Raw genomic sequence first — 442614 nt, 5'->3', positions numbered from 1 at the left:
TGAGAGTGAGAGATTACGCAGTGCAATTTGTGTCCACACATACGCCATACGCCTACACAACGTGCAGCCATTTAACACACGTGATACTTAACCAATATCTATAGCACGCAGTAACAGTCAGTTCAATAATGCTACGGAACACACAGCAATACTCTGTATCTTATGTATGTTGCATTTGCAATTGCCGTTGGCTCGGACTTCTAATAATTACCACCGACAATGAGTAGGCAGACCTTCTGTTTTCTCATTAAATGGTCTTTCTGCATTCACAGTTTGCACATTAAACATAACATTTATCGTCCCCAGTAGATGCAGTAATGCTCCAACATAACCCTTTTTTTTTTGGAAAACTTACGGCTGGATACAGCCAACGCGGGTCAGGTCAGCTGACACGTGACACGAGCTTGGACTGAATGGAGTGTTGACATATAGAAAGGCTTCCTAAATTCAGACTTGTGTCAGGAGACGGAGGTCAGAGTCTGGTAATGTGGTATTACACTGCTAATAATAATAGCTCTAGCCTTTATCAGTTTACCGGGTCTGCACTAACGTATAAACATCCACTTAAAATCACACTGATGGCTTCAAGTCAGGCTGGTGTAGCAACTGATTACCAGCCAGACTTGGGTAAGCAGGTTTTTTAAACGAGGTGAACAAAACCACCAATACCTTTTGATCCTACTGGTAGATCGTAAAATAATGTATCAGAGTGCTCTGGCTGAGCCTGATGGCGAGACAGCAAACAGCACTTTCGGAGCACTTCATAGGACGCGCGACACGCAACCGATACATGGCACCTCTCACCCACCACATTGCTACGCTCTGCTCCAACTTCCAGCGCTATGCAGATGACATTCAGCTCGCTTTGAGGCTCCCCTCGGCCGCCCCTACTCCTTCTCTCATCCCAGATTGTCTGTCTGAAATCCAGGAGTGGTGTGCCGCCAATGATCTCTGCCTGAATGCCAGTAAGACACAGATCCTCCTCATCGGCACACCTGCACCTTCCTTTCCTGCCACTCTCTGGCCGGCCTCTCTTGGTCCTCTTGCTCTCACCTGTGAGGCTAAGAACCATGGGTCATCTTCAACTCCACACTTTCCTTCTCTCCTCAGATCTCTGACGTCTCCAAAAAGTCAAACTACCAACTGCACCTCCTCAGAAGTATTCTTCCTTTCCTCTCCTTACCCCAGAAGCTCTCTCTCTCCAGAGCTATGGTTCTCTCTAGGCTTGACTACTGCAACAACCTCTATTTAAATATGCCTGTCTCTACTCTCCGCCCTCTGCAACTCATCCAGAACAGGGCTGTGAGACTTGTTGTAGCTCTCCAACCCTGAAATCTCTTCATTGGCTCCCAGTGGCTGCAAGGATCAAGTTCTAGACCCTCTGCATTGTCCACAAGGCCTTCCGGGACCACAATACCTCTAACTTTCTCTTTGGAAGTATCTTCCTTCTCAAGCTCTTCGCTCATCCAACTCCCTAAGGGTCAGTTGCTTTTCCAAGCAGCAAGTTGGTGTCCGATCTCTCTTCGGATGGCGCCTCTGATTGTAACAGCCCCCCTGCCTCTCTGAAACTTGAGCAGAACCATCTCTGGTTCCAGAAGCACCTCAAGACTTTCCTCTTTGCTTCTGCCTTCTCTCTCCCACTTCCCTGCTGATGTCATTTCTGTTACTGCACTGGTCACCTGGCTACCCTCTGAATCACAGGCCTAGGTCCCTGCCCTCCCAGTTGCACCCCTGCACTACCTCCTGGCAACCCTGCACTTGGGTCTGTATCTGCATCCCTTCCTGCACTTATCAGACAGTTGTTGTCTGCACCTAACCTTGCACTGCCACCTGCTGGCTGCACTACTTGTTCTTTATGTTGATCCTGTGTCTTGCACTTGCTCCTCCTCCCCTTCCCCTGGCACCTCTGCCCTCCCCTGCACTTGCGCAATCTCAATGTCACGAGGCTTAGTAAGATCGTCGTCTTGTCCTCCCTTTGTTTGCCCTCCTGTGCATTGTCGCGCCTTGAAACACTTGTGTATAGGTGCGTTATAAATACCATATCGTATAACAGTCTGCAATACAAATTGGCAGTAATGTGTTATGCAATAGTACCACCCGAAACCCAGATTCATACAAAATTGTGCACCCCGAAAACCCAACAAAGCCATACCAAAGCCAGCTGACCGCTTACAAATCACAAGTAATAGTAAACTCTCTGGACTACCTCTACAAGCAGCTCATCCATCTTCCAAGAGAAACTCAACTGGACTATCCTCCCCTCAACATAAGAGCATGGTGCACCTACACCAGCTCTCAGCTACTAATACCTCCTCTAGTGTAACTATGACTGCAAATGAAAAGGTCTGGGAATTGGTAATGTTCGATTTCATCACCATTTCTCAAAAGTATTGGTCTCTCCAATGGTAACATCTGTAAAGTATTTTAGAGTTACATGTTCATCCAATAAACATATACAAAGTATATTTGTGATTTCAAAACCTTTGTCAATATTGCAAGAAAACATTTAAACTGTCAAAATAATGGCATCAGTGTACTTTAATTATTCATTCATCAACCTTGAGTTGACAATATGAAGCATTTTGATCAGCAAAATTGTACATGCGATAAGACAACTTGTAGGCAGAATACAATATATAGGAGCAGGGCAGAAGGTGGTGAAAGCAACAAGCAATGCTGCTTTTTGACAGTTGATACAACTTAGTAATTTATTACAGGCTCTGGTTAACAATTGTAAATGTCCAATGTACAACTTGACAGACTATCTTTGCACAGGTTTATAAAGAACTTGGCTTCTTGAGAGTACACATGGGCATCTGCACAAAAGGAATATTTTGGATATTTTAGGATTCAAAGGAGGGATCTACTGATCCAAAGGCTAGGAAGGGCGAGTAATTTATGTTTACTTTCGTAATAGGCTTAGTATGCCCTGATCAACAGCTAGAGCAAAGCGAAAATGGTTTACGTGTGCACTTAATTTCCTACGGCAGAAGGTAAGAAACTTGGATAGAAAATGGCAACAGTCGGAGAAGGATGATGTTCTGCCTTCTCTCAGACATTTTCAATGTCTATGAAAAGGAAATAATACAAAGGAGGCCTTTTCGGCTGTAAAATCAGTTAGGCCACCAACCATAGTAAACAGATCTTTGAGATTGTTGAAGATCTCTGCAAAGATAACAGTAGCCCAGTCCAGCCCAGCCTTCATTTCATCTCAACATTTGATTGAACAACTAGCTACACATTTAAGGGGCAAAATTGAGGAGATTAGAGTGGAGTTGTCTCATACTTATGCTCTTAATATAACACCTTGTGATGTTACCAAAAACCCTAAGCCCTCACATGATATCATGAGTGATATTATAAAATGAAATGGCTCAATATTATCCATCTCTTGGATACCGACAAAGGTTCTGGCTCACACCTGGACATTCTATCTATCTATATGTGTTCTTGTATTGTGCCACTAACCCAAAGGCCTCAGGGCGCACACAGGAGGGAGAAAAAGACAGACGACAGATAACATAAAAAATTCAGAAGATTAAAAAAAAAGCATAAGAGCAAAAAAGAGGCCGTATTCATCAAGTAATCCTCCAACAGAAGACCGATGTAGGGGTACATACAGTCGGATACAAGAGTGAATACTCTAGTAGCATGAGAAAGAACATAATTATCCTTGACCTATATCAAATAGGTTTTTAGTTGTTTCTTGAAGATATTCGGAGAACTACTTTCCACAAGATATTTAGGCATAGAATTCCATAAAGCAGGAGCCCAGGAGTTAAAGCCTGTTCCCCCAAATCTAAACAGAGGTTGAACTAAAGTAGCATTACTACTAGAATGTAATGAACGACCAGCCGGTTTCTTTTTTATCCTGGCAGTGAGGTATGATGGAGCTTTGCAATACAGGCATTTATACACAATGGTCAGCCCTTTTTGATGTAACCGCTGATGAACCAGCAGCCAATGCAGGCTGTGCCTTGCCTCGGAAACATGCATATTGCGCATAAGTACCATCACAGCTTGCACTGCACTGTTCTGAATCACCTGCAACGTCTTGAGATTGGCCTGAGGGGGTAACAATCAAGAGGCTATTGCAGTAGTCCAATTTGCAATTCACAATCGCAGCTGCGATCAGTGCAAGATGTTCTTTGGACAAATAGGGTGTATCTGCCATAAAAGCTGGATGTAGTAATGGCAGGAAGATTTTAGATAACTAGTCTGTCGAGTAAAAGACAGTTGGGGGGTCAAAAAAGACCCTAAGGTTTTTACAGATTTTGATATGTGAATAACATGTTGACCAATCAAAAAATTATCATATTTTGTGTCCTGTTTCTTTAACCTCTGTTGAGTGTCCAAAACCAGCAACTCAGTTTTGGCATTGTTAAGGGCCAGAGAGTTTAACGCCATCCATTTCTGAATTTCGGAAAAGATGTAATTAATATGCTCTACGTCTTTTTGGTACTCACCAGAGTTTGATAACAATCTGCGTGTCGTCAGCATAATTGGCAAAATAAATGCCCATAGCTGACAGAAGAGCGCAGAGAACACGTGAGTAGATATTAAAGAGCAAGGGCGAAGGACACAAACCCTGCGGCACGCCACATAGTAATATAGAAGCAATGGAGTGAGCATTGTCCTTAGTCACTTTCATGTTTCATGGACCTAGAAAAGATGCTTTACCAATTGAGATCAGCCTGTCCGCCAGAAGATCAACTAAATCGAACGCGGCGGATAGGTCTAAAAGCAGCAGCAAGGCTGTATTACCTTCATCGATAAGGCCCGTGATATATGATTTCAAGTCCAACAGCGCAGTCTCGGTCCCGTAATTAGGTTGGAAACCGGACTGTTGGGTAGCTATCGTGCTCATCAACGAAGGTTTGATATTGACAATAGGCAATTTATCGCATAAAATAACTTGGAAGATAAGCATAATCTATTTAAATTATGTTATGTCCTCCTCATTGTTAATGCCTCTTTAGCTTCTGGAGTTATCCCCCTCTCATGGAAGCGATCTGTGATTAAGCCTCTCTTAAAGTAACCCTCACTAGAGGCTTCTGACCTGACAAACTATTGTCCCCTCTCTTAACTGCCTTTACTCTGTAAACAACATGAAAGGGTAGTAGTGTCCCAAATTCAAAATGCAGCTTAGAGAAGTAATTTGTTGGAAACAAGCTCAGCTAGGCTTTAGACCACTGTGTAGCATGGAATTAGTGACCCTGTCCGTAATGGACCACCTTTGGCACAAGGCTGGCAGGAATGAAACGGGGCCCTGATCCTCCTGGACCTATCGGCGGCCTTTCATACTGTTGATAATCGAATCCTGCTGAACAGGATTTATATTATAGGTATTCAGGGTATAGTATAGAAGTGGATTAATTCCTTTCTTCAAAACCATACCCAACAGATCCAGATGGGCCAATTTCTTTCATCCATGTCCACTCTTGACTGTGGGCTACCTCGAAGGTTGGTCCTATTCCCCTGCTATTCTTTACTTCCAGCCATTAATGTGCATCCTTCAGCAGGCCGTGGTAACCTTTTTCAACTACTTAGATAATACCCAGATCTTGCTATATCTGGGGGGGGACAGTGCCATGTCCTGCAAGATCAAGAATTCTCTGCTATCGATTAAGAATTGGATAGATCAGAACTTGAATATCAAACCGGATAAAACTGAGGTACTAGTTGTAAATAATAATTAAATCTTTTGGTCCCTATCCTGCTGTCCTGACTCCTTTGGGCAGGACCTTAGACCTAGCCTTCTGGGGAAGAACCTGGGTGTGGTGATCGATAATGGGTCTCTGTACAACTGCAGTGTAATTTCAAATGAATTGAATTGTAAATTCAATCATGTAATGTCTTAATAAGGAAGTGACATTCTTCCCTATTTAACACAATCTCATCAGGTGCTAGTATGTAATGCATTGGTCAGTTGGATTTTAATAGTGTCATTTAAGTGGGCCTGCCCGACTATGCCATTAACCGATTGCAAAACATTTCTTCAGTGATCTGCTCCTTGCATTGGCTCACTGTAAAGAAACAAATTATCTTCAAAAGTGTTTGTTTAGATTTCAAATGCCTACAGCAACGCTGCTTGCAATAAAGTTCCATTCTTGTGCTAAAGCATATTCGGCCACACTAAGACTGGATAGAAGACTGACCCCGCTGCCAGGAAAGAAAGATCTGATGATCGGTCCTTTCTGGTACAGGCCAATAGACACTGGAATCTCTTACCTGCTGATTTTAAAAAAGCAACCACCCTCCTAACCTTTAGGAAAAAATGTAAAACTCATCTTTTTAATCTATAATCTACCACTGCTTCGGTGCCTTACACGCCTGCACTTTTGAGCTTTTCTTCACGTCGGTTAGTGCCGAGGATACCCACTGGGTCATTGCTGTGCTCACTAAAACTCCCACATAACAATGCATAGCTTTTGTCAAAACGAGAACATTTTTACAGTACCTGGCCTTAAAGAATGCAGGTACAGCCCGAACACAAGAAATTCACCACACTAATGGTGAAGCAGAGCAACTTGGCCATTATTTGGGTGGTCTGGGTTAACTGTAGCTGCTAGTTCTACTGTGATCCAAATAAATACAAGCCAGAGTTGCTAATATCTGGTGTGACTGAGACGACAGGTTTGTTAGACTAAAACTGTAAATCAGCAATTCGCACCCGGGGAAGGGCGTTCAGCCAATCAAGTGGCTGCAACAGCGGGTGAGAATACACATTCTCCACCTGCTGTTTACAGCCACCCAAGGCCCTTCCCCGGGTGGTTCCACCTTTTAACATTTCATTTTAATGGCGGGAGGCAACAGGGAGCCTCTCCCTGTTGGTCTCCCAAACCCTAAACAATCCATACCCCTTTCCCACCTGTTCCCTTCCCACTTACCAGCTGGACCCGAGCTTTGTGCACCGGTCCCGGCACTCCTCCTGTCTCCAAACTGTCACCATAGAAATCGAAATCTGTTTCTCCCATTGTCTTTTCCCTTGGCACAGCCAGTCTCCAATCTCCAGAGGAAAAAATAAATAAACCATTCACCCCTGGGGTGTGGACAGCTTTCACCATCTAGACCTCCGTGGGGGGAGGGCATGGTCCCCAGCCCTCAGGTCTTCCTAGGCTCAGGCTGTTACTGGCCATGTCCCCCTCGATCCCCCCCTCCAAGCGGGGGTGAACGCCAAATTAAGCAGTAGGAATTGGATCATTAGATGCTCCTACTTCTTCTAAACAGGCGTATGTCTCCTATACTAATAGGGTGCTATCCAAAATAGGACAAAAGACTGATTTTAAGAGGAGACTGGAAAAGGCTACAAGGTTCCTCCTTGAACAAATCGATCTGACCTCTTGTTGGGCATAATAGAGAGAGATTATCAAAGATATCATGTCGTCTGAAATTCTTCTGGGTCTATGGAGGGTATGGAAGCCCACAAACCGAGAATGTTCATTTGACTGCTGTGTATTTGGGTCACAGTCTAGACTTTTTAATTTCTGTATGATTACTTTGCAACGTTTCAAATCATGACTTTTTAGCTGGAGGCATAGCAGATCACGGCCTGATATCTTTGGGATTATTTATGGAACTAATTTGCCCATTGAATTCTAGATGGCAATTTAATATTAATCCATTCTGGACTGCAAAAGAAAAGGAGTACCTAAGACATATCTTGCCCATGATAAGGTTTAGTGGAAACCACAGGAAGTTTATGGGTAGCCGGTAAAATATGTATACGTGGAAAGTTAGTTCAGATTGCTGGCAAGAAAAAAAACTTGTTGACAAGGAGAGGCAAGTTTTTCTCCAAAAGGTTTGAAAAAATATCGGAAAAAAATTCAAGATTGTGGATATGATCATAATATGATAGCACTCAGCAATGGCAAATTTTATCTCTGTTCCTTCTTTACCCAGATTGCAGGATATGCCTTATTCCAACTGAAACTCTAATTATGAACAAGGTGAGAAAGCAAGCAAATTGATAGCAGCTCAGTTGAAAGCACACAAAGAACAAACAAGCATTATGTCAAAAAATGCGGGCGGTGAAACACTGACAGATCGTACATCCATAGCTAGTGAATTTAATACTTTCTATGAAGAAAATCATCTGATGTTCTCAAGGCACGATGGATGGGGAAAAGGAGGACTTTAAGGGTTTACAGCTCTCTATATTGTCCCAGATGGACATGGAATCACGTGAAGTCAAATCGTGAAAGCAATTGAGAAGATGAGAATGGATAAATCCACTGGAGTAAATGTTCTCGCTATTGAATTTTCCAAAAAGTACTATGGTTAGTACCCTTACTAAGAACTTACTATATTAAAGCAGCGGCTGAATTCAATAGACAGCTGATTATGTTATACCTTGGTGCAGATCTATTTCGATGTGGTAATTGTCTCATATCACTCACTATTGGCAAAGTCCTAGCCACAGAAGAGGAGTTATCACCACTTTAGTACACAAGCAGGTATTATACCAACTAAATCGGCCAGAGATACTATTACATGCTTTATGGCAAGGGAGGAACAATACAAACCCTATTGTGGCTCTGTCTTTGGATGCCGCAGACATTGCAAAAGTCGAGTGGGTAAATTGTTATCAAACATTATGGAGATTTGTATTAGGAGTAGGATCTCTTCAGAAAGCCTATTATATAAAGACCCCGCTACAAGGATCAATACCGGAAGATGTTTTTCTTATTTTGCTTTTAAAAACATGAACAAGACATTATTCTTTCAATGTTTCAAAACCCTGTTGGTGTCAAAATCTTAACATTCACAGCGTTAAACTGTACACAGTGTATGCTGATAGTAGTATGTTGATTTAAACATGCTAACTCCATTAGTGAACATATATTGACTATCCATTTCTTTTCTACATTTTCCAGATACAGATTTAACTGTACCAAAAGTCAAGTCCTACCTTTTAAATTTCAATACTGAAAAAGATGACTCAAGAAATACTTCCTTTAAATGTTTTTTTTTTAACCTCAACCACCTTGGGATCATTCTGAATACCAGACTCGGAGACATGGTTAGGGATAACAGAGTACACGCATGAGCAAGAATCCATACTGATTTGCTTCGATGAGAGGCCCTTGGTCTTTCCTTGTGGGGATATATGCAAACTATTAAGATGATGGTGACACTCAAATTAAATTGTCTCTTTGGTATGCTCCCTCTGCCACTTTCAAAAACCCCTTTGAGAAAGATAATCATAGGGATGTAGGCATTTCTTTGATGGACTTCAAAACCCAGACTTAGAATGGAAAACCCTTATGCAAAACTAACTGTAGGCTAATTGAGATTACCTTATAAAGATTTTTTTTTGGCACAAAAATGTTCATAATTGGTGTCCTGCATCACCAAGATGGATCCACAACACTCCTTGGTCAATGGATCAAAAGCTAGGGTACACCCCCAACCTATCGCCAATGTAAGGTGATATTAAATGTATTGGAGATAATGTTTGGAAAAAAGAAACATTCTATGTTGCAAGTACATAGTGTGAGAAACCTGATGGTATTCTCCCACCTACTCCCTCGGGATCTTCCATTCAGGGGGCCAGAGAACGGCCATCACTTTTGGATCCTGACCCTGTGGGTGGATAAGCGAGGGAGGATCACCTGAGTTGAAGTCATGAGGGATTTGGAGGAGAATACCAAAGGGCGAGACATGGTATTTCCCCCATTCCCAATAATACTCCAACCCACTCTCCCTCAGCCTTCATGGGGTATTTTCAATCACACCCACTCCCCATTTTCAACAAACACTGAGATGAGGAAAATACAACTAAGATCAATGCATATTACTCTTAAATGGCTTACTACCACAACCTACCACTAGGCTGTCCCACTAATCGAGTCAGGCAAGGTTAGGCACTTTTTCCCAATGGTGTACACCTGGCACCACTTGACTTCCCTAAACTATAAAGGGTGGAGTTGTGCCAGAAATGCTTAGCGAGCTGGGAGTGCTGTCCAGACCAGAGGAGCAGAGAGCAGCAGGAGCTGAAGCATGGAGGAGAGCAGCGCGCAGAGACGCTGGCCCGGTGCTTGTGAGGGGCTGCAGCATGGCTACAGAGCCATGCCTCCAAGGAGCCGCAGTGAGGCAGCTTGCTGCCGACGTTCAGTGAAGTGCTTGTTCCTTTGGGACCTGTGCCGGTCCCAAGGGTGTCTGAGGGGCAGGTGGTGAGACCCTGACCAAAACCCTGCATATCCAGAGGGAGACTGCCTGTCAACGCGATGCTGCCCGGTGAGTTCCGTGAAGTCAGAGAGAGAAACTAGGGGGCATGCATTTGACTGGAGCTGAGCAGGACAAAGGCACAATTTGCAAAGCGGCACGGAACGAAAAGAGTGAAAGCATAAGTACAGAAAGTCCAAGAATTAACGGAAATCAGGAAAACCGAAAGAAGGAAAAGGCACTAGCTGTGCTGAAGGAAATTAAAGCAGAGTAAAGGCACGTGAAGTGTGTAAGAGGCACGAGAAAGAAGTGTACAGGTGCAAGTGTGCACGGTGAAATAAAGGAAAACAAGGAAAGCAAGAAGGGGTGTAGGAAGAAAGGGAAAGGTTGGAAAGAAACGGATGGGTGCAAGTGTGCACACTGTAAAGAGGAACGTGTGCAAGAGGCACCAAAGAAAAGCAAAGAGAACACGGAGAGCAAGGAGGGGTGCAGGAAGAAAGAGCAAGGAATAAAGAGAGGGGTTAAAGGTCAGTGTTCGCGCTTGGGAGGAGCAAAGAGCACAGCGTTTTCGAAAGTCTCTGATACTACCCCATGTAAGACTTGTACAGTGAAAGGTACATCCTGACCAGAAGAACTTTGTTAAAAGATAGAAGGGGCCTAAGATTGGGGAAGGGACCCAGAGAGGCCTAACAAGGGTTGTGCAAGAGACATTGTTGAAATGTGTAAAGAGAGGCCTACATTTGGGGAAGAGAACCCTGAGAGGCCTGACCAGAACTGTGTATTTTTTGTGTGTTTGGAACTGAAAGACTCTGGGCTTGGGGAACGTAACCTCAAGAGACCCAAGGATATTGTGAATGTTGTTGATTTGCTGCAAGAGCCTTGTGTGGAATGCTCTAAGGGCTCCCCTTTTGAATTGAACTATCTTTCACTGACAGAAGTACACCCATTGGTAAGTATATTTGAAACCAGCTGTGGTTTACATTTCCTTTTCTTTGAAATGCAATTTTTTCTTTTTGTAAGGGAACCATCCCTTTAGAGTTGGGGGCAGTTGGGCATTACAGCAACCCTTGAACCTTAGTAAATAAAGGTTTTGAAACTAACATCTTTGAGTCTGTGTCTCTCACAATAGGTATTGGTACGAGGAGATTACACACTGGGGTAATACGTGCATTCAAGTTGCCAAGACACCAATATATTGAAAATCTTGGGTTAGTAAGGGGATTATTACTCTTAGAACATTTTTGTTCGAAAACCATCAAATTCAAACCTTTGGATACATCTTGGCATCAGTTTAGTTTATTACCAATAGATTAATGAAAACATTTCCAATGATCACTTTGTCTTTTAGTGAATATGAACCAACAAAAAGCCAAATCTCCAGAGAAAACAAATTGCCCCGCTGTGGCAGGCGGACATGGCCGGTAATGGCCCACAGCTCTCGCCGAGGTCCTTGCTTCACTTGGGGCTACCTAGGCTGCCTGGCCATTAACAGTCATGTCCGCTCCCCAAAGCGGGGGTGAAAGCCATATTATTGTCATGTACTTTTGTGAAGATGTCTACCAAATGTCATGGAGAAAGTGGGATGCATGCTTCTGTAATATTTGAATGATTTCCAATCTCACTTTAATCTTTCTGCTATGTACATGTTTAATAAAAACAATTAAAAAAAACAAATGCTGCTAGTGAGGATGGCCATGGGACTAGAGGTAGACGACAACAGAGAGTTCTGAAAGTCATTTTGTATTGTTGCCGGCACTTCCATGGCCATTCCGGACTACAACTTTGTTGAGTTTTCTCTTGTTCTGCCAAAGTCAAAGTTTAGGCTCTGTCTATAGAAGCTTGGTGCAGTGGGCATTGTGTGTTTTTTGGCAGTAAATACAGTGGTAAAATCGACCACCAATCTTGGTGGAAAAAAATGTAAGGACACCTCATAGATCCGAACAGTCTTTTTTTCTTATTGGACGGAAACGTTTTTCGTGTGTCAAAGGAAACTCTTGATGTTGTCAGATAAACTAGTTCAAAGGAACCTTCCAGGTTGCTGTCATTAGTGTAATTATGATTTAAGTAGTGCCAAGCCCAGTTAGTAAACTGTGGTATTATTTGAGGTAGTGTTGGGGAAAGATCTGGGTTGGAAAACCCCTGACCATTTCCATTCAGCCGGGTGGAGGCCCTGTCCAGCCTGTGAGGCTACAATGTCCTTTTATGGACAGTCTTTTCTATGATGGGTTTTTTTAATGAAAATTGTTCACCGACAAAACTGATTGGAAAATATAGGGGAGGGTGGGAAAATGCAAATAGGGGAGGGGGAGCGTCTGGAATAGAGAAACAACAATAGGAGATGGGGTGTTTGGGGGGGGGAAATATTCGTTAAATCCATCGAAAAAAAAAAAAAACTGTCGCTGAAACGACAGAACCACTGTTGGGTGAACCCTCATGCTCTGTGTTTTGTCAAGTCTTTTCATCTTTGTGCTAACATAAAAAGCCATCACCACATTCAGGCTCGTCTGAATGCTGCTGTCCATTCTTCATCCCGGTGACATTGGGGAGTATTTTAGCTCGTATCAGAGGGTATGACTGCATCCATGTGGAAAACACGGTTTAATTTAATATCCTATGTACTGCATATAAGTATATTTATGACCTGTTTCCAAATAGCTGTTCACCATAGATTTTGCAGATAGGTAGGTTTTAGATATGTCAGTCACTACAGGTTTGGATATGTAGCGTCTAGTAGTTGGCTGGTTTTGACAGTGTAGGTCTGGCTGGTGAGGTTTTGTCTGATGTTTGGGTAAGTAGCAGTCGATTTTAGGATGGTTGTACTTGGGGGAACTGTAAGAGAGCTAGTGGTGTCTAATTTGGTTACTGCAGATTATCGGGATAGCTGGGTCTGTCTTCTGGGATTGGATTTCAGAAAGATGGATGGCCGTGTTCCTCCCTGGCATGAGGCCTTTGGAATAGTGTTTCAGATACGTAGCCGCTGTCATTGTGGCTTCCCTACCTACAATAAGCCTCCTAATTAGGTCCCTCCTCCACTTCACTCTGCTATAGGCTGACTCATGCCTTGAGACAAAATCGGCACAAATGGTCAATGATTTAGTTTGTGCACGTGTGCATGTGGAGTGGGTTGGGGGCTTGGTGCTTGTGCTGTGGGACTGGTCCAGTCATTAACCAGTCTTCTCTGCGTTCAACCCTCATGACTGTGTCTCATGGTTACTGCATTGAGTCAAAATCCATAGACACAAAGCTCTGCCTTAATACAGCAGACCTCTCGTCTTCTTTCCTGTGCAGCAGACCTGTCCACAACAAGAACACAGTAATCCGAACATTACAGATTTATATTTTTAATACAGTTAAACACACAGCTATTGTTCTGCGTGTCATGGATATACAGGGTCAATATGCCAGCTGGTCATATGATGTACATTTTATTTTTACCGAGGTTTCAGCTTGGACACATGATTTATGTTTACCTGGATGAAATGATTTATCAGTGAAAAAGTGCTCTCCCCTTCCACATGGCTGGGGAGGGAGTGTGCAGCCCCCACAAATGCATTATTTGAATGTGTGATCTTTCAAATGTTTATTAGCCACGGTTACACACTGCACACAGGGAAATCCCTTTTATCTCCATTGTCTTTTAATGTCTGCCACTGAAACACAGGATGATCTATAGATTGACACAACATATGTTGAATTTAGATGTTTAGCCACAGGCTTCAATTTTTGACTGATCTCTATGGAATTAAGTAGCATTCCGAATTCTTCTCTGAAATAATTAGCAGGGGCTTCATTCTTTCCAGTGTCTTCCTGGTGGGATGCTCTGCCTAGTTTGGCATTCTTCATTCATCTCACTTTGGCACAAAGCTGGTAGTGCTGGGGGACCCTCATGAACATCACCTCACACTGTTCACTTGGCCTTGGCTGATCCCTGGGGACATGGAAGGTGAATTGTTGAAGAAAGGAGGTGAAGAAGAGGAAGAGCTCCATCGTGGCCAGTCGCTCCCCCAAACATATACGACGGCCTGTGGGGGGAGGAGAAGGAATACTTTGTCAGTAAGGTAGACCACTGTCATCATCTCACTGGAAGGTGAAGGCCAAATCAATTATTAATATAACTTTAATTATTAAATAAAAAAAGATTGATTAACAAAAAGATACATCAAACTGGCTATAGTTTTTAGGGCAAAACATGTCCCAGTGCCTGACTAAAACACAAATAACAGGTAAATATTGATGTCACACATAGAATCATCATGTTTTCCACGGATAGAACACCGTTCAGGTTTTATTGCAGTTGAAAGTAAGGAATACCAAACCGATCTGAGTAGGTTGACCTACCCTCGTAATGCTCTAAACAATCTTTTTGTTCATTAATGGCAGAAATAGCCACTGGATTTATTGTCCAGCATGAAATAATTATATTGACCTAGGTGGACACATAAGCATTGCGAGGGTAGGGCAACCTACTCGGTTCTGTTTGGCATTTCATGCAGCCCCCCTTTTTTTTTTCAGAGTAAGTGTGCTTTCTTTGGAAAAGGCTTAGGGGTGAGACCCATTAGAGATTTTGTTGTTGAAAGCAAGTAGACAAAAAGTGTCCAGAAAATTAGAGGGGGGTAAAATTCTGTCCCAAGGTCCGCTCTCTTCTTATGGGCAGCACAGCAGCTCGTAGGTGCAATTTTCTATCAAGCAGCTGTGACAAGTGACCATGTATCTCTCTTCAGCTGAATGAGGTGTGATGCTGGCAAACCGCAAGCATTGTTGATGAATTGGTAGATTGCTAGTAACTTCATCTTGGTGTGTTCAAGGCAGGGTTAGGCTTAGTAGGCAATTTTCCTTTGTTGAAAGCGGTTTCGAAAGTGTTTAATTGAACGTTTCTGTAGGACATGAGGGCGATTAAAATTGTTTGCATTGACAAGCACCATCCCTAACTTTAGCCCTGTTCTTTGTGCAGAACTCAAAGAAATCAGGATATGGTTTAGAAATAGCCCCAATACCATTGTCTGAACTTTGCATCAGCAGTACCTACTTGTCTCTGTATCGCCTCGTTCAACACCTCGTTCAGCACAGAATTTTCCTTCAGCTACAGGCCCTATGTGCCTTGTAGGAATCCAACAGTTGAAAAAGAATGTAGAGTATATGACGCTCAAGCATCGCGTCTATCAAACCAAGCATATTGTGGTTCTGTGCTTTGTACTCGGATCACAAGAAAGGTTTGTTCTTAGGGAGTCTGATGTAGGGAAATAAAGTTAACTCGATACTTAGGAAAAGCTAGGCAGAGGTGCTAGGCAACAGACCATCTGTTAAAATGATAGCTCATTTGTCCTAAAGAGGAGTGGACAGTGGCAAACGTGTGAGGAGATAGAGCAGGGCAACGAAGATGTAAACATATGGGAGACGAAGAAGACAAAATCCCTTAGGACGTGAGACGTCAGTATAAGTGGTGTGAAATGCCTGAGGGTATCACACATAGCAAACCTCGAGAAACCCCTATTCAGGTGGCCAACGAAGGGCTGATCCGCTCAGATCCCAACTCAAGGGGTAAAAGAGCGAGAAAGGCGCACCGCGATGGGGAAGCCCAGGGTTTTACTCGGGGGAATAACCAAAGGAAGATGCAGTATATTGCCGGGGAAGAGGAGGAGGAGATCCCTGAGACCTTTGTAGGATACTACAGTTACAAAACCCCTCCTCCCAATGAATCTCTTATCTGAAGCCAATAACCCATCCATCTTCCATAAACCCTGTAAGAACCCAAACCCCGGTGCTGTGGGAAACTACATCTCCCACAGTCCCTGTCTTTTGGCCAATCCTGGTTATAACCCAATGGCAGGGTCCGAATCACCTACAAATATTCACACAAGTTCTTGCACAGAACAGGAATGAGCAACAAAATGACACATACCAGAATGCACTGTGTAGTCCTTTACAAATTATGAAATCTTTGATTAAACCATTCAAAAGGGGAGGAGAGTGTTGTATGGAAGACCATTTAATATATAAATGCTCATGATATATTCAAAGCCCTTCAGAGCCCTAGGGAACAATATAGACAGTACTTTCACCTTCCTCTAGATGCAGCATCTGCTAGTATCATTCGTGGTCTCAATGAACAGGAAAGTTTGTCATGGGGAGACTTTGAGAAGGAGGTTAGACATCAATTCTCACCTTACCAGTCTATGCAGGAAGCCAAGAAAGCCGCTTATACTATGACGGCAAAGCAAATGAGTACCCTTGCCAGATCTTTCAAAACTTAAAAAGAGCATTTTCATGCTTTGATGTGACCTTTAACCCTAACTCTGTAGAATTTTAAACCGCATACTTTTATTGGCTCAAAAAAGAAATTGTCTCCCAGTTAGTTTGTGCATTTGATAGGGAAGCATCACTAGACTGGATAATAGAACAGGGGACCAAACTGTATGAAGTGATATTTGGTCAGAAAAGGAGGGTCTTAAGAACAAAGAGGCAAAGAGGCAAAACCAAAGTCTATGGAATCCAAACCAGTGATTTTGAAGGTAGAATCAGCCCAAACTCAGGCAAAGAACGTCATGATACCTAATCAAAGGGGCGTGCCTCCACAGAGGACATCACCCCAAACTCCTATGTTTCAATCAATTGATCCCAGCGATGGATGTTCTTACATTAGCCCTAGATAGCTTGGTAGTTCTCTGAGTGGGATTTTGCCATGATACGCCAGGCCTAATAACAATCAAAATCAAATGTACAATGGCCCATACCAGACACGAGGGGCCCAGAGTAGATTTGACCCTAATACAATGGTATATGGCCAACTCGAAAGACCAAGATATGTGGATGGATTCATTGAAAATGGAAACCAGCATAGGGAACAGGTCTCACCAAATAAAAGACAAAATATGAATTATGTACCTCACCAATATAATCAGCCAACCACCATTGGTCAAAGGATGGTCACTCCAAGTTCACCACCTGCTGTGGCATGTGAATTCAGAGGTAACACAAATAGAAGTCAATCTTCTGCGCAATATCAGAACAGGCCTAAACATTACCGGCCCAGACCACAAAGAGGAATTCAGAGACATGGACAGGTTTCAATGCTTAGAGGCCCAAGTAAAAATGTTGTCTGAACAGACAGGAAAATTATGTGCAGTCCAAAAACAATAGGCAAGTAAAGGTGCAGAAGGCCAGAGAAGTGATCTGGTGCGTAGCCACAAGTGACTAGCAAATTACCTCTGCCCTGATGAAAACACAGATGCCCATGAATCAGGCAGTGGCTACACTCCAAATGGGCTCTGAGCCCAGGAGAATAAACAAAACAAAATTAAAATTGAAATGGGTACAAATGACAGTAAAATGTCATTTCATATGCCCATTTGCCTAGCAAAAAGTAAAAAAGAGCTAAGAAAAGTAAGTCCTGAAATTAGTAAAAATTCACATTTTATTTGCATACTAGAAGAGGTTGAAGATAGGTACTATGCTCCTATCACCATTGAAGATAAATGTAACGCATTTGCAATGATTGACACAGATGCCCAAGCAATGATAATGTCAAAAGAACTGGTGAGAAGTATCAGTGACAGGAGATCCCCACCAAATCAAGGCACTCTGCACAATTTGATTGGGGAAGAAATACCCATTGAAGGTGTCACTGAGGTTGACATAAAGATAGGGAAGCTTCGGATGAGCAAGGAAGTGTTGGTCACACCCATTAATGAAATACCCTTCCTCATAAGGACAAATTGCCTGATGAGATTATCGCCCCTCATTGATAAGGTAAATGGAGTATTGTGGGCCTTACCTAAAAAGCCATTGAGACCTAAGAAAATAATGACCCAAAGCAACAGTGTAAAAGAATGCCACACCGTTGCTAAATTAGAAAGTGCAGTGGAAGTATATCTTCAGAATGGCTGTGTGCCCAGCGTCACTGTCATTCTCATGTGTCAGGATGAAATGCGACGAGAAAAGAGAAGCAATCTTTGGAGATTTATTTGGACACTAAGAAAAACAGGCAACAGAAATAGATGAAAACACGTTGCTTTTTTATCTAAAGGAAGAAACATCCAAACCAAGTATTACTCCAGAGTTAAATCAAGAAAAACACATTTCAACAATTTCAGAAATACACATGGGAGAAGGGCAGACGTAGGTCCCTATCCATGGGAATGGGCATTCTGAAATGATTGAGGGTACCTTGGCGCTTGAGCATGAAATGAGTTTCATTAATGAAAAGGTACTCCGGCAAATACTTGACAGAGAGGTCATCCCAAAGTTTAAAATAAAGAACCAACACATGTTTGGCCTAGCTGACCCTGAGTTGGGACAAAGAATTGTAGGACGATGCATTTTAAAGATACAACTGGCCCTAAGAGCATGCATCACAATGTGTGGATTGTGAGCAGGTCACAAAGCACATTTTATTTGCGAAATTACATCATGCACAGAATGTGTATGGTATTAGACTTTCTAAATCAAAAAGTCTGGTCGAGGTTGGGTGGAGCCACACCTGAATTTGAAGACAAAAGAAAAGTTTACCAAATGACACCATATGCAATTGAGCTTCAGGTGATAAAGGATGTTCACATTCCCGAATTTATTGACAATTTAAAGTAGCATTAGAATACAGGAAGGGACAACAGATAAAGGATTCTGATGCATTTGTATGCCTAAATTAATCCATAAAGCAACATGGGTTAGAGCGAGAATATACACGACTGATAGAGATTGGGGATGGACCCATTCAAATCCTGGTGGACAATAAAGGGTGTCAAGATATTCCTTTGGAAGAGAATTCAGCATTTGGAATAGCAATACAGAAATCTTACTACACTGCTGATTTCAATAACCCAGTGATCGGGAACATCCCGGAAAGCTATGTGACTGCACAGGGTGAATTACCGAATCATTGGAGTCTAAGCCTAAAGGCATTTTTTTTTTATTTTTTTTTTATGATATAGTTTAATTTCTTTAAACTTTTCATTTATCTGCCAGTTTAAAATAGGAAGGAATTTTTAAAGTTTAGCCTGTGTACCGTTATGAGCCAGGTGAAATGGTATGCTGCCTTCAGGATGATTGTATTCTATTCAAATTAGGTGAATCTAAAAGAGAAAAACAGCATATCGAAATGGAGGTCAATGTTCCAAAATATTTGAGCATAGAGACACTCCAAAGAGACACTGCCACAAGGTTAGAGGACAGTCCAGAGGTTCCTCCTTTAGATGATTTCCCAGAGTTTTCTAAAATGTTAGAGGAGCAGATTCAAGCTGCAGAGGCTTGCACAAATGAAGAAGAAAAAGACCAATTGAGAAAAATATTTATGGAGTTCAAACAGGTTTTTGACAAAGATGCCTATGACTGTGGGCTGACCGATTTGCATGTGGCCGTACTACCAGAAGGACATGGTAGGGAGCCAGTAATTGTGTGGCAATATAGATCACCCCTGGCATGTTTGGAATCACTTGCTGAAATACTGAAACATTTAGAATCTAGAGGAATGATTAGGCCTATTCATAGTACATCAAATACTCCCATATTAAGTGTGCTAATAAAACCCAATGGCGCTTGTGTGCAGATCTATGAGAATTAAACAAAAAGGTACCTGTTTCAAGGTGACATCTTCCATTTATTGATCCGGGTCTTGCACAGGTTCATGGGTCAAAAGGTTTTTACGAACTTAGATTTTACAGCTGGATACTGATGTGTGCCACTAGCTGAAGACATTCAAAATGTATTTGTATTTGCATTTTAATTTGACAAATCACAATATGTATGGTCACAGACCCCTTTAGGGTATGTCAATAGTGGGAGTGAGTTTCGGTTATTCCTGAGCAAGGCACTCCCGGATACAGCTGAAAGAGGAACAATAGTTGATGTGGATGATGTGCTAATTAAAAATGAAGATCTTAAAAGCCACTTCAATGAGATTAGACATATACTCCGTCAGCTACAGGAGGCTGTAGCAAAAGTATCTTTCAGAAGGCACAGTGGTGCAGATAAAGGGTGAACCCTAGGCCATGAAGTGACAGAGCATGGATTAAACCCAAAAAAGAAAATAGTGGAAGGAATTCAGAAGCTAAAAGACCACACTATCTTGAAAAATGTAAACAGTTTGTTAGGAATGACAAGTTACGACAGAAAATGTATCGAAAATTATGCAGAAATTACACAAACTTTGATGAGATTACTGAAACAGGATATACCCTGGAAATGCAAAAAAGAACAAAGTGAGGCAGTGGCCATGATAAAAGGGTGCCTAATGAAAGCGCCATGTTTGGCATATGCAATGAAAAAACAGGATTTCTTTGTAGAAATAGGATTCACAAATCAATGCATGTCAGCTGTGTTATATCAAAAACACGATGCAAATAACTAAACAATTGCATATGCCAGCAAAGCATTGTCACTGGTAGAGGCCAAATGTAGTGAATGTGAAAATGCGCTTCTGACCACTGTCTGTGTATTACAACATTCCCGTCCCATAATCCAAGGGGAATGGGTGATTGTTGAAACAAATCACCAGCCTCTGCAATTTTTGCAAAGTAAGAGATCAGGGAATTTGGGCCAATCAAGAATAACTTCATGGACATTAGCACTTCAGGGATTTCCAGTAGAAGTGAGATATAGACAAAATAAAAAGAGCCCAGTTGCTCAAGGGCTAGCAGAGTTGCATTATTGTGCGGCTGTCTGTGTGCCTCATAACCGAGCTAGAGACACATATTAATGAATTTGAGCAATCCCCACGCAAGGTCTTCAACGAAGAAGCATGTAAGGATTTAACAACTGTATATGTAGATGGATGTGCATACCATGTAGAAAATGATACTGAAAAAGAACTTGTAGCAGGAATAGGAAATGTATGGTTTAAATGTGACAGCATTCCAAGAGTAAGCATGAGGATAGGACCCAAAAGCAGTCAAGTGGCAGAATTGGCCGCTATTTATAAGGCAATAACTACAGCAGTAGAAAATAGACTCAAAGAAATAGTTTTAGTCACTGAGTCCGATTATGCGTGAAATAGTTTTGTGGAGTATTTACCTGGCTGGAAGGTGAAAGAGATGCTCACATATAACAAGAACCCACTTAAATATGGCAAGATGATTCAGACTATAGACAAGCTTGTGTCAGAAAATGACCTGATAATACACTTTAGGAAAATAAGTGGTCATTTGAAAACACTAGGTGAGAATAAGGATGGAAACGATGAGGCAGATCAATTAGCCAAAATTGGAGCTTTAGTGGGGGAATTGTTTTCTATTGAACACCTGCTTGGAGAAATACAGGTGGATGCAATAACACTCTGAAAACAGTTGAACAGCCTGTGGCACAATGGAGCTTTGATACTTCAGATCAAGACTTGATTAAGGCACAAAAGGAACATCTTATTCTAGGCCCATTCTACAACCATTTGCTAGATGCAGAACAAAATCCACTGACTGAAGAGGACTGCAAAGGGAAAAAGGAATTGAGAGTGCTATTAAATAACGAAAGAGAATTAGGGTACAAGATGGACTGATGATTAGAGAATCTGTGATGGTTCAAATCCAATGGGTAGTGCCTTTGTTGTTTTGGGGATTGCTGTTACATCATGCCCACAATGCCATAACTGCAGGACAAAGAAGTTCACAGAAAACTTTGGAAATGTTAAAAGATTATGCCTATTGGCCACACATGTCTCAAGATGTTGAGCTCTACACCAGAGGGTGTTTAGTGTGTGCACAGTTTCAGCTTGCGTCACCCGCTCATAGACCACCATTAATGAAAAGGGGTTTGACACTCCCATGGTCCGATTTACAAGTCGATTATGTAGCGCCCATGAAGAGATCAGCAAGGGCAAACAGGTACATGCTCACAGTCGTTTGTCTAATGTCTAAATGGGCGGTGTGTATTCCAGCTCCAGACTGCAGTGCACAAACGGCGGCCACTTTACTTGTAAATCATATTTTTCCAAGATTTGGTTTACCTCAAAGAATACAGTCAGACCGTGAAGTCATTTCACTAGTGCATTAATGACAAAAATGTGGCAAATCTTGGGGTGAAGAGGAAGATTCACATTTCTTACCGGCTCTCCTCTTCAGGGGGAGTAGAACGGTGTAACAGATCGATAGTTGAAATGTTGAAAAAGTTTGTAGCTGAAGTAGGATCTAGTTGGGATTTGCGACTTCCATTAGTACTAATGGCTCTCAGGTCGATGCCTTCTAAATCAACAAATCTCAGCCCTCATGAAATCTTGACAGGAAGTAAAATGGTTCTGCCACAACACTTGCTTCGCAGAACAAATTAACAGGTTCTTGTAAATGCTTCCACAATCCAGGAATATGTGGAAGTACTGAGAAAGCACTTGCAATATGCATTTGCGCAGCGAAATTTGGAAAAAGCCCCTGACAGTGTGCAGACATCTGAGAGAGAATATGAAATGGGTGATCAGGTGTACAAATTTTATTTTGAAAAAGATAGGCATAACATCTCTAAATGTCTTAAAGCATAGCAAGGGCATATAGTATTGTGGATAAGGTTTCACCTGTGGTCTACAGAATTGCTAAAAAGGAGGGAGAATTAACAGTGGAACAGTTTGTCCATGTTAATCAAATTAAGCACTTACACCTGAAACATGAAGTGAAAAGACTAGAGTGAATTGAGACTAGCAGGGAGTGAAAAAGTAAAAAAGTGCTTCCCTATTAAATAGAATTACCATAGCAGGCCAATAGGTGTATATAGTGTAACAGTATCAAAATGGGGTTTGAAGAGATAGAAAGGGAAATATATGTCAGATTAGTGAACACAAATATAAATAAGTAAATAAGAGAAAGGGGTATTGTTAATAAGTAATGCCTTAGTTATTTGCATTATTTTATTAGGTGTTGTGTTGAGATTGGTTGTGTTTGAGACAGTTGCATGAAAAATACCATGTGGTATTAGTGTGCTTAATTTATGTTATTTTCAGATGGTCCTAAAAAGATGTTCTCGTTGCATTATGTGGTATTTTAAACATAATATGCATTTGTGTGCATAATATAAATTGATTTAATATATCCCAGTAAGATGGGCAAAGTAAAGGGTTTGATGTACCTGATTGTTAAGTTGTCTTTTCTTTTTACTCTAGAAAAATAATTGTTTTCCCTGTCAGTGTGCCGGATCCCTGAAAGCGCCAGATCTCTAGAGGATACCACTGGAATGGAGTCCCCTGGAAAGCCCCCTGGACCGAAGAAGGGGTGAAGAGGATGACCCCCCAAATGGAAATCCTGATTATAGAGAAAAGGATGACCGGCTGAGTTTCCTGTATGGTAGAACAAAAAAGGAAATCTTTTGGCTACATTTGGTGGGAGTATTTATGAATGCTCCAAGTGTCATGTTTGCGGAAGGACAAGTTCCGATAGAGCCAAGACCGGTATCACCAATTGCAGTAGAAGAAGCACCGGGTTCTATATTGGGGAATAGAAGGTTGTTGTACTAGAACATGTATATAAGCCTAAATCCTGATCTGTTAATTGAAAAATTCCTTAATGGGTCAGAAATAAAATCAGAGCAAGTGGCGGAATGGGTGCAGCCCTTTAAAGAAGAAACTCGGAGGGTAACCAAGGAAATGATGTTACAGTTAGAAAATACTTTTATGAGTTCATCTAATATTAAGAAAAGGAGGAGAAAAGGGGAGGCTGGTCTGTTGGTGGCGACAATTGTGATGACCGTAATTGGCGCTGTGGTGGGTACGACAATATCTACAGCCCATGCTGTATCTGTAAACACACTGAGTAACAAGGCACATGAATTGAGTTACGATTTGAAAGAATTACAACAAACTTTAGATGGACTCAGGGGTGGATAGAGTGAAGCGATCGTTATGTGAATGAAACAATTCTGGCACTTAATGAGCATAGTACCAATATTGTTAAACATGATAAACTGCTGCATATTTTGAATGTGGTAACTCCATCTGAAAGCATTATGACAAAGTACTTAAAGGAAATTCAAAATGCGGTATCTCAGTTGATTCAAGGCCATATATCTCTGTATTTTCTGTCATCTGATATAGTTTGTCAAATGATGGCACGGATTACTTAAAGGGCGGTGGAGCTAATCCAAGAAAGAATTGCATATGAGATGGGGAGTGCGATACCATTATATATTAATATGGAAAAAATGGAAATAGGTTTTCTACTGTGCATTCCGTTTATCACCCCAGAATTGATTTCTCAAACTAAGTTGGTACATAATAAAGGTTTTTGGCAAGATGATAAATATGTTAAGATTGTAACTCCGGAGATGCTAGCATTTCAAGCATGGGAAGCTGATGTATATCTGATACCCAAGTTAGATACCTGTATAAAATTCAAGGAGCAGAATTATATTTGTCCAGGCAAGCCATTTATACCTGATGCAGCGGGTGCTATTTGCAAGTTAAGGGCAGACCATGGGGTGTCTAAGGGGTGTGAGGTGGTTATAAGTAATACGGAAGTTGAGGAGTTAGCCCATGCTAGATTGATTAAGCATAGGTGGTTAGTGAGTACTTCGATGACAAATTACACAATTACTCACCTAACCATGGTTATTTTTTGTCAAACAATTGCAGCATAGCGTGTTCTATATATCTGTCCCTAAATATAGAGTGGTGTCGGTGGGTGGATTGACCCTGTTTCATGGAGATTGAGATTTGTGGGAAGGGAAAGTGCAGAACATTGATTTATTTCGGAAAAATGCATCTCCCATTGATCCAGATATTCAATTCTTACTAAAACATAAAAGCATGCACACAATTAGAATGAATCTCAACAAAGATAACATTACTGTGAGTAGCTTAGGCCTAACAGAGACAGATAGGTTCAATTGGGGGACCTGGGTGGAAAGAGGATTAGTGATTTTGGCGGTTCCAATGGTGATTGTTTTGATATTGTAGATTGTACTTAAAATTAAGATGAAGATGATGTTTGTTTTAATGACGATGGGGATAGAGAAGGTCCAATTGGGAGAAGCACATGTGTTTTAGAGCATATATGTTTGTTTTCCTGCAGTGATTTGGGGTTATGTCACAGCAACAAAAAAAAGGAGGGAGTGTAGGAATACAAGGTAGCTCTGCATTTCATGGTCCACGTTTTAGCGAAGGTTTGAATTTTATCTAGGGGAAAGGGTGTGAAACTCATATATGTGACTCAAAGGTATGAATGAGACTCAGGCTGAATCTAAATAGATGTCAATGCACAGAACACATGCTAGAAAAGCATCACTTTGCTCCATGATGCCATTGTTGTGGGCTGAGTTGCTCTAAAAAATGTACCTTACCCATTTAACAGACTCGCATAATCGCATTTAGTGCAAACCAGTCCATGATACAAACTGGATTCAGAATGATGGAAATGCATGGTGGTGGGGAAAATAAACTAAACGTGCAGGCTTAAAGCGGCGCTGTGTTTTAAAGTGCGGAATGTGAGATTCATTCTGCCAAAGACATTGCATTGTCTCAGGGCAGGAAGCACCGGAGGAATGTAACACTTTTTCTTCAGCAATGCAATTTGTATCTCAGGTAAAGGCACAGAGGAAATCGCATACTATTTTAATGGGCTGATTTATCAAAGGGAGGATCTTTTGGAGTGACAAATGGGTTTTAGAAAAAGGTGTGAGGCAGGGAGGGCTGGCTCATTCACTCACTCACTGACGAAGGAAGCCGAAACGCTGGAAGAGAGGGCTGGTTCCTGAGAGGCTGAGTCTCCTGTGTTCTTGCTGGCAGTCCTTGGAAGAGCTGCAGTCTCGAGAATCCTTATCTGGGTTGAGCCTGAGCGTGGCAAGCACAATGGCTGAATCGGGGAATATCGCCATTTTAGGTAATTATGGTGTCATTGAGCAGCGTGCTAAAGTGGATGTTTGATACTGTGTCACATAGTTTATATAAGTCAGGTCCTTTTAGGAGCTGCATAATAATAATAATTAATTTAATTTAAACGTGCATGCAAAATTGTGTTTATATTTCTCCAAGTGTTGCTGCGATAAATTCAAAGTGTCAGAAATTCTGCCCGTTTTTATTGCGAAGTTCAAGGCTGATTACAGGAAGAGCCCTGGACATTATCGCAGATAGAGCATTGTAATCCATTGCAGGAAAAACCTTGTTTATGTTTGAATTACAACGTGGGTGCACATGTCATTCTGTGTAATTTGCATATTTCCAGTTTATGATCAAGAATAATCATTTTAAAAAGGTAATTTAGTCTCAGTGTATTTATTCTGCACTCACATTGAGTTGGCATGCACAGTAATTTAAATGTGCAGTAAGAAACTATCAAAGCAAAGTTAGTCACAGTAAATTGTTTTGTATTTCATTTGCATGTTTAATGTATTCTGGGACGCAAGCCACAAGGGCATAAACAAGGGATATTGTAGATAAAATATCACAGGAGAGCATGAGCTAATTAATCAGAGTGTACTAAGTCCAGTGCTTGTTTACCGTTAGTGACCCTGGTGAAATAATGATAATGTAGTGTTCAGAAATTGGTCTCACCAGTATAAAATACTCCCAATAGGTTTACAACAATATATTGTCAAGGGCTAAGAAAAATGCCACCATACCAAAATACCAAAGATACTAACTATAGCCCAAAAGGATCTCTAACACCCTGCAGATGCAAAGCTTGCAGGCACAGGTGCAGGGATCATTCAAAATGTACAGAACACTGCCCAAAGTAGAGGTACACTGTACAATATGGGAAGAGGAGGTCGGCCCCCAGGATAAGTTGATTTGAGAGGACCAGTGGGGCAGGGGGGGTTACTCAGGGCAGCAGAACCAAGCCAGACACTGGGGACAACAGGGACCACTGGGACAGCATGGACAATGGGGTCAGCAGGGACCACAAGGGCCTTGGAGGCTGCAAGGACAGAAATTACCACAGGGAAATCCATTAGTCTGTATTTACTGTAAATAGGTGGGACATTGGACAAACCAGTGCCCTTATAGACACAGAGACCATATTTCCAGGGCAATCATAGACAAAATAAAGCCTCAAATGTTCCTACTGATAACTCTGTCCTTTCACTGACATAAAGCAAGAAGCCTCAGCTCCATTTCCTAATTTGAATGCTCTGGTATTTGCCCTTGGACCTCCTCTCATTCCCTATACCTGTTCTGACTATGTCAAGATGACAAAGCTAGTGGACCCGTTAATTCCGACTGATCAAGGCGGGCCATATGTAAAGTGCAGTGTAGAAGGCATATCAGTACCTTGCTTAATAGACACTGGGTTGTGCAAGTCTGTCATGTCTGTGGCCCATTGCCCGAATATACCCGTATCGACTGAAACCGTAAAAGCAGTAGGCATATCTAACACTCCTGCTGTACATCCCATTACAGAACCCCTCGCCATCACACTGGGACCTGTTAGTGACATGCAGGCCTTTCTATTAATCCTCCCATTCCCAGTTAATCAGTTAGGCAGAGATTTGCAAACGTAGGTGCACACAATGAGGTATTTTACAGTGTCCCCCACGCTAATACCCAGCAGGTCCTAGCAACACTCCAGATAGACCCAAAGGAAGAACTTCCATGTGAGGGAAAATGGGCAAATGAGCTAAAGAACCTTATTAACCCCATACCTGCCACTTTATGGTTGACCCATGATAATGAGGTAGTGTCTTACCTTGTTATCATGTTTCGGCCACGAAGATGTACCCATCCACGCAGCAGAAACAGTTAGGATTAAAGTCGATCCCTTTAAGTGCAGTCTATCATCTATTTTCCATCCTTATCTCTCTGCCACCACTATGGCACTCACCATCATGCCTATCTATTCTATCTGCTATACTATCAACTATCCTCCCTCTCTCACAAAGTCTGGAAGGAAAACATTTTTAAAAAGGCATCCTGACCACTAACCCTGGCCTTCTCATTGCAGAAACCTACATTGACCTTGATAACCTCCCTCTTACTGAGATGTGGTTCAATGCCAGCTCAGTCACTACTTTTGACTCCCTTCTCCCTGATGGCTATAAGATCATCTCCAAGCCTCGCCCTAGCCATGCTGGCAGTGGGGTTGCCCTGATCTTACCTGAGTGGGTCCCTTCTTCCCTCATACCCACACAGCCATATTCCTTCTTCGAGAGCCTGGTCTGCAATCTGGCCATCTCTCCAACTTCCTCCCTGACCATTGCCACCATCTACTGGTCACCTGGCTCCATCATCATCTACTTCTCTGCATGGGCGGATTTCTCCTCCTCTCTGCTCACGTCTACCTCTAAACTCCTTCTCATGGGTGACTTCAACATCCACCTTGCCTCCTGAATCACAGCATCCACTCTCTTCCGTGACCTCTGCACCTCACTCTCCCTCTCCCTCTCCATTCTCCCCTCTGGTCCCACCCACTCGGCTGGACATACTCTTGATGCCTTGATCCACACTGATCTTGTGCTTTCTGCCCCACTCACCACACCCCTCTCCTAGTCAGACCACTCCCTTCTCTCCTCCCACCATGGTCCTCTCTGCTGTCTGACTGCACCTGCCCCGGTTCTGCCGACCTCATTCACGGACATCCGACCGATGACGCGAGTGTCCGCTGTTGCCTTCGCATCCTCCTTCATCCCTCCCTCTCCCCCCAATGCAGTCTCTACCTCTGACTCCGTTCTCAGTAACCTCCATCTTGCCATCACTAACACTCTGAACGTGCTTGCCCTAATCATGACGATCCGCCTGAAACATGCCTCCAATCATAACATCTGGTACGACTCTAAACTTGCAGCCCTGAAATGCAAGTGCAGAGCTGCCGAACAGAGGTGGCAGACCTCAGGCTCACCCTCTGACGAACTGGCCTGTCACCTTCTCCAAAACCAATACCGACTCTATTCGCTCCAAGAAAAGGGCCCACATCCAGGCTGGCATCTCTGGGGTCGCTAACAACATGGCTGAACTCTTTAACCTCTGCAGGGGATTAGCCAACCCTTCTGCAGTCTCCAGCTCACCTCTTCCCTTTCAGCCCCCTCTGCAATGCATTGGCTGCACACTTCACTGTAAAAACTCAGGACATCCTGAGCACTCTCTCTTCCCTTTTACCCCCTGCTCCCCCATCCTCCTGTCACCTATTGCCACCCATCCCCCCTCTGCCTTTCTCTCTTCCTTCTCTCCTATCACATCTGACGAGGTCACTGGAGTTGTCAGCTCTATGACGGTCTCCTCCAAACAAGTATCCCCCTGTTCTTCCAGAACCATTAAGGACAAAATAAGCTCCCTTGCCCCAGCACTTGCTGATTTCTGCAATCACTCTTTTCCTACTGGGTCTTTCCCTTGTTCCCTCAAGCACCCTTGTGCGCCCCTCCTGGAAAAACCCTCACCTGACTCCTCTTATCCGGTATTACCCAAATTGACCTTTTACAATTGACCTTTTGAACAATTGACCTAATTATAGTGGTCCTAATTGACCTTCTGCACAATTGACCTTTACATGGGGGTTTTTGGATTGGGTGGAGGATTGCGGGAGGTTTCACCCCGCATATATGTCCTAACTGACCTTCTAAATGAGGTCACTTCTCCCGAGGTCAATTGTGAAAAGGTCAATTAGTATACAACCTCTTATCCGGCTAATTACCGCCCCATCTCTATCACTCCCTTCCTTGGGAAACTCATGGAAAAGCTGGTCTTTGCCCAACGGACTTAGCACACTGAGCTTGTTGGTTGCCAACACAACCATCAATCTGGATTCCGAGCATCCAGAGGCACGGAAACTTAAACTGCTCTCCTGAACACCGTGAAGAACTCTCCACAGCTCTTGATTCTAACTCTCCAGCTTTTCTCATTCTAATTGATCTCTTCTCTGCATTTGATACCGTCAACCACTCCCTCAATCTACCCTCTTCCTCTCTACGACCCCTCCAGCTTACCCAGAATAGGACTGAGAGACCTATCCTTGGCATCAAGCCCAGGGACCACATCTATTCAGCCCTAAAATCTCTCCATTGGCTCCCTGTTGCTGCAATGATCAAACTGAAATCCCTCTTCATCCACAAGGCGGTCTGGGTCCAGGGACCACACTATCTACAGAGTCTCACCAAATACTCTCCCTCCAGATTTTTAAGCTCCTCTGGCGCCAACTCTCTGCATGCCAAGTGCTTCTCTAAACAGCTAGCTGGTGGCCGGTGTCTTTCCTCAGCTGTCTCCCTCACCTGGAACAGCCTCCCCCTTCCTCTCCGTCTTGAGCCGAACCTCCTCAAATTCCGGGAGCTCCTCAAGACTTCCCTTTTCACCTCCTCTTTCCCCCTCTCCCTCTCTTGCTAACCCCACAGTTGTTGATATTGGTGACCAGGGCCCTTATGTGTCCTTCTGGGCCCTTCCCCCCACAATAGCCCTCATCTTAAAACCACTCGCACTTAAGAGCACCCACCGGTGGGTGCCCACTGGCCTGTGCTATCTCACATGCCTGCACTTATTGCTTTTTTCAGTTGACCACTCTTACCAAGTGATCTCTGTCTGGCACTTAACAGTTGCTTGCAACTTATTCCCTAGCACTTCCATTTGTGACACTCCTAAGCACTTGCCCCCCTCACACCCTCCCCTCTCTCTGCACTTTCACGCTCTGAAAACTCACAAGTCCTAGTAAGACCGCCTCTTTCCTTCTGCATTGTTATTATAATTACCTTTCATTCCCATGTTCCCTTCCCGTTGCCCTGTGGGCGCTGTGAAACACAATTTACTTGATTTATAAATGCCTTACAAATGCACAATAAAATAAATAAATAAGAAGCTCTCCTGAATTCCTCAGTACCCCTGAAGCCAGAGACCAATCATGGAATTACTCCCTTTATTGAAGCACTCCTAAATAAGGTATAATTGTCCCTACTACTGGCCCCTGTAATAACCCTATACTGCCAGTTAAAATGCTGGGATAAACTACCTATCATTTCACCCAAGATCTGAAAACTGTCAAGGCAGTGTTCATCCCTTCATTGCCCATAGTGCCAAATCCAGCAGCAATATTATCATGCATTCTGCCAGATGCTACATAAGTCACAATGGTAGACTTATGTTCTGTGTTTTTCTCATCCCCCTACATAAATACAGCCTGTACCTGTTTGCATTTTCACATAGAGGAATGCAGTACACCTAGACCCATTTCCCCCAGGATTATACCGAACTCCCTACCCTTTTCTCCCAACAATCAAAGAAAAGAAAGACAAAGTTCTTTGGTGGATCTGTTCTGGCGCAGTATGTGGTTGATTTGTTAATTGCTTCACCATCATACAAGGCGTGCAAACAGGATACACACGTCCTAACGGCATAAGGCACCTAAGACTAAAGTGCAGCTATGTAGACAGACTGTGCATTACTTAGGACACGACATAAATTGAAGTCCCTTACTTTCCCCCTTTTTGCTAAGTAAGTTTTCTACTTCAATCCCAAAATTAATAAATCACTGTGAACTTTAATTTGTGATAAATACATATGTATCTATACCCTAAGCAATCATTCAGAGATTTAACAACCACCTTCAGCCAACTCCGAAATCCTCAACCCCTTACAGCAGGGCACCTGAGTGAACACTATAGAACACTTTCAGTGGACTCTGAAGTCTAAGAAAGCCTTTGTTAGAATGAAGAACAGTTTGACCAATGCACCTGCATTAGGACTTACTTACCAATTCCAATAAAAACTTTACTCTATACACGCTATACAGGCATAGAGAAATGGTTTTGCCATAGCCATCCTAACAGAGAAGCATGGCATGCACCACAAACCAATAGCTTATTACCATAGAAAAGCTAGATTCTATCACTTTCAGAATGCCCCATCTACGATTAGTTCCGGTTGCGGCACTAGCAGTAGAGCAATGTGAAAATATTGTACTGGGGTCACCCCTAGAAGTCATAGTACCTCATTCAGTCATCTCATTCTTACTGAAAACTAAGACACAGAATATGTCTGCATCTCATGCTATTAATATGAAAGCCTTCTCTTAATCTCCTCAAATGTTACTCTGACTAGATGCTCAATATACAATCCAGCATCCCTGCTCCCCACACTTGAGGATGGGGAACCGCAGAACACTGAACTCCATGACTGTGTAGCTATCACTGATTGGTTATTGACAGCGCACACAGACGCGACTGATATGCCACTCTCTGAGGCAGATCTGACTTACCTCATGGATGGTTCTTGTCATCAAGACCAAAATGGGAAAATGGTTACAGGGTACACAGTGTGTGAGACGGGGGAAGTGGTGGAGAGCAGTAGGTTGCCCGAGGTCACCTTTGTCCAGGTTGCAGAATTGAGAGCATTGACGAGAGGGAGCAGTTTGGCCGCTCAGCAAACAGTCAATAGCTATACCAACTCACGCTATGCTTTTGGGGTAGCCCGCGACTTCGGTCAACTCTGGAAGCAGAGAGGATTTCTGACACAGACAGGATTCTCTATTTAAAACAGCCAATGCATGAAGGCACTTTTAGATGCCATTATGCTACCAGAACAGACAGACATTAGTAAATGTGCCAAACACCAGCCCCTAGAAAATGAGATCAGCTATGGCAATGATTTTGCCAAACACACCGCTAAGATGGCTGCGATATCTGACATAGAGGATGAATAGGTCCTCATTGTAAAGACTAGTTCTTTCCCTGGCCTATATCAGACTTTGGCTCTTATGCAAGCGAATGCTCCCTCCAGCGAAAAGGACAATTGGATAAGAAAAGGTTTTCCATTGCATGATGGTTCTCTGTGGTGAGATGACTAAGTTCAACTAGTGGGCCCCCAGATATTACTATAGCACTTCGTTAGGATGTACCATAGCCAGGCTCATGCTTGAAGAGAAGAAATGGTTATGCCACTGAACGAGTCATGGTTGGCCCCTGAGTTCTCTAAAATAGCTAATGAATACTGTAAACATTGCACCATCTGCCTCCAAAATAATGTGGTAAAAGCCGTTCCGGCCAACCAGGGTGCACACCCTCCCCCATATTGTCCAATTGTAGGTTTGTAGAGAGACTTCCTCCAGCTTCTTTGCTGTAATAACTGGCAAAATCATCTTATTATCTTATACATTTGCTGGGTGGATGGAAGATTCCCCCTGCTGGAGAGCAGATGCTTTGACAGTTGTGAACATACTTGTGGGGGACTTTGTGCCTAGATTTGAGGCGCCGGTTAGCATCAAGGGTTCCCCATTCTGTAAACAGTGTGGTAAAATCAATTCTGTCCACCTTAAACGTAAAGCACAATTTGCATTGCCCACACCACCCACACAATCAGCGGGGAGAGTGGAAATATGAAATGGAGTAGTTAAGAATATATTGGATAAGGTCTGTCACGAGATTGGATTGAAGTGGCCCGAAGCCCTCTCCCTTGTATTTGCACCTTTGAGGTGCTCTATAGCCGACCTATGAATTCACCCTTGTCCCATCCTGTGAAGGCTGTTTGTGACAACTTGCTCTTAACTGATGACAGATTTCTACGACATGTGAGGTCCCGAATTTCTTCTGTCAGTTCTGTTCACAGCCAGGTTAAGATCGCGTTGCCCAGAAAAACAGGCGATTTGGTCCTTGTGAAGATGCATCAGAGTAAGTCCGCTTTGGCAGCTAGGTTTAAGGGGCCATTCCAAGTCCTTCTAGTGTCACTCTGCTGTGAAAGTACAGGGCATCCTGACCTGGGTCCATGTGACCCATTGTAAGTGGGCAGCCCCATCTGTAAATTGAAAAGTTTGCAAAATGTCTGATTTATGCGGCCTTGCTGTTTTATTCCCTTGTATTCTCTTCGATAATGTGTAATATAGTTTGTAACTCCTTTGAACCTCACAAACATAGTGACCACCTTAGACTTTATGAGCTGGCCCTGGTACAAGAAACGGTGTGTGGTCCAATGGCAGAGGGGGAAAAGAGATCCGATTGGAGAATCAGAATATGGGGTAGAAATGTAGGTAGGATTCTTCCAGATGCCTGCTATGTGCCCCCAAGGTGGTGAACCATATCCATGTGAAGCCCTTCCAAAGTGGTTGTCAGATGACGACTACCTTCGGACCCTCAATGCTGAACAACAGTCCCTAAAACTCCCCCCCCCCCCCACACCCAAAGACCTGCCAAAGGATGAGATACCTAGTGTAAAGCCTAACCCCCACACACCCCGCACAACAGTTCCTAAAACTTCCCCCCACCCAAAGACCTGCCAAAGGATGAGATACCTAGTGTAAAGCCTACCCCCCCATTCCCCCGCACCTGAACTATAGCCTGAACTATCTCACATTTCTGATTAGACTGCTTATTGCTATTCTGTGATGTGATGTAGTGCCCGTGGTATGTGGTTTTCATACAGTGGCTGTAACAGGAGAGACTAGTATAGAAGATCAGGGTGTAGTGCTAGGAAAGGACTACAATAATTTTATGGTGCTATACTGCTGTTTACAAACTAATTTGAATTCTAGAAATAACACTGACGTGACCAGTGTGTTCTAACCGTACCCATTCAATATGACAGTATAACGAAGATTCACCCAACCAAAACTGTATCTCATTTCAGTACCTTGCATCACTGACGTTTGATGTCAGTGAATGTATAAGGAATACTATGCTGATGTTTACTATTATCTGGCAGCAGAAGGAAGAAGTATACAGAGGGAGGCAGAAAAGGGAAGTAGCGGATCGCATTTGGGATGGGGCATACACAGCCCTTTCAGCATGAAGGATCTGCAAGGGTCGACATTTTGATGGAGGTTTAGTTCACCTAGAATGAGCTACAGGGCTCATCTCTGGGGCTCAGCTCACCAAAACAAATACAAACATTGGGGGTGCTTCGCAGAATTGGGACACTCAGCAAGCTTACCTGAGACCCCCGGATCCAGGTGACCTGCAGAGTAATGTCTGCAGGGTGTACAGCCCAGGGGTGACCAACTCTAGAAGACAGGGGCCCGTCTCGATTCAAAAGCACCTCGTGTGGGTCACACTATTGAACGCGTGAACATTTAATGTGTGATGATAAATTGGGGTGGCTTGAGGATTTGTAACGTGTTTAAGCAAGAAAAGCGAAACCAGCCTTAATAGGTAACTACAGAAACAAAAAGTATTTGGCGTTTCGTAAAAGACACCAGCTGTTTAATAGTAATGCGACTCTTTATGACTGCATTCTGGGTTATGGGTTGAATGCATGCTAAATCCACGTGCAAGTGAAGTGCCATCGCACAGCAGTGGCCACTTTATTGTTGAAATGGCACTTTGTAAAAAGGCAGTTTTCTATTTTAGTTGTATGGATTGTTTTCTGTAATGGCATAGGGCGTTTTACTGTCAAAGTACTGCAAGCCCTTCGAGTTATTGTCTGTTTAATCTTAGTAGAATGAACTGCTTGCGCAACTGCACAGTTCATTTGTATTGCTGAAGCACTTCCGGTTTGCCAAATCCCACTATATCTTAATGATGGAATGTTGATGGAAGTTTGTATTACATATAATACGTAATGCACTTCCTAGTATTCTTTCATATTTGGAATTCATCTTTATACATTGTAATGATTTTAAGGATATTTAATGTGATAAAAAGTGTGACATCCTCTTTAAATTGTGATGTGATTAATATTGTGTGAAAGGTTTAAATTCGGAAACTATAACCGATAGTAAAGACGCAAACACCAAGATACATAATGTTGCCCTGATGTGTATGTATGTATGGATGCATAGCCTCATTCATTCGATACTTACCCGCAGAAAAAGGCATAAAGGCCTCGCGCTTGACAAACTGCCCATCGGCATCCAGGAAGTGTTCCGGGTAGAACTGGTAGGGTCTCTCCCAAATGGACTCATCCTTCAGGACGGACGTCAAGTTGAACATGAGGGTGGTTCCCTAGGAGTAAACAGCGACATGAGAATCAAACCAGAGATTTGGAAGGGCCGGGTCACAAATTGATACAAATCCTATTTGGGTATATAAAGAGAAAGCGGTTTCATGGCGATTTCAGCATATTTATTTTCAGTTTGAATGAAGCTCTAGTTACCCACCTGTAAAAAAGACTTAATTATATGATGAAAAATTATATGATTAAAAAAAATTAAAAAAGACTCTTAATGCAGCACATCAGACTGAATGGAGGAGCTTCCATTATCATGTTTTAATGTAGTGCTTTATGGTGAGTTTATACTGCTTCCAAGAGGTATAACAACAGTTGTTATTGTTCCCTAATTTTTCCTCACACTCCATTTATCAACCTTGGAAGGATTAGGGGCTGAGTAGGCCCTGCCAGGATTCAAAGCTACTTTTGGGTGCTCTTGACTCACATCATCACATCACATGATCTCCAGTGATGAACATTTTAGAGGCCACTAATGCACTAATTCACATGATAAACCAGCCTGACGATCTTGATATATCCATGGCACGTAAAGCAAATATTACTCCTTTAAAAAAAAAAGAAATCCCCTCTACACGTGTTCTCAATTTCTTCTCAATTTCAAAACTTTATTCGGAATAGTCCTTTAGCACAACACAACAATATTGATTGACACATTTGAAATATACAAACAGAAAAATATAATTCAATCTAGTGCAATGACATTTCTTTCCAAGCATAGTGAAAGTGCAGTATAAAACCATGGCGCATTAATACAAAAGGAGTAAAAACCATACAAAGCAAAAAAGAAAAAAAAAGCAAGATGCAAGATGAGCCTCAAGAGGTGAGAGTGCTTGCCGCCTCAAGGGGATTCTACAATTGCACTAAGCCATTGCCCATCAACTTGCTTCTTAAAAGCCATACTCAAATGGATGTACCTGGCCGAAGCAAAAACCACTTTCCACTCCAGCGTGCTCAAAAGAAGCCACATTGCTTCCCCTGAGTTTCTTATCCCTGTATCCACTAGAAGGGGTCTTAAATACCTCTGCCTGAGCTCGAGTGAGATTGGGCATATCAGCATAAAGTGGGTTACAGTTTCATCAGCTTGTTTGCAAAGTGGGCAAACGCTCGAACCAAGTAATGACCATTTGCGGGAGTACCAGGCAATGTGCAAGAATGCCAATCTGAAGCAAACATATAAGGAGCTCTCGTATGGGGGTGAATTCCATCTAAAAAGGTTTGCAATTCCCCAGCGGGATAGGTAAAGGAAATTCAGGACCAGTCTTCAAGAAATCCCTTTGGGCCTCCAGTTTCTGCAACACATTTTGCTTGGCATTTGTCTTAAGATCACCCTTTAGCAAAGGGCAACACTCAATAGGGTTGGCCCAAAATATCTTGCATCCAGCCTGCAGAGCATTGTTTTTACGTGAAGAAGCCAGCCATGTTTTTTGCACCATTTTATTGCAAAAAGTCTCAGGTTTTAGGGAAATCGAGTCAGCTATAGGCCAAATTTGGAGGTCCAATTGAATCAGTGAGGATGGGGCATGCTTAGGCAGGAGCAATACCTTCTTTAAAAAGTTATTCTTGACAGGAGATAGCATTTTCTCATTTGCAAAGCCCCAGTTCTCAGCACCGTAAAGCGATGCTGGCGATGCTTGTTTATCATAGAGTGCAATAGCCGGCGAAATTGCCCCGCTCCCGTGGCTTGTGAAAAAGGAAGGAATGCCCGCACTATATTTGATTAGGTTTGCCTCAGTTTTAACAAGTTGGTCAGTCCACTCCCCCCCCCCACCTTGTTGAACCTAATCCCCAGATAATCGAAATGCCTGACTTGCTCCAGTACCAAGTCATCGACCTTAATCGATACCTGGCAAGGTTTAGAGAATGGGTGTTTGAAAACCATGACCTTGGTTTTAGTGACATTAAGCATAAGGCCAAGTTCCTTGTATTTTGCTGTGAAGATGTTAAAGGCCGATCTTGGCCCAGATGGAGTAATGGCGAGAATCACTGCATCGCCGGCAAAGAATAGAGTAGGCCATTTCCTTGATCCAATTTTCAGGGCATTTAAGTCACCGACCTACAATGCATCCACAATTTCCTGAATTTATAACAGGAAAAGGAGCTGGGCCTGGACGCCTCCCTGGCGGACCCCCTTCATCACATCGAATGGATCAGTCCCTTCCCCTTCAAGACCATAGCGCACTGAGGCTTGGGTTTGCACATGGAGCAATTTAATTGCATCAGTCATCTCTTTTGGGGTTTCCCGTCTCTTTTGATATGCAACAATATAACATATAGTTTCATGTTAGTTTTGTATATTTTTGGATTATTAGAGACAACAGAAAGCAATGGTCCACGGTACCTCGTCCTACTCGGAATCCCACCTGAGCATTACTAATGATCCCCTTATCACCCACCAACAGAAAGCAATGGTCCACGGTACCTCGTCCTACTCGGAATCCCACCTGAGCATTACTAATGATCCCCTTATCACCCACCAACAGAAAACAATGGTCCACGGTACCTCGTCCTACTCGGAATCCCACCGGAGCATTACTAATGATCCCCTTATCACCCACCAACAGAAAGCAATGGTCCACGGTACCTCGTCCTACTCGGAATCCCACCTGAGCATTACTAATGATCCCCTTATCACCCACCAACAGAAAGCAATGGTCCACGGTACCTCGTCCTACTCGGAATCCCACCTGAGCATTACTAATGATCCCCTTATCACCCACCAACAGAAAGCAATGGTCCACGGTACCTCGTCCTACTCGGAATCCCACCTGAGCATTACTAATGATCCCCTTATCACCCACCAACAGAAAGCAATGGTCCACGGTACCTCGTCCTACTCGGAATCCCACCGGAGCATTACTAATGATCCCCTTATCACCCACCAACAGAAAGCAATGGTCCACGGTACCTCGTCCTACTCGGAATCCCACCTGAGCATTACTAATGATCCCCTTATCACCCACCAACAGAAAGCAATGGTCCACGGTACCTCGTCCTACTCGGAATCCCACCGGAGCATTACTAATGATCCCCTTATCACCCACACATCTTTGCAGTTTTACCAACAATACTTTGCCAAAGGTTTTCCCGACACAATCCAGTAGAGATTTTGGGCGTTCATTTTCAGGCTGGTCTTTGGCCCCTTTTTTGTAGATGGCACTATTGTGGCCTCCCTCCAGGTACGGGGAACTTCCTTAGCACAGATGGCGGCATTGAACACTCTGCATAAGTTCGGGATCCAAATAGTCGGTTCATCCCGGAAGAAGTCTAGTGGAATGAGGTCAGGCCCAGCGGCTTTGCCCCGTGTTGCAATCCCAGAGCTTCTTCCACCTCCTTGTGTGATATAACTAAGACTAGTATTCATTTATTGCAGTGCCTATACAGTGGTTATGGACAGATCTCAGCAACAGTCACTGAACATGCTGGGCTACCTTTTCCGATTTTGGCCTCACGACTACTCACTCAGCTTTTAAAGACTTCAACATCAGCTGCGAATCCCCCGATACCTGACAGTATAGTTCCTATAAATGGCGTGTAAGCAAAATGGTCTCACATTTCCGGGAAACCTTTCAGTGTGTCTTTCAAAATGCAGACAGATCTCAGGAACACTCACCCAACCAACTGAGCTTCCTTTCCAGCTTTGCACCGAATCACTCATCCTTCCCATTTTAAAACTTTCAACAACGGTTGTGACTCCTGATACGGGACTTTACAAGCAACATCTCCTTCATTTTCAACAACCTTTCCATTTGCTTAGGTTACCTCATGCAGAGACCGGCCCTGACGTCACCCATGAAGGCTATATGGGTTCCAAGTCCACGATAACACACAAGGGACTCATAGGCAGTTATTGCAGAAACAGAAGACGTTTCCAGTCCTTCAGAGATTGTGATCTTAATTGTTGGGAATCTACTATCCAGCACAAATATCTTCGAACCAGCACCAATGGGACGTTGTCTTAAACCATATCCTTTGATTAAAAAAAAAAAACATGCATATCTGCATAGGCTCTTTGGCCCTCTACATCCCCAAAAATGGCCAAAAAAGGATTATCCCACCTTAAATCAAACATATATTTCCTTAGCTCACTCGCGCAGGAAAAGAGGAATCTAGCCATGGTTGCTTTGGGTTAGTCCAGCCTGGACTGTGCCAATGAAAACGTTCCTATTTACCCAAACAATCAAATACTGGGATACTCACACCAATCTCAGGCATTGCCATAATATGCCTAGGTACCCACTCTGTGTGGGTGCCAGGTTTTGCCATGTAGTGCGCGGGTACTCAATGATTTGCCAGGCATTTTTATCAAACGCCCAGTAACTCGCACCATCTGCTATGCATTTCCATAATCTTCCAAGGTGTTCAGGGCCACATGCCAGGTATTGTCACCATGTGTCCAGGTACTCGAGAACCTTTGCCAGGTTTGGCCAACATATGCTCAGGCAGACACAACATTTGGCAGATATGGCCATCCTAGGATTAGTAACGCAAAGTACATACCAGCGTTTACCATCATATGCCCACATACTCGCATCATAGCTCAGGCTTTGCTATCAATTGTCCAGCTGCTTACACCACTCGCTAGTTAGTGCAAGATCCTCGACATCTGAAGACATTATTTGCCAAATATTGTTCCCAGGTACTCATACCACCGATTAAAGGATAGTTCCGGGACTTTTTTTTTTATTGTCTCTACGGTTCGGCCATGTGCTTTTAAGCATAACTCGGTAGATCGTAGAAAACTTTCCTATGGACTTTACCCGACTTTTCGTCCATTAACGCACTCGAAATCAGCCGCCATTTTCTGATAATCCTATCATTTCCCCCCATCGCCCTGGCTCACCTGCTTTTGCGGCACTAAATCAAATCCCCCGCCCCTGAAACAGACTTGATCAAAACATTCATATTCCCTGCCTCTATCCGTGACGTGACTGAGCTGCGTAGGCAAACGCGCCCAGGCGTCTTCTACGCGACTCCACACAGAACCCGGAAATCAACACAGATGAGCTCACACAACACAGCGCGCCACAATTGGGAATATGAAACTGTACTTTTAAATTAAACCGCAAGATTGTAAATTTGGTAAAGTACATTTATTTGACATCAAATGTTTTGAGAATATTCAGCGATTTTCATTTTTATTTGCTCACGTTCCAAAAAGTTCGTTTTGAGGCACGCGATGTTCCTTTGCTGTACACAGGGTCTTAGATCATCTCACAATACAGCGCCACAATTCGGAATATGAAACTGTGGTTTAAAAGCAAACGGCAAGATTGTACATTTATTGGACATCAAATGTTTAGAGAATATTCAGCGATTTGCATTTATCTTTGCTCTCGATCCAAAATAGTTCGTCTTGAGGCAAGCGATGTTCGTGTGCAGTACACAGGGTGTTGGTTTACGATAAAATAAGCTCTTCGGTCGCACTGATAATCGCATGGCTGTTCCAACAACGAGGCACTAGGCCACCACACGGTCTGTATGTTGCATCTAGCCGTTAGTACCGCATAAGGGCATACTTGTACTTGGCGATCGTCCCATAAAATGGTCAGGGTGGTAACGTTGTTCACGCGGAGAAGCAGCTGGCGGTTAAAAAAGCCATCCGCCGGTGTCTGGTACTCGTGACACATACAATAATGAATGATGTACCTGTTTGAAAAACATAAAAAATGAAATTAGTCTCACCATCAGATCTTTATTAAAATTATTCATTTTATATATTAGGTCGGGAAATTATTTCATAGCTAGGACAGTGCAACTGGGTATTATACGTCAGCGGGGGGCTGTAGGATACTGAGAGAGTCCCCCAGTGCAGGGGTTGACAGGGAGGCAGTGCAGGTGGAGAGTGGAAGGGCCCAGGACCGAGGTCGCAGACAGTGGACCAGTTGTAGCAGGGGAGAGGGAGAGAGAAAGCAGAAGCGAAGAGGAAGGTTTTGAGGTGCTTCCGTAAAAGGAGATGGTTCTCCTCAAGATAGTGCGCGGTACAAAACAATATGCCACATAGAACGAAAAAGTACAACTTAACCCGTCTTTAAAGCTACTGTATAGTAATTAAATTGTGGTATCAACTCATCTAAAGAGTTACTTACATTATATTTGCATTTTCCATTGTGTCTGTGCGTAGGGCAGCCCCGAAATACCACTCCTTCTATGCCGACGTTATTTCTTCTAATGAACGAACATTAAATGGCTTTCGTTTCTGAAATTATATTCATTATCGATTCTTACGTTATTGCACCACACCCCCAAAAAGAAGGCTTTCGGGATGGTCCCGGCCTGTCAAGGTCAAATAACAATAGAACCTTATACTGAGTCGTGGGCCATTCCGGCACCCGAGCAAAAAATCAAAGCAGCTGACCTTCACTTTGAACGAGCACACATTCCTACTTAGCTACATTCAGTGTAAGGCCATCTCACAGGACTTGAAATTTACACTCCATCTTTGCATTTTGTCTGCGTGCTTTGCAGCCCCAGAGAACCATAAATACGGAGACATTCTATATTTTTTGAAAAATGATTTCTATTACTGTTTGGTTTAATTTAATGCGCAAATGAACAAGGTTGGATAGACACATTGCATGTACACTGAGCAATCACTTTTATTTACACAATACATAGTTACACATATTCAATGGGCCTGCAACATGAGGAGACTCCAGAGCAAAGCCACAGGTGACACCCGGGTGGTTCGCACAACTGCACGGTGAAGGGAGGGGCAACGGTGGAGAGACACATTGCATGTACACTGAGCAATCACTTTTATTTACACAGTACATAGATACACATATTCAATGGGCCTGCGACATGAGGAGACTCGAGAGAACAGACAATCAAATTACAATCATTTAAACCGTGATGTGTATTTCTCAATGAGCTCTTCTTTAGGTGGACATGGAACAGAGGCAATGTTGGGTGGCAATGCAGTTGTCCCCTGCACAGGTTCGTTCACAACTCCATGTACGTGCCTATCTAGGACATCAACAATAAGTCTCTCAATAAAGTCATATTGCATATCCTCAAACACTGGTTTGATAATCCATTGTTTACTTCTTTTAGTGAAGGCCTTATTGTAGCGAAGCGTCCCTAAAGTTCCGGTCGTCCTACTTTGTTGACGGCCAACATTATGGTTATGTGCCAAGACCGCTAGAAGAGTCCGATTTATCATGCCCTCCATGCCAAAATGCAATCGTTTTGGCCTGTACTTTAGGCACATATTGTGGAACACCTCCAAATCTCCTGTGTCGCAGAATTCCGTGAGTCCCCTCAAATCTCTTGTTATAGTTTTATAAAATACAATCTTTTCAATGGCTTTGTGAGTGGGTGATGAAGGAATCAACCACTTCTTCTTCCATGCCTCCTCTGTGGACAAATGGCCATGTTCACAATTGTGGAAATGTTGGTTTGTGTTCCAACGGTGAACGTTGGTACAGTGTAGCATTACTGACCGCCATTTTTCCAGTACAATTTCCAACGACCCTCCACATGTTTTTGAGCTCCACCAAAGATGGTTGCTGATTGACTTGGACCACTGTGAAATACCTTGCATATCTTATTTTTTACCTGCAGCCGACATTTTTTTTATTGATTGTTTTTGCAAGATGCCATACGTCAAATTGGTGATTTATATTTTTGTACTCTTCTCTCATTGTCTTGGCAATTGAAACGTGTCTGTCCGTGGCTATCGGGTCGATCACCATTCCCCGCGATTGTAGTTCTTGCAATGATGCTACAAAGCCAACTTTCTCCATGGCCACTGAGGATGTACTTTGTGACACCTGCACGACCACCGAACTCACAATTTTCTTACTTTCCATGTCCTGAAAGTGGTAGGTGCAGTACTTGGCTGAAAATCCTGGGCTGTCGCACTGTCCATCACCGGCTAGCCTGAACCGTTTGCCCGCGAATGTACTATCAATAGACATTTTTTCCATTCTCCAAGCTTCGCTAATGGCTGGAAATAGATAATCGATTTGGTATTTGTAGAACTGAGTTTTCGCAATGAAATGGATTCCCACAAACTGAAAGAAAGACTCTAACTTTTTAAAACTTGAACCACTAAAAAGTGCAGCCGCTGCACAAAGTAGATTGCCTGCTGGCAGTTGCCCCAGCATGGGTTGTGCAGACCATGAGAAAGGATGATATTTTGTACAGGTGGCATGTATTTTAAGGTTAGTGCCTCGAATTGCACGAGTCACATTAATCAATGGCTCCCCACATACTTCCCCACCAACCGAATGCCCACATTTCATCCGAATAATAATATCAATCAAACAACTATCGAATACAATGAATTTGGCCTCTTTCCTTATACTGTCACTCTGCATCCCAGCTGGTTCGGCCTGTAACGTTGAGGACATGTCACTCACATGAAAGGTAGAATCTCTGATATCGTCTTCCGCTATGTTCAGTGATATTGATGGTGTTTCATTGTCGTCCACTTCATTCTCTTCCATTGCAACATCTGTTCCTTCTCCGGCGATGGGTGAATAAAACAATTTCTTCAACTTTCTCGCGGTCTTAGTTTTTGCGGGTGTGGATTCTGTGAATTGATCTCCGACCGCATCCGAACTACCAGGAGGACATTCACTATCAATGGCTGGATGTGGTATAGCTCAATCACTTCATATTCTTCCCATTGGCACGATGCATCTCCAGTCTCAAGTCCCTGCCAAAAGATTTGACAAGCAACATCTCTCGTTCGCTTCACTGTCTGTGTAGATCTAGTTCGTACACCCACTCGCAACTAGAGGACAGATTGGAAAAGGGATGTTCAGTTTAAACACAACTTACAGTATTGAACTATTAACTGTGAAAAACAACATAATATAGTGACCAGGACACTAACCTTCTTTTGCTTTCTTTTCTTTGAAACTTTCTTGCCTCGAACTTCAACATCAGGACGCTGTTGCTCCGACTCGTGTGTGCATGTCTCCACTTCCTCTTGCGCTGCAACGACTATATTTTCATGATAAGCACATCCATCACGCACTGACGCTCCATCGACTCCCTGAAACATAGAACTTTCATTAGTATGTATAATAATATCGAAAACACAAAATGTACTTGGGGACCAATACCCACGTACATCTCAATAGCAAAACACGAATGAACGCTTTGTGTAGAACATTCAAACGACAATTATTCACGCATTGTTGATCTAGTTAGATGGAACTGTCAAGATCCATACCTCGGGCTCCTCATAGACTTCCATTGATGATATTATTGAAGATGATGCTTCAGTAACTCCCTGAAACACAGTAATTGCATTAGTATGGTTTTCTATTTTGTTAAAAAGAACATAAACTTTGTGCAGGCGTCAACGGCTCATCTAAATAGACCTGCACAAATGATCAGTTGTCTAAAATAAATAATGGATATGTAAATATGATTCGATTTGCTCGATCGTTGGAAGTGTCACCACCCAGAGATCTGCATCAACTACTAGGGGTGATGTTCTTGTAGAAGAAGCTCCGTCATCTCCCTGAAACATAGTACTTGCGTTAATAAAGAAGGAAGTATAGCGGATGTAATCACGTCATATGATTTCGCTTGATCGAACTGTCAGTATCCATACCTCGAAATGCATAAGAACATCAAGGGACGATGTAACTGCGGTGCACACTTCTGCAAGCTGTTGCGCCGACCCGTAACTGCATGCTCCCCCTTCTTCTTGGACTAATGCTCCATCGACTCCCTGAAACATAGGACTTTCATTAGTAATGAACACAATATTGAAAAAAGAAGACACATAGGAGGGCGACGACAGAAGGACATATCAATGGCTAAAAACGAAAGAAACATTGTGTGTAACAATCACGCTACAAGAATGCAAGATCTGATGATCTCCATCGATGGAACTGTCCGGAAACGTACCTCGAGCATCTGAGTGACATCAACGGTTGTCGTCAATACGTTGGACTCCTCAGCATCTCCCTGAAAGACAGTACTTGCATTATTTTGGATAACAATAATTATAACTGAAAACAAAGACTAGAGGACGAGTACAAGGGTGCACCATTAGGTAAAATAATTACACGATAAATTAAAACTATTGATTTACATGCCTAAAACAAGTCAGTGGCAGAATAGCCAAGTAAGATTACCCGATAGGCGCTTGAAGTGGCTGATGACTGCAATAACGACACGGATGGAGAATCTTCCGCCTTCATATTGAGTGGATACATAAATGGGGAAATTATTGTTAGCTAATGCTACACACTACCGCAAGGCCAAGAGATAAATACGTAAACTTGACTCACCAGTGGAGGGATGTGGACGAATAGAGTGGGAATAGCGGTTGAGAGCAATTTTCGCCTCGCTCGCGGTGTGTTCTTCTTTATTAGCAAATGATGTGGAGTACATGTCTGAGCTAAAGTGCCTGCTGCAGATGCGGTATCGATCACCCCTCTTGTCCGCGAAGACTTCTAGGACTCTACTTTCAAGCTCAGACGGTGGATATCCGCAATATCGGACCCATTCTCTTATCTGATCTATTGTCTTAGGGAAAACATGCATTATAGTACCTTCAGATTTATTATGGGTCTTCGAAGGGCAACCGCCAATGGAACAGGCAGGCATTGTGGAAAGTTCTGAAAAGTAAAGATCAACAATTCTCTATGAATACCAATGTAAATTCAGAACATGTGACTAGTCCCTTGCATGTACTGTCTTGAACGAAAAGAAATTGGACGCAAAATGATTATGGTACATGGCCTTACCTTGACGAACAAACAGTTAGATGCAGGGATTAGAGTAGTTTCTTGTCGTAGAACAGGGAGCAGTTCACAGGTTGCAAACTGACGAGTTTCCTCGAAGTGGTCACGGAAGTTCACAGAGACGAAGAGCAGATAACCAGCACCTTCACGGGTTGACTAGCAAAGCGCAAAGAAGTTCTCATTAGAAATATGAAGTGGGTTATAAAGAATTCGAAACAGGGGTGTGTTTGTGAATGAATGACGTGTATATGTCGTGGCATTATGCGGTTTGCAGGGGGCCGTCCAGCGTGAGGGGGGATGCTTGGCAGGAGACACGGGGTCTGGAGGTAGACATGGGAACAACAACCCATGCTCTATAGACCACTTTGAAGTGTACATGGTCTTTGGCACCTCTTGGCCTTTATCGCTCCCTGACAGCTCCACTTGCCAGCACAAGTACCCCGGTGCGAACTGCTTTTGATAGGGCGGTGGGTGGATTGGGGCGGTGGTCGTGCAGACAAGACACAGGAAGACTCGTGAATGGAGACACACTTATGTGGATTGCAGGGGGGCGTCCAGCGTGAGGGGGGATGCTTGGCAGGAGACACGGGGTCTGGAGGTAGACATGGGAACGACAACCCATGCTCTATAGACCACTTTGAAGTGTACATGGTCTTTGGCACCTCTTGGCCTTTATCGCTCCCTGACTGCTCCACTTGGCAGCGCAAGTACCCCGGTGCGAACTGCCTTTGATAGGGCGGGGGGGTGTGGATTAGGGCGCTGGTCATGCAGACAAGACTCGTTTGCCGCAGGGCCTCACCAAGGAGAGGCCATCTAACTGCATGTAAGAGGCAGGCTGAAGGATCTAGTACATGGAAGGCAGGGGGGTGAGTTTATAAATACCTCAGCCTCCCAGGAGAATATATGGGTGCAGTTCACCCTGGAGACCCTGGATGCCTAGGCAGTTAGTCAGCAGCAGGCTGGCCTGTGGTGGCAAGGCGGCACGGGCCAGAGGGGGTCATCTCTGTACCTGGTGCCCAAAAGGATGATTAATTATGATCAACCATATTGATTATTTACCTATAACCATGTTTTGTATCAATAAAATCCAACGGCCTTTTATTGCCAACGCTTGAACAAAGTGGTGTGGTAAGTATTTTTGGGGGAGGAGGCAAGGCCGGGAGGCTTGATGCCAACCCGCAAAATAACATATGTATGTCTGCTGCATATGGGTTCAACGGTTATGTGGATTGAAGGTGGGCGGCCAGCGTGAGGGAGGATGCTGGCCGGAGACATGTGGTGTGACAAGACAAGGCACAGGAAGACTATTCAATGGAGACACACTAGATTCATTTAAAAAATCAAAACAACCATTGTTAAAATATATGTTGAGTTTTATTTTAGATCTTAATTTCAATTGAACATAAATAATAAACATTACACATTGTAAAGTTCCGGTTGCAGCACATCCAGGGAAAATCCGCGGTATTGTCCACTGTCGCTGGGGAAATGTTGTCTAATGGCAAGTACCGCACAGGCAGGTATTACTCTCCACAACGCGGTGTCCGAGCCACCCGTGAAGCCACCAAGTGAAGCAACGATAGGCCACCAGCCTGTACCACCTGTGAAAATGAAAGATGCAAACTGTATTAAAATGACAAAACTTTCTTATCACTGTCGATTCAGGTAAAAAATGTCATTCTGCTTTGAAAAAAATTCTATCTAGAAAATGCACAATATGGAACCAATTTACATGCATTCGAATGATATGTAGATGTAATTTTATATGTGGGAGACGACCATGACATAGTAGTGGCATCACTGACATCAAAACCAGAGTATACTTACTCGTTACTCGGATTACGCGGACGAACAGTGCCGCGAAATTCGTGCATAAGCACCATCATCATCCTCAACACAGTCCGTGAGAGGCAGGCTTCCCTGAACTCTGGCAGCTCGGTGATGCATTGCGGACTTGGCTCGCCTTCCGAAATGTAGGCCAAGCACCCGGAATTTTCACGGCAGCAGCAGTTCTCCTCAGTTGGCATTAGCTCGCACCGATTGCACGTGCACCAGGTGGAGACGCCGTCCATGCGACATGGTCCAGGCTCTTCATCCGTTGACTGGTCCTCCCAACTGCCGTCCGAATCCCCATCGTTTTCGCGTGCTTGCCTTTCCAGTAGTTCCTCTTCGGTGTACTCGGGCTCGTACATATACGGCATTATTGTAGCCATTGTGTGGTAAAGAAAGTAAAATAATTTACAGAGATGGTACAGGTGTTCACAAGGCCTAGAAGCGGCGAAGGTAGCTGACCAGAGCACAGAAATGAGTCACAGAATACTCAAACGAACACAGAGAGAGTAATGGAATCGAAAATCTGCTGCTGTGTGTTGTGAAACGGTGTGTTTATATTTATTGAGGAAAGAGGCGTCCTGCCATTTCCATGGCGACACGTCATTAGCTGAGGCGCAGCGATTGTTGACACGAAACGTGTTTTGGCGTTGGGAAATGGGAGGTACGCGTCTGCTGATGTCAGGCTCAGGGGCGGGGGATTTGATTTAGTGCCACAAAAGCAGGTGAGCCAGGGCGATGGGGGGAAATGATAGGATTATCAGAAAATGGCGGCTGATTTCGAGTGCGTTAATGGACGAAAAGTCGGGTAAGGTCCATAGGAAAGTTTTCTACGAGTTATGCTTAAAAACACATGGCCGAACCGTAGAGACAATAAAAAAAAAGTCCCGGAACTATCCTTTAAGCACTATTTGTCAGGTGTTGGCGTCATATGCCCATGTGGTCATGCCGCATGTCAGGGCTTAGCATCAAATGGTTATGTAATCACTCCTTTTACTGGTTTTGTCATATTGTGTCTGAAACGCACTCCACTTGCCAAGTGTTGCCATAATTCGCAAAGACACATTAATTGTCAGGTATTGACATAATTTCCCTGGGCACACACATCATTAGGCAAATATTATCAGTGTATGCCCAGGTACTAACACCATTTGACATGTATGTCTATAATGTTCGAGGCATTTGCTTAGGCTCCATTCTATTACCATAACGTGCCCATAGACAATTTATTCAAGTACTGTCATGCTGTGCCGAAACCCTCCCATCTCTTGACATGAACTACAATTGTGTGTCTTGGCACTCACAGCATATGTAAGATGTTGTCATCACACTCTCACATTCTAACTTTACTGCAGGTTTTACTTACAAGCTTCCTGGTACTCACATCATTGGCCAAGTATCACATGTGTTTAGTCACACCATATCAAAGGGTTTGCCATCAAATTGACATGTGCACAAAACATTTCTTAGGTATTGTCAGAATGTGTCCAACACCATACACCATTTTCTGGGTGTTGCCATAATTTGCAAAGGAAAGATTTATAATTTCCTCTACTACGCATAGATTGTGCCAGGTATTGATTCTTTAACCAGGCGGTAACACAATTGGCAAAGTATTTCGATAATTTGACTCTGCACTTATATACTTTGATATCTCAAATAATCTGCCACTGCACTCGGTGATATCATATGCCCAGACAGCCACACATTTGTGGCAGGTGTTCAAATTAGGTTCCCAGGTACTCGCAACATCTGCCAGGTATCACTATCTTTTGCTCGTGTACTCATTCCACTTGGAAGGTATTAGCATACTTTTCACAAGGAAAAGAGACAGAATGGGAGAGGTGTGCAGCACTCCTGCTTTCATTCTCTAGTGCATTCCTAGCTGGCAACAGCGCCTCCCTGGCCTTTCGGCATAGGAGAGCAAGTACGCTATGCTCTTCTCCCGCCAGTGAATACTGAGGCAAATGAACGCCAGGAATCACCAACCAGAATTTACAACACCTCAAAATCACTGCCAACCCTCACTGAAGGAGGCAAAGCATCCCACAAAACAAGACCCAAAACTTCATACATTGCACGATACCTCTCCACTTACAAACCAATCAGATTAGCAATAAAACAGACTACAAAAAGGGGCACAGGTGATGTCAGAGGAACCATTGTCAGACGACACACAATAAATTTACCATACCAAAACACGGAATCCCGCAACACAGAAAACACCAATCCAAAGACGACTTTTAGAATCAGACCTACACTTGCACCTTTCACCCCAATACTCCTTTCAGAGCAAGCGATTGGAAAAAATGCTGCTCAAACAACAAAGCCCCAGACAACAATGAAACAAGATAGACAGACAAAACCTCCACAAACAATCCACCCAACTCCAACTGACTGCATCACCAGAAAGAGCACCCATTACCTCATCCAAACTGAACACTTCACTGCAGCCTGCTCAACGTGCACTCATTGGCAATGCGCAAAATGGAAATGCATGACCTCGTAAGTGAAGGTGGCACAGATGCCCTTTTCCTCACAGAAACATGGCTATCAGACATCTACAAAGTAGTTGCTCACGACACCCTGCCAAGCAACTAGAATTTACTTCAATCTAACAGAGAAGGCAGAAGAGGAGGCATCACTGTGGCTCACAAAAGCCACATCACCGCTCCACCAGACATAGAAGTTTACATATCCCTCCTGGTCAGTTTCAAACTCAGCGACCAATTTAACCTACTTTTACTACTTATTATCGGGCCACCCACTTACAATCCAAATTTTGTTGCCAAACTCACTGATCCCATAGCCAATCGAGCCACAAAGCATGCCAATATCATCATATTAGGTGATTTCAATATCTGGCGAGAGAGAGAAAATGAAACTGCATATAACTCCACCAGCACTCACCTGAAAGAAATGGTGAATTGATCCACCCACAAGCTGGACTTTTCACCATCGGAATGCCAACTCATAAACTGAACACAAATACAAGTAACCAACATCTATCAAGATAAACTGGAAAAAGCCGTATCTAGAAAACACAATGAATGAAAAAACACCAAACCCAGTATGCACAAACATAAGGAAATGATGCCAAACGCCTTTGAAGATGAACTCCTGTAGTGATAAGCTGCTAGGCGCTTGCAGTAACCTGCATTTGCACTAACCCACTGAGCTATCTTGTGTGTATTAGAGCCTATTCGAAGCGTGGAGGAAAATGCTGACATCAACCAGGACTCTCAAACTGGGTGAGCCTGCATGCTTGCAAGGGGTTAATTGCAAAGGCCTTTTTTGAAGACATAAAACATCGTGCTTTAGCAAGAGGCTCCATGCAGTTCGTGGGAGCCAGGCATTGCTTTGCCCGTCTTCGCTCTGCAAGTCAGGTGCACTGATAAGACAAGAATGCAAAGAAACAGTGCCCGAAGCCTGGGAGCCAAGACTGGCTGTTTCCAGTCTTGTAACTTTCCAAGCAAAAAACATGTTTACTGCCAGGAGGGAAGAGCCTAGAAGCTTCTCGAAGAGCTGACACGTCATGATGATTGACGTGCAGCTCCTAATAAGAGAACTATACTTGGACCAGGGAGGGGGGACTCATCCTGGACTGTTGGAAAGACGTGCGTATCAAGGACAGTGCCTGGACGACCAGCTGTGCGCTATCAGGGCCGAGGCTCCTAACATCACATCCCTGCTCTGGTGTAGGACTGTGGGGGCTTGGCCAGTCCTCCCCTCCTCTGCTGAGGAGTGCCGGGCACCAGATAGCGGCGAGGGTCCTGGATGTGATCAGATCGTATCTTCATCTACATTTCATTAGGAGCGTAAGACCAAATAATTGCACATTCATCTGTGATTGATAATTGGCATTATATAGCTTGCACTCTCTATTTCCACATTATTATAAATTGCTGCTTAGTTTTCATTAGTCATTGTAGATAATAAATGCAAGCATCATATTCTGTGTGATTGGCTTTTTTCCAGACTGAGTTCATCGTGCTTCTTAAACCTTATTTGTGTGGGAAGGTAATTAGGAGTGATTTACTTTGCACAAAGGGCTGGATCCCAGGGAGGTGCGGGTACTGTTTATCACTACATTTGGCGCTGTGAGTCAGGGTTTTCGAGCACGATGCCCTTCTGGAAAAGAAATACAAAAGATGAATGCAATGGGGAAGATAGTGCACTCTGTCACATTCCAGGATGGCCGGCATCAAATGCTTGGTCGGGTGTGGCAGATATTTTGCATCGGTACTCGGCACCGATGGCATGGGACATGCTTGAAAATGATGTTTCCCCGGCGGTAATTAGTAAGTGCTTGGAGAGTTTACCGCTTGAGAAATGCAGAAAGGAGCTCAAGGCAGCAGGAAATATAGGCTGGTTATTCCTGCAGGCGCTCAGAAAGGTGCATGAGAATGAATTGCTTAAAGATGCTAAAATTAGTAAATTAACAGACGAGATATCCCTGCTCCAAGAGCAACAAATTATTATGAGAGAGACCCTTGAATCGTCCGTTAAACGGGCTGATCAGATGGAGGACAGGTGTGCCTCTTTAGCTGTGCGTGTAGCCACGCACAAGCGCAGACAGCAGCGGGGCAATCCATCAAAGATAAGGATTCGCGCGCTAATTAGGAAAGATAACTGGGACCCAAATTTATGGTCGGGTGAAGTCAGTGATAGTGAAACTGAGCAAGCACATGACTGGAATGAGTCTGTTGAGATTAGACTTGCTGAATTAAATTGGTCTGATGGAGAAGAGCTGGAATGTGTTCCAGAGAAATGTGTTTATCCAGCACGGCCATTAATCACTAACAAATCAAAGGGCCAAGCTGGCGGTGCAAATATTCAAAATACAAGGATTGTCCGTGATTATACACAGACAGAGCTTTTAGAGATTGCTAAGTTATTTAGACAGAAGCTAGGTGAAGCACTTTTGACTTGGTTCCTTCGCATCTGGGACACGGGTGCCGATAGTATCTTCTTAACCCCAGAGGAACTGTTAAAGATGGGTTCACTCACTACTAATGTGATGTTGGGACAGATAGTGCGCGGTGCGCTCGGACAGCAAGGTTCTCATTCCTTGTTTAATTGGCTTCAGACTGCCCTAATGAATCTGTATGGGAGTCCAATGGATATGGAAGAGAGTTGGGGCTGTTGGCAGTCACTAACTGAAGCAACAAACCAGCTTAGAGAGATGGGTTTGCAGTGTGCACTGTACAGTGCAAATTTTGCAGGGCCTGACATGGAGTTGTTTACAGCTGGCATGCGCGCACGTTTGTTAAGAAATGCACCGAGTCACATGAAGGGCGCATTGCTTTCATTGCTGGGTCCAGCGCAGGGCAAAGCCATTGGTGAAGTGGCACTTCTGTTAGGGCAACTAGAAGGGCTGGATGTACGCAAAGCAGCACGTCTAGTGGCTGCAAACAATGATTCAGAAAAAAAGCGTGGTAAAAATGTAAAGTATAAAGAGAAAGCTGATACTGTTGAGATCACACGCAAACAAATGTGGGTGGACCTGCTAAAGGCAGGAATTCCAAGAGATGAGATAGATGGTAAACCCACATCTGAGCTGCTTGAGAAATGGAAAAAAATTAAAAGACAGGGACGGGAAAAAACTAAGCCCTCTGCACCCTCTGAAGAGGAGGTGTTAAAGCCCAAAGTGCGAGCAAAGGGTTACCCTGATTTGGCAAAGAACAAGTGGGAGGTCCCAGACCCCATTTTTGATTGAAGGGCTGGCTCTGTCTTTGAGGTACGGTTAATAAAGAGAACTAGCCCCAGAGACAGACGCCCTTTTGTGCCACTTACCTTGTACTTGGATGAGAAAGTAAAACATGTTTTGGCTCTATTAGACACAGGAGCTGAGGTAACCATTCTGAATGGCAATCCCAGTAAATTGTCTGGTCCCAGAGTTTTGGTCAATGGTTATGGGGGAGCAGAAACTGTTGCAAAAGCCTTTAATGTAAAAATGTCAATTGGTGAGGGATTGCCTTTCACAGCAAATGTTTTGATTGCAGATATACCAGAGTACATCCTTGGCATGGATGTGTTGTTGGGCAAAAGTGTGACTACAGATTTAGGCGAATTTGTTTTTGGCAATCGGAAAATCCATGTGAGAGTTGTTAACCCTGTTGTGGTTGGGCATGCCAAATGGTCCCCCTTGCATTTACCTCCTCCTGCTGACCCAGTGTGTGTGAAACAGTACCGGTTGCCAGGAGGACATAAAGAGATTGGTGAAACTATTGAGTCATTGGTGAAAGCTGGCATAATGAGGCCGGCAGTCAGTCCATTCAACTCGCCGATCTGGCCTGTCCGCCGCCCGGATGGGGCATGGCGTCTGACAATTGATTACCGCATTTTGAACAAGAAGGTGCCGCCCTTAGCTACGGCGGTGCCAGACATCATTACTCTGATTGAAAACCTTACAAGAGAAGTGGGTGAATGGCATGTGGTCCTTGACCTGGCCAATGCATTTTTCTCCATTGATATTGACACTGAATCACAAGACCAATTTGCTATCACTTGGGGAGACAGACAGTTTACCTTTACTAAATTGCCCCAGGGGTATGTGCATAGTCCCACTCTGTGTCATGGATTGATTGCCAGGGACTTAAAGATGATGCAATTGGATGATGTATTTATTGCTCATTACATTGATGACATCATGCTGACCAGTGTTGAGAAAGAACATGTAGAAAATGCTGCTGAAAAGTTGATCACACACATGCAAAATCGGGGGTGGGCCATAAATCCCAAAAAGGTACAGGGGCCTGCTCAAGAGGTGAAATTTCTAGGTGCAATCTGGTCTGGGTCAGTTAAGAAAATTCCCGACCCGGTAATTGATATGGTTCAGCAGATGGCTCCACCAGCAGATAAAAAAGAGGCACAAAGATTCATTGGGTTAATGGGGTTTTGGAGAAATCACATACCTCATTTAAGCCTGATACTGAAACCCATTTACAAAGTCACCAGAAAGAAACATGACTTTACATGGGGCCTAGAGCAACAGACTTCCTTCCAACAGGCTAAAGATGCATTGCAAAATTACATCACGCTGGGGCCCCTGACAAAAACTGATCCTTTTGAATTGGAAATTCTTGTCTACAATGACGTGGCTGTGTGGAGCTTGTGGCAAAAGCAAGGACATAAAAGAGTGCCACAGGGGTTCTGGTCAAGGAAACTCACAGATCCTATGACAAGATACACTCCTCTTGAGAAACAAGTTGCTGCAGTGTACTGGGCTCTAGTTGAAACTGAAAGAATCACAGGCGAGCAACCAGTGACAATTTGCACAGAAATTCCAATCATGGGCTGGGTGCGTGACACTGCTGCAAATGGGAAAAGTGGCAGAGCACAAGACGCCACTCATGTCAAATGGAAATGGTATTTACAGCAACGTGCAAAAGCTGGCCGCACAGGGGTTTCCAGACTGCAAGAACAAATGCTGGAGGCAGTAGATCTGGATGCGATGCCTGAACCAAACACCCATGTGGCGTTGCCAGAATCTCCCTTCAAAGTCGCACCAGCCTATGATACATTGACAGAAGAAGAACAAAAGTCTGCATGGTTCACGGACGGCACGGCAAAGTATGATAAAGGGCAAAGACACTGGCAAGCTGTCGCATTCCAGCCCCATCGAGAAACACTGCTAATGAGAGAAGGTGTGGGAGGATCAAGTCAGTATGCTGAACTGCAAGCAGTGGCCTCCGTGATTGAACAGGTGAAGGAAACAGAGACTGCATACATATACACAGACAGTTGGGCCACATATCAAGGCCTGACACATTGGGCACCGGCATGGAGAAGAGATGGTTGGCAAATCAAGAACACGCCGATCTGGGGAGGGCCAGACATCTGGGAAGAGATGTGGTGCAAAGGTGAGAGGTGCAAAATCTGCATTGGGCATGTCGATGCACACATGCCCCCTGACACCTCACTGGCTGCCCTGTTCAACAATGAAGTGGATCAAATGGCAAAAATTCGCCCAGTGACAACACCGCAAGAAGCTGAGGTGCTGCAAGGGATGGCGGATTGGGCACACCAAACCTCAGGGCATCTAGGGCAAACAGGAACTTATCAATGGGCAAAAAAGAGACAATTGCCCATTACCATGGATCAAGCCAGACAAGCTGCCTCCCAATGTTCCGTGTGCAGTGAAGTGAAGCACTACCCTCTGGAGAGGAAGCCACAAGGCCCTTTGAGAAGAGGTGAAAGAGCTGCTAGCGTATGGCAAGTTGACTACATTGGCCCTTTACCGCCCGAGAATGGAAAGCATTATGTGTTGACCATGGTAGACACATACTCTGGACTGTTATTAGCTTATCCAGCCGCCCATGCAGATCAAAGGGCTACCTTGCAAGGCATGGAATACCTCATCAGACACTATGGCATCCCGGATGAAATCCAATCAGACCAAGGCAGCCATTTTGCTGGACACAATGTGCAAGACTGGGCACTAGAGCAAGGCATAAAGTGGACACTGCACATCAGCCGATACCCAGAATCCTCTGCTCTGGTGGAACGTAGCAATGGGCTGCTCAAGCAACAAATAAAGAAGCTGACTAAGACTCACACTCTCAAGGGGTGGTCCAAACATCTGGCACATGCACTGTTTGAACTGAACAATCGTCCACTGGGAAATCGCCAGACACCCTTTGTGAGACTGACAAGTGAGAAAGTGGAATCTACAAAGACTCTTGTTGTGTGGAAAACTGACAAAGAAGCTAAGCTGCCTGTACAAGCCACTGCAGGCAGCATTGGACTTGATCTATCTACCTGTGAAGATGGTGTTATACCGGCGGGGCAAACCAAATCCATCTCGCTGGGTATTGGCATCAAATTGCCGGCTGGCACTTATGGACGCATTGCTGCACGATCCAGCCTGGCAAAACAAGGCATTGACATATTAGGAGGTGTGATTGATCCTGATTATAGAGGGACTGTTTCGGTACTTTTACATAATGCTGGTGCATCTGCAGTACCATTAACCAAATATGACCGAATTGCACAATTGATTTGTGAACAAGCAGTTGTCCCCCTAGTAGTAGAAAGCAAGCAATCTCCAGACACTACATTGTGCACCATCCTAACAAAAAGCCTGAGGCTGGGGAAGTGTTAAGTCAAGGTGTTGGAAGTACTTATGTTGTACTTTTGCATAATTCTGATGTGCCTGTTTATATTCCCGCTACTAGGCTCACACCACGAACGTAGAGCAGTATGAAGGGGATGGGACTTGCCTTGCTGTGGGTGCTCCTGGCCTGCCAAACCAACGCTTTCTCTGTAAAGAGTGGGTTATTGCAAGACACTACATGGACTCTGAGAATCGCATGCACTACACCTGATGCTCCAGTCCTGCGTGATAACTACAACCGCAACCGCACCGTAACCTGTGAGAAAAGTGTTACAAATGAGTATCCACATGGAACTGCAAGAGTTCTAGATTGGCACATTGTTGGACACCTTTTATCACTAACTCATATGACTGGCGCCTACGAGATTTTAGGTCCAAAAGTTTCAGTGAATGGATCAAATAATTTGTTTGATGTTTCATGTTTCTTTTGTCCCAAGAACTGCAACGAGTGTACTCGCCAAGATTTTCTGGACTATAACTTAGCCACATGTTCTTCATATAATTGTACGTTGAAACAGCCTATACCAGATGGTAGTATGGTGTTTGTATCAAAAACCAATATTGTACTTGGTAGGCATCCCACTTGGAGGATGGTGTTTTTCAAATCTCACAAAGAGGAGTTGGTAAAACTGCTAGATTTTCCAATAGTAAGACAACATTTAAATTGCAGACATGTGATGCACGCTTCCATTATTTCAGAGGTACACTTAGACATAGACTTGTCACGGGGCAATGTCTCCTTAGTACTACCAAGCTGCTATAAATGGAGTCAATTTCTATGGCCCATCACCAAATTGCGCGTAGCTAGGGGTTTAGATTCCTTGATTGCGGGTGCAGCGGGAGTGGGAACGGGGGCTTTAAATGCTTTTGACATAGAAACTGTGCGCAACAAGTTAGCCACTATGGGTTCTGATGCCAGCGGCGCTATAAAACTTCTGGCTCAGTGGGGCCCATTGATAAGTCCTACCCTGCGCAACACTGCTACAAGTATTGGCAACCATTGGAAGTGGCAGAATTTCAGCTATGAAGACATTTTCTCTGCCATAGGACAGGTCAACAAAACTGCTAAAGACACACGATGTATTTTATGGCAAACTTTGCTAAATCAGCAGGTGTTAGCTTTCCGCTCCGAATGGGGGCGACTATCTTCAACCCACTGGCACACAGAGCTACAGTTACCAGCAGACATATGGATTAAGCCGCTTGCTTTTGATTGCATGAATAACACCTGCCATGCGTTAATGCAAGTGAGTAGGACCGCTTATGCTCTAGAAATATGGTGCCCTTTTATAGTACTGCCTATGAAAATCAATGGTTCCTGGTGGGTTCCGCAAATACGAGGGGAATGGTTAGACAGCCAAAACTACACCATCCACAGTCACACCTGCATGCCCTGGGATCAGGGGTGGGTGTGTCCCCTAACTGGGAGGGTTCCGGACCCATGTATACATCCCGTAGCAGGGGAGTGCACCTGGATGCAATACCACATAAATGGGACTGACATCTTTCAGATAGATCAGCATACAGCTTGCGTAGTTACTAATCATTCCTTGCTTATTAACAATTATAGGTTATTAGGGAATCCTCAAGTATTTTGTGTAGATCAAGTTGTGACTATCCTAGACATTGTTACTCATACCCTATATTCTCTAACCCAGTGGTCTCACACTACTCTGCATGCTGAGCTCACGCATTTGCTTAACTGGACTCTATCCTATGGAGTGATTACTGCCCGGCTTCAAGCTATAAGACAATTTGCTCAAACTGCTTGGAAAGATTTCCAGACGCTAGCTACCTCAGTTATTTCTGCAGAGTACAAGCTAATAATAGACAGAAACCAATTAATCAAAACTGCTGACCATCTGCAATCTGTTACTACTCACCACTGGTGGGATATATTCACTGGATGGTCTCCCTCCTCCACTAAACTGCTTAATATAATACTGCACCCATTGCTGTGGTTGCTGATTTCCCTAATATTCATACTTATCGTCTTCATTGGACTCTTGCGCAGAATGTCTTTCCTTTATACTAGAATGTCTGCGCTAGAGAAACGCTTAATTGGCCTACAGCACACTGTGCATGCTTCCAGATCATGGAACTGAGTCAGCATTTTCAGGCCTCACTTCGAAAGGGGTGGAATGTAGTGATAAGCTGCTAGGCGCTTGCAGTAACCTGCATTTGCACTAACCCACTGAGCTATCTTGTGTGTATTAGAGCCTATTCGAAGCGTGGAGGAAAATGCTGACATCAACCAGGACTCTCAAACTGGGTGAGCCTGCATGCTTGCAAGGGGTTAATTGCAAAGGCCTTTTTTGAAGACATAAAACATCGTGCTTTAGCAAGAGGCTCCATGCAGTTCGTGGGAGCCAGGCATTGCTTTGCCCGTCTTCGCTCTGCAAGTCAGGTGCACTGATAAGACAAGAATGCAAAGAAACAGTGCCTGAAGCCTGGGAGCCAAGACTGGCTGTTTCCAGTCTTGTAACTTTCCAAGCAAAAAACATGTTTACTGCCAGGAGGGAAGAGCCTAGAAGCTTCTCGAAGAGCTGACACGTCATGATGATTGACGTGCAGCTCCTAATAAGAGAACTATACTTGGACCAGGGAGGGGGGACTCATCCTGGACTGTTGGAAAGACGTGCGTATCAAGGACAGTGCCTGGACGACCAGCTGTGCGCTATCAGGGCCGAGGCTCCTAACATCACATCCCTGCTCTGGTGTAGGACTGTGGGGGCTTGGCCAGTCCTCCCCTCCTCTGCTGAGGAGTGCCGGGCACCAGATAGCGGCGAGGGTCCTGGATGTGATCAGATCGTATCTTCATCTACATTTCATTAGGAGCGTAAGACCAAATAATTGCACATTCATCTGTGATTGATAATTGGCATTATATAGCTTGCACTCTCTATTTCCACATTATTATAAATTGCTGCTTAGTTTTCATTAGTCATTGTAGATAATAAATGCAAGCATCATATTCTGTGTGATTGGCTTTTTTCCAGACTGAGTTCATCGTGCTTCTTAAACCTTATTTGTGTGGGAAGGTAATTAGGAGTGATTTACTTTGCACAAAGGGCTGGATCCCAGGGAGGTGCGGGTACTGTTTATCACTACAACTCCATACGGAAATGTTATGTGACAACATCACGGATCATCTAAGAACAAAAATACACACAATCCAACAGGCCAAAAATGCATCAACCTTGAGCACAAACAATATCAGAAATGAGAGCCACTCTAGTGAGCCCAACACTCAACCAATTCAAATCAATCTCTGAAGCAACCTTCAACAAACTACTACAGGGAACCAACTAGGCTGGATCTCTCAGCGACCCATGCCCACCTGAGGTCTAGAAACAGATACTCTCCTAAAAAACACCAGCGTCCACATCCCAAAATTGACTAACCTACCACTGAAGATGTGTATTGTTCCTAAAACATATACATTGCCTATATTAAACCACCTTTGAAAAAACAGGGCAGGAAAAACCGATGACCCCCCAGAACCTACAGACCGATGTCAAATATACCCTATCATGTGAAAATCTGGGAAAACCAGGAACTGCTCAATCACATTGAATTCAATGGACTGCTCGACCATTCCGAGGTAGGCTTTGGACCCATGGGAGGTACTGAATCCACATTCCTTTCCATATGGGACAACCTAAAGATGAAATGCAGAGAAACACCCAATCCCCTCTTATACTACTGGACATATCAACAGATTTTGACATGCTCAGACACACACCTCAATCAAAACACTGGACGAATCCGCCATTCATAATTCTCCACCACAATGGCTTAAATGATTCATCACTGATCGACCTAAAAGAACCTACCTACCCCGTTCATCTCAGAAAATTAGAAACGCCACCTGAAGGGTACCACAAGCATCAAGTCAATCACCAATTCTTACCAATATTTATATGATCCCACTCATGAAACTCACACATTCGCATGCTACAACTACGTAGACGACCACCAGCCTATCTTTAGGATGTCAACCAACAATGACCTTGACAACACTCTTAATAAATGCCTCAATGACATTAACGCCTGGATGACTAATAACCTAAAACTAAAACCCAACCAAAACAGAAATAAAGATCACCCCACAAAACCGCAACCAAACACAGACATCGCTCACCTGTCCCCACGGAATGGGAAGACAACCAGAAAACTGAACTGTTATAAAATAAAAAAAAACTGGGACTGCTCATGAACAGTGGTCTCACTCTAGAACCACTGGCTAATGCGAAAGTAAGAAAATTCCTCTACCACCTACGCTTAATAAGAGGCATCCTCCCATACTTTAACTTCCCACACACACTGAACTCTCAGCATTATCTTCCTGGTATCATTGAGAATAGACTATGCAAATACTCCATAACTAGGAATGCTGACTACCTCACAAGGGAATTACAACGCAGGAAGCTGAATTCCTCCTATCAGAAATCACCCAATACCAGCCATGAAGAACTCTGAGATGAAGTACAGACTTGCTCATAGAAGCAAGGCACTATTAGAAAACTACACTTGGAGGAACAACTTTCTACATTCTCATAGCCAAATTATCAAACTTGATTCCTAAAGAAATTTCGATGATGGTCGAAATCTACCAATTGCATACACCTACATGCTTATGTATATTTGAATGAGGGGGTAGGTTAATGGGGCATTGGGAGGTGTATGGCTGGGGATGTTGGTTGTGGACGTGATTTTACAATCCACCCAAAATAGCCGAATTTAGTTCAACAAAAAAATGCACAAACAACGAGCACATGGTTAAAAAGGTGTATTTTAAAACTCCTAGAACCGTGTGAACATGCAATGGCGAGGAAACATCTGCACTGTTGTGTTTTCAACCTACCTTTGGCTTCCTTGTCCCAGATCCGGACCTTTGTAGTCTCTCTTCACACACAAACACTGCATAAAAGTGGCCCACAAAGTATCAGCATTCCGGTTTTACCAAGGATTCCAACCACTCACCTAGCAGTCGACTCCAACTTTAACCCATATCAGCATGAGGACCACCTTCCAATCACTCAATAAGCCAACTCTTGCCTCAAGTCCTGAAATCCAATGTAGCCAAACAGCACTCTTTAGTTCAGGACAGTCTGACACCCTCAAAGTGTATGGACACTATTGAATCCCTGGTAAGCCCTACACTAATGCCTGACCCCCAGCCCTAACGTGTAACGATTCTTAAATGATTTCACCAAGGAAACAAATGTTATTCTGAAGAACAGTATCTGTACCTGTGTATATGCAACTTACTTGAATATAAGAAATAGAAAAAATTTAAATCATATTGCTCTCTGGACATTCCTTTTATTCAGTCTGATAAAAGTGTTACCCTGTATCTTCTCCTCCCAACTCTACTACAAGATACTGAGGGTTGCTTGATTATAACAACTAATGGGTGAGCAAAAGGGCAGCAGAGTCCTGTTAACCTAGTTAAGCATCCACAGCCAGCCTCTAGCCTAGAGACTGGAAAAAAGAGAGCTGCATATACATTATAATAATATTAATAATAATGGCACTAATGTATGATTGCAATGATAATACATTGTATATCACTGCTTCTATGATTGGGTTTTGTTACTATTACCTGTGGGATGTATTGACCTACTCTGCTACAATATGCGGCCTCACTCTGCTATCTATGGTGCGAGAAACAGCAAAATGGCAGCAAAACCATTGTGCGCACCAAAACCTCTAAAACCGTGTTTTGCAACACACAAAAAGATGGCTGCACAACCTGCCACCCATGGTGCATGTGTGGTGGAACAGAGCACACGCGGCAGAAAAAGTGCCAGTGGGCTCCATGACAAGTAAACAGAGTGCAGAGAGAGAAGCAGAGATTTGCAAGTGAAACTCCAAAATGTGCCTGTAAATGACATGTACTTTGCTGCTGAAATTTCAAAATGCCTGTACATAACACTTTCCAACACTCAAAATCTTGCTTGGCACTAAAATTCATTTATCTAATGAAGCACTGCACATTTACATGGTCCTGAAATATTAAGAGCAAAACATTTTCTCAGCAAAACTGGATTACCTGTGAATGACAAATCCTGTGAAAAATCTGTGTGCAGCCACACTGGGCTACATGTGAATGACAGCCCCTGTCAAATGGGCTCTCCTGATTAAACTTTAAAGTTGTCTAAAATTAAAGATCTGCCGGATTAGCAAATATAAAAGGACTGTTGCTGAAAGGAACACAGATCTCAGTTGTTTTGATCCCACAGGTTTAAATCTAAGAATGTAATTTATCTATGTCATCTGATACAACAACTTCGTTTCATGCTGGATTTTAAGTAAAGAAATTAAGAAATTAACTTAGGCTGGCTGGGCCTGCAAGAGTTTGAAAAACAGGTTCCCATCCAAGGGGAGGTCACTCTTCTCAGCAGATGCTCACTGACACACGATAATTGTGGGGTAGACCAGACTTTTGTCTGCTCCCAAGGATTGAACAATGGCAGATTCTCCAGGCCAGGAAACGGACGTGTGAAAAGGTTGTTAACTAGGCTTGCAGAAGGAAATCCCAAAGGTGGGGGCTGCTCCTTGCCTCCAGAGATAGACAAAAGGCTGACCTTTTGCTACAAAGAATATGTAATGAACAATTTTTAGAGACTTATAATTCGCTATAAGAAGTGGTGAAAAATATAAAAAGGGCAGAGTTGTTAATCTAATTTTTGGCCCTACATTTCAAAACGTGGTGGAACTGTGTAGCATATTCTGAACAGGAATGGCAATATATGTGGTTTTATGGGAACTGTATTTATGCTAGAATTGTTAATCTTTGCACATACATTCCTATGGTAAACATGCATATTTGTGGAAATTTGGAGAAAGTTTGGAAAATGTTTTCAGGGCAAAATGGACAAAATACTGCAAAAAGGTGAAACAAGGTCTCACAGCTGTGGGATTTTGATGAACAGATACTCCATAAAATATGTAATCCTTGTATTTAATTTTCGTGGAGGTTACAAATGTATAAATATGTATTTAGGAAAAATTCAATTTTGATACTAGTGGCTAGGGGAGGTTTCTAAGTATTGTAAAAATCAAACCATAAACTTGACATCATCGGTCTTTGATCCAATCACTCGGATGCAAGGCGGAGATGAGACTCTGATTCAATCCCAGTTCACAGGGGCGAGGTTAGTTAAGCCCGCCCATACACCCAGTTTTGTGATGTCATTGGAAAGGATAAATAGAGGCAGCTGACAACACATAGACACACTCTCTCTTCTGATTCCGGTGAAGCACTCTGATCCAGCATTCAACATCCAGCCTTTAACATCCTTCCAGATCCAGACGCCAATCACCAGGCCAAGCAGTAGCTGAACCATTTTCAACTAGGCCCCAATCCTTAATAATGAATCCTCAAATAATCCTTACAACCCAATGGAGCGCTGTGGTGTGGGGAAGCATCATAAAACTATCTGGCTTGCTACCATAATGCTTGCCTGATGAACTCGCCATCCCGCTGATCTGAAATATCCAGAAACAAGAAGGGCAGATCCAGTGCAGTTCCGGCGACAGGCCTAGCTGATTCTGTCCTGCGCCTGATGTGTTGTCCTTCCTTGGTAGACCCGATCCATTGACCAGAATCTTGATGGGCCTAAAATCTTAAATCCCAGTGGATTGTGAGCATTAATAGGACGCTAGAGAACTATTGTATACCATGCATTATCTTGTCCCACCCTAATCTCTGAACTATCCTTAATTTCATAACCAGTAACAGTGTCAAAATCTTAGTGCTATCGTTTTCTATCTATTTACTAAAGCGTCATTTTCATAGTCATTTTTATTTGTGGAACTCTCATCCAAAAATCCCACTTCAAATGTTTGGACTGGTTCTGCCGGGGAAGGCGCTGGGGATCTGTCACTGAAGTCATGAATCAATCTCAGAGCTTACTTTGTCCCGACCTGGTTGTCTACTCTCCATGCTCTAGCCTTGAGTAAAAGCATAAGCCATAATGGTACCCAATTTGAAGACCTCATAAGAAGGAAAGACTAGGCTTTGCTAGTGTTCAAATGACCCACAGGTGGCACATTCATCTCAACAACGATAGGTCAGTAGTTGTCAGGGTACATCTTTCTATTGGTCCATTGTATTCAGTGTTCCACAAGAGCTTTAAACACGCATTTACAATGCGAACGGTTTGGTCTTTTGTGTAGGCATAGGAAAGGCACATGCTAGACCCTTACGTCGTGCCATTGCCACTGCCATTGATGGTAGCTGGTACAAAATAGTGCGAGTAAATGGGCATCTAATAGCAGTGCCTGGCAAAGGCCTAATACTTGCACATAAGCCAAAACATACTTATAAATAGAGTGGCTGAAGGCAGGCCTGGTTAAGACATTATTTGTACACCAGTAGCGGGTTTACAGCTCCAATTGAGTCATTCAATCTGAGAAGACTGCTTTGAAAAAACACTGGCGGGCACTTGAGGCTTGATTAAAGCCAGCTGAATGAGTTCCCATGAGGAGGTGTTCTGGATGGGGAGGGGCAGGAACAGGAACTGTGTAGTAATGGCCAAAGGGATTAATATGACCATGGGCAGTCACTGGGTGGGCAAATAACCAAAACACACCTATAAAAAGCTAAAAGAAAGACTTTGAAAATAGAGGTGACTTCCGCCTTGTTTGGTGAAACTGTGTGACTGCAGTTCCCATGGTTTGCAGTGCAAGGCGATAAGCAGGTGTCCACAATAAACTCTGGCTTTGTGAGGTGATAATGCCCAGTCAGGCCCCCCCCCCATTTGAATTCAAGGGTGTCTTTCTTGCCCCCCTGTGGCGGACTAATCACAGCCAAACTTTGTTTAATTGAAGCAAGGAGAAAAACACGTTTTAGTCATTTGCCTCTCCCCCCTGACTTTTTAAATGAATGGCCGGGGCCCTTCAAAGTCAACAAACAGGATGTAAATCAAGACTCTGTTTTCTAGTTAAAGATGCCGGCATGAAGTGGAGCAGGTGCCCCTGAAATGAGGAAGCGACGCTTGGGATTAAAGAATTGCGGTTGTTGCGCAGTACAAAGCGGCTTGGAACGGTGGAAGGGTCCACGATGGATTAAACAATTAAAAATTTAAACAAAAAACATTTTACAAGGATAGAACCTGGCAGCTTGCAGGGCACTACACTTTAGATTAGGGTGTACCGAAAGCCAGCTTTGAGTAAGTATTCGGCTGAATTCCAGCTGAAAAAAAGCTATTCGGCTCTGACTGAATAGTTTTTTGCTATTCGGCTGTTGCTGAATACTTTGTCATTCTCATTTCAATACAATGCAACAAGAACTCAGAAAGGCAAATATAGACTACAGTTTGCAAAATTTAATAGAATTAGACCAGACACTTAGCCACAACACCAGACAAATTGCCATCACACAGCTGTAAAATATCTTATATTGTAATCTGCTCTTTAGTGCATGTTTTGTTACAGATTCTTAGACCTAAAAGGTGCTCACCTTTTATACTTAGCCAGAAACAATACATGAAAATCTTTTCTTTTGGCAAATGTTTATGTTGGAAAAGACAAACTGAAAGAAATGTGCATATTTCACTTTAGGATACATTCAGTTCCTGTCATGTCACTTCCCATTGCGTAGGTCATAGTGCCCCCTTTTCTTTTTTTAAGGACTTCAGTACTCAGTTTAACATTATCTGATATTTTATCAGGAATGATAAAATGCATATGTTTGTGTATTGGCGAGAAGGAGTGGCGAAGATAAGTGAAAAGTGAGCAGCATTTGTTGCTCATGTGCCCATGGAGAAACATTAAGAATTCTCAATAGGTAGTGAAGACTAGCAGGGCTCGGTTATGTCTGGCAGAGCAATATGGCCCCACCTAACAGGCCTCTCAGAGGAATGTATGTTGGTTGATCTCTCCAGTTCCTAAGTGGGCCAGTGTGTGACAGTGAGTAAAGATAGGTGTGAGGATTCTGTATGAGACAGTCAGAGAGCTATGCTCTGTTGGTGGAATTTGTAGGATGTAGAGTTGGGAGAGCCGGATAATTCCTGGGATGGGCCGAGTCTGGGGTGAGCCTTAGAGTCCGGCTTGTCTCCAATTGGAAAACGTGGGCTGAACTGGCAAAAAGGGCATGTAAGTCTTTATTGCCCAAAGAAATAAAAAAAATACAAAACATCACTACACAGGCAAAAAGACGAAATTGCCAAAAGCAACAGTAAATTTGATGGAAAACTGCAGCAAACATATTGGTTAGCATAGGACTATATTTCGATCAAGTATGTAGTAAATGTTCAAGTATATTTTAGTGCTGCTATAATTTGTTTAATTGTTTTGGTGGCCATCAGAGTCACATAAACAAACTTCCCCTATGTATGATCCAGAATTGTTATCTTTTTTTGTATTTCTTTTTTAATGCAATGAATAGTTAGACCTGATGTGCAAAATCAATTTTAATAAATAAACGAGTGCTTACCCATTCACCAAACACCAACAGCCTCTCTGGGAGAGTCCTCACCTTTGTTTGGCCTATGAGGGCTTTAGGTGAATAGTTGTGAGATGGAGTTCACACATTTCAGATTTCCTCTTGGCTTGTGTCCTGCATGAGCCGACATGAACCATTTTATACATTTCTATGACAGATGCAAAGAAGTTTCGAAACTCAACCGCAGCGACTTTGCAACTGGATAGTGAATGCAATGCATCTGATTCACAATGGCAGTTGCAAATCCTAATATCAATTTTTTCATTGCAACCTAGTGTTTTTGCATTTGTGCAGTCTCCTACTTTGACTGGCACACATTTTGAATATGCAACAACCTTCTGTACATTTGGTCCCTTCATTTTGGTTAAATCTTCCTTTTTCTGGCTTTTATGCTTTAAATAACGATACTGCACTGATTACAATGAAGAGAAATAAAAGTATAGAATGCAGTTAAAATGGTGTTTTTTTTAAATAAGTGTGTTTTTTCAAGTTTGGAACATGATTTATTAAATAAAGCAACTATCAGGCTTCATATTCGGCTTCGGCCGAATAGTTGACAAACTATTCAGTATTCGGCCGAATACTAAATATGCTATTCCTCACAGCCCTAGTATACATCACCCCAGTATTCATAGGACAAATGCTTGAGTAACTGAATAAAATCATTCTGATTATTGAGCAAAGAGTCCTCCAGAGCAGGATGAGCAGAAGGCAACATCTTCACAGCTTGATCCACATTCTGGGCTAAACAAATAACACAAGTGTTGCAGTAATGCTGTGCTACAGCAGGAAAATAAGGCACAAACCACCACTCTTAACATCCGCTATCATTTAGTTTTCCCCAGAAAGGGCCACATACTCTGCTAACTAAGCAGATTAAAGCAAAAGCAATGTTGGTGTTGCTAAGCAGCTAGTCCGTACTGTTCCATAAAGTGTCTTTATGCAACTTAAAATATTTATGAGACTAGTACGCCTTCTCTTGTTCAGAAGCTAGATCCTAGAGTGAGGATTGCAGTTAAGGATTGATTCACTGCAACACAGTTAAGGATTTTATTAGGATATAGATGGCTTTTTGGGGCTGCAGGTTGAGGTGATCTGATTCATCTGCAAAAGACTTACCAGGAGCAGCAATTGTACCAGAAGGTTTGTGAGCCTTGCAATCCCAAGGGCAATAGACCCAACAATGCACTGGCAATAGACCCAACAATGAAGCAACATAAGGACAATTACATGCAGGCATGCCAGCTGATGTCAAAGTCACGCGTGATGACATGGGCATAGTGGAAGTCTGTGTAAACCATGGCGGATTTACCTTTGGCCAGATCACAAGCACATCTGAGGGCAACCAATTCAGCAACATGGGCTGAATGAGTATTCGGCAACCGATATACTTCTGGAATCTCAAATTGTGTACATGCGGCATAACCAAAAGTGAGTGCTTGAGAATCTCTCAAACAAGACCCATCCACATATAAAATTAGCTATCAATTTTGCAATGGTACATCTTTCAGATCAACTCTGGGAGTTAACATATTCTCTGGAAATAGAAGGCATTCATAGGGCTCACCTTCAGAAGGTGTTGAGAGTAACGAAGCAGGGTTCAAATAGAACATTGCAGCAGTTACATTAGCAGCAGGTAGAAATTTGCTGAGTTTTTCCATTAGGAAGTAATGCCATGACAGCATATAACTGAATGACCTATCATTAAGTTGTCTGCTTTCTCTATGAACAGAACCTTTGCAACATCAGCACATAACCAAGGAGGTAAACCAGTCACAATGGTATCAAGTGCTGCACTATAATACGTAGCAGGGTGGTGCCTGACAACATGCATCTGAGTCAATACTCTCTCTGCCAAACCATCTCATCCATAGCAATAAAGGATACATGTATTTTCATAATATGGCAAACCCAAGGCCGGATCATTTGACAGCTCTGTTTTGTTTTTAATAATTGATTTGTCCATTTCAGAAAACCAAGGAAGAGGCTCAGGAGTTAAACCAAGGGTAAGATTTTTCAAGGATTTCACAATCGAAGTATTACCCCATTATCCATTGGTAGCAATAACAAGAAATTCCCAGTAATCATCATATTCATTTACAGGATTGGGGTTTGGGTACCTGGATAATTACATCGAGTTGGGCTTCAGTGTCTCTCACCTATGGAAACATTATGGCCAAGATAATGGACCTGGGGTTTGACACAATAGAAGCTTCCCTTCTCAGGCTTTATGACACTTCAAAGCAAGAGACCCTTAAAAAAAAAAAAGAGAATCCCATTGACAAGCTTCTGGTGAAGGGGATGTTGTCAGGAGGTGTCCACATACTGGATAAGGACATATCTTACTTTGAACACAAGGGAATCAAGATCTCATTTTAAAATGTAAGAAAATAGTGATGGGCTCTCTACGGAATCGAAGGAGCATGTGATGTAAAATCAATGGAACAACAATGTTGCTGGGTATCTGTCTATCCCACTGCGGATAAAATGAGGCAGACGCCCAAGGGGTGGAAATGCTGGAGAAGAAGGAGGAAGACAGGCAGTCAATTTGTGCATTGCGACGTCCAGTGATTACAAGAATTACACTGGTCACTGCATAATTTTGACATATGTCTGTTAGGAATTCCTCATTCTCTTCCCCTTTCATCTTCCTCTGGGGTTTGGACCTACCCTGTGTCATATATTGGGTCTCGGTACCTTCATTGTCTCTCTGCCTTTTTAAAATAATGCTATGCCTCTCTTTATACCTTCTGTGATTTTGGGCTGCAGCCCCATTATGAAATCAGAGACCATGTCTCTCAAGTTAATGGACTAAGTTTTCATTATTGCACTGTTTGCAAGAATTTATCCTTATCTAATCCATCCTTCAGGGGCAGATTTCTAAAATATTACCACAACGCCTAACAGTGAATAGCTTCAGATTAGCTTTTGGGGTTCTTGCAAAGAACAATGAATTCACTGTCATGCAAAAATTGGATTGTCTGCAGGGATAGCAACTCACAACAATTGATTGAGGCCAGCACAAGTAGGTTTGTAACAATATAATATCGCCTGAAACTGTTCTTGAAACTTAACAGGATCCTCACATGTTTTAGGGAATCCTAGGGCAATGGTAAACAAGTCAATGGAGCTCCATGGTGTATCAAGAGGCAATAACATGGTTCCTGCACTGGGAAATTGCCTTAATCGGTATGCTGTAGCATTGGCTTGGGCAGAGGTGATGGGAAACCCTGCAAAGGTTGAAGATACACCTGCCAAGGGTGAGGCACCGAAAGATTACAAAATTGGGTATGTATCTTGTAATACATCAAGGGCTGAGAGCGATAGAGAGGTGGAAACACCCAGTGACTATATACAGGTAAAATGGCTATATGTAAGCATGACACCGAGGGATGAATCAGGGCTTTGAAATTCAATCAGTCTGCCTGATATAGTGGAGCAGATGCTGGTGGTTACAGTTGTTAGGGTGCCTAATTTTGTAGATGATTCAATATGGCAGGGTTTGTAAGAGTCACAGATTTCCTAGGGAAATTCTGTCAGTGAGGGTACTGCTTGAAGTGCCGGCTAAAGTCAACAAGAATGTTTTCTGTTTTCAGGTCACATCAAATTTGATCATTCTGTCTACAGCTCCTTCAGTTGCTCTGGAGATTACCATGGGTATCTTTTGAAACTCTGGTATTAGATGGTGAGCATCCTTTGGTGACTTCTGTATACTAGTCAAAGAACACATCCCGCTGTCTCTGGTGGACCTTTGCCCATGGAAACTCCAGAGCTCCTTTCAAGTAAATTATTTTATCTAAATTAAATGTACTGTCAATGGGAATTCCTTGGTAATGCTGTCTCGTGAAAAATAGTGCCATTAAAGGAGGAATTTGCAAGTCTTGAGCAAGTATTTTACTAGATTCCCTTCAATAAATCATGGCACTCGCTTTGAATGACCTGTTACCATTTTCACAGGGGTAAGACTTCCAAGGAAGTCTGAGCCAGTCTTTGCAATGCCCCACGCCACTGAGCCTAGACACTGCTACCCCCACAATGGCTAATGCTCAGATACTATGCCCCACGCTATAGCACCACAGTCTATATTCAGAATAGCCATTACGAGGTGGGGGTAGGGAAGAAGACAGGGTTAACACACACAAGGGTGAAAAGTACACAGACCTGATCAGATCCCTTTGCTAAGATAGGAGAGGTAGAAATTAAGAAATAGTAAAAGGACAAGACAAGTGTCTCTGTCACTGGGGTCATCTTTACAAAAAACACAAACTGGGGCAAGACAAATAAGTGTCCTGTCACTGGGGCCTACACCAGAAAATATAGAAATTGAGGTTACTTTAGAAAGGTATAAAGTCTACACCAAAGCCACAAATGGAAAGCATTGAGACTATGGTTGCACAAATGAATCATGTTTGAGAAGGAGGGCCAGACAGACATGAACACTTACGCATGTTCACTTTTTGGCACTGGAGAGCATTCTTTGCAGTTGTTTCTATATGGAAACCGATTCACAGTTGTAATGTCCTCTGAGACTAGCGTAGTAGGTGTGAGTCTGACAGTTCTGTGCACGGACCAGACCTATTTTACACATTCAATCAAGAAACTTTCATAGAAGAACACCTATTGCCTATACTTTGGAATCCCATTACAGCAGTGATTGGATGCAAGTGCTTGGTGCAGCAGTCGACTATTACCTGATCAGATGGGGTTTTAAGGTCACTCTTCCCGTCATACCCCAGAATAACCGCTAACATACACAATAAAATAAATACAGACTATTCAAGATTTTAAATATTTTCTGAACTAATAGCTCAGTAAAACCAGCTCATTCTCCAATTGATCAAGGGCTCACCAACCCTTGGATGCTCCTCTCAGTGAGATCCCATTTAAAACAAATAATTTTACCTTCTCAGATGGGCCCAAAGGGCATCACAGAGGAGCTTGTATGCAACTCTTCTTGGGTGATGTGAAAAAACTGACTGTGTTCGCCCACCTTTTTCCTCAGGATCCTCTATTAAGGTGGCCAAGGAGGGGCCATCACTTTTGGATCTCGACCATGGGGGTGGACAAGCGAGGGAGGATCACCTGAGTGGAGGGTCACAAGGGTTTTGGAGGAGAATACCCAAGGGCGAGACATGGTATTTCCCCTTTTCCAACTGTATACCAACCCACTCTCGCTCAGTCTTAATGGGGTATTTCCAAACACATCCCATCCCCCCCGCTACCCATTTTCCCACTGAAACCCCTTCCTCAGCTTTCATGGGATATTTGAAATCCCATTCCATCTACCCCTACCCATTCCCCCCCCCTGAGAAGAAGAGAAGGCAACCAAGAGTAACGAGGATTACCCATGAGAAATATCTTGAGAAACAAAGGAAAGACTGCAAACAATGAACGTTAGGTTGTCCCATAAACAGAGTCAGGCAGGATCAGGCATTTAAAAGTGACCGTTCACACTTGAAAACACTTGACTCTCCTTTCAGGACCAAAGGACAGGCATGACTTTTTAATTGGAATATTGAAGGTCAGGAAAACACAACCCTGACCACACACCTGCAGCCCATTGATACAACCCAGGAATATAAAAGGAGGCTGCTGAGAGAGCAGAGGCAGAAGCATTTGGGAGAGCAGGAGGGAGGCTGCATGGCTGAGTCCAGAAGGGGATCCCTTCTCAGCCCTAAGCCAGATTTTAAAGCCAAAGCAAAGCAAGCTGGGGATGCAGAGTAGACCATGAGGGGCAGGAGGAAGCAGCAGAAGGGACCTGGAGAGTCCGAAGGAGAGTGGAGTGCCAAGACACTGGCCCAGTGTTTGTGAGAACTGAAGCGTGGCTAGGGAGCAGTGTCTCTAGAGAGCCAGAGAAACACAGACTGCAGCCTGCTGGCAGGGTCCAGGGGAATGCGTGTTCCCATGGGACATGTTCCAGTCCGAAGGGTGTCAGAGGGGCAGGTGGTGAGATCCCGACCTCTACTCAAGCATCCAGAAGACCGCTTGCCAGCACAGTGCTTACCGGTGAGTTTCATGAAGACAAATAAGAGAAACTCGGTAGCGTGCTGGTGGTGGAAGCAAGGGAAAGAATACATTGTTACAGGTGGCATGAAATTAAAGAGACAGAAGAGAAATCATAAAGAAAGAGAAAGTGTGAAAATCTGAAAGCAAAGATTAGTGTGCTAGAGGTGCAAAAGTAAGAAAAGGAAGTATTTTTTGAATGCAAGCAGCAGAAAGGGAGCTACATGTAGAAAACGAAGTGGGAGCAAAACCCCTAACAAAGTCAGATATAGAAATAAATCGGAAAGAGGGTGAAAGAGCACGCTGGCAAGGTGCAAAGAGTGTGCTAAGGGCCACAGAAGAGAAAAAGGAATGAGCAAAAGGCACAGGCAAGAACGTTCCAAGGATAAATGGAGAAAGAAGAAGGAGAGGGGGCAGAAGTCAGAGTGGTTGCGCTTGGGAAAAGCAAAGTATCCAGCATTCTCGAAAGTCTCTGATGCCGCCCCGTGAATTACTTACTGTGACTTGAGCAAAAGGAAGAGGAGGGTTCTTCCTGACAAACTGAACCTGTATGAAAAGCTGAGCTGAAATGGGGCCTGAACTTGGGGAAGGCAACCCCAAGAGGCCGAACCAAGGTGAATACATATTTTGACAAGTTGAACTTTGTTTCTGAAACTGAAGGGTCCTGGGCTTGGGGAAGCGAACCCTGAGAGGCCTAAGAGAAACTGTATTATTAATCTGAACTTGTATTCTGAAAGCTGGGAGAGGCCTGAGCTTGGGGAAGGGAACCCTGAGAGGCCTATTGAGGAAACTGACTTTTTATTTTGTGTTGAAAGCTGGAAGAAGCCTAAGCTCGGGGAAGGAAGCCCTGAGAGGCCTGCCAAAGAAAGCATCCTGATAACATTTGACTTTGTGTTTGAAAGTTGGAAGGGGCCTGGGTTTGGGGAAGGGAACCCTAAAGGCCCAACCAAGTTGGAGACTTGTTAGTTTTCTTTGTAGTGTGGAAAGGAGTGAAGCGTGTGGAAGGCAACCCCGATAAACATGCCAAAAGGAACTGTATTACATGTTTTTCATGGTGCTGAAACTCGAATAAACTGAATCTTGGGGAAGGGAACCCCAAGAAACGCAAAGACATTGAATGTGGTTGGAATCACTACAAGGGCCCTGAAGGGGCCTGTGGAGAAAGTCTTACGAACAGCCTTGTTGAGTGAACTCCCTTTGTGACAATGACCAAAAAGCACCTGGTGACAAGACCACCCAAAGCCAAGTTTGGTTTCCCACTTTTGTTCAACCACCATTTTTCTTAAAAGACTTCTTATCACATTTTTGTACAGAGTGAGGGCAAGCATAGGTTTAGACACAGACAGGCTTTATTTTATACTATTAGACAACAACGGCCATTAGAAAGATCAAAAAATGCAACTCCGGTACCGCCAGGGTTGTAATGAGGCCCAATGTCTCTTTACACGTTTTCCACTCCATTAATTTCAAAAGGGCAAGTGGAATATTAGCATGAGATCATCATGGAGGGTTTCAGTCTTCTCCAATTAGGACAATACCAGACTCTGTGAAGCCAGGCCATCCCAGACACCCAACATCCAAACTAGGTCTCTGCAAGATAACTTCACATCTGCAGAAAACTAATATATGAACATTTAATATTTTCTCAACGGTAGTAATCTGAAATCACCCTTATCCATATACCTTGGTATAATTTGGTAAGTTAAAGCAGTGCTTTAAATAATAGCTGGTGCAGCAGCTTCAAACGTATGAGCAAATACATCATTAAATGCAAAGCTATTTCTTTCCATTCTGCCTGCATGCACATTTTCCAAGATGGAAACTCCTTTGTTAAATTGAGGCCTAGTCTACTCAAGTGAATGCACACATTTCACTATAGCATTATGCCAATTTACAGTTGCATTTCTCTCCTACATTCTAAATGATCATCTATTTTCTTTTTCGGCAGCGCATCATTGAAGCTATTTGTCTCCTTTTGGCTTCTCTTACAGATATTTGAGAGGAATATACTAGGAGTGCACCAGTGACTCCATATTAGCATGAGAGCCATCATCATTTCTTAAAGCTTCCAAAAAGAAAAACCAAGCGGCATAAAAGGGGGAAGCAATAGCACCTTTAGGCATGAACAGCATGACAAGGGCCAGGACTGAAATATGTATTGTGGTGAAAGGCCTCATGCAATTCTTTAGGTACTAACAACATGAGGGGGCAGCGGTTGGCATGTCTTCTTGGGACAGGCCTCATGATATTATTTGGGCACTATGAGCAGAAACATACGTTTTTATGTGCCAATGCTGATTTGGACAGTTACAACAGGTATGAAAGGGGCCAGCGTGGGTATATCGTGTTGCGATATACCTCCTGATATTCTCCGGCCACCTAGAGCATGAGAAAGGGCCAGAACTGTAGATCTTGTAGGGACAGGCCGCATGATATTCTTTGGGTACAACCAGCATGAATACACAGTGGGATGCATGATCTTTCTTCCCACAGAATACATCTCGGTTGTGAATCCTGAAACAACCATAATTCGGCAACCGCCATGCACTGCTGCAACAAAAAGTTTCCTCTTCAAATTCCATAAGCAACCTTTGCTTAGCACGCAAACGTCTTGAATGATTGCCATCAAAGCATGGTTTTACAGAAGGGCAATCCCTCTTGGTATAAGAACTGCAGAAAACATACAACATAGCTCCATTCTCGCTGCAACAATGTGGGGGTAAGTCTGCCTTTCAGATTGCGTCCCATCTAGCCTCGTTTCATTTTATTTTCTTCCTTTCATTTGATTTATTTTGATTTTTGCCGCTTCTGCAGCGTTTTGCTTTTCCTGCTCGCCCCTGCCCTCTTCCTAGTTTCCTGTTCTCCCCCTCCCCTCCCGCCCTCTACCGCTGATTGGCCTTTTAGGCCTGTTTTCCACTTGAGGTAGAAAAGTCCTCTTGTGTGTCGCCCCTCCATTCCTGCTGCACCAACTCTGGCTGAGTCCTATCGAGCCTCATTTCATTTTTCCCCCTTGAATTTTTTTAGATTTTGCCACTTCTGCAGTGTTTTGTCTTTCCTGCTTACCTCTTCTTCTGCTCTCTTCCTAGTTCCCTGTGCTCCCGTTCCCTTCCGGCCCCCCTATCTCCAATTGGCCTTTAAGGCCTGTTTCCAACTCGAGCGTAAAAAGCGTGAAAAGCCCTTGTGTGCAGCCCCTCCGTTCCTGCTGCACCAACGTGGGGATAAGTCTGCCTTTCTGGCTGCTTCCCATCCAGCCAGGTTTCATTTTTTTCCCTTTCATTTAATTTATTTTGAATTTTCCAGTTCTGCAGCATTTTGCCTTTCCTCCTCTCCCCAGCCCCTGCCCTCTTCCTAGTTCCCTGTGCTCCCCCGGTCTTCCCGCCCCCTACTGCCAATTGGCCCATCTGACTCATGTAACATTACCACACGGGACAGCCCTCACCAAAGAGCCCAAGGCAAAGGGCAGCTCTGAAAGAAGCAGCTCCACTCTGTGTTTTTGGCCGTGTTCACCTGGGAAGCATGCCACCACTACCCAGCAGCTACTGATAAAGTTAATGTGGTTCGGGCGGGGAGTACAGAAATTACTGTATTTCAGAAATGCACTACCACTCTTCTTACCTACATAAAACAGCACACCAAGGTTAGCCAGCTAGTAATTAGTTTTCAAATCACTAATGTGTAACAATTTCTCTTCTTGTATTTCATTTTATTTCTGTTTCTCCATTTTAGGTGGTTTCCCATTTGCTGTTATGTCTCCAGTTTAGGCGTTTTTCCCCTCTTCCCAGGTATCTCAAATCTAGGTGTCTTTGCATGTACTGTTATGTCTCCAATGTAGGCGTTTTCCCTCTTCCCAGGCATCAATTAGCCTAACTGTGTCAGGTAGCAGTTTCCTGCTTTATGCCTAACTGTGCCAGGTTAGCAATCTTCTGCAAGAGAGCTGTCTGAATGGGAGAGAGACCTCGGTGTATCCGTCCCTGCAGAGGGAAACAGGGGAAACAGGGGAAACAGGGGAGAGATGGCTCTGACTTAATTGTACCACTGATAGAGGGCCTTAGAGTAAAAAAGGGGAGAGAGAGGTGTCCCAAGCTCGGAATTGCGGGATCGCAGGGCACAAGGAGAGCTTCCCCCTGCTGGAGGAGCCCGTGGGAGTGATGGTTGCTGCACACCAGGGGGTGCTAAGGTGGAGGGAATGTGGTCAGCGCTTGATCTGAACACTGGGGGTGGAAAAGGTACTGCCACCAAATGTCCCATTGAGGACCGACTCTTCTGCACACAACATAAGAGTAGTAAGTTGGAGCACACCAGAATGTTCGACAGGGAAAGGGATACAGGCCACAGTCTATCAAAACATAGGGGGTAGCATAGGGTAACGCCACTAACCAACACCACTAAAATAACTCATCCTTCTGCATACACCTCTCCAACTCTGAACTAAACACAACCATACCTCTACAGCACAACAAACCACATTCACTTCACTATACCACAACAACTAAACAAACCACACATAGCCTCGCACAACAGGACATGGTGGCTACCAGCTCCCTTGCTCTTTTCTCCCACTCAGTATTACTAACCTACCTCCCTACCCCTTTGCTTTACAAATCCACCAGAGCGCCAAAGAACAACGCAAGTGGCGACAGTGAACGTTATAAGAACCTTCAACATAACATAACATAACATTCATGTCTATTTACAGGTTTTGAATTACCGCTAACAATCCCTTACAGCATGAATTAATTTGCATTTACCTTTGGTATGAAAAAACCATGCACCTCTGTGTCCCTGGAAGTCATGTGTGGCACAGAGAAGGGAATGATATCTCCGAAACGTTGAATTTCATGGACCACTGCATTAGTGTAGGGCATGTTGGCACGATCTTCCATTGTAGGTGGTCTTTCTCTTCCAATCACCTGATCGAGCTCTTCCTGTACCCTGCCTGGATACACAAAGTGTAATAAGTGGAAAGGGGTTCACATTTAAATGAGAATATATACAAGTTACTCACAGATATGTGTCAGTTCATATATTAAGTGTAAAAAGTGTAGCCCTCAATACTATCTCTTGGGTATTTTAAACACAATTCATAATATAAATCCAGACTTGGTGAATGAATGGGGCAAAGCCTATTCTATTGTGTGGGAAAGTGACCGGAATTCTTACAGAGGATTTAGGTTAACAGCATCCTATGGAAAGTTATACAGTGTCAACATCCCTTCTTTCTAGAGAACACAGTCCTTACTCACACTCCATTATTGGGAGGACTTGGTATCCCAGATATTAAGCGATATTTGTTTGCTGCACAACTCACACCCATGTTAGAGTGAACGTTGCAACCTAAGGTGAAGGGGTGGAAAGATGTAAAACAGCTTTAGATCCACTGCTCAAGCACTGGTCCTATCCCACCTGGATGGGGGCAATGCACTCTTTAAAGGTCTCCCGTCGTCCTCCCTTGTGCCCCTGAGAAGTGTCCTACACACTGCTGCACACCTCATCAAGGGTCTACGCTGATACAGCCACATCACTCCAGCCCTCATCGACCTTCACTGGCTCTCACTGCATGCACAGATAACCTTCAAGTCTTACTGCATCATCTATAAGGCAGTCGCCCTCAACTCACCCAGCTACCTTGCAGGAAACTCAGAATCTCCGGTGACTATGCCCCAAGACTATGGAACCTCCTCCCTGTCCGCATCAGAGTTACCCCAGGCTCCTACAATTCGGAAAAGAACTCAAGACCCATCTCTACAAGGAATCTCTCCACCTCAACACCTAGAGTCCATCACATCGCCCCTTGCGCCACCTGACTCAATAGATGTTGCTCGTCCCTCTGCTCCCTGCCAACTGGTCAAGCTGAACCCCTCCTCTGCACCCCTCTGTACCCCACCCCCTGCTGTATATCTGTTCTGTTAGTACCTCTGAAAAGTGCTCCGTTATGTATCTGTATTGTTGGATACCACTGCAAAGCGCTCGTTGCTTGTCGATGCCAGGTCTTCGCTCAATAAATACCATAATAATAATAATAATGATGATAATAATAATAATAAAGAGGGGCTTAGGTGGACTACTCACACTTTTGCTGAATGCAGCCAGACTCACCTTGGCCCAATTCTGGAAAACTTAAGAGGGTCGTGTCTACACTCAATGCTGGGTTAAAATATGGGGAGTTCTGGCATTGGAGCAAATATTTGTATTGGCCAATTTTTAAAAATGTATTATTCAAAGTAGTTTACTCATTTCAGACTTCATTGTTAAAAAGTGTGCAGTGCACACATTTGGCAAAACAGAATGCTGTGAGTACTTAAATTGAGCACAGAATAGCCAAGGCTTTTAACTTTTCCTTTAATCTTTGTCAAAGCTCTTGCACTATCTGAAATGTCGTCAGGCCTAGTACGATAGTTAATTACCCATTCTTAATGTCTCAAGGCCTTGTTAGAATGTTATTGTATTTTCCCTTGCTCCCTCCCCTGGCTTGAAGTGCTTTGAAACACATTGTTTATAGGCGCTATACAAATAAACTATAATATCATAACCATGTCGCAGAAAAAAAGCATAGCAATGGGGAAAATAGGTCACAACAAGTGTGTCTTCCCTCTGTGCTTTTATGAAAAAAGCGGAACATATTAGAATGCGGGGCTTGCCGGACAGGAGAGTAGGGGAGGCGTGAAGTTTATATCAAAAAGTGGAATAATTGATTGCCACTGAACACTCACCTCATATCATTATTCCATTTTCTTAGGTATTTAAGCACAGAGGTAAGACACACGTTTTGTGTATTGTTTTCCCAAGTGCATATTTCTTTTTTCAACGTGGTTAAAAGCAATGTTGTGGTGTTATTTTTTCCAAAGCCACTTCGTTGTTAAAGCATATTTCAACATCTTTACTTAAATACAAATGTTGTGGTGTTATTTTTTCCAACCAAAGCCACTTCGTTGTTAAAGCATATTTCAACATCTTTACTTAAAAGCAATTTGCAGTGTATTTTCTCATAGCTTCTAAATGTAAATTGTTCATTTTAATGTGTGTGTGTGTGTTTGGGCATTCGGCATCCTGCATTCTGTTGTTGACTTCCAGAAAGGATTGCATGATTCATAATCCCCTCCCCTTAGCACCTTAATTGGCTAAAGCTTATTATAGACCAGAAACAGATGCTGACTTACAGCTAAATGTTTTGTGTACTGCAAGCTTCTCAGATTTAGTCCCTAAAGATACTGCTTTAGGACACATTAGAAAAAAGCTTCCCTAACCTTAAAGGAGTAGAACTTCTCAGGCCAACATTTATTCTTCCTAGGAACATTTATGCAATTGCCCTAACTCCCCAAAAATAATTCTTCTAATGAATTTCATTTTTGTAAACTTTATATTAGATTAACCTTTTCATTCTATGTGATAGTTCACATATGCACAAATGAGCAATACAGTGATCATCTCATCAAGTCTTTCCATGACCAGGCAAATTGAAAATGTGGACATGTGATTATGTTACAAGGTTATATTTTGCAGTTACTAGAGATATTTCTTGCATTGTCGTTGCAATTAATACTTGTAACCCATCACATAGGGAACGTTTGGGGGCTATGCATTTCATTGAACCCACAGATTGCACTCTCACATGCAGTCCAGCAGCACACACTGTTACCATTCATGGGTACTGTATGATGGTCCTCAGGAATTAAGTATGGATAAGTTCCAATAGGTCTACTCTGACTTTCCTCTGATGTTTTTGTAATTGTTTTTGCAGCCACCACTTTAGCATTAATTCCTAAAACATTGAATGAGGATGTTTTTTTTCAGATTCACAATTAAATTTTAGCATATGGTTTCTTCCATTTCCTTGAGGAGACACAATTTTGTCCCAGTTAATCCAGCATGATCTGGCATAATGTACAACAATCTAGAAGATGTAAAAGCGGTAGTGTTGTTACTCTTAGTGTGAGTGATTTGGGGGGCAAAGGGAAAACATGCTGCGACCTGTCTAGGTGCTTTACTCTCCTGTGCATGCTTAGATGTATTTTCTAAGTGGGGGTGCAGTGGCACTACTGTCCTGTGTTGCATTGTGCAGCATTAAACATACAGGAAGTGGTGAACTGCACTGGATGGCAAAGTCGAGCTGCGTAATACCGCAGCTGTGCTGACTCCACACTGGCTCGGACAGAGGAACAATGGTAAGAATTTGGGCTGAATGTTCTGGCTCTGGGCTGTATTATTTATATGGATGGATTTTGGATTATTATCTTTTTATAATGAGGATTTGTATCTTAATTTTCCTTACTGAAATGTAGAAATATACTTTTTAGATTTAGTGCTAGCTGTTTTTGTGTAAAGATGTCTTTAGGATTAATCCATCTCATTTGAAGCTTCTTGGTGTCAGGTAAGAAAAATGTAGTGTTGCCTGCATATTAACTACTTTTCCCCAATATAGGTGGGAAGATACCAGAATCCACAATGCTCTGATCGATGTCCACAAAAGATGAAATGGAGGAGCTAGAGACTGTCTCTGTATTCTAGCTCATGTGTCTGACCATCTTCCAGAGGCTGTGCAGTCGTGATAATCCTTCTGCACCAGCGTGAACAATCCCGTGTCCATTCCTATCCTGGAAAGATTTTGCCAAAATACCTTTCTTCTCCACATTCAATATTATTATTCTGATCCTCACAGCTTTATGTACTTAAGGCATTGCTTGATTTGTCAACAACATCTGGTGATGCAGCCTCATAGTGACATGTTCCACCATCACCAAATCCTCTTTTCAGTCAGCCAGTCATCACCTTGCAAGCTCCTAATATCTTCCTATTCCTGAACAGAATTTGTTTTCCTTTTTCACCCGCCTCCGGCCACAGTGTTTTCCCTAAATTTCTGCGAAAATATCTCTTTAGAGCCAAATTTGATTTTTTTTCTCAGACACCATTTTATTCTCACGCTTTCAGCAACTGCGTACTTGATTCTTCTCACCTTTTCACAGAAGGCAAGCATGTGTATTGCTGTAGAGGGCTGACATCTGGTTAGGGCGTTGAAGCCATTGCTTTTAAGGTTTTATTATTAAATGATTTAGGTAATCCATCCCAGAAAGTGTGGTCTGCCAATCAGAACCCCTGTTCAAGAAGCTCCATGCAAAAAGCATAGTGAACACCTGTGCCCGACTGCATCAGTCTCCTGATCTGCTGCTCCTTCTCTTCTGTGGGACATAGCAGTTTCCGAGGTCACATGCCCCCTGTTGGGACAGCTTTTTGACACAAAGTCAGTGCAGACAGAGGAGGCTACATTTCAAATCTGCCCTTCTGACCCAAAAGCTTGATAACTGACAGACTCTAGCCATCTGGTTGCAGGATCATCTCTAAGAATAATTCATACTTGGGCTTTGGTATGTTGACTGATAGTATGCACAATTACTGAAACCACATCAGATTTGCATCATAATCATGTGAACCATGTGAGATCTGGCCGTTTGTGGAAAGGTTATGAGGATTCATAGACAGACAGCCTGCTTGGCTACCACAAGCAAGACAAAGGGCAGGAAGGCTGCTTCTTTTGATCATTGGGGAAGTGGCTAATGTCTCTCCTTTAGCCCAGAAAACTCTCAGCAAGAGAGCTCCTGGGACCCATGCATCAAGGAGACACACCCATAACAAAAGGGCTAGCCTCACACCAGGGTGTTATAATTATAATTGTGCTTCATACCAGAGAGATTGGTTTCTAAGCGTGGGATCAGGATTCAGATCTGTGTTGCGCTGCGTTGTCTTGCTTCCAAGACAAGCGCGTTGCCCCTGAGCTACCCCCCCTCACAAAGGGTTGTATACCAAAGGGCCTTTGAAGTTGCATGCTTGGGAAAGGGGAAGTGTTAGTATAGTCAGACAGAGCAGGAGGGACTGGTGGAAGCGTTGCTTTTCTGTTGGCTTCTCTTTTCTTCCTTTGCTTACAGCAGAGCATAGCACTTTGCGGATGATGCAAGAAGGCAAAAGACACTTGTCACAGTGTCAGAGATTGGACCTCTTAATGGAGGCTTGCTTTCATCCAAGTCCCTATGACCTTTTACGGTTATACGGAAGGGGCTGTCAATTTCTTGATTCCTTTTAGACCTCAACGACCTGAAAAATTCACTTGGGCCATGTTGGGAGAGTAGTCTTTGCCAAAGTCCTCCGGTTTCTGAGGTGAAGGCAGGTGTTCCAAGGCAGAGGCAAGCTCTGTCCCTTAACCATCCCCATGGAACATTGCAGCTGGATCAAGATCCACCCTATCTGCCAGCGGCACCGTTACCCAGCCTCCTTGCTGGAGGCGAAGGACTCCCCCAGGTGCCAGCTAGCCTATGTGGACTGTTATTGAAGAGAAACATTAACTGTCTTGTCCCTGAGCCCCTGGATTGCGATATGCAGCACCAAAAGAAGTCCAATCAGCTGGATTGCTTTGTTCTGCCACTCTGAACCATCGTTGAGTCTGAGTCGACTACCTTTGCATGTCTTCAAACCATTGAAGACACACAGTGCTGCTTTTGGCATTCTCTTAGAACCTCGAAATGATGTTTTGCTGCATCAAACCAGTTCACCACCACATTGAGCCAGCAAAACATGTTACATGCTTTGGCTCAAACAAAAATCTCACCTCTGCAGAAGTCTTCATACAGCACCTCAAATTGCCAGGATCTTCACCGCAAATTGACCTGGACTTCGACATGAAACGCTGTAAGCATTAATTAGCCCGACAAATTGACCCAGCGGTACCCATCGCATCAAACTGGCTTGCACGTTGAGCCTAAGTGGACCCTTCAAACTTCACCGATCAGAAGCCGAATCGTACAGCACAGAGCTTCATATCAAACTCTATGTTGACTCACCACCTGGATCACTGCGAATTGCTGAATCCAAACCTTGTTTTACCTGTTGAACCATCAAGAAGAGAGTACAGTAATTGAGATCCAGCCCCTATGGTCCACTTTTGGGACCCCAGTGACTTAGAAGTCACACATTTATTTAATTAATTGTATCGAGCATTTGAAAGGCGATTTATAAAACAGAATTGTGTTCCAAAGCACCACGAGGCTAAATGGGAAAGAAACAGAGGAAATAATAACAATGGCAACAAAATAACAGTAATATATATATATATACAATCGTGGTCCTACCAGACCTTGTGGTATTCGGCCATGCAAGTGCATTGAAGAGAAGTGAAGGGTGAAGTGAAGTGAAGTTTCACAGGTGGTCAGGAGAGCAGTTTCCATGCCTCTGGATGCCCGGAATCTATATTAATGGTCATGAAGGCAGCCAAAAAGGTCAGTGTGGAGCGTCAGTTGGGGGAGGGTTTACCCAGGAAAGGTGTAGTAGAGACAGGGCGATAGTTAGCCGGGAAGGAGGAGTCAGCAGTCGGCTTTTTTAAGAGAGGGTGCACATCTTTGTCGTTCCCTCGTCAGACCTATGGACCCTACATATGGTCTCTGTGCTCTCTCCTTTCTCTTTTTCTCCCATTAATGGCGGCACCCGGTGGGATGCCCTCCTGTCTTCCTTTCATTCCTCTAAGGTCATCATTAATGTTTATTCTAATGGGACCGTCCTGGTCCAAGGCCCGCAGGCCAACCTTCACCTCTTTGATAGACGCTTACTGCGCCTCATCAATTTCCTTTCTTCTCCTGCTGTCCCCGCTCCACCCTCCACAGCCTCCTCGCCTCCCCCTGCTGCCTCCTCCTCAGCTACCTTGCCCCCTCATTCCCTCTCTGCCCCCCTCAGGCTCCTTCCACTCCTGCGCAGAGCATACCTCTGATATATACCCGTCCCTGGAAGTCCTTCAAGGACGGAAACCTTCTCCACATTGCCACCCTTAACTCTTGCTCAGCTGTCAAACACTCCTCCGACATCTGCCGCCTTCTGGAAGAACTTGACCTAGATGTCCTCGGCCTCACCGAGACATGGTTCACGGCCAGCTCTGTCACTAGCTTTGACACGCTCCTGCCTGCGGCTACAAGATCCTCTCTGCACCCAGGCCCAACCGCTCCAGAGGGGGTGTAGCCCTGATCTTCCCAGCGTGGATTCCTGCATCTGTCATTCCTACGCAGGCCTACTCCTCTTTTGAATGCCTCGTCTGCAGGCTCTCTCTCTCCCCTAGCCATTCCCTTACTGTGGCTACTATCTATCGGCCACCTGGTCAGATCTCCTCCTTCCTCTCTCAGTGGGCGGAACTCTCCTCCTCACTCCTGGTCTGGACCACTCAATTCCTCCTTCTTGGAGACTTCAAAATCCACCTGAATGCCTTCTGTCCTCCATCTGGACTCTTTCGCGACCTATGCGACTCTCTCTCACTCACTATTCTCCCCTCTGCCCGACTCACTCTGCAGGGCACACTCTGGATGTTCTTATCTCCTCAGACATTCCCCTTTCTGTCCCTCTCACCACTCCTCTCTCCTGGAGTGATCACTTTCTCCTCTCCTCCCATCTCACCCTCCCTAGCCCTCAGGCCAAGCCACCTCCTTCACTGCCACCCACCTTCTCGGTCATCCTACCCATGAAGCGCGTATCAGTTGAGGCTTTCGCCGCCGCTTTCTCACCCCCCTTCCTCCCCTGGCTGACTCTCACCCTGACACAGCCCTCTCCACGCTCCACTCTGCTATATCTGATACTCTTCATATCCTTGCCCCTGTCATGAGGATCCGCCTGAAGCCCAAAGCCCAAAGCCAAGTGCAACTCCAGGTACGATTCAGATCTCGTCACCCTAAAACGCAAGTGCAGGGTGGCCGAGAGGAAATGGTGTGCTTCTTGTACATCCTCCGACAAACTGGCCTGCCGCCTGCTGCAAAGGCAATACCGACTCTCTGTCCTCACCAAGAAGAGAGCTCATATCAAAGCCTGCGTCTCAGCGGCATCAAACAACTCGCCTGAACTCTTTAAAATATGCAAGGAATTGGCCAATCCTGCCGCAGTCTCTACATCTCCTGTGCCTTTCCAGGCCCTCTGCACCGCACTGGCTTCTCACTTCATCTCTAAAACTCAGGACATCCTGTCCTCACTCTCCTCCTCTCCCTCTACTCCCTGCTCTTCCTCTGGCTCTTCTGTAGCCACCTCTCCTCCCTCCTTCTCTGCCTTTCCCCGGTTCTCCGCTGACGAGGTTTCTAGACAAGTCCGATCTATGACAGTCTTGTAAAATCAGGTTCACCCCTGTTCCTCCAAAACCATCAAGGACCACATTGACACCCTGGCTCCTGGCCTGGCTGACTTCTGCAACCACTCCTTTGCCACTGGAGTCTTCCCATCCCCCCTGAAGCACTCCCTTGTGCACCCTCTTCTTAAGAAACCCTCTGCCGATCCCTCCTGCCCGGCAAACTACCGCCCAATCTCCATCACTCCCTTCCTGGGCAAGCTCCTGGAGAAACTGGCCTTCTCCAGCTTAATCTCCACACTGAATCTGTTGGTTGTCTTCATGACCATCAGTCTGGCTTCAGAACTGCCAGGAGCATGGAAACTGCTCTCCTGAACATCCGTGAAGACCTGCTCTCCAACCTTGACTCTAACACCCCGTGTCCTCATCTTGCTTCATCTCTCTTCTGCCTTTGACACTGTCAACCATGCCATCCTGCTAAACTGTCTCTGTGATAACCAACCTAGGTATCACTGGTCAGGCCCTGGCGTGGCTGACTTCCTTCCTCTCTGACCGACCCTCCCAGGTCCAACTTGTGTCCTTCCTCTCTGCTATCTTTTTCTCTACCTGTGGTGTTCCCCAGGGGTCTAACCTCTCTCCCTGGCTGTTCAACCAATACCTAGCACTCCTTGCCCACCGCATTGCCATTCTCTGCCCCAACATCCAGTGCTATGTGGATGACACTCAGCTCGTTTTCAGGCTACCTTCGGCCACCTCTTCTCCGTCCCTCATCTCTGTCTGACTGCTATCCAGGAGTGGTGTGCAGCCAATGACTTCTGCTTTTATGCCAGTAAGACTGAGATTCTCCTCATCAGCACACCCACTCCTTCCTTTCTTCTCTTGGCCCTCTTCCTGCTCCCACATGCAAGCCTAAAAACCTTGATGTCATCTTCGACTCCACACTTTCTTTCTCTCCTCACATCTCTGACATCTCCAAGAAGTCACGCTAGCAGCTGCACCTCCTCAGAAGTATTTTTCTCTTCCTCTCCTTCCCCCAGAAGCTCACTGTCTCCAGAGCTCTGGTTCTCTCTAGGCTGGACTATTGCAACAGCCTCTTTCTAAATCTTCCTGCTTCCACTCTCTGCCCTCTGCAACTCATCCAGAACAGGACTGCGAGACTTGTCCTTGGCCTCAAACCCAGGGATCGTATCTCTCCAGGACTGAAATCTCTGCACTGGCTCCCAGTGGCTGCGAGGATTAAGTTCAAAACCCTCTGCATCATCCACAAGTCCTTCTGGGGCCTGGGGACTCAATGCCTTCAACTCTCTCTTCCGAAATATCTCCCCTCTCAAGCTCTTCGCTCATCCGCATCCAATTCCCACAGGTTGATTTGCTTCTAAAAGCAACGAGTTGGTGCTAGATCTCTCTTTGGCTCGGGCCTCCCTCTGGAACAGCCTACCTGCCTCCCTGAAACTTGAGGAGAACCATCTTCGGTTCTGGAAGCACCTTAAAACCTTCCTCTTTGCTTCTGCTTTCTCTCCCCCTTCCACCTGCTGAAGCCCTGGCTGACACTATACTGCACTGGTTACCTGGCCACCCATCTGATCTTGGGCCCAAGTCCTGCCAGTTGCATGCCTGCACTGCCTCCCTGGCAACCCCAGCACCCGTGGACTGTTTTCTGCATCCCTGCAGTCCCCCCATCAGCACTTAGTCTGCACTCACCCTGCACTTGCCACCAGCCAGCCGCTCTTTATTTATCTTGTTATTTATTATCTCATGTACTGCACTTCCTTCCCCTCCCCCCGCACTTTCCTCTTCCCCCTTCCCTTGCACTTGCGCGATCTGAATGACACCTGGCCTAGTAGGATCGTTGTCTGTCTTCCCTCTGTTCCTCCTCCCTTGCCTCGTCACGCCTTGAAACACTTGTGTATAGGCGCGTTATAAATGCCATATCATATCATATCGCAAGGGAGTGCTTGATGGATAGAGGGAAAGAGCCAGTGGCGAAGGAATGGTTACAGAAGTCAGCAATAGCCAGGGCGAGAGGGGAGATGGTGTCCTTATTAGTTCTGGAGGAGCAAGGGAGCACCTGTTTAGAGGATGTCTTCATACAACGGACTACTTTAGAGACTTCATCCGGTGCTATGGGCAGGAGGGAGGAGATTGAGGGGGTTGGGTGGAGGGGAGCCAAGGGATGCAGGGGAGCTGGCGTGGGAGAGGAGATGGGGTGGAGGAGAGCGAGGACCGGATGCCTTGAGGTTTGGATGTGAAGTGTGAAGCCAAGGCAGTGCAGAGAGCCTGGAAAGGAAGGAGAGAGGTGGAGACTGAAATTGGATTTATGAGTTCCTTGCAGATTTTGAAAAGTTCAGCTGTGTTGTTAGTGTCTCCAGAGATGTGGACTTGGATGTGGGCACGCTTCTTGGAGCGAATAGAGAAGCGATATTGCCTATTTCTCAGAAGAAATATCCCTTTAACAATTGCTTGTTTTTCAACTCTGCTACAATATCCAAGGTGCTTTCATCTCCATGTTCTGCATTTTTTGTGTTGTTTTTGCAGGGGGGTGCTTTCGCTAGAAGTTTTATATTCAGTTTATTTCCTATTGGTGTTTAATGAAAATAGAACGTTGATTGGACATTCCTTGATTTGTTACTTTTGTACTGCTGTCTGGGTTGCAACTGTTATGACATTCACACCTCTTGATATGATATGATAGTTTGATATGATAGTTTATTTATATAGCGCCTATACACAATGAGTTTCAAAGCGCTTCAAGGCAAGGGAGGGAACAAGGGAAAAAACAATGACATTCTTACAGGCCATGAACAGTAAGGATGTGAAATTAACTATCGTACTCGGCCTGACGACATTTCAGATAGTGCAAGAGCTAAAACATAGATAAGGAAGGGAGGGGGAGAGTGGGAAGAAAATGGAAACATTCAGGCGACTACCGTACTAGGCCTGACGACATTTCTGGTAGAGCCGGAAAAAAAACAAGAGGTGAGGGAGAGGGGTGCAGAAATGTAGGGGAGGAACAAAACAAGCGACTATCATATTAGGCCTGACGACATTTCAGATAGTGCTGGAGGGGGGTTGGGGAGGAAAAAAACAGTAAGGGGAGGGATGAGGAGACAGACGAGGTTGCTATCATACTAGGTCCAGGGACAATTCTGATAGTGTAAGTGCATAGAAGAAAGTAAGGGGAGGAGATTGGAAAAGGGAGAAGGGAAAGGAGGAGAGAACAGAGAGTTAGCAGTCAAAAGAGTGGAGAATCAAGAGGGGAGAGTGAATACAATTGCAGAAGTCAGTAGTAACATAATGTTGCAAGCCAGGATACAAGATGAAGATGGGAACAGCATGATTCAGGGCCACCATGAGTGCAAGATGCAAAAAAAGTGCAGCATGAGAGTTGAGAAAGGGTGACGCACCATGAATGAATGAAGTCCATAAAAGTCAAATCCAGCATTGTCCACAAGACGGTGATGGTGAAACCAGAATGTATCAGGACAGACACCTGCAGAAATAGGCTTGAGTGGGCTGAGGGGGGAGCAGGGTAGAAGAATCAAGCAAAACAGGCAACACCTGTGTGCGAGAATGGGGGCACAAGGCAACATCACGGGGGGACCAGAGGGAGTAACACATGGTGGTGCATGCCTACCTGCTGTCTGAGCAGGGGGTCGGGCCCTGGGTCCTCCTGGTCCGAACAAGTCCAAACAAGAATTCCCCTTTTCTTCATCTGCCCTTCGCTTAAGACGAAGGAAGGAAGAGGCAGGGCTAAGAAGGGGGTGGTGCTTGCTAAGTGGTGAAAAAGAGCAGCAAACAGGAAGGCACCAGGTGGGCGGGGCTTAGGCCAGGTGACCTAGATCCACTTGCACCTGCTCCCCATCTGCAAAGGAAAAGAGGCTGGAGGGCTCCTTACGTAGGGAAAAAGAGCGGCGAACAGGAAGGCACCAGGTGGGCGGGGCTTGCTAAGCGGTGAAAAAGAGCAGCAAACAGGAAGGCACCAGGTGGACGGGGCTTGCTAAGTGGTGAAAAAGAGGGGCAAACGGGAAGGCACCAGGTGGGCAGGGCTTGCTAAGTGGTGAAAAAGAGCGGCAAACAGGAAGGCACCAGGTGGGCGGGGCTTAGGCCAGGTGACCTAGATCCACTTGCACCTGCTCCCCATCTGCAAAGGAAAAGAGGCTGGAGGGCTCCTTACGTAGGGAAAAAGAGCGGCGAACAGGAAGGCACCAGGTGGGCGGGGCTTGCTAAGCGGTGAAAAAGAGCAGCAAACAGGAAGGCACCAGGTGGACGGGGCTTGCTAAGTGGTGAAAAAGAGGGGCAAACGGGAAGGCACCAGGTGGGCAGGGCTTGCTAAGTGGTGAAAAAGAGCGGCAAACAGGAAGGCACCAGGTGTGCGGGGCTTAGGCCAGTTGACCTAGATCCACTTGCACCTGCTCCCCATTTGCAAAGGAAAAGAGGCTGGGGGACTCCTTAAGTAGGGAAAAGGAGCGGCAAACAGGAAGACACCAGGTGGGCAGGGCTTGCTAAGTGGTGAAAAAGAGCGGCAAACAGGAAGGCACCAGGTGGGCGGGGCTTGCTAAGTGGTGAAAAAGAGCGGCAAACAGGAAGGCACCAGGTGGGTGGGGCTTCCTAAGTGGTGAAAAAGAGCAGCAAGCAGGAAGGCACCAGGTGGGCGAAGCTTAGGCCAGGTGACCTAGATCCACTTGCACCTGCTCCCCATCTGCAAGGGAAAAGAGGCTGGAGGGCTCCTTAAGCAGGGAAAAGAAGCGGCAAACAGGAAGGTACCAGGTGGGCGGGGCTTGCTAAGTGGTGAAAAAGAGCAGCAAACAGGAAGGCACCAGGTGGGCGGGGCTTGCTAAGTGGTGAAAAAGAGCGGCAGGCAGGAAGACACTAGGTGAGCGGGGCTTAGGCCAGGTGACCTAGATCCACTTGCACCTGTTCCCAATCTGATACCCTCCCCCTGACTGCAGTTACCACAATAGGGAAAGGCAGTATACCTATTGACTGTGCCTGTTTCATCTGTATGACTGGGATCACTGTTGTATTGTAGTAGTGTGAAGGCTGAGTAGGCGATTTTGCCACTACTCATCCTTGTACTTGTGCAGAATCCCTCTTGTTACCACATTTCTAGCAGGTGTCACTTTCCACGGCATTCAGTCCGTTCATCTCTGCCAGACCCACATACATTCTTATCAATAACCTCTTGCATTAAATCTCTCCTGCATGTCAACGTTGGCCTTTGGACTATCTGAAAGAATCACTTGCAAGCACAAGGATGGGATATCACACCTAGTACATGATTCCAATCAATCAAACAGGGTGGGAAGACTCCTGTGTCACCCTCATGTAAAATCAAAAATATATCCTATGACTTTAACTTCCCTGAGATACGCTTTAGTACCCTGCCTATAAAGCCGCACTTCACCTCCTGCTAGGGCAAACAATTGCCTTCAAATGTCACAAATGAGTAGAACTTCCTGTCTATTATCAATTACCTACAATCAACAATTCACTCAGGCTGCATATCCATGAATGAAACATAAAGAGCAGTTATTGGCATAATTGGCATCATCCTCATATATCTAGACAAAGATCACCAAACACTGATGACAGTCCATGACCTCTAGACAGCAAGGGAATAGGACGTTGATGATATAGAATAGTTCTCAAATGGTTAATAGACTGGATGAGGATGTCAGGCCCTGTTCCTGAGTGCATCTGATCTATCTTCCAAAGCCACAACCACTGAATTAGAATTGGGGCAGGTAAAACTTCAAAGATGGTGTTTAAACATGTGGTTTGCCCAAGAGATCTTTGCTTTCGCCTTACCTGTGTATCATGTAGATATGACAAGTTCCCAAAGTGCAGTATGTGCAGTTCTAGGCATTTAGATGTACCCTCTCCTGGAAAGCTAAATAGGGGGCAAAGTTAACATCACTCTCTGCCGGGGCCATGTATACTACTGGATGAAAGAAAACTCGATTTAATGGAAAGAATCAGAAATCTGTGTGCTGGGTTTAAGCATGGGTGGCACAGGTCCATTTTGTGGCTTGATATTGTGAACAGCAACCATGCAGATTTTATTTATTTTTTAATTTGGGTGTAGTCGTCGATTGGCTGTCAAGTTCTTACCAAAATTAATTCTGTGGTCAAGGGTGACAAATTCTATCCAACCTTGCTCAGTTTGACACTAAACAATAATACACACTTGTTATTGAGTGCACCTTACCAAGTGCCTGGCCATGACACCATCCATATTGGCCTGTACGTAAATTTGTATTTTTGGCCAAAAGCAGAACATTTTGCGCAAAAACACATTACATAGGACAAGGAACGATAGTAGAAATTCTGTCATTCTGTATTTTTTGTCAAAAGCAGAACATTTTGCGCAAAAACATTACATAGGACAAGGAACGATAGTAACAATTCCATGCCTATGTGCTTTGGAATTTTGAGAGCAAGTAGCTTAGGAGGAAACATGACGTGTGAACAAGCTGTGACCTTAAACCGCAAATCTAAGTGAAGGCAGAAGAATGTGGGGATAGGACAAGAGGGAATACGGACAACTAAGTATCAGCACAAGAGGCTGGGCAGGCATATGCATGGGAAAACCCAGTGCTAGGCAGGGGAAGGTTGAGAGGGGTGGGTATGGGTAGCAGTGAAGGCAATCAGGACTAGCCGGGGGATAGTCAGTGGTCATGGATGGAGTGGGTGGGGGGGGGACCAGGACAAACCAGGGGCAGAATCATATTCTAGGGTTTCAGACACTTACCAGAGAGCCAGAACAAACACTATCATGCCAGGGGTCATGTAGAAAGGCGAGTACAGGGTAAGTCTGTGTATTAGGCATTACGTCATTCCCAATTAACACACAATAAAGTTATCAGATGGTCCTGCAAAATGAAAAAGCAAGCCCCAGGCGCTATCCTAGGGCTTAAAGCCCTCCCACTTTAAGGGAGAAGGCATAATTCTCATGGGACGTCCAGCCTGTGGCTCCGATGGCATAAGCCTGTCATATTTCTCACTATGGAGAGCCATGTATTTACTTATGTTTAAACTATCATTAAAGTGAAGACAACAGCAAACATACAGTGGCAGAGGACAACGCCTGCCCAGGCAATAATGACGGGGGTACACAGGGCGATGGGGTTAATGGCTGCATTCACTGCCAGCTTTCGAAACTGCCACCCCCAGCCTCTTGAAATGTTGAGGCTGGCTCCACCAATGAGTCAGTAATCTGCTTTGCAAGCACTCAATTGGCTGCATGTGAAGCTCAGAAATAGATTCAAAATGTCACTGCACCATACACATTGCCAGGCCTCCTGATATGACACTGTAGGGCACCATTTATTATCAAACAGAACCCTCCAATCCAGCAATATTCAAGCAATGGATCCAGCAACAGAAAGTGAAGGAGAAAATACACAGGTCGACTCTTATAGTACAGGAAACCATGCTCCTAGCACAAACTACCAGATGTACATGAAACATTTTTTTAAATGGAAATATTCAAGCCAGTCTAATGACTTGCATCTCAATAAATATTAGAAAAGGGATGCACCTTCCTGAACCACAGAATATAGGCTGTAAAATATACCATCAGGGATAAAAACCTGTACCTCAACATACCACTAATCTATCTACTCACCAAGGGGTTGCAGTGCCATAAATCCTAAGACTCAGGGCCTCTTGGTTTATGGTGCAGCAGAAACCAGTTTACTTCACAATTTCCCTTGAATCTCCAAAGGCGTTTCTGGCACTAGTACCTTTCTTATCCGACTCACTATTCTTACCCTGGATTAAGAGAGACGTGTGTCTCAAGTCAGTTTGCAGTTCACCACAGATCTCCTTCAATGTTTCTCAGCATGTTGCCTTGTTGCCTAGTGGAATTTTACTATTTGTATAACCACTGTGACAAATCTTTAGATGTCCTTTCTCCTATGGGGGAGAACCCTTCTCATGTGGCCACGGTGGTGCGGCCACAGTCCAATAATCCCCCTGGGGTTGGGGTGGTGCATTGCGGGAGGATCACCTGGGGAGGGAATACCCTTATGGGATGAGGGACGACACCCTAGGAGAGAAGCAGTATATTTCTACCACGGTCCCAGCTCCCTCAGCCTCTTACCCTCTCCAGACATCTGGAATCCTCCATACTCGTATGTATGCAAGCAAAGTAGAAGCTGTCCTCCCTTTAATCATACTGAGTCGAAGAACAGTCATGACATCCTGACGAATAGTACTGAGACGAAGAAGATGCGCAGAGTCCAGAGGAGCAGCCGCAGAACTGCAGTGAGCTGACCAGCCTATTTAATCTAGCCAAACAAGGCAATCGAATAAAAAGTAAAGAAGGATTTCTGACCAGTCCTCCCTGGAGGAGCCACGAGGAAATTCACCATGTCAGCCGGACACAGGAAGAAACTGATTGCTCCAGAGCCTGAGATGCAGAAAGGGACAGCATGATGGCAGAAGAAGGCAGTAGGCACTCCTGAGGCTTTGGAAGTGCAATGGCTTCCTGAAGGACGATTGATGCTGCAAAGCCATCCTAAGTACCACGAGTCAAGAAGCTGGCAGAATCAGAAGCCCTCGTGAGCCAAGCATACAGGTAAGCGAAGGGGCAGAGAACCACTGGGAGCCAGATACATTAGTGGCAAGTAGAAAAGGGAGAGACATATCCCAAAATTATGGTCTGGGACCCTGACAAGCAGAGGAAGCAGTGGCAAGCAGAAACGGGGAAAAAATACCCCGAACCTAGGGTCTGCAACCCTGATACGAAGAGGTGGTGGCAAGTAAAGAAGGTGGAGGAATACCACAAACCTAGGGTCTAGGATCCTGAAAGTAATATTGAAGAAATGTTTACATCCTTGATCATGTATGGTGTGCTTGGCAGGAGAGTAAACCAAGCCTACCCAGAAAGACAAATATTGAAGACAGGCGAGTCTCAGACTTGCACACCTTACAGAAATATATCAGTTGCTCATCTTCATATTGACAGTACCTGTGAACCAGGCTGGCTGTGCATTAGGTAGTACTTGGCAGGAGAATACACCAAGTCTACCTAGGAGGAGAACTGTTAAAACCAGGCTAGTCTGTGACTCGCACCCATATAAGAAATACAGTTGTTACTCCTCTTCTTAGTCAGAGTACCGGGAAAAAGAACGACCTGTGAGAAAGTAAAGAGTGACTCACTTGCTAGTCCTCAGGGATCTCTCTCTCGGGTGGCCGGGGCACAGCCAATGCCTTTGGATCCAGACCCTGGGAGTGGACCAGTGCGGGAGGATCACTTGGGTGGGGGGTTTTCAGGGAGTGGGGGTGAGGCACCTGATGGTGAGACGCGGTATTCCCCCTTTCCCATGCCCATACCCCATCCTATTTTATAGGATTCTCCAACATCCCAAAAACCCACCACCCCTTTCTACACAAACACTGGGCCAAGGGAGAGGGCCACTGAGTAAAGAGGCTTACACTTACATATCTCATTGGACATGTCTCACTTATCAGGTCAGGCAAAGCCAGGCACTTTATTTTAATCACATACATCTGATATCCATTAGCTCCCCCCACATGGATAAAAGGCGGAACATAGAGATACACTCTGAGCAAGGTGGAAGTACATATTCCGGGGGGCGTAGGGAACCCCATGAAGATCCCTACAGGAGGTCGTTGAAACCGTGAAGGATATGCAGAGAGAGCCAAATCCCAGACAAGAAGAAACCTGCATTGTGTTTCAAGGACGCCAGTGACCCTCCCGGGTGAATGACAAAGTTAGGAAGGCGAGGCCAAGCCTGTGTGTTTAACCTTGACTTGTAAATCAAAGCCAGAGAGACAAGAAAGGAACGCACACAACCAGTGAGTTAGTGAAAGACATGAAAGGCCAGTTTGTGTCAAGGAAAGATTGGAGCCATGACAGTGCATCTCACAATTGAAGGTCGAGCGTGTGCTGATCAGATTGTGAAAGAAAGCAAAACATTAGTGAACTTTTAAGTTACCAATAACTGTGAAGCCTGTGATACAGAGTAATGGAGTGGTCCGGCGAAAGGAAGTAGCCCACTCGAAAGACTCTGCAACATTTTTTGATGTCTTGTTATAATGCGGCAAAGTGAACAAACTCTGAAATGAGCAATAGTCAAGATTAACCCCGGCGAAAGGGGAAGTTAAAAGGTGAATGCTTTAAGAGAAGGATTTCTTTGAACTTTTGTGCTTGTGGTATGGAACTACCAAAACCAAGTGATGCTGGGGCAAATAACATAAGGGAGAGCTGAAGTAAAAGTTGAAGTGGTCCTGCGGAGGTCTATAGTAAAAGCCTTGCACATTCGAAATTCTTTGACATCAGGTCAGAGCCTGACTGAGGGAGACCTTGAATATAAAATAAGTTAGGGGAAGGGAATCCCTAACAGATGTGAATGAAGCTTGGGGAAGGGAACCCCTGCAAGTGCTGTGATTGCAAGGTCAGAGCCCGGCTAAGGGTGACCTACGTGAACTTTTGTTGAACTGTGAAAGAACTTTTGGAAAGCTGGAATAAGTGACTTTAACGTGGAAGGCCAAGCAGGCCTTAACCCACGCTTTGAACTGCCTTTGTTTTGATAGCCTGAGCCAGAGTGTGTTATCCTGTTTACCGGGGCCGTCTTACTACGTGCTGCCCATACACATTCCCTTTTTACACACTTTTTGCATAAGAGATGCGCAGGCATTAGGTTTTGTTAGTATAGGCCATTTTAATTTGACAAAGGCTGACTAGGACTGTGTTTTCTTTATTATTTGATGGTAGAGACTACTCCCATCATAGCTATAGGGCAAAGTAGGAGTTTTTCCAAACCCCAAGAATGTAATAAAGGTTTTTATTGAGTTGTTAGTTTGAGCGCTAGAGTTAGGGTTTTGATACAATGGCGGACCTATCTTCATTTTGGACATCCTGATGGACCCATTTAAGATGTGTGTTGAGGAAGGGAAACCCCTCTTACCATTAGGACTACTGAGGCCTTTCTCCCAACTCTCTTTTCCTTTAAATTAAAGTCTGTAGCAACAGAAATGCCATCTGTGTGTTGGTCTCTTACTACTGCACCCTCACAGCACATTCTCTCAGCCGTCTGGCTGTATAATTGAACATATTGGGACTCTTTACAAGGCTGGTGGTTATTCCAGAGGATTTACCATCAAACTTGACTAACGGTACAGCCACTCCATCGATTGGTAAGGTAATTTTAACTCCATTCCATTACTGCCAAAAATGTACCACACTGCCAAAATCTTAAGGAGTCTTATTATCTTTACCCTTGAACTTGCGAACCTGCTGCCACTTCGGTAAGCCTGAATATCTTCTATTTAAATCTTTGCCAGATTCAGAAACGTTCTAACTGAAGCTTCATGTATAAAAATTAATTTTCAAGTGGAGGGTGCGTATGTGGGTAGTTTAGGATTAAGTATGCACAAACATGTCACAAACAGCAGGCTGTTCACTCTTGGGAAAGCTATGCACCAGTAGAAGTATAGTCGGGATGTTTGCATGAACTATCATCTCTTTAACCAGTACAATGATCAAGAAGAGAATAGGCACCTACTCTGGACATCGGGGTAGAGGATCATATACAGAAGCGCCAAGCGCAGGGTGATGGTGGTGGTCTCAGTGCCTGCCGTAAACAGGTCACTTATTGTGAAGAGCAAGTTTTTCTCACTGAAGCTGCTGATGGGGTCACCTTTCATCTGAAAAGAAAAAACAAAAAAGGGGTGAATCAAAGTCAGGTCAGCGGCACTCAGTCAATGATTTAAGATAACAGTGGATTTTCAATAGAAATGAGTATTGAAGCATCTCAGAAAGTAAGTATATTGATGAATATGCTGGCTATGATTTCAAAACGTCAGGACTCTTAATCAGCCAGTCCGGAAAGAACGGTGGTGGCGGATTTACCACCACTGTTCTTTCTGGACCAGCTGACTCGTAATGAGGCCCAGTGAGAAATTGTGAAGCTGGGAAGCATTCCTCACATCAAAGCATCATTTCCAGCAAAAAGACTTGCGGTTTACCTTTAAAAGTGACACAGGGCATTCCACACAACAAAGTAGCAATTACAGTGCTCTGCATGACACAGAATGAGACATTCAGTTTACATCCAACGGCACCATGGAGCAGCCTGCATATCCAGCAGGAAACCGACACACTTGGCACAATGCAAACTTGGAGATTGTGCTGAAAGTGGGCCACCATTACCAAATGCCGATGGATCCGCATACAAAAAGGTTGCAGGGCTGTATTGTATTGTATTGTTTATTTATAAAGTGCCTAAACAAGGCAAGTGTTTCAAAGCACTCAAGGAGGGTGGGAACATGGGGGAAAAAAACAACAGTCGCTCAGAGCCATTGAAATTCTGAGACAATAATAGTCTGCACAGGCAGAGTAAGTGCATAAAATACATTTAACAGTTTGAGTACAGCAAATAGGCCTAACAGTGATTGTGCAGCTTTCCCAGTGCAATTAAGGGGTGAAGACAAAGGAGAACAGACAGACGATCTTCAGGCACAGTGCGTACGGATCGTGCAAGTGCACAGGCGGTCACAGAGATGGGGAGGTCCAAGTGCACTCGGTCGGTGAAGACTGGGGTAAGTGCAGAGAGAGCCACTCTCATGGGTTATTACTCAAGTGCAGTGAGTGTGGTTGGGGTGTAGGGCCCTGAGGAAAGTGCAAAAGAGGACTGGCGGGGGTGTCAGGGACCTGTGAGACTCGGAGATATACCTGGCGCCCATTCAGCAAGCTGTAAGGAAGGAGGAAGGAGAGAGGCAAGGTTAGCAGGGAGAGAGAAGGAAGAGGAGAAGAGGAAGGTGTTGAGGAGTTTCCGGATCTTAAGAAGATCAGACTCAAGATGGAGAGCGGCAGGGAGGCTATTCCAGAGGGAGGCACCTGCTTGGGATAAGGATCTCCCTCCAAATCTCTGCTTGGAGAAACATGCCACTCACAGAAGGTTCGAGGTAGATGAGCAGAGGGCTTGTGAGGGACAGTATTTAGGTAGGCAGCATTGCAGGTATGATATAATATGATATGATAGGTTATTTATAACGCACTTAATACCCAGAGGTTTCTAACCGTGGACCAGGGGATCAACCCTGTGGTGTTCCGTGTCGTCTTGCTTCCAAAGCGAGCATGTTGCCCCCTGAGCTATCCTCCCGAGGTAGGTAGGTCCCAGACCACACAAAGCCTTGAGAACATTGCAGAGGTTCTTGAACTTGATCCTTGCAGCCACGGGGAGCCATTGAACGTATTTCAGCGCCAGAGAGATGTAGTCCCTGGGTTTGAGGCCAAGGATAAGTCTTGCTGTTCTGTTCTGGATGAGTTGCAAAGGGCGCAGGGCAGAAGATGGTAGGTTGGGGAAGAGGCTGTTGCAATAGTCCAGCCACGAGAGAACCAGGGCTCTTGAGGTGGTGAGCCTCCTGCGGAAAGTGAGGAAAGGTAGAATACCTCTGAGGAGGTGCAGTTGGTAGTGGGACTTTTTGGCGATGTCTGAGATGTGAGAAGAGAAGGAGAGAGTGGAGTCGAAGATGACCCACAGATGTTTTGCCTCATTGGTAGGTGAGGGGGCAGGACTAAGGGAGCATGGCCAGTGTGAAAGTGGGAAAGCAGGAGCAGGGTTCCCAATGAGGACAATCTCAGTCTTACTGGCATTCAGGCAGAGATTGTTGGCAGCACACCAAGACTGAATTGCGGATGGAGAGTCAGGGATGAGCGAGGAGGAGGTTGAGGGTAGCCTGAAAGAGAGCTGTGTGTCATCCGCATAACACTGAAAGTTAGAGGTAAATGTAGAGATCCTGTGGGCCAAGGGGGCCATGTATATATTGAAGAACGAGGGAGACAGGTTAGATCACCGGGGGACACCACAAGTAGAGAGAGTGATAGAGGAGAGGAAGGACCCATGTTCCACCTGGGAAGGCCAGTCAGAGAGAAAGGAGGCGAGCCACGCCAGGGCCTGATCTGTGATGCCCATGGTATCACAGAGACAGGTGATCAGGATGCTGTGATTTACCGTATTGAAAGCAGAAGAGAGGTCAAGAAGAATGAGGACAGAGGGAGAGTCAATATTTTAGAGCAGGTCTTCATGAGTGTTCAGAAGAGCAGTTTCCATGCCTCTGGATGCTCTAAAGCCAGACTGATGGTCATGGAGACAACAAACAGATTCAGTTGGAGGGTAAGTTGAGTGACAGGAGATCGGTCGGTAGTTTGCTAGAATAGATGAGTCGGCAGAGGGTTTTTTGAGTAGAGGGTGCACAATAGGGAGCACAAGAGAGTGCTTGAGAGGAGAGAGGAAAACTCCAGTGGCAGAGGTTAGCCAAGGCTGGAGCGAGAGTGTCAATAGTGTCCTTGATGGTTTTGGAGGGGCAGCGGTCCACGTGTTTGGAAGAGGCTTTCATAGACCGGACTTGTCTAGAGACTTTATCAGGTGTAACGGGGAGAGGGAGGAGGGAGGAGAGAATAGGGGGAGGGGTGGGGCGGCCAAAGGGGGTGCAAGAGATGTTGGTGGTGGAGGGGGAGCGGAAGAGAGATGTACTGTGTTTTGGTGGTGAAATGTGCGGCCTGGGCCGAGCAAAGGGCCTGGGTGGGGGCAGTTGAGGATGTGGTTGCAGTAGGGTTGGCCAGTTCCTTGCAGACTTTGAAAGGTTCGGCCATGTTGTCAGGGTAGCCAGTCTTTCCATCGAAAAATGTTTCATTGAATTAAAATCCAACAAAAATGATCCATTGAAATGCATTTCCTTCGAAATGCATATTCATTGAATGAATTTTGATGGATTGGGGGTATAGGGAGAGGACCCCTGGGGTTGAGGGGGGTTTGGGAGCACCCCCCCCAACAAAAAAACCCAATAAATAACACAAGTTACAGAGAGCTGTCCAGCGCTGAAATATATTAAAAATGTCAGCACTGGACAAGGGTTACATTTTTTTAAATGGGCTTTGGGGGTGGGGGTTAGGAGGGGAGGATCCCTGGGGGTTGAGGGGGGTTTGGGGTGGGGACCCACCGTGTGGGGATCCCCCAATAAACAATAAATAACACAAGTTACAGGGAGCTGTCCAGTGTCAAAATTATAAATTTCAGCACTAGACGGCTCCCTGTAACGTTATAACTTTATGCATGTTTCATCGAATTTCCATGCAAAAAATGTAGAGTGTTTATATAACGAAACCCTATTCGATGAAAGGGTTTCGATGCATAAACACTTTGTACTTTATGTTTGGCAATTCGATGGAACATTTTTCGTTGGATGACTTTAGATGCATTTTATGTACGATGGCAAATCTTCGATGGAAAGACTAGTAACCGTTGTTAGATGCCGCAGAGATGCAGGCTTGAATGTAGACTCTTTTCTTAGAGCAGATGCAGAGTCTTTATTGCCTTTGAAGAAGGCGGCAGGCCAGTTTGTCCGCGGGGTGGACCTGAAGATCCCCATATCCGTTCTGCTGCTGTGCACTTGTATTTAAGGGCAGCCAGGTCAGAGTCGTACCAAGAGTTGCACTTTTGGCAGGCTTCAGTCAGACCCTCATGACAGGGGCAAGAATGTCAAGAGTGTTGGAGATGGAACAGTGAAAATTAAAGAGGGCTGTGTCATGGTGGGAGTCACCCGCATGAGTAGAAGGAGGAGAGTAGGTGGGGGCACATGCAGCCACTGACACCCTTTTCATGGGTCGGATGACCTTGAAAGCTGGAGGTGGTGTAGGGTGTGCCATTGCTAAGGGAGAAGAGAGCTTCAAGTGAGGAGAGAGAAGAGAATGATCAGTCCATGAGAGTGAGGTAGTGAGAGGAATAGCGAGTGGGATCTCTGTGGAGATCAGAGCATCCAAGGTGTGGGCAGCCGTGTGCGTTGTACCAGAGGGTAGAATGGAAAGAGAAAGGAAGTCACACAAGTTGCGGAAAGGTCCTGAGGAGTCCGGAGAGTCAAGATGGATGTGAAGCTCACCCCAGCAGGAGGAGTTGGGAAGATAAGGAGAGGAGAGAAGAGGCCAGGTCAGTGCATTCTGAGACGAAGAGGGTGGCCAGAGTAAGGGAGGCGACAGGGGAGAGAGAGAGAGCCTGCAGACCAGGCATTCAAAGGAGGAGTAGACCTGAGAGGGAATAATGGAAACAGGGATGCACTCAGGAAAGATCAAGGCTACTCCACCTCATGGCATGTTGAGCCTGGCACGGCGAGGATCTTGTAGCCTTCAGGGAGAATTGTGTCAAAATGTGTGACAGAGCTGTCCCTAAACCATGTCTCAGTAAGAGCAAGAACATCAAGGAGGTGGCAGATGTCAGAAGAGTGCTTGACAGCCGAGCGAAAGTTTAGTGTGGCAACATGGAGCAGCTTGCCACTTTTGAAGGGCTTATGGAGGGGTGCTGGGGACAGAGGTCCCCCCGTAAGTGATAAGAGTGCCTGAGAGATAGAAGTAGGAGGAGGCAAGGATGAAAAGGGTGCCAGGATAGTGGAAGATGGCAAGGGAGCCTGTGTGGGAAGGGTCGCAGAAGCAAGGGAGATCCAGATGCGGCTGCAGTGAGTGGCCAGGGCAGCAGGCTGGAAGAGGCTGAGGGGGTTGTCAGTGTAGTGTGAGTAGGCAAGGGAGCCTGTATAGTTGAAAGCAACAATGGGGGAGTTGTGAGGGGGTGGTGAGGGGGCAAGGAAGCACAGGTGGGCATAGTTGGCAAGGGAGAAAGGGAGACTGGGCGGCCGTAGAAGTAGGTGGCAAGGGAGCCAGTGACGAGGAAAGAGGAAAGTTGATAAGGCGAGGAAGGAGCCTATCAAAAAGTAAGAGGTTGGGTTGAGGCCCTTGTACCAGGATGGTACTATTTCGATAGACATTTATGATGGCCCTGGAGGTGGAAAAGGAGGCAAGAATGGCCTCCCAGTGGGTGCCACCATTTATGTATGAGGAAGAGTAAGGAGCGAGGATGGGGCATATGGTGAGTTCATAGGTCGGTAGAAGGAACGACAAAGATGATGTCAGCGAGAGTCTCTCTGGCGGAAGCACTAATGTAGGAGTCGGCGATAGGAAGGCCTGGGTTGAAGGCAGGTATGTCCTTCTTGAGTTTCTTCCTGCCAGACTTAGTGAGAGGTGAAGGATAGGAGATGTAGAAGCAGTTAGAGAAGATGAGGGAAGATAGAAAGTGCCATAGTGAGGGGCACAGAGTGTGGTACACTTAACCAGGCAGTGCAGTTGAGAAACGTGGGAGGAGGTAGGCAAGGAGGGAGCAAGCACACAGGGAGACACAAACAGGATAGAGAAAAAACAATGGGAAATGAGGAGGGAGAGGGACCAGATAACAGACCAGAAGAGAGGACAAGGGGGTAACCAGTCAGCACATTCCCATGAAAAGCAGGATGTGAGCACACCTAAAAACGATTTTTAAACAAGCATTAAAAACAATGCAGGATGTGAACAGAGCAAAATTCGATTTTTAAACAAGCAACCAAATCAATGCAGGATGTGAACACAGCTATATTTGATGTTTAAACAAGCATCAAAAACAATGCAGATTGTGGACACAGCTAAATTAATTTTGAAACAAGCATCCAAAACAATGCACGATATATTGTCTGAGTTTTGTCAGACTTATTTGCAGACCTTGTGGAGTTTTGGCCATCAAGACTATATCATCCGCATACATTATGCACGGAAGAGGAGTAGCATTGAGTATTGGTGGGTTTGTTGTTGACGTTTGGGTGGATTCTTCAAAATTTGATGTAAATAGATTAAACAAGGTGGCCGCAAGAGGGCAACCTTGTTTGAGGCCATTAAATGTTTCAATATCATCTGTTAATACTCCGTCTTTTGTCATTCTGACCTGTATTTCTGTATTGGAGTAGAGTTGTTTTATGTGTTCTAGAATGGTTAGCGGACAACCCCATTTTGTCAGTTTTTCCCATAGTTTGGAACGGTTTACCATAGCAAACGCTAGCTACAGGTTGATGAATGCTGCCTACACCTATTGTTTACTCCTTATTGCCTTGTGTTTAATTATATTCAAAAGGAATACATTGATGTTTGTTCCGACACTTTTTATGAATCCAGTTTGTCTCGTCTCCTGCCTCTGCGTGATCTTGGCCCATGCAGTCAGTTTTCCCAAGAGGTAGGAAGCGAAAATCTTTCCTAACGGATCCAGGAGGGCCATGGGGCAGTAGTTGCTCGGTTCTTTTGTCTCACCCCATTTATGGAGTCAGGATGGCTTCTTTCCATCTCCTGGGGATGTTATTCGTTTGATTAATCAGGGCGAATAGTTGGTCACACAAGCCTGCCCATATTTCAGGGTTATGTTTAATGATGGCATTCAAGAGCCCATCGGGTCCCGGAGCTCTGGATACATTCAATTAATTGATTAGTGTAAAGATTTTTTCACAGTCCCATTCAATTGACCATTTCTTGGAAAGTTGGTTTGGTTGTTCCTTGGGGTGCCTCCTTTCTTTATATAATTCAGTAAAGTATTCCCTCCAGCGTCGCTCCGGCACATCCTGGATAATATGATCTTGAGGATTATCTTGCGGATTGAGTAATTTGCATAAATCTCTTGTATTATTATTTTTTAAGCATTTCAGGATTATCTCTGCATCTTGTTGTTTCAACATCATTCTTGCGGTTTTCAGCCAATTGGTGTATGTCAGTTTTTCGCTTTTCATAGCTATGTATTTATCTTCCTGGTTTTGTTTGTTTATAAGTTTTAAATTCTTCCAGAGTTCCTTCTTTCTTTCCACAATTTTCGGATTATACCAATGTGTTTCCTTTTCTGTGTCAGTTTGTTGGTTTGAGGTTGTCTGAACGGACACAAGATCCACTCATAATTCATTTTCTCTATTCCTTTGTGATTTGAATTTTAAAAAATGGAGTTAAGCTCTCTGTTTGTTGTTGGCTAATTCTTAGTCTATTCAAACCCACGTTGACTTCAAGGGAGAGGTAAACCAATTTTTGGCTTCAGAGCATCAGCACTGGACCTGGAAACCAATAAAATATGATGATCACTATTAGGAGAGTATATATTGTTGGTTTCGTAGATTTAATTTTTTAGTTCCTCAAAGGTATATATTTAGTCAATAATGGCATTTGTATTCCCACGGGCCCATGTAGGTTTTGGTCGATTCATTTCAGTCTCCAAGAGGTCCAAGCGGTGGAGATTTCTGTAGGCTATTTCCTTATTCAACCTTTGAGCTCTTGGTGGTAAACTTTCACGGTCAAGTACTGTTCCATCAGATGCAAACAGATGTAGATTTAGGTCACCACAGATTATAAGGTCAATCGGGGTAAACATCTCGCAAGCACAATCCAAAGGTGTAAAGAGCACATATATGAAAAATGTGTCATCTATCGTAATTGGATTCCAGTATATGTTCATGATCCCTAACGTGTTGGCCTTCGTCGACTTCACAACATAATTTCTGTTCTGGAGATGTTTACTATAGTGTGTGTTGAAGAATAGTAAATTCGGCCTAGGGGTTCAAGTTTGTTGTTTCGATGATTTGTAAGTGTGCTTCAACTCTAATCATCGTCAAAAGTCCAGAAGATGGACGTCCTTTTTTCCTTTTAGTCGCTGGGTTCTTAAGTGTGTTGTATCCCTCACATACTGTTTGGGTGTTTGGAGACATATTATTTGATAGTTATTCAGATCGTGCAATTTCGGATAAGACAAATGGACATGGCCATGCGTGTTCCATGAACATAGGGATGAAAGACCTTTCTTAGGTGGGGGTGATTGTTACAAATGATCATCCCTTTTAGGACTCCTCAAGTTGTTTTCATCTTCCATTTCTCTCCAGAAGAAATGTTTAGAGATTTCAGAGCGTGGCATGTACGGTTTTCTCTCATTGTTTTGTGCTCTCGAGTAGTAGCTGTAGTTTCTAGAGAGCTTACTTCTTGATACATGTCACTTTGTTCATGGTCCTTAGTATTGTGATTTTCTTCATCGTTGTATGATTTTTCTTGGTCTATAGTGCAGCTGAAGCCTAAGGCCCTGAATTGTTTCCCCATATCGATCGTCAGTTGCCTTGTGTGGCTGGTGTAAAAATCTATACATTTATCGAGTGTGTGGTCATCCAAGAATTATACCACTTTTATATCATTAGATTTATGCATTTCAGTTGTGGTAGTACATGGAATAGATGCAGTGTATTAGTTCTATTTAAAATAAGTCTGTCATTTGTTGTTTCCATTCGTTCTAATAATATTATGTTGAAGTTTCTCTGTTTTTGGGGATCTATAAACTGTGGTAGCTTAGGTCTTTTTTCAATACTTCGATCTCTTGTTCCGGTTGTTACATCGTTGTTTTCACATTCCATGTTTGTTGAGGAGGTTTGTTTGCATATAAATTGTGTTAGGGTGTCATCAAAGGCGGCATCTGATATCTCTTCACATGAGAGATCAAACATTATGGAGTGAATTGTGTGACCTTCGCCGTATTGATCAATAATGATAAGAGACGATTCATTCACGCAGGAAGCGTTTTGAATTCCTGGCTCTTCATCATTGTATTCTTCGTCGATGTATATTGACATATTCATCAGCACTTCTAATTTGGCTTGATCTTCACTTTGGTTGACTCCCCGTCGGTCATTTATAGCGGCATGATGCAGAATGTTTGGGTACTTTTTGTCCTTCAACTTTCGTTGATCGAAGAAAAAAAAATGTGGGGATTTTATTAACAGTATTCTTTATCAGCAAGGAGAGATTTTGCAAGAATGCCCTGGACCCTTGTTGCCTTTTTTTACTGTTTTTGTCATGCTTGTTTCTGATTTGGTATTTTTTTTGTACGATTTTGAGCAAATATCACAAAGTTCTCATTTTCTTTTGGGGTACACATGGTAGGATTGGAGGTCAGCAGATCTAAGTGTGTGACTCGAGGCGTCTGCTCAGAGGTGTCATAAAGTTTGAGTTATAGGTGGGTTCGGCTGAGTGGCTTTGTCACCATCAGCAGTTATCGGTGGTCTTTATGATTTCTTTATTAGAAGCCTTGTAGACTGTCTTAAATTCCTTTGATTGTGTTGTTGATTCTGTGGTAACTCTTACACTATTTTCATAATTTTCTATAGAATTTGTGTCTCGTATTCCTTGTTGACTATTATTTGCAGACATCACGGCTATCAACGCGGTTGTCAGCTGCATTTTGTCAGCACGATCGTTCCTAGCAATGTCGTACAGCCGGGTTTGCCATTGTGCACTGGCTTCTGCTTCAAAATTTAAACAGTCTTGGATTTTGCTCATGAATAATTCAGTGTGTATTATTTTGGTGTGAATTCGAGCCAAAAGGGTCGCCTGATCTTTTAAGCACTCGACTTGTAGCTTGAGAAGCAGGATAGTTGCTTGAGACGTTATTGCTATGAGGATGTTCTGTAGATCGGCCATGGTGGTTGGAATCAAGTCCTGTTTGGAACACTGAGAGGTATCACACTGGCATTTGTTATTAGCATTGTTGGTTTTCCTTGAGTCTTTCGATGGTTTCATTGACACACGTTAATGAGTTAGATGTAGGAGTGAAAGTCATCGCATCAGTTGGTATTGGGTGAATATCATTCTAGAGTTTAGTGGCTGTGTTTGTCACTGGAGGGTGTGGTATTTACATCATATCTACGTCCTTCCTGACTCTTGGGTGACCAAACATATCTCTTCTTTTCTCGTGATTTCTCATTAGCGATTCAATGTCCGTAATATCTAAGGAAAGTCTCGCCGTCCTTGGATTATTTGTTTGTAACGGTTCCGATATAATCGCTTCAGAGAATGCTCTCCGCCTGTAATTTTTATGCCATCGTTGTTTTGTTAACTTGGCTTGTGATATATCAATCGGTAGAACAGAGGGGGGTGGATCGAGCATTTCAGACTCAGACGTTATCTGTGTTATGTTGGGTCGTTGGTTTCCATCTGCTAGATTGTTCAGAAGAGTCTCGTTAGTCAGCTGGATTTGCAAATGTGTGTTTTCTGTGTCCCGTGAGTCACGCTGTGTGGCTTGTGGGAAATGTAGTCCTTCACTCTCGCCATGTAGATAGGTTACGTTATAATTAGTTTCTGCTGAAACAGATTCCCACCTAGCAGTCTCCCCCAATTGCATGTGACTCTTATCGCATGGTGTGTCAGATAGCGTCTCATCGTCAGGGGGGAGAATTCTACTCACAATTTTGGCTGTATCTGCCGACGTGTTTTGTGTCGTCTCGGATTGTGTGTCTGGGTGGGGTGATAGAAGGCAGACCGCAGTTGGTAAAAGCAGGGTGAAGGATAGGTCCAAAAGTGATTGGGTCTTTGCGCGCTGTCTGGTCCGCGGTCCGATCAGGACCTCCATCCGGGAGGACACGCTAGTTGTTACTCTGGGATTCTGACATGGTGATGTCATCTTATGTCATGGTTGTTAGTCCTTGCAGTGCACAGTGGTAGCGCGAGTTATGGTTGCATATTGTACCATAACTTGTGAATTTCTGTGGTTTATAGGTTTTACCTGTATCCATAACGTCCCTGTAGCAGCGATTTTCCATTGAATTTCATAGGTTTTGTAGTGGTGCAACTTAACCATAACGTCCCTTTAACAAGGTTTTTTTGTTGGTGAATTTCATAGGTTTTTAATAGTGCACTGAACCACACCGTCACAAGACCTCTTAGGAAGGGTTACTCCAACATGATTCTCACTCCCAAGACAAGAAGAGTCCGCCCTGGGGGCTCTAGTTTTCCCACAATGGCCACCTCCCATTGGAATGCCCTTCCCACGCACCTAAGAATGATTGCATCCCACCAAGCATTCCGCAAAGCAATTAAAACCAAGCTTTTTGTCTAAATACTGTCAATGACCACTATGTAATAATGATTGCATGTCTGTATGTTCCTTTGAACTCACCTGCTCTATATGTAGTTATCTATTACCAATGTACCATTTGCTTGTAACCAAGAGACCTCATGGTCGCATGTGAACCACTTAATCAAAAGTTCTTACAAAATCTCATGTAACAGCGCCTCGATGCCTCTGGGCTGTAAGTGCGCTATACAAATACAAATAAAATAAATAAATAATGCTTTAGGCTAGTTTTTTGCAATAAAGTGGAAATGGCTTTAGTAGCGCAACTTAACCACAAAGTTCCTTGAACAATGTTTTTTGTGTGTCAATTGCATAGTGCATTGTAACCATAACAATGCTTTAGGCTATCTTTGTAAATAAAGCGGAAATGGTTGTAGTAGCACAACTTAACCATAACGTCCCTTTAACAATGTTTTTTGTTGGTGAATTTCATAGGTTTTTCGTACAGCACTTTAACCATAATGTTGCTTGAGGGTCGTTTTTTGCAGTAAAGGCAAAAGGTGTTTAGTAGAGCAACTTAACCATAACATCCTTTTAACAACGTTTTTTGTCAGTGAATTTCATAGGTTTTTAATAGGGAACTGTAAGCAGAACGTTGCTTTATAGTAGTTTTTTCAGCAAAGTCAAAAGGTTTGTAGTAGTGCAAATTAACCATAACGTCCCTTCAATGTTTGTTCTTAGTGAATTTCAAAGGTTTTTATTACAGCACTGTAAACATAACTTTGCTTTAGCATACTGTATTTGGAAATGATACTATGTTTGTAATAGCGCACCTTTATCTTAACGTCCCTTTAGGAATGGTTTGTGCATGTGATTATCACAGAAAGCTCCTTTTACGGTGTCACAAAGTAAGTGGCAATGAAGGGAGTAAGTGCATGCATCGTATACCCGCCACACAATTGTTTGCTAAATGGAAGGAACGGTGGTAGTGTGGAAAACACTGCAGTGGAAACAGGTAGAAATAGGTCCCTGATGAAACAGATAGTTGTGTGTGTTGCAGAGCATTTTCAAGGGCGCAAGTGCGCAACACCAATGAGAAACATTTTTCGTGTACTTCCAAAAAGGGCACCAAAGCAATGAGTGTAGAGCAGGCACAAAAGGAAAATGCAGTAATAGCAAAAAGAACGCTATTTGTGGGGGAAAATGCTTGTGCTGGCAAAAGATAGATTCCCATTTGTTTAGTAGGACAATGGCACAAGTTGTAAAAAGAGACAAATACACTTCTTCATAATATACCGCGCTTTCTCTATTTCCGCACCAAATGAAAAATAACCTCCCTACGTGGGTGGCTGCATATTGGGAAACAAAATCATGCAGCAGATTGGAAAAAGAATCATTGCCTGCCCTCAGCACACTAAACATTGTGTTACATGGGGTGCATTTCTCCCTATGCAAGCAACAACAATAACGTTATCTGAATCATCAGGGTGTTGCTAGGTCTGGAAAAGACCCGGGGCTACGCTGATGTTGGAACTGTCGGGACCCGGGGCTAGCTAGTCTTTTGGCTGTAGCTCCTGAGATTCTATCCAGGGCTACAACCAAAAGATTAGGGGCTATAGCCTCCTTAGCCCCCCCCCTAGCAATGCCCCTGTGTATCATTGTAACATTGTATAGGTAAATATTAACCTTGTTGTAACCTCGCTATGATACCTAATGGTCTGGGCGTGTACCAAATGAAATAAATAAATAAATAAATGGAATAAATAACGTCCTCTGGAACTAGCATCACCAAAGTCTGACACAAAGAAACCAAAAGCAATCACTTCAGTGTACATGCGCCATACGCGTACAAACCCACATGATACATTGCACACAACTCCCATCGGACGCACTTTTTCATTCACTGTCAAGTAATGTATGTGCAAATCACACACAGAACATACGCTGTGGTGCGTACAACACAGAGCCATAAACTCATCCTCTGCATTAAGGTGAACAAATAGATCGTATTGCACATGCTGTGCATGCATTTCACACCCACAAAGCTTATCGCGCAATCCCGTGTCCTCCACAATCACAAGCAGAATATGTGCATTTGCAAAATCGGCATATGTTACACTTACAACCCTGCAATTATTTGCAGCTGTGCATGTGTGGGAGAAGGAGAATAAATGTCAACCAAGGTAGGGGATATGCTTTGTAGTGGAGGCTTTTAAAAAAAAGCTGTTTTTCTAAAAACAACTTCCAAAGTAACAACTCCTTTGTCTGGCTTTTATAGTGTTTTTTTTTTGTTGCTCTGTGCCTCACATTCTTAAAATAGCGTGTTCACTGCAGCCTGTAGATTCGAAAACTAAATACCATTGCCACTGTTCGACAATGAAATGCCATTTCCATTGAGAAGGTGCAGATATCGATGACCAGTCATCTCATTCTTACAGGAATACATCCCAGCAGCAAGCAAAAAGTTGCACACACTTCTGTTGATAAGATGCCTTCCCACCTCTGACTGCAAACAACATTAATTTGAATAGTTATATACTGTACTTGGTGGTATACATGAGAAAATCACCTTTGCAGTGGCAAAATGCGCTTCACTTCTTTCATCATCTTTTTCAGTTGACAGTACACACTTGCACAAGCTATTAAACCCAAAAGCAATGCTCCATAATGCACTATCACTGTGTGTACAGTACCTAAAGTAGCCACTCGTCGACATTCTTCAACCAAATGGTGGAAACTACGGAAAGGGACACCGCACCACAAAGTCTCCACTTCGTCCAAATTCAAATTGCTATTGAGGCCTCTTTCAATGGCATACTAGAGCAGATCGAGCACAAAGTGATCACCCACTATCAAAAGTTTGTTTTTCGCCATCTCTGCCCACCTCACTACACACAGGAATTAAACAAAATATGGCTGCCTTCTCCTGTGACGCACAATCCAAGCACCTCATTGGACAATTGCAACAGTCGCATTTCCACTGGACAGCATGTTCAAAGGCACAGAATATAGCACGTGCTCCTCGCATAGTACCGTTAGAGCCACACCCCAACAATTAATTTACAGTCCTTCTTCCCCTTCCACTATCCTCTTCCCACCACACCGATTAGGTATTTGTAAGTTCTGACACACACATCCACCAATGGCCTCCAATATTTCAGCATCCTGCAATGTCACTTCTCCACAAAAGTTCATAAGTACCGTTAAAACATTAGGCTGCACATGTGCTGTCATTGGGAACCATTTCCAGTTAAAACTTCAGTGAAACATTGCAGTAATTATGCATGCACATTCATGCACATAAGCACCCATCACCACAAAAGAAACTGATGGACATTTTGTTCTTAGCAGTGTGTGCACAACTCTTTTAGAAGTACTTGTGCACACGAAATCTGCTTATAAGCGTCCACTACGTCTTTAAAAAGCATACTGATGTTCCTCCCATCTGCCACCATGAAGTGGCAATTTGTTGGTATATGCTTCCAACGTTTTTATTTACCCATATCATACACTATATTAGCTAATCAGTACCTCTGTTCTTGCCTTCCCACATTGATGCCAAATGTGTTCCCCACTAACCCACCTACTACATAACTCGTAAAAGTAAGGCACTAAATGCACCACTAAATGTATTTTAGGAACCTACAGGCACTTTCCAAAAGGTCAGTGTCTGCAGGAGTGTGGTGCTTTGTGCGCTACACTGTTGCCACAGGCTCTTTTTAAATTTGCCCACCTCCACTATCTGTCCTCACCAACTCATGAATGAAAGAATGCGCAACTTGTCCTTCGCCTGCACGGCAGGTATCCTACCTCTGCTTTAGTAAAATGAGTGCGCTACCGCCCACTAACCCCGAACAATAAAATAAAAGCCCTGTGCATTGTGCAGAATGACATCTGGTCCCTGGGACCTCAATACCTTCAACTCTCACTTCCTACATATCTGCTTGCTACACCTTTTTCCCCGCATCAGCTTCCTACTCTGTCCGGGTCAGTTGCTTCTACACGCAATCAGATGATGGTACATGTCTTTCTTCTGCTGCAGCCTCCCTGTGCAACACGCTCTCTGTCTCCCTGCACCTTGAGGAGAATAATGGTAGGCTCGCAAAGCACCTGAAAACCTTTTCATGTACTTTTTCTTTTTCCCCTGCTGACTTCCTGGCTAAAAAGTATTGTGCACTGGTTTCTTACCCAACCTATCAGTGTCCCATTCCACCTTCCTCCCTACACTTCCACCCCTGCATTAGCTTTCAACCACCTCCCGCACTTGCGTACTGCTTTCTAGAACCCTAACAGTGCACACATCACTTTATGTCAACACTTATCTTCCACTTGCCAGCACCGGCCATAGTTGCATGTATTTTTGTTTCTTATTGTTTCCATTGTATTGTTCCCATATACTGCACTTTGCCCTCCCCCTTCCCATTCACTTACGCACGATCAATGTCTGCTGGCCTAGAGGAATCAATATCTCTTTATGGCCTCCGTTCTGCATCCCTTTCCTCGGCACTCCTTCACACACGTGTATGTATGCACAATACAAACGGCAGAAAGTACCATAGCAAATCATATGATATAATGCACACAATACATGCAAAACAACATCATGGCTGCCACGTACTTTATTCACTTCCCAATATGGTCTTCAATTGTAATGCATGTACTACAAATGTCTGAAAAGTGAACCCACAAAAGCAGCAGGGAATGCATAGTAGCTACGTTACGCAAGTGCGTTCAGCCCATGCATACAAACATGATGCATGCACCTAACCTTGCACACTTTCACCACAGCCTCCAACATTTATGTGTACAAACAAACCTTCTCTCAGTCTTTGTGTACACACCACAACCAGTAAGCACATTGCCCAATTGCTTTGCCTCCTAAGTGGCAATGCTATAGCGGCCATCCTATAAACAACCGGATGTGCCAAGGAAGAATCCTCACAGTACCGTGGATTGGGCGGCATTACCGTGCTATACACTAGAAGGGAGAGGGGGCTTGAGAGGGTGTTAGGGGTCGTGGGGGGTGAAATAAAGGGGTGGGATTGTGTCTTTAGGATAGTGTGTAAAACCACTGTAGTGGCCTAGAAGGATGACAGGACGCTGTATGGTTTCAGTGGGTGTTTATTTAGACACCAACACAATAACAATGTGGGGGGGGGGTTGGGTATGGTCCAGAACAGGGCTGGGGTCCCTACTCAATGTTCTGCTGTCTAATGATGCAGTTAACTTCACTGCATCCAAGGTGTAATGGAATGAGATACACTTAGCCAGCAAGAGCCCCCAGGAAGCTGTCCTGAGCCTTGGTATTATGCTGTGCTACCTGGGCCTCTGTCAGGTGGGCCCTCTCACTTATGAAGCTCCTTCCCAGGAGGAGGGCCGGGGCTGACTGTCTTGGTCATCTTCCCGCCGAGGTCTGGCGTTCTGTTCTATTTGCGCTCTTCGCGCTCCTTAATTCTCGCTACATCACGTGAGGAGTAGTCCCCACAAACACTTATATTTTTTTTGTCCTTTTTGTCATGTTTTTATTACATATATGCATTCATACATTTTTTTTCTTCTTCTTCTGTCTTTAGCTCACTGTCTGTTTCCTTCTCCTCCTGACATTTTTCACCACTGAACATTAACCGTTATCTTACATTTCTGCAGGATTGTCTGCAAAGCTTCGTGCACAGTGGCAAACACAACAACATTGCCAATGGAAGTAAATAAAATGCCATTTCCATGGAACCACTGGAACTCTCGCCGGTTATTAATGCTCACATAGTCCGTGCACAACATCCCAACACTGGACATATAGTCGCACATGCTTCTATTTATCCAATGTCTCTGAACCTCCAGCTGTGGACAATTGACACCAGCATGCTCCCATTTTCCTCTGGGTGTAATCGATGAGAAAATCACCTTTGCGGTAGGAAATATCTGCATCATAGCTCTCATCAACCTCTTTAAATAAACGAGCAAACAAAAACACGACATGTGTCCCAAATGTAGTCCTCCAAAATGCACAACCTCCACATCCACGGTACCAACAGAGGCCACATATTTGCAAAGAAGATCCATGCAGTCGAAACCCCACTCATAAATCGTGACCCAAAAAGCCTACACTCCTTCCAAATGAAAATCAGTGTTTCCACAGCATACCTGTACAGATCGTGCACAAAGCTATCACCGACTATAAGCACTCGCCGTCTCTCCATATCCGCCAACTTCAATACATCTACCTTTCAGTAAATATGTCACAGCCCCTTCTGTTAAACCACACCCTCCAATCCTCAATGGAGAATCCCCACAATTCCATTTGATAAGGCGCCATGCTCATAAAGCCATGGTGGGGTATGTGCACTTTCCCAGCTACAACTAAGACCACGCTCCATATGTCCCCTTTAACAGTCTGAGAACACTTTCCCTTTGGTTCCTAAGCCCCTCCACCAGAAATGTTTCCTACAGAATGCCCTATTTCTGCATCCACAACAATCTGCCTGCGCACCCAGCACACCTTTTCCCTTGCACTCAACACTCCAGCCCTGCCCACACCCACAACAACACTATGAATGCATGCATACGACCATGTACGCAGCTAACATAGTACACAAATGTAACATACATAGCAGCACTTTATCCCAACTCCCTCACTCACTCCATAAAGCACCCATTGACGAGAACAGGTTGCAATTACCACCATCCACAAACATACCATAGCCTCCACCACACGTACCCACTACCATGCAGAAAATATAGTTTCACTAGCAACCTAACCACAACATTGTCACAACATTTCCCCTACCTCACCAATTCTGCACACATCATAGTAAAGAACCCATGTAAGCTGCACTTCATTCATACCCTGTGCCATACCGCCAGTATGCACACACTGCACCAAGTGGGCACACTGCGTGACTTTTCATTGCACCATGTCCAATCATACATCCAAAACTTTACCACATTCTACCATCCAGCTCACCTGCGGAACCAAACATACACACTTGCCAGCTCATTTGTACTGCTCTATGACAATCTGCAAAGTACTGCACAACCATTCTTGGCAGGTAATAACTGTCTACCAGATGCACAGTCAACATTGCATTAGTTGCGTGGGTGTCCCCAAGTCCAAGGCTCTTCAATCCATGACCTACCACCTACCACCTTCAGCCATACACCCAATAGGCTACACCTTCAACCCAGGCACCGCAACTCCACAGTGATATTATGCAAACCCAGCAGCCAGTGGACACAGTGCATCACTTTTCACAGCATCATTTCCGAGTACACATCAAAAACTAGACCATTTTGTAACAGTGTCCTCACCAGCAAAACCACACAAACAGTCATGGCAGCTCACTTGTCCTGCTTTATTGTGTCTGAAATGTGCTCCACACCCATTCTTTACAGGTCACAACCCTCTGCCTGCTGCTGAATCTGAAATGCCTTACTACCGTGTGTGTCCTAAAGTCCTAGCCTCTTCAGTGCATGGCCTACGGCCTTCAGCCATGCACCCAACAGTCTAGGCCTTCAGGACTGTCAATGCTATGTAATAGCATCATCCATTTCACCAATTTGGCCTATCCACATACGCAGCAGTACCACCAGCACTACTACCCAACCTGCGCACCGCCATGGACATATAGAGCAACAATATGCACCACATACCATAAAGTAGAAAGAAAACACTCTCTTCTACACCCCTGTGCACTTTCATTCACATACTATGGGCGTCCCATTCCCATTCCCATTCCCAAACTATAGTGCCACTGCCTAAGTAGCCATGTTCAGTTTGCAACAGTAGCCTACTGCAATACATGTGCACACACTGCACTATGCAAGCACCACCCTGCACCACATGTACACCCACACTTGCTTTACTGCAGTAGATATGGTAAAGGCCTATGCTCTTCACTGCATGCCATACGGTCTACGGCCTTTGTCCATGCAGCCAATATTATAATCCTTCAACAAACCCAACACAGCTTCCTTAACCCCTGCTTGCCACCATGTGCATTCCATCCGCATGACACAGCCACCTGCACTCCCACCCAACCTATTTCATGTGCAATTCATTCCCCTTCTACACTGTACCTGCCGCCACTTAGCACAGAAAGAGGTGGCCGCAAACAGGTCATCTGCACACGCATCCACCAATCACATACCGAACCTCTGCATTCCACCCATTCACAAAAACTGGTCGCTATAACCAAAATGCACAAACATACCACAGCCTCCACCAACCCAACCCAGACCCATTCACAAAGTATGGTATCACTACCAGCATAACCACAGCCATTGCACAACATTGGCCCTATTGCCACAATTCAGCACACAGCATAGTTACCAATCACAATTAAGGTGCACTTCTACCATATCCTCTGCCGTAGTAACAGCATGCAAACCCAGCACCCAGTTCCCACACTGCATCACTTTTCACATCACCATCTCCAAGTACACAGCAAATACTTTACCATGTTGAAACAGTGGCCTCACCAGCAAAACCAAACATGCAGGTATGGCAGCTCACTTGTTCTGCTCTATTGCGCTTCAAATCTGCTCCACACCCTTTTTTTTACAGGTCACCACCCTCTATGTGCTGCAAATTCCAAGATGCATTAGTACTGTGTCTGTCCTAAAGTCCCAGCCTCTTGAGTGCATGCCCTACGGCCTACGGCCTTGGGCATGCACCCAACAGTCTACGCCTTCAACAGTCTCCCTTCTACATAATGGCACCATCCAATCACCAGCCTGTAACTGCTGCACATTCCGAAATGCATTAGTGCCGTGTGTGTCCTTCAGTCCTAGCCTCTGTAGTGCATGGCCTACAGCCTACGGGCTTCAGCCATGCACCCAACAGTGTACACATTCAACACTATCACTGCAACATAATTGCACCATCCATTTGACCATGTGACCAACTTCACCTATCCACATACACAGCCCACTACTACGCAACATGCGCACTAGCATTTACCTACACAGCAACAAATTGCACCACTTAGCACAATTTACAAAAAAACACTCTCTCCTTCACCCCTGTGCACTTTCCTTCACATACTATGCCCGTCCCCACTTCCATTCCTAAACTATACTGCCACCGCCAAAGTACCCACATTCGATTTACATCACTACCATACTGCAATCAAGTTCCACACACGGCACGATGCAAACACCACCCTGCACCGAATGTACACCCACACTTGCTGCGTTACTGCATTACGTATGGTAAAGGCCTACACTTTTCACTCCATGCCATGGTCTACGTCCTCACTCCATGCAGCCAATATTGTAATCCTTCCACTAACCCAACGCAAGTTCCTCAACCCATGCATACCACCATGTGGCCAACTACCGCATTCCATCCGCATCAGAAATAGGTGGGCGTAACGGCGCAATGTATGGTGCCATTGCGTCAGCTACCTGCTATCACCACACAAAGTACTCGCCTGTGTAGGTACCCCCCAGTTTACGCAGGATGCGCCAACAGTGCAGGCACTCCTCCGTCCTCTTCCACCTACACACATATTTCACATAACCCACTTTTCGCTCCCCAGCCCGTTCCGTACGGTCCATTTTCCACACCCTTCCGCCACTGCACTGTCCTCTGATACACCATGGCAACGTTACCCAAAAACGTTGATGCAGATCACGCTTCCCTCCATCCAACCACCGGCCGCGTCCAGCGTTCGCTGAAATCACGGCGTACCGCAGACCAATGACACTGCGGTCCACAGAGTGAACAGGGAAATGGGTCAGCGGAGCACACCCATATATCACACATTTTTTGGGACGTACATTTCAGTAATTTCCCAAAAAAGTGCTGGTCGGATTTCCACCAAACACACAAAAGCGCGCTTTCTGACCCAAGCCCCCGCTCCTGCCGCAAATTTGCCAAACATCCATCCAGCCGTTCGGCCTGTAGCCTTGCGCAAAGTTTTTCTCCATTCACTCTGTGGGAGAAAAACATTTTTGGGACACCCCTATAACTTTGCCCCCCCCCCACACCTCAGCAAACTTGGAAAAAAAATTCAAAGCCGCCCATATACTTTTTTCAAAGTTTGGTGCAGATTCGTCCATGGGGAGCGAAGTTATAAGCCGACGAAAAAGTGCTCTTCCTATGAGTTTAGCAACTTAACCATAACTACACGTCGCTGCCGCGGGCCGTGTAATATATATATATATATATATATATATATATATATATATATATATATATATATATATATATATATATATATATATATATATATATATATATATATATATATATATATATATGTGATGGATAGGTGGGAGGTGACATTTTTATCTGAGATTATATCTGAGACCTTTTCCGAACAGATTGTGGCCTGGTGGAGGTATATAGATGAAGTTTTTGTTATGAAAGGGGACGAAGTCTGGTTGGGTTGATTTTGTTAAAAGTATTAATTCCAAAGTAGTGAATATGGTCTTCACTGAGAATACTAGTTTATGTGATTTTGTGTACCTTGATGTGACTGTCACTTTAGATACTTTGGGGTTATACACGTCAGTATACAAAAACCCAACCAGCTCGGGTCTCCCATTACATGCCATCAGTAGCTAACCGGTAAGTTGTAAGAGAAGCATTCCTTATGGGGAATGTGTTCGATATTGTATGAATTGCTCAGATCTTGCTCAATTTGACAAATGCTGTTCCCAAGTTTCCCTTAACTAAGGTTATTCTAAGGGTGTCATTGAAAGTACTTACATGAAGGCTAGACAACTTTATAGGAACTCCCTTCTCAACATGAATAAATCAGTCATGCAGACTGTCAGTGATGATCTGTGGTTGATTGTCGAGTTTTCTGCAGCCCCTTGTGAGGACTCCAACAAACACTGCTTGGTTGTCTGCATCACCTGTTGGTTTTATTAAATGCCATAAATGTAAGGTAAGTTCCCATGCCATCTCACAAAAATCTGACATACATCCTATAACTGCCTTACCCCGGGTCATCAAAAGGAGGATCACATATGACACCACCTTTGTTTTCTACATTCTCTGTTGCCCTTGCAATAAATGGTATGAGGGCAGCACCACATGTAAAGATGAGGATTCTTCAGCATTTGAGAGCAATCAAGATGTCGGATCCCTCATATCCCATGGCTAAGCATTTCAAGGAGCAACATGATCATAATTCCCAGTTACTGACTTTTTTGGGGTTTGCAGAGGGGGTGATAGGGTTCTTCGATTACGCCAGCTCGGGACTAAATGTATTTTAGATTTTGATGCAAAGGTGCCTCTTGGCCATAATGTTTATGAAGAATTGTACACTTTTATAGGGGTGTAATTTGTTTTATGCCCCTTTATTTCATGCTCAGATCATCCTGTGTTCATTCCTGCCCTTTAGTGTGTGGGATGTCTTCTCTGATACTTTTTTGATATTTTTCAAATGTCTTTTCTGATTCTTTTTCTAATTTTCCTCTATAATCTATTTTGATTTTTTTTGCTGCTCTTTTATGCTGCTAAGTACACTGGGCCTCATTATAGGTTTGCTTGTCCGGTAACAACGGTACCGGTAAGCTTTCCAGTATCGTTGTTGTTACTGGACCGGCAAACTACAAGTTCTGCTCGCGGATGCCTTCCCGCCCGCGGGGTCTCACCTGGCAGGCGTACCGGCACCCACAATCAGAGCATGTCAGATGCACCGGCACCTTTCACAAATGGGTTCAAGGGGAATGGGGAGCATTTTTTCCGGCGCCTGCGAATGGGCAATTACCGGGTCCGGCGGGGACCCGGTAATTGCCCATTTGCGGGCCCCAGAAAAAAAATTATACCGCGCAGCCGTGCCTGTTATACCTGCACGGCTACCTCCAGCATTGTAATGAGGCCCATTGAGTTTGAAACTGTTTTCTCATTGTATTTGTCTTTGTCATTAGGGTTCTTAGTGGGGTTTCTTTTCATGTAGAGTTATTGTTCTGTATTTTTCATTTGGGAATTATATTTCGATCATTATGTTTGGCTGTGCATTGCATACCGGTTCCTTCATGCTGAGCATTGTTAGTTGTTGCGCAGCAACTGGTAGGCCTTTGGCCTTCTTTTCCTCCGCATACACTCAGGCATGAACACTTGGTTCTCATTGTGTTTTAACAGCCTTCAACTCCGCATTGGCAGGGGGCGTCCGTCATCAATTGCCATTATTTTCATTATGGGTAGTGTTGGCAAGATGCCGGTGTTGCTCATTGGCTCTCGGGATCTTGAGTCCTGGCAGGTTGTGATGTGAGCATTGCAGGCTTGCAGGTTATACATGGTCTGTCTGCAGCATTTCAATTATATGTATTGGAAATGATTTCATCATTGTGGTGTGACGTTTCTTTGTTTAAGGGAGATTGTAATGTCTTTTCATGATTTGTTGCATATCCAATGTAGCGTGCTGTTATTTGGGCATTTTTTGCATTCAAACCTTCTTCATTGGCAGCTATGGGCACTCGCATTTTAAGATATATTGTGCTCATTTAGCACACCTTTATTGCTGCTGGCACTTGCATTTTAGTTCTACTGCCCTTGAGCCAAACGTTTATATGCCTTTTTGCTTTTTCAACAATGGATTACTTATGATTCATGCAGCATATTTCTCTCCCGTTTTATTGGTATTTTCTCCAGCATTTCTTGGTTGCATTGCTATTGATATTACACGTTGCTCTCCATTCCAACATATCTGTCTGCTTAACATGTACTATTGGTCTCATCTATTTTTGCTGTCAACATGAAAGAAGGACTCTTTAGAACCCTTGTCTGAACAAGCGCTCTGCGAAACGCGTGATCCAGGACATTCTGACCCTGTTTTTATCCTGCCTCAGCTATGTTTTTACTAATACATTTCTGTGTTATTTATTCACAGATTTTTGTCATTTTTTCCCGGCATCTCCCGACCTTGGAGTGCGGTAGTGCTGCCTGGCCCGGTCTAAATTTTTATGCCAAGTTTGGTGAGGTTTTGTCAAGGGGGGAAAAGTTATAGGGGGGGTCCCAAAATGTTTTTTTCCCATAGCAATGGAAACAAAACTTTGCTCAGGCCTACTGCCCAAACCGCTCGACAGTTTTTCATCAAATTTGCGCACTTGTTCAGAAAGTGTGCTTTTGTAAATTTGGTATGAATTCGTCCAGTAGTTTTTTTAAAAATGACCAAAAAGTAGGTTAAAAAAATGTGTGATTTCTGGGTTCGGTTTACGGACCCACTTCCCTGATTGGATGGTGGAAAGCGTGAAGTGCGTAAAGTGCGTCAGATTTTTGGAAACGGCTGCCATGTTGGATTTTTGGACAGCGGGCGGTGTCCGTGAACATCGCAGTAAAAACATATTAAAAAAACATAACATTGCACTTGTCAAACTTATCAAACAATCTCTGGGGAGGTGAGGGGTTATGAGGATGGGATGGGATATGGCCATAAGAAGCCAAAAAATTGGTGTTTTTCATCCCCGAAGACCACAAACAGCCCAGGTGTTCTCCCGATCACCCCTGACATCTTGGTACCAATATTATAAATACAACCCCTTGTAGGGACTTTTCATAAAAATGTATTTCACATGTGATGTCATCAGTGATGTCATCAATGTCATTTGTGATGTCATCTTTGATGTCCTGGGTGTTAGTCTTAGCAGTGCACGGTGGTGGCACAAGTTATGGTTGCTTAGCCTACCAAAAATGGTGAATTTCTGAGGCTTTTCGGTTGTACTTGTAACCATAACTTCCCTTTAACAAAGTTTTTTCATTCAATATATATATGTATATATATATATATGGTACATTATTCACCGTAATCGTATTTCTGATGCTTGTATCTGCTTAGATTCACATGCTCTGCATAGGCCGACATCTAGTGGTAGTCGTGGAGCACTACAAGATTTGTGTTCTAAACTCAAAAACGGACGTCGGTAGGGCGTGTTAGTAATACTATCCCTAGTGTGACGTGTACTGTACCCGTGGTCCCTCACGCGTTGAGGTCCCTGAGATTGTTTATTTCTGACATGAGGTTGCATGAAATGTAGCGTGAGAACAGATGTGATAAAGCAGAAACAGTGATGGACCAGAAAGCATCTATGCACCTTCTACTCCAGTAGGTAATAAGGGTGGGCCCATGTGAATCTAAGCAGGTACAAGCATCAGAAATACGATTATAGTGAGTAATGTATCCCTTCTGAGGCTTGTGAATCAGCTTGGTTCACATGCTCTGCATAGATTAGCTAGCAGTATCTGGAGAAGGAGGTGGGATGTGAGAAGGTACAGCAGCAAATAGATATTTTAGAACTACTTGTCCCACCTGTGAATCTGCTTTAGAGTGAGTGTCAATGCAAAAATGGTGTGTGAAAGTATGAATGGAACTCCATGTAGCAGCTTTGCAAATGGTGTCTAGGGGGACGTTTGCAAAGAAGGCTAAGGTAACTCTGGAACCTCTGGTATAGTGAACCCTGGGAGTGAAAGGTAAAACTCCTTTGGATAGGGAATTGCAGAGCTGTATGCACTTGACTATTCATTTGGGGATGGTAATTTTTAATATGTGACCGCTCTCTCTTCCAGGTGCTATGGAAACAAAGAGCTGGTCTGTTTTCCACAGAGGTTTAGTTTTGTTCACATAATACAAGACCGCCCTCCGTCCATCAAGTGTATGGAGGCTTCTCTCAGCTGAGTTGGATGGATTTTGAGAGAAGGTAGGAAGTTCTGTGGATTGATTAACATGGAGCTTTGAAATGAACTTGGGTGAAAACCTAGGATGTTTTCTGAGGACAACCTTGTCTTTCTGGATTATGTAGAAAGGGTCTTGTACGGACAAAGCCTGTAGCTCACTGACTTGTTTTATAGAGGTGATGGCTAGTAGGAATGCAGTTTTTTAAGTAAGATGTTTTAGGCTGGCCTTGTCCATAGGCTCAAAGGGTGGACCCATGAGCTTAGAGAGCACAACATTAACGTCCTAACCTGGTGGAGAGTTGAAAATGGGACAGAAACTTTCCACCAGGACAACTTGTTTTGGGAAGTGATGTAAGCTGATAGGGCTGCCAGTTGTACTTGAATGGAGTTGAATACTAGGCCGGAGTCTAGTAGCAAAAGCATGTAATGTAGAATTTTAGCTGGGGAACATTCTGTTGGGTTTAGTGTTTGTGACCTGCACCATATCACAAATCTCTTCCATTTATTGTAATAGCAGTGTCTGATGTTGGGTTTCTGTGCCTCCTTTGGGATACCCATACATCTGTGTGGAAGATTTAAGTGGTCAAATTCTATGACTTCAGGAGCCAAGCTGCCAAGTTCATAGATTGGGGCGAGTATAAAGTGAGGCTCCCGTGGGTTGTGTTAGTATGTTGTAGGGGCACGAAAGCTTGATTGGGTCGCACATCGCCAGTTTGAGCAAATGTGGAAACCAAGGTTGTCTTGCCCTCATAGGAGCAACCAGGATTAGAGTTACTTGTTCTTGGTGCATCTTGTGCACTATTTTGCTCAGGAGTGGTGTCGGGGTGGGGGGCATAAGCACATTTCCCAGGTCAGTTCATCTGCAGGGCGTTCCACTTCCACTCTGGTTGGGGAAACCTGGACGCGAAGTCTGGACATTGCGCTTTTAGATTTGTGGTGAACAAGTCTAATGGGGGGTGACCCCATTGTGAGAATATTCTGTCTAGGATGCTTTTGTCGAGTTGCCACTTGTGTTCTTCTCGTAGAGGGTATCTGCTTAGAGTGTCTGCCAGAGAATTGATTCCTCTGGAACATGTTGAGAGGTTAGGAACATTTTTCGCTTGAGTGCCCACGTCCATATTTTTTGGGATAGCTTGGACAGACGTTGAGAGTGTGTGCCTTCCTGCTTGTTTATGTGGAACATGGCAGTGGTGCAGTCTGTAAGGACTTGCACTGTTTGACCTTTAAGATGTTGCTGAAAGGCTTGAAGAACCTTGAGGACTGCCAAAAGTTCCAGGAAGTTGATGTGTCTTTGGGCTGTAGCACATGTCCACTGGCTGTGGGCTTTGTGGTGAAGGAAGTGAGCCCCCCCTCCGGCGAGTGAGGCGTCTGTAGCTAGGATCGCTTGTGCTGGTGGAACGTGGAAGGGTTTTCCTTTTAGCAGGTTGTCCTTGGACCACCAGCGAAGAGCCTGTACCAGGGTTAGTGAAAAAACCACTAGATTGCTCCACTGACTGCTTGCTTGAGACCATTGTTTCGCTAACCATTCCTGCATTGGGTGCATGCGCAGGCGCGCATGTGGAACCAAGTGAATGCATGAGGCCATCATCCCGAGCCAGCGCATTGCTTTGCGTACAGTTATCTGGTGACCAGTCTTGTAGTGAGGAACTTGATGGGAAAGCCAGCTCCTCTTTGTCTTTAGACTAGCTTCCACTAACCCAACGCAAGTTCCTCAACCCATGCATACCACCATGTGGCCAACTACCGCATTCCATCCGCATCAGAAATAGGTGGGCGTAACGGCGCAATGTATGGTGCCATTGCGTCAGCTACCTGCTATCACCACACAAAGTACTCGCCTGTGTAGGTACCCCCCAGTTTACGCAGGATGCGCCAACAGTGCAGGCACTCCTCCGTCCTCTTCCACCTACACACATATTTCACATAACCCACTTTTCGCTCCCCAGCCCGTTCCGTACGGTCCATTTTCCACACCCTTCCGCCACTGCACTGTCCTCTGATACACCATGGCAACGTTACCCAAAAACGTTGATGCAGATCACGCTTCCCTCCATCCAACCACCGGCCGCGTCCAGCGTTCGCTGAAATCACGGCGTACCGCAGACCAATGACACTGCGGTCCACAGAGTGAACAGGGAAATGGGTCAGCGGAGCACACCCATATATCACACATTTTTTGGGACGTACATTTCAGTAATTTCCCAAAAAAGTGCTGGTCGGATTTCCACCAAACACACAAAAGCGCGCTTTCTGACCCAAGCCCCCGCTCCTGCCGCAAATTTGCCAAACATCCATCCAGCCGTTCGGCCTGTAGCCTTGCGCAAAGTTTTTCTCCATTCACTCTGTGGGAGAAAAACATTTTTGGGACACCCCTATAACTTTGCCCCCCCCCCACACCTCAGCAAACTTGGAAAAAAAATTCAAAGCCGCCCATATACTTTTTTCAAAGTTTGGTGCAGATTCGTCCATGGGGAGCGAAGTTATAAGCCGACGAAAAAGTGCTCTTCCTATGAGTTTAGCAACTTAACCATAACTACACGTCGCTGCCGCGGGCCGTGTAATATATATATATATATATATATATATATATATATATATATATATATATATATATGTGATGGATAGGTGGGAGGTGACATTTTTATCTGAGATTATATCTGAGACCTTTTCCGAACAGATTGTGGCCTGGTGGAGGTATATAGATGAAGTTTTTGTTATGAAAGGGGACGAAGTCTGGTTGGGTTGATTTTGTTAAAAGTATTAATTCCAAAGTAGTGAATATGGTCTTCACTGAGAATACTAGTTTATGTGATTTTGTGTACCTTGATGTGACTGTCACTTTAGATACTTTGGGGTTATACACGTCAGTATACAAAAACCCAACCAGCTCGGGTCTCCCATTACATGCCATCAGTAGCTAACACGTAAGTTGTAAGAGAAGCATTCCTTATGGGGAATGTGTTCGATATTGTATGAATTGCTCAGATCTTGCTCAATTTGACAAATGCTGTTCCCAAGTTTCCCTTAACTAAGGTTATTCTAAGGGTGTCATTGAAAGTACTTACATGAAGGCTAGACAACTTTATAGGAACTCCCTTCTCAACATGAATAAATCAGTCATGCAGACTGTCAGTGATGATCTGTGGTTGATTGTCGAGTTTTCTGCAGCCCCTTGTGAGGACTCCAACAAACACTGCTTGGTTGTCTGCATCACCTGTTGGTTTTATTAAATGCCATAAATGTAAGGTAAGTTCCCATGCCATCTCACAAAAATCTGACATACATCCTATAACTGCCTTACCCCGGGTCATCAAAAGGAGGATCACATATGACACCACCTTTGTTTTCTACATTCTCTGTTGCCCTTGCAATAAATGGTATGAGGGCAGCACCACATGTAAAGATGAGGATTCTTCAGCATTTGAGAGCAATCAAGATGTCGGATCCCTCATATCCCATGGCTAAGCATTTCAAGGAGCAACATGATCATAATTCCCAGTTACTGACTTTTTTGGGGTTTGCAGAGGGGGTGATAGGGTTCTTCGATTACGCCAGCTCGGGACTAAATGTATTTTAGATTTTGATGCAAAGGTGCCTCTTGGCCATAATGTTTATGAAGAATTGTACACTTTTATAGGGGTGTAATTTGTTTTATGCCCCTTTATTTCATGCTCAGATCATCCTGTGTTCATTCCTGCCCTTTAGTGTGTGGGATGTCTTCTCTGATACTTTTTTGATATTTTTCAAATGTCTTTTCTGATTCTTTTTCTAATTTTCCTCTATAATCTATTTTGATTTTTTTTGCTGCTCTTTTATGCTGCTAAGTACACTGGGCCTCATTATAGGTTTGCTTGTCCGGTAACAACGGTACCGGTAAGCTTTCCAGTATCGTTGTTGTTACTGGACCGGCAAACTACAAGTTCTGCTCGCGGATGCCTTCCCGCCCGCGGGGTCTCACCTGGCAGGCGTACCGGCACCCACAATCAGAGCATGTCAGATGCACCGGCACCTTTCACAAATGGGTTCAAGGGGAATGGGGAGCATTTTTTCCGGCGCCTGCGAATGGGCAATTACCGGATCCGGCGGGGACCCGGTAATTGCCCATTTGCGGGCCCCAGAAAAAAAATTATACCGCGCAGCCGTGCCTGTTATACCTGCACGGCTACCTCCAGCATTGTAATGAGGCCCATTGAGTTTGAAACTGTTTTCTCATTGTATTTGTCTTTGTCATTAGGGTTCTTAGTGGGGTTTCTTTTCATGTAGAGTTATTGTTCTGTATTTTTCATTTGGGAATTATATTTCGATCATTATGTTTGGCTGTGCATTGCATACCGGTTCCTTCATGCTGAGCATTGTTAGTTGTTGCGCAGCAACTGGTAGGCCTTTGGCCTTCTTTTCCTCCGCATACACTCAGGCATGAACACTTGGTTCTCATTGTGTTTTAACAGCCTTCAACTCCGCATTGGCAGGGGGCGTCCGTCATCAATTGCCATTATTTTCATTATGGGTAGTGTTGGCAAGATGCCGGTGTTGCTCATTGGCTCTCGGGATCTTGAGTCCTGGCAGGTTGTGATGTGAGCATTGCAGGCTTGCAGGTTATACATGGTCTGTCTGCAGCATTTCAATTATATGTATTGGAAATGATTTCATCATTGTGGTGTGACGTTTAAGGGAGATTGTAATGTCTTTTCATGATTTGTTGCATATCCAATGTAGCGTGCTGTTATTTGGGCATTTTTTGCATTCAAACCTTCTTCATTGGCAGCTATGGGCACTCGCATTTTAAGATATATTGTGCTCATTTAGCACACCTTTATTGCTGCTGGCACTTGCATTTTAGTTCTACTGCCCTTGAGCCAAACGTTTATATGCCTTTTTGCTTTTTCAACAATGGATTACTTATGATTCATGCAGCATATTTCTCTCCCGTTTTATTGGTATTTTCTCCAGCATTTCTTGGTTGCATTGCTATTGATATTACACGTTGCTCTCCATTCCAACATATCTGTCTGCTTAACATGTACTATTGGTCTCATCTATTTTTGCTGTCAACATGAAAGAAGGACTCTTTAGAACCCTTGTCTGAACAAGCGCTCTGCGAAACGCGTGATCCAGGACATTCTGACCCTGTTTTTATCCTGCCTCAGCTATGTTTTTACTAATACATTTCTGTGTTATTTATTCACAGATTTTTGTCATTTTTTCCCGGCATCTCCCGACCTTGGAGTGCGGTAGTGCTGCCTGGCCCGGTCTAAATTTTTATGCCAAGTTTGGTGAGGTTTTGTCAAGGGGGGAAAAGTTATAGGGGGGGTCCCAAAATGTTTTTTTCCCATAGCAATGGAAACAAAACTTTGCTCAGGCCTACTGCCCAAACCGCTCGACAGTTTTTCATCAAATTTGCGCACTTGTTCCCGAAAGTGCGCTTTTGTAAATTTGGTATGAATTCGTCCAGTAGTTTTTTTAAAAATGACCAAAAAGTAGGTTAAAAAAATGTGTGATTTCTGGGTTCGGTTTACGGACCCACTTCCCTGATTGGATGGTGGAAAGCGTGAAGTGCGTAAAGTGCGTCAGATTTTTGGAAACGGCTGCCATGTTGGATTTTTGGACAGCGGGCGGTGTCCGTGAACATCGCAGTAAAAACATATTAAAAAAACATAACATTGCACTTGTCAAACTTATCAAACAATCTCTGGGGAGGTGAGGGGTTATGAGGATGGGATGGGATATGGCCATAAGAAGCCAAAAAATTGGTGTTTTTCATCCCCGAAGACCACAAACAGCCCAGGTGTTCTCCCGATCACCCCTGACATCTTGGTACCAATATTATAAATACAACCCCTTGTAGGGACTTTTCATAAAAATGTATTTCACATGTGATGTCATCAGTGATGTCATCAATGTCATTTGTGATGTCATCTTTGATGTCCTGGGTGTTAGTCTTAGCAGTGCACGGTGGTGGCACAAGTTATGGTTGCTTAGCCTACCAAAAATGGTGAATTTCTGAGGCTTTTCGGTTGTACTTGTAACCATAACTTCCCTTTAACAAAGTTTTTTCATTCAATATATATATGTATATATATATATATGGTACATTATTCACCGTAATCGTATTTCTGATGCTTGTATCTGCTTAGATTCACATGCTCTGCATAGGCCGACATCTAGTGGTAGTCGTGGAGCACTACAAGATTTGTGTTCTAAACTCAAAAACGGACGTCGGTAGGGCGTGTTAGTAATACTATCCCTAGTGTGACGTGTACTGTACCCGTGGTCCCTCACGCGTTGAGGTCCCTGAGATTGTTTATTTCTGACATGAGGTTGCATGAAATGTAGCGTGAGAACAGATGTGATAAAGCAGAAACAGTGATGGACCAGAAAGCATCTATGCACCTTCTACTCCAGTAGGTAATAAGGGTGGGCCCATGTGAATCTAAGCAGGTACAAGCATCAGAAATACGATTATAGTGAGTAATGTATCCCTTCTGAGGCTTGTGAATCAGCTTGGTTCACATGCTCTGCATAGATTAGCTAGCAGTATCTGGAGAAGGAGGTGGGATGTGAGAAGGTACAGCAGCAAATAGATATTTTAGAACTACTTGTCCCACCTGTGAATCTGCTTTAGAGTGAGTGTCAATGCAAAAATGGTGTGTGAAAGTATGAATGGAACTCCATGTAGCAGCTTTGCAAATGGTGTCTAGGGGGACGTTTGCAAAGAAGGCTAAGGTAACTCTGGAACCTCTGGTATAGTGAACCCTGGGAGTGAAAGGTAAAACTCCTTTGGATAGGGAATTGCAGAGCTGTATGCACTTGACTATTCATTTGGGGATGGTAATTTTTAATATGTGACCGCTCTCTCTTCCAGGTGCTATGGAAACAAAGAGCTGGTCTGTTTTCCACAGAGGTTTAGTTTTGTTCACATAATACAAGACCGCCCTCCGTCCATCAAGTGTATGGAGGCTTCTCTCAGCTGAGTTGGATGGATTTTGAGAGAAGGTAGGAAGTTCTGTGGATTGATTAACATGGAGCTTTGAAATGAACTTGGGTGAAAACCTAGGATGTTTTCTGAGGACAACCTTGTCTTTCTGGATTATGTAGAAAGGGTCTTGTACGGACAAAGCCTGTAGCTCACTGACTTGTTTTATAGAGGTGATGGCTAGTAGGAATGCAGTTTTTTAAGTAAGATGTTTTAGGCTGGCCTTGTCCATAGGCTCAAAGGGTGGACCCATGAGCTTAGAGAGCACAACATTAACGTCCTAACCTGGTGGAGAGTTGAAAATGGGACAGAAACTTTCCACCAGGACAACTTGTTTTGGGAAGTGATGTAAGCTGATAGGGCTGCCAGTTGTACTTGAATGGAGTTGAATACTAGGCCGGAGTCTAGTAGCAAAAGCATGTAATGTAGAATTTTAGCTGGGGAACATTCTGTTGGGTTTAGTGTTTGTGACCTGCACCATATCACAAATCTCTTCCATTTATTGTAATAGCAGTGTCTGATGTTGGGTTTCTGTGCCTCCTTTGGGATACCCATACATCTGTGTGGAAGATTTAAGTGGTCAAATTCTATGACTTCAGGAGCCAAGCTGCCAAGTTCATAGATTGGGGCGAGTATAAAGTGAGGCTCCCGTGGGTTGTGTTAGTATGTTGTAGGGGCACGAAAGCTTGATTGGGTCGCACATCGCCAGTTTGAGCAAATGTGGAAACCAAGGTTGTCTTGCCCTCATAGGAGCAACCAGGATTAGAGTTACTTGTTCTTGGTGCATCTTGTGCACTATTTTGCTCAGGAGTGGTGTCGGGGTGGGGGGCATAAGCACATTTCCCAGGTCAGTTCATCTGCAGGGCGTTCCACTTCCACTCTGGTTGGGGAAACCTGGACGCGAAGTCTGGACATTGCGCTTTTAGATTTGTGGTGAACAAGTCTAATGGGGGGTGACCCCATTGTGAGAATATTCTGTCTAGGATGCTTTTGTCGAGTTGCCACTTGTGTTCTTCTCGTAGAGGGTATCTGCTTAGAGTGTCTGCCAGAGAATTGATTCCTCTGGAACATGTTGAGAGGTTAGGAACATTTTTCGCTTGAGTGCCCACGTCCATATTTTTTGGGATAGCTTGGACAGACGTTGAGAGTGTGTGCCTTCCTGCTTGTTTATGTGGAACATGGCAGTGGTGCAGTCTGTAAGGACTTGCACTGTTTGACCTTTAAGATGTTGCTGAAAGGCTTGAAGAACCTTGAGGACTGCCAAAAGTTCCAGGAAGTTGATGTGTCTTTGGGCTGTAGCACATGTCCACTGGCTGTGGGCTTTGTGGTGAAGGAAGTGAGCCCCCCCTCCGGCGAGTGAGGCGTCTGTAGCTAGGATCGCTTGTGCTGGTGGAACGTGGAAGGGTTTTCCTTTTAGCAGGTTGTCCTTGGACCACCAGCGAAGAGCCTGTACCAGGGTTAGTGAAAAAACCACTAGATTGCTCCACTGACTGCTTGCTTGAGACCATTGTTTCGCTAACCATTCCTGCATTGGGTGCATGCGCAGGCGCGCATGTGGAACCAAGTGAATGCATGAGGCCATCATCCCGAGCCAGCGCATTGCTTTGCGTACAGTTATCTGGTGACCAGTCTTGTAGTGAGGAACTTGATGGGAAAGCCAGCTCCTCTTTGTCTTTAGACTAGCTCCCAGAAATTGTTTTATTTGGCTGGGGACTAGACTTGATTTATTTTCGTTGATGGAGAAGCCCAGATTGAAAAGAAGGTCTATTGTCTTTTGTGTATTTTGTTTGAAAATTTGAGGAGATTCCCCAGTAATTAGCCAGTCGTCCAGCTAAGAGTGTATAGGATTGACTCTCTGCGCAGGTGTGCTGGCACTTCTGCAAGCACCTTTGTGAATACTCTTGGTGCTGAGGCAATGCTGAAGGGGAGTACCTTGAACTGGTATTGTACTCCTGCTACCTTTAAATGCAGATCTTTCCTCTGCGCAGGGAGTATTGAAATATGAAGCTATGCCTCTTACCTGATTTTCTGGGATGATCTCTATGGCGTCCTTCTCCAGCAGTGCATTTACTTCTTCTAATTGTATGTGCCTCTCTTCTGGCATCATTTTCCTCTATATTGGCGGGCAGTTGGGTGGTTTCTGTAACAGTTCGATACAATATCCACCTGCCACGGTGGACAACACCCACTTGTCTGACGTTATCCCCTCCCATGTGTGGGTGAAGTGTGAAATTCGACCTCCCACTGGAGTGGCATGGGAGCGGACTTGTATCAGTGTGTCAGTGCTTGGGAGGGGTGGAGCCTCTCCCAGGTGAGGTTCTGCCTCTTCTTCTAGATCTTTTATTTCCTCTTTGAAAGCCAGAAGAGGAAGATTGTCCTTGCGATGGGCCCTAAATTGAAGATTGTCTGCCCTGAGAGTATCCGGAAGAGTGTTGAGAACCCTGAGCTGGAAAGCTTCTGGAGTTTGAGGAGCCCGATTGTACGTAGGGCTTGTTTGTTAACTGGCCAAGGGATTTAAGAGTGTCATACTCCTCCTTTGAGCTCTTGAGGGCGTCTTTGACAGACTTACCAAAAAGGACATTAGGTTCCACTGGCATTTTAAGGAGTCTGGTCTGTGTTTCTAGCTTAAAACCAGACTGTCTGAGCCAGGTGTGGCGCTTGATGAGCATGCCTTCTGCGATGATGCGGTCTGCATTGTCTGCTGCATCATTTTTGAGGATGCTGTTTGATACCTGTTTGCCCTCTGTAATAGTACTTAACAATTGTGATTTTAGGGGTTCTGGAACCGTTTCAACCTGGTGTTCCATGTCATCCCACAGCCGTAACTAGCAACAAGTGTAGTGTTGTTTCCTATTCTAGCTTGATATGCGGCCGAGGAGGCAAACTTGAAAGTATAGATTTTCTTGCTTTCTTTGGTGTGCTTCAGCCGACGGCATAGGAGTGCCTACCCTCTTTCTGGTAATGGTAACGACTAGCAAATCAGGTTTTATCTCACCCCTGATGTACAGAGGATCTGTGGGCGCTGACCTGAATAATTTCTCGATTCTGGGGTTAACCGCCCTTGTGAGGTTAGGTGCAAGTAGGGAGTGTTGTATACGTTTTTATACAGACTGTAACAGTGGGATAAACTGAGTGGAGGACTTCCTGTCTCCAAGAATGTCCCCCACAAAGTCCTTGTCTGCTTGTGCCGCTTGGGTGACAATACTAAAGTGTTGGTCAGCCTTTAGCAGCAGGTTCATAGGGCTCCTCCATGAGTGCCAACAAAACTGTGTTTAGGCTCCAAGCGGGAACCGGTTCTGGCATTGGTGGATAGGTGCATAACAATCCCTTGAGGAAAATCTTGATCGTTGTATTGGTGAGTAATGAAGCTTGACTAGGGTTTGTAGTATAAGTCCATATGGCAGATAGATGTACTTTAATGGATGACAAAGAGAGTCCCGTTCTTGAAAGTTGTAGCACATATGGTAACACTTGTTCCACTGATGTAGTAATTGGGTCTATATGTGAGTCTCGCACCATTTAGTGAAACAGGTCTACTTCCTAACGTATGTGGTCCGTGTAGATGGTGCTCTAATGATGTCCCAGCATTCTGAAGGTAGTGTAAGGTTTGCTAATTTTCACTGTTCAGCAACCATGCTTTGAGCGACAGGCTCGCCAGATCATGGCGGAGAACCTTGTAGTTCTGTTGTGTCAGCAAACTCTGATGTGCTCTGAGGCGAATGGTTGACTCTTGGGAGAGGCGTCGGATGTTCGGGTACCAGACTTGTTGCGCCCATTCTGGGGGCTATGAGTATCATCTTGCATGGTTGCTCCTTCACTCAGCGTAGCACTTGTGCTATCAACGGGGTCGGTGGAAAAGCGTACAGGAACCGGCCTGTCCAGGTTATTGAGAATGCGTCTCCCAGTGATAGAGCCTCTGGGTATCTCGAGGTGAAGAGGTGGCATTTCTTGTTGTCGCTGGTGGAGAGGAGATCGATCTCCGGTTGTCCCCACATGCGGAATCTCTGCTGAGTCTCTTCTATGTCTAACTCCCATTCGTGGGAGGTTGTGTAATCCCTGCTTAATTTGTCTGCTAGGACATTGTCTACTCCTGGTAGGTGTTCTGCTTTCAGCTGGACCTTGTGCTGTAAAGCCCATGCCCATTGCTTCTGTGCCTCTCTGAATAGCATCTCAGATCTTGTGCCTCCTTGCTTGTTGGTATAATGCATGGAGGTTGTGTTGTCTGTCTGTATCGTGACTACTTGCCCTGCTAGTATAGGTAAGAAAGCCTTCAGTGCCAAGCGGACTGCCCTGAGCTCCAGGAAATTCATGGGTAGTCAAGACTCTTGGGTTGACCATGTGCCCTTTGTCTGTAGTTCTGCTAAGTGTGACCCCCAGACAGATAGGGACGCATCTGTTGTGAGAAGCGTAGATGTGGGAGCTTGGAAAGGCATCCCCTGTGTCAGATTTTGTGGGGTCCCCCACCATTGAAGTGCTTTGTGGAACAGTGGTGGTAGTTGGATGACGTCTTCCCATGAACCTTGTGCTTAGGCCCATTGGTGGTCCAAGGTCCTTTGTATTGGTCTCATCCGTAGTCTGCAATCTGGTATGAGATATATATAGGTGCCACATTTCTTTTCCTTGTTTTTTTCCTCCCGATTATTTCTTGTTTCTGTAACTAAGTTTATCCTTTAACACCGCCACAATGCTTAAGAGCCGCTTTGTGCGCTTTATAAATGTAAACCCTAGGTTTTTTAGGAGGTTCGGCTCTTTGCAACCACAGTGGTTGTGAGGTTGTATGAACGTGCCTTTACTAACCAATCGTCTAAGTAGGGAAACACCTCTATTCCGGAGCGTTTGAGGTGTGCCGCCACCGGTGCCAGGCATTTGGTGAAGATCCTTGGTGCCGACCGTAGGCCGGAGGGGAGAACTCGGAATTGAAAATGTGCATCTCCCACTGAGAACCTGAGAAATCTTCTGTGGGCAGGGTGTATGGGGATATGGAAGTACGCGTCTTCCAAATCCAATGTTGCTAGATAGTCATTCTTGTTTGCCATGGCAGTACATTTTGTAAAGAGGTCATTTTTAAATTGATGCGCTTGACAAACTTGTTTAGTGCTCTTAGGTCCAATATTGGTCTCCATTGGCCGTTCTTTTTCCTGATCAGGAAGAATCGGGAGTAAAAACCTGATCACCATTGGTTTGTTGGAACTGTTTCTATGGCTGCTTTTAGGAACAGCTGTGAATTTCCTTTTTTAGATGTTTATCAAGATTTTTCGATGTAGAGGTGGCAGAGAGGGGGTTGGTCTATAAATTCGATGGTGTGTCCTTCGCGAATAACCTGTAACACCCACTTGTCCCAGGTAATGTTGGCTTATCCTTCCTCCCAACAGGGTGTTCTGTGGGAGAATATATCTGGATTGTCAGTTCTGTTTAGATTGTATTTTCGAGTGGCCCGAGTCATGTCTGCCTCTTTGGGTGTTGAATCTGGCCGTGGATTGGTGGTATTTATTTCCTGGAACGTGGTGCTTTGCGTTCTCTGACCATAGGACGGTCTGTTGTCACCTCTATATCTTAAGGATGAACGCCAAAAAAACTGAAAGGAGCGGCAGTCCTTATCTTTGTCTTTCAGCGAGCTAATAGCTCTAGCTGTGTCTGTGTCCAATTTAATGCCTTTCAAATGGTCATCAATCTTTTTTACCAAAAAGGCCATGTCCGTCGAAGGGCATGTCTAGAATTTATGCTTGGACCTCTGGCCTAAAATTTTTACCTTCATCCACGCCTGTCTTCTGAGGACTGTTCCGTGGGCCATTTGACGAAACCCTGATTCGGCAACGTCTACAGCTGCATCAATCACTTTATCAGAGCTGGCTTCCCCATCGGCTATTATTGCTCTTGCTTCCTCCTGAAACTCTGCAGGTGAATGTTTGGTTAATTTTGACATATGTAGCCAGAGTTCTCTGTCAAAACGAGCTGTCATAACTAAGGCGTTAGCTGCTCTGATGGTTAGAGATGCCGATGCCGAGACCTTTCTGCCCATGGCTTTGAGTTTTTGGCCTTCTTTGTCCTGTGGTGCTGTTAGAGGTTATGAGGGGTTTGCCAGCTTCTTTCTAGCCGCAACCGTGATGACCGAGTCAGGCTTTGTTTGTCCTCTTAAGCATAGAGGGGCTGTATCTGGAGCCTTGTATTATTTCTCTGGTCGTGATACCAAAGGAGGTGTAGACAAAGGCGTGGATAGAATTCTCACCCCTGCATCCCAGATTGTGTCTAACAGTGGGATAGTTGTGACATTGTTCTTCGCTTCGCTGTATCTTGAAGAGGTCTGCTGCTTTGGCAATCATGGTGTGAAAGGATACCAGATCGTTAGGTGGTGATGTTTCCCCAGGGGAGTCACGTTTTCTTGGTTTATCTATCACTTAGTCGTCTCATTTGCTAGGTGTATCTGGGTCATGTGTGATCTCTACCTCCTCTAGTTCTTCTGTGTATGTGAAGTCCCTGAATGGATCCTCCTGCCAACCCGAGACTGACATGGTTGAAAGTACCATAGTTGGGTCCCTTGACGGCGAGATTCTCCTTGGTCTAGGTGAGGACATTGGAGGTGAGACTCTTGTCAGTGAAGCACTATGAGACAGTGGTCTGTCCCTGGGCCTGTGGGATGGTTCAGGGGAGCATGGGCTTTTACGGGTTCTACTACTAGTGGGGGACCTCTCGGTATAGAGTAATGTGGTGACCTGTCTCTTTGTGGTGATCTTGAGCCCCTTGAGCTAGCAGATGTATTTCGATGCCTGGGGCAGAGGGCGCTAAGAGTTGAATTCTTTGGCATCTATTGAACTCCTCCATGACTCTTTGCATGGATTCCAGAGTGTAGGGTCATATGGGTCTGCGATGTGCTCAGTGGAAGGGTGCCATGGTGGATTATTCTCTTTTGGAGTATAAATGGGTTATTTACCCATGACCTCAGTGTCAGAATATTCTTCTTGCAGAATAATATCTGGTAACTCGACATTTCCTTTATTAGTGACAATTTTATTGGTACAGGTTCTTCTTGCCCTCCTGTAGTGGGAGAAATTGTATCTTTAGCTTTAGTCGCACTCTCCTGAGTAGATGGTGGGTTTGCCATTGACAAGATACTCGTGGACGGCATATATGGCCTTTTCTTCTCTGTCGATACGGCTATTGGTGACTTCATCGACGACGAGTGATGTGCTGCCTTCATCGACGAAGACTTTGTGGATGAATGTCGAGCTGATTCCGTTGACGAGAGTTTCGTGGACGAATGGTGCATTTCCTTCGCCTTCATCGACGATTCTATCGTCGACGACAATTTGGATGACGAGGATTTGCTCGTCGAAGAAGAGGTTTGGAGAGTGGTCGTAGATGATTTCTCCATCGTGGACGGTTTGGACACCGACAAAGTCTTATTGTTATTACCGCTCGTAGACTGTTCTGTAGGCGGCCTTTCCCTAGGAAAAGGTTTAGAAGTTATCTCCTTTCCTTTGAAGAAGTTTTGTCTACTTTGTGATGCTTTTTCTGTTCCACAGAGGTTACAGAAGGTTTCTCAACCTTTTTCTTGCTCGTGTGAGGAGGGGAGATTCCCCTTTTCACTGATGAAGCCCTTCTTTTCGAAGTTTGTCTCTCAGTTGTTTTGTGAGAAGTAACGGGCTGTTTTGGCAGATTCCTCAATCGAGGAATGGCACTTGGACTCCAGATGCAACAGCAGCCTTCTGTGCCTGTCCTGTAAAGTCTTGTTGGCAAAGGTTTTACAGATTTCACACTGGTGGATTTCATGGGGTATAAACAGTAAATACACTGTTCATCAGGATCCCTCATTTATACTAGCTTCTTTCTGCCTCTGCTGCAATCCTTCAACAAGGATGGATTTATGCCAGTTGATGTCTCCTCAGTAATGATGTGAGGTTGATCTTCACTTGATGAAAAAAGGTCGAGCAAATTGTGCCTCCTGAGACTAGAAGTGCACAATAGGTAGTCCCTGGCTGGATGAACCAGAACAACTTAATTTCAAGTTTTAGCTTGAGAGCTAATGTTAGGGGAAAACGATGAAAGCTCGGAGAGCTACTAGGATTCCCCCTGTCTGGTAGACTGCAGTGAAAAATCTGAAGATGGTTGCCTGGGGTGGAGCATAAGCCCTGCCACCTCATTGGTTGGGGTAATATAGGACCAAAGTGAGGTGGAGGGACTACACAAGTGAATGTTTCACTGAACATAATTGCCTTTTCCTATGGGAAATAATGCATAGAAATAATTATTTTTAATTTACAGAGGATTCCTGGTCTGACAACGGGGAATATTCAAGCATGTGAATCAATGAAAGATCCAATGCTGGAGAATAAATGTTTACTTTGATGGCGTTTTGAACAGCTTTTAACATGGAGTTTTCCCATATGGAAAAAATGACATTTGGCACAAATATCTCAAAATTGGTCACTTCGATGTCCCTAATCTTTTGCAGGCATCTAGTTTGTATCTGGAGTTGGTGCACTGAAAAAGAAATGTGAAAATTGACTTGGTCCATTTTAAGATATTAACAATTTAAGATGTATCTATATATGAAGCATGCACAATGACAACCAACTTCACTGAATAAAATTCAAAATGCATTCAAAATACACGCCAACTATAAGCACAACAACCACGGCACCCACACGCACAGAAGTTATGATCACACACAACACACGTACCCACCCTCAGTGTGTACACATTACAATATACACTAAAACAAGCAAATATGTGCTTCAAGAAACAATAACTACATATGACAAATAAATTGCAAACTATATGCCAACCACACAAAACATACACACTCACCACTGCTGCGTAGATATTACAAACATACAGTCAAGCATGGAAATGCATAATTCCAGCAGCAACAACCACACACATTACACACACAACATATGCACTCAGCCCCACTTTTTGCACCTTACAAACATACATTTAAGTAAGGAAATACATAATTCAAGCAACAATATGTAGCCAACATTATCATAACCACACATGCAAGATACTTACCTGCACTGCATACACATTATAAACATACACTCAAACAAGGAAATACATAATTCAAGCAACAAGAACCACAACCAACACACACAATATACGCCTTCACCCCCACTGCATACACATTAAAAGCATACACCAAAGCAAGGAACTACATATTTCAAGCAACAATATGCAGCCAACATTACCATAACCATACCAAGGCAAATGTCACATATGTATGTTTGTTAGGCATCAGTTGGCTTGGGGATCCAAACGTAGCTCCTGGTAGTAGTAGTATATATTTCAAATAAACCAGGCACTCCTAGGCATAGCAGTAGAAAAGAATTATAGGTGGGTAGAGAGCAGAGAAGTGTTCTTTCACTTTGATGGAAAATCCTGGAAGTGTGTGTGTGTGTGTGTGTGGTAATTAGCAGTTTAGCTGTGTGTTTAGTAAGCCAAGTAGAAATCTTAATCCATCGGTAAATGAGTAATTGTTCATAAAAAGCACATGCGCAGATATCATGCTGAGTGCTGGCAGTCCCAAAAATGTAAAAATATTTTGCAGATAGCTTAGTGAGCTATTGGACTTACTGCTAAGAATCACATTGGGTTATTTAGAATGTCTAGCAACCAGTTTAGGTTTAACAGTCTATTTGAAGAGAGTGTCTGTAATTGTGCTAAATATCATTATCGACTGAAAAAGCTAACAGCTGCATTCAAAAGTAAGTTTGATGGGAACTTAATAGCTTCTGTTTCCACTGAGAATCAACTAGGCGAATCAGTGTAATCATATTGGGCTGTACTAATATGGTGTTCATCCCCCGTTCTAAGGGCTGGAATGGGGATAACGGCCCGGCATCTCAAGTTATCGGGCCGAGCGATTGGTTATCGGGAGGATAGCTCAGGGGCAACGCACTCGTCTTGGCAGCAAGATGACGCTGAGCAATACAGGTTCGGGTCTGCGCTTAGAAACCTCTGGGTATTAAGCACCTTCTAAATAGCCCATTACAATTTACAATCTCCCGTTGCAGCCCCTGGGACGGGGGATGAAGGCCATTAGCACCCCGGGTGCCAAAGCGGCAACCAAGGGTGCTACTAAAAAAAAGGTTTTTCCTTCGTACAACGGGAATACTTGCGGCGTCCCGCTGTAGGAAGGAAAATCCTTTCCCCAAGATGGGCGCCATGGAAAGGGAAGCAGGGCTCCGTACCGAGGCTGGCTCCCCCACCTGGGTGCTAATTAAAAAGGAAATGCTTTAGCAAGGGGAATGAACCTGTGATGTATTTGCATCTGCATGCAGTATAGAGAATGTTGCTCCTATTATATATAATGCAGCCTTAGTTAAAGTCTTTGGTAGAGTACTTAGTTAAAGTACTAGACGGGAGAGCAGAGCTGGTCTCTTCAAAAGGATGAACATATATGATTGGCAGCAAATGGAACGTGCATATTTTGCATGTCTGTTTTTTTCGAATGGTGGCTTGTAGGACTGTCTTGGGGTTCCCAATAAATAAATGACTGTGTAAGTGCACATGGGCTGTTTAGCCCTAAGCTTTCTGGTAAAGTTCTAGAAGTACCGTTATTTGATGCGTCACGTTGTGAGAATCCAAAAGATTTTCATAGTGTGATTTCTGTCTGAAGGGAGTGTCATCCAGTGTAGGGGGCACGGTCCATAAATATTCCCTTTCAAACAACTGGGAGCGAGTACAGGTGGTTCAGATTAGTGAATTAGCACAGGCCTCATTACGAGTGTGGAGGTTGGGAACCTTGCTTCCGGGCCACCACACTCCCAAGTCTGCCTGCCGGGGCCATTGTGCCCAGCAGGTCTGACCCTGCCGGGCACAACGGTCCCGGCAGGTAGATTTGTCACGGAATCACCGGTGACAACTCTACCAACAGTTAGCAACGGTGCCGGTGCTTCCGATTCCTCATCCCAATGGAGTCCTATGGAACTCCACGGGAATGGGGACTTACCAAATCCAACGCCTGACTTCTTGTGCCGCCGGGGCTTGTAATGTCCTGGTGGTACCGGGAAGTCAGGCGCCGGAAACTGTAACCCACAGATGGCACCGGCGGGTTACCACCGACCTCATAATGAGGCCCTAGTTCACAAAAAGAGTTAGGGCCTCATTACGACTTTGGAGGTAGCCATGGCGCAATTAGCCCCATGGCTGTCTCCAAAATCGTGTCCAGGTCCGACCTGGTGGAGTGGAGACTTACTGGGACATTCCACCCTAGGCGGACTCAGTAAGTCCCCATTCCAAATGCCATTCCCTATTCCCATTTGAGCCCCCATAGGGCTCAATGGGAATGGGAAAGGCGCTAATTACGGGCCTGCTAATGGCAGGCCCATAATTAGAGCCCTGGTCCCCTAATGGGACCCGGAAGGGACGTGTGGTCCGACCACACGTCCCTTCCGGTTCCCACTAAGGGACCTCAGAATTGGGCGCTAAGGGATTACCGGCACCGGTCTCCTTACCGGTGCCCAGTATCCCTTACCGCCCACCTCGTAATGAGGCCCTTAGTCTGTGTAATAGACATGCTGATTATACTGTCCAAAGGAGGCAAGTAAGGATTGGGTTACAGCATTTGCTACAGCAGATGCTGTTTGGATTTTTGGCTATGCGAGAGTGAACAAGGAAGAGGAGATTGCAATGTGAAGTCATTACCCGATAGGTCATGATACAAGCAGAGTGAGCAGAAGCAGTAGCTAGGTAGGGGGAAGAGAAGGCCCTCTATTTCCAACCGTGTCCACTATAAAGCAGGAGAGCAGGGAGTCAGACAGTCGGGGATCGTACATCCATAAGCACGTGTTCGTCAATAGGGCGTGGCCCCGATGCAACCATGTGATAGGCTCATCGTGTCTCACATGTATGTATAACTGAGTGGTGCACATACTCCTTCATCGTGAGCACAGTGAAGAAAACTGAATGGGTTGGCGCTGGGAAGGCAATACTTCCTGCGCAATGCAAAAGGGGTCAGTGCGCTGCTGCACTTTCCCAGAAACCGTTAGCCACCCAAGTGACGGAGAGATTCTCCCAAAGGACTCTAAGAACGGGCACACTCGGCTCAAAGCCCTCTCAAGGTAGGTACATAGAGTAATGAAATGCACACAAGAAGGTAAGTAGGTTCCTAGGAATCATTTCATCCTTACAGAGCCGTGAAGAGGTGTGCAGCTGCATGGACGCACTTCATAGATCGCCAAGAAAGGGAGATAATCTCAGTGATGCGTCATTGCCGACACATGCTGGTCAGTGGTAGAAGCGTACCAAAATAGTAGTGTAACTGTGACTCCGGCTGGGGACAGAGTAGCAAGGAAAGCAGCAACGTGCAGCACATTTTTCAAGGGTTGCAGACATGCAATGAAAAGTAACAGTAAAGTAGTGGAACGCTGCTATCGACCGTTCCCACTTACTTCGACCACTCATGTTAGTTCATAACCCTGGCATCCGTCCATTCGTTTCTAAACATATCCATAGCTCATTTCCTTTTCCCCCCAAAAAAAATGTAAAATGAGACCTGTTTGTTTTTTGGCATAAAGAGACACAGATTTATTCCACAATAACACCAAACCAAAATCACACAGCACACATTTGTGGAAAATTACTCATAAGATGCGGCGACTGCTCTGTGTCCAAAAATGACCTGCTTCCCCTTTTCCTTCCCCAAGCGTTCCGAATAGGCCCAACTCTCCCAACCTTTGCGTCCGAGCCTCTCCTGCCCCTGCAGGTGCTCCTGGGCGGGGAGAGTGCTGTTTCCTTGGGGGAAGCTGAACCCTAGTTGTTCCTCCCATACGCCCCTGCTGCTTAGGCTCCCAAGGGGTGCTGGGTCTAAGAAGAGCGAAGAACCTTCTTGCTTTCTCCTGGCTCCTCCGGAGTCTGTCTCATGTGTTTGTCTGGGCAAACACCGCCACATCGCCTTGTCGTCCTGCGACGTCGACGACCAGGCACTTCTGTTTCTCCTGTTCGTAGGGTTGGTGGGTGGGAAAACGAAAAGCTCCTTCTGTGATTCCCAGGTGAATTTCACTTGCAACGAGGCTGGATGCTGCTTCCCTTGCAGCTCCGGCCTGTTATAAAGAGGGAGACCCCTCCCCTTTTCCATTGTCTGCCCTTCGCAGGCTTTCCTTGGGTTTTGCCGCGCTTCCTCGTTTCGCGGGCTTTGCGCGCCTTTTGCCGCGCTGAGCACGGCACCTCCCCCTTCTCCCGAGAGGGGGAGTTCAGGCGAGAGACACTGCCCGGGTTATCATGGGTGCCTCCTCCATTTTGTGGCGCCCTCGTCGTCACTTTCATAACCCTGGCATCCGTCCATTCGTCTTTAAACATATCCATAGCTCATTTCCTCCCCCCCCCCAAAAAAGTGTAAAATGAGACCTGTTTGTTTTTTGGCATAAAGTGCCGCAGATTTATTCCACAATAACACCAAACCAAAATCACACAGCACACATTTGTGGAAAATTACTGATAAGATGCAGCGACTGCTCCGTCTCCAAAACTGACCTGCTTCCCACTTTCCTTCCCAAGCATTCCGAATAGGCCCAACTCTCCCAACCTTTGCGTCCGAGCCTCTCCTGCCGCTGCAGGTGCTCCTGGGTGGGGAGAGTGCCGTTTCCTTGGGGGAAGCTGAGCCCTAGTTGTTCCTCCCATGCGCCCTTGCCGCTTAGGCTCCCAAGGGGTGCTGGGTCTATGAAGAGAGAAGACCCTTCTTGCTTTCTCCTGGCTCCTCCGGAGTCTGTCTCATGTGTTTGTCCGGGCAAACACTGCCATGCCACGAGTGGGTCACCGCCCACCGTGGCTCCCCCCTTCCTCTTATAACTCGAGGATTTTTGTGCAGATATTCCAAAAGAACAGCTCCATTCCCAAAGGGGACAAATGCACCCCATCTTTGTGGAAGTACTCCGGGGATTTCAGATTGATCAGACCATGCCTAATTTGCCCAAAGCCCCGGCCCCTGCAGAACTTTGCCATTGCGCAGTTCAGTTTTCTCCTGGATTTCTCGACTGCTGCGTGATTATCTGCACCTCGCCATTCCAGCCTCGGTATGATTTCAGACCACAACATTTCTGTTTCCCCCAGTTGTCCTGCTAGTTCTTGTAATGACCACATCATTTCACGCATCAAAGCCCCCCTCCCTAAGCTTGTGAGATCGTTCCCCCCTAAATGGATCACCAATATGTCTGGTTTTCCCTTGCTGCTCAACAATTTGTGCACCTGTCTGTGTAATTGAGCCCATTTCATCCCCGGCACCCCGTGCCAACCTAACCTGAACTCGCCCGCCGTCAGTTTTTCTTGTTCCTCTGTCCAGCTTGCCCCTGCTCTAGAAACAAAAGAGTGTCCTACCACTCATACTGATCTCTTCCTTCTTCTAGCAGGCGCTGGTGAAAAAAGAAAGGAAAACATTTAAACCTCACATCTTATCAGGCCTGATATATCTCTTGAAACAACCAGATTTCCACCTCCCAATCTGTTTGATTGCCACTTCACCCCTGCCAACAGATGCTGCAGAGGTGGCCGCCCCATTAGGGAAGGAATGTGTCTCAAAGACCGCCGCCGTCTACCTGATTCCTTCTAGCACCAACTCCATCACCCTCTTAAACTGGAAACGACTTTGCGCTGAACCATCCAGGTGGATAAGCAGTGGGGCCTCCTTTACCGATGGGGGTCTCAGCTTGAGATATCTCGACACTGCACTAACTGGACATACCACGCTCCCTGTGATGAGATGTAAAGACACAGTGCACCCTTTGCCTTCCCGATCCGTCTTTGAGCTTTTTAGCCATACCGTCACTTGAAGCTCTGAACAGTGCACATCCTGTATTTGTAAAAATCTTGTCCCCTTTGCCCCTTTGTTCTCTGGTACCAGCTCATCCACCCTGAATGCCCCAAAAAAGGCTAAGGTAAACGCAGCTCTAAATAATGCTGCTTCGTAATCCCCATGGCAGATTTGCCCTAGACACACCACCAGCTTCTGTAGCTTGGCCACATCAATGGGCCTCCTTTCATCCCCTTTAGATTTTACCTGTTTAGCCCACCCTTTCATCGCCATACAAATATAGTGTTCTTTAGTAGGGTCGTTCCCCCCGCTAGTTTACAGAAGTGGGCGATAGCAGCTAGATGGTGAGCCATCCAAGACCTGGTTTTCCCTTCACGCCAGCCCCAACCCACAAAGGCCCTTACCGGAGACTCCTGCTGGTCTACTTTTAGTACCTCTCGTTTGAACTTCAGGTACCGTTTCCAGCACGCCTCATATCTCCTTGTTGTGCCTGGTGCCAGAGCCGTCTGGATGAGGGTACTCAGATTACCCCAATCATGTCCCACCACTGAGTCTTGAACGGGGCCATCATCTTCTCTGCTCCCGGGCAACACTCTCGAAATGTTCCCCACTGTAAACGAGAGAGAGCATCAGCTGCCGTGTTCAATACCCCCGGGATGTGCCTGGCTCACACTTCTATATTTCTTGCTAGCATGCATCTCTGCAGTTCCCTTAGCAGCCGCAAAACCCTTTTGCCACTGGCGGAACCTTGGTTAATGATTTGGACTACTGCTAAGTTGTCCGACCAGAGCATGATTCTACTATTCGCCAGTTGGTCCCCCCATAATTTAAATGCCACCACGATGGGGAAGAGTTCCAGCAGCGTGATGTCCTTAGTGACACCTTTCCTCTGCCATTCCTTCGGCCATGCCACCCTACACCACTTGCTGTCCAGGATTGCCCCGAAACCCCAAGCTCCAGATGAGTCTGCAAAACAATCTGCGCCTGTCCTCACTGCAAGCTTTGTTATGCCATAATAACACCCCATTAGAGTCATCCAAAAAAGAATCCCACATGTCCAGATCATCCCGCACCTCAGACCCAAGCCTGACGTGTTGTCCCGCATGCTGCAGGCCGACTGTTTTCAGTTCCACACTCCTAGCGAATGTCTTACCCACCGGGATGACTTTTCCTGCAAAATTGAAGGAGCCTGCCAGAACCTGGAGTTCCCTCAGGGTCGCCTTTTTCTTCCCCTTTAGATCTTTGATGATCCCCTTCAGCTTCACCACTTTGTCCTGTGGAAGCCTGCATTCCCCTTTCACAGAATCAATCTCCATTCCCAAAAAGGTAAGGCAAGTGACTGAACCCACTGTTTTCTCCTTGGCTAGCGGGACCCCCATTTCCTTCATCAACCTCTCAAATGTGACCATGAGGCTTTCACACTCTTTGGACCCTTCCCCCCCCGATAAACATAAAATCATCGAGGTAATGGACCACAGACCCTTCCGGGCATTCTGGCTTCACTGTGAACTCCAGAAAGGAGCTAAATGCTTCAAAATAAGCACAGGAAATGGCGCACCCCATCGGTAGACACATATAGTAGTAAAGATTTTGCACTTTAAACCCCAGCAAATGTTGGCTTTCAGCATGAATGGGTAGTAACCGAAATGCTGATTCAATATCAGACTTCTCCATAAGGGCTCCCTTCCCAGCCGCTTTCACCACCTCCACTGCATCCTCAAAAGAAGTATACTGCACTCTGGACCTTTCCTCGCCAATCCCGTCATTGACTGACTCCCCTTCGGGAAAGGAGAGGTTATGGATCAACCGGTACTGCCCCTCTTCCTTCTTGGGCACCAGGCCTAGTGGTGATACCACCAGGTTTGGCATTGGTGGTTGCTTGAAAGGACCCGCTACTCTGCCTAGGGATACTTCTTTGGCCACTTTCGGGGCCACCACTTCCGGCATCCCTACAGCCAAGCGCAGGTTGCGCGCCTCTGCGCCCTTCATTACTTCTGCGCATGGGATCCTGAACCCCCACCTGAAACCTTCCCACAACATTTTGGCATCACTACAGTTATGATAGACATTTAACCACAGAGTCATTGCTTGCAAATTGATTGGGGTTGGTAACCCAATTCTAATCATACCAATACACCTCAATTTCAGAACTGGTTCAAACCTCCTTAGTTCCACCTCATTCTTTTTTGACCTTATCTTTCCCTTTTGGACTGCTCCTGCGCTTTCCCTCGCTAGATGAGGCGCTGCGCTCTTTGCCGCTGCCTCCGCGGGGGTGCCTAAATCTACAAGATTTCCCAAAGGAGCAGCCCTCTTCCGAATTGACCCTCCAGCATTCAGCTTGCTCCCCCCTGGTAGCTGCTTCTGCTGTTCCAGGAGGAACGCCCGCGAAAATACGCCCTCCCCCGCCGGGTGAAACCACCCCTGCTCCTCCAAACCTGGGGCTTTTCCACCGTGGCTTTCTCATTTCCCTCCCCTGAGAGTACCAATTTATCCACAATACCACCCACATCCATTTCATCCCAAGATAGGGCTGGCCATACCTGCATCTTTAAGCGAAATGCACGATCATATTGAAGCCACCCTTCGCCTCCTTGCTTTAAATAAATATCCTGGATGTAATGACCATATGCTAGCATTGCTAAGGCATCATGCGGGTATTTCTCTGTCATTATTGAAGTATAAACTAAAAAAGCCTTTAACCAGTTATGCATGGTAGCCTCTGTTTTGGGTGTCTCCTTGTCCCGTTTTTCCTTTTCTTTCTCTGATAGCTCTTTTAACCCGTTTCCCAGAGGCTCCATCCCCACAAGTTCCAGGATTTCTATGAATTCCTTCCTCCATACCCTCTCCTTGATTGACAATGGTATGTACCAAGACAAAGAATTGACTGCCATCCTAACCAGGCCAAACCCCGGCATCATTCTCCCATACTGTGTCATTGTGCCCCACACTCCATCCTGGCCGACCATGGGACTAGGCCCCGGAGGTAACCCTGTGTTAGTCACACCTTGCCTCCACCATGCGGGAGGCTGAGCTGCCCCTCCTGCAGCTAAACCCAAATGATTCCCCGGCCCACCCCCAATTACTGAACCTGTGTCGGTCACTGGTATGGGCTGTTGTACTTGCGCAGTCTGCGAAGCCATGAGCACCCCAGTATTGTTATTAGCCACCGTGCCGACCCCTTGATTGCTTGGCTGCTGTCCTCCCCTGTTCACCGTTGCCTGTGCTGGTCACATATCCAGCACCAGGCTCCCTAGCCCAGGAACCCGCGTGTTAGAGAGGCTTGCTGGCGCTGACCAGGTTCCCAGCCCTTGGCTCCCTGCCCATGGGACCCCCTTGCTAGAGAGGTTCCCTGGCTGCTGGTAACCCCTCAGCCCCACAACCCCAGGACCCGTTGCTAAACCGCTTTGCTGTAATACTGCCGCCCCATTTCCTAATTGGTTAAATGCATTGACATTCCCGCTCAACAATTGGCCATTGGTCCCACTCCCCCAGGCTTGCACACATTGCATCACCATACCTTTCACAGCCTCCATTGACGTGGGTCCTTCTTCCCTCACACCCACCGGTCTGGTTACAGGCATGCTGGGCGCTCCCTGTCTTCTTGACACCTCCACAGGTTCAGGTGCCGGTACGGCCACAGCCTCCTGTGCCCTTCCCTTGCTTCTTGCCCCGGCCCCTTTAGCTTTCTTGCTGTTGGCCGCTTGCTCCTTGCTCGCCAAGACCCTTTGAGTCATCACTCTCCTCCTCTTTCCCGATGGTTCCTCTTCATTCTCCTCTCACCCTTCTCCTTCGAGTTCCTGCACATCCTCCTCATTTTGAAACATCAATGGAGATTCCGGGCACTCGCTTCTCCCTGGCTGCTCCTGTTCCTCCTCCGGCTGTGTGGCCAGCCCCTCCATCCAATTGCAGCCGTGTTTGGCCACCACCAGTTTGGCCATAGAGATGAAGTCTTCTAGATCCATGCTTATTGCTGCTTGTCTTGTTAAGGGCTGTCCATTCTGGTTTTGTTCGAGCGAGGCTGCCCCTGTTGCACACGTGTCCCCGTTGCCCGGAGGGTGCACTAGCGCTATTCTAAGCAGTCCCGATTATGTTCAAAAAGCTATTCAGTGACCCTTGGTTACCGCTCTGTTAGATGAGCGGCGAGAGCAGCTCCTTGCCGGGTGTCTTGCTGGGCCCTGGCCGCTTCCTCTAACTGTGCTCTGTTCACCCTCCTGCAGTGGTTAGGCATTGCAGCTCCCAACCCGGGTGGCAGCAGCTGCACGTTCCCTTCCGTGAGGCGCCGCTGCCTCACAGCGCAGTTCCTGTTGCCTTCGTAGGAACCGCTGCGCTCTCTGGCGTTGCCGCGACTCCCCGCTCACCCCGCCTCCTGGCGCTGCTGCTGGCGGACGTTGAGGGTTCCCTTCCGTGCAGCGCCGCGGCCTCAGAGTGCAGTTCCTGATGTTGTCGTACGAACAGTTGCGCTCACCGGCGATGTCGCAACCCCTTCCAGCGGCGAGGCGTCCCAGGAATCTTCTCCTGCTGACTTCTTCTTTGGGCAACGCGGTGCTCTTTCCACCGCTCCTTCGTCCGGACCGCACCTTTCTTCCTGTTGGCGTCGTCTGGCCGCAAAGGTCCTCCAAAATGAAAAGCTCCTTCAAAACAAAAAGCTCCTTCTGTGATTCCCGGTTGAATGTCACTTGCAACGAGGCTGGATGCTGCTTCCCTTGCAGCTCCGGCCTGTTATAAAGAGGGAGAACCCTCCCCTTTTCCATTGTCTGCCCTTCGCGGGCTTTCCTTGGGTTTTGCCGCGCTGAGCACTGCACCTCCCCCTTCTCTCGAGAGGGGGAGGTCAGGCGAGAGACACTGCCCGGGTTATCGGGGGTGCCTCCTCCATTTCGTGGCGCCCTTGTCGTCACTTTCATGTAGTGTGCAACATATAGTAAATGTGTGTGTCATATAATCCCGGCCCGCCCAATGAGCAATAACATTCAAAACTGTTCTTGTTCACAAACATATGTAAGACAGGAGTGGCAGTACATATTCATTGTGCGTCACATCAAACAGAGTTGGGAACTGTGTGAAAATGAACAATAAGGCACTATGGGGACAACTCTGGTTAGTTTAAGAACATGATGCAGATAGACTGTGATTGTGCAGTATTGAGAACTTAACAGCAAATGAATCTACGGAAGACTTCATGGAATTCCATCCGCGGGCTGCAAAAAAGAAGTTCCATGGAGACCTGCAAATGTAATCTGAGTCTGTGCTACACAGCACACAGGCGCCAGCACAGAAGATGGGACATTCGAATAACACATGGCTGTGGAGCTAGGAATAATTGGCAGATGATTGGCAGAGATATTAGCTGAGGAAACTAGATGGGGTTTTCCGCTTGCTTAAAGCCTTCTCCATGAGTGGTATTTGTAGTGAATGGTGTTATATAATTATATGGCCCAAACACTAAGCATTGTGAATACAGCGCCCAGAAGTGAAATATGTGGTGAGACATACATGTTGGGTCCAAGCTAGTAGTTTAGGGAACCTATGAAGCTTGTGAGCCGAAAATAGGTTATCTAAGGTCATCAACCCAATGAATTGATAACGCAGTGGCTAGGGGAAGTGCTGTCCCAGGTCCACGTTGATGACTTGCTTAGTGCGGCTTAGAAATGCATGCCATTTCAGTGGTCAAAGAGCATGCTGTGGTTTGTGACCCGCAAATAATTGTGGGCTCTTTTATGTAGGAGGACCTGTAATAAAGCTGAAGACCTCTAGCAGAGATGCATATAGCGGTTATTGTGAAGACAGGGCAGGTCCTGACAGATCACCAGAACCAACACGCACAGAATGGTATATCACCCATTCACTGTGCACCCAGTCAGCTAGCTGTCATCTATGCAGCCAGCCAGTCAGCTAGCTGTCACCCGTGCAGCCAGTCAGCGCGCTGTCACCCATGCACCAAGTCAGCTGTCACCCATGAAGCCAGTCAGCTTGCTGTCACACATGCAGCAAGTCAGCTCGCTGTCACTGATGCAGCCAGTCATCTCGCTGTCACCCATGCAGCCAGTCAGATAGCTGTCACCCATGCAGCCAGTCAGCTCACTGTCACCCATGCACCGTGTCAGCTAGCTGTCACCCATGCAGCCAGTCAACTCGCTGTCACCCATGCAGCCAGTCAGCTCGCTGTCACTGATGCAGCCAGTCAGCTCGCTGTTCCCGATGCAGCCAGTCAGCTCGCTGTCACCCATGCAGCCAGTCAGCTCGCCGTCACTGATGCAGCCAGTCAGCTAGCTGCCAGTCAGCTCGCTGTCACCCGGCTCGCTGTCACCCATGCAGCCAGTCAGCTAGCTGCCACCCATCCACCCAGTCAGCTCGTTGTCACCCATGCAGCCAGTCAGCTCGCTTTCACCCATGCACCCAGTCACCTAGATCTCTCACATGCATACAGTCAGCTCAGTGTCACCCATGCAGCCAGCTAGCTAGCTGCCACCCATGCAGCCAGTCAGCTCGCTGTCACCCATGCAGCAAGTCAGCTCGCTGTCACCCATGTAGCCAGACAGCTCACTGTCACCCATGCATCCAGTCAGCTAGCTGTCTCACATGTATACAGTCTGCTCGTTGCCACCCATGCAGCCATCAGCTCGCTGTCACCCATGCAGATAGTCAGCGTGCTGTCACCCATGGGGCCAGTCAGCTCGCTGTCTCCCTTGCATATAGTCAGCTCGCTGTCACCCAGGCAGCCAGTCAGCTAGCTATCACCCATGCAGCCAGTCAGCTAGCTGCCACCCATGCAGCCAGTGAACTCGCTGTCACCCATGGACCCAGTCAGCTCACTGTCACCCATGCAGCCAGTCAGTTAGCTCCTGTCACCCATGCAGCCAGTCAGCTAGCTGCCACCCATGCAGCAAGTTAGCTCGCTGTCACCCATGCACCCAGTCAGCTAACTGTCTCACATGCATACAGTCAGCTCAGTGTCGCCCATGGAGGTAGTCAGCTCGCTGTCACCCATGCAGCCAGCCAGCTAGCTGCCACCCATGCAGCCAGTCAGCTCGCTGTCACCCATGCAGCAAGTCAGCTCATTGTCACCCATGCAGCAAGTAGGCTCGCTGTCACCCATGCAACAAGTCAGCTCATTGTCACCCATGCATACAGTCCGCTCGTTGTTACCCATGCAGCCAGTCAGCTCGCTTTCACCCATGCAGCCAGTCAGCTCACTTTCACCCATGCAGCCAGTCAGCTAGCTGTCACCCATGGGGCCAGTCAGCTTGCTGTCACCCATGCGGCTAGTCAGCTCGCTGTCTCCCATGCATACAGCTTGCCAGTCAGCTTGCTGTCACCCATGCAGCCAGTCAGCTAGCTGTCACCCATTCAGCCAGTCAGCTAGCTGCCACCCATGCAGCCGTCAGCTCGCTGTCACCCATGCAGCCAGTCAGCTCACGGTCAGCAATGCAGCCAGTAAGCTTGCTGTCACCCATGCACCTAGTCAGCTCGCTGTCACCCATGCAGCCAGTCCGCTCGCTGTCACCCATGCAGCAAGTCAGCTCGCTGTCACCCATGTAGCCAGTCAGCTAGCTGTCTCACATGTATACAGTCTGCTCGCTGCCACCCATGCAGCCATCAGCTCGCTGTCACCCATGCAGATAGTCAGCGTGCTGTCACCCATGGGGCCAGTCAGCTCTCTGTCAACCATGCGGCCAGTCAGCTCGCTGTCTCCCTTGCATATAGTCTGCTTGCTGTCACCCATGCAGCCAGTCAGCTAGCTGTCACCCATGCAGCCAGTCAGCTAGCTGCCACCCATGCAGCCAGTCAGCTAGCTGCCACCCATGCAGCCAGTCAGCTCGCTGTCACCCATGGACCCAGTCATCTCACTGTCACCCATGCAGCCAGTCAGCTAGCGGCCACCCATGCAGCCAGTTAGCTCCTGTCAACCATGCAGCCAGTCAGCTAGCTGCCACCCAGGCAGCAAGTTAGCTTGCTGTCACCCATGCACCCAGTCAGCTAACTGTCTCACATGCACCCAGTCAGCTCAGTGTCGCCCATGGAGGCAGTCAGCTCACTGTCACCCATGCAGCCAGCCAGCTAGCTGCCACCCATGCAGCCAGTCAGCTCGCTGTCACCCATGCAGCAAGTCAGCTCATTGTCACCCATGCAGCAAGTCAGCTCGCTGTCACCCATGCAACAAGTCAGCTCATTGTTACCCATGCAGCCAGTCAGCTCGCTGTCACCCATGCAGCCAGTCAGCTAGCTGTCAACCATGGGACCAGTCAGCTTGCTGTCTCCCATGCATACAGTCAGCTCTCTGTCGCCCATGCAGCAAGTCAGCTTGCTGTCACCCATGCAGCCAGTCAGCTAGCTGCCACCCATGCAGCCTTTTTCTTCCCCTTTAGATCTTTGATGATCCCCTTCAGCTTCACCACTTTGTCCTGTGGAAGCCTGCATTCCCCTTTCACAGAATCAATCTCGAATCCCAAAAAGGTAAGGCAAGTGACTGAACCCACTGTTTTCTCCTTGGCTAGCGGGACCCCCATTTCCTTCATCAACCTCTCAAATGTGACCATGAGGCTTTCACACTCTTTCGACCCTTCCCCCCCGATAAACATAAAATCATCGAGGTAATGGACCACAGACCCTTCCGGGCATTCTGGCTTCACTGTGAACTCCAGAAAGGAGCTAAATGCTTCAAAATAAGCACAGGAAATGGCGCACCCCATCGGTAGACACTTATAGTAGTAAAGATTTTGCACTTTAAACCCCAGCAAATGTTGGCTTTCAGCATGAATGGGTAGTAACCGAAATGCTGATTCAATATCAGACTTCTTCATAAGGGCTCCCTTCCCAGCCGCTTTCACCACCTCCACTGCATCCTGAAAAGAAGTATACTGCACTCTGGACCTTTCCTCGCCAATCCCGTCATTGACTGACTCCCCTTCGGGAAAGGAGAGGTTATGGATCAACCGGTACTGCCCCTCTTCCTTCTTGGGCACCAGGCCTAGTGGTGATACCACCAGGTTTGGCATTGGTGGTTGCTTGAAAGGACCCGCTACTCTGCCTAGGATACTTCTTTGGCCACTTTCGGGGCCACCACTTCCGGCATCCCTACAGCCAAGCGCAGGTTGCGCGCCTCTGCGCCCTTCCTTACTTCTGCGCATGGGATCCTGAACCCCCACCTGAAACCTTCCCACAACATTTTGGCATCACTACAGTTATGATAGGCATTTAACCACAGAGTCATTGCTTGCAAATTGATTGGGGTTGGTAACCCAATTCTAATCATACCAATATACCTCAATTTCAGAACTGGTTCAAACCTCCTTATTTCCACCTCATTCTTTTTTGACCTTATCTTTCCCTTTTGGACTGCTCCTGCGCTTTCCCTCGCTAGATGAGGCGCTGCGCTCTTTGCTGCTGCCTCCGCGGGGGTGCCTAAATCTACAAGATTTCCCAAAGGGGCAGCTCTCTTCCAAATTGACCCTCCAGCATTCAGCTTGCTCCCCCCGGTAGCTGCATCTGCTGTTCCAGGAGGAACGCCCGCGAAAATACGCCCTCCCCCGCCGGGTGAAACCACCCCTGCTCCTCCAAACCTGGGGCTTTTCCACCATGGCTTTCTCATTTCCCTCCCCTGAGAGTACCAATTTATCCACAATACCACCCACATCCATTTCATCCCAAGATAGGGCTGGCCATACCTGCATCTTTAAGCGGAATGCACGATCATATTGAAGCCACCCTTCGCATCCTCGCTTTAAATAAATATCCTGGATGTAATGACCATATGCTAGCATTGCTAAGGCATCATGTGGGTATTTCTCTATCATTATTGAAGTATAAACTAAAAAGGCCTTTAACCAGTTATGCATGGTAGCCTCTGTTTTGGGTGTCTCCTTGTCCCGTTTTTCCTTTTCTTTCTCTGATAGCTCTTTTAACCCGTTTCCCAGAGGTTCCATCCCCACAAGTTCCAGGATTTCTATGAATTCCTTCCTCCATACCCTCTCCTTGATTGACAATGGTATGTGCCAAGACAAAGAATTGACTGCCACCCTAACCAGGCCAAACCCCGGCATCATTCTCCCATACTGTGTCATTGTGCCCCACACTCCATCCTGGCCGACCATGGGACTAGGCCCCGGAGGTAACCCTGTGTTAGTCACACCTTGCCCCCACCATGCGGGAGGCTGAGCTGCCCCTCCTGCAGCTAAACCCAAATGATTCCCCGGCCCACCCCCAATTACTGAACCTGTGCCGGTCACTGGTATGGGCTGTTGTACTTGTGCAGTCTGCGAGGCCATGAGCACCCCAGTATTGTTATTAGCCACCGTGCCGACCCCTTGACTGCTTGGCTGCTGTCCTCCCCCGTTCACCGTTGCTGGTCACATACCCAGCACCTGGCTCCCTAGCCCAGGAACCCGCGTGTTAGAGAGGCTCGCTAGCGCTGACCAGGCTCCCAGCCCTTGGCTCCCTGCCCCTGGGACCCCCTTGCTAGAGAGGTTCCCTGGCTGCTGGTAACCCCCCAGCCCCACAACCCCAGGACCCGTTGCTACACCGCTTTGCTGTAATACTGCCTCCCCATTTCCTAATTGGTTAAATGCATTGACATTCCCGCTCAACAATTGGCCATTGGCCCCACTCCCCCAGGCTTGCACACATTGCATCACCATACCTTTCACAGCCTCCATTGACGTGGGTCCTTCTTCCCTCGCAGCCACCGGTCTGGTTACAGGCATGCTGGGCGCTCCCTGTCTTCTTGACACCTCCACAGGTTCAGGTGCCGGTACGGCCACAGCCTCCTGTGCCCTTCCCTTGCTTCTTGCCCCGGCCCCTTTAGCTTTCTTGCTCTTGGCCGCTTGCTCCTTGCTCGCCAAGGCCCTTTGACTCATCACTCTCCTCCTCTTTCCTGTTGGTTCCGCTTCATCCTCCTCTCGCCCTCTCCTTCGAGTTCCTGCACATCCTCCTCATTTTGAAACATCAATGGAGATTCCGGGCACTCGCTTGTCCCTGGCTGCTCCTGTTCCTCCTCCGGCTGTGTGGCCAGCCCCTCCATCCAATTGCAGCCGTGTTTGGCCACCACCAGTTTGGCCATAGGGATGAAGGCTTCTAGATCCATGCTTATTGCTGCTTGTCTTGTTAAGGGCTGTCCATTCTGGTTTTGTTCGAGCGAGGCTGCCACTGTTGCACATGTGTCCTCGTTGCCCGGAGGGTGCACTAGCGCTATTCTAAGCAGTCACGATTATGTTCAAAAAGCTATTCAGTGACCCTTGGTTACCGCTCTGTTAGATGAGCAGTGAGAGCAGCTCCTTGCCGGGTGTCTTGCTGGGCCCTGGCCGCTTCCTCTAACTGTGCTCTGTTCACCCTCCTGCAGTGGTTAGGCATTGCAGCTCCCAACCCAGGTGGCAGCCGCTGCACGTTCCCTACCGTGAGGCGCCGCTGCCTCACAGCGCAGTTCCTGTTGCCTTCCTAGGAACCGCTGCGCTCTCTGGCGTTGCCGCGACTCCCCGCTCACCCCGCCTCCTGGCGCTGCTGCTGGCGGACGTTGAGGGTTCCCTTCCGTGCAGCGCCGCGGCCTCACAACGCAGCTCCTGATGTTGTCGTACAAACGGTTGCGCTCACCGGCAATGTCGCGACCCCTTCCAGCTGCGAGGCGTCCCAGGAATCTTCTCCTGCTGACTTCTTCTTTGGGCAACGCGGTGCTCTTTCCACCGCTCCTTCGTCCGGACCGCACCTTTCTTCCTGTTGGCGTCGTCTGGCCGCAAAGGTCCTCCAAAACGAAAAGCTCCTTCAAAACGAAAAGCTCCTTCTGTGATGCCCGGGTGAATGTCACTTGCAACGAGGCTGGATGCTGCTTCCCTTGCAGCTCCGGCCTGTAATAAAGAGGGAGACCCCTCCCCTTTTCCATTGTCTGCCCTTCGCAGGCTTTCCTTGGGTTTTGCCGCGCTGAGCACGGCACCTCCCCCTTCTCTCGAGAGGGGGAGGTCAGGCGAGAGACACTGCCCGGGTTATCGGGGGTGCCTCCTCCATTTTGTGGCGCCCTCGTCGTCACTTTCATGTAGTGTGCAACATATAGTAAATGTGTGTGTCATATAATCCCGGCCAGCCCAATGAGCAGTAACATTCAAGACTGTTCTTGTTTACAAACATATGTAAGACAGGAGTGGCAGTACATATTCATTGTGCGTCACATCAAACAGAGTTGGGAACTGTGTGAAAATGAACAATAAGGCACTATGGGGACAACTCTGGTTAGTTTAAGAACATGACGCAGATAGACTGTGATTGTGCAGTATTGAGAACTTAACAGCAAATGAATCTACGGAAGACTTCATGGAATTCCATCCGCAGGCTGCAAAAAAAAAAGTTCCATGGAGACCTGCAAATGTAATCTGAGTCTGTGCTACACAGCACACAGGCGCCAGCACAGAAGATGGGACATTCGAATAACACATGGCTGTGGAGCTAGGAATAATTGGAAGATGATTGGCAGAGATATTAGCTGAGGAAACTAGATGGGGTTTTCCGCTTGCTTAAAGCCTTCTCCATGAGTGGTATTTGTAGTGAATGGTGTTATATAATTATATGGCCCAAACACTAAGCATTGTGAATACAGCGCCCAGAAGTGAAATATGTGGTGAGACATACATGTTGGGTCCAAGCTAGTAGTTTAGGTAACCTATGAAGCTTGTGAGCCGAAAATAGGTTATCTAAGGTCATCAACCCAATGAATTGATAACGCAGTGGCTAGGGGAAGTGCTGTCCCAGGTCCACGTTGATGACTTGCTTAGTGCGGCTTAGAAATGCATGCCATTTCAGTGGTCAAAGAGCATGCTGTGGTTTGTGACCCGCAAATAATTGTGGGCTCTTTTATGTAGGAGGACCTGTAATAAAGCTGAAGACCTCTAGCAGAGATGCATATAGCGGTTATTGTGAAGACAGGGCAGGTCCTGACAGATCACCAGAACCAACACGCACAGAATGGTATATCACCCATTCACTGTGCACCCAGTCAGCTAGCTGTCATCTATGCAGCCAGCCAGTCAGCTCGCTGTCACCCGTGCAGCCAGTCAGCTCGCTGTCACCCATGCACCAAGTCAGCTGTCACCCATGAAGCCAGTCAGCTTGCTGTCACACATGCAGCAAGTCAGCTCGCTGTCACTGATGCAGCCAGTCAGCTCGCTGTCACCCATGCAGCCAGTCGGATAGCTGTCACCCATGCAGCCAGTCAGCTCACTGTCACCCATGCACCGTGTCAGCTCGCTGTCACCCATGCAGCCAGTCAGCTCGCTGTCACCCATGCAGCCATTCAGCTCGCTGTCACTGATGCAGCCAGTCAGCTCGCTGTCCCCGATGCAGCCAGTCAGCTCGCTGTCACCCATGCAGCCAGTCAGCTCACTGTCACTGATGCAGCCAGTCAGCTAGCTGCCAGTCAGCTCGCTGTCACCCATGCAGCCAGTCAGCTAGCTGCCACCCATCCAGCCAGTCAGCTCGCTGTCACCCATGCACCCAGTCAGCTCGTTGTCACCCATGCAGCCAGTCAGCTCGCTTTAACCCATGCACCTAGTCACCTAGATCTCTCACATGCATACAGTCAGCTCAGTGTCACCCATGCAGCCAGCCAGCTAGCTAGCTGCCACCCATGCAGCCAGTCAGCTCGCTGTCACCCATGCAGCAAGTCAGCTCGCTGTCACCCATGCATCCAGTCAGCTAGCTGTCTCACATGTATACAGTCCGCTCGCTGCCACCCATGGGGCCAGTCAGCTCGCTGTCTCCCTTGCATATAGTCAGCTCGCTGTCACCCAGGCAGCCAGTCAGCTACCTGTCACCCATGCAGCCAGTCAGCTAGCTGCCACCCATGCAACCAGTCAGCTCGCTGTCACCCATGGACCCAGTCAGCTCACTGTCACCCATGCAGCCAGTCAGCTAGCTGCCACCCATGCAGCCAGTCAGCTCGCTGTCACCCATGCAGCAAGTCAGCTCATTGTCACCCATGCAGCAAGTCAGCTCGCTGTCACCCATGCAACAAGTCAGCTCATTGTCACCCATGCATACAGTCCGCTCGTTGTTACCCATGCAGCCAGTCAGCTCGCTGTCACCCATGCAGCCAGTCAGCTAGCTGTCACCCATGGGGCCAGTCAGCTTGCTGTCACCCATGCGGCCAGTCAGCTCGCTGTCTCCCATGCATACAGCTTGCCAGTCAGCTTGCTGTCACCCATGCAGCCAGTCAGCTAGCTGTCACCCATGCAGCCAGTCAGCTAGCTGCCACCCATGCAGCCAGTCAGCTCGCTGTCACCCATGGACCCAGTCATCTCACGGTCAGCAATGCAGCCAGTAAGCTTGCTGTCACCCATGCACCTAGTCAGCTCGCTGTCACCCATGCAGCCAGTCAGCTCGCTGTTACCCATGCAGGCAGTCAGCTCGCTGTTACCCATGCAGCCAGTCAGCTCGTTGTCACCCATGCAGCCAGTCAGCTCACTTTCACCCATGCACCCAGTCACCTAGATCTCTCACATGCATACAGTCAGCTCAGTGTCACCCATGCAGCCAGCTAGCTAGCTGCCACCCATGCAGCCAGTCCGCTCGCTGTCAACCATGGAGCAAGTCAGCTCGCTGTCACCCATGTAGCCAGTCAGCTCACTGTCACCCATGCATCCAGTCAGCTAGCTGTCTCACATGTATACAGTCCGCTCGCTGCCACCCATGCAGCCATCAGCTCGCTGTCACCCATGCAGATAGTCAGCGTGCTGTCACCCATGGGGCCAGTCAGCTCTCTGTCAACCATGCGGCCAGTCAGCTCGCTGTCTCCCTTGCATATGGTCAGCTCTCTGTCACCCATGCAGCCAGTTAGCTCCTGTCACCCATGCAGCCAGTCAGCTAGCTGCCACCCATGCAGCAAGTTAGCTCGCTGTCACCCATGCACCCAGTCAGCTAACTGTCTCACATGCACCCAGTCAGCTCAGTGTCGCCCATGGAGGCAGTCAGCTCGCTGTCACCCATGCAGCCAGCCAGCTAGCTGCCACCCATGCAGCCAGTCAGCTCGCTGTCTCCCATGCAGCAAGTCAGCTCATTGTCACCCATGCAGCAAGTCGGCTCGCTGTCACCCATGCAACAAGTCAGCTCATTGTCACCCATGCATACAGTCTGCTTGTTGTTACCCATGCAGCCAGTCAGCTCGCTGTCACCCATGCAGCCAGTCAGCTAGCTGTCACCCATGGGGCCAGTCAGCTTGCTGTCACCCATGCGGCCAGTCAGCTCGCTGTCTCCCATGCATCCAGTCAGCTCGCTGTCACCCATGCAGCCAGTCAGCTTGCTGTCACCCATGCAGCCATTCAGCTAGCTGCAAACCATGCAGCCAGTTAGCTAGCTGCCACCCATGGACCCAGTCAGCACGCTGTCACCCATGGACCCGGTCAGCTCACTGTCACCCATGCAGCCAGTCAACTCGCTGTCACCCATGTACCCAGTCAGCTAGCTGCCACCCATGCAGCCAGTCAGCTAGCTGCCACCCATGCAGCCAGTCAGCTCGCTGTCACCCATGCAGCCAGTCAGCTCACGGTCAGCAATGCAGCCAGTCAGCTTGCTGTCACCCATGCACCTAGTCAGCTCGCTGTCACCCATGCAGCCAGTCAGCTCGCTGTTACCCATGCAGGCAGTCAGCTCGCTGTTACCCATGCAGCCAGTCAGCTCGCTTTCAACCATGCGGCCAGTCAGCTAGCTGTCACCCATGGGACCAGTAAGATCGCTGCCACCCATGCAGCTAGTCAGCTCGCTGTCACCCATGGACCAAGTCATCTCACTGTCACCCATGCAGCCAGTCAGCTAGCTGCCACCCATGCAGCCAGTTAGCTCCTGTCACCCATGCAGCCAGTCAGCTAGCTGCCACCCATGCAGCAAGTTAGCTCGCTGTCACCCATGCACCCAGTCAGCTAACTGTCTCACATGCACCCAGTCAGCTCAGTGTCGCCCATGGAGGCAGTCAGCTCGCTGTCACCCATGCAGCCAGCCAGCTAGCTGCCACCCATGCAGCCAGTCAGCTCGCTGTCACCCATGCAGCAAGTCAGCTCATTGTCACCCATGCAGCAAGTCAGCTCGCTGTCACCCATGCAACAAGTCAGCTCATTGTCACCCATGCATACAGTCTGCTTGTTGTTACCCATGCAGCCAGTCAGCTCGCTGTCACCCATGCAGCCAGTCAGCTAGCTGTCACCCATGGGGCCAGTCAGCTTGCTGTCACCCATACGGCCAGTCAGCTCGCTGTCTCCCATGCATACAGTCAGCTCGCTGTCACCCATGCAGCCAGTCAGCTTGCTGTCACCCATGCAGCCAGTCAGCTAGCTGCAAACCATGCAGCCAGTTAGCTAGCTGCCACCCATGGACCCAGTCAGCACGCTGTCACCAATGGACCCAGTCAGCTCACTGTCACCCATGCAGCCAGTCAACTCGCTGTCACCCATGTACCCAGTCAGCTCACTGTCACCAATGCAGCCAGTCAGCTAGCTGCCACCCATGCAGCTAGTCAGCTCGCTGTCACCCATGCAGCCAGTCAGCTCACGGTCAGCAATGCAGCCAGTCAGCTCGCTGTCACCCATGCAGCCAGTCAGCTCGCTGTCACCCATGCAGCCAGTCAGCTCGCTGTTACCCATGCAGGCAGTCAGCTCGCTGTCACCCATGCAGCCAGTCAGCTCGCTTTCAACCATGCGGCCAGTCAGCTAGCTGTCACCCATGGGGCCAGTAAGCTCGCTGTCACCCATGCAGCTAGTCAGCTCGCTGACACCCATGCGGCCAGTCAGCTCGCCGTCACCCATGCAGCCAGTCAGCCAGCTGCCACCCATGCAGCCAGTCAGCTAGCTGCCACCCATGCAGTCAGTCAGCTCGCTGTCACTGATCCAGCCAGTCAGCTCGCTGTCACCCAGGGACCCAGTCAGCTCATGGTCACTGATGCAGCCAGTCAGCCAGCTGTCACCCATGCAGCCAGTCAGCCAGCTGTCTCCCATGCAGCCAGTCAGCTAGCTGCCACCCATGCAGCCAGTCAGCTCGCTGTCACTGATCCAGCCAGTCAGCTCGCTGTCACCCAGGGACCCAGTCAGCTCATGGTCACTGATGCAGCCAGTCAGCTCTCTGTCACCCATGCGGCCAGTCAGCTCGCTGTCACCCATGCAGCCAGTCAGCCAGCTGTCTCCCATGCAGCCAGTCAGCTAGCTGCCACCCATGCAGCCAGTCAGCTCGCTGTCACTGATCCAGCCAGTCAGCTCGCTGTCACCCATGGACCCAGTCAGCTCACGGTCACAGATGCAGCCAGTCAGCTCTCTGTCACCCATGCAGCCAGTCAGCTAGCTGCCACCCACATTCAATTTGAAATTCATTTTTTTAACTGGATGCTTTTCCTTTGCATTGTCAGTCCTTGGTGACAACTGCCATTTGTCAGAGCGGTGTGACAGCTTTAATGACCTCAGCATAAAACATGGCATGATACATAATTTAGCTCCCAAATCCTTGCAAAAAGGCTGAGCTATATTCTAGAGGAAAATATCTATTTCGCTTTCATTTTTACCTTTCCAGAAGTGGGAATGAGGGAAGATGTTATTGTAAACTACTCATAGATTACCTTGGAGAAATGCATGCATCAATGCATATTACGTGTCTTGTTGATCAATCTTTTCATTCAAAAGAAGACCTTGGAAAAGGGACAACAAGATAACCAGACAGATGCCATATTGCAGAGAATTGTTGTCTATGCGCTCATGGAATATACTGTGTCAACAAGTTCTGTGTTGCTCTTATTGATTCTCGTGGCATATAAAGAAGTCGGGCTGGGGGAATATGGAATGAGAGCTTTGCGATGTAAGGAGTGAAGTGTCTGGTCATTTAGATGACCTAATGTGTTGTTATTTCCTAGGTTTAGTCCCTAGACCTGGTGTGGATGCTTGATGGAGAGAGCGAGAGAGAGCGAGAGAGAGCGAGAGAGCGAAAGAGAGACAGAGAGCAAAAGAGAGAGAGAGAGAGAGAGCGAGAGAGCGAGAGAGGAGAGAGAGAGCTTTTGTTTTGAATGTCATGTGAAGTATCATCTCAGTTCAGGTAAGCATTGCTGGAGGCAAGGATGAGTCAGGAGGCAGACGGTACTAGAAGGTGGGAAACAGCAGAGCAGTAGATAGCATCCACCCATGTCGAGCTCCCACCCTGACGTTCTGTTCAACTGACAAACCTAGAATGTGTACACTCTTCACATTCCAAGACCTACACAACATTCTGGTAATGGTTATAAGGCAGTAGAATAGTGATGATAATAAATACAGTGAGGATACTAGATCATGTTTTCGAATTCATGCTATATTACATGCTGATTTGCATATATTGATGTGTGATATTATGCAGTATGCCCTCTTTCATCAAAGACTCGTTTTCCTTGGGTCTGGTCCCTACTTCTATGAAGTAAGCTTGGGTACCCCCCCCCTCATAAATAAACTCTCAATAGACCCTTCGATACCAAATAATTATCAACCCATCACCACTGTCCCATTTCTACTGAAGATCTTGGACCGAGTGGCATACATTGAAATACAGCACTTCCTAGAAGTGAACCACATCCTGGATATATGCCAGTCAGGATTCCGCCCAGGCCTTGGAACCAAATCCGCCCTGTTAAGACTTGAAAAACCAGCTAGATGAGATGAGGGAAGAGGGAAAACCAGCCCTCCTTCTTCTGTAACGCTCACCTGGTATCCACGGGGACGTCACTCAGCCGGTCCTGGCCTCTTACGACCTTGAACCCTTTCCTGGAGGCTATTTGACTGGCGACTGGGCCTGAAACACAGGATTGGTAGAGTTTAACTCCCTATTGTCTCTGTGTGCTTGAACCCCTTCTCCCCGGGGTCCAACCCTTCCCTTTGATCCACAGCTCACCTTGTTTTCTTGGATGGTGTCCTCTCCGTCCTGCTTTCAGCGCAGGGGCGCGTTGATTGACGCGGGCTCGTTGGTACCTAGTTACTTCACTGGCGAGAGTCCGACTGGTAAGTATAATGAGTCTTTGAACAGTTCTCTAACTTTGTTCCTTTCCTTCTTAGATGATGGCCGGCGTCCGGGGATGGCGGCGTGCTGCTGAGATGAGTGGCGCTGAAGGTGAGTGAGAGCGCGATGCGCGATGCACTCTTTTCGTATTTGTATTGAATTGAGTTCTTTTTCTGTCTCTTTTAGGTGCCGCAACCTTGTCAGCGTGGATGCCGGTTATGAAGAACAAATGCGGTGAGTAAGCGCGGTATGCGGCGCCTCTAGATGTTTCCCCGCTAACCTGGAGTGTCTTTTCCCCCTCGCAGATGGATGAGAAGTTCCGGAGACACAGTTCCCCCAGAGCGGCTGGGATTCAGGTAAGCGTTTGAAGCTCGCACTGTATTTGAAAAAAAATAAGCGAAGAGCTGTAGAATGCTTACTAATGCCTTTTCTCTGTTCTTTTCCTCTTCTTTAGGAAGAAGCGTGCCGGGATGGGAATGACACCGCCGAAGATGCATGCAGAACAGGAGGAGCGTTGAATGATGGGCAGAAGGGCTGCAAGGTAAGGCTGTCCCTAACTGTGTTCTTGTTCTTGCAGGAGCTGAGCGCAGAAGAAAGATGCAGGCCCACTGGAGACTGATCCGAACACGGTGAGTGTCACGCTGCAGGTGCAGAAAACGCAAAGCATGCTTCTCAGCCTGGGTGTGGCTTAAATAGTCTCTGGGTATCCCAGGTGCCTCTGGGCTGAACCACACCCAAAAGACTAGACCGCACATGCAGTTCTGGGAACCGAAATATGTGGGGGCATCCATCTTGTCCCCATCAATGCATTACAAGTCCAATCCCCAATGTTATCCTATGGGAGTGAGTGAGTCTGGTGCCACAAGCGCCAAGTCTGACTCCAAGTGAGTCTTTAGAGGGATGGAGAGGCCCTTGAGGGCCATGTAGGTGATTGTGGCCTGGCTCCAGCCTGACATATTGGAGGGCTGGGGACAAGAGGGGCAGGAATCATGACATCTTCTCTTCTTAGCAGCCTTTGACCTCATTCACCACAAAATTCAATGCCACTGTCTGACTATGGCTGCATACTTTTCTTCTGAAGCTACCGCCTGGATTGCCTCTTTTCTAAACAACAGAATCGTCAGAGCGTTTGCAAAGAACGCTAGTGGCCACTCTTCTTACATTTCCTGCGGGGTACAAGGTTCTTGTGTATCCCCCAACCTCTAAAACATCTTAACCAAGCCCCTCTTCCACCTTCTAGATTCCATTGGAGTATCTTACACCAATTACGTTCATGATATTCAAATCCTTCTCGCCCTTTGTGGCAATTATCTGGTAGACTCGGCCACTCTAAACTCTGTTTACCTAACCTTCCAGGCATGGACGAGCACATATTGTCTGTGCCTAAATGACGACAAGACCGAGCTTCTCATTGCAGGTCCAGAGGCAATGATCAAGAAACGCAACGTACAATATGCCTCTTGTAACATTGATGGTAATACGATCCCTGTCTCCTCTTCAGTGTATACTTTAGGAGTCTTCCTGGATGCAACATTGTCCATGTCTAGTCAAGTGAATGCCATTCCCCCTCCGTGGCCCAAACCCCACAACTGATTAATGCTTCTAGACCCTTCCAATACCCTGAGAGTCCCCTTATTATCGCCTGTGCAGTCATCGGATCTAGGCTGGACTACTGGAACATTCTCTTCTTAGGCACCTCGGCCCACTAAGTTCAGAAGACGCTGGTGATCCAAAAAAACACTTTATGAGCAGCCCTCAACATACCCAAAATTGAGAACGTTTCGTCAGCAAAAACGGAATGTTCATTGGCTCCCAATACGGGAACAAATCTTATTTAAAACCCTGTCAATCACTCAGATGCCCCTCAAATGCTGCTCCCCCATATCTCTCACAGAAAATCAGGAAAGCACAATCCTCCAGGCCAACTAGATCTGCCTATGTACACCGACTCATCCACCCGAAATTCAAAAGGACAAAATCCGGGGGCTCAAGTTTCCCCACGATTGCTGCAAAACACTGTAACTTGCTCCCCCGGCCATACGATCTGAACAATCATAATGAGTTTTCAGGAGAGCCTTAAAAAACCAGCTCTTTGCGTAAACATTTTTGAGAAACCCTGACCTAGAACGCTCTCTTGTGCCTTAATTTACGCGTTACATGTCTTGTAACAGCGCCCTGATGCCCCTGGGTTTGGCGCGCTCTACGCATAAATAAATAAATAAATCCATGGAAGCAAAGTGAATCGCCTTAAACACAGTTGAGATGTAAGTTATAGCAGACAGAAAAAGCTGGTTTCTTTAAAGATATTGTTATTGAATATAGGTGAAGTATTTTGTGATTCATTTCATGATTTGATGAATTGTGTTAAATCTCTTCAACGGATTATGTTTTAGTGGCAATTCTTGACAGCAAGTGAGTTTCTGGTGAAGTTTGTAAATAAAGTTCTTCTATTTTTGTACAAACCAAGAGTGGTTTTCTTCCCCTCCTGCAGATGCATAAGTGGTGCACGTCAGTCACTTGTTGAAACGTGTTTATCGAAGGGGTGCTTTTGTTTTCTTCTGTGCATTAGGTCACGTCAAACTGTTGATTGGAAAATCGCATCATCCACAACAAAATGCATGTTTCGTAGTTGTTCATAATGCTATGCTAGAAGGGAAACATGATTCCCACACAATTCACTTTGTCGTGGAAGTCAAATCAACTCTATTCACAGGCAAAGAGGTAGACATTCGTCTCTCCTGGTTCATGCATGATATGTCCTTCTCCTAATCGTGGCCGTGGGATCTTAGTGTCCGCTGGGGGATCAGGTAATATCTCTAGGTATCAAGTACTGCTCCTGGAAGACAGGGTGCTCCAGCTTGGCCTGGGTGCCGGCATGCGACAGTGTGCCCTGCAGGTAGGTAGCACTTTGTTTTTAGCCAGGCAGGAATAGGCAAGGGCTTTCACACTCTATCATGACTCAACCTGCTCGCCTGGCAGCAAAGCCACCAGTGCAGGCCTGATGCTCTACCTACATGTGTTTAATGGATGTGTCAGTGATGCAGTCATTTCCATCACTGATCACAGAGGCATGACAAGGGATGGAACAGTGTTTCCAGGGGTAGGACCTGCTACCTCTGGCCACCACTAAATAACATTCTTATTCTTCAGGTGTTCACATTACTCTGCATCCTAACTGCATCTGATATAGGATGTTGTTAGGTTCCAAGTAGTCCAGTAGCTGTTGATAAAGGATTTCTTTAACCAGCTTAGGGGGATAGTAGAAGTTGGAGAAGCTTTTAGGGTTGCCTGGGATAGCTGTTGGCTTTTTCATTTAAGAAATAAGTAGGGATACCATTGTGCACATCTTATTAGCTTCGGGGCTACAACACACAGCACATTGGCCATAGAATATGACTCAAAGTAGTAATTCCGGCAACATGATATGGTCCAGTTTCTCAATTGGCACCACTAAATTCATCTAATGCCACATTACTGAAGACTGTATGTAATAAGCAGGAATGCATGGTGGTACGGCTTATTGTATCAGACGGACCACAACACGCATCACCATGTGCCAGGAAGGCATCTCTGACCATGGACATGTTTCCAAGGGGACACACGCCAGATGGCCTACGAGATTTCCAAGTCTTTGGGATGACTTACTCACATGATTAGATGAGGTCCTCCTTCAGCATAATTAATAAAGGAGATTCCACAAATATCGCCTATGAAAAGCAGACACAATCAATCCGGATTACCAAAAGACACGGGGGTACTGTATGCCCTGGGTCCAAATAATTCTACTTGCAAACAAGGAACCAAGCATCCACACAGATGGTCTCTAATCGCCAACCTTCAAACTCACCAACAAACTCTCAAGTGTTCCAAATAGTTTGTCTATAAACTCATACAGATTCAAAAACGAAAGTCGACAATTATGCCAAAGTCAAATAAAATCATTAAATTCAACACAAAATCAAGTTAAGAATATGATCATGGACTTGAGGATATATATATACAATGCAATCAGTAAAGATATTTGTTAATGGCGTTACAGCTACTACACTGAAACTTGAAATTACAAGTGTTCAGTCAAAAATGTCTTTCTTGTTGCCATGACTCCTCTCTGAAATTGCATAAGGTAGAAAAGCACGTTTTGGTGACTTTCCCGAAGCAAATATACATATGCTGGTTGGCAAAATGTCTCAGATTTGCCTCTAGAAAAAGTGATAGCAATAATGCTTTCTTGTAGCAGTGTACATAGAGTAATATAGAACAATACATCAAAGGCTGGCACATTGGGCCAGAACGGGCAGTCCTACACCCTCGTATTGCCCCCTGTACATAGTTAGCATGATGCTTATCTCTAGAGATTAAAACCGTAATCTCGTAAACCGAGCCCTGTCTTTATTTAATGCAGGGAATTGAAATCTGGCTGTGGACCAGGGACGATAGCGATTGCAGCTATCGCCCAATTTGTGGCCCTTCTTAACTCTGCTTCACCTCATTTAGACTTAGAATTGTTCAACACGTATATTAGTATTTGCAGAATCTTTGAGTTAGTTGACACATTATGGGTCAGAATCACATCAATTGGTTGCACAATGTTTAGTTCTCTAAACACAAACTTCAGATATGGAATCAGGGAATACCTCTTACGAATGGAGCATTGCATAGGCTTGCCCTCACCTTTGAAAGGATACACGGCTTAGCTTGATTTGGTGATTCAAATAATCTATGCCCAGCTCCATTTGGGGCGAATAGGCTGGAGCAGAAAAGGGAAGTCTTGGGAGCTTTTTATAAATATATTTTGTTGCTTTTGTGGTGCTTAGACCTGCTAGAGAACCTACCTGTCCATACCCTATCCACATGCTCTTATGCCTTCCTTTGCCTTTGACCTTTTATTCACTGGTCTATGCATGTTGACATTGTTAATAAAATGTGTGGAAAAGCGGACACCCAGGTAGTCAAACAAGGTAAACTTAGCTATTGACACTCATCCTTAATGGAAATGTTGGGTTGACTTTGAGCGGCTTCGAGGGAAAATTAGTCTGCCGACTCAGATGCATTGATATTCCAACCTAGGCAGTTCATATAACTGGTATAGGTATCTTTTAAAGTAAAGTTCGCAGGGCGTTCAGAGTTCTTGCCAACATATCATGTGCATATGACACAATAGGCATCTTGAAGTGTACCAAATGTGGTACATCTGCAGAAACACTGCAGTGTACTTGATATAAAGATCTCGTAAAAAGATTAAAGAGGGGGACAAAGGCACATCCAACTTATTGCGCTCCCTCATTCAGTGTTGCACTCCATTAATCAACCAGCAGTGGTCGTCTGCCTAAACTATGGCCTATCACACACTAAACGCTTTTCACTTTGACTAATATCCAACCATGGTACAACCCCAGACTTAACCATGATCTCAGGGGTAAACTCATAGTACAACACAGTGCATAACACCTATACCTTGGGCTCCCCTACGGCAATGCAAACCCTATTTGCATTAACGCAAGAAACCTAGAATGCAATCTCACTATCACAAAGATGGCACATATTTCTGCATCCAGCAACACCTCAGGACTTCCATAGCTGCAGAGCAGGTGAGTTAACTCCATCCTGACCCTCCTAGCCTAGCTTATCCTCCATCTTGCAACCGTAGCCCCTGTGTGCTCCTTGCTGCCGGACCCCCTTCCCTGTGTCTACTTCCTTGTTTCATCCTGCTCCTGCCTCCCAGCCTGCCCCATCAGCGTGATTGGCCCGAGTCTCCTTGTTGCCTGAGGCCTACAGCCCGCAACGCTCGCCACCTGCTTTTGCATCTATAGCTGCAGAGCAGGTGAGTTAACTCCATCCTGACCCTCGTAGCCTAGCTTATCCTCCATCTTGCAACTGTAGCCCCTGTGTGCTCCTCGCTGTCCCGGACCCCCTTCCCTGCATCTACTTCCTTGTTCCACCCTCCTACTGCCTCCCAGCCCGCCCCAGCAACGTGATTGTCCCGAGTCTCCTTGGTGCCTGAGGCATACGGCCCGCAATGCTTGCTGCCTGTATTTGCATACATAGCTGCAGAGCAGGTGAGTTAACTCCATCCTGACTCTCCTAGCCTAGCTTATCCTGCATTTTGCGCCCGTAGCCCCTGTGTGCTCCTCACCGCCCGGACCCCCTTCCCCGCGTCTACTTCCTTGTTCCACCATCCTCCCGCCTCCCAGCCTGCCCCAGGCTGCCCGGGCAGCCCTGCGTCGAAGGGCCTGAGACAAAGGGTGAGTCCTACAGTGGCGGCTCCAGATCGTATATGCAGGTATCCGCAGGAGAAGCAAGAAGCCAATAGCCTGCCGACAACAGCACCAACAAGAAAAAAAAAGAAGGTGAGTGTGGTACATGTGGGGACTGAAGCAATCACTTCACTCCAGGAAACCCTACTTTTCTGACTTGAAAGCTTTACTATGTTAAATTGTGCAACCACATATTAAGGTGAAGAAATATTAAGTGTGCCCTAATAGTTTCACTGTGTTGAATCTTGCATTAATATAGTCTGTCCAACAACATTGAGCGTCCTCTAAAAATTCTTACAGTGTTGAATCTTGCATCTTGATAGTGTGCCCAACAACATTAAGCATCCTCTAAAAGTTCTTACTGTGTTGAATCTTGCATCTTGATAGTGTGCTCAACAACATTGAGCATCTTTGAAAGTTTTTACTGTGTTGAATCTTTCATCTTGATAGTGTGCCCAACAACACTGAGCATCCTCTAAAAGTTCTTACTGTGTTGAAACTTGCATCTTGATAGTGTGCCCAACAACACTGAGCATCCTCTAAAAGTTCTTACTGTGTTGAATCTTGCATCTTGATAGTGTGCCCAGGACCATTGAATGCACCACAAAAGCTACTGTGTTTAATTTACAACTCGTGGTCGGGTGACCTAAAGGTTTTCCTGTATTGAATTTGCAACTAATAGTGTGCCCAAACAACATTGAGCGCCCTCTAAAAGCTTTTACTGTGTTGAATCTTGCAACTAGAGAGTGCCAAAGTAACATTGAGCGCCCTCTAAAAGCTTTTACTGTGTTGAATCTTGCAACTAAAGAGTGCCAAAACAACATTGAACGCCCTCCGAAAGCTTTTACTGTGTTGAATCTTGCAACTAGATAGTGTGTCAAAACCACATTGAACGCCCTCCAAAGTTTTTACTGTGTTGATTCTTGCATCTAGACTGTGTGCCCAAACAACATTGAGCGTCCTCCAAAAGCACCCACTGTATTGAATTTTGCACCCATATAGTGTGCCCAACAACATTGAGTGTCCTCTAAAAGCTTTTACTGTGTTGAATCTTGCAACTACATAGTGTGCCAAAAACAACATTGAACGCCCCCCAAAGGTTTTACTGTGTTGACTCTTGCATCTAGACTGTGTGCCCAAACAACATTGAGCATCCTCTAAAAGCACCCAATGTACTGAATATTGCACCTAGATAGTGGGCCCAACAGCATTGAATACACCCGAAAGTATACTGTGTTGAATTTGCATTTTCAATTAATGGTCGGGCGACCTAAATTGCTACTGTGCTGAATCTGCATCTACAACCCGTGGTCGAGCAAGGTTTACTGTGTTGAATTTGCACCCACAATCTGTGGTCGGGCGCACTTAAGTTTTTGCTGAATTGAATTTGCATCTAGATAGTATGCCCATACAACATTGAGTGCGCCCTAAAAGTTTTACTGTGCTGATTCTGGCATCTGGATAGCGTGCCCAAACAACATTATGCGCACTCTAAAAGCTTACTGTGTTGGAGTTTGTACCTAGAAAGTGTGCCCAAACATCAATAAGCATCCACTAAAGTTTTACGTTATTGAATTGTGCAGCTACATACTAAGGTCAAGCGATACTAAGTGTACCCTATTAGTTTCACTGTGTTGAATCTTGCATATAGATAGTGTGCCCAAACAACATCGACCGCCCACTAAAGTTACCTTATTGGATGGTACAAACACATATTAAGGTCTAGCAATTCTAAGCAACATTAAGTACCCTAATAGCTTCACTGTGTTGAATTCCGCATCCAGATAGTGTGCCCTAATAGTTTCACCGCGCTGAATCTTGCATCTATATAGTGTGCCCAACAACAATGAGTGTACCCTAAGAATCTCACTGTGTCGTCTACAAAATTTCACTGTCTTGAGGTTTGACTCTAGAAAGTGTGCCCAACCAACATTGAGCGTCTATTAAACTAAAAATGTACTGTATTGAATTGTGCAGCTACATATTAAGGGCAAGCAATTTAAGTGTACCCTACTAATTTCACCGTGCTGTGAATTCACTGTGTTGAATTCCTCATCTTGATATTACAACCAATCCTTACTCCCCATGCGCCATGACTCCACCCCTCCCAGCTAAATCCAAAACGAGAGCTTCACTGTGGGCCGCCTATCACCTCCCTCCCCTTAACTCATCCCCCTCCCGTTCCAAACTATCCCACCCACCACCATGATCTCACCTCACCCCCTATCCAACTCCCAAGCCAGAGGAGCCCGATGGCGCGCCAACCATCCGAAGACCTCCGCTTATCCCATCCCCTCCACCCACCCACCTCCAAGTATACTCCCACACCCCTCACCCCTCCTTACCTCTGAGTCCATCCCACCGCTGCACCACCCACCTGCCCACGCATCGCTGCCTCCAACACCCCCCATTCCCCGCCCTTTCCTCCCATTGACTCCCACCAACATCCCCCACCCACCATATCCCTTCCCCTCCCTAAAAACTGCACGTCTCGCCCTGCTAAGAACAGTGACCACATCTCCATTGCCCTCCGACCCCCCCACCCTCTCTCACACACTAAATGCACTGAAACCCCTAGAAAAGAGAAAACGAGCCTGGTCACCTTCAATCTCCCACTACTCCTCACCCCTCCTACCTCAACATGTCCCCTCAACCTCTCACCCCCCACCGTAACCACCCTCCCCATCCCTCACCCTGCTTCCAACCCCTCTCCCTCGACTTCTTGCCCAGCACACCTAGCATCCCTAGCCTCATGCGATTCACCCTTGAATCCCCAGTCCCAAATCCCTCTGCCCAAGTGCTCACCCGCACACACCCACCTATCTCCGTCCTCCCCCCACCCACCCCCTCCTCCACCGTCCTACTCTTTCCAACCTGCATCAACCCGACCGCACCATTCACCACCCAGATCCTGCTTCCACCCTACCCTCTCCCTCTCCTTCCTATCCCTGGCCCACCGCCCCCACCGTCCCCCGCCACTCCACCAATTCCACCCACCAACACCCCTTCAACCCCCCAGGACAACCCCCCATTCCGAAGTAAGATGTATTCTTTTTTTTTCACATTGAATTTTATTGGGTTTTTACATCAAAAGTGAACAGTCAGGTGAATGCATAACTGTGCAAACTTGGTTACATCACAAGATCATCGCGATCCACTTCAAAAGCAAACCGATAATAACATACATGTCCACTCTCGATGGATGTATAGTGCTAACCCCCACCCCCCTCCATGTCCAACCTCTGACGACTTCCGGATATCGGCGTTAACTGTAATTGTCTTAAGTGGCGGTGTGACGTTGATCTCTGTCGGTGTCATAGGTTCCATGCGAAGGTTGTGAACAGGGATGGCTATTAAGCAGTTCGTAGATCGCTATTCGGTTTACGGACATGGGCCGTTGAGTGGTGTTATGATTAGAGCTGTGAGTCGGTAGCGACCGTACTTGTAATATATTGTTCAGTGAAGTCCATCCAGGCTTCCTCCTGCCGGGCGGCCTTGTCATGGAGGGCCGCAGTTATTTTCTCCATCGTATATATATTTATAGCGATTTGCAGCCAGTCTTTTTTGTCAGGTAGGCGCAGGGACTTCCATTTGATGACTAGGGCAGCTCTTGCCGCCAACAGGAGGAGAGATATCAATCCTTTTACGCGTACCACTCTGTCTTCTTCTTCTTCAAGGCCAAATAGGATTAGGAAAGGGGATAGGACTCTTTCTATGCCATCTAGTTGCTTAATCCACCCCAGGACCTCTTGCCAACAGATGCGCACCTTGGGGCACTTCCCCCACATATGCCAATAATCAGCGTTCATGTTGCAGTGTCTCCAGCATTTTGGGCTATATGTTTGGAACATTTTCGAGAGTCTGCAAGGATCATACTGCCAGCGATGGAGCAGTTTCAGGGCATGTCATTTGTACTGGGTGGCGATTGATACTTTGGCTGGTGTTTCGCAGATTGTGTCCCAGGTGTGTTGTTCAAATTCCCTGCTAAAGTCCTTTTCCCATTGCTCTTTGAGGCGAAGACTTGGAGTTTGATTTTTGGTGATGAGGGCCTTGTACATGTTCGCTATTAAACCTTTCGATGAGTTGGTTGTGTCCAGCATCGATTTGAATGGTGTCAGCTCTCGTCGTGTGGTTTCCTTCCATTCCTTCCTTGACATGACCCCTTTTAATCGTAGATGCAAGAAGATTGGGATTGGATGGATTTGAAGGGCCTCTTCCAGTTCCGAGATCGAGATGAAGTTCCCGTTTCTCCACAGTTGGCCTACTCCCTCCAGGCCGGCATCAAACTAGGTCTGATATCTGGCGTGTTCGGGGATTTGCTCTCGGATCCCGGGGGACAAGAGATGACTTAGTGGAGAAGGCCATGTCGTGATTCCGGTCATCCCTTTCCCTTTCCTCCAGATGTTCCACATGGTGCCCAGTATTGGGTGGTCACGTAAGCGTTTCGTGAGTTTCGCTCTGGGCACCCATAGCCACTCCGCAAGGGTAACATGTAGTAGGACATCATTATCTAGTTGGACCCATTGGAGGTTTTTTGTATTGCGCAGGTGTGGGATCAGGATCCTAAGTTGGGTCGCCTGGTAATATCGTTCGATGTCCGGGAGGCCCACTCCGCCCATCTCTGTCATGATCACTGTTTCCAAGGAGCCAGGACCAGCCCAACGTCCTTGGAAGCAGGCCCCTAACCCTAATCCTAGGCACCAGCCGGTCCCTACTGGGACCTTTTGGACCCTGTCCTGGCGCCGGTGGCACCAGGCTCATCAAAACCATCGGTCCCGGCACTGGAAGCGCCGGGCTCATAATTGGTGTGAAAGTGCTTGGGTGGACTTACCTGCAGCAGACCATGCTGCTTACTTACCAGCCACTTAGAAGCCCTCTGTGAACAGGAACTACTTTCTTACCTGGGTGGGGCAGCTCCACTCCCTGGATACAGCACTGGAACTCTTCTGGAAACTGGAACTCTTTTCTTACCTAGGCGGGGCCATGGAAGGAGACGCCTCATCACTCCAAGGCTATTTAAACCACACCCGATAGATGAAACGTGCTTCGCGTTATTCTGCATCTGCAGCAGAACGCTCACCGAGTCTGTTCCAGCCTTTCTTCTTTCGATCCTGAACCTGCAAGAATTATACTTACCATTCCTGTATCCAGTCAACATCAGCACCTGCAAAAGACAAGAAACAACAGGTTAGCAAGACAAACTTTACATGCAGTGCTTACTCACCTGATCCATCGGCAGCGGCCGTGTCTCACGCTGCACCTTCGCCTGCAAAGACAAAAGCATTGTTATACTTACCGGCACGCCGTGAATTCCGGATTTCTTCATTCTGCATCATCGCCTGTGAAGACAAAGTATAGTTAAAACTTACTAGCATTCCGCTGACTCCGGCGCTGCAAACCAACATCTGAAAGACAAAAGAAAAAGACATTAAGCAGGTATTTACTCACGCCCATCACGCTCGTCGCAATAAAACGCCTGCGAATACTCCGGCGTCTCTTTAACACGAACTAAGCTGCAAGGAAAGAGACAGTTAGAGCGCTTGCCATACTTACGAATTTCCAGGCGCTTCACTCCATCTTCCATCTCAAGAGTCCTGCAATACATAAGGGAAAAGCATTATACAGAGTCTTCAATATTAACGTGCCACGCATTTAAAGACTATAAAGACAAAAGGTGTCCAGAAACTCACCGCTCGTGCAGATAACGACGGTAACCATCCTCTGAATTCAAGAGGCCAATGTTTCACCAGTGAAGGAACTGGCAACGGCACCCTGCACCAGACGCAGATGGAGAGCCCAGCATTCACCTATCTAAGGTGAGCACGTTGACCTGGGGGGGGGCTCTACAGAAAAGCTGGGAAGAGAGAGAGAGAGAGAGGGACATTCAACAACCCAGACCATTAACCCCCATATTCTTTCACCTGCAGAAACCTCACTCTTCGAGTTCGACACATTGTGCGAAGAGGTTCGACCCCAGAAGCCAATCGAGTCCTGCACATCACTTTTCGAGTCACAGACACCTTCCTGCCAAGACCCGCGCCTCCGTGGGAATCAGGTGAGCGTTACAGAACGCGAAGCCCACCACAAAACTCCTACCCAGGCGCAATGGAAACCTCAGACACTGATCAACTAGCCCAGTTGCTCGGGGAATTAAGAGCAGAAGTACATGCAGCTCGTCAGGAAACAAACTCTCTAAGAAGAGAACTGATAATTTCCAAGGAGCGAACTGAGGACCTCGCTAGGCAGTTGCTACAAACGCAGGCAGGACAGACACCTTTGCCCGCTCCAGGAGGAAGTTATCCTTCTGCATCATCTTTAAATCCAGTGCAAATCAATCTGCCCGGTAATGTGCCCTTGGCTCCGCCCGAACGCTTTTCTGGTGATCCAAAGAAATTCGCGGTGTTCATCAACCAGTGCCGCTTACACTTCTTATGTCGACCAGCTGCTTTCCCACCAGACCAGACCAAGGTGGCTTTCGTGCTTTCTTATCTAAGTGGCAGCGCCGCAGATTGGTCGATCCCTTTAGTCACCCAGGATGATCCGGTTTTACATGATTTCCAGGCCTTCCAGTCCAGCATGGAGAAACTGTTCGCAAGACATGTACAAGGGCAGGCCTTGGACAATGAACTTCTTTCATTACGACAGGGTAATCAAGACCTCTTGACTTATATAGCCTCATTCAACAGACTTATAGTGGAAACTCAATGGCCCGAGGATAAGAGAATAACGCTTTTCTACAGAGGCCTGCGTGGAGAGCTCAAGGATGTGTTAGCTCAAGTTGTGAATCCTCCACAAGAATGCTCAGACTATATTGACTTAGTTGTCCAATTGGACCACAGACTACAGAACAGGAAGGCAGATCGTTCCAAATTTGATACCCGAGTGTTTTCTAAACCACAAACCTCTACTAGGGGAGCTGACACGGTGGAACCCATGCAAATAGGGGGCATGAAAGGACCTTTAACCCAGAAAGAGCGGGAAAGAAGAAGGCAGCTGCAATTATGCCTCTATTGCGGAAACTCAGGACACTTTCTTCGGGACTGTCCAGTGAAACCAGCTAAGAAGGCTGTAGGAGCCGCGGATACCTGTACCACAAATTCTGAGCAGGGAAACGACCTAGCCCGACAAGAGTAGAGGTCCTCTTGCCGAGCGTTAAGATCTGTCCCGTGACCTCGCATTTCGTGGTACCCATGGTCCTCATTAGTCCTGAACGTCCGGATCGTTTGCATGCAATTGAAGCTTACATCGACAGTGGAGCAATCGGTAATTATGTGGACCGTGAAATGGTATCAAGGATGAATCTACCCCTTGTCCCTAAGGCTGTAAAAGACGTCATTACTACTGTGGATGGCACAGAGATAGCCTCCGGACCAGTAACGCATGCCACCCAAGAAGTGACGCTAGTGAGTCAAGATGGACACCGGGAGAGAATCGTGTTTGATGTGATCAAGGCTCCTCAGTTCCAGATCATTCTGGGAATCCCTTGGTTAGAGAAGCACAATCCTCAGATCGATTGGCGAGCAAAGACGGTTCAGTTTCCAGAATGTTTTACCACTTGTTATCCTAGGCCTGATGTTTCACTGGCGGCAATCTCTTCTGAGGAGGTTCCCAAATTACCTCCCGAATACCAGGAATTCCAAGACGTCTTCCGGAAGGATCAAGCTAACACCCTGCCTCCTCATAGGTCTTACGACTGTCAAATAGATTTGATACCCGGAACAACTCCTCCTTGCAGCAGGATTTATGCCCTCACCGCGCCAGAGAATCTTCACCTCAGACAATATTTGGACCAATACCTAGCTAACGGGTTTATCCGTCCTTCAAAATCTCCAGCTTCATCGGCTTTGTTCTTCGTTCCGAAAAAGGAAGGAGACCTTAGGACTTGCATAGATTATCGCGCCCTGAGTCAAATCACCGTTAAAAACAGATACCCGTTACCTTTGATCCCTGAACTCCTGGACCAAGTCAAAGACGCTTGTATATATACAAAATTGGATCTCAGAGGAGCCTACCACTTGGTACCGATAAAAGAGGGCGATGAATGGAAAACGGCCTTCCGCACCAAGTACAGGCTATTCGAATATCAAGTGATGCCGTTTGGACTTTGTAACGCTCCTGCCGCTTTCCAATATTTTATGAACGATGTCCTTAGAGAACTCATAGACGTGTGTGTTGTTGTCTACATTGATGACATCCTCGTCTATTCATCATCCGAAGAGGAACACCAGAGACACGTTAAAAAGGTTCTCGAGAGATTGCGTCAACATAATCTTTTTGCTAAGCTTGAAAAATGCGTTTTCAACGTAACTGAAGTCGAGTTCCTGGGATTCATATTGTCACCTAACGGAGTCCATATGGATTCAAAGAAAGTTGATGCAATCATCAAGTGGCCATCACCAGCCTCAGTAAAAGGAGTTCAAAGCATGTTAGGCTTCGCTAACTTTTACCGCAGATTTATTCCTGAATTTTCTCGGATAGTCCAGCCCATCACCGCTCTGTTGAAAAAGAACAAACGTTTTGAGTGGTCTTCTGAAGCAGAACAAGCTTTTCAGGACTTAAAAGCTAAATTCATTTCTGCACCTGTTCTAAAACATCCTCGCCCAGAACTCCCCTACATCATGGAAACGGTTGCTTCTAGTCTTGCTATGGGGGCAATTTTATCACAAAGAGATCCGGTCACACACCAGTTACACCCTGTAGCCTTTTGGTCCCGCAAGTTTTCGGCTCCCGAGATCAACTATTCAATTACAGACAAGGAACTTTTAGCTATCAGATCGGCCTTTAAAGCATGGCGGCATTATCTTTTAGGAGCCAGACACACAGTCACCGTAATGACTGATCACCGCAATTTACAATATCTAAAGACGGCCAAAGCTCAGTCTTCCAGACAGCTTCGCTGGGCTCTGTTTCTGGCTGAATTTGACTTTATAATTACTTATCGACCAGGCAGTAAGAACGGAAAAGCAGATGCCCTCTCCCGGATGGGAGTAGCTGAACATTTGACCAATCCAGAACCAATACCCATAATCCCAGAACAAAGGAATTTGGGTTTGGTCAGCACTCAATCTTTTGAAGACATCAAGACCACGGTTAAATCACTCCTAACTCCGGCCGATTTGCAGGACTGGCAATTAAAGGGAAAAGAATTCTCAGTGGATCAAAACCTACCATATTTCCGAGGTCGATTGCACTTGCCCTGTGAGAAAATACAAAAACAAGTAATCTCCTGTTATCACGACTCTCTAATGGAGGGTCACCCTGGCATTACCAAAACCATGGAAAAGATTAAAAGACATTTCTGGTGGCCATCATGGAAAAAGGATATTAGAGACTTTGTAATCTCCTGCGGTGTGTGTGCCCAGAATAAAAGTCAGAAGCAGAAACCAGCCGGCCAATTACAGCCACTAGACATCCCTCCCTGTCCATGGCATACCCTGTCCATGGATTTTATCACGGACTTACCTCCATGCTCGGGGTATACTACCATTTTAGTAGTCGTGGATCTATTCTCCAAGATGGCTCACTTCATTCCCCTGAAGGGTCTACCTTCAGCCTCAGTATTGGCCCGAGAATTCTTGGAAAACATCGTTCGCTTACACGGTTTTCCCTCGGTTTTAGTCTCCGATAGGGGAAGTCAATTCATCTCCCACTTCTGGCGCAGTTGCTGTCGTCTAGCCCAAATTGATGTAAGACTTTCGACCAGTCACCATCCCCAAACTGACTGACAAACCGAAAGGACAAATCAGACACTAGAACAATATCTACGTTGCATGCTCCAACAAACTGAAAACCCCTGGAAGGATATTCTTTGGATCGCTGAATACGCTTACAACAATTCGACTCATTCTGGAACCGGGAAGACTCCTTTTTTCCTATTATACGGACACCATCCTAGAACCTCCAACCTGGATCCTCCCCAAGAATTTGAAGCACCTGCTGTGGATCACTTGCACTCGGAGATCACCCGTGCTTTTAAAGAAGCCACTGCCCATCTGCAAAGAGCTAAAGCTCAATTCAAAAAAGGAGCAGATCGACACTGTAAAGAGGCCCCTCACTACGCTGTAGGAGATCAGGTCTGGTTATCCACTAAGCACCTGCCTCTAAAAGGACCCCGCACCTTCATCCCGAGATACCTTGGACCCTATCTCATATCTGCCATAATTAATCCGGTGGCTGTCAAATTGGAATTACCTACGCATATGAAAATACATCCAGTATTCCATGTCTCCTTATTAAAACCAGTACAACCAGAAACCCGATTGACTGAACTTCCAGAACCGGTTTTAGTAGATGGACAACTTGAATTCGAAGTGAAGAACATCCTAGACTCCAAAATCTCCAAATCTAAGTTATATTATCTGGTTGATTGGAAAGGATACGGCCCCCAGGAGAGGTCTTGGGAACCCTCAGAATATGTCCACGCACCTCGTCTGGTCAAGAAATTCCATCTGAATCACCCCAACAAGCCAAAACCCCCGGAGAAGACACGCTTAGGAGGGGCCTTGAGGGGGGGTGCTGTCATGATCACTGTTTCCAAGGAGCCAGGACCAGCCCAACGTCCTTGGAAGCAGGCCCCTAACCCTAATCCTAGGCACCAGCCGGTCCCTACTGGGACCTTTTGGACCCTGTCCTGGCGCCAGTGGCACCAGGCTCATCAAAACCATCGGTCCCGGCACTGGAAGCGCCGGGCTCATAATTGGTGTGAAAGTGCTTGGGTGGACTTACCTGCAGCAGACCATGCTGCTTACTTACCAGCCACTTAGAAGCCCTCTGTGAACAGGAACTACTTTCTTACCTGGGTGGGGCAGCTCCACTCCCTGGATACAGCACTGGAACTCTTCTGGAAACTGGAACTCTTTTCTTACCTAGGCGGGGCCGTGGAAGGAGACGCCTCATCACTCCAAGGCTATTTAAACCACACCCGATAGATGAAACGTGCTTCGCGTTATTCTGCATCTGCAGCAGAACGCTCACCGAGTCTGTTCCAGCCTTTCTTCTTTCGATCCTGAACCTGCAAGAATTATACTTACCATTCCTGTATCCAGTCAACATCAGCACCTGCAAAAGACAAGAAACAACAGGTTAGCAAGACAAACTTTACACGCAGTGCTTACTCACCTGATCCATCGGCAGCGGCCGTGTCTCACGCTGCACCTTCGCCTGCAAAGACAAAAGCATTGTTATACTTACCGGCACGCCGTGAATTCCGGATTTCTTCATTCTGCATCGTCGCCTGTGAAGACAAAGTATACTTAAAACTTACTAGCATTTAGCTGACTCCGGCGCTGCAAACCAACATCTGAAAGACAAAAGAAAAAGACATTAAGCAGGTATTTACTCACGCCCATCACGCTCGTCGCAATAAAACGCCTGCGAATACTCCGGCGTCTCTTTAACACGAACTAAGCTGCAAGGAAAGAGACAGTTAGAGCGCTTGCCATACTTACGAATTTCCAGGCGCTTCACTCCATCTTCCATCTCAAGAGTCCTGCAATACATAAGGGAAAAGCATTATACAGAGTCTTCAATATTAACGTGCCACGCATTTAAAGACTATAAAGACAAAAGGTGTCCAGAAACTCACCGCTCGTGCAGATAACGACGGTAACCATCCTCTGAATTCAAGAGGCCAATGTTTCACCAGTGAAGGAACTGGCAACGGCACCCTGCACCAGACGCAGATGGAGAGCCCAGCATTCACCTATCTAAGGTGAGCACGTTGACCTGGGGGGGGCTCTACAGAAAAGCTGGGAAGAGAGAGAGAGAGAGAGGGACATTCAACAACCCAGACCATTAACCCCCATATTCTTTCACCTGCAGAAACCTCACTCTTCGAGTTTGACACACAGTGCGAAGAGGTTCGACCCCAGAAGCCAATCGAGTCCTGCACATCACTTTTCGAGTCACAGACACCTTCCTGCCAAGACCCGCGCCTCCGTGGGAATCAGGTGAGCGTTACAATCTCCTTCGAGAGTATCAGGATGTCATATGGTATCCGGGGTTTCTTTCCGTCCCACAAGAATTCCAGTATGGCTTTCTTGGTCTGTTTGAAGAAGTGGTCCGGGATTGCGATGGGGAGGACCTGGAAGGGATATAGGAAGCGTGGGAGGGTCACCATCTTAATTGCGTTCAAGCGGCCTATCCAGGAAATGGTAAGGGTTTTCCATTTTGCGAGATCCGTTTTGAGAGCGCTTAGGAGTTGCGGGAAGTTTGCCTCATAGAGTTCAGTTAGATCTCTTGTTAAGTTGATGCCGAGGTATCATAATGTGGGGCCTCCGACAATCAGGCAAAGGCGTTCGAGGTCATGTTGCTGCTCCGGGGATGGGTCATGGAGCGGGAACAGAGTGGATTTGGATTTATTTATCTTAAAGCCGGAGAGTGTCCCATATTCTTCAATGAGGTGTATCGCCCTTGGGATTGACGAGAGTGGGTTTACCACGTGGAGCAAGATGTCGTCTGCATACAAGGCTAGTTTGCATTCTCTGCCATTCACCTGCATTCCTTCAACGGTGGTGTACGCTCGGAGGGCTCGAGCCAGGGGTTCTAGTGAGAGCGCAAAGAGAATCGCAGCGAGGGGACAGCCTCCAGCGGGAGTACTGGGCGTTCACTGCTACAGCGGCTCTTGGGGCTGTGTAGACTGCCTTGATTGCTCGTCGGAGAGTGGGTCCCAGGCCTATTTTTTCCAGCGTGGCCTCTAAGAAGTGCCATTCGACTCTATCGATTGCTTTCTCTGCATCGATCGAAAACAGTGCTGGTGCGTTTGGCAGGTTTCTGGCCTCATGTATGAGGTGGAGGGTCTTGCGGGTGGAGTCTGTGCCTTGTCTACCTAGGATGAAGCCTACTTGATCATTGTGAATTATTGTAGGCATGTGTGCCTCAAGCCTCGCGGTGAGAACCCTCGTGTAGATCTTGGCATCAATATTCAGGAGTGATATCGGGCGGTAGGAAGCGCATTGCTTGGGGTCCTTTCCTCCTTTGGGGATAACCGTTATCAGGGCTTCAGAGAAGGAGTCGGGCGCCACACCAGTGCTGAGGATGTTGTTAAAGAGGACCACGGGAGGAGTGCATTCTGGAAAGTTTTGTAAAACCCTGCGGTGTATCCGTCGTTCCCCGGTGCTTTCCCCATCGGAAGTCTTTTAATTGCGTCTGTTATTTCTTCTCCCGTGATAGGGGTTTCCATGGCTTGCGTTGTTTCCAATGGGAGGGTCGGCATGGCTACTTTGGTCAGATAGTCTGTTATTTCCTCCGGGTACGGTGTAACTTGTGAAGTGTAAAGTCTCTCATAGAAACTGGTGAAGGATTCAGGGATACTGGGGGGGACGATGGTCTGGGGGTGCATCTGTATCGTGTACCGTTGGAACCCATCGTTCACGGCGTTGGCCTCGGAGTCTTGCAGCGAGTAACGCGCCTGCTTTGTTCCCATGCTCGTAGTGCTTTTGCTTCAGGCATTGAAGTCTGTGAATAATGCTACTTGTTTCCAGCTGCCGTAGTTCTTCTCTTTTGGAGTTGGCTTGTTCGATCTTCTGCGGTCTTTCGGAGTCTGCCGATTGGGCTGTGAGATCAAGTTGGACGATTTCCTTTTGCAATCTGTTTTCTGTAAGCAGGCATTCTTGTTTTTTCGCTGCTCCCTCCATAATGAGAAGTCCCCTCCATGTGGCTTTACCTGCCTCCCATACTATATTGATGGGTGTTTCACCTACGTTGTTTTGCTCGAAGTATTGAGTGATGTCCAACTCCAGCTGCTCTCGAAAGACTGTGTCCTTGAAAAGCGTTTTGTTAAATCGCCATTTGGAACTCTGCCGAGGGAGAGCGATCTGATCTATAGTGACCACCGCCATGTCATGGTCCGACCAAGTAATGGGCGATATGGTAGCTGTCGTCATTGCTGAGGCTATTGCTGCAGTTATGTAAACGTAGTAAATTCTAGAAAATGTAGCATGAGGCGTGGAGTAGAAGGTGAAGGCTGTTCGGGTTGGAGTCCATCCATGTGTTGAGGTCACCTCCTATTATTACTTCACCCTCTGCCTCATTCATGACCTTGGGGATTGCCTGTTGAAGGAACCAGGACTGTCCGGTATTAGGCGCGTATATAGACGCGAGTGTGATGATGGTGTCCTGTATCTTGCCAACTAGCACCAGCGTCCTACCGCTCACATCCGACCAGGACCTCAAGAGCTCAAATCGAATTGATTTACTGACGAGAACACCAACCCCGGCTTTTTTAAGCGGTCCGGAGCCCCAGTATTCAGAGCCCCATTTGGGGTGGAGTACCCTCCTCTCCTCTCCATTACTAAATCGTGTTTCTTGCGGAAAGAGTATGTCTAGATTGGCCCTCTTGAACTCTCGGGAAACTAGCGATCTTTTGGTAGGGGAATTTAGCCCCTTAACATTTAGCGTGCCGATTCTGAGTTTGCCATGCCTGTCACCAGATTGGTCATGTCCACCAATGAGTGATGAGTCTTGTGAGTTCGTTGGTCACACCGCCTGTGTACGTGACACAACCCGCCGAAGACGAAGTCTTTTGATGGTTGTCCCAAATCCAATGGGACTTCAGAGCGTTTTGGATTCCCACCCCTCTGCCCCCTTCCCGGGCATTGGACTCAATGCCCGTTGTCGGCAGTTCCAATTTCCGGCACAACATTTCACCTACAAGGAACTGCAACTTGGATTGATGGCGTCTGAGGCGAGCCAGGTGCTTGCAACCGGCCTACTATCGGACCGCCCGTGAGGGTCGTAACCACGCGACCCCCGGCACAAGTGTCAGCTCACTAACATTTTGAGCCCCCCCCCATTCTTAAAATGTCAACTCGAATTCCAACTTAATACACAACAACAACTATCATCACTTAATAATGAATGTAGTGATACATGCGGTTTCGGGTTCTCTTGCGGCCAGTCGATCATCCGTCCCGGGTCTGGAGACTGACTCGTCACGGGCCGGCTCTGGTGGTTGTGATGTGCCGGTTTCCAATGTGACGGAGGGACTCCAAGACCATGATTCCTAAATATGCAGCGCCGGGTCGGAAGATACATGCCTGCCGCTTCATTCGGCATTTTTCAGCGTGTCGTTGGGTTGTCTGTATTTTCTAGCACGTTTGACCTTCTTCTTTCTCGGGCCTCGGGGTCCCCGCTGCGCTTCCTCTCGTGATGATTCGTCTTGTGATTCCTCTTTGGGGCCGGTGCCGAGGAGATCCGCCATGCAATCACGAATCTCTTCTACGGAGCGGAGTATTATCTTCCTACTGCCATGTTCGAACGTTAGGGAGAAGGGATAGCCCCATCTATATCTCGTGCTTTGGTCTTTGAGCCATCTGGTTAGCGGGCTACACAGGCGACACAGGGCCAAGGTGAGCGAGGATAGGTCCTGGAAGATGGTTATTTGGGCTCCACCAAGGGTGAGGGTGTCACCTGATCTGGCTTTAGTGAGAATCCTCAATCTGTCTTGATATCTATGAAATCTGGCAAATACCGATCTCGGAGCCCCTGGTGGGACTCCCACTCTGTGTATTCTTTCGATTGTGGGTTCGTCGATATTCTCATCTGCGGTTAGGATTCTAATGATGTCATGTATCATGTGTTTGAGGTCCTCCTCTGTTTCCCCCTCCCATTCTGGAATCCCAAAAAATCGCAGGTTGTTACGCCTCTCCCTATTTTCTAGATTGTCTATCTTCAGCCGGATGTCTTCTCATTTCTCTATATTGCGCATGCGGAGGTCCAGCTGGGTTTCCAGTGTGTCAATTGAGGCTTGGTTGTTCTCGACACTTTCGAGTCTCTCCTCAATATTGTCCACCCTCTGGGTCATTTTGTCGATCTTGCCACCCAAGTTCGCGCCCATGTTTCTGATTTCGCTGAGGAGGGCGGCTATGTCCCCTTTGGTAGCCGCTGCCTCCGTTTTGGAGGGATCCGCTGACATTGTGCGGGCAGTTCTAGGTTCGGGGTGCGGCGGGGTGTAGGCGTATTTGGCTAGTTTGGATTTGGTGCTCATGCGCTGTGTAGGTGCGAGGAGGCACTTGCCCCTGGAGCGGGGGCACTACCCTCAGAACCAAGCCAATGACCAAGTACTGGAGTGCGTTGCAGGGCAATCTCCGGAGAGTCCTGGGTACCGAGAGTCCAGCGTTGGGAGGAGGCACACGCCCTGGGGTCAGGGGCTCTACCCTCCGGATGCGTCATCTTGTGTTCGGTTCAGTTCCATGCGGACCTCAGGTTCAGTGCGGGTTCCACAATGTGCCGGAGTGAATGCAGATTGACTCATGGGCCTTGTTGGGGTTGCGTGGAGGGGTATCTTGGGTCCCAGGAGTGTCTCTTGGAAGGCGTACAGAGGAGGGCACACGCCCCATGAGTGGGGGCCCAACCCTCTGTGGCGGGTTCAGTGCCGGGAGTTTGGAGGACGAGTCGATGGATGGGGAGGAGAGCGCTCACTCTTATGGACGGTGGGCCTCAGGCGGTGCCGGATGCGACGGAGTTGCTGTGTGGATCGCGGGATGGGAAGGGCCGCCTCCTCCTCTGGAGTCGGGGGGGTCTCCTCGCTCCATGAGGGCCTGGGGGCTGCGCAGTGAGACGGGAACTGCCTTGGGGGCCCTCTGCGCGGCTCTGTGGGTCCGCGGGAAAGCGGAGGACGGAGCCAGCAGGCCCGGGCTTCGCAAGTCCCAGTGTCCCGTCGTGAAGTCGTGCTGTGGGCCTGGAGGGAGAGGCGCGATCCCGCAGGCTGTACTCAGGCTACAGAACTCCGATTTTCACCAGATTTTCACTCAATATGTGGGGGTCCAGTTCCCCCGTCCCGTGGATCCGTCGTTATGCGGTGGGGGGGCCAAAAGTGGGGGCTCAAGCCACTTTTGAGGGTCGCAGGTCGGAGCTCACACGGAGGAAGACTGCATCCGTGCGCCCCCTGGCGGCCAATTAGATGTATTCTTTTTAATGCCCGGTATGTAGCAAAAAACAGACACAGCATCTTTGACCTCCTCGCCACTGACAATCCAGACCTAGTCTTTATCACCGAAACCTGGTTCTCCAATGACTATGCCCCTGTTGCTCATGAAGCCTTCCCCCTTGATTACTCCCTCATCCCACTCAACAGACCCTCTAGAGGAGGTGGAGTAGCAATAGTTTTTAAATCACACTTCTCCGTCTCACTCATCGACTCCCAGACTTGCACTCCTTCTTGCAAATCCCTTCTCGTCAAACTATCTCTCCCCCCACATGCTCTCCCACAGCTTAGTAATCATCTACAGACCTCCGGGCTATGACAGACATTTCACAACCAACCACTGTGACTCTATAGCCACCATCCAAGTAAACCACCCCTCTCTGACTCTTCTAGGGGACTTCAATATCTGGCTAGACATTCCCACCAACCCCATGACCCTCTCACTGGTCGACTGCCTTGATGCACTTAACCTCCACCTTCACATGAACGGCCCAACTCATTCTAAAGGACACACCCTGGATGCCATCTTCAGCACCCACGACCAGATACTACTACCCCCCTGTACCTCTCATCTGGTCTGATCATTTCATTGTCCCTTTCACCAACCGCTCGCCTGCCACCGCGCCCATCCTTGAGCCTGCTACCCCCCAGCTGCCGCAAATGCTGGAACAAACTAAAGATTCTCCCTGACCTAGCCGAAGCCCTGCTGTAAAGACCTCCCTCTACCATCCTGTGTAATGAACCCTTAACCATGGACTTCTTAGACTCATGGCTCAATAACTCACTAATCCTGCTCAGCCCCACTTGCCAATCCTCCTCTCACCGTGGTCCTTATCCCAGATGGTTTACACCAGAACTGAAGATTGCAAAACAACTGAACAAATCCCTCGAACACAAGTGGCGGAAAAGTAAAACCAATCTGAGTAGATCAACCTTCGCCCTGCACCATCGCCACTACAAAGCTGAAATTTGAAAAGCCAAAATATCCCACTACAACACCCGAATTCTCAACTGTTGAAACCGCAGCAAGGAACTCCACCAAATAATTTCTGAATTACCTCAGTTCAATCCTCCCCTTCTCAATCACTCTGTGACTCACTCTCTCTCCACTTCTACACACTGCTCTTGACAGAACAACTTCTCTTAACAACAAACTGGCCCTCCTCTCACCGCCACAAAATCCGTCCGCCCTACCAATCACTCCCCCGCCCGTAACTGCAACAACAACTCCCCCAACTTTCTACTCCTTCACACCAATCTCGAGAGAAGAATTTCTTTCCCTTCTCTCTGCTCGAAAACCATCTGGCTCCCCCCTTGCCCCTGCCCCACCTCAGTCCTCAAAGAAATATTCTCATCCACCTGCGCAGGAGAGTACACAAGAACCATCCTAAATGACTCCCTCAGCTCAGGAATCTTCCCCGATGCCATCAAAATTCCACATGTCAGGCCTCTTCTAAAAAAAAACATCCCTTGACCCCCTCAACCCCAAAAACTACCGCCCTATCTCACACACCTGATTTCTTGAAAAACTCATTGATCGAACCGCATACTCCCAACTAAACGCCTTTGTCGAATCCAACAACCTCCTTGACCCCGCACAATCAGGCTTCTGACCACGACACGGAACGGAAACCACTCTGGCCTCAATCTGGGATGATCTTAAGATCACCACGGACTCTGCAGGATGCGCTGCACTAATCCACCTAGACCTCTCTGCCGCCTTCGACACAATTAATCACTCTATCCTACTTGACCGCCTCCACTCCCTAGGAATCAGTGGAAATGCTCTCAAATGGATAGCCTCCTTCCCCAAAAACAGGAAACCAATAATCCTCCTCTCCACCTTTGCTTCGGCCGCTCGACCAGTCAATACTGGAGTACCACAACGAGCATGACTATCAGCCCTCCTGTTCAACCTCATTATGTCCACCCTGCCTGGAATAATACGCCCGCACAATATCCTCTACTACAACTACGCCGATTTCACTCAAGACCCCACCTCTCAGCCCAACCTCGCAGCCTGCCTCCTTGACATTGATCGTTGGTTGACTACAAACCACCTCCTCCTAAACCCCACAAAAACCGAAATCATGGTGTGCGGCAACACCAAGTTTCTTCCCCACCCTTTACCTTGGCCCACATCCATGGGCAAACCACCCACCACAGTAAAAAACCTTGGACGCACTCTGAACTCTGACCTAACCCTCTCTCGCCAAATCAACAACGTATCTAAGTCTTGTCACTACCACCTCAAAATTCTTAGAAGCATTTTTCCCTAACTCTCCTTTCCTAACAAACTTGCCGCCGGTAAGTCTATTGTAATGTTGAGACTGGACTACACTAACTCCCTTTATCTCGGCGTCCAGGCATACCACTTCATTAAATTACAACAAGCTCAAAATGCTGCTCCCAAGATGCTACTAGCACTAGGCCCAAGAGACCACACCTCTCCATCTCTCAGAACACTCCACTAGCTCCCAGTTGGACAAAGGGCCACTTTGAAGACCCTGTGAATCACCCACCGAGCAGTGCACAAGACCGGCCCTCTTTAACTCCTTTTAGTGATACCAACCACCAACTCGGTCAGGATTGGGGGAACCTCGTTCTCAGCCTTGGCCCCCACTCTATGAAACTCGCTTCCACCCCACATCCGACTCACCGAAGACTACTTGTCATTCCGCAAACTACTAAAAACATGGCTCTTCCCATAAGTGAGTGGACACAAGAAAAAGAATGTCACAGTTGATCGAGTAGAAAATAAATAAATAAAGGAGTGAGTGGATGGAATGGATAGAGTGACTGAACGGACAGAATGAATTGAACGGATGGAATGGACTGATAGAATGGAGCGAATGGAACAGATTGAGTGGATCAAGTGGATGGGGCGGATGAAACAGATGGAGCGGATGGAGCAGATGGAATGGATGGAGTGAATGTATCGGAGGGTGTAGGTGGAATGGATGGAGTGGATAGAATGGATGGAGTGGATGGAGTGTATGTACTGGATGGGCTGTATGTACAGTATGTACTGTATGTACTGTATACTGGATAGAACGGATGGAACGGATGGAGCGGATGGAACGGATGGAGCGGACGGAGTGGACGGAGCAGATGGAACAGATGGAGTAGATGGAACGGATGCATTGGTTGGAGTGTATGTACTGGATGAAGAGATGGAACGGATGGAACGGATGGAGCGGATATAACAGATGGAATGTATGTTTTGGATGGAGTGAATGGAACGGATGGAGTAGATTAAACGGACTGGAAAGGATGTAACTGATGGAGCCGATGGAACAGATGCAGCAGATGGAATGGATGGAATGTATGTTTTGGATGGAGTGAATGGAACCGATGGAGTAGATTGAACGGACTGGAAAGGATGGAGCGGATGGAGCGGATGGAACAGATGGAGCGGATGGACAGATGAAGCGGATGGACAGATGGAGCGGATGGAACAGATGGAGCGGGTGGAATGGATGGAGTGTATGTATTAGATGGAGTGGATGGAACGGATGGAGTAGATTGAGCGGACGGTACGGATGGAACGGATGAAATGGACGGAGTGGATGTATTGGATGGAGCGGATGTATTGGATGGAGCGTCAGAGAACGGATGGAACGGATGGAACGGATGGAGCGGATGGAGCGGATGGAACGGATGGAACGGATGGAACGGATGGAACGGATGGAACGGATGGAGCGGATGGAGCAGGGGGAGCGGATGGAGCATATAGAACTGATGGAGTAGATGGAACTGATGGAACATATGGACCTGATGGAACGGATGGAAGGACAGACCGGATGGAGTGGATGTATTGGACGGAGTGGACCGAGAGGATGGAGTGTGTGTATTTGGATAGAGTGGATGGAATTTATGTATTGGATAGAGTGAATGGAGTGTATGTATTGGAAAGAATGGATGGAGTGGATGAAGTGTATGTATTGGATAGAATGGATGGAGTGGATTGAGTGCATGCATTCGATAGAGTGAATGGAATGGATGGAGTAGATGGAATGGATGGAGTAGATGGAACGCATGGAACGGATGGAACGGATGGAGTGTTTTTATTGGATGTATTGGATGTATTGGATGTACTTGATGGAGTGGATGGAGTGAATGAAGTGGATGGAGTGGAAGGAGGGGATGGAACAGATGAGTAGATGTATTGGATGGTGTGGACGGAACGGATGGAGTGGATCGAATGTATGTATTGGATAGAGTAGATGGAGTGTATGGAGTGTATGTACCCGATGGAGGGGATGGAACGAATGGAGTAGATGGAATTAATGGAGTAGATGGAAGGGAAAGAACGGATGGAGTGGAGAACGGATGGAGTGGATGGAACGGATGGAGTGGATGGAATGTATGTATTGGATGTAGTTGATGGAACTGATGTATTGGATGGAGTGTATGTATTGGATGAAGGGATGAACGGATGGTGTAGATAGAGCAGATGGAGGGATGAACGGATGGAGTAGATGGAACAGATGGAGTGGATAGAGCAGATGGAACAGATGGAACCGATGGGGTGGATGGAGTGTATGTATTGGATGGAGTGGATGAAACAGATGGAGCAGATGGAGCGCATGCAGTGGATGCAGTTGATGGGGTGTATGTATGTATTGGATGGAGTGTGTGTATTGGATTGAGTAGATGGAATGGATGGAGAAGATAGAGTGAACACAGCAGACAGAGCGTATGTATTGAATGGAGTGTATGTACTGGATGGAGTGTATGTACTAGATGGAGTGTATGAATTAGATGGAGTGTATGTCTTGGATGGAGTGGATGGAACGGATGGAGTGGATGAGTAAATGGAACGGATGGAGAGGATGTAGCAGGCGGATTGGATGCAGTGGATGGAGTGTATCTATTGAATGGAGTGTATGCATTTCGATGGAGTGGATGGAACGGATGGAGTAGATGGAGCGGAAAGAGCAGATGGAGCGGAAAGAGCAGATGGAGCAGCTGGAGTGGATGGAGCCGATGGAGTAGACAGAACAGATGACTAGATGGAAAGGATGAAGCAGATGGAACGGATGGGGTAGACGGAACCGATGGAACGGATGGAGTGGATGTGAATGTATGAAGTGGATGGAGTGTATGTATTGGATGGAGTGTATGTATTAGATAGAGTGGATAGACGGGATGGAGTGTATGTATTTGATGGAATGGTTGGAACGGATAGAGTGGATGGAACGGATGGAGTGGATGGAACGATTGGAACGGCTGAACAGATGGAGCATATGGAACGGATGGAGTCAATGGAGCGGATGGAGTCAATGGAGCGGATGGAGTCAATGGAGCGGATGGAGTAGATGGAACGGATGGAGTAGATGGAACCGATGGAGTGGATGTATTGGATTGAGTGGACGGAACGGATGGAGTGTATGTATTGGATAGAATGGATCGAGTGTATATATTGGATAGAGTGGATGGAGTGTATGTATTGGATGGAATAATTGGAGTGGATGGAGTAGATGGAACGCATGGAGTAGATGAAAGGGAAAGAACGGATGGAGTGGATGAAACGGATGGAGCGGACAGAGCGGACGGAGCGTATCTATTGAATGGAGTGTATGTACTGGATGGAGTGTATATATTGGATGGAGTGGATGGAACGGATGGAGTGGATAAGTAAATGGAACAGATGGAGAAGATGGAGCAGACGGATTGGATGCAGTGGATGGAGTGTATCTATTGAATGGAGTGTATGTATTTCGAAGGAGTGGATGGAACGGATGGAGTAGATGGAGCGGATAAAGCACATGGAGTAGCGGAGTGGATGGAGCGGATGGAACAGATGGAGTATATGGAACAGAAGAAGCAGATGGAATGGATGGGGTAGACGGAACCGATGGAACGGATGGAGTGGATGAGAATGTATGTAGTGGATGGAGTGTATGTATTGGATGAAGTGTATGTAATAGATAGAGTGGATGGAGTGTATGTATTCGATGGAGTGGATGGAACGCATGGAGTTGATGGAACGGATGGAGCAGATGGAACAGATGGAATGAATGGAACGAAGGGAGCGGATGGAGCGGATGGAGCGGATGGAGTAGATGGAACCGATGGAGTGGATGTATTGGATGGAGTGGACGGAACGGATGGAGCGGCAGGGAACGGATGGAATGGATGGAACGGATGGAGCGGATGGAGCAGGGGGAGCGGATGGAGCATATAGAACTAATGGATCGGATGGAACTGATGGAACGGATGGAAGGACAGAACGGATGGAGTGGATGCATTGGACAGAGTGGACCGAGAGGATGGAGTGTGTGTATTTGGATAGAGTGGATGGAGTGCACGTATTGGATAGAGTGAATGGAGTGTATGTATTGGAAAGAATGGATGGAGAGGATGGAGTGTATGTATTGGATAGGATGGATGGAGTGGATTGAGTGCATGTATTCGATAGAGTGGATGGAACGGATGGAGTAGATGGAATGGATGGAGTAGATGGAACGCATGGAACGCATGGAATGCATGGAACGGATGGAACGGATGGAGCACATGGAGCGTATTTATTGGATGTATTGGATGTATTGGATGTACTTGATGGAGTGGATGGAGTGAATGAAGTGGATGGAGTGAATGAAGTGGATGGAGTGGAAGGAGTGGATGGAGTGTATGTACCCGATGGAGTGGATGGAACGAATGGAGTAAATGGAACGAATGGAACGAATGGAGTAGATGGAACAAATGGAGTAGATGGAATGAATGGAGTAGATGGAAGGGAAAGAACGGATGGAGTGGAGAACGGATGGAGTGGATCGAGTGTATGTATTGGATGGAGTGGATGGAGTGTATGTACCCGATGGAGTCGATGGAACGAATGGAGTAGATGGAACGAATGGAGTAGATGGAAGGGAAAAAAACGGATGGAGTGGAGAACGGATGGAGTGGATGGAACGCATGGAACGCATGGAACGCATGGAACGGATGGAACGGATGGAGCACATGGAGCGTATTTATTGGATGTATTGGATGTATTGGATGTACTTGATGGAGTGGATGGAGTGAATGAAGTGGATGGAGTGAATGAAGTGGATGAAGTGGAAGGAGTGGATGGAGTGTATGTACCCGATGGAGTGGATGGAACGAATGGAGTAAATGGAACGAATGGAACGAATGGAGTAGATGGAACAAATGGAGTAGATGGAATGAATGGAGTAGATGGAAGGGAAAGAACGGATGGAGTGGAGAACGGATGGAGTGGATCGAGTGTATGTATTGGATGGAGTGGATGGAGTGTATGTACCCGATGGAGTAGATGGAACGAATGGAGTAGATGGAACGAATGGAGTAGATGGAAGGGAAAGAACGGATGGAGTGGAGAACGGATGGAGTGGAGAACGGATGGAGTGGATGGAACGGACGGAGTGGATGGAACGGACGGAGTGGATGGAATGTATGTATTGGATTGAGTTGATGGAACTGATGTATTGGATGGAGTGTATGTATTGGATGAAGGGATGAACGGATGGTGTAGATAGAGCGGATGGAGGGATGAACGGATGGAGTAGATGGAACAGATGGAGTGGATAGAGCAGATGGAACAGATGGAACCGATGGGGTGGATGGAGTGTATGTATTGGATGTATTGGATGAAACGGATGGAGCAGATGGAGCAGATGGAGCGCATGGAGTGGATGCAGTTGATGGGGTGTATGTATGAAGTGGATGGAGTGTATTTATTGGATGGAGTGTATGTATTAGATAGAGTGGATAGAGTGGATGGAGTGTATGTATTTGATGGAATGGTTGGAACGGATAGAGTGGATTGAACGGATGGAGTGGATGGAACAGATGGAGTGGATGGAACGGATGAACCGATGAACCGATGAACGGATGGAGCAGATGGAACGGATGGAATGAATGGAGCGGATGGAGTAGATGGAACGGATGGAGTAGATGGAACCGATGGAACCGATGGAGTGGATGTATTGGAGGAAGGGGACGGAACGGATGGAGTGTATGCATTGGATAGAATGGATCGAGTGTATGTATTGGATAGAGTGGATGGAGTGTATGTATTGGATGGAATAATTGGAGTGGATGGAGTAGATGGAACAAATGGAGTAGATGGAAGGGAAAGAACGGATGGAGTGGAGAACGGATGGAGTGGATCGAGTGTATGTATTGGATGGAGTGGATGGAGTGGATGGAGTGTATGTACCCGATGGAGTGGATGGAATGAATGGAGTAAATGGAACGAATTGAACGAATGGAGTAGTTGGAACGAATGGAGTAGATGGAACGAATGGAGTAGATGGAATGAATGGAGTAGATGGAAGGGAAAGAACGGATGGATTAGAGAACGGATGGAGTGGATGGAACGGACGGAGTGGATGGAATGTATGTATTGGATGTAGTTGATGGAACTGATGTATTGGATGGAGTGTATGTATTGGATGAAGGGATGAACGGATGGAGTAGATAGAGCGGATGGAGGGATGAACGGATGGAGTAGATGGAACAGATGGAGTGGATAGAGCAGATGGAACAGATGGAACCGATGGGGTGGATGGAGTGTATGTATTGGATGTATTGGATGGAGTGGATGAAACGGATGGAGCAGATGGAGCGCATGGAGTGGATGAAGTTGATGGGGTGTATGTATGTATTGGATGGAGTGTATGTATTGGATGGAGTAGATGGAATGGATGGAGCGGATGGAGTGGACACAGCGGACGGAGCGTATGTATTGAATGGAGTGTATGTACTGGATGGATTGTATGTACTGGATGGAGTGTATGTATTGGATGGAGTGGATGGAACGGATGGTGTGGATGAGTAAATAGAACGGATGGAGAGGATGGAGCAGGCAGATTGGATGCAGTGGATGGAGTGTATCTATTGAATGGAGTGTATGCATTTCGATGGAGTGGATGGAACGGATGGAGTAGTTGGAGCGGAAAGAGCAGATGGAGTAGATGGAGTGGATGGAGCAGATGGAGTAGACAGAACAGATGAATAGACGGAAAGGATGAAGCAGATGGAACGGATTGGGGTAGACGGAACCGATGGAACGGATGGAGTGGATGTGAATGTATGTAGTGGATGGAGTGTATGTATTGGATGGAGTGTATATATTAGATAGAGTGGATAGAGTGGATGGAGTGTATGTATTTGATGGAATGGTTGGAACGGATAGAGTGGATCGAACGGATGGAACGGATGAACGGATGGAGCAGATAGAGCAGATGGAACGGATGGAATGAATGGAACGGATGGAGTCAATGGAGCGGATGGAGTAGATGGAACCGATGGAGTGGATGTATTGGATGGAGTGGACGGAACGGATGGAGTGTATGTATTTGATAAAATGGATGGAGTGTATGTATTGGATAGAGTGGATGGAGTGTATGTATTGGATGGAATAATTGGAGAGGATGGAGTAGATGGAAAGAATGGAGTAGATGGAAGGGAAAGAACGGATGGTGTGGAGAACGGATGGAGTGGATGAAACGGATGGAGCGGATTGAGCGCATGGAGTGGATGCAGTGGATGGAGTGCATGTATTGGATGGAGTGTATGTATTGGATGGAGTATATGGAACGGATGGAGCGGACAGAGCGGACGGAGCGTATCTATTGAATGGAGTGTAAGTACTGGATGGATTGTATGTACTGGATGGAGTGTATCTATTGAATGGAGTGTATGCATTTCGATGGAGTGGATGGAACGGATGGAGTAGATGGAGCGGAAAGAGCAGATGGAGTAGATGGAGTGGATGGAGCAGATGGAGTAGACAGAACAGATGAATAGATGGAAAGGATGAAGCAGATGGAACGGATGGTGTAGATGGAACGGATGGAGTGGATGTGAATGTATGAAGTGGATGGAGTGTATGTATTGGATGGAGTGTATGTATTAGATAGAGTGGATAGAGTGGATGGAATGTATGTATTTGATGGAATGGTTGGAACGGATAGAGTTGATGGAACAGATGGAGTGGATGGAACGGATGGAACGGATGAACGGATGGAGCAGATGGAATGGATGGAATGAATGGAACAGATGGAGTCAATGGAGCGGATGGAGTAGATGGAACGGATGGAGTAGATGGAACCAATGGAGTGGATGTATTGGATGGAGTGGACGGAACGGATGGAGTTTATGTATTGGATAGAATGGATCGAGTGTATGTATTGGATAGAGTGGATGGAGTGTATGTATTGGATGGAATAATTGGAGTGGATGGAGTAGATGGAACAGATGGAGTAGACGGAACGGAAGAAGCAGATGGAATGGATGGGGTAGACGGAACCGATGGAACGGATGGAGTGGATGAGAATGTATGTAGTGGATGGAGTGTATGTATTGGAAGAAGTGTATGTATTAGATAGAGTGGATGGAGTGTATGTATTCGATGGAGTGGATGGAACGCATGGAGTGGATGGAACGGATGGAGCGGATGGAACAGATGGAATGAATGGAACAAAGGGAGTGGATGGAGCGGATGGAGCGGATGGAGTAGATGGAACGGATGGAGTAGATGGAACCGATGGAACGGATGGTGTGGATGTATTGGATGGAGTGGACGGAACGGATGGAGCGGCAGGGAAAGGATGGAACGGATAGAACGGATGGAGCGGATGGAACGGATGGAACAGATGGAGCGGATGGAGCAGGGGGAGCGGATGGAGCATATAGAACTAATGGAGTAGATGGACTGATGGATCGGATGGAACTGATGGAACGGATGTATTGGACGGAGTGGACCGAGAGGATGGAGTGTGTGTATTTGGATAGAGTGGATGGAGTGGATGGAATTTATGTAAAGGATAGAGTGGATGGAGTGCACATATTGGATAGAGTGAATGGAGTGTATGTATTGGAAAGAATGGATGGAGTGTATGTATTGGATAGAATGGATGGAGTGGATTGAGTGCATGTATTCTATAGAGTGGATGGAACGGATGGAGTAGATGGAACGGATGGAGTAGATGGAACGGATGGAGTAGATGGAATGGATGGAGTAGATGGAATACATGGAACGCATAGAACGGATGGAATGGATGGAGCGGATAGAGTGTATATATTGGATGTATTGGATGAATTGGATGTACTTGATGGAGTGGATGGAGTGAATGAAGTGGATGGAGTGGAAGGAGTGAATGGAACGGATGAGTAGATGTATTAGATGGTGTGGACGGAACGGATGGAGTGGATCGAGTGTATGTATTGGATAGAGTGGATAGAGTGGATAGAGTGGATAGAGTGGATGGAGTGGATGGAGTGTATGTACCCGATGGAGTGGATGGAACAAATGGAGTAAATGGAACGAATGGAACGAATGGAGTAGATGGAACGAATGGAGTAGATGGAATTAATGGAGTAGATGTAAGGGAAAGAACGGATGGAGTGGAGAACGGATGGAGTGGATGGAACGGACGGAGTTGATGGAATGTATGTATTGGATGTAGTTGATGGAACTGATGTATTGGATGGAGTGTATGTATTGGATGAAGGGATGAACGGATGGAGTAGATAGAGCGGATGGAAAGATGAACGGATGGAGTAGATGGAACAGATGGAGTGGATAGAGCAGATGGAACAGATGGAACCGATGGGGTGGATGGAGTGTATGTATTGGATGGAGTGGATGAAACGGATGGAGCAGATGGAGCGCATGGAGTGGATGCAGTTGATCGGGTGTATGTATGTATTGGATGGAGTGTATGCATTTCGATTGGAGTGGATGGAACGGATGGAGTAGATGGAGCGGAAAGAGCAGATGGAGTGGATGGAGCAGATGGAGTAGACAGAACAGATGAATAGATGGAAAGGATGAAGCAGATGGAACGGATGGTGTAGACGGAACGGATGGAACAGATGGAGTGGATGTGAATGTATGAAGTGGATGGAGTGTATGTATTGGATGGAGTGTATGTATTAGATAGACTGGATAGAGTGGATGGAGTGTATGTATTTGATGGAATGGTTGGAACGGATAGAGTGAATGGAACAGATGGAGTGGATGGAACGGATGGAACGGATGAACGGATGGAGCAGATGGAACTGATGGAACGGATGGAGTCAATGGAGCGGATTGAGTAGATGGAACGGATGGAGTAGATGGAACCGATGGAGTGGATGTATTGGATGTAGTGGACGGAACGGATGGAGTGTATGTATTGGATAGAATGGATCGAGTGTATGTATTGGATAGAGTGGATGGAGTGTATGTATTGGATGGAATAATTGGAGTGGATGGAGTAGATGGAACGCATGGAGTAGATGGAAGGGAAAGAACGGATGGAGTGGAGAACGGATGGAGTGAATGAAACGGATGGAGCGGATTGGGCACATGGAGTGTATGTATTGGATGGATTGCATTTATTGGATGGAGTAGATGGAACGGATGGAGCGGACAGAGCGGAGGGAGCGTATCTATTGAATGGAGTGTATGTACTGGATGGATTGTATGTACTGGATGGAGTGTATGTATTGGATGGAGTGGATTGAAAGGATGGAGTGGATGAGTAAATGGAACAGATGGAGAAGATGGAGCAGACTGATTGGATGCAGTGGATGGAGTGTATCTATTGAATGGAGTGTATGTATTTCGATGGAGTGGATGGAACGGATGGAGTAGATGGAGCGGATAAATAAGATCGAGTAGCGGAGTGGATGGAGCGGATGGAGTAGATGGAACAGATGGAGTAGACGGAACGGAAGAAGCAGATGGAATGGATGGGGTAGACGGAACCGATGGAATGGATGGAGTGGATGAGAATGTATGTAGTGGATGGAGTGTATGTATTGGAAGAAGTGTATGTATTAGTTTAGTTTAGTTTAGTTTGTTTATTTATAAAGCGCAACCAAACCCTCAGGTAACTGGGCGCATAATCATGTGTACAGCAGAGTTACATATCGTTACACGAACATCATAAATACAACAGACAGAGCGTACATTAGTTCAGGCTCTGAAAGTTTACATACAGGAGTAGAATATACTGAGAACAGAATGTACAGAGGGCAAGTTACAGTGGCAGATGCGGACCGGGTTACAGGTTGGTCCTAAGATGCTATGGATAGAACATTGCTATAAGTCGAGCGCGGCAGCTAGCCAGTCATGTCGGTGAAATTCTGGATAGATAGAGTGGATGGAGTGTATGTATTCGATGGAGTGGATGGAACGCATGGAGTGGATGGAAAGGATGGAGCGGATGGAACAGATGGAATGAATGGAACAAAGGGAGTGGATGGAGCGGATGGAGCGGATGGAGCGGATGGAGCGGATGGAGCGGATGGAGCGGATGGAGTGGATGGAACCGATGGAACGGATGGTGTGGATGTATTGGATGGAGTGGACGGAACGGATGGAGCGGCAGGGAACGGATGGAAAGGATAGAACGGATAGAACGGATGGAGCGGATGGAACGGATGGAGCGGATGGAGCAGGGGGAGCGGATGGAGCATATAGAACTGATGGAGTAGATGGACTGATGGATCGGATGGAACTGATGGAACGGATGTATTGGACGGAGTGGACCGAGAGGATGGAGTGTGTGTATTTGGATAGAGTGGATGGAGTGGATGGAATTTATGTAATGGATAGAGTGGATGGAGTGTATGTATTGGAAAGAATGGATGGAGTGTATGTATTGGATAGAATGGATGGAGTGGATTGAGTGCATGTATTCTATAGAGTGGATGGAACGGATGGAGTAGATGGAACGGATGGAGTAGATGGAATGGATGGAGTAGATGGAATACATGGAACGCATAGAACGGATGGAACGGATGGAGCGGATAGAGTGTATTTATTGGATGTATTGGATGAATTGGATGTACTTGATGGAGTGGATGGAGTGAATGAAGTGGATGGAGTGGAAGGAGTGGATGGAACGGATGAGTAGATGTATTAGATGGTGTGGATGGAACGGATGGAGTGGATCGAGTGTATGTATTGGATAGAGTGGATGGAGTGGATGGAGTGTATGTACCCGATGGAGTGGATGGAACAAATGGAGTAAATGGAATGAATGGAACAAATGGAGTAGATGGAACGAATGGAGTAGATGGAATGAATGGAGTAGATGGAAGGGAAAGAACGGATGGAGTGGATGGAATGTATGTATTGGATGTAGTTGATGGAACTGATGTATTGGATGGAGTGTATGTATTGGATGAAGGGATGAACGGATGGAGTAGATAGAGCGGATGGAGAGATGAACGGATGGAGTAGATGGAACAGATGGAGTGGATAGAGCAGATGGAACAGATGGAACCGATGGGGTGGATGGAGTGTATGTATTGGATGGAGTGGATGAAACGGATGGAGCAGATGGAGCGCATGGAGTGGATGCAGTTGATAAGGTCTATGTATGTATTGGATCGAGTGTATGTATTGGATGGAGTAGATGGAATGGATGGAGCGGATGGAGTGGACACAGCGGACGGAGCGTATGTATTGAATGGAGTGTATGTACTGGATGGATTGTATGTACTGGATGGATTGTATGTACTGGATGGAGTGTATGTATTGGATGGAGTGGATGGGACGGATGGAGTGGATCAGTAAATGGAACGGATGGAGAGGATGGAGCAGGCAGATTGGATGCAGTGTATGGAGTGTATCTATTGAATGGAGTGTATGCATTTCGATGGAGTGGATGGAACGGATGGAGTAGATGGAGCGGAAAGAGCAGATGGAGTAGATGGAGTGGATGGAGCGGATGGAGTAGACAGAACAGATGAATAGACGGAAAGGATGAAGCAGATGGAACGGATGGGGTAGATGGAAACAATGGAACGGATGGAGTGGATGGAGTGGATGTGAATGTATGTAGTGAATGGAGTGTATGTATTGGATGGAGTGTATGTATTAGATAGAGTGGATAGAGTGGATGGAGTGTATGTATTTGATGGAATGGTTGGAACGGATAGAGTGGATGGAACGGATGGAGTGGAATGGACGGATGGAGCAGATGGAACGGATGGAATGAATGGAACGGATGGAGTCAATGGAGCGGATGGAGTAGATGGAACGGATGGAGTAGATGGAACCAATTGAGTGGATGTACTTGATGGAGTGGATGGAGTGAATGAAGTGGATGGAGTGGAAGGAGTGGAAGGAGTGGATGGAGTGTATGTACCCGATGGAGTGGATGGAACAAATGGAGTAAATGGAACGAATGGAAAGAATGGAGTAGATGGAACGAATGGAGTAGATGGAATGAATGGAGTAGATGGAAGGAAAAGAACGGATGGAGTGGAGAACGGATGGAGTGGATCGAATGTATGTATTGGATAGAGTGGATGGAGTGTATATACCCGATGGAGTGGATGGAACGAATGGAACAAATGGAACAAATGGAGTAGATGGAGCGAATGGAGTAGATGGAGGTAATGGAGTAGATGGAGTAGACAGAACAGATGAATAGACGGAAAGGATGAAGCAGATGGAAAGGATGGGGTAGACGGAACAGATGGAACGGATGGAGTGGATGTGAATGTATGTAGTGGATGGAGTGTATGTATTGGATGTAGTTGATGGAACTGATGTATTGGATGGAGTGTATGTATTGGATGAAGGGATGAACGGATGGAGTAGATAGAGCGGATGGAGGGATGAACGGTTGGAGTTGATGGAACAGATGGAGTGGATAGAGCAGATGGAACAGATGGAACCGATGGGGTGGATGGGGTGGTTGGAGTGGATGTATTGGATGGAGTGGATGAAACGGATGGAGCAGATGGAGCGCATGGAGTGGATGCAGTTGATGGGGTGTATGTATGTATTGGATGGAGTGTATGTATTGGATGGAGTGTATGTATTGGATGGAGTAGATGGAATGGATGAAGCGGATAGAGTGGACACAGCGGACGGAGCGTATGTATTGAATGGAGTGTATGTACTGGATGGAGTGTATGTACTGGATGGAGTGTATGTACTGGATGGAGTGTATGTATTGGATGGAGTGGATGGAACGGATGGAGTGGATGAGTAAATGGAGCGGATGGAGAGGATGGAGCAGCAGATTGGATACAGTGGATGGAGTGTATCTATTGAATGGAGTGTATGCATTTCGATGGAGTAGACAGAACAGATGAATAGACGGAAAGGATGAAGCAGATGGAACGGAGTGGATGGAGCAGATGGAGTAGACAGAACAGATGAATAGACGGAAAGGATGAAGCAGATGGAACGGATGGGGTAGACGGAACCGTTGGAACGGATGGAGTGGATGTGAATGTATGTAGTGGATGGAGTGTATTTATTGGATGGAGTGTATGTATTAGATGGAATGGTTGGAACGGATAGAGTGAATGGAACGGATGGAACGGATGAACGGATGGAGTGGACGGAACGGATGGAGTGTATGTATTGGATAGAATGGATGGAGTGTATGTATTGGATAGAGTGAATGGATTGTATGTATTGGATGGAATAATTGGAGTGGATGGAGTAGATGGAACTAATGGAGTAGATGGAAGGGAAAGAACGGATGGAGTGGAGAACGGATGGAGTGGATGAAACGGATGGAGCGGATTGAGCGCATGGAGTGGATGGAGTGGATGCAGTGGATGGAGTGTATGTACTGGATGGATTGTATGTACTGGATGGAGTGTATCTATTGAATGGAGTGTATGCATTTCGATGGAGTGGATGGAACGGATGGAGTAGATGGAGCGGAAAGAGCAGATGGAGTAGATGGAGTGGATGGAGCAGATGGAGTAGACAGAACAGATGAATAGACGGAAAGGATGAAGCAGATGGAATGGATGGGGTAGACGGAACCGTTGGAACGGATGGAGTGGATGTGAATGTATGAAGTGGATGGAGTGTATGTATTGGATGGAGTGTATGTATTAGATAGAGTGGATAGAGTGGATGGAGTGTATGTATTTGATGGAATGGTTGGAACTGATAGAGTAGATGGAACGGATGGAGTGGATGGAACGGATGGAACGGATGGAGCAGATGGAACGGATGGAATGAATGGAACGGATGGAGTCAATGGAGCGGATGGAACGGATGGAGTAGATGGAACCGATGGAACCGATGGAACCGATGGAGTGGATGGAGTGGACGGAACGGATGGAGTGTATGTATTGGATGGAATAATTGGAGTGGATGGAGTAGATGGAACGCATGGAGTAGATGGAAGGGAAAGAACGGATGGAGTGGAGAACGGATGGAGTGGATGAAACGGATGGAGCGGATTGAGCGCATGGAGTGTATGTATTGGATGGATTGTATGTATTGGATGGAGTAGATGGAACGGATGGAGCGGACGGAGCGTATCTATTGAATGGATTGTATGTACTGGATGGATTGTATGTACTGGATGGAGTGTATGTATTGGATGGAGTGGATGGAACGGATGGAGTGGATGAGTAAATGGAACAGATGGAGAAGATGGAGCAGACGGATTGGATGCAGTGGATGGAGTGTATCTATTAAATGGAGTGTATGTATTTCGATGGAGTGGATGCAACGGATGGAGTAGATGGAGCGGATAAAGAAGATGGAGTAGCGGAGTGGATGGAGTAGATGGAACAGATGGAGTAGACGGAACGGAAGAAGCAGATGGAATGGATGGGGTAGACGTAACCGATGGAACGGATGGAGTGGATGAGAATGTATGTAGTGGATGGAGTGTATGTATTGGATGAAGTGTATGAATTAGATAGAGTGGATAGAGTAGATGGAGTTTATGTATTCGATGGAGTGGATGGAACGCATGGAGTGGATGGAACGGATGGAGCGGATGGAACAGATGGAATGAATGGAACAAAGGGAGTGGATGGAGCGGATGGAGTAGATGGAACCGATGGAGTAGATGGAACCGATGGAACGGATGGAGTGGATGTATTGGATGGAGTGGACGGAACGGATGGAGCGGTAGGGAACGGATGGAACGGATGGAGCGGATGGAGCAGGGGGAGCGGATGGAGCATATAGAACTGATGGAGTAGATAGAACTGATGGATCGAATGGAACGGATGGAATGACAGAACGGATGGAGTGGATGTATTGGACGGAGTGGACCGAGAGGATGGAGTGTGTGTATTTGGATAGAGTGGATGGAGTGGATGGAATTTAGGTAATGGATAGAGTGGATGGAGTGCACGTATTGGATAGAGTGAATGGAGTGTATGTATTGGAAAGAATGGATGGAGTGGATGGAGTGTATGTATTGGATAGAATGGATGGAGTGGATTGAGTGCATGTATTCGATAGAGTGGATGGAACGGATGGAGTAGATGGAACGGATGGAGTAGATGGAATGGATGGAGTAGATGGAACACATGGAACGCATGGAACGGATGGAACGGATGGCACGAATGGAGCGTATTTATTGGATGTATTGGATGTACTTGATGGAGTGGATGGAGTGAATGAAGTGGATGGAGTGGAAGGAGTGGATGGAACGGATGAGTAGATGTATTAGATGGTGTGGACGGAACGGATGGAGTGGATCGAGTGTATGTATTGGATAGAGTGGATGGAGTGTATGTACCCGATAGAGTGGATGGAACGAATGGAGTAAATGGAACAAATGGAACAAATGGAGTAGATGGAACGAATGGAGTAGATGGAACGAATGGAGTAGATGGAAGGGAAAGAACGGATGGAGTGGAGAACAGATGGAGTGGATGGAACGGACGGAGTGGATGGAATGTATGTATTGGATGTAGTTGATGGAACTGATGTATTGGATGGAGTGTATGTATTGGATGAAGGGATGAACGGATGGAGTAGATGGAACAGATGGAGTGGATAGAGCAGATGGAACAGAAGGAACCGATGGGGTGGATGGAGTGTATGTATTGGATGGAGTGGATGAAACTGATGGAGCGCATGGATGGATGCAGTTGATGGGGTGTATGTATGTATTTGATGGAGTGTATGTATTGGATGGAGTAGATGGAATGGATGGAGCAGATGGAGTGGACACAGCGGACGGAGCGTATGTATTGAATGGAGTGTATGTACTGGATGGATTGTATGTACTGGATGGAGTGTATGTATTGGATGGAGTGGATGGGATGGATGGAGTGGATGAGTAAATGGAACGGATGGAGAGGATGGAGCAGGGAGATTGGATGCAGTGGATGGAGTGTATCTATTGAATGGAGTGTATGCATTTTGATGGAGTGGATGGAACGGATGGAGTAGATGGAGCAGAAAGAGCAGATGGAGTAGATGGAGTAGATGGAGTGGATGGAGCGGATGGAGTAGACAGAACAGATAAATAGACGGAAAGGATGAAGCAGATGGAAAGGATGGGGTAGACGGAACCGATGGAACGGATGGAGTGTATGGAGTGGATGTGAATGTATGTAGTGGATGGAGTGTATGTATTGGATGGAGTGTATGTATTAGATAGAGTGGATAGAGTGGATGGAGTGTATGTATTTGATGGAATGGTTGGAAAGGATAGAGTGGATGGAACGTATGGAGTGAATCGAACGGATGGAATGAATGGAGCGGATTGAGTCAATGGAGCGGATGGAGTTAATGGAGCGGATGGAGTAGATGGAACGGATGGAGTAGATGGAACCGAAGGAGTGAATGTATTGGATGGAGTGGACGGAACGGATGGAGTGTATGTATTGGATAGAATGGATGGAGTGTATGTATTGGATAGAGTGGATGGAGTGTATCTATTGGATGGAATAATTGGAGTGGATGGAGTAGATGGAACGAATGGAGTAGATGGAAGGGAAAGAACGGATGGAGTGGAGAACGGATGGAGTGGATGAAACGGATGAAGCGGATTGAGCGCATGGAGTGGATGCAGTGGATGGAGTGTATGTATTGGATGCAGTGTATGTATTGGATGGAGTATATGGAACGGATGGAGCAGACAGAGCGGACGGAGCATATCTATTGAATGGAGTGTATGTACTGGATGGATTGTATGTACTGGATGGAGTGTATCTATTGAATGGAGTGTATGCATTTCGATGGAGTGGATGGAACGGATGGAGTAGATGGAGCGGAAAGAGCAGATGGAGTAGATGGAGTGGATGGAGCGGATGGAGTAGACAGAACAGATTAATAGACGGAAAGGATGAAGCAGATGGAACGGATGGGGTAGACGGAACCGATGGAACGGATGGAGGGGATGTGAAGGTATGAAGTGGATGGAGTGTATGTATTGGATGGAGTGTATGTATTAGATAGAGTGGATAGAGTGGATGGAGTGTATGTATTTGATGGCATGTTTGGAACGGATAGAGTGAATGGAACGGATGGAGTGGATGGAGTGTATGTATTGGATGGAGTAGATGGAATGGATGGAGCGGATGGAGTGAACACAGCGGACGGAGCGTATGTATTGAATGGAGTGTATGTACTGGATGGATTGTATGTACTGGATGGAGTGTATGCATTGGATGGAGTGGATGGGACGGATGGAGTGGATGAGTAAATGGAACGGATGGAGAGGATGGAGCAGGCAGATTGGATGCAGTGGATGGAGTGCATCTATTGAATGGAGTGTATGCATTTCGATGGAGTGGATGGAACGGATGGAGTAGATGGAGCAGAAAGAGCAGATGGAGTGGATGGAGCGGATGGAGTAGACAGAACAGATAAATAGATGGAAAGGATGAAGCAGATGGAAAGGATGGGGTAGACGGAACCGATGGAATGGATGGAGTGGATGGAGTGGATGTGAATGTATGTAGTGGATGGAGTGTATCTATTGGATGGAGTGTATGTATTAGATAGAGTGGATAGAGTGGATGGAGTGTATGTATTTGATGGAATGGTTGGAACGGATAGAGTGGATGGAACGGATGGAACGGATGGAGTCAATGGAGCGGATGGAGTCAATGGAGCGGATGGAGTAGATGGAACGGATGGAGTAGATGGAACGGATGGAGTAGATGGAACCGAAGGAGTGGATGTATTGGATGGAGTGTATGTATTGGATAGAATGGATGGAGTGTACGTATTGGATAGAGTGGATGGAGTGTATGTATTGGATGGAATAATTGGAGTGGATGGAGTAGATGGAACGAATGGAGTAGATGGAAGGGAAAGAATGGATGGAGTGGAGAACGGACGGAGTGGATGAAACGGATGGAGCGGATTGAGCGCATGGAGTGGATGCAATGGATGGAGTGTATGTATTGGATGCAGTGTATGTATTGGATGGAGTATATGGAACGGATGGAGCAGACAGAGCGGACGGAGCGTATCTATTGAATGGAGTGTATGTATTGGATGGATTGAATGTACTGGATGGAGTGTATCTATTGAATGGAGTGTATGCATTTCGATGGAGTGGATGGAACGGATGGAGTAGATGCACCGGAAAGAGTAGATGGAGTAGATGGAGTGGATGGAGCGGATGGAGAAGACAGAACAGATGAATAGACGGAAAGGATGAAGCAGATGGAACGGATGGGGTAGACGGAACCGATGGAACGGATGGAGTGGATGTGAATGTATGAAGTGGATGGAGTGTATGTATTGGATGGAGTGTATGTATTAGATAGAGTGGATAGAGTGGATGGAGTGTATGTATTTGATGGAATGGTTGGAACGGATAGAGTGGATGGAACGGATGGAGTGGATGGAACGGATGGAACGGATGGAGCAGATGGAACGGATGGAATTAATGGAATGGATGGAGTCAATGGAGCGGATGGAGTAGATGGAACCGATAGAACCGATGGAGTGGACGGAACGGATGGAGTGGACGGAACGGATGGAGTGTATGTATTGGATAGAATGGATCGAGTGTATGTATTGGATAGAGTGGATGGAGTGTATGTATTGGATGGAATAATTGGAGTGGATGGAGTAGATGGAACGCATGGAGTACATAGAAGGGAAAGAACGGATGGAGTGGATGAAACGGATGGAGCGGATTGAGCGCATAGTGTATTTATTGGATGGAGTGTATGTATTGGATGGAGTAGATGGAACGGATGGAGCGGACAGAGCGGACGGAGCGTATCTATTGAATGGAGTATATGTACTGGATGGATTGTATGTACTGGATGGAGTGTATGTATTGGATGGAGTGGATGGAACGGATGGAGTGGATGAGTAAATGGAACAGATGGAGAAGATGGAGCAGACGGATTGGATGCAGTGGATGGAGTGTATCTATTGAATGGAGTGTATGTATTTCGATGGAGTGGATGGAACGGATGGAGTAGATGGAGCAGATGGAGCGGATAAAGCAGATGGAGTAGCAGAGTGGATGGAGCGGATGGAGTAGATGGAACAGATGGAGTAGACGGAACCGAAGAAGCAGATGGAATGGATGGGGTAGATGGAACCGATGGAACGGATGGAGTGGATGAGAATGTATGTAGTGGATGGAGTGTATGTATTGGATGAAGTGTATGTATTGGATGAAGTGTATGTATTAGATAGAGTGGATGGAGTGGATGTATTCGATGGAATGGATGGAACGGATGGAGTGGATTGAACGGATGGAATGGATGGAACGGATGAACGTATGGAGCAGATGGAACAGATGAAATGAATGGAACGGAGGGAGTGGATGGAGCGGATGGAGTAGATGGAACGGATGGAGTAGATGGAACCGATGGAACGGATGGAGTGGATGTATTGGATGGAGTGGACGGAACGGATGGAGTATATGTATTGGATGGAGTGTATGTATTGGTTAGAGTGGATGAGTGTATGTATTGGATGGAACAATGGGGGTGGATGGAGTAGATGGAACAGATGGAGTAGATGGAACGGATGGAGTAGTTGGAACGGATGAAGTAGTTGGAACCAATGGAATGGATGGAGTAGATGGCACTGATGGAACGGATGGACTGGATGTATTTGATGGAGCAGACGGAACAAATGGAGTGGTTGGAGTGGATGGAGTGTATGTATTGGATAGAGTGGGTGAAGCAGATGAAGCGGATGGAGCCGATAGAGCGGATGGAATGGATGTGGTGGATGGTGGGGATGTGGTGGACGTAGCGAATGGAGGCTAACCAGTTCTCCAGGTCGTCGCCATATACATGTATCCCCTATTTATGATATCCTCCTGTATCCCCATATATATCTGTATCCCATATATACCTATTTCCACCCTGCTGCTATGTATCTGTATGTCGCTACATACGTCCCCACCGTCCTGCTCACGTGCCTGGTCTCAGGCGCTTTCACTGATAACCAACATATCACACCACTACGCTTACTCTCTACTATACATCATCATTCAACTAGAATACAGCTATACCCCAGTTAATTCGGCCTAGCTGTTCACATACGAACTACACCTCCACAATCACCTCATCACCCTAATAAACCACAGCTAGCTGCGCACATTCCGGCTAGCTCTTCGCATAGGCGTTCCTCAGGCCTAACGCAGCCAGAACCCATACTGGGTTTTCACCCACCAGACTGGACACATCCAACTGATTTCCTCAGCACCACACCTATCACTAGAAAGCAGCTATCATCTAACAACTACACCAGCTGCACACATATCCGGTGCACCCACGCACCATATGACACTCTTTCTATCCACTGACTCCAAGGGCATTTAACCTACCAGCGCTTTGAGATCATACCAATGATACATAAGGCGCTATATAAATGCCAAGTAACATAACCAAGTAACATAACATCTTGCCTTTCGTCTGCTTCCACTAATCAACCCCCCTCTCTTGTAGAACCTATACAAGACTAAGGGCCTAATTTACAAACATGTTTTAACATGGGACAGTCCCATTGAAAACATTTTTATAAATCATGTACTAAATTACATACATTTCCATTTTCTAATATGAACAAAGTCCATCTGACTGCAAAATAATCCTTACCTCACATTAATCCATCACTTCACGACAACTACTTGAAATATTAGGCTGCCTACATCAATACAATGTATAAACTGGGTGTTCTGAGGCGGTGGTTCTAAGTACAGGAGCCCATGTTTAATCTTGTATATTATTTCGCAGCGCCTCAAAGATAAACATTTTTATGGCAGTGGTTTGCTCTATTTTCCCTAAGTACAAAAGAACAAAAATCGAAATTCAAATACAACCAAACATTAAAAAACATGCTGGTTATTTCTCTATAAATCAGTCCTTATGTGAAATTGTTTGTCTCTTACCTTCTCTGTTTCCTCAATGAAGGCATCAATAAAGTCCCTCCTTACATTCGGGTCCCAGCTCTGCTTGTGTTCTTCAATGATCTCCTTTAAGAAATTGAAGAGCTGGCCTTGCATTCTCAAAATTTTAGCCGCTGCTCCTGGGACGTGGAGTAGTGCAGGAACTACATTCAGTAACTGAAGGACACAATAGTTAGAAAGGTCTTGTAACTGCAGTTTGGTTTTGTACATACTGATTTCAAGAACAATTTTGGAAAAGACATTTAAATATCTAACATTTGTCAATGATCCTTTGTAAGGGCGAATGGCTTTTCCACTTTAAAAAAGATTAATATTATATATGTATGTATGTAAACTAACCAAATAACACAGAATGCTTTAAAATATATATATATATATATATATATATATATATATATATATATATATATATATATATATATATATATATATATATATATATATTAGAGTTTATAGCAAAAACCTAGCTTGAGAGCAGTGGGGCGCTTTACAATATGTAGAAGCTTGTTGGGCCTGGTGTTTTTTGACAGCACAGTACTGTTGGGGCAGAGGCAAAAACACATGAATTTAGTTGTGTGGGAGGTATTGAGCCATGTTTTTAGTGTTTTGTAGAACTGGAATATGGTGGGGGTGTTTCGGACCTGCAGCGGGATACAGATCCAGAGTGTTGGGGCATAACAGAAGGGCTGTTTGTGTCTACTCTTTCGGAGATGGCTTTGGCTCCAACTTTTTGATGGATTTGCTACGGGAGGCACAGGTGCCGCCAGAGGCATGGAGTTTAACTGCTAGGCATGTTGGTTTGTTGTTCAGAACTGCTTTGTAGATGATGCATACAAAGTAAAATACGAAGCTGTGACCTTTCTTTGTCAATGGACAATTGCTAAAGCCCAAACTATGGGCATTTCCTCTGCTTTGTTATTTCATAGCATGTTTACAGAGCGATTGGTCATAGCAATTCAAGGACTAGTGCACTCTAAAATATTATTGGCTAAAAAGATGGCCAATAATCAAAAATATTTCTAAACAATATTTTTAAACAAAGTCCCTATGTAAAGTATTGAGCAAATGAAGCTCAAACTGAAAAATGTGAAGCACTAGGAGGCATCCATTTTGTGAAATGGGTGCCTCCTGTGCTTGCCCTTGCAGCACTAATGAAGCAAAAGCCAGCCATCTGTAATAAACAAAAGCTAACACTGGGTGGCTTTTGCTTCATTGGTCCCGGAGACCAGAGACTGCAGGCTGCATCTCGGGAAGTGCTTATTTCTTTTTTAAATAAACACTAGCTGCGGTTTTCTTTCTAAGTTTTTCGGGCTGGAGGAGCCTGGAAAACTTAGAAAGAAAACCACAGCTTTTAAAACATTGTATTAATGTATGCGGTGGCATCAGCTTGGAGCCCGCTCCAAGCTGAAGCCACCGCAAACATAAATACAACGTTTTTGTATTGAAAAACGCAGCAGTTTTCTTTCTAAGTTTCTCGCGCTCCTCTGAGCCGGGGGAGCCCGAGAAACTTAGAAAGAAAAAACGCTGCGTTTTTTCATACAACCGCGTTGTATTTGTGCCTGCCCTGGCTTTCACTTGAGTCTCCCCAGGAGACTCAAAGTGAAATCCGCTGCAGGCAGAAACACACAGAAACACAACAAAGTTGTGTTTCCAAATGCTGCAATGTTTCTGCCTGCAGCGGCTTTCACTTTGTGTCTCCTGGGCTCCCCAGGGAGCCCAGGAAACTCAAAATGAAATGAATGTTATTTTGACTGCGGCGGCTTTCGCTTGGTGTCTCCCGGGCTCCCCCGGGTTGGGGGAGACTCCACGAGAAAGCTGCTGCAGTCAGAAATACATCGTTCTTGTATTTATGATTTCCGTGGTTTTCCAACCACGACAATCACAAATACAACAACATTGTATTTGTAATTGCTGCGCCTTTGCTTTTTGCCTTCATTTTACATTTTCTGTGCTTCCATGGGCTTGGGGAACACCGAAAACGTAAAATTAAAGTGAAAGCAGCCTCCTCAGCTCAAGCAGCTCTGCTCTGGCTGCAGTAAGCAAAAGCTTGCAGTAGGGGGCTTTTGCTGCTTGAAATGGCAAAATGGATGCTCCCATGTAAACACTTTGAGCCTCATTTGCTCAAAGGTTTAAATAGGAACTTTCATAAAAAAAATATGTTTAAAGTATGTTTTAGACTATTGCCCATCTTTTAAAGCAATAATATTTTAGAGCGCACTATTCCTTTAAAGCTATGACAATTTTTTTGTCGATGAGTAACTAAAAAAACATCAAATATATTGGTTAGAAAAAGTATTTGTCCGGTTTGCCTTGCACTTAGAATCATTAAAGACACTTCATATTTAGGGTTTGTAGTGTTAAGTTTAATCTTTAATATAATTATTATTGTTGTTTGTCAGCCGACATGTGTTTCGACCCCTCTGTATCTTTATCAAGGCTAATATTCCTTAAAATGTTTCCATGGTTGCTAGTTGCGGGGGCTCAGTTTCCTGTCGTTCCCCGCGGGTGGCCCTTGTAGGGTCTGTCTGATCTTTCAAAATTCCTATCTCTGACACAGTTGGATCACAGGGAGATTGTTTTTTGTGAAAGATGTTCACATCACTTACATCACTGTTTTGTAACCATGGGAGATTTCTAATATTGGACCCTACCTCAGAGGTACGCGGTAGGTCCCGATCAGCTGTAATGAGAAGATCGGGACTGGAGACACTGGGGGTGGAGACCTTCGGGGGCTCGAGCCATGCATCATCCTAGCCGTGACCTCATCATACCACCTTTGAACATTCGATTCAATATTTGCACGTATAACTGTTACTTACACATTAAGTTTAAACTATGCATAAAGTGAATTTTTCTACTTCATGAGCCGCTCAGCCTCTGAAAACACTTGACCAGCATTATCCTCTATTGGGACGCCATCTGCAAGAGCACGCGCTCAAGAGTGGGCCTTGCAACGGCGTTCTGTTGCCCTGACAACATGTTTAATAACTGCTGGGGTCTGAGACCTCTAGAGGGCTAGACCCATGCGTCATTTTATTTGTGACCTCATTATACCAGCTATTAATTCTCAATGCATTATTTGTACGTACATCTGTTACCTACACATCAACTGTAAACTGCACACATAGTTAATTTTTCCACCTCATGAGCCGCTCTGCTCGGATAATACTTGAGTAGAATTATCCTCTTTTGGGACGTCGAGTGCAAGACCACGCCCTCACGAGTGGACCTCGCAACAGCGTCTGCAGTCATGACAAGAGGTTAAAACACCAGTACACGCTTCCATGTGCGTAGCCTTTTGAAGATGTGTCAACATGTAGGACGGCGGTATGCTACCCTAATTTCTCAACATTGGCGCATTTAGGAACGCCATACCCACAGAAATCTACTGTTTTTATTTATAATAGTTATGGCACGATTCACTATATCATCTTGGGAGTCTGTTCAAGCTTCTTTTCAACCACGAGCGCTATTCCGCGCGCCGTTTTCCGTGGCACACAGTATTTTGGAGACACTTAGGTAAGCACAGATCGCTATACCGACGTACATAATAGTTTCCAGTATCTAGACATTTACTGAGAGTTGGTCATTTACTCTTTTGCAGTGCCTCCTTCTAAATTAAGAGTTATGGTTGACACAGAGGTCCACATATAAAACATAACACAGAGGTATTGTAAGTGAACGTTTTTTTTTTATTGTATACATGAGAACTGTTTTAATAGCAATAGCTCATTACTGGTTCTGTCTCTTTTGGTTTCTCTCCTTACAAACAATGTGACACACGGAACAACTTTGGTTTGTAAATATGCATTTTTCACATAATTTGAATTCTTGATGGTTTGGCCAAATGTTGATATTGCCCTATGTGATGATGTATTTCATGTTGACTGATAGGGTTCGGCCTGATGAAGGAGTAATTTAACTCCGAAATACATTGGCATCTGAGCCCTTTGCGTATCCAATGGAAATGCTGACCTCTGACAAAATATGAAATTATCATTGTGCAGATAAACAAAGTTCTGACCACTAACATGATGCTGAACTCCTTCTTTTGAACATTCAAAATGAAATTATTAATCGTTCATACTGTTTACAAGAAACCAGTTTGCGTTTTTGGAACTATACATAGTCACCCCAGGGGGTACAGTTGGTGAGTAACTGATTAGCTAGTTATTCATCCAGCTTCTTGCCTTGCTGTATCTGGAGTCCGGGTGTCTCTGGACTTTTTTCTTCAGTTGGCTCCTTGAGATCCTTTTATTTTTTAATTATTTTTTTGAACTTCAATACTATCCACTCATTAACAGTGTTTATATAGAGACTAACTTTTCTAGTGGTGCCCACCTAATTAGACATCGGTTAAGTAGGCAATATAGTCTCAACTCATCCGTATGCTTATCCTTGAACAGAAGTCATTTCGTCACAACTGTGGAGTAGGGACTTGAACGGTGGGGGAATTGTGGTACCAAAACTATTGTAATTGGACAAGGAGGATGCTTATGAATTAGGGATTGAGAGGAAGAGGGGTGCAATGCAAAAAGGATAGAGTGCGATGTTTCATTGCCTAAAGATATAGATCGCCAGATTCAAAGATAAGTGGAGAGAGAGAGATATTGCTGGTGTGGATGTAAAGACAGATGAATGGAGGGGCACGGCAAAAAAGAACAGAGAAGAGTATGTTTGTTAGAAAAGGAGAGTCACAAGGAGGAGCGATTGAGAGCAGAAACACAGAGATGGTCTGTGATAAATAAAGTGACAGGAAGGATAACAAGAAAGAGAGCGAGAGAGAGACAGAGAGACAAGATCACGCCTGGTAAAAGCAAGGACAGGAACATCTAAGACAAAGAATGCTTGTGATAAATGGAGTGACAGGAAGGGGAGCAAGCGAGAGAGAGAGAGAGAGAGAGACAGACAGCGAGAGACAGACAGACAGAGAGAGAGAGAGAGAGAGAGAGAGAGAGAGAGAGAGAGAGAGAGAGAGACAGAGAGACAGAGACAGAGACAAACAGAAAGAGCAAAGGTAGGTCAGGAAGGGCAGACTGTTAAGGATACCAATCGGGCGTCACACACCGGGCCAGGACACGTGGTCTTATCCTGTGATGTGGCGCTCCATAGGAATGCTTTTTCTTTAATTTCAATGAATTCAATTTGAGCCGATACCCGACCCATTTCACACACCCTTTTAGAAATACCCCGGGTCACAATGGACCATGAACCAGGCCGGTTGATGAAAATACAAGATTTATTTATTTTTAGAATTCACAAAAATCACACACATTTTAATATTGGGCAGCAATCACCACTGAGGTGATAATTACCATGGGAATGGAAGCAATGCACGTGTTTAGCCTTCTAGTGGAACATATACAAAGCACAATTGAATAGGAGCACTTTTTGAATTAGGATAGATAGCACCCAAGTTAAGGTTTCCCCCTGCAATTTTCCCTCAATCCACAAATAATAAAATTCTGAATGGATAGAAAGAAGCAGCAGTTAGTCAGGGATAAGAGGCAGCAAACAAAATCCAAATCTGACTTTCCCTCACAAAAAAATAGATTTAAACCCCTTGCAAAGGCATATAATGACACTCGGATTTTGATAAATATGTATGTGTTTGAAATAATGCTCTGCATATGTTGTATCACAGTATCAGGGATGTTATATCACTAGCAACCATAAGGTAAGGTATCACACAAGCATGCAGTTCACAAAACAGATTTGAAATTGAAAACCCAGTGCAGTCAAATCACACGTTGGAAAGTTGCATTTTACACAGAAGCCGTTTTAAATGCAAAAACTTTTTTTTTTTAAAACAGGTGAAAAACACTGAATTTGAATGCGGTTTCTGGGCTGGGGAACAGATGTATATCACAGGGACAATATCAAAGTGAAAGGATGGTAGTAGCTGAAGACTTGGATGAGATTTTCGGGGTGAAAAATGGGGTTCAGTTTTAGGAAAATAGAGCAGTAAAAAATAAGAAAATCGGTTTTGAAAGAGATGCAAATTTGACTTAAACTAAATTATCCAGACTATATTGTTAAAGAGGGACACAGTAAGCTCCAAGGTTGATTCACGAAGTCAACCCTGTCACCCCAGCGCTCAACTTTAACTGGGAATTAGTTTGATTACTTAAAATATGACTAAGGGCTTATGAATTACACCAGACAGAAATGAAAAGAGAGATGGCGCTCGCACTTAGAAAGTCAAGGGCAGGGTGCACAGATAATGCTAACAGTTTTAACAAGTTACCAGGGTATGGATAGGATTGCTTAGCGAGTGGAATAAAGACAAAAGGGTCAAGATGGGGAGACTATGGGCCTCATTCCGAGATTGGAGGTAGTCATGGCGCTATTTGCGCCATGACTGCCTCCAATAATGGTACCGGCACCGGTATGGTTCAATGGGGATTTACCGGTGCAGTCCGACCTTTGCAGGACCGGTAAGTCCCCATTGAAAAAGCAATTCCCCATTCCCATTGAGCCCCCATAAGGCTCAATGGGAATGGGGAAGGCGCTAATAACGGCACCGCAAATTGCGGTACCGTTATTAGCTCTGAAGTCCCTTAACGGGTCCCGTCCATTACCCCTGGTCAGACCAGGCGTTAAAGGAGGGGCCCGCTAAGGGACCTCGTAGTAGGGCGGTAAGGGATTACCGGCACAGGTCTCCTTACCGGTGCCCTGTATCCCTTACCGCCCTGCTCGGAATGAGGCCCAATGTGTTTCTCTGGGATGAGGAGATACTCACATTCCACGCTTGGGTTTGGAATTTTGGAACAACCAACTGGGTCTGGTCACCACACGGCGGGTGCGCCTTACAGCAAACAGCTGGGCAATTCTGGTCACTATATGGCAGTAAAGCTGGGCAATTCGGGTCACTGGATTGCAGGGTGGCAGCGGGCATGCAGCTAGTGTTAAGAAACTGGTCGGGTTTCAGGATGCTTCCCAAAGAGGGTGCCCCAGCTTTTCGCCTTTTTAATGGGATTTTAGTGGGATTTTCTGAATATAGGCCTTTGCTGGAGTAGAATCAGCTATGCTTTGGCCTGGCAGTGAAATCTGGAATCAGCTACGCTTTGGCTTTGCAGGCAAATCTGGAATCTGGCAAGATGAATGTGGAAAATCAGGAACGAAGGCACAGGGAATTCAGGAGAGAGTGTGTGTCCAGAGTTCTATCAACCACCCCTTATAATAGAGCCTGGTGACATCACAGAATAATTGGTGGGCAGAACTGAGCTAGGCCTACCCCCAAGAAGTGTATAGGACAGCCTAAGTTAATCGCCTCCTTGAGTTTATGAGGTTGCATTTTATGAGGTAAAAAGCCATCCCATAGTCCTTTTTGCCAAAATCCAGTTTTGCCATAAATGGCATATTTTTATAGTTGGGGCATCTTAACAAATTACACAAGCAGGTTAGATATTTTATGCAGAATATGCCAGTCCAACTCTGCAGTCTGTAAAACATTGTTTCGCCCTTCTAATAATATTAGGTAATTTTTAATGTGAACCATTCAGCCAGAAATTCTATAACTTTAGGTGTGTGTACATACTATCATGGGGCCTATTTCTGTTAATTTTTAACATTCCATCGTATGTCCTTCCCCCATGATTCACATTCTTCTGGCATTCGTGCTATTGACAGCCAAGATATATTATTTGAAAGCCACGAAAGTCATATTTAAACTGTATAACTTTCACATTTTTGCAAGGTCCTGTTGCAAAGATAACAGTCTTAAAGGTTTATTTATAAAATAGTCTTTGGAGACAAGTGGGCATCCTTTGTCCAACACTGGAACCATTTTTTTCTCTTCAGCTACCCCCCAACTGTCAGTTCAGCCCATTGTGGAAGGGTGTTTCCCAGTTTGACTGAAGGTTTATGACTTCACAGGTTGGTGTCCCAGAAGTTCTCTTGTAAGAGACTGGAGCACAGACCAAAGTCTGTAAAGGTTGTAATTATCACTTGTGTGTTAGGATCTACTGTGAATGGCCTTCTGTGACTAGCATCCCCCCCAAGCAAAAACCTGTCTTGGGCTGATTTCTCCCATCTTGCCAATGCAGTTTGATTTATTTTATTTATTTTTGCTGTGAATTAGAAGAAAACCTGCTGAATAAGACCATCTCATACATGTATTTCACAGCACAATCCCCTTTCACATTGCTAGGCAAGGATATGTTTTTGTTCAACATAATACTTTAAAAAAAGACACTTTCTTCTTTGGTTTTCAAAAACCCATTTTTGCCACGTTGTGACAGCTGCTAGCATTTTCCTTTCAAATTTGTTTGTTTTCCATCTGACTTCACAATATTGTTTTTCAGCCCTAATTTGTTAGTTTCTTGTACGCAGCAGTCTGTACAAGGCTAAGGTCTCCATGAAATTGACATGTGTACAGAAAGCTAAAATTCTTTTCAAGCAGTGATTTTTGATATTTTGTAGCAAAAGTTTAAGCGCTTTTCCATGCAGCTGAAGTAAAGCTTTTGTTGATTTTCTCAGATTTGGGAATAATGCTTTTTTATGACGGAGCACAATGTGAATATGGCTGGGCATGACAGGGTCTTGTTGATAAAAGTAGTTTGATGAAACACAGATGAAAATAGTGTCAGAGCAGCCTCCTTTACAATGTGAACTATTCCCTTTTTCAATGGTAATTTTGGCCTTGCAACAAAGCAGCGCTGCTTTTTCACTCCCCTTATTTTGTACATGTAAGCAACACACTGGCAGGCTTTTTCAGTGTGCCCCCTTGCTCTCTCCTGCCCAATATGTGCTTGGCAAGGTGGTGCAGCCAACTTTTCGTTGCTGAAAAATGCAGTTTTGGTGTGAGGCAGTGGTGCTCAAAGGAGCTAGCGCAGCCATTTTGCTGATTCTGCTGAAATGCAGCTTGGTGATGTGGGGAAGTACTGCTGAGTGGGTAAATATACCCCACAAGATACAGTGTATGTGATAAATTGAGTAGCAGGAAGAGACGAAAGAGTGTATGAAAGAGAGAGAGAGAGAGAGAGAGAGAGAGAGAGAGAGAGAGAGAGAGAGAGAGAGAGAGAGAGAGAGAGAGAGAGACAGGGAGACAGAGACAGACAAGGAAACGAGATATACAGAGAGCCTGGTAAAAGGAGAGGAAAATCACAGAGAGAGGGTGCCTGTGATAAATCGAGTGAAAGGAACTGGTGAAAGAGAGTGAGGTAGAGGGAGATAGGGTGGATGGGTGAGAGAGAAAGAGAGTCTGAGAGCAAGGCTGCCAAAAGGGGTGAAAACCAAGAAAAAAGTAAAAGCAGAGAGCGAGTACCTATGATGAAACAGTTCTGAAAACTGACCTCACTGTAGTATTGGACGTATAGCACATTTACTATAAAGTCCCAGCACAGTTCAATTGAAGTTGTACAGTCCTACTGAGAAGTCCTTCTCCTGTCATATTAAAAGTACAGCCATACCTTCTGAAACAGGCTGCCACTGTGGTAATGAAAGGTGTTTGCCCTGTTCCTTGGAGGTGAAAAAGAGGAGAACCTCTGAGCCTAAGAATGCCTGCTAGTCACCACTGCCCGTCTCCAATTCTCAAACAAGCCCTCACCCATCTAATCTTTCCCCTGCTCCCCCATTGGCTTGTTTACTCCATCACCAACTTTTACTCAGTGCCGCTCCTTATCGCACACCCTGGAGATTCTGACTTTCTCCTTGCCCTTTCATATTTGTGTCTCTCAAACACTGCCTAAGTCTATTTTCCTCTAACCTTACTTCTTGCTCCCCTTAGGCACAATGAATCAGTGTCCGCGTTGGCACATAAACTCAGCATCTTTAATAAACATTATTTCAGACTATTTGGAGATCAAGATTGCGGTACTGTTGCACTCTGAGCTCTCATGTTTCCCCTTGCTTTCTGGGAAAAGGCCATCCAGTTCTGTTGTTTTCTTTGAATTCTTGGACTTGTAGTTTTCTTACAATTTAAAATGGGAAAGAAAAACGACATGTCCCCCAACCGAAAGGAAACAAAACAGGACGGAGTGGCCCTCTAGTGTATGGCAAAGGAACCTTGGTAGTGGCAGTTCTGTGAAGTGAAGCAGCATTCCTCCAGACTTACCTGAGCTCTGAATTCTGAAGATGTCACTAGTATTTCGTCAAATATTCTCAGCACCTTTTGGAGCTTTGTGTCGCTGTATTCAAAGCGGTCTCCAAAAACGATGGACGAGATCACATTGCAGACAGCACTCCTGATCATGAAATGTGGGTCAAATGGGCGGCCTGGAGAGGGAGAACACAGGAGAGCTCAAGGTTACAATCCTGAGGGACAGGGCAGCTTGTTGAAAACCTTAGGGAGGATGGCCAGAAGTCCATGTTTCTCTCGGCTCTCACTAATTCTCTTTATACTATAAAGTCTATTTCTACTCTTTAAATCACTTGAGACCCAAACAGCAAACTCCAACGAAACATTGTATTACTCGGGCCATTGGGGACATTGGGGAAGAGCCATACAACTGAGATGTGCACTTTATATCAAAAGTACAATATTTACATGAGAGCAGTTATTAATCAAATATAAAGTGAACTGGCACAAATGGAGTAATAGTATCACCTTTATTTCTTAAAGGTTACTTTTCTCATTTGTGTTTTTTTCTCCAAAGGTCAAAGCATGCACAAATCTGCAAATAGTGAGCATGCTTCCTCTTGCTCTGGTTACATGTGCACACTAACAAAATGCCAGCAAACCGGAAAGCAGATGGACATCAGGGAAAGAGGTGGCTAACTAATAGCCAAGCTCCGCCAGTCTCTTTTGATGTAACAAGGACAGTTGCAGGATATGTTGAAGGACTTTCTCCATGAAATGTCTACAGCAAATGAGAGCCGGCTGCGGATTTAAACACTTTGGGGCGGATTCACTAAAAAGCAGCTCAAATAAAAGGAGCGCAGAGAATGACCTCACTTCATTTACGCTACCACCTGCGCGTTTCTTGGGGGTTGGCGAGCAGCGCATGCGCATACGCTGGCTAGCCCCTTGAATACGTTAGGCCTGAATGTATGACAGGCTTCCATCACCCACGTGGTTGGTCCTGGGAGTGGATTTCCCAGCAACAGGCCACAGCATTTACATCCCTGCTTGGGGGTGGGCATGCAAGTTGCGACAGCTAGGCTTCAAAACGCGGCAGTCGCACTTAAGGAAACATGCATGAAAGGGTTAATAGTGACCCTGTCATGATTTGCGCACCCCCTTGGGCATGTTCCCAACAGGCGGAGGGGAGGGCGCCTCATTTGAAAACACAGCGAGTTTGTGTATGTGCAGAAACATCTATTAAAGGGCATATGAATGGGAGCATTGATATCATATGATATGATATGTTATTTGTATCGCACTCGTACACAAGTGCTTCAGAGCACGACAAGGCCAGGGAGGGGAAACAGGGGAGAACAAAACGACGATCTTATTAGGCCCAGTGACATTGAGAACGCGCAAGTGCATGGGAAAGGGGAAAAAGTGCATGGAAGGGGGAGATTGAAAAGTGTGGTGCAGAGGAGAACAGATAAATGATAATAAATCAAATAAATAGATAATAGAGGCAATAAACAGTAATAGTGCAGCCAGCAAGTGGCAAGTGCTGTGTTTAAGGCAGCAGATTAGGTAAGTCTGAATAAGTGCAACAACAAAAAAAGAAGAAAATGGGGGTTCGGGGGGGACTGTATGGGTACAGATACAGTCCCCAGTGCAAGGGGTGGCCAGGAGGCAGTGAAGGAGGGTGGCAGGGTGAGCAGGTACCTGGGCCCAGGGGACAGAGGGTGGCCAGGGGCACAGTGCCAAGAGAGAGCAGATCAGCGGGGGAGAGGGGGAGTGAAGGCAGAGCAAAGAGGAAGGTCTTGAGGTGCTTCCGGAACCAGAGATGCTTCTCAAGTTTCAGTGTGGCAGGGAGGCTGTTCCAGACAGAGGCCCCAGCCAAAGACAGAGATCTACCCCCAGCTTGTTTCTTTGAAATATGACTGACCTTGAGGGAGTTAGAGGTAGAGGAGCAAAGAGCTCGAGCGGGGAGGTATTTGCAGAGGGATAGCTGAAGGTATTTTGGACCCAGGCCCCAGAAAGCCTTGTGGAAAATGCAGAGGGTTTTGAATTTAATCCTTGCATCCACTGGGAGCCAATGTAGAGATTTCAGAGCTGGAGAGATATGAACCCAGGGCTTGAGGCCAAGGACAAGTCTTGCAGTCCTGTTCTGGATTAGTTGCAGAGGGCGGAGAGTAGAGGCAGGTAGATTTAGAAAGAGGCTGTTACAATAGTCCAACCTAGAGAGAACCAGTGCTTGGGAGACAGTGAGCTTCTGGGGGAGCGAGAGGAAAGGCAGAGTACCTCTGAGGAGGTGCAGTAGGAAGTTTGACTTTTTAGAGACCTCAGAGATGTGGACGCAGAAGGAAAGTGTGGAGTTAAAGATGACCGCGAGGTTCTTAGCCTCGCAGGTGGGGGTAGGAGGAGGGCCAAGTGAGACTGGCCAGAGAGTGAGGAGAAACGACGGTGAAAGTGTGCCGATGAGGAGGATCTAAGTCTTGCTGGCATTCAGACAAAGATCATTGGCGGCACACCAATCTTGAATGGCAGTTAGGCAATCAAACATGAGAGAGGGTGAGGAGGGGGCAGAGGGCAGCCTGAAAATGAGTTGAGCGACATCAGCGTAGCACTCGAAATTTGACCAGAAAATGGCAATGCATCGGGCGAGAGTTGACAGGTATTGGTTGAAAAGCCAGGGCGAGAGGTTAGACCCCTGAGGAACACCACAGGTAGAGAGGAAGACAGATGATAGGAAGAACCCAAGTTGGACCTGGGAGGGTTGATCAGAGAGCAAAGAGATCAGCCAGGCCAGAGCCTGATCAGTGATACCCAGGTTATCATGGAGACGGTTGAACAGGATGGTATGGTTGACCGTGTCGAAGGCAGAAGAGAGATCGAGTAGGATGAGGGAATGTTAGAGTCAAGGCTGTAGAGCAGATCTTCACGGATGTTCAGGAGAGCAGTTTCCATGCTTCTGGCAGCTCTGAAGCCAGACTGATGGTCATTGAGACAGCCAACAGTATCGGAATGAAGGTTAAGCTGAGAGATGGCCAGCTTTTCCAGGAGTTTGCCCAGAAAGGGAGTAATGGAAATTGGGCAATAGTTAGCCGGACAGGAAGGATCAGTGGTGGATTTCAAGAGAAGAGGATGTACAAGGGAGTGCTTCAGAGGGGAGGGGAAGGATCATGAGGCAAAGGAGTGGTTAAAATCAGAGAGGGCCGGAGCGAGGGTGTTAATGTGGTCCTTGATGGTTTTAGAGGAACAGGGATGTAGCGTCCAATAAGATGCCCTTTGTGAGGTGCATTTGCGCAACCCCTCACTTGCGCCAAAAAATGTTTTGAGAATCTGGTCCTGAATGTCAAAAGCAGACAATACATACAACACATTCCTGATCCTGTATTTGTATTTTTGTATTTGTATTGCATTTGTAGAGCACTTTTGCTAAAGCTCTGTACAAAATCGAACACTTTATAATAAAATGTGAATTTACAATGAGGCTAGACCCTTAATTAGAAGATGAAAGAAAATGCTGGTGATCAAAGGTGAAAGCATATAGAGCATATAAGAAGGCTCCCAATTCAAAACTAGATCAGTCTCCCTTTCTTGGTAATATTGCGACCGAGACTAAGTGCAGTTACTGCACTGGGCAACGTCACCGCTGTTTCTGCTCCGACCCATTCCAACTGCACACTGGAATATGCTAAACTATCTCTCCAACAGCACTTTGTGTATGTGAAAGGGCAGGACGTGAGTGCAGTTACAGCACTGGGCAATGTGACTGCAGTTTCTGCACAAATCAATTTCAGACGAACACAGGAAACAGCTAAAAAATATCTCCATCAGCGCTGTGTGAAGCGTGAGCATGAAAATACGAGGCACAAGTGCAATTGCTATAGTAGGCAATGTCATGGATGTTTCTGCACTGACCCATCCCAGCCAGGCACCGGACGTGAAGGCCGAGTGATAAAGTCTGAGATGTACATGCAGTAACTGTACTGGACAACACCTTTGGTAACACAGGAAAAGGCTTAACTATAGCTTCATCAGAGCTGCGTAAAGCACAAGCGTGCAGGTGTTAATGTGCAAGATGTAAGTGCAGTGCACTGGGCAATGTGACTGCTTTTTCTGCACGGATCGATTCCAGCTGAAAACAGGATAAACTAAATTTCTATAAGTGAAGCACAAGTGAAAAGTTCAAGCTGTAATTGCAGTTACTGCAGTTGGGGCATTGGTGCACGAGAGTGGGTGCAACTTTAGAGAGATAAGAGTATCTTCTGCACTTTTTCAAAATGCGTGCTCTCAGTTATGTCCCGATCTTGCTCCCACACTATAGTCTTCACAGAACAAGCAAAGCCTACTTTCAGAGAAGCCTCCGGTGTGTGACACAGCCTGTTATTGTTGATGCAGTTCCTATAATGGAGAGTCGCACTGAAAAAATCAATGTGGAGAAAATTACCCACTGCTTTCCCTTTGCTTCTTCAAAACAATGTTCTAACACCTTAGAAGAACACACAGTGACAACACCATCACACTCGCACCACATAATATACACTTTACAACCTCACCAACTATGTTATGGTTGCACTATGAGGATGAAGAGTCTTCTTTTCTTCAATTATGTTTAGGGAAAGAGGCAGCTCACAATTTAGGGGTCTCTCAAACAAAATACTTTGGTACTGTTATGTTATGTTATGTTATTTGGCATTTTTATAGCACTCTATATATCATTGGTATTATCTCAAAGCGCTGGTAGGTTTTACACCCTCAGGGACCGCACTCCAGGTCAGTAGAGAAAGTGTTGTAGGGTGTGTGGGTGCACCAGTTATATGTGCAGCTGATGTAGTTGCCTGATGGTAGTTGCATCCTAGCGTTAAGTGGCGAGGATATCAGTTGAATGTGTGCAATCTGGTGGTTCGACACCCAGACTGGGTACTGGCTGCGTTAGGCCTGCAGGACGCTAATGTGAGAGGCTAGGCCAGAATGTCATGGGATAGCTGCGCTTTATTAGGGCGATGATGTGTTCATGGGGTAATGTTTGTATGTGAACAGCTGGGCCGAATTGATCAGGGGTATAGCTGCATTCTAATTGTGTGATGGTGTAGAGTAGAGAGTAAGCATAATGATATGGGATGGGGGGGTCTGCGTGGGTTTATGAGCCAAGGCAGCAGGAGCAGTTTCTAGGTTGAAATTACTGATAATATTTGCACTTCTAGCTAAGTGTGGTACTTGCTGACTAATGTTCACAACTCTAAGTAAGTGTGGCATTGCTAACATTCTCAATTCTGGGTCCGGTGCAGGCTAATGTTCGTAGTTCTATCTAAATGTGGTATTTGTTAGTATTCAACGAAATGTGACTAAGTGTGGCAATTGTTAACATTCATGTTGCATCTAGATGCTTTCTGGTGCAGGATAATGTTCACAATTCTAGCTAGGTGTGGCATTTCTAGCATTCACAAATCATTCCGGGTCTGGAGCAGGCTAATTTTCACAATTCTAACCGAGAGAGGCATTGCTAACATTCACAATTATGTCTGGGTCTGGTGCAGGCTAATGTTCACAGTTCTAACTAGGTGTGGCATTGCCAACATCCACAGTTCGGGCAGGATCTGGTGTAGGTCAGTGTTCATAATTTTAACCAGGTTTGGCATTACCAACATTGGCAATACTATCTAGATGTGACACAGGGCAACTTTCTCAATTATAACCAATTGGGAACTTATCAACGTTCACAATTCCATCTAGGTGCGACGCATGCTAATGTTAACAATTCTAACTAAGTGCGGCATTGCTATCTTGTACAATTCTGTCTGGGTCCAGCGCAGGCCGATGTTCACAATTCTCTCTAAATGTTGGACTACTAACATACACAATCCAATCTAAATGCGATGCAGGGTAATGTTAATCATTCTAACTAGGTGTGGCATTGCTAACATTGACAAACATGTCTAGGTCTGGCGCATGCTAGTGGTCACAATTCTAACTAAGTGCAGCATTGCTAACATTCACAATCCTGTCTGGGTCTAGTGCAGGCTAGTGTTCACAATAGTAACTAAGTGCAGCATTGCTAACATTCACAATCCTTTCTGGGTCTGGCGCAGGCTAGTTCACAATTCTGTCTATATGTTGGACAACTTAACATTCACAGTCCTTAGTTAAACACCACAATCCTGTCTAGATGTGATGCAGGCTAATGTTCACATTCTAACTAAGTTTGGCATCTTCAAAGGATCTCGCCACAGGAAACAGAGTGGAAAATGACTGCATTGACCAAGGAACTTGGAGTTGGCTCGCTGGGGCCTTAAATAGCTCTGATGACCTGTAACGGCAGAAAGAAAAGAATGCTACACTTAAACAGATTGGCTCTTGGAATACGAGAGGTTTCAATCACCTCTTCCGAAGATCTACCAGAGTATTGGAGAATTTAGATGTAATTCGTTTGCAGGAAACCTGGCTTCGAAATATTCCCTGTGCTGCAGGTTTCTAAATAGCCCTAAACCCAGCAATCAAACTGGGTAGGCCAATGTCAGGGCTATTAATAATGGTTAAACAATCTAAAAACATTGAAAATACTAAAATCTGTAAATCATTCTTCATACTTGCTCCGGAAGCTAGGGCCCTCAATTCGATTTCAAAATACCTAGAACTATTTCCATGCGCAAGTAACAGAAAGATTTTCATGAAATTCCGAATGAATTCATTTTTAACAAAGGAAGTGCAGAATTTCTGGCTATCCCCTCCAAAGCCGATACATTTATGTAGATTCTGCGGAAGTGAAAACGAGACATTAAAACACTTGATTCTCTGTTGCTCTAAACTAGCGGAGCTAAGGACAACTCTAATGGGCAATGTGCTGGCCGAAAGACCTTCCCTATTTGGAGATTGCTGGTGTAAAAGGATGTCTGAGGGAGTCGACGTGCATTTCCAAATGACCATGGATTTTTAAATTGGGACCGATGTATGACGCTGTTTGCAGACAAACGAAGTGCCTTTTGTTTTTGTTCTCTACGCTCCTGTTGTTTTCTTTGTTTCCTCTGTTGTTTTCTTAACCCTTTTTAAAAGTTTGCAAACAAACTATATAAAAATAATAATTTAAAAAAACTAAGTGCGCCATTGCTAACATTCACAATCTTGTCTGGGTTTGGCGTAGGCCAGAGTTCATAATTTTTACCAGGTTTGGCATTACCAACATTGGCAATCCTATCTAGATGTGACGCAGGGCAACGTTCTCAATTCTAGCCAAGTGGGCATTTGGAAACATTCACAATTCCATGTAGGTGCGACGCAAGCTAATGTTCACAGTTCTAACCAAATGTGGCATTGTACAATTCTGTCCGGATCCGGCGCAGGCTGATGTTCACAAATCTTTCTAAATGTTGGTCCTGTTTGATATTTGTCGCCCACAACCCATACTGAATCTACGTATGGTTTCAACACATGCCTTCAACACATGTCTGCATGATCGCAACAGTAAGCATGTCCTGAATACTCCTCAGAAATCTTATTCCACAAGACAAGGTCCAACATATTTATTGTCCTTAGACAAAGTTACCTTGGGATCTAATTGCATACCTGCACCTACCCTTGTTCTACAATCCTTGTTCAGGCTTTATTACAATATTAATATGTAAACAAAAGTACATTTTTCTTTCTTAAGAAACTTATTTGCAATGCTGGCACAATGGATGATCCGGTAAAAAACTAAAGAAAGAAAAGAACCCTCAAGGTTAATTATCTCTTTGAAAACTGTCACTGAAGGATGACGTCATTACGATTGAAGCTTTTATCTCTACTGTACACTGTGAAAAATCAATAGAAATTATAAAGGACTTAGGTAACCCAGTGTCTGATAGACAAATCCTTGAGGCAAATTATTAGCAAGAGAGCGCCAATGCTGTCAAATATCCATGAAGAGATGCACCTGGGATAGCGGAAACAGCAAATACAAAGCCTCTACTAAATACAATAAATCAGTACCGAATAGAGAAGATCTTGCACATTTCTATTGTAAGATTGTTGGACTCCATAATGATCATATCTGGTGAGGAAATAACCCGAAGACCATGAGAAAAAGGATTGTAGACCAAAGAGAAACAACAATATCTCAACCTAAAAATTATTCATTTAAAGACTTGTTAAATGAACCTAAAGGTTGTCTTTTCTGAATAAAGTCAATACCAGTAAGAAGACCTTATCCACAAAAGGACTTGGCTGTGATGACATATTCCTTCAGTCTCTTATGGACGTATGTGCGAACGAAATTATGAAGACATTTCTACAACTAATAATCCCCCTGACGAGATTAAAGTAATGAGGTGAGAGCCATTGAACACCAATCTGGAGATATATACCAAATCCACATCTACATCTACTTAAAACAAGCCTTGAGAAATTCCAAAAAAGGCTCAGACTTCCGTAAACCTTATTATGGGTTTTGTGCAGATGTTTAAGGAGTCGGATGACGCACCTTTAAATCACTCTTCTCTTTTGTCTCAATTGTCTAGGATTCCCTCTATTTGCTTGCTCAAATCTCAGGGTCTTAAACAGGTTGAATTTATAGAGGACAATCTATGGGATCTTGTTGAGATGAAGCTCAGATTTATTCATAATCTTATTTTGAAAGCAACTGAAGTATTTTGTATTTGTATTTGTATTTTATTGTTTATATAGCGCTTTACTCCAACGCGCTTTACAGCATAACAACCAGAAAAAATCAAACATGGAACATAGAAGCAATAAAATATACATGAATCAAACGAACAAGGCAGAACGCATGACGAGACAGCTATCCAGGCCCGGCAGTTCAAGAGGAGGAGAAAGTGGAGAACATCAAGGGACTAATAAGGAGAGACACAACCTTTCCCTTTTCGAAGCAGTCCCGCAAAACCTCTGCAGAAGGAATTGTAACAGTAGCCCAAGTGTGTTGCAGCAGATACCGACGGTACACAGAGTGTGCCTACGCTAATAAGCGGGAGCGAGGGAAACTCCTGCTACCGTGGTACCGGCCTTGACTCTAGATACAAGGAAAGCCAAGCGATTCATCACAGCTGGTGAGTCAAAGGGAAAGCTGAAAAGAACCAAACTGTGTTGAATGAAAGTTGCAAAGTGGCCATTTGAACAATGTTCAAAGAACTATAAATTGTAAAAGGGAAAGACAGCTCCAGAGCGAACCGGCGCCACGTAGGTGCTAACTCGAGAGTCTCTGGTCAATCCCATGTTGATAAAACTACAGATACCAGAAGGCCGTAGGAGAGCTGTCAAGAAAGGTCAAAGTAGTCATACAGGAGGTCAAGCAAAATCTCTGCACAGTCGAAAGCCTTTGACCTAAGAACGGTATTGAAAGCTAAGGGACGTGAATCCTGCATGTTGAAAAATAGCACACGAACTGTGTTTCGTGGAGATTAGCAAGAGTAAACCTGGCAGAGGAATGCTATTGGAAAGGGGTGAAGTCTAAAAGGCCCATGAGGAATTGTTGGTGAAGATTTGTGCAAGCAATAAGCATTGCGTTTGGGGTCCGAGACCAACCGAGGGAGATCCAGGGTTGCAAAGTCACCACCCGAAGCTCATTAAGAAAATAACTGTTTTGGATAAAGTTGTTGAACTCGACTTGCGAGGGGTCTGCTCCCAGAAGAGGGGGACCCAGTGGTGAAACCATCCCCCAACATACATTTTGAATGAACTTTTATTTGTTTTACTGAGACATCAGGCCCGCAAAGGCAAGAGACTTGGCCCTTGAGAACCATGATAGCTGAAACTGAACTGTCGACTCATGCAGGAAAGGCTCAAGTGTGTGCTGCGCTCCAAAGTCCCACCTTGTCCCGTGCTAAAAACGTGGGAAAGGGAGACCTCGAGGCAATCACATCCTTTCTTATTATTTCTGAACACCTTTCTTCTTTATTTTGAATACCCTATCCCACACTCTTTTGTATTTAGCGCAAGAAATTGGCAATACGATTTTCTTAGTATATGCCCTTTTATTTTGACACAACGCCACTGGGACTGCCTTATTTTCATTTGATGGTTGATACTTGCTCCCAGCTTAGATTTAGGTTTAGATTAGGTGTTTTTCCAACCTGCATTAACAGTTTAATAAACATCCTTGAACTGTGATCACTTGTGTCTGTCTTTACTGTTGCCACCATGAGTTCCTTACATTTGCCATTGGGCTTTGATGTCTTTCCATGAACGCAACATGCTAGTCCTGGATCTGACAATATTGCAAATTTATATCACTCAATTGTTGGAAGTTCATATAAAAAGACAAGTGAAACCAAATCAAATTTAAGTTATGCTCTACTGTAGAGTGAAGGGGATTTAGGAAAGCTAAAGTAATTAATAATGATACTATACCTGCAAAAGATGAACGTGATTAGACCAGCCCTACTAACGTCTAAGGGAAAGGTCACCTCAAACAATCACCATCTTTAACAACAATTATATAAGATTCATTTAATGGAATACCCGAGGCCATTTTTCTAAATCCTCATCCTGCTTTGACAGACCTTTGCAATTTTCATATCTTCATGTTGTAAGAAATATGGCTAACTGATACTCCTCATTTACATGTGTATATTATCCTCCTATACAGAGTAGCCAAGGGTCCCAAAGGTCATCCAGGTGGTTTAATAATTGGAATAGATAATTCTTTGGGCCTGATGTCACGGGAGTGATATTTGGCTACAGAAAGGCTTTGGCTGTGAGTTTTAGTTTGGACTATTGTGAGGAAAAGTGTAAAATCTTGCTGATTAATAGATAATGGAATCCTCTTCGAACTGATGAAGAGATGCTTTATGCTACAATAGGTGATGATCTTTCTATATGGTATTTTTATATAGTCTCTGACGCGATAATTGTAGCAGGAGATCTGAACTGTTATTATCTTGATATGTCCCAAGTAGATTAAATACTAACTGTGACTTATGAGGGAGTAAGTTTGTATCAATGGGGTTCTTGCTGGGCAAATTTAATGAACTGTTGTCAAATTTATAAACTGAATGGTAATATTAAAGGAGATACACCTAGGTGATCTACTTGGTGATGCGGAACTAGTTATTCCTTAATAGAATATGTATATCATTCCACATCAATCATGATGCAATCTCTACATATCAAAGAAACAAAGTTACGTGATCATCCTTGGTTTTTTTTATAACACTTGAGATTGCCTATATTAAAATGACCCTCAATGTCTATCCTTTTTAGAAGTCAATCATTCTGGAAACCAAATAACTTGGTCCCTGCACAATATGCCAAAATAAAACGAAATCCTGCGAGAATCATTACAAAGTATTTTAATTGATTGAACAAACATGTACGATATTTGCATCAAAGAACCTGAAACTGTCACAAGCGTCTTTCTTTCTCACCTGTTTTTCCTTGCTTGTGGCCTTCTTGGGAGTGCTTTCCTTCTTCCTCACTGTTTGAGACTTGTATAGGTTGGAGCGCGACTCTTCGGGTTCCAGCGTGAGGTAGTCGGCTGCCTAAGCCGGGAAGCGTTCAGTATCCAGGAATGCTAACAATGGATCCAGGAAGGAGGTGGACGAGTGTCCGATGCTCGGAAGTGCCGGGAAGAATGCAGCACCGAACACAAGACGGCATCCCGGAAGAAGGGATAAAGGTTAGCGCAGGGTTGCGGAATCAGGAGAGGGTTCCACGACAGAAGAAAAAAGGGGTAAGAGTTGGAGACAATACGATACACGGACTCGAACACACGCCTAAGAACTCCAAGCAGTTGCGTTGAGACACGCAGAGCCACGGGGGTGTACCTGTTTTCTAGGAAGCCGGGAGTTGCGCGCAAAGGCTAGAGCACAGCGTTTCTGGCCCGTCGGCCATGTTGGAAGGATCACTGAGTTTATGCCGCGGTGCATTATGGACCATGAAGTCCAGAAGGGGCGAACTAGGTGGTTCATGACAAAAACACAATAACATGGGATTTATTAACTCCCATGCTTTTGATCTGGAAGTCCTACGTAGGAAAAGAGAATATCGCAAATCCGTAGCTTAAAGAACAAACTTTGCAGTTCCAGTATTTGAGTGAAATGAAGCACACATTTAAAAAAAAAAGTATACAAATTGGATAAAAGCTCATTAAATTGGAATGAATTTGCAAGACATCAAACTTATGTTGAGAAATAAAAGTACTAAACATTCATATCACTTTTGGAAGTTTATAAATAGCTTGAATTCCACCCAAAAGAATGTTCAAACTAACCTGATGTCTGGCATAAATGTGGACCTCATCAGGATACCAAAGAAAGCTTTGAATGGTAAGGCCTATTTTTATGGAAAGGTTTGTTTTCTAGCGTTGATATCAAACAGGAAATATTGAAATCAGCGTGTTCTAGAGCTATGGGTTCAGATGGCCCATCTAACTTTGTGTGGAAAATTTGTATTCTTTCTGTTTAATTACATAATTGTTCAATCTAAATTATCTATCACTTGGCATAAAAGAGATGTCATTCCAATCTATAAAAAGGGGCACTGCTCAAACCCAAATTACCGACCACTTGCGTTGCTAGATATGAGTATAATTTTTGCATCCTTATTACTCCCGGATCTATAACAATGGGTAATTAATTTGTGAAGACTGACTACTTTCCAAACTTGATTCAGTATAAAATAGTTACATCTCTGAATGGTTTTATAGCAAAGTTTCTCCAGACTCGGGCTTAGGCGAAGGGATAAGTACCACTCTATGAAAGTTATATTCGAGCTTCATACGAGAAAATCCATACAAGTACGAATTAATGCATTAGGGATTCTTTCCAGAGAGATAAAAACATTAATTGGCTTACGACAAGGTTGTGTCTTGGCATCCTGTCTATTTAATTTATACCTTTTAGATTTATATGAGGTGGTTGGAATAAGTCCTCCTACAATAGACTACTTACAAATTGCGGCACTCACCTTTGCAGATGACAGCATCCTATTTAGAAATACTCAGATAGGTCTCTAGTGTTCCTTGCTTCGTATTGGACCGTATGTCAGTGAAAATAATTTATTCATTAATACTGCAAAATCATCCATTATAATTTCCAAGCATGTTACGAACATTTCTAAGCATGATTGGTAAATGTATGGCAAATGCATAGCACTAACTCATCACTTGGTATATTTGGGTTTTTCACTTTTTGATAAGCTTAGGATAACAGAAGTATTTGTTAGACTACAAATAAAGTGACCCCCCCCTTGTTGACACAAATGAAAAAAATGAAGTCCAAATATTGTGATTTTACTATTATATACTTGACTTATTTCTTCAAAGCTAAGGTTATTTCCTGTTTAGTGTATGGCTGAAAAAAAAGATTGCATTGAAGGAGGTTGGTGGAAAAAGGTTTTAGACTTACTGTCATCCCTGACATAAATTTAGTTTACAGTCATGCTGTACAACTAAATATTTAGTATGACAAAACTATCTTTGTATGATGACCTTCACCAAATCTTAGTTGTGCGCTCTTCCAAAGCTTTGCTTGAATTCACTTCAGAATGTGATCATTAACTATGGAATAGGATAGAATACCAAATTGTACAAGAAAATCCAGACAAGAAAGGAATGTAGACATTATGATTGGCACTGCCAAAAGGCAGAATTCATAATATGCTCTGTTTAGTGATTATGCAACTGTCAATAGGGAGTACACTTCCCTGCCTAAATATCTGCTTTTCCAAACTGATAATAGGTATTGTGAATTTTCTTTTTGACCTTCTTGATACTTTAAAGACATTGGACACTCATTTGAACTTAGAAAATAGGGGGATGTGGTTTGGGTTTGTCATCAGCTACATTGGGAATGTTAAAACATCTGATTATGGTTTGTGACAAAATATATTATTTTAGGCTTGCACTTTTTGAGAAGTTTGTACATGATCCCGATCAATCAGCTCAAACTTGTTTGTGTTCTTTTATATGGAAAAAACATGTTATTGATAGTTGTACTGATTAAATGCATCATTATTATACCTGAATTACTAGGTGAAAAAATGTGTATTGAATATTAATGGAATCATTAAATGTGTTTAGTAGAAGTGTATATATTGGTTTGCTATTGTATTGTATTATACAATTTATTTATTTATTTTATTTTTATGTGCAAGGTATATTTACTATAAAGTGTCTCACAATAATAATAATTTAAAAACTAAATGTTGAGGTGCAAATGAAAAGAAGATCCTGAAAATCAGCATGAATTTAAGTCTGATTCTGGTGTTATCTAAATCATGTTGGTAGATCATACACATTAGAGTGGTATTCCAGGTTGGTTAAGCTTCTGGACATCTTGTTGAATGCGGTTCGGAGAGTACTTGAGGATGTGCTGGGAAATAGGCTTGTTGGGGATTGTGACACAGAGTGGAAAGTGTATCACATGTGATCAAGTTTACAGGCATTCCCCAATAGGCTTAGATCAACCACACCCCCATGCTGTACAACTGTAAGTACTTGGTTTCTGTCTTGAAATGTGATGGTGATAGGGTTACTCCATAAATGTGTGTTACAAGAACCTGATAGATTAGGTCATCCCATCCTTTGGGTTCTGTTTACGAAGCCATTTTCATAGAGACGTCTATCCCTCATTCTTGGAGGGGGTCGGTGTGCAGTTATATACACAATGGTTGTCCTTTTTTATGCATTAGGGAATATATTTACCAAATGTCTCTTTGAGCTTCTGACATTGTGATTTGACTCAAACCATCTGCTCCTGGACACAAGCAGCATTTGAAAGTGGCCAATCAGTTTCCTCCTACAGCCTGGAATTGGCCTTTTGGATGAAGAGCTCAATGATAAGGGACGTTGATCCTCTGCATTTGGCCTTTAATATGGTAAATCGACGTAAGTTGTGACGAAGGATGGTGGCTCGGGATAGTCCATCTAGTTGCCTAAAGTCATTCATGGCCCTATATTCAGATACTGAATCAAAGTTGTGTGCTTGCCTCTCTTCTTTTCACCCTCTATATTTTGGACCTACCTGTTGTATGGACACAGATTAGGCTATTTTCACCCTTGCTATGAAGCTTCCCGTGCTCATCCTGCCCTATGCAGTAAAGATCCTGCTGGTGAAGACTCAGGTGAATCTGAGTAGGGCCTTGGTTGTTATGGAGAAATATTGCAGTGATAATGATCTTTTGTGTAATACAAAAACATGGTTATATGAGTGAGGAACTGCATCTCTAGATTCTCCTGAAATCCAGGCAATAGAAAGTTACAAAGCACCACCGAGAATCGGTATCTGATGTGAGGAACCTAAGGATGTCCTCACTTCTTTCTCTGCATTATCCTCTGCTCCGGTGGCCAGGGAAGGGCCATCACTCTTGGATCCTGACCCTAGAGGTGGAGACGCGAGGGAGAATCACCTGGGTAGGGGGTCTTGGGGAATGGTAGGGGGACGTCTTTGGGTGAGACGCAGTATCCTCCATTTCCATTCCATGATGAACCCTCGAGCCCAGCCGCATTCATGGGATATTGCTACCCTTTTTCCTCTACCCGGGATAACACCAGAAGAAATCATCAATATCGGAACACTACGATGAGGTTGAAGAAGAGAAGGTCCATAGGCGAGACATGGTATCCCCCTTTTCCTTGTAAGAACCAACTTCACCCTCCACCTGCCTTTATATTTGTAAATCATCTTCCTTCATTCAAACCATTATAGTACTGGGACAAGGAAAAGGCAACTAGGAGTAGTGCAGACTAACATGTCAATTATCCACTCTAGTACTGAGACGAGGAAGAACCATGCAGACTGTTGTAAGGGTCAGGCATGTCCAAAGTGCTCTGCTAATTATGGTAAGACAATTGGGCCTAAGGACTGACACCTGCAACCTGTCAAATGGTTGCAGGTGTATCAAAGGTGGGGCCGACACAGCGGAAAGGGAGACCAGCAGCAGAGAAGCCAGGTTGAGCGTTGTGGGCCTCAAGGGAGATACCTGTGCTGAAGGTGGCGGCCGAGTTACGTCCTGCTGCACAGCCTGGATGCCGGCAAAGAACCCCAAGGAGCTATGCAGCCGAGGCCCAGGAGGGCCGCAAGAGGACCACACAGGTGGGAACCTCATGTGTTGGGTGTCAGCAGGAGGAGCTGCGGGCACAGAAGAGATCCAAATCCTGCCAGTTACTGGATGCGTCAGCAGGAAACAAGCAGTGCTACTGGCAACCCACAGAGAGAAGCGAAGTGCAAGCAGTGGCTCACAATCTGGAGTGGGCGTGTCGGCAGAGCAGAAGCAGAGACAGCAGCCGCCGGAGGAGATGCCAATGACAGGTGAGTGGAAAAGAGAAAGCACTCGAACCGGGGCACTCCTGTGGGCTGTTAGAAAGACAAATTAAATGCCAAATGAATTAAAGAGTATGTGCAAGATGCAAGGAACCCAAAGGAACGGGTTGTGAGGAATAATACGCACAAGATGAACTATAAGCAGCAGAATAAAAGATCCATATAATTTGAATACCGAACTAAATGAAAGCTTGTGACCGCTAAGAACAGATACTTTTGTGTGAATTACACATACAGTGAATTGAAAGCAAACAGAGAATTGTATGAAATACAGTGAAAAGCAAGTATGGAATATTGTTGAAAAGTATGAAAGCAATGTGGCGAAGGAACAAGAGCACCACAAAGTTAACTGTATGAGAAAACATATTGTGGCAAAGTCAAGAGAATGGCAAAGTGGAAAACATATTGTGTGAAAGCCAAAAGGCTGGCAAGGAGAAAGCCATGTTGATGTGAACTAGCACCCAGGTACAGGTACCAAAGGACCTGTGTGGGCAATAAAGCCTAGGATTACTGGTTGTGTGAACTGTAATGGGTGGACTGCTTGGTCTGACAAATGTGCCTAGACCGGGGAAACCCTATTTGTGAAAGCTACAGAAATATACAGAGAATTAAAGCAGGTGTATGAAAGAGATTGCTGAAGTGAAACAGAAGAAAAGCAATCCCCATGAATTGTCAAGAAACTGGAAGGAGTATAAAGTTGACCTGGAGTTGGTTTTGAACATTGAGCAACTAAGACTAAGTATAAGTTGGCAAGCTGACATCTTGGGGAGGGGAAACATGAGACTTTATGAACTTTGTTGCTTTCTCGAGGAAAGGAACCCCAAGGCCCTTTTTTGGAACTGTGTTATCTTCTTGGTGAAGGAAACCCCAAGACTTCATGGAACTGTCTTGAACTTGGGGAAGGGGAACTGGAAAGTAAGCCAGGAGCTATAAGAAGCTCAGAACTTTATTTGGAACGTTATTTATTTTATTGTTGACATCCCTACACATTGTTTAGCTGTAGTTGCAAGGGCAAGTATAGGTTTTGGACACAGACAGACTTTTAAGTTAAACCTACTCACTCTGGCTTTCCTTAATTTCTTTAGGTAGGGTAATTCGACTTAGCATAGGGCAAGTTAGGCCGTCAGCCATCCTGACATATAAGTTAATAAACCATTCTTGTTTGAATTTTAAATCTGTTGTCTGTGTCTTGCTTCATGATGTCTTCACAGTGGGCAGCATATCAGATTCCAGCAGTATTTAGAAGCCAATTGCATAAATCAAAAGGCATTGCATTGGTCGGCCTACTGGCATTTTAGTTATATTTGGCTGCACAGCTTGTGAACCTGCAAACACTTTTAATGAAAACATGTGAGAGGCTGTATGTCAGAAAAGCGAATTTGAGATGCCTGCAGCTCCCTAAGAAATCAGCAAAATATGCCATGTTCTATTCCCCTTTAAGGTATAACGTGTTTATATTGCACCAAACCACCGCTGCAGTATCTTGAAGCACATAGGCGTGTCTGTACAAACTGTTTAAAGGCTTTGATCATTGTCTTTGGCTGAGCAGTGGTCAGGCCTTTAGGACTTCCATAGTGCTAGGGTGGCAGTGTGAGTCCACGCATGTTGAAACCAAGCCCAAGGAAAGTCAGGGAGTACAAAGGTTATTTTAAAAGTTGCATTTTTATCTCCACAATTAGTAGCAGAAATAGTGTATATCACACAGAAATGGCTTGCAGCATATAAGATACAAAGAAGTGATTACTTGTTCCTAGGGGGATTCCCAATGAACTCTGAAGTAACTATAAAACTGACCCTAGACAGAAGAACACCCTATCCCTAGTGTTGGGGTGCTGTGCCTGGAGAGGCGATGGTGCTCTGCCTTCTCTAAAAGAGAACGAAGGGAGAAAAACTGTCGCTATGCTACAGCATATTAGTTGATTGAAACAGCCACAACTCTAAAAAACACTCAAAAGCCTACAGGTGAGTAATTTGATATGATATTTTATTTGTATTCTGCTCGTACACAAGTGTTTGTAGATCTCACTTTGCTGTGCCGAGAAGATTCCCAAGGGGAAGTTTAGATAATATTTCCTTTTATTCACCCTCAAGGGAGTATGTTCAGCAGGTTCACTGGTGGTGCTGGGTGTTATTTCGTATTTAAAAAAGCGGACAAATGTGCAGTGTGCGTAGTGCTCAGTGTACCCGCCAGAGGACCGGGTACTACTAGATACAGAAGAAAGTATCCCACTTATTCAAAAGGATATCATAGCAGTAAAAGGTTGTCCAATTTCGATGACAGTGGTGAGTGGATCATCATCTTCAGGACCAGTGATTTACAAAGAATTTAATTCACTGCGATCCGTGGTTCGCGATCTTGCAGCTCTCCAATTTCTGCCACTACATGAGTGAAGAGTGGCTTGAAGTGCAGGACTTTAAATGTCCCAGAAATGGGGCAAGTTGCTACGTTGTGGCAGAGAGCGGAAGACAGAAAAGTCTGGCGGTTCTGAGGAGCGGAGCTCGACAAACCCTTGGGAGACAAGCGACACTGGAATAACGCCCAGCACCACCATTGCATCTATTGAACCTACTCCCTTGTGGGTGAATAAAGGGAAATATTATCTAAACCTCTCCTTGGGAATGTTCTCCGCATAGCAAAGTGAGATCTACTAAGTACTCACCTGTGGGCTTTTGAGTGTTTTTTTTTAGTTTTGTCTGTTTCAACCAAATAATATGCTATAGCATAGGGACAGTTTTTCTCCCTTCTTTCCCTTTTAAATAAGGCAGCGCACCACTGCCAGTCCATGGACAGAAACCAAGCCTAATACATTAGGCGGGCATACCCCTTCTACTTGCACCTCTGCGCCATGAAAGGGCAGTTTCTATAGACAGGAAAGCTGAAAGGAAATCTGGGCACTTTTAAATGAGGGTGGTTTTTTAATCAAGGCTCCTCTGAGAGCAGATCCCTGGACTGGTCTTCCTGAAATTTCTTGGGGCCTACTAGGAACTTTATGGGAATGGATATAGTGCTGTATGAGGCAGGACTGCACTTAGGCTGGCGCTGGACTCTTATGAGAGTTTTTCTGCATACTTCAGCCTTTGTATAGCCTTCATGAACTTGGCAGTTACCTTGTCCTGTTACTAGAGAGCAGCATGCGCATCTTAGGTCAAAACAAGGGGTGCAGATTCTGCTTACCAGAGTACATTTGCAAATCTACTTTTGACATTAATGGCACGCTTTTCATGAACTGAATATCATTACTCTGGTTTCTTATTTTTTATTTAGGTGTTTGGGGGAGTGCTTCCTACCTCCTAATGGATGCTTCAAGGTGCTAGAGCCGGAGACATTTATGCAAAACATAATGAAACATCACATAATATAACCTGACATAACATTTAGAGAACTTGTAAATAAACCACTGGAATGCGTTGAGGTTCTAAACAAGTGCATAGCAGGCTATAAGGACAACACTGTAGGCGGGCAACAGTCCCTGATAGGGCCCATATGCAGAGGATGCCTGGCACCTTAAGCACAGGTTGTGAGGTCTTCCTGCAAAGTAAGTACATATGTATTTGAAGAAATACTGCTGATCTTCCAAATCACAATACATACAATTTATATTTTCTTTCTATAGAGGTTGATGCAATTTCTTTTTTTATATACGATGTTGTCTTATTCACTACATGATCTTTATAGATTCATTAAAATGAACTAAACCTAATAAAAAGAAATATGCTTCAAATGGAATGATGAGGTTGTGGACTCATGGGCATTTAAAGGCACCATGAAAACACAGCTGACTGGCAAGTAGCTGGGCCTTGACACAGTGAAGTCTTGCATATTTTGCTTTGACTTCAATAGCACAGAACAAACTTTCAAAAATATAAATACCTATATTTTATAGTATTCCCTCTACCCAGGGCCCATGCTCCTCTCCTGTGTTCTCTCCTCCTCACCTTTTTTCTTAGGCACTGTCCTTATGCGCAGTGTGAATGAACAATTGCCTATACTCCCTGCTGAATTGTCACTCTCCCCATCTGAGGGCTATTCAGAAGAAGAATCTATTTGTAAGGGTATTTAATAAATTACAGTTGCAGGTACAGTAAAGCATGTGTAAGGGCCAAGCCCCAGACAACACCAGCACAGATTAAGCATGGGACCTTTTGTTAGGTGGGTAATTCCTAGTCTCGTGAAATTGGTGCTGGGGATGACTGGCTGTCCTGGGATGAGTATTCTAGTTTGGAAGGACTGGAGGTTGGTTGTCCATGGAATGCAGTGCAGTTCTTTGATAGATTAGATTTTGCAAAACCCCTTGCCATCAATAATTTAAAGAACTCCCTCAAACATATAATAATTACTATTGATCATAAATACAGAGAGAATCTACATTTCACAGATATGAATTCAGGTAAGCCAAGCCCATCCTTTTCCGTAGGAATCCGTTCGTCCAAATGCATTCTGGATACGAGAAGCTCACCTTCTTTGGACTTGAATGCAGAACAGAGAAAGCCAGCCTCCTCTACCACTCTTTGCTCCAAGGTCTTCTTTCCCACCCCGAAGTTTCTCAGAGTGGAAAGTGTAAACCTCCTGACATCTCTCCATGAATGGCCATATCTTGCAATCACTACTCCTATGGGATTAGAAAGACATGTTTAAGAAAGTTCAGTTCTTTTAGACTACATCAGAGCACCTCTGTTTGTGAAAATGAAAGAAATGCTATAGAAAGAGTGTCTAAGAATTGATAAAGAGAAAGCATGGAAGCATATTCATTTAACACAGCATTCTAGGGTTCAAGTATAGGTTACCCTTATATCTGCTATTTTTCAAAATTCTTTACAGATTGGTGAATAGATAGGGCAGAGGACTTATACATATTCAAGAAGATTGAACTAAGAGACCCTGGAAATGATAACCTGTGAGCCTGCCTCTAGTGTCAGCTCAAAAACTACACAACAAGTCACATTTCATTGGAGAGTCTGCATCTAATTAACAATTTAAACGTGAGTCAACTATGATTTGTAAGAATGTATATCATTCCCAAAAAATGTGATTGCCTTCATCAGGAAGATTGCAAGTATCTCAATTTAAGGCATCAATGTTTACGTCAAAGAAGGTTTGTGAAGTTGCTCAACACCTCACACTAGGAGGTTATATGGTACCATACTGACTTGTATTTGAATACGTTATGGCTTCAGAACTGACCGATGTACAGTAATAAGAAAATGTTGGTAATTAAACTCATGAAGAGTGTCTGTCTGTGGTTAGAATTCAGGCCAGGATAACGTTGAAGGATACATAGATTTGCTGGAAGAAGTGCAGATGACACAATGACACAACATTAGCGTAAGGTATCGAAGACCGTAGAAGACCTTGAAGAACATCAACCCAATGGAAAGAAAGGAAAGTTTGATTGGTACGAATGGAATGCATTGATCAAAAATTACTGGAAAAGGTAAAATCGAAATTAAAAGCAAATTCTGGCCAGTAAATTGTTACATTGTTAGAACACTCAGAAGGAACAAGGTGTTGTTAGTGAAAATGAAAGTCGACATGCAATGCCCATATGATTCATTATCAAATCAAACAGATTCTTTACAAGATAGTATTGAGGAATCAGGAACATGTACATCATTTTAAGAAATAGTTTAGTTTAAGAAATCAACAACCATAATTGCATTCATCTTACCAGGCCACTCAACAACCCCTGAACTAGCCAGCAGCTGCCTCCCAGATAGAAAACCCAATATTACAACCTCTGCCTCTGAAACAATGATGCATCTATTCAGGTACGAGGATTACTTCTTATTTATTTCTGATAAGATGACACATAGCAACCCCCAACTCTGGTCAGCTCTTCCTCGAACCGCCAACTGTCCCAATTCTTACATAAACATTCTACTAATAGATTACAAGCTTCCCAAGACTCTATGACCTGAGAGTGCTTAACATAACCTGTATGATACACGATATAACACATCTCCTTTCCTTAACTATGTACCTTTAACTTCACCATTTTGGCTATCTTTGTTGCATTACTCGCTCTTGATCTATACCACTGTTGCCATACTCCAAACCTGGCCTGCAGTGATCTTCACTGCCCCTCCCAACACTTCCATAACTCTCTCAGGGTCGGAATATAACAACTCTCTCTTCTTCTTCACCACTCCTTTCTTAATTTGTACCAAATCACCTACTTTCACTTCTACTCTCTTCTGAACACACTTCTCATTCTCCTTCCTTACCTGCGCATCCTTCCTCTCCAGAGTCATCCTCACTTGCTCCACAACCCAATCCGTCTCCCTTGCCCTGCCATGCCAGGGAGGTGATACCTTGGTATTCACTTTGCTTCCTCTCATCACCTAAAACAGGCTTAACCCTGTGGCAGCATGGGGAGCCATACAATGCATACAGTCTCTACCTCACAGCAACCTTTTTATCCTTTCCACAAACTTCTGCCATCTTCACTGCCTCGATCACACACCTGTTTACCCTATCCACGGCTCCATTTCAATCCGGATGCTATACTGCTGTTCTCTTATGTTTTACACTACAGTGCTTTAAATACTCTTCAAAACACCCTCCTACAAATTGCCTGCCATTACCGGTCAACACTGAACTGGGTTTGCCTTCTCTCTCACATACACACTGCAAAACCTCTACCACAGCACTCCCTGTAGTCAAATGAAGGATCTTAAATTCTGTCCATCGTGACAACAAATCGATCAGCACCAAGACAAACTTCCCACCACCACTACCAAGTTCGATTGGGCCCAAAATATCCAAAGCCAAGTAACACCAAACTTTCTCTGGCACTTCCACTTTCACCATTGGCTGCAAATGGGCCACCACACCCTTAGCTTACTTCTCACAATCAACACATCTTCCCAGAAATCTTTCTACTTCACGATCAAATCCAGGCCACCAGTGCTCCTTCCTCAACACTGCCTTGGTCTTGGTAATTCCAATATGACCCTCATGGGCAATCTCCACTATCCTTTTCCGCAAACTCCTCGGCACAACAACATGGCCCCATCAATACAAAATACCATCTTTAGTACTCATTTGAGCCTGCACTTCTCAATAAATCCTCTCTTCATTATACAACAACAAATTCACTTTTCCAGCCAGCCTTGACTCACAAAGCCAATTATTGTTCCCAACTCATACTCCTCTCTCACAGCTCCACAGCATGCTTCCTGTGACAACACTCCATCCTGTGTCACAAACACAGAGGCCCTCATTACGACCCAGGCGGTAAGGGGTTTACGCCAGCGTTAACAGCGCCGACCCTTACCGCCTGAGTACGAGGTCCCTTAGCGCCATGGCGGATTTAACACCTGCTTTTAGCAGGTGTTAAAATCCATGGCGCTAAGGGACCATGGAGTTAATTACGCCACCGTAATTTACGGTGGCGTAATTAACGCCTACCCCACTCCCATTATGCCCTATGGGGCAAAAATGGGAATGGGGAAGGGTAAATGGGGATTGGGGACTTACCGCCCCGCCAAGGTCGGAATGGGGCGGTAAGTCCGCCAACCACCATGGCGGAATTGCAACCTTAGCGCCATGGACCATGGTGCTCGTAGCACCATGGTCCTCCGCCAAGGTCGTAATGAGGGCCAGAGTCAGTTATTTCCTCATCAGCATCTTCAACCTCACCACCCAACCTAGACAAATGATTCGCCAAGATATTTTCTTTTCCTGGTATCACCACTGTGGTCGATTTATGACCCTGAATTCTGGTAACCCATCCTGCCACTCTCCTTGGCACCTTGTCCAATTATTTCCTCAGAAATCTCCTTAAGGTGCTCATGATACCTTTTTATGGTCAACTATGCCCCCACACACAATTTCAAAACTGTTCTACTGTCCAGTGACAAGCAAGAGCTTCCTTTTCAAGAACAGAGTAGTTTTCTTCTGCCCATCTTAACATCCTTGAGGTATGAGGGATCACATGTTCCATCCCACCCTCATCTACTTGTGCCAACACTGCACCTATCCCACAATCACTGGCATTCACTATAATTGAACACCGTTTTCATGTACTAAACTGGGTAAGTGGCCTCGCCAAGTCAATTTCCCTTTTAATTTGCACAAATTCTTCCTCACACTCTGCACCCCATGCAAACTCCACCCTTTTGTTTTTAAACAAACTTCTCATCTTGTCCAGCTTATTGGCAAAATTATGCACACATTTCTGATAAAACTCGATCATTCCTAAGAAGTACCTCAGTTCACCCTTATCTCTTGGAGAAGGTACCTTTTTTATTGCATCGGTCATGTCACTCTTGGGCCTCAACCCTTCCGCAGAAATATCGTGCCCCAAATACTCCACAACACCCTTTGCAAAAACACACTTTTCTGGTCTTAACTTAATACCTCTCTCTTTCAAAATGTCCAACACTTTCCTCAATGTTACTTCATGTTCCTCTAAATTCTCTCCACACACCAAGATATCATCTTGAAAACAGGTTACTCCCTTTAGGCCCTTGAACAAATATCCATCATCTTTTGAAAGACTGAAGACGCAGACACTAGCCCAAATGGCATCTGGCGAAACTGAAATACATCCTCATGGGTGATGAAAGCAGTCAACTTTTTTGAAAAATCATCTAACTCTAATTGATGGTAACTCGATACCCTTTTCCTTACTTTAATACTTTTGTCACTTGTCAGCTGGATACCTTACAGAGACCTTCGATTGAGCACCCACGGGGTGTCGGTCCACTCTGTCAAAGTTATTGTATCTTGCTTTTTAAAGTTCTGGCACTCATCAGCAGTTCAACTTAACTTGCTTCTCTTGTCACACGCATTGTAACATTGTTCGTTCCAGCGCTTGTCACACAACGTTGCTGCATGCAACCTTGGCTTCAACACTGACATGTCTTGTATCGGTCTCCTCAATTCACAGGCTGTGTTGATTTCACTGATGCTGCTTTGTTCTTGGAGCCAAGGACGATACCACAGTGGCTGCTGCTTCTCCCCGCCTGGTTTATTGATGCAGGAGGGCCACGGGTATTTCCAACACACAATGCAGGATTCTTCAGCCTGGTTTCCTGGTTTTATGCGTTCTATTCTCAAGGTTTCTGGAAAGTAACGGTTCCTTGTCAAAAAGGTCAAGGGAACTTTCTTCCTAGTGAATCCCATTCTGTTTTGCCGTCTTTCCTCTTTCGCTCAGCTGCCGTCTCAAGACTGCTGTTTCACTGTGTGCTTTGCCTCGCTCCGAGTGTGCTCTTGTGCTGCGCCTTTTATCCATGTGGGGAAGTTTAATGGAAGTCGGGTATGTGTGATGGTCAGTAATTGCCTGACCTCGTCTGACCATTGTATTGGAAAACATCAGGTATACTGCTCGGGTGTTAGTCTGTTTTCTCTCATAGCCGGCTGTCTGTGAGAAGGCGTTCATGTTCTAAAAGGGGGGGCAGACTTCCCAAATAGCCTACCTGGTAGGATGGGGCAAAGGTGTTAAAGGGAAGGGGATACGCATCTCACCATCCGGCATCCCACTCCCACTCCCTGAGACCCCTCACCCAGGTGATCCTCCCGCACTGGTCCACCCCCAGGAACTGGATCCAAAAGCGATCGCCATATCCTGGCCACCTGGATGACAGATCCCTGGGGACTAGTGGGTGAGACACTTTCTGCTTTCTCACATGTCCTTCCCCTATGCAAGGTGGATCACATGTCCTTCCCCTATGCAAGGTGGATATACTTGGTCCTTTCCTAGGTTCTTCCATTTGAAGACCCTGGATTGAACAAGAGGGAAATATATCCAAGGACCCTCGCATTGTCCACAGGTTTCTTTTCCTCCTTTTTGGTAGAGGTGAGGTGTTCCCATTCATCTGCCGAATGCACCCCATAGACTGGCATCAAGGGGTTGACTCTGGAATTAGGTGCTCTCCATATTTCGTGGAAGGTTTTTGGTAAATGGTAGGCTCAAGAGGTTCTGTTTCCATCCACTCCCACACGAGCTAGGTTTGGGAGTAACAATTGGAGTGCCAATGGCTTGGGGTATAAATTCCCTATGGGCAATTGGAAGTTCCTGCAAGAGAGTGGAGAAAGCAGGGATGTCCTTTCCCACATTGACTTCTTCGTGGAGCCCAGTAATGATGGTTGTTGATACCAAATATGACTCTCCCCTGAAGTTAATGTACACATGTATTTTGGGATATATTTTGTTATTCCCGTGTACACATGTAACTCTACCTAGGGTTGCATTCTCAAGGTGTTTTGTTGTAACCAAATTAGCCCTTATAGCGGTCTGTTAGCTACCTGAGTCGATTAATGCCTTTACTTGTTTTCCATTTACCATGGCCTTTTCATACGTAAAGTCAGCAGAAGATTGACATAAACATATACTAAAGGTTTCCAGATCTTCTTCGGGTTCTTACCACTCTTCCCCTCTTAGACAGTCTAATTCAAAATGGATAGTTTCTCGACAGGAAAAGCAGATAGGAGGAGAGGGTTTGATTCCTTTCGGTTCTTCTCTTTTACTTTCTTCTCTACCCCTTGGGTCAGTTTCATCCTTTCTTTCGGTATCCATTCCTTGGAGTTATAGGATCCTCCCCCTCTATTTAGTACCTAGTTTTGGAAGTGGTGAGTAAGCTTGTGATCCTTCCGCTCCTCACTTCGATGTACTGAGTGGAAGTGTTTGACTGCATCCGAGTGGTTTTGGGCAGTCTCAATAGCCACAATTACGGTGGGTCAATTCAGCTGTAGTACTGCCTTTTGCGAAAAAGGTGGCAAAGAATTGGTGATTTGTTCTAGAGTAATACTTTTTACCATTGTTTTGTTGTTAATCCAGAGGGCAACTGTATTTTTAATTTGTTCTCCTAATTCAAGGGGGGTTTCCCCGGGGTTGAGTCTAATGGCCCTTAATTTTTGCCGAGAGAGGTTACAGGTTTGCCTACCCTTTTTAGAAGCCCCTCTTTTATGGATATAAAGGTAGCCCCCTGGGCAAGGTTAAGTGTCTGGTAAGCGGTCTGTAGTTCACCTTTCAGCAGAGGCCCTAAATAACATTTCTTTTTATTTTCTTCCCATCCTAATTGCTCAGCTAATCACTTGAAATTCAAAAAGAAAATACCTAGGATGTGTTCCTGTGGAAAGTGGGTGGAGAATTGAAGGAGTTGCTGCCTGCCTCCTGATATCAAACCGGATGGTTATAACCTGGGGAAAATTGATGTCATTGGAGATTTCATTGCTAAGCTAAATTTTAAGAGCCGAGAAGCATGTGGCAAGATTTATGTCACCAAGAGTGGTGAAACACTTTTGGGTTAGCAGGAGCAGAAAGGATTAGGGATAAGAATAGATCCCAACACAGTTGAACAGGTGCTGCATGTAGGAGGGTCTGCGGATGTAGTTGCATTATATCCAAGTGGATTCTCGACAAGCATTGGGAGTGTCAAAGGTATGAAACACAAGATACCACTCAAGCAAGGAAGTGTCCCAATTGCATCAAAGTTACATTCAGTTCCACTAGAAATGAGGGACGGGGTAAAGATGGAACTGGAGAAATTGAAAGCTTCTGGTGTGATAGAGAAAGCGGGAAGTGTTGAATGAGTGTCTCTGTTGGTGGTGGTGAAGAAGCCGAACGGCAAGCTAAGATTTTTTGAGGCTTTGCAGGGACGCAATAAGTGTGTTGTTGTGGAGAAACATCCCCTCCCAAATATGACAGAGATGTTAACAATAGGGGAATTGCAAACTATTTTTCAAAGCTGGACATGGCTTCGACTTAACATCAGATAGAGTTAGACAAATTATCAAAGAGGTTTACTGCTTTAATCACCCATGCGGGTGTTTTTCAGTTTCAGTGGATGCCAGTTGGGCTAGTGTCAGCGTCTTCAGTCTTTCAAAAGATGACGAATATTTTGTTGAAGGGCCTTAACCCCTTAAGTGCCATGGGCGAGGCATCTCGTCCTTGGGATTACCTCCCTGTGGCCAAGGATGAGATACCCCATCCTTTTAGGCACTCTGTTTTGTGTGATCCCTTCAAAGCAGGGATATTTGAAAACAAAAATATATATATATGAACGAAACAGGGAGGGGGGATGGGGTTGGGGACCACTAGCCACCACTTTTTTTTTTAGGACATGAAAGGGTGGTGGGCCCTCTCCCACCCACCCCAAGTGGAAAGGGGGCACCCCTTGTAGCCCTCCCTCTGGCAAATTTCTGCCCCAAGGGAGGAGTACATGAGGTGGCCCTCCATCCAATTGGGGGGGCACCAGGAATGTGTGGGCAGGCCCCCCAAAGGGTGGGGCCTGAAGGTTAGGGCCCATCTGCCCCTAGGGAATGGGCCCAAGGGAAAAAAAGGAAACGCCATGGATGGTTTTGGGGGGAGTGCCCCCCCCACTAGACCACCAGGGAATTGTTTTTATGGAAAGGGGGTATCCATTCCCCCCACCCAAAATGGACTGGGGGCCATGTCACGCAGCCCTCCCTGGGGGCAGTTATCTGCTCCTAGGAAGGGGCATCTGATCCTAGGGAGGGCTGCATGAGATGGACCCCCTTTTATCCGCCCCTAGGGAGGGCTGAATGAGATGCCCCCCCTGCATTTGGTGTGGGGGGAGAGGGCCATGCCCCTTTATATTAGAAAATTCCCTGGCAGTTTAGAGTGCCCCTCAGCCCCCCCCTAAAGTGCAGCCTGCCTTTTTCTTTGTTAACCAAACTTGCCTTGCCGCAGATGGGCACATTGGTGTGCCAAGCTGCCCCCACGGTGCCCAAACCTTACTGCCCCACCCACTGGGGGGCCTGTCCCACAATTTTTGGTGACCCTCTCCCCCAACCCAAATGTAAGGGGGGTGTACCTTATGCAGCCGTTCGTGGGAGGCCCAGGGAGGCCTGCATGAGGTGCCCCCCCACCTATTTGGGGTGAGGGGGGAAAGGGCCACCACAAAATGTCAGACAGTGCCCCAATGGGTGGGACAGTAGGTTCTGGGTACCCTGGGGGCAGAATGACACACTATTGTGCCCATCTGTGCCAAGAGGAGATGGGTAAATAAAGGAAAAAAGTGAAAATGGTAGACAGCAGTTTTGGGGGGCTGTGGGGCACCCCAAACCACTGGGGAATTTTCTAATGAGAAGGGGTTGTGGCCCTCTCCCCTCCACCCCCCATGGAGTGGGGGCCATGTCATGCAGCCCTCCCTGGGGGCAGATATCCGCTCCTAGTAAGGGACACCCGACCCAAGGGAGGAGTGCATGACAGCCCCCCTTATCTATCCCCAGGGAAGGCTACATGAGATGCCCACCCCTCCATTTTGGGTAGGGGTGGAGAGGTGCACCCCCCTTTACATTATAAGGTTTAGGGTGCCCCTCAGCCACCCCTAAAGTGCAGCCTACCATTTTCAATTTTGTTCTTTGTTTTACCAAACCTCCCTTGGCGCAGATGGGAACATTGGTGTGCCAATCTGCCCCCTGGGTGCCCAAACCCTACTGCCCCATCCATTGGGGGGCCTGTCTGACATTTTGGGGTAGGTCTCTCCTCCCACCCCAAATGGAGTGTGGGGGGCACCTCTTGCAGCCCTCCCTGGGGGCAGATTTCAGCCCCTCGGAAGGGGCAAATGTGTTTTCACTGGGGGGTGAGGTTCAGTAGACCACCAGGGATGGCTTTCAAGGGGGGGCATGATTGGAAAGTATGAATGTAGATTTGTTTTGGCTGGGGTGACCGTAGGTAACAAATGTTTTTTGTTTCGTTTACAGCTTTTTCTACATAAGCAGCTGCAACGCTATGTGAGTACTGTTTTTTTTTATTATTCTATGGTAGGGCCCACTGTCAGTGGGGTGGGTGAGACTGGAGCTTGATTGTTGGTGGTGTGGGTGGGAATGGGCCGTCTGGGCAGATATTTTGGTGGGCTGGGACACAATTGCAGGGGCAGGACACAAATTGCCCCCCATGCCAGGAGAACATTGGTGTTTCCCTGGGAGCGGATGTCTCACATGTGGGTTGTCCGTCTGCAAGCCCAGGCTGCACCTCTGGCTGTGCTACGTTACATTTTCACCTCCGGGGAGGAATGGGGATCCTGCCGCGGCTCCTTGGAGCTGCCGCTGTGCTTAGGGCACGGTACACCCGCATGGTACATGGATTCCGAGGCCGGGGGCATCACCTCCAACCTTCTTGGAGTTGTGGCTGGGCTGCATTACAGCTTTTCCCTTCGGGGAGGTATTGGCACACTGCCGGAACTCCCTGGTGGGGAGAAGCTGTAACGCAGGTCAGGCAGCTCCAGCAAAGTCGGTGGTAATGTCCCTGGCCGTGGGCACCCTTGTCCCATTTGGGTCTTTGGCGGGGCTTGTGGGTAATACATTCTTGGGAGATTTGTGCAAGTCAGACATCTTTGGATTCCCACAGGTGTCTTCTTTTCAGAAATGCATGGGGTTCCCTGTTTTCCTTGGTGGCTTCAACACCCTAGGCCCAATTCTGTAGGTTGTCTCCCCACACCCGTTGGGTGTTACCTGTGATTTAGCCTTTTCGCTTTGCGCCCAGGTAGGGGAACCCACACATGTGAGGTACCGTTTTCATTGGGACACGTGAGGGGACGCGGGATGGTAGGCCATGTGTTGTTAGAGGCGTGTTTCGGTGGGTGGCCAGAGCAAAATGTCTGAGAATTGTGTTTATTTCCAGCCAATTTCAGAGACATTTCACTCTGGCCACCCACCAAAACACACCGCCAATGCCACATGTCCTACCTTGCCATGTTCCCACAGGTATCCTGATGAAAAAGGTACCTCACATGTGTGGGTGCACCTACCTAAACGCAAAAGGAAAAAGGCTAAGCCACTTGTAACCCCCAAAGGGTTTGGGCCTATAGTGTCGAAGCCAGCAGGGAAAACAGGGAACCCCATGCATTTCCCAAAAGAGGACACCCAAGGGAATCCACAGAGGTCTGACTTGCGCAAATCACCCCAGAATTTATTACCCAGAACTCCCGGCAAAGTCCAAATTTGGGGCGGGGGGAACACAATTTCCACACATTTCACTCGGCGCCAACAACACATGGCCTACTGTCCCGCATTCCCACAGGTGTCCCAACAAAAACAGTACCTCATGTGTGGGTGCACCTACCTGGGTGCAAAGGGAGAAGCACAAAACGCAGGTAACCCCCAAGTCTTTTCGACACAGCAGAATTGCAGGATTTTGACTCATGCGCACACCATCCAGATTTGGGCCTACGGTGTCCAAGCCACCAAGGAAAACTGAGAACCCCATGTATTTCCCAAAAGAGGACACCCGTGGGAATCCACAGAGGTCTGACTTGCGCAAATCAGCCCAGAATGTATTACCCAGAACCCCGACAAAGTCCACATTTGTGGGAAAAAAACACAATTTCTGCACATTTCACTCGGCTCACCCACTGAAACACGCCGCCAACGCCACATGTCCTACCTTCCCGTGTTCCCACAGGTGTCCTGATGAAAAAGGTACCTCACATGTGTGGGTGCACCTACCTACACGCAAAAGGAAAAAGGCTAAACCACTTGTAACCCCCAAAGGGTTTGGGCCTACGGTGTCGAAGCCAGCAAGGAAAACAGGGAACCCCACGCAAATACCAAAAGAGGACACCCGTGGGAATCCACAGAGGTCTGACTTGTGCAAATCACCCCAGAATATATTACCCAGAACTCATGGCAAAGTCCAAATTTGGGGTGGGGGGAACACAATTTCCACACATTTTACTCGGCGCCAACAACACATGGCCTACTGTCCCGCATTCCCACAGGTGTCCCGAGAAAAACAGTACCTCACATGTGTGGGTGCACCTACCTGGGTGCAAAGGGAGAAGCCCAAAACGCGGGTAACCCCTAAGTCTTTTCGCACAGCAGAATTTCAGGCTTTTGACTCATATGCGCACCATCCAGATTTGGGCCTACGATGCCCAAGCCACCAAGGAAAACTGAGAACCCCATGCATTTCCCAAAAGAGGACACCCGTGGGAATCCACAGAGGTCTGACTTGCGCAAATCAGCCCAGAATTTATTACCCAGAACCCCTGACAAAGTCCATATTTGTGGGAAAAAAACACAATTTCCGCACATTTCACTCGGCTCACCCACCGAAACACGCGCCAACAACACATGCCCTACTCTCCCACGTTCCCAAAGGTGTCCCGACGGCAGCGGTACCTCACATATGTGGGTGCACCTACCTCGGCACAAAGGGAGAAGCTGAAAGCACGGGTAACCCCTCCACCGAGGATCTTTCATTTGGATGAATTGCCTGATGTTGGCTCTGCTCTGGGGGATAGAAAACTTGAATGTCGGACGTGTGAGTTTGTTTCTTTTGAGGTACTTTGTTCGCATTGAGCGCTTTCTTAACACCCACAGATGTGGGTGAGGCTCTCTGCAGAGTCCTTTTTAGATGTGTAGAGGCCTTATTTAGGTTTTTTAAAGCCTTCATATTGGTTTTAAGTGTGTCAAGTCCTTTTGACATGGAAAATAAATGGAACTGAAGTGTTATGGGGTAGGGTCTGTGTGATGCCAACAACAGAATTCCTACCTTATTTTTGTACCTAGGGCAACAGAAGTGAGAGGAAGTGCCACTTACTGCACAGCCAAGCAGCTAAGCAGCACCTCCAGCACTTCCGGTGCACTTCCCGGATGCACGTGCCCAGATGCGCGCGCTCACTGGTAAAATAGCGAATCAGCTGTTGGAGGCGGAGCTAACACTTGTAACAGTAAATCCTTCGAATTTTAGCCACAGTCATCTAAAATCAAGCAGAAGGGGTACAATTAGATATTATATATGTTCATGAAACGTCACCAGAGTCTTGTTGTTGGGAGAGGTACAAAAGGAGAGCAACAAAGCGTACCACGAAGAAACAGCACACAAGTGTACACAGCACAGCTAAGTAGCACCTCCAGCACTTCCGGTGCACTTCCCTTCCCTTACTTTATTTGACACAATGCCACTAGGACTGCCTTAAATTCATTTCACCCTTGAACTGTGGTCACTTGTGTCTGTCTTTACTGTTGCCACCATGAGATCCTTACATTACCCACAGTCGTTTCTTTGTGAATTGGCTCCACTTACAACTCTAAACTACGATAGTAATACCTCACCAGGTTACTTTCACCCAAAAGTCTGCAAAGTCGGAGAGAAGGGGCAACGTCAACAGCACTGCTCTAATGTTCACTTCCCATCCAGAAACTATCTGTCCAATAGAGTTACAGAAACATTTCTCAGTCTGAAGCACAGTAGTGCCTACTTGGACTATTTCAAAATATGAATGATCCTGAAATAATAGTTTTTGACTCTAGGGCCAGACAGGGATTACAGAGAGGGTGTGCAGTCTTTATAACGAACATTTTTTGCAGAATGAACATATAACGAAAATATTATAACAAAAGACATAATGAAAATGTATGTGGGGTGGAGTAAAGGGTAAAGTGTTAAATCTTGTGGGGAAACGGTTGGGTGGGTTTTTAGGGGTGGGACATGGGGTCTTTGCCCCTCCCCCCCAAAAAAGAAAAGAAAAAATACATTTGTTAGTTTTGTCGTTATAACATTTTCGTTAAATGTGCATTCGTTATAAAATTAGTCGTTATAAAGACATGTAACCTACAGAGATATCACAGCTATGAATGGTTCCGTTTACTGTCAGTACGCAGTCATGACGGCCATTTTACAAATACAGGCAGTTCAAATATTGTACAAAGAGACGGACAGCACATTTGCTATCACAGATGAGCAGCATTTAAAAGATTTTGACAGTAAAACTTGTATTTCACATGTGTGGTACCTAAAGGGGATCCCTTCCACTGAATGTTAGCATTGGTAATGTCGAGGAAATAGGTATTTAGGCTGCGTGCTGAGTTGGGAAAATACAGCATGGGTGCGAGAGGTAAGAATTAAACAATAGCATTGGGTGGGGATACAACCGGCGGATGGGGCTAGTAGTTTGTGCAGCCTACCCCAGAAAACAAGTTTAAAATAGAAAGTTAATAGAAAGGATGACTGCAATAATGCACAGCAATTACTTTCATATGGTGTTCGAGAAGAGGCCACCATTTTGTCCTTTTCCTAAATTGGTGAATATTGGGACATACCTGAACAGTTCTCCTTGTAGCCTTGGTATTCATTGACTGGAAAATGGGGCCGGTCTGACGTGTCCTCAGATTTGCTAATGAGCCCCTCCTTCACCGTCTCAAATCCACTGAGGACAACAACATTTGTCCAGCAGAACTGCAAGCTGAAGACATCGCCATACTTTTTCCTTAGCTGCATGAAAGAAAACAGGGACAGAAAGGGAAAGAATGTATGACGCGATTACAGCATGAAAGGAGAGTACTAAGAAAAGTAGAGGGAGACAGTCTGAGGAAAATAGAGCATGCAGTCAAGTGCTTATTTGAAGCCGTGCTTTCCAGGGTTGGGCACCTCAAAGTATTTCACTGTACCTGAATTTAATATTTGGTGTGGGCGTTTAATATTTGAGGCAGCCCTCTGCCCTCTGCCATGAACAAGGACAAAGAAACAAGAGGTGAGTGCTGCTAATGAACTCTTACCCGGGCCTCTTCCCCACTTACTCAAAAAATGCAATTTTCTAATGAATCTTACTAACCATGGTCGTCTTTTCAGAGCTATTTGCCTACAGTAGATGCTGATGACGACTTAACGCTGATGTTATTTAGTGGCAATGTATGTAAACATGGCCTGGTGTAGAGAACTGTCATCAGTGTTCGGTGTGATGTCTAGCTACGGGGAATCAATGCTGCTATTTATACTATCCAAATAACTGATTACTGAGATAGATTAGCTATCCAGAGCAAACCTATGAGATGTTACCATGTCTCTGACACTTTTAGTTGTCTGGGCTCCTATTTCCAATGGGATTTACAACCATCTTACTGTTCCAGCATTAATCAAACAGGGTTCTAATAGAGAGACAGCAACTTTGGGCAAGGAGTAAAAAACCTTTAGAAAAGAACATTCCACCAATAGTTTGCTGCATACGCATTTATTTTTGGTTGCACCCATCTATTGTCTGATAATCTCATTCTCAAATATTCATATGTGCGGAAGTATTCTAGCCTCTTCCGCTTTGATGCAAAATTCATTTTTTCCTTTGGCCCCCCTCTAATGATCATAATTTTGGATTTGGAGGTGTTAATCGCCACGTCTGAATTACAAAAGGTGGTCTGGGGTCTAGGAAGGCTAAATATAATTCCACCTTATTGGTCTCTTTGCTCTTGGAGAGGATCAGATTGAGAGTCAGAGATTGATCGATGTGGCTTGCCTACCTTGAAAGCTCAATTAACATAGGCTAATGATCTTATGTTCATCTTGCCATTCTGTAAATCTGTAGAAGAGAATCCTTCCAAATATTTTTGCATGGTCTTTTCTCTGGGAGATCGGTCTGTAACAGGCTGGTGATGTCTTTGGTCCTTTTTTGAAAAGTGGGACTATTTCAGCTCATTTACACAATTGGATACTATCTAAAGTTACGTTGATGCAATTGTATACTTGTGTTAGAAATTGGCCCCACAATTCTGTGTTGCGCGTTGCCAAGTCAGGGGAGATTAAGTCTGGTCCTGGGGCTTTCCCACTGCACTGTGACTATATGGCTCGAAAGGTTTCTTACATGGTAATCATTGTGATGGATTGAATTTCTATTAATAGTTGTGCATAATGCACACTGCTGGATTGGCAGGGTGTGTTGGGGCAGCATATAGACATGCAAAGTGGTGGACCCACTCTGAAGCTGCCACACAGACATCCAGTGATTTTATTTAATCATGGCGCTTAACAAAAGTCCTCCTGAATTTTATATTCACCTTTTTCCCCTGGCCATTTTTATTTTGCTGTCTTTCTCTGTAGTTGGATTTTTGAGGGCATCCTGAAATGCCATATTTACCTTACCTTACCGCTGATTGCTGTATGTTGATCTCTTCAAAAAATCTGGACATCTCGTCAGGCAACTCGGGCACCGTCTCTTTCCCTCCCACCACCCGTGAGGAGATCTTGCAACAAGGATTTGCAGTTGTCCATTGGACAGGTCCCACTTCCCAGAAGACTGAAGGGAGAGGAGAGCAGCTTCTGTATAAGAATGAGGACTAAAGGTTGGCAGACCTTGGGGTAATCGAGGAATGCAAATGTGCCCAGGTCTATTTCTATCATGCTACACATGGGAATGCATTCAGTTTTGTTGCTATAGGAAATAAAATAGCTGAACTCCTGGTACTGGGTCTTCAGGGTGGGCGTATACCACTGATACATACCCGCTAAGCTGCCCCAAACACACAATTCTATTCATATATGTACGACCCAACTGTTAGTCTCTCATTATTTAAGTGCTCACCCTTGACATGGGGGCAACCCTTGCTTTACAAGAGCTAATCCCTCAGCCGGGGTGCTTCAACTCTTCGTCCTTCTGAGATCAATACATTGAGTACTATTAAAATGGGTAATGTGGTATTACAGCAATTAAAAGCTGTAGGGATCTTGCATGAAGTGCTGTATAAGAAAGAGCACGCATTGTTATTATATTACAGTATATACCAACTGTATATCTCCACCAGCAGGTGGAAAGCAGGAGTAGCAAAATGCAGAATTATTAAAGCTCGCTGGGAAGGAATATAAAACATAGTAAAGAGGAAGAGGACTAACTAGAAAGAAACGCATACATAAGCTGATAGTATAAGTTGACACTAACAATAATAGACAGTGCCTGGCCTAAGTTGCACATTCTACCAAAGAAAACTGTCCCCTATACTGAAGCGCATGTAGTAGTTAACATGTGAAATATCAGCCTACACAAAATGCTCCCTTTGCCATTACAGGAGAACATAGCACGTCGAGCAGCCTCCAACACGTTCATTCATTTTCCCAATTACTGATAGGCATAACCCACTTTCCCCACAGTGTGGTGCTAGACCAAAATCACACTGCCCAACAGGTATCAGTGCCATACCTAGATGGTGCTGGGCAGTGTCGGATTGGCCCCTCGACCTTTCGGCCCATTGCCGGGCCGAAATTGTCCCTGGGGAGTGGGGGCCGTTTTCTGGCCATGCCTGGCCCAGTTTGGAAGGAAAACAAATGTGAAAAACTACATTTTTTTTTCTTTCAAAAAGCCTTCTAAGATCGATAAATGAAATTTGTACTATAAAAAAGAGCTTAAGCGTAAGTGCTATACAATGACATATTATCGTTTGCTCTTGGACGTCTGCTTGGATTCAAAGTAATTTAGTGTACTTAGAAACTATGCTATTTCATGCCACTTCCTGTTTTGTCAAGGGTTGAAAGGTCGTGTTTCATCACCTCGTGTTCCATCGCCGCCGGGATGTCACTTTGGGGTGGGGTCAAATGACAACACTTCTGGCGATGTCATCAGAGGTCAAGGGTAGTGAGGCAGGGGGGTGGGCCACTTTTTTTGGGTGACCGGGCCTATTTCTTGTCCTAGTCCGACCCTGGTGCTGGGCACATAGTGATGAGCCATGCCGAGATTTTATCTTAGATAAGAGTGTACATGCTACATGAGCACTGCGTTGGTAGTGCAGAGATTTGAATGCTTGACTTGACAAAGGGATCAGTGTTGGGAGCTGGGATTGAACATCCCATTCAAGCACTTTGTTAACCTAAATATTATGGCCTAAAATGCTCCTAATGGCCTGCTGTTGAAATAAATGACAACACTTTAATATGTTTTCCAAAGTATAATTTTACAATTAAAGAGAGTGGCGCTCAACTATTTTATTTTTTAATGGCTGTGCTGTTGCTCTACATCAGCTACAATTAAAGTACACTGCTTGATCAAAATGTGCGCTGTTAGCAAAGCATATTCAAGTGGCACCAAACGTTATCTTCACCTGATTTTTTTTATCTTGCCCCCTAATGACTTTGAAAGAGAAAAGAAGGCCCAGACTTCTTTAGTGAGTGTGTGGTCAAACTAACAGTGGCTAGGCAAAATAGAAACTACCCCTAGCATACCGCCACATCATGAGAAACAGTCACTCTTGGCATGCGTTTAAAAGCTGCCATGCAGAGTCGGGCAAGGCATCTGTAATTTAGTCGAAATCGCATAGGTACTCGTATTGAACCTTGTGCTAGTGTTTGTAACCAGATTGGCTTAATAGAAAATAACAAATCTATGGAACAAGGGCTCGTTTACAGGATGGCGTTTAAAGGGCAATGAAAATGACCATCACAGCATCAATGTGTTGCAGTGGAAACAATCCTCCAGCCCAGACATTTAAAAATAAAGGGAAAAGAGAGGAAAACAGAATAGGTCATCTGGGGTGCAAGAAAGAAAACATCTAATTGATGAGGTCATTAAAAATTAGTTTGCAAAGCTGTAATATCAGAATTCATTGAAGTAATAGATGTGAAATATAAACTGAAAAGGACTACAGGAACACAAAAGAAGAATAAACAGAGAGGAGGACAGGGAAAAACAAACGAAATTAAAACTTGAATGACAAATTAAAAAGAGTCTGCTGAGGAGACATTAAGACATTGGATCAAAGGATTCCACTTTTGATTATATTGTCTTGTTAAGAGAAGGATTTGGGTGGGGGTGTGGCCAGCAGTGAAGCAATGCGGACGTGAGCTCCCTCTGCTCCCCTGGCCGTTGCAAACATCCTGCTCATACAGCCTGTTATCCGTCTTGAATTTATAACCAAAACATCACGACTGGGAGTGGAACTTTCGAGACATAATCGACTGAAAGCTGGAAGCTAATCAAGCCTCCCAAACGGATCCTGCAGTGCCCGAAAACCGGTGCTGATCCTATGGAGGTAAATCAAAATGGCCGCGAGAAGAAGCTTGTAGCGGCAGACCCGAACCTGGACAGATCGAGCCGAACAGAAGTCGGAGACGCAGCCGCTGCGCGATAGCAGTGTGCCAGAGGGAGAAGGAAGCGTCCAGATCTCTGGCACGATACATCCTGTATGCCGGTGTGGGACTATATACGCTCACCCCGGAGGACGCCGAGAGCAGAGAAGAGCTGCAGTGCCGGGCCCTCAAGCGAGGCAAAGCATAGGCACGCCACCGAATAACGTGGCCAAAGGATGCAGAGGTAGTGTGGGGATCCCCAAGCTGACGGTGAGGCCGACCGACCGCAGCCTACACAGTGCCCTGTGGAGTCACGGAGCCGCCAACGATATTGCAGTAAGCGGCTCGCGAGATGGGAATCGCTGGCCTGAGGGCGCTACCGGGTGAATCCAAAAACTCACAGAAAGGTCTGCCGTCCTGCTAAGAAGAGGAGACGCGACGGAGCCTACTGTGCATCGTCCGCTCTCAGCGCTGTCAGCTGCGTTGAGGGACCGGGGTCTGCTCTCCTGGGACTCCTACATCGCCCGCCAAGACCCGCGCTCCCCTAGGGGCGATAAGCCCTGACGAGAAAAATCAGGAAAAAACACCAGGAGATCGAACACTCATAGCAGCCCCTGGGCAGATTAAGCCACAATGCCTTCGCTTCGGCTTCCCAGTCCAACACGATCCGTCCTTCAGGGACCCTGGGAGAGAAACGGTGAGACCACGCGCCGGCAGTCGGAAAAGGCAGGTCCTCTGCGGGAGGCAAAGCAGCAATCGCCTGCACATCGAGTGGTGATGCAGACTAAGCAGCAACAGAGGTGACTCCACTGCCTAGCGGTAAGCAGTACCGCTATACTAAAAATAGCAACTACCAGTATACTGTATGACAGGGGAACCCTCTGTAAAAGACAGATCAACACGAATGAGCAGGGAATAACTGAGTCGATCTCGAAATAAAGGAGCCCTCCAACCAGAAAAATATCCTCTTCATACCCTGCCCAAAACTGCACAACTACGCAATGAAGGGGTAACTTGTATAAAGTGTCTTTCGGCCACGCTGTGGTGTGCGAGATCGGTGTACAGCTGTGTTCCTCTGCACATCCGGCTGAGACAACTCGAGGGAAGAGCTGGGTCTCAGAACCCGGGGTGCCCAGACTCACTCTGCGGTGCTAAACTCAATAGCTCTGGAACGCAAACTGCTGCCACAACTGCGTAATTGTAGTAAGTTAAATGGCTGTCGGGCTACCTGAGTTTGCATCCCTTACTTGAGAGGAAGACCAGTGGGAGCGCTATAGAGACCCAGAAGAAGGTACCCCGCGCACAGACAGAAGGACCCAAAGGGCTTGGGAAAGTCAAGTGCCCAGTAGTCAAGGGGAAAAATCGGGACACAGAGTCAATTGAAAGCTTGCTAAATATTAGCAGACACCATGTGTGGCCACACAGGCCGAGAACCGCTGATGAAGACATCTGGAACAAGATAAACTGAGGGAGGCTCAGGAGGGGAATACGGGCTACCCCCTGAGAACCTGGATGACTGGGGCACTCAACGGCTTGGGTAGGGAGGCTCATGAGGGGAATACGGGCTACCCCCTGAGAACCTGGATGACTGGGGCACTCAACGGCTTGGGTACACAGAAACGGACAAAGAGACCCCTCACATTGGGCACAAAAAGGGGGCAACCCTATATAAAATAGGAGTCGGCGCACCTCGCTAACCAAACAAATATCCAAATTAACACACGCGAACTACGGAACAGTGCCTATTTGACCACTGTTAAGTGATTCTGGCATTTATTCCCGTATGCCCGATGTAAGATGCACAAGGTTTTTAAGGTCACCCTTTGCACACTCAGGGTCCAGTGTATTGACTTCAACTCAGTGATGACATGGTATTTATTGCCTCTTTAAACCAAGCCCCAAGAGCGATGTTGAGTTTTGTATGAGCTGTCGTTGTTTATTGAGTTTTTTTTATGTAGGTCTGTGTACAGGCTGCTGCAGTAGTCCAGTTATTTAAGGACTGAGGCTCTGAATTCATATAAGTTATGTTGGAACTCTAGTAGTACTAACATTTTCTGAAATAAATGATTTGGTGGGGGACATTTCGGATCACCATGCCAGCCTGGGGAATAAAAGAAAAGTCTGAGTCAAATATGAATTCCAGAAGTCTTGCTCTATATACTTGTAGGGCCCAAACTTCCATTATGGATGGAATGAGTCACCAGGCCAGGGTGCCCCTTACCACTAAGCTGGAAGCAGAGTGCTCTGTGGTAAGCACAAGTCTGATACTACAGACATAGTGGCCCTGGATACAGTCATTTTATTTATTTATTTATTGTTTGCTTGTTAGGCACTTATACAATAAGAATATACTGTTTCAAAGTGCCCACAGGGCAGGGAGGGAAATACATAACAACACAATATTGAGAGAAGAAGAGGAAGAGGGAGAGGGACAGACCTAATATGCCTTGTGAGTATTCAGAACGTGCAAGTGCAGAAAGGAAGAGGGAAAGGGGGTAAGTGCTGGGGAATCTGAGCTTATGGGTGAGCCCTGGACGAAGCGCTAGGAATGTTGAGTGCTACACGACCTGGGCACCGGGAGGTGTAAGTCTGAGTCTCCTGAGAGGAGGGTGTGCAGATGCAAGTGCTGTGGAAGAAAGGAGCTGGGAAGAATTGGTGTGGGAGGTCAAGGCCCTGAAGATGCATAAGGACCAAGGACACCAATTCAGCAACTGTGAGATTAGCAGAGCAGGGAAGGAGGGAAGGAGGAGGAAAAGAGGAAAGTCTTAAGGAGCTTTCAGAACTCGAGAAGGTCCATCTCAAGGCGCATCCAAGCACGTTATAAATGCCATATCATATCATTCCAAAGGAGGGAGCCCGCAGAGGAAAGTGAGTGACCCCCGCCCTCTGTTTAGCAAAACGCTTTTGCACAAAGAGTTGGTGCCAGAGAAGCGAAGTGGTCTGCTGAAGGGGCACCAAGCGCATATTGTGGCATGCACAGACACTTTTACAATAGCCACAGGATGATGCTGGGGAGCCCAAGTCTATAGGATGGAATCAGATTTAGAGTGCTGGCATGCAGAACAGAGTGCATGCTGGGGCTCTGAATGTGATACTCACATGCCATCATATGAGTGATGGAACGAGATGGGACTCAGGGAAGGAAATGTAAATTACCCCCTTCCTGCTTTCTTTTTCTCTGTACCTACCCTCAGCAAAGTAGGAATCAGTCAGTTAAGGAGGAACTGGGCGCGTGTGTGTGTTTGCGCCTGTGTTTATGTGTGACACATCGAGGCTATCCTCCTTTCTCCTCATGGGGGTGCCACCCCCTTTGAGGCTGCAGAAGTAATTCATAGAATGTTTTGCATGCTGATAAGTGACTTTGCACACTTTTCAGCAGGCAAACCTCCTATTTCCGATTCATTGATCAGACTGCGTGACTTTCCGTGACTTTGCGCTGGTCCGTCATGACTTTGCGTGCAGTTGAGCGCATAGCGTGACACTCCACGCAAAGGGCCTGATTCATGCAATTCATTGCATGGTAAATAGACACTTTGTGCACCAAATCGCGAGCAAATCCCTGTTCGTCAATTCATGGAAAGCAATGCGCGGTGCTTACCTGGGACTTACGAGGTGAGGCGTGCTATTTTGCTGGGGTGCACTCGAGCTTTGCGAGGGAGGGCCTGCATTTTCGCAGGGGTGCAGCTTGGGCTTGCGAGGTGAGGTGCACAATTTATCTGGGGTGCAATCTGGGCTCGCGGGGGAGGGTGTGCCTTCTCAAAGGGGTTGTGGATGGTGGTTCAGGGGTGGATGCGGTGGCTTGCGCCTGGTTTGGCCTTTAGCTTGGTTTTGGTGTACATCGGGTCGTGGTGTGGGCATTCCTTCCGCAGTTTGTTTTTACTTGCCTGACGGCTAGTAATGTACCTTTGAATCCATGAATACACGGGTGCACAATATTTTTTCTGCACCACGGCTAGCGCAGGGTCCTTCTTGGCCCCAGACCTTGCGCCATTTCTGAGATGGGCCTGCACAAAGAAACAAATAGGGGGAGAACATGCATACTTCCCATTTTCCCTACAAAATTAGGAAGAATGAGGAATAACATGGGTGTGTTGAGGGGCACGCCACGCAAAGAAATCACATGCCCAGTCAAGAGCAAACCTAACCGAATTCATGGATTCCAACACGCAACTTCATGTCGGGAAAAGCACACACAAACCTTGTGATCTTACCGCCACAGGATAGGAGACACAACTTTCTACGCAAAAAGGAACCGCATATAAAGCAAGCAAAGCAAACCATTGAAATGTCGCACCGATTGACGGAGCACCTTACTGCAACTGGAAGCATTGGCATTCAATCTGTGACGCAAACAAATTCATCATGCATGTCAATGCCAATTTCCCTGGAAACACACATGACAGCTTCATTTACTGCCAGTCACCACTATACTGGGCCCTGGCATCGGGAACTTCTGGCAACACCTGGCTCATCAGTAACTATCAACTGTCACACAAATGCATATAGCCATGTGACACACTGAATAATAGACAATGACAATCAATGCTAACAACAAACATTTACACATTTTACACATTTGCATGGGACAGTGCCTACCTGCTCTCAACAGGCCTGCTCATGCCATTCAGAAATCCTGTCACACAAGCCCAGGTAAGGCACAACGCAGCACACATAGCCACTAGGGGCATAGTGGAGTGCACATTTAGACTGCTCAAGTCACATTTCCGCTCCCTTGACCACGCTGGCGGCGTATTGCTGTATGCCCCACAAGTAGTATGCAAAATCATTGTGGCAGCTTGTGTCTTGCACCATGTTGCCACAAGGCATGGCATACCAGTAGAGATGCAGGCGGGACATCGCCCTCAGCCACAGGCACCACCAAAGCCCTTGGCTGGGCAAAGGGCACAGGAAGAGACTTCACGCAATCAGATTGTGCAAACCTGCTTCACACGAATACCAGCCCCTGTGGAGCACACACAGTGAAGTTGCATCCCTTGTGCCCGTCAATGATGACTAGGGGCCAATCCACCTTGCCCATAACAACACCCAGAGAATGTGTTCTTGGAAGAGGCAAACTGTGTGTGTCCATAGCCATGCAATCAACTGAAACAACCACTGACACAGTCATAGCAAGTGGAAACAACGATATACATGTAGCTCACACATAAGCACACAACACAATCAACGAAATCCCCTACCATATTCACATGCCCTCCCAACAACTATTGACTCTGCACCCTGCGCCCCCCTGAACTTACCTGCACAAGATAACTACACACCTGTCTCACATCCACAGCATTTCACCAGAAATAACATTCTCAGCTTGCAAAGACATGCAGTGCATGAAAGTAACCAACAAGACAGTCATGAGGTGTCCTGTATGGAAAAAATGTAACCTGACACCCATGGTCCACCCAGTGTCAACAACCGGAAAGGCCATATCAAAAAGCGTGAGCAACAATGACTCCAACAAAATCTCAACTCATTGACAGAGTAATCACTGACATTGAAGCAAACACAGTTGCACAACAGCACGTTATACACTCGGGACACAAGGGTTAGTCTGCCATTGATTGCAGGCATACTAGTTGTGCACACCTACTGTCAGGTGTCACATGAAGGAACATAGAGAGAGGAGACAGAGTGATGAATGTGCAGCTGCGGAGCACAGACGAAGAGAGACAGAGAGAAGCAGGGTCAGCGAGCCTGGAAGACACATTGCTGGACAAATAGCACAGGTTGGGGGTGAGAAGGACATAGGGGCTGAGGATGAAGGGCACACTGGGAAACAAAGACCACCTGCGAAAGGGGACTCCTCTGCTTCTCATCACAAAAACAACATGGTGCACACACCAGGGCATGTAAACCAGTCATCACTCCCCAGCTGTTGCTTCCCTCGCCAACAGATCACACACCTTGGACAAGTCATTGCCAGGAATTGGGCAGGGGACAAAGGGAGTACTGCAAACACTTTCAGGGACAACAGATCAACAGAAGCTGTGGGGAAGGGGATGATGATTCACATGCATGTGCCCACAATGTACATACAGATACAGTGCAGAGTGGTTTGTGAGTTCAACCCTCTCGCCCCAGCGCCCAACCTTGGCGGAACCAGTCCGATCACTCGAAATAGGACTAATGGCTTAGGATTACACAAGACAAAATTACTAAAGAGATGGCGCTAGCACTAGGAATCAAGGGCAGGGTTGCAAGAATGATTCTGACAGTTTTAACAAGTTAACAGGGTAAGGAAAGGATGACTTAGAGAGTGGAATAAGGACCAAGACAAGCTATGCTATGTGTTGGCGAAATACTCATGGTCCACTTTTAGTTTGGGATTTTGGACAGTCAAGGGTCCTGGTCACTAAACGGCAGCACGCCTGACACACAGCTGGACAGTTCTGGTCACCGGATGGCACTTCTGGACTGGCATTTCTTGTTACGCTCACCTGGAATCCACGGGGACGCCACCTAGCTGCCGGAACCCTGGTGCCCTTCTCCGTCGCTCCCTGGTATTATCAGCTGGTAGTTCTTTCTGGAAAACAGGTGGGCAATGTTCAAGATTGAGCAACTGGGGAAATAACCATCCAACACCCGGTATGCCCGCAGCGCCTCCCCGGGCCTTTCCTCACCTTGTTTTGGGATTTGGCAAGCTCTCCGTCCTGCCTTCTTGGCAGGGACGCGTTGTCCTCTGTGGGCGATTGCAATCTAGTTACTTCACTGATGCTGCCCCTTTGAGCCTCTGAGGTAGGTCTTATTACTGTTATTCTGTAAGCCTTTCTTTTGATCTAATGATGTCTTTTCTCTCCCAGTAGGTGCGCGGGAGTCCACTGTGGGCCGTTGGCTGGATTTGGGCTCACCGGCAAGTGATGGTGTTTCGGGAGCTCCTCTATGCGGTAAGTAGGCGCTATACGTAGAGCTATGTTGCCGTGCTTCTGCTACCCTGTTGTCTTTTATTCCCGTTGGCCGCTGCGTTCATTGAAGCAAGAGGCTCCAAAGCGGTGCTGGTCGATGGGCGACTTGAGAGGTAAGATGCCGGCTCTGATGTAAATGTCTAATGTCTCTTTTCTCTCCTTTTGCAGGTTCGAAGATCCAAGAAGCTTGCTGTTCCTTGGGTGCTGATTGCAGAAGCAGGAGCAGTCTGCGGTGGAATCTCAGGTAAACTGCTGAAAATAACAATGTCCCTTTGTTTTGCAGGTGCAGTCTTTTCGAGGTTCGAAGATGCTGCAGAACACGATGAGCGTCACGTTGCTGGATTGCAAAGTAACGCGAAGCGTGTTCTCCCAATCGGGTGTGGTTTGAATACCCTCAAGAAAATAGTTCAAGAAAAGTAGTCCCTAAGCTACCACACCCAAAACACTATATCGCATAGCTTGGTTCCCCGGAACCAAGCTATGTGGATGCCTCCATGTTGACAGGCATTTCAAAAATAGTAAACACCAAGCACAAGTCTTCAAAAGGTATGAGCCTGGCGCCAAGGCCGCGAGGACTGGCCCCAAGAGCGCCTAGGCCAAGGATGCCTAAGCTTGTTGGGGGCCCGAACCGGGACCCCTCCAGACCCATGGGCTTCTGGGAAGTGGGTTGTGACGTTTCTGGTCACTGGATACTAAAGGTCAGTTGGATGGCAGGTTTGCAGTTATGCAGTTAGGGAGCCGCAAGCCAGGCTGGTTCAGGATGCTCCCCAAAAACATCACAGCTTTGCCCTTTGGTTATTTGGGAATTGTAGTGGGATTTCAGAATTGAGGCCTTGCTGGAGCAGGATCAGCAATGCTTGGGTTTTGCAGTGGGCCCTGGAGTAGGGTCAGCAATGTTTTGCCCTTGTAGTTGGGATCTGGAACCTGGATGGATGGATGGATGGATGGATGGATGGATGGATGGATGGATGGATGGATGGATGGATGGATGGATGGATGGATGGATGGATGGATGGATGGATGGATGGATGGATGGAACAGAAACAGGACGCCGGCGCAGGAAAGTCAGGAAGTGTGTCAGGAACTGGAGACTGTGGAAGCACTGGAGGCTATGATCAGCGCGCGCTCCAGTCCTCACCCAAGGTGGCCGCCGTACCTTTAAGAGGCTGGCTCCTCCCACAAGCCGGTCCGTTATATCTGTTTGTCAACGCTCGGTTCGTGTGTTGGAGTTTCCTCTTGGATCCTTCTGTGCCTTCAGCGAATCTACTTACCGCCTTGATTCCTGCTCTAGTCACCCTCCTCCTACCTGCCGTGCCTCTTTTGTTTGCTTGCTCTATTTTCTCTCCCGCCTTATAATTCTTCATCTTTCCACTCCTGGTGTCTCGGTGCCGCCTGTTCAGTGCTTTTGCCTTTAGTTAGTCCTATTTGCTCCTGTTCCTTTCGCCACTCAGCTTATCCTTTTTTTTAATTTATTTTGAACTGTTGGTGCCGGTATCCTTACTTCTATCAGCGCTGCCTAGCCCTTCACAGGTTTGGGTCCCTGTTGCTCTGACCTCACCCTGGGAAACTTTGCCTTTACTCAATCAGACTAGATCCGTATACTTTTCTATTTTTCTTTTCGGTCAGCCTTGCCTAAACTGTTTAGGATATTCTTTTTGTCATAATTTCTTCTTATCACGTGGGGTTGCCTTTTTCACCTTATATCCTTTACTCTTATCTGCATTCTATTAGGAGAACTTCGGGAGTTCTATGCAGTTTATACTCCCAGCAGTCTGAACAATTGAGGAATCTGACTTCTATTCTACAAGTATTCCTCTTTGGTGTGGAGAAGCTACGCCTTCCTTTTCGATTGAGAGGAACCGACTACCCCCCATCTGAACCCATCCGGAAACAGGGTTTTTTCTGCATTTGTGCTTTTTTCCTGGAAATTAGGACTGGCCCTCTGGGGATCCCCGAGGTCAGAGTTACATCTCTGCCAAGGTGGCCTCCGGAGGGGCCAGACCCTACCTAGACGATAAGAAGGTCCGAACTCCAAAGGACAAGACTCCCTCAAGGAGAAGGGATCAGAAGAAGCCCGAGGCCAACCCTAAAGAATCCTTCCCAGAAGATCCAGGTGAGGAGTTGGGGGAGGAAGCCTCGGTTCATGACAGCATACAACGCCCAATAACCATCATGGCCTCACTAGAGCAGTATCAGAAATTGGTGGCTGCTTTACAGAACCTTACTTTAGAGGTGCAGGCTTTACGTACAGAGAATGTAGCCCTCAGGCAGCAGGTAGTGTTACATCGAGATGATCGTGGAGATCTGCCTACGATGCCCCTTTCCTTTGGTAAATATGATGGTAACCCGGGGGGTCTGAAAGAATTTCTGGATGCCTGCAGAGTGTAATTCGCCTTCCGACCTCACGCCCATGAGACTGCCAGATCTAAGGTGGGGTTCATCATAGCCAATCTAATTGGAAACGCCCTTGCATGGGCCACACCCTTGGTTACCAGAGATGATCCCGTTTTGAGTGACTATGATCGTTTTACAGAAGTTTTTGGTGAAAGATTTGATAGACCAGAAGTATTCTATTCTTCTCTGGAAGCAATACTTGATGTCCAACAGGGAAACACGGACATACTGACCTATCTCTCCCGTTTCCAGAGGCTGGCAGCCAAGGCAGATTGGCCTGATTCTGCTCAGCAAACAATCTTCAGACGGGGTCTTCGTGAAGAAATCAAGGACGAGCTAGCCAGAGTGGCTCGTCCGGCATCCTTTCAGGAATTGGTGACTTTGTCACTTCAGATCGAGTTCCGTCTTCAAGAGAGAAGATCCGAAAGAAGAAGAACCAGAGGCTTCCCACAACAGTCCAGTCAACCATCCCCTGCTCCTCCACCTCAAACTACCCCTAGGACTGATGAACCTATGCAGATTGGGGCGGCTCGCGGTCCCTTGACGCAAGAAGAAAGAAGAAGAAGGAGAGAGGCAGGATTATGTATGTACTGCGGCTCCTCGAAGCATTTATTGAGAGACTGTCCTGAAGTCCTACCTAGACGACAGGGAAACTTCCACCTTCGATCCACAGCAAGGGAGGTTTCGGGGGAAGTAACAAGCACCCTTGCTACTACACAAGAGCAGTAAGCAATCCGGAGGATAACAGCCTAATGGTGTTTCGGGTCAACCTGTGGTTGACCGAGGATTCCCCCACTGAGGTGTTCGCTATGCTAGGCTGTGGAGCTGCTGGAAATTTCATTGACTCTAAATGGGCAGCTGAGCATCTAATCTCCACCATACCCAAGGCCACCCTGACTCCAGTAGAAGGGGTCGATGGTAGGCCCCTGTCATCCGGACCTATAAAGCTGGAGACCATTCCATTAAGGATGAGGCTCGGCCAACATGAAGAGTTTTTGGTGTTTGACCAGATCCGTGCTGCTCATTTTCCGTTAGTTATAGGAATTCCTTGGCTAAGGAGACACAACCCTCACATTGATTGGACTACCAACAGGGTCTCTTTCAATTCGACCTTCTGTGAGTCCCACTGTATCAACCGGTCTGCTTCTCCTAACACCCTAGAACACAGCCAGTGTGGGGTTCAGGAACCTGTCACTGTGGCCTCAGTTCCCGTACATTATCAAGACTTCTCAGAGGTGTTTATGGACACCATACCCAGACAACTACCACCACATAGACCTGAGGATTGCTGCATTGACTTAATTCCGGAGGCTGTGGTACCCTTTGGTAGAATGTACCCCTTGTCGTTACCAGAGAAGAAGGCTTTAAGAGAGTACCTCGACGCTAATTTACAGAACGGATTAATCCAAGAGTCCAAGTCCGCCTGTGGGGCATCCTTATTCTTCATTCCCAAGAAGGACTCGACAGAGCTCCGCCCTTGTATAGATTACAGGGGTCTAAACAAGATTACCATCCGGGATAGATATCCCATGCCCCTAATTCGGGATATCTTGGAGGCAGTACAGGGGGCGGTGTACTTTACTAAGCTTGATTTAAGAGGCGCTTATCACCTCTTAAGAATCAGGCAAGGTGACGAGTGGAAGACGGCGTTCCGCACCCTCTTCGGACTCTTTGAATACTGTGTGATGCCCTTCGGTCTCGTAAACGCACCAGCCATCTTCCAGAGGTACATGGACAAGATATTCGCCGACATGTTGTTTTTGTCGGTAGTAGTGTACCTGGATGACATCCTAATCTTTTCCAAGTCTTTATCAGAGCACCGATCATTGGTCAGATTAGTTCTACAGCGTCTGCAGTTCCATCATTTACTGGTAAAGCCAGAGAAGTGTTCATTTGAATCCACAACAGTGTCCTACTTGGGTTTCATACTATCCAAGGATGGTATTGAGATGGATGCTAATAAGGTAAAGGCCATTAGAGATTGGAAGGAACCTACCAATGTCAAGGAACTACAAGGGTTTCTAGGACTGGCTAACTTTTACAGGAGGTTTATTCCCAACTTCTCCAAGAAGGTACTCCCTTTGACCTCCTTATTGAAGAAGGGTGTGAGGTTCATATTCGGAGTTGAACCTCAAAGAGCTTTCAGTTTCTTAAAGGAATGTTTTTCTACAGCACCCATCCTGGTCCAACCGGATCAGGCCAAGCCTTTCATTCTTGAAACAGATGCTTCTGGAGGGGCGGTAGGGGCAGTCTTACTCCAAAGGACGGAAGACGGCTATGAGCATCCGGTTGCTTACTACTCCAAGACACTTACTAGTAGTGAGTGCAACTACTCTGTAATCGAAAAGGAGCTGTTGGCCATAAAATTGGCCTGCCGAGAATGGAGACATCTCCTACAAGGAGTCACACATCAATTCACCATTAGAACTGACCACCGTAACCTTCAGGTTTTGCAACAGTTAGAATGTTCTAACGCCAGACACGCCAGATGGGCTTATTTTTTCTTACAATACGACTTTATGATTACTTACATACCTGGCACAGAAAACAGGAAGGCCGACGCTTTGTCCAGAAGCCTAGGAGAGTCATCTAGTTCCTATAAGGAACATGAACTGGTTTTTCCGCATCTCACCGTCCTAGCTTCTACAGTTTCGTTCCTTCAAGACCTAATCCCACAGTATCAGAGGTGTTCCGAAATTCCGTTATCTGTTAACCAGGATAAGGACGGATTGTTCTATCATGAAGGAGCTCTCCACATTCCTACGAAGGAGTTGCAAAAGCTAATACTTTCTTGGTGTCATGACACCCCTCTATCCGGTCATTCCGGTATTAGGAAGACCTTTGATCTTATCCAGAGAGGATTCTGGTGGCCTACCTTAAGAAGAGATGTAGGCCAGTATGTGTCTGCTTGTTCGGTATGTGCTTCCAACAAGAACCGAACAGGAAGGCCGCTGGGGTTGTTATAACAACACTCCCTACCAGACCGTCCTTGGGAACATATATCTACAGATTTTATCGTGGATCTCCCTCCATCATATGGCATGTCTACAATCATTTTGACCATTGACTCCTTTAGCAAGCTAGCGCATTTCTCTGCCTTCAAGCAAGTCCCTTCAGCCTCTGAGATGGCCGCAACTTTTCTCCAGGACATTGTTCGTCTTCATGGTGTACCTAAGACCATTGTGTCCGACAGGGGACCCCAATTCACCTCAAAGTTTTGGTCCTCCCTTTGCCAAGCACTCGGAATTCACAAGGCTCTTTCCTCAGGATATCATCCACAGAGCAACGGCCAAACAGAAAGACTTAATGCCAATTTAGAACAATATTTTAGGTGTTTTTGCAGTCCACAACAAGAAGAGTGGTATTGCTTCCTCCCACAAGCGGAATTCGCTTGTAACAATTCCCTTCATGCCTCGATCCAGATGAGCCCTTTCTATTGTACTTACGGATACCATCCTCAACACCTACCCTGGCTCAGTCCTCCTTCTACCAAGATTACGGCTCTAGATTTGATTCTACTAGACCTACAGAAGGTGCACAAGCTCGCTAAGGAAGCTCACCAAGCAAGTCAACTAGCGCAGAAGAAGTGGGCTGACAAGGGTCGTCGCGCCCATCCAAGCTGGAAGGTCGGACAATTGGTCTGGTTATCCACCAGGTATCTACTTAGATGGGTTCATAGGGGGAAGTTCTCCTCTCGTTTTCTTGGGCCTTTCCCCATTTTGCAACAAATCAATCCGGTTGCATATAAGCTCCAGCTACCAGACTATCTTAGGAAGGTGCATCCGGTCTTTCATGTATCCCTTCTAAAAGAATACAAGGATGATCCCTTCAAGAGACCTGTGAACCGCTCACGTGCCCGAGTGATCTCGACACCTGAAGAATATGAAGTATCTCATTTGGTGGATTCCCATTACCGCAAAGGGCGGTTATACTACTTGGTTCATTGGAAGAATTATCCAGTAGAAGAGAGGACATGGGAACCTGTGAGCCATATACGTGCCCCACGTCTGATGCAGAGGTTCCATCGACTTCATCCGGGAAAACCTGGGGGTGCCCCGAGGAAGAAGGTGTATACTGTCAGGAACTGGAGATTGTGGAAGCACTGGAGGCTATGATCAGCGCGCGCTCCAGTCCTCACCCAAGATGGCCGCCATACCTTTAAGAGGCTGGCTCCTCCCACAAGCCGGTGCGTTGTATCTGTTTGTCAACGCTCAGTTCGTGTGTTGGACTTTCCTCTTGGATCCTTCTGTGCCTTCAGCGAATCTACTTACCGCCTTGATTCCTGCTCTAGTCACCCTCCTCCTACCTGCCGTGCCTCTTTTGTTTGCTTGCTCTATTTTCTCTCCCGCCTTATAATTCTTCATCTTTCCACTCCCGGTCTCTCGGCGCCGCCTGTTCAGTGCTTTTGCCTTTAGTTAGTCCTATTTGCTCCTGTTCCTTTCGCCACTCAGCTTATCCTTTTTTTTAATTTATTTTGAACTGTGGGTGCCGGTATCCTTACTTCTATCAGCGCTGCCTAGCCCTTCACAGGTTTGGGTCCCTGTTGCTCTGACCTCACCCTGGGAAACTTTGCCTTTACTCAATCAGACTAGATCCGTATACTTTTCTATTTTTCTTTTCCGTCAGCCTTGCCTAAACTGTTTAGGATATTCTTTTTGTCATAATTTCTTCTTATCACGTAGGGTTGCCTTTTTCACCTTATATCCTTTACTCTTATCTGCATTCTTTTAGGAGAACTTCGGGAGTTCTATGCAGTTTATACTCCCAGCAGTCTGAACAATTGAGGAATCTGACTTCTATTCTACAAGTATTCCTCTTTGGTGTGGAGAAGCTACGCCTTCCTTTTCGATTGAGAGGAACCGACTACCCCCCATCTGAACCCATCCGGAAACAGGGTTTTTTCTGCATTTGTGCTTTTTCCCTGGAAATTAGGACTGGCCCTCTGGGGATCCCCGAGGTCAGAGTTACATCTCTGCCAAGGTGGCCTCCGGAGGGGCCAGACCCTACCTACACGATAAGAAGGTCCGAACTCCAAAGGACAAGACTCCCTCAAGGAGAAGGGATCAGAATAAGCCTGAGGCCAACCCTAAAGAATCCTTCCCAGAAGATCCAGGTGAAGAGTTGGGGGAGGAAGCCTCGGTTCATGACAGCATACAACGCCCAATAACCATCATGGCCTCACTAGAGCAGTATCAGGAATTGGTGGCTGCTTTACAGAACCTTACTTTAGAGGTGCAGGCTTTACGGACAGAGAATGTAGCCCTCAGGCAGCAGGTAGTGTTACATCGAGATGATCGTGGAGACCTGCCTACGATGCCCCTTTCCTTTGGTAAATATGATGGTCACCCGGGGGGTCTGAAAGAATTTCTGGATGCCTGCAGAGTGTATTTCGCCTTCCGACCTCACGCCCATGAGACTGCCAGATCTAAGGTGGGGTTCATCATAGCCAATCTAATTGAAAACGCCCTTGCATGGGCCACACCCTTGGTTACCAGAGATGATCTCGTTTTGAGTGACTATGATCATTTTACAGAAGTTTTTGGTGAAAGATTTGATAGACCAGAAGTATTCTATTCTTCTCTGGAAGCAATACTTGATGTCCAACAGGGAAACACGGACATACAGACCTATCTCGCCCGTTTCCAGAGGCTGGCAGCCAAGGCAGATTGGCCTGATTCTGCTCAGCAAACAATCTTCAGACGGGGTCTTCGTGAAGAAATCAAGGACGAGCTAGCCAGAGTGGCTCGTCCGGCATCCTTTCAAGAATTGGTGACTTTGTCACTTCAGATCGAGTTCCGTCTTCAAGAGAGAAGATCCGAAAGAAGAAGAACCAGAGGCTTCCCACAACAGTCCAGTCAACCATCCCCTGCTCCTCCACCTCAAACTACCCCTAGGACTGATGAACCTATGCAGATTGGGGCGGCTCGCGGACCCTTGACGCAAGAAGAAAGAAGAAGAAGGAGAGAGGCAGGATTATGTATGTACTGCGGCTCCTCGAAGCATTTATTGAGAGACTGTCCTGAAGTCCTACCTAGACGACAGGGAAACTTCCACCTCCGATCCACAGCAAGGGAGGTTTCGGGGGAAGTAACAAGCACCCTTGCTACTACACAAGAGCAGTAAGCACCCCGGAGGATAACAGCCTAATGGTGTTTCGGGTCAACCTGTGGTTGACCGAGGATTCCCCCACTGAGGTGTTCGCTATGCTAGACAGCTCTCAGCTGGTTGGATTTCAGGAAATGATGTCAGATTTATGATGTGGTTTTACAATGTCCAAAGACCTCACACTGTTACTTTACTCAAATCTGATTTTGCCACACACATACATTTATACAATTGCAATCTCTTAGCAAATTATATACACAGGTTACACATTTTGTGCAGCACATTGCAGTCCAATCCTCCAGTCTGTGAGACCATGTTTCGCCCTTCTAACAGTTTTTCGCACTTTTCAATGGGATTTATTTAACTCAAAATTCTATAACTTTCTACATGGGTGTGGATTACCATAAGGGATGCATGTACAAAAATCTGCATTTGCAACATGGATGCTTTTCTTGTAATCCGCCAGACTTTGCCATTTCTGTCCCCAAGATGTCAGTGAATTCTACCATGTCTTAAAAGAAAGCCCAAAAAAATCACTTTTACGCTGCGAAAATTCTACATTTTTACAAAGTCTTGCTGCAGAGATGAAAGTCTTTCAAGTTTATTTATGAAATAGTCTTTGGAAACAAATGGCAGTCCTTTGTAACTGGATCATTTTTTTTTACTTCCTTCAAATGTTACCAACTGTCATTTCCTTCAAAGCAAGGTAGGAGTTTCTCACCTTAATTGAAGGTTTTATTGCCCCTTCACACTTCAAACTTCCTTGCCCTAGGAGTCCATTGTCAGTAGGTTAGCCAAGCCTAGATTCTTTCCAACCTAGCAATTATCATTTAGGTGTTAGTCTCTGCTGAGAGTTTATGGTGTTGCTCCATTCCTTAGGCGGAAGTTTCAGGCTCTGCTATTTAGGATAACTTGTTTTTGAGAGCTTGCAAATCCGGCCCATGTGGTTTAAAATCTTTATTTTCCTATTTTGGGTCTTGAATTAAAACAAACCTGTGGAATAAAATAGCCCCTGTATGTATTTTCACCAGCCACAAACCCCTTCACATTGCTAGGTAATGGCAGGCTCGCATCCAACAGTTTACTTATAAAATGGGCATTTTTCTACTTTAGTTTTGCAAAAGCCCATTTTTGCACATGTGATGAAAACTGCTAGCATTTCCTTTCAAATTCGATTTTGAATCTTCATCAGATTCCCACACTGTCTTGCAGCTATAGTTGTTTTCTTGAATGCAGGAGTTTTGTCTGAAGCACAGATACCTTGACATTGACCTGGCTCATATAGCTGGGGTCTCTTTTGAACTACGGAGCTTTGATACATTTGTAAAGAAATGAACACATTTCCCGTGCGAGTAAAATTGTAGTCCCTTGTTGATTTCTTTCAGAGTTGGTTTGACAGGACCTGTCATTCAGAGATCATGCCTGGTTTTGCTGAGGCAAAATGAAGTATCCTGGGCATGGCAGGGCCTTTTTAATCACAGTAGTTTAAGAAAGAACAGATGGAATTTGCATCAAGGCAGCATTTTTAAAGGGTGAAAAAGTTTCATTTTGAAGGGGAATTTTGGGTTTTCAGCAAAGCAGTGCTGCCTTTTCACTTTATTCCATTTATATGTTTCAGAACACACTGGCACGCTCCTTCAGCGTGTCCACTTGTTCCATCCTGCCTGATGTGTGCTTGGCAGGACGGTGCAGCCATTTGTTTTCTTTGTTGTTGCAAAACGGAGTTTTGAGGCCATGGCGCTCAAAGGAGCCAGCGCAGCCATATTGCTGTTAATTGCGCAAATGCAGCGTGGTGATGTAGGGAAATGCTGTTGAATGGGTCAATATATCCCACAGGTGAAAGGGTGCTGGCTGGAACTCACAAGGAGTGCAGTCACTGGATGAGTCAGGATCCCTGCAACATGGGACTTTGGATTTTACCAGCGATAGGAGTAAATCATGCTGACTGCACATATGATCAATATTGTTTAGTGTGATGTGCACTGGTATGTGTGATCCTGTTGCAGTAAAGTGAACCATGGCAGTTGGCACCACTGTGCATGGCTGCATGTCCAGTCCTTCACTCATAAAAGGCCCCACGAATGCAACAACACATCTCTCAGGGTCCAAATGATAAAAAGCAAATCTGCCCATCCCTAATGGAGGTGAAAAAACCAAGCTGCGTCCATGCCAGACAGGGGTGCAAAGAAATAGGTTCAATGTGTCCATCCCGAACAGGAGTTACAAAAAACAAATGTGTCCATCCTGTACAGGCTAAGAAATGAATGTCCCTCTTGGACAGGGAGCTGAGGGGGAATGCCAATATCCATGTCCACATGAGGGAAAGACAAAATGCCAAAACCCCCCAAAAATGTTTTTTTAATCCATTGGCTCATAGACATCAGGACACAGGTGGTTGAGGTGGCGTTGGTGTATCTGGCCTGCCATCTTGCGGTGTATCCTCAAGTTGTGGTGCGGGTGGAGGTGCAGCCTGTCCAAGCAGTGCCAAAGCTTGGTTTTCATTGTTTAGGGCCACCCGTGATACAGATACATGCACCAGCATGCCAATGGCAGAGAGGTCATGATGAACTTCCTCCCAAGTGCTCACAGAGACTACATGTGCACTCACTTGTGACGCATCAATTTGCTGGGGTAGCGGCTGTCTTAAGGTGTCCATCTCCTCTTGGAGCTGGGACCTTGTAGCTGAAGGTTCATCATGCTGTGAAGCCCTCAAGCTCTCCATCTCACGGTGACTAGAGTCTCTGATGCCAACATCTCCTGCTTCAAGGCTTCTTTACGTGCCACTGCATCTGCATGCTGAGAGTCCTGCAGAGACTTCAGATCAGCCAGTCGGCCCTTGATGTTGGCCTCTTGTAGGAGAGACTTGAGGACCGCATGTAAGCATGCTGTTTCTTCTCCAGGCTGGACGACAGTTGCTGCGGATGTCCCCAAGAGGCCAGATGATGTTCATCCCGGGCAGCTGGTGTGGAGATGTTGTCAGCCAGGCGATGCATGTGCCCAGGAATCTCATGCAACATGTCGCCTTGCCGGATGTCCACATGCAGCATCTGCTGCTCCCACTCTGTCTCTCCGGCATACACATACACCATATGTGCGGGGCCGACAGCACTGGGATGCAGAGCTTCAGGCCTATCGGAGTGGGACCCCTGTGCTTGGCTGCAGGTCTGCAACCCTCCGTTGGACATCAGTTCCTGAATCTGCACCCAACTCAAGTGAGGGCGATCTTGGAGCCGTAACCACTGCGGATGTGGTGCTTACCACTGACTGGACTCCTGACTCATGTCTCACCCCCTCAGACTTAGTGGCCCCAAACAGATGGCCCATTGGGGCACCCTCCCTGTCCCGCAACATGTCCTCCACACCTGGTTCAGCATAGTCACTTGCAGAGTCAGAAGAGTCAGAAACCTGCACATCTGATGCCCCAAATTTCATGCAGCCATATGTGTTGCCATGATATCTCCAACCACCATTGCAACATTGGCCACCGCAAGCTACGCTGCTGGTCACAGTCACGTGCCCTGCAAACATGTGTGAGGAGACTGCGACATGGACCCGACAAAGGCATGCTTGCACCACCACTGCTCCATTGACACTCCATATGTGGAATGTACTACACAGAGACAACTATTGGCCATCCACATGTTGTCCCATCGGGAAGACACCCTCATGTGCCTATGAACAGACATTGTTGCATATTCATGTCAACTGGCCGCCAGGGCAAGGTAATGGATGACTGTGGAAACATGCACACAATTTGGTGACACTGCGTGAGTCATGATTGGCACACCCACTGGACGACACACATGCAAGACACTGTGGATGTGTACAGTCACATGTGTGTTGCATGCCATTGCCATACATACAAGATGCACCATTTTATGGTCTATGCAGAGGTTGTGACTTCCTGGGGAGCAGAGCTCAAGGCGCACAGGGGTGGACACCGGAAGGTTCAGAACCAGACATCTGACTCAGAGTACACCGCTGGTAAAAAAAAACATGCATACCCATGTATCCAATAAAGGAGTGCTTATTGAAAACACAGCCACTGACATGCACTGGATACACACACCCTATGGCCTGCCCCTACCCCGTGCCCAGTTAATGCCCTTAGTCCATACAGAGCCTTTTAACTGTGGTCAATTCGGACTGATGAATCATGTAACAAGCTTATGCTCTTAAAAACCAGGGGCAAGTATTGAACATGGGGCATTTTCCTTCTTTAGGATAGCACAAAGCATCAGTTAGCTGACCAAATCTAAACATACTTTAAATAAAACTAACATGCGACACAGAAAATATACAATATAGTTTATTTCCATGTCTTTTCGTTTCACGCATGAAGCCTGTTCATGAATATCACCTCACAGGCCATGCATCCCCTTGCCATCAATATACTCTACATCCTCTCAACATGCCAACCACTGCCATATGGCTCCTCAATGAGACTTTGCACCTTGATTGGGACAGCAGTGCCCATTGTGTCTCTGTGGAATTCACCCCATTACCCTTACTCATAGGGTTGCCTTCGGACAGTACAATAGGAGAGTACCAGACTTCCCACCTTGGAATGGTAACCCTCTATCAGCAGATTATTCCCATGGTTGCTTGTGTCGCCCCTTGCAATATACAACTGAAATTATTTAAACATAACGCCTGCAACACAGGGAAGTGGTCTGTGAGCACTCAGACCCTGGCAAGCTGGTCACACCACAGTGTGTCAGTGCGGGCAGTTTGGGAATGCATCCTGGCAAGGCCTTCTCTAAGAGCAGGTGACAGAATGAGCATGCACCTCAGAAGCAAAAGCTGTCTTTCAACATCATATATGGTTTGTAAGGTACTCGATTCACAATGCAAAGAGACTGGCTCCATTAGTTTAACAATGTTTCATTGAAGTGGAGGATGAGTTTTTGCATGACACAGAGGTGGTTTGTGTGCCAGTCAGGGGTGCACATCATATGGTCTTGCACTGGCCACCATTTTGGCTAGAAACATCCCTGCATACAAGTACTGGCACATCTGTGAAGGCCAGCAGACAGTGATGTGTACTGTGACACCGACATGTGCCACACAAGGAAACCACACTGCCACCTCACAGAATGCAGGCCATGTGACAGAATTGTACACAGTATCAAACATGCATTGGCCATGGACGGCTGACAACTGCACTACAACACATATATGGGCATGTCAACCGTTATTGTCTACACATGCGATGCACACAAATACCACTCACCAGATGTGTCCATATAGGTGTCTGTGCCTCCCACGCCTTGCACCTGCTCACTGCTAATGAGTCCACTTGTGGCCACTTTGAATGGAGTCAGCTGCTCATCCTCTGATGGCCGCCTCCAATGGCCCAGGTAGAGGCCAGGTTGTCACTCAGCTTCATCTTGGTCCTTCGAACGAGGTTGTTCATCAGCTTCTGGAGCTCTTTAGCAGTTCGCCTCTCAACACCACATGCATTAACACGATCCGTGACCTGCTGCCCCTTCTCCATTAACTGGGCGGGTGTATGGGTGCCGCCCCCGAGGGGTATAGCTGAACACAGTGTTCCGTCACATATGTTGTGAGAATCCCATGATCCTCATCTGTGAAGCAATTCTTCCTCGGCTGACCTTTATTCTTTGCCTGTGCCCGATCTTGGGGTGGAGCCTCAGCTTGCTCTGCAGGGTGCCCGCTCTGTGCTCTAGTGGCCTTGGTGGTCCTGGGGCACCTGTAGGCCTCCCGCCATGTCCACTTCCAGGTGCCGGGTCACCTATGGACTGAGGATTACCACATCCTCCTCGGGCCCAGACACATGTGGCCCCATCACGTCCCAGTCTTCTCCCTTTCCCCTTTTGGGGCCTTCCAAATCATTGTGCAGGCAAAAAGAAAAGCATCCCCAAAAATATAAATAAACAAAAATATGAAACAGTCTACTTGATGGACTACATAGATGAGTGGTGCTGAAAGGCTCCAAAGCACTCCAAAAATAAAAAAAAAGCATTAGGCGATACGCAGTGGCACCCCAAAATCAAAAAAATGTGTATGCAATTCACAGAAAGCCTCCCAATGCAAAAATAATACATGCACGTATGCGCACAGGCAACCCCTCCAAAAAAATGCAGTACGAGTTACTTGAAGGAAACGGCTTGCGTATCACCCCGAATGCGTGTCAGTGACATTCAATCCTCTGTCTTCGTACCTTATCACGCACCACCAGTGATTGTGTGTCGCAATTCTTAAATATCTCTGTCACATGCCGCATGCAGCGCATAGCACATAAGTTACACGCTGGGGGCCTTTCCTCTCATCTCTATGCTGCCATGTGATTCGGATGACACAGATCCAATTCCTGCTGCCTCTGTTCCTTATATTTTGCCTCCTCCAGCCATGCATAGTCCCCAAACCCATTCATCTGCTGCTGCCTATGGTTTGTGAGTGTCTGCTGCCCAGCAGCACTGTTGTTGAGTGCCTAATGTGCCCCCATTGCTTTTTTGCCTGTGGATCACCTGTGAGGCTCTTTGACCACCTCTACTGCCGACAAGGGACTTCCACCTCTCTCTACCTCCTCCATCACCACCACTCCACAGCACGTCAGGACCCAGGTGTACCACACCTGCCTTGGGGGTTTCCAAGTCTAGCCCATCCTCCCCTCCATCGAGCGGCACCCCCAGGGCGAGGCAGGGGGTTGCCACCTTCACCTCCAATGAAGTTGCCATCATGGTGGATATGGTCCTGACCTACTTCAATGCCCTCTTCAGCCGAGCAACTCAGCTCGCGGAGGGAGGACATAATAAGATCTGGGAGTACATCACGGCTGCCATCAATCTGGAGAGATTGGCAGCCTGTACCATCAACATTAAAAAAGTGCTGGAAGGACCTGAAACACCGGAGACAGGAGGAGTCGAAGGCTGCTCTCGATGCAGGTGCCACCGTGAAGGTGCACCGTACGAGCAGCCATCAGTTGTCATCCCTTCAGCTCTGTGTTCTGGAGACATTTTTCCCAGCGCGCTCCACTCCCAGATCCTTCATGGCAGTCAGGTCCGCAGGCTGCTGGTGAGTAGCCATGAGGTGCACAGTGCTAGCGAACACTGGGAATAATGTGACACACATCCCAGCTATGCTCAAGGAGTACTAGTCATGTTGATGAAGCTGACCCCACAGACAGTATTATGTCACTAGCAGACACTGTTACAGTGTTGGTCGCTCCAGGTGGGACCCGGGATGGTGTCCACATGGGTGACCGAGCCAAATGGTTCCACATCCATATGTTTCTTCGGCTACTTACTTCAGCCAGAGACAACTGCACATGTGGCCAGAACTGGCCCAACAGATGCACAGAGTCACAGCTGAACCATCTGGGTGGCACATTTGTTGGCAGTAACAATCAAATGAGAACACTTGGTGCATGCATTGTGGTAAGTGTCTCCCTGTGTGATGGACATTGTGGCATGGGGGATTGAGGGTCTTCTCTGTGATGGTGCCAGGGCACCAGAGCAGGTGTGTAACTACAGGCATGTCTGCTGTAGGAGTGGCTAGGCAAGGCCAGCACTTGCAGGGCCAGGCAGGACACATACTGTGGTAGGGGCCCCAGGGAGGTGCAAGTGGAGCTCCATAATGCAGTTGGGGACCCCAGAACACTCTGGGGGATACTTTTCTGTGGCACCAATGTCAAGGACCCAGTTGTGCACATTATGGTACGACTTATGCTACACAAAAGAAATGCCAAATTATGTTATTGACTTAAAACATAGACCTCTAGGTTATTCCTACACAGTACTGTGGCAAACTGGTGCGCAACTGTAACTTTACACTTAACCCAACAAATTACAACCTTATTGAAACAAATCAAAATTACCAGAAGAAATTAAGTAAGTGATCACTCAAATGAACTCGAATATATCCAACACACAGTTACACGTAGTTCAATATTCACTACTGACCAACAATTAAATCAACAAATACTCAATACCAAAGGCAACACCGACTCTCTGTCCTCACCAAGAAGAGAGCCCACATCCAAGCCTGTGTCTGTGCGGCATCTAACAACTCAGCCAAACTCTTTAAATCTGCAAGGAGCTGGCCAACCCTTCTGCAGTCTCTACCCCCTGTTGCCTCCCAGGCTCTCTGTGCATTGCCCTTGCCTCTCACGTTATCTCAAAAACCCAGGACATCCTGTCCACCCTCTCCTCCTCTGCCCCTCCTCTCTTTCTGTGCATGCTGACTATCCTTCAGCCACCCCCACCCTCTTTCTCCTCCTTTCCTCTTTTCTCCCCTGATGAGGTAACTAGACAAGTCTGATCTATGAAAGCCTTGTTAAAACAGGTTCATCCCTGTTCCTCAAAAACCTTCAAGGGCCACATTGATACCCTCTCTCCGGCCCTTGACGATTTCTGCAACTTCTCTTTGCCTCAGGAGCCTTCCCCTCCCCTCTGAAGCACTCCCTTGTGCATCCTCTTCTCAAGAAACCCAGAGCGGATCCTTCCTGTCTGGCTAACTATCGCCCAATTTCCATTACTCCTTTTCTGGGCAAACTTCTGGAAATCTGTCCATCTCTTATCTTAACCTCCATTCTGATTCGGCTGGCTCTCTCCAAGAACATCAGTCTGGCTTTAGAGCTTCCAGAAGCACAGAAACCACTTTTCTGAACATCCATGAGGATCTGGTCCCCAACCTTGACTCTAACATTCCCTTTGTCCTCATCCTACTCGATCTCTCTTCTGCCTTCGACACGCTCAACCATACCATCCTGCTCAACCATCTCTGTGACAACCTGGGTAGCACCGATCAGGCTCTGGCCTGGCTGACCTATTTCCTCTCCGATCAACCTTCCCAGGTGCTAATTGGGTCGTTCCTATCATCTATCTCCCTTTCTACCTGCGGTGTTCCCCAGGGGTCTAACCTATCGCCCTGGCTTTTCAATCAATACCTGACACCTCTCGCCCACTGCATTGCCTTTTTCTTCTCCACTTTCCAGTGCTATGCTGACAACACTCAACTCATTTTCAGGCTTCTGTCGGCCACCTCCTCTTCTTCTCTCATCTCAGACTGCCTAACTGCCATTCAAAATTGGTGTTTCCGCCAACGATCTTTGCGTGAATTCCAGCAAGATGACGATCCTCCTCATCGGCACACCTTCACCCTCCTTTCCTCTCACTCTCTGGCCGGCCTCCTTTGGCCCTCCTCCTACCCCCTCCTGCGAGGCCAAGAACCTTAGGGTCATCTTTGACTCCACACTTTCCTTCTCCGCACACATCTCTGATGTCTCAAAAAAGTCAAACTTCCTAAGGCACCTCCTCAGAGGTACTCTGCCTTTCTTCTCCTTCCCCCAGAAGCTCACTGTCTCCCAACCCCTTGTTCTCTCTAGGTTGGACTATTGTAACAGTCTCTTTCTAAATCTATCTGCCTCTACCCTCTGCCCTTTGCAACCTCCAGAACCGGACTGTGAGACTTGTCCTTGGCCTCAAGCCCTGGGATCGTATCTCTCCAGCCCTGAAATCTCTCCATTGGCTCCCAGTGGATGCACAGATTATATTCAAAAGCCTCTGTATTGTCCACAAGGCTTTCTGGGGCGTGGCCCAAAATACCTTCAGCTATCCCTCAACAAATACCTCCCCTCTAGAGCTTTTGTCCTCTACCTCTAACTCCCTCAGGGTCAGTCGTTTTTCAAAGAAACGAGCTGGGGGTAGATCTCTGTCTTCGGGTGGGGCCTCCCTCTGGAACAGCCTCCCTGCCACTCTGAAACTTGAGGAGAACCATCTGCGGTTCCGGAAGCATCTCAAGACCTTCCTAATTGCTTCTGCCTTCGCCCCTACTCTCCCCTGCTGATCTGTTCTCTCTCTGCACTGTGCACCTGGCCTACCCTCTGCCTTCTGGGCCCAGGTACCTGCTCACCCACCCGACACTGCCTCAGGGCCACCCCTTACACTGGGGTCTGTATCTGCACCCATACAGTCCCCCTCTTTTCTTCCTGCACTTATCAGACATACCCTGTCTGCTGCTTTAAACCCAGCACTTGCCACTGGTTGGCTGCACTACCACTGTTTGTTGCCTTTATTATTTATTTATATATGTATTATTTATCTTTTTTCCTTTGCTCCGCACTTTCCACTTCTCCTCCTTCCATGTACTTTTCCCCTTCCCCCTTCAATTGTGTGTTCTCAATGTCACTGGACCTAGTAAGATCATTGTTTTTGTTCTCTCTTGTTCCACTGCCTTGCCGCGCTCTGAAACCCTTGTGTACGAGCGCGATACAAATAAAATATATCATATCATAACTACGGCCAACAAGATCAGAAAACACGTATGACAAGAAATGTCTACAAGAAGCACAGAAGGAGCCTTACTTTAAAAGTCTGCTCGTGTAGTCTAAACATGATATCCCTTAGGTTTCACCTGTCCACTTTGGTACTTTCCCAATGTATGTATGTGTGTGTGTGTGTACTGTGATATTTCTCCATCTGACACTGTGGGATTGTGTTCTGATAGCTATAACACGTGTTGGGTTATCATTATAAGGCACACTCACCGTAATGTTGGAAAAGACAATGGAATTAACGAATCACTGTTCTCACAAGTCAAAATACATTTTAATATACCAAACAAACTCTGGATTTCTTAAATGGAAAAGTAAATTACAGAGGGTTTCTAACACGAGGGGATAAAAACCGATTCATTCACTGAATTATTGAAGGATAGCCATTGCAAACTGTTGTTTGGTCAGCATGAATTGTAATGTTTGCAATACACACAAGTATGGAGCCAAAAACCAGTGCAGGCTTTTTGTTATTTCTGGAGAACTGTTGTACAAAAACAATGGAAACGCGCCTAAAATCATAGAATACTTAAAACAACCACAGAGGCAACATACACGTAATCAACTAGAGAAAAGTAATAAAAAGTCAGGTGTGCCCATCACAACTTTTGATCACAACAAACATGAGCCCATTTGAAGTCTATGTTGTATTGGTGAAAACTATTAGAATACCCTTTGCATCTTAACAGTGCATACACACGCACCTTTTGTTTCGCCAAGATGTACAAATGGTACTTATCGTTGAAAGCGCTCATTCGACTTACCTGAGCAAAGCTGTCTGGAAGTTTCTGGAAGTCCACCTGCAGCATGCTGCCTAGGAAGGGCATCGAAGGGGGCCCCGGGGGGAAGCCACTCCAGCTTCTCCGGCGCTTCATGAAGTCAAACAGCAGCACGAAGACGGTGAAGAAGAGAGCCAACGTCACGAGGCTGACACTAGAGGGCAGCAGAGACCACGGTGAAGCGACTGTTACGTTCCGCCCTGCGTCCCGCTGCGCGGTGACGCAGGGCGTTCTAATAAAAGCCCCGCCCCCGCGTTCGGGAGGCAGTTCCGGGGCAGACCCAGCACCAGCGTGGGTGTACATTATTTCAAGCTCCAGCTGGAGCTGCGCCGCAGGCCGCGCGGCCTATCTGTTCACTGCCAGCCCCTGCGCATAGACCGCGGGCCGCGAACTCAACAATGGCGACGAGGAGAGACGAACATCACGAAAGGCTCGGTGCTCGGAGAGCACAATAACGCCACACAGCCATCGGCGAAATTTTTGGACACCCGGTGGGGGTGCCATCACACACGTGACCCCCCCCACCCAAAAAAAAAAAATTTTTTTTTCCTTTCGTCTTCCCTACCAAATCCAGCATGCTCTCTGCCACCAAGTCAATTTTTCTTCACTCCTGAAACAAGAAATCCAGGTGGCATCGAACATCCAACACAAGGGAGCAGCATCACGGCGTGCAGGGAAGGCCAGGCCCGGAGTCGTACCACGGCGCCTGGATACGGTGACACCTCCAAGGTAGGCCTTACGTCGCTGCATGGGTGGCCGTCAGTGACAACTACGACATCACGGATCAGGTCCACGCCAACATGGCGGCCGGCACATCCACGCCTGGGCCCTCCACGCCGTCCAGAATTGCAGCAAACCTGTCCATGACGCCACCTCCACCTCGAACGCAAGGCACTTCGTCGACACTGGTCCAGCCGTTTGACCCGTTCACGGACCCGTCGTCATGCGGACCCAGATGGCAGCTGTGGATCCAGAAGTTCGAGATGGCGATGGAGTGCAAAGAGATCACCGCGCCCAGGAAACTGAAGGCACACCTTCTACTCAGCGTGGGTGACGAAGTACTGCGCATTTTCAATTCCCTCAACGTTGCGGATGGCCAGGATGGGTACCGAAGCGCGAAAGACGCCCTCACCGATCACTTCCTCCCTCAACTAAACCCAGACTATGAGACGTTTCTCTTCTGCACCACCCTACAGGCAGCGGAGGAAACCCTTGATGCATACCACACCCGCCTGAGAAAGCTAGCCATGTCCTGTGAATTCACGAACGTGGAGAAGGAAATCAGGAGGCAGATCATCAACGGGATTCATTCGGAAAAATTGAGGCGCCTAATACTCAGTGAGAAGGGTATTCCCCTACAGCGGATCCTTGAACTAGGACGTCAGAGGGAACTGGCACACACCAGAGCGGCCAACATGGAGGCCACATTACACAGGTTGCAACCTGCTCTGAACACAGCCATGGTGGCCCGCGTCACCAACAAACAAACATCGAGAGATGACAACAGTGGTGGATACGGCCAAAACAGATGGCAACCGCGCGCTCCGGGACCCACTGAGTGTGGCTGGTGCGGTGGCCCACGACATGGCCGTCGCAACTGTCCTGCGCAAGGCACCACATGTGGAGCATGTGGCCGGAAGGACCATTACGCGAAGGTATGCCGATCGACGGACACCCCCATACAACCTCCGCAGAACCAGTCGGAGAAGTCGGCGACAAAGAAAAAGAAGCAAGCCAGTGCTAGAAGGGTCGCAGTGGCCAGCTCTTCCACGGAGGATGAAGGGGATGATATCTCGGCGATGCTGCAGGCCCCCTCCAAGGACACAGACAGGAAAGGAAGGAAGGTGTACATGGTGTCTGCACTATGCCAAGACCGAGGACCTCGCAGAAAAGCCGCCCGAAGGCGCAAATGCATGGTATCCATCCAAAACCAGTGCATTCTGATGACCATCGACACAGGTGCCTCGGTGAACGTCATGCCTGAAAACATTTTCCTGACCTTAAGTCCTACACCAGAGCTCAAAAGCACCGACACTCTGTTATATGCATACGGCTGTCGAAAGCCCCTGCCGGTCATTGGCAGGTTCCGCACCATGCTGGAACACGGAAAAAACAGACTATGGTCCAAAGTCTATGTGGTGAAGGCAGGTGTTGAGAGCCTCCTGAGCGGGGACGCAGCGGAGGACTTGGGGGTGGTCCAATTTATCTGCCATGTCAATGAGGACAAGGAAGTGGAGCACATGCTGAACCAGTACCCTGACCTGCAAGAAGGCATAGGCTGTCTGAAAGGCAAAACCATCAAACTTCACATTGATGAGACAGTGCAGCCGAAAGCCGTCCGGCACCGGAGAACGCCTTTCCACATGAGAGAACAAGTGGAGCAGGAACTCAAGGCCCTGGAAGAAGCAGGTATCATTGAGGAAGTCACAGGACCCACACCCTGGGTCTCTCCCATGGTGGTAACCCGGAAGCCCAAGCAGCCTGGGAAGGTACGGATCTGCATAGACATGCGCCTCCCCAACACCGCCATCAAAAGGGAACGCCACATAACCCCAACAATCGACGAGATTGTGGCTGACCTCACAGGGTCGAGCATATTTTCAAAAATTGATCTAAAGGCGGGGTATCACCAACTCAAACTCCACAGAGACTCTCGATACATAACAACGTTCTCTACACATTTGGGGCTACGGAGATACAAACGCCTGAGTTTTGGAATATCATCTGCCGCGGAGGTGTTCCAGCAAACCATCCAGGAGGTCATCAGGGGCATCCCCGGTGTCCTCAACGTGAGCGATGACATTCTGATTCACGCCCCCGACAAAGAAACACACGTCAAGAGGCTTCACGCCCTACTGGGCCGTCTACAAGAGGTTGGGCTCACAATACACAGGGAAAAGTGCGAGTTCCTTAAATCCGAGATCACTTTTTTCGGCTACAAGTTTGGCAGCACAGGCATCTCACCTGACCCGCAGAAGGTCGCAGACATCCAGGCGGCAAGCCCACCGATGACCCCCACGGAAGTGCGCAGTTTCTTAGGAATGGCCACCTACTGCGGGAGGTTCATCCGAAACCTGGCCACGCTATCTGAGCCGCTGCGGGAACTCACGAAGGCCAACGTCAAGTGGGAATGGGGGTCAACGTGCCAGGACGCGTTCGAGAGCATCAAGAACTCCCTCTCAGCTGACACCAAGATGGCCTACTACAACACTGAACTGCCCACAGAGCTGTTTGTAGATGCCAGCCCCGTAGGGCTCGGAGCCATCTTGATGCAAGTCACGAGAGAAGGGGAGAAGAGACCGATTGCATATGCGTCGAGAGCCCTCACAGAGACTGAACAAAGGTACTCACACATCGAAAAGGAGGCCATTGCCGTGCTGTGGGGGTGCCGACACTTTCACCTCTATCTTTATGGGCGCCATTTCACAACAATCACGGACCACAAGCCCCTGCTACCAATATTCATGGGAACATCTGCACACCCTCCGGCCCGAATAACCAAGTGGTTACTGCACCTCCAGCAGTATGACTTTGATCTCGTATATCAACCAGGCAGCGGAAACCCTGCGGACTATCTCTCCAGGCATCCGCGAGAGGCCACTCAACAAGAGATCCAAGTGGCGGCAGAGACAGAGGAACACATATGCCAAGTAGTGCGCGCAATGAGACCCAAGGCGGTGAGCATCGAGGAGATAGAGGCGGAAACACACCAGGACCCGTGTTGTGACTTAGTGAAAAATGCCATCCTTTCCGGTGATTGGAAGACTTTCATGAGACACACCCACAACAGAACAGCCGAAGCCAAAGGTTTTCTGTCTGGCATATTCACAGTGCGGCAAGACCTGTCAGTCACGGAAGGTGGATTGTTGCTACGGGGAAACCGCATCGTGATACCCCTCAAACTACAAGACAGGATAGTGGCCCTAGCACATGAAGGACACCAAGGACTGGTGAGGACGAAAGCCCGCATTCGGCACCGAGTATGGTTTCCCCAGATCGAAGAGCGGGTCGAGACACTCGTTGCCACGTGCCTACCCTGTCAAATCACGGGGGCCCCGCCAAACCCGGAACCTATCATATCAGCAGAACGGGGCCGCTCTCGATGGGAGGCCATCAGCATTGACTTCTGCAAGCTCCGAGAAGGTCTCCACCTGTTGGTGGCGGTTGATGATCACTCTCGATACCCGGAAGTCGAGGTAGTTGAGTCCACAGCAGCAGAAGTGGTAATTCCGGCACTTGAGAAAATGTTCGCGACTCACGGACTACCTGTCTCAATCAAGAGCGACAATGGGCCGCCGTTTACAGGGGAGGAGTTCAAAAAGTATCTACAGGAACTCAATGTCAAGTATCACCACATCACTCCAAGACACCCCCAGGCAAACGGGGATGTGGAGCGATTTATGAGGACTATAAATAAGGTGCTCAGAGTATCTAAGGCTAACGCCAGCCCTTGGAAGGTTGACCTTTTCCGATTCCTCCGAAATTACCGGGTCACGCCTCACAGCACAACCGGCATTCCGCCAGCGGACCTCATGTTCGGCACCGTAATCAGATCCTCAATCCCGCATCACCCAAGCAGAACCCCGGACACAGTGAACGAGGAACGCACAGAGAGAAGGAGAAGGGATGCCAACGAACACATGAGTGGCAAGCGGAGAGCGAGGCCGTCCCATTATCAAGTGGGTGACCAGGTCATCATGCTACGAAACCCCTCCAAGTCTAAACTGGACACCAGGTACGAAGAACTTCCATGGACCGTCAGCAACCGGCATGGAACCATGGTGACGGTGGCACGGGGAAACCGTCAAGTGACGAGGAATGCGTCCTGGTTCAAGGCCGTACCACGTACACTGTGGACCGACAAGGAGGGCCCTTGTGAAGGCGAGGACACTCCTCCCAGTGAAGAAGAGCCGGAGGCCGTCCCTGAGAACGACGGAGCGAGGGATGGAGACTGGGAGCCGGTGAATGGACCCGGCCGCGAGGACCTGAACCGCGAAGATGGAACAGAGCCGGAAGCAAGGGGGAGTGACCCCCGCGAAGGACGATACGGACTGAGGACAACAACAAGGCCCCCAGCTAAGCTAAGTGACTATGTGTGGTAGCCGGTGCGTTGGCACCCTGAACCCTAATAGCAGGGCGGCTGAGTGTTGAAGACAGACAGTTGTTGTTTGGACCTCGCAGTTGGTTTTGGCAGTTACAGCTATGTGTTTTGTTTTGTTTTATAATAAAGGAGGAATGTTACGTTCCGCCCTGCGTCCCGCTGCGCGGTGACGCAGGGCGTTCTAATAAAAGCCCCGCCCCCGCGTTCGGGAGGCAGTTCCGGGGCAGACCCAGCACCAGCGTGGGTGTACATTATTTCAAGCTCCAGCTGGAGCTGCGCCGCAGGCCGCGCGGCCTATCTGTTCACTGCCAGCCCCTGCGCATAGACCGCGGGCCGCGAACTCAACAGCGACCAGCCCCATGCTTGCTCTCAGCTATACTGCCTTTATGTTGAGCTAGTCCTAACTCTCCCCTCACCACACTTTCCCACTCGGGTAACTTGTTTCCTTATAAAATTGCTTTGAGCATCAACATGCGGCCAAGACCTCGCTTAGTTTTTCTTCGTTTTTACTCCCTTCTCCCACGGGCTGTTCTTACTCTCTGCACTTCTCTGCTTCTGGTTGTGTGCAACTTCTCCAAACACTGATCCTTTCCCACACGCACAAGTTACACACTTTCCCGCTGCTCTTTCGCACGGTGCTTGACGCCTCGTCCTTCTGTCACTCTCCTTCCCCGGTCTCTCTTCACTATTTATGTACAGCCTCTCCAAGACTCCACGTCATTGGTCATTCAAGGTGGTGAAACCAGCTGAATCAGCGATAAGGTGTGCCAAAATCTGGTTCATCCAATAAAGGAGGCACGACAACCGAGGGTGCGTGACAGTCTATAGTTCAATGACAGAAACCAGTATAGCTACCGTTCATAACTTTGTGCATAACCTTTCCAACAAGGGAATCCTTTGCAAGGAAGCAGAAAAATGGTTCATAGTTTCGAATGACAAAAGTTCCGACACAAAAGTGTCGAAAAAGAAATTGCGAATGTATTTTTTTATTTTTATAATATGGGGGGTCACCTCCCAAACCCCCGTTTATTTTTTTTGGGAAACACTTATTTTACTATACAAATTAAAACAAAGCCTTTAACATTAAAAAAAATACATTCAACACTTTTTTTTTCGAATTTGTTTAGGAACTTTTGTAATTCGAAACTATTGTTTCGAAACTTTGCCTGGACACCGAAAAATATTGGAGAAAAAACAAACATGTTGGATTCAGCAAAACCTTCTCACTGTATTGACCTGCTATGCATGCATCAAAAACAGGTAATACATATTTTGACGCCTTATGTGAACCACAGTGGGAGATCATGTGTTGAGGGTGGGAGACTATGGGCATAGGGGTTGGGAGGAAAGAGAGGGACCGGACGTGGCGAGTTTATTCTTCCTGACTCTTACTCCAAAAGTAAAGTTATATTCCATCCTCGCTCCGTGTCCATTCCTCATTTACTGCATAACTGTGGGGGCCGTGTGGGGGGGAACATTACACTGGCAATGAGAGGTGATTGGCTCTGCTCGTGCCGGGGTCTCGCACGTTGGAACTGAAATCAACATGACTGGTAAGGGACGCGTCGCCACAGCAAAGGCCCGGCTTCTAGCAGGCCGCGTAGGTGCACCAAGGAAAGGAGGAGCCCTGGGGCTGAAGGGAAGGAGAACCCGGTCTCTACATTGTGAACGCGGTTGTGGCACCAGGAAGCGAAGGGAAGCGCGCGCTGGCTCGCGGCTCCCTACCAGGAGAGAGAGAGAGCGAGCGTGTCGGAACGCGGCTCGGGAAGAAGAGAACAAATAAACACTTGGCCAACAACGTGACGCACCTCTGTCAATAAAAGCCTCAAAAATCATGCCCGCAGCCTGGCTTTGAAAGCAGCAGGGGAAAGGACCCAGGAATGTGCACATGAAGCAGCTCAGGTAAAACAGCACAGTCATGACAAAACAAGCACATTGCAAACCTCCATAAACTTTATGCGCATGCGCAAGGCTGCAAATGGCTGCAGCTTTGGCTCGAAACGAGGTCACTCCACCTTAAACATAGTGCGCTGCAGTATTGGTGCATACAAATAAGAAAAATAATAAAAGAAATCGGCATATTGTAAAGTGCAGTCATTTTGCTCCCACTTTGGAGCTGCACAACTTCCACAACAGCAGCAGCAGCAGCAGGTTGCCAGACGTCAGCGGGAGGGCCAAGCGTCGGCAAGTTGGAATGGAACGCCATACACTGCGCCCCAACTCCCCTTTCTCCTTTTTTTTTATATTTCTATTACAATGTTTCATCAATTAGGTGGCTTTTGCCACCAAAGCCCAAAACCAAAAGGCCTCTTGCACGCTGGGCCTTTCCTGAGATGTCGAGGGCAGACAGCCCTGCCCTGTCTGGCCCATGGCTTGCTTTCTAACAAGGTATGCGCATAACATTTTTCAAAGAATTGATGGACGATTGATTTAATGTGTGCAGACGCCCCCTCCAACCCAGGGAGCGCCCCAAATGCACCTCCCAGACAGGGTGTGCCCCAAATGCACAAACATTCCCAATTCCATCTTGATGACGCATTCGACCATTTTTAATTGCAAATCTATTTAGCCGGATTTGTTGTGGGGTTTATCTGAGGCTTTTGTTTCAGGGCTCTGATTTGACAAGGCCCGGGCTGGCCTTGAAGGTTCCGTGTTACCTAAAAGCAGTGATAGAATTTGAAAGAACGTGTTTGGTGGGGTGCAATGCTTGGGATTTTCTCTTTGGCCATGGGATCTAATAGCTTTTTGTAATGTTATTTTTCATGATTTTTTAAAACGTAAATATTCCATAGGGAATATTGAAGGCCCCCAAAAAGCAATGCAACAATAAAAATACTATATTTTTTAATGAATTTCCTTCTCTTGCCCATGGGTTCTAATAGCTTTATTGTCCTTGCCCGAGGGCCGTACAGTCATTATGGGCCCTCCCTCACACCTCGTTAAAGGCCTAAGCGCTTCAGGGCCCTTAACAACCGGTACAGCCCTCAGGTGAGGTCTATAAAGCTATATTACATTACAGACATCACTGTGTAGACTACAGAAGAATGAAAGGCAGTGGCCACAGGGCCAGAATACGAAATGGCACATCCATGATGATAACATATAGCCAGAGAACTACATTCACTGGTGCATTGCTAGCCCCATGGCATGATCCTGGTCCACATTTTCTAGCTCTACTTCTAAAATTGACGAAAATTGCATTTGCGTGATGCAAAGGCAAGATAAACAGCGGCGAAGATCCCTACAGCTCCCAGCGAAAGGGGAAAAGTGATAGAAAAGCCTACAGAGCCAAGGACTGCATCAGGATGACAAAAGCCGTTTCGACGCCGGTGAGGAACACTGTGAGCCAGGTCATGAACAGGAAGCGCATACACTTTGATGCTCAGGTGCTGAAGCCAAAGGAAATGAAGGTGGTGTGGTATGCTTTACTGCGTGAAGTTGACAGTGTTGCGATTAAATAGGTTTAAGGAAACACTGACTGGAAGACATTTATACAAGAGTCAGGGTGAGCGACATGGAGGACCTTGTCCTAACTCTTTATTTAGTCCCATGGCAGATCTTCACTCATTCGCCTGTGGTGCAGAACTCTGGACCACCCATACTGCTTTGGTGACTGACAGCAAAAGGGGAAGAAAATTAATTTTGGCTCTGCTGAGGCCAGGCCTCTTTACTAGAAGAGGTGATGTTATTTGTCTGGTGGCACAGAATTTGGCTTAAAGGAATAGTGCGCTCAAAAATATATTATTGTCCCAAGCGTTCGGGCATGTGTTTTTAAGCATAAGTTGAACGATCGTACACACATTTCCTATGCACCTTACGGCAGTTTTCCTCACTTTTAGGCAGGGCGCGCCCATCTTGTGCTAATCTTATCCGTTGCTAAGGTGAACTGCCCTGGAGGCACTAAATCATATGCCCAGCCCCTGAAGCTGACATCACTAAACGCGTACGGCAGAGTTGCTTTTTCAATCATTCCACTGTTTTTTTGTGTGTATCCTGTGGCTCGTTTCTGCTCTGTTCTGCTATCTTCGTTGCTCGTATCCCATGCGAACAGATACTAGTACTATCATTACTATCTATTTTAATTTTGTCACATAATGGCAACAATACAGCCCTACCAGTAGGAGCGGAGTATTCCGAGGCGGAATTACTCAAAAGAGAAAGATGCGGAAGCAATGGGGCATCAGACGACAGTTGGGAGGACGAATCACCACATCAAGAGCCTGAGCCTAGTTGCATGGACAACGTCTCCACCTGGTGCACCTGCAATCGGTGCGAGGTAATGGCAACCAAGGAGGAGAACTGCTGCTGCCGAGAAAACTCTAGATGCTTGTTCTACATATCGGAAGACGAGACACGGCCACAATGCAGTACCGAGCTGCATGACGTCAGGGCAGCCTGCCTCACACCGTCCGTGTTGAGGATTAGGATGGTGCTTATGCACGAATTTTGCGCAACAGTTTGCCCTCGCAATCCAAGTAACGAGTAAGTGTACTCTCAATGTGATGTAACTTAGGCCACTAACATTTCATGTTTGTCTCCTATATTGTCATAACTTTAATCTATCACTGCCAAATGAATGTAGTCTTGCAATTCTATCCATCACTGGCGATTTGGGGAAATCATAGTGGTCATCTTATTTGTCTTTCACGTACAACCAAGAAATAATATTTCCCTGTGCCCCAAATGTAGTGGAATGCATAGTTGTCCACTTTTGTAATGTGTCTACACTTTAAAGCCCAAGTTGATTGATCTGTGAAGTAACATTTGTACTGGCAACAATGCCATAGGATACGATTGCTTTTTCAACTTTGGTTTGATACACTTATCATGTTCATTTACATATAGTTAGTATCTTTCTCTTCCACAGGTGGTACAGGCGGGTGGCCTATCGTGTGTTTACATGGTGGCTTCATGGGAGGCTTGGACACTGCGCTCGATGAGTAATACTTGCCTGTGCCGTTGGTGCCATTAGAGACACACTCCCTAGTGACAGCAGTCAGTACAGGGGATTTTCCCACACTGTGCTGCAACCCGAAGTATATAATGTGTAGTACATTTGTGCCATCAACATCAGCAGCAACATAAAATACAACTGAACTTTTATGAATGGCTGTTTCAATTTTTCAGGGAATCAAGGACACGCTCACTTGTCTTGGCAAGGCTGACTGGGTGGGAACGGCCGAGGTGCCAAACACCATGTACACTTCAAATGTATCTTACACGCAAGGGCCATTGTTCACATGGCCTCCCAAGACCCAGTGTCTCCAAACAGGCTCCCCTGACGCAGACTGTGCCCCTGCAATCCACATTAAGTGTGTCTCAATTCAGCAGTGTTCCGGCCCTTTCTTGCATGCCTCTTGGCCGCCCATCCCCCCACCCTATCAATGGCAGTTTGCACCTGTGTCTGTGCCCTGCCAAGGGGGCTGGTAGGGATGGGAACGGCCAAGGTGCCAAACACCATGTACACTTCAAAGGTATCTTCCATGCAGGGGCCATTGTTCACATGGCCTCCCCAGACCCAGTGTCTCCAGGCATGCTCCCCTGAAGCTGACCGCGCCCCTTCAATCCACATAAGTGTGTCTCTCCCTTCAGCAGTGTCTGGGCCTTGTCTGCACGCCTCATGCCCATCCATCCCCCCTCCATTATCAACGGCAGTTTGCACCAGTGGATGTGCACTGCCAAGGGGGCTGGCAGGGATGGGAACGGCCAAGGTGCCAAACACCATGTACACTTCAAAGGTATCTTACGCGCAGGGGCCATTGTTCACATAGCTTCCCCAGACCCAGTGTCTCCAGGCATGCTCCCCTGAAGCTGACCGCGCCCCTGCAATCCACATAAGTGTGTCTCCATTCAGCAGTGTACCGGCCCTTTCCTGCATGCCTCTTGGCCATCCATCCCCTCCTACCCAATCAATGACAGTTTGCATCTGTGTCTGTGCCCTCAGAAGGGGGCCGGCAGGGTGTGAACGGCCAAGGTGCCAAACACCATGTACACTTCAAAGCTATCTTAATTGTTCACATGGCCTCCCCAGACCCAGTGCCTCCAGGCAGGCCCCCCTGAAGCAGGCCACGCCCCTGCTATCCACATAAGACCACGCAATATAAACGTCACTCATCCACATACACACCCACTTTTCAAATTCTTTATAAACCCCTTGATATTTATCGTGAGAACATCTGTGAGCACTGCAAGTCAACTCGTGATCGTGCAACCTGACAACATCTGTGACCAGTGAAAGTCAGCTCGTCATCTTGCTACCTGTGAACATCTCTGAGCACTGGAAGTCAGCTCTTGATCGCGGTACCTGTTCTCCTGCTACTAACTACCCTGCTTGCTGAATCTAACTGTTTATTGGTCAAGATAAGGGCAGGTCACCTAATCATCTCTTCTTGATCTCTAAATTTCAATCTATTTCGAAAGAATGTACCCAGTAGTGTAATGTTCATTCATCTAATTGCATTTACCATTGTCTTTTGTTTTATTTGTTTTGTTTTCCATACATAGCAATTTATGATATAATTCCATCTTTCTCACGCATTCGAGTAAAATAATTTTTTAACTATGTGCACTTTTATTTTTACAGATTTTTCAACAATGCCTGCTTGCATGGTTTACGGTTACCGTTCTAAGACCAATACCAAACCTAAGGGCACAATAATGCATATATTCCCGAGGAATATAGATCTAATAAGAGAATGGGCTTCATTATAAGTATGGCGGTAAGGCAACAACGGCGTCGGTTTCGCTACCGGCACCGTTGCTACCGTACCACCATACTTCGAGTTGTGCTCGTCGGTCTCGCTCTGCCCGCCAGATCTAACCTGGCGGGCAGTGCGGCACCCGAGAGCACAACTCGTGGATGCACCGTGCATCCAAGCTCCCCATTCCCAATCAGCCCTATGGGGCCGAATGGGGATGGGAGTCCCTTATTACTGGCACCCGCGAATGGGCAGTTACCAGGTCTGCTGACCTCGGCATGACCCGGTAATTGCCAAATTAACGGGTGCCGGTAAAATCACGGTTCCGGCGGCAGTCATGCCTTTGTTACAGGCACGGCTACCGCCAAACCTGTAATGAGGCCCAATGGGTCAAATATTGTGGATTTGTGCCGGACAAGCTTGAAAGTAAAGCCCAGGATGTCTTGGGGGACTTGAGGGGAGATCGATTTCGCATCTGCAGCCTGCACTTTATCCAGAATATGTACGACCAATTGCAGTGTACAAAGAAGCATTGACTCAGAACGTCTCGTAAATTGCTCCCAAATGCAATTCCAACTCTATTCATGCACATGCTGCCTCAGGTGAGTCACAGTTTATGAATTAGCTATAGGCCTTGGGGTACTGAACAGGTAACTACATGAACGGATTGGTGTGTTCGGTGTAAATGCTTCTTACTAAACTTTGCATATTTACCAGATTGTATTGCTTTATAACTGTACCCCATTTTACTAGGCATATTTCCCTGGTTTTAGGAGCGTCATAGAAAATTATGTATGAACACAGAAAATATGTCATAGTGCCCTTCGAAAAAAGCATAATCTTTTCGTGATCGGTTGCTTCATATGTCAATTCTTTTAGGTGAGCATATTGACTGAAGCACAGACTATCGGAAGTGACGACATCACTGACACGTCCAGTATACCAATGGGGAACCATACAGACTTGCTGAAGTTCATATTATTGAGAGTTGGACCTTCCCACATTTTTAATGCAAATCTAATTTTCCCTTTACCACTTCGTGACAATGCACTGAAAATGAAGGAGCACGATTCTGCATCCATTTCTTTTCCGGATTCAACAACAACTTTGAGCGCCTATCAGGTCGTTTTATTTTGCTTTTCGATTACGGAAATGTATTATGCATGGAATTTTAGATAATATGACATAGTGTGAGTATCCTGTCGTTTGTTTACATAATGTTTCACTTATGGGTGTTTATTTATATGTACCATTATCTGCATCCGATTGTCTCTGTTCAATTTCACTGTTTTCATCCATACTAAAACAAGTACTGTGTTACAGGGCAATGCTGGTACTTAGACTACAATTAGGTTTTAAACCTCATGACTAACATGTATGATGTACTATGGTGCATGATGTATTATGGTGTATGAGACTCCTTATCGCTTAACACAGGATCTTGCCTTACTGTAACCCATGGCACAACCTGTACCTGTAACTAAGTTCCCCTACAAGTAACAGCACCACAATGCCCAAGGGCTGCCTGCACGCTATATAAATGTAATAAATAAATAAATAAATAAATAAATACATCATCCTTTGGAGCTGGCCCAGAGCATGAGGTATGCGTACTGACAGTTCCCTTGAATGAAAGAAAGTAAATCCCCCAACTGACATTATTAAACAGTGACATTCTTATAAACGTGCATCTTTTCAAACTTTTATCATTTTAATTCTAACGTTACAATTTCTACCTCACGCCGAATACAACTGCAAAAATGCTTGAGTGCAACATTGCAATCAGTAGGTTTTTCACGGTGATCTCTGATCGAGCACACTAGCCATCAATAAGGTGAAATTCAAAATGTATATTTTGGCTAAATAACGTTCACTGTTTACGAGGGTATGTATGTAAGCGATGTGTGCGAGGAAAGAATTTGATTCCGAATACAATTGACTTTTTAAAATTAATATTATGTTCAAGGGATGTATACAAGGTCGGGAAGTAGAAGAGGAGGCACAAGGATCAGAGGTGGCAGACCAGCTTGCTGGTGCGTTCGTTACAGTGAAGAACACGGTTTCACAGAAAATCAAGAAAACAAGGGTAACTTACAAAGAATTTTGTTTACAAAAAGTGATTTGGGCTGGTGTGGTCTTCATAACATGCTTTATAAAAAATCTAAAGTGCTATATAATGTATGTTGTATTTACATTTAACATGTTTTTACAACACATCTCCTAGAGGCCCAGAAGAAAACAAAGTATGAAGACACAGACAACAAATGAAACCAAAGATGATGCCTGCCAAACAGATTTCTCCATGGAGTAACTATTATTTGAGGCGCCGCGTAGTTCAGTCAATAAGCAGACTCGAGATGCTTATATGCCCAATGGCCAGAAAATGAATTGAATGTGACCGGCGAAGCAAGCAAAGTGTTTTTGGGCCATTGGTACAATGGGAGAACTCGACAAGATGAAGAAGAAACTGAATATAAGGAAGATGCTTTTGAATTACTCAGTGACCACTTCACACAATCTACACCTGCAAAAAAAAGGGACACCCAAACAATCGACATTGAGGCTTTCTCCAATTCATGTTCAAATAACACAAGCTGAAATAACAGACGCTGAAGCCTCAACGCAACTGACCGAGGAACTAGTCAAAGATCTCGACTTCAGTGTGTTCTGTGTGTTCTGTTCGCTTTTATGTCCACCACAGTTGAGTCACAAACCACATTAATGCAGGACGATGGTCTAATAAAGAAGCACAAATTCATTGTATTCAACATCTGCTTGGTAGAGATGATACTGATGCTGAAATGTGTCCTTCCAGTGAGAGGGGGGAAGTATGCAGGCTGCCATTGGTGAATGTGACTCGTGTATCACAAGGCACTAACCGGCCAATCCAAGCCACCCGTGGCCTACTCCATGCTACATTTTCATGGTCTGCTCAACCGAAGATGGGCAAAGTGCCAGCTAGAAATCTACTGTGTGCAGCAGCTTTACTTTTCAGTGGCTCTACTTTTAGTAAGTTATCCAGTTTCTGTCAATTTGTGGGACTCCAGTTCCTTTCTAAAATGCAGTACTACAAATATCAACAAGAATATTTATTACCTGCTATTAGTGAAGCTTGGAGAACTGAACAAATGTCAATTGAAAGGACATTCTCTGACAAACGGTTCAGGCTAGCTGATGATGGACAGTGTGACAGCCCCTGATTTTCAGCAAAGTACTGCACATACCACTTTCAGGACATGGAAACTAAAGAAATGGTGGTCGTGCAGGTGTCCGAAATGTAAATCCTCAGTGGCCATGGAGAAACATGGTTTTATAAAATCTCTGGAAGATCTCCAATCGAGGGGAATGCAAACAGACGTCGTAGCCACCGACAGACATGTTTCAATAGCCAAGGCCATGCAAGAGCAGTTTCCAAACATTTGCCATCAATTTGATAAATGGCACGTTGCCAAATCAATCAATAAAAAATTCACAGCTGCTAGTAAAAAAAAAAGGTTCTGAAAATATTTTACAGTGGTCCCAGTCTTTGAGCAACCATCTTTGGTGGAGCTCCAAAACTTGTGGTGTGTCTGTGGAAACTCTACTTGCCAAATGGTGCTCATTAATGCAGCACTATTCCAACATTCACTCTTGGACAGAAAACCTACATTTTCAACAATGTGCACATGGACCTTTATTGGAGGAGCAGGAACGCAAGAAGAAGTGGTTGGTTCCATCTTCACCTCCACACAAAGCTCTTGAGAAGATCGTGTTTGATAAAAATCTATCAAGAGATCTGAAGGTACTCACAGAATTCTGTCACACTAGAGATTTGGAGATGTTCCACAATATGTGCCTAAAGTACATGCCCAAGAGATTGCATTTCGGCATAGACAGGATGCAATATAGGACATTACTAGCTGTCTTAGCACATAACAAGAACGTGGGGAGAGAACAATCGAGGACTGTGGGAAACTTTGAGATGTTTCATTACACAATGGCCTTACGAAAAGAAGCAAAAAATGGGTGGTCAAGCCAACATACCAAGAAATGGAATTTGATTTTGTGAAAGATCTCATTTTTACTATGTTGGACATACATACTCATGGAATCGCTCATGATTTTGTTCCGAGGACACATACATTGCCACAAAACATTGCAAACGTGCCCTGTCCTTCGAAAGCATACCTGTGTAACAGTTCATTTCCCAGTTCAAATGATTAGCAGCTATTTATTTGTTCGCCATTGTTTATATAAAGTGTCCAAATAAAGCGTCTAAATTGTCTTTTGAAATGTATCCTCTTTGTCAATTCTTTTTGCAAGAAGTGCCTTTTGGAGAATGCCATACAGTGTAACGCTGTGCTTTCACACTTCCCGCTTTCGTCTAGCTCTTGTGGGTCCTTCACTGATCGGGTCCAGATAGCTGAATAAATATGCATCCCACAAAGGAAGGAGACCTAGCCTACATAAGAAACTTGGCACGCAAGAACTACTGACTGTAAGCAAAACAGCGCATCAAAGGGGTTTCTTGGTGAAAAATAGGTGCATTCTGACCTATATGTTTATGGGGGCATGTGTTAGGGGTCGTTACTATCAGATGCCTTATCACAGGGGCCGATCTTTGATTTGCGGCCCTCAGAGTCTTACGATTTCAAACGCAGTGGGGATTGGTGTCAGTGTTACCAAAATATATGACCACTCCTCATTAGGTATATGGGAGTGAAGTTTAGGTTGGGCAGGGGTAGCGTCTGGGGACCATATGCAATCAAAGGGAACAGGGGTCATGGGTTCAGGGGAATGCGGCCTGGCAGGAGGGGGTTGGAAATGGCATGAGTCAGTGAGCAGAGACGGATTGCGCACTAAGGTTCGAGCAGGGCTTGCTCTGACATTCTCGTACAAGCACAATTTGTCATGGCTAGAGACTCGCTACTTGCAAAAATGTTTACACGATTTGCCATGTGAACAGGAGATGGGCTGAGCTGACAGGTGGTGTGGGCTGGCTGTGCGAGTCGCTGGGAGAGTGCAAAGTTCACCAGAGGGACATTAAAAATAAGGCATTTGGAAATGAACAAACTCTGTTTCCATATAAAAAAAGTAAATCACTAGAACTTTTGCACACCATTGGTGGATGGCAGCAAACAATTTGGTTTTTTTTCAAAAATATTTCAAATGCCACTGTGGTCTGAATGCTATTCTCTCCCATTGATAGGTCACCACGTTTGAAATGTGCTTCTGAGCTGTGCACACCCACGCATCGTACACAGTATAAGGTTCGATTGTTTTTCATCCTTGGAAGAAAGGGAGGATTCCAAATAAAATGAATGAAGGGAGGTGTGTAATACCATCAAATATGATAAGGTTCACCATTCCAAAACTAGACAAAGGAACATGTAATTTCATTTTATGAAAATTCGCTGATCTGAACGGAGACTCTGCGTTACGCTGAGAGAATGGAAATGCTGAATATTATGTAAGTTTTACTGTAGAAGATTATATAGACGAACGAGTCAAGGTTTCATTTTCTTACCGTTATTGCTGGCTTACATTGTAATGGGTTGTTTTTTGTGCATATTGCAACTACACGCAAAAACAACCTGTGTGTACTTGTCTTTGCACATGGGCAGCCCAGCACCGAAATGCATGTAGTACACATCTGGATTCCCCCAGGTTCCACCAACGCCAAATTCTACGGTAATATTCTGTTAAAATGCTGTCTATGTGTCCTTCTAATTCTTGCTTCAGCTTCCGCATCCCATTGCGAGGTAAACATACTCCATAGCACTAACCTTGCAAGCAAATCGTAGACTGCTTTCCAAAATGTTTTCTCTGTGTTTCCATTGTTTCACGTTTGTGTTCATCATTAGTTTTCACACAGTGCAGAATTAATGGGTAAATTGATCAATTAGAATAAAGGACGGCTACTGAGACACATTTCTGTTATGTTTTCCACACAGCTACAACCTGCCTTTCTGTGAATGTCATCTATTCCAGATACCAATTGATGGCTTCTTTAGCCGGCAGCTGGATTATAATGATGCTGTTTGGGGATGATCGCCCAAGGCCAAAATGACCTTTCGCGTTACCAGCGATAAGGAGCAACCTGACATCGTTTACGGTGGCCTAGCGCCAAGCTGATGCTGAAGCCTTGCGATTCACAGTGTGTCCAATGCGCTTCTTATACCCAAAAGGAACACTGTATGACTCACGATAAACATTTGTGGATCAAGAACAAAGAAAGAAAGTACCAATGTGGTTGAATATGGCAATCGCCGGAAGTTCTCGGAGCGTTTATTGTGAAATAAAAGCACATTATAAATTGCAGAGTATTGCCGTTTCCTTTCAAAATAATGTTTTGTATTCAGAATTGAGGCGCGCTGTGTTGTGAGAGGATGTGTGTTGATATTTCGGGTTCTGCGTCAACTGATGTCAACACGTAGGTGATGACTGGGCGCGTTTGGCTATGCTGCCCAGTAACGTCATGGAGATAAGCGGAGAATATCCCTAGGAATGGTGATGTCAGCATCAGGGGCGGGGGATATGATTTAGTGCCGCCAGGGAAGTTCACCTTAGGGCGATGCAGCAATGGATAAGATTAGCACAAGATGGCCATGCCCTGCTGCCTGATTTTGGATGTGTAAAAGTGAGGAAAACTATGTTAAGGTGCATAGGAAATGTTTGTACGATTGATCAACTTATGCTTAAAAACACATGCCCGAACGCTCGGGACAATAATATTTTTGAGCGCACTATTCCTTTAACAATGAACCTGGTAAACCATTCTACAGTTTAGGTAGTTGAACACATACCTGCATACTCCACCAGATCCAAATATTAATATTTTGGATTTTAAGGCCTAGAATAATACAGTATTGTAGAGCAGCACTCTCAAGTTTCCAATTGCCATAGGTGATAAAGCCATCTAGTGCTGTTTTTGCATCAAATTCCCAGACTTGTACTTTTCCTAAATTTCAAATGGGTTAGAAAAAACTGCAAGTCCCAGAATTCAAATGGAAAAAACAGGACTGGGTGACCTCAAGCATGGCCATAAGAAACTTCAGAACTCAGAGGCTGGCCTGCCCCCAGAGGGGGCACTAGTGGGGCAGCCCACATAGTGGGTGGCCCCTCTGGCCACCCCTCCACCCCGGGGTCAGCCAACACCCCACATCCTCCTCCCACCTGTAGGCAGAAGTGGGCCGTCTGGGCCCGACACATCCGTTCTCAGGCACAGGGGAATGCTCCTAAAGGGGGCTGCGTAGGGTTGGTCACTTTTTCCTGCAACCCCATCCTCCCTCCCCCTTGGTAACATCTGGTGTAAGTGCCAGCGTAGTGTTGGTTTCGTTGATAGGTTAAGATTTGGTATTCCTTGAGTTGTAAAATGTGCAAACTGAGGAATAACTTTTCTGTTTCAGATCCTGTAGTGTATTTTGGGAATTTTCCGTTTTAGGTCCGGTAGTAGAATTTTCGAGAGTTTACTTGCAAAATGCACATCTCGTTTTGAAAACAAACTTGCAATTTGTACATTTGTTTCTAAGTATATTCAGCTAACAGAATATTTATTTATGTTTCGGATCTACATACTGAATGGGGAACAAGATTTCCCAGAATGCAAAATAATGCAACCCTGAAAAATGGTTTCATTACTTTACTTTAATCACTTTTAGAATCAAACAATTTAAGCAGTAACGCCTCTTTGATACAGACCTTGGTGCCAAACTCCCAGTTTTCTGTGGTGCATGGTGTTAGGAACAATTGTCCATACATACAAAGCAATGCCTTTTTTGCATGTCAGTCTGACATTATGACTAACGTTTAATAGAGAGCAGTCTCTTATTTTGCATATGTTTGCCCATTTGGAAATGATATGGTTAAGTAACAACCTGTGGGGGGTCTTTCGGATGGAAAAATCCAATCAATGCCAAATGTCTCACATGTGCAAAAGAAGAGGGCAGTGAAAACGTGCTGCAAGAACCAAGGAGTCATTGCTGATCTTTTGTTGAATCTAGAAGTGCATTTAAAAGTTGAATTAGAAGTGTGCCCAGTAATTTCCAGGTGAAAGTTGGATTCGAAGTGCATTTAAGAAATCGAATTTAGAAATGTACCCAATAGCTTCTCTGTGAAAGTCGAATCTAGAAGTGTGCCCATTAGCCTCTCTGTGAAAGTTGAATTTAGAAGTGTGCTCAATAGACTCTATGTGAAAGTTGAATTAGAAGTGCATTTAGAAGTTGAATTTAGAAGTGCACTAGAAGGTGAAGTTAGAAGTGTGCCCAATAGCTTATAGGTGAAGTTAGATTTAGAAGTGCATTTAGAAGTTGTATTTACAAGTGGGCCCAATATCCTAATAGTCTAATACTTGTGCAATTAGAAGTTGAATTTAGAAGTGTGCCCAATACCCTAATAGTCTATTACCGTGCCTGGTTAAACCGACTAATCTCCCTAATAACCTCTCTGCACAAAGTTGTTTTTAGAATCATACCTAATGCCCTCCCTGTATAAAGTCGAATTGAGAGAAGTGTGCCTAATAGTCTAATACCCCCTCTACACAAGAATTGAACCTAGAGATAGACCTAATATCATTTCTATACAAAATTGAATCTAGAGGTATACCTAATATCATCTCTGTATACAGTTGAACATAGAAGTGAGCCTAATAGTCTAATTTCATCTCTGTGCAAATTGAACTTGGAAGTGTAGCTAAAAGCGTTCCCCCACTGAATTTATAACTACAATTAGAAAGCTCTCCTAAATACCACCTAAACGCTCGTACCAAGCATGAGTACACCCTCGCCACCAGAGCTTGTCGGAAACGATCACTGTGCACCGCCCCCACTCCACGATCTCCCTTCCCTCACACCCCCCCTGCCCAAATCATACCACCCTCTTCCGCACTCCCTACCATCCCCCTCTCCAAACACCAAGCCAGAGGGGCAAGATGGCGAGCCAGCCACCCTAAGACCACTCCTCCCCCGAACCCCACCACCGACCTGCCAATATTAAATATGCCCGCTCCCCTCACTATCATACCAGGCATACCCCGCCCTGCAATCATCCACCCCCGCCCTGCCCACAAAGACCCCACCACCTTCCCCCCCGACCGCACTCTTTCCCCTCCCTAAAAATGGCACGCCTAGCCCTAGCAAGAACTGAAGCTGCATCCCTCTCCCCCTCTGACCCTCCTACCCTGTCTCACACTCCAATCGCAACAAAGAAACTGAAGAGGAAACGTACCTGGTCCCCCTCAATCTCTCAGCACTCTTCGCCTCCCCTGTCTTGACCCTCCACCGCATTCCCGCAATCACCTCCTTCCCCCGTGGCTTCACCCTTCCTGAAACACCTCTCCCTCGATTTCTCATCAACTGCAACTGAAACTCCTAACCGCCCACACCCCACCTTCAAATCCCTCGAACCAAACCCGATCATCCTAACACACGCAGCCACCCAATACCGCCCGAAGCCCGTCAATTTTTCTGCTCGCCCACTATTTCCATCGATCATCACCCACCCTACCCCTCCACCCCAACAGTCTGCACTGTCTCCGCTACCACCCCCTTCCGCTCCAGCTCCGAGACCAAACTCGCCTGCCGATGTAAAATGCATCCTATTTAATGCCCGATCCGTAGCAAAAAACAGACACTGCATCTTTGACCTCCTCGTCTCTGACAAACCAGACCTGGCTTTTATCACCGAAACTTGGTTCTCTGACGACTTTGCCCCAATCGCTAATGAAGCCTTCCCCCTGACTACTCCCTCATCCCACTGAACTGTCCCTCCAGAGGAGGGGGAGTAGCATTCATCTTCAAGTCTCTCTTTCATGCCTCAATCATTGACAACCAACATTCCATTCCTTCCTGCAAATCTCTCCTCGTTAAACTATCCCTCTCCCCGTCGCTCTCACACAGCTTCCTAATAATCTACAGGCCCACTGGCTACGATAGACAATTCGCAAACAACCTCTGCGACTCTATTGCCACCCTCCAACTAAACCATCCCAACCTCACCCTTCTTGGAGACTTCAACATATGGCTCGACATCCCCACCAACCCTATGACACACTCTCTGGTTGACAGTTTAGACGCAATTAACCTCCAACCCCACATAAATGGCCCGACTCACTATAAAGGACACACTCTTGATGCCATCTTTAGCTCCAACACCCTGATTCATTTAAAGCCCCCCCACCCCTATCATTTGGTCTGATCATTTCATTCTCTCGTTCACCATTCGCTCACCCGACCCCCTTCCCGAACTCAAATCTGAACCTCTGAATCTACGCAAATGCTGGAAAAAACTAATAATCGTCCCGGACCTAGCCGACGCACTCCTCCAGTCTCCACCACCTACCGGCCAACTCAACAATCAACTAACCTCTGATACCTTTGACTCATGGCTCAACGCATCTCTGATGCGGCTCACACCCCCTTGCAAACCATCAACCCGCCGTGGCCTCTTCCCCAAATGGTTCACTCCTGAGTTGAAGATCCCTAAACAACTATATACATACCTAGAACGTAAATGGCAGAAAGACAAAACCCAGGAGAACAGGGCCACCTTGGCCCGACACCTTTATCAATACAAGGCTGAAATCCGGAAAGCAAAAAAAGCCCACTACAACTCCCGAATCGTAAATTGCAAAAACCCAAGCAAAGAACTCCACAAAATCATCTCCGAATTCACCAATCCGGCTTGTACCACCACCATCCCGACCCGCTCACAATCACTGTGCGACTCATTCACCCTCCACTTTTAAACCACAGCTCTTCAAAGAACAAATACTCTAGTCACCAAACTGGCTCTCTTACATCCACCAGGCAATTCCAACCTCATACCGGCCAGCCCACCAGCTGCGACCACTACGCAACCAACATTCGAATCCTTTAGTCCAATATCAGCAGAGCAATTTCTCAAACTTCTATCTGCCCGCAAACCATCTGGCTCGCCGCTGGACCCTTGCCCTGCCACAACCCTCAAAGAAACTTTCGCTTCCACCTGTGCAGGAGAACACGCAAGATCCATCATAAATGCCTCCCTTTCCTCTGGCATCTTTCCCGACGCATTCAAAACGGTTCATGTCAAACCTCTAAATAAAAAACCTTCGGTTGACCCTCCTGAGCCCAAAAACTACCGGCCCATCTCAAACACCAGGCTCCTTGCCAAACTCATTGACCGAACCACCTACTCCCAACTAAATGCCTTGGTCGAAGCCAACAATCTCCTTGACCCCGCCCAATCAGGTTTCAGAGCCGTCACGGAACTGAAACTACCCTAACCTCAATCTGGGATGACCTCAAAATGACAGCAGACTCCACGGGATGCGCCGCACTAATCCTTCTTGACCTATCCGGCGCCTTTGACACAATAAATCACTCAATCCTCCTAGACTGCCTTCACTCCCTAGGAATTTGTGGAACCGCTCTTAAATGGATAGCTTCATTCCTCAAAGATAGATACCAAATAACGATACTCTCCACCTATACCTCCCAAGCCTGACCAGTCGACACGGGAGTCCCACAAGGAGCATGCCTATCCGCCCTCCTGTTCAATTTCTACTTGATCACCCTCCCACCAATAATTAGTTCACACAACATCCTGTGTTACAACTACGCCGACGACACTCAATTAATTCTAAAACTCCTAAACTCAAAATCCAACTCCCAGCCTAACCTGGCCTCCTGCCTCCTTGACATAGAACTCTGGATGACCCAAAGCCACCTCTTGTTAAACCCCTCCAAAACAGACATCTTGGTATGTGGCAACTCCGAACTTCTTCCGCACTCACTACCATGGCCATCCGCCATGGGCAACTCACTGACCCCCTCCAACTCAGTGAAAAATCTTGGATGCACCCTTGACTCTGACCTAACACTCTTGTGCCAAGTCAACAACGTCTCAAAGTCCTGACACTACCACCTTAAAACGCTTAGGCGCATCTTTCCATATCTCTCCTTTCTCAACAGACTCTCCGCGGTCCAATCAATCGTTATATCAAGACTGGACTACGCAAACCCCCTATACTTCGGAGTCCACACGTACCAACTGAATAAACTCCAAAGGGCACAAAACGCAGCAGCCAAATTGCTACTTGCGCTCGGCCCAAGAGACCACATCTCCCCAGCCCTTAAGACGCTGCACTGGCTGCCAGTAGCCCGAAGAGTAACTTTGAAAACCTTATGCATCTCCAATCGAGCACTGCATAAAACTGGACCTCAATATCTTCACGACAAGCTAAAACCCTATCACCCCCCACGCACCCTAAGGTCAAGTTCAGCCGGCCTCCTAGGCATACCAAAGACAAACTCAGTCAGGTTAGGTGGATCAGCATTCTCATGCTTGGCCCCCACGCTATGGAACTCACTCTCACCCCACATCCGCCTAACTGAGGATTTAACGTCTTTCCGCAAACTGCTGAAAACCTGGCTCTTCTCCTAAAACCAACTCGTACCAAACTAACCCAAACAAACCAACAGCATCTCAATGACACCAATCCAACAAACTACCTGATGCGAGAAATTGACAGCTAATAACCCTAATATAAATTAGAAGGACAAACAGAATCAAACAAATAAAGTAGATCAAAGCAGTGAAATGGTTAATAAGAGTAAATCATACGGATACGGTAAAGAGATTTAAACTCCTGAAATGGACATAATGCATGAGGAATGAAAGAAGTGAATGGCGTGGATGAAATAGTTAGAATGGATGAAGCAGGTGGAACAGATGAATGTGCTGAGTGGAGGAATGCACGAGTGGAAGAACAGATGACTATATAGTTCAATTGAGTGTGGAAATCGAATTTGTATGTAGATCGGATGAGTTTATAGAATGGATGAACATGTTGAGCGGATGAGTATGTAGAGTGGCTGGGTGTGTAAAGCAGACGAGCGCGTAGCGCGGATGAATGTGCAAATACAGAGAAGCGAGTACAACGGAGGAGTGCATAAAACAGATGAATGTGCAGACGGGATGAGCGTAAACCGGAGGAGTATGTAGAGCGGATGAGTATGTAGAGCGCATGAGTGTGATTAGCGGATGAGTACGGAAGTATGGAGAGTGTGTAGATCGCTGGAGCAGATGAATGTACAGACCTGGCGAATGTATAGAGCGGATGAGTGTACAGAACGGATGAGTGTATAGAGTGGATGAGTGTATAGAGCATATGAGCCTATAGAGCGGATGAGTGTACAGAGCGGATTAATGCATAGAGCGGGTGAGTATATAGAGAGAGGATGAGTGTACAGAGCAGATGAAGGTATAGAACAGATGAGTGTAGAGATTAATATATGGAACAGGATATTGCTGTTGAATGTGTGAAAAGCACGAGGGCACAAAGTGGATGTGTGCGTGGAGCGGATGTGTGCGTGGAGCGGATGAGTGCGGGGAACGGATGAGTGCTGGGAGCAGATGAGTGCGGGAGCGGATGAGTGCGGCAAGTGGATGAGTGCCGGGAGCAGATGAGTGCGGGAAGCAGATGAGAGCGCGGATGAATGCGGAGGGCGGATGAATGTGGAGATTGAATGTGCGTGGGGAACTGTTGAGTTCAGGGAGCAGGCGATTGCGTAGGGTGGGTGATTGCATAGAGCAGATGAAGGTGTAGTGCATGCGAGGGGATAGAGGGGACAAACGCCTAGAGCGGATGAGTTACACAGACCGGGTGAGTCCGTAGAACTGATAAGCATGTAGAACGGATGAATGCGGAATGCATGCAGAGTGCGGGGAATGGATGGTCGAGCGGAGTGGGATGGATGAGCTGAGCTGAATAATGTGTAGAGTGGAGGACTACATAGAACAGACTAGTCGCTAGGGCCGGCAAACATATAGAACAGACGAGTGCATATGATCGAATGAATGCTTAAGAAAAAAAGGGGTACATAGAGGGATGATTGTGTAGAGGGGATGAATACGTAGAGGGGTTGAGTGCGTAGAGGGGTGAGTGCATAGAGGGGATGAGTGTGTTGAGGGGGTGAGTGCGTTGAGGGGGTGAGTGCGTAGAGAGGGTGAGTGCCTAGAGGGGGTGAGTGCATAGAGGGAGTGAGTGTGTAGAGGGGGTGAGTGCATAGAGGAGATGAGTGCATAGAGGGGGTGAGTGTGTAGAGGGGGTGGGCGCGTAAAACAGGTGAGTGGGGTGAGTGCGTAGAGGGGGTAAGTGCATAAAACAAGTGAGTGAGGTGAGTGCGTAGAGGGAGTGAGTGCGTAAAACAGGTCAATGAATAGCACGTGTGAAGACATAAAGCGGAACAATGCCTGGAACGAATGAGTGCCTGGAACGAACGAGTGCCTGGAGCGAATGAGCTACTGAATGCCTAGACAATGGTGCTGACAGGACTGCTTGCGTGGGGCAGACAAGAGTGCTTGCGTGGGACGTATATAGTATGGTTTGGAATGCAGAGAACATTTGAAAGAACATATAACCCATCATTTCATATCACTATGCTTACTCTCTCCATTACATCACCACTCAACTAGAACACAGAGATACTATGACACCATTCGGTATAACTGTTCTCATACCAACATCCGCCGCACACTCCACATCATTCTAAGTAAACACTGCTGGTTACACACCCCCCAGCCAGGCATTCTCCTCAGGCCTAACGCAGCCACATCCGGTCTGGATAAATCCTGCCAGAAAGAGCACATACTCCTGATCTCTCAACCACCACACCTTTCGCTAAGAAGCAGCTATTACACGAATACCCATCAGCTGCACACATACCCAGTGCTCACGTGCACCTTTTGACTCTCTCTACTCTCTCTACTGATCTGAACTTCGGTTCCCAAGGGCGTTCAACCTACCAGCGCCTTCAGACCATACCAATGGTATATAAGGCGCTATATAAATGCACAATAACAATAACAACAATTAGAGTACTGCCAGAAGCACATTCCATAAGATCCTTGGCCGCGACTTGTAATGGGCTTGGTTGATGTGTCAAGAAGTCCCATTACACGTCAAAGTCGCTTATAATAAGCGCACTTGGCAAGACTGGCAGAGAGCCCTGCCCACGCACCTTTGATCAGTTTGGTGTGTTGACTGGTCAGGTCAGTGTGCTGCTGTGCAATCAATACACTCACTGTCTGCAGCCAGCAGCAAGTCGGGTCACCCAGCGATCGATCATCCACTGGCAGACTGCAGGGCAGTACAGTTGCACGTGGTGGATGACCGTGGGCTTGCCAGTAGCTGGATGGCCCTGCTGCCTAGGCCTTGTTGATCTTCTCGTTGAGTCCCATAGCCAGTGTCACGCTGTGTGCTTCTATAGAGATTCTATGGCAAGACTCAGAGGCTCAGATTATGCTCTGAACTTCTCTTTAGTACTCGATGATTTTGCACAATAATTAAATGATGCATCATGTATGATGGTGGTGTTGTTGGAGTCGACCTAGTGTCGCCTAGACGGCTGGCACTTCAGGCAGCTACCTGCACTGCCTGATGCAAAGACCTCCCAGGAAGGAACCCAGCAGAAAGGTCCCACAATGCAACAGTGCAGTTTGAAGCAGGACTCTAACATTAGATTGTTTGTGGCTTGGTGACAATGCCTCTACAAGGCCACAGAGAGAGCAGTAGACATAGCATAATTCACTGTATAGCAAATAACTTGGACAAAAAACATTTAAATATAGCACTCTGCCATAATCCCTGGGCCTGCACAGTGTAGTTGATTGTTCAGCTAATGCTTGCAATATAGAAGCACCCTTGCTAGCCAGTAGTACTGTGGGATGTCTCAACCCACTAGTCCACTGTGCATTCCACTGTGTGTCCACTAGTTACTGTGCATTGCTTGCAGCAGAAACATCAGAATGGCTGCCAGAAAGCATGCTGCTTGCTAAAAATCACCAGAAAGTGCACAGTAAAAATCTGAAAAATAGGCCGCCATCCACTTTTGCCTATGTCTGTGGGAACACAGGAGACCACTGCCAAAACCCATCATTTGGCTGTCCACAGAGCAAAATCATTGCAAAAAAAAACACAGAGCTGTTTTAAAAATCTGTTTTTTCCGTTGCTGTCAAAATTGCATAAATCATGGCTCAGAAACCACACAAAAAGATCCAACATCCTTGTTGGGTGGTGAACATCATTCTACTTCGAGGATCCGCATAAATACAATATCCACAGAAGTATATATTATCTGAACAAAGTCCTCTTTTGAGGATGGTTGAGCTGGAAGAAATCTGTCAAAAATGGGTGTAGTACCGTTACTCCCCTCTGTCAGAAGCCAGCGATTTAAAACCTGTCAGGTGTAAAGTTGTACATTGAACTCAAACTATGCCAAAGAAAGACGTGCTATCAGAAGCCTAAGAGGTGGATACAATTCAAAACTATATTCTAAAAAGGCTTGAAGTAAGAAATTGGTTGATGTATTTGTTAAAAATGTAAGTTATATTTTAAGACAAGACAATTTCAGACACTGGGCCTCATTATGAGGTATGCCGGTAGCCATGCTGCTATTTGCGGCATGGCTGCCGGCAAAACCGCATGTGTGTCCGTGTCCTCGGAATGAGGACTTACCGGACCATTCCGAGTTCGGATGGCCGGGTAATTCCTCACTCGAGGACACGGACCCGGTTCATCCCCATTCCCATTTCAGCCCCCATAGGGCTGAATGGGAATGGGAGAGGGAGTAAACAACGGGCCATTACGAGATGGCCCGTTGTTTGCTCCCTCTCCCCTCGCGGGACCCGGTATGCACGCTTGGTTTTCCCAGGCGTGCTTAACGTGTCCCGCGAGGGGACCTCGTAATGTGGCGGAACGGGTTGAACGGCGCCACAGCCTTTTACGGCGCTGTTTAACCCGTTCCGCCAGGGTCGTAATGAGGCCCATTGTGTTTAAAGTTAAAGTTTCCCACACTGGGCTTCAAACGCATTCCACACCTCCTCCCTAAACAAAGGAACCTGTTCTCCTGTGCTCTGCTAAGAAACCGGCAGGCTGGTGTGAAAAGGAACTGGGAGGGGCACCCTTGCCTGATGCTCTGAGTGCAGACAAAGGGCTCCCTTGAGCTGAATGGAGATGCTAATTTTGGGCATCAATAGAAACTGCCCTGGCAGGAAAGAGGCCATGTGACTCTCTGACTCAGACAAGACATTGGAGGCGGGCCAGACTGAATATGTGAATTTGAAATTGGATTAAATATATGTTTTAGGAAAATACTTCTAAAATATTGTACCAACTGACAAAAATATGAAACTTAGAGATTATTAAAATGAAAAATTTGCTCACAGTTTAAAACTAATCTGGAATCTCTGCGATGTTCTGAGACTGAACCACAAATGTTTTTAATATTGTAGTTAGTGTGGTTGTGCTAGGAACATGAAAAATTACAGGAGTATGACCAGATGGTATGTACATGTATATGTAAAAAATGTATAGATCCGAAAATGTGTAACCAACCAAAAGCGCAAAAAAACTGTCATTTGTGAACCGAAACTCATAGGAACATGGGACTTGAACAGAGACGTGCCTTAATTAATCTGTGATGTGAATATATGATATATTAACAAGTTGAGCATATTGGAAATATGTTTTTTGGGAAAAATAGAGTTTATAAGTAAAAGCAAAGGGGAGGTTCTTCCCTAGGTTGTAAATGGCAGCATCACTCTGACACATGATGACACACTGTTCCTTTCTCCAATCAGGAGAAGGGGAATTCTCTGACCTATCAGATCCTTAGAGGGTTGGGCATAGACAATCAGCCTCCCCAACCACTTTTGAAAATGGATAAATAGGGACTGTTGAAGACCCACAGACACACTTTCTCACTCATCAACTGATCCCCTGGTGAAGCACCCTGCAGGAAGATCCAGACTCCAGACTCTAGAACCAGACCCAGAATCCAGACTCTAGAACTTGGAAGCAGAAAGGCCTAATCCAAAAAGCTGAACCCTTTTCAGCAGGCCTTTAAAAATCTTGCAAACCTGATTTTAACTCCTAAACTTCCAAGGGGCACCACAAAATCCAACAGCCTGGCTGAGCTGTTTTGCTGTTCTAGCTAAGAACCTCGTGCTAGAACCAAGATCCAGACCCATAGAGCAGAGCTGTACCCAGAACCAACCCGTCAGATCCAGTCCATGAGGCCGCACAGACCAGAGGGCCTTGCTGAGAGCAGAACCCAGTCCCTGAGACCTGTCCGGTGGCGAGAGAATCCCAGCCAAACCCTTGACCAGATCTTTGACGAGCCCATTCCATTCTAAAGCCATAGGAGTGAATATTTAGTATAGAACTGTCCCTAGTCATCTCTTAGTTTAAAGTAATCCTATTCAATCCATTTTGACCTATCCAGAACTGCATTATAGAATCTTGTGTCCATCCTGAATTCTTCTCATTATATAGTCTGTGATAATTGTTGCAATAATCATCTGTGCACTGATATTTTCTGAAGAAGGTCAAGTGTCCTGACGAACAGCAATCAGAGTGGAAGGCGCCCTGTTCTGGCAGTTGTCCCGTTGGGTATCTTGTACTTTCATAGCTCCTTAGTATAAGTCCATCTTGGTTCCTAATCTTTAAAGCGCATCTTTCATTTTGAATCTTGACACTTTTTCTGAAAAATCTACCTTCACAAAAAACTCTGTAAATTTTGAACCGTACGTCCTAGAAACGGAATTAAAATGACATTCCAATTCCTCATAGTTTTTCCATAATCACGTTTCCTGCACGCGGAAAAGTTGCTGCGATTTTGCTTTTGGCTAAATTTCATTCTATGTAAAATAGCTATTTCTTGCTTTCAACTTCTGAATTTCGTTTTCCATCTGCTAATCATTCTACAATCATTGCTAGTGTTGACCTGAACCAATCCAAAGCAACACTCACTAGTTCTGAATCCCATTTAGCAGCGAATTAAAATCAATTTTAGCATTTTCCCATTCATTGCAAATCACACTCAATAGCATTTTGACCTGTTTTTAAAAGCATTCCTGTTCTCTCTAAACTTGCTGGGGGGAATTGGGATTGAACTGCATTGTTGATTGTTATTCCTAATACCTGTGTGCCCTCATTCCATATCTCCATAGTGCATGTTGGGGGGAGTGGGTAAAACAGGGGGAAAGAGTGATCCCATTGTCTTTAATTGAAGTCATATCAAGTTTTATTTCTGTGTTGCATTTCTTCCTAGCATTGCAATCTCTTGAACATATACAAAGTATCCTCTGCTAGATTATTCTTCCTATTCCTAATCCTAAATGATTAAAGAGATTGTTGATATTGTAATATTACCCATTGCTGATCATTGTTCATATTCGTAAGTGTGATATTCAGATATTATTCATATTCATAAAAGTGTAATCTATATATTATTTAATTCTTCAAATAAATCTTTTAATTTGCAAAGCAAACCTATTTCTTGGTTCAGTGAGACCGGGGGAATTCAAAGAGAGGGGCGTTATATAAGGGTACATCATCCAGAATTAAACAAACTTTTGACATAAAAATATATAAATAAGGGTTTCCATTAGCCATCCCATACTAGGCATTGACTTAGTTGGAGTGCTGGATTGAAATCACTTACAGATTGGGGGCTCGTGGCCGGGATTTCTGGATTAGTTCTACCACTTGTGCAGCTTAATACAGTGTGCTAACTGACAGGATACATACATCCTGTTGGGCTACTACACTATGTTACACTATAAAAGCATCCCTCAAAAGGGAATGCTGTAAGGAAACGGTCTGTTTTGCAAAATAAAATAAAAAACTTCTGTAAATCAGGAAGGAAATCAATATTTCCAAAATGGCGACATTGGTAGACATCAAGATAGCTAGAGAACACCTTTTACATAAGTTATTTGTGAGAGGTGAGTGGACTGAGCAGGACCAGAATGTGTGGTTGCAGGCAATCACACAACAGATCACTGTAACTGGGTTAGATATCTGGAGAGATCAGGGTCCCTTACATGTGGCCCTCAGTGAACTATATATGGCCCCTAAGGCCAAGGATGAGCAACATAAGATTGCCAAGATAGCAGCATTTTATATTTATCCATGGGAGCCATACAGGACAAATATGCTGAAGATCAAGATCTGGCGAGTAGGCAACTGATGGCATTAGAAAAGGCCCAATCTGATCTGGACTCTTCTGAGCAGAGGCTGCAGAGGAGCCAGGAGTCAGAAAATTAAAGCAGGCAGTATCTAGTTAAAATCAAAAAGGATATGGGTATCCTGCAGCAGGAAAAGGCAGACCAGGAAACCAGAATTCTGGCCTTGCAGAAGGAGTGCCAAGAAGGTTTGCTCCCTACTGCAGAGCCAGAAAAAGCTGGAGCAACAACTGGATTTCAACAGGGCATGCGCAGAGCAGGTGTTCACCCTGCAAAGCCACCTTTATAGAGAGAAGGCAGAGAGCGACAAATTAATTCTGAAAGACCTGGACACCCAGGCAGAGTTTTATGAAGAGCGCCAGAAAGCTGGTGCCCTTCAAAGACAGAGGGACAAACTGGCGGCACAGAAGCAGGCTCTTGCTCAGGAAAGGGACACCTTAGGCCAGGAAGTCTGTCACTTTAAAGGGAAAATGGAAGAAAATCACCTGGCCCTCCAGGGACTGGGTGACCTCCAAAAAGAGCACAATAGATTGTTAGAGCACAACAGGAGGGTGTAAGATGCTCTGGCAAGGAAGGAGCAGGCCAGTATGGACAGGACTCAGGAGGTAACTCTCCTGCAGCAAAGACTGGCCCAGTACTCAAAGAAAAACCAGGAAGCACAGAGAGAAAATGAGGCTCTCTGTGAGAAAAAGGATAGGCTCCACAGGCAGATAGCCATGCCAGAGAGACTGATAGAGACTAGTTACGCCTTGATTGAGGAACAGAAAGCTCAAGTTCATGCATGGCAACAGGGAGCAGTGGCAGATAGAGATGAGGTTCTCTGGGAAAGGGAAACACCTGAGCATAACTTCAGGAACCCTCGTACCAGAGGCCTTCATCTCTCCCAGTCCCTGGACTCTGCCACCCCCATGTCCACTGGCGCACATGAGCCCAGGGCCACAGGGATGGCAGATTACTATCCAGTCAGAAGTATGGGGTTCATAGGCCAGTACCTTCCAGGAATGGATGGGCGGGCACCTGGGTATGGGTACCCAAGTACTGTGATGTTTAGTGGGGAACTCCAGGAGGGTAGGCCCACTAAGGGCATCCTAAAAACCTCTGCCCAGCTAGGACAGTGGGGGGGGTACCCATCAAATCCTGGGAGCAAGGAGGATTCGGAAGACTCCTCTGAGCACCCCAGGACACAGGAGACTAGGTCCCCACATTCTGCCGGCCATTCCCAGGCTCGCAGAATCCGGGAGAACCTAGAAGATCAGATGGGTGCCTCTGGGAGCAATACCTCTGAGTCAGAGGATGAATGGACCAGGGTTACCCGAACCAAGAAGGCCAATAAGGCAAAAAGGGCCTTGCTTAAGGACCCCTTAAAACAAATCAAGGCAATAAGGAGCGTCATCACGACTTATCATAAGAATGCTAAGTATTCTGTTTGGGAGCACTTAGAACTCTTTGAGCAGATGATGGAAACTTTCCATTTCAAAGACAGTAGTAGCTGCATTCAGTATGTGAAATGGAAATTCTCACCAGAATACTCCAGTTTCTTTGCGGGGCTGGAGGACCAAAATCATTCAAGATGGTCCACATATAGGGCGAAACAAAAACAATGGGGACTATTTTTGGGTATTCAGACTGTGTGTTGCCCAAAATCATTTTCACACTAAGGAAGACACAGTTTTATTGACTGGGGACAAGTTTGCAAAAAGCCAATGGGTCTGATTACGCTTTCCGAGTCGTCTATGGTGCACTTGTGTTGTGCTAAAAGACACATGCTATACCGCCTTGGTTCAAGCATGTGTGAGCTGCCATACAGATGAACATAAACATCAATTTTAATGGATTGTCTCTGCCCAGAGAAAATCCATTAAAATTGACGTTTATCTTCATCTGTATGGCAGCTCACACATGCTTGAACCAAGGCGGTATAGCATGTGTCTTTTAGCACAACACAAGTGCACCAGAGACGACTCGGAAAGCGTAATCAGACCCATTGGCTTTTTGCAAACTCGTCCCCACTTATAGGGCGGCCATCTTGAAGCATTTTTCTGTTCATAGAAATCCCCAAGAGGCTCGCAAAACAGCCTACAACTTGCAATGTGGGGAGGATCAGGCCCCACAAGAATTTGTGCAGGAGTTAAAGCGTGCCTTTGCGCAGACCACAAGAAGGGTGCGCACGGACAGCAAAGAATTTGTTAATACTTTTTTCCATGCTCTACCAAAATACATCATGACCCAGCTATTGAAAGATTTTCATGAGAAAAGATCACTAGACTGGGTCATTGAACAGGCCACCTGGATCTATGAGGTGCAAAAGCCCAACGACAACAAGAATACTCAAAAAAGCCCCAAAACAACCAACCCCCCTGCTGCTGCTAAGGTGGCAGAGGTAAAGGTTACCCCCATTTTAGATTTGGAGATGGGGGCCTAAAAACTTGCCTGCTCACAGAATAATCCCAAGCCCAGAAGGCCCTCAGGCCAGTCACAGACAGGGAGCCAAGGAGGTAGTCCCACAAATGGGGTCCCTCTCTCCCCTGACTATATAAGTCCCTGCTACAAGGGGAACAGACCCATCCTGGGTTATGTGTGGACTCCTCCAGCCCAAGGGGGGGATCCAACCAGGCACCTAACCCAGGGAACTTCCCTCCTAACTTCCCCCGGGAGGGCAGAAACTCCCCAAATCCTGGACAGAACTTCTTCCCCAGGTATCCAGAAAACTTTCAACCCCAAAATCATCCATCCTTCTTTCCCCAATTTCCTGGGCCGAGAAAACCTAATCTGGGAGAGGGGAGACCAAGGGTGGAGGGGTACCCAAATCTTCCCAACCCGGGGTATTACCAGAGAAGGGATAGCTACCCTTCCCGGGATCAGCCCAGGGGAGAAAACAGAACCCTGTATCAGCCTGAGCGGGTTTCACAGCTAGAGCGCCAGGTCCAAAATACGGCACAGGATCTGGGTCACATGTTGAGGGCTCAACAGAACCCTCAGATGGGCATGCCGGCGCAGAATGCCCCGAACTCTGGACCTGGTGCTCCAGAACAATGACGGGGGACAGCACCCCGACAATCCACCGGTTCCCAGGAAGGAGGCACAAGGGGAAGGGGGGTGTAAGGCCCTGGAGGAAGCTTCCTTCCCCACTTGTAAAAAGCCCCTGGAAACCCAGGAACCGGAACGAAAATCCCCTGCCCCTGAAAGTCTGCCACCCAAGGAGCAGAGGAGGGGTAGGAGAAACAAAGTATCCAAAAAGATCCATTTTGTGGAGGAGGTACAGATCTTCCAATTTGAAGGAGAGGGGTCCTCAGAGGATCCTGGGAAAAGGATCTTCTCCTTCAGAGAGGGGGGAACTCCTCCCAAAGAAAAATGGGCCCAAAGGATTCAAATCCAGACTGGGTAGATGTGGGGACTGCGCTAGCGCCGCCCATCATCCAATCCCAGAAAGAACAGCATCAAAATCCCCTGGTTCAAAATCATCCTGGTGACTGCCTCCAAGAAGGGTGTGAGGGGGCGGCCCAGAACCAGGGGAACTCAAAACTTCTCCCATCTCTAGTTGCCACCTTTTTGTTTCAGATTCCGTAGGCTCCCCACAGAATTCTGTCCAAATCTCTTCTCTCTCAATGTCCAAAACTAAAAAACGAACCCACCAGTTGTCCAAAAATGTACATTATCTGTGCCCCCTTGCAGAGAAGGAGGGAAGATATTATGCCTCGGTTCAAGTACAGGGGCAGGGTACAATTTTGGCACTGGTGGACACTGGGTCCCAAGCTACCCTTCTGTCCAAAAAGGCCTTTGATGAACTGAATTCAGGAAGGGGGGAGAAATACCAAATTCCTCTCACCTCTCTTCCTGGACAACTTCAGAACTTTGACGGGTAGGAAATTCCCGTCGAGGGGACTGCGGATTTGGACATTAAAATTGGGTGACACAAGGTAAAGCACCCGGTCATAGTTGTGACTCCAGAGGGCACCCCTTGTTTACTAGGGAATGATCTCCTGCGAAGGTTGTCACCTCTAATAGATTGCATAAACAAGGTTCTCTGGACCCAGGCTAATCGACCAATAAAATTGAAACAGAGTGTCTACCATGTTAGTTTAAACGGTACATGCCACCTGGTTGAACAAAAATCTGACCAAGTAGAATTTCACTTCCAGAACAAACAAATTCCAGACGTGACAGTAATAGCAGTAGGACAACAGACTGGTGAGGGGGGGTCCTCTCTATTTCTGAAAATCAACCTTCCTTCCAGTCTAAGGTGGCATTCCACACTGGAAGGAAACACTCTAAAATTCTTTACCAATCCACAATCAGACATTCCCACTCCTATAGTCCAGAAATATGAGAAATCAGCTCAGAGCCTGGCTGATATTCAGCAAATTGGAGAGCAGTTGTTCATCCCTGTTCAGTTAAATGAAGGGAAGGACTCAGTTCTCGCCCGAGTGTGTGTGAACAACGGTAAGAGCTTCATCAGCGAAGCCATGTTCTGCCAACCCCCAAAAGATCCAGCCATTCCCACATTCAAACTGATAGACAAATGGGAAGTGGATCTGCAAACACCCAATTCCAAACATCTCCTGCCAAGCAGGTGTATGCTCAAAATCTCCATAGGCAACAAGAGCATAGTTCATAATTGTTGGGTCGTGCGAGACAACACTGCCGCCTTTTACTTGAGCAGTGACATTCTCAATCACTTTGCCATTAGTTTGGACCTAATAAACTTCAAAGCTTGGTCCCGATTAGCGGACAATCCCAAGGGCTTTGATGATCCAGAGAAAGCATTTAGGTCAGCTCAACTGCTGCCTTATGCAGTTGAAATTCAGATTGGAGAGGAAGTCACCATCCCACAAAGGACCCGACAATTCTCCCTGGAAGTGAAAGTTAAAAGTGGAAAGAAATTGAAAAACCCTGATGCTTATATTCATCTAAATGCTTCTCTCCAGCAGCAAGGGTTGGGGGTAAACCCAACACCATTAGTCAACATAGAACATGACACCATTCCAATAGAGGTGGATAACAGTGACTTAAAGAGTATCACTCTAGCCGCAGGCACCATTATTGGAATGGCGGTTGATGACCGACATTTTTCCATTGATTTAGGAAATGAACTGTTAAGACCAATCCCCAAGGACTTTTTTGACAGTGATGACAACCCAATCCCAGACAGGACCTTTACCCGGCATGGGGTCAACTTCCTGGTGTACACTTCCTGCCCTTATGTTAAGGAAGATGTGACTTGTGACTTCAGGAGGGATGAGGTAATTTTCCAGGTCCATGAGGGCTGCCTTTCTCACCTGAAGCCACCAGTCCAAATTAGCACTTTGACCAGGGACTTCTCCACCCAGCTGGAGGAGGCTGCTGAGATAGCAAAACCAGAAGTCTTTCCAGGCCTCAGGCAGATGGTTGAAGAGAGTCAACCTAGCTGATGCCTGTGAGACTCTGGAGCAGAAGAAAAAATTGAAACAAGTTTTCTTGGATTTTCAAGATCTCTTTGCGGTGGACTCATATGACTGTGGTCGCACCGACATCCACACAACAATAATTCCCACTGACCCTGGTATGACTCCAGTGTTTGTGAAGCAATATCGCTTGCCTCTCGCATCAATGGAGTCCCTTACTGAAATAATTAAGAACCTTGAGGCCCGTGGGATAATCCGTCCAGTCCACAGCACCTTCAAGAATCCGGTGCTGGGGATATTGAAGCCAAATGGCCAGTGGAGACTCTGCGCCGACCTTAGGGAGCTCAACAAACGGGACCATACTTCTCAATGGCCTCTTCCCTACATTGACCAAGGGCTGGCCCAGATCCAGGGGTCACAGGTATTCACTGCAATAGACCTGACCAATGGATACTGGACTGTACCTGTCAGTAGGGAGGACCAATACAGCTGGCCTTTACCTTTGGGGGGCAGCAGTACATATGGACCCGGACTTCGGATACATCAACTCCGGCAATGAATTCAACATTTTTCTACATAAGTCCATGCCTGACCTGGGTGAAAGGGGTAACCTGTCTTATGTAGATGATGTCCTCATCAAAAGCTCAACTGTGGAGGAACACATAGCAGAGATCCATTATGTTCTGACAGAGTTGAGGGCTGCCGGAGCAAAACTTTCCTTTCAAAAAGCACAGTGGGGTAGAACCTGTGTAAATTTCTTGGGGCATGAGATTACTCCTCAGGGTCTCTGTCCCAGGAAAAGAAAGTGGAAGCACTCCAGAAATTGAAAGACCCCACAATTCTGCGGGAACTAAGGAGCCTCCTTGGACTGACTAATTACAGTAGAAAGTTCATTGAGGGCTACGCAGAGATCACAAGACCCCTGATTCATCTTTTGAAGGGGGGGGCAAGTGGGAATGGGGTCCAGAACAAGCAAAGGCAGTAAAACAACTCAAAAGAAGCCTCTCACAAGCGCCTTTCCTAGCTTACCCTGTCAGAAACAAGGAGTTCTTCTTGGGGACAGGGTTCTCTAATACATGCTTGACTGCAGTATTATACCAAAAGCATGACAAGATCAATAAAGTAATCTCCTATGTGAGCAAAACTTTACCCTCTGTAGAGGAAAAATTCAACGATTGTGAGAAGGCACTGCTGGAAACGGTGTGGGCATTGAAGAATTGCCGCCCGTTCATCCAGGGGGAACACATCATAGTGGAGACTCCACACCAGCCTCTGCAATATCTCCAAAGTGAAAGAATCCGGGCCGGAAATGTGAGTAATTCCCGAATTACTTCCTGGATTCTGTCAATGCAAGGCTTTCCTGTAGGGGTCAGATATGGCCAAAACAAGAAGAGTCCCCTCGCGCAAGGTCTGGCTGACTTGCATGATTGTGCCAGAGAAAACTGTCTCGAGGACGAGAGTCTAAAAATCAAGGACAACATGGAGGCATACCTCAAATCCCCACACAAAGTCTTTGAAGAAGACAAGTGTGAGGGAATGGTCACTGTCTATGTGGATGGATGCTCTTACCATGTTGACAACAATGGGGAAAAAGAACTTGTGGCCGGCGTAGGGAATGCATGGGTGAATGAGTCCCCAGAATCCTGCGCTGGGTACAAGATTGGTCCCCGAAGTATTCAAGTGGCGGAGTTGATGGCTGTGCATCAAGCCATCCTCACTGATGTCCAACATCAACTCCACGAACTGGTCATTATCGCTGATTCGGATTATGTACAGAACAGGTTTGTGGAGCACCTAGTTAATTGGAAAACCAGAGGCATGCTATGTGCTAATAACAAACCCTTGAAACATGGGAAGTTAATCCAAAATATTGATGATCTGGTCACCTCGAATGGGATGACCATCTATTGGAAAAAAATCAAGGGTCATTCCAAAGTAGAGGGACCAGACAAAACTGGAAATTACTTAACTGATCAGCTGGCCAAAACCAGAGCCACCCAAGGGGATCTAATTGAGATTGAGTCCCTGTTGGGGGAAATCTAGGTCACTGCTATCACTAGGTCCCAGACAAAGGCTCACTTTCAACTGCACAATGGAGTAAGGAGATGCTGATTTGATTACGGCTTAAAAAGGGGATCCAATAATTGGTAAGTTTTATCAACACATTTAGGACACATTTAGGACCCTGAGAACTTTCCCCTGACGGATACCGATTACATAGGGAAAGAGAACCTCAGAGTGTTGATCAAATGTCCAAAAATGTTCCGAATCCAAGACGGTTTGTTGGTGAGGAAATCCCTAGCTGGCCACGATCAGTGGGTGGTTCCTACCTCATTCTGAAGCCTGATGCTAAGTCATAACCATGATGCGGCCACAGCCGGTCATAGGGGGTTTCATACAACACTTGAAATCTTAAGAGAGGTTGCATACTGGCCACACATGGGGCAGGACCTCGACCAATACTTGAAGGGGTGTCTTGTGTGTGCACAATTTCAGCCAACATCCCTCACACACTGTGCACCTCTCCAAAAGAGGGGGATGACACTGCCATGGTCAGATTTGCAAGTAGATTTCATTGGGCCCGTGGTTCGCTCCTCTAGGGGGACCAAGTACATGTTGACCTCGACATGCTTCTTTACTAAATGGGTGGAATGTCTCCCGGCCCCAAACTGCAAGGCAGAAACTGCAGCTGCCCTGATGATCAACCACATCTTTTCGCGTTTTGGACTACCCCAAAAGATTGAGTCAGACAGAGGTAGCCATTTCACCAGCGAAGAGATACTTGGGGTCAAAAGGAAGCTACACATTGCTTACCGACTAGCCTCTAGTGGTGCAGTAGAGAGATATAATAGAACAATTGTGAGCATATAAAAAAGTTTGTGGCAGATTCTGGGCCAAGTTGGGATATTCGATTACCTCTTGTCCTAATGGCCATCAGATGTACCCCTTCATCTGCAACTAAAATGTCACCATTTGAGCTGATGACTGGACGCAGGATGGTGCTTCCCCAGCATCTGCTCTATAGAACTCAAGAGCAGACATTAATCAATACCTCCACAACTCAGAGTATGTTGAAAATCTAAGAAAACACCTTCAACATGCTTTTGCCTATGCTCGGCAAAATCTAGAAAGATCAGCTGACAGCACGAAGACCCACTATGACTTAAAGACTACCAGAAAGGAATACAATGTAGGAGACCGGGTCTACTTATACAATTTCCAAAGGAACCAGGCCAAACAGCGAAAATGTCTGCCTACATGAGGGGTCCTTTTGAAATTGTAGACAAAATCTCATCAGTCGCCTACAAGATCTGCATCCCCAAAGGCAGTTTAGCAGAGGGGGAAGATAAGTGGTCCATATTAATCAAGTGTTGCCATCCTAGACACACTCTACAGCAACTGGAGGAATCTTCTGGAACCCCAGAGGGGGCCACTCCAGCTCCATAAAATTCCAACTCTAAATATTCCATATAGGTCTATAAAATATAATAATACAAATGTGACCTGATTATCAAAATGTATTTGTCAGCCCCACTACATTAATAGTGGTGGGGAAATGTCTACAAATATGTATTTTGCTTTGTCATCCTAGGAGAGAGATGACCGATTTTGATTGGAAACCATGGAGACTAACCAAGGATGACTACCCGGGGACCGGGAGCAAAGATCTGAGGAGCCCGGAGTATCGCTCAATACTCCCATCAGGACTAGCGAGGAGAACCGATCAATCCACCCCTGATGGAGGAAAAGATGATGAACTTTGCCATTTGTGGAATCAGAAGAGATAAAACTGACATCCCAGTCTTGCGAATTCCCATTGATGGTCGATCAACGCCAATTGCAAAAGGGGGGGGGCTTGTGGGATGTTTCAACCCACTAGTCCAGGCCCTGCAACATTACTGTGCATTGCTTGCAGCAGAAACATCAGAATGGCGGCCGGAAAGCATGCTGCTCGCTAAAAATCACCAGAAAGTGTGCAGTAAAAATCTGAAAAATAGGCCACCATCCACTTTTGCCTATGTCAGTGGGAACACAGGAGAACACTGCCAAAAGCCATCATTTGGCTGCCCACAGAGCAAAATCATTGCAAAAGAAAACACAGAGCTGTTTTGAAAATCTGTTTTTTCCATGGCTGTCAAAATTGCAAAAATCATGGCTCACAAACCACACAAAAAGATCCAACCTCCTTGAGGGTGTTGAACAACATTCTACTTCTAGAATCTGCATAAATACAATGTCCACAGAAGTATATATTATCTGAACAAAGTCCTCTTTTGAGGATGGTTGAGCTGGAAGAAATCTATCAAAAATGGGTGTAGTACCGTTACTCACCTCTGCCAGAAGCCGGCGATTTAAAACTGTCAGGTGTAAAGTTGTACATTGAACTCAAACTATGCCAAAGAAAGACTTGCTATCAGAAGCCTAAGAGGTGGATACAATTCAAAACTATATTCTAAAAAGGATTGAAGTAAGAAATGGGTTGATGTATTTGTTAAAAATGTAAGTTATATTTGAAGACAAGAAAATTTCAGACATTGGGCCTCATCATGACTTTGGCAGTAACCCTTAAATCCGGCGGTTGCGCTATTACCACCGGATTTAAGGGTCCACCAAATCAGGACTTTGGCAGATTTTGCCCCAGCTCTTGGCTGGGGGAAAAGCTGCCAAAAATGTGTGCTATTACCGCCAGCAGGAAATCCGCCGGCGGTAAGAGCGCAAATTTTCCTCATTGACCCCAATGGGGAATGGGGCATTCCCGAATGGGCTCAATGGGGAATGGGGAATTACATTACCGCTGAACTCGTGATCCGGCGCTATTAGCGCCAGGGAGTTCGGCGGTAGGGCTAATACCGCTGGCATTACCGCCAAAGTCGTGATCAGGCCCATTGTGTTTAAAGTTAAAGTTTCCCACACTGGGCTTCAAACACATTCCACACCTCCTCCCTAAACAAAGGAACCTGTTCTCCTGTGCTCTGCTAAGAAACTGGCAGGCTGGTGTGAAAAGGAACTGGGAGGGGCACCCTGGACTGATGCTCTGAGTGCAGACAAAGGGCTCCCTTGAGCTGAATGGAGATGCTAATTTGGGGCGTCAATAGAAACTGCCCTGGCAGGAAGGAGGCCATGTGACTCTCTGACTTAGCCAAGACCTTGGAGGCGGGCCAGACTGATAATGTGGATTTGAAATTGGATTAAATATATGTTTAAGGAAAATACTTCTAAAATATTGTACTGAACTGACAGAAATATGAAACTTAGAGATTATTAAAATTAAAAATTTGCTCACAGTTTAAAACAAATCTGGAATCTGTGCGATGTTCTGAGACTGAACCACACATGTTTTTAATATTGTAGCTAGTGTGGTTGTGCTAGGAACATGAAAAATTACAGAAGTATGACCAGATGGTATGTGCATGTATATGTAAAAAATTGTACAGATCCGAAAATGTGTAACCAACCAAAAGCGTGAAAAAACTGTCATTTGTGAACCGAAACTCGTAGGAACATGGGACTTGACCAGAGACGTGCCTTAATTAATCTGCTATGTGTATATGTAATATTAAGAATTTGTGCATATTGGAAAAATAGAGTTTCTAAGTAAAAACAAAGGGGAGGTTCTTCCCTAGGTTGTAAATGGCAGCATCACTCTGACACATGATGACACATTGTTCCTTTCTCCAATCAGGAGAAGGGGAATTCTCTGACCTTAGAGGGTTGGGCATAGACAATCAGCCTCCCCACCCACTTTGGATAATGGATAAATAGGGACTGTTGAGGATCTACAGACACACTTTTTCACTCATCAACTGATCCCCTGGCGAAGTACCCCGCAGGAAGATCCAGAATCCAGACTCTAGAACTAGACCCAGAATCCAGACTCTAGAACTTTGAAGCAGAAAGGCCTAATCCAGAAAGCTGAACCCTTTTCAGCAGGCCTTTAAAAATCTTGCAAACCTGATTTTAACTCCTAAACTTCCAAGGGGCACCACAAAATCCAACAGCCTGGCTGAGCTGTTTTGCTGTTCTAGCTAAGAACCTCGTGCTAGAACCAAGATCCAGACCCATAGAGCAGAGCTGTACCCAGAACCAACCCGTCACATCCAGTCCAAGAGGCCGCACAGACCAGAGGGCCTTGCTGAGAGCAGAACCCAGTGCCTGAGACCTGTCCGGTGGCGAGAGAATCCCAGCCAAACCCTTACCAGATCTTTGACGGGCACATTCCATTTCAAAGCCATAGGAGTGAGTATTTAGTAGAGAACTGTCCATAGTCATCTCTTAGTTTAAAGTAATCCTATTCAATCCATTTCAACCTATCCAGAACTGCATTATAGAATCTTGTGTCCGCCTGAATTCTTCTCATTATATAATGTGTGATAATTGTAGCGATAATCATCTGTGCGCTGATATTTTCTGAAGAAAGTCAAGTGTCCTTGCACACAGCAATCAGAGCGGAATGCGCCCTGTTCTGGTGGTTGTCCCGTTGGGTATCTTGTACTTTCATAGCTCCTTAGTGTAAGTCCATCTTGGTTCCTAATCTTTAAAGCGCATCTTTCATTTTGAATCTTGACTCTGTTTCTGAAAAATCTACCTTCACAAAAACTCTGTAACTTTTGAACCGTACGTCCTAGAAACAAAAAAGTTGCTGCGATTTCGCATTTGGCTAAATTTCATTCTATATAAGATAGCTATTTCTTGCTTTCAACTTCGGAATTTCGTTTTCCATCTACTAATCATTCTACAATCATTGCTAGTGTTGACCTGAACCAATCCAAAGCAACTCTCACTAGTTCTGAATCCCATTTAGTGAATTAAAATCAATTTTAGCATTTTACCATTCATTGCAAATCACACTCAAAAGCATTTTGACCTGTTTTTAAAAGCATTCCTGTTCTCTCTAAGTTTGCTGGGGGGAATTGGGATTGAACTGCATTGTTGATTGTTATTCCTAATACCTGTGTGCCCTCATTCCATATCTCCATAGTGCATGTTGGGGGCAGTGAGTAATAACGGGGAAAGAGTGATCCCATTGTCTTTGATTGAAGTCATATCAAGTTTTATTTCTGTGTTGCATTTCTTCCTATCATTACAATCTCTTGAACCCATACAAAGTATCATCTGCTAGATTATTCTTCCTAATCCTAAGTGATTAAAGAGATTGTTGATTTTGTAATACTACCCATTGCTGATCATTGTTCATATTCGTAAGTGTGATATTCAGATATTATTCATATTAATAAAAGTGTAATCTATATATTGTTCAATTCTTCAAAGAAATCTTTTAATTTGCAAAACAAACCTATTTCTTGTTTCAGTGAGACCGGGGGAATTCAAAGAGAGGGGCGTTATATAAGGGTACATCATCCAGAATTAAACAAACTTTTGACATACAAATATATAAATAAGGGTTTCCATTAGGCATCCCATACTAGGCATTGACTTAGTTGGCGTGATGGAGTGAAATCACTTACAGTACTGATAGACACCTGTCCCACCAATAGTAAGAAGACCTGATTTTCTCTTTGCATTTTCAGACTTGTAGCCCAAAATGTTCCCATTATAAACCAAGTCCCAAAATGCAAAGTTCAAGCCATGACTGGAATAGCTTTTCCTGAGTGGAATGGAGCCAGTTGGTATGCATCTCACAGTGTATGTACACTCTCACTAGGTGTACACTGGTTTTGTGGAATCTTTCTCTCTCATTTGCCTCCTTTTACAGCTTCCTCTGCACACCCTTATACAGTCCTGGGCCACCTGTACCAGTGCCATTGAGGAAAGCTCTGGGTTTTGTGTGTTCGAGGCACGGTTTAGGATCTTGACTAAAAAGGAAATGGGTGCAACCTCTCTGAATCAAACCCTGATATGTCTGGCTTGGTGTAAGCAGGACCTGTATGCAGAAAGAAATCCAGAACAAACATGACCAAGCATTGGCAATGCCAACAGTTTGGGCTTTTGTGCAGGCATGGGAAAGGCACTTGCCAGGCACTGCCGTACTGGTATTAACAAGCCATTGATGGCAACAGCTGCACAATGGTACAGGTACCTGGGCATATAACAGCAGTGCCTGGCAAATGCTGGGTACTTAAACATGAGCCAAACTGTTGGTTTTGTCAATGCTTGTTTTTAACAGACTTTAGTGAAGGACACGTGTAGTGCTTATAAATCGAGTGGCTGAAGGCAGATCTGGTTCAGACATTCCTATTACACCAGCAGCGCGCTTACATCTCTAAGTAAGCCATTAACTCTCAGAAGACTGCTTTGAAAAAACACTGGAGGCATTAGAGTGCATAGTTTGAAGATAAGGTTTGATAAAAGATAGCTCAAAGAGATCAGAGGTTAGGAGGAGGTGGTTTGGGCAGGGACTGGGTGGGACTGGCCATAGGGATTAACATGGCCATGGGAAGTCAATGGGTGGGTAAATAGCGAAACAACAACCACACTCTTTAAATCCCTCCTCATATGCCATTTCTCCTTATCTGTACTGCAATAGTTTTGATTATATTATAGGTGGCTAAAGTTAAAAACGAAAAACAAATGCTTGGTCTAAAATTTCAAATCCACAACAAGCCAACTTTCAGGCACCAACACTATCATCTGTGGGTGTAAAGAGGAGATGTTCCATCATTACTTATGTTCCATGATGCAACCTGGAAAAGTAGCTCTTGTTTGTTGCAACACTTCCCTATTAAATATATACACATTAAACCATTGAGTGCCTCCAATGGCAACTCAGAAACACAAAATAAGCAACTCTCAAGTAATGGGAACCCGAACAATAGAAAGTTCTGATTGCCCTAGCATGATACTGTGAGAACCCAGAAGGAGTCTCACATGCTAGTCCCCTGGAATATGTGATCCAGGTTGCCAGGACACGGCCATCGCTTTTGGATCCAGTTCCTGGGGGTGGACCAGTGCGGGAGGATCACCAGGATGAAGGGTCTCCGGGGAGTGGAGTGGGACATCGGATGGTGAGAATCAGTGTCTCCTTTCCTGTAATACCTTTTTCCCATCCTACCAGGTAGAATACTTAGGAAAACAACCCCCAATCCTCCCATCCCAACATGAACACTTTCTCACAGACAGCTCACTGTGAGAGAAACCGGACTAACACTTGGGCCGTATACCTGACATGTCCCAACACACTTTCAGTCAGCATTCAGACACTTAGAACTTTTTGTCAGCATGTATGCACTGTTTCAGCACTTTTTGATACTTTACACCTTTGCCATCAGCATTCATGCATTTAAGGCAGTATTGAATTCACAATCTGAGAGAAATATAGCCATACACCTTAATCAAAAATAAGTACTAGATAACTAATTGGCTAGTTACGATGAAGATAATCCAGTACTCATTGATCTAGGGTTATTCACATTTGAAAACTCTCTTCACATTTAGACTACATATTGTTCATTCATGCAGTATCAATTTGGAATGTTTATAACTTTCATGTGTTTGTACACATTTTATGATTCATACTTCGTCTAGTTTATGAAATTGTGTGTATTATATGAATACAATAAGATTATATAATTGTTACCACTGATCACGGGCACGCACCCGCTCTTCCACCTATCAGAGTCGAGTGTCTTGACATTTGAATTGCTTATTGTTCTATTTGACCAAATTGCTTGGTTTCATGTCTCAACACGAGGGTGAGACAGAGTCAGGTAATTACTGATAATTACACACACCTGACTTCCATCACACTTCCCCACATGGATAAAAGGCTAAGCACAAAAGCACACTCTGAGCAAGGCAAAACACATGAGGAAGCAGCAGTTCCAAGATGGCAGTTTACAACAAGGAGAAAGACGGCAAGACCAGAGAGTGTTGCACAGAGGGAAGTGCCCTTGATCTTTTTTGGAGAAAAAAAATGCTACTTTCACAAGCCTTCAAGATTACGAAACATAAGACCTGGAATTAAAGCTGAAGAAACATGCATTGTGTGTCGGAGGTACCCATGGCTCTCCCGCGTAGATATCCAAGGCAGGGAGGAGCGGTTGCTACCGTGGAATAGTCCTTGGCTCCTACAACAAAGCAGCACCATTAAAGTCAGCACAGCCGGTGCGTTTGGGGGAATGATAGCAGACCGGTCTGTGTTAGAACCAAGATTGCAAGCGGCAACATTGTATGAAGAAATATGAAGAGAACAGTGTGTGAAGTGTATGTGATAAGCAGCGTGAATATAACTGAACATCTAAGAAGTGACTGAAATTTTGACGTCAAGATAGATACCATATACAGAGTGGTCCGGCACCATGTGGGTCCTCATTCGAAGGTCTCTGTTAGGTATCCAATTGAGAGGTGGCAAATGTAAATTGTGAATTCAAAGTGGTCCTGCAACAGGTCAAGCTAAACCCGTGCACATTCGAAAGTCTTCCATAGCCAATACGAACTGTAATTTGTCCGAGCCTGGCTGAGGGAGACTAATTGTGTAAGAGGAAGGATCGGAGCCCGGCTGAGGGGGATCTGGGGTGAACCGTGAGTCACCCGAGAAAGAATATTCTCTGGACATTGGAGACAGGGATCTTAGCCCAGAAGAGGGAGATCCGAAGTAACGAATGTCGTATAAAAAGGGATCCGAGCACAGCTGACGGGGATCCAGGGTGAATCAACTAAATTGAGTACTTATAAGAGGAAAACAACTTTGTGTTTTGTTTTCATACATCAGGCCCTCTGAAACAAGAGACTTTGATGAATAAAGAGACTTGGGCACCGAAGGCCTTGATGCTGGTAATGGAACTGTATCCTCATGCCGAAGAAGCCAGAGTGTGTGCTTTGCTCAAATGAACTGCCTTGTCCCGTGCTGAAAACGCGTGGAAGGGAGGCCAACGGCCTGAACATGCCGACATATCATTTTGTGGACACGTCTTACTTTTTCATTAAGATTACCCCATACTATTTGTATTTAGAAATAAGGATTGGCAATCTTTGTTTTAGTATAGGCCCTTTAATTTTGACAAGACTCCACTAGGACTGCATTATTATTATTTGATGGTTGTAGCTTGCTCCCATCTATAGATTTAGGATGAGATAGACGTATTTCACACCTTTGTTGTAGTTCAATAAACACCCCTGAACTGTGGTCACGTGTATCTGTTTTACTATTGATACCATGCCTTCCTTACAGTACTTACTCGACCCAGGAAAAGTGAAAGAGCCAGGGTTAGAATCCAGAGAGGGATCTGATGGATAGGCAATGCCAAGGCCTGCTAGTACCCTAGATAGGGTTCTCACTACAGCAGTGTAGCAATCAACATGGGACATACACACACAAACCAGGATCTAGCATTGGTATTAGGGTCTTTTATGACATTTTCCTAACTATGACTGCTAATATCCAGATCATGTACCGGTCATCATCATTACTCCGAGTCATACTCTTTCTCGTCAGAGTCCTTACAAAGTGAAACTGGGATAGATCCCACCTCTGAGTCAGAAACCTTGGTGGCTTGAAATATTTTTCAAGTATTTTCATGACCACCCCAGCTCATTTCTGTTGATGCGTCGTAAAGTGACCGAGACTTACCTCGACTGCCAAATCTGGAGAGAAGGCACAGACCCTTAAAGAGGGTAGGAAGGGATGTAATGAGATGAGTGGGAGTAAGAGCAATAAGGACTACCAGTAAATAATCTTGGCATTACCCCACATACCTCTTCCTCATTACACTCATTGCAAAATGAGGAATACCCAAGCAGAAAGGCTCCAGACCATCCAAAGAGGGAAGAAGCACAGAGTGATGTGCAGGGACCTGCGGTTTAGTAAAAATGGTGGTTCAATCGGCAGTACACTTTTACTGCCATTTTTACTAATCCATGGGATTTTCTACAAGTAGTCAGGGGGAGTTGAAGAGGAGGACAGACTTTACATGATAAAAGACTTCAATACTGCTGGTGTGTATTTTCATGCTGGGGGTAATGTAATTGATTCCCATGGAATCTGCCTGAAATGAGCATGTGGTAATAGGAGGATTCTATAGGACTCCATTGTAAATGCCTCATTCAAGTGCATGATCGAAGTGCAGTCTGCAGTTACCTGCTCAAAAGAGTGTATCACTTTCTAAGGAGTGTTTGATTTTCCTTGGCATTTTGTTCATCGAACAGCGACTCACCTGGTCCATTTAATCTCAGCTGCTCGCATTTAGTGTGAGCGAAGAGTGCCAGGAGTTTTAAGGGGGTTAAAATTCCCAGGTTAGCAGGTGGGACAGGGGCAGGCCAGGAAATACCATTCCCAAAAAACAGAAGAGTCCAAAGATTTTGAAAAAAAAACAGTTTTTATTGATGATCCACATAAACAGGGGCAGCAACGAACATTAAGAAAATGTCTGATGCTCTCAATAATTCCAAGGTTGACAACAGGTTAGGAACCAAAAATATGTCAGTGTTGATGTTTCATCGTATTCATGAGTACAAAACCCTGTACCTGAGACCACCTACTAAATTGATACAGGTGAATACATGTAATCTACATACTACCATGATGCCGCTGGGCTGCTGCACGTTACAAATTCGAATAAATAAATAAATATTTAATTTGCCGATTCAACATTTATAGGAGTCTTTGGTGGGTAGGGATTGGTCATGATTAGCTTTCTTGTTCTTGGCAATTTGGAAGGTTATCAGCACATGAGCAACAATAGTAGCCAGGGCGGCCCGCGCCAAGATGCTGCTTCTCTCAATAGGTTACCATTGCTGACTCACTAGGCCTCATGTCAGGACTGGGCACATCTTGTATCTTGTCTTGAGAATTCAATGGGTACAAAGGTCTCAGCCTGTCCCTGAAGCTAGTGTTGACCTGTAAAGGGGTCGGGCGGGCGTGTGTGCGTGTGCGTGTGCGCGTGTGTGTGTGTGTCAACCTAAGAGAAATGTGTCTCACACCTGGGAACTGTTATGGTCCATTATCTTGGGTGCAGATCCAAACCTTCCCTGTTCAAGATAACCTTGCCACTGACTGTACGATTATTTGTCTGGGCTGCTCAGATCTGAACGCTCTGCCAACTCAGCAAGCCAAGACCCCCTGAAGCTTCAAGGTTTCTTGATGTCTCCCATTCACTTGAACGTGGCTGCACCGTCAATCTTGTTAAAATTGGCCCCTCAGTTTTGCTGCATTTCTGCTTTAAGCAAGCTTTATGTGTGTTCTTGGGTGTCTTGCATTTCAGCGTATATATGGAGTATACGTTTTCTAACCTATTGGATGCAAGCATATTCTTAATGCCTAAGTGCAGTTTGACCTATTGTTCGTGTATCTTTGTGGTGAATGTGTATCTTCTTTGCCTTTAATGCATTTATGTGTGTCAGATTCAGTAGTGACATCATTTGTTTTCATCATCTTAGTTACAGCATATTCATATCCTCCATAGCTTGCAGATTCAGCTCTTCTGCGATCCCTGCGGGGTATGGTCGCCTTAGTATCGTATCGTCTCTCGAATCTCCGGTATAGGGATGGGTAGGAGTCAGATTCCATAAGTGATGTGCATCTTGCATTTTTGTAGCATAGAAACAGGGGAGGGGCTGATGTAATGAATGAGGCATTGGAGTCGAGGCAATTAGGTTCGTCCCCAGGGGTGGGGCAGCGCCACCATCCTTGATCTCCCGACACACTCTCCGTCGTCTGGGCCACACGCCCCCTCCTTGCTGCTGAGCTCCGGAGGCTCGCTCTGCAGCCAAGCCCTCGTCCCTCATGTCCCAGGGGTATCATAGTCTGTCCTCGCCGTCAGGTCTCCCAGGCCCCCGCCTCTCCTTAATTCTCTGTTCTCCTTCGGAGGGTTCCCCCTGCGTATTTCGGTGACCTGCTTTGTTCCAACCACCGGTCCTTTTTATTTTAACTTTGCTCATGCAGGGTTACTCAGTCGCCGAGCCCGCTGAAGGCCATCATGGAACCGGATGTTCAAGACCGTTACTCTGGCACCTTTAAGTGTAAATGTCGGCTGGAGAATGCCCGCAGCCCCTATCACCTCTGCACTGCTAATACGCCGACTGGATGCGGTTCAATCGCTATTTCATCAGGATTTATGCAGGCAGCCATGGGAGCACCAAAGAAATTTGTGAAATTGGAGGATTCTGGGGACATTTCGAGCCAACACAGGGATCGAGTTCCAGAGGGTGCATGCATGACAAGAGAAGGATTGTTTGCTCGACTGTTTGATTGATTGACTGTGTGAGGAGCGTGTGCCACCAGATATGTGGTGCTTAGCCACCATGTACGCTGGTATGGTACTCATGACTGCTTTGTAGATAGATGATGCATGCAGTCTTGAAGAGTATCCTGGCTTGGAATGGAAGCCAATATTGTTTGCATACAATGGGGGTAATTCAGTCAAATTTCTGTGCGCCTGTAATAAGACATGCTGGAGCATGTTGAACTGCTTTTAGGGGAGCCAAATGAGCAGCTTGGAGCCCTGTCAGGAGCGCATTTTCCCCATCGATGAGCAAGACCACAAGGGTCTGCACTACGGTCCAGAAGTTCTGCGGCAAGAGGAAGGTTTTAATTTTTCGAAGGGTTGAGATTCTAAGCCTGTCTATTTGGGCCTTCTTGGCTATGTGTTTCTAGAAGGACAGATTGCTTTCAATGGTGAAACCTAAGGATTTTGCTGTGTCTGGGAGTTGTGGATCAAATCCTTCTAGGTGCAAATCAATGAGCCATTGTTGGACAAGTTATTTTTAGCAGGCGGACCGATGAGGACAAATTCAGTCTTGGATGGGTTTAGTTTGAGGTAGGCAGTCGACATCCAGGACTGGATGATGGCAAGGTAATCGCGCAGATGAATGATGTCCTGCATGCTATTTACTCTCATGTACAACTATCATATGTGTATTGGTGGATGGCTAAATTGGGATCTTTGAGGAGAGTTAAAAGGATGGTGAGTGGATGGAGCCTTGGGGACTCTGCAGGCAACCCGTAGTTGGATAGAATTCAAGGAGTTAATCCCAACATCCTGGTATCTGCCTGAGAGGTAGGAGGTAAACCAATTCAGGACAAGGCCAGAGAATCCCATCCAATCAGCAAGGAGGGAGAGAAGGATGCAGTGGTTGACAGTGTTGAATGCAGCCGAGGGGTCAACGAGGATGATGAGGCATGAGTGGCCCTTGCCCATGATTTGGAGAGTATCATCCACCACTTGGAGGTGGCTGTCTTGATGCTACACTTTTGCTGGAACCCTGACTGGTAGTCATTTAGGAGGTGGATTTGTTCGATTCTGGTGAATTTGTGTAGCAGCTACTTTTTCAAAGATTTTGCCAATAAATGGGATGCTCGTAATGGGCCTGTAGTTGGCCAGGTCGTCTGGATCTAGCGTTGTTTTTTTCAAAAGTGGTCATACGTGACCAGTCTTGAGGGTGTCAGGCAATGATCCTTCTGCGAGGGAGGCATTGATTATGCAGACGAGCGCATTGAGCGCTGGGCCCGTCAATTGTTTAATAATGGAGGCCAGAATTATATTCTCAGAGTAAGAAGTAGGTTTGAGGAAGGCATAATTGTGGGTTGTTCACTCATTTCGGTCAGTGTTGCATGAAGTGTGGAACAGTACCTGTTCTATGATCTGCTGAAGCTTGTTTTAAGCTTCAATGATTGGCAATTGAAACATATGCATCCCAAAGCTGAATGTCTGGTTTCAATATGCTTCATGAAAAGCAAATAGAATCTCAAAGAAAACCTCTTCTTTAAACAATGGAATGCTAATTAGACCATATATGTGCTTGTTAAATGTACAAAAGGGGTTTCCCATCATTGATAGCAATATGTTGTAAGCATGTGCCAAAGAACGACTGAAAGCAAACTAATGTATCACACAAGCTCTTCTGGGCTGTTTCTTTAGTACGAGCTTGGAATGAAGCTAAATACAGTAGATAACAATTGTAGTAGGAGCTGTGTTGTGTGATGAAGGTAGTGGGGGTTCAAGTTGGGGAGATAGGCAGTAGTGAAGAAGTTACAGTAAGAGGAGCGGTAAGTGTGGGAGTGACAGCGCAAGGGGCAAGGAGCAACAGCACAAGGGTGGAGGAGCAACAGCACAAGGGTGGAGGAGCAACAGCACAAGGGGGGAGGAGTGACAGCACAAGGGGGGAGGAGTGACAGCTCAAAGGGAAAGTGCAACAGCAAAAAGGGGAAGGAGCAAACGTTAGCATGCTGAAACTAGGTTGCAGCTAAATTACTTGGCAGAATTATTCTGAAAACCCAGCCAGATTTGAATTTAACTGCACTTGTATGTTTGTGCAGTTTTTTTAGTATTGCTAAGGCTTTTTTATTCAAAGTTGTCTAAAATGGCTTTTACATTGGGAATCTTACTTATTATTGAAGCATGGTCTTTGTGTGCGCGTTATAGCATTAACTGCCTGCTAGGATTTACAAGACCCACCAGCCTAATAGTCCCAATGCACATTCTAATTGTTTGCCAGGCACGTTGGCGCATCAGGGTCCAGCAAGTCTGCGCGTGAGGGCAAGTATTCCCTTGTGGGCCTACAGATGCGCCGGCTGTGCACAATTGATAATATCCCCAGATCACATACGTGGTGTATTGGAGCCAGAACCATGGAACGGCAGTAACGGCACTGTTAGCTGCACAGAAACTGCACCACGAAGCCATAGTGCAGCATTATGCTGGAAACAGATGCGCCGGCTTGGAAATTAAACATACGCCTGATGCTGTATGCAAAATGCAGGTACCTTTAATACCACTCATTGTAGATATATCCCTGGAATTAGAGGAAGGTATATGTTGCCCTGAGCATGATATGGCAGACAATAGGCGACCACAAGTTGTGGCTTGCGTAGAGGAGGAGCAGTGTGCGCCCCTCGATCAGGATAACGGCGGTCAGCACAATGGGGAACTTGTTTGCCCCAGCAGCAAACCCACCATAAATATAGAAACCATGGAACCGACAGATACTAATAGTATAAATGCTGGGGTTGTGAAAATATCACTATTGAACACCAGGTCGCTCCCTAAAACAGGCCTGGATTACACCTCTTCTAAAGAAGCCAAGTCTCTGTCCACTTACGCCGACTAACTACAGGCCAATTACCAACACACCTTTTCTTCTTAAGATCTTAAGATCTTGGATAGAGTAGTATATAACCAAATCTCACTACACCTTAATAGCCATCCCATCCTGAACAAGTTTCAATCAGGGTTCAGATAATACCATGCGACGAGAAGGCTCACCTCGACCTGAAGTCCAAGCTACTTGAAATAATGGATATAGGACAGGTCTCAATGCTCATGATTCTTGATCTCTCTGCTGCCTTTGATCTGGTGGATCACTCCATCTTGTCCACCAGGTTAAAAGATGTTGCCTTGTTTTCCGCTGAAATCCTGCACTTCCATTTGTTGTACACACCGAAGAATAGTCCTTCCAACATTTGTTCATTGTTGTTTTGTGTCCATTATTTTACTTGTGCGCCCTTAAGCTTACGGGTATCTGGATGCACGGTATGAATGTGAAAGTAAAGTAAAGTAAACATAGTCTGGATGTACATGATTATATAATGGATAATAAGATAGATATCATGTGTCTAACTGAAACATGGTTTCCACCATCCAGCAGACCCAAAATTGAACAAGCCACCCCTCTGGGCAATTAATTCTTTGGGAAACAAATCGCTTAGAAGGCTCACAGGGTGGGGTGACCATAATTTATAAAAGGAGTTGGGGATGAATGAAATCAAAGTATAATGTGATGTATGTGAAATCATCCATACCAAGATCACACCTAATGATAACAACAGTGTGAACTTTATCTTGATTTATATACCCCCAACAGAGATGCCATCATTTAATGACCATCTCAGGCAATTACTTATGCCCCTACACAAGACTCACTGTGCTACTATCCTTTTAGGAGATTTCAACCGATGGGGAGGAGTTCCCAAGGATAACCAAGCCAAGCTCATGGTAAAAAATATGTGACATCCAAATCCACAATTCGGACCCCTCACATATTAAGGGACATAACCTGGGTTGGGTTACCATCAGGAATATGAGTGTCACTGCTATAAATACTATACAATGTATCTCGTCAGATCACTCTTTTATTGCATGTGAAGTACAATTGCCAGCGCCCCGGCAACAAAGCCATACAAATTCTAAGCAAGTTTGTAGTACATTTTAAGAAAATAAAAATTCCTGAACTGACTACCTGCTTGCAAGAACCTATGAATCTGACAGAAGATCGGGATTCACCTAGTAAGTTAGAAAAGATATATAGAGTTCACGTTAAAGCCTACTTAGACAAAGTTGACCCTGGTAAACTTAAAAATATAAGTGATCAATTTAATCATCAGTGTTGGTTCATCACAGGACTGATGACACTCAAACAAGCCAAAAGACAGGCAGAAAGCACTTGGTCAAAAAATAAAACTGAAGGAAATAAAAAAAACCTGGATATTGATTGAGAAAGAATATAGGTTGAAAAGTATGGAGACAAAGAAAGGTTTTTTAATGAGCAAATAAGTAGAGCAGACAATGAAACTAAGAATCTCTTAGACATTTTTAAGACATGGGAAAAACCAAATGTCCTGGAAGACAGTTTGTGCAGGACAAGGATGGCTGCTCAAGAATTCAGCAGGCCTTCGCTGACAACATTTTATCAGCACACAACAAACTCAGCCAGGACTTAAATACAAAGGACCTGCTGCTATTAGCAGATACAAAATGGACTGAAATATATAGGGATTGCCAGGGGCTGTTTGAATTATGCCCTGTCTCTGTTATAGATAGGGAAAAGACCTTGAAAGACATGCACCCTACTACCTGGCCAAGAGATCCTTTACCCTCAAAAATTATTTTGGAAACAGGGACATGTTTGCACCATTCCTTATGAGACTCATTAATGCATCATTCAATCATAGATTAGTCCCATCCGCGATTAATGTGGTTGTGGTGATACCTCTTGTAGATAACACTTGTGGATACTAAGGAGGTGTCCAGTCTTAGTCCAATTATGAACAGTCCTTGCACTGTCACTCTTTCGCCCTTGATCTGTCACACCTTCCCCTTGTGCTGTTGCACCTTCAGCCCTTGCACTGTGGCACCTTCCCACCATTGTGCTGTTCTTCCCCCTTTTCTGCTTAAGATAATGGACATACAATACAGCTATAAAGACATCTTGAAGTCTCCAAATGGTTGCATACAAAGCAATCTGGTTTTCGTATTCATCATCACACTGAGAGCGCACTTCTAGATTTGCATACCCAGATGCTGATTCCGCTGGAAAAGAATAATATGGGGCTGCTGATCCTTCTTGGCTTTTTAGCAGCCTTTGATCTGCTTGATAACAAACGGCTAATAGAAACACTTGCTAATGCTGGTAATTGTTCGCAAAATGTGATTGAGTGGATTGACTCAGATGGAAGAAGATCTAGGATTTGGTGGGGGCGCCTCATCGGAATCATCTCAGATAACCCCTGGCACTTGTTTGTCCCCGTCAATGTTTAATATTTATATTAAACCACTGTGTGTCAAAATGGAAGAGCTCAGTTTAAAATTCACTAATTACGCCGATGAGGTACAGTTGACAATGGAACTTAGTGGTGTCTATGCTCAGGATTTAGGGAAACTGAACCAAGTATATGAGATTATCAAAGACTGGATGACAGCAATTGGCTTTGCTTGATTAGCTCAAAATCTGAGCTCATGGTGTATGGCTCCACGCAAGCCAAAGCAAAATTGAGTTGTGCCTACAAAGAAATTCAAAATTGAAGGATGTCAGATTCCAGTTGTCGAGAAGGGGAAAGCTCTTGGGATATATATGGAAGCATCACTGAATGTGGATGCCCACGTGAATTACAGCAGATTAGCTTGCTATTAAATGTGAGAAACCTGAGGGGATTCTCCAAAGCAGAACCCGAGAATCACATATTCTGGTGGCCAGGGAAGAACTGGCCCTTTCAGATGCCAACACTAGGGGTAGGCGAGCGATGGAGGATCACCTGGGTAGGGGAACCCAGGGTTATGCTCAGGGGAATGCCCTATGGGAGATGCAGTATTATACAGAGGGAATAGGAGAGGAGAACGAGATCCCGGAGACCTTTGTAGGCTGTACTACATTTGCCTGCCTTCTTCCCATCGGATCTCTCTTGCCCAAATCCAATTACCACTCCATATATAACACATCCCCTAGGATCCCAAACCCTGTTACACCCAGAAACGATCTCTCCCAGAATCCCTGTTTTCCTGTGTCCTACCCGAATACTCCCAATCATTCTTTTCCGTGTCCCTCTGGTTATTATTTTCTGAACTCCCAATCAGAATTGACAAAACCCTACTGTTCCCACAAACCCCACACCATTCACTTTTCTGAGTTAACCAACCACCTCCTTCCGTCTGACACTTTTTCCCCATTCTACCACATAGGATACTCAAACACTCTAACCCCCACCTTTTCCAACACAAACACTTTCACACACCATGAAAGACGATGGACAAACACCAGAGCCATTTACATGACATGTCCCAACACAAGGGTCAGGCAAAGTCAGGCAATTAACCAGAATCACACACACCTGACGGCCCTTTCCTTTCCCCAGAGGGATAAAAGGTGGATCACAAGAGCACACTACGAGCGAGGCAGACCGCAGCACAGCGAGAGAGCTATCTAAGCATGGCAGTTCAAGAGGAGGAGAAAGGTGTCGAGGACCAAAGGAGCCACAAGGAGAGAAGCGACGTTGCCCTTTCCACCAAAGGCCCGCAAGACCTATGTGGAAGGAATTGTAAGACTGCAAACAATAGCCGACGTGTGTTGCGGCAGATGTAAGTGGTACACAGAGCCGTCCTCTGCTGATAGCCAAGCCAAGGAGAGACGTTTTCTACCGTGGTACCATCCTTGACTCTAGAGACAGGAAAAGCCAAGCGGTTCATCACAGCCGGTGAGTCGTGGGGATACGAAACTGAACTGTGATGAATGAAAGTTTCAAAGTGGCAGAAAGAACTGTTAACGCTGAGGCAAAACCAGCTGCAGAGGGGTCCAGCACCACGCAGGTGCTTGTTTTCAAGAGACTCTGACTGATCCCACGTTTTTTGAAACTATCGATACCAGAAGGCCCCAGGAGAGTTGCAAGGAAAAGGTCAAAGTGGTCATACAGGGGTCTAGCAAAATCACCCTGTACAGTCAAAAGTCTTTGACTGGCAAAGCAGTGAAAACCCAAGGGATGTGAATCATGCATCATAAGAAAGTAAAAGGAAATGTAAAGTGGGCAATAGTGAACCCCACAGAGGGATACCAATGGAAAGGGACGAAGCCTAAAGTCCCAAAGAGCAGTGTATTGACAAGATTGAACCCAGAAGAGGGATGTCCACGGTGAACTATTTAAAAAGACATTAAGATTTGTGAATGCTAGAAGAGAAATTGAGTTGACAGTAGTGAAACCTATAAGAGGGAGGCAAACATTCGAGAAGGGTCTGAACCCGGAAGAGGGGGATCCAGGGGTGAAAAACCATCACCCCACTGATATGTGAATGCAACAGAGGAATCTTTTGAATACAAGCCAGAGTGAACCCAATGGAGGGAAGCTGAAATTCAAGAAGGGTCTGAGCCCGGAAAAGGCAGAGCCAGGGGTGAAGAATCAGCACCCGAGTATAATCAGAAAGGAACTTTTTATTTATGATTTTGAAACTATCAGGCTCTCGGAAGCAAGAAACTTAACTACCGAAAGGTCCTGTTATCACTAGGAACGTTTTGTGGATCTGAGCCCGTAAGAGGGGAATCCATGGGTGAAAAGTGATCACCCAACGTAACTTCGGAAAGGAACTTTTTGCTTGTTATTTTACACAGAGCAGGTCCTCAGAGGCAAGAGACTTGTTGTAAAAAAGACACTTAACCACCGAAGATCCTAATAGCTGAGAGCTGAACTGTCATCTCGTGCTGGCAAAGCCTGAGCATGTGCTGTGGTCCGGAGTCCCGACTTGTCCAGTGCTGAAAACGTGGGGAAGGCTACCACATTCCGACTTATCATTTGTGAACACTTCATTCTTTCTTGTGAACATTATCCCACACTCTTTTTGGTATTAGTTGTAAGGATTGGCAATAGGTTTTTCTTAGCATAGACCCTTTTATTTGACAAGATGCCACTAGTATTGCCTTATTATTTGTTGGTCGTAGCTTGCTCCAATCTTAGATTTAGGTTTGGATTAGGCGTTTTTCCACCCTGCATTTACAGTTTAATAAACACCCTTCAACTGTGATCACTTGTGTCTGTCTTTACTGGTGCCACCATGAGTTCCTTACATAACCCAAAATAAATGTGAAACATTGGTTCAGGTAAATTTTTTGCCGCAATTTATTGCAATTCCCTTCTAGGTGGAGGGGGGCAAGTAAAGAATGCCTGAGGAGACTGCAGATGTGTCACGTCCGCTCCCTCTAGGGGGGCCGCTCACGTGGACTTTCTGGCACAGGTGGAGACGAATTTCATGCATCGCCTCTACCCCCTCCAACATGGCGGTAGCAAAGAAAAGCAGCGCTCCAGCCTTCCGAATCCGAGAGTGTCGGATGACTCCACCCCCAACCTCGCAGAATGGATTTCCTTCGGCGGCGTCTTCGGTCCAGCGAGTTGCTACTGTTTTCAGAGGCCACGCTCCGTGAGTTCGTAATTCTAGGCTAGCTCTCTTTACCCTTCAAATACTCAGCTTTTCTGTAATCTTTCAACCGTCTCTCCCTTTTCTCAGTATCAGACTCCTCTACCCGTGTTCCTCTTCCCTACCAGCTCTCCATACACTTACACCGAAGGCATTGGTTCTACACTCTGCAGTACGTATAGTTCCGTACCCCCCCCAGCATACAACATACTTTCATTCATTCCAAAACTAATCTTTCTCCATTCTTCAGTCTCTTCTGCAAGGACAGGGAGTTACTTTCTACCACGCGCTGAACAGAATACAACCTTCGTGCAAGCCGTCTTACACCCCCTCAACAGACATTCAGATTTAAAGGTATATCGCTCACCAGAGTCCTACTGCAGCAACCTCTCCCTTTTCTAAACACCATCTGGTTTCTCTCTTCAGGATAGTTCGCGATCGCAAGTCCAACTCTCGAAGTCACTCCTGGGAATCAAGACTCGCCCATCGCTTCTTTTCAGTTCCTAGTACAACAGGGTTTTTTCCCCCACGAGGGTTTCCCTGACTTCCCCTCCTCGACCTGGGTTTCTCCGGCGCGGGGAGAGGAGGTTAGGTGAGCTTTCCATTCTTCTCTACGAATTTCTACTGGACCAGGTTAGTGTTGTCTTGTTGTTTATCTGATATCTGCAGTAGGGACTGTGAACACCAAACCTTTGGAATAGAAAGGTACATAGATTGTGACAGTTAGCAACGCCCGAAATTTTTCAATTATATACCGGCCTCACAGTCTTTATTGACAGAATTAGAGGATCCATTATGGAACAACAAATACAGCAATTAATGGCAGTGGTTCAGTCCCTGTCATCGGAGGTACAGCTATTGAAGCTAGAGAATACCAGCTTGAGGCAACAGGTGGGTCGAGCAGCCCATAGCTCGGAAGTACCTCCTGGCCCATTACCCACAGGACGTTTCGATGGTAATCCCCATGCAGCCAAGGAATTTCTTGAGTCCTGTTCTGTACAGTTCGCCTTTAAGGCAGCTTTTTTCCCGACAGATAGAGACAAGGTGGGCCATATGATGGCCCAAATGTCAGGGGCTGCGTTAGCTTGGGCCACTCCTTTGGTTACCAGTAACAATCCCATACTTGATTCCTACCCTGCTTTTTGTAACAGCATAAAGAGTATGTTTGGGAGACAGGAGATAACCATTTCCTCACAGGAAAAGTTATTGGATTGTAAACAGGGTAGTCAGGATCTCCTTTCCTATATCACACGCTTTAAGCAACTAGCTTCGGACACGGCATGGGCCGATGAAGCTTTGATGACCATATTCCGAAGAGGACTTTCTGAGGATTTAAAGGACGAGGTGTCCCGAGCCCCACGTCCACATAACATGGCGGAATACATCTCACTGGTTATGCAGTTAGACTATAGACTGCAAGAAAGACAGAAGGAAAGAAGAAAAGGAAAGAGCAGACAAACCACCAAAGGTACCCTCTCTCCTATTAGACCAGTTCCTTCCGAGGAGCCGATGCAAATAGGCAATACTAGAGGTCCTTTATCTGTGGGTGAACAACCAAGCAGGAACTGGCGCTTGCTGCGCACGTGCCCCATAACTCCCTTGCCCAGTCCAAACTCCGCCTTTCCAACGGAGGGGGCTCATGAGCGTTAACCCCTTGAGCCCCGGGTAACAGTACCAGAAGGCGTACTCAGGGTCTTTGTATGTATTGTGGAGAGAGCTCTCACTTGGTTAAGGAATGTCCCCATACTCCCCCTAGGAAGGCGGGAAACGCCAGCGCCTGACCGTAAGGGGAACGACGGTGCAGGGTTCCAGAGTTACTAGTTCCCTTCAAAGCATTCCCAGGGTTCAACAAGATTTATCCACAGAAAATCAGTTGATAGTACTTGAAGTTGCGCTAGCCTGGGGTAGCACAAGATTGGAAAACGTGCCCGCACTTATCGATAGCGGAGCCGCAGGAAATTTTTTAGATGACACCTTTGCTACTAAACAGGGGATTCCAAAAGTACCCAAGGCATTAATGATCCCAGTTGAGAGTGTGGACGGTAGCCCTCTTACTTCCGGTCCCATAAAAGACCACACTTCTCCTCTCACGATGACTATAGCGGCACATGAAGAGATCCTGAAATTAGATTTAATCAAGACTGCACATTATCCTGTAATTTTAGGATTGCCATGGCTGAGATTTCACAATCCCTTTATTAACTGGAGAGCTGGAACTCTTTTTTTGGGGTCAGAACATTGTGTTCACAACTGCCATAACTTAGTCGCCTCCACCTCCAAGAACAAGTACTCTCAAGAGTCTTTTTGTGTCACAAATAAGATTCTTAACGAAGTAACACTCTTCCTCAGGAATATCAGGAATTCCACCAGGTCTTTGCAAAAACAGAATTCACCGAATTACCACCTCACTGCAGAGATGACTGTTGTATAGATCTGATTCCGAGTAGTCCTCTTCCCTTTGGCCGCATGTACATATTGTCCGCCAAGGAAAAAGAGGCACTGAAAGAATATCTGAAGACAAATCTAGAAAATGGCTTAATCACGGAATCCACCTCTCCTGCAGCGGCGTCACTCTTCTTTATTCCAAAGAAAAACACGACCGAGTTACGTCCCTGCATTGACTTCAGAGGATTAAATAAGATCACAGTGCCGGACAAGTATCCCATGCCGCTTATCCCGGATATCTTGGAAGCGCTTAGAGGAGCTAGACTCTACACTAAACTGGATCTACGCGGTGCTTATCACCTCATCCGCATAAGAAAAGGGGACGAATGGAAGACCGCCTTTCGGACACCATTTGGTCATTTCCAATATAGTGTAATGCCATTTGGATTAGCCAATGCCCCGGCAATATTCCAAAGGTTTATGGACCACATTTTTGCAGATATAGCCCTACATTTTGTCATTGTCTATTTAGATGACATTTTGGTATTTTCATCCACCCTTGCAGATCATGTCATTCATGTTGAAGAAGTCTTACACAGACTACAGAAGAACCATCTCTTTTGTAAATTAGAGAAATGCGAATTCCATAAAGACAAAGTGGCATATCTAGGGTATATCCTGTCCGATCAAGGAGTCTCCATGGACCCCTCAAAGGTGTCAGCTATCCTTGATTGGCCAGTCCCCAAGTCAGTTAAAGAAATACAGCGATTTCTTGGCTTCGCAAATTTCTACAGGCGCTTCATTCCTCATTTTTCTACCCTCACCCATCCCATCACTCATCTGCTAAAGAAAGGGGTTGTGTTTCGGTGGACAAATGAAACTCAGGAATCCTTTCAGGAGCTAAAAGCCTTATTTACTAGAGCTCCTATCTCGGCAATGCCGGATCAGCTTCACAGATTCATAGTGGAATCAGATGCCTCAGACCAGTGTATTGGAGCGGTTCTGTTACAACCGGACGCCAGGGGGTTCGAAAGACCCATTGCTTACCTATCGAAGACTCTGTCCCCGGCAGAAGTAAATTACACGGTTCTCGAGAAAGAGTTGCTCGCGATCAAGAGGGCTTTTGAAGAATGGCGTCATTTGCTTTTGGGAGCATTATTTCCTATTGAAATAAGAACCGACCATCACAACCTCCGAGCACTGCAATATGCCCAAACTAACAATAGTAGACAAGCTAGATGGTCGCATTTTTTTTCACCCTTTCGGGTTACATTCACTTTCATACCAGGCAAGACTAATCTCAAAGCGGATGCTTTATCCCGCAGTAATCCACTAACAGGAGCTCCCTTTCAGCCTGAACCTATGTTTCCCAACCTGGTCACAGTGCCTGTTGTCCATTCTTTTCTTCAAAAGGTAGCACAAAGGACGAGAAATCTAGACTTGGATCAGGACGATACCCTGCGAGAACTAGGACTTACTGCTGATCGGGGTCTTCTTTTCAGGGAAGACAAGATGTACCTTCCCGATCAGGAACTACAATTAGAGGTACTTAAAATGTGTCATGACTCCAAGGCAGCCGGGCATAGAGGTACTCTCAATACTACAGAACAAATTCAACGGCACTTCTGGTGGCCGACACTTCGCAAGGATGTAATGGACTATGTCGCGTCTTGTCCGGTGTGTCTACAAACCAAGACCCCAAGGATTTCTCCTATTGGCAAACTTATCCTGACCCAAATTCCTACGAAACCTTGGCAAATAATATCAACGGACTTTATCGTGGATTTACCAAGGTCAGAGGGTTGTAATACCATCATGGTGACGATAGACTCTTTGACCAAATTGGCGCATTTCGTCCCTCTCCCATCTGTTCCATCTGCACCTGTTATGGCCAGGGTATTCGTGGAACGCATTTTTTCACTCCACAGACTACCGGAGGTCATTATCTCGGATCGAGGACCATAATACACGTCACAGTACTGGAAACATGTTTGTTGTTTACTAGGGATCTCAAGGGCGCTCAGTTCAGGATACCACCCTCAGACCAACGGCCAGACTGAACGTTTAAATCAAACCCTGGAAGCATATCTAAGATGTTATATATCAGCTTTACAAGATAATTGGAAGGCTTTACTGCCTATAGCAGAATTTGCCTATAATAATGCGGTTCATTCCACCATACGTGTTAGTCCTTTCTTTAGTACATTTGGATTTCATCCGGAGGTGTACCCATCGACTGTTCCCACGGATACTTCCTTTCCGGATTTAGACGGGTTAATCACCTCCATTCAACAAGGACATCGAAATGCACAGGTAGCTCTAAAGGATGCTCATGAACGCTATAAGATACAAGCCGACAAACATCGGAGTCCCACACCTTCCATTCAAGTTGGTGACAAGGTCTGGTTGTCGAGTAAATATCTCCCCAAGAGTTTGAAACCTTCAAAATTATCGCCGAGATACTTTGGACCCTTTTTGGTTCTTGAAAATAAAGACCTGGCTGCTTTCAAGTTACGTCTCCCTTTTTCTTGGAAACGCATACACCCTACATTCCATGTTTCTCAGTTGAAGCCTGACGTACAATCCCGATTCCATGTGTCCAAGAAGGGAACTCCCCCTCCGGTCCTGACAAGTGAGGGACCAGAATACGAAGTCTCCTCGATCTGTGATTCACGCTATAGAAGAGGGGTGCTACAGTTTCTTATAGACTGGAAGGGATATTCTCAGGCGGAACGTTCTTGGGAACCCGCCTCAGCGGTTCATGCTCCCCGTTTGGTTAGCAGGTTTTACCGGCTACATCCTGGTAAACCGGGTTTCGTCGCCCTTTGGAGGGGGCATACTGTCACGTCCGCTCCCTCTAGGGGGCGTCTCACGTGGACTTTCTGGCACAGGTGGAGACGAATTTCATGCATCGCCTCTACCCCCTCCAACATGGCGGTAGCAAGGAAAAGCAGCGCTCCAGCCTTCCGAATCCAAGAGTGTCGGATGACTCCGCCCCCAACCTCGCAGAATGGATTTCCTTCGGCGGCGTCTTCGGTCCAGGGCGTTGCTACTGTTTTCAGAGGCCACGCTCCGTGAGTTCGTAATTCTAGGCTAGCTCTCTTTAGCCTTCGAATACTCAGCTTGTCTGTAATCTTTCAACCGTCTCTCCCTTTTCTCAGTATCAGACTCCTCTACCCGTGGTCCTCTTCCCTACCAGCTCTCCATACACTTACACCGAAGGCATTGGTTCTACACTCTGCAGTACGTATAGTTCCGTACCCCCCCCCAGTATACAACATACTTTCATTCATTCCAAAACTAATCTTTCTCCATTCTTCAGTCTCTTCTGCAAGGACAGGGATTTACTTTCTACCACGCGCTGAACAGAATACAACCTTCGTGCAAGCCGTCTTACACCCCCTCAACAGACATTCAGATTTAAAGGTATATCGCTCACCAGAGTCCTACTGCAGCAACCTCTCCCTTTTCTAAACACCATCTGGTTTCTCTCTTCAGGATAGTTCGCGATCGCAAGTCCAACTCCCGAAGTCACTCCTGGGAATCAAGACTCGCCTATCACTTCTTTTCAGTTCCTGGTACAACAGGGTTTTTTCCCCCACGAGGGTTTCCCTGACTTCCCCTCCTCGACCTGGGTTTCTCTGGCGCGGGGAGAGGAGGTTAGGTGAGCTTTCCATTCTTCTCTACGAATTTCTACTGGACCAGGTTAGTGTTGTCTTGTTGTTTATCTGATATCTGCAATAGGGACTGTGAACACCAAACCTTTGGAAGATTGTGACAAGATGATTCAGAATGATGCTGTTCAAATACTCTGCAATATCCCCAAGAGAGAACCAGTAGCCAAGGCTCAAGGAGAATTTCACTGGCTCCCACTGGCGGTGAGGGGTCAATGTAAGATTCTTGCTTTGGGACACAAGTGTCTATTTGGAGATGCCCCAGATTACTTGAAAGAGAAATTGGAACCAGATAAGCCTCTTTGAACTATACGGTCTAGTGATGCTCAACAGCTTGCAACGCCAGGATTTAGGAAAGCAAGAGGGAATGGAAGATCGTTCCCAGTATTGGTTGCAGAGGCATGAAATGAACTGCCAATTGAACTTTGTATGGAGAAACGTCACCCTGATATTAGGAAATGTTTAAAAACTTTTCATTTTGAGTAGATTGAATCTGGTCGTTTTTTCTGTCTTGTTGTACTAGTCTGTGTATTATGTAAGCACCCTGATGCCTGCGGACTTTGGCGCTATACAAATAAACATAACATAACCTAGTGACAGCACAAGGAGAAGGAGCAACAGCGCAAGGGGGAAATGAGGAACAGTACAATAGTGGCAACGACCAACAGCTGAAGTGGCAGGGTCAACAGCGCAAGGGGAAATGAGTGACAGTGAAAGGTTGAAAGGAGTGACAGTGCAAGGGTGAAAGGAGCGACAGAGCAAGGGGGAGGTGTGGCAGCAAAAGGGGGAATGAGAGGCATTGCAGTGGTGGGAAGTAGGGACCGTACAAAGGGGAGGAGTGACAGTGCAAGGGGGAACAAGTGATATCACAAATGGGAAGGACCGAGATCTCAAGGGAGGAGGAGGTACAGTGCAAGGGGTAGGTGCAACAGTGGATGGGGAAGGAGCGACAGCATATGGGAAAGGAGCAACAGAGCAAGGGGAGAGTAGCAATAGAACAAGGGGTAGAGAGTGACACTGCAAGGCGAAAGGAGTAACAGTACAAGAGGAAGGAGCAACAGCACACAGGGGAAGGAGCAACAGTGCAATGGTGGGAATGAGCTACACCAAAAGGGGAAAGGAGGGACAGTGCAAGGGAGGAAGATGCAACAGCAGAAGGGGGAATAGGAACAGAGCAAAGGGGGAGGGAGCACCAGGGCAAGGGGGAAGCAGCAACAGTGCAGGGGGGAATGGGCGACAGCACAAGGGGGAAGGAGCGACAGAGGAAGGGGGAGGAGGAACAGAGCAAGGGGGAAGGACGACACTGCAAGAAGGAATGAGTGACAGCACAAGGTGGAAGGAGCAGCAGCACAATGGGGGAAGGAGCAACAGCACAAGGTGGAAGGAGTGACAGCACAAGGGGGAAGGAGCAACAGCACAAGGGGGAAATGAAGAACATCACAATGGTGGGAAGGTGCCACAGTGCAAGGGCTGAAGGTGCAACAGCACAAGGGGAAGGTGTGACAGATCAAGGGCGAAAGAGTGACAGTGCAAGGGTGGAAGGAGTGACAGTGCAAGGGAGGAAGGAGTGACAGTGCAAGGGAGGAAGGAGTGACAATGCAAGGGAGGAAGGAGCGAGAGCACACAGGGAAGGAGTTACAGTGTAAGGGGCAGTGTGACAGTGCAAGGGGGGGAAGAAGCAACAAAGGGGAAGGAGTGACAGTACAATGTTGGGAAGGAGGGACACCAAAAGGGGGAAAGAAAGGACAGCGCAAAGGGGAAGGGAGTGACAGAGCAAGGGGGAAGGAGTGACAGTACTAGGGAGAAGGAGCAACATCATAATGGGGAGGGAGCAACAGTGCAATGGGGGTAGGAGCAACTGCTCAAGGGGGGAACGAGTGACAGTGCATGGGAAAGGAGCAACAGTGCAAGGGGGAAGGAGCGACAGCGCAAGGGGGAGGAGGGGAAGCCTAAGTGAAAAGCAACAGGGTAAGGGGGAATGGAGTGACAAAGCAAGGGGGAAGGTGCAACAGCACAAGGGGAAGGAGCAACAGGGCAATGGGGGATGGAGCAACAGCACAAGGGGTAGGAAAAACAGTGCAAGGGGAAGGGGGACAGCTCAATGGTGGGAAGGAGCAACAGTGCAAGTGTGGAAGGAGTGACAGTGCAAGCGAGGAAGGAGCAACAGCACACAGGGAGAGAGTGATAGCAGATGGGGAAGGGGCAACAGCACATTGCAAAGGAGAGACAGGGCAAAAGCAAAGGAGCGACATTGCAATGGGGGAGGAGTGACAGCACAAGTGGTGGAGGGGGAACAGCATAAGGGGAGGGCGGGCAGCACAATGGGGGAGGGACATCACAATGGAGGAGCGACAACACAAGGGGGAAAGGAGCAACAGCACAAGTGGGGAGTACTTTTGTTGGTTGCATGTATAATTGCAGCTGTTGGTCGTAGTAGTCATATATTGTAGTTTTGATCGCAATTGGGCTCTTTTTCTGAACAGCATGGAGTAAGCAAAATGCACAAAAAGCCTTGCGTAAAAGCTTTCATGCATTTTGCTTATGCTACGTTGCAATTTCAATCATTTGTATGGCGCAGAGGAGTGGTGGAATACCACTTGCGTTTCTGCCACCTTCCTTCCTCTCTGCCATACAGTTGCTGCAGCATTTGCGACAGTGGAACGGGGAAGAGTGGCAGTGCAAGGGAGGTAAGGAGTGACAGTGCAATGGTGGGAAGGAAGGGCAGCACAAGGGAGAAGGAGCAACAGCGCAAGGGGGAAGGAGCAACAGCGCAATGGGTAAGGAGTGACAGAACAAGGGGGAAGGAGCAACAGTGCAAGGGGGAAGGAGCCACAGTGCAAGGGGTGAAGTAGTGAAAGCAGATGATGGAAGGAGCCACAGCGCGTGGGAAAGGAGCAATAGTGCAAGGGTGAACGAGCAACAGTACAAAAAGGATGGACCGACAGACAGCCCAAGGGGAAGCAGGGACAGCACAAGGGGGGGAAGAGAGACAGCATAAGGGGCAGCGCAAGTGGGGAGTACCTTTGTTGGTTGTCTGTATAATTGCAGCCTTTGGTCGTAGTTGTATATTGTAGTTTTGAACTCCATGGGGGTCCCAGAGTAGAGTAAGCACCTTGAGTAAAGGCTTTTATTCATTTGCTTATGCTACACTCCATTTGCGTTTCGTCAACTTTCCTTCCTCTCCACTATACAAATGCTGCAGCATTTGCGCCGGCATGCATTTTCAGGCCGGCGCAAATACTGGAGATCCCTTTGGGGTCTGCTGGTTTTATACCCAAGTATAAAGCATGAAGACCACATAGGAATCCACTACAAACGCTGCCTGCAGGCAGCGTTTACGCACTTTGCACGGCAGAGTGCAAAAGTGCACGACAAAAGGCAGCACGCACGCGTGTCTAACTTCTTTTGCCCTGCACATTTGCTCTCTGTCGTGAAAATGATCCATATTTGTCAGCGGGCAGACACCTACCTGCATGCCTACACATAATGGCTCTCTGCTGCCAATTTACGGAGAACTCAAAACGGTGATTTCCTACAAGGACACCAATATGTTGTCAGAGGTAGTGCACTTCTCCAATGAACTACAACCTGCAGATGTCCTCATAACTTATTTTATTGGTCAGGTGCAGTACCATTTATAAGATACATATGTCCTCATAACAAATCACATTGAAGTTGCAGAATTGCATTACCACTGACAATATACAGATGTCCTCATAAGATTTCTTATGAGGACCTCTGATGTTGTCAGTAATACTGCACCTCTCCCAAAAATAATGGCTTGTAGTATCCAGAAAGGGAAACCTACATGTAGCACAGCAGGGCCAGGAAAGTAGCTCAGATATAACCAAACTCCATTCCTCTCCAAAAAGAAAGATCACTCCCATCCCCAGCTTTGAAAGTGACACAGGCACGTGACATGCTAGAGTACTCCTGATTGGGAGAAAATTAGTTAAATAAGCAACTATTGGATTACGTTGGCGCAATAGAACAAGAAATAACATTTAGTGCGCTGGTTGATTATGCCACAGCATTTCCAGTTCTCATGCCAACAGCAGGATCATCTTTCTGGCATCGATTTCGTCTCTATAGCAATGCTGTTGGCAGTATTTTGGTGGCTGGCCCACATAAATGCACCAAAGCCAAAAACCAGAGGAAGCATTTCTTAGGGCAGTCTTTCTAAAGTCGACCTAAGTAAGACTTTATAAGACTATCCCTTAGGCAATAGAGAACTCCAACTCTTAGTACAGGCCATTACCACTCAAGTTAGATGTAGCTACGGCAGAGCAACCAGGCTTATTTTAGGAGGGAGAGAGGGCTGTAGAAAGATACAAAGAACGTGTAGCATACATATGGTCTGAAGAAATACTTATACACTAATATATGTACAAATAATGGTTTATTTTATATATACACAGGCAAAGAGAATTCTTTAGAAAGGTAAGTACAATCATCAGCAACAGACCCTGTATAAAAACCAACACAATACTTCTGGTAAGTAAACCCTAATGTGAAAGACTTTCTAGAATAGCAGTATGCAGTTCATGGTTAGTAAAACCCAATTTGTAGACTTTTAGAATAGCAGAAGGCAATTCACGGTAAGTAAACAAAAATGCAGGAATTACCGGAACCAGTGATTCTTGCAATCCCCTCCAAGGAGTCCATTGGGACTCCATGGAATGAGCATTTACTGCCCTTTCCGCCGCCTGTAATATCCTGGTAATACCATGATATCTGGCGGCGGAAAAGGTAGGTAGGTTTGCCAGTATCCCGCCGGTAATACCAGCATACCTATGATGATCCCCCCATGTCACTTATTCTGTTTCATGAATAATAAAGTTATATTACCAAAATGGCAAGTAAGTACATTACTCTCTTGTAACTTATTTTGTATCAGGATCGATACAGTTACACTACCCTCGGTAGCAGGTAAGCACTTTGCAATTTATGTAACTTATTCTGTTTTAGGAATACGCAGTTAACACACAAACATTTAGCAAGTAAATAAAAGTTCCTCCACAGAGGCCTTATTAATAGCAGTCCTTCACCTTATCTAGGGCATGAGTGTTTCAGAGGAAGAAGGGGGGCACTGGTGGTCAAAACAGGATCAGGCAACTGCAGGAAATGCAGAGTTCCAGAGGATGTAGTCTCTAATAAGTAAGTATCAAACTTCATAGTCAGTAAAAATGGTTCAGGGACTTAGTAGAAGGCTCCCTGAATGCGTTCCAGCATTGGGCTTGGCCGAACGGTATGGACGAAAATCCAAATTTGTGAATCCCAGCCCTAGCGACACAAGGGAAAAACCACGACTTTAGGTAAGTTAGATGTTGTAGACTGACGCCTTCACGATGTAGCAGCTACAGGACACGGTCTCTGGATTCTTGATCTTCAAATGAAATAATGGACACTGGATGGAAAATTGCAGCAGCAGTTGAGAGGAAAGGCACCCAGCAAAGTATTCTTCAGTGCTTCTCAAGGCTCTGTGGTTTTGGCACCCTTTTCAAGACACCAGATGAAGAACGGTTGTTGTCCAAAATATTTGTCTCGCTATCTCGGTCTAGCACTCTGGTGAGGGGACTTCCAGGAGTGGAATCTTGCTTCTGGAGGTCCAACAGGAGCCCACCAAAGTTTCATAGAGATTCATTCCTCGGAAGAAGATGCACAGCACTCAGCCTAGAGGTCCCAGGATATTGGCAGTTTGCAGCCCAGGAAGATCACAGCTCGTTGTCGGATGGCTCAAAACGCAAGGCTTCTTAAGACAGATTGGTCCCACCAGTCAAGGGTCTGAGTCATCGTCTTTGGGACTCCTCTGTCGCATGGAAGAAGGGGTTAGCACAGCAACGGCTACTCATCAGGCATCTCTGATCACTGGAAGTAGCTGTAGGTGTCTTCTCTTCTTCTTCCTCATCGGATTCAGCTCCAGTGGTCGACTTGTCTTCAGCTTCCAGATCCAGGCCATTTATAAAGGAACCTAACCAATCAGCACTCATGCTACATTCAAACTTTTGTTTGGGGTGGCTGTCTTCCCAGTTGTAACTGGTTCCAGGCGGACAAGCCAGAAGACAAAGGACTGAGAAGTTTCTGACTCCTGCCTTGTTTCCTCTTTTCACAGACACTCTGGAGCCTCGGCAGGCTTCACAAAGGATTCCTGTCGAAGACAAAAGTGCTGCCGATCTCACAGGACAAGGTGATTTGGCAAAATATGGAAATCTAACCTAACTGCAGTTGATGACAATCTCAAATTGTCTCGTGTCAGGTGTGAAGTAATCAGTGAATTCTGGTTTTTACTCACAATTGATATTGCATTCTGGTACATATAGGCATGAATTTAAGATATGCACAAACTACATGTACTGCACAAGAATGCAAAATGATTTGCTACTAAAACAATCCTGGACTGCAGAACATGACTTGTATGTTTTTTTCTGCACCATCTGCTTTCTATAGTGATGTTAGATGAGAGAAGTGTGCAGTGATTTGCTGGCATTAGTAACTATTGAGGGCTTTTGATTCTTTATGCTCAGCTGTTATGTTACTTCACTTGCAAATTACTGTTGTTTGATGAAACATCGTCGTATTAATATGACACAGGCATATATGGCGATACATGGAAATGTGGGACATTGGTAAATGAGAATACTAAATGAAAATGTTAAACTGCTGTTTGTGGACACTCCTAAGGGGCATTGTGCAAGCTCTCAGAATGCCCTTTACATTTGTAAGCCCCCCAAATCAACCACAAGGCTCAGGCTCCTTTTCTGTAAAGGCAATGACTGCCAAAACCCTCGCCTGACCACCCCTAGCTTAAACATGAGGCTATTGGCACTGTCCACTTTGCTACTTTTTGGTTTCTGCTTGCATGACCACCCTCACCCCAGTTCAGCAACGTTGCTGAGTCAACTGCTGCCACTTACTCAGTTAAAGGCACTGACAAATGAACAACATTCTTGTTTTTACTCAGCTTTATTTAGTTTTATTCCATAACAAAAGAAATAGTTTGAGCAGTGGGTTTGAGAGTACATAAGTAAATTGAAGTTATATTGATACAAAATCAATCAGATTTATGGCCAATTTACTGTACTACAAGCTAAAAATAAAAGCTAAACAAACATTGATACCAGTCGCTTGTCCCCCAGCCTATCAACTAAACAGCGCACATCGACATTCCCCACTTCCAATTCCAACCTATCAGTACTTCTACCGTTGCCAACATCCCATCCCATTGTAAGGGAGATGTATGCCTAGCTTCTATGGTAAAGGAATGTGCTGAACCTTTACTCCCACTCATCGCTGCTATCATCAACCCGTCCTTTGCATCCACTGTCCCATCCACCTTGAAAGAATCCTGGATTTCACTGCTGCTCAAAAAACACACCCTCGACCCTGCTATCCCCACCAACTATCGACCCATTACAACGGTCCCCTTGCTCTTGAAAATCATGGAAAGAGTCCCCTATCTACAAATCCAGTCCTTCCTAGAACAACACCACATTCTGGGGATTCAACCTTCAGTCTTCCGCCCAAAGCACAGGACTGAAACAGCTCTCCTAGACTTGAAAAGCCATCTCGACAATGCCAGCGGTCAGGGCACCCTCTCACTGCTCCTACTGCTCGACCTCACAGCAGTGTTTGACTTTATAAAGGTGAATATCGTACACAAGAAATCCCAAAGCACCTGCAGTGTGCGTTTTAAAAACACACCCATGTAGACTATCAACAACCACAGATCACAAGCACTGCCAAGCAGATGCAGTGTTTTATCGAGAAAGAAACGTAGGTGAAGAATTGCAGTTCCACAAATGCAGATCCTGTACGCCCTGTCCTCACTCGTCCAGGGGGATTTGGCAGATGAAGAGCAGCATTGACATATGTAATCTTAATAGGATTTCTATACACCCGGTAGGACCCCCACTAATTGGTGAACAAAAATTGGAAAAAAGGAGGGAGGTAAACTTGGCAAGGCAGCATATGTCTTCACGGGAACGCCCCATGACAGAATTCAATAGAAAATGTCAATTGAAGTGGCGGCGGTGGCAGGCGGTGCTGTGAACTGATGCTTCTGTGCGCAGGGAATACCGGCTGTCCCAATCCGTGCTGCAGCCAAACTCCAATCCATCCCTGCTCCAAGAACCACCCGGCAGGAATAGAGGGAAACGAAAAATAGTGTGCTGCTGTAGGTGTGCAGCGATACAGAGGCTGCATCTTAGCCTGGCTGGCTTCCGGTTGCCATCCACGGAGGGCAGATTCACCTGTACCTACATAGATTTGGGTGCTCTCCTGATAGTATTTGACGAAAAGCATCTGTGGAGGGGGGGTGTTTTTTTTTTTTTACAAGGGCACACAATGGTCCAGGGAACAAATGAAAAAACCGCCCACAATCGCAAATGGCGGTATATTACTTTTCGTAACAGACCAAGTACTACCCAAAGAGGAGTTGTTGGTAACATTTGTGGCAAATGGTGCATGATGTTTATCCATATTTGGTTATTAACAATTGCCAAACTTACCAAATGAACAGTGTATTAACTCAAAAGGGTCTGCTTTCACCCAAAAAAGCCCCACCTCAGATCATAAAAGTTGGCCCATGTTAACACGTTGATGCGTAGCATTGCCTTATAGGGCAGGCCGAGCCTGATATGTGATAAAAATACCCCCTGATGTATGTTATAAAGATATTGCAAAGCATAGGAGTTCCGTAACCAAATAGAGTATCAAGGCCAAGCTCCTTTATGTCGTCACAAATCTCAGATGTGACTTGCGTTGTTCACGAACGGTCGTGGGTATTTTACTCATTACAGATACGTCAACACAGTATCATTCCTTTTGCTACCAGGCGTCATGCTTAATCTAATTTAGGACATTGCATAGTTATTCATACAGACAATAAATGAAGAATCTGTTTGGAAATATAAAAATAAGGTTGCAATGGGTTGCAGAAAAATAGTTTAAGCAGCTAAATGTGTAGGCGTTTTCTGGTTTAAAATCAATTATAACATGCAGATATAGTCTTGTTCTCCCATGTTAAACTCCTGCAGTGCACAAAAGAATCACTATCCTAAGCAAGTTACTTATTTAAAGGGCCATAAAGTGTCACACATATTTTAGAAGAAAGGAATTTGAAAAACTAGTCATGGCTTCAGTGGCATATTTTACTCAATAAAGCAGCTTCTGTTTTTAAATACCCTCCATTCAACTTCCCAAAAACTCTTCCTAGTATCAGAAAGCGATGGTGGCACTTACATAAAAGTCCACAAAAGGAATGAAGTATGAGTGCATGCCATAGCACCCCAACACACTCATGTGCTTCATTGTTTCATCACCACATAGGACGTGTGAGGAAGCTGGGATAGGCTGGACCGAGTACCACAGTCAGTGACCCACAACCTTCTATACTGCTACTTTACGCCACGCGGAACGCCACACTGTCTCACCAGGGTTTTGGGCTTAACAACCCCTTATATGATTTGAGTATTTTGGATTGTTTGAATATACAACTTTTGATTTGTATCCCACCTTAACAACAAGTATGCGTGGGATTGTTTAGATTCGGCAACTAAGCCATATATAGAGATATAGTAAGCCATCCTATCAGAGTGTAAGGTGTTTCTCCCCTTGATTTGGTATGAAAGAATACATAACCAGCAACTTGTATGAGACCTGAGTCCAGATACTCACACCTTACTGCACACATGTGCAAATGAAACCCAGGGGGAATAAATTGTGACTCATCTGGTACACGCCTCTTGCAAACCTCTAGTATTTCAGGGTGTGCTGAGGGGGATCCGGCCCTGACCTAGGGTCGTTAAGCTCTGATGACTGACTGTTGCATCAAAGAACCTGGTTAAATAAAACAGACACAGCCTTACATCGTTCACAATGCTAAGTCAGCTTCTTCATAAGTGTGAAAATGTAGAACGGATCATCTTTACAACATTGGTGACTTTACACTTCTGTGCGCCGGGAGTGGTGCGCTTGTGGTTTATACATGGAACCAAATGATTAATTAAATAACATTGTCTTACCGTAGTTCATACTTACTTCCAGAGCATCAGTTCAGTACCTTAGCAGGAGGGGTGGGGGGATGAGCATGTTTCATACGGGAGTAAATAAATGCTTATATAGCCTCACTTCATTAACCCGGGCAGACAGGTGTTTGAAATACACGTCATACATCAATAAATATACTGCTAGGAAGCATAAGTTGATTGACATCTGATAATAAATAATTAATTATCATTACCTCCGTAACCTGGGCAGAGGGGTGTTTGAAAGGGTACACTTCATACATCAAATACATATTTAGCTAACCTCAATTTGTTTTCATGTGAGTGGGGAATGATTTAATTCTCACTAATCCCACCCTACTCTATTGATAGCTGCAGCCTACCACTCAGACCAATTACTTAACAAAGAACAAACTTTACACACACAATTAGACGCCCAATAACTGACACACCCAACTCCAGAGCGACCCTTGTTCTGTACGGGTATAGCACCTAACTAACCTTCCCTCCTCGTTTCTTTCCTCTTCTACTCATCCTGTACTTTAAGTTGGACTGCTAGTAGTGGTAGGTAAGATACTCTGCCGACTCAGGGTAGTCACAGTTAGTGGAAGGCAAGGGGGAGGTGAGGGCAGGTTAAGTCTACTGGAATCCCACCTAATTCTGACCGTGTCTCCTCAGAGTACATTACAAGCTAATTCCGGAAGAGGTGCTGATGAGGCGCTCCCCGTAGACCTGGTGACATCCGCAGTAGATCTGGTGTTCCTGTGGTCTTTGCCCCACGCCCTTTCAGGTGATTCCCTCCACTGGCTCCCTTGTATTTATTAGCCAGTGTGGTGTTTCATAGGGATGGTCTTCTTAGTTCTCCCTGAGCACAAATGTTACACCGACTTGAGTGCCGGTTCACCATACCTCTTATGGTGAGTATCTGATGGTCTATTCCTCTGGATGGTGACTAATCCTTGGTAAGTACTCTGTGTAACCAGTCTCCTGAATTGTGACACTCCGAATGGTCTTCAGACACTGATTCTTGGTTGTCCACTGATGCCAGAGGCCTGTCCATAGTTACCGGGTCTGAACTCTGTATGTGATCCTCTTGTAGTGAGAAGAAAAGTTTTCCCAAATGCCGGTATCTTTCTCCTTTCTCAAGATTGTCCTGGGGGAACAGGAGGTGTATGTTCACTTTTATGCCAGTACGCTATGCTTATGCTGTCAGAGGGCCTCATTACATGGATGGCGGTAACCATGGTGCTATTAGCGTCATGGTTGCTGCCGGTATTTTACCGATTCCGCCTTGGTGAATGGGGGAATTACCGCCCCATTCCAAGGTTGGTGGGGCGGTAATTGCCCATTCACCAAGGCCCTTCCCCATTCCCATTTTTGCCCCCATAGGGCTCAATGGGAATGGGGAAGGAGCAAATAACGGTACCGCTATTAACAGTACCGTTATTTGCCCCGAGGTCCCTCAGCGGGTCCCTTCCTTAACATGTGGTCTGGCCACACGTTAAGGACGGAACCCACTGAGGGACCTCATAGTATGGCGCTATGGGATTACCGGCACCGGTGCCCTTACCGGTGCCTGTAATCCCTTAGCGCCATCCGTGTAATGAGGCCCAGAATCTTCATCCCTTTCCTCTTCTTCTTGAACAGGCCTGGATTTCTGAGGGCCTCTTAGCCACTTCTGAGTTTGGAGGGGCTCCATCCTCCTCATTCTCCTTTTCCTTTGACCTGGGTCCTACAGACGGTAGAGTATTTGACTCAACAGGGTGGCAAACTTCCCCGTGAGAGTATTCTGGGATTTGATTTCTGGTGATCCTCTTACTGGGCGAAAGAGGAACTTCGGCAACAGCTGGATCTATGTCCACATCATCGCCAATGGGTAGGAGGTGATTTCGGTGGAGAGTCTTAACATCGCTTGTGATGCCTTCCTTTTGTAGTCTGAACACAGGCAACCCTGTTAACTGTTGCTCAATAATCCCAACGGTCTCCCAACTTGTTTTGTCCTCTTTTCCCTAAACTCCTTATGAGCACCCGGTCACCAGGCTGTAGATTATGAAATTTAACTTGATGATCATATCTTTTCTAGTTTTGCGGAGCATTCTATTCCTCAGAAGCTTGCGCCAGTTGTAAGACTTGAGACAATGGTTCTTGAAGATCTTTCACATATTTTCAGTAATTCTCCACACCAGTTCCATCAGAAGAGACACCAAAACTCAAGTCTATGGGCAGCCTGGCATCTCTTCCAAACATAAGCTCATACGGGGTGAGCCCAGTGCTGTCATTCTTCATACAATTGTATGGATGAACTAACGTCGACACATGCAGACTCCATTTGAGTTGATCTTTGGCACTCAGCATGGCCAGTATACCCAACAATGTGTGATTGAAACGTTTAGCTTGCACATCTCCTTGTGGCTGATAGGGGGATTTCCGGGTTTTCGTTACCCCAATCAAATGCATAAGTTCTTTGATGAGCTTGGATTCGAAGTCTCTCCCTTGATCAGAATGTAGGTGTGCGGGCCAGCCATAATGTACAAAGAAATTGTCCCAAAGTACCGTGGCTACTGTGGTAGCCTTCTGATCGTTAGTTGGATATGCTTAGGCATATCGGTTAAAATGATCGGTCACCACCAACACGTTCTGAGTTCCGCTATTGTCTAGTTCAAGGCCCAGGAAGTTGACACAGACTAAATCCATGTGTCCAGAGCACTGCAGGTGCTGGAGTGCTGCGGCTGGACGGCTGAGCTTTTTCCGGGCAATGCATCTGGCGCAGGTGTGAGCCTTTTCTGGGCGATGCATCTGGCGCAGTTGTGGTAATATTCGTCTACTTCCGGGCCCAATTGAGGCCAGTAGAATCGGCTTCGGACTAATTCTGGTGTTTTTTCGCTTACCCATGTTGATCATGAAGGGTGCGCAGTGCCAGGGGACGTAATGAGCGCAGGAGCACAAGCCGGTGTATCAGTTGCCCTTTAATTTGACTCTCCTTGTACAGCACCCCACCTTTCAGCACTAGCGACTTCCATTCTTTGCGGTAGGTCTGCTGATTTGTCAGGTTTCTACTGCCTGGTGGCCCCTCAGTTTCATTTTCTTTTGCGTGGAGCACCTGCTGTAGTTCTGGGTCTCTCAACTGTGTTTGTCTCAACTCAGCCCGGGTCATGTGGGGGCAATTCCAGAGGCTTTAGACTGGTCGCATCACAATAGCTCACCAGAACCCCCTTAGCTGTTCCCCCAAGGCAGTCGATAAGACGCACTGGCTCAGCATGCTGGAAGGTTTCATTCCTACAAATAGCTTTCATCATTACCACAGAAGCCATCTCGATGGGGGTATATTCTGATATATCTTCCGCGAGGGGTCTTCTGGATAGGGCATCAGCATCAATATGATTGATTCCAGGATGATGATACTCCAATTGAAAGTTGTAAATGGACAAGGCTGCTAACCAGTTATGTCCAGTAGCATCCAACGTGGCAGACAGTATATAGGTCAGTGGAGTGTTGTCTATTCTCACTGTGAAAGTGGCTCTGTAGAGATAGTCATGCAGTTTCTCAGCCACCCCCACTTCAGAGCCAGGAATTCTAACTTATGTATAGGATAGTGCATCTCGGAGGGGCTCAATTGACAACTGGCATAGCCCACAAGACTCACTGCACCCTGCTGTTCTTGATAAAGCACTGCTATGTTGGCGAACCCTTGCACAAGCCTTCGATAATAATTGCAGATCCCCAGGAAGCTTCTCATCTCCTGCAGATTCTGTGGGCGGGCCAAGTTTCAAGAGCTTCCACCTTGGCTGGATCCTTCGGCTGACACCACATGGCAAATATACATTACACTAGTTTGACAAAACTGGCACTTATCCAAGGACACCTTCAGCCGTTGCTGCTAGATTTGATCCAAAACCTTCAGTAGCCTTTGGTGATGTTCTTCTAAGGTCCCTCCAAAAACATCATCCATGTAGACCAGAACCTTCAGTAGATTCATGTCACCCACAGTTCTTTCTATCAGGTGTTGAAACGTGGCAGGCACTCCCGATATTCCCTGTGTCATTTGAGTAAACTGGTAGAACCCCAAGGGGCAGATGAATGCAGGATTTTCTTTGTCTTCAGGCAGCATAGGAATCTGATAATACCCACTCCGTAGATCTAGGACTGAGAACCATTTGCTCCCAACCAGACAGTGAAGAGCCTTGTCAACTTGATGTATGGTGTATTGATCAGGGACTGTTCTGCTGTTTAGGTGCCGGTTATCAATGCACAGCCGCACATCATTGTTTTTCTTTCATGCCACCACTATGGGGGAAGCATAAGGGCTTCTGGATTCCTGGATGATACACATCAGCCGGTGCTAGTCTCTGTGACCTCTCTTGGAACGGGGTGACATCTCTTAAACAGATGTGATGCTTCACCCCCTTGGCTTCACCTAAGTCCCAGTCACTGGGTGAAAAAACATCTGCCCACATGGACAGCTGGTCTTGTAGATGATCTTTCTCACATTGGCCTGTCGTGTTGATCCTGCTTCCCCATGCCTTTCTTGAGGTAGGCCTGTTAACAAGCCGGGTGCATCTTCAAAGATTTTGCAAACCTTGGACCAGCCATTTCCATACACATCTTGGCTAGCGAGCTTAGGATGTGCCCATGACTAGGGGTACCTACGGATTCGGGTTCCTTGTGGTGCACACTAACGCCATGGTGGTGTTCACCCCAGCCACTTCTCGATTTAAATGGATTTTCACACATGTATATCCCAGGTATTGACAGGCGGCATCTCCCACGTCCATCAGGGTTAGCCCCTCCAGTGGTTCTAATGGCAGATGCGACATATGTTGGCGATAGTAGGGCTCATACACGATGGTGACCTGGGAGCCACTGTCTAGTAATGCTTTGGTCCTCCGCCCCTCAAGATCAACTGGGATGGTCATTGTGGGCACGATGAGACCTGCTGGATTGTCTCGTTGGAGTCCGTAGTCCGTTGCAGCTCGCTGGCAGCACATCTGTGGTGTTACTGACCTCATGAACTAGACAGAGAGGTCAGCTGTGGGACCCTCCTGAACCTTACTTGGATACAGGATAGTCTGTAGCCTTGGATGTGATGTCCTTGTTGATTTGCTGGAGTTAGTTTCTGCGGAGCTCACTCCTGTAGTCTAGGTTCTAGCTGCTCTTCCGCTACAACCTCCTGTGCATTTCCTGACAATGTCCGGGCCGGAGTGGATTTAAGAGCATTAAAGCGAGCAGCTACTCTGGCATAATCTGGGTCTTGGTCACACGGTCGAGTTGAGTGGCGCTCATCCCCACATCGATGGCAACATCTCCATAGTGGTAACAGTGCAGAGGATTGGGGAAAATATTTAAGGCTCTTGTGCTCATCGATACACCTGCTGCTCCCATTCTCGGGATGATGGGAAACCATCTCTGCCTCGATTTTGGTTTGCAATCGGGCTTTCCCGGGTTGTCAACTGAGTCTGTAGTTTCCTGACTAGCTGTGGCAGCTCTCCAATCTGCTTCTGCTCAGAAATGATATTGTTGGGCGTTGGGGTCCTGCCTTGTACTGGCTGGCTCTGTACATTGATTTCACCTGTTTTTTTCTTTCAGGGCCCTAATGGACCTTAGTAGTTCCTCATAGGATGGAGGTGTATCCAGTTTCTCCTGCAGCCTCAGTTGCAGTATGGGTATAGCGGCTTCCTTGCCCCCTCCAAGTAGTTGCTTCAATCGACATTAGTTCAATCGGGAAGTCTCTACTCCTCCTCTATGGTGGGCTAGGCATAAAATGTGCTCAATCCTCACCAGATGATTAGACAACTTCTCTCCCAGTTTCAGAGAGGTGGCATGAAACCTCATCAAGTCCTCTCCTGGTTCAGCAGTGCCAAAACCTCCCTCCAGGGCGCCCTTCACTTGCTGGGAAGTTGGATCAGGACTCAATGCTCGAAGGGACTGTACCATCTGCAGTGCAGGCCCTCTAAAGGCCTCTATTACTCGTCGTCTCTTCTCTTGGTCAGACACTTTCCAGTCGTGTAGCATAAGCTGAGTGAGATCTGCCCATAGTTCATAGCCCTCCTCTCCTTTAGGTACAGGTTGCTCACCTGAAAACTTTGTAATCTAGTGTAAATTCCATGTTCTGTAACCAAACGGGACGGGGATTGCCACAGCATAGTAACTTTAACATCCTCAGCCACTGCAGCAGCAATGACTATGGTCTTTGGTGGGTGTAGTAGCTTCCGGGCACAGAGGTATTCCGGGCCAAGTGTCTGAGGTCCAGATGGGGCAGGTAATCACAGGCTATCCACCTCAGATCTTAGGAGGCAGGGTTTTACCAGTAAGAGAAATACCACCATAACATAGGATATAACATTGTGTACCTTGACTAGGTATGCGCCACACATTTTTCACCTTCCCAGTGATGGGTTCCAAGGGACCAGTTATGGCTAGTACCTCATCAGTCGTGATGTAAGAGGACCTTGCCCACGATGAAGCAGGCCTCTGGACTGAGTCATTTGACTTGTACCCAATGCAACATATATTCATGTGCCATTTTAGACTAAGTGTAAATAAACCACCAATGTATTATGCAGTGCCTAGTACCTTGCCATTGAAATGTACCCTCACCTTCCTTGTACACAGTCAAAAACTGCTCTCGGTAGGATTTTCTGACGGGTAGCAACAAATGACATGACAGGGTTCAGATTTTCCTACCCCGTCACATTTTCCTACCTCTGCGTGGATTGTCAAATGTGCCTGCTGTCGGTAGGATTTTCTGACGGGTAGCAAAAAATGACATGACAGGGTGTCAGATTTTCCTACCCCGTCACATTTTCCTACCTCTGCATGGATTGTCAAATGTGCCTAGTGCGTAGCCTTCGGAATGTACCCCCACTTTCCTGGTACAAGGTCAAAAAGTGCTCTCGGTAGGATTTTCTGACGGGTAGCAAAAAATGACATTACAATTATTGTCAGAATTTCCTACCGTGTCAAATGTTCCTATCGGTAGGATTTTCTGACGGGTAGCAAAAAATGACATAACACTGGCAGCTGTCACGCCGCCGGCCTCATTGGTGCTGGGGGGACCCAGCACCATGCTGTGATGCCGGGGTCACCCGAACTTACTTGATGTGGCAGGGCAGGGCCCTGAGAGGCTGTGGGGCATAGCCTGGGTGCCCGAGCACCAGGGATGCCTGGAGCATCAGGATGGTGGGTGCCTGGGCTGGACCCAGGGAACCAGGCTGGTCTGGGGGCCCAGACCAGCTAGGACCTGCAGGGCTGTGGTCACACAGCATGGGGCCTGCAGGCCAGGGTTGCAGGACCGTGATCACACGGTGTAGGCCTGCAGGCCCACAATCAGAGAACGGCCGCTACCCGTGTCTGTCTCTCATCGTGGTGCTCATCACAGCATGGGGCCCAGCACCAATGAGGCCGGCCACGTCACCGCCGCTGGCCCCACAACACACATGTGCAACACAAGGAACATGTATGGTATTGCCATATTGTATGGCAGCAGGGATATTTAACTAATTGTCAGCATCAGCTGATCTGCAGGTGTTATTGTGCTATCCACTACACCACCTTCTCCCAGATATCAACTCCAATGTGGCCTCTGCCTTTAATTCCTTGCAACACAAAGTGGCCTGGTGCCAGATTGCATGCCCTTACTCCCCTCTAGGGTTATTTGTGAACTCAGACACTTCTAAGACACTTCTAAACTGGTAGGGCAAGGGAAGTTCGCCAAGTGTGCGCTCACAGCTGTGTAGTCCATGCTCTGGTACTGGTCCACACGTCCATGGTGAAGTGGACATTCTGGCTCTCTGGCTCATCCAATGCTTGCCCCATTGTCTAAAGTACCTTCTTGTGCAACTCTCTTACAGCCTGGCATGAAAAGTAATGTCAACTTGGAACTTACCGACAGTGATCATGAACGGATGGAAACTAGTTTTCCAAAAAAGGATAGAGCAAGAGGTTATTTCATTCACGTGGCTGAAGTGACAGATGTTGAACCAGAGAAAGATCTTACGTTTAATTCTGGCGCACCCGCTTTAACACATTGTGTTATCCTGGGTTAATGTGCCAAAACAATGTTGGCATTTCCGCACAGATGTCTAGGTGTCATCATAGGCCAGTGGGGACATCGTGTTTGGATGATGCAGGCAGGGCTGCAGTTGAGGCATTGCATGGGCACCCCACTCCTGTGCAATGATGTGGTACCCTAGGTGGTCCCAGCCAGGATGCAGGTGACAAGATAGTGTTAGATCGTTGCCGTGGTTGAAACAATTCCACACTTTGGTCGATGTGGTTGTATCAGCCGGTCAGACAGCACGCGAGCTGAGTGCTTGTTCCGGATATCTGTGCGTAGCCTGCTGACACAGGTTCGAATCCCGGCAGTGCCAACTCAGCCTATAAATTGATTACCAGGCTATGGGTAAAAATATCAACTGTTATTACGGTGCTTTGATGCCCTTGGGTGAGCTAGCAATATATAAAAACGGGTATTATTATGTAAATATGACTGCCAACACGGTGGTGGTGGTGCTGGATGTCTGGCTACCACCCACAGAAGTTTGTTACTTCCAGAATGTACAGATTGTATTTAAAACACAGAGCATACAGGTTGGACAAGTCGCTTTGTCTCTTCCTCCTTGACCCAAAGAATCCGCACTGTCTACATTTTACAAACTTGTTCGTAAAGTACTTGCCTTCTGGCATACCGAAAGTGAAACTAGGGCTATCATAAATTAATATATGCCTGTCTTAATAAACAATCTAATTTCATGTATCCTTTCTTGTGGACAGGTTTTAGGGGCTAAAGGTTACATTATTCTTGTTCTAAATAGCATTAATTAGCAGGGTTGTGCTACCTAAGGAATGTTTTTATGAATTTCTGAGGAGATGTGCTTGCACAAAATAAGCTAGGAGTGTACAAACAGCTTACCTCACTGGAAGCTAGAAAGCGCATTGGGACATGCACAATTGTGTTCCATGCTCTTACTGCATTTCCCAATGCCTGTGAGAAAATGCAAACCGTTAAATCCTTCTCTAGTGCCTCCCAGAAACCTCCACCCGGGTAACATCACTAGCTTGTCGCTTAACCATCCGCGTGTCACAGGGCAGCTGCAAACAAGGATGTCCTTCCTTAGCACACCACGTCCCATCACAAGAAACTCACACATTTGGAGGGCTGCACATAGGGAGTTCCTCATCGTACCTCGCTTCCTGGCAGCCGGCCCCCTCCTCTGCCCACCCTGGGGGAGGCATGTTATGCCAGGACCTGCTCTTACGCATTGGGAGGGAACATTCAGTGCAATCCACCTTCCATTTTCAAGAAACAAACTAAAGTCTGTATAGCTAAGCTGCTGTAGGGTACGCAGGTTTTGATTCGTTTTTTCCACATCCTCACTGTGAAAGCACCGTGCAGGCATGTAACAATACAGAGTACCCACAGAAAAGAGGCCAGTAGTGCAGAGGTTTGTCAGGATATCTCCAGAACTGCCTGCTGGCTAGCCCACCGCTGGGTTAGAGCCCCCATTTGCCTCTGCCCAGTATGTAGTCACATTCCCGGTTGATCTGTCCTTATTTAAACTGGGAGAGGAACAGCAGAGACCCCATAAGCTCTGCTCTGGTTGCGTTCAGCCCTCTGCTCAAGCATGTGGTTGAGGGGTTCAAACTCTGTCAAGTCTGGCAGGTGCAAATACCAGAAACAAAGACTTACACTGTCTAAACAAGGATATTCGGTCTTTAAACCGATCCTGCTCACTGACATCTAAAAGATGGAGCCGTTATTCCCCCCTAGACATGGACACTGAATAAAGCACTGTAAAAGTACTGACCGGTTTATGAGGAATGAAGACATGACTTTTTGGCAAAAACAATGGGCCAGTTCTCAGAACCATCATTCCTAGGAATACCCTCAAATAGGGCTCAGAGTAGGACACATTATCGGCACACCTGCCCCCCTCTGATTTCACTCCCTCCTCCTGTGAGCACATATCAGTCCAACTCCTTATCCCACCCCTCTTACTATTCGCTGATCTTGACCACTTACTCAAAACATGTCCAGCTAAAGTCCCTGCCATCATAATGGGTGACCTCACAATCTCCAAACTGACAAGCTCCGCCAGCTTCCATTTGACTTTGCTCTCTCCAACAAACCACTAGTCAGCCTATACAACCAACAAGCCCCCTCCCCCACACCCAAGGCAAGGCTCTCATTCTCATATTCATATCTTTCTCCCGGGTTTCCTTTGCTCTCGCAATTGGCGCTTCACTTTCTGACCACTCACTCACTCACTTCACCATCTCTATGCCACCCCAACTCCAGGGTCCCAGTCCTCGACCAAGTAAAAATCTCGCTCTGAGCTCTCTCTCTCTCTTTTCTCCATGGAAAGGGAGATTCTCTGCGGGGTCCCACAAGGAGCCTGCATATCACCACTACTTTTCAACCTCTACATCAGATTTCTATGCTACGTATATGCTCATGCAGATGTGTTTTTTACCAACTATGCGGACGATGCGCAGCTGGTGTTGGAACTTAGTGGGGACCATAAAACTGACAACGAAAATCTTCTCAGAATATACAACATCATCGAGCAATGGATGGACTCCAATTGGATGTGCCTGAACGGCAACAAAACCGAGCTGATGGTTTTGGATCCACCCAAACCAGAAACTCCCTAACCCCAGACTATGCAAACTTTAAGACACAAACATTAAAGTACTTGAGAAGGTGAAAACCCTAGGTATGATGATGGAAGCATCCCTAGGAGCTGAAGCTCAGACTCAGTACATAAAAAAACATGCAATTACTATCTGCGACTCCTTAAAGCCATTAGACCCTGGGCCACATTATGAGGTTGGCGGTAAGTACCGGTCATTACCGGCATGGAGCAACTACCGTGTTCGTGCTGGTAACTACTTCTCTCTCTACCCCATCTACTCTTTTATTCCCTTCAACAAGTCATATTCATATTTTCCTTCCAGGTTTCCTTGGCGCTTCACTTTCTGACCACTCACTTACTCACTTCCCCATCTCTATGCCTGCTGCTGCGTAATAGACTGCTAAAAGCGGCCTATTACGACTTTGTGGGCACGAGCTTTGCGCCATGCCGGTAATGACCCCACCGCCTTGCCGTAAAAGGGCGAAAAATCTCCATTACCGGCATAGCATGATGCGCAAATAGCTCCACCGCCATCCAAGCCATCGGCATTAGCGGTCACCGCTATTAGCGGTCACCGCTAATAAGCGGAGCCGGAAGTAGCATCATCGCACAGGAACGAGAAAGAGCACGGCGGCCATCTTCAAAAACACAATCCATTGCCATCCTCTGTAACCAGGACCCATCTGACCACCACACCTCCACCACACCTCTACCCTTGCCTGCAGCACATTAGAATCCCCAAGGCACTCAAAAAAAGTGCAGAGCGCTTGCGCAAGGAGCGCTTCTCATAAGAGGAGTTGACCATGCTGGCCGAGACGCTGCAAGAACATGCGGATGTCGTCTTCTCCTCCGACATGTCCCAACCTGCAGTGCAGCGGAAGAAGCACATATGGGCGGAGTTTGCGCAGAAAGTAAGTGCCGTTGGCACCACACCCAGCACTCCTAAAGATGTCCGGAAGCGCTGGGACGATCTGCGCTTACGTGTGCGGAGCATCCTCTCGGCCAACCGCAAGCTGGGGATGGCAACAGGCGGAGGTGCGGACTCCCCCATCAAGCTGCAACCCTGGGAGGAGATCTGCACAGGCACCATAGGGATGGAGGCAATTGAGGGAGTGGGGGACATGGAGCGAGGAGCCCCGTCATCGGCTGATGCAGGTAGGTGTCCCAATTGAAACAATGCAAATACCAACACAACGATGTCCACCTGAACTGACAGTGCAATGATGTAGAGCATGGTACACCAGACACATATATACAAGACTGCCTACAGGCAGTGCACAGCACCATCCTGTCCACATGCATGATGCACCCCATATATGTTTCACCCCAGACGCTTCCCTGCATCACCAACCCAAAAGCCAACCAACCCGTATGTCACTACCCCAATGGCAATCAACTGCAATTCCATATGAATGCAGCCACCCCAATGCATGCCTGATGCATGTAGACCTATCACTAACCCTCTCCCTCTATTGGTCCCCCACAGGCACGCAATCAGACAGCGATGACCAGGACCCTAGGGAGGATGCTGCGACACCACAAAAGAAGGCCAGGGGCATGGAGGGAGAACACCGCCCCTCAACATCAAGGGGAAGAGGCCAACCTGCACTACCGCGGAAGGGCAAGAAAACCCCAGAGCCCACAGCACCAATGTGCACTACGGCCCCCACCACAGCACCCACACTAGCCACCAACACACAGGAGCCAGTGGCAGAAGGCACTGCATCGGCTGCCAGCAGTACAGTTGGGAAGACAGCTGCCACAGCAGTCGTGTCGGACGACGAGGCAGATGTTCTGCCGCATGGCACAAGTACCGCCACAGGCCCCCTGCATTCACCATAACTCTCCCCATGCAGCTTGCACAACAGCAGCATCCATGGGCTTTCTCCTGGGGATTCATGGCCCGGCAGTTTCACCCCCACGCCAAGTGTGCATGAGGAACAAACCATGTCGGTAACCCCTCACACATCCACCACTGTCCCGACCAGCCAAGAGGGGATCAGGGCAATTCAGAAGCGGCAGGAGGAGCTGACAGGGCTGTTGACACAGCACATCATGGAATGTGGCCGGGCAAGGGATGACATAAGGAAATGTGCTTCATCCCTCAAATCAGCAATTGAGACCACCTCAAAGGACATTTGCAGTGAACTGGCAGCTGTGAGGCAGGTCCTCACACAAATGGTGGCAGCAATGGAGGCCATGCGTCCGGCACAGGTGTTGGAACAACCTGGGACATCTTCCAATGCCAGCTCCACTAAGTCCAGCCCCGTGTGTTGGTCTGGCCGGAACCTGCGCAGGTCGGACAGGGGTGCACCTGGTGCTCGAAGAGGGGGAGGGCTGTAGGTTCAGCCAGGCATACTGGTCTCATGTGGATTTATGGTGCATGCCAGTGCACACCATGTGTGGGGGAGTTGAGGGGGGAGGGGGAGTGGGAGAGGGTGTGTGGGGAAGTTGAGGGGGGAGTAGGAGGGAGAGAGGGTGTGTACGGAAGTTGAGGGGGGAGTTGTAGGGGGGAGAGGGTGTGTGGGGAAGTTGAGGGGGGAGGGGGGAGAGGGTGTGTGGGGAAGTTGAGGGGGGAGGGGAGAGTGGGTGTATTGAGTGGAGGGCTTGTGCACTTATTAGTTACATATTCTGAATACACCTGTTATGCAATCTGATTTCACATGTGAGGACATTGCTTATTGTGTACGTGTGCTTTATTGGTGAACAGTCTACAGTGTCCATTTCCCTGACACACCCAGTGCCCTGAGTTCCACCTCCATGTCACACTCCCCTTCCATGTGTGCTAGAAACATTGGTCAATCAGAGTCTGACGCATGATACGTCCCTCCTCTGCATCGCTGCCTCCCTGAAGTGCAGCCCCTTCTCCACCCTCCTCATCCTCATCGTCAGGTGGTTGCAGTTCAGTATCAGGGGGCAGTGGCACATTCCGTCTGATGCACATATTGTGTAGCATGACACATGCCATGACAATCTTGCTCACCTTCTCATGGCCGTACAGGAGTGCACCACCAGACCTGCTGAGGCAGCGAAACTGTGCCTTCAAGAGGTCAAAGGTCTGCTCAATCACCAGATGGGTACGTGTATGCGCACGATTGTAGTCCTCCTCGTGCCTGTTCTGCGGGTTCAGGACTGGGTTAAGGAGCCACCTCTTCAAGGGATAGCGTGCATCACCTGAATGTGGGCAACAATGATTATGTGTAAGTCCTCACATCGCATGGGACCTGTATCAATGACACCATAGCAAGCATTCATTTCCTGTATGCACCCACAGATCCATGCATGAATAGAGACACATGAAGTGACTGCTATGTGTGTATTCCACTTATAGGCAGGTGTGCGTGCCATCGTCAATTGGGCTCAGGGGCGGGGGCATTTCCTTGTGGTTGCTCATGCACTGTGGTAGTCCACGATGGTTGTTCCCATGATCTGGTTGATGTGCAGTGATATGTATGCTACCATCCTGTCAACGTTGATGGCAGCGTCATGAGGATCTCACTTTGCACGACAAATGGTGACATGCTGTTTTGGTGGACCTCTGTGTTGGTGTAGGGGTGCGTTCTTGTATCTTGCCCTCATGTGGCTCCTTTGTACGCAGTAATGGAGACCTGTACTTTTAGATGATGGTATTTGGCGCTGTGTATTGGCCATCCTCATTGCTTGTTGCTGCATTGTGCTGTGGGGTCTACGGTCTGATTATGTGAAGTGTACATGTTGATGGCTATGTAATGGTTGTTGCACTGCATCATTTTCGTGGTAGTGCAGCTTACGTCTTGTATTTTGTGGTCAGGTGTCGGGTCAAGTCTGGCCTGCTTTGGGGTATGAGCATGGTACATTCTCTCAGGTGCTCTCAGCCAGGTGAAGTATGCATCTCCCCCCCATCTCAGCCAGGTGAAGTATGCATCTCCCCCCCCCCCAATCTCAGCCAGGTGAGGTATGCATCTCTCCCCCCATCTCAGCCAGGTGAAGTATGCATCTCCCCCCCATCTCAGCCAGGTGAAGTATGCATCTCTCCCCCCAATCACCTACCCACATCGCATTTCCATGAGCCTGACATGCAACTCACCGAGAAGCCAGGATCTCTGCCCTGCATGTCGCTCCATGTAGCATGGTATCGTGGAGTTCCGCATGACCATTGAATCATGGGTTGATCCGGGGAATCGGGCGCAACAATGTGTGATGATCTTGTTTGAGTCACATACCATTTGCACATTGATGGAGTGGTATAACTCACGATTGCGATACACCACCTCCATGGCATGTGGGACCACCAATTCAACATGGGTGCAGTCAATGGTGCCAATGCAACCAGGGATGCCGGCCAGTGAATGGAAACCAACTTTGCTGTTGGAGATCTCCTGGGCTGTCCGTGGTAGGAAAATGTGGTCGCCTGTGTGCTTCAGGAGGGCATCAAGCACTTGGTTCAGCGTACGTGAGAATAATGGTTGTGATATGCCATGCATGTGCCCCACTGTGTGCTGGTAGGTGCCTGTGGCCAGGAAGTGGAGCACAGACACTACCTTCAGTAGAGGTGGGATGGCGGTGCGTATTTCAATCAGGCTGACAATGTCGTCATGTATCATGTCCACAATGGTGGTGATGGTGTCCTGTCCACACGGTACAGGGTGTGGATTTGCTCAGGGGTTAGGTTGAATGGACTGGCTCTGATGCGATGGATTGGGGGCTGCCTGCGTGGTACCACTGGCTGCACTGGTGGGGCATGCTGGGCCTGCCTCACCCTCCTTCTCCTCCTGCGTCTCCTCTGTGCTGCCTGTTGTTGTTGTTGTTGGTGGTGTTGCTGGAGTTCCACTGCAATCATGTCCTCCAGCCCCAGCATTGCTAGTAGTATTGGAATCATTTTGGTGTGTGACTGGGTGTGGGAAGGGGTGGGGTGTGCTCCTTTTGTGCTGGCCCTGTCTATATTGCCTCCACCTGTGCTGAATGTGTGCACCTGTGGCAGTTGGGAACACTGCACATGGCCATTTACGGGTGGTCCGCGATGCCGGTATTTACTCCATGCCGGTAAGGTACTTTTCGGGCTTCAGTAGGCCATTATTTGCATGTTCGCCTGACTTGTGATGTCCTCCTGTTTACTCCATGCGGTATTGCCGGCATGAAGGGTTGCATGCCCGCGCCCATGCCGCTATTAGAGGCACCGTTATTTACGGTGCCGCTAATAGCGGGTTGGCGGGTCATAATAGCCCAGAGCGGTAAGCAATGCCGGTAATCCTTTACCAGAATCGTTTTTCCCTTACCTCCAAACTCGTAATGGCCCCCCCTATCTTTCAGAGAACAACTGTGCCACATTGGCCAGAGCAACCATCATATCCTGATTGGTCTCTGGGAACGCATTAATGGTAGGAGCTAACAAAAAAAGCCTACAGGAGCATCAGATCATCCAAAACAATGCAGTTAGGATAATCAAAGGAAAATCAAAACCTGACCACATCAGCAACTCTAGGAAGGAGCTACACTGGCTTGAAGTGGAAAGCAAAATCCACTTCAAGGCTCTTACAATAGCTCATAGATGCATCCATGGGAAAGCCCCCTGGCTACCTGAAACCCAAAATACGGCCTTATGCTCCAAGCCGCACCCTAAGATCTATGGATGAAAATAGGATCGCAGTAGCACCATACAAACGCAAGCTGGGCCTGTGTAAATCCTTTCCTGTTATCATAGCAGGTATCTGGAATAATATGCCAGTCAACATAAGGAAAGAACCCAACTACTTGCGCTTTCGTAAGCTAGTGAAAACCTACCTCTTCGACTGATAACGCCAACTATAACTCACTGATCTTGAAATATCTCTAGTTGAATTGTCCCTTCACATATACGTTGTGTCTTTCGTGTCCTTGTTTCTACGCCCCGATACTCGCGAGTTACCGGCGCATTACAAATAAATAAATAAATAAATAACAAGGTCTTCAACTTTGCAACATGCAGCCTTTTTAACCTACCCATTTCCTCCCCACCTCTTCCTACTGTCACAGTGCTGATTTGCTTTCCATGCAAAGTTGCTGTGTCTTTAGATTCCTTCTACTCGTCTATAGTTCCACCCAGGATCTTACCCCCCAGTCCTCAACTCTATTCAACCTCTCAGCTCCGTACCCCATCCCTGCTCCGACTTTCACTCATTTTCCCTACTTGCCCCATGCCTCTGTAATGCTCTCCCGCAGCCATCAAAGCCGCCTCTTCTGAATTTTCAACAGTACCTACCCAGGAAGGGAAGCAATGCATATGCACACATTATCCCTGTTTACTATGGAAATTACAATGCAACTGATTTCCAGGCCCTGAGATCCAGATTGCTGGCACAAAACCTTGAAGCATTTGCATTGTTCCTCAAAGAAAGTAGGATTTATTATTGTTTTTCCAAGACCATGTCATATTTGAGGGGAAATTACCTCTTGAGATAGTGACAGATTTCGAGAGCAAGGAACAAACTCAGAAATTGGTTTCAGGTCTATAAAGCTTTCCGAGCTTCCCTATCTCAGAAAGATGCAGTAGCTACGCTACGCGCCCTGGCAACAAAACGTGCCTCCGAGCTATGGAAGCTAATTAAGGCAGACGATGACGTCCAACAACGATTGCAAATAAATCCAATTGCAGAACAGGTTTGGATTGAATGCTTCCAAATGTATTCAGTTAAACTTCTCAAACTAATACATATGATAACATTGGGAGAGATAAGGATTGGATCCTACATTTTGATATTGATTAAAATAAAGACTTCTTTAAGAAATGTAGTGCCTCCCGGGCTCCAGGTTCCGATAGCCTTTCGAAATTACATACTGAAAACCTTGCTAAAAGCCTGGGCCCAAGTATTATAGATATTATTTGAACAAGCAAAGAGAATAAAACAGGTACCGCCCTCTTGGAAGTCAACTATTGTGGTGCCAATTTTTAAAAAGGGCGCTAGAATAGATCCAAAGAAATATCGTCCTATCGCCCTTTTATACGTACCAGGAAAGATATTTTCTTTTTTGATACTGCAAGAATTTCAAGAGTGGGCCGAGAGTGCTTCGAAAACGGATGTGCACCAAGCAGGTTTTGTAAAGGGCAATGGCACTATTCTAAATGGTGTTATATTCAACTATTTTAAGAAAAGATGTTGGAGTAAAGGAGGCAATATTTTTTATATAATTCAAAGTCTTTGAAGGGGCTTTTGATATTGAATATTGTTGTTCAATATATGTTCATGTTGTTGAATATTTTAGTACAACTTTATAGGGACACTACTCTCCATGTTAGGATTATGCAACAGGGGGAAGTGACTAAGAGTATTCCAACTTTTAAAGGTTTAAAGCAGGGGTGTATTCTCGCCCCTCCTTTGTTTGATCTATTTATTTTCGGATATTAGTGATTATTTAACAGAAGCTAAGGAAAACACCTTGCGTATTTAAGGGCGGGCAATGCAATGGCTGTTGTATGCTGATGATTTAGTCCTATTGGTCCAAACCCCAATAGGACTGCAAAGATCATTACAGGCCTTGCAGATGTATGCGCTGAAAAACATATCAAGAATCAATACTTCTAAAATCAATATCATCTTTTTAAAATCAGTTGGAACTAAGCCTAAAGGCTCCTATGTTTGGAAATTGGAACACATTCCCCTGTTGATAGTTAATTCCTATCGATATTAAGGTTTCAATATGAATAATGAATTACAAGATAGGAATAATATACAGGAACATAGAAGGAAGGCTGAAAATGTAGCCTCCAGGGAGTGGCTCTATTAAACAAAAATACAGAAGATTTTCGATGGTCCCCATAATCCAATTTTACAAAATGAAGGTAACACCATGTTTAGCATACATATGGGGCAGAGGTTTCCCCGAACATCTTTTGTCCAATATGGAATATACTAGGGGTTATATTTTGGAAAGATTCCCTAGAAGATGCCCTAGAATTGTCCCAGTCCAGATTATAAGATTTGAATTGGGTGTAGTGTCTTTAAGTGGAATTGTGAAGTGGAAGATCCTATCCTTGTACCGGAAATGTTTAATAGGAGTTCGTAGAACATTGTATCTGGTTCTGGGACAGGTATTAAACATTAAGACAGACTCCCTGCTCCAAAAATGGAAACAAGATTGTTTGGAATATATGGAGGAAGCAGGGATCAATAAAGAACTACTTGTGAATAACCCGAATGCTGTTAAAAGAAAAGTCTGGATATGGGACTGTATTTGCATTTGGAATCAATGTACTCAATACAAATTATTCATCAATTTTGCAATCGACAATAAAGCCCTGAATGAACTACCATATTATTTGTGGAAATTTCCCAATGCCTATTATAGACTATTGTTTTTAAGGACTCGATTTGACCTATTTCCCACTGAAGATGTTTTGGGCAGACGCGCAAAACATGATTCAAAGGCACGTGAATGTAGCTTCTGCAAGGAGGTGTTCTTAATGGTAATGTTATTCAATTGTCTATAATCGACACAAGGGCGTAAATCCCCCTCTCTTTTAGGTACACAGAAGATAGGGCTAGCAGCAGGGGAACAAGAGGGTCTGATATGACCTAACTTTAGTGCTTGCTGGATGTACTCCTTCAATACCTTCTCCTCGGATTGTGACAAGGAATAAACCCTACCCTTTGGAATCATAGCATTCGGTACCAAATCTATGGGGCAATCATAAGGTCTGTGTGGTGGCAAACCTTCGGATGTGGCTTTATCGAAGACCGTTATTCGATGGGAATGCTAGTTAACACTGCCCCCACGGTGTGTGCTGTAGGGACGTCAGGTGCACTGTCAATGATATGGGAAGCGGCCATAGCGCCTAGGAGACTGGCGGGAGAGGTGGTCGAATCGGGTTCCGATAAACAGAAATGTTGGCAAATGTCCGATTCGAACACCACCTGTCCTGTTCCCCAATTGATTAAAGGGTTGTGTTGCCTCAACCAGGTAATCCCCAATATTATACCAAACTGTGGAGTAGTAATGAGGTCAAAGGACATGGTTTCTTTGTGGATATCTTGGATTATTACTTCTAATGGTGCGGTTTGGAGGATGATTGGACCAGAAGCAAGATTGGTCCCATCCACCGCTTGCACAGGTTCTGGATGTGTCTTCTAAATCAATGGTAGATTGAGCTGTTGTGCTAGTGAGATGTCAATAAAGCACCCAGAGGCTCCGGAGTCAATCACTAAATGTACAGGATGGGTGATTTCCTGGGTGGGTTTTAACAGTGCTTGAACTATTATGGGTCTAATGGGACCAAAAGTCGGTTCAACGGGGGTTGTTGAAGTGCTCGTCCGTACCCCCGATGTTAAGGGCGAGCCTTCTGAAAACCCGTAGTTTTATTCTTAGGTCGGCGGGGACACTCTTTCACATAATGCCCATTTATTCCACAGTAAAAACAGGCGTTATCCGTCCTCCTGCGTTCCCGTTCGACCTGAGTTATGGGACTCCGAATCCAGCCTATATGCATGGGTTCTGAAGTAGTGGTTGCAGGTGTCAGGCTTAGAGAGGAATGATTGAAATGACCAGCCTCGATCCTGCGCTCGGTCTTACGGGCGTCCACCTGAAGGGTTAGCTCAACTAGGTCCGAAAAGACAGAGGGAAGGGATGGTACCGCAGACAATGCGTCTTTCATTGCATTAATAAGACCTCTGTAAAACACTACTGCCTTTTTTTCTTCGGGCCATGAGGTTTCTGCGGAAAGTTGATTGAAGTGGGTAATGTATTCAATCAGTGATTGTTTACCTTGCGTAAGGTCCAGGAGTTCTAGATCCCGTGATTGGGCCTTATACTTGGTGTCGAACACCTTTGCCATCTCTGTGACTAAGAGATCGAAATCATACATAGCAGGATGATTGTTTTCCATGAACGGGTTTGCCCAGGTCGCCGCCACACCAGATAAATGGGAGAGAAGAAAGGCAGCCTTGGTCACTGAATCGGGGAAAGCCTGGGGTTTACATAAGAAGTGTAGCTTGCACTGGTTAATGAAAGTGCGATATTTCCGGGGAAGGAATACTGGGGTAGGTGTTGTGGGAGGCGTGGGTGGTGGCAGGACTTGGGGATCAGGGTCACCTAATTCCGCATCTGCGGGTAACGGGTGGTGTGCGCTTTGCAGAGTGTCCAGACGATGATGAATCGCGGCTGTGGCTGCGGCCATGTCGGTCCTAAGAGCCGCAACCGCCTGCATTAGAGCGGTCACAGGGTCCCCGGCAGAGGGATCCATAATCTGGATGACCAAGAGGCTTCTCAGTCTGTTCTGTAACCTTGATGGTCGTGCATATTATATGATACCTCCGTCCCCAAGTCCCCCACAGGCAGAATGTAATCACTGCCTGTGGAGTCTTTGCGGCCACAGGTGAGTGGTAGGTCGTCGAGGTGGAACCGGGAACTGCCGAAGAGACCCCTTGAACGCTGCAAGGCAATAGGCAAGTAATCAAGCAGTGCAAAAGAAACAAACTGGATATACAGGTGATATAAACACTGCTTACCTAAGGATGTGTATGAACTGGCAACAAAGGTGTAAAGGGGACTTAGCACCAGATGGGAGACGTGAAAGGGGTCTTAAATGATAACCAATGGACCGGGTTATGTTACAGTCTGGTAGGACCCAATCGAGTGGCGAACCATAGAAACACACACACCAGAATCAACAGGAGTTAATCCACGTGGTATCCGTTGAAGCAGAATCCGTAGGGAAAACCATAAGCAAAGTCCGGATCAAAATAGGGGAAAAGCAATCCAAAGGTCCAAGGCGACGTAACAATTCAGGGGCAGAGTCCAGAAACAAATCCAAAAGAAGCAATCCGTAGTCGTAAGTTCCAAAATTACCGGTAGAATCCAAAGCGCCACGCAGTACTTGAATAAGCAGCTGAGAAGCACCGTTTCCGAGTTCTCAGCTGGCTTTATACAAAACAGCAGTCACATGACAGGTCCAGGAAGCCACGGTCGACGTGCAAGAGAGTCACGTGATACTGGCTGCTGGTCACGTGACACCTAGTCCGTTTTGCCGTGGCGATTGCGCCGATAGCAGCGCCAGAGGAAAGGGTACCTCCATTTCAGTTGCCAGAGGAGAGAGGGTCGATAAACACCTGAAGTACCAAGCGTACTGGTAGGGAACTGTTGCCTTTGCCTGTGGAGTCGTGTGTGAGCGTGTGAGTGATTGAGATTCTGTTGGGTTGCGAGTGACTGCGGGTTGTTCCCTGCATCAGTGTGAACCCTGGTGGACGTGACAGGTATCATTAATGTCATTATACTGAAAGCAAACATGATTATGCTCTTATATGGGTGCAGCCATCATGGAACTGTATGGACACAGCCAGTGTGAAAATGTTTTTTATACTGCCATATATCGTGGGGAAAGGCATCATGAAAACGCATTGGGAAATCCCATATGTACTGTTGTTGACATGCATCTATTGTATTTTTTCATGAATTACCTACCATACAAAACCGATTGCAAACTGTGGCTTTTTACCCAATTTTTCACACAAAGCATGCTGTGTAATGCACCGTTTAAAACTATTATTCAAAAGTATTTCTCAGCAGGAGTACCCTCCCGCTCCTGGACCCACTTGGTTGGTTCGGACTACCTTGATACGCTCGATCGCTCTTGCAAATTAGTCGCAAACATTTATACCCACCAATTAAAACATTCACCAGCCGCCAATGCGTCATGGACTTTATGGTCCTGTTGATTGTGACGCTTAGTAATCCTGCTATATCCCATGGAGGCCACAAATCGTGCATTGACTGAGTGCTGGGCAGCATTGGGTCCCTTTGCAGGCTTGGTAGGCCCTGGTGCAGATGCACTTACTGCACAAATGAGCAGTGACAGGAGGTCAAGACCAGGGATGTCATTTCACCAAAATGCCAGAGGTAGCGGAAGTGACATCACATGACCTTTGACCCCCTGATGACATCACAGGAAGTGATGTGATTTGACCCCACCCCAAAGTGATATTGCAGGAAGCGATGCAACACGACCTTTCACCCCTTGACAAAACAGGAAGGGCCTCACATAGCATTGTACACTACGAAAAATATGGTTATGATATCACTATAATGTGATGTACATTTCATACAAGAATGGATCGCCATATGTATCATTAAGATCAGTGTGTATAGGCCCATATTACCAAATTACTGTGAATGCAAGCAGACGTCCATGGCCAAATGATAATGATGTGTTATTATATAGCACTTATGCTTAAGCGCTTTATATAGAAAAAATATATACCCAATATCACCCAATCTGTGTTGGTACTCATTTATCGACCTCAGAAGGATGAAAGGCTGAATTGAGGCGTTTAAGATCAGACTAAAACAGTGACTCACCCCCTGAAGCGTGCCTGAAATAAACCTTTAATGAATCTAGCAATTATTGTATAGCATTCCAGAAAGACAAATTATTTGGTATTCCTATTATTTCTTATTTAGGGTCAGTGTTGAAAGTGTTAGACTTGTGGCACTCCCGTTCTTATTTTTCTTTTTTTTAAGGGGCCTGAATAAGAAAACATGCACTCCAGAAGTAAAGAGCCACATGGCGCTGGCCACAGCCCAGGAGCCCAGGAGCTTGCATTACTTTTGGCGACCCCTAAATGACGTCCCTGGTCAAGACAATGCAAGCTGGCTCCTTGTCTTTCAGACCGGAGGTCAATGGAGTGTACACAATTATTCCTGCTCTCTTACAGGAAGCCCATGTGGTCAGAGGATAAAGCGGTGGAGTAGAAACGATTCCCAACCCTCCCACATGAGGTTCAACGCAGTGCAAGAGGTTAATGAAGTCCGAACAATCATCCCTGCTCTCCTGCAGGATGTCCATGTGGTCAGAGGATAAAGTGGCGTAGAACTTTCTCAACCCTGCCTCATAAAGGTCAACGCAGTGCAAATGCCTCGCTACGTATCAAGCGATTAACAGCCCCAGGATTTCCAAAGTCCACCTGACTTTGTAAACAGCTTTTTATAATCAGAACTGGCAGTGCCACAACAGAAGTATCAATACACCCCATGGACTTATTATTCCGCTCTTTTCGTAAGTGGCACAGGTCACACAAGTTCGTAGGATGTTACAGGTCACACAAGTTCGTAGGATGTTACAGAAGGTAAACCCACGCCCTGTTATGGGGCCTGGCTATTGGCATCAAGCTGCCCCCCATGGGTGCTATGAGAGACCAGCACCCTGAAGGCCGAGTGCCTCAGGGGGTTGCCGGGAAGCACTCAGTCTTAGGTGGCGGTAGGGCGTGCCATACCCTGACCATGCAGACCCTTGCCACCTTGCTGGCACAAGGACCCCACGGCATCATGGCCTGCAGGCCTGTGCTCACATGGTGTGGGCCTGCAGGCCTAAATGTGAGACGGACTCAGTCGTTCCTCTTTGAGTGTCTGCAGCCATTCTGATGCACGTGCCGGCAGGGGCTCCTTTTATTAGCTTAAAAGGGCAATACACATGGGAGGGTTACACACATCGCTGCCCATCGTAAATGGGCAATACACTTGGGTGGGTCACACACCACACTCCTCCTTTTTCATAACAAACAAATATTGAGGAAACATAAATGATCCCCCCGCCCCGTTACAGAACGATAATATGTACACCACTTGGGAATTATGGGGTAGACAGATAATAGGATATGCCACTTGCCACTGCTACACACACGGGGACTCACCTAGTTACAGATATCAAGTACATATCAACACACTCTAAACCTAATCAGCACGTGACAGTCGGGGTTGTGGAACTGCTGGTGGTATGTTGGCAGTTTTACCACCTCTCACAAGACCCTTTATTAACCTGGGGTAGGTGAGACTTCCACCACTGAATGATGCCATTGCTAGCTGTTCACACGATTTAGAGCATGCCTACAAACTACGGGAGCACAGCTTCACATCCATTTAACTGGGACCACTTTAAGCACATAATCTACATGCAGGCTCACAGCATCTAAACACATGTTTACTGTTTCTTCTCAGAGCACTTGCAGGATTGCAGGAGACCAGTTCACTTTGCTTCAGTGTCCGTTCAGGATAGTCACTCCCATGGGTCCAGGTAGGTCTGTTGATGGTACAGTTCACAAACCGGCAAAGCCGCACTTGGGGGCACCAGGGGCCACATCAGCCTATTCCCTTGATGTTCAGGCATGCATCGAGACACACATAGCAGGGCCTCCAGGCTGTGCCACATGATGTTGACAGGGAATGGGGTGACAGCATGTTACTCACGCCCCTTTTTCTTGGTCACGCTCCCACAGGCAGGAGTGTCACTTAATTGCAGTGGTACAGAAGGCCGCGCAAGCACTCGTGCAGAACTGCGACCCTCCTCGCTTGTTACACCTCCCTCTGGTGGCACGTATCACGGCCACAAAACCTCGGTTGGCCAGACACAGGTGACTGGGTGTCTGGGCCACATCCTCTCCTCCCCAGACAGGAGTCACTGCTGTTGGTGGGGCAGTAGCCCTGCCCAGTCCACCTTTCCCTGCTTCCAGGCAGGACCATTGGACAGTTGGCGTCCCATTTCGGGGCTAGCAGGAATCGCACCTGGGGCCACATCGGGCTGGGCCATGGATGGTGGGCCGGTCGGGGAGACACTCATTGCAGGGTGTAAAGGCAACTTGCAGGGCAGGCAGCGTGACACTAGTGGCAGAGCATTAGGGCCACTTGCTGCTTAGGTCTCTCCCCCAGGCAGGAGTGTGGGCAGGAATATGCCCGTAGCAGAGAGCGCACACCAGTGGCAGGGTGCTGGGGCTACCAACTTGTCAGCAGGCCAGTTGCACCTGTTGAATTCCCCACTCTCAGTGGTGTATGTAGGATAGGCAGCGTGACACTGCTGGCAGGGCCTCTAGGCTGTGCCATCCACTTCACTCCCCCAGGCAGAGTACTGTTTGTTCTTTCGCTCTTCCCATGGAGCTTGCATGCAGCACCCAGTTCCAAAATTGCAGTGCTCTCTCTCTCTCTCTCTCTCTCTCTCTCTCTCTCTCTCTCTCTCTCTCTCTCACTCTCTCTCTCCCTCCCTCTCTCTCCCTCCCTGTCTCTCTCTCTCTCTGTCTTTTTCTTTCTCATCTTGTCAGTTACTTGTTGGCTGGGTATTCTATCTCTGTGTTCTGTAAGTCATTTACTATTTATCATTTACATTTGCTTAACACTACCAGCCATCTGCTGTTATTATAACAACACTGCAAATGCCTCATAGACTTTATGGTCCTGTTGATTGTGACGCTTAGTAATCCTGCTATATCCCATGAAGGCCACAAATCGTGCATTGACTGAGGGCTGGGCAGCATAGGGCCCCTTTACAGGCTTGGTAGGCCCTGGTGCAGATGCACTTACTGCACAAATGAGCAGTGGTAGGAGGTCAAGACAATGCAAGATGGCTCCTTGTCTTTCAGACGGGAGGTAAATTGAGGGTACATAATTATTCCTGCTCTCCTACAAAAAGCCCATGAGGTCAGAGGATAAAGCGGCGGAGTAGAATAATTTCACAACCCTCCCACATGACGGTCAACGCAGAGCAAGAGGTTAATGAAGTGCCAACAATGAAGATTAGCCCTGCTAATAGCGTCTTGATGCTATTAAAGACAAGGAGGCAAGCATTATACAATCTGCTTCATCTTCACTTTTATTCCTGTCTCCAGCAGTTTCAACAAAACCAAACTCTATAACTTCCCAGATAGGAAAACACTTTTTTTTCATTTCTCAAGAAAAAATTACGGGCCTCATTATAAGGCTGGCACTCCCGTAATGAAGGGGGCCGGTATGGGGGCTCAAATGGTAATGGGGATGGGTTCCTGCAAAAAGGAATTACCGGGTCCTCCTATGTCGGAGTAACCCGGTAAGTCCCCATTGCAGGAACCTGGTAATGGAGCCCGGAACGGAGGCAGCCATGGAGCTAATAGCTCCATGGCTACCTCCATTCTCGTAATGAGGCCCTGCATTTCCCTTAGGTCCAGTCTATCTGTAGTCCAATGTGCCTTGAGCACGTGGTCCCAGTCCTTCCTGTTCCTGTCATCTCCCTCTTCTTCAATGCTCTTAATTGCACTCCAACATGTAACCAAACTCTGAACTTGTCCAAACATGGAGTTTTCTCTCTCAGCTGCACTGCTCTGCTTGGTTTCCATATATGCCTGACGTGCCTCGCTGCTCAAACAGCCTGTGCGTCTCGCTAGCCTGAAGCAGTTGTTCTTCTGGTCATCTACTACCGAAAACATAAAGAGCACGCTAGGGAGGCGGATACACAACCCTATTCTGGGAGAAAATCCATCATAAACACAATCACAGACATTGTCATCAAACTCTTCCATGTATCTAGGGCTGGATAGTAATGCTTGCCTCCTTGTCTTTAATAGAATCAAGACTCCCTGAGCTATTACCAGGGTAATCTTCATTCTACGTCAAGACCGGAGGCAAGCATTATGCTTGTTCAAGGTTTGTCATTACTGTTGCTGCTACTGATTACACAGGCTTCAAATAGAATGTTCTAGACGTAGCATCGCTGGCCCAATCAGGCGCTTGGAGGATATCTTGCAATTGCGCGCCTTGCGCTAACGCTTTTTAAGTCATTGCGACCCTCACAGAATGCGCTCCCAACCTAGCCATGTCTGCTCCTGCCAACTGCATTACCTCTCGCAACCATCTCGCTATGGCGGCTTTTGCAACCGCTTTGTACGGTTTTCTGTGCGCTATAAGAAATTGTCATGATGCCTACCCCCGTGCATCCGGATCAAGCCCATCAACCCCGGGAGCAGGCATCCAGACATTTACAAAAACCCCAGCAGCCCCAGCTAGGGGCTGTCTTGGTTCAGTCCTGGCGCCGTAGGCACCAGGCTCATAATAAAAATAAGTCCTGGCGCCATAGGCGCCAGGCTCATAGACATTACTTACCTCATGCAGACCATGCTGCAAATAAATCCAAGCCAACGTGAGGCCTGGATGGGACTATTTTACTACAGGGACTATTTTTTACTCGGGTGTGGTCCTGGGGAACTTCTTTCCTGGGACTACTTCGGAGGCTATTTAAACCACGCCCGAACAGCAGCACATGCTTCGTGTTATTCTGCATCCAGCAGCGTGACTCTCACCGTGCCTGCAGCCAGCATCAGGTCTTCTGCCACGCCCGCGTGCCTGCAGCCAGCATCCAGTCTTCTGCCACGCCCGCCTCGAATCCGGAGCTCCTAGAATAAAGAGGAAGAAAAGGACAAGGTTAGAAAACAAACTTATTTCTAATTCCTCACCTGATTACGGATCCATTTCATCTCCCGACCTGGAAAGTACATCAGTCCTGCATGCGTCGCTTCGCCAACTCCAGCACGGCGCTATACTCACCAGTTCTCACAGCATCTTTCGATCCGGCACTGTCTCCATCATTTCTTCGCCGTACTCCGGCACCTAGGGGCACAAGAATAACAAGGTGAGCCAAGGGAATCAACAAATAACTCTTACCACCATAGACTTACCTGATTTACCACCGGCGGTATTATTCTCCATATCTTCATATGCCCCATCTGTAAAGAGGGAGAAAAACAACACGTTAACGCATGCAATAGTTACCGGACAGCGTTGGGTAACACAGACTCTTACCTGAACGCCAGCAGCAGCTACGAGACCTTCTTCTCACGAACTCAGTTGCAACTTAAGGAAGGAAGGGGACAAGAGTGAACATCGGGCACATTGAACTCTTTGAACTTGATACTTACCAATCCCGCCTGGGACTTCAGAGTCAATGCTTACTGGAACTCTCCCAACGCCTTCAAACCAGTGAAGTAACTGGTATCTACGCGCCCCTGCAAGACACGCAGGATGGAGAGCTCATCTTTTACAAACATAAGGTGAGGTTACTAAGGGGATATCGGAGGTCATTAGTGGGGGAGAGCAAGAACAGTTGGGAGGCCATCACTAAAACCCAAAGGTGGCTAATCCCTGTCTCCACTTGCAGGAAAATACTTCTTCGGATCCAGCAGACAAGACTAGGTGGGCCAGTCCAGACAGTCATCTCTGCACTACACATCACGTTGACGGAGACCGCAGCTGTCCGGGTCCGATCGACACCCCTGTGGGGTCCAGGTGAGCGTAACAGAACACGAAGCCTTTCTAAAAATACCCACCCGGGTGTTATGGAAACCTCGGAAACCGACCAACTGGCCCAATTATTGGGGGAACTTAGGGCGGAAGTACATGCCGCTCACCAAGAGACTAATGCCCTCAGGAGAGAATTGCTTGTCTCAAAGGAGCACACTGATGATCTGGCTAGGCAACTACTGCAAAACCAAGCTGGGCAAACGCTCCTACCTGGATATGGGGGAAAACCAACCCCTGTTTCATCAAGCAATCCTGTGCAAGTGGTTTTACCTGGAAATATTCCGTTAGCTCCACCCGAACGCTTTGCTGTGGACCCCAAAAGGTTCGCCGTGTTTATGAACCAATGCCGCTTGCACTTTTTATGCAGACCGGGAGCCTTTCCAAATGACCAAGCCAAAGTAGCCTTTGTATTGTCATATCTTAGTGGCAGCGCAGCGGATTGGTCCATTCCGTTAGTCAACCAGGATAATCCTCTTCTCCGGGATTTTCAGGGTTTTCAAAGGAGCATGGAAAAAGTATTCGCCAGACACTCACAGGGTCAAGCCCTGGACAATGAACTTTTATCCTTACGACAGGGTAACCAGGATCTGCTAACCTATATTGCAACCTTCAATAGGTTGGTGGTGGAAACCGGGTGGCCGGAGTAAAAACGAATTACATTGTTTCATCGTGGACTTCGGGGAGAACTCAAAGACGTCCTGGCTCAAGTTGTGAACCCACCTCAGGATTGCACAGAATTTAGACTTAGTGGTCCAGCTAGACCCTACAAAACCACCCAAGAAGGTGGTAGGAGTTGCTGATAAAAGCCACATAGAGCCTGATTCGGGAAACAACCATGCCCGACAAGCGTAGAGGTCCGCTTGCCGAGCTTAAAGAAGGACACTCAGACCTTGCATCTGATCATCCCAATGGTCCTACTTGATCCCAGGCAGCCATCACGTATGCACGCAGTAAGGGCATACATAGATAGCGGGGCCGTAGGAAACTATATGGACCACGAATTGGTGTCAAGGATGAATCTACCTCTTTGCAAAAAGACCACTTCGGATGTCATCACCACAGTTGATGGAACTGAGATTGCCTCGGGGCCTGTAACTCATTCCACTACAGAGATGACACTGTTTAGTCAAGATGGGCATCGAGAGACTATTGTGTTTGATCTAATAAAAGCCCCACAGTTCCAGATAATACTGGCGATGCCATGGTTGGAAACACATAATCCTTGTATAGAATGGCGAGAGAAGAGAATAACCTTCCGGATTGTGCACACACCTGTTACCCGGAGAAAACTTTGAACAAAGGCCTGTCTACAGTCGTTAACCCAATCGTGCAGTTACCTCAGGAATACCAAAAAATTCAGGATGTTTTTCAAAAAGAACAAGCCAATACATTACCTCCTCACAGATCATACGATTGTCAAATTGACCTCCTACCCGGTGCACAACCTCCATGCAGTAGAATCTACGCCCTCACGGAACCTGAAAATCTTCACCTACGGCAATACTTGGACCAATACCTTGCTAATGGCTTTATTCGTCCTTCCAAGTCTCCTGCATCCTCAGCTTTATTGTTCGTGCCAAAAAAGGAAGGTGACCTTAAAACGTGCATAGATTACCGCGCATTAAATCAGAATACGGTAAAAAAACGATACCCATTGCCTCTGATCCCCGAATTACTAGACCAAGTAAAGGATGCTTGTATCTACACTAAGTTAGATCTCCGAGGGGCATATCATCTGGTACGTGTCAAGAAAGGCGACGAATGGAAGACTGCCTTTCGCACCAAGTACGGATTATTTGAATATCAGGTGATGCCCTTCTGGTTGTGCAATGCACCAGCAGCCTTCCAGTATTTTATGAACGATGTCCTTCGTGAACTCATTGACGTCTGTGTCGTCGTATACATAGATGATATTCTAGTGTACTCCTCCTCAGAATCAGACCATGTTAAGCATGTGCGTGCAGTCCTTGAGAAACTACGCCAGCACAAGTTATATGCAAAATTGGAAAAGTGTGTTTTTCATGCTTCGGAAGTTGAATTTCTTGGATTTATCCTGACTCCAAAGGGAGTCCGATGGACTCTCGAAAGGTGGACGCAATTCTCAAGTGGCCATCACCCAGTTCAGTCAAAGGGGTACAAAGCATGCTCGGATTTGCTAATTTCTACCGCAGATTCATTCCGGACTTCTCCCATGTTGTACACCCCATCACAGCACTTTTGCGAAAAAACAAACGCTTCTTGTGGACTGAAGAGGCTGAAAAGGACATCCAAGAGCTGAAAGCGAAATTCACATCAGCACCTGTCTTAAAGCATCCACACCCTGAGCTTCCATACATAGTAGAAACTGATGCATCCAGTTTAGCCATGGGAGCTGTCCTGTCCCAGAAGGATCCTGAAACTGGTCAACTTCACCCAGTAGCGTTTTGGTCCAGAAAGTTCTCAGCACCTGAGTTAAACTATGCGATTACCGATAAAGAGCTATTAGCTATCAAATCTGCCTTTAAGGCTTGGCGGCACTACCTTCTTGGTGCCAGGCATACCATTACGGTAATCACTGATCACCGGAACCTGCAGTATTTAAAAACAGCCAAAGCCCAATCACTGCGACAACTTCGATGGGCATTGTTCTTTGCCGAATTCGATTTCGTGATCACTTATCGACCAGGCTGCAAAAATGGCAAAGCAGATGCCTTATCCCGAATAGGGATGGGAGAAGCATATGCAAACTCGGAACCGGTGCCAATAATTCCCGAGCAAAGAATTCTTGGCATAACTACTCAACAGACACTAGAAGATATTCATTCAAAAATCCAACAACTCTTCGATCCAGCAACCCTGCAGGACTGGGTAAAGAAAGGCCCGGACTACTCAGTCGTCAATGACCTACCTTACTATCAAGGACGACTATTTCTACCACACAAGGAAATACAAGAACTAGTCATCTCCAATTACCATGACACCCTGATGGAAGGGTACCCAGGTATCGCAAAAACCGAAGCGAAAATTAAGAGACAGTTCTGGTGGCCCACTTGGCAAAAAGACGTAAAGTCATTTGTGATGTCTTGTGGCATTTGCGCCCAAAACAAAAGCCAGAAGAAAAAACCCGCTGGCCTTTTACAACCTTTGGATATTCCACCTACACCATGGCACACCTTGTCTTTAGACTTTATTACAGATCTACCTCCATGTAATGGATTTAACACCATCCTAGTTATTGTGGATCTTTTTTCCGATATGGCCCACTTTATTCCTTTAAAAGGATTACCTTCCGCTTCAATTTTGGGCAAGGAGTTCCTCGAAAACATTGTTCGAATACACGGATTTCCTTCCGTATTGGTCTCTGACCGAGGCAGTCAATTCATTTCACAATTTTGGAAGAAATGTTGTCAATTGGCGCAAATCGACGTGAGGTTATCAACCAGCCACCATCCCCAGACCGATGGTCAGACAGAGAGGACCAACCAGACCCTTGAACAGTACCTACGTTGCATGCTGCACCAGACCGAAAGCAATTGGAAGGATATTTTATGGATTTCCGAATATGCATACAATAACTCAGTACATTCTGGAACCGGACAAAGCCCCTTCTATACCATATACGGACATCACCCTCGAACCTCAGAACTCGATTCGCCTCAGCACTTAGAAATGCCTGCAGTTAGTCATTTACACTCTACTATTACACAAGCCTTTAAGGAGGCAACAGAACATTTGAAACAAGCGAAAGAGAAATATAAGAAAAATGCTGATCAACATAGAAGCGATGCTCCACAATATCAGATTGGGGATCAAGTTTGGCTGGCTACAAAACACATACCTCTAAAAGGAACTCAGACTTTTAATCCTAGGTATTTGGGACCTTACACTATTAGGGCCATTATCAACCCGGTGGCCGTCAAGCTGGAATTACCCTCTAATATGCGGATCCATCCTGTCTTTCATGTTTCACTTCTGAAACCAGTTCAACCCGGGACAAGACTTGCCAAACCACCTGACCCCATCCTAATAGATGGAGAACCTGAATTTGAGGTAAAGAATATCCTGGACTCTAAGTTGGTTGAATCAAGACTTTTTTATTTAATCAACTGGAAAGGTTATGGACCACAGGAAAGGTCATGGGAGCCTAGTGACCACGTTCATGCACCTCGGTTGGTGAAGAAATTCCATTGGAACTTCCCAGACAAACCAGGGCCAAGGGGAAGAACAACTTTAGGAGGGGCCTTGGGGGGAGTGCTGTCATGATGCCTACCCCCGGGCATCTGGATCAAGCCCATCAGCCCAGGGAGCAGGCATCCAGACATTTACAAAAACCCCAGCAGCCCCAGCTAGGGGCTGTCTGGGTTCAGTCCTGGCGCCGTAGGCACCAGGCTCATAATAAAAATCAGTCCTGGCGCCATAGGCGCCAGGCTCATAGACATTACTTACCTCATGCAGACCATGCTGCAAATAAATCCAAGCCAACGTGAGGCCTGGATGGGACTATTTTACTACAGGGACTATTTTTTACTCGGGTATGGTCCTGGGGAACTTCTTTCCTGGGACTACTTTGGAAGCTATTTAAACCACGCCCGAACAGCAGCACATGCTTCATGTTATTCTGCATCCAGCTGCGTGACTCTCACCGTGCCTGCAGCCAGCATCCAGTCTTCTGTCACGCCCGCGTGCCTGCAGGGAGCATCCAGTCTTCTGCCACGCCTGCATTGAATCCGGAGCTCCTAGAATAAAGAGGAAGAAAAGGACAAGGTTAGAAAACAAACTTATTTCAAATTCCTCACCTGATTCCGGATCCATTTCATCTCCCGGCCTGGAAAGTACATCAGTCCTGCACGTGTCGCTTCGCCAGCTCCAGCACGGCGCCATACTCACCAGTTCTCACAGCATCTTTCGATCCGGCACTGTCTCTATCATTTCTTCGCAGTACACCTGCACCTAGGGGCACATGAATAACAAGGTGAGCCAAGGGAATCAACAAATAACTCTTACCACCATAAACTTACCTGATTTACCACCGGCGGTATTATTCTCCATATCTTCATATGCCGCATCTGTAAAGTGGGAGAAAAACAACACGTTAACGCATGCAATAGTTACCGGACAGCGTTGGGTAACACAGACTCTTACCTGAATGCCAGCAGCAGCTACGAGACCTTCTTCTCACGAACTCAGTTGCAACTTAAGGAAGGAAGGGGACAAGAGTGAACATCGGGCACATTGAACTCTTTGAACTTGATACTTACCAATCCCGCCTGGGACTTCAGAGTCAATGCTTACCGGAACTCTTCCAACGCCTTCAAACCAGTGAAGTAACTGGTATCTATGCGCCCCTGCAAGACACGCAGGATGGAGAGCTCATCTTTTACAAACATAAGGTGAGGTTACTAAGGGGATATCGGAGGTGATTAGTGGGGGAGAGCAGGAACAGTTGGGAGGCCATCACTAAAACCCACAGGTGGCTAATCCCTGTCTCCACTTGCAGGAAAATACTTCTTCGGGTCCAGCAGACAAGATTAGGTGGGCCAGTCCAGACAGTCATCTCTGCACTATGCATCACGTTGACGGAGACCGCAGCTGTCCGGGTCCGATCGACACCCCTGTGGGGTCCGGGTGAGCGTAACAGCAATTGCGTTGTCCCCATTGATCTCATCTCTGCTGCCCTATGCTCATATTCCCTTATGCAGGCTGCTACGCACCACTTGGGGTGCTCATGTTGATAAGGATACACTATTGCTGTGGAACCAGTCTTCATTCTCCTGACCAGTGTGAAGTTAACTCCTTCTGCTCCATACACCTTTCTATTCACATCCAGTGCCCTGACGTCCGCAACTCTCCTACAGGAGGCTAGACACAAGAGCATTGCTAGTTTCCATGACAGTTGTTTCAATGACAGATATGTGTTCTTTGGCGAGCTGGCGAATAGTCTTAGAACTACCGTTTCGTCCCATAGGGCGTTGTATCTTGGCTCTGGAGGTCTCCTAAATTGTATTCCTCTAAAGAGTCGAACGACCGCTGCGTTCTCTCCAAAGGGCATGCCTTCGCTGGGCTAGTGTCCCGCTGATATAGCGAACCTGTATACTACCATCATTCTGTATTCTTTACCTTCAAGATCTCCACTAGAGGGTCCAAAACGGGATGAAGATTTCTCCCTTTGAACCATCGAGACCATCTGCTCCAAGCTACGCCGTAGCTCTGTCTCGTGGACGGCGTCCATGATTCCGCAATGAGGGGAGCAGCCTGAACCGAAATGCCTGGGAGATTCCAGTGTCTCCTGCTATCATGCATGTCATCAGTGGGAGAGTCTCTCTCACTCTCACAGGATGATATGAGCCAGATGGGTCAGTGAGAAGGTTGTCTATTGGTGGCAGTACTCTCGGATAATCGGTCACCAGTTTCATCAGCAACCATACTTGCGACTTCCATATTGGAGCCATCACTATCATGTTCGCTTCCTCTTTGCGAACCTTCGCTAGTACTCTGTTCACAAGAAAATTTGGCAGAGAAGGGCCAGCAAGGTACAGCGCTTTGACACCAATTGTATAGGTTGTAGATGGGCTGCGGGTGAGAGCTGTAGTGGGAGCCTGCCAAGCGCCCACCAGGAAATAGAATTATGAAGAGAGAGGGTTTGCTCTCACACTGCACACACAATTACAATGAATAGCACAGATGCTATTTGTGTTTGTCAAATTTTAATCAAAAACTGTTGCAGCCTGACACGTGTTTCAAGCTTCATGCTCTTCTACTGAGGCTGCATTTACAATATTAAATGTATAATTGTGCAGACAAAACGAATTGGGCAACATAAACAAAAAATCAAACAGAAGCAACCCAGCCCAAACTTTCCAACAAATTGAAATTCACTCCTTTATTTCCAAAGGATAACTTATTTGACACATGCCACCAAGCTGTGACTAAAGACATTCATAAATTACAAGTCTCACATAAACGCAAAAACATTAAACCCAACCTTTCCAGCAATGAACAACAAGCCTTACATAACTTGGCCACCATTGACAATATCATTATAAAGGAGACAGACAAGGGTGGTAACGTCATTATTATGAACAAAATGGACTACATCGCAATGGGTCTAGCCCATTTGAATTCTCCAGGTTGTTATGAAGTCTTACCTGGTAATCCCTTGCCTACCCTCCGGGAAACTATAAAAGCTGTGGTAACCAAATGGCACGCTATTGGTTTGATAACTGATGTGGAAAGACAATTCTTATTAGTTGATGGCCCAACAATGCCCACTGCTCACTTCCTGCCCAAAATGCATAAATCATTTGAGAAAATACCAGAAGGGAGACCAATCCTCAGTGCAGGGGGTGGTATCCTTGAGCCCATCTCCTTGTATATCAACGAATGTCTCTCACCACTTGTGAATACCATACCAACATTTATTCGAGATACTATGCACATTTTACAGATTCTTGATCAACTCCTATGTTACCTAACTTGGTTCTGGTAACATTAGATGTTGAAGCTCTACCACGTCAATCAACCATCGGCAAGCAATTAGAAGCATAGATTACATTTTTCGAGCACACTCAGCTTCTTTCTATGAACACATTGAAATGATCAAAGACCTATTGACAGTGGCACTCACGAATAATGTGTTTCTTTTCAACAATACTTACTATAAACAACTCATTGGAATTGCGATGGGAGTCTTGGAGGAAAGAGTCTACTCCCGCCTCTGTCGGATCTATCCTCCAGCTGAAATACCTGCTCTTCTGAGTGTTCAGCCTGGATGCAAATAGGTCTGTGTGGACTGGTCCCCATAGTTTCTCTATCTGTCGGAAGATACTCTTGTCCAGAAGTGTCTGGAATTCCAGTCCGCTACTACATTGAGTGAATGCGGGAGATATTCTGCTACCACCAAGATCCCTGATTCGAGGCAGAAGTGCCAAAAATCCTTGTCTTACTCTGCTAGCAATCTGGATTTTGTCCCTCCTAAGTGACTGATGTATTTGACTGCTGAATTGTTGTCCATCTTCAGCAGAATACACAAGTTTACTTTGCCCTTCGTGAAGTCTTTGGTTGCGAATGACCTGGCTAGTAGCTCCATACAGTTGATGTGCATCTTGTGCTCTTCTGTGCTCCATTTTCCCCCTGTTTCTAGCTCCCCACAGCGGGCACCTCAGCCTGCTCTGCTGGCGTCCGACTCTATCACTAGATCAGGTCGCTCTCCGAATATGGCATTCCCGTTCCAGGCGTCCATATTCTGTAGCCACTATTCCAGTTCTGTCTTGGATTGTGTATTGAGGGATACTGCTTGGTGGTACTTTAGCCATTGTTGCATGTGCTTCATTTTTAGTCATTGCAGGGCTCGATAATGTAGTGGCCCTGGGAATATTGTCTGTCAATGCTACTAGTAGACCCACTACTCTCGCTATCGTCCTGTGGGATACTACGCTCTTTTCTAGGCAGCTCCTTATTTTTCTTTTTATATCTCTTAGTTTCCTGGCTGGTAGTTCTAGGGTAGCTGTCCGGTGGATCACGTCTGACTTTTCCCAATTTAATAGGAAGCCTAGCGACACTAGGAACTCCTTCAACCAGCCTGTCTGGTATTGGAGCATCTCTCTACTGTTCTCCATCAGCAGGATATCGCCCAGATAAATAATCCTCCTGATCCCCTTCTCGCTGACCAATGCCGCTATCGGCTCCATGAGCTATGTAAAGGCCCATGGTGCTGAGGCTAGCCCAAACGGCATTGTCGTAAACTGCCAAAATTGTCCATCCCAGTCGAACGCTAGAAAGGGTCAGTATCTCTTTTGGACTGTTACCGTGAGGTAAGCGTCTTTCAGGTCGATCCTTGTGAGCTAATCGCCTTGTCTGAGGAAATCCCTGAGCTGGAGAATCCCTTCCATCTTGAAATGGTGTCATGTCACACAACTGTTGAGCTCCTTCAAGTTTATTACGGGTCTTACTTTGTCTTTCCTGTGCACCAGGAACATGTTGCTTATAAATCTTGGGGTTGTGCTGCAGGGCTCTATAGCTTGTGCTCTAGGTTTCGCAGTTCCGTATGCAAGGTCTCTTTCTCTACCTGCGCTGTGTGCAATGGTGGGGGGAGGGGTGGGTCTGTGTGGGTATCTGTATAAATTCTAGTCGCAGCCCGTTAACTGTGTGTAAAACCCTGGCATTGCTGGAAAGTGTACGCGAGTTCTCCCAGAAACATATTCCCCCCACCTCACCTGTTGGGAAGCTTTATCCTCTTCCCTGGCCTCTTCCTCATCTTCCTCTCCGGAAAGGCCCTCTTGCAGGGAAGAAAGTATCTTTTACTGCTTATTTTCCCAGTAGTGGGCCGTGTTGTTTTGAGGCCTTCTTGCGGCTTGGCAACGACCGGTCGCTCGGCCTCAATACTGACCGGTCCCGGAGAAAACACTGCCTGGGAATATCTTCTTTATTGATGCATGGGGCTTTTCTAGTGAGGTGTAGGTGCCTACAAACCTCCCCATTTCCTCCCCAAACGTCTTCCCGAAGAGGAGTGCTTGCGCCGCTTCACCCGCCTCATAGGAGGCTAGGTCTCCTAACTTGGGATCGATCTTGAGGAGGAGGCCTCTTCTGCACTCTGACGATATGGTGCAGTTTGCCTAAGAGGCAGACTGCCCTTTGTGCCCAGTTAACAAGGATGTCTGGGTCCACCTCTTCTCCGGTGTCCCAGGATCGCTCCGCCAGGTCCATAATTTTAGCCAGGGGTCCTGCAATGTCAAGGACCTTCCCCTGGCAACTCTTCCAGGACCTATCTATCCCCTTCCTACGGTCTCTGGAGGTCTTCGATATGAACGCCAGCATCTTTGGGTCGAGTTCTGGCGCCTCAGCTACCTTTCTCGGTAGCTCTGGCTTCGGGCATTGTGCCTGCATCTGCTGCCTTGCCTCTCTTTCGAGGGCTTTGCATAGTCTGTGAGTCATATATTTTGTGACTCGTGGTGACAGCAGCCAGTCTGAGGACTTAGAATTTTGGATTCTTCTGGTGCGAACATATCTGCGATCTCATTGTCGTCCTCTATGTTGTTCAGTTTCTTTAGCCTTTTTTTAGGTGGTTTTTTAGGTGGGGGTTGCAATTTGTCCTCATCGCCTCTATCGTCCTCTTCTTGGGAGGATCGTGGGGTCTCCCTGGGCTCTTCATCCGAGTCCTGCTCCTGATTTCCCTTATTTTCATCCCCTGGGTAGGGGTTTGTAAGGCTCAGCACATAAAAGCGTCTCTTAGTTTCAGGAATGCGTCAGCAGCCTCTGGGGCCTCATCTTCTGCCCCGTCTGGTTGACCTGGGGGGTCAGAAGAGATTTCTTTTCTCTTCCTGGTCTTGTTACACCCCTGAAGGCCCTCTGGCGTGGCCCTTGTGGATGTGCTTTCTTTATTGGTGCCCTTGCCCTCCTGGCTCAAGAATGATTCAATGGTTGCCAGTCTATCCTGTAGGGGTCTCACCCCTTGTGCCACAGCTTCAGCCAGTGAGTTTCCCAGTACTTCTCTAAAGATATAGGCTAGATCATCATCCTGCTCCTCCTCACTCCATTTGAAGTTTGCCATTGTCTGTGCTGACTTTAGTGCCTTATGTAACTGCAATCAGATGTAGTGGCACGTCCACTTACTCATTGTGTCTCTTTAGTTTGTGGCTGCACCAAATTATTTTCCCTGCAGTGCAGGTTTCAATGCTTGCTCTATTGAGCTTTGAGTCTTACAGCGTTAGTCTTGCTGTTAATTCAACAAGCAGGCTATCCGCATCGCAGATAAGGATCTCAAGCGTCAATTTATGCGACCTCTCCCTGCGGAGTGTTTGTCTGCTCTGCTGTGTGCAGATTTACAGGCCGATTCATGGAATAATCAGCGCGGCGCAAGTGGGCAAAAACGTGCGAATCGCAGTGGAATAGCGAAAATCGCAGTGCAAGTGCGAAAATCGCACGAAAAGCAGCGCACGTCGATTCATGGAAGTCCGTGCGCGAGAAAACCAGCGGATGTGCGATAAAAAGTGCGCCGCGCACGTTGGCGCACAGGCCATCTAACAGCGTGCGCCAGGTCACAGCGAAAATCGCACAGGCCACAGCGAAATTCGCACATAGCGCGGCGCACGCAACAAAAGTAGGCGGAACACGGGCGTAACACTCGGAATGGGGAACAACTTGCAAAAACGTGGGCGTCACGGGGGAAGTACAGGGCACAAGTGCGCGGAACGCCCACACGCTCGCCTACAACACGTATTCATGGAATAGAATAGGGCAAAAAAGCGCACGCTCAAACCAGCGCACAGGCACAAACACGACCGCCACAAGAAAGCAGGCAGTAGCCTCTCTGCGGCTGTAAGAAATGTGCGCCAAAAGGTGCGCCAACAAATAGCACCCATATACTGCCATGATGAATGTCCTATACTGTGGCCCTCCAGGACAAATGACGTGCAAAGGGGTACCCACAAACACGGACACGCTGACAAAAAATACGTGTGCGTGTATACCGGGGTGCGCGGGAAGTCTCACACGCGATTTGGCCGGGTACGTGGATTTCAGGGGTGCGCGGGAAGTTCCACACGCGAATAGCCTGGGCGCGTGTATTTCAGGGGTGCGCGGGAAGTCCCACACGCGAATAGCCTGGGCGCGTGTATTTCAGGGGTGCGCGGGAAGTTCCACACGCGAATAGCCTGGGCGCGTGTATTTCAGGGGTGCGCGGGAAGTCCCACAGGCGAATAGCCTGGGCGCGTGTATTTCAGGGGTGCACGGGAAGTTACACACGCGAATAGCCTGGGCGCGTGTATTTCAGGGGTGCGCGGGAAGTCCCACACGCGATTACAGCAGGGTACGTGTATTTCAGGGGTGCGCGGGAAGTTCCACACACGAATAGCCTGGGCGCGTGTATTTCAGGGGTGCGTGGGAAGTCCCACACGCGATTCCATCAGGGTACGTGTATTTCAGGGGTGCGCGGGAAGTTCCACACGCGAATAGCCTGGGCGCGTGTATTTCAGGGGTGCGCGGGAAGTCCCACACGCGAATAGCCTGGGCGCGTGTATTTCAGGGGTGCGCGGGAAGTTACACACGCGAATAGCCTGGGCGCGTGTATTTCAGGGGTGCGCGGGAAGTCCCACACGCGATTACAGCAGGGTACGTGTATTTCAGGGGTGCGCGGGAAGTTCCACACGCGAATAGCCTGGGCGCGTGTATTTCAGGGGTGCGCGGGAAGTTCCACACGCGAATAGCCTGGGCGCGTGTATTTTAGGGGTGCGCGGGAAGTTCCACACGCGATTACAGAAGGGTACGTGTATTTCAGGGGTGCGCGGGAAGTTCCACACGCGAATAGCCTGGGCGCGTGTATTTCAGGGGTGCGCGGGAAGTCCCACACGCGATTACAGCAGGGTACGTGTATTTCAGGGGTGCGTGGGAATTTCCACACGCGAATAGCCTGGGCGCGTGTATTTCAGGGGTGCGTGGGAAGTTCCACACGCGAATAGCCTGGGCGCGTGTATTTCAGGGGTGCGCGGGAAGTCCCACACGCGATTACAGCAGGGTACGTGTATTTCAGGGGTGCGCGGGAAGTTCCACACGCGAATAGCCTGGGCGTGTGTATTTCAGGGGTGCGCGGGAAGTCCCACACGCGATTACAGCAGGGTACGTGTATTTCAGGGGTGCGCGGGAATTTCCACACGCGAATAGCCTGGGCGCGTGTATTTCAGGGGTGCGCGGGAATTATCACACGCGATTTGGCTTGGTACGTATTTACAGGGGTGCGTGGGAAGTTACACACGCGATTAGGCTGGGTGGGTCCTCACAGGTGTTCCCTGTACACCCTAGACGGCCCCTGCAGGCAGCCCACAAAACAGGGGACTACCCTGCACACCTGCTCATGTCTCCAACCACCCCCACCCCCCACCATCCAGGGGCACCCTCCACCAGGCCCCCACTCATGTCTCCCACCCCCCCCCCACCCCCCAGCAGTGCAGGGGCAGCCTCCACCAGGCCCCCACTCATGTCTCCCACCACCCCCACCCCCCAGCAGTGCAGGGGCAGCCTCCACCAGGCCCCCACCCATGTCTCCCACCACCCCCACCCCCCAGCAGTGCAGGGGCAGCCTCCACCAGGCCCCCACTCATGTCTCCCACCACCCTCACCCCCCAGCAGTGCAGGGGCAGCCTCCACCAGGCCCCCACTCATTTCTCCCACCACCCCCACCCCCTGCCACCATGGGCACCCTCCACCAGGCCCCCACTCATGTCTCCCACCACCCCCACCCCCCCAGTCACCAGGGGCAGCCTCCACCAGGCCCCCACTCATGTCTCCCACCACCCCCACCCCCCTGCCACCATGGGCACCCTCCACCAGGCCCCCACTCATGTCTCCCACCACCCCCACCCCCCAGCAGTGCAGGGGCAGCCCCCACCAGGCCCCCACTCATGTCCCCTATCACCCCCACCCCCCCACCACCAGGGGCACCCTCCACCAGGCCCCCACTCATGTCTCCCACCACCCCCACCACCCTGCCACCATGGGCACCCTCCACCAGGCCCCCACTCATGTCTCCCACCACCCCCACCCCCCAGCAGTGCAGGGGCAGCCCCCACCAGGTCCCCACTCATGTCCCCTATCACCCCCACCCCCCCGCCACCAGGGGCACCCTCAACAGGCCCACACCCATGTCTCCCACCACCCCCACCCCCCAGCAGTGCAGGGGCAGCCTCCACCAGGCCCCCACTCATGTCTCCCACCACCCCCACCCCCCTGCCACCATGGGCACCCTCCACCAGGCCCCCACTCATGTCTCCCACCACCCCCACCCCCCACCATCCAGGGGCACCCTCCACCAGGCCCCCACTCATGTCTCCCACCACTCCCACCCCCCAGCAGTGCAGGGGCAGCCTCCACCAGGCCCCCACCCATGTCTCCCACCACCCCCACCCCCCACCATCCAGGGGCACCCTCCACCAGGCCCCCACTCATGTCTCCCACCACCCCCACCCCCCCAGTCACCAGGGGCACCCTCCACCAGGCCCCCACTCATGTCTCCCACCACCCCCACCCCCCACCATCCAGGGGCACCCTCCACCAGGCCCCCACCCATGTCTCCCACCATCCCCACCCCCCAGCAGTGCAGGGGCATCCTCCACCAGGCACCCACACATGTCCCCCTGCCCCCAGGTCCTGACGATACTCAATCATGGCAGTAATGGGCAGCATACCCAGCACAAACACCCAGGCAAGGATTGCATCCACCCACATAGTGACTGCAATTACATGATACAACCCCAATGGCAAGTATGTAAATGAACACATGTCCGTCACACACACATACACAACGGGTGCAAGTGAATGTCAAAACCCATATCATGACATGTATGAAACCAATTAGAAAATACCACAAGTGAAAGTTAAAAAAACATGTATTAAAGATGAAAAATAAGTAAACAAATCAAACATACAACAATGGGGATAACAAAATAAATGGTCCATGTCCGAGAACAAATGTAAAAATAAAAAATAAAAAGTAATCCAAAAACAAATGTCCAAAGCAATGTCATGTGGAAGGAAAATAATGAAAAACCATTTCCTCATGGTGAACACAATAATCAATAAAAAAATGTTTCTTCAAAAAGCAAACTATATACACGAACATTCCAGGGTCCATGAGCCCAACACCATAAATGAAACCTACTACTACCTAATGAAAAAAATATCTACAAAAAAGTGGCCATTGTCCGAGCGGTCCAAAAAAATAAAAATGAATAAAGGAAACCTAACACTAACTAACTAAATAACTATATACAAAGGCAGCGGGCAAGTCCTGCGGCTCACTCGGTGATGTTGCTGGCCAGGGCATCATCGAACTCCATGTCGATGTCCTGGAGGCGGGACTCTGTCCTGGCCCCGAGGTCTCGCAGGGATAACCCCATGTTCAGCTCAAACTCCCTGCGAGCTTCCTCGAGGCACTCAGCCCGCCTCAACGCCCGACGCATGGAGAACTCCGCCCTGACCATGGTGAGCCGCTCCTCTTCCGCCCGCTGCCGCTCCGCACCTATCCGCTGGACCAACTGCTCCCACACGGAAGACACCACCATCCCAGGGTTGCCCTGCCCTCCGGCCGATGCCTGCCCCTCTGATCTTGATGGCCCCGAGACATGATGCCTCCCACGTCGAGCCTGCTGCTGCCTCCGACGCCACTGCCTCTGCCAGCACGACGGCATCCAGGCTGATGGAAACCACCGACGCCGTCGTGCACGTGCCCTGCCCGATGATGCTGTCACATCTTCCATCTGCTGGGGTCCAGTTGCTGTGTTGTCCACCCCTGCTGGACCTCCGACTCCCAACTGTGGCAGGGATGGGATCCCCACCGAGCTGGCTGCATTGGTCGGGGCAGGTCCACAGGGGGCCCTGGTGTCATCTGGGCCGGAAGACGGCAAGGAGAATGACTGGTGTATAGCCTGCACAGAGGAGGAGAGGGCCGCCAGATTGGCCAACACATGCAGCAAACCCCCGAACATGGCCGATCCCAATTGGGCCATGTCGGCACGGTGCACTTCGTGATGACGTGCGTGCTCCTCCCGGGAAGCATGCACGGCATCACGAATCACAGCCGTGCGCATCGCGACCCCAATCAGGACCTTCTCCACACGGCCAGGGGTTCCCACGTCCGCAGGTGGAGGGGAGTCAGGTGACATGGACATCCCCTCTACCTGCGGACGGGCCTGGGACGGGGCATCCCTACTGGTGCATGGTGGTGCACTCACAGGGTCAGGGACAGCGACATGCACAGGCCCCTCCACGGTGACCTGTGCTGCCTCCTGCCCCTGGCCCTGGACTGCACCACTTGCACCAGCAGGGATGCCCCCACCAGGCCCCATGTGTGCCCCAGTGGCGGCCTCCTCCTCCTCTGTGCAAACCACCAACCTGGATGGCTCCTCACCGTCTCCCACCGTAGCAGGCCCCTGTGGGGGCTCACCCACCCCTTCCGCTGCAGCCGTGGGGGCATCCCCGCCGCCTTGCTCCACAGCGCCGTCTCCGCCCTCTTCTTCACTAGCCGCTGCGTAGAGGGAGACAAAGAACACAAGCATCAGGGTACTGTACAATGGTCCCCTAGACAGGAAGCAATAGCAGATGAGCACCACTGTCAAAGTACACTTCCATCATGTCCCTCCACAACACATGGGTCAGTCCAGGCAAAACACACACAGTAACAGGCATGGTGCATGCCATGGACATTTCCATGCATGTCCAATGGACTCTTGAAACATTCAATGATATGTAACTCACATGCATCATGGCTCATGCCTATCACATGCACACACTTCACCTCAGTCACATCCATCTGGCCCCAAACACACCAAACACAGCGGATACAAGGGTAATTTGGCTGCTTCACTGAATCTGTGCATTGTCACACACATGTGTCATGCATCCATGGCATGCACAAGTCACAGACACGCAGGTCAGGCACACAGACATGGCTACCATATATGTACCTGGCATCAGCACCCATCCCTCACCCCCACCCATGTCCAGGTACAGAGACTGGCATTCTCTCATGTTCAAAATCTGCATAGGGCTCCCCATGCGGCATTTGAACACATGCAACAACCATGTGGGTCACACATCACTGGTCGCACATGCATTACTATGATGTCCCTGCACACATACATGCATACATGGCCTATGGCACACATACAGGCAAGTATCATAGAACCAGCACACCGCAACATGCCCTGTCTCACACAGTAATGCTTGGACACTTACCGCTCAACTCCAGACGGGCCTCCCTCTCAAGGATCTGGGCGTGGAGCGCTGGGCATACGCGTTCCAGGACCCTCATCTGGATGGAACTCATGCGGCCCCGGCCCCCCTCCACGAGGCGCCGGGCCTTCACAAGGGTCCTGGACCTCAAGTCCTCCCAGCGCTTCTTGATCTTCAGGACGTTGCGGGTTGCCACCCCCTCTGCGTTGATGGCAACCACACAGTCGGCCCAGATCCTCTCCCGTCCTTCCTTGCTGGCGCGGGACGATCCAAAGAGGGCATCATACTGCCCCAGGACATGCTCCACCAGGACACCAACTTCGGTGGCAGTGAAGCTGGTGCCCCTCTGCCCCTCTGGCCTGGGGTTGCCACTGGTGCCAGATGTGGAAGTGCCCGACATGGCAACCCCAGAGGCAGGTGTGGGTGGGCAACTGGGTCCTGGGGCTGGGCTGTGGAGCGATGTAATCCCAGTCGGGAGTCTTCAGTTCCAGCAGGGGTGGACACAGCAACTGGACCCCTGCAGATGGCTGATGTGCAGGCACCAAATGGCAGGGCACGGTGGCAGCAGGCAGGCAGGCAGGCAGGCAGGCAGGCAGCAGCAGATGGCACGTGGGAGGCTGCTCGGGGCACTGGGGGGCAGTAACTCGGCCTTCTGGGCAGGAGCGTGGTCTTCCGTGTGTTTTCGCGTGGCCAGCTTGATACGGAGTGATTTGGCACGTGAAAATCCTGCACGTCAGCGTGAAATCCGAGGCGTAAGCGCGTCTGTGACGTGACCCGCACGGGTGTTCCCCACTCAGCACGTGATGACGGAGCACACGTGGAAATACTGCACGTCAGCGTGTAATTGGACAAAAGTGCGCGTACACGCGATTCGCCTATGTACGTGTATTTCATGGGTGCGCGGGCACTTACACACGCAAGTACGTCAGCGCTCCTGTATCCCGTGGTGCGTGGGAATTTCCACACGCTATTGGACTGGGAACTGGATTCCAGGGGTGCGCGGGTCACACGCTCGCCTAGAACACGCGCAAAGCATAAATTTGCGCACTTTAACAATAACAAGCTCAGACGCCAGGATGAACATACCGTTCCTAGCAGCAGTGGCAGTGGGCTACCAAAGGAGGAGGAGGATAGTCAGGGCCAGAATATTCACACCCAGAACCAGCCTTTTCGGGATGCCTGATGACCAGGTGTATGGGAGGTACAGGTTTCCACCACACATAATACTGGACCTGGTGAGTGAGTGGGAGGATGACCATCACCCACCCTGTGCTCCCAAGCACTCAGCCCCCTGGAGAAGGTCCTCAATGTACTGCACTTCTTAGCCACTGGATCATTTCAGCGGACAAGTGCCATAGTGGGTGGGGTGTCACAGGCCACCCAGTCACGCTGCCTACACCAGGTCTTGAACATCATCACTGCACGCCCATCAGTCCGCAGGCACATATACCTGCCCAGAACACCTGCAGAAAGGCATGCTGCCGCCCTGGATTTTTACGGTGTGGCACGATTCCCCAAAGTGCTAGGTGCCATCGACTGCACCCATGTGGCTCTCCGTCCCCCCAGGGCATCTGAGCACATCTATAGGAACCGCAAGCACTGGCATTCCATCAACGTGCAGGTAGCATGTAATGCCAAGGGAATCATCACCTCAGTATATGCCAACTATCCCGGGTCCACCCATAACAGCTTCATTTACCGAATGTCCACCCTAAGCCGGGACCTAGAAGCTGGGCGGCATGGCGATACATGGCTGCTTGGTGAGTATGTATGCCACTGCACATGCATGCATGTTGGATACTGAGCAAGGTCACAACCCCACCAATGATACCAATCACCACCTCCACAGGGGACAGTGCCTACCCTCTCAGCCCCCACATGATGACGCCAATTCGGAACCCCACCACGCCACCCGAGGTAAGATATAACACAGCCCACATTACGACCCGGGGCATAGTGGAGCGCACATTCGGAGTGCTAAAGTCACGCTTTCGCTCCCTTGACCGTTCTGGCGGCCAGCTGTTATACGCTCCCCCAGTAGTGTGCAGGATCATAGTGGCAGCATGTGTCCTGCACAACGTTGCAACACGCCGGGGCCTGGCCGTGGACATGGTGGTGGCCCCACATCCCCAACCACATGCACAGCCGCTGCGCATGGGAGGGGAAAGGGCACGGGGGGAGGCAGCCCGTACACAGCTAGTGGCTAATTACTTCACATAGAAATCACACCCCTGTGGAGTGCACACTGCCCTGGCACATTCCATCTGACAATCAATGATGACTCAACCTGACACTGATCCAGAATGTCTGGAGAATGAACCGTGAATACCATATCAGCCTGAGATTGTTCACCTGGAAGTGTCACAATGTGTGCATCCCTACCCACACAGACACCACCAATGCAGTTTTGTGGAGTTACACATTCAAGCAGCTAAAAAGAATACCCACTTGCAAAATGCAACAAGAGGACAGTGCCATGTCAGCCAACCCAACCCCAGCACCGCCACACGACACACCGTGCCATGTCATGCTATTTGCAGGTAAACAAAGTAATCCCCACAACATGACACTAGTGTCACTATGGACAGTGTCCCTATTAGAAACCTGCAACACCTGAAATGCTCACAGCAATGCCGGACCAACAACATACTTGAGCACGTACTACCATTAACATGACATCACAAATGTTACATATTAGTAGTCTCACCACCTGGAAATGCCTGCACTCCCACCACTACCAACTGTGCAGTGTTGGCGCCATGTAGAGTTGTAGGTGCACTGCTGCCAACATGGACCCCATCTCCAGACTAGAGGTCCTTGTGTAGACATGAGGAAGGGACCTGCAAATTGGGAGGTAGACACAGAAGATGAGTTACTCATCAATGCAACATGCAGTGTACAACACAACAACAATATGCACTAGGAATGTATACACAGTATTGACTACAGACTGCCCACACAGCTCATGGGAGTCCAACGTCACTGTGTAATTCACTGTCACTTGGGCACACCCTTTGCAAGCCCATGGAAACGGGAAGCAGGAGGGGTGTGTGTGACTCAAACCCAAGCATCTGAACCAAATACATTACAAGCCTGCATGTGCCCAGCCACAATGCAGCGTATGCCCACAGAAACCACGGAAGCCAACAAATCGTCCCAAAAAAATAGGGAATAAAATAAATAAAAATAAAAATAAAAATAAGAAACAATCAAAAATGGCCATTGATGGGCCCGGGGGGGTTGGGGAGGCCACCCAGGAGGTCCAAGGACAGGATGCACACCAGAACCCACCTGCGTGGATCCTGGGAAAATAAAACACCTCCATGGGCTCATGGCCCACACGGCTACCCTATTGTGGGCGTATCACTGCTGTCGCTATTATCACCCTGTGCAGCTGCATCCGGAGGTGGTTGCACTATGGGAGGCAGCCCACGCAAGGCCCTAGTCTGCTCCTCCATGGCTGCAAGCATGCGGGTGTGGTAGGTCTGGTTCTGGAGGATGAGTGTGCCGAGGTCCCCATGCAACAACTCACGGGATGCCCGGACCTCCGCCCTCGTTGCCTGCATCTCAGCTGAGAGCGTACGGGTGAGACGCTCCAGCTGCTGTTCTGTCCTTTGGTGTGTTGAAGCCTCAAGCTCAACAAGAGTCGTCCTGAGGTGAAGGAGCTCCTGCCTCAGGGCTTCCCTGTGGCCCTGGGACTCAATGGAGATGGCCTCCTGCAGAGTCGCCAGTGCCGCCCGCCTGTCCCTGTTGGACCCCAACATGTCCTCCCTGTGTGACTGGCAGATGGAGTCGGTTGCCTGCTCTAGTCGCTCCATCAGCCTTTCTGGGGGGACAATGGAAGTGGCCACCCTATCCATGGCCTGAGCCATCATCTCGGATGATGCAGCCTGTTGGGTTGCCATACCGTAAATGGATTGCTCCCATGCGGTATTGCCAGGTGGCGTACGGCCACCACGTCGGCGGGCACCACACCTGTCTGGGGCAAGGCGAACTGCGCCTTGCTGTGCCGGCACTGCCTGAGGCTGCAGGACTGCATTCCCCCTCTGATCTGCTGGCCCAGGAACAGGATCAGATGTCGCGGAGTGTGACCCTGCATCTGTAACCACCAAAGGCGTAGCTGCCAACACTGACATCCCCATGGAGGGTTCTGACCCTGGTGCAGGTGGGTGAGACAGAACAGAATCCCTCCCTGGAACACTCACCTGCGACGGCACGTAGGTCTCATCCGAATCAACACCTGAGTACAGCTCGGGGGAGGTGCAGACAGAGACACCCCTTGAGAGCACGACCTGCAGCAGTTGTGGGTTCTCCCCCACCACCACACCACGTCCCTCACTGGTGGTTGGTCGGCCCTCGGACCCCTCCTGGGTCTGCACCATCTCCACAACCCCAGCAGTATCAGGTGCGTCTTCCCCTGCAAAAACATGAAAACAAAGAAATGGAAACAGGCATTAGCACCATGGCACACAATGAGGGCTGAGAAGCAAGAGAACCAGTACTTGATTGACACATGTCCCACATGACTAAAACCCTCCCATGCATGCACCCTCACTGCGTATGAAGTGCAGGCAAATGGCACACACTGATGACACCAAGATGGAAGATGAACACATTTTCTGCATGCTGCCTGGCAGTGGCATCACACATTGGCCTGTGATTGCCAGGTGAAACACACATGCCATCACACAGATGGCATGTACCATTGCTATTGAGTGAAGATGGAGAGGAGGGCAGCACCTATTCATTCAGTCCAGTTCCCGCATGTAATTGCTTTTCTAATTCTAACAGGTCAGATTTTTCACCTGGAGCTGCCAGTCTGAAATGGTCCAATTGCACAGGGACATGTGTGTACAAATGATATCCAGGTAACAAAGTCACTCCACTTTACCATAGCCATGTCAGACATGTGACTAGTGGACAGCGACATGGCTAGTAAAAGTGGGGGAATGCAAACAATCTGACTGAATGAACAGTGAAAAATAAGCAACTATGTTGTGGCAAGGTGACACTTCAAGGGCAACTGGCGTGCAGTTAGGCTAGATGTCTACTGTTGGCAGAAGGGATACTGCTATGGCCAAAGTATTGCATGAAGCACATGGCTGACCCATACGACTCAGGCGCACACACTCTCACCTGGCACACAAACAGAAGCCCTCACACACACCATGCACATGGATGACACACACATGCATGTGCACTCACCGGACAATGCCTCGTAATCAGCCAGATCTCCCACGCCTTGGATCTGTTCCTCCGTGACGTAGGTCCCAGCGACTGACTCATGTGGAGTGAGTTCCATGTCTACTACTGGAGACCCACCTCCAGTCACTAGAGTTGCGGCATGACTTGAGGCCAGCTTACTCTTTGCCCTGCGCTTTAGGTCATTCCAGCGCTTATAGCAATCATTGGCTGTGCGCCTCACGATTCCAAGGGCACTTACGATGTCCGCAACGGTCTGCCAGTGTGCCTGGCGTTGTGCAGGTGTGGTCTTGGATCCTGCAACAATGACCATCTCGTTGTCATGTGCGGACACATACTCGACAAGTGCATTCAGTTCGTCATCCGTGAAGCTGGGCTTCCTGGACGGGCCGGACTGTGTAGCCGTGTCTGGGGCATCAGCCTGTGCCGGACGAGCACTCTTCCTCTTCCGCTTGGAAGGTGGTGGTGATCCTGAGTGTCCTGCGCCGCTCTGGACACTAGGGGCAGGAGCCCTGGTGGACTCTGTATCAGGAGTGTGGGATTGCACACTCAGCATGGGAGTTGGTGCAGGCATTGGCTCTAGTGTGATGGTGTCAGGGGGAATGTCAGCAGCATGGACTAGGACCGACACTGTCCTGGCTGGGTGTGTGAGGGCTGGGGTGGATGGAGCCGCAGCTGCCCCTGCAGCCTCTCCGCCCTGCCTCCTTGGTGTAGCAGATGACCTTGCTGCCCCAGATCCACATGGCATGATGGCATCAATGTGCACCAGCGCACGTGTCGTAGCCCTGCTGACCTGGAAGTCAGCCATGGAGTCAGCCAGGTCTGGTGCCACAATGGGCTGGTCCAACAAGGGCTGTGCATAGATGGTGTCAGCCACATCAGCCTCAACGGGAGGGGGGAGGGGGGATTATGGGTGCCCGTGACTGGTCCTCCACACATGGGGGGACAGGCTCACCCTGCAAGTTACGACCACGTCCCCTACCGATCCACCACGGCCACCACTTGTGGCTCTTCCACCTTTGCCACCCTTACGGAATCCTCGCCTCCCAGCCATGGCACTGATGTTAATGTCCGTATGGTAGTGGATGTAGACTATTGTCCTGGGCAATTGGGGGTCAAAGGGGTTGGGTACCAGATGGTAATTGTACCCTAGTGCTCTAGCAAGGCTGAATGTAACCCCTGGGGAAAGATGACGGGTCACGCAACGCACAGGAGGCCCAAAAAAGGGAGATGACGTGCACGCAACCCCTCCTAGACCACGTGTGCAGAAAGAAAACCCTGCACTACGCTGTGGCACCCAGTAACACAAGAATGAACGTATGCGTGTCACACGCAGCCTAGAATGACCTCTGAAGGGGTAGGCTACACACGGGGCAAGCACAGATGTTAGATACGTGCGTGACTCACCGTCTGCTGCTGCCTGACTGCCTGCTGCCCACGTGCCCTGCCATTTGCTGCCTGCACATCAGCCAGGGGTGCTGTTGCTGTGACCACCCCTGCTGGAACCAAAGGCTCCCGACTGCTTTTCCGTCGCCCCACAGCCCAGCCCCAGGACCCAGTTGCCCACCCACTCCTGCCTCTGGGGTTGCCATGTCGGGCACTACAACATCTGGCACCAGTGGCAACCCCCGGCCAAGGAGGCAGAGGGGCACCAGCTTCAGTGCCAGGGAAGTTGGTGTCCTGGTGAAGGGTGCCCCTGCACTGCTGGGGGGTGGGGGTGATAGGGGACATGGGTGGGGGCCTGGTGGAGGGTGCCCCTGCACTGCTGGGGGGTGGGGGTGGTGGGAGACATGAGTGGGGGCCTGGTGGAGGGTGCCCCTGGTGGCTGGGGGGTGGGGGTGGTGGGAGACATGAGTGGGGGCCTGGTGGAGGGTGCCCCTGGTGGCTGGGGGGTGGGGGTGGTGGGAGACATGAGTGGGGGCCTGGTGGAGGGTGCCCCTGGTGGCTGGGGGGTGGGGGTGATAGGGGACATGAGTGGGGGCCTGGTGGAGGGTGCCCCTGCACTGCTGGGGGGTGGGGGTGATAGGGGACATGGGTGGGGGCCTGGTGGAGGGTGCCCCTGCACTGCTGGGGGGTGGGGGTGGTGGGAGACATGGATGGGGGCCTGGTGGAGGGTGCCCCTGGTGGCTGGGGGTGGGGGTGGTGGGAGACATGGGTGGGGGCCTGGTGGAGGGTGCCCCTGGATGCTGGGGGGTGGTGGTGGTGGGAGACATGAGTGGGGGCCTGGTGGAGGGTGCCCCTGCACTGCTGGGGGGTGGGGGTGGTGGGAGACATGGATGGGGGCCTGGTGGAGGGTGCCCCTGGTGGCTGGGGGTGGGGGTGGTGGGAGACATGAGTGGGGGCCTGGTGGAGGGTGCCCCTGGTGGCTGGGGGGTGGGGGTGGTGGGAGACATGAGTGGGGGCCTGGTGGAGGGTGCCCCTGGTGGCTGGGGGGTGGGGGTGGTGGGAGACATGAGTGGGGGCCTGGTGGAGGGTGCCCCTGGTGGCGGGGGGTGGGGGTGGTGGGAGACATGAGTGGGGGCCTGGTGGAGGGTGCCCCTGGTGGCTGGGGGGTGGGGGTGGTGGGAGACATGAGTGGGGGCCTGGTGGAGGGTGCCCCTGGTGGCTGGGGGGTGGGGGTGGTGGGAGACATGAGTGGGGGCCTGGTGGAGGGTGCCCCTGGTGGCTGGGGGGTGGGGGTGATAGGGGACATGGGTGGGGGCCTGGTGGAGGGTGCCCCTGCACTGCTGGAGGGTGGGGGTGATAGGGGAAATGGGTGGGGGCCTGGTGGAGGGTGCCCCTGCACTGCTGGGGGGTGGGGGTGGTGGGAGACATGGGTGGGGGCCTGGTGGAGGGTGCCCCTGCACTGCTGGGGGGTGGGGGTGATAGGGGACATGGGTGGGGGCCTGGTGGAGGGTGCCCCTGCACTGCTGGGGGGTGGGGGTGATAGGGGACATGGGTGGGGGACTGGTGGAGGGTGCCCCTGCACTGCTGGGGGGTGGGGGTGATAGGGGACATGGGTGGGGGCCTGGTGGAGGGTGCCCCTGCACTGCTGGGGGGTGGGGGTGGTGGGAGACATGGATGGGGGCCTGGTGGAGGGTGCCCCTGCACTGCTGGGGGGTGGGGGTGGTGGGAGACATGGATGGGGGCCTGGTGGAGGGTGCCCCTGGTGGCTGGGGGGTGGGGGTGGTGGGAGACATGGGCGGGGGCCTGGTGGAGGGTGCCCCTGGATGCTGGGGGGTGGTGGTGGTGGGAGACATGAGTGGGGGCCTGGTGGAGGGTGCCCCTGGTGGCTGGGGGGTGGGGGTGATAGGGGACATGAGTGGGGGCCTGGTGGAGGGTGCCCCTGCACTGCTGGGGGGTGGGGGTGATAGGGGACATGGGTGGGGGCCTGGTGGAGGGTGCCCCTGCACTGCTGGGGGGTGGGGGTGGTGGGAGACATGGATGGGGGCCTGGTGGAGGGTGCCCCTGGTGGCTGGGGGGTGGGGGTGGTGGGAGACATGGGTGGGGGCCTGGTGGAGGGTGCCCCTGGATGCTGGGGGGTGGTGGTGGTGGGAGACATGAGTGGGGGCCTGGTGGAGGGTGCCCCTGGTGGCTGGGGGGTGGGGGTGGTGGGAGACATGAGTGGGGGCCTGGTGGAGGGTGCCCCTGGTGGCTGGGGGGTGGGGGTGGTGGGAGACATGAGTGGGGGCCTGGTGGAGGGTGCCCCTGGTGGCTGGGGTGTGGGGGTGGTGGGAGACATGAGTGGGGGCCTGGTGGAGGGTGCCCCTGGTGGCTGGGGGCTGGGGGTGGTGGGAGACATGGATGGGGGCCTGGTGGAGGGTGCCCCTGCACTGCTGGGGGGTGGGGGTGATAGGGGACATGGGTGGGGGCCTGGTGGAGGGTGCCCCTGGTGGCTGGGGGGTGGGGGTGGTGGGAGACATGAGTGGGGGCCTGGTGGAGGGTGCCCCTGGTGGCGGGGAGGTGGGGGTGGTGGGAGACATGAGTGGGGGCCTGGTGGAGGGTGCCCCTGGTGGCTGGGGGGTGGGGGTGGTGGGAGACATGAGTGGGGGCCTGGTGGAGGGTGCCCCTGGTGGCTAGGGGGTGGGGGTAGTGGGAGACATGAGTGGGGGCCTGGTGGAGGGTGCCCCTGGTGGCTGGGGGGTGGGGGTGATAGGGGACATGGGTGGGGGCCTGGTGGAGGGTGCCCCTGCACTGCTGGGGGGTGGGGGTGATAGGGGACATGGGTGGGGGCCTGGTGGAGGGTGCCCCTGCACTGCTGGGGGGTGGGGGTGGTGGGAGACATGGGTGGGGGCCTGGTGGAGGGTGCCCCTGCACTGCTGGGGGGTGGGGGTGATAGGGGACGTGGGTGGGGGCCTGGTGGAGGGTGCCCCTGCACTGCTGGGGGGTGGGGGTGATAGGGGACATGGGGGGTGGGGGCCTGGTGGAGGGTGCCCCTGCACTGCTGGGGGGTGGGGGTGATAGGGGACATGGGTGGGGGCCTGGTGGAGGGTGCCCCCTCACTGCTGGGGGGTGGGGGTGATAGGGGACATGGGTGGGGGCCTGGTGGAGGGTGCCCCTGCACTGCTGGGGGGTGGGGGTGGTGGGAGACATGGATGGGGGCCTGGTGGAGGGTGCCCCTGCACTGCTGGGGGGTGGGGGTGGTGGGAGACATGGATGGGGGCCTGGTGGAGGGTGCCCCTGGTGGCTGGGGGGTGGGGGTGGTGGGAGACCTGGGTGGGGGCCTGGTGGAGGGTGCCCCTGGATGCTGGGGGGGTGGTGGTGGTGGGAGACATGAGTGGGGGCCTGGTGGAGGGTGCCCCTGGTGGCTGGGGGGTGGGGGTGATAGGGGACATGAGTGGGGGCCTGGTGGAGGGTGCCCCTGCACTGCTGGGGGGTGGGGGTGATATGGGACATGGGTGGGGGCCTGGTGGAGGGTGCCCCTGCACTGCTGGGGGGTGGGGGTGGTGGGAGACATGGATGGGGGCCTGGTGGAGGGTGCCCCTGGTGGCTGGGGGGTGGGGGTGGTGGGAGACATGGGTGGGGGCCTGGTGGAGGGTGCCCCTGGATGCTGGGGGGTGGTGCTGGTGGGAGACATGAGTGGGGGCCTGGTGGAGGGTGCCCCTGGTGGCTGGGGGGTGGGGGTGGTGGGAGACATGAGTGGGGGCCTGGTGGAGGGTGCCCCTGGTGGCTGGGGGGTGGGGGTGGTGGGAGACATGAGTGGGGGCCTGGTGGAGGGTGCCCCTGGTGGCTGGGGTGTGGGGGTGGTGGGAGACATGAGTGGGGGCCTGGTGGAGGGTGCCCCTGGTGGCTGGGGGCTGGGGGTGGTGGGAGACATGGATGGGGGCCTGGTGGAGGGTGCCCCTGCACTGCTGGGGGGTGGGGGTGATAGGGGACATGGGTGGGGGCCTGGTGGAGGGTGCCCCTGCACTGCTGGGGGGTGGGGGTGGTGGGAGACATGGGTGGGGGCCTGGTGGAGGGTGCCCCTGCACTGCTGGGGGGTGGGGGTGATAGGGGACATGGGTGGGGGCCTGGTGGAGGGTGCCCCTGCACTGCTGGGGGGTGGGGGTGATAGGGGACATGGGTGGGGGCCTGGTGGAGGGTGCCCCTGCACTGCTGGGGGGTGGGGGTGGTGGGAGACATGGATGGGGGCCTGGTGGAGGGTGCCCCTGGTGGCTGGGGGGTGGGGGTGGTGGGAGACATGGGTGGGGGCCTGATGGAGGGTGCCCCTGGATGCTGGGGGGTGGTGGTGGTGGGAGACATGAGTGGGGGCCTGGTGGAGGGTGCCCCTGGTGGCTGGGGGGTGGGGGTGATAGGGGACATGAGTGGGGGCCTGGTGGAGGGTGCCCCTGCACTGCTGGGGGGTGGGGGTGCAGGGGGACATGAACAGGTGTGCAGGGTAGTCCCCTGTTTTGTGGGCTGCCTGCAGGGGCCGTGGAGGGTGTACAGGGAACACCTGTGAGGACCCACCCAGCCTAATTGCGTGTGATAATTGCCGCACACCCCTGTAATACACGTACCTGGCCAAATCGCATGTGAGAATTCCCGCGCACCCCTGTAATACACGTACCCAGCCGAATCGCGTGTAGAACTTCCCGTGTACCCCTGTAATACACGTACCCAGCCAAATCGCGTGTGATAATTCCCACGTACCCCTGTAATACACGTACCCTGGCCAATCGCGTGTAGAACTTCCCACGCACCCCTGTAATACACGTACCAAGCCAAATCGCGTGTGATAATTCCCACGCACCCCTGTAATACACGTACCTGGCCAAATCGCATGTGAGAATTCCCGCGCACCCCTGTAATACACGTACCCAGCCGAATCGCGTGTAGAACTTCCCGTGTACCCCTGTAATACACGTACCCAGCCAAATCGTGTGTGATAATTCCTGCGTACCCCTGTGATACACGTGCCCTGGCTAATCGCGTGTAATACTTCACGCGTACCCCTGTAATACACGTACCCTGGCTAATCGCGTGTATAACTTCACGCGTACCCCTGATATGCACGTTACCCGCTTTGCGTTCCTTGTTTGGCAGCCCTGTAGACTGGTCCAGGGTTAGCGCAGCCCTTTGCGATGATTTAGCGATTTTGATGGCTTTTCCTTGCGCGAGGGCGTTCTTGGGGGCGTTACTGGCGCTGCTGCAGGGTCGCTGCGATACTCTGCGCCACGGCTGGTTTGGGAGCCTAAAATCCATGAATACGCTGTGCGCGGAAATCGGTTTTAGCGCACGTGCCTGGCGCAGACAATCGCACGCGGACACTCTGCGCCAGCCGCTTGCGACACTTTTCTGCGAAATTCTATGAATTACCCTGTTAGTATTTAACAGTATGAGCTTGCTGCCGAGTGATTTTGGCTCCTTTGTTCGAAGGCTGCGACTCAGCGTCGCTTCCTTTGTGAAATCCAGGGAGGTTGCTCCTCCCTTCCGAAGGTGGGGGCTCTAGTTCCCCTGGTCGGCGCCTGTGCTGTTAGAGCGCGTTGGCTCTGAATGGGAGACGTGGCTCAGCCCCCCCACAGGGTGGGGGCCGCTACTCCTGGTTGCCCAGCTCCCCCGAAGGATGGGGTTTATTTATTTATTTATTTATTAAATTTATATAGCGCCCAGGCAGCCCAGGGGCATTGTGGCACTGTTACTTGCAAGGAAGACTTAGTTACAATGTGAGCAGGTTGTGCCTTGGGTTACAGTAAGGCAGTGACCTGTGATCAGATATATCACATAATACATCATAGAATACAATTATGAGGGCTAGGCCATGTAATTGTTAGATGAACAGAGTCGTTTTCAGGGTTTTCCGAAAGGCGGTCAGTGAGGGTTCAGAGCGCAGGCAGCTAGGGAGGGTGTTCCAGTGTACGGCAGCGAGGTACGGGAAACTGGAGCCCCCTGCTCTGGTCCTTTTTACCCTGGGTACTGAGAGCATGCTGGCATAGGGTGATCTAGTGGGTCTTGTGGAGGAGACCAGGTGGATCCTCTGCGAAAGGTACATTGGGGCGGCAAGATGGACACATTTGTGGGTGATGCTTAGAGCCTTGAATAGGATCCTCTCCTTTATGGGGAGCCAGTGGGAAGCTTTTCTGGCAGCGGTGATGTGCTCTCTCTTGGCAATGCCTTGTGCAGCGCGTAGGGCACTGTTCTGTATTACTTGGAGCTTCTCAAGATTTTTGTTGGAGGTCCCAAGGAAAAGAATATTGCAGTAATCAAGTCGCGAGCCGGTTATGGCCCTGGCTATGTTAGTGCAGGTGTCTTTTGACAGATAAGGTCTGATTGCGTTAAGGTGTTTTGCATGGTAAGCGGCCGAGGAGGCAATGACGTTTACTTGTCTGGTCATGGATAGATTGGAGTCTAGGTAGACGCCTAGTGTTTTTACCGTGTCAAGTACTGGGATCGTGATTGAGTCAATGGTGAAATGGCTGAACTGAGCGTCAAGTTTCTTGATGGTGTCAGGGGAGCCTACGAGTAGGAGCTCAGTTTTGTTGGAGTTAAGGCAGAGGCCGTTGATAGCCATCCACATTTGAATTGTGTTGTAGATGTTGTTGAGGGTAGCAGAGTCCGTGTCATAGTCGCTGTCAGAGTGAGAAGGATCTGTGTGTCGTCGGCGTAGTTGGTGTAAGAGATGCCCATGGCGTCAAGGATGAGGAAGAGGGGGCGGGTGAAGATGTTGTAGAGGGTGGGGGAGAGGCAGGAGCCTTGGGGCACCCCACATAGCATGATAGAGGGTGATGCAGTGGCTAGGTCAGAGAAGACCTGCATGGTCCTGCCTTGGAGGAAGGAGGTGATCCATGTAATGGCTTCTTGAGAGAAGTTGGCTGTGGAGGAGAGGTGGCGGCAGAGGATGTCGTGGTCTACAAGATCAAAAGCTGCCGACAGATCCAGGAGAAGGAGCAAGACAGGTTTGCCTTGGTCCCTTGCGTCGTCCATTTGGTTTTTTAGGTCGAGTAGGGCGGTCTCTGTCCCATGCCTAGGGCGAAAGCCGGATTGTCTCAGTCCAAGGAGGTTCTGTTCTTCGAGGAAGTGCTGGACCTGCAGGTAGGCTGCTTTGTCTAGAATCTTGAGGAGGAAAGGGACAGTGGTGATGGGGCGGTAGTTATTAGGGGAGGTGGGGTCAAGTGTGGGTTTCTTTATGAGGGGTCGGACCCATGCTTCCTTTAGGCAGGCGGGGACTCTCCCAGTGGTGAAGGAGGCGTTGACGAAGGCTGTTAGAAAAGGGGCCAAGGTGTCTGCGCAGTCTTTGATGATGGAGGCAGGACAGGGGTCGCCTTTGCAATTGGAGGGTTTTATGTTTTTCATAATGTTGATCATGTCGTTTTCTTGGACGGTTTTAAACAAGAAGGTGGGTGGGGCCTCAGTGGGTGATGGGGGCAGTGGTGGTGGGGAGGGTGTAGTGTGGGTGGAGAGAGTTAGTTTGGTGATCAAGATTTTGGCTTGGAGAGAGCTGATCTTATTGCGCATGGCTGTTTGGATGTTGTCACACCATTCTTTGTCCTTAGTGAAGTTTTGGGGGGTGGGTGTGGGGTTCTCAAGTTCCCTGAAAATGGCGAACATTTCCTTGGTGTTCGACTTGGCCTCAGCAATTCTCTCTTCGAAGGATTTAGCTTTGGCTTTAATGATGGCTTTCTTGTAATTAATTGCAAGGGATTTGAAGTTGAGTTTGTCTTTCTCATCCCGTGATGTTTGCCAAAGAGCTAATGCTGCCCGTTTGTCGGAGCGTAGTTTTAGAAGGTCTTGGGTGAACCACGCATTAGCGTGTCTAGTGGGTTTGGTTTTCCGAAGTTTAAGTGGGGCGATGGTATTGATTGCTGCTGTGATGGCCGTATCATAATTTTTTGCCAGAGTTTCCGGGTCGTTGGAGAATGGGGCTGTGAAGGCAGGTCCCTGTAAGAAGGGTAGGAGTCTTTCTTTGGTCAGTTGACGGGCACTCCTTGTAAGGGCAGGAGGCAAGGGAGGAGGGGGGTGTGATGTGGTTGTAGTGGTGGGGATGTTAAAGGTGATGGTGTGGTGGTCGGACCATGGGGTGGGGGTGTTGCCCGTGACTGTGATGGGGCAATTGTGGTGGGCAATCCAGTCTAGTGATCTGCCTAGGGCGTGTGTGGGGTTGTTGATGGTGTTGATGAATCCTAGGGTGGCTAGAGATGTGTCAAGTGCTTTGGCTGTAGGGTCTTTGGCGTCATTCAGGCCAAGGTTTATGTCTCCAAGGAGAATGGCTTTGGATGACTTTTTGAGGTTGTCCGCCAGGAGGTGGGTGATGGAGGCCTGGAAGTCTCCTAGGGGGCCTGGTGGTCGATAGATGAGGTGTAGGGTGATGGTGCATTGGTGCGAGATGGTGAGTTTTAATTGAAGGTAGTCGCTGTTATTGTTGATAGTTTTGTCAGCCCTTCTGATGGTGATTGAGTCTTTGGCTATGAGTGCGACACCGCCTCCAGTGGTCATGCGATCTTGTCTCGTGATGGCATAGCCGGGTGGGAGAGCGAGGGATAGGGCGGGGCCTGAGGCTTCATTTAGCCAAGTTTCGGTGACCATTAGAAGATCTAGATCTAGGGTGGTAATAAGGTCGTGGATGTCTAGTGCATGCGCATTGATGGAGCGGGCGTTGATGAGGGCACATTTGAGGTGCGGTTCAGGGGTGACATTGATGGTCGGGGGTGGCCTATCCGAACCGGTGGGAGGCATGTTTCCTGGGGTCATAGACACAGATAAAGTGGCATTTGCATCATTAGGTAGCAAGGCAGTGGTAGAAGAATTGCAAATAGCGGTAATTTCATTCAAACCAGTGGGGGGCATGTTTTCTGGGGTCATAGACACAGATAAAGTGGCATTTGCATCATTAGGTAGCAAGGCAGTGGTAGAAGAATTGCAAATAGCGGTAATTTCATTCAAACCAGTGGGGGGCATGTTTTCTGGGGTCATAGACACAGATAAAGTGGCATTTGCATCATTAGGTAGCAAGGCAGTGGTAGAAGAATTGCAAATAGCGGTAATTTCATTCAAACCAGTGGGGGGCATGTTTTCTGGGGTCATAGACACAGATAAAGTGGCTTTTGCATCATTAGGTAGCAAGGCAGTGGTAGAAGAATTGCAAATAGCGGTAATTTCATTCATACGTGTGAGTGACACATTAACAAGAGTCTTAGACATTGTATCCAATGCAAATGGCTCACGGTGGTGCTTGATAAGTGGGGTCAGCTTCGTTGTGTGGATTAGTTTGTGGTATAGATGCAGTACTGGGGAGGTGGCCTTTCGGTTAGTTGTACATAAGGTTCTCGACTGTAGTCGTGCATTGCGTGCACTTGTGGGGATGGGCAGAGTGACCAATACGCTAGGTAGAGTACGTGTGCGTAGACGGTCTCGCCTTTTTGCGAGTGTGTGGGGTAGTTCCGGAGTGCGGGACTCCTTACCTTGTGATTCCAGCAAGAGTCCGTGGTAAACGGCAGAGCACTCTTTGTTTAAAGGAGACCGGCTTATCCCCAATTATGCCGAGAATGCAGCACAGGGTCGCCGACTCCGACATGATTCGGTATTTACAAAGTTAAGACTTACAAATGAGTTATGTCCCATATTTAGCGCGCGCATCTTAACTCATTATACACATTGCGCGCTCTAGGTTGAAAATCATTTTATGCAACTACAGAAATCTGCTTGGAGAGCACGAAAGAACAGGGGAGATAGGAACAGGAAGGACTAGGACCACGTGCTCAAGGCACATTTCACTACAGATAATAATAATTTGGCATTTATATAGCGCTACGAACCCTCATTCGCAGGCTCTGCACTGATGTCAAAGCGAGCGCTCTACTCGCTGTGCCACTTGACCGGCTAGATAGACTGGACCTAAGGGAAATGTAGTTTTTTCTTGAGAAATGAAAGAAAAAAAATGTGTTTTCCCATCTGGGAAGTTATAAAGTTTGTTTTTGTTGAAACTGCTGGAGACAGGGATACATGTGGTCAGAAGATAAAGCTTTCGCAACCCCGCCTCATGAAGGTCAATGCAGTGCAAATGCCTCGCTACGTATCACGTGATCAACAGCCCCAGGATTTCCAAAGTCCACCTGAAATTGTAAACAGATTTTTATACTGAGAAATGGCAGTGCCACAGCAAAAGTATAAATCCGCTGCGTGGACTCCTTATTCTGCTCTTTTCGTCTGATAATGCAATATATCTGTGAGCAGCACAGGTCACACAAGTTCGTAGGATGTTACAGAAGGAAAACCCACACCCTGTTATGTGGGCTGGTTATTGGCATCAAGCCGGGCCCCATGGGTGCTATGAGACACCAGCACCCTGAAGGCCCAGTGCCTCAGGGGGTTGCCGGGAATCACTCAGTCTTAGGTGGGAGCAGGGCGGGCCATACCTGACCTTGCAGTCCCTTGCCACCTTGCTGGCACGAGGGCCTCACAGCATCATGGCCTGCAGGCCTGTGCTCACATGGTGTGGGCCTGCAGGCCTAAATGAGAGACAGACTCAGTCGTTCCTTTTTAAGAGTCTGTAGCCATTCTGACACAAGTGCCTGCAGGGGCTCCTTTTATTAGCTTGGGCCATGACACAGTCATGGCCCATCTTAAAAGGGCAATACGCATGGGAGGGACACACACATCACTGCCCAGCTTAAATGGGCAATACACTTGGGTGGGAGGGTCACACACCACACTCCTCCTTTTTCATAACAAACAAATATTACTGAAACATAAATTATCCCCCCGCCCCGTTACAGATCGACAATATGTACACCAGTTGGGAATTATGGGGTAGACAGATAATAGGATATGCCACTTGCCACTGCTACACACACGGCGACTTCCCTAGTTACAGATATCAAACGGTGGTCGGTCAAAAGACCGAAAAAAAAATCTCGAAATACAATAATCTCGAATCCAAAATCCCGAAAAAAAAAAAGTCGAATTTTTTATTTATTTAATTATATGCTTTTTTGGGGTCAGGTAAGTAAAAAAAATGGGTTAAAATAAAAAAAAATAGAAAAAAGGGGGGTTGGGGGGGAACCCCCCCATTTCGAACAAAAAACGTCATTAAAAAAAAATTCGACTTTTTTTTTTTCGAGATTTTGGATTCGAGATTATTGTATTCGGGATTTTTGTTTTCGGTTTTATTACTATAAACCATATCAAACACATATCAACACACTTTAAACCTAATCAGCAGGTGACAGTTGTGGTTGGCGAACCGCCAGTGGAATGCTGCCAGTTCTACCACCTCTCACAAGACCCTTTATTAACCTGGGGTAGGTGCGACTTCCACCACTGAATGACACAATTGCTAGCTGCTGGCACCACTTAGAGCATGCCTACAAACTACGGGAGCACAGTTTCACATTCCTTTAACTGGGACCACTTTAAGCACATGATATGATATTTTATTTATATCGCGCTCGTACACAAGTGTTTGAGAGTGTGACCAGGCAAAGGGAGGGGAACAAGGGAGAACAAAAACAACGATCTTACTTGGCCCAGTGACATTGAGAACGTCCAAGTGCATGGGAAAGAGAAAAGGGGGAAAGTGTATGGAAGACGGGAGAGGTGGAAAGTGCGGAACAGGAAAGAAAAGAATAGATAAAAAGTAAAATAAATAAATAAATAAATAAATAAATAAAGGTGGTAGTGCAGCCAGCAAGTGGCAAGTGCTAGGTTAAGCAGATAGGGTATATCTGATAAGTGCAGAAGAGAAGTGGGTGGGGGACTATGTGGGTAGAGATCAAGACTCCGGAGCAAGGGGCGGCCCGGAGGCAGTGCAGTTAAGTGGCAGGGTGAGCAGGTACCTGGGCCCGAAAGACAGAGGGTGGCCGGGTGCACGGTGCCGAGAGAGAAAACAGATCAGGGGAGAAGAGGGGCAAAGGCAGAAGCGAAGAGGAGGATCTTGAGGTGCTTCCGGAACCGGAGATGGTTCTCCTCAAGTCCCACATATTTTACATGCAGGCTCACAACATCTAAACACATGTTTACTGCGTCTTCTCCGAGCAGTTGCAGGATTGCAGGAGACCAGTTCACTTTGCTTCAGTGTCCGTTCTGGATAGTATCCCCCACGGGTCAGGGTCCGTTGATGGTACAGTTCGCAAAGCGGCAAAGCTGCACCAAGGGGCACCAGGGACCATATCGACCTAGTCCCTTGATGTTCGGGCATGCAGCAAGACACAGGTAGTAGGGCATCTAGGCTGTGATGATGTTGACAAGGAATGGGGTGACAGCATGTTACTCACCTCCCTTTTTCTTGGTCACGCTCCCGCAGGCAGGAGTGTCACTTTATTGCAGTGGTAAAGGAGGGCGCACAAGCACTTGTCCAGAGGTGCGTCCCTCCTCACTTGTTACACCTCCCTCTGGTGGCAGGTATCAGGGCCACAAAACGTCCGTTGGCCAGACACAGGTCACTGCTGTTGGTGGGGCAATAGCCCTGGCCAGTCCACCTTTCCCTGCTTCCAGGCAGGACCATTGGGCAGTTGGTGATCCAGTTCGGGGCTGGCAAGAATCGCACCTGGGGCCACATCGGCCTGGGCCATGGATGATGGGCCGGTCGGGCCACTCATGGCAGGGTGGCAGGGCCACTTGCAGGGCAGGCAGGGTGACACTAGTGGCAGGGCGATAGTGCCACTTGCTGCTTAGGTCTCTCCCCCAGGCAGGAGTGTGGGCAGGAATCTGCTAGTAGCAGAGAGCGCACACCAGTGGCAGGGTGCTGGGGCTACCAACCTGTCGCAGGGCGGTTGCACCGGTGAATTCCCCACTCTCGGTGGTGGATGTGGGACAGGTAGCGTGACACTGCTGGCAGGGCCTCTAGGCTGTGCCATTCACTTCACTCCGCCAGGCAGGAGTACTGTACTTTCTTTAGCTCTTCCCATGGAGCTTGCATGCAGCACCCAGTTCCAGCATTGCAGTGCTCTCTCTCTCTCTCTCCCTCTCTGTGTCCCTCTGTCTCTCTCTCTCGCTCTCCCTCTCTCTCTCTCTCTCTCTCTCTCTCTCTCACCCCCCTTTTCTTTCTCATCTTGTCAGTTACTTGTTATCTGGTTTTTCTATCTCCGTGCCCTGTAAATTATTTACAATTTTACTATTTAGCATTTACATTTGCTTAACACTGCCAGTCATTGGCTGTGATTATAAACAACACTGCTAATGCGTCATGGACTTTGTGGTCCTGTTGATTGTGACGCTTAGTAATCCTACTATATCCCATGAAGGCCACAAATCGTGCATTGACTGAGGGCTGGGCAGCATAGGGCCCCTTTACAGGCTTGGTAGGCCCTGGTGCAGATGCACTTACTGCACAAATGCACAGTGACAGGAGGTCAAGACAATGCAAGCTGGCTCCTTGTCTTTCAGACCAGAGGTCACTGGAGCGTACACAATTATTCCTGCTCTCTTACAAAAAGCCCATGAGGTCAGAGGATAAAGCGGCGGAGTAGAACAGTTTCAAAACCCTCCCACATGAAGGTCAACGCAGTGCAGGAGGTTAATGAAGTGCGAACAATCATCCATGCTCTCCTGCAGGATGTCCATGTGGTCAGAGGATAAAGTGGCGTAGAACTTTCGCAACCCCGCCTCATAAAGGTCAACGCAGTGCAAATGCCTCACTACGTATCAAGCGATCAACAGCCCCAGGATTTCCAAAGTCCACCGGACTTTGTATACAGCTTTTTATAATCAGAACTGGCATTGCCACCACAGAAGTATACATCGGCTGTGTGGACTCATTATTCCGCTCTTTTCGTCTGATAATGCAATATATCTGTCAGTGGCACAGGTCACACAAGTTCGTAGGATGTTACAGAAGGAAACCCCACACCCTGTTATGGGGGCCCAAGCCGGCCCCCATGGGTGCTATGGGACACAAGCACTCTGAAGGCCCAGTGCCTCAGGGGGTTCCCGCAAAACACTCGGTTTTAGGTGGGGGCAGGGCGAGCCATACCCTGACCATACAGACCCCCACCCCCTTGCTGGCACAGGACCCCACGGCATCTTGGCCTGCAGGCCTGTGCTCACATGGTGTGCACCTGCAGGCCTAAATGAGAGGCAGACTCAGTCGTTCCTCTTTAAGAGTCTGTAGCCATTCTGATACACGTGCCTGCAGGGGCTCCTTTTATTAGCTTGGGCCATGACACAGTCATGACCCATCTTAAAAGGGCAGTGCGCATGGGAGGGCCACACACATCACTGCCCAGCTTAAATGGGCAATACACTTGGGTGGGGGGTGGGTCACATACCACACTCCTCCTTTTTCATACCAAACAAATATTGCTGAAACATAAATGATCCCCCCGCCCCGTTACAGAATGACTCTATGTACACCACTTGGGAATTATGGGGTAGACAGGTAATAGGATATGCCACTTGCCACTGTTACACACACACGGGGACTCACCTAGTTACAGATATCAAGTACATAACAACACACTCTAAACCTAATCAGCAGGTGACAGTTGTGGTTGGCGAACCCCTGATGGAATGTTGGCAGTTCTACTACCTCTCACAAGACCCTTTATTTTTTTTATTTTTGTTAAACGTTCTTTATTGTTTTATATAACAGTTAAACATTAATTACCATATCCATACCAACAGGGAAAGCACCCCGCTCCCTCCCCATACCAGGCTTGTGGTACTGTGCATAGGATATTGCATATTATTGCCCATGCACAATAGGACATCTGGCATTCACAATTTGAACACATGTCATGGAAGTCATTCCAGCGCCGTCCAGGTTCGCTAACATACACGGTTTAAAGGGTGGTGTTGATCTATAGGCAATTGCCAACCAGGTTTATGTCCCGTCAGGTAACCTTTAATAGTCTCAGTACCATTGGGGTGCTACTCTCCGTCCGGATTAAATTCTTTTTTTATCACAAGCGTTCCTCAGTTATCAGCCTGCTTTGTTTCTGTTCTGTGTAGTATTGCCGAAAGAGGGGCCAGTTATCCAGTGGGCGAGGACTGATTGGGAGTGTGATGCATACTGAGTCTCTTTTTGTTCACATGCATTCATGAGTTCCAACCATCTAGAAAAAAACAAGGTGCATTACATTTCCCCCATGTCCTAGCAACCAAGTATCTAGCTGTCACTGTGGCCATCCCTAGCAGCCTCTTCTCAGGTCGAGGCCCCTCCCCAATCAATGCCAGAAGCCATAGTTCTGCTGTGTAATTCCATGATGTCAGTAACATTGCAGACATCGCCTCCTCAATCTTCCCTAAAAAGGATCTGATATGTGAACATGACTAGGCTACATGGTAAAAATCAGCAGAGTCCTCATTACATCTTTTACAGGAGGGAGACCTCTCCGGAAAGAACCTGAATAATCAGGCCCGGGAATAGTAGGCCTGGTGCAGGAATTTGTAGTGTATTAGCCGGAACCTACTGTTTAGAGACAAGTGACGTGTCTGCATCCAAATGAGTTTCCAGTGCTCTTCACTTATCCCACTCCTCGGGGCTTTCTCCCAGGTATTTCTATATGTCTGTCCGCCTTCCGTCCTCGTCCCTCTGGCCATTCTGTAGATGATTGACACCAGTTTCTTAGTGGATAAAGGATTGAGTACATATTGGAGAATTGGGTGGGAGGTGGCAGCCTGGGGAAACGTGGGCCATTTGGATCTCAGTACCTCTCTTAGTCTAAAATACAAGAGCAAGATCACGGCAGTCCATTCACACCTGGCACTCAGTCTTTCCCATTTTACAAACTGCTCTTCATTAATTAAATCCCCCAAAATCTGGACCCCCAATCCCCGAATGTTTGTCTGGAAAACTCCTTCATATGTAAGCGGGATCCCATGGATTTTGTATATAGGGAAGTCTGGGGAGTAGCAGGTCCCGGTCTGGTAAGCCGGATGATCTGTTCCCAGGCCCTAAATGTCACCGCTATAGGTTGAACTTGTCGGGTGCCCCAGAGCCTTTCCAATAGATTGTCCAGACCCTCTACAGCCTGTGCTAGAAGTGAATGAGGGGAGTCAGATGTAGGGACCTCCATTCTGCTATGTACTGCACCTGCGCCGCCAGGAAATATAAATATAGATCTGGTATTCCAATCCACCCCGCTCATACAACAGTGTAAGGGTTTCGTAGGCTATCCTGGCCTGTTTACCAGCCCAGGCTAATCGTATCATTAAGCTTTTGGCTTTAGTCTAGAAGTGCGTAGAAGGCCAAATAGGTATGTTATTGAAAATATAAAGCGGTTTGGGCAGGAAAGCCATTTTTGCTACTGCAATGCGTGCCGGCTGAGAGATGGGCAGAAGGATCCATGAATCTACTCTGTGCTCCAGTAGCTCCAACACTCTCACATAGTTTTCCTTATAAAGATCTCCCACTGACGTGGTCACAAGGACACCCAGATATTTTATGCCCTGGGGGCACCAGCGAAAATCATCTCCTACGTCCGCCTGTTGAACGCCCGGCGTCAGGGGTAGCACCTCCGATTTATTCCAATTAATTCTCAATCCTGAGAGTTTCCCAAATCTAGCTACCTCTTGCGTCAGCGGGGGTAAGTTCATCCTCGGGTGTTTACCGTAGAGTAGTATAACGTCCACATAGATAGACACCACGGCGAGATGCAAATGTATTCATATGCCTCGGTGTGCATGGAATTCTCAAGTGTGACAAGCTAAAGTTTCCACTGCGAGGGCGAACAGAATCGGTGAGAAGGGGTACCCTTGTCATGTGCACCGCATTGGATGAATATATTCTGACGCTATCCCATTCGTATAAACTGCTGCTTTGGGTTCAGTGTACAGCAAGCAGATCCAGTGTATGACTTGCAGACCAAACCCGGAGTGCAAAGGACCTCAAACAAGAAGGGCCACTCGACACAGTCGAAAGCATTCTCCGCATCCGGTGCTGCCACTGTCATAGGGACTCCCAAATCAACATTATGCATGAGTGTAGACAGCCGTCTCAATATATTTTGAGTCGACCGACCCAATATGAAGCCCGTCTGATCTGGCAGGACTAATGCAGGCATGTGCGGCAGGAGTCGATCCGTCACTATTTTTGCAAGTATTTTATTGTCAGTATTGATTAACGACAATGGTCTGTATGATGTGCATTTTCGGGGATCCTTTTCTGGCTTATGGAGTACAGTCACCAGCGTGGTTATTGTAGAGTCCAGGAGGGTGCCTGTGAGAAGAGCGCTTTCACACATATCGCGCAGACTTGGTAGCAGGTAGTGCAAATATGTTTTATATAATTTGGCTGTAATTCCATCGAGACCTGGGGCCTTTCCATTAGGGAGTGAAAGTATTGCCTTGCGGATCTCTTAATCCATTATGGGTGCATTTAAAGCCTCCCCTTGTTCTGGGTCTAACCATCCCAGGGCAATCTTGTCTAGGTATTGCATTGTAGTATCATGTCCTACACTGGAACCAGAGGTATATAACCAGCCGTAGTACTCAGAGAAAACGTTATTGATCCCTTCAAGGTCTTTGACGAGGCAGCTGTTTTGGTGTTCGACCTCCATAATGGGCGTTACCTGATGTTCCCGTTTAATGGCCCATGCTAATGTCCTACTGGGGCGGTCACCCTCGCCATACTTTGTCGCGGCTATCGGAATGTCAAGAAATCTCTCCTTCCTAATTGCCAATTGGTGCAGTTCCTCTCTATGCGCTCTCAGGGCGCTGTGCACTTCGACCGTATCTGAGTCTCCAAGTCCTTAATAATCCCTTCCAACGCCTGCATGGACCTAAGCAGGGCTTTCAACACTCCCCCCTCTTTTGATATACAGCATCCCCTGACATATACTTTAAAGGTCTCCCAGATCATCCCCGGGTCGGGCACCTAGCCCACATTAGTTTGGAAGTAGGTCTGTATGTCTTGACCAATTTCTCCCCAGAATGCAACGTCTTCCAGAGCCGTGGCCCTGAATCGCCAGCGCAGTTGTTTCGTAGGTCTCAACAGACCAGTTATAAGGGTCAGGACTGGGGAGTGGTCTGAAAGGGTTTGGTGGAGTATACTAGCCTCCGTCACACATCTAGCTATGGAGGGGATGGTCATAATGTAGTCAATTCTCGAGGAGCTGCCGTGTACGCCAGAGAAAAATGTATATTCCCTATCTGTAGGATGCATCTCTCGTCACACATTGTGTAGCTCGTGGCAATTAGCGATGGCGGACCATGCCTGGGCAGCATGTGGTAGAGATTGTTGTACTGTAGAGGACCTATCCAGTTCCAGTGTGAGTGCCATGTTAAAATCACCCACTCAGATAATATCACAGCCCGGGAATTTGTGGATGTGTTTGGCATACTGGTGGAAAAAAATCGGGGAAGTCAATATTTGGTACATCTACATTTATCACCAGGAGTTTTAATCCAGAAATTTCCCCAGCAATATAATATATTGCCCTTCCTCGTCCCTGATATGCTCATTCAGCTTAAACTCCAAGGAGCCGTGTATGTAAACCGCCACCCCTCCGGAATGTGTGGTGTAAGAGGAACAATACCTGTGGACACCCCTGCCAGCCAGCCTAGGGAGGGTCGCCTCCCAAGCCAGATGCGTTTCCTGCAGGCAAAGTATGTTTATATTGTGATTCTTGCTGTAATTTGCTGTTAATCTGGTTTTCTTCTGGTTAGTGAACCCTCGTATGTTCCATGACATTATGGACAATGTGTAGTCCGGTTTCTTCTTTATGTTAGATGTACCCGTGTTGCAGACAATAGGACTAGGTTCTTTAAGTTATTGGTCCTGTTTAACTGGACAACATAGTGGAGCATAGGTAGTGTGTTGCCATGGTACAAACCATGAATTAGATATCTCTCCCTTGCTCAGACCTTTGAGCCCTCCCCCTTATTACCTATACCAACTGGAATAAATGAACTACCCATATACTCAGCCCCAACACCCACCCTTACCCACCCATGCCAGAAACAAGGACCTACCGGCACCCTTATCCCACCCCCTTCCAAAACATACCCCATTAACAACCCCTCAATAGATCCTGCAGTGTCTGCAGTTATCAGAGCACCAAGGGCGGCCAAATCGCTCCTGATGGCGGCAGGTGCTGCATGTTGTTCTCCGGTCCCGATCAGTGCCCACAGAGCCTTTAATGTAAGCCCATGAGGCCGCCATGCAGTGGTTCAGAGAAGGATATATGGGTGCCATCAGGGCGAGTGTCGGATTGATCTCTCTGGGTCTGGGAGGTTCATAGCGAAGCGCTCCGCCACCTCCAGTGAAGGGAAAAAGGTTGTTGAGCCATTGTGCAGTACCCTAAGTTTAGCCGGGTATACCACTGAGTACTGTACTTCCTTTCTATGCAGGATATTCTTTACAGACTGGAGGGTCTTGCGTTGTTCCTGCACTGATGGGCTGTGGAGGACCCCCACTGCAGCTCCTTCTTATCTCTGGCAGATCGGAACAGGATGTCCCTGTCGCGGTAGTGACAGATCCTAGCGATGATGGGGTGTTCCGGGGCCCGGGGCGGGGGGTCTCGCAGCCAACGGTTGATGTGCCCGCTCTACCATGTACATGTTCGTGAGTGCCCCCCACTCACCCAGAAGTCTCCACCAACAGCTCCTCCACAAACATCTCCATATTGTCGATTGGTGTGGACTCCGGTACTCCCAGGATACGGATATTGTTTCGCCTGGATCGGCCCTCCAGTTCCTCATTCTTCGTCACCACTTTATTGACGGACTGCTGTAATTTGGTTACTTCTCGTCTTAGGGTTGTCACTTTATCTTCCCCTTCCCCTATCCTTTGTTCTGCCTCCATTATTTTGACTGCATAACTTGCCAATTTGTATGGCAGAGATGTCGACCTTGCAGGTGAGGGCATCGATCTTTGCCCCTAGGTTGTCCGTGATACTCTTCAGGGGAAACAGGGTCTGATTCAAGGTGGTCACATCTACATGGACTGATGTGTGGGTCTGCTCTGGGAACGGGGCAGGCTGTGGTTGGTCTGGCCGTGCAAACTTGTCAATTCTTTCCTGTTTTTTCAAATTGACCATTGTACCGCTGCTTCTACAACTTACTTCCTATCTAGATTGCTGTATAAGGTCGTGTGGCGTGTTGGTACTGCGAATAGTACAGGCCTCAGCAATGCCCAGTTTTTTTGCAGAGGCGCCTAGCAACTGTATTCCGGATATAACAGTCTACATCAGCCCGGGCCCTGGCTATGGGCATGGGGCTGCAATGTGCCTCATCTAGGATCCTCCCGCACTGGAGAACAGGAAGGTTGCGCCAGGGTCGTTCACAGGGTGCACTGCACCATGCGCCAGGGCAGTACCACTATTTATTGCAGCCGTGCTACACCAAGCATAGAACCATTCCTTGGTGCGGGTACCGCTGCAGCCCTGCACTACGCACTTTATGTCCTCTCTTTTTAAGGGTACAAAGTGTTGTCTGTTCCACCTGTAATGCAGAGCCTCCTGTGCAGTATTCTAGAGTGAGCCGCAATGCCTCCACGGCCCGTTCTCCTCAGGATCACGCTGCCCCTTATCTGCTCCTTCAGTCCAGTTTCGATGCCCTCAATATGTATCAACTGGGGGCCCCCGTCAGCCGCTTCCCTCCACCTCTCCTATCAGGCAGGCCAGGCTCCCCGCGGGGGGAGGGGCGTGGCACCACACGGTGGCCACTTTGTCCCAGGGGGCAGGGGGCACACAACTCGCCGTCCCGGGGAAAACAGAGTCAAACACCCCAACACACCTCTGCAGCATCAGGGGCTGGTCATTGTTGGGGGTCTCGCCCCTCCAGCCAAGCTCCAGTCAAGCAAGCCTCCCTTGTGTCAGGTCTCACAGGGCTGGGATGGAGGAGCAAGGCAACGCCTCTCCTCGTTCGTGTCACCAAGATTCTGCTTCGTGTTGGCACCGTTATCTGGTGATGCCTCACTTTTAAAAAAAAAAAAAAATTATTTGGTTTGGCTGATAAAATCAACCTTTCAAATACAGTGATATGCAAATATTTACAGTGTATCGATTTTACCAATTTCATAATTAAATCGAATTTTTTTTTCCACAGTTCATTCATAAAACACATATTTAAACAGATTATTATGCAATTAGTAAGCAAGAAGGGAAATATAATTGCTCCAAAATCCCAAAATCATAGATTCAAGCAATTAATTTGCTAAAATAATCACTCAATTTCATTGTAAGCATTTGGTAGGATAGCACTTAAAAATTATGTTATTGCAACTCTAATGACTCATTTCGTACTTCTGAATAGTTTGATCCATATTTCGTTTTCGTCCATTGGGTTATAGACACATAATAAATCAGTGAAGTAAATTTTCCTTATTGAGGTTAAAGCTGTACAGCTCACTATCAAGTGTTGCAAAGTTTCACAAGAGTTTGTGTTTTGACAAAAACGACAGTGATCTGATTCTTTTGGTGCAATACCTCTCCTCATCATTATTTCCATTGTCGGTAGAAGATTAAACCTAAACCGTAGATTGATGTCTAATGTCTGGCGAGGGGAATTTAACCAAATAATCTGCCATTGATCGTAATCTTTTTAGCCCAAACCACTGTTCGTTGAAATCTTTGTAAGTGCAACATTTGGCGGTATTGCATATCCAATCATACTGGAATAACTTTAACTTAGCTCGGTCAGGGTTTGTTAGCAGTGTTTCAATTGATATAGATGCGTCTGCCAGAGCATTCAACATACAACTTCGCCATTTAGATACAAAAAAAATTGGTGAACCCGCAAGATAATGCGCAACTGTGCTTAAGATGTTGTTCTTTGTCAATCCCAATAAACATTTTCTAAATAAAGCACACATCTTCCACAATAGATGTGAAAATAGCGAAACCAAACCCATTTCAAAGCGAATCATGGGAAGTGGAGTAAATTTCGGAAGTTTTAGAACGGACCTCCAAAATCGAGCTTCTCATAAATCCCATATATTACTCTTCATTGGCAATTTAGTATTGACTCCATACAATAAAATTGGCACCACTTTTGCTTGATAGAACGCCATGATGTGACTGTATGAAAAGTACCATACTTATACACTAGTATGTTAGCCTGAGATTTCAACGTTTCCAGTTTTAAATTCAATGAAGCAATAGAGACATTTTCACTTGTGGTGTTATAAATGGTCAGACCTAAATATTTGTAGTTTTCGACATTCATTAGTACACCATTATGTAGGTGCCACTTATATTTTTTCCCGTGGGAAGCGTTTTTGGTCTTTTGACAAACAACTACTTGTGTTTTATCTAAGTTAATGATAAGATTATTCGCTAGTGAGTATGCGGATAACTTGTCCAATAACTTTTGTAGCCCACTTGGGGTCTGTGACAAAAGGACCAAGTCGTCCGCATTCAACATCCAAGATATACTTTGGTGACCCAATTTTGGTGCATCACCAACGATATCTGCAAAAGATTCTCCAAGATCAAGGATAAACAGGTTAAACAGAAATGAAGCCAGGATACAACCTTGCTTGAGTCCTCGCCCAGTAGGAATCAGTTTGGAGAGTAACCCTTCCATTGTAAGACGGACTTGTATCGAAGTGTTGGAATTAAGTTGTTTTATGATAGAAATGAGCGAGGGAGGGCAAGCAAAAAATTTAATTTCTGATAAAGTAAACTACGATCAATTGAATCAATGCAACCCGGAAGTCAATGAATGCCAGATATAACGATTGACTCCGGGCTGCACACTGAGATTTTAACATATTCAATATCATAATGTTTGGTGCTGTCCCTAACCCTGACACAAAACCAGCTTGAAAGGGGTCCCTTCTCCTTAAAGTCGATGCCCAGTTATTCAAATCTCTGAGTACAATACGATTGAAGATTTTTCCCGGGGCATCCAACAAGGCGATGGGTCTATAACTTGCTGGATCAGATCTATTCACTTTTTTGTAAATTGGAAGAATGATTGAGTGTTTCCATGAGTCAGGTATTAATTGCGTCCAAATGATATTTGAAAAGATGTTATATAATATTTCAGACCAAATTTCCGCGTGTTGTTTTAACATAAAGTTCGAAAGTCCATCAGGACCTGGTGCTTGTGATGGACGTGCCTTGTTTATGAAGAATAAAATATCTTATTTGTCAAATGTTAGAGAAAATTATACTGTTAGTTGTGTCGCTTTTTGAGTGCTTGAACTGGAACATGGTAGATATAAATTTGAAAAGTGTTTCAATCATGCCTGTTCTGACACATTATTAGACTGATAGATGATTTGATGACCTACAGTTGTTTGATTAATAAATGACCAAATTTGTGATGTATTCTTTCCTGCTAACACACTCAACATTTTTGAGCTATCATTTTAATATAAGACTGTTTTGTATGTTCTTAACCAGTTTTTGTATTTTGTCCTTAATTGAGTAAGGATAATGTGTCTTGTGTTTAGTGGAAGTCTCAAGCCTTGGCGTTTTTTTAAACGGAGTTTTCTTTTTGCGGCTTCCACTTCCTTATCAAATACATGTAAGGTCTGTGCTGTAATTACATTTAGATTTATATGTCTTGTGTTGAAATAATTGCATTAAATTATAAGGAATTTGTTGCTGTTGATCTGCATTTGTATTAGTCAATTGCCTTGCATAAAAATGATTAATCTTTTCAACTAAGTTTCATTCCAACATAATTTATTACAACCAGGGTTAACTGTTACGAAATCTAAACTACTTTTAACTACCGGAGTATTTAACAGTTCGGTTACGTTACAATACATTGAGAGGCTGTTATGGTCACTCAAAGGTGTCGGATTTATTTGAAATTTGGAAACTTCTGAAATGAGAGGCAGCTTCACATATATGTAATCAATTATCGCCGAGATGGTACCTCTGTGCCACGTTGGTTGCGGGGGCATATCCTCTGCAAATGAACCATTGAACATTTGGAGATTATGCGTTTCAATGAAATGGTTCCATAATGTTAATCTGTTGCTGTACTTATTTTGATCAAAATAATGCAAGTTTAAATCTCCTGTTATGATGACATATATAACAGTCTTATCAAGACACACTAGATCCATTAAGGAATTTGTGTCTCTCATAAATATATGGTCGGAAATACCAGCAGGGTTCCAATATATGTTTATCAGGGCATATGATATGTTGGCAACCTTTAGCTTTATCATCTGCAGAAAGGGGTTTGGAGACGACCAATCTTCAGATTTAAATAGCAGATCTTGTTTAACAGCTATAAGGAGCCCTGATGTTGGTCTCCCATGATTACATTTTTGGGCTGGATTCAAATGTATATTGTATTTATCCCAAGTTGGGACAGACGTGAGCCAAGTTTCTTGAAATGTGGCTATATCAACATTGTCAAGGCTTGGGTCAAAATTATTTAGAAGATGACGGAACCCTCTTGTATTCCAACTAGTTAGGGAGACATGAGTTCGCTTCATAGATTGACCTAGTTAGTGCATATTCTGATTCAGATGAAAATTGCAGACCTTTCCAGAGCCTTCTTCGTGGCCCCGGGTAACACACTTTACATTGTCCTTCCCATGAGTAACTACAGATAGTGTTGAATTTACTGTTGGGACTTTAGATGGGAGTTGATTCACTTCAATAATAAATCCCAAATCATACAAATGATTTTTGGCTGACCATATCGTGTTAACAACCACTCTGGAATTAATCCATAGTTTTACAGAGGAGAGTATGTGTGGATCTTCAAACTCCACTAGTTGAATGTTAGCAGAATTAATGTCTTCCAATTCTGGAATTTCCGCAAAGATGGTGAGGATGAATTTACGATTTAAGTCATATTGCACATTTGGAGGTTGGCGACATGAGATGATCAGTGAATGTAATGCTGGACGTTTTGAGTCACCTCTGAATGTTTTTTTCAATTGTGATGGATCAAGTCTATCCTTGACAGATAGTGGAACTATCAATGTTTTTTTGTCAAAGGAATTTGCAATGGTTGTTTCTATCAACCGTTGAAGTTCTGGAACCAACGCTGAGATGAGGTTTTTGCCTTCGAGCTCGGTGGTGACTTGTGACACTATTCCTGGCAGTGTTGGTGATTCAGCTGAGCGAGTCTGAGTGGTGACACTGGTAGAATTGTGCCCAGAGAATGTTTGAGCCAAAGGATGAGCGTTAGAAATCTCAACTTCACTGACAGAAGCTTGACGACTGTTTGTAACTCTATTTAGTGCAGATGTCTCGTATTAGATTACAGTTAGATATTTTTGCGCTGGTTGCGCTGACATATAAGCGTCAACCGCGTGCCGAATGTCCTTTCTATGTGCTTCAAGGATCTGCTGTGGGGATCCATGCAAAAGAGTATCTTGATCGGTATGATTTTTATTTCCTTGTACTGTGATAGATGGAGTATGCTCTGTGCTATTAATAGCGGTTGCAGGTCCATCTTCAGCAAATTTCACATGATGGTCATCAGCTGACGAGCTCGTCTCATTTTTGCTGTAAGCACTGTCTTGACGGGCTAAAGCTTGCAGATGATATTTTCTGGAGATTGCTTTTGAAACCAGTGTAGCACTCTTCTGCGAAGCTGTTAGAGATCTGATGAATCGCTTGGTTGTAGAGGTGCAGATATTTCTGGAGGGAACCATGTTTTTTGTTTTTTTCCTGTTTTCCGTTGGCCCTGCAACCTTTTCCAGAGATAAATTGGAATGAGGAGTTAAAGTAATAGATCCTCTCTCTGAATCAAAGAGCAGTAGATTTGCATCTTGTTGTTGTTTTACGTCCATGTGTTTTTATTTCTCTGACCCATTTGAGCTCAGAGTTCTAAACTTGCCGGCACCAAGCTTTATTTCTACCGCACAGTCCAACTTTTTTTTCTGGTGTTGATCTTGACAATTTCTTAAGAATATGGGAGCAATTTTTTGAGAGGTCTTAGCAACTTCAACTACCACATCTCTAAGTGGAAATGGAAAGATTTTTACTTTAGGACCTTTTTTGAGGAAGATGGGAGCTATTTTTAGGTTCAGTTTCGGAAATGGTAATTTTGTTCCGGTGGTTTGCTCAGACATCACTTTAATAGTTTGTGAACTTGTGGATGTCATAGGAACTGTTTTCCTTTCACCCTCCATGACTTTATTAGGAGCTGCCTCTTGATCTTGTTTACTAACTACAATCTTGCTTTTAATCATCTTTCTAGTCTGGGAATTTTTCCCACATTTCTTTCCTGCAACTTTCTCTCGTAATCTTTTCTTTCTTCTGGCTCTCTCTTCCTTTCCTTCTTACCACCTAACGACGAGCTACGTTGTGGGTGAGATGTTTTTTGTGAGGTTTGGTTTTCATCTCTGGCTAGAGGACCAATTGACGGATGTGTATTTGAGGGCTCTTCATCTTGACAGTCAACACTCACGTTGGCCAGTCTTCGAAATTCCTCTAGAATGGATTCAGATAAGAGAGTGTCGTCCATGGGCAGATTTGTTTCATCATCGATAGCTTTAGGAGGCAAATCCAAGTCTTTACTGTTGGACATTTGTAATTGTAACATAAGCTCTTGTAATGTAAATCTATTTGCATCCTCTAGGCTATTTTTAAGAGCCATGGATCTTTGAATCGCAGAGAGGTCCATACCATGTTTTGCTGATTCCACTTTCAGTTCTTGTATTTGTTGCAAGATATTAGTGTTAATAAGATTACAGCATCCAACCATTGCTCCATTCAAAGAGGCAACCTCTTTTGTCAATTCGAGCAAGGAACCAGTTTGAGACTGGACCTCGCCTTTCAACAGTTCGAAGACGGTTACCAGTGAGTTTAGTACATAATTAAGTGCACTCAATGTATGTTCAGTGGACCCAGGCAGAGTTTGAGCGGATTCTACTTGCAAGTTCTGGTCTTCAGATAGTACTTGAGAAATTAACAAGTTATCTTCTTGATCAAGAGCTAAAGATTCCAGTGCTTTTTCCCTGTTGGAAAGATCTAGCTTCTCCAAAAGGTGTGCACTTGTGTTAGAGTCTGGTGACGTTAACACAGATCTGCTCTGAATGATTGAGGATTCAGCATGGGTTGTCGTTGAGGCAGCTTCATTTTGGGATGTTCTTCCCCCAAAATGTTCTTCAATTTTCTTCTGTATTTTTGTTGTTGTTACAGTAAA

General features: G+C 46.7%; 1 protein-coding gene across 1 annotated transcript; it reads right to left on the bottom strand.

Moving 5' to 3' along the window:
• Window positions 1-13782: 13782 nt before the first annotated feature.
• Window positions 13783-435346, bottom strand: LOC138580053 (cytochrome P450 2D15-like). Its single transcript, XM_069650288.1, has 10 exons — window positions 435126-435346; window positions 287835-288003; window positions 256641-256812; window positions 243085-243237; window positions 222426-222586; window positions 212351-212524; window positions 98643-98784; window positions 78782-78969; window positions 35766-35907; window positions 13783-14189 (listed from the first exon to the last, which is right to left on the bottom strand). Exons 1-10 carry the CDS (start codon window positions 435344-435346, stop codon window positions 14011-14013), a joined length of 1701 nt encoding a protein of 566 aa, XP_069506389.1. The 3' UTR covers window positions 13783-14010.
• Window positions 435347-442614: the final 7268 nt, after the last annotated feature.

Source organism: Ambystoma mexicanum, chromosome 3p (genome assembly GCF_040938575.1).
Source record: "Ambystoma mexicanum isolate Mex_15411 chromosome 3p, UKY_AmexF1_1, whole genome shotgun sequence".
Classification (NCBI taxonomy): Eukaryota; Metazoa; Chordata; class Amphibia; order Caudata; family Ambystomatidae; genus Ambystoma; species Ambystoma mexicanum.
The sequence above is the reverse complement of the archived record's forward strand: the minus strand, read 5'-3'. Positions and strand labels throughout refer to the sequence as shown.

Bases quoted from the DNA above. Each gene is read 5' to 3' on its own strand.
- LOC138580053 (XM_069650288.1), bottom strand. From the start codon at position 435,346: ATGGAGGCAGAACAAAGGATAGGGGAAGGGGAAGATAAAGTGACAACC. The intron at 243,238-256,640 runs GTATGTCCCAAT...CTAATCCCATAG, and splicing joins CTACAAGGAGAACTGTTCAG to GAGTAGTGATTGCAAGATAT. The intron at 14,190-35,765 runs GTAAGTATCGAA...CTCCCCCCACAG, and splicing joins CTTTATGCCTTTTTCTGCGG to GCCGTCGTATATGTTTGGGG.